This window comes from Eurosta solidaginis, chromosome 3 (genome assembly GCF_040869045.1).
Source record: "Eurosta solidaginis isolate ZX-2024a chromosome 3, ASM4086904v1, whole genome shotgun sequence".
Taxonomy (NCBI): domain Eukaryota; kingdom Metazoa; phylum Arthropoda; class Insecta; order Diptera; family Tephritidae; genus Eurosta; species Eurosta solidaginis.
This window is the reverse complement of record NC_090321.1, coordinates 178,378,589-178,955,304: the sequence shown is the minus strand read 5'-3', so window position 1 is coordinate 178,955,304 and position 576,716 is coordinate 178,378,589. Positions and strand designations below refer to the sequence as shown.

At 36.9% G+C, this 576,716-nt stretch overlaps 8 protein-coding genes and 2 long non-coding RNA genes across 26 annotated transcripts in view; 6 read left to right on the top strand and 4 right to left on the bottom strand.

Annotated features, from left to right (window-relative positions):
* LOC137246817 (G-protein coupled receptor dmsr-1) overlaps positions 1-72,428 on the bottom strand; it is a 796,706-nt gene extending 724,278 nt beyond the window's left edge. Inside the window, exons 1-3 of one of the 2 annotated variants that reach the window (XM_067777825.1) lie at positions 71,918-72,428; positions 67,565-67,995; positions 48,026-48,079 (exon numbers count right to left, since the gene is read on the bottom strand). The gene's annotated coding sequence lies outside the window, so the exon portion shown is untranslated. The remainder of the gene's footprint in view (positions 1-48,025; positions 48,080-67,564; positions 67,996-71,917) is intronic. The other variant, XM_067777824.1, reaches the window with a different exon arrangement.
* Positions 72,429-138,538: 66,110 nt separating this feature from the next.
* On the top strand, positions 138,539-421,681 carry shn (schnurri). Of its 8 annotated transcripts, none has more exons than XM_067774070.1 (8): positions 138,539-138,625; positions 143,269-144,958; positions 274,168-274,224; positions 408,236-409,715; positions 409,786-409,906; positions 410,183-415,395; positions 415,466-415,692; positions 415,776-421,680. In XM_067774070.1, the coding sequence occupies exons 2-8, from the start codon at positions 144,928-144,930 to the stop codon at positions 418,184-418,186; spliced, it is 9,540 nt and encodes a 3,179-aa protein (XP_067630171.1). In that variant the 5' UTR covers positions 138,539-138,625; positions 143,269-144,927; the 3' UTR covers positions 418,187-421,680. The 8 variants fall into 8 exon arrangements, with proteins under 8 accessions (XP_067630171.1, XP_067630170.1, XP_067630169.1 ...); XM_067774069.1 differs by having other exon boundaries at positions 138,545-139,054; positions 143,233-144,958; XM_067774068.1 differs by having other exon boundaries at positions 138,545-139,054; positions 143,228-144,958.
* Positions 153,419-154,712, top strand: LOC137246815 (uncharacterized). Its single transcript, XM_067777822.1, has 2 exons — positions 153,419-153,822; positions 153,886-154,712. Exons 1-2 carry the CDS (start codon positions 153,773-153,775, stop codon positions 154,385-154,387), a joined length of 552 nt encoding a protein of 183 aa, XP_067633923.1. The 5' UTR covers positions 153,419-153,772; the 3' UTR covers positions 154,388-154,712.
* A 1,208-nt stretch (positions 421,682-422,889) lies between the features above and the next one.
* On the top strand, positions 422,890-424,932 carry LOC137246814 (uncharacterized). The gene is made up of 3 exons (XR_010951707.1): positions 422,890-423,007; positions 423,427-423,849; positions 424,582-424,932. It is a non-coding gene; the product is annotated as an uncharacterized lncRNA (long non-coding RNA).
* A 160-nt stretch (positions 424,933-425,092) lies between these two features.
* On the bottom strand, positions 425,093-430,521 carry LOC137246812 (phospholipid scramblase 1). 5 transcript variants are annotated; one of them, XM_067777819.1, is made up of 7 exons: positions 427,205-427,958; positions 427,051-427,128; positions 426,461-426,496; positions 426,243-426,395; positions 425,778-426,169; positions 425,443-425,586; positions 425,095-425,376 (listed from the first exon to the last, which is right to left on the bottom strand). In XM_067777819.1, the coding sequence occupies exons 4-7, from the start codon at positions 426,310-426,312 to the stop codon at positions 425,347-425,349; spliced, it is 636 nt and encodes a 211-aa protein (XP_067633920.1). In that variant the 5' UTR covers positions 426,313-426,395; positions 426,461-426,496; positions 427,051-427,128; positions 427,205-427,958; the 3' UTR covers positions 425,095-425,346. The 5 variants fall into 5 exon arrangements, with proteins under 5 accessions (XP_067633917.1, XP_067633918.1, XP_067633920.1 ...); XM_067777816.1 differs by lacking the exons at positions 427,051-427,128; positions 427,205-427,958 and adding an exon at positions 430,121-430,521 and having other exon boundaries at positions 425,093-425,376; positions 426,461-426,499; XM_067777817.1 differs by lacking the exons at positions 427,051-427,128; positions 427,205-427,958 and adding an exon at positions 430,121-430,520 and having other exon boundaries at positions 425,093-425,376.
* Positions 430,522-465,109: 34,588 nt separating this feature from the next.
* Positions 465,110-466,278, bottom strand: LOC137246811 (uncharacterized). The gene is made up of 3 exons (XR_010951706.1): positions 466,202-466,278; positions 466,049-466,140; positions 465,110-465,988 (listed from the first exon to the last, which is right to left on the bottom strand). It is a non-coding gene; the product is annotated as an uncharacterized lncRNA (long non-coding RNA).
* Positions 466,279-473,066: 6,788 nt separating this feature from the next.
* On the top strand, positions 473,067-484,771 carry LOC137246810 (uncharacterized). Its single transcript, XM_067777815.1, has 6 exons — positions 473,067-473,217; positions 473,276-473,619; positions 473,680-473,745; positions 473,839-473,994; positions 483,943-484,035; positions 484,091-484,771. The coding sequence occupies exons 1-6, from the start codon at positions 473,186-473,188 to the stop codon at positions 484,384-484,386; spliced, it is 987 nt and encodes a 328-aa protein (XP_067633916.1). The 5' UTR covers positions 473,067-473,185; the 3' UTR covers positions 484,387-484,771.
* Positions 484,772-493,907: 9,136 nt separating this feature from the next.
* Positions 493,908-501,830, top strand: Syx6 (Syntaxin 6). 4 transcript variants are annotated; one of them, XM_067774063.1, is made up of 6 exons: positions 495,011-495,932; positions 495,996-496,477; positions 496,729-496,889; positions 498,972-499,617; positions 499,688-499,782; positions 501,649-501,830. In XM_067774063.1, exons 2-6 carry the CDS (start codon positions 496,443-496,445, stop codon positions 501,723-501,725), a joined length of 1,014 nt encoding a protein of 337 aa, XP_067630164.1. In that variant the 5' UTR covers positions 495,011-495,932; positions 495,996-496,442; the 3' UTR covers positions 501,726-501,830. The 4 variants fall into 4 exon arrangements, with proteins under 4 accessions (XP_067630165.1, XP_067630166.1, XP_067630164.1 ...); XM_067774064.1 differs by lacking the exons at positions 495,011-495,932; positions 495,996-496,477 and adding an exon at positions 493,908-494,048; XM_067774062.1 differs by having other exon boundaries at positions 495,011-496,477.
* On the top strand, positions 493,916-568,085 carry phr (photorepair). The gene is made up of 4 exons (XM_067774060.1): positions 493,916-494,048; positions 565,869-567,099; positions 567,163-567,597; positions 567,686-568,085. Exons 2-4 carry the CDS (start codon positions 566,097-566,099, stop codon positions 567,838-567,840), a joined length of 1,593 nt encoding a protein of 530 aa, XP_067630161.1. The 5' UTR covers positions 493,916-494,048; positions 565,869-566,096; the 3' UTR covers positions 567,841-568,085.
* A 156-nt stretch (positions 568,086-568,241) lies between these two features.
* Prosalpha1 (Proteasome alpha1 subunit) lies at positions 568,242-572,836 on the bottom strand. 2 transcript variants are annotated; one of them, XM_067774067.1, is made up of 5 exons: positions 572,810-572,836; positions 569,247-569,354; positions 568,985-569,161; positions 568,769-568,924; positions 568,242-568,703 (listed from the first exon to the last, which is right to left on the bottom strand). In XM_067774067.1, exons 2-5 carry the CDS (start codon positions 569,320-569,322, stop codon positions 568,378-568,380), a joined length of 735 nt encoding a protein of 244 aa, XP_067630168.1. In that variant the 5' UTR covers positions 569,323-569,354; positions 572,810-572,836; the 3' UTR covers positions 568,242-568,377. The 2 variants fall into 2 exon arrangements, with proteins under 2 accessions (XP_067630168.1, XP_067630167.1); XM_067774066.1 differs by lacking the exon at positions 572,810-572,836 and adding an exon at positions 569,449-569,578.
* Positions 572,837-576,716: the final 3,880 nt, after the last annotated feature.

Below are 576,716 nucleotides of genomic sequence, written 5' to 3'. Positions count from 1 at the left end.
GTCCTCCAAGCGTAGCCATTTGTTGTGCACTTTGTGAATCCGAGTAAAGAACAACTGGTTTATCTAATCCATACCCGAGCTCACACAGTAAATAACGTAAATATTGTGCCTCTTTCGCTGCCTCTGATAACGCAACATACTCCGATTCAGCACTGGATGTTGCCACAACACGTTGCTTCTTCGACTCCCAAGAGACAACTCCACCTGCGAGTAAAAAACAAAAACCTGTCTGAGATTTACGATCATTTACGTCTGTTGCCCAATTTGCATCAACATAGCCTAAAAGTTGACGCCCCGTTTTCTTATATGTTAAAACAAAATTTTGCGTATACTTTAAATATTGTATTATTTGTATAGTTGCGTTCCAATGTTGCCTACGTGGATCTTGACTAAACTGCGATAACATATTAACACTGCACGCTATGTCAGGCCTGCTAAAAACCGAAAGATGTAAAAGTGATCCAATAATTTCTTGGTGTTTAGTTTTATTTATTTTTTCTGCTTCCTCTGCAATTTTCGGATCTTTTTCTAAAACCGTCTTTTCATGCATTGGAATTTTTGCTGGTTTTGCGTTAGCTTGACCGTATTTCCGAATTAAATTTCCAATATACATAGGTTGTGAAATTGACAAACTCCCTTTATCAATTTTAATTCCCAAACCAATACAATTACAGGGTTGGTTTAAATCGCGTATCTCAAAATTTTCCTTCAGAGTTTCTATAAAACTTTCAGTCATAATATCATCCTTTGCTGCAATGATTAAATCATCAACGTATAAAGCAACTATAAAATTTTTGTTTTTAAGTGTGTATATACATTGACCGTAATTTGATTGTGTTAAACCAAATTTTTTAATTACATCATCTATTCGTTTAAACCACTGCCTTCCAGCTTGTTTAAGTCCATAAATAGCCTTTTTAAGAAAACAAACCTTATCTTTCCGTTTTTCATCAACATATCCCTCAGGTTGTTGCATGAAGATCTCTTCGTCCAAATTACCATTCAAAAATGCACTAGACACATCCAACTGCCGTAGCTTAAGATCATGCTCAACTGCTAGTGCATATATAAGACATATTGAACTTTGTCGTACTACAGGCGCAAATGTATCTGTATAATCTATTCCATACTTTTGAGAATATCCTTGTGCAACTAACCTTGCCTTTCTCTTGTCAACTGTTCCATCAGGTCGTATTTTTGATTTGTATACCCATTTGCAACCAATTGCTTTTCTTCCTTTGGGCAAATCTACTAATTCCCAAGTTTCGTTTTTCATAAGAGAATTAATTTCTGTTTGCATAGCCTTCAGCCACTCATCTGATTTTGGCGAATAAATAGCATCTTTATAACAATTAGGGTCTTCTTCTTCTGACACTTTCTTTATTGACTCATTACCAAAAGCCCACGATCGTAAACATCTCTTTATGGAATTTTCAGGTAAGTCATTTCCTGCTTCGAAATTGTCTCTATTATTATCCTTTTCTCTCTCAGAGCTATTTTTCTCAATTCCCATAATATTGTCATTCACATCACTATCAACTTTATCTGTACTATCAATAAAAACGTCGTCATCTGATTCTAGTTCACAGCTTCTTTGTAAATAATTTTTGGTTTCTGATTTTTTGCTACTTTCAGATTTTTTCTCAAAAATATACTCTTGGAAAAATTCCTTATTTTTCTCGACATGATCTTCACTGATCTCAAAATCTCCCTCTAAAAATCTCACATCTCTACTTTTAATAATTCTACGCGTTCCTCTTTTCCATAGACGATAAGCTTTCGATTCTTCTGAATAACCAATTAAAGTATATTCTTCACTTTTTGGATCCCATTTAGTCCTTCCTGGATTTTTTCTTAATACAAAAGCCTTACTACCAATTTGTCGAAAATGATGCACACTTGGAACTTTTCCTTCCCATAACTCTTCTGGGGTTTTGTCATTATTTAATTTCGTTGGACAACGATTTCGTATATAACTTGCTGTATGTACTAATTCAGCCCATAAAAACTCTGGTAGATTTGCTTCAATCATTAAACATTTAGCCATTTCCGCTAACGTTCTATTCATTCTTTCAGCAACTCCATTCTGCTGTGGAGTGTACTCTACCGTTAATTGGCGCCTTATACCATGTGAATTTAAAAAATCTGTAAATTCGCCACTAGTAAGTTCTTTCGCATTATCACTTCGCACGCATTTAATCTTCCTGCCACTACTCAATTCAACTTCCTTCTTAAATATTTAGAAAACGTTTAGATAGTCATTCTTATGGTGAAAGAAATATGTAAAAACTTTTCTAGAAAAATCATCTATAAAAGTTACAAAGTATTTCTTTCCACTCAACGATTCCGTTTTCATAGGACCACACATATCAGTGTGTATTAAATCCAATACTCCATTAGACGACTTGCTATTTTTAGTAATGAACGCATCTCTAATTTGCTTGCCTTTATAACACGTGACACACTCTATTCTCTGATTTTGAAATTTTGGCAAACCCTCAACCATACGTTTTGACTGTAACTGAGTCAAATGACTCGAATTTAAATGCCCATACCTTTTATGCCACAGAACAAATTCTTGACTATTTGTACCTCTCACTTCATTACACAAATCTTGTTTTGATTTGAAACATTTGACCATAAACAAACCCTGTGACTTTGGAGCTTCTAAAAGAACTTGGCCATCCTTCATTATAAGCGCTTTATCCTTGGACATAACTATTTTGCAGTTACTATCAGTTGCTTTTGCAGTAGATATTAAATTGCATCGCAATCTAGGTACGTATAAAGCTTTGAACAAGCTAATGGTTCTCATTTTTTGATTGATAATAACATTCAGCTCAACAGTACCAATACCTTTTGAATCAAGCTCTTTGTCATCTGCTAAACGAACCTTCCCGGAAAATGTTTCATCTAAATTGATAAAATCAGATTTTGATCCGCACATATGCGAAGTTGCGCCACTATCCAAACACCACAAAACAGTGTTAGAGTTTTTCATTGTGTCTATATTATAGCACTCAGCTGTTGCCACAAAACCCATTGACGTTTCAGCACTGTTTGAAATGTCTTTATTCTTCAGCCTGCAATCTTTTGCCTTGTGTCCTCTCTTCCCACATTTGTAGCAGTTATATGGAAAGCACATACCTAGTTTATTTGTATTACCAACATTTCCGGAAAACCTCTTGCCTTTACAAACTTCCTCTCCTTGTTTTGCCTTGTTTCTGACAAATTTGTGAACCTTGAAAGCTTCCTCCTCTTCTTGATTGGTCTGTTTGTCTCCAATTTCTAATAACCTCGCACGTAAGACATTTAGTGGCGGAAATTCACTAGCTGTATCAAATGCGGCTCGAACCTCTTCGTATTTGCTTGATAAACTATCCAGCAATATTATGGTAAGAAGATCATCATCGATCTCCAGATTCATCTCCGTTAAACATGAAATACACACATCAAATTCAATCAGATAATCTGTGATTGATTGGCCATCACTCATTCTTAAATTCATTAACTTACGGTAGCATTCAGCCTTACGCCTTGTGGATTTTCTATCATAGGTGTTCTGTAGGTATACCAGGGCATTTTTTAAGGATTTTTCACTAGGTGGCCAAAAGAAAAATATCTCCTCGACATGACTGACCATACCGGTCAGCTTTTGAATATTGCCATTTTTGGTCAAAAAAAAAAAACATGCTGTGGCAACCGTGGTTGTGACTCACTCATACCAAAACATTTGCAATAAAACAAGTAATCCCAGGAATAGTTATTTTTCATATCCAACTTATTACATACTTGGCCAAAATTTTTTTATTATATGCTGACAAAAAACCCTCGAGCACGTGCAGAATTTGTAGAATTTATATATGTCACGGAAGTCGTGAGTACCTATGTTCTTTTCCATATAAATCCTCATTGATAGTATATTTGATGAACTATCATTAGATTTGGGATTCTACCGGGTATTTACCATTTTTATGGGTAAATACCGGGAAAATACCCGGAATATTCCTTTTTTGTATCTTTTTTTGCGTATTTAAAAATCGTTTGAATCGAGGCTGCTTGGAATTACAATTCAGCAATTAAATTTATACGACATTTGAAATTAAAAAAATTTCGTTTTTATTTTAAACAAACAACCCAGCAAATACTCGGAGTCAACAATTAGTCTGAAAAGAGTCCAAACTTTGGATCGTTTGCACTCGTTATAAACTCATTTAGGAACCTGAAGCGAATGCTATATGCTTATATTTTGCCTCTAACATAAGTCTTATACAGCCCTTCTTCCGATATCATATATGAGCCTTATTGGCGTCATATACTGCTAATTTTGAGCCTTTTAATGACACTACTTCAGGGCTTTTAGGAAGAATTTTTGACATATATCCGAAGCGAAAAACATAGGGGAGAATGTGATAAAACTCACATGAGGATAAGATAGAAATGAAATAAGTATTAGTTGAGTTAATTATTTATTTAGAATAAATTGTCGCAGAAAAATTTCAGAGTTTTTTTCCGGAGCTGCCTAGTTTACTAATTCTAATATTTTTCGTTTGTTTATAATTTCATCAAATCGGAGTCATAAAAGACTCTAAGGTGATAGCATTTTTGAAGCTTTTGAACCATATTAAACTCCAGAACTGTAAGAGAATATTTATAAGGGACACATATTTACCCAAACAAACAGGCTCACGGCGCTCATAATTTAAGAATCCGAAACGAATCCAAAATAAGTGGGCAATATAGGAATCAGAAAAGCGTCGAAACGCGTAGGAGGATAAAAGAAAATTTAATTTTTGCCTTTTATTTAACGGCCTAAAAGCTCCTAATCTTGCATGCAAAAATTATCATTTATCAACTATTTATGTTCGTCACAGCGAGTTTGGAACAAATTTTGAAACTTTGTTACGATCACTGTTCATTTTAATACAAAATGAATTACATTTGTACATTATTTTTACCCTTCCTATTCTTTTATTGTATAATAGGCCGGGTCGATTTATGGGGAGGCAAAAAAATCGCCCATTGATCTGTGAAAATCATATTCTAGGGATCAAAATAAGAAACTTTGCCGAAGGAACCATACCTCTAAAACGAATTCTGATGCCCCCCCTTTGGGTCGAACTTGCAAATTTTGAAAAATCCCACTTTGAAATGCCTATGTTTTTTTTTCTTTTTGGAGTTTATTTTTCTCTTTAGAAATTTATTTAGTCAGAACATATGTAAATGAAAAAATGAATTTAACTTAGTAATAGAAAAGAAATTAAAAAATTATTAGCTTTTTTACAACCCCCTTTTAAAAGCAAGGCATCACTGTGATGCATTTGCATGTCGTAAACATAGTTGTGTGGGTTTTTTATTCAACCATTTTAAAAAATGAAGGTATCACTGTGACACAATTGCAGATCGTAAAATTACTTGTGTTGTTGTTTTTAAGCCACCACAAGACACAGCAGGTAGAATTAAAATTGCCCCTACCCAAAAGTTCGACCCAAAGGGGGGACATCAGAATTCGTTTTAGAGGTATGGTTCCTTCGTCAAAGTTCCTTATTTTGATCCCTAGAATACGATTTTCACAGAGCAATGAGCGATTTTTAAATCGACCCGCCCTATTGTATAAGCATCTTTTTTAGGCTCAAATGATTTACGTTAATAGGCTCATATAGGACGACCATTGCAAGAAGGAAATACATTGGTTTCGGCCTCCCAAATGAGCACATACCGGCTGTAAAGGCTCCAATTTAGATATTTTTCCGACTCTTTTTCGACTCAAAATGTTTACTGGGTAAACTTAAATATTTGCAACGGCATGCATTATTGGCTAAATATTTTTGAAAAACGCTGGATTACAGATTAAAACTAATTCAACCGATAGCATAATGGATAACTACCCACCAATATAGGACAAATTGGATACATTTTGGAATGAATTTGTGTGTTGGTTTCCCATATTTTCCAAAAGATTATTTTTACCCTTAAAAATAAATAAATAAATGTAAGGCGCGATAACCTCCGAAGAGATCTAAGGCCGAGCTTCTCTTCCAATTTGCGTCGTGCTCCTCTTGATTTTCCCTACAAATTGGCCGGACGGGACCTACATGATTTTATGCCGACTCCGAACGGCATCTGCAAGGCAGATGAGTTTTCACTGAGAGCTTTTCATGGCAGAAATACACCCGGAGCGCTTGCCAAACACTGCCGAGGGGCGACCCCGCTTAGAGAAAATTTCTTCTAATTGAAAAACCTTATTTCTAAAATGTTTGATGTTGCTTTGCCCGGGGTTTGAACCCAGGGCATCCGGTGTGGTAGGCGGAGCACGCTACCATCACACCACGGTGGCCGTCGTGGGTATTTATTTTGGGTAAATATTTGGGACTTTACCCATTTTTACCATGTAAAACCAATTTACCGTGTATTTACCATTTGGGTATTTACCCTTTTCCCATCTCTAACTATCATTCATTCGTTGATAAATTTCTTCGATTAGTACCAAAAACTTCATTAGAATTAGCAAATTATATATTTTTTGACATTTTGGGGAAATCATGTATGTTCAGAAAATTTCTGACATTATTTCAGTTAGGTGTTGTTCACGCATTTTCGAAATTTAGTTGTGGCCAGATTATGATTACTACGTGGCCACGGCGGACTACTACGTGGCCATTTGGCCACGTTCGTATTACTTAAAAAATGCCCTGAGGTATACCCATACCTCATTCGCCGTTTTCAGGTTCCTCACCATTCTAATAACACTTGGCTCCAACGCCATGATGATTTCTGCACGAGCATCCAAATTTTTGTCCTCATATTCTTGCTGTTCATCTTGCGTTTTTGCCAATTCACACTGCTGTTCTTCACTTAATTCTGCCGGTAAAATCAAATCGTCCGGCCTCTGCTCAACTCCATGAACAATACGCAGCAATCTGCTCTTATGTAAAACCGCTTCCATTTGTGTCCTCCATGTATTATAATTTTTTCCATTCAGCAACGGAACTCTTGCAATCGACGTAGTCATTGCCATTACGATTCGCTTTCCTTGATGATTTCAATAAAGACTCCTTGCAGTAATACAATATTTGGTTATAGCCTTATTCTGGCTGGGCCCATAACCTGATAAATGTATTGAACAATTAGAAAACGAATGAATAAAAATTTTCTCATAAACTTCAAGTACAACATAGGCTCACATGATCAGAATATATAATATTTAATTTCAACAAGTATAATTGATCATAAGTTGTTTTTACCAACAAGAAATAAGGAGTTATTCAGTTGTATTTTATTTAATGCTGATTTAATAGAAGTATCTGAGCATTCGTTAAGAAATTTAAGTCAACATATTTCAAAATATTAGTACAATATCGAAGAGAAATGGAACAGCTCTGGAAGACATCTGGAGCGATTTTGTAATAACAACTCGGAGTGGCTTTCGGGAACAGGTACCCAGGTAACCCAGGTAACCCAGAACCCGGAAACCACAGAAGGACTTTCTGCTTTCCAGTCAAAAGACCAAACGTCGTCGAGTGAACGACCTACTGCAATCCAGAAGTGCTGATGAGTTAGTTTATGCTGCAGAAGTATAAACGCGGATGTCCGGCAATAGGAATTTTGCTAATATTAAAGTTCACAAAAACGACGAACAAGGTAACATGTGAGCAAGGTGCAAGATGCTTGAGCAGTGTAAAGCTTTGGCATACTATGTAGACAGCAAGTCGACGACTCATGGGTCCAAAACGACTCGGAAGTGGAGTATCAAGGCAGGCTCTAAGGTTTATCCATCATTTTATAGTTTAAGAAAAGCTAAGGCAAAGGAGATTGATGTGGGTGAAACAAGTGCTGAAATTAAAGTTCAAGCCGTATTAGATAAAACTGTTGAACGTTTAATTTTAGCAAATCAAGAAGTTCTTGTTAGTTTGTTACCTACATCTGTGTCATTTACTTTAATCAGCAAGTGGGGTTGCGATGGAAGTTCTGGTCATAGTACATATAAGTTTTTGATGAGTTTTTGTTTATATTTTCTTTTGTTCCTCTTCAGTTACAGGGCGAAAGGGGTAACATTGTTTGGCAGAATCCTCGACCTTCTTCTACAATGTATTTTCGTCCAATTAAATTTATTTTCTCTAAGGAAACAAAAGATTTTATTGTTTCTGAAACGAACAAAGTTTTAGAGGAGGTAAATGCTTTGTTGCCAACAAAGTACTTTCTCGAAGAATGCGAGGTTTCTGTAAATCACAACATGCTCCTAACAATGGTTGACGGAAAAGTTGGCAATGCTGTGACTGAAAATTCTTCCGCACAAAAGTGTTATATTTGTAGTTCCACTCCAAAAGATATGAATGATGAGATACGTATTTTTATGCCTAACCGAGATAATTTTGGTTTTGGCTTGTCTACTATCCATGCCTGGATAAGATGTTTTAAATGCTTGCTTCACATAAGTTATCGCCTCGAAGTAAAAAAATGGGAACTTAGGAATGAGGCAGATAAAGAGAATGTTAAGCAACGTTCCAACGAAATCCAGAATAAATTTAAAAGTGAACTTGGGTTGATAGTAGATCAACCGAAACCAGGATTCGGCAAATCCAATGATGGTAATAATGCTCGAAGGTTTTTCGAAAATTCTGAGGCTAGTGCTGAGATTTTGGGATTGGATGTACCGCTCATCAAAAGATTCGATACTCTCCTTCGCGCATTTGCATCTGGGTATAATATCAATATCCAAATATTTGAGATATTTGCGAGTGAGACTAAAAAACTATACATAGATCTCTATCCGTGGTTGTATATGCCTGCTACAGTTCATAAAATCCTAGTGCATAGTACTGATATTATAAAATCAGCAATTTTGCCTATTGGTCAACTTTCTGAAGAAGCACAAGAAGCCCGTAACAAAGGTTTGAGACGATTCAGGGATGATAACACACAAAAGCAGTCGCGTGTAGCCACGAATAGAGATCTTATGAATATGTTACTTATAACATCGGATCCCTTAGTTAACAGCTTAAGAATATACCCAAGAAAAAATATAAAAGCCTGACTTCAGAAGTCTTACATTTACTGTCCTCCGATAATGTTGAGGAGTCAATAAATACCCCAGTTGTTTCAAGCTTTCACAGTAATGATGCTCATGACTATTCCACAAGTGACTCATCGAATGACTGTGACGATAATGAATGGTAACATAATTATAAAAGAAAACTTACGCTATTACTTTTCCTTGATCAGTAAGTAGTAAAGTAAAAAGAAGTAAAAATTTAGAAAAAAAATAAGAAAAAAGGCACATATGGCTGAAAAAATATTATACTTGTAATAAACGACTACATATGAAACTGAAAATATCAGAAAATAATTTTGTGCAGCTAGCTCCCTATGTTCCTCCGCGTTATCTACGGAATAATAGACAATTTATCGAAGCAACTCTTAGAACGAACTGTGCTATGAATGAGACTATATCCAAGACTATACATCTAGCAAATCGATATAGCAGTGTTATTAATTTTAATAATAGCTTATATAAGTTTAAGCTTGAACTCTTTTCTTTAACTAATCTGTAAGAAAGCCTGTACTTTTTAGACTGAATGGATAATAAATAAATAAATAAATAAACAATAAAGCCCGATAAGTATTTTTTTCCAAAATATTTAGATAAATACATATAAAAAACGGTACAGTGTGAAAAACTTGTATTTAAACCGATTTCCGATGACCCATTTTATTGCGAGACTTTTGTACTTTGCTAAGAGTCCAGCAGGAGCTCTGGTATGGGCGTATGATGCAGCCGTATGTTAACATATGGTTTTATTGACTACTAACATTCAGCATAGCATAACAAAAAGAAAATATCGTTTAATTAAACTGGTGCATGCTGTTTTATGTTGAGCACATTTTGCTTTCTATTTCCTTCATATGAGGTTGATTTTCAATACAAACCTCACAATCGATTTTTAAATAACTTCTCATTGAGCTACAAACGTGAAACTTCACATATAAGTTAAGACACCGTTACAAAGGAACAAAAGGAAAACAAATTCCGTTAGGTGGCGCATGGATGGAAATAATTGGATGAGAATTTGGAGATTTGAAACCGGCTTTTAAGTAACTTCTCTATGAGCTAGAGACTTGATTTTTCAAACTTAATTCAGAGGCCAATGACAGTATAAAACATAATACAAAAAGTTTCGATAGGGGGCGCATGAATTGGGATATTAAGAAAAATCCTACAGAACGGGGGTCAAAATTTTAAAATCAAAGCTCAGCAAGAATATTATATAAGGACACATTTTTCGTCGATTTTTGTCCATTTATATAAAGGAAATGCTTACAATTTTTTATTTTCTTTTTATTAAAAATTTGCTTGCAAATTAAATTTGTTACCTTTCCCCACATTTTGTTTGAAGCTACCAATATTGATGTAGCTAATAAATTAATTGCCTTAGCAAGGCTCCCGCTGTTTAATTAGCCGCTTATTAAATTGTAATACAGATCATTAAAATGTTGCATTTTATTAAAACCATTCAAATATATTTTGAACCTAACAAAGTGTCGCATTTAATGTACGTTTTAAGGTTGTCCAAACAAATAAATTGTTTTCTTCTTTTTGGTTTACATATTTTTATAGAAAATTGAGCGATATACAAAAAAGTCCAAAAAGATTGTTTATTAAGTTGGCTCGCTTGGTAATTATTCGATGTTAAAGTTTAGTTTCAAAAAGTATGTTACAAGTTAAACATTCATTTTGTTCGTAATAAAACTTACCAATGTAGTGGCGGGAGACGGTTAGGTTAGGTTGAACTAAACGGTCCATGAGGACCTCACATAGATTGAATGCGTCCGTAGTGTTACCAGAAGTTTGTCTTAACGACCAAACTGAAAAACCCTTTCAAACGCCAGGACCTATGTTATAAAATAACTCCGTCCTCTTGGCAAATACTAGAAGCTTTCTGGGCCTTAAGCCACTTGCTACTTCTAGATCTGACAGCTGTATCGCTTCTAATAGCTGGAGTCTTAGCCTGGCGCAGGGCATGAGCACAAAAAGTGCTCGATCGTTTCCTCCTCCAACGCGCACTTCCTACCTCTGCTATCACTGATCAAGCCTAATTTAAAAGCATGTGACGCCAGAAGGCAGTGTCCAGTCAGAATACCCGTCATGAGTCTACAGTTCTCTCTTTTTAATGATAGTCTAAGGTTGTAAGACCTACACATAATCTTCTACACTTTACAGCCCCGCGCTCGAACCCACGCCTTTCCCGCTTGGTCGATCATGTGCACCTCTCGCCTTCTCTTAATCTTGCCCAATCTAATTGGAACGTCTATGGAGCAAGCTTCACGGGATGCGCCCTTCTTAGCTAGTTAATCTGATTTTTCGTTCCCATATATTCCCATATGTGCTGGGACCCAATATATATGTATGCTTTTCCCTGTCCCTATTCTTTCCATAGGCTGCTTACACTCCAACACAATTGCAGATGCTGTGCTATGTGAGATCATTGCCTTAATTGCTGCTTGACTGTCAATATAAAAGTACACAGGGTTGCAGTTTAAGTTATTCTAATCCAGTGCTTCTACCGCTTTGGTTTTGGCTAATACTTGGAAAACGCTACAGTAATCTGGCAGTAATCCTGCAGGGTCACCCATCCTAACTTTGGCCTGGTCCAATTTTGGACCTTGTACCTATTTGTAAACAAAACCATGTCCGTCTTCTCCGCGTTAGCTGTCAACCCGGTACTTCACTAAAATTTGTTAAAATTATATTGTCATACTTATGAAGCTGGCTTACCCACATTATTAACCATTGTATTACAACATGCTTCGCTGACCTATAGAATGACGCCTTAAAAGCCTAAGCCTTGACCATGAGAGTTCCACAGGGCTATATCCTTGGACATCTATTATTCAGCTTGCTTATTAATACAATTTTTCTACATTTAACATGATTCTAGCTTGCATGCCTATGCTGACGATTTAGAAATGGACATGGCTGATAATTTTAACAGGACCAATAATTATTACTTATGCTCTAAATTAAATGCTGCTGAGCATTTTTCGCTGAGCTAGTACAAATGGTCTGTGCCTCAATGCAAATAAATCGTATGTGTTCCCAAACTCTAGAAAGAAGATCGAAATTGGTAACCTCTCAACCATAGATTGTAGGGTTCTTATTATTTTCATTTAACTTTGTGTTTAAGTTACTTTGAACTTTGTAATGTTAATATGTTTTACCAATATTTTAATTTTCAATATCGATTTTGTAATTATCAAAAATTTTCATTACAAAAAATTGGGTTCGATAGAAACGATTTAATAAATATAAAAATCCAATAAATATAAAAATATATTAACCAACCATATCATATATCTACAATTGGCGATCCTGCCTAATAACTACAACGCTGATACGAATTCCCCCTGGCCAAAAATAGAGGTAAAAAAAATAAGGAAACTGAAACGTATATATTGTGCATTCTGAGCCTGTAATCGAAACAAACGTATCTACAATTGGCAACAACAAGAAAAATAAAGGCATGAAACTGATAGAACAATAAATTTACATCAATATTTATAACAACAATCAAAATAACAGAAAAGCCAACATAAGAGCAATACGTAACTATTTATGTACAAAAAGTTTATATTGATTAACCTATTATATTTCATCCAGTGATATGCGAATTGATTTGATACTGTTTTATAATATCATTTATGTATTAATGTCATTCTTTTTCTAGTTTAATATTACTTTTGAGCAATTCCGTAACTCAGATATAAATTTACATACTATTAATTTTTCTTTTGGTCAATAATAAAGATTTATTTTATTTTTATCTGGTAAAAGTTTTAAATTGTAAACGCTCTTTTCCAGAGATCTTAAATATTATATTTAATTATCACCAATAACGTCTACTTTTGAGAATTTATTTCAATTAATTTAATTTATTATGTTTCATACACCACCACACGACAGACATTCATCTACACCAACACACCGGGTTAACGATTCGCTTATTGATTTAGAAGATGGTTCTTCACAAAATGACCTAATAAATCCATATGCGAATCAAAAAAATAACGAAATTTTTTCTACTTCAGTAAAACTTCCTCAATTTTGGACAAATTGCCCTGAAGCATGGTTAATACATGCTGAGATGCAGTTTAATACTAAAAAAATTGTTCAAGAAACAACTAAATACGAGTATACTATTACTGCATTACCTCAGGAGGTCATAATGACCATTTTAGATTTTATTCAAAATCCACCAGAAATAAATAAATAGTCTGCATTAAAACAAATTTTGATTGAAAGACATTCCTTAAGTGAGAATGCGAAGTTAGATAAAGTGTTGTCCGATTCTGAAATTGGTGATCGCAAACCTTCGGAATTTTACCGATCTTTGGTTCTACTTTCTGGTTCTAATTTTAGCCAAGAAATTTTAAAGAAACTTTGGATGCGAAAATTACCCAAAAACTTGAATGTAATTTTAACAAGTTCGAATTTCAATGACATAAATGATCTGACTAAATTAGCTGATAATGTTTGGGAAATTATCAGTAAAAATGAAATTGCTTTGATAAACAGTTCTCAAAATTCTAAAGGAGAAAATTCTATTATTACTAATTTGGTTAAGACAACATCTTTAATTTGTGAAAATTTTAAAAAATTGTTTTTGGAATTAAGTGAAATTAAGAAAGAAATTAGTCAGAATTTTTCAAGATCACGTTCAACAAGTAGAAATAATTATAGAAGTCCTGTTAGATATCGTTCGAAATCTCGCGATAATCCCAACTGGTTATGTAGATATCATTACAAATTCGGGAATAAAGCTAGGAGATGTGAAGACCCATGTGCGTTTGTAAAAAATAGTAATCCAACAAACTAAAATGTTCCGTTGTTGCAGCGACAAATAACGGAATTTCAGAAATATCAACTCGTCGCTTATTTATATTTGACAAAGAAAACAAGTTTAAGTTTTTGATCGATAGTGGGGCAGAAATTTCAGTGCTTCCAGCTTCGAAATTCTCGTGTACAAAAAAATCATCAGATATTATTTTAACAGCAGCCAATGGTTCGACGATTTTTACATATGGAAAAAAAATTGTAAATGTTAATTTAGGTTTAAGGCGGGAATTTCCTTTTGTGTTTTTGATCGCTGATATAGCGAAACCGATTATAGGTGCAGATTTTTTATGCAAATACGGACTTCTTATTGATATTAAAAACAAATGTTTAATAGATCCATTAACAAATTTATCAGTTAACACAATTTCGTACTATTGTAACATCTCTCTTCCAAAAATTTTTCCAGTAGAAAATCAATACACAAAATTGTTAAAAGAATTTCCTTCTCTTATAGAAGAGCCAAATTATTCAAAACCAGTTAAACATACCACAGTTCATAGAATAGTTACAGAAGGTAATCTTCCTTTCTCAAAGCCCAGACGTTTAGACCCAATCAAATTTAAGGTAGCTAAAACTGAATTTGATTTTCTTGTAAAAACTGGAGTTTGTAGACCATCAAATTCCTCTGTAGCCTCACCACTTCATTTAGTACCAACAAAAGAGAGTAATGATTGGCGTCCCTGTGGTGATTTTAGAAGACTTAATACTGTTACTGTTCCTGACCGCTATCCTTTACCACATATTCAGGATTTTAATATGAATCTAAGGTAGCTAGGTAGGTTGAACTGGCCGGTCCATGAGGACCTCACATAGACTGATTGAGTCCGTAGTGTTACCAGAAGTTTGTTTTAACGACCAAACTGAAAAACCCTATCAAAAACCAGCACCTATGTTATAAAATAACTCCGTCCTCTTGGCAAATACTAGAAGCTTCCTAGGACTTAAGCCACTTGCTGCTTCTAGATCTGACAGCTGTATCACTCCTAATAGCTGGAGTCTTAGCCTGGCAAGTGCAGGGCACGAGCACAGAACGTGCTCGATCGTTTCCTCCTCCAATCCGCACTTCCTACACCTGCTATCACTGACCAAGCCTAATTTAAAGGCATGTGACGCCAGAAGGCAGTGTCCAGTCAGAATACCCGTCATGAGTCTACAGTCCTCTCTTTTTAATGATAGAAGCAACTGTGTTAGTCTAAGGTTGTAAGACCTACACATAATCTTCGACACTTTACAGCCCCGCGCTTGAACCCACGCCTTTTCTGCTTGGTCGATCATGTGCACCTCTCGCCTTCGCTTAATCTCGCCCAATCTAATTGGGACGTCTACGGAGCAAGCTTCAAGAGATGCGCCCTTTTTAGCTAATTCGTCCGCTTTTTCATTCCCATCTATTCCCATATGCCCTGGGACCCAATATAGATGTATGCTTCTCCCTGTCCCGATTCTCTCCAGAGACTGCTTACACTCTAACACGCATTTAGATGCTGTGCTATGCGAGATTATTGCCTTAATTGCTGCTTGACTGTCAATATAAAAGTTAACACGGTTGCAGCTTAAGCTATTCTCTTCCAGGGTTTCTACTGCTTTGGTTACGGCTAATATTTCCGCTTGGAAAACGCTACAGTAATCCGGCAGCCTGTAGGATCTGCCTAATTCCGGATCAGCGCAGTATACCGCAGACCCTACTCCTTCCACTATTTTGGAACCATCGGTGTACACATGTATCGCCTCGTCCGCCATTTGCGCACCCTTGCGCCAACCGTCCACCTCTATTGTGGCCTTAAGATCTCCCTCAAAGTGCAGGTAGGGAATCATGTAGTCTGTTCGTCTTGTGACTGAGGACGCTATACTACTATGGCCATATGGTCGGCGCTCAAGCTGCCCCGAAGCATCGAGCCTGGTTGCGGTCGTTAACGCTTTGTTCTTTGCTACCAGGTCTACAGGTGGAATGTGCAGAATGGCATACAGTGCAGCCGTCGGGGTTGTTTTCAGGGCTCCCGTAATGCAAAGCATCGATAGTCTGCATACCCCCTCTAATTTTTTGAGGTATGTTGTTTTTTGTGTGGCTTTCCACCAAACAAGAACTCCATAGTATAGAATAGGGCTTACAATCGCTGTAAAAACCCAATGATAAAGAGAGGGCGATAGGCCCCACGTACACCCCAGCATTCTTTTACATGCATAGAGTGCCGTTGAGGCCTTCTTGACCCTCTCCTCCACGTTGAGCTTCCATGACAGCTTACTGTCTAGGATGATTCCTAGATATTTTGTGCAAGGTTTCTCCTGTAAGGTCACTGCTCCTAACTTAGGCCTGGTCCAATTTGGGACCTTGTACCTTTTTGTAAACAAGACCATATCCGTCTTCTCCGCATTGACTTTCAGCCCGACATTAGATGCCCAGGTATGAATATCCCGAAGCGCCCGATCCATCAAAGAACTAATCGTTGGAAGGCATTTTCCACTTATGACAATTGCAACGTCATCTGCGTGAGCCGTAAGTTTTACGGGTCCCTCATCGAATTGCCTGAGCAGTTGGTTGATGACCAGTGTCCACAGCAGAGGTGATAGCACCCCTCCCTGTGGCGTGCCCGCTGTGTCCACTGATTTCGTGGCCTCGTACAATCCCCATTGTGATGTAATCTTTCTGCAATTTAACATGCAGCCGATCCATCTGATTAAGGCAGGATGTACTTTAATGTAATTATAATCGCCCATTTTGCAACATTATTGAAAGCCCCGGCAATGTCCAAGAAGACTCCTAGAGCATACTCCTTATATTCCAGGGATTTCTCTATGCTTATTACTACCCTATGCAATGCGGTGTCTACCGACTTGCCTTTGGTGTACGCATGCTGTGTTGTGGAGAGCAGCTTTTCATCCACGTTGGACTTTATGTACACATCTATCAGCCTCTCAAAGGTTTTGAGCAGAAATGATGTTAAGCTAATGGGTCTATAGTCTTTGGGATACACGTGACCGATCTTCCCCGCCTTTGGTAGAAAAGCTACACGAGCAGTTCTCCAAGAGTGCGGTACATGATTCAGTCTTATGCACCCATCGAATATTATTTTAAGCCATTCCACGGCCGCCCTACTTGAGACTTGTAGCATGGCCGGGAATATACCATCTGGGCCCGGCGATTTAAACTTAGAAAATGCCTTCACTGCCCACTCGATCTTGGTATCGGTCACCAAGCCCGGCACCACTAGCTCCGTGATCGAAGTGTGAGTGATGTCTGCTGGTTCTTCTAAACCGTCTCCCGATGGGAAATGTGTATCGAGAAGCACCTCAAGGGATTCCTCACTATCACGTGACCATTCCCCGTTCTCTTTCTTTATTAGTCCCTGGACTATGTTTCCCTTTGCTAGGACTTTTTTCAATCGTGCTGTTTCACTGGAGCACTCTATGTCCGTACAGAAACTTTTCCATGAGTTTCTCTTCGCCCTGGTAATTTCACGCTTGTAGATCCTCAGTAAATCCCTGTACTCGTCCCGACACGCTTCGCTTTCCGCGGTCTTTGCGAGTTTAAACATTTCTTTTACCTGTCTTCTTAGAAGACTCAGCTCATTGCTCCACCATGGCGGCTTTGCTTTTCCTCTGAATCTTCTTAGAGGGCAAGCTTTGTTATACGCAGTCATAAGCGTCCTTGTTAGGAATTCATTCGACTCCTCCAGTTCCTCTACATTAGCAACCTCTTTGGGTTGTCCCAGTTTCGTTTCTACATGTTTCTGGAATTTAGTCCAATTCGTTGCCCTAGGGTTTCTAAAGGTTCCTACCTTCTCTACCCTCTTTAGTGGGATGCTGAAGCTTATATACGCATGGTCGGAGAAGAATGGTCTAACGAGAACCATCCAATCATACCTTGATATATCACGCTCGGAGCTCAATGTAATATCCAGAACATTGCTGGATGTTGGACCAATGTATGTAGGAACATTTCCCCTGTTGGCTATCTGCAAATTGGTTTGCAGGATGTAACAAAATAGATATTCGCCTCTCTCGTTCGTATCTGCTCCTCCCCACGCATTGTGGTGCGCATTTGCATCTGCGCCTATGACCAACCGCCCTTTGCGCCCTTCCTCCTGTACTAGCCTTTTGCACTCCATCGGTGGAACCTCCGCAGCATGGGCCATGTAGCAGGACGCCAGGATAAATGCCTGCTTATTCCTTTGCTCAACGGCCACCGCTACGAGATCCTCGGTGGTGTAATTAGGCAGCATATATGAATGCAGCTGTTTCCTTACCATTACTACAGCTCGCACCCGTCCTTCCGTTTATGCGTAGTAAACGCCAAACCCGCGCGCGCTAAGTCCAGAAACCTTTCCTCCCGATGAGAGCCACGGCTCCTGGATCAGCGCCACGTCAAACGAACCCTCCTCAAGGGTTAGGAGGAGTTCGCTCAACGCCACTTTACTGTGTTGGAGGTTTATCTGTAGGACTCGCAGCACCATTGGGCTGTTTGTCCCCCTCCAGCACCTTCGTCTTGACGTCGTCGTCCTCCTCTTGCCCTTTTGGTTTAGAGTATTCGAGGCGCCCTTCAGCCCCTCGTGAATGTTGTGCCGTGTGTTCCTCTGTGCTAGTCACAGCACCATTTAGCGGTTGGTCCTCTTCTAGCACGTTCGTGGTGACGTCGGGGACCTCCACCTGTCTTTTTTCCCTTAGGCTTCTGAGGTCCTTTTCGACTTCGCCCACTTCCAGCGTGTTAGGATTTTTATCCTCGGGACTTCTTTTCCTGAGTCGCATGTAAATTTTGCCAGTGCCAAAGGACATTTTGCCAAGCTGCGTGTACAAAATATCCTCCGCCTGCTTGTTTATTTGGAAGATGTAGAACTGACCATCCTCGGTAGGCCGAGATACAGTAAGTACCTTCCAATCCTGTGTCGGTATGTTCGGATTCTGATTCTGCAGAAGTCGCAGTGTATCCTCCGACTTCATCACGCATGGTATCCATAACTTAACTTTTGGTACCGTGGGGATTTGCGCTTTATCCACCACCTCAAACCGCGCGTTCGTGCCTTGCCTTTGGAGGTTTGGAACGACTTCCTCCAGCCACCGCAAGCTCGCGATGTTGTCGCACGCTATCATCTTCACACCATTATACCATCCCCCCGAATCAAAGGTTGGAAGGGGCTTACTTGGTTGTTCCCGCATCATCTTAAGCATTAAGCTAATAAGCTCCCTTTCCACAGATCTCCACCTTTCAGTAGTCATTTGTCCGAACGGACTGCTACGATCAACCAGCGCCACAGTCAGTGACTGCTTTGCCACATCACTCATCTTCTCGGGAAAAGCAGGAGTCTTAGTGTTATCTCCCTTTGGAACCTCCGAGAACACCGGAGTCTTCGCGTTAACTCCCTTTAGCGCCTCCGAGAAAGCCGGAGTCTTAGCGTTATCTCCCTTTGGCTTATCTCCTACTTCCGTAGTTGGAACTTCCCTCTGACTGGCAGCTTTCGAGGTAGTTGCTACCTCGCTATTGGAACCCATCTGTCTTACAGCTTTGGGCCTACTTGTCTTGTCTATGCGACTGCACTGCCTCGCGGCTCTAGAACTGGGTCCTTTCTTCCTCTTGAAAGCAGGCTTGTCGCCTTCTGCCGAACGTTGCCTCTTCATTCTGCCATTCGACGCTTCTTCCTCCTCGTACCGGTTGCAGAACCGAGGGTTTCTCGCAGCAAACCTTTTGAACTGCCTTCGACCTACTTCTACCGCTTCATGGGCCCATTCCAAGCGCTCGATCTCCACTTCTGTTGGGTCGACCACTGCTCCCAAGCGTTGTACAATTCTTAGTGCTGCACGGTACTGCGAGAGAGCTCTTTTACTTCCTCTGCTCCGTACCCTTCTCCACTCTTCTACTCCGTTTTCATTTGTGTGCTTCTCCAACACGGAGTTCATTGAATCAGCACTACTCTCGCTCCCCGAGTCCGACGCATCGCTTAATTCGTATTTGTCGTCTCTGGATTGCGACTCAGTCCTCCTCTTTACATCCTCCTTATTACGTTCAGGTAATGAGTTGTTCATCTTGGTCGTACGACCGACAAGGCGGGCTCAGCGGTCCAGTATTATATACGGGGAAAGAACCGTCCGCCACAGCAGCGCCCCTTACTGCGGTAAGGCCATAAATACTTCCCGAGATAGCCCGGTATCGGGAAGGCTCCGTTCGAATACAGCCGAATTTATCCCCTGGCTGCAAATCGTCCAATAGGCACGGTCCGCATAACACCCTGGATAAGGGGGTTGGCAGTTCTTGGTCACCGACATCCCGCCGCCCTCCTATGAGGCGAAACGGCGTAGATGTCAGTCCTAAACAGCTCCGCCTCATAGTCGGGCGCTATGGAGTTCGGCTAAGCCCTCACACCAACGACAAGGTGCCTACCCTAGTGAGGGATATGAATCTAAGAAATAAAAAGATATTTTCAAAGTTGGATCTTGTTAGAGCGTATCACCAAATACCAATGGCAGAAGAAGATATTTATAAAACAGCGATTACTACTCCTTTTGGTATGTTTGAGTTCATTCGAATGCCTTTCGGCTTGAGGAACTCAGCACAAACTTTTCAAAGATTCATCAATGAAGTTGTAGGTGAATTAGATTTTGTTTTCACGTACATTGATGATCTTTTAGTTGCAAGTGAGAGTGAAGAGCAACATTTTAAAGATCTACGTATACTTTTTGAACGTTTGTCTGAATATGGTTTAAATGTTAAACCAAATAAATGCATTTTTGGTGTTACTAGAATTGATTTTCTAGGGCATAGTATTTCTGAATTAGGAATATGTCCATCTGACGATAGAATAAAAGCTATTCGAGATTTTGAACAACCAAAATCCATTAAGCAAACACAAAAGTTTATTGGTATGGTTAATTATTACCATAGGTATATTTCACAATTAGCAGAATTTACTGGAGTTATATATTATTTAATTAACAAATCAAGTAAAAACCGGGAAAAAATTCTAGTTTGAGATGATAAATCTATTAAAGCGTTTGAATGCATTAAAGGTAAATTTGCATCTAAGGAATTTTAGCAAAGATGCAAAATTAACTTTAACTGTAGATGCATCCAATACGGCAGTCGGTGGAGTTCTACAACAGAATTTCAACAATAAATCTGAGCCTCTCGCTTTTTATTCGAAGAAACTTTATCCAGCTGAAATGAAATATAGTGCTTTTGATAGAGAACTATTAGCAATTTATCTTAATATTAAACATTTCCGATATCTATTAGAAGGACGAGAATTCACTGTGTTTACTGATCATAAGCCCTTAATTTTCGCTCTCAATTCAAAAACTGAACGAAATCCACGACAAACCAGACATTTATTGCAAAATTTACAGGTGATATTCAGCATATTACTGGACAAGAAAATGTGGTAGCTGATACTTTATCTAGGGCATTTGAAATAGAGGCAATTCAAAATTCAGAACTTAATTTTAAAATTTTAGAAAAGGAACAGCAACAAGATGATGAACTAAACAATCTTGCATCTCAACAATCATTTCAAAATTTAAAATTAGTTCAAATTCCTGTTTTAAATTTCAATATATGGTGTGAATCATCCAGAGATTGTCATAGACCGTTCGTTCCAAATAATATACGCAAAACAGTATTTGATAAGTTACATGGGATAGTGCATCCGGGTACTAAAGCTACTCGCCGTCTTATTATTAAAAAATATCAAAAGAATGTATTAGTTGTCAGAAATCTAAAGTTAGTCGACATACGAAGTCACCAGTTAGTAAAATTTCAATACCGAACAAAAGATTCGAACATATTCATTTAGATATTGTAGGACCTTTACTTATTTCAAAGGGACATCGATATATTTTGACTATTATCGATAGGTTCACGCGTTGGCCAGAAGCATACGGATTAAGAGAAATTTCTGCAGAAACAATTGCAAATAAATTTTTACGTGAATATATACCTCGGTTTGGTGTACCTCTAGAAATAACTACTGATCAGGGTGTTCAATTTACTTCAAAATTGTTTACAGAATTAACAAAGTTATTAGGCAGTCATCAAATTACAACGTCAGCTTATCATCCTCAAGCGAATGGCATGGTAGAGCGATTTCATAGGCAATTGAAATCTTCTTTAATGGCTACAAATGGAACCAAAGATTGGTATGGAGAGCTACCTCTAATACTGTTAGGCTTGCGATCAACATTTAAAGAAGATATTTCGGCTACACCGGCTGAAATGGTTCTTAGACAAAATTTACGATTACCCGGTGAACTTATTGTTCCAACATCTGAAAATTCATCGTCAAATGAAATTTTGGGTAAATTACGTGAAAAATTTAGAAATGTTCATTCGAGTTTAAGTCATCATAACTCTAATGTTGATTTTTATGTTCCGAAAGATTTACAAACATGTAAATTTGTTTTTGTTCGTTTAATTAATAAGCGTTCTTTACAACAACCATATGAAGGTCCATACAAGGTACTTGAAAAAAATAAGAAGTATTTTAAAATTGAAATTGATAATGAAATCAAAACTATCCCGGTTGACAAGCTAAAACCAGCGATAATTGAAACGTTACCTAACAATTGTAACACTAATCACAATAACATTGGAACAAAAAAGAAAGTCACATTTAATTTATTCAATGTTAATTCTCTGGAAGGGGGAGTAATGTAGGGTTCTTATTATTTTCATTTACCTTTGTGTTTAAGTTACTTTGAACTTTGTAATGTTAATATTTTTTACCAATATTTTAATTTTCAATATCGATTTTGTAATTATCAAAAATTTTCATTACAAAAAATTGGGTTCGATAGAAACGATTTAATAAATATAAAAATCCAATAAATATAAAAATATATTAACCAACCATATCATATATCTACAATTGATATATGCTATAGGGTTCTTATTTTTATTTAACTTTGTGTTTAAGTTACTTTGAAATTTGTATTTTAATATGTTCCATCAATATTTTAATTTTCAATTTTGATATTTTAATTTTCAAAAATTTGCAGTTGGATTCAATTTTTACCTTCAAGAAGTTATACTCTTTATATGTGAATATTCTTAATAAAAATATAAATAATAAAAAAGGATACTACAATTGGCGATCACTGCCAGGAGGATTTAACTAAACATCAATTTTTAAACAAAAAGAATGTGATATTTTAAATATTTATTGTACGCATAAAAATTTACTACCTCAAACAAACATAATTTATTAGTGCGCCTAAAATCAGGCAGAAATTCGAACAAACCAAAGATTAGTGTGACCATCAGTTCAAATTCAGTTCTAAAATTTTTGAATTTAAAAATATAAAATTTTTATCAGTTACGCAATATTGTTGAACGACAATTGGCAATAAACATTTAAACTAGAATTACAAAACAAAAGCAATTTCAAAGCAGAAATTATAGAAGAAAGGAATATTGAAAAAAAAAATATTGGTTTTGGCGTAAAACTACATAAATCCGAAAATTTCAACAATAGCAGTTCAAAATTAAACAACAACAAGTACAAACAAATAGCCCAACAGCACCGACAACAACACATCAATTCAAGAAGAGCTTTCAACAACTCATGTTTTAATTAAAAGTGCATGAATTGCAATAGACCAAATGCAAATTCGTTCAAATCCAGAAATAGATTTCCAAAAGTGACTTACCGGTAACTTAAAAAAACCGGAAAAGTTCGCTGAGTTTAACACAACACCGTCAGCCGTCAACACAGCTCCATAAAGAGAACGTAAGTTACAACAATAACAACAATAACGATAGATATAACAAGCAACAACAAATCAAAATAAGGAAGAAATGGTGAGCTGTTATTCAGAACTATGTATATAAATTTTGATATATTTTAAATATATATATAACTATATTAGTTAAGGTTTATCTGAAATTAAAATTTAATACATTTTAAATAATTGTAAACTCTTTCTTCTGGAGATTTAAAAGAATATTTTGCATTTAATAACGTTGAGTTTTGAACGTTATTTTAAAAAATTAATTTTTTGATTTTTGAGATTCCATTTCAATTATGCTTCGCACGCCACCAAACGACAGAAACACGTCTACACCAACACATCGGGTTAACGATTCGCTTATTGATTTAGAAGGTGTTTCTTCGCAAAATGATCTAATAAATCCATATGTGAACGAACACAATAACGAAATTTTTTCCACTTCAGTGAAACTTCCTCAGTTTTGGACAAGTTGTCCTGAGGCATGGTTCATACATGCTGAAATGCAGTTCAATATTAAAAAAATTACTCAAGAAATGACCAAATATGAGTATATTATTACTGCATTACCTCAGGATGTCATAATGACGATTTTGGATTTTATTCAAAATCCACCGGAAATAAATAAATATTCTGCATTAAAACAAACTTTGATCGAAAGACATTCCTTAAGTGAGAATGCAAAATTAGATAAAGTGTTGTCTGATTCTGAAATGGGTGATCGCAAGCCTTCAGAATTTTACCGATCTTTAGTTCTACTTTCTGGTTCTAATTTTAGCCAAGAAATGTTAAAGAAACTTTGGATGCGAAAATTACCCAAAAACTTGAATGTAATTTTAACAAGTTCGAATTTCAATGACATAAATGATCTAACTAAATTAGCTGATAACGTTTGGGAAGTTATCAGTAAAAATGAAATTGCTTTGATAAACAGTTCTCAAAATTCTAAAGGCGAAAATTCTATTATTACTAATTTGGTTAAGACAACATCTTTAATTTGTGAAAATTTTCAAAAATTATCTTTGGAATTAAGTGAAATTAAAAAAGAAATTAGTCAGAATTATTCAAGATCACGTTCAACAAGTAGAAATAGTTTTATAGTTTTAGAAGTCCTGTTAGATATCGTTCGAAATCTCGTGATAATCCCAACTGGTTATGTAGATATCATTACAAATTCGGAAATAAAGCTAGGAGATGTGAGGAACCATGCGCGTTTGGAAAAAATAGTAATCCAACAAACTAAAATGTTCCGTTGTTGCAGCGACAAATAACGGAATTTCAGAAATATCAACTCGTCGCTTATTTATATTTGACAAAGAAAACAGGTTAAAATTTTTGATTGATAGTGGGGCAGAAATTTCTGTGCTTCCAGCTTCAAAATTCTCGTGTACAAAAAAATCATCAGATATTATTTTAACAGCAGCCAATGGTTCAACGATTTTTACATATGGAAAAAAAATTGTAAATGTTAATTTAGGTTTAAGACGGGAATTTCCTTTTGTGTTTTTGATAGCTGATATAGCAAAGCCGATTATAGGTGCAGATTTTTTATGCAAATATGGACTACTTATTGATATTAAAAACAAATGTTTAATAGATCCATTAACAAATTTATCAGTTAACACAATTTCGTACTATTGTAACATCTCTCTTCCAAAAATTTTTTCAGTAGAAAATCAATACACAAAATTGTTGAAAGAATTTCCTTCTCTTATAGAAGAGCCAAACTATTCAAAACCAGTTAAACACGCCACAGTTCATAGACTTGTTACAGAAGGCAATCTTCCTTTCTTAAAGCCCAGACGTCTAGACCCAATCAAATTTAAGGTAGCTAAAGCTGAATTTGATTTTCTTGTAAAATCTGGAATTTGTAGATCATCAAATTCTTCTGTAGCTTCACCACTTCATTTAGTACCAAAAAAGGAAAGTAATGATTGGCGTCCCTGTGGTGATTTTAGACGACTTAATACTGTTACTGTTCCTGACCGCTATCCTTTACCACATATTCAGGATTTTAATATTAATCTAAGAAATAAAAAGATATTTTCAAAATTAGACCTTGTTAGAGCGTATCATCAAATTCCAATGGCAGAAGAAGATATTTATAAAACGGCGATTACTACTTTTGGCATGTTTGAGTTCATTCGAATGCCTTTTGGTTTGAGGAACTCAGCACAAACTTTTGAAAGATTCATCAATGAAGTTGTAAATGAATTAGATTTTGTTTACGCGTACATTGATGATATTTTAGTTGCTAGCGAGAGTGAAGAGCAACATATTAAAGATCTCCGTATACTTTTTGAACGTTTGTGTGAATATGGTTTGAATGTGAAACCAAATAAATGCATTTTTGGTGTTACTAGAATTGATTTTCTAGGACATAGTATTTCTGAATTAGGAATACGCCCATCGGAAAATAGAATAAAAGCTATTCGAGATTTTGAACTACCAAAATCCATTAAACAAACTCAAAAGTTTATTGGTATGGTTAACTATTACCATAGATATATTTCACAATTAGCCGAATTTACTGGAGTTATATATGATTTAATTAATAAAACAAGTAAAAACCGAGACAAAACTCTAATATGGGATGATAAATCTATTAAAGCGTTTGAATGCATTAAAGACAAGTTTGCATCTAAGGTCTTGTTAAATCATTTTAGCAAAGATGCAAAATTAACTTTAACTGTAGATGCATCCAATACGGCAGTCGGTGGTGTTCTACAACAAAATTTCAACAATAAGTCTGAACCTCTCGCATTCTATTCGAAGAAACTTTCATCAGCTGAAATGAAATATAGTGCTTTTGATAGAGAGTTATTAGCAATTTATCTTAATATTAAACATTTTCGATATCTATTAGAAGGAAGAGAATTCACTGTGTTTACTGATCACAAGCCCTTAGTTTTCGCTCTAAATTCAAAAACTGAACGTAGTCCACGACAAACCAGACATCTTGAAATTATTGCGCAATTTACAAATGATATTCAGCATATTACTGGACAAGCAAATGTAGTAGCTGATACTTTATCTAGGGCATTTGAAATAGAAGCAATTCAAAATTCAGAACTTAATTTTAAAATTTTAGAAAAGGAACAGCAACAAGATGATGAGCTAAACAATCTTGTATATCAACAATGATTTCAAAATTTAAAATTAGTTAAAATTCCTGTTTTAAATTTCAATATATGGTGTGAATCATCCGGAGATTGTCCTAGACCGTTCGTTCCAAATAATTTACGCAAAACAGTATTTGATAAGTTACATGGGATAGTGCATCCGGGTACTAAAGCCACTCGCCGTCTAATTATAAAAAAATATTTTTGGCCAAACATGAATAAAGAAATTAATAGATGGTCCAAGGAATGTATTAGTTGTCAAAAATCTAAAGTTTATCGACATACGAAGTCACCAGTTAGTAAAATTTCAATACCGAACAAAAGATTCGAACATATTGATTTAGATATTGTAGGACCTTTACCTATTTCAAAGGGACATCGCTATATTTTGACTATTATCGATAGATTCACACGTTGGCCAGAAGCATACGGATTAAGGGAAATTTCTGCAGAAACAATTGCAAATAAATTTTTATGTGAATATATATCTCGGTTTGGTGTACCTCTAGAAATAACTAATGATCAGGGTGCTCAATTTACTTCAAAATTGTTTACAGAATTAACAAAGTTATTAGGTAGTCATCAAATTACAACGTCAGCTTATCATCCTCAAGCGAATGGCATGGTAGAGCGATTTCATAGGCAATTGAAATCTTCGTTAATGGCTACAAATGGAACCAGAGATTGGTATGGAGAGCTACCTCTAATACTGTTAGGTTTGCGATCAACATTTAAAGAAGATATTTCGGCTACACCGGCTGAAATGGTTCTTAGACAAAATTTACGATTACCCGGTGAACTTATTGTTCCAACATCTGAAAATTCATCATCAAATGAAATTTTGGGTAAATTACGTGAAAAATTTAGAAATGTTCATTCGAGTTTAAATCATCATAACTCTAATGTTGGTTTTTATGTTCCGAAAGATTTGCAAACATGTAAATTTGTTTTTGTTCGTTTAATTAATAAGCGTTCTTTACAACAACCGTATGAAGGTCCATACAAGATACTAGAAAAAAACAAGAAGTATTTTAAAATAGAAATTGATAATGAGATCAAAACTATCCCGATTGACAGGCTAAAACCAGCGATTATTGAAACGTTACCTAACAACTCTAACACTCATCACAATAACATTAAAACAAAGAAGAAAGTCACATTTAATTTATTTATTGTTAATTCTCTGGAATGGGGAGTAATGTAGGGTTCTTATTTTTATTTAACTTTGTGTTTAAGTTACTTTGAAATTTGTATTTTAATATGTTCCATCAATATTTTAATTTTCAATTTTGATATTTTAATTTTCAAAAATTTTCAGTTGGATTCAATTTTTACCTTCAAGAAGTTATACTCTTTATATGTGAATATTCTTAATAAAAATATAAATAATAAAAAAGGATACTACATATGCGGTCTAGGTAAGTTTGACCAAGCTTCTGCTTTGAGGTCTTTATTTCTGGGCTCTGATATCCATAATTGCTTGAAGGCTAGGAGTTATATTTTTATTGTAAAACTGATTGCCACAAAAACACCCTCTTACTTATACAAAAACTTATATTTCCTAGATCTAACCATTTAAATTGGAGGGTGGAGCCGTGTGTAGAAGCCCACGAAAGTGGAGAAAGCTTCTAAACGCCATCCACCTGGGAATGGTCAGTGCGATTCTTTTAGATGCGGTTAAAGCAGGGCACTACTTCCGGTCGCTTGCAGCCAAGTATCCTCTGGGTAGCCAGTAAACATCCGTTTAGTGGTGAACTAAGCGACAACCTGGCTTGGCCACTCTGACATAATCGGTTTAATTGGCAGCTGGGATATCTTTCATCGGCAGCGTCTGTGCACCACGAGATGCGGCGGCCGTCTGTCTTGGATCAAGCAGGTCGCTATACAAACGTGCAAATAATATATTCATCCCAGCTGAGCGGGTTGTGCGCTGAGCTTGGGACCCGCCACGTAAAACCACACCCCAATGAGAAACTCAACAAAGCCTCGAATAAAGAGACAACCCTTTACTGATGACGACCATGGCAAACGTTTGAAGGACAATGATTTGAGGGTATGCAACGTCCGCTCCCTGAATGGAATTGGTGCAGATGCCCGGCTGGTTGATGTTCTCGTCAAAGCAAAATCTGACATCACCGTCATCGAAAAAATGCGTTGACGAAGCAGGGAAGAAACAAAATTAAAAATTGTGACATCTTTTGGAGTGGCCATACAAATAAGCGCAGTTTCGGCGTCGGAGAGACATTGTCGCCAAGTATTGGCGTTCACGCCTGTGGACGAACGTCTCGTCGCTATCCGAATAAAAGCAACATTTTTTATTATATCATTCATCTGCGCCCATGCATCGACAGAGGAGAAAGACGATGAGATGAAAGACGCGTTTTATGAACAATTAGAATGCACATATTCTTCAAGGTTCGCATGCACCAGTTCTTCTCTGGATGACAGCGACAGCAAATTGTACGCTTTTATTATAGGTTGTTCCACATGTGCTGCTTGAATTACAATCTCCTTGTTGGTTTTCGAATGGCTCGGAGAGGTCCTTCCCAATCCTTACGAAGTTGGCGGTGTTGCTTAACGTCATTTGGAAAAATTATATTAAGGCAATTTAAATTCAGACATAGCAGCTCAAAGCCACTCCACGCTGTCAAATGCTGCTTTCAAGTCGACAAAAAGATTGTGAATCGATTCTCTTATCGTTGGCCGTCTTTCGAATCTGTCGTGTTGTAAATATCCAATCATAATGTATATAAGAGTTGATGCTCTTTATATTCCTTAGCTTGGACATTGCCGTTCTCACTTCGTTATAGTCAGATGCCGGAAAGTATCGTTGTACCGCTTGTTTCTTACGACTCTCTGGAAACATATGATCTCAGCAGCGTTAGTACGTAATGAAAGAAAAATATGCTTACACTTCCGGGCAACATCATCAAGTTGAAGACTGTTCTCAGTGAGCAGGAGTGAGAGCCGAGTGGAGTAATCATCAGCTGTCTGTTTCGTGAGCAGCTTTGCGACGGCAAATTTTCCTTGTATCACTGCGCGCACTTTCTTTCCTGCACAGAGCCGTTTACGTATTTTGGCGGTCATAAAGTAGTGATTTGAGCCGGCATAGTTCGCACATCTAAGACATTGAAACAACGCCTTCTGTCAATCATAAAGTGATCGATTTGGTGTCGTGTTCTTCGATCTCAATACAGCCAAGTAGCTTGATGTATCTCTGTATGCTGCGGCCAAGTTCATCAATCTTAACCCTTTGGGAGATGTTATATCGTGGAAGCGAAATTATCCGAAAGTAAAATCAAAGGCCGCTTCCTTTCCTACCCTTGCGTTAAATTCGCCACAAATTTAATATCTGGCGGGGCGGTAATTGATACATTTTCTAGTTTCTCAAAGAAGGGGTCCCAATGCTTATGCTCCCCATTGCTATGATTTGGAGCGCAGAAATGTGCTCATTGATAGCGCTGAACGACAATAATCTACGACAAAGTTTTTTTTTTCCACCACAACATCTTAGCTCCGAATAACGCGGTTGTGGCCACTGAAGTAGATGCCGCAAGGCCTTATTGTCTTTCTGCCTTGTCCCGTCCATCGTACTTCCTGTATAGCGGAGATGTTTGCTGGATGAGGACAAAATCTGTCACATTTTCAAATATGTACGAACTGTTTTGAATGCTTGATATAACTTAATATATTGTGCATGTTTTAGGTCAAAAGAAAGTTTTAAAGACGATGGCGAACATTTTTCCACATTAAAAATAATTTGTGACAGTTATGTATTATATTTACATAAAAGTCTAACTGTGCTTCATTGCTTTCGTACGAACACGCACCCAAATCAAAAAACACTCTATTTTCATTTAAGTTAAAATAATACTCATTTGAGTAATGTTTGCGGCTCCTTGACAAAAGGAACTCGAAAAATTTGCATATTTTCCATATTTCGGTCATGTAAGACATAACAAGTATCTATATAGATAGACATACATATGTATGTAAGTATGTAAGTACTTATATGGTGCATTGCTCGGTTTAACGAACTGAAATTTTTTTGGAACCTGAATTCATAAAGTGTATGCAAATATTTTTAGCAAATACTTTTGGACAACGCAAAATACTTGAATTTAAATATTGTAAAAAATAAATTGTTTCGGTTTTTATATTCCAAATTCACCAGATTGAAATTCTTTGGGGCGTTTCGCATTTTCAGTTTTTTTGACGCGTTAAAAATTCATGCTGTGAATTTTGATAAGGCATCTAAAGTTAAAATGCATTAATAGTCATTCATTCTTTAGCACGCTCACTATGGATTTCCCTCGACATCTAAGACAGGTGCGTGAAATGGCGTATCGGTTTGCTTTTGAGTCAATGACTTTTAAGTGGCCCTAAGACATTGAAAACTCAAACGAAAAAGAAGGAAAATAGAAAACGAATATCTGGTTTTCGAGATATTAGTTACAGTAGATAATAATACTTTTCAGATTTTGTGCCAAACTTTAATTTTGCATGTCAACTCCAACTACCTGACATACTTGTTATAAAGTTGCAAAAAAAAGTTGCCCCTACACATCCTATACAATTTAACTTAGCAAAATTTGAGTTGGAACCCTTTTTTGTAAATCCCTCGACATACAACATACAACAATATGTATTTCTCAACATTTGGGTACTACACTTTACCTGATGACACATAAAAACAAGTAAGGACGGGACTGTCTTCGGCTGTGCCGAAGACTTCATACCTTTCATGAATGGGGCTGAACAATAATCCTAACCCGTTCGTAATCTCCAAATAATCGGATGTATAAGATAGGAAATATATTGTGAACAGATGTACATACCTAAACGATTTTTAAGATAAATATAAAATAAAAAATGGCAAAAACCCCCTTATCTGAACGATCGGTTGTATGGGATAGGTATATACTATATACATATAGCTCCGATCAAAGTGATTTTTTCAGGAAATCTTCTATGATATATTAGAATAAATATTACCAAATTTAACGTTTTTATATTGGAAATTAAGGGAGAAATGGCTAAAATTCTTTCTATCTGAACGATCGGTTGTATGGGATATATATTATATATAGATCCGATCGAAATGATTTTTTCATGAAATCTTCTAAGATATATTAGAATAAATATCCCCAAGTTTAACGTTTTTATAATAGAAATTAAGGGAGAAATTGCCAAAAATCTTTCTATCTGAACGATCGGTTGTATGGGATATATACTATATATAGCTCCGATCAAAGTGATTTTTTCAGGAAATCTTCTATGATATATTAGAATAAATATTACCAAATTTAACGTTTTTATATTGGAAATTAAGGGAGAAATGGCTAAAATTCTTTCTATCTGAACGATCGGTTGTATGGGATATATATTATATATAGATCCGATCGAAATGATTTTTTCATGAAATCTTCTATGATATATTAGAATAAATATCCCCAAGTTTAACGTTTTTATAATAGAAATTAAGGGAGAAATTGCCAAAAATCTTTCTATCTGAATGATCGGTTGTATGGGATATATACTATATATAGCTCCGATCAAAGTGATTTTTTCAGGATATCTTCTATGATTTATTAGAATATAGATCACCGAGTTTCACGTTTATACTTTCTAAATTGCGGCAGGAATGACCAAAATCGTCTTATCTGAACGATCGGTTGTATGGGAGATATATGCTATAGTGGTCCGATCCTACCGGATCGGAAAAATGTCTAATATAATACAAAAATTCATCCTTGTGCCAAATTTCATTGAGATATATTGAGGGACTAGTTTGCGTTCAAACAGACAGACGGACGGACAGACGGACATGGCTATATCAACTCAGTTCGTCGCCCTGATCAATTCGGTATACTTAATTGTGAGTCTATCTTCTATATTTCTCAACGTTACAAACATCGGACCAAAGTTAATATACCATTTCATGTTCATGAAAGGTACAAAAAGAATACTTTTAGGCGCAAATTTTGTTATGAAGCAGCGGCGTTCTAAAAAGCATCTGCATATTAGGTTTGGAGCTGCGTAGCTGAAAAAAGCGTACTAAATACAGCACAATAACCTGTTTTTATCGCTTTCAGGTACAACTATCTTGAAAGCTTAGAACTATTTAAAAAATGTTGATACTGGCCTTTTATGAAGTATAACCAAAGACTATCGAAAATATAGATGTTGCAGGGATGAAAAATCGTGTGAAGCAATGTTCACAAAACTTCTAGTAGGTCACATTCACCACTTACCACAGCAGAATTTGTTAACTACCACTGTCTGAATTTGTTATTTAATAATTATTTTTACACTTTTTATTCAGGTAATGTGTTCAGAATTTTAACTTTTACTCTCTAAAACTCTAATCAGTGTATTTCTGTGCTTAAATTATTTTAAAAATTGTGTTAAAGTTTTTGGTGTGGTGAAAGTGACCTACTAGAATTTTGTTACGCTCCGCTGCTTTTCCCGAAGTTTGCGCCTGCAACATCTTTATTTTCGATAATCTTTGGTATAACAAAATTGTTGCACACTTCAAGGCGGAAAAGTTCCTTTTTTCTTCACCGTGATGTTCTATGTTCTTTGTACAAAAATTTGTTATCACCTCTAGTGAAATGATCCGGTAAATATATTTTTAGAGCATTTTGACCCTCTAGCTCCCAATTAAATGCCCATTTCATGAGAACTTACCAAAGGGAAGCCAAAAACTCGTCCGGGCAACAGCACATTTCGGTCCGATATGAATTCTAATTATGCTAAAATGACTCAGGCAAAATATTACATATTTAACAAAACATAAGAAAGAAAGTTGGCTCCCGGAGAGTGGCTGTAGCGTATTCGCTTAAGATCTTGGGTTTAAGGCCCAGAAAAAGCATCAACAAAAACTTTAAAAAAAATTTTAGAAGACCCCTCACTACACCATTTCCAGTTGTAAAAGGGAAAGCGTCAATTGTAAATGCGAAAGGGTCACATTGATATGAGAATAGTCACTTGTAAATGATAAAGCATCAAATTAAAATGCGAAAACGTAATTTGTAATTGAGAATATAAAGCTGTTAATAAAGATAAGCTATGTACATATGTGGCATATTATAAAAAAAAAATATAAGACGCGATAACCTCCGAAGAGATCTAAGGCCGAGCTTCCCTTCCAATTTACGTCGTGCTCCTCTTGATTTTCCCTACAAATTGGCCGGACGGGACCTACATGTTTTATGCCGACTCCGAACGGCATCTGCAAGGCAGATGAGTTTTCACTGAGAGCTTTTCATGGCAGAAATACACCCGGAGCGCTTGCCAAACACTGCCTAGGGGCGACCCCGCTTAGAAAAATTTTCTTCTAATTGAAAAACCTTATTTCTAAAATTTTGATGTTGCTTTGTTCGGGGTGTGAACCCAGGGCAAACGGTGTGGCAGGCGGAGCACGCTACCATCACACCACGGTGGCCGTATCTTACATACATATTTACTTTAAGCATACATACTTACATACATATTTACCTTAAGCATACATACTTACATACCTAAATACAACTCGACACAAAATATGTACCTACACATCTGTGTTGAGCTGTGACTTCTGTGGGAAATGCAATGTCCACAAATTTGCTGGAATGCAAATTTGGTTTGGTCGTGCGTTGTACACACACCTGTATTAAATCGTGTGAATTGCTATGTCAGCAACAATTAGCAGATGCCTTTTTTGTGTTGATGAAAATTTAGGCTCTTTTTGTTACAGGATAGCATATTAACTGATTCACTTATTTGGCATTGAAATTGTTGGCTGTTTACACTACAATATCCTCTAAGGATAACAATACTTGAAATGCTTATGTTACGACTATGATCTGACTGACATATCTTGAGAGAGCATTTCCAAAAAACGACGTTGAATGTTGGAATGTTCTCGCGCAGTCTCAGTTCAGTTGCTGATCGCTTCGCTCCATCCATCGGTTCATATATATATATATATATAAGTTGTTGCTCTACATACAACATACATACGTATGGTACTACAGAGGTATGGTAATGTGTCCCTGCACCTATGTTTTTTACTTTTCCCCAGAGGGTCTCGATTGGGATCAGCATAAGCGAGATCAGTGCTTACTGCAGCAGTTCCATTTGGCCATTTTAAGTATCAGCTAACGCTGACTCGAATCTCGAATGCTTGGCCTACCAAAACTAGGTCGTTTAAATTGTTCGCCTACACAAAAAATGAATGTACGAGCAATTATAAGTGGCGCTTTCGCATATTCTATTTATGCTTTCTCATTTACACCTGGCTATTCTCATTTTCATATGACGCTTCCGCATTTACATCTGACGCTTTCTCATTTTCAATTGACTATTCTCATTTCGAAATGACGCTTTCACATTTGCAATTGACAATTCTCATTTCCGTATGAAGCTTCCGCATTTACATTTGACGCTTTCTCATTTCAAACCGACTATTCTCATTTCGAAATGACGCTTTCACATTTGCAATTGACAATTCTCATTTCCGTATGAAGCTTCCGCATTTACATTTGACGCTTTCTCATTTCAAACCGACTATTCTCAAATACAAATTATGCTTTCGCATTTTCATTTGTTGCTCTCCTATTCACAAATGACTTATCTAATTTACAATTTACAAATCTTATTTCCAACTGACGCTTTCTCATTTACAAGTAATTATTCTTATTTTCATATGACGGTTTCTGATTTACAACTGGAAATGGTGTAATTGTTTCGTAAACACTCAGAGTGTATTTTTGCTATAAAAAACTTCTCAGCGAAAATTTATCTGCTGTAGATGCCGTTAAGATTCGTTACAAGATATTTAAAAGTGACATGACGGTAATTGGAAGAGCAGCACCTAGAGCTTTTACTATATACATAGTATTGGGTCTTTCATCCTGAGTTGAAATTATTTCGCCACCCTAAAATTCTGTTGCACGCGCCTTGTCGCTTTGCATTTCATTCGCGTTCGTTTCTGGACAAAGCCAAATAATTATATTACACACGTTTTTTCATTTTTATGGAAAAAAGTGAGTCCTTCGCTATACATAACTTCCGCCTTAAATCTTTGTCGTCCGTAACAACTATATACACTAAAGTTATGTGCGGTCATCTTTGTGTGTGGCACTGCTACAACAATATATGTATGGACTATTTATGAAAAATATGTTTTGTAAGAAACTAATTATTACATTTATTAAACTTGAAAAGTTCATATTTATAATTTGTGCCTGTACTCTTTCAATTTCCTGGATCTTCCGAAATTTGTAACTTTTTTTTTAAGTTAATTATACATAATTATATACTGACTTATTTATTCATAACACATTTAAATATACCTACACAAAGCATTGCTGCATACACACCCCAATCTATACTTGTTGGCTTTTTCCGCGGGGGCGAGCAGCAGTGAACAAATTTGCTTGAAAAAAAGAACAAATGAACAAAAAGAACAACTTGTTCGTTCATCAGAAAAAGAACGAAAGATTCGAATCTCTGAAATGAACGAAAAAGCACAACTCTACTATATGCTTTAAATGATTAAATCTCAGTAGGTTTTTTCTAAATAGAGAGGTTCTAAATTCGTTCCGACCAATTGTTACTAATCAAAATTAAATTAAATAAAACAAACGCCTTAATACAATTTGCTTTAGTTATTTTTGGTTTTCCACTTACTTGTGGTAGGCAATGCCTTTACAAGGTTAGCCAGGCGTTTTCGTGAGAAGCGTTCTCATGTAAGCAATGAATTTGTCATACGCAAATCCATGCCAATTCGTCTTCATTTTCAGGCACATCATTCACTTTGTGCCTGCCTAAGTTGCGGTTTAATGTGAAATGCTGCTTATCTATTTTTCTAAAATGCTTCTTCTTACTTGTTGCCATGTGAACAAAAGGTGTTATATGCCACATGCACGTTATTGGCATTTGATGAGATACGATTTTTTATTGTTGCCTAGTGCCTAGTCAATAGGCATTGAGAGAATTACATTTAATGATGATATTAAAGCTAACATCACGATAAATGATGGTAACCCACAATCATCATATCGTATACATGCAGACATTTATATAAACATACATATGTACACATTTCATTAAGCCACAACTTTTTTTTTACAATCAGGCCAACGAGAAAATAATTAAATTCTTATCCATATTGATATACACCTGCATGGTAACATATTGGGATACCCATGTAATTAGTTTATTGTTATTCCGATTAACATAAGTGAATTTTATTTAAGAATTTATTTAAAAGCGGCCCTCACTAATTTTGCCTTCCATTTCTGTATTTATATTTAAGGGGTATTTAAAATAGAATAAAATCAAAGTGATTTTAACTGAAAGCACTGAAAAACAGATTGAATTTTTTTATAACAAATATTAATAAAAAAATGTTGCAAATTTTAAGGAGCAAACGCTCTACATACTGAGTGGAATATACCGTCCCATCTAAAATTTTTTTTCAAAAACTGAAGTCAGAAAATATTAATTTTATGGTTAGATATGTCGTTTTTAAAAATTTTTCTGAGATAGGGTTATATTCCACAGAGCAGTCGATATGATGCGATACACGTCGGGTTTCCCCACTCTTAAAACCAGATAACTTCAAAATCCATCAAAGTTATTGAAAATTTGGGCACCGAAGTATGAATGGACTGCGATGATGCAGGGTGTCGAAAACTAGCTTTTTTCTTGCCCAGTTTTTCAATACAAAGTTTATATGATTGTGTTATCAATTTTTGCACAAGCTTTTGCAAATTTTTACATAATGAGGCGGTTTCGATTTTTTTTTGTGTTGCTCAAAAATACCCATTACTTCCCGTACAAAAAATATATATGTCACTTTGTGGGGTAATATCAACTTTGTGCGTATTTTCAATTTAAAGCTTTTGGCTGGCAAGGCAATAAAATTTCAAAATCCATAGAAATACATAAACTACCTTTACAGATTACAGTTTGGAGTCGACGTAAAACATATGTACTCCTTCCGTCAAGTTTTGATTAAAAAAAAAACTTTACGCGACTTACCACCGAAGAGATTAACGCCGAGCTTTTCTACCATTTGTGTGCGAAAATCGAAAAAAATCTTTGGCGTTTGGCGCCATCTGGATTAGGAAATAATAAACAAATTATCTCGAACATAAATTTCTGCTAAAAAAACGTATACAAAAAATTTTAATTAGATTGAGCTATGAAACTTTGATAAGTAGCATAGTCCATGTGAGGTCCTCGCGAACCGGACAGTTCAACCTACCCTAACCTTTGTAAGCAGTAAGAAGAATAAACTCGCGCGTAAACAAACATTCCAACAGGACAACTTCTAAGAGGCCAGATGATTCTAAAACTTGAACTTTTATTCTATAGGTATACCGTAAAAGTTTGACATCATAATCTACAAAACAAGTTAATCGAATATTGTTTGAGTGGCCTCTTACACGCGTACAATTAAATGTAGTAAAAAAACAAGTAAGGACGGGACTGTCTTCGGCTGTGCCGAAGACTTCGTACCTTTCATGAATGGGGCTGAACAATAATCTTATCCCGTTCGTAATCTCCAAATAATCGGATGTATAAGATAAGAAATATATAGTGAACAGATGTACATACATAAACGATTTTTAAGATAAATATAAAATAAAAAATGGCAAAAAACCCCCTTATCTGAACGATCGGTTGTATGGGATATATATTATATATAGCTCCGATCGAAATGATTTTTACAGGAAATCTTCTATGATATATTAGAATAAATATCACGAAGTTTAACGTTTTTATATTGGAAATTAAGGGAGAAATTGCCAAAAAACCTTCTATCTGAACGATCGGTTGTATGGGATATATACTATACATAGCTCCGATCAAAGTTATTTTTCAGGATATCTTCTATGATATATTAGAATATATATCACCGAGTTTCATGGGATATCTATGATATATTAGAATATATATCACCTAGTTTCACGTTTATACTTTCTAAATTGCGGCAGGAATGACCAAAATCGTCTTATCTGAACGATCGGTTGTATGGGAGATATATGTATGTTATAGTGGTCCGATCCTACCGGATCCGACAAATGTGTAATATAATACAAAAATATATCCTTGTGCCAAATTTCATTGAGATATCTCAAAATTTGAGGGAGTAGTTTGCGTTCAAACAGAAAGACGGACGGACAGACGAACGGACATGGCTATATCAACTCAGTTCGTCACCCTGATCAATTCGATATACTTAATGGTGAGTCTATATTATATATTTCTCAACGTTACAAACATCGGACCAAAGTTAATATACCATTTCATGTACATGAAAGGTATAATAATTAGCTTGTTTAGCTGTGCGTAATAATTAAATTCAGGATAAAGAAAACCATAAATCATAAGTATTCAATATAAATATAAATATATGTAAATGTGTGTAGGAAGGAAACTGTGCGCACATATCAAGTTTGTAGGCACATACATACATCGCAAAAGGCATTGATAATGGAGGAAAAACTATTTGAGACTAAGAATAGCCATATTCGGGTGTTTGCAGGTGGGGATGTGAAGAAAATTTTGTTTTGTTTTAACGAATAGCAACGAGAAAAGCTATTATTTTCTGTTTACAAATTATTTTGTCCATAACAGCCGTAAATATAAACACAAATTAATATGAGTGTCTTCGATCGAGGTTAATAAGGATTGTATTAAATAAATATGTACGTACATACGAGCTTGACCACCTATAATTATAGTAAAGCCGTAACTTAAATGTCTTGTTAACAATCACGTTTCATGTACATAGGTGATTTTTTCAAAATCTTTTTGCGAAAAATGAGCAGTGAATAAGATCGCACAAAGTAATGACAACGCTTTTTACGCTGGTCAAGCGCTGTGGAGCTTGAAACGACAAACTTTGTCTGCCCTTAAATTATTTTGCCTACATTTAAAAAGTGAGCTCCTCTTCCCGGCTACACTCGCTAAAGCCATTCTTTTCTAGTTTATCTTCCATTTTTTAATTTCATTCTTTAAAATTCTTGCAGATAGACCAACGTTAGGGCAGGACAAAGACTTTTCATCTGCAGTGCTTCCACTTGAAAAACTTGATTCCTCCAATGTAGACAAAGGTTGTTATTTTATTTCTATGAATATATAGTCCAACAAGTTGCAACTTCCAAAAAAAATATTGAGTGATTCTTCAAGCATTTATTCCTTTAAATATATAAGAAACAAATATAATAAATTTTGGTACTAGAATTTTTTAAATTTTCTAAATTTTTTTAGCATTTCAGACGAGTCTAATTTTTTAAAAATCTTCCTCAAAATAACTTTGTTGGGCAATTTCAATTCTCTTACGTTCTAAACTTTAAAACTTTCGAGTTCCAGTACAGTTTCAAAGCCCCAAAAAACGTTTAGATGAATAAATAGACTGTATTTAAAGCGATATTTAGAATATTAAAACCGCTTCATATTGCAAACAAAATTTAAAAACAAGGAAAAATATGTAAAATTATTTTTTGTTTTTATGGGACCATTGATTAAGATTGGTCCGTGAAGACTTCATATGGACCGAATGCGTCCAGAATTTTACCCGAAGTTTGGAAGAATATCCATCATAAGATTACAGTTCCTTTTTTCAATGGTAAGCGAAACTTTGTTAGTTTAAGGTGTTAATACTTCCATATGATCTTCAAAACTTTGCAGCCCCGCACTTAGAGCCTTGCCTTAGCCGCTTAGTCGATCATGCGCAGCTCTTGTTGATATAAGCTTCAAGCGATGCTCCCTATATAGTTAGCTCATCTGCCTTTTCAATTCCATCTTTAACCAATGTTAGGGCATCGAATATAAATATATATATTTCTTCCTTTTCCCGAATTTTTGCAGTAGTTCCTCACACTCTAACACACTTTTAGATGCTGTGCTATGCGAGATTATTGTCTTAATTGCTGGTTGGCTGTCAATGTAAAAATTTACACGACCGCAGTTAAAAAAATTTTCCTCCTTTTTTTCTACTGCTTAAGTCACAGCTACTACTTTCGGTTTTAAAACATTACAGTGATCTGGAAGCTTGAAGGATTTCTTTATTTTCGTATCTGTGCTGTTTATCGCAGATCCCAAATCTTCTTTTAATTTAGAACTATCAGTCGAGCTCAATGCCTTTATCAGTAATTTGTGTGCTAATTATTGTTTTTTAAATTTTCCATAATTGAAAAAGAAGCGGTAAAGATGGGTTTGATGGTGAATGAGGATAAAACTAAGCACCTGCTATCATCGAGCAAAGAGTCAGCGCATATGCGCCTTGGCAACCACGCTTCTGTTGGAAGCTACAATTTCGAAATAGTAAAATATTTCGTTTATATGGGAACCAGCATTAACATTAACAACAGCATCGACTCTGAAATCCAGCGAAGAATTACTTCTTCCAATAACTACTTGGAACTAGGTGGGCAATTGAAAATTAAAGTCCTCTCTCCGCAAACGAAAATCATGCTTTACAAGTCTCTTATCGTATCCGTCCTGCTATATAGTGCAATCATGGACCATGACATCATCAGATGAAGCGGCCCTGGGAGTGTTCGGGAGAAAAATTCTTCCAAAGCTTTATGGACCTCTACGCGTTGGCGATGGCGAGTACCGAAGAAGATTTAATGATGAGCTGTACGAGCTATACGCAGATATCACCATAGTCCAGGGAATTAAAACGCAGCCGCGACGCTGTATGGGCCATGTAATGCCTAATGAAATTAATGAAAGATGTTGATCCGGCCAAGAAAGTTTTTATATTATAACCCACCTATAGAAGAAGAGGAAGAGGCGACCCCAACTCCGCTGGAAGGATCAGGTGGAAACCGATTTAAATACCCTTGGTGTGACCAATTGGCGCCAGTTGGCAGGGCAAAGAAGCGACTGGCGCGCCGTTTAAACGGTTAAGCGCCAATTAAGTAAGTAAGTAATAATCGACAAATAATTTTTTAGTTTGGAATAGAAGAAAGAAATTTTCAGATACGTGTGCGGATAGAAGGTTGCTAAGCCTTACTCATCAGTACGCTTTAGGCCCGCTGCAATACTCGTTTAGCTTAAAAGCGGTGGTTTGCTTGCTTAATAAATTGCTATTTCTGCTCCCTTTCACGAGCTATGTATAGATTTGTTTTAGCAGCATTTCGCCGTCTAGGCATGATTTCTATATTCAACGTTGAATACGGAAATATTTATGCTCCAACTGTTCTGAATGAAAGACAGATAAGTGGGCAAGCACTAATTTAGTGTTGACTGTGAATAGAAAGATGCCACACCCACAAGTAGAAATAAATTGAACTGACTTTTCGATTAAAAGTAATGATTGACTTTCTATATGCAACTCACCCACTATGATGCAAGAAAATAATCAATATAGAAATATACATGAACGTATGTAGATAAGAGCACATCGACAACTAACAACAACAATAGTATATACAACAAACACAATATTACCGGTACAGCCATTGAAAGAATTTCAAATTAAGTGACAGATGGTCGGTCAACAAATCGCTTGCTTTTTTATCCAAGAAATAATTTATAAAACTTTAAAATATGTTCGCTTTATTAAATTAACGCCAGCAAGCATGAGAGGATGAGGATAAATAAAGAAATAAAAATATTTTTTAGAAAAATTTTATAAACAATCAGCTTGTACAATCTATATTCTTTTATAATTAATATTATACAAAAACATAAAGCTGCAGACATTGGTGCGTTATCCGTAACCGTATCGGTAACCTTATAACAGCTGATTCGACGAACCTTATGGGAATCAATGTAATCGATTATTGGTGCCATATCGTAACGCTAAGGTCGTAACCGTATCATTGCCAAACCAATTGTTTTTTGGTTTATCGCCATATGCATAACCTAAAAATATTTGAGTTGGTGAATATAATAACCTTTTGTAGATTTTGTTCATTGTTTTGGATACGTTATGACTAAGAGACTTATTTTTTGTGGAATATGTTTGAAATTTTTTTCGTTTTCTTCATATTTATGAAATTTTCACGATTTTTAGGTTAAGACACCATTAATCGAGCACAATATGTCGTATACGGTTACGTTAGGGATACGACTACAGCGATACGACAAACGGCACCAAAGACTCCGCTTTAAAGAATATCTCAACGACAATCAAACATTAAAAATTCCAAAACGTTATGAAAACAAAAGAAAATACGATGGAAAATTATTATCTTTCTTGCTGTGAAAAAATAAAAATAATTAAACGAAATAAAAAGAGGTTTAAAAACCCCTTGGGCAATTAATTCATGAAAATAAAAGCTTACTAACAGCGTTGACAACAAAGCTTTTTTTTTATAGCATCGCTTGACAAATTAAACACATTTTATTGTAGCTGGAAAACAAACTACATAAAGGACAAACAAGTCCCTGTAAAAAAATTGTTGTTTTTTTTTTAATGGCGAACAGAAAAAATTTGCCAAAACAGGCTAAGTATTTTAGTAGCTGGAGGCAGAACAAATGTGCTAATGAAATATGTAGCCAGAAAGAAAAGGTCCAAATAAAATGGACAATGTAACTGTAAAAAAAAGTTAACAATTATTGTTTTTGTGTTGTAGTATACTAGTTTGCTAGCCTAATATAATACATGCCTCAGGTTCAAGTTCCTGAAAGTGTAAATAAAGTGTTTTTGAAAAATGTTTCTAGTCATTGTCACCGCTCGGCAATGACTTGAAAAGAAAGAAGTGTACGCCTACCTCCAACGTATGGGACAAAGGTAGCACAACACAAATTTACTTCGGAGGAAAATCGCACTAAACTATGATTTTGGGTTAGACACGAAACGAATCGGATCGGAGAAATTTGGAATCTTTGGATCAGTTTTTAAACCACTTTTGTAAAGATGCGGGGGGGGGGGGGGGGAGGAATTCCTAAAGACGGCGCCCAAACGTAGAAATTACGTTACCAACTTTTAAAGTTCACTTTCGTATACAAAGTTGCAACCATGACACATACGCTGAAAGAAATGGTGCCAGTAAAATCAACAAATCTGGTCTGTTGTTCTTGACTTAACGGAGATTCGGTGAAATTGATCGAATTACGGTTAATTCGACCGAGTTCTTTGTCAAGCGAACAAATTAGTTTAGTCATTTCAACAGAAGAGAAATTGTCGCTCTAAAGTTAACAAAATTCTGTAAAATTTACAGATTCCTAATCAATCTAACTGATTTTTTTTGTTAAAACAACTGATCTCACTGGTCATTTCAACAGCGATCAACAGTCAATACATGAGCAAATTTCAAAGAGAATTTTAGGCTCACTGCGCTCTCTACTTTGTACTTATGAGGAGGATGCCACTTGTTAAAAAACAAAAAAAAAAAAACAAAAAAAAACAAAATAAGAAAACCACCAAATCGAAAAAACACACAAAATGTAAAACAACAAAAAACTAGTTTTTCAGTTATCAATACAAAACGAAAAACCCTTTTTTGAATTTACTGTTCAAAAAATTGTGAGATACCGAGACACCTATTTATCGGGCACAATTTTGCAACTTCTCTCCAAGCGAAATGCAAAATTGCGCCCTCTTGCTGCAAAAGTTTTGTTTGAATGAACAGGATTTTTCCAAAGTTAGTAACATTTTGTTGAAGTTTTACGAATTTTCACTCACGCGAACGTATCTAATAATAAGATAATAAAAAACATCATGTTTTAATATTGATGTTTCCGACAACATAAAAGTTTGAGTTGTTTTGGAATCGTTTCAACTTAAAGTGTTACGAAAATTAAACTTGCCGAATTACATGTAAAGTTACTCCAGTGGTGAACTACTTTCCTGCGATTTGATTCTTTACTTTTCTATAACTTACAAGTTCTCTATTTAAAATGTTATGTCAAACATTTATACTAAAATTTTTGTTCCAAACAATCAAGTGTGGCAACTACATGCGAGAGAAGAAATTGAGAATGAGCTGAGCTGCAACTGAAATAATTGAAAAAAAAAAATTGCACCGCGAAGTTCAAAACTATAAATTAAATAAATTATAAAAAAAAAATATAAAATTTGGTGAAAGTGTGTTTAATAAAACAAAATAATAAAGTGTATAATGTTTAATGTGTGCCAGCATACTTGATATGCGCCCAATTAAAGTGCGGTTAGTAGATAAGTGCCACCGTGGTGTGATGGTAGCGTGCTCCGCCTACCACACCGAATGCCCTGGGTTCACACCCCGACAAAGCAACATCAAAATTTTAGAAATAAGGTTTTTCAATTAGAAGACAATTTTTCTAAGCGGAGTCGCCCCTCGGCAGTGTTTGGCAAGTTCTCCGAGTGTATTTCTGCCATGAAAAGCTCTGAGTGAAAACTTATCTGCCTCGCAGATGCCGTTCGGGGTCGGCAATAAACAAGTAGGTCCCGTCCCGCCAATTTTAAGAAAAATTAAAAAGGAGCACGACGCAAATTGGAAGAGAAGCTCGGCTTTAGATCTCTTCGTAGGTTATCGCGCCTTACATTTTTTTGTTTTTAGTAAGTGCGTACATATGTATGTATATGTAACAAGCATGCGTATTTATGTACTCACATATTTACGTATGTATGTATATGGCAACATAGGTACTTTCGTACAAAGCTGTCGCAACAACTTTTTTTGTTCATTTGACTACTAAAACGGTCAATTACGAATCAACGATTTGTGCGCAGTTGACTAAACATATTGTAAAAATTGACAGAAATTTCGGTTGAATTGACCCGTATTTCGGTTGATTTTACTAGTCTTTTTCTTTCAGTGTATGTTTTCAGTAGCCCAAAAGAATGCAAAAAAGGAGATTAAAATCCGCTGGGCGGTACACGGATCAAGGTATTTGGAAGAGTGATATGGAGTAAGTTTTCCCTACAATTCATCAACAAACTTGAAAAATATAGTTAAGAGCACCGAGACAATGCAAGAAAAGAGGAAAAACAAAGATAAAAATGTTAAACACTTCCTTTATATAAATGTATTAAAATGCAGCGGAAAATGTGTCTTTAAACAGCTCATCAGAAACAAAAACATGTCGTAGCAATTTATTGACGTTTTCGTCTTTACTGTGAATCTTCCAGTCGATATGGATTTTATTCTTTCATTTGCGTTGAAATTGCCTAAATATTTTTTATGAAAACTTGTAAATTTTCAAGGAATAGGAGATTTCCATAAAACAATATCTACAAATAATCAGCTTGTTGGAAAAAGTAATTCAAAGAATTAAAAAAAAAAAATTATATTGCATTGTACAACAAAATTACAATTTTTTCTTGCATGATCTATAATATAAAAATAAGCCGGGTTTTCCTTCCTGACACTATAACTCCAGATTTTGCATTCCTTGGAAAGGTCTCAGGCTCCGTGAGGTTTATAGCAAAGAAAATTCAGGATCGACGCTCAGGGTCTCGAGATATAGGCCCAAACGTGGACCGGGTACCCCTAGAATGTGTTTATAGAATATGGATGACAAATGAAAGCTGTTGATGAGTGCTTTAGTAGAGAGTAATTTCCATACCCCTGGGTTACTAGGGTCTCGAGATGTAGGCCAAAACGCGGACCCGGGTACCCCTAGAATGTGTTTATAGGATATGGATATCAGATGAAAGCTGTTGATGAGTGCTTTAGTAGAGGGTAATTTTCATACCCCTGGGTGACTAGGGTCTCGAGATATAAGCCAAAACGTGGGCCCATGAACGCCTAGATAGTGTACATTGATGAGTGCTTTAGTACAGGGTAGTTTTCATACCTATTGGTGACTAGGGTCTCGAGATATAGGCCAAGACGTGGAACCGGGTACACCTAGAATGTGTTTTTACATTATGGGTATCAAATTGAAGCGGTTGATGTGTGCTTTAGTACAGAGAAAGTTTTACACCGCTGGGTGACTAGGGTCTCGAGATATAGGCCAAAACATGGACCCGGATACCCCTAGAATATGTGTGTATTATGGATATCAATTGAAAGCTGTTGCTGAGAGCTTCAAAGTAATTTTCATTGTGATATTCATTTAGTCGCATCAACCTGGCAATACTGAGAAATATGCATGTGAAGCCGAAATAAAGACATGAATTAATAATACCCCCATACCTATTTACATACGTCCTATTCGATTTGCCTGAAATTTGGTATATAAATTTGCCTATATTAGTATTTACGATGCTTTTTTCAGGGAATTAGGCCAGAGACGGACTGGGACTGAAACTGAGACTCGGAGTGGGACTGGGACTGAGACTGAGACTCGGAGTGGGACTGGGACTGAGACTCGGAATGGGACTGGAACAAAATACATACCACTCTCTGGGACTGGCAATAAGATATGAAGAAGAATGAGACAAACTTGAGAGAAGAGAAAAGAGAGAAGGAGGAAGAGACTGAGAAAGAGATAGAATGAGACGAAGATGGAGATAGCTGAAGCGAAAAATACGGAGGGAGGAGTGAATACAAAGATCAGAAAAAAGTGTAGAGAGGCGAGGGTAGAGTTAGACGGCAAAAGCTTATTAAAATGTATGCATATAGACCAAATTTCGGGCAGAACAACGTCTGCCGGGTCTGCTAGTAAATTCATAAAAATTAATACACACATATCTTTTTCGCTAAATTTACTTATAGTTCAGAACATCTGACATATTTTTTTAGGGTGATAAATGGACTTTGGTGGAATTTTAAGCAATCTGAAAGAGTTATAAATTTGGTGTGCTAGAAAATATAACTCGCTGTACAAAGCTACATGTTTGAACTCTCCACGATTACTTATTTCATAGTTGTTTTACTCCTAAAAGGAAGATGCTGAGTTAATATTAGGTACCTGTTGGCATCGGGAATACTGTAAAAAGTTGTGGAAAGAGAAATGGTGAAATTTCCAAGTGTTAATATACAGTGGTTTTTGTAAGGATCCATTTTGTAGGGACCAATATTCTCTATAAATCACAGCTCACACTCTCCAGGATTCTGCACACTTGGCCAAAGGACACCTTGTGGCCGGTTCAACTATTTAACGCAAGTTAAAAGTAAAGTAGAGAAGCTAGGCTATAAGTTTGTTCACAAAAATGTGTCTGTTTGTGGTCTTCTTGTGAAAAAATGCCATGGTTACTTTCTTGCGAAACTGCTGTCACCAATTGCGTTGCATTTATCTAAAATACTCTGAGCTGCAGCACCAAAACTGAAGGCTTTGCCCCGTATACAACAACTAACCGAAGCTCACACTGAAACGCATCGCTCAACCAAATAAGTGCATCTCCATTCAGATGCTGTCTTCACACTTTAAATACGTAAATGGCGTCTTTATGGGCACAGTCCTTGTACGGACATCTACTTACTTATCTTTAACTCCAAATGTGCAGCCATACATCTAGTATACTAATTTCCATGAGCTGTAACAAATAAATAAATAAATAAATTACATCAAAGGGAGTTTTTCGTTCATAAAAAAATAATTAATTAGTAACTAGTAGAGCTTACGATTTCTTCTCAACCACAAGCGATATTTTCGAGACCCGAGAAATCGAGAATTGGACTTCTCGCGGGATTCTCGAAGTCCTCGTAAATCTCGCGAGCTTCTCGACATTCTTGCTTAATCGCCGTATGGACAGTATTTATACACTTTTTTTTTTACTTGTGACTTTTTTTGTTGATTATATTGCTTCAATAACATTTAACTCAAAACATATTTATTAAACATATAATTTTGTTCGCAATAGTTCATTTTTCAACGAGACATCAGAACACGGCTTCTCACGAGATTTTCGAATCTCGAATTACTCGTAAGGCTCGCGAGATTCTCGAATCTCGAATTTCTCGTAAGGCTCGCGAGATTCTCGAATCTCGAATTACTCGTAATACTCGCGATCTTCTCGACTTTCAATTCAGTCGCTGCATTGGCAATATTCTATACATTTTTACTTGTGGCTTTGCATACATTTTGGCTTGTGCTCCAGAAGAAATCGTTAGCTCTATATAAAACAACCAATGAATCGATTAAGGTAAATGTCGAGAAGCCCACGAGTCTTCCGATTAATTCGAGATTCGAGAATCTCACGAGTCTTACGAGTAATTCGAGATTCGGGAATCTCGCGAGAAGGCGAGACTTGCGAGGAATCTCATCTCGAACATGTTCGAGAAATCGTAAGCTCTAGTAGTTAGGCACATAAGAAAAACAATTTGAATTAAACAAAGGTAATTCATTGTAAGCTGTTGCAAACAGGGACATAATGGTTATATGGATGTTATAACTAATAATTCTCTCGCGAATATTCTCAAATATTTTGAGCATTATGCTCATTGCGTTCATTTACGGTGGCGTTCGGCCTTTACAATAAGCTAGGCTATCAGAGATAGCGCTTGGGTTTTTTAAAGCGTCATTTTGCACAGTGTCCTAAAAATCACGTCTTGGCAGCCACATTAATATTGATAGCCATAATTTCGAAAAAGTGAAGAATTTCATTTATTAGAGAACTACTTTTGCCAACAAGTTCTACTTTAAAAACAATTTTCCGCATGAAAATGTCAAAACGACACAAATTTCACGAATGGTGAAAGTTTTCAAGACGAGTGTGCAGAGTATACTCAAGTTTTTTTTTCGAAATGCTAAGCAGCTAGGGAGACGATGAAGTAGAGTGATTAATAAAGGTCACCCATGTAGCACTGTGTCATATTTCTAATTTCCAAATTACTAAGCTAATTCTTTTGAAACCCTTTTCAGAATATCTAAAAAATGTTTTAAGTAGTCCTGAATATGGTTCAATGACAAGAGGTTTCGGATGTGGATAAGTCCAGCATTTTATCAATATGTGGAGCGAAACGGCATTTAACACCCAAAAACTGCAAAGGGATGCCCACTGGGTGTAGTCCTATCACCACTTCTGTGGCAATTAGTATTCACCTAGCCTCTGAAAACTATTTCAAATAATAAAGCAAAATTCACTGCAAGTAACATGGCCATCATTCCTTACTCTAGGAAAAGAAATCTCAGGGATAGGAGAATAACGCCCAAGAGTGATCGTTGTTGGAAAATGTTGGATGCTACACTGCATTCCACTATTAGCCCTATTGATTGTAACTTTGAGTTAAAAGGATAACTTTCTATTCTGCTAGTTCGCCAATTTAAGATTCTATGTTAAAAAATTTAAGAAAAACCTTTTTTTTTTTTAAAAGAACAGTGCGACCGCTGATATCACCATTTTTACTACTTGGGAAAACGCAGCTGTACAAACAAATGCTTACACCTGGCAAGTACTTATAATCTAGGTGCGGTGTGTAAACGTATCTGATACCCAGAGCTGGGTAAATGCAATTCCATTACATTACCCATTAAATGAAGTGAAGTGTAATTAGGGTATAGCATCACCAGGTGCAACTACATTTGTCAACGCAAAAACTTCTTTGTATTTAAAGGTTTGCTTAAAAATGATGCATCGTTTTACTTCTTTGTCTGAAAAGTTTAGTGGTCAGTTGTTCTTCGGTGCCTCATTGCGTTTAAGTTGGGATATTTGTATTTACACCTCCTCGCCGTTCGAGGATTGTCCTTGTACCTGGGCCAGGCCAACAATTAAACACCTTGGCGCTGAGGAAGTATGCTACCTGACACACGTTTTAAAGCCTACGGGCTAGCGAAGGTGAGTCATAACGACAGATATCACTCCGTTCGCCAGTAGCGAAGATATTGGAAACCTTCGTGCTCGGTCAATTCACTGCGAATCTTCGCCCAGCCACTCATCACCATGGTTTCTGCAAAATGCATAGCCTTACCAGCGCTGTCAAAAGCTTTTGACAAAATCAATCACGACCCTCTACTCCAAGATGTAGAAGGTTCACCCTTTCCTCTTTGTATTTAAAATGGACGGCAAATTAATTGAACCTAGCCGGCCACTCTGTTTTGCGACGTGGAATATTGGACGTTCACGAGGATGGTGTTGCACTACCGACTGTAAGTCACCCAAAGATCTTAATGGAAACATTCGGTGACACTCTCACCTTCAAAAATCTCCAAATATATTTCTTATTCCTTTCGAAAGTACTGGGGCAGAAATTACATTTGAGCAAAATATTTGTTTTCAATTACAAACAAAAAATTTTTGTACTCGTCCTCAAAAAAACAAAATTACATTTGGTATCTTTTTTTGAGAAACTGAAATGTCATCAGTTCCTTTGCTGTGGAGGGAAGGAATTGATAACTTTCCTCCAGGTCATGTAATGGGGAATTGATGGTAATTGAATACCTAAAGTAAACATTACTACCCAGCTCTGCTGATACCATATTGTTAGCTTTTGTGGTACACCACGGCTTATACGTAACATTTTGTATAAAATTTGTTAGTTTAACTTTTAGATGATACTTAAACTACCAATTTCATTGTGGTATTTCGTTAACGAATACTAAATAAATATTTAGTAATTTAATCAGCAAATATGCAATAAATTTCCTGAGAAAAGGTTTGATTTAATTCTTTGGATCTGCATCATTATTTATGCAATTTATCTACATATTTGTAAACAAAACGCAAAAAATGTTTACAAAAATCTCTCACCTTTGAATAACAGCAAAAAAAAATAATAATAATAAGAAATGTTTAAAAAACAAAAACTCATCTCCCCTATAACATTCAACTCTCTTCGCAGTAGATGTAGACATTTAGTTTTAAGTGAAACATTTAGGCATTCATTTGAGTAGCTTAAAACAAAATTGACAAATATACATACATATGGATATCTACAACAAAAAAAGGCCAATAGTGCCAGTTTAAATACTGCATACATGCCAAAAAACTGTAGAATAGTGAACCAGGTCACGTATAACAATCCACTGAAGTGTTGACATATGAACTCACTTTAACCCAACGTCAAGTTGATGTCTCAATTCTTGCTTGAGTGCGAGGTTTAACTGGTGCACGAAAGACAAAAAAGGTGAAATTTGAACGACCTTCCTTAACTCAAGTGTTAGCTACTCTTTAATTTATGACAAGCGATTTGTTGCTCTGAGAAGAGCATCTGAGTTGTACCAGTTGTGGGTTATTTAACTACGCAATATATAGCGCTGTTCAAGAAAGTGACTCACAGTAAAGTAATAAATTTAAGAAATTTATTTAATTTGGTTTTTTTTTGTGTATTTTTCTCACGTTAATCCAATTTCAGAACAGCGAAAGTGTAAGCGCTTAAATCAACTGCATTGAATTTTCAAATTTTTTTCTTTATCCACTTTCTTTCAATTAAAAATGTATGCAGTTCACGATCTCCAAACCGTATACGCCCAAATTAACTCACCAAATAAAAAAGTTTTTGAACCACTTTTGTCGACTGCAACTAAACTCGAAAATGATAATAAATGCGAAAAAGCAGAATAAATAATTTTTCCTGCAATTTTGTCTGAAGGTTGTGAAAAATACATTTGGTTTGCAAAAACTTTAATATTTAAAGAATTCTTAAAGCACTTCAGGGAGAAAGTCCAATTTTTTTATTTTTTACTGAAAAGATTAAAATGTTTATGTAGTTTTCCGGTTTTTCCAAAAAGTTGTAAACTTCCATTAAGAATTTCGAAATTAATTTAGGTCCAGCAAAATTTAATCTTATGTGATGTTAAAAGCATAAAATCTTAAAATGCGCCCTTCCGTTAATAAAAATCATTATACATGCTGACATAATGTTGGTATCATTTCACTCATAGAATGTCCCTTTGCACATCATATGTATGTACAAATATGTGTAAGTCAAAGTAACGCCATACTAAGTTTTCTTGAAATGTGTTCTATATTGTTAAGTGCCTTCTTTCAATCTGCAATATTCTCACTCTTTTCAGCCCGCAAGGGACACTTTGTTAATGTTGTACTAAGCGTGCTGTTTAATAATTTTTGTTAGCGCTTACTGCTGCTCATAAAAATTGGATTTTTTCACATTTTTCTGTTACATTCTTCTTCTTGAGAATTTGATGTCAGTACATATTTAATCCTTTGATGCGCCTACAATGCGAAAAGCATACCAAACTTAAGTAGTCTATTTAGCTATTTTTTTTTTTTAATTTCTTATTCACGGCACTCACTAATAACACAAGTATACACGGTTTTGGATCTAGACAACCAAAAGTGGTTTTTAAGACAATTTATGACGCTGAATCCGATTCTTCATTCCGTTTTTTAAGATTGATTCTAGTTTTTAATACAGTCAAAAAATTCATTTTGAAAGATTTTTGTCAAATAATATTCATTTTATTAACTTAAAAGTAACAAATCAGAAATGAAGATTGGTGGAACTTTGCCTTTTGTATTGTTTAGTATCTGCTTCACGTATTTGAGTCCAAAAGCAGTCGCTCATCATGCCTTCATCCCAAAATCCTTGGTATCGTCTTTCAATGGTGGCTAGATCTTGGTGTAGCCGCTCTCCATGTTCGTCGCTCGTATCACCCAAGATTTCGGAAAAAAAATCGAGGTGGAAATGCAGAAAATGCACCTTTAGAGACATTCTAGCTCCAATCTTTCGATAATTTTCCAACATACCGCCAATAATTTCCATAAAATTAGGGGATTTGTGATTGCCAAGAAAGTGGTGACTGATATTTTGAAAAGATGCCCATGCGGCTGCTTCATCGGGCGTTAAACATTTTGTAAATTTTTTATCAGCCATTCATATTCTAATATCAGGTCCAACAAATATTCCTTTTTTGTTTTTTGCATATGACAATTTAGGAAACAACTTGACTAAGTACTGAAAAGCCGGTCCTTCACGGTTTAATGCTTTGACGAAGTTCTTTATAAGACCTAGTTTAATGTGAAGAAGTGGCAGGAAAATGTCTTGCCGATTTAAAAGTGGTTCAGCGGAGACTTTCTGCTGTCCAGGCTCATATTGAGTACGACTTTGCCATTCTTTTCTCACATAATGATTTTCAGTTGCGCGGCTATCCCACAAGCATATAAAAAAAAAACAAAATTTGGTGCATCCAGATTGCATCCCAGTTAAGATGCGAATTACCTGTTGAAATAAATTTCGGTATCCATGACTTATGAGTGTCTGCTACTCTGAAACCAAAGTAGTGCAGATACGCATCTTTGAGTGCAAACGTAACAAAAACACTTTGAATCAACTTTGCAACATCGTCTCTGCATTTTTATTTGCTCTAACCACTTATATTATTTTACAGTTACAATTGAAATGACTTATCAAGCAGTGCCACTATTTAAAATCTGCTATAACAGCATAATGGTGCTATCATGCGAGAACCCGGAATCTAGAATCAATCTTAAAAAACTGAATGCAGATTCGAATTCAGCATATTAAATATAGTTAAGAATCGTTCTTATCTGCTCAGATCCAAAAGTTGACCTGAATTCGTAAACTTGTGTAATTGAACTATGACACGTTTCACAAATTTTTTTTTTTTTTCATTATTTGGTTTTGTATTTTCTTATTCCACTGCTTCGAGCTTTTAATCTACAAGTTAGATTTTGGTTTTTATATACACATGTAGGTCCTTTATTTTTACAATTATTTTGGTTGTCAAATACAAATTTACTATGACATATAAGGAAAAGATGAAATGACCAAAAGAGAGATTTATTATTCCGTAAGCGATGGAATTTGTCTTGGCCAGTTTTTTTTTTTTTTTTTTTTTTTTGTTTGGTGTTTAGTTAACAAAGATTGCATTGCAGTTTTGAGAGTCAATGTAGAATTGACAAACCTTATATATTTTCTTACATACATAGTTTACAATTTAAATATTTTTCTCCCAGAAATCTAACTTAACGTTTGTCTTTGTAGTCAGAAAGCCTGTGGCGATTTCGATTAACTTTGGCACACATATAGCAATTGTTTGGAAGATTGCAAAAAAGCCGCTTTCCACGTCCCGGGATAAAGTTATACGGGCAACAGGGAACGAGATTTAGGGTCAAATATGTATAGCGCAACGAATAATTTTTTCTCGTGCGAACCATTTTGTAACGAATTTAGGGAAATTCCACTTATTTTACACCTTCTACTAACGTTCGTATCTCTAAATTGTTGAATAAGTAACTCCAATATTCAATAATGCAAAATGGTCTTTACTAGACTACTTTGCAATAACACTTATACTTCGCAACCAATAGCTTACTTAAATCAAACTGACTCGGACCACTCAGCTTCTGCTGCTTTTATACTCTCTGCCCAAATGTCTAGACGTTTCTTCTTCTAGAATTCTCTACCTTGTCACCAGCCGTAAGCGGGTGTCTTTGTAGTGTGTAACCATATGCGTGTGTATATGTGAGCAGAGTAGTAGCTGATGATGATATGCGTTTGTATCTCTCTGATCCTTGTACGTATGCGTGTACATAATGATTAATTTGTTTACGTACATAAAAGTGTGGCAGCTTGCTTTATTGTTGTTGTGGCTTTATTTACTTAGTATTAGATTAGTGATGTGAGTATCACTTAGTTTTATTAATATTCGTCACAATATGAAAATTCGTATGATATAAGAGCATTCAATCACTTCAGTGAGTAACAGTAAACCTGAGTGTGCTTGTGAAACTTTTGGTTTTATGTAGTGGTGAAAAACAGTGAATGCGGCACAAAGTGTCACGGCGTCATACATAATTTGAACTTCAAGCACTTTTTGAAAAGCCAGCAGTGACACCCCTTTTCTTTGGGCTTCCCCATAGAAAGGTTTTTTTTTTTTAATCGGTATAACTCTGGATCTCGCAGACCAATGACGTATAAAGTTTTTTAAAATCAAAAATTGGTGCACAGGGTTTTTTAAAAATTATTTTGGATAGCGTAGGGGAATATATCGGCAATTTGTCTGGATCATTTCGTGCCTATTGCAGAAAAAGTTTATAAACTTTTAAGAATGATTTTCGGACCACGTCCAGATAATTTTGGAACTGTTATGTGGAGCATTTCAGGGCAATTTGCATCTTTTCGTGAACATTTCTAGAGCATTTCGGAATCATTTTGATGTTTTTTTTGGAATTTTCACTTCAAATTATTTCGGTGCTGTATGCGATAAATTGTGGGACAGTCTCCACGTTTTTTCAAGGTTTTGTTTTGATATCTTTTCGAAACTATTTTGAAACCATTTCGAAATTATGTGCGAGACAGTTACTCAACAATTACGTGATAGCTTCCTTAGGCAATGATTTTCCGATAACTTTGGGACTAATTTAGAACAGTGTAGCACCTACGATCTTTTCAATACTAATTATCTCTGGGTTATTTCGAGATAGTTTTCGAGATAATTTCGGGGCCAACTGTGGACTATTTCGCTGTTCTCAAATGCATGTCAAAAGACTTTTTCTGGTGACGTGCAAGAGTGGCAATGGAACTAGCGTCAATTGATATTAACACACTTATGTCAATAACTTTAAATCCAAAAGAGAATTAATGTCAGAATCATGCTTAAATCAACGTCATTGACATGAATTTTTTTTTCAAAATGGAATTAATGTCAGAAAAACTTTTCCTTCGATTTGACATTAATTCGCTTTTGCAAAAAGAAAAACTTTTTATTGACACTATCTTTAGAATAAAAGTCGCATAGATTTTAATTCCAAATATTTCTTTTCTATTACAATAAGATTTAAAATATTTTTAACATTAATTATTAGAATAAAATTAAATTATTTTAAAAAAATGTTTAAGTTAAACGGTTTTATTGTAAATATTACTTACATTAAGTAAAAATAATCCTAAAAGCTGGAAAATAATTAGGTAGATCTAGGTATAGTCATGTGGACGGTTGGTGCAAAGGTGCGCAAAACGGCGGACGAGGCGATACATGTGTACACAGATGGTTCCAAAGTAGTGGAAGGAGTAGTGTCTGCGGTATACTGTTCTGATCCAGAAATAAGCATATCCTACAGGCTGCCAGATTACTGTAGCGTTTTCCAAGCGGAAATATTAGCTGTAACCAAAGCAGTAGAAACCCTGGAAGAGAATAGCTTAAGCTGCAACCGTGTTAACTTTTACATTGACAGTCAAGCAGCAACTAAGGCAATAATCTCGCATAGCACAGCATCTAAATGCGTGTAAGCAGTCTCTGGAGTGATTCGGGACAGGGAGAAGCATACATCTATATTGGGTACCAGGGAATATGGGAATAGAAGGGAATGAAAAATCGGACGAACTAGCTAAAAAGGGTGCATCCCTTGAAGCTTACTCCGTAGACGTCCCAATTAGACTGGGCGAGATTAAGCGAAGGCGAGATGGGCACATGATCGGCCAAGCGGGAAAGGCGTGGGTTCAACCGCAGGGCTGTAAAGTGTCGAAGATTATGTGTAGGTCTTACAAGCTTAGATTAACAAAGTTGCTTCTATCATTAAAAAGAAAGGACTGTAGACTCATGACGGGTATTCTGACTGGACACTGCCTTCTGGCGTCAAATGCCTTTAAATTAGGCTCGGTCAAGGATAGCAGATGTAAGAAGTGCGGGTTGGAGGAGGAAATGATGGAGAACGTTCTGTGCTCGTGCCCTGCACTTGCCAGGCTAAGACTCCAGCTATTAGGAGTGACACAGCTGTCAGATCTAGAAGCAGCAAGTGGCTTAGGTCCTAGGAAGCTTCTAGTATTTGCCAAGAGGACGGAGATATTTTATAATATAGGTCCTGGTTTTTGATAGGGTTTTTCAGTTTGGTCGTTAAAACAAACTTCTGGTAACACTACGGACTCAATCAGTCTATGTGAGGTCCTCATGGACCGCCAAGTTCAACCTAACCTAACCTAGGTCTAATCATCACACTCCTAAACTATCTAGGGCGTTGATGAGACAATTAAATAAAAGCGATGGGCGGGTCAAATTTCTATTTATAGTCATAAGTAAGACCAACTGAACCTTAAGCAGGTTATGCTACGCCTCACATTTTTACAAATTTCACGCACCCAACGCTTTTACTTAATTGTCGGATCGATGCTCTATATTGATGATGAGAGTGGTGACTAATATCTTGGACCTACCTAATTATTTTCTATTTTTTATTAATAGTATTACTTCATGTAAGTATTGTTTTCAATAAAACCATTTAACATAAATATTTTTTTTATTATTTTATTTTCAAGGTTGTCTTTATTTAATTTCCTATTATTTCTCATTATATTTAGTTCATTTAGTGACTCATTATTACAACGACTCTTTCCTGTTAATTTGTTACAATCAAGATCGTCAATACATAATCCTTCCAAAAACTTTACTCGACTCAGTGCCACGCATGCTTCTCCCTCCTCGAACGTCTACCGGACTGTAAGTAATATTTGTTTCGAATCGGACCACAAAGACGATTTTTTTGAATATCTAGATCCTTGTGCCACTTAGTGGGAATTTTTTTCCCACAAAGCGATTTCTATTCCCGTATGTAATATGTGTTTCAAATATGAGCCAAATCGGACTACAAATACGATTTTTTGAAATATTTCTATCCATGTGCCACCTATCGGAGTTTTTTTCTTATTATTGCATTGTCATCGGGTTCTTCATAGGTCGCTTTATATTCATGTACATATGTATTATGTTCTCAAAATATGAGCCAAGTCGGACCACAAATACGATTTTTTGAAATATTTCGATCCATGCGCCACCTATCTAATTTTTTCTTATTATTGCATTGTCATCGGGTTCTGAACTATATTCTAAGTTCCAAGCTTTTAGCATATCGGAAAGTTACTTAAATTTCAATTACAAAATTCTGTTAGCTACACAGAGTCAAGCTAAATAAAACTGTTTAGAAAGGCCGCAGTCGAAATTTTGGAATAAAAAGTTGAGCGATTTTTAGTTAATCCCAAATTTTCTTTTCATATTAAGGTACGACATTAAGATATGTATATTTTCGAAAAAATCCCAAAAATTAAACAAAAAACTTGCGATTTTTTTTAAGAATTGCCTGGTCTAAAATTTGTTTAATTTGTGTAAACAGTTTCTTTATTATAGGTGTAAAAAATAAAAGTCTGAATATGATTTTTGTTTTCTTTCAATTTATTGGAAACCCAAACCTAATAGTTTTTCAATGACTATTATTATGTTAGGCATACTAGTTTGGGGTTTTCTAATACATAGTTTGTAAAAGTAAAAAATAACTGAAGGCGATAAATTTTATTTGCTATAATTGAAAATTATTTTTATGCTCTCGACATTGTACTCACTATGTCACGATATGTATTGCGCCATATAAATATTGTTTAACAACTAATTAAAAAAAAAAAAAACAAATTATTGAACCAAAATAAACAAAGTTAGCATCGAGCAATAAAACAATGATCTGCGTTTGTAAAAAAGTAAATTCCGGCGAACCAAAAAATATAAAGGAGGAAAAATGCGAAAAATTTGCAACAAACACGTAAAAAACTCACATTGTGTGAGCTAACTTTGCAAAGCAGTCTAAATTTTCCACAACGCATAAAAAGCTGAACGCAAAAGTTTTTCGCTGCTTTGCTTTTATTTTAGACATTTTCGAGCGCTTAAAGAGCACGCAGTGATGCGCTTTATTTATTTAAGGTCACACAATTTCTCCTTTCGCATTTTTAATGCTGATAAATTTCATTTATTTACCTTTGCGCATTTTTTCATGGCGAAGTATTGCAAAAAATTTAGTTGCTTAAAAGTTTAAAGAATGTTTATCAGAGAAATTCAAATTAAAAACTTTCTGTGAGTGTTAATTAAGTTGTGAGCAAATAGTTTAGGCAGGCAAGAAAAATAAAGAAAAGCAAGAAATGGAAAGGAGAGAAAAGGAAGGAGTTGAGAAGACAGGAATGTTTAAAAGTCAAAACCGAGGACAAACCCATAGCCGGAACCGAAACCAGACTTCATTCTATCAATTCGTTATCAAAGTGTTAACGGGTTTTGAAGGTGAGTTTTAGGTGTGTTTTCAATTACTCATCAACGAATTATTTGTTTATTAAAGGTGTGTTATCGACAAGGTAACGTCGAGTAATCGAGTTACTTTCGACATGTTATAAATTTGCTAACGATAGCAAAGGTTATCAATAAGTTATATATTTGTTGTCGACGAGTTTTCGGTTTGTTTTCGAAAATTTATAAAATATTTACCGAAAAGTGGTTGATTATCTATCGAAATATTAACGAAAGCTATCGATTTTTTACAAAAAGTTATCGATTAAATTTTTTAATGCTATCAGTTTCCTCGGTAATAGTCCCGCTGATAAAATGCGATGAATAGCCGATAAAAAACCGATAACTCGCCATTGATAATAAGCCGACAACAAAACAATAGGCTTGAGCCAAATAGGCTTGAGCCTAAATTTTGAACCATTGAAATTGAAAACCTCTCAATTTACTACTATGTTTTTTAGTTTTCTTCAGTTTCAACTCAAAACTTTTCTGAATAATAAGTCTAAAATTTTAAAATTGTTTTAAAACAAAACCAAAATAACATAAAAGTTTTCATGTAAAGTTTTCTGACAAAGATGTGATACCTCAGTAAGTAAAGTAAGCTACTCGAATCCGTGGCATATCAGTTCGAAAGCAGGCCATCACTCAACCCCCTTCTGTAATAAATTAAATTATTTTTGTAATAAATTAAATTATCTATGTCTCCGCAATTAGTTGGGGCAGGAGAGGGAGAGGGTACAAGATCTATAATGAGACAGGTAAGAAGAAGAAAAAATAGGCGATAAACCCCAGCGGAATTACCCGCGGTAGGTATGCCTGTCGTAAGAGGCGACTAAAATACCAACTAGATTCAAGGAGTTGTGTAGCGCAACACTTTCAGGTTGCCAGGGCAATATATAGCTTCTCTGAACTCCTCATGGATCTAGGGGGTGGGAAGGCGGTATGGCCTAGAAGGTCGCATGTGGTCATAAAAGATCGTTCCCAATATCGCCGGGCTTGGTACCGGAACTTACCAGATCTGCATCCGGCAAAGGACCATCAACATCGATAACACTCCCCAAGACCTTCGGTTCCACGTTTGATGAATAATAATTTTCACTAATTTCCTTTCAAAGAAATGCTTCTAAATTAGCTCACCCTCGTAATAAGCGCAGCTGCTTTCGCATTCCTTTTGCATGACGCTAACTTTGGCTTCAACCAAATATTTCGCATCAGAAGCAATCTAAAATGAACTTTGACTAGAGGGAGGAGAAAGCTAAGGTTGTTATTGAATGCTTTCTGTTTTTCTGTTTAATCCTAAGCTGGTTGCCTGGCACTTTTTATTAAAACTTCAACTCATAAAGGTGCTAGAATAATCATAATGTGGAGGTATTTTTTCATGGTACCTGAAGCATTTTTACAAGCGCCTTAGCACCTGACACATTTTAACTTGTAGCTATACAATTTCTTTTATATTTTTTTTAAGAGCGCGAAATTGGAACCGTAGCAAAATAAAGACAGATAAGCGAGCCACTTTTCATGGGAAAGGAATGTTTTTTGTATGCTGATTTTTCACTTTATTTTGACATTTGTTTTGTTAGTATTTGCCATTTTTTGTGTTTTATTTATTTTCTTTTTTTTTGCAGTTTTTGGTTTCTTAGTTTTTGTGATTGTAAGGTTTTGGTGGCTAACCTTTCGCCATTTGCTGTTCTCACAATTATCTTAGGTCTTTTTTTTATACCCAGCTGTACTTGTACACAGGGTATTATAACTTCGATTGGATAACGGTTGGTTGTACAGGTATAAAGGAATGGAGATAGATATAGACTTCCATATATATCAAAATCATCAGTATCCAAAAAAAAAAAATTTCATTGAACCATGTCCGTCTGTCCGTTCACACGATAACTTGAGTTAATATTGAGATATCTGAACCAAATTTGGTACACGAACTTATCTGGACCCAGAATAGATTGGTATTGAAAATTTGCGGCATCGGATGATAACCACGCCCACTTTTTATATATATAACATTTTGTAAAACACAAAAAACTTGATTATTTAGTAAATAATAGACCTAGAACGTTGAAATTTGACGTGTGGACTGATATTGAGACTTGATAAAAATTTGAAAAAAAATTTTTAATGGTCGTGGCACCGCCCACTTGTGAAAAATCAATTTTACAAATGTTATTAATCATGACTGAAAAATGGTTAAACCTATCGTAACAAAATTCGGCGGAGAGGTTGCATTTACTATAAGGAATGCTTTCAAGAAAAATTAGCGAAATCGGTTAAGAGTCACGCCCACTTTTATATAAAAGATTTTTAAACGGGTCGAGGACGAATAAAATAAGCTATATCTTTGCAAACAAGAGCTTTATATCAATGGTATTTCATTTCCCAAGTGGATTTATAACAATAAATAGGAAAAAATTCAAATTTTTAAAAACGGGCGTGGCACCGCCCCTTTTATGACTAAGCAATGTTCTATGTTTCGGGAGCCATAACTCTAAGAAAAATTAGCTAAGAATAAAATCATATGTATATGTATTATTGCGCAGCCTTGTAACTCTATTAAGCACACAAAACAAACAACAACAGCATTTCAAGAGAACATATATACAGGGTATGCAATGTTGTTCGGTTTCACCCGAACTTAAACTTCCTTACTGGTTTTCATTTAAAATTAATTTAGCCAAGATTTAATTTCACTTATATCAAATTTAGTACTTGTGTAAATAAGTATCAAACGAATTCATTTTACGCATCGTTTGTTTCTACTTGACCTCTTTACTACTCTTTATTTTACCGCTACATCAAAATTTCCATTAACTTTCAAAGATGTTCACGAGAATTTTAAGTTTGTGTAAAAAAGGCAAAACGAGGGCCTAACCTAAATGAGTTTGATAGCCATCTTTGTGTGTTATCTGAGTCAGTATATTGTTTACATAGGCCGAATTCGAGGAAAATGTTATCTTTACCTTTTCAGGTTGAAAATTAATTCTTCGACATTTTAATTTTTTTTAATAGGAGAGTAACTTTCCTTTGTACTTTTTTTTGTTTATTTCTCACAAAAAGGATATCTCTTCTTTTGTGAAACGATGAAGGGAAAAAATTATTTACATTTGAGTAAATTTTTCTTTTAAATTTTTCTTCATTCACCACTTTGCAGGGGTTCTATCACCAATGCTGTGGACGCTGTTTATAAATCATTTGCTTAGGCGGTTCGACAGAGGACCTATCAAACTTACGGCATATGCAGATAAAGTTTCAGTCATCATAAGCGGCAGATGCCTAACAACAATCAGCTCTCTGATGGATCAGGCATTACGGGATATATCGGGTTCACCGCCAATTCGGAAAAAAGTGATCTAGTATTATTTACTAGGAAATGTAGGGTAATTTATTAAACTATGTCTAAGCTCAGAGGGGTAATCCTACAAGAAAAATATAGCACACTAGGAGTAATATTAGATAGTAAGATGTCGTGGCACTGTATGCATGCAAGAGGATGCACGTACGGCCTATCACCCAAACTTTCTCATTGGGTATTTACGACAATTGTGAGACCACTTTTTTACTATTAAGTTCTTGTTTGGTGGACAGGGGGTCGTCCCTCGGCCATGCTTTGGCAAACATTCCGAGTGTATTTCTAGCATGAAAAGTTTCTAGGTGAAAATTCACCTACATTTCAACTCCCGCTATGTAGGAAAGATTAATAAGAAGCCAGACGCAAAATAAAAGAGCAGCTAGGCTCAAATCTGTTTGGAGTTAAATCGCACCTAGTATTTCTTTTCTTTTTTCTAATGCGGAAAAGCCGAGTAGCAACAAATCTGCAACTTCGTAGAAACCATAATAAAAGCAAAACAAGTAAGAACGGGAATGTCTTCGGCTGTGCCGAAGACTTCATACCTTTCATGAATGGGGCTGAAGAATAATCTTATCCCGTTCGTAATCTCCGAATAAACGGATGTATAAGATAAGAAATATATAGTGAACAGATCTACATACCTTAACGATTTTTAAGATAAATATAAAATAAACAAGTAAGGAAGGCTAAGTTCGGGTGTAACCGAACATTACATACTCAGTTGATAGCTGTGGAGACAAAGTAAGGGAAATCACCATGTTGTAAAAGGAACCTAGGGTAACCCTGGAATGTGTTTGTATGACATGTGTATCAAATGGAAGGTATTAAAGAGTAGTTTAAGAGGAAGTGGGCCATAGATCTATAGATGGACGCCATTTAGGGATATCGCCATAAAGGTGGACCAGGCCTGACTCGAGAATTTGTTTGTACGATATGGGTATCAAATAAAAGGTATTAATGAGTATTTTAAAAGAGCGTGGGCCTAAGTTCTATATGTGGACGCCTTTTCGAGATATCGCCATAAACGTGGAGCAGGGGTGACTATAGAATTTGTTTGTACTATATGGGTATCAAATGAAAGGTATTAATGAGTATTTTAAAAGGGCGTGGGTCTTAGTTCTATAGGTAGACGCCTTTTCGAGATATCTCCATAAAGGTAGACCAGGGTGACTCTAGAATTTGTTTGTACGATATGGGTATCAGATGAAAGGTGTTTATGAGTATTTTAAAAGGGAGTGGACCTTAGATCTATAGGTGGATGCCCTTTCGAGATATAGCCATAAAGGTGGGCCAGGGGTGACTCTAGATTTTTTGTGTATGATATGGGTATCAAATAAAACGTGTTAATGAGTATTTTAAAAGGGTGTGGGCCTTAGTTCTATAGGTGGACGCCTTTTCGAGATATCGCCATAAAGGTGGACCAGGGGTTTCTCTAGAATTTGTTTGTACGATAGGGGTATCAAATGAAAGGTATTAATGAGTATTTTAAAAGGGTGTGGGCCTTAGTTCTATAGGTTGACGCCTTTTCGAGATATCGCCATAAAGGTGGACCAGGGGTTACTCTAGAATTTGTTTGTACGATATGGGTATCAAATGAAAGGTGTTAATGAGTATTTTAAAAGGGCGTGGGTCTTAGTTCTATAGGTAGACGCCTTTTCGAGATATCGCCATAAAGGTGGACCAGGGGTGACTCTAGAATGTTTTTGTACGATATGCGTATCAAATGAAAGGTGCTAATGAGTATTTCAAAAAGGCGTGGGCCTTAGTTCTATAGGTAGACGCCTTTTCGAGATATATCCATAAAGGTAGACCAGGGTGACTCTAGAATTTGTTTGTACGATATGGGTATCAAATGAAAGGTGTTAATGAGTATTTTAAAAGGGAGTGGACCTTAGATATATAGGTGGATGCCCTTTCGAGATATCGCAATAAAGGTGGGCCAGGGGTGACTCTAGAATTTGTTTGTACGATTTGGTTATCAAATGAAAGGTGCTAATGAGTATTTTAAAAGGGCGTGGGTCTTAGTTCTATAGGTAGACGCCTTTTCGAGATATATCCATAAAGGTAGACCAGGGTGACTCTAGAATTTGTTTGTACGATATGGGTATCAAATGAAAGGTGTTAATGAGTATTTTAAAAGGGAGTGGACCTTAGATATATAGGTGGATGCCCTTTCGAGATATCGCCATAAAGGTGGGCCAGGGGTGACTTTAGAATTTTTGTGTATGATATGGGTATCAAATGAAACGTGTTAATGAGTATTTTAAAAGGGTGTGGGCCTTAGTTCTATAGGTGGACACCTTTTCGAGATATCGCCATAAAGGTGGACCAGGGGTGACTCTAGAATGTTTTTGTACGATATGGGTATCAAATGAAAGGTGCTAATGAGTATTTCAAAAAGGCGTGGGCCTTAGTTCTATAGGTGGACGCCTTTTCAAGATATCGACATGAAGGTGGACCAGGGGTGACTCTAGAATTTGTTTGTACGATATGGGTATCAAATGAAAGGTGTTAATGAGTATTTTAAAAGGGAGTGGGCCTTAGTTCTATATGTGGACGCCTTTTCGAGATATCGCCATAAACGTGGACCAGGGGTGACTCTAGAATGTGTTTGTACGATATGGGTATCAAATTAAAGGTATTAATGAGGGTTTTAAAAGGGAGTGGCCCTTAGTTGTATATGTGAAGGCGTTTTCGAGATATCTACCAAAATGTGGACCAGGGTGATCCATAACATCATCTGTCGGGTACCGCTAATTTATTTATATATGTAATACCACGTACAGTATTCCTTCCAAGATTCCAAGGGCTTTTGATTTCGCCCTGAAAAACTTTTTCATTTTCTTCTACTTAATATGGTAGGTGTCACACCCATTTTACCAAGTTTTTTTCTAAAGTTATATTTTGCGTCAATAGACCAATACAATTACCATGTTTCATCCCTTTTTTCGTATTTGGTATATAATTATGGCATTTTTTTCATTATTCGTAATTTTCGATATCAAAAAAGTGGGCGTGGTCATAGTCGGATTTCGGCCATTTTTTACACCAATACAAAGTGAGTTCAGATAAGTACGTGAACTGAGTTTAGAAAAGATATATCGATTTTTGCTCCAGTTATCGTGTTAACGGCCGAGCGGAAGGACAGACGATCGACTGTGTATAAAAACTGGGCGTGGCTTCAACCGATTTCGCCCTTTTTCACAGAAAACTGTTACCGTCCTAGGAGATAAGCCTCTACTAAATTTCACAAGGATTGGTTAATTTTTATTCGACTTATGGCATTAAAAGCATCCTAGACAAATTAAATGAAAAAGGGCGGAGCCACGCCCATTTTGAAATTTTCTTTTATTTTTGTATTTTGTTGCACCATATCATTACTGGAGTTGAATTTTGGCATAATTTACTTATATGCTGTAAAGATATTAACTTTTCTTTTAAAATTTGAATTAAAAAAAAAAAAATTTTTTAAAAGTGGGCGTGTTCGTTCTTCGATTTTGCTAATTTTTATTAAGCCGACATAAAGTAATAAGAGTAACGTTCCTGCCAAATTTCATCATGATATCTTCAACGACTACGAAATTACAGCTTGCAAAACTTCAAAATTACCTTCATTTAAAAGTGGGCGGTGCCACGCCCGTTGTCCAACATTTTACTAGTTTTCTCTTCTGCGTCATAAGCTCAGCTCACCTACCAAGTTTCATCGCTTAATGCGTATTTGGTAATGAATTATCGCACTTTTTCAATTTTTCGAAATTTTCGATATCGAAAAAGTGGGCGTGGTTATTGTCCGATGTCGTTCATTTTAAATAGCGATCTGAGATGAGTGCCCAGGAACCTACGTACCAAATTTCATCAAGATACCTCAAAATTTACTCAAGTTATCGTGTTAACGGACAGACGGACGGACGGACGGACATGGCTCAATCGAATTTTTTTTCGATACTGATGATTTTGATATATGGAAGTCTATATCTATCTCGATTCCTTTATACCTGTACAACCAACCGTTATGCAATCAAAGTTAATAAACTCTGTGAGCTCTGCTCAACTGAGTATAAAAAGTACTGAAAGATAAGAAACCAAAAGGCTCTTAAAAATGGGAAATACGGAACGTCACGTCACGTTGATGCAATACGTAAGCGATACCAAGGTAGGCGAGGGCACTCTACTGCTTTGCTGCAATTAATTACATTACGCCCTATGGCCCCCCACAAGCAACACAAAACAGTCCAACTCATCAGGAACACTTTGCTGCACTCTATCAACCGTTTGACGTTCATTTGCTAATTTGATGTCTTACTTCTGCTGGCAAAGCATTTTCAAAATCAGTTGAAAAGGCCATTGTATGCCTAACCAAACGAACCAACCAACATGATGACCATGCGCGCGATCAAATTCTATTTCCTCAGTTAAGTGACATTTCTGAAAGCAAATAATGTTTGTTTGTTGAGCTTAATTGCTTTTTGATCAGCCCACTTACATATATGCGTACAATTTTGCAATTTATTATTTTAACTATATGACCCCAGATAATATTTGCTATTAGAAATATAAACATTTGAATAAACAGCCATTTCCGCTATTAACCTCAGAATGGGTCATGGAATATCCACAATCAAACCAGGGCATAATCAGCGTCAGTGGTGCTCATAAAAGTTCATTTTAATTTTTTTTTTACTTTCTAAAAATTTTACAGCGTATACTTACCACAACAGTGTAAATCATAATTTATTGCCATATAACCAAATACGTCAGTCAAATTGTTTGCGCTGTCGTCATATTTCACAATAACTTCAATAAGCTTTCGCATGAATTTAAATCTTAATTATGAATTATCTTGTTGATCCGATCAATAAAATGTCTCTAAAAATGCTTACATTATACGAGGTGTGTTCAGAAAATAATAAGAATTTTTTAATTTGTTTTTTTTTTTTTTTTTTATAATGCTGATACACATGTCACTGAAGTATGATACCATGATGTAATAATAAAGGTGATGTCAACAACATAACCTCACTTCTTTGGCAGCTCTAAATGCCAGTATTTATGTGTATTTCTAAAGTAATAAATTTGGATTGATTAATTTTTAGTACAAATTCTTCAAGTAAATTAGTTTTCTGCAAAATTTTGTCTATATTCTGTTAGGGAATACAAAGTTACGTTAACCTTTTTAGCTAAACAATTCTAGTAATGGCTTATATAGTTAAAATATTTCTAAACGTATAGTAAAATCTACTACGATCGTAGTAGAACTCAAAGGCAGTTCTGTATGATAGACAACCCTCTAAATTATGCATGCCGAACTTGTCAGAATAAGGGAAAACGTCAACGGGATGAGAACACCTGAATATTCATTTCATCATGTATGATAAAATTTTCAGCTGAATTCATTGTTTACTTTGTCAGTGACAGCTGATAAGGTTAGACGTGTTTTTATGAGGTCGGCGATTTTCGTTTATTAAAAAAATGGATCAAAAAATCAAGTTTTGGAAATGGAATAAATAAAGTTTAACAAAGTGTGCGAAATGTTAACAAAGGCCTACGGCGAGTCTGCAATGAGTAAAACAGTGGAGGCATTCTGGATCGCCAAGACCGGAAAAGGCTCGACAAATGCGGTCGAACGTGTAGGTTATACTCACAGTATTCTTCGATTTGAATGGCATAGTGAATCACGAATTCTTGCCACGAGGTCAAACGGTCAATAAAGAGTACTACCTGCAAGTTCAATGTCGTTTACGTAAAAAATTCCGATTTTTTGGCAAAAGAATTCATGGCTTTTGCACCGCGATAATGCATCTGCCCACACTTCATTGCTTGTTCGTGAATTTTTGGCCAAACACAATTCTGCAACGATGCCCCACCCTCCATATTCGCCAGACATGGCTCCGTGTGACTTTTTTTATTTGCAAAAATAAAGAGAACCTTGAAGGGCCGTCGTTTTACAAGCATAGATGAAATCATGGTTTAATTATTAAAGGTTACACATGTAGCCTTAGACCACCCTGTGCTTTTCACATTCCAAACTCCCAAGTCGCTCCTAAAAATGGGAAGTGTTATTTCTTTTCAAACTCCTTTCTGAATAATGAACAAACTTTAAAATAGTACTGAAAGTTTTACCTACTTGTCAGAAAAAAATGTTGTGGTACACTTTTTTAGTTTTGATAATTTCTTTTGGTAACATTCGTGAAAAATTTAATAATTTTGATGTAAATATTTGGGTAAATTACAAACAAAAACGCAATCTTGTAACAATGTTGAGTACTTGAACTTTGTAATTATTTTGCAGATGCCACAAATAAGCTGTGCTGCCCGTATTCTAAAGACAACGAGGTGCTGGTAAAAGGTTGTTCGGCCCTCTTTTCAAAACATTTAGCTCAGCCGCGTGTAATTTCTGATCTCGTTTACGGGGTACTGAGCAACTTCCGGAAGTTCCCCTTTTGTGTAACTGCCAAAAGTTTGAAACCGAGCGTGTGCTCAAGCTGGGTATAGCTAAAGGCTGTAAAAAGGTATCTCCGTTCTTTCTTCATTTAGGCCACTGGCATCTCGACCACATATGCTGCATCCATCGATGCCTGTTGCGTAGTTAGCTGCAGCCTAAAGCGACCTCTTGCAGCCGCTGACGATCTTACACGAAGTCATGGGGCAGTTCAGAGTCATGAGCGCTGCTTGAGTAAGTGGTTAGGTGTGTTATTATGTAACTCTATTCGAAAGAAATTTTTTTCGGATTAAAAAAAATTTTTTGATTTGAAAGCTTTTGAAACGCATTTTTTCGAATACGACAGCTAAAATTGCTTAGAAGCTTTGAGCTCCTAAACTGCAGTCCATATATCCATTTTAGAATTTATCTATGACGCGTTATGCACACCATCATTTTCTCTCAGTGTCAAATGTGACTAACACATTCTCTAACAAAGCTCTTGGCTAAAGCTTTATCAATCGTCATGTCTCAAAAGAGATTTTTGTCGAATTTGTGCTTTTTTGAAAAAGGGTATTCAATTTTTCCCCCTTCTCCACTTCTTCTTAAAAACAGCCATGAGTGGGGATTGTCACATTTAAAAAAAAAAAACTACATGCGTAACCTCGTGTAATTGAATCATGGGTGAAATTAAAAGCGAATCGCTGAAAGAGCTGGAGGCTATCCCAAAGATCGAGTTTGAGAAATGTTTGGAGAATGGGAAGAAGCGCTGGCACAAGTGCATAATATCTAATGGAGACCATTTTGAAGGCGACAACATTAATGTAAATGAATAAATAAATATCTTTTTCAAAAAACGAAAATTCCCGTTATTTTCTGAACACACCTCGTATGCAATGAACTCCCCTTAGCGCAAAGATTTCATCCTCCCAATTTTGTTTGTATATTTTGTTTATATAAACACACTAACAAGAGAGCCATATATTTTTTCAGCTTTTAATCTTTGCCGATTAATTTAAAGTGAAACGAAACTGACAAAACAATTTATAAGCGTGTAAATATGAGTAGGTAGCATAGAAGCACACGCATATGGTTAATTCCACAGTAAACTATGGTGAACGAAATGGAAATGAAGTCGTTATTTTAACGGTTACTTTCTTGTAACAGATTACTTTTCGCAACTGTTTCCTTTTCTGGAACCCGGTTAACTTTTGGAACCCGGTAATTTTTTTCAAACCGATTAGATTTTTGTTACCTGTTCCTTTCTTGAAGGCCACTACTTTTTTGAACTTTGTTGAAACAGGCAAGTTTTTTGGAACCGATTATTTTTTGAACTGGCTACCTTCCTGGAACTGGTTAAGTTTATACAACCGGCTACTCTTCTGGCGCAATGGGTATTCATGGGCGAAACATTAGCAGCATTCCATTGGCAAAAAATATCTTCTTTTCGAACAAGCGGCCCGATATTTTTAGTACTTTCTTCGTAATTCATCTGAAATAGCAGAAATTTTCATTGCACGCATTTTATTCACAAAAATGTTTTTATCGTACCGATACACCTTAAAGGTTCCTTGAGAAAACGGTACTTAGTGAAATAAAATAACAGTAATTTTCATCTTGAAGTTGGACAGTAGGGGCATGAAAGCGCACACCACCATCTTGGTCAGGTTGAAGGCATCTGCCATTCTTGCCCCAACGAATATCCCTAAGGGCCTTTCCCAAGAGAACCTTTGGAGCAGGCATTCTGTCCCCCATGACGCCACGATTTAAATCTTTCAGGCAAAGCAACTTACGGTTGACCAATTGCCTACTACGGACCGGCTTACTACGATTAAAAGCCGCCAAGAGATATATATGGGCAAATCCCAAAAACTTAAACTTTTTTGGATACTCGGGTTTTACACACGGGCAGAAAACTTAAGACCAGAAAAAAGTACAATGATTTAAATATATATTTACATCACACAATTCGTCTCCTAAAAACCAGCCAACAAATACGTACTGGAAAAAGAAAATGCAAGGCGCGATAACTCGAAAAGATTTTAGGGGCCGAGCTTCACTTCAAATTTGCGTCGTACTCTTTTTGAGTTTTCCTACAAATTGGTGGGACGAGATCTACATATTTTACGCCGACTCCCGACGGCATCTGCAAGGCAGCCGATCTTCGTTCTGATAGGCAGAGCACGCTATCACCACACCACGGTGGCCGTACTTAACTGTTTTATTTCCCGATTAGTACAGAGGGCACTGCTAACATCAAAAACATCACTACCACCAATAGCCCAAGTACCTAAGCTCCTAAAGTCCGAGTACTTCAGGCATTCACACAACACATGGAACAAATTTAAACAAAAAAAGCTGCAGATAAAAAGGAGCACGACGCATATAAGACGAGGCAGCTGGAAAGCTTACAACAAGAATAATGCAATGAATATATTTTCGAAACCCATGAGCTTATGGAATAACCACTACTACCGAAAAGGCTGTTGAGCATTTTCCGTGTAGGTACTCGTTTCTAGCTCGAGGGCGTCTTAACTAATTACAAAGTCCTTTTTTAATGATCTGGAAAGTTTTTCTTTAAAAAAATATTTCAAGTAATTCTAATGTTTGAAGCAATTTCTAACAAAACTAAAAATCTTATGTACCTTTGAATGAAAGTACCAATTTAACGTCCTTCACCTTGGAATGAGCCATATGGTGGGCAGGCATAGTTGTGTGTAAATTTAATGTAAATATAAACACCAAAATGCGCTTAATCTCTTTCTGCACTCAACAAACCGAACTGACAGCCAACACATTTTTTTCATCAAATATTTTCATTAAATATTTCCCAATTGAGCAAAGTACATTTTTATATTCCCAGTGCAATTAGCAATTTGAATGAATTCCAAACTTGATTTTTAAATATTTGTAAACATTCACATGATGAAAATTTTACACATACGTAATTTTGGTAAAAATATTTTTCAAGTACATAATTTGTATTTTTTTTTTTTTAATTTGTTATTATTAAGAATTATTCACACTTTCTACACAAAAACTTTCCCAATGAAATTACACAAAAATTGGAATAAACAAATAAATTCACAGCATTGAGAAATGCGATTCCTAATCTGTATATTTCGTAAGCTCACAAAAATGATGACAGAAAGTAACGCCGGGCCTGTGTCTGCACAATGTCACGTATACGCACCAACTGTCTCCAATCAACTCAATGATTGTTGCATGAAGTTCTTACTCCGAATTTTTCATTTGGCGGCAAATTCCAGGCATTTCCAATAGAAGTATAGCGCATGCGCATAGCTGCAAAATAGAAAAGAAAAAAACAAAAATTGCTTCATAAAGCAACACGTGTTAGCTGAAAGGATTGCTTGCAAGTAGGTGAAAAATAATTCTAACAGCTCTTTCTTTAACATTTTACCAAGCACACATATGAACTTTGATACATACTCGTATATGTACATCTATCTATCTTTATGTTGTAAAGTAAAAATAATTTCATTATGATAAGCACAAGGAAACATGTGAATGGATTTGTCTATGGCATTGTACTGCTTTCAATGCTATGGCCGGACCTTGAGGCCTTGACTTTGATTACACGGGCAGCAGAAAATTTGACTTTGACTTCATAGCATTAAATTTCAATTCTTTAGGTCGTAATTTGACGAAAAGAAGTATATGACATGAAAAAGCTTGCTTTCCTATTTAGGAAACCGTTTGAACAAAATGTTTCGAAATCTGTGGTTTTAATTTTACCTTGAAAATGAAACAATTCAAATAAACAGTGCTGCGCAACCCCTATACACTTGTAGCACTTTTGTTTTTGTTTTGCCCTGAATCATAGCACAGATACAAACTCAAACTTTGAATATAAAAAAAACATTTCAAAGCACTCCCGTATGCCCTCGCATATAAATCAATTTCATATCGAAGTTTTTGATTTTCATATGGAAGGTCAAAGCAAAAACAGTTTCATATGATGAACAAGCACTTGGATATAATATACAAATTGAAAAAAAAAAAAACAAATTTACTATGGAAAAAATATATAAAATGTGACAGCACTGAAAAAAATTGTATAACAAAAAGTTGTCATATATTTGGTGTGTGCGAATTTTGGAATTAATAGCGAGTAATAGAAATGTCCTTTAGTAAAGAATGGGAGCATGAGTTCCTTTTTTGTGAAAATTTTGGGTGTGAAGCACAATGTATGTTGTGCTTTGTAACTATGAAAAAAATTTCGAAATCCCAGTTGACACGTCATTTTTTCACGTGTCACCAAAACTTTTTTGAAATGGCCAAAGGGGATGAAGGAAGGCTAGAAAAGGTTAAAGCCTTAAAAGAAGAGTTTTTTGAGTATGTTGCGGTAAGAAAACTTGATGTGATTGAAGACGAAGGTCCTCCAAATCATGTCAGAATTTTATACACCAAAGATAATGATAATATGTGCGAATTGAAAGCATCGTACATGAAAAGCTTACGTAAAGCAACAAGTTTTAAGCCCATTTCCGATGGACCTTTGATAAAAGAAATATGCCAGGCTTTCATGTTTTGCAGTAAATGGAAGGACAATTGCAAGCGAAATAAGCAGGGTAAAACTATCCCGATCAACAGTAACACGTCGAATTGAAAATTTACACCAAAATTTAAATAATAAATTGAGAGGGAAACTGGATTCATGCAGATATTTTTCAATTGCAGTTGATGAGTCTTGTGACATAGCAGATACTAGCCAGCTCTTGATAGGTACGTAGCTTTAAAGCATAATAAAATGCTATCACGGGTGAAAAAAATTACTTTTCAGTAAAAGTTTGACAAAAATGTATATTTTAAACCACAAAAAAAAATCACCATCGAAATATCTGATATACTTCAGAAAGCTAGTATATTTTTACTAACATCTCACATATCAGTGCTTAGGAATACGCATTATTGATGATGATTTTGAAATTAGCGAGGAGATATTTGGTATCATGCCACTTTTGGAAAATACGAGAGGAATAGATATATTCAACGCTATTTATAAAAAGTTCAATGAGAATCTTGCTTTGACAAAACTGTCAGCTATATGTACAGATGGAGCACCAGCCATGGTTGGTAAGAATAATGGTCTTGTTGGTCAGCTAATCAAAAGGGGAATAGAAGTACCTGCAAATCACTGCATAATCCATCAAGAAAACTTATGCGCTCAATGGAAGTATGCCACTAAAACTATGGATATTGTAGAACAAATTTTAAAAATATAAGAGGTCATAACGCACTTACACATAGAAAATTTAAGAAATTTCTAGACGAATGCGAATGTCAATATGGTGATTTGGTAATGTTTATACAAGTAAGGTGGCTGAGCAGAGGAGGAAAATGCTTAAAACGATTTTTTGAAATAAGAAATCAAATACTAGATTTCGCTATATTAAATTTAAAAAACACGGACTTAATGGAAAATCTTCAGAAAATTTTAAGTTTGATTTAGCATCTTAGCAGATAATACCAACCACTTAAACATTTTAAACTTATCGTTACAAGGAAAAAATAAAACTCTTTTTTAGATGGCCGATTTTATAATTGGCTTTATATATAAAATTGACATATTTTTGGGCGACCTACAAAAAGAAAAATTGTTCCACTTCCCTTGTTTAAGGACAATTTTTATTGAGTATGAGAATATAGACTTTGATTTAAGTTACATGAAAAGCAGCATAGAAAGCTTGAAAATAAGTTTTCAGAGCCGATTCAAAGATTTCGTCGAAATTAAACAAATTTTACCAATTCAATTACAGTCCCATGACTTGTGATATATTATCGCAAAGTCCACAGCTTCAGATGGAATTGTGCAATTTACAAACTGATTCATTCCTTAAGGAAACAAAATTACAAGGCATTGATTTTTGGAAAAGTACGAGCAAAGACAAGTATCCGATTTTAAGAAATGAAATATTAATTTATTATTAGCCGTTATACAATTGAAGCGGAACCGCAAATAACGTTTTAAAAGCCAATTTTTGCAAAACGTGTTTTTTTTTTGCAGATTTCCATTACTGTTACTCTCGTGCATCTCTAAAGCATCAAATAAGTTAAAATTGCGTACTAATTAAAAAGCAATTAGAAGAAGTCAGTCCGTGGAAAAACATTGTAAGTTACACGCAAAATGATATGATCGCAGTTGTCGCAGGTAATTGATAAGTGTAACCGAGGTACAAAAAGGAAATGTAATATTAACAATTGGAAAGATATTAAAAACAAAAAGTTAAGAAATAGTGGAAATGCATATACAACCAGGAAAAACAAAAGTATCCCTCAAAAAAACGCTCCTGAACAAGTAATGTGGAAAAACGTTTTAAGTGCACTTGCTTTAATTTTTATTTTATTTATTGTTTATATTTAGGTTTGTGATTGTCTTTGCTATTTCAATTGCCAAAAATTTAGTGTTGGTCAAATGAAGGACTATTGGCCTGAGAAGTACGCAAAGTTCTATAAATCGATCTGCAGTAAATAAAGATAGTATATAAATCTCTTACTTGAAAGAGCACCCTTACACGATGGTTTTTCGCCCTCTTTATGTAAAAATGACCGTGAAAACACTCGGAAATTAATATTTGAAAAGAAGTAAACAAAAAAGATAGGTTGGAAAGTTATTGTGTAAATGGGCTCAAAGCAAACCAAGCTTTATTCACAGTTTTTGGAGTATTTTCATTTCTGTTTTGAACACATTTATGTTTTGATGCCGAATTAACTTTTTGTATGAAATAAATAAATGGTAAGCATTCTATAATATACTCTTTATTTAAAAAACAAACCAATACATATTTTTTTTTGCGATAGTAACATTTTAAATCCGTTCCTACAAACCGTATTGCTCATTGGAACAACGTTTTAAAAGCCATCAGTACAGATGCTGTGCATAATGGAAAAACGTTTTAACTGCTGTCGCGCTTGGAATATGGAACGTTTTTCCACTGTCACATTAATGTCATTGTTTTGGACAAGCCAACAATACAGGAACAAAAAACAACCACAAAGCCTCCAAAAAACGTTTTTTTTTTCTTTCCTGTCATTTACAACGTTATTCGCGGCTCCACTTCAATTATCCACATATAGTGCAACAATAGACTTTTAAGATGTTATCAAAACATTCAAATAAAGTTGCGACAGGCAACATAATTATATTAAGTATACACATTATGAATTTGTTACTGCGTTTATTCCATTTAACTTAATACATGTTCTATGTTTGTTGTATTATTATATGTAGATCTATACATATGTACATAAAATTACTTGAACTGTATTCAATATTATTTACAAAAAATAATTCCATTTAAAAATATTTTACTTTTTCTCAGTGCACTTATAATTTTTGTAGTTGTGTTAGTATTTACACTTCAATACAAAAATTTTTGAGCAGCCCTGCAAATAAATATAAATATTGAGTTTTAATGTCAAAATAACTTACAAAAAAGTGGAAAATGACTAAGAAATGTACACTTTTACTTTTTCTTTCATATTCATAAGTACTATCCCTCAATAAACCCCAAATATAGTTTCCCATCATGTTTTCATTATATAGGCCTTGATAGCGTTGTTCGAAGAAGACCCTAAAAGCTCTGCTTTACTTTTTGGTAAATTTAAATCTCTAATCAAATTACTAAAATCTTCAGTAGTGATGAGGTGATGTTTTGGTTGTTCTGGTGTCGGTAAAAACTCCTTATCGGCATTGCTTTTATAAGAACTAAGAGATTAGCCATTTCTCTGCGATAATTTTTTCGGTGGCTCTGGTGCTGGTCGTGTCAGATGGTGTGCGACTGGAGCAAAAGAAGATTCAAAGTCAGGATATTCGATAGGTTTTGCATTTTTACCTCTACGTCTTTTACTCGAATTCATAATGCAAAACTAGCAGTCTTTAACGTGGTCCTTTGGATCCCGCCAGATTTTTGGTGTTGCAAATATCATATACCTTTTCTCACCTCGATACCAACCTAAAATATAGAAAGAGAAATAAATAGGTATACTTTATTTAGTTTACTAATTAACTAAAACTTGCTTACCTTGCAAACATCTATTACAATAACTATAAGCAACATGTGGAGCCCATGTCTTGTCTTGATTCTAAACAGGACAGCCAAAATATGCTTCATAGGCTTCACAGAGGATGAGAGATATATTTAATTCATATTTATGTCTCGAACTTTAATAAATTGCCCAAAAAGCATTTGCTTCATATTAAAACTTTCGCGACAATATTTTAGGTTATTCTAGATTTGTACAAAACACCTGATCGTGGTTTGGTTATCACTCTAGCGTCATGAGTGTAGTTACTATAACTATTACGAAAGCAAACTTTATACCGAAAAAAGGTATTTTCTTTTCGTTTTTGTTTATAATAAAACAGAAATTGATAAAATAAACTTTAGGAGAAAGAACATTTTTTTTTTGTAGAATCGTCTTATAGATGATTTTCACTGACGATTGCGACAAGAATTTCTTTTCTTTGACAGGCAATATCGAGTAAGTAGACAACCTTGTCCATGCACACAAATGTTGTAATTTACTTATAATAGCTATTATCATACAGGACACAGTGCAACACTAATTTTTAGGGCGCAATTAAAACCAACTCTGGCTGAAAGATCGAGACCTATTGTTACTGTTTAAACCATAGAATGCTCGGAAATATTCCTTAAGAACGTTACAGTGTTTTAAATCTTATTTAAATGAAACTGCTTGTCAATCACTTCGAAACTGAATTTGAATTATCTTATTATTTATACAAAAAACTACAACTTATCTGTATTGATACTCAAAAATGCAATCGTGCCAAAAATGTAAGCGCGTTTGAATTAAGCGAAACGTTCCTTCGAGGAATCAGTTGGCTACGAGAATTCAGACGCGTACGAGGCACGAAAAGATATAAAAACAAAACCGCCGCTACGCTGAGCTGCGTTTAAACGATTTACCAATTTAACTAATTTAAACAATTTCTCTATAACTATTAGTAAAGCGCAAAAGTGCGCCATATATTGCATTTAACTATTCATTTTAAACTATACAATATTCACACGTTACAAATAATAAAAGCGAATTATATAAAACTCAGTAAAGCCTGTTCTTTATACTTTCGAAAGCCTCGTAAATTTAGCCAAAAGTTGTTTAGTCACAACATCTTTTTATATCTTTTCGCAATTTACGAACAAATTGCTACGCTAACCGCGCTTATATAATCGCAAATCGTAAATATTGTTAATGAAATACGCAAAAAGTACTCGCGTAAAATCTGCACCAGTAAATTCACGCTATAATCTTCGTATGAGAAAGCGTTCATCGAATATTCGAGACAAGAAAATGGCCGACAACAATAGTACGAATAAGAGTTCCAGCAGTGAGGACGAAGCCAACACCACAATGGTGGCACATGATCAACTCATTGAAGACTTACGCCAGCAAATAAAAACCTTGCAAATGTCACTTGTATCATCGGAGAAGGAAAAGGTAGAATACAAGGATGCCCTACATCGTCAGACAGCTAACAACGTCACCGCCGCCGACGTACCTAGCAACGAAGCCAAGCCTGCCGGCTTCAAACCCGATGAAGTCATCTTTGTTAACTCAGGTAATCGTATATTTGTATCTGAGACACCCCATCCTTCGATGGCAAGCACAATAAGTCACGAAAACCTCACTAAAGGCAGCACTACTTCAGATAGTGCCTATATTGCCGGTGCTAATTCGGCCAGCACCATTCATCCCAATTTTATATTTCCAGGTGCTAATTCTGCCAGCACCATACATGCCAATTTTATATCTCCAGGTGCTAATTGTACCAGCACCATACCTACAAACTGTATAATCACAAGCGCTAATTTTGCCAGCACTACGGGTACTTGCAGTCATTATAACAGTGGCCTATATACCACTGCAAACCTTTTCGACCCAGCTTCAGTCAGCGTTAACCCCGCCAACGTCTCAATGTTAAACTCTGCCGACGTTAATACAGCCAACGTCAAATTCGATGCAACCAGTGGCGCTTTCATGTGGTCGCCAACATGCCGGCCACCAATAATGCAGCCACACTGCTACACAAACAACTTCTATCGAGGTAATTTTCCACCAGGAAGAAATTTTCCGCCCACGACAACTTCAGTGTATAACCCACAAACCACCCCTCAGGAACACCCATCCTGGAGTCAGATACGATATTCAGCTACACGTAAGATTTTAGATTTACCAGAGTTCCATGGTTCCCCTGAAGAGTGGCCTATGTTTTCCGTGGCCTTTAAGGAAACCACTGAAATGCACTCGTACTCCCAGTTGGAGAATTTGCTGCGTCTTCAAAAAGCCCTAAAAGGAGAGGCTAGACAGCGAGTAGAGTCACTACTGATACACCCAACTAGCGTATATGCAGCCATGAAAACATTAGAAATTCACTATGGGCGCCCAGAGCTTCTGATTAGGAGCCAAATTGCCAAGGCTCGAACCTTTCCACCTGTCACTGCCGGACGAATCGGCGATATACTAAATTTTAGTTCGATGGTGTCGAATTTAGTAGCATTTTTAGAAACTTCGGGTGCTACGCCACATCTGAATAACCCAATATTAATAGATGAGTTAGTGAGCAAATTGCCGCTCAGCAACAGAGAAGAGTGAACACGCCACATCCTCGAAATGCAGAATCCACATCCAAATGTGCGTCAGTTTTCAAACTGGTTGCAAAACACCGCCATGTACGTGTCAATGGCGATAGATGTTATGCTGACACGGAATATGTCCAACGATCCTTCACACCACAAGCCGAAAGGCCCACTCAAACCCATAATGACCGTCACAAAATAGGAGAAAACATGCTCATTATGTGATCAAAACCATAGCTTAAATCAATGCCCAAAATTTAAAGACGAAAATTTTTCCAAACGCTGGGATATAATCAAAAAGAAACACTTGTGCTTTTGTTGTCTACAGCCCGGTCATAGTGTGCAAAACTGCCGAAAACGACGTGTATGTGGTATATCGTCATGTAATAAATATCATAATCGTTTGCTTCACAATCCTAGTAATAATAACAAAACAAATATTTCATCAGTTGAAACAGCTGTCGCTACAATGTATTTGAATCCAAAGCAACCATTTGACTAAATGTCGAATTCACCACAACGTAAACAAACACTCCTAAAATATTTGCCCGTAAAAATAAAAGGTCCAAAAGGAGAAATCAATGTTATTGCTTTTATAGACGAAGGCGCAAAAATATCGCTGTTAGAAGAAAAGGCAGCAGACGCCATTGGCCTCAAAGGCAAAACCGATTTACTTCGGCTGAAGTGGATTGGAAATAAAAGTATGAGCGAACAGTCGCGGCAAGTATCGTTTGAGATCGGCGGCATAAATGAAGCAGCACCGAGTTATCAAATGAGGGGAGTTCGTACAACAAAGAAGTTGTATCTACCACAGCAATCTTTGAACTTGAGCGAATTCATGCAACGTCACGAACAGCTGAGAAATATACCAATCACAGATTATAACCAGTGTTGCCAGGTGATGCAAAAAAAAGAAGCTAGATTGGCAAAAAAAAGGTTAAAAAAGGCTAAATTTAGAAAAAAAAGAAGCTAAAATAGGCCCAGAAATTTTTTGGTTAATTCATAAAATTTTTTTTATATTTTAGTTTACACATTTGTAAATAAAAACTTATAAACATAACTTAAACATAACTTCCTGTTTCAAAACATATCAGGCACATTTTCCTTGACTAGCACATGGACTTACTTTAAATGATTGCATATGTGTATATACATAAAAAAAAATATTACAAACTAATTATTTATATAAAATATTCCCCGTCTGAAGAATCATAAGAGCTTAAGTCTGGGTATAAAATTTGGCTATTTACCATAGATATGAGATCATCGGTAATTTCAAAGTCATTACAACATTTAGATAAGCGTTTTAACGAGCATCTAATATTAAGCAGCGCATTAAGTATTTTAATTTTTAGTTTGTTCCTTAATTTAGTTTTCAGAATTTTCATGCCACTAAAAATTCTTTCAACCTCCGCGTTACTGAGTGGTAATACTAAAAAACTAAATATGAATTCGACAAGTTCTAAAAAAGGAGGTTCGTTTAATGCATTTTTATGTTCTCGGACTTCCGACCAAAATTCCATGGTGGAGTGTACATTTTTCCATTGTATAGTTATAAGTTTTCGCGACTGCAGCTCTATTAATGCTATTTGACTTGAAGAATAACTATGTCCTCTATTATGAGACAAATTCGATCTTCGACTGTGGTCGAACGAGTTCATCGAACGAATTTTCATTTGGTATTATGACGCGCATTCGATGAAGACTAGCGTCATTGTGAATTTCGATCGTTTCAATTATTCACAATAGCTTATTTCTATCAGCTGTGAAACAAAAATAATAAACAAGCAAAAGTGCAAAAAAGTAAAGAAAATATAAATAAACCTAAAAATTAACACAAAAAAAAACCTTGACATATAAAAACATGACTTCAACGGAATTTTGGTTCGATGATTCGTCAGATGAGGAGGAAAGCATATTGGAATTAGCCAGAAGTAGAAAACTATTAAGGGATGCTTCCAATCCTTTAGAAATGAATTCCGCAGCGTAAGTAGCGTTTTAAACAAGTCATTGAATGTGTAATAGTGAAAGTTTTGTTTATAGATTTATCAAAAACTTCAGGTTGTCTAAGGAAGCTTTCATGGACTTGCTGTCCAGTACAGACAATCTTCTGCAGTAATGCTCAAGAGCTAAATCTATACCAACCATTCTAAAATTGGCCACATTTCTCAAATTTTGTGCTCAGGGATCCTACCAATTGAGCATTGGGAACGAGAATACACTCGGACTGGCACAATCCGCGGTGTCTGTGGTGCTATCAGAGGTGTTAAATGTATTGGAAAAATCTCTTTGTCAACGATGGATAAAGTTCAATTACGACGAAGCTGAACTGCAATAAGCTAAATTGTATTTCTTTAACATTAGCAGAATTCCAGCGATTATTGGCTGTGTTGACGGCACGCATATTAAAATTGTTGCTCCCAAAACAGAACTACAACATTTATACTACAACAGAAAAGGATTCTACAGCATTAATGCCATGATTGTAAGTATACCAATGTGATATTAATTTCAGGTTGTAAATGCATAAATATTTATCTTTATATGTTTTAAGGTTTGCGACCATTCCATGAGTATACGGTACATAAATGCAAAATATCCGGGAGCAACACATGATTCTATGGTGTTCAGTATGTCGGCATTGAAATCACATTTGGAACAGCAACATCAAGATGGTACTCGCAACACCTGGCTTCTTGGTATATGCTTTTTTTTACATATAGATTAAATGTATGTGGATTTGTTTAATACGCGGTTTGGTTTAATGTAGTTCATATATCTTTATTAAAGATTTAGGTATATATTACATATAACATATAACACGTATTTGTATAAGTATAACTTTATGAGCTGCGTTCTGGTTGGTGCCAAAGTGTCAACTGTTCGTTCGTTCGTTTGCTGTCTTCTCATAACTTGGTCATCGTCAGTCGCTCTTTCGTCCTCCCATCTCTCCAATTATCTTGTCCGTCTCTTCTCGTTACAGGGTTGCATTCCTTTACGTTGCTGTCACTGTGTTTAAGCTGCGTCCACTTCTTGTTCTACGTCCGTCTGTCACTCCCACATGTATTCCTATAAAACATAAATTTGCCCGTGCAGGTGATGCTGGATATGCATTAAAGCCATACTTACTGACGCCGTTCAGAAATACTGAATATGGATCTGCACAACGTATTTACAACACACAGCATGCGAAAGGTAGAAATATCATAGAGCGAACAATTGGAGTCTTAAAAAATAGGTTTAGGTGCTTGTTGCAGGCAAGAGCCCTTCACTAAACACCAGAAAAGGCAACAAAAATTATAAACGTGTGTGCAGCTTTGCACAATATTTGCATGTTTTACAAAGTAGACATTTCTGTAGAAGAACTTTCAGATGAGGAGCACGACCATGATATCACACTCGCCGAAATCGAAGCAACCATGAACTCAGAAGCAGAAGAAATCAGAAATAAAATATTAAGAACTTTGTAGTCAATCAGTTTTATTGAAATATAAAACTATTATTCCTATAAATATATTTTTATGTATATGCACTTATATTCTTCGTTTTCAATTCATGTGTGTATATACTTAGACTAAAAAAATATTTGGTAAATTCATTGATAATACTTAAAAGCTAAGCTTAATTCTATTCCAAACTAGGTAAAAAAATATCACTTCAGTTTCAATTTATTCGTTAACACAAAACATAATTCAGGTCAAAATTACAGATATAGCGTGGAGTGGAATTCTATTTTTGCATTTGAAGCTTGTACAATTCAAGCTTCTCTTTTTTTAATTTTAATATTTGTTTCTTATAATAATATTTCAACGCATATGTCCTTTCCGCGTATTTTTCAGTCTCCATTGCACTTTTTTTTTATCTCTTTTAGAGTTTCGAGCATTTCTTTATGGAACCTTTTTTGATCACTCGTTTGCTCTTCCAATAACTTTAACCGTTCCGTTGTGCTACATCTTCTTCTGGTATGTCTCCATGGCCTTTCCTCGACAACAGCAACACTATGCTCGCTTACCTCTAAATCTTCAATAGGTTCTGTATTATCATCATCCAATCGCTCCTCATTCATGCTAACTTCACACTCGACGACCTCATTTGCATTTAGCTTATGCTCTTCTCCAGGTGGATCTACGCTGGTGTGAAGCTGTAGTAAGCCCATTATAGCCTCTTCTGCGTGCGTATATGCATTCAGTCTGTTTGGCCCACCACCAGTTGCGCGATATTCCACTATGTTCTCCGACATTTTCTTTTTCGTTTTCGACTTCATGTCAGCCCACACCTAAAACGACAAAAAAAACATTTTTTTTTAGCTGAAAGGACATCTATGGTTCCTTAGTTTACCTTCATCCACTTCTTTGTCTCTCTTACGGTTCGTCCCAGGCAGTTAAGCTCCGCTGTTATCTCTTCCCACCTTTTTGTAGATTGGACTTTTGTGCAAATTCCTTTTGCTATCACGGGATTTTCCTCCATTAATGAAATCAGTCTTTCCAGCTGAACAGTTGTGGTCTTCCTTCGCTACACTCTTCACTCTTTTGAATAAAAGGCTTATGTTTTAATTTTTTCCGAAAACGTTATAATATTTCAAATTCACTCCTTTCTTTGTTATTGTACAATAATTAATGCTTAGCAAAATGATCTTCACTGATCTTAATTACAGTGAAATTAATGCACACGTTAATAATTCACTTTTTACAACTTATTCGTTTCCAAATAAATATATATATAAATAAAAGTATAGATAGGTAAAGACATGGAGCGCGTCCGCGATTGCCGAGTAATAATGCTTGACTGTTTTGACCCAATATCGTTGACGACGATGGCAGTGGTCGCTCGTTGGTGTCTTCCACTTCGCCGCGCACGGCTGCGCATACGTATATTTGACGCCGTCTAAATATTTGTGACGGCGGCTTAGACATCCTGCCCGCCCTGCAGGGAGGTGCTTGTAAGCACCTTCTGCAGCTCCTGCAAGGCACGGATGGTGGTATCCAAAGCGCGACTGGTATTGCGCCGTTGGCCTTGCGCCGTTTGCAGGCCGTCTGGGGTGCGCGTGATCATGCGCTTGACCGTCCGCTTTGGTCGCAGCGTGCGCCTTTTGTGCCCTACAGGCGCAGGTGGACTTTCTCTATTCATTCTTCTTTTTCGGCCTGGGTTTCGGCTTCCGGGATGCTTGCTGTGTTGGGACCTTTCCTTGACCACGTTGACTTTTCGGTCCATTGTGCAGGAGGGTGTGATGCGCCAGACCGCACATTTTGCACGACCCTCGGGAGTCGCATTCACCCGTTGTATGTGTGAGGGCTAAGCAATTATAGCAATAGCCCTGTGCCCTGGCCACGGTAGCACGCTGCGGTGGCCGCATCGCCTTAAAAGCCGGGCAGGTCCGCAGCGCGTGGTAGCGGTGGCAGAGCCGACACTGGAGGCAGTTATCGGTCTCTGCTGTGGGAGCCAGTGGACATGCTGGTCGAGATACCATGATGGTGTCGTCCTGAAAGCATAAGAGCAGAGAGAGAAACGAGAAGTAGTTGGATACAGCGGATGATACGGAAATTTAATTATACAGGGGAAACGTATATAAGTTAGAGCGCTGTGCTCGAAGAGTGCTCCATTGGAAGAAAGCACAGTTTAACTAAGGGGCGCATGACAAGCCCATTTTGGGTGCGAACCTCTACAACCCGAACATGGTTGTCAGATCCGAGACGAACGTTCTCGATTCGTCCCAGACGCCACTCGGTGGGTGGGAGTGAATCTTCTTTAATTACGACGAGGTCGCCTGGTTGAGGATTTCGCAGTGGCGTTTGCCATTTATAGCGTTTCTGAAGGTCCTTCAAATAATCCTCTTTCCAGCGTCGACTGAATTGGTGATGAAGCGATTTGAGCTTTTCCCATCGATTTATCCAGGAGAGGTCTTCCGCGTTTGGCTCAGGAATGGCTAATAGCGGTGCACCTCGAAGGAAGTGACCCGGAGTGAGCGCTATGAAGTCAGCTGGGTCCTGGGAATGTGAGGTGAGAGGCCTCGAATTGAGAACTGCTTCAATACGCACCAACAGCGTCGTGAATTCTTCGAAAGTAAACTTGTGAGATGCAGCGGTTTTTTTGAGGTGGGTTTTAAAACTTTTTACTGCGGATTCCCACAAGCCGCCGATATGAGGGGCGCTGGGTGGAATATACTGCCAGTTTATTCCCTGAGGGGCATATTTCTGTACAATGTCCGCAGAGCATTCGTTAAGAAATTTAGCGAAGTCGCGTTCGAGTGCGCGCTGAGCGCCAATGAACGTTTTACCATTGTCGCTCATCATTTTTGAGGGATAACCTCGTCTGCCAACGAATCGGGCGAATGCTGCTCGAAAGGCTTCAGTAGTAAGGTCCGAGCATAGCTCGAGGTGTACTGCCTTTGTGGAAAAACAGACGAATACAGCCACGTACCCTTTTATGATAGTGGTCGACCTCAGAACCGATGCTTTTATTTGGAATGGACCTGCAAAGTCTACTCCTGTTGTAGAAAAGGGGAGTGAGAAATTGCAGCGCTCAGGTGGTAGAGCTGCCATTATTGCCAAGATTTGCATTGAAAAATGCATTTCTTTATAAGAGGCTTTAGTTTTGGTACGTATTACTCTTGCCTCACCATTTGGAGCATTAACCGCATTTCTGCATGAAGAAGCAGGCGGTGTAAGAACTCCAGATACAACTGGCAGAGCCTCGAATCCGGAAGAAGGATTACTGGATGCTTCTCGTTGTATTGCATTGTAGAATGTTCCAATCTTCCACCGATACGTAGGAGCCCGTATCCATCCAGAAATGGGTCAAGAGCCAGAAGGGAACTCTTTTTGCTTATTGGCATATTGTTTTGTAAGGCGCTCTTTTCCGCCCCGAAATGGCGAGATTGTGCCATTGCCACAAGCCGCGTTTTCACATGTTGCAACTCTTTGTACGTCAGATGGGGATTATGTGTTGTTGCCACCGATTTGGATTTGTTGCAGGCATTGTTCGCAAAGCGGAACACGTATGCAATCACACGGAGAGCTCGAGAGTATGAGGAGAAACGTTGAAGAATGTCGTCCTCTTCCTCGAGTGCGTGATGTGCTTCCACCTTGCGTTTCTCGGGTGGAGAAGTGCTACCTGCTTTCGGCTTTGGCCATGCCGACATGTGGCAAGAAAGCCATTGTGGTCCGTGCCACCAAAGTGAAGAGCCTATCAAATCATGCGGCTTGCAACCACGTGTGTCAAGATCAGCAGGGTTGTCTTGGCTAGATACATGGCGCCAGGTGCCGCTGGGAAGATATTCTCGAATTTGAGAGGTACGGTTGGCCACATAAGTCTTTCAGGTCGATGGAGATTTTTCTAGCCAGGCTAGTACAATCTCAGAAGGGCTCTCAGTTGAAATAATTCCCCTTCGTGTTCGACTGCGACCATAGCAGTAGGAAGGAGAATTTGGTTATCATTGGCTGCATGCAATAATTGAACCGGTGCGTGTTTTGAACAACACGGTAGCTCGCTAGAATCGGAGCTATTCTGGGTTTGTCGAACGGGAGGTGTTGACTCAGCAGTTGTGTGCTGCACGTTTGTTGCATTCGTTCGCGGGGTGGAACGTTGAGCTTGTGGGCTCGCATGCAACAGCGTGTGATGCCGTTGATGACATGTCGAACATGACCACTTGCTCGTGCACTCATTGATGATATGAGTGCTGCTAAGGCAGTTTGTACACAGCTTAGCTTGGTTTACGAATTTTGTCCGGTTTTGCACAGACATTCGCTTGAAACGTGGACAGAATCTAATAAGGTGCGGGGAGTTGCAACATTGGCAAGTTTCCTTTCTAGATTCTGCCACAAGGGTTTGCGTCCTGTTGAAGGACCTGTTTTGCGCCGAATTTTGATGAGCGACTGGCTTTTGTTTGCTTGGTTGAAGCCTATTGACCCTTTCAACGACTTCGTATCTCGAGGTGAGAAAGTCGTTCATTTGTGACCATGAGGGTAGATCTCTTCGAGAAGAGAGAGATTGTTCCCAACGTGACAGTGTTGTTTCGGGGAGCTTTGATGAACAGATGTACACCAGAATCGGATCCCAACTGTCTGTCGTAACTCCTTGGGAGTGAAGGACGGATAGGCAGTTGTTTATTGTATTTTGCAATTTCTGAAGTTGCTCACTGTTTTCGGATGGAATAGTGGCAAGAGTCAGTAAGGATTTTATCTGGTTGTCAACCAGGATTCGCTTGTTTTCGTATCGTGACCGTAAAGCTTCCCAGGCAAGGTCAAAGTTATCATCGCTCAACGCATATTGCTTGACGATGGAGCCGGCTTTGCCTTGCGTTTTGTACCGGAGATGGTACAATTTCTGAGCACGGGAGAGCCTTGGGTGGTTAATGTACACCGCTGTGAACATATCACGAAAAGCGGGCCATTCCTCATAGCCACCATAAAAGGTCTCCGTGTCGCATGCTGGGACTTTGAGGTAAATATTTGCCTCAGCCGGGGGTTGTTCCACGCGGGGTGGTGGACTCGGCGTTGCCATCATTTTGATCAATGAAAGTTGATCGGCAATTTTTGCTTTAGTCACTTCATACGTATCAAGGCAGGCGCATTGTTTGCCTTGCACTGAACTCTTGAAGTCTTCAGGGAAACTTTCGTCGGGTTTCGAAAAAACCAGATCGTAAACCGATTGAAGTCGTGCCCAATAATCATCTAGTGATTTGTCCTTTATCATGAGATACGATTCAGTGTGATCCTGAATCGGTGCTTCGTTGAATTTTGCACAGTATCTCATCAGATTGTCACTTTCCGCTATGAACTTTTGCGCGGATGTGTCAACTGATTTGGATTTCTGGCGGGGGGATGTAGACCTTTCCTTGGTCGTTTCTTCCTTTGGGCCACCTTTCGATTTTTTTCCGGTTTCGGACGTTTTTGGGGGACTGAGAGGCATTTTATGCAAACCTTTGGGTTTTCACCAAAAAAAAACCGAATAAAATATTTGTCCGCTCAGAGAACGTTCGCAAAATTCGAAGATGGAAAACTCTTCGTGCCACAGCAATTTAAAAAAAAAGGGATTCAAATTGGTGCCGGTGTTTGTGTTTTTTTTTTTTTTTTTGATAGAGTCAAGCACGGACAACGCGACGTTCCTTAAATTATTTAAATCCGCGAAATTCGGAATTTAATAGGATGTATATTGTTTTGTAAAAACAAAAGGTATAAAATTTAAAAAAAATCACAAACACTTTTCACTTATATATACGTGTAAATATACGTGTGGAAATAAACGTGTATTTGTAAATTACTGGTATATATAGGTATGTATATGTAGTGGCTTTGATCTTGGCGAAAATAAAAACCGTAAAACCATCTACTTAATATTTAACTTTATTGAGTATTAAAATATCACATACAAAATTATTAATTTACTTTAAGTTATATATTGACAAAATTGCGTGTGGTCGCGACGAGCTGCTGATACGAAAGAGGTAGAACCTCAGAAAATAAAAAATGACCTAACGGGCTACTAGCGGTCGTCTCGACATACTCATAGTTGCCATATTGGCAAGTAGTTAGAAAATATTGAAAGAATAGTAGGGCGGTAGTCACTACACTACTCCCCTTCTTAGAAAAAGGAAAAATATTATGATTTCATTACAGTTTACAACAAAAAAAATTTTTTTTTTTTTTTTTTACAAATGAGAAAATTTATAGCTTTGTGAATTTAACTGCAGCGGCTTGATGTGGTGGTATTGAATTTTCGGCTTGCTATCCCAGCTCGCTTTTAAACTCGTTAGCAGTATAGACAGGTTTTAATCTGTCTATGGAGATAGCGGTGTGATTGCGTTTGTAGTCGACGATGAAATACTTTTCGTGACGTGTAATTACCTTGTATGGACCCTCGTAAGGTGATGAAAATGATATTTCGATGTGATCATTACGTACGAATACGTGTGAGCAAGTATCTAGATCTTTAAAATAGAAAATAGATTTCTTACCGTGCCGTGACATTTCAGTTGGTGCTAAATTTTTGAAGTGGTTCTTCAAAGCTGCCAACACATCTGTGGCTGTTACATGTTTGTTCGAGGGAGATAAGGATTCGCCGGGTAAACGTATCTGTTCTCCATATACTAGCTCGGCTGGGGTGGCCCCAATGTCCTCCTTCCAAGCTGCTCGTAGACCAAGTAGTACGACTGGTAAAGCTTCTGTCCACGTCTCACGATGGCATAGCAAGGCAGATTTTAATTGGCGATGGAGACGTTCGACCAACCCGTTTGACTGGGGATGGTATGGCGACGTTCGCAGATGCTTAATACCAAGGATTTGTGACAGCATGTTAAAAAGTCGCGATTCAAACTGCCGGCCTTGGTCAGACGTGATACGTTTGGGTACCCCATACCTTGATATCCAATTTGCAATCAGTGCTCGCGCAACAGTTTCCGCCGTGCCATTTTCCAACGGTATTGCCTCAGGAAATCGAGTAAAACGATCGATGATTGTAAAACATTGATTGTAGCCTCTGGATGAAGGCAGAGAAACCAAATCAATGTGTATGTGTTCGAATCGTTGAGACGCGAGTTGAAAATTTGCTGGATGCGTTGATACATGGCGCTGAATTTTGTTGCGCTGGCACTCCAAACATGATTTTGCCCATTCTCTGCAGTCTTTGTTGACCGATGGCCAGACATAACGTTGACTCACTAGCTTTTGCGATGCTTTGATTCCGGGATGTGCAAGTGAATGGAGGGACTCGAAGACTCGTTTGCGTAGAGAGGCGGCGACATACGGTCGTATTGCCCCTGTTGCAATATCGCAATATACTGCTGGTTGGCCGTCTTCGATCTGTATTCTCCGAAGTTTCAGGGACGACGTGTTGTGATGACTCAGTAGTTGTTTCAGCTCTGCGTCATTTTCTTGTGCCGTCGCTAATTCTTGAACTTTTATGGTTGCAGAAATGGTTTCTACTCGTGACAATGTGTCGGCGACAATATTAAGGTGGCCAGAAACGTGTCGTATGTCGGAACTAAATTGCCCAATAAAATCTAACCGACGGAACTGCCAAGGTGAGGCTCGCTCTGTGCGTTGCTGGAAAGCATGTTGTAGAGGCTTATGATCCGTATATATCACCACATGACGACCTTCAAATATATGGCGAAAATGCTTCACTGCCTCGTAGATAGCATGCAACTCCCGATCGTACGTCGATAATTTCTGTATGGCAGGTGATAGTTTTTTGCTAAAAAATGCCAAAGGCTGCCATCTGCTTTCCACCCGTTGCTGAAGAACTGCTCCGATGCCGTAATCCGATGCGTCCGTGAAAATTGCCCATTGTGCTTTTGTGTCTGGATGAACCAGAAGGGTGCTCCGTGCTAGTGCGTCCTTCGCGTTGCTAAATGCGGTTTCAAGTTCTTTAGTCCAATTGACTTTTTGGGAGTTCTTAATATTTGGACCTTCTAGCAGGGCATTAAGAGGTGCAAGAATCTCAGCAGCGTTCTTGATGAATTTTCTGTAGAAATTAATAGTGCCAAGAAATCTTCGCAAACTTTTAATGGTGGTGGGGAAGTTAATCTCAAGTATAGATTTAACTTTGTCAGTCAATGGGGTGATACCCTCCTTATTTATAGTGTGGCCCAAAAATGTGACTTCTGCTTGGCCCAGATTCGATTTGGCGGGATTTATTACTATACCATACTTCTGTAGTCGCTGGAATAGTAGCTCAAGGTGTTGCAAATGTTCACTCTCGTTGGCAGAGGCAACTAATATGTCGTCGACATATACAAACAAAAACGGCAGGTCACGTGTCACCTCATCTATAAATCGCTGAAACGTCTGGGCGGCATTTCGTAAGCCGAATGTCATGTAGGGAAACTCAAAAAGTCCAAAGGGCGTTATTATGGCTGTTTTGCATATATCTTCTGCGGCTACAGGGATCTGATGAAACGCACGGACAAGATCTATGGTTGAAAAAACTTGTTTTCCATGAAGTGTTGCGTTGAAATCTTCCAGATAACGGACGGGGTATTTGTCGGGTATCGTGCGTGCGTTCAGGCCTCTGTAGTCCCCACAAGGTCGCCAACCCCCAGAGCTCTTCTGAGTTAGGTGAAGGGGCGATGACCAGGGGCTGTTCGACGGTCGGGCAATACCAAGTTTTATCATCATCTCAAATTCGTCACGTGCCGCTTTGAGCTTATCCGGTGGCAATCGCCGAGCTTTATTTGTCACAGGCGGTCCATCCGTAGTACGGATGTGGTGAAGCGTTGCATGTCTCTTCGGTTTTGAGACGCCTTCTGGGTTTGAGATATCGGGATACTTACGTAGTAGGTTGTGGTATACAGTGTCACCTTGAATAGCTTTTATTGATACCATGTCAGCCGAATGAGCTAAAAATCCCGATGACGTCAATCCAGTTTGACCATCTCGCAGACATCTTCGTTTTAGGTCGACTAACAAATCAAAATGACTTAAAAAGTCGGCCCCGATGATTGGTTTGGTGACGTCAGCGATGATGAATTTCCAAAGGAACTCACGACGAAGACCCAGATTTAGTGATAACAAAGTCGTTCCGTATGTTTGGATAATAGAACCGTTTGCAGCTTGAAGCTGGTAACTAACTTCAATGGGTTTGCTTCTCAACCGCGTGCATGGGAAAACTGAGAGATCCGAACCAGTGTCCGCGAGGAATCGTGCACCAGAGGATCGGTCTTTGATGTACAGGCGGTGGGAATTAGATATGGGATCACTGTCCGCCATTAGTGACTCCCATCGGCGTTTCCCGAGTATTTGCAGCCACTCTTACAACGTTTGGCATTTTTGCCGAACTTGGCATGATAATAACAAAAACCCTCTGACTTCACTCCATTTGTTTTATGTTGACTACGGGACCTGGACCTGGAGTGCTGACGTGTTTTGTGTCTAGATTCACGCTTGTTAATAATGGAAGTCAATGCAGCTACTTGTTTGGTTAGGTCTGAAATTTGTTGTGTTAAATCCGAACCCACAACATTTGCCGTTACAGATGACACCTGTCTCTTTTGCAGAATTTCGTGTAGCTTGTCTGCGCTAACGCCTAAATTTTCTACCGAGGTATTTGTTTGCAGTGCTAGCATAGCCCGAGTATCTTGGGGTAAAGCCGACAACCATTTTGCCTTAAGTACGTCCTCGTCGACGCCCGGCACCAACGATTTTAGGTGACGCAGAAACTGAGAAGGAGTGCGGTCGCCAATTTCCTCGCCGTCAAGAAGCTGTTGAAGTTTGGCTTCCTTTGACTTTGAGAAACGTGCTATTAGTTGAGTTTTTAGCGTTAAAAAGGGTGTCGTTGCGCGCGGATCGACGATAATGTCTTCAACTTCAGCAGCGTAACGCGCTTCGAGAACAGAAATCGCATGGTAAAATTTATCGAAATCACTCACCACTTTTAAAACTCTGAATTGTGCTTCAATTTGGGCTATCCATAGTGATGGCTTATCCGGATTAAATGGTATAGGCCGGATAACGCTGGATGTGGTTTGAAAAGGCTTAACATCGGCCATGTTTTCTTCCGCATTTTTCACGTGGGTCATTTTGGAAAAATGTAAGATTATTGAGTGCACGATGAAATTATTAATTGACGCGAATAATTTGCACTATAAGTTTTCCCAACCTCGAAGTATTTTTGATGTAGAGTCTTCCGTGTTGCGTGTCGCGTTTAAAATTGAGATATAAAATCCAAATTTATCTGTGCAATCGGGGTCACCAATGTAGTGGCTTTGATCTTGGCGAAAATAAAAACCGTGAAACCATCTACTTAATATTTAACTTTATTGAGTATTAAAATATCACATACAAAATTATTAATTTACTTTAAGTTATATATTGACAAAATTGCGTGTGGTCGCGACGAGCTGCTGATACGAAAGAGGTAGAACCACAGAAAATGAAAAATGACCTAACGGGCTACTAGCGGTCGTCTCGACATACTCATAGTTGCCATATTGGCAAGTAGTTAGAAAATATTGAAAGAATAGTAGGGCGGTAGTCACTACATATATATTAGAAAATAATAATACTTTGAGGTTTGTAGGGATATTTTTTGAAAAGTTCCTATAGGGACGAAAATATCTCAAACTTAGTTTTGTACGACAGAATAAGTACAAATGTACATGCGCAATATACAAACGTATGTACATATATATGTTTGTTTGTGCGAACGTATGCACGTGAATAAAGGAGCTTCTCTGTTTATGTTTACAAACAGAATAGTTTGTTTTGATTAGCTTCTTCGTCGCTTTAATGTCGCGCTTCTTTGTGAAGCTGAGTGCGCTTGATTGCACTGTTGGGAGAGTGCAGCAAAGAAAGATGAAAAACTTGCAAATATGAGAGAGGTTGAGAACTTTGATCAGCAGTACACAGCTCTCGTTGCTAATGTAGCTATATGTGCTGGTAGAATGTCGCTGGAAGATCGACTGGAACGTGTGAGTAAACGCGTATGATGTTCTCAGAGTATGAATGCTGGAAAAGCAACTTGAAATTATTTGTACATGTATGTAAGTATGTACGTATGAATATTATGATTTTTATATATGCTGGCAAGCACGAAAAAATCACTTGGAAGAAGTTGAACTGTATCGACAAGTTCAACGCTCTGTGCGAACAACGGGGTAAACTCAGCTGTAGAAGAAGTTTTTGCCGATGTTGTTCTTGCACAGTGGGTTTGAGTAGGCAAGAAAACTGCAATTTTTTGTTGGTTAAATACCACTAGAAATATGTATACATATATATATATATATAATTGGCGGATTTTGCCTATTGGTATAGCGGAATATTTTCTACCAATTTTTGGTTGCAAAAAAGTTGCAGTAAAACCAACGGTAAGAAAATTTCCGCAATATTCATGTATATACATATGTGGATATATATACATATATGTTTTTGCAGGTTACAAAAACAATATACATAACTTTTGTGGAAAAAAAGTTTTATTATTTTTTATATATTTTTTATGAAAAATAAAAAACTGCCTACTCACCGATTCCTGTATTCTGTTGCTGCTTATTTATGTATGTTGTTGATGATTAGCTGGCTGCTGTTGCTGCTGCTTGGTGGTACAGCTTGGCTGGTGGGTAAAGATGATTTTTGATGATTGCAAAACTTTTCTTCTTTTGTTTTTGAAAATTGAAATTTTTTCGCAATTTTTTTTTGTAAATGTATAAGTGGTTTTGTTTGTGTTTTGCAACAAAGCACTTGACACTGGATGAGGATTCGTTTATAGAAATTTTTTTTTTGTAATTTTGTATTTGTATTGTCTCTTGAAAACCTTCATACCATTCGTTTGTATATTTCTTATATCTTTTTTTTTCGTTTTATATATGTATATATATTTTTTTTTATGTTTTGTATATAGGTAAATTTATATTTAAAACCCCATTATTTCACTTTTATGTTAAGCTTTTGTTTTTATTTCCTCTAAAAACTTTCAGAATTTTTTTCTTTAAAATTATTTCAAACGTGGTTTTTGATTATTTAAGTTCTTCGAGCACTCAAATTGTATATATGTATGTGTATATATTTTTTTTTGTCACTTTTTTCCACTGATTTGATCCAATATTTTTTGCAATTTGTTTTTTTTTGTATTTTTCTCCAGCACTTCCTTTACTCAGTTTTCAATTTGTTGTATGTTTTTGTTTTAAATTTTTATTTAATTTTTTAAACGAGCGATAATTCGATTTAAACTGGTAATTTTAGTTTATAATTTTTAGGGCTGGCCAAAGATGGCTGCGAAGGACCATGAACAGTTGTGGTCTTCCTTCGCTACACTATTCACTCTTTTGAATAAAAGGCTTATGTTTTAATTTTTTCCGAAAACGTTATAATATTTCAAATTCACTCCTTTCTTTGTTATTGTACAATAATGAATGCTTAGCAAAATGATCTTCACTGATCTTAATTACAGTGAAATTAATGCACACGTTAATAATTCACTTTTTACAACTTATTCGTTTCCAAATAAATATATATATAAATAAAAGTATAGATAGGTAAAGACATGGAGCGCGTCCGCGATTGCCGAGTAATAATGCTTGACTGTTTTGACCCAATATCGTTGACGACGATGGCAGTGGTCGCTCGTTGGTGTCTTCCACTTCGCCGCGCACGGCTGCGCATACGTATATTTGACGCCGTCTAAATATTTGTGACGGCGGCTTAGACACCAGCTGTTGTTTTGTACTCACCACTTTCGACCTATACAAAATTGATAAAAATAGTATAAAGTTACTATTGGGTACCAAAAAAGTAGAAACAAAATACAAAAAACTTACATTTTGAACAATTTTCATTCAATTTGTTCGGCGTCGTCAACAAAACCTTGTTCGATTGAAGTTTAGATACACAAGGAAAATTTCGACAGAGATTAAGTGTCATAATACCGATCTCAACTTCGATTTTCGATGTTCGATAGCCAGCGAAGATCGAAGATCGAAAAATGCTCATAATAGGGGCCTATACTTGTCTTTTTCAAAGTAAGGAAATACATCTGGCTTTGAAACTTTCAACGAATTTTCAGCAGAAAAAGAATTAATCTTTTGTAGAGAACTCATATTATTAGGTATTATGTGTTCACAGGAACTATTGAAATTATTTTATTTTAGAAATTTTTAAAAATACATTCGGAGTAAAAAGGCTAGAAAAAAGTCACGAAGCTAAACCCAAAATTTCGAGGCTAAAGGCAAAAAAAAGGCTAAATCTAGCCTCGAAAAGGCTAACCTGGTATAGTGTTAACTACTTTGTACTCTTTACTTTAATTTTTAAAATAATTTTAATTGAGTTTTCGTGTTAACTTAAAATTTTGAATAACTTCAAAAAAAGAAAATTCTAATTAGTTGGAAAATATCTAAACTCAAAAATAAACAAAAATACATTTTTATACTTAAAATCAAAATAAAAGATTTTTAAAATATCAACTTGAATGTTGATATTCATTTATATTTGGTGGTTAACCAAATATTTAAATATTTATTTTTTAATTTTGAATTTAGAAAATATTAAACTTTTTTTTTAAAAGATGTTTTTTTGATACTTCCAATATTTTCATTTTGAAATATTATACAAAATAAAATGATTTAAAAATAATTTATTAAAACAAAGTATATATAACTAAAGTAGATAACCTTATATTTACTCCCCCTCCAGTGAAACGAAAATTTTATTTTTTAAATATTAATTTACAGTGTATATTACTTACTGTAACAATTTTGTGTTGTAGTTTGAGAAACATTTGAATTGTGTGTTAATTGCGTTAAAAGTTTATGTTAGTATTGATGTAAGTACCCAATCTTTTGATTATTTGATGTACTTGATAACTGATTTTTAGTTGTTGTTATTGTTTACTTCTTGTATTAATATTTTATGATATTAATATTTGGTTGTGTTATTTCTATGTTGTTTGAGAAATATTGTTTTTTATGGTGATGTGATTGAAGAACCTAGGATGAGGTTGAATAATAGTAGATTGTAACTGTGTGTGCACAATTACTCAAAAACTAAAACTTGTATTATGCAGAATATATGTTCAATATATAATTGTACTCTGCATAATGTATGTCCAAGTTGTTGAAAAGGAATGAAAAGTTGATTCCTTTAATTGTTTGAGGGTGAAATTGTCATTGATTTATATTATGTTAGTGAGCATAAATTGAGTTTTTTATATGATTTTAATTTCAATATGAAAGAATTGATATGTCAATAAAAATTATTTTAAGAAATCTTTTGAGATTTTTTAAAATTGATTACAGTAATTAGTTTGATTTAAAATGTTTAAAGTTGTTTGTTATTACAAATTTAGATTTTTGGCGACCTTTAAATTTAACAATTATTTCTTCAAGCTGGCTCTAGTTCAATAAATTAAACAAGTTGTTGTTGTTTTTGTTCCAATATATTTCGATCTCCAACGGAGATCGTCATCGGGGACTACAATAATAAATAAATAAAGACTTTATTTTACACAATTTATCACAGACAAATTTATATATATGTATGTATAAACATATTAGCATTACTGCAAACATACATACATGAGTTCAGATGTTAGGTGGGCAGCGTCTGTTCGAGATGCTGTTGTTGAACTGATTTTCGCGAGTCAAGTAAGTGGCGGTAGATGTGTGCACACATTTCAGAGTCTTTCTTGTAGTTCAATCTTTTGTTCTCGTCCGTGTCTATTATGTGGAGCATCTCCAAAGTAAAGCGTTTGTTGTAATGCTGTTCTTGCTGTAGTATGCTCACAGCGTCAAAGTCTGGTTTATGTCCGCTCTCCGCACAGTGGGCCGCAAGTGCTGTTTTATGTGTATTGCTTGATTGTAAACATTTGATGTCAGATCGGTGCCCTGCTATTCTTGTTTTTAACTTATTTTTCGTTGTGCCAACATATTCTTTCGCACAAATGTTATCTCCGTCTCCTGCACATGGTATCTTGTATACAATATTGTTTCACAAACCAAATATTTTTCAAGAATATGAAAAGTAAATTAGAAACGATGGAGAAAAACAATATTGTATACAAGATACCATGTGCAGGAGACGGAGATAACATTTGTGCGAAAGAATATGTTGGCACAACGAAAAATAAGTTAAAAACAAGAATAGCAGGGCACCGATCTGACATCAAATGTTTACAATCAAGCAATACACATAAAACAGCACTTGCGGCCCACTGTGCGGAGAGCGGACATAAACCAGACTTTGACGCTGTGAGCATACTACAGCAAGAACAGCATTACAACAAACGCTTTACTTTGGAGATGCTCCACATAATAGACACGGACGAGAACAAAAGATTGAACTACAAGAAAGACTCTGAAATGTGTGCACACATCTACCGCCACTTACTTGACTCGCGAAAATCAGTTCAACAACAGCATCTCGAACAGACGCTGCCCACCTAACATCTGAACTCATGTATGTATGTTTGCAGTAATGCTAATATGTTTATACATACATATATATAAATTTGTCTGTGATAAATTGTGTAAAATAGTGTTTATTTATTTATTATTGTAGTCCCCGATGACGATCTCCGTTGGAGATCGAAATATATTGGAACAAAAACAACAACAACTTGTTTAATTTATTGACCTAGAGCCAGCTTGAAGAAATAAATAGTTGTTTGTTATTTTTAATTGGAAATGAGATTGGTAAAATATGAATTTAAGTTTATATGTCTGTTGCTGTAAATTTACTTACATGTGTAAATGATATATATTTTTGAACTGGAGGAAAAGTATATATAATTAAAATATATTTAACGTAATTATAAAGTAGAATAATCTAATAATTAAGCTATTTTATTATTTTATTATTTCACGATTTTGTGAAATGTAATATTTTTAAATAAAATTTTTATCTAAAGTTATAGAATCAATTAGAAATATATATATTTTTGTAGATGATAAATTCATAAAAAGCAAATGGTTGACTAGTAGTGAAATTATTGATCTTTCATTGGTTTTATTTTTAAAACTGCACCATTTAATACTTTAATCACTGATGTCAATCTTAAATTGTTGTTTATAAGTATGTAAAATTGCTCTTTGATATAGAATGAAATATGTTGTTGTTTGTTTTAGTGATTGTAGTTAACGTTAACCCTTCATTCGAATTGGTTTTTTGAAATATACTTCTTGTTAATTCAATATAAACAATGCGTTGATTGATTAAAAATTATAGTGGTTGTTAAACGAATTTTTAGAACTGGATTTTCGGTAAGATGTAAACTTTCTGCGTTATTAATATTTGTTTATTTTCCTTTAATTTCTTTCTTTCATTTTGATGCTTGATATAAATTTATTGTACTGTAGGAATTTCCAGATTGTGTGCAGGATCGTTGGTGGGATCGCCATTTATATTTGGTGGTTAACCAAATATTTAAATATTTATTTTTTAATTTTGAATTTAGAAAATATTTAACTTTTTTTTTTAAAAGATGTGTTTTTGATACTTCCAATATTTTCATTTTGAAATATTATACAAAATAAAATGATTTAAAAATAATTTATTAAAACAAAGTATATATAACTTAAGTAGATAACCAATTACTTTGTACTCTTTACTTTAATTTTTAAAATAATTTTAATTGAGTTTTCGTGTTAACATAAAATTTTGAATAACTTCAAAAAAAGAAAATTCTAATTAGTTGGAAAATATCTAAACTCAAAAATAACCAAAATATAAATTTTTAAAAATAAAATAAATATTTGGTTAACCACCAAACCTGGCAACACTGATTATAACAATGTAACACCACAAATTCTAATTGGACTTTCGCATGCAGATTTAATAAGAACAAGTAAACATGTCAATTTAGATGATGGTTTTGCAGCCCACAAAACAATGGTAGGTTGGACACTATTTGGATCGAACGAATATCGCTCTAATGACGTCACAGTTGGTCACGTGGATATTGATTACACACAACTGCATGAAATAAACAAACAGATGTCGGAATATTTTGCTGCAGAAAAGTTTGAAGTTGTAAAATCTCCAATTGTAAAATCAGAAGTAGATATAAGAGCCGAAAATTTATTGCAACAGACAACAAATTATGTAAACGACAGTTATGAAACTGGTTTACTGTGGAATAAAGATAATATAAATTTTCCGCAGAGTTACAGTACGGCCGCAAAACGTTTAGAGCAAATTGAAGCAAAAATGGCACGAGATCAAGAGTATGGAAAGTGGTACAAGGAAAAAATTGCCGAGTATGTAGACAAGGGATACGCGAAGCGGCTTTCCCCCGATGAATTAAGTGTAAGTGCCGATCGTACGTGGTATTTACCACATTTTGCTACATGTAACATAAATAAGGGTAACAAACGCAGACTTGTTTTCGACGCTGCATCAAAAATCAATAATATGTCGTTGAACTGTGCCTAAATGAAAGGGCCGGAAAGATACCAACCCATATCGCTTTTAGCAATATTATGCAAGTTTAGGCAGGGTAAAGTAGCAGTTTGTGGTGACATCCGCGAGATGTTTCATCGGATCTTGATTCGTAAAGAAGATCAAAGAGCGCAAAGCTTTCTTTGGAGAGAGGGCGACCAATCAAAAGCGCCCGAAGTATATGTTATGTGCGCAATGATATTTGGATCAATAAGTTTCCCTTGCTCGGCGCAATTTATAAAAAATATGCGTGCTGAAAAATATCGAAATATGAAGGCAAGAGCCGTAGATGCCATCGTCGACAGGCACTATGTAGATGATTACATGGACAGTTTTGACACCGTCAAAGAAAGTATTAAAGTAACCAAAGATGTAATTGACATCCACAGCAGCGCTGGCTTCGAGATAAGAGGGTTTGTATCAGAAGAGCTTATGCGAGCCGTATCGAACAATGCGCAATCGTGTACGCAACAAAATAACTATATATGCCGAGGTGAAGGTGCTACCGAAAAGGTACTGGGTATGCACTGGAACCCAAACGAAGATTATTTTTTATTCAAGCTAACATTTTCAAAAGTGCCAAAAGCTGTTTTGGACTATAGTAGACGACCGACGAAAGGTGAAATGTTAAGCGTTACTATGTCGATATTCGACCCACTTGGTTTTGTTTTTGGAATGGTTTTACGAGCAAAGGTGCTAATGCAAAGCTTGTGGCACAGAAGCGTTGACTGGCATGAGCCAATCCCTGAGGACATTTATAAGAAATGGATGCAGTGGTACAAAACACTGAACACCATCGAAGATTTCAAGATGCCCAGATGCTATAGCGTAAGTTTTTTGAAGCCGAATGCTAACATACAACTGCATGTTTTTGTCGATGCGAGCGAGATCGCATTTGCTGCCGTAGCTTTCTGGCGCATTCAATACACAAACAACACAGAAGTTATGTTTGTAGCTGGTCGATCCCGATGTAGCCCGCTCAAGCCCCTGTCCATTCCACGGCTTGAGTTGCAAGCAGCTGTCCTGGGTATAAGGTTGAAAGAAGCGGTCATCAATAGCCATGACGTTCAGCCAAATAAAGTGATATTTTGGTCAGACTCAAAAATAGTTCTGCAGTGGATAAGGTCCGATGCCAGATGCTACAAGCAGTTCGTAGCACACCGTATAGCTGAGGTATTGCAAACATCCGAACCCAGTCAGTGGAGGTGGGTCCCAGGTATTGACAACACAGCCGATGATGCAACGCGCATCAAAACATTTTCTGGAAATGGTAAGTGGTTAAATGGACCTAACTTTTTGAGATTACCTGATACTGAATGGCCAGCAATGCCAAGCGATATTAATCGAAACGAATGCCAAGAGGAGAGACGCTCTAAGCAAATATACACGATAGCTTTACCAGACGTGGTAATCCCATTCAACAAGTATTCAAATTATTATAAGTTTTTAAGAGTAATGACATGGGTACGATAAGCTATAATAAAATTTCGCAAGGGTAGAGGCTATGAATATGCGTCAAAGTTTGTTAATGCAAATGAAATTAAGCGAACTGAGTTACTGATTTGCGCACTAGTATAGCACAATGTGTTTGCTGACGAGATAGAGTTGTTACGTAAGGATGCTCAAATTCCGAAATGTAGTTCTCTCTTTAAGCTCAGCCCAATATTAGACGAGAAAGGCACATTACGATTGGCCGGGAGGATTGATTACGCAGAATGTCTACCACTGTCAACTAGGCGACCAATAATTCTGCCAAAAGACCACCCTATATCCCGCCTTATAGCCAAACACTATCATGAAGTTTTCCATCACCATAATTTTGATGCAGCACTATGCGCAATACGTCGGAAGTTTTGGATTCCAAGCGCACGCCGAGTATTAAGGTCAATTAAAGCTAATTGTCAAATGTGCAAAAACTTATCAGCTGTACGTGAACCACCAATCATGGGCCAAGTACCCAGCGATCGAACTACGCCCTTCGTTCGCCCGTTCACGTATTCAGGGGTCGACTATTTTGGGCCCATATTGGTATCCATAGGCCGGCGTCGAGAAAAACGTTGGGTCGCGCTTTTTACTTGTTTAACTATCAGAGCCATCCATTTAGAACTAGCTAAGGACCAGTCGACAGATTCCGCCATAATTGTCTGTCGTAACTTTGTAAACCGAAGAGGTGTCCCGGTACGACTTAGGAGCGATATGGGAACAAATTTTGTCGGCGCGAGCAAGGAAGACTGGGTAAGTGTGCAGGTTGGCATGCAATCGGAATGCGATCGTAGAGGAGTTGAGTGGGTTTTCAACACACCTGTCAATCCATCTGCAGGAGGCGCATGGGAGAGAATGGTGAGAAGCGTAAAACTCGTTTTAATATTCACACTTAAAGAACGAGTGCCACAGTTGGAAACGTTACAGAGTCTACTGATTGAAGCAGAAAATTTGATAAATTCGCGTCCACTAACACATGTTCCACTAGAAAACAAAGACGCCGAACCTCTAACACCAAATCATTTTTTGCTAGGGTGCGCAAATGAAATACAAACTCCTGCACTCTCATACGAAAAATGTCTGCGCAAACAATGGCATATAGCGCAGCAACTGAAGCAAATCTTCTGGAAGAGGTGGATACTTGAGTATCTTCCCACTTTGACACGACGTACTAAATGGTATAAGAGAGTAAAGCCGATAGCGGTAGGTGACGTTGTTATAATCTGCGACGACAACGAAAGCCGAGGGCACTGGAAAAGGGGCATCGTCACAGAGGCAAAGCCAGCTCCAGATGGTCAAGTCAGATACGTTTTAGTTAAGACATCAACTGGAGTCTTACGAAGGCCAGCATCCAAAATTGCAATACTTGACGTTGGCAGTGATTCTCTTACCAGTGATGTGAATCACGGGGGGGAGGATGTTACTGTTTAAACCATAGAATGCTCGGAAATATTCCTTAAGAACGTTACAGTGTTTTAAATCTTATTTAAATGAAACTGCTTGTCAATCACTTCGAAACTGAATTTGAATTATCTTATTATTTATACAAAAAATTACAACTTATCTGTATTGATACTCAAAAATGCAACCGTGCCAAAAATGTAAGCGCGTTTGAATTAACCGAAACGTTCCTTCGAGGAATCAGTTGGCTACGAGAATTCAGACGCGTACGAGGCACGAAAAGATATAAAAACAAAACCGCCGCTACGCTGAGCTGCGTTTAAACGATTTACCAATTTAACTAATTTAAACAATTTCTCTATAACTATTAGTAAATCACAAAAGTGCGCCATATATTGCATTTAACTACTCATTTTAAACTATACAATATTCACACGTTACAAATAATAAAAGCGAATTATCTAAAACTCAGTAAAGCCTGTTCTTTATACTTTCGAAAGCCTCGTAAATTTAGCCAAAAGTTGTTTAGTCACAACACCTGTACTTCCGTTCATAGCAAAGAGGCAGTAAACTTCACTTACTGCCTTTCAGGAATTTTGATGCCAATATATTTCTGCGACACAAATTTACTTACTTACCTAGAAATTAATCAATAAAAACTCAATTTTAAAGATAAAACAAGATTAAAAATTAGTTTTACATATATTAAATAAATTATAAAACAAGTAAGGAAGGTTAAGTTCGGGTGTAACCGAACATTACATACTCAGTTGAGAGCTATGGTGACAACATAAGGAAAAATAACCATGTAGGAAAATGAACCAAGGGAAACCCTGGAATGTGTTTGTATGACATGTGTATCAAATGAAAGAGTATTTTATGAGGGAGTGGGCCATAGTTCTATACGTGGACGCCATTTAGGGATATAGCCATAAAGGTGGATCAAAAGAAAGGTGTTAATGAGTATTTTAAAAGGGAGTGATGCTTAGTTCCACAGGTGGACGCCGTTTCGAGATATCGCCATAAAGGTGGACCAGGTGTGACCCTAGAATTTGTTTGTATGATATGGGTATCAAATTAAAGGTATTAATGAGGGTTTTAAAAGGGAGTGGTGGTAGTTGTATAGGTGGTCGCCTTTTCGAGATATCGTCATAAAGGTGGACCAGGGGTGACTCTAGAATGCGTTTGTACGATATGGGTATCAAATGAAAGGTGTTAATGAGTATTTTAAAAGGGAGTAATCCTTAGTTCCATAGGTGGACGCCGTTTCGAGATATCGCCATAAAGGTGGACCAGGGGTGACCCTAGAATTTGTTTGTACAATATGGGTATCAAAAGAAAGGTGCTAATGAGTATTTTAAAAGGGAGTAATCCTTAGTTCCATAGGTGGACGCCGTTTCGAGATATCGCCACAAAGGTGGACCAGGGGTGACCCTAGAATTTGTTTGTACAATATGGGCATCAAACGAATGGTGTTAATGAGTATTTTAAAAGGGAGTGGGCCTTAGTTCTATAGGTGGACGCCGTTTCGAAATATCGCCATAAAGGTGGACCAGGGGTGACTCTAGAATGTGTTTGTACGATATGGGTATCAAATTAAAGGTATTAATGAGGGTTTTAAAAGGGAGTGGTGGTTGTTGTATAGGTGGTCGCCTTTTCGAGATATCGCCATAAAGGTGGACCAGGGGTGACTTTAGAATGCGTTTGTACGATATGGGTATCAAATGAAAGGTGTTAATGAGTATTTTAAAAGCGAGTAATCCTTAGTTCCATAGGTGGACACCGTTTCGAGATATCGCCATAAAGGTGGACCAGGGGTGACCCTAGAATTTGTTTGTACAATATGGATATCAAAAGAAAGGTGTTAATGAGTATTTTAAAAGGGAGTAATCCTTAGTTCCATAGGTGGACGCCGTTTCGAGATATCGCCACAAAGGTGGACCAGGGGTGACCCTAGAATTTGTTTGTACTATATGGGCATCAAACGAATGGTGTTAATGAGTATTTTAAAAAGGAGTGGGCCTTGGTTCTATAGGTGGACGCCGTGGCGAAATATCGCCATAAAGGTGGACCAGGGGTGACTCTAGAATGTGTTTGTACGATATGGGTATCAAATTAAAGGTATTAATGAGGGTTTTAAAAGGGAGTGGTGGTAGTTGTATAGGTGGTCGCCTTTTCGAGATATCGCCATAAAGGTAGACCAGGGTTGACTTTAGAATGCGTTTGTACGATATGGGTATCAAATGAAAGGTGTTAATGAGTATTTTAAAAGCGAGTAATCCTTAGTTCCATAGGTGGACGCCGTTTCGAGATATCGCCATAAAGGTGGACCAGGGGTGACCCTAGAATTTGTTTGTATAATATGGGTATCAAACGAATGGTGTTAATGAGTATTTTAAAAGGGAGTAATCCTTAGTTCCATAGGTGGACGCCGTTTCGAGATATCGCCACAAAGGTGGACCAGGGGTGACCCTAGAATTTGTTTGTACAATATGGGCATCAAACGAATGGTGTTAATGAGTATTTTAAAAGGGAGTGGGCCTTAGTTCTATAGGTGGACGCCGTTTCGAAATATCGCCAAAACGGTGGACCAGGGGTGACTCTAGAATGTGTTTGTACGATATGGGTATCAAATTAAAGGTATTAATGAGGGTTTTAAAAGGGAGTGGTGGTAGTTGTATAGGTGGTCGCCTTTTCGAGATATCGCCATAAAGGTGGACCAGGGGTGACTTTAGAATGCGTTTGTACGATATGGGTATCAAATGAAAGGTGTTAATGAGTATTTTAAAAGCGAGTAATCCTTAGTTCCATAGGTGGACGCCGTTTCCAGATATCGCCATAAAGGTGGACCAGGGGTGACCCTAGAATTTGTTTGTACAATATGGGTATCAAAAGAAAGGTGTTAATGAGTATTTTAAAAGGGAGTAATCCTTAGTTCCATAGGTGGACGCCGTTTCGAGATATCGCCATATAGGTGGAGCAGGGGTGACCCTAGAATTTGTTTGTACAATATGGGCATCAAACGAAAGGTGTTAATGAGTATTTTAAAAGGGAGTGGGCCTTAGTTCTATAGGTGGACGCCGTTTCGAAATATCGCCATAAAGGTGGACCAGGGGTGACTCTAGAATGTGTTTGTATGATATGGGTATCAAATTAAAGGTATTAATTAGGGTTTTAAAAGGGAGTGGTGGTTGTTGTATAGGTGGTAGCATTCTCGAGATATCGCCATAAAGGTGGACCAGGGGTGACTTTAGAATATGTTTGTACGATATGGGTATCAAATGAAAGGTGTTAATGAGTATTTTAAAAGGGCGTGGTGGTAGTTGTATATGTGAAGGCGTTTTCCAGATATTGACCAAAATGTGGACCAGGGTGACCCAGAACTTCATCTGTTGGATACCGCTAATTTATTTATATATGTAATACCTGCCAAGATTTTAAGGGTTTTTTACTTCGCCCTCCAAAACTTTTTCATTTTCTTCTACTTAATATGGTAGGTGTCACAACCATTTTATAAAGTTTTTTCTAAAGTTATATTTCGCGTCAATAAACCAATCCAATTGCCTCGCCATGTTTCATCCCTTTTTTCGTATTTGGTATAGAATTATGGCATTTTTTTCATTTTTCGTAATCTTCGATATCGAAAAAGTGGGCGTGGTCATTGGCGGATTTCGTTCATTTTTCATACCAAGATAAAGTGAGTTCAAGTAAGTACGTGAACTAAGTTCATTAAAGATATGTCGAATTTTGCTCAAGTTATCGTGTTAACGGCCATGCGGAAGGACAGACGAAGGACTGTGTATAAAAAATGGGCGTGGCATCAACCGATTTCGCCCGTTTTCACAGAAAACAGTTAACATCATAAAACCTATGCCCCTACCAAATTTCAAAAGGATTGGTTAATTTTTGTTCGACTTATGGCGTTAAAAGTATCCTAGACAAATTAAATGAAAAAGGGCGGAGCCACGCCCATTTTGAAATTTTCTTTTATTTTTGTATTTTGTTACACCATATCATTACTGGAGTTGAATGTTGACATAATTTACTTATATACTGTAAAGATATTAAATTTTTTGTTAAAATTTTACTTTAAAAAAAAATTTTTTTTTAAGTGGGCGTGGTCCTTTTCCGATTTTGCTAATTTTTATTAGGCGTACATATAGTAATAGGAGTAACGTCCCTGCCAAATTTCATCATGATATCTTCAACGACTGACAAATTACAGCTTGCAAAATTTTAAATTATCTTTTTTTAAAAGTGGACGGTGCCACGCCCATTGTCCAAAATTTTACTAATTTTCTATTCTGCGTCATAAATTCAACTCATCTACCAAGTTTCGTCGCTTTATCTGTCTTTGGTAATGAGTTATCGCACTTTTGCGGTTTTTCGAAATTTTCGATATCGAAAAAGTGGGCGTGGTTATAGTCCGATATCGTTCGTTTTAAATAGCGATCTGAGATGAGTGCTCAGGAACCTACATACCAAATTTCATCAAGATACCTCAAAATTTACTCAAGTTATCGTGTTAATGGACGGACGGACGGACGGACATGGCGCAATCAAATTTTTTTTCGATCCTGATTATTTTGATATATGGAAGTCTATATCTATCTCGATTCCTTTATATATGTACAACCAACCGTTATCCAATCAAACTTAATATACTCTGTGAGCTCTGCTCAACTGAGTATAATTAACTAGTGAGCAAGGCTAAGTTCGGGTGTAACCGAACATTACATACTGAGCTCATACTCAGAGAGCTATGGAGACAAAATAAGAGAAAATCATCATTTAGGAAAATGAACTTAGGGTAACCCTGGAATGTGTTTGTATGACATGTGTATCAAATGGAAGGTATTAAAGAGTATTTTAAGAGGGAGTGGGCTTTAATTATAAATAGGTGGACGCCATTTAGGGATATCGCCATAAAGGTGGACCAGGGTTGACTCTAGAATTTGTTTGTACGATATGGGTATCAAATGAAAGATGTTAATGAGAATTTTAAAAGGCGTGGTCTTAGTTCTATAGGTGGATGCCTTTTCCAGAAATCGCCATAAAGGTGGACCAGGGCTGACTCTATAATGTGTTTGTACGATATGGTGTAAAGGTATTAATTAGGGTTTTAAAAAGTAGTGGTGGTAGTTGTATATGTGAAGGCGTTTTCGAGATATCGACCAAAATGTGGACCAGCGTGACCCAGAACATCATCTGTCGGGTACCCTTAATTTATTTATATATGTAATACCACAAACAGTATTCCTGCCAAGATTCCAAGGGCTTTTGATTTCGCCCTGCAGAACTTTTTCATTTTCTTCTACTTAATATAGTAGGTGTCACACCAAGTTTTTTTTAAGTTATATTTTGCGACAGTAAACCAATCCAATTACCAATTTTCATCCCTTTTGTCGTATTTGGTATAGAATTATGGCATTTTTTTAATTTTTCGTAATTTTCGATATCGAAAAAGTAGGCGTGGTCATAGTTGGATTTCGGCCACTTTTTACACCAATACAAAGTGAGCTCAGATAAGTACGTAAACTGAGTTTAGTAAAGATATATCGATTTTTGCTCAAGTTATCGTGTTAACGGCCGAGCGTAAGGACAGACAGTTGACTGTGTATAAAAACTGGGCGTGGCTTCAACCGATTCCGCCCTTTTTCACAGAAAACAGTTATCGTCCTAGAATCTAAGCCCCTACCAAATTTCACAAGGATTGGTAAATTTTTGTTCGACTTATTGCATTAAAAGTATCCTAGACAAATTAAATGAAAAAGGGCGGAGCCACGCCCATTTTGAAATTTTCTTTTATTTTTGTATTTTGTTGCACCATATCATTACTGGAGTTAAATGTTGACATAATTTACTTACATACTGTAAAGATATTAAATTTTTTGTTAAAATTTGACTTTAAAAAAAAATTTTTTTAAGTGGGCGTGGTCGTTCTCCGATTTTACTAATTTTTATTAAGCATACATATAGCAATAGGAGTAACGTTTCTGCCAAATTTCTTTATGTTATCTTCAACGACTGCCAAATTACAGCTTGCAAAACTTTTAAACTACCTTCTTTTAAAAGTGGGCGATGCCACGCCCATTGTACAAAATTTTACTAATTTTCTATTCTGCGTCATAAGTTGAACTCACCTACCAAGTTTCGTCGCTTTATCCGTCTTTGGTAATGAATTATCGCACTTTTTATGTTTTTCGAAATTTTCCATATCGAAAAAGTGGGCGTGGTTATTGTCCGATTTCGTTCATTTTAAATAGCGATCTCAGATGAGTGCCCAGGAGCCTACATACCAAATTTCATCAAGATACCTCAAAATTTACTCAAGTTATCGTTTTTACGGACGGACGGACATGGCTCAATCAAATTTTTTTTCGATACTGATGATTTTGATATATGGAAGTCTATATCTATCTTGATTCCTTTATACCTGTACAACCAACCGTTATCCAATTAAAAGTTATTATACTCTGTGAGCTCTGCTCAACTGAGTATAAAAATTGCTTCAAATAAATGCTTTCATACATTTGAAGCAATACGGGCAAACCCCGCTTAACTCATACTCATATTTAAAATTTTCCAACCAAAAAAGTAGTAAATCACACTTCCAAGGCAAGAAAGCAGTATAAAATAAATATTACAACTTTTGTTTTACAGTTAACGCTATATGCTACAGCACTTTATCTCAAACTTAACGGCTGACCACAACTTTATAAGGTGTCCATTTTAGACACCATGAAAATGTTCTGCCCACACACACTCACCCAACAATAAATGAACAAATTTATTTGGTTTTATATTTATGTTGTTTTATTTTAGTTTTGTGTAGTATTTTTAATCTTAGTATGTATAGTTTGTTCACGTTTTAGTTATACTAATTTTCACAAAATGTATTCTTATTTTTAGGTTATAGTCTTTCTCACACTTTATCTTTTTTGCACGACTCGATTCTTTTGCTATCTCGCTGAATCAAATTCGCCCTGCTGAGTACAATTGCCACTGCTGTTCAGCAACAGCTGACAGCGATGCCATTTGCACTCAGGGGTGTGTTTAGAGCGTAAAGGGTAGTTTACGCAGTGCGGTTATACCACCCTTCCTTAGAAAAAGAAGAATCTGACAAGTTGATCAGATTTGTCATATTCTTCTTGATCACATGATTTGTTTTGATTGAATGAATGTATGATATTAGGGCGTTCCTCCCCTTTTTCCATTCGTTCAATCAGAACAATTTTTTTTCTTTTTACCTATGAAATTTTGTTAATATTATAATATGATTTCAGTTATTAAAATGTAATTTGTTTTCTAATTTCTATTGCATTAAATTAATGTATTATATATTTTTATTACAAATAGTGCGTGCATATTAATATTTGGTTTTATTTACATGCCAATTGAAATTTTTGTTTATACTCAGTTGAGCAGAGCTCACAGAGTATATTAACTTTGATTGGATAACGGTTTGTTGTACAAGTATAAAGGAATCGAGATAGATATAGACTTCCATATATCAAAATCATCAGTATCGAAAAAAAAATTCGATTGAGCCATGTCCGTCCGTCCGTCCGTCTGTCCGTTAACACGATAACTTGAGTAAATTTTGAGGTATCTTGATGAAATTTGGTATGTAGGTTCCTGGGCACTCATCTCAGATCTCTATTTAAAATGAACGATATCGGACAATAACCACGCCCACTTTTTCGATATCGAAAATTTCGAAAAATCGAAAAAGTGCGATAATTCATTACCAAATACGGATTAAACGATGAAACTTGGTAGGTGAGTTGAACTTATGACGCAGAATAGAAAGCTAGTAAAATTTTGGACAATGGGCGTGGCACCGCCCACTTTTAAAAGGAGGTAATTTAGAAGTTTTGCAAGCTGTAATTTGGCAGTCGGCGGCCACCGTGGTGTGATGGTAGCGTGCTCCGCCTATCACACCGTATGCCTCGGGTTCAACTCCCGGGCAAAGCAACATCAAAATTTTAGAAATAAGGTTTTTCAATTAGAAGAAAATTTTTCTAAGCGGGGTCGCCCCTCGGCAGTGTTTGGCAAGCGCTCTGGGTGTATTTCTGCCATGAAAAGCTCTCAGTGAAAACTCATCTGCCTTGCAGATGCCGTTCGGAGTCGGCATAAAACATGTAGGTCCCGTCCGGCCAATTTGTAGGGAAAATCAAGAGGAGCACGACGCAAATTGGAAGAGAAGCTCGGCCTTAGATCTCTTCGGAGGTTATCGCGCCTTACATTTATTTATTTTTTTTAATTTGGCAGTCGTTGGAGATATCATGATGAAATTTGGCAGGAACGTTACTCTTATTACTAAATGTCTGCTTAATAAAAATTAGTAAAATCGGAGAACGACCACGCCCACTTTTTAAAAAATTTGTTTTTTTTAATTCAAATTTTAAAAGAAAAGTTAATATCTTTACAGTATATAAGTAAATTATGTCAACATTCAACTCCAGTAATGATATGTTGCAACAAAATACAAATCCAAAAGAAAATTTCAAAATGGGCGTGGCTCCGCCCTTTTTCATTTAATTTGTCTAGGATACTTTTAATGCCATAAGTCGAACAAAAATTTACCAATTCTTGTGAAATTTGGTAGAGGCCTAGATTCTAGGACGATAACTGTTTTCTGTGAAAAAGGGCGAAATCGGTTTGAAGCCACGCCCAGTTTTTATACACAGTCGACCGTCTGTCCTCCCGCTCGGCCGTTAACACGATAACTTGAGCAAAAATCGATATATCTTTACTAAACTCAGTTCACGTACTTATCTGAACTCACTTTGTATTGGTGTAAAAAATGGCCGAAATCCGACTATGACCACGCCTACTTTTTCGATATCGAAAATTACGAAAAATGAAAAAAATGCCATAATTATATACCAAATACGAGAAAAGGGATGAAACATGGTAATTGTATTGGTCTATTGACGCAAAATATAACTTTAGAAAAAACTTGGTATAATGGGTGTGACACCTACCATATTAAGTAGAAGAAAATGAAAAAGTTTTGCAGGGCGAAATCAAAAGCCCTTGGAATCTTCGTGGTATTACATATATAAATAAATTAGCGGTACCCGACAGATGATGTTCTGGATCACCCTGGTCCACATTTTGGTCGATGTCTCGAAAACGCCTTCACATATACAACTTAGGGCCAATCCCTTTTAAAACCCTCATTAATACCTTTAATTTGATACCCATATCGTACAAACACATTCTAGAGTCACCCCTGGTCCACGTTTATGGCGATATCTCGAAAAAGCGTCCACATATAGAACTAAGGCCCACTTCTTTTTAAAATACTCATTAACACCTTTCATTTGATACCCATATCGTACAAAAAAATTCTAGAGTCACCCCTGGCCCACCTTTATGGCGATATCTCGAAAAGGCATCCACCTATAGAACTAAGGCCCCCTCCCTTTTAAAATACTCATTAACACCTTTCATTTGATACCCACATCATACAAACAAATTCTAGAGTCACCCCTGGCACACGCCCTTTTAAAATACTCATTAACACCATTCATTTGATACCCATATCGTAAAAACAAATTCCAGAGTCACCCCTGGTCCACCTTTATGGCGATATCTCGAAAAGGCGTCCACCTATAGAACTAAGGCCCACGCCCTTTTAAAATACTCATTAACACCTTTAATTTGATACCCATATTGTACAAACGCATTCTAGAGTCACCTCTGGTCCACGTTTATGGCGATATCCCGAAAAGGCATCCACCCATAGAACTAAGGCCCACTCCCTTTTAAAACACTTATTAACACCTTTCGTTTGATACCCATCTTGTTCAAACGCATTCTAGAGTCAACCCTGGTCGACTTTTATAACGATATTCCGAAAAGGCGTCCACCTATAGAACTAAGGCCCACTCCCTTTTAATATACTCATTAACACCTTTCATTTGATACCCATATAGTACAAACAAATTATAGAGTCACCCCTGGTCCACCTTTATGGCGATATAGAACTAAGGCCCACTCCCTCTTAAAATACTCATTAACACCTTTTATTTGATACTCATATAGTACAAACAAATTCTGGAGTCACTCCTGGTCCATCTTTATGGCGATATCTCGAAAAGGCGTCTATCTATAGAACTTAGGCCCACGCCCTTTTAAAATACTTATTAATACCTTTCATTTGATACCCATATCGTACAAAATAAATTCTAGAGTCATCCCTGGCCCACCTTTATGGCGATATCCCTAAATGGTGTCCATCTATAGAACTATTGTCCACTTCCTCTTAAAATACTCTTTAATACCTTCCATTTGATACACATGTCATACAAACACATTCCAGGGTTACCCTAGGTTATTTTTACAACATTGTGATTTTTCCTTACTTTGCCTCCACAGCTCTCGACTGAGTATGTAATGTTCGGTTACACCCGAACTTAGTCTTCCTTACTTGTTGTATATTAATATAAATTTTAATTTGAGATTTCATGCTTGAATAACAGAGTAATGAAAATTTAAAATTAGTTACAAGTTAGATTTTAAATTTGTATTAAAATATTTTAGTTTACCTTATTGATTCGGTTTTTGTGAACGGTTTTTTCCTTTTGATTCATTTCATCTAAAACCGGGACATTAACTCCATCAATTTTTGTGGCTATATATGGTCCTTGGTAAATACTTTCGTGTTTATTTCTAGGTTCTTTTTGTACTACTACCTTATCGTTTATATTAATAGCTAACGGACGCGTCTCTTATCATATAGATCCTTATTTTCAATTTTATGTTTATTAATTAAATCTTTTGCTATTTTATGTGTTTTTTGTAGTCTATATTTTACTCTTTTGCATAATTTTCAACATTGTAAATTGGATCGATTTGTTCCTTTTGAACTTCATTTGGTAAGGTAACAATTCTACCGAATACTAATTCGTATGGAGTAAATCCATTATCAAAAACTGTACTAGGAGTTGTATTATGCAAAAATGTAAAATATTTCAAATAAACGTCCCATTCGGGGAAGTTATCGTTTAGAAAAGCTCGTAAATATTCATTAAACAACCGATGATTTCTTTCAATTGTACCTAGGGTTTCATGATGGTAAGCTGTAGAAAAATTATGTTCGATTTTTAGGAGTTTAGTTAATTCAGAGAAAATTTCATTTTTATATTGGGTTCCTAAATCGGTTTTAATTGATTTCATTATGCCATAAATGAGGATGAAGCCTTCAAAAATGGCTGTTGCAATTGCTTTTGCTGACTTATCAGGGATTGATATTGTAACTAGGTATTTGCTTAAGTCGCACATAATGGTAACCGCGAACCTATTCCCATTACTCGACTCAGCAAAGGTCCTATTGTATCTATAACTACCACAACGAAAGGTTTGCAGGGTGTTGGTGTAAGCACCAAATTTTCTTTGGTTTTTGGCTTGACTTTATTCAAAAGGCACTTTTTGCAATTTTTGATGTATGTGGCAATATCACGGGTCATACCTTTCTAATAATATTTTGTACATATTTTTGCGTAAAGCTTTTTATTTCCGCAGTGACCTCCTGATAACGGGTCATTGTGGTAAGTTTCCATTAGTTTAAGTTTTTTGTCGTTGTCCGTAACTGTTTCGACAGGTTCTATTAATAGTATTTGTAAATTTTTTAAAATTGAATTCCCTGTACTTTTAAAATTTGAAATAGAAAAATATTTAAATAACTGATCATCTTTTTGCCATTCTGCTTGCTTAATACTGTGTTTACCAGCTTCTTTTTCAAGCTTCAAAAGTAATTCATCTAATTGTCCTTAAAGGAAAATAGATAGACCCACTATTAAGTATACTGAAATAATCAGAATGAAGAGCTGAGTTGATTTAGCCATGTCCGTCTGTCTGTATGTCCGTCTGTCCGTCTGTCTGTTTGTATGCAAACTAGTCCCTAAATTTTAGAGATATCTTGATAAAATTTGGTGAACAGGTGTATTTGGGTGTCCGATTAGTCATTTGTCGGAACCGGCCGGATCGGACCACTATAGCATATATCCTCCATACAACCGATTTTTCAGAAAAAGAGGATTTTTGTAATATCTCACTCAATTTAACAGGTTGAAGCTTCAAACTTCACCATATACTTTCGAATATTGCACATATTGTTGCCTGAAAAAATTGATGAGATCGGTCGTATATATAGTATATATCCCCCACAACCGATTGTTCAGATAAGAAACTTTTCGTAATTACTGCCCTATTTTAAGAGCTAGAGGCTTCAAATTTCACCGAATGCTTACGTATATAGCATATATTGATGTCTGAAAAAATCATAGAGATTGGTTGTATATATAATATATATATGGTGGTATATATAGTATATATATATAGTATATATATATTTTTTCGCAATTTTAGCCCCATTTTAACAGCTAGAAGCTTCAAATTTCACCAAATGCTTACGTGTATAGCATATATTGTTGTCTGAAAAAATCATAGAGATCGGTTGTATATATAGTATATATCTCATACAACCGATTGTTCAGATAAGAAACTTTTCGCAATTTCTACCCCATTTTAACAGCTATAAGCTTCAAATTTCACTGATTGCTTACGTATATAGCATATATTGTTGTCTGAAAAAATCATAGAGATTGGTTGTATATATAATATATATCTCATACTACAGATTGTTCAGATAAGAAACTTTTCGCAATTTCTACCCCATTTTAACAGTTATAAGCTTCAAATTTCACCGATTGCTTACGTATATAGTATATATTGTTGTGTCAAAAAATCATACAGATCGATGGTATATATAGTATATATATGGTGGTATATATATTATATATATATAGTATATATATATTTTTTCGCAATTTTAGCCCCATTTTAACAGCTAGAAGCTTCAAATTTCACCAAATGCTTACGTGTATAGCATATATTGATGTCTGAAAACATCATTGAGATCGGTGGTATACATAGTATATATCCCATACAACCGATTGTTCAGATAAGAAACTTTGCGCAATTTCTGCTCCGTTTTAACAGCTAGAAGCTTCAAATTTCACAAAATGCTTACGTATATAGCATATATTGTTGTCTGAAAAAATCATAGAGATCGGTTGTATATATAGTATATATCTCATACAACCGATTGTTCAGATAAGAAACTTTTCGCAATTTCTACCCCATTTTAACAGCTATAAGCTTCAAATTTCACTGATTGCTTACGTATATAGCATATATTGTTGTCTGAAAAAATCATAGAGATTGGTTGTATATATAATATATATCTCATACTACAGATTGTTCAGATAAGAAACTTTTCGCAATTTCTACCCCATTTTAACAGTTATAAGCTTCAAATTTCACCGATTGCTTACGTATATAGTATATATTGTTGTGTCAAAAAATCATAGAGATCGGTGATATATATAATATATGTATGATGGTATATATGTATAGTATATATATAATACTAGCCTTTACCCGCGGCCCCGTCCGCAAGGAGAAAATAAAATATATGTGCTATTCACGTTAGCCTGCTTATCAAGTTGTCTGTTTAAAAATTTTTTCTGTCAATGTATTTTATTTTTTAATACAGTAAAAAAAAAGAACTAATAGTACAATAGTACAATACACTTTTTTCGAATTAAAAAAAATACATTTTGTTTCTAAGTTAAATTAATTGATATGACAGGGGTGAAAGAATTACTACTCATAGAACAAAGGAGTGAAACTACAATTAGCTAAAACCAAAAAGAAGTTTTTAAATGAAAGCAGTGTTGCTTTTTCGGGTATTTAGTTGGTTAAAATATTACAAAAATTTTAATTATAGTTGTAATAGTTCGTTACAGGATTCATTTAAAAATAGAACGAAAAAGCTGTGATATATTAAAGATAAAACATACCGAATTTTAATTACGAATAATTTGCCGTAAATCCACGGCCATGTGTGCTGAATTACCGGTTTCGAAGAGACCTAAAATGATCCCGGAAGTGTCCCTAAATGACACCAAATAGTCACGAAATGATGCCGACGGGATCCTGGACAAATCTCGAAAACTATCCAGAAATGATGCCGGAAGGGTCCCAAAATAATCCCGAAGTAGTCACGAAAAGTCCCGAAATGACCCTGACGGGATCCCGGACGGATCCCGAAAACCATCCAGATTTGATTCCTGAACGGTCCGCAAATGATCCCGATATAGTCCGAAAAAGTTCCGAAAAAACTCTGACGGGATCCCGGACAAATCCCGAAAATCGCCCAGAAATTATACCGGAGGAGTCCCAAAATGATTCCGAAATAGTAGTCACGAAAAAGGCCCGAAATGACCCTGACGGGATCCCGAAAACCATCCAGAAATGACTCTGGAGGGATCCGGAAATGATCCCGGAAAAGTCCACAAACCATCCAGAATTGATCTCTGAAGGTTCCGCAAATGATCCCGAAATAGTCCCGAAAGTCACGAAAAACTCAGACCCATCCCGAAAATCATGAAGAAATTATCCTGGAAGGGTACCAAAATTACCCCGAAATAACTCCGACGGGATCCCGGACAGATCCCGAAAATCATCCAGAACTGAGCTCTGAAACGTCCGCAAATAATCCAGAAATAGTCCGGAAAAAGTCCCGAAAAAACTCCGTCGGGATCCCGGACAGATCCCGAAAATCACCCAGAAATTATGCCGGAGGGGTCCCAAACTGATTCCGAAATAGTCCCGAAAAAGTCCTGAAATTACCTTGAGGGGATCCCAGACCGATACCGAAAACCATCCAGAATTGATCTCTAAAGGGTCCGCAATTTATCCCAGATAAAGTCGCGAAAAAACTACGAAGGGATCCCGAACAGATCCCGAAAATCATAGGGAAATTATCCCGGAAGGGTCCCAAAATGATCCCGAAATAGTCCCGAAAAGGCGCGAAATAACCCTGACGGGATCCCGGACGGATCCCGAAAACCACCCAGAAATGATCTTTAAGGGCAACTGACCCCGAAATACTCGTGAAAAAGTCCCGAAATTACCCCGACGGGATCCCGAAAACCATCCAGAAATTATCCCTGAAGGATCCCCAAATGATCCAAGAACAGTCTCGAAATTCCCTAACATTTTCCCGAAAAAGTAAAAAAATAAACCCGACGGGATCTCGGAAGGATCCCGAAAACGATCCAGAAATGATGCCGGAAGGGACACCAAATGATCCAGAAAATTCCCGAAATTCCCCCGATGGGATCCCGGACGGATCCCGGACCATCCAGAAATGATGCCGGTTGGTACCCCAAAATGATCCAGAAATAGGCCAGAAATGACCCCGTCGGGATCCCGGACGGATCCCCAAAAGTATACAGAAATGATGCTGGAAGGTGAAATGATCCCCTTAAAGAAAGATGAAAAATGAAATGATCCCCTTATAGTTCCGAAATGATTCTGACGGGATTCCCGACGGATCCCGGAAACTATTCAGAAATGATGCCGGAAAGGTTCCCAAGTTATCCCCAAATAGTCCCGAAATTACCCTGACGGTATCCCGGACGGATACCGAAAACCATCTAGAAAAGTGGCCGGAAGATACCCCAAATGATCCCGCAAAAGTCCCAAAATGACCCCGACAGGATCCCGGACGAATCCGGAAAACCATCCAGAAATGATGCCGGAATGGACCCCAAATGGTCCCGAAATGACACCGACGGGATCCCGGACGGATACCGAAAACCATCCAGAAATGATGCCGGCAGGTACCCCAAATTATCCCGAAATAGTTCCGAAATGACCCTGACGGGATCGCGGACGGATTCCGAAAACCATCCAGAAATGATGCCGATAAGGTCCCCAAATGATCCTGTATTAGTCGAGAAAAAATTCCGAAATGACTCCGACGGGATCCCGGACGGATCCCGAAAACCATCTAGAATTGATACCGGAAGGTACCCCAAATGATGCCGAAATAGTCCCGAAATGACATCGACGGGATCCCGGACGGATCCCGAAAACCATCCAGAAATGATGCCGGAGGAGACCCCAAATGATCCCGCTAAAGACCCAAAATGACCCCGACAGGGTCCCGGACGGATCTCGTAAACCATCCAGAAATGACGCCGGAAGAGACCCCCAAATGATCCCGCAAAAGTCCCAAAATGACCCCGACAGGATCCCGGACGGATCCCGTAAACCATCCAGAAATGATGTCGGAAGAGACCCCAAATGATCCCGCAAAAGTCCCAAAATGACCCCGACAGGATCCCGGACGGATCCCGAAAACCATCCAGAAATGATGCCGGGAGAGACCCCAAATGATCCCGCATAAGTCCCAAAATGACCCCGACAGGATCCCGGACGGATCCCGTAAACCATCCAGAAATAATGCCGGAGGAGACCCCAAATGATCCCGCTAAAGTCCCAAAATGACCCCGACAGGGTCCCGGACGGATCCCGTAAACCATCTAGAAATGATGCCGGAAGAGACCCCAAATGATCCCGCAAAAGTCCCAAAATGACCCCGACAGGATCCCGGACGGATCCCGTAAACCATCCAGAAATGATGCCGGAAGAGACTCCAAATGATCCCGCAAAAGTCCCAAAATGACCCCGACAGGATCCCGGACGGATCCCGTAAACCATCCAGAAATGATGCCGGAAGAGACCCCAAATGATCCCGCAAAAGTCCCAAAATGACCCCGACAGGATCCCGGACGGATCCCGTAAACCATCCAGAAATGATGCCGGAGGAGACCCCAAATGATCCCGCAATAATCTCAAAATGACCCCGACAGGATCCCGGACGGATCCCGAAAACCATCCAGAAATGATGCCGGGAGAGACCCCAAATGATCCCGCAAAAGTCCCAAAATGACCCCGACAGGATCCCGGACGGATCCCGTAAACCATCCAGAAATGATGCCGGAAGAGACCCCAAATGATCCCGCAAAAGTCCCAAAATGACGCCGACGGGATCCCGGACGGTTCCCGTAAACCATCCAGAAATGATGCCGGAGGAGACCCCAAATGATCCCGCAAAAGTCTCAAAATTACCCCGACAGGATCCCGGACGGATCCCGAAAACCATCCAGAAATGATGCTGGAAGAGACCCCAAATGATCCCCCAAAAGTCCCAAAATGACCCCGACAGGATCCCGGACGGATCCCGTAAACCACCCAGAAATGATGCCGGAAGAGACCCCAAATGATCCCGCAAAAGTCCCAAAATGACCCCGACAGGATCCCGGACGGATCCCGTAAACCATCCAGAAATGATGCCGGAGGAGACCCCAAATGATCCCGCAAAAGTCTCTAAATGACCCCGACAGGATCCTGGACGGATCCCGAAAACCATCCAGAAATGATGCTGGAAGAGACCCCAAATGATCCCGCAAAAGTCCCAAAATGACCCCGACAGGATCCCGGACGGATCCCGTAAACCATCCAGAAATAATGCCGGAAGAGACCCCAAATGATCCCGCAAAAGTCCCAAAATGACGCCGACGGGATCCCGGACGGATCTCGTAAACCATCCAGAAATGATGCCGGAAGAGACCCCAAATGACCCCGCAAAAGTCCCAAAATGACGCCGACGGGATCCCGGACGGATCCCTAAAACCATCCAGGAATGATTACGGAAAGGACCCAAACTGACCCCGAAAAAGTCCCGTAATGATCCCGGAAACCATCAAGAATTTATCTCTCGAAGGTACGCAAATAATCCCGAAAGTACCCCGACGGGATCCCGGACGGATCCCGGACGGATCCCGAAAACCATCCAGAAATGATGCCGGAAGGGTTCCCAAATGATCGCGAAATAGTCCCGAAATGATTCCGGAATAGTCCCGAAAATGTCCCAAAATAACCCCGACGGGATCCCGGACGGATCCCGAAAACTATACAGAAATGATCCCGGAAGGGTCCCAAAATGATCCCGAAATAGTCCCGAAAAAGTCCCGAAATTACCCCGGCGTAATCCCGGACCGATCCCGAAAACCATCCAGAAATGATCCCGGAGGGTCTCGATATGACCCTTACGGGATTACAAATAAGGTGAAGCTAATTATAAAACCATGTTAATAAGGCAGCAGGCGCATTGGAGTGAATAAAAAGTTACATAAAAACATACAGGTAAAGCTAATAAAAGCGTGCTAATAAAAACAATTGATGGAGGGCGGATGGCGGGAGTAGAGGAGAGGACCACTGATCGTTCCTCCAAAATTGTCTAGATCTCGTTCTGTATGTACCAGATACCAAAAACTATTGATTTAGGAGAAAATTTATATTGATTTATAACAATTTATAGATTTTACACCAGAGGGGGAAATAAAGGGGGAGGGGGGCGGAGGGTGTCACTGCTTACTTTGTAAGCCCTCGACTTATTTGACCCCTTGAGTCTGTGATATTGGTGAAGGCCAGTATACATAAAGTTATAATGTGTAAAAATTATTAAAAAATAATTTCTCGAAGGGGTCGTGGGACCCCCACCCCTCTTTCCATGTTCGAAAAAAATTTCGCTAGTAGACTACTGTCTGTGTCCCAAATTTCATCAAAATCCGTGTAGCCATTCTGGCGTGATTCAGTCGCAAAGACGAAAAAATATAATAATTAAATTATAACTGTTCCTAGGGGGCGGGGACCACGCCCCTTTTCAAAAATATATAGTTAGTAGATCCTTCTAGACTATTGGCTATATGTGTGCAAAATTTCATCCAAATCGGTCCAGCCGTTCTTGCGTGATTGAGTCACAAAGACAAACGTCTGGACAAACATCCAAACATCCAAACATCCAAACATCCAAACATCTTCACATCCAAACTTTGCCATTTATAATATATATTAGATATATATATTTTTTTGCGATTTCGGCCCCATTTTAACAGCTAGAAGCTTCAAATTTCACCAAATGCTTACGTGTATAGCATATATTGATGTCTGAAAAAAATCATTGAGATCGGGTGTATACATAGTATATATCTCATACAACCGATTGTTCAGATAAGAAACTTTGCCCAATTTCTGCCCCGTTTTAACAGCTAGAAGCTTCAAATTTCACCGATTGCTTACGTATATAGTATATATTGTTGTGTCAAAAAATCATAGAGATCGGTGATATATATAATATATATATGATGGTATATATAGTATATATATATTTGTTTTTTGCGATTTCGGCCCCATTTTAACAACTAGAAGCTTCAAATTTCACCAAATGCTTACGTGTGTAGTATATTATGTTGTCTGAAAAAATCATTGAGATCGGTGGTATATATAGTATATATCTCATACAACCGATTGTTCAGATAAGAAACTTTGCGCAATTTCTGCCCCGTTTTAACAGCTAGAAGCTTCAAATTTCACCAAATGCTTACGTGTATAGCATATATTGTTGTCTGAAAAAATCAAAGAGATCGGTGGTAATATTATATACTTCATACAAACTGTCATTTTTGTCCCTTTTTTACGGATAGAAGCTTCAAAATTCATCAAGTTTCATCAAATACTTACGTTTACTTCATATATTTTTGAAATACGTGATTCGTAGTCGTAGTTTTTACATGCAGACCACAACGTGAAGCTTTGCATCCTCACACAAAGTACCTACCTATTTTTTATTTTATATTTATCTTAAAAATCGTTTAGATATGTTCAAATTTCACCAAATGTTTACGTGAATAGCATACATTGTTGTCTCAAAATGTTATATATATAAACAAGTAAGGAAGGCTAAGCTCGGGTGTAACCGTACATTACATACTCAGCTGAGAGCTTTGGAGAAAAAATAAGGGAAAATTACCATGTCGGAAAATGAACCTAGGGTAACCCTGGAATGTGTTTGTATGACATGTGTATCAAATGGAAAGTATTAAAGAATATTTTAAAAGGGAGTGGGCCGTAGTTCTATAGGTGAACGCTATTTCGAGATATTGCCATAAAGGTGGACCAGGGATGACTCGAGAATGTGTTTGTACGATATGGGTATCAAACTAAAGGTATTAATGAGGGTCTTAAAAGGGAGCGGCCCTTAGTTGTATATGTGAAGGCGTTTTCGAGATATTGACCAAAATATGGACCAGGGTGACCAACAACATCATCTGTCGGGTACCGCTAATTTATTTATATATGTAATACCACGAACAGTATTCCTGACAAGATTCCAAGGGCGTTTGATTTCACCCTGCAGAACGTTTTCATTTTCTTCTACTTAATATGGTAGGTGTCACACCCATTTTACAAAGTTTTTTACAAAAGTTTTTTCTAAAGTTATATTTTGCGTCAATAAACCAATCAAATTGCCATGTTTCATCCCTTTTTTCATATTTGGTATAGAATTATAGCATTTTTTTAATTTTCGTAATATTCGATTTCGAAAAGTGGGCGTGGTCATAGTCGGATTTCGGTAATTTTTTATACCAAGATAAAGTGAGTTCAGATAATTACGTGAACTGAGTTTAGTAAAGATATATAGGTTTTTGCTCAAGTTGTCGTGATAACGGCCGAACGAAAGGACAGACGGTCGACTGTGTATAAAAACTGAGCGTGCCTTCACAGCGATTTCGCCCATTTTCACAGAAAGCAGTTATCGTCATAGAATCTAAGCCCCTACCAAATTTCACAAGGATTGGTAAATTTTTGTTCGACTTATGGCATTAAAATTATCCTAGACAAATTAAATGAAAAAGGGCGGAGCCACGCCCATATTGAAATTTTCTTTTATTTTTGTATTTTGTTGCACCATATCATTACTGGAGTTAAATGTTGACATAATTTACGTATATACTGTAAAGATATTAAATTTTTTGTTAAAATTTTCTTTAAAAAAAAATGTTTAAGTGGGCGTGATCGGTCTCCGAATTTATTAATTTTTATAAGCATACATATAGTAACAGGAGCAACGTTCGTGCCAAATTTCATCATGATATCTTCAACGACTGCCAAATTATAGCTTACAAAACTTTTAAGTTACCTTCTTTTAAAAGTTGGCGATGCCACGCCCATTGTCCAAAATTTTACTAATTTTCTATTCTGCGTCATAAGTTGAACTCACCTACCAAGTTTCATCGCTTTATCCGTCTTTGTTAATGAATTATCGCACTTTTTGTGTTTTTCGAAATTTTCGATATCGAAAAAGTGGGCGTGGTTATAGTTCGATTTCGTTCATTTTAAATAGCGATATGATATGAGTACCCAGGAACCTACATACCATCAAGATACCTCAAAATTTACTCAAGTTATCGTGTTAACGGCAGACGGACGGACATGGCTCAATCAAATTTTTTTCGACGCTGATGATTTTTATATATGGAAGCCTATATCTATCTCGATTCCTTTATACCTGTACAACCAATCATTTTCCAATCAAAGTTAATATACTCTGTGTGCAAAGCACGCTGAGTATAAAAATGAAAATTTAAATATATCAATGTTGATGAAAATTACGTTATACAGGTACGATCATCAGTGTTTTTATCAAAATTCGTCACTTAATTTAAATATATTTATTTATTATTATTATTCTGATAACTTAAGCGAAAATATCCATGAATTAAGAAATTAGAACTTGCACACCAATCACAAACACTTTTGAAAAAATTTTAAAATTCGAAAAAACCTACAAAAATTTCAAATTATTTAAAACGTTTCAGAATTTTTTCTGAAAACTCCAAACAAATAAAAAAACTTGAAATATTCTTAAGATTTTCTCGAATTTCGAATTTTTTCGAAAACACGGTCGAGATTATTGTGTAAAGTTGCAATTACACATTTCATGGAAGACTTTTATTAAGTTATTGAAAAAAAAATAATAATAATAATAACGATGCAAATAACGAATTTTTTTTATTTTTTTTTTATTTTTAAAGCTTCTCAGTGCCTTGCAGATGCCGTTTGCAGTCGATAAAACGTGTGGGATATACATGCCGCCAATTTGTAGGAAAACTAAAAGGAGCTCGACGCTTGGATCTCTTTGGAGGCATATCACGCCTTCTGCTTATTTATTAATTAACTGTCAATCACATTTTTCTAAGTTTGTTTTCATCGACTTGTTCATTTCAGCTTTTCTCTTTCACTCATTTATGGATTTCATCATCAGTGTCATAACTAATTAGCACCTGACTGGCGAGACTGGAGGAAAAGTCGGGCCAATCATAATTTTTTCGAAATAACTGACAACGTTTGGGAGCGCAAGAGAGATAAAATATTCCTCAATACATTTTTCTCGCAATATGGTGGAGATATTTCGCTTTCCTTCTATCAAACGCAGCAGCCGATATGATTAGGTACTTTTTTTTGTCGGAACCCTCGGAACCTTTTCTGCTCTTCGCCCAATGAAGCAATTTGGATTTTATTCGTTCAATTATTTTCATATTGCCTACCTTTGGACTAGGTAGGCAATTGAAAAGTAAAGTCCTCTCTCTCATACTCTACAAGTAACTTATCGTACCTGTCCTGCTGTATGGGGCAGAAGCATGGACCATGACAACATCAGATGAAGCGGCTCTGGGAGTGTTCGAGAGAAAAGTTCTTCGAAAGATTCATGGACCTCTACGCGTTAGCGATGGCGAGTACCGAAGAAGATTTGACGATGAGCTGTACGAGCTCTACGCAAACATTTACATAGTTCACTCAAGGTGCTTTCATAAGACCAATTTCACTTTGCTAAACGAATTGATAGCTTCTCATGACTGGTCTGAGTTTTATGCATATAATGATATTGAGTCTGCAACGTCTATGTTCCACAGATCGCTCACCAGCTTCTTTAGACACTGTGTTCCTGGTCATGTTATGTTAGTGTTGAACCTAATAAGCCACCTTGGTTCTCAGGGAATCCTTTGAGACTAAACAACATTAAATCTAGACTTTATAAGCGTTTCAAGAGATCTGGAGCATCTGAAGGTTATGCAAAATATTAGGTGCTTGTTCAAACTTTCACTTCCATAATCAACAAAGCTATAAGTGCTTCCTAACTCCTTGTAAAATTAACTTTTTCCGTAAACCCAAACAATTTTATGGATTTGTTAAATTCGAAAAGAAAAACTTCGGGATTTCCGTCTTCCTTCCGTTATGGCGGTAGATCTTCCAGCTCTGATCATGATGCTGTAGAATTATTTGCCGAGTTCTTTAGGTCAAGGTACTCGTCCAGTAGTATCAATTCAAGTCATTATCCGTATTGCATAAATAGTTCAAATTGTATTCTAAAGACTATAACACAATATTTCAAAGTATTTCAGCAGTGAAACCAACAAATTCTCCGGGGCCAGACGGTGTACCTGGTTGTGTAGTCAAGCACTGCGCTGCTAGTTTATCGGAACCGATTTTAAAATTATTTAAATTATCTATGAATTCTGCGATATTTCCTTTAATTTGGAAACATTCATTTATTATTCCCTACATAAAAAAAGGTCTAATATTGAAAACTACAGGGGTTTTACTAAGCTCTCAGCTATCCCTAAAACCTTCGAGCAAATAGTTACATGCCAGCTTCAACATACGTGCAAATATTTATTATCTTCCTGCCAACATGGTTTTGTACACCGAAGGTCAACCACCACCAACTTACTGGAGTTTACTTCCATAGTTAAGGACGGCTTCCTGTCTAAACAACAAACAGATGTGATATACACCGATTTTAGAAAGCTTTCGACTCTGTCAACCATAAGCTACCGATTCACATGCTTGACCTAATAGGTTTCCCGAAGCGATTTTTATTATGGCTCGCAAGCTACCTTACAAACAGAGCTCAAACCGTTTTAGGGTCATTCCATTTCAAAACACCCGGTCCGCGCAGGACATGATTTTTCATTTCGATGAAATTTTAATATGTTGTGCTTTGGTCAAAATAATGAAACACGTGTTGTTTTTTTTTTTTTTTTTGCCTCAAAAAATTTTTTTTTCGGATTTATCGGTAATTGAATTCGATAAAATGCAATCGATATTTTATTCACCTATTTCCTCAACTGTCAATAGCTTTGTCAAAAATTTGCCGATTCTCATGATTTTTTCTTTCAAATGTTCGTTTTTACATTTACTTTTATACAAATTTATAAACGATAGCATATAGTATAAAAAACAATTTTTTTTAGTATTTAGTAAAAACTAATGAGTTTTTTTCAAAATTTATTTCTCAAAAAAGGTTATTTTTTTTTGTTTAAACTTTTTCTATATCGAATGAACAGTTTATATTTCAACTTGGGTAAATATCTATTAGCCAAAGCTCGTTGTATATGCTATCGTTTATAAATTTATATAAAAGAAAATGTAATAACGAACATTTCAACGAAAAAATCATGAGAATCGGTTAATTTTTGACAAAGCTATTTATAAATCCGAAAAAAATTGTTTGAGGCAAAACAAAAAAACACGTGTTTCATTATTTTAACCAAAGAACAACATATTAAAATTCCATCGAAATCAAAAATCATGTCCTGTGCGGACCGTGTGTCTTGAAATGGAATTAGACTTTATATAAAAATATTGCATCTAAGAGAATTAATGTAACCTTGGGCGTACCTCAGGGTAGCCATCTGGGCCCATTGCGTTTTACCCTCTTCATAAATGACTTACCACTAATACTTAAACATTCGCGGGCTCTTATGTATGAGGATGAAGTAAAACTTTACACTTGTCCTCGAACTTGCTTAGTCGGAACCTCCTTCAAGTTGATTTGGATTCATTTCAGAGCAGGTGCGCAGCGAACCTACTCGTTTTAAACTGCTCGAAAAGTAAGCTTATGACTTCTCACAGAGTAAAGCCATTTTTGACACTATATACTCTAAATTCTACACCTCTAGAGCGATTGTCTGCCGTTAATGATTTGGGTGTACTTTTCGACCCAAAACTATATTTTAATACGCATATTTCATCCATTGTAAATAAAGCAACGGGTATAATTGGCTTTGTTAAACGTTGGGCCAAAGAGTGTAACGATCCTATCTCACGAAGATCCTATACACTTCCTTGGTCCGCCCAGTACTTGAATATTGCTCGTATGTCTGGTCTCCTGGACACAAAAATCATAAAACGCGGATTGAGTCTGTGCAGAAACAATTCTTAATATTTGCACTTCGCGGTCTTAATTGGGATTCTTGCATTCATCTTCCACCTTACAGAAGAAGTGGGCTTCTTCTCACCAATACTCTTGAAAACCGTAGAATTCTACTTGGCGTGTTGTTCATCCACAAGTTGGTCATCGGTGAGATTGACTTTTCTGAATTGCTAGCTCGGCTTAATTTCGCTATTCCCGCTAGGACGTCGAGACACTACGTGCCTTTTGTTTTACCGCTATGTCGCCTAAACTTCGCAAAAAACGATCCTCTGCGGATTTGCTTTGCGCACTATAATGACCTGTATAAATGTATAAGTATCGAATGTTCGCTTCCTGCATTAAATAGCCTGATATTTTCTAATTTGACCTGATATTTTATAGTTTAAATAAATTAATTTCTTGTATTCCGGCCTTTTAGTTAATATATTCAAAGTATGTTTGAGCTCTAGGCCGATATATACATATGTTTATTAAAATACAGCAAATGTGTTTAAACAATGTATATTTATTTGTCGAATGGTTTGTCTTGCCAATATTTCGACTTCAATCTGAAGTCATCTTCAGGACTGAAAAAAAACGAAAAACATTTATAGAGACATTGGTACATACATACATAATTATACAATTGTCGCAAGTGCCAACTTACACTTATGACTGCACCTGGTCGACTAACTTTATATTTTATATTTTAACAAACAAATATCAAAAATCGTGACAACCCTAATGACAATAAGACAGCTTTAACTCAGCACTGTAGAACCACTGGACACTCTCCCGACTTGGAAAATGTAACAATAATGCAGCATGAGAGAAACAGCAATAAACGCTATATACTTGAAATGTTACACATAATAAATACACCAAGTGACAAACGCATAAATTTCAAATCAGACACAGACCATTGCGCCTACGCCTATAGAGAACTTATCAACAACAACAAAAAAGGCTTATAATAAGAGTGTGACTTCGTTTGCACAATTGTTCACCTGCTGCTGATGTGAGCGTCGCTTACGGTTGGAGAATTAATGTATTGTTGTTTGTATAAAAATTTGTTTACGATTACTGTATTTTATTGTTTATGTTTTTTAATGTTCTTTTACCCTTGTTTGTTAAAATATAAAATATAAAGTTAGTCGACCAGGTGCAGTCATAAGTGTAAGTTGGCACTTGCGACAATTGTATAATTATGTATGTATGTACCAATGTCTCTATAAATGTTTTTCGTTTTTTTTCAGTCCTGAAGATGACTTCAGATTGAAGTCGAAATATTGGCAAGACAAACCATTCGACAAATAAATATACATTGTTTAAACACATTTGCTGTATTTTAATAAACATATGTATATATTGGCCTAGAGCTCAAACATACTTTGAATAGTTTAAATAAATAAATAAAAACGCAGCGACTGCGCTGGCTAGGTCATGTTATTCGAATGAAAGATTATGATCCGGCCACCGCTTATGGAAGCAGAGGTAGAGGGGGCCCCACTCCGCTAGAAGGACCTGGTGGAAAACGATTTAAACTCCCTTGGTGTGACCAATTCGCGCCAGTTGACAGAGAGAAGAAGCGACTGGCGCGCTTTGTTTGACGGCCATAACCGTTTAAACGGTTAAGGGCCCATTACTCATACTTAGCATAGACTTGACTTGACTTGAGAACTGGCACTTACAGTTCTGTTAAATGTACATTGCATGTTACTGATTACTCAAAACTTAGCAACACTTAACTTGACTTAGAAGTCTGAATTTCGATTTTCTATGTAAGTTCTAAGTGACGTTTACATTTTGAGATGAGATTTGTTTGTTTCCATTTTATTTTAACATTTTGTCGTACAAATTGATATTTAGGTCAATAAGTGGGGTATACTCGTGGCTAACTTGCCAAGTTTACGCCAAGTCAAGTCAAGTCTATGCTAATTATCTGTAATGGGCCCTCTAAGAACCAATTAAGTAAGTAAGTAACTTATTTTCATATCTTTTTACGCTCAGATAGGTCATTATTATTTTTTTTTTACTCCATCAAGAGTATCACATACCCCATCGGCAAAGCTCACCTCTTCCACCATTAGAGGGAGAAATATCGTTATACTTCTCTCTACATATTCATCGACATCTCTATACGCCAGAGATGCACCTTAACGTTAAGCTAATCGTTTATCAAAAAATTTCCACCGTTTCCGTTGAAACACTTCGAAATATTATCGATAAAGAAATTATCAAGATAAATTGTATCTCGTTTTTAACCGAAACGAAAAGCTTTCGTTAACGTTAAAAACGTTAACAAAAACGTGATACTTTATGTTTGAATTGTGCTGGCAATGCTATAGCCATGGTGAAGCCGTAAGGTGGTAACAACGAGCGCACATACACACACAAACACTATGTAATTTGTTTGTGTAATTCGTTGGTGGTAATGTCAAAAATACTCTGAGAAATGTTCGTACTGTCAAAATTCATGAGAAAAGTTGCAATCAGCTTGGCTAATGCTTTCACCTTTAATGACTCCGCCATCAATCAGCTTTGCCAGCATAGTTTGAAATTAATAATCAACATAAACGATTTGATTTCGTTTTGATATGGCAGAAAACGAAACGAAATCATTTCGTTAATTTGACGATCTTAACGTTAATAAACGAAACGAAATGACTTCGTTTCGTTTATTAACGTTGATTATCGTAACGAAATGATATCGTTTCGTTGGTTAAGCATGCCTGCTATACGCCCTCTTCGTCAATTCTATTCCTCACTCTGTCTCTGCCTAGCCTTCCCCCCCCCCCCCCTTTCTTCTTCCCCTTTCTCAGCGTCTCTCCCTTTATCTGCCCCCTCCTTCTACCTTTCTAATCCCTCTCCTCATTCATAGCATTGTTTCTTCTCCGACTCCGTGTGGCTCTCCAGTTCGTGTGCATATCTTTGCATTGTCGCGATCTCTTTACCTCTCCCCCTTCTATTCAATTTCCCTCTAACCCTGTTCAACCAAAAATTGCATTTTTTCGAAAATGTTCCTCTCTGGCCCTATTCCCGAAGAAAAGTATCTCGTACTAAGTTTCAAGCAAATCGCATTATATGCAAGACTTTTTAGAATAGATCTGCGCCTTGTCCCCTCTCCGAAAAAATAACCCTATTAAAAGATTTCGGGAATAAGGTATATACTTACTAGTCAACTTTCAACCAAATCGGATAATTATCTTTGGAGTAGTCGACAATTGTTCGGATGAACAGTTTATTATTAACACGCTTACAATTGATTCACTTGTATGTTTGTAACTCTCTAGGCTAGGCGAGCAAACAGACCTATCTAGAGGTTTACGCCGATCACTTTATTGGCGGCGGCGGTGTAGGCTCTATTATATACTATACCATGCCGCCGCCGCCGGTTTTCTTATTTTAAAAAGCTTGATTTTTCTATTTAAAAAATAAAAAGGACGTGTGGCACTCGGGGAGTGCCGCGGTAAAGCTATTGCATATTATCAACTTATGCAATTATAATATTTATGCAACATTTTGTTTTCTTTGATATTAATTCAAGTTTTGTCTTTGATATTAATTCAAGTTAACCTTTTTAAGCGTGGTGACCGATAAGAAACCAATTTTTTACTTTTATTGAATAAATGAGAAGTTAATATTTAACTTTCACTTTAACTTTAACTTTATTTTTAACTTTAACTTTAACTTCAACTTTAACTTTAACTTTAAATTTAACTTCAACTTTAACTTTAACCTTAACTTTAACTTTAACCCTAACTTTAACTTTAACATCAACTTTATTTTTAACTTTAACTTTAACTTTCGCTTTAACTTTAACATTCACTTTAACTTTCAGCGGAAATAAAGATTTTAGAGCATATCGTCGAGCCCATGCAAGAAAAATTAGCCGCAAAGCCACAAATGAGGAGATCGAAATTACCTAGTAAGCATGAGATTTAGAGATTTCATGGACTATTGACCGATCTAATAATTTTTGCTTTTAATTACTCTTTTGGTACTAACGAACAAGCTGGAAGAGTAAACATCATATAAAAAAAAAATTTACGAACAAGCTGCAATAGCTAAATTTTTGATTTGTACCTTTTTTGGATTGTTAAATGCAAATTCAATATAAAAAAATTAAGTGCATAATATGAATTATCAAATATTTTTGTTTTTAAATATTACCCAGAATTAAAAAGTGATTCGCAATACTAACATTAAAATAAATAAATGTAAGGCGCAATAACCTCCGAAGAGATCTAAGGCCGAGCTTCTCTTCCAATTTGCGTCGTGCTCCTCTTGATTTTCCCTACAAATTGGCCGGATGGGACCTACATGATTTTATGCCGACTCCGAACGGCATCTGCAAGGCAGATGAGTTTTCACTGAGAGCTTTTCATGGCAGAAATACACCCGGAGCGCTTGCCAAACACTGCCGAGGGGCGACCCCGCTTAGAAAAATTTTCTTCTAATTTAAAAACCTTATTTCTAAAATTTTGATGTTGCTGTGCCCGGGGTTCGAACCCAGGGCATACGGTGTGGTAGGCGGAGCACGCTACCATCACACCACGGTGACCACCAGATATAAATACTAACATTAAAAAAAAAATCGAAAAAAAAAACAAAAAGCAAAAAAGAAAAAAATATTTTTGTTTTTAAATTCTACCCAAAATTAAAAAGTGATTCGCAATACTAAAATAAAAAAAAAAAAACAAAATAAAAAAAAACGCGAACCTTTTCGAACCATGAAACCGAGTACATTGCATAGCATATAACCCTAACTATATAAATAAATTAATGAAGTTTTGAGGAAATGTGAGGAAAATGAGTTAACGGTAAAAATGTGATTTTTCCCATACATAAAATTTTTTTATTTGCTATAACTTTTTTGTTTAAGACTTTATGAAAATATATAAATATATAAAACGTCATGTAATGAGCCTTAAAATCGATCCCCATCAAAGTTTTTGGTTATTAACTAATATTTTTTTCATTTCCCTAAGTCCACTGAAAACCAAATCCAGCCCACTGTGCGGCGTGTTGTTTAGTTTTTTTAAACTATATTTATTTAATTTATACCAAACGAATTATATATTATTATATTATACTCCATCATTATTATATATTAATACATATATAACTTCTTTGCTATCAAACAAACATCAGTTTTTAGTAATAATTTAGATAAACACAAGTAAGGAAGGCTAAGTTCGGGTGTAACCGAACATTACATACTCAGCTGAGAGCTTTGGAGACAAAATAAGGGAAAATCACCATTTAGCAAAAATAACCTGGAATGTGTTTTTATGACATGGGTTTCAAATGGAAGGTATTAAAGAGTATTTTAAAAGGGAGTGGGCCATAGTTTTATAGGTGGACGCCATTTCAGAATATCGCCATAAAGGTAAACCAGGGGTGACTCTAGAATGTGTTTGTACGATATGGGTATCAAATGAAAGGTGTTAATGAGTATTTTAAAAGGGAGTGGGTGCTATAGGTGGACGCCTTTTCGAGATATCGCCATAAAGGTGGACCAGGGGTGACACTAGAATGTGTTTGTACGATATGGGTATCAAATTAAAGGTGTTAATGAGTATTTTAAAAGGGAGTGGGTGCTATAGGTGGACGCCTTTTCGAGATATCGCCATAAAGGTGGACCAGAGGTGACACTAGAATGTGTTTGTACGATATGGGTATCAAATGAAAGGTGTTAATGAGTATTTTAAAAGGGAGTTGGTGCTATAGGTGGACGCCTTTTCGAGATATCGCTATAAAGGTGGACCAGAGGTGACTCTAGAATGTGTTTGTACGATATGGGTATCAAATTAAAGGTATTAATGAGAGTTTTAAAAGGGATTGGCCCTTAGTTGTATATATGAAGGCGTTTTCGAGATATCGACCAAAATGTGGACCAGGGCGACCCAGAACATCTTCTGTCGGGTACCGCTAATTTATTTATATATGTAATACTACGAACAGTATTCCTGCCAAGATTCCAAGGGCGTTTGATTTCGCCCTGCAGAACTTTTTCATTTTCTTCTACTTGATATGGTAGGTGTCACACCCATTTTACAAAGTTGTTTCTAAAGTTATATTTTGCGTCAATAAACCAATTCAATTACTATGTTTCATCGCTTTTTCCATATCTGGTATAGAATTATGACATTTTTTTCATTTTTCGTAATTTTCGATATTGTTATGAACCCCTTGACGTTAACACCTTCTTCCTCATTTGGGAGTGCCTTTCTACTACTAGCTTCAGCAGCGTGAGTTCCCAAACACAGCTGTGAGTAAGGCACCCCTCGTCAGCAAGGTTAACAAGATAAATTATTCTTGCTATTCTGCACTTACACTTTCACTGGTACTTTCCGTCATCTCTTAATCCACCCCCAGATAACACCTTACCATCGCAGCGTAATGAATATTGGACGGCTGCCCTCTGCCCTCCCTTCCATGGCTTTCAGCTGGTGATGAAGCCCCATTAGTTACCACACACATTTCCTCAGGAATCAGACCATCATTCTCCAAATTAAATTTCCATAGTTAATTTTATTCAATACAATTCATACTTATTGTGTTAGTTGCTTACACTTAGGTATTTAAGAATACATTAACACGTTTTTATCTTTCTATATCTATGATTCAATATTCATTTATAACATCTATTAACTTATGTAGTAAGCGTTAAATTTATGTCAAGTATGACTAACTATTTTGTTTGGGGGTAAGCTAAATGGAACTACTGACCTACCTCAATATGTGTACATACATACATAGTTCTTACATGGTTTCTTCGTTTAGTTTCGATTGCCCAAATAAGAAAACCTTATGTATTAAAGTATAGTGAAACGCATGTATATTCTTACAATGATGTAGAACTAAAAGAAGAGGTATTTAATTTGTAATTCTGCCTCCAAATATATGGCAGGGTGGTCTTCTCAAAAGACAGAACAATAGAAACCGAGGTGCAACAAATGAAAGCTGAGTAGTGGGTTGTATACTCGTATATATGCATATATATATATGTACATACCCAACAGAAATTTCCGTTACTTGGTTTGGGAATTAATTTTAAGTAAGTTTATAAAATACTAAATACATTTTGGTATTCTTCAATACTCTTTTTGTAAGCTTAATAACTATTTTTGTAAATCTATGAAAAACTTACATTTACTATACTTTTCTTATTAGGTATAGACATACATATATTCATGCATATATTCTAAAAGAGAAAGACCAAACCTCAGCCTTAGTAAATCTTCCACAACACTTAACTATGTAAAAAAAAGAAAGTAAATTATCATTCAAATGGAACTTACATTTTATGTCAACTATGCCGTATCAAACGCAGCGTAGAAGGCCTCCCCCGCATCCGTAGTATTGGCGTTGATCTGCATTATCTGGTCTTTCTTTCAAATTTAATTATTAGTGTCAACCCCTAGTCAGTGCTTGTAGATACGAATTGGTTTGATTACTAAACCCTATGGAAAAGTGCTGATATAAATTCAAGCGTGTAAATATCAGCTTATGTGTATGTATAAAATGTGGTCATTGAGGGAAGTCTAGCTCCTAGTCATTTTTATTTATAATTACTTCACAATGTTTCCTGTCTCCTACATTTCTGATTTACATTTTTCACATTTATGCATAATTTGTTTTCAGGTTATGTTGAATCTTCATTTGAACGAGTCACAATACAATATGTATTAGTCGCCTTGTATTATTAGAATCCTATCGAGGATTTCCACTTTTCACTTATAAAAATCGAATCTTTGTCCGTTTTACAATATAATGGTTCTTATTTTATTTATTTTGAATTGAATGTTTATGGAATGCAATACATAATTTCTCGTTTGTTTTACTTACAATTGTAATATAGTAGATTCATTCGCATTGGCTACCTTCAGGGTTTATAGAATATAGGTTGTAGTACAACTTGCGCAATGTGGTTGTATATGGATCCTTGAATGATTGTGCAATTTATGTGATTTTGAATGCGGACTCACGTTAGCAGCACACCCACGAGGGAAATAATCGAGCCAAGACTGAATGCGCTGGGCGGTTTTGCCGAAATCATTAAATGATGAGGCAATTTGTTAATCTCCACGTGCAATTTTGATTGGTGAAGCAATTCAACGGACTAGATTCCAATTTTTCGTGCAAAGCCTACCTTCATCCTCTTCAGCAGCTCCAGACTGAAAGAAAAGCAAAAAGTTGATTGAAAATTGTTTGCGCCGTGGGATCGCACTGGGATAAATGAGGTTACAATTTATAAAATTTACAGCAACTTGATGATTTTTAGCCGCCGACGATTTTAGTTTCCTCTTTTTGTGATGTTCCTTGTTCAACCGCTCCAGATAGAAAACGAGAAAAGCCGGAAAAAACCCGCCAACCAACCTATCTTCTGTCAAATTCCAAAAACTATCTCCCGCTAATCAGCTGGTTGACTGTTATGGTGAGTTTGTGATTGTGAGTCTTCTGAAGGTGTTCAATAAGTATTGAACCAAACAGGGGTAGGCAAGTAAGCAAGCAAAATATTTATGTTCCTTGTGAGTTTGTAAGGAAAATGGACAGTGTGTAAAACGCGCTATACAATATCGAAAAGTGAGCGTGATCACAGTCGGATTTCGGCCATTTTTTATACCAAGATAAAGTGAGTTCAGATAAGTACGTGAACTAAGTTTGGTAAAGATATATTGATTTTTGCTTAAGTTATCGTGTTAACGGCCGAGCGAAACGACAGACGGACGACTGTGTATAAAAAATTTTTTTTTAAAGCGGGCGTGTTCGTAATCCGATTTTGCAAATTTTTACTTAGCACACATATAGTAATAGGAGTAACTTTCCTGCCAAATTTCATCATAATATCTTCAACGACTGCCAAATTACAGCTTGCAAAACTTTGAAATTACCTTCTTTTAAAAGTGGGCGGTGCTTAGCCCATTGTCCAAAATTTTACTAATTTTCTATTCTGCGTCATAAGGTTGACCCACCTACCAAGTTTCAGCGCTTTAGCCGTCTTTGGTAATGAATTATCGCACATTTTCGGTTTTTCGAAATTTTCGATATCGAAAAAGTGGGCGTGGTTATGGTCCGATTTCGTTCATTTTAAATAGCGATCTGAGATGAGTGCCCAGGAACCTACATACCAAATTTTATCAAGATACCTCAAAATTCACTCAAGTTATCGTGTTTACCGACGGACGGACATGGCTAAATGAATTTCTTTTTTTTGCCCAGATCATTTTGATACATAGAAGTCTAAATTTATCTCGATTAGTTTATGCCGTTACGGATTACCGTTATGCGAACAAAGTTGATATACTCTGTGAGCTCTGCTCAGCTGAGTATGAAGAATGAATGCGGTTACAATTTCTTATTTTTGTAGCACTCTTTTAAGTAAGTTAGTTCCTTGCGGATGAAATTAAAAATTATTATTAAATAACAACAAAAATTGTTAATTATTATTAAAATTAAATAACTTGAGAGTGTAAAAAAATAGCGATTATAGTCTTAGGTACGTTCTAGATTTTGTTATGCAAATTTGTCCTCCGTTCTTTTAGCCCATCAATGCAAATTTCCATTTCTTAATATGCTTCAAGTTTCAAATAAACGGTTCTTACGAAAGATATATTTACACCACATGATGTCTGTTGTATTCCGTCATCAAACTCACACATGCTCCAAACGAACATGTCGCATGCAGTCAATTCGAACTCAAACAGTCCCCAAACGAAAAACATATAATACAAAAGCTAAGAGTTTCACACAGTACTCTTCGTTAGCTCATATCTCTTCATTTTAACAGTTTATGTTCTTTTTTTACACCATCTCTCTCAATCACACACCCGCAAATAGCCTGACAATAAAATGTAAGCTAAAGCGGTTTGACTTTTTTGCGGCCTTCTCTTGGCTATTTGTTCGTCACATAACGCCGTTAGAGAATAACGTTCGTAAGGTAGAGCGCGGACGTCACAATTTTTCTGTTGTTTATTGAGACCAAAAACAAAAAATAAAATCAAAACAAAAGTAAATACTATAGTTTAGCAAAAAACACGTGCGCAGAATAAAAATAAATTATAAATATTTTTTTTTTATTACTTTGTTAAAAGCAAAATAGAGTCAAAGAAGTGTGCGAATTAAAGATTTTGCTATTCTATGTTTTTGCATTTCGTTTTTTCTTGCTTTTTTTTTTTGTGTGTGATAGTGAAAATAGTTTGATACTTAAAAATTAAGCCGAGCTTAATATCTTTTTTAATAACAATTCGTTTGTGATTTTTCACGCGTATTTTAACAAAAGCAAATAATTTTGTCGTGCTTTTAATGTTTTTATCATGATAATCGTGGAAAGATTATTTCGCCTTTGTGTCTAGCTTCGTTAACAATTTATGTCGCGTTAGTTGAATCGTTTTCAAAAATTTATAAATAAAATATTTTATGGTGATGCGATTTTATAAGGTGGGTATATAGAGTATATATGTATGTATGTGTACATATAATTTAATACTAATACTATGTATGGATTATTAAATGTTTCGAGCTGCGTGCTGCTTGATTAGGATGGCCTGCAAAGTAGGACTTTCGTTCCAACGAATGATATTTCTACGTTCACCGCATATTCACGTTCTCTTACAAAGCATAATTCAATCTCCTCTCATATTCTTAGAGCCTAAATTCCTTCCTAAACTACCAAAATTATTCTTTCATCAGAGAGATTTTCATCGAATTTCAAAACTGATTTAGTAACACCAGGTTTAGTCTTCCAAAATGTAAGTATTGAGTCGCTTAAAAACCGCGGTGGATTTTTAAATCAGCTGTAGTCGCGTCAATATATACATATATTGATTGTTAGGCGGCGATTAAGGCAATAATCTCTTTACCAAGCAGTATTGGAATACTTCGCTCAGGCCGTACCATACATCTCTACTGGGTTTCCGGTCATAAAGGGAAAGAAGGTAACGAAAAAGCCATTGAGTTGTAAAGGAGGGTGCAGCACTCGCAGAATCGACGATAGACGTCCCAATCCGTTTGGGAGAAATCAAAAGGGGACCGGTGTTGCATATGATCCATCAAGCAGAAAAGGCGTGGAAAAAAGCGCGGGGTTGCAAAATTTCTTAGAGCATGTGCAAAGCCTATGACATTAGACTCACAGAGTAGCTCATATCTCGGAAGAGGGAAAATTTAAGGCTCGCGATGGGCATACTAACTGCATACTGCGTTCTGACGTCACATGCTTATGTGCTAGGGCTCATCAGTGACAGCAGATGTAGGAAATGCGCGTTGCAGGAAGAAAGGATTAAGCACGTCCTGCGCTGGTGTCTTACGCTCGCCAAGAAAAGGCTCCAGCTACTAGGAGCGGCAGAGTTGCCAGATCTCGAGTCAGCTATTGAGCTAGGTCCTAGAAAACTGGTACCTAGTGAGGTTTTTAATGTTTGGTCGTCAATCAAATTCTGGTAACACTAAGGAAATAATGAGTCTACGTGAGATCTTATTGCTTTCTTACTAGGTTGATATTTGGGATACTTTTTTTTCGGAAGTGGGCGAATTTGGGCCTTTAAAAAACAAAATCGTACTCTTGGTTCAATAGGGCGATCGTAAGAAAATGGAATAAAAAAATTTATAGGTAAAGAAAGCAGAACGAGATCGGAGAGAAGGAGAGTCAAAGGGAGAAGAACAAATACAGTGCATCCACAGAAGTACAGGCACAGGGAAGGGGAAGGGTGTGATAGCGATACAGGGAAATTTTCAGAGGAAAAATAAGAGGATAGGGAGATATCTAGGGCAATTGAGAAGAATAAGATTAAAGTAGGGAAAAGAAAGAAAAAGTGGATTAAAAACGGGAGATGAGATAAAAGATCGTAAAGAGTAAATGGGGAAATGGACAGTATTAGTTTAGTATTTAAGGAATATGGATTTTTCAAATAGAGACTGATGAATAAAATTAGTTTATCTGTAGCATACTTATCATCATAAAAATATCGAAAATAAACTAAAATTCAAGAATACAAATAAAAGAATCTTGATATGGCGAAAACAAAAATATACGCATATGTGGGTAACATCAGAATTAGGTGGAAATATTTCCAAAATTAGAAAAAACTGAAGTCCTCTGGTAAGCTAGAAATAAATTTGTATGTCTCAGTGCTGCAAAGTCTTACGTTATAAAATTATCTAAAAGCAAGTAATGAAGCCTAAGTTCGGGTGTAGCCAAACATTACATACTCAGCTGAGAGCTTTGGAGGCAAAATAAGGGAAAATCACCATTTAGCAAAATGAACCTAGGGTAACCCTGGAATGTGTTTGTATGACATGTGTATCAAATGAAAGGTGTTAATGATTATTTAAAACGTAGTGGGCCTTAGTTCTATAGGTGGACGCCTTTTCGAGATATCGCAATGAGGGTGGACCAGGGTGACCCAGAACATCTTTTGTCGGGTACCGCTAATTTATTTATATATGTCAAACCACAGTATTCCTGCCAAGATTCCAAAGGCTTTTGATTTCGCCCTGCGGAACTTTTTCATTTTCTTCTACTTAATATAGTAGGTGTCACACCCATTTTACAAAATTTTTTCTAAAGTTATATTTTGCGTCAATAAACCAATCCAATTACCATGTTTCATCTCTTTTTTCATATTTGGTACAGAATTATGGCATTTTTTTTTTCATTTTTCGAAATTTTCGATATCGGAAAAGAGGGCGTGGTCATAGTCGGATTTCGGCCATATTTTATACCAAGATAAAGTGGCGTCAGATACATAAGTACGTGAACTAAGTTTAGTTAATATATATCGATTTTTGCTTAAGTTATCGTGTTAACGGCCGAGCGGAAGGACAGACGGTCGACTGTGTATAAAAAGTGGGCGTTGCTTTAACCGATTTCGCCCATTTTCACAGAAAACAGTTATCGTCATAGAATCTATGTCCCTACCAAATTTCACATTGGATTGGTGAATTTTTATTCGACTTATCGCATTAAAAGTATTCTAGACGAATTAAATGAAAAGGGCGGAGTTACGCCAATTTTGAAATTTTCTTTTATCTTTGTATTTTGTTGCACCATATCATTACTGGAGTCGAATATTGACATAATTTACTTTTATACTGTAAAGATATTAAATTTTTTGTTAAAATTTGACTTAAAAAATTTTTTTTTTAAAGTGGGCGTGTTCGTCATCCGATTTTGCTAATTTTTATTTAGAACAAATATAGTAATAGGAGTAACGTGCCTACCAAATTTCATCATGACATCTTCAACGACTGCCAAATTACAGCTTGCAAAACTTTTAAATTACCTTCTTTTAAAAGTGGGCGGTGCCACGCCCATTGTCCAAAATTTTCCTAATTTTCTATTTTGCGTCATAAGGTCAACGCACCTACTAAGTTTCATCGCTTTATCCGTCTTTGATAATGAATTATCGCACTTTTGTTCATTTTAAATAGCGATTTGAGATGAGTACCCAGAAACCTACATACCAAATTTCATCAAGATACCTAAAAATGTACTCAAGTTATCGTGTTTACAGACGGACGGACGAACGGACATGGCTAAATGAATTTCTTTTTTCACCCAGATCATTTTGATATATAGAAGTCTATATCTATCTCGATTAGTTTATGCCGTTACGGATTACCGTTATGCGAACAAAGTTAATATACTCTGTGAGCTCTGCTCAGCTGAGTATAATAATATTTGATGAAAGTAGTCAACATTAGGGATTGGCTTACAGGCTATTATGTAGTATCACTGGCAAAATTACGAACTTACGTTTTATATTATATAATAAATTAATTTGTTGTGACCACGATAATTAAGCAGTCGGTAATATATAAGCTATACTGCCTACGAATCTCCAAATATTACGTACTGTGAACTTTTATAAAACAAAGTTGACTCGGGCTTTGCCAATTAAGATAAACTGGCTTTCAATAATGCTACTAGGTACGTGTTTGATATATGTAGGTCGACTTGAGCACATGTCACCCTGGAGGGATAGCATTTTAAATTATTTGGCATTTGGCTGCGAGAGACTATATGTGTATTTATAAACTGCTAGAGCGGAAAGCTTCTAAGTATCTGTTCGCCAATCTTCAGTTAACCAAATCACGAAGGAAAAACATATTGGTAATTACAAGATCCAAATACATAAATTCCAGCATATTGATTTATTTAGTTTTGCTGGTTTTCCGACAGGGTGAATAATTTAGGTATATTGGAACGATTTTCTTTCGTCTCTTGTCAAATTTGGCTTAGAGATAAACCCGTTACCGCCATCTTCAGGGGTTTTTTCCATCTGATCTTTGTTATCGCTTGTGTTATGCTCACAATTCATAGATGCATGTGCAGGTATTGTCGAATGTATACACAAACATCCAATTTGACATGCATCTACGAACTAGATATGTAAGACAAACGATAATTACAGATCAGAACGAAAAATTACACTGAAGATAGCACAACGCCGAAAAGAGTTCGTCTTCAAACCAAATTTGACAAGGGGCTCTAAGGGGACTAAAAGTCAATGCAGCATACCGCTAACAGTCCTTTATATTTAATTATTAAATTTAAATTATGTTAATATCGCATAACTCCAACACTTAAGGAATTAAACAAATATCTTTCTTTCACAGAATAGCAGTCGTCTCAAACTCAACTAAAATGCACATTTCAGGATAATCTGCTTACTTCTATACAAATAAAATAACATATCAACGAAAAGTATTTAAAAAATAACCAACAGATTTATGACTAGAAGATGAGAAACACTAACAAAAATTTTACGAAAACAAAAATATCTAAAAAATTCTTAAGAAGATTATACTTACACCGATTCGAGCTCGAAAATAAATTTCCAAAGTAAGTTTTAACTAGCAAGAGTTGCCACATGATGTAGTAAAACAAACAGCTACAACAACCGCAATGTTTTCATTCTATGCAAATTACGCAAAACAGATGTCTAGGCTAACGCCCACAATGCGCATCTCAATTGCAAAGCTGCTTGAACTAAATTTGCTATAAACAACAAAAAATCAAGCTATACCTACCTACAATTATACATACATACAAACGCCGAATGTAACTATGATAGTCGTAACGTTTTTTATTATGTGGTGAGGAAAACCCCAAACACCAAAACACAAACGGCGCAAAAAAAAAACAGAAAAACTCAAACAACAACAAAGAAAACGAGCGCCACGTAAACTTCACAGCAGGCTTGTGTAAGTGTGTGTATATGTGTGCGCTCCCAAAGTACTACTGTGCTTCGTTGACACAAAACAATTTTCGTAGTAAAACGCAACAACAATAAAACTAACAAAAAAAGCAAGTGAAAACGTCAAGGACATTGACAAGCTGAACTGAGCAAAGCAGGCCATACAAAAGGATACGTACACGAAAACGAAGGCACACGAAGTATTTGATGACAGTGACAGAGAAAGTGGCAACAACTGCAACAACGACGATAAACGCCAAAAGCCTGTACAGACTTAAGCCTAGTCAAGGCAATAATTCTCCTTTTTGACACGAAAATGTATGTGTGAGTCGGTTTGTATGTGTGCTAATATTGAAACACATATCATTGTCACTTTGTTGCCTTCGTTTAGCAAGTAAAGAAGAAATAAGAGAACAAAAATAAAACACAAAAAAAAACAGAAAATAAATAAGTACGGCATGTCATTGATACCAATGAAGAGGAAATCCCCCCTATTGCACAACAACAAAGGCAGGCAGATTTTATAGAAGAAGGAAGGTACACAGACATACATAGACATAAATTATGTAAAAGATATCAATAAATTTCCTGGGTGCTTAAGATTATTTTGCGCTTGCCTGCTATCGAGCCATCGTAAAGATAACCGAAACAGTGAAATACAAGAAATTAAAGCGATATTAATTAAAACGAACAATCTTCTGCTTGCGCAGTTGACAACTAACGGAAAAGCAAAAGTAAAGCAGAACACACCATTTGGAAGTCTTACAACACGCCGACCGAGTCTCTTCTTCCCGGCGCAACAAATTTTATTTTCAAAGTTTTCAAGAGTTAAGAATTAAGCAGGTATTAATATCGATCAGCGTCAAAATAGAAGCGATACGACAACGATTAGAAAGTTCTTGTAAAATAAAAATTTTCAGCGACAACAATAAAAACAAAATGAGCAAAAAGGACGCAAGTTGAGTGAATTGTGTTTACATGTAGTGGTGTAAGCTTTGTCCTCACATATACAAATAATTCAAACACGTGCCTTCAAGCACTTCTGCTACTCACACATATTTACAAGACGCAACAGCCGCAGCTACATACGCCTACATACACAACGAGAATTTCATTACAATGGCGCGACGTAAAGGAAGCGGAAGGGGAAGTAAGTTAACCAGTGAAATTATGTTTACGCAAATAAGTTACAATAAGTAGATAATTGTTATATTCATGGGTCTCTCAAATTTGTACATACTGTGTCTAAGACTGGGTTGGTCCCCATAAAAAGAAAAAAGCGTTGCTAATGTCCGCCCCTAAATTAAAGATTATATTGAGTGTTTCGGAACAAACATTTTTTTTGATCCTTCGAAATACGGCCGAAAAGAATTTTTCTTTGTAACTTGGTTATTTGACGTCCGATTTTTAAAGTTGATATGTCATTATTATAGCCTTAAGAATCTTCACATTTCCTTTTAATGTCCTTTTAAGTTACCTTTGCTGGTGTCGTCTACATAGGGATATGAGCGCTAGTTAGCTACGTCACTGGTTGATGGCAAGCTGGTAATTGATAATTGATTAAAATCGGTAAACAGTGTCAAAAACTGCCGGTGACATTGGTAGATTGATGCCAAATTGCAGATAGAAGAGGAGAACGGTGAATCAGTCAAGAGGACCAGTGAAGCGATGTACGAAGAGCCGCAGAGTGGGGAAAAATTGAACATTTTGTTTCACTAACCTTAGCAGGACGTAATTTTAAGCCGATTTTTAAGAAACTTGCCTTAATTAAATTATTTTAAGGTTTAGAAGAGAATTTTTGAGCCCAATTCCGAAATTTTTTTTTTATTGTATAAGTCTTGGATATGCAAAACTCAACGCATTCGGCTTATTTTTGAAAAATCGTCTATCCTGCTGCTATTATTAGGTATTTCATAATGAAACCCAGCTAAAAATTATTGACGGGATATGCCGAACTACTACCAGATAGGACACCTATAGACTGCTGTTTTTATACATTTGAATTTACGAAGAAGTGAAACTACCCCTTAGCTATAGTAGATAGTGTAATTGAATCCCTTTTTGCATCGGGGCTTATCATTTACTTGCAAGTCACATAACTTCGTCTAGGGAGTCGTTTCTCTCTCAATTGGCTCCTTAGTACGAAGAGCACTTCAAGCGCTTGTCATAAAGTCAATTAGCAAAAAATTAACTGAACTATTTTCAGTAAACTACCGTTAAGCAGCATACAAACAGATGTAGTGCAGGATTAAAAATCAGACGATTAGGGGATTATATAATTTCTAATTGAAGACACAAAGATATTTGAGAATTTTTTTTTAGTCCTTTTCAGATATTTCTATCTTAATGAAAATATGGTAATTTAATAAAGAAATGATTGTGAAAAATGTCAAAAACTCTTTAAATTTTACTAACTAATTAAATAACAAGTAAAGGTGTCTAAGTTCGGTTGTAACCGAACATTATATACTCAGCGTGAGCTTCAATTGTACATTTCATTTCAGATAAATTACTTTTTTACATAACACGTGGCACCACCCGTTTAAAAAAAATGTCTCCCCATTTCCTCTTACAATAAAACTTGATAAGTGAAATATCATTGATTCAAAACTATTTTTTGCTAAGTTATATCTTATTATTCTAGTCTACGACCCTTTTAAACTTGTTTTGTATAAAAGTTGCCATGGTCTTTAACCGACCCCATCCATTTTTACTAGAAATATTTTCTGCTATAAGGAAACTATGTGTACACAATTTCATAACGATATGTTAATTTTTCTTCGAGTTATGGCTCCCGAAACATAGAAAATTGCTTAGTCATAAAAGGGTCGGTCCCACGCCCATTTTTTAAATTTTGAAGTTTTTCCTATTTATTGTTATAAATACACTTGTGAAATGAAATACCATTGATATAGAGCTCTTTTTTGCAAATATATAGCTTATCTTATTCGTCCACGACCCTTTTAAAAATCTTTTATATAAAAGTGGGCGTGGTCCTTAACCGATTTCGCTAATTTTTCTCCATTGCATTCCTTATAGTAATGGCAACCCCATTGCCGAATTTTGTTACGATAGGTTTAACGATTTTTGAAAATTTTTCAGCCGGTCAATTCGTTTTTCCAAATTAATTAATAAAAATAAAAATAGGCTTTATTTGACCAATATGTGGTTCAGTGCAAGTCAAAAGCCTCCACTAGTACAACCCGACGTTTCGCTAATCATCTTAGCATCCTCACAGCATCTCCACAGAACAAACCAAAATCAGCCATGAAAAATTCTGGGACGTCTACATTAACAAAACAATTACCCTTACGATCTCATACAAAATTGAATTGAAAAAAAGAAAACGCAAATAAAATACGTAACTAACAACAACCCAACAGCTAATATCAATGTCCAACCAAAACAATATTACAGCGTAACATACATACCTAGGTTAACAGACAACATAGAAAAAAAGGACGTGTGGCACTCGGGGACTGCCGCGGTAAAGCTATTGCATATTATCAACTTATGCAATTATAATATTTATGCAACATTTTGTTTTCTTTGATATTAATTCAAGTTTTGTCTTTGACATTAATTCAAGTTAACCTTTTTAAGCGTGGTGACCGATAAGAAAACAATTTTTTTACTTTTATTGAAGAAGTTAATATTTAACTTTCACTTTAACTTTAACTTTATTTTTAACTTTAACTTTCACTTTAACTTTAACATTCACTTTAACTTTAACTTTATTTTTAACTTTAACTTTAACTTTAACATTCACTTTAACTTTAACTTTTACTTTAACTTTAATTTTAAATTTAACTTTAACTTTAGCTTTAGCTTTAACTTTAACTTTAACCTTAACTTTAACTTTAACTTTAACTTTAACCTTAACTTTAACTTTGACTTTAACTTTAACTTTACCTTTAACTTTAACTTTAACCTTAACTTTAACTTAAATTTTAACTTTAACTTTGACTTTAACTTTAACTTTCATTTAAACTTTAACTTTATTTTTAACTTTAACTTTATCTTTAACTTTAACATTCACTTTAACTTTAACTTTAACCTTAACTTTAACTTTAACTTTAACCTTAACTTTAACTTAAACTGCAACTTTAACTTTAACTTTATTTTTAACTTTAACTTTAACTTTCGCTTTAACTTTAACTTTCGCTTTAACTTTACCATTCACTTTAACTTTAACTTCAACTTTAACTTTAACATTCACTTAACTTAACTTTAACTTTAACTTTAACTTTAACTTTAACCTTAACTTTAACTTTAACTTTAACTTTACCTTTCACATTAACTTTAACTTTAACTTTATTTTTAACTTTAACTTTCGCTTTAACTTTAACATTCACTTTAACCTTAACTTTATGATCCGGGGTGGGCGTGAGCTTAGCACCTGCTAACAAGCCACCCTAATATAAACGCACGCAAGTCATTTTCTGTCAAAAATGTCTCATGCACATACAACTTGTATGAGAGTAACTCAAATTGAATTTGCTGCGTGAAAACCTAACTCGATTTCCAATTTTTGTTCTGCGTGACATTTAGATTTGACGTTTGCACACATTCTTTACATTGTCGCAACGCATGCTTATTTGGGTTAGGGCAAAAAACGCCGGTTGTTTGCGTACGCTAAAAAAACGCAGTGCGGTTTTATTAGGTTGGCTTGTAAGCGACCATATATGTATACGATAAGCGATATCACAATGGCTACTTCGTGAAAATCAACGACAGCTCTTTTAGTTTGATTTCGATGATCGTACGGTGAGGAAGTGTCGCACGCGCGCTTAAAACAGAGTACCAAAGAGTGCGTGTGACACGTGTTCACCGTTCAAGCATTGGAATCAAACTAAATAAATAATTGATTTTGCTTTCGTGCTCGCTACGTGTTCGTGTTTACTAACACATTCTCAATTTGGTAACCTGCCCACCGCTGATTATGATAGAGATCCAATATTATGTATTTGGCCTGTTGCTAACACCGAACCTTTTCGAATCTTTTCGAACCTTTTCCGATCGTTTTTGACAAATATCCGTTACGGTTTTTTTTTTTTGATTTAGTCGCCAAGCCCGCGATAAAATCTATGCAATAGTTTAAAAGCATACCAAAAACGAACAACAACATATGCTTCGCCTGCAAATCTAACCAAACTTTGTCTACTATTTTCACAAAAACTAAAAGCCCAATTCCAACTACACAACAAAATAACATTGTGTACGAAACAGCATGTAAAGGAGATGACAACCAAACATGCACTAGGCGTTCGTCTAAAAGAACACGACACTGGCATAAGGAAAAACAAAAATAGCACTGCATTATCGCAACATACCACAGCAACCGGCCATAAAGCTGATCTCCATAACGCGAAAATCTTAGACAAAAAGAAACGGAAAAAGGTTAGATTCACAATAAGGCGCGCCTTGTTGGACGGCCATAACCGTTTAGACGGTTAAGCGCCAATTAAGTAAGTAAGTAAGTCGTGTTAACGGACAGACAGACGGACGGACGGACGGACGGACATGGCTCAATCAAATTTTTTTTCGATACTACTGATTTTAATATATGGAATTCTATATCTATCTCGATTCCTTTATACCTGTACAACCAACCGTTACCCAATCAAAGTTAATATACTCTGTGTGCAAATCACTCTGAGTATAAAAATATTTGTTTACACTTAAAACAGATGTGTACGCAGCCAGGTATACAAGTGCAATATACACGTTCATACATACATATGTATGCATGTGTCTATGCATTTGTATGTACACATATGTGCAAATACTCATTCCATACCTATTACCTATGGCGACAAGCTGACTCATAATAAATGACTACAAACCAAATACAACATAACATACATACAAATAAACATTCGCGCATATTTACAAAACGTCGTATGTACCTATGCGTGTATGTACCAAAGTATTAGTTGATTGTAGGTGTTTCCTCGACGTTCAGCGCAATCAGATGAGTCACCTTATGGCGCAGCAAAACTTTAAACAGAAAAATTAACAAAACGAAATAAGCAAAATATGTACAAAATTTAAATTTGCACAGAAAAACTAAGTATATAAATAGATGCGTATGTGTGGAGAAATTAAAGTGAACAAACAGGTTGATTTAAAAATAAGTTAGAGAGCTTTCTCTTTATAACCTCAGTCAGCTTCAATCTAGACTGGAATGAATTTAGCCATTTCTCCATGTCCCAGTCCGAGTCTTAGTCTCACTGCCACTCCCTCTCCTTTTCCCACTCACATTCCTGCTCCCACTACCATCACCAGGTCCAGTAAGACTAAAACTCACAGTCCTACTCCTTCTACCTAACGCAACTGAATTTCCTCATATATAGAAACTATACTAAACTGCGTAGATAAAGTGAATTTAAATAGGGAGCGTGGCACTGCATACTATTTCAACAGTCGATACAGATAAATATATAAAGTGCATTGTTAAATTTTGGATTTTGGAGGTTTTTTTGTGACTCAACCCTGCCAAAATTGCGGGATGAATTCCAGAGGCGTGGAAGCCGTTTCTTTTCAATTATTTTACATTAAACTATTAAGTTTATTGACCTTGACCAATGGTATTACGTCCAAGTGTCATATAGCACGAAGTCTATGCAAATTTTCAAATCGTGCTCCCACCCAAAAAAAAATTTCTTTTAAATCGTTATAACTCTGGGTCTCTCTGACCAAAGTCAACGATGTTTGGTTATAAGACCGAGCTCTAAGCAATTTTGGAGAAGTAAACAGCAGCAACCGAAGTTATTTGGGGATTACTCCGGATAGTTCTGGGACTAATTCGGTACAATTTTATAGGGATCATTTCGGGACTATTTTTGCAACATATTAAGTTAATTTTTGGATTTATTTCAGTAAAATTTTAAAATTGTATTCAATGGTTTCTAGACTATTTCTAACTCAATTCGAAATTCTTTTTGGGACTTACTCGGGATTATTTCGGAATTCTTTGCCTTGCATTTCGGGATTATTACGGAACCCATCTGGAATTGGGTTAGGTATTGATTTCAGGACAGTTTCGTATCCGTAAAGTTGGGATATTATGTTCAGTTTAATGTTGGGGTATTAAAGATCATTTCTACTTCAACTTCGGATAATTCCGTAGTGATTATGACACTATTTCTAGATTATACCGGAATCATTTCTAAACTCTTTCTGGATCAAATCAAGATGCGGGACTAATTCATACCTATTTCACGTTTATTTTCCCGATCATTTCGGGATGGTTTCTGAACCGTTATTCGGTGCGATTTTGTTTGAGGTACTATAACAACTTCTTTTCGGGAAATTTTCAAGACCACTACGGGATAGATTTAAAACCGTATACAAAGCTTTCGAGATTGTTTTTAAGTTATTTTCGGTGTTAATTTAATATGGCCATTCATTAAATTAGTACAAGGGGACTATTTCGGGATTATTTCTATATTATTAGAGATATCCGCCACAGATTGTTCACATCGTTATAACATTGAGTCTATTTGACTTAAAAAAAAATTGTATTTGTTATGTGCATAATCGTGTTAGAAGGAGCTTGGATTTTTACTTAAAAAAAAGCTTTCCGTATTCCTCTGGATGCTTTCATAGTAAATAATATTGAATTTTGTAGGTCACGCGTATTATTTTTCTTCCTGCTTTAGTTGATTTTACTTCGCTCGAGAGGCTATTATTATATACACTGATTGATATTGAAAATATTCGTTGTTTTTGTTCTAGTAATAAAGACTCTGAATGTTTTGGGGATTGTTATCAATCTTGATGGTCCGTTGCCATATAAAGATCCTGTACGTTGCGGTAACAAGCTCCATAAATGACTTATCCGACCATCTCCGGAAGCCCTTCAAATATCCACATTGAACCTACTAGGCAATGCTACAACCCACCCCCCCCCCCCCCCACTCCTCAGTTCCACGAACAACTTGGGGTCGCCAGAGCCTCGCCTGCTTAATATGTGCCTGGTATATTCATATTTGTAAATATTCGTCTGAGCCATCAGTAGGACGTCGTCTTAGAATAAATGTTCTCTCTTTAAGGTAGAATCAAGACTGGTGCACTTTGAAACATCTGTTCCTTCAAGAGTGACGATATACATCTCCTACAAAACTTACCTCTTGAAAAGTCGTACTTATTATAGTTCAGTTACGATCCTGAAAGGTATAAGGTCTTTGAAATAGTGAAGACAGTCCTCTTACTTATTATCAAACGCATCTTTCGTAGTTTCCAAAACTCATGACCATTATGATTCCTGCAAGAAAATATTTACATAGAGGATTAATATTCATTTCGGGGAAATGCAAAACTAAATGAAGTAGAACGCGATAAAAAAAAGCCCCTTTTAATTGATGCTAAAATTATCTGACACGGTATCTCAAATAATCAATCCAAATTCCAATAAATATAATCTTTTTGCACACATTTTTATCACAACAATTGTTGCTTCATATACGTCATTTAGCAAATGGCTTTTGAGTACTTGCAACAACAAAAAGATAAGATTTTTCTGCCATAAAAAAATATGTAAACATTGCGCCACTTCAAAACGCTTTTCATGCTTAAACTCTCAAAGTGTATAAATATACCGTTATAGTTATATACAATTATGAGTATATAATAAATTTGCATATACACACATCTTTATCACACATTAGTACGCATGTATGTATGTATGTTTGTATGTTAGCATGAAAGTGTGCAAACCGATTTGCTTCGGCAATGTGTCGCCATTTCAATGCTAAATATCATTCCATTTTGTCTGGGCTATCAACATGACTGTCGATAAAATGTACATTATTTTTATCAATTTTATTTTTTACGTACGTACATATGTATGTATGAATGTATATTGTATAACCAACGCACACAACAACAAATTTTGTTTATGATACGTAAATGTGTCAAGGCGGTTTCGCGTGCGTTCTTCACAGGAGTGACACAAGCCAATTGAATACTTAGGCATATTGTTGTACGAGTATGTGTATGTGCACATGTGTGTGCGCTGTGGAACTGTTGCTTCTTTCTTTGCGCATTTTAGCTCAGCTTGCGTGTATATTTGTGTATGTGTGTGTGTGAAATTTTACTAGGAATTCACATTGGTTTATAATAAATTTATTGATGTTTGTGTTATAATTGGCGGGCATTATATTTTCGAGGACACATTTCAGACTCAGGGTATTGCAAAAACAAAAATGTATCTAAATAATATATAAACGCTCTCGGTTTGTACTTGAGTTCACATCAAATAGTAATAATAATTGATAAAGAAGAAGGTGAAGTAATGGCCTGGGAGCGCAATCTTGACAAAATAACAAATTTAATAGACAATTAAGGCACAGGATGCTAAGTTTTTATGAGTTACTAGGCGCACACGTACTTTATTATATCTCAATAGCATACTTCACGCGATAGCACGAAATACGATGTGATTTAACCCTACGACTTATACCCAACTTTTACTACGACTTCTTATACCCGGGTACAGGTGTGGCCAATAGCCTGTTTTACCCGTTTTTTCTCATTTTTTCTGAGAAACAAGTTATTTTTTTTAATGCAATGTTGTAGCTGACTGTCTTACGAACATTTTAAGTAATTATAAACATATATTTGTAGCCTGCTTCTAAGAATTGCGCGCATTCTAAGTTATTTCTAAGAAGTCAATAATTTCTATTGTTGTTAGAATTTTTAGAATACAACCTTTTTCGCGCACTCTTAATTATTTAGAAGAAGACATTATATTGTACCCTTGCTAGAATTTGCTGACAAACAACATTTGATATAATCCAACTACCTGGCAGGTAAGAAATGCTTCCAGAAACTTAAGGGTTGCAGCTATATAAACGGCAGTTTTGCGAGTTTATATTCATTGTAAAGCGTTCTTTTGAAGTGTGAAGTTGATTTATATTTTTGAAGATAACAAGTCAGAAAAAATTTAAAATATTACAACATGGATAGCAGAAGGAACATGGAATATTTGTCTTCGAATCAATATATGAGGTAAATACAAATAACTCAAATATAATTTCATAAATGGAATAAAAATTAATTATTTTTATATAGATTATCTGACGCTGAAAAAGAGCAGTACATACAAAACCTGTTTGACGAAATCTCAGATGATGAATTATTTTCCGACCCTGAAGGGGATGAAAGCGAACAAGTAGCAGTAGCAGATGGCGTGGTTGAATCAGATGTAAAGGACCCTGATTACACAGTTGACAATGCCCAGGTAGATGAGGCTGATTACGAAGAATCTGACAATGAATCCGATGCTGCAGATGATTCTGAGGAGATTAGTTTCCGTGCAGCTGAATACGTAGCACGTGATAGTACCATATGGAGCTCACAGCCACGACTTGCACGCCAAACTAGGCAACAAAATATTTTGCGACAGCGAAGTGGGCCCGCAAGATCAACTACTATGATGTCAATAGTCAATACATATACATTTTTTATGACTCTGGAAATGGTGGATATTATAGTACGCTACACCAACAAAAAAGCAGAAGCTACATATGCGGAATTAAACGCAAAACATCCAGAGGCGGAACCAAAAACATGAAAGAAGGTTACTTTGAGCAAAATGTATGCGTTCATTGGAGTGCTTATTATGACTGGCGCTAACCGCAGCAATGCCGAATGTGCACCGGACTTGTGGTCGGTGGAAAATTGTCCATTATATCGTGCGTCAATGGGCATTAACCGCTTTCAGGCCATACTGCGGTTTATAAGGTTTGACGATAGCAACACACGGGCACAACGTTTGGTAACTCACAAAGCTGCACCAATATCCGAGCTGTGTACCATGATGAACTACAACTTTGAGCAGTCATATAAGCCAAGTGAATATCTAACGGTAGACGAGCAGCTCTTTCGATATCTTGGCCGCACCCATCTCACGCAATACATCCCATCGAAACTGGCAAAATATGGCATCAAAGTGTGGTGGGTATGTGATGCAAAAAACGCATATCCACTGCATGGACAAATGTATACTGGCCAAGCACCTACAGGACGGGAAACTAACCAGGGTGAACGCGTGGTCAAGGATTTAGTAAGCCGCTTTCATGGAACCGGCCGCAATATAACGATGGACAGTTTTTTACATCCCTAAATCCACTGGAAAGCTTGTCATCCATGAATTTGACGGCAGTTGGAACTCTGCGGAAAAATAAGCCCTACATACCAAAGTCAAGTACATTCGGTTTTAGGCCCAACATATCCATTTGCTCCTATGTGCCGAAAAAAAGGCAGTTATATTACTATCATCAATGCATGATCACATTGGCGAAAGCGGCAAACCAGAAATGATCGAGTTTTATAACAAGACAAAAGGAGGAGTGGACGTGATGGACCAATTGCTTGGAGAATATACTTGCCAAAGGATGACAAAGCGTTGGCCGTTGTCCCTATTCTTCAATATGATTGATTTGACGGCATTGGCAGCGTACATCATATATTATGAGAATAATCACAACATCAGATGCACCAATGCGAAGCGTAAGAGATTTCTTCGCCAGCTCGCCAAGGAACTGTCTATGCCCATAATTGAAGAGCGGTCGGTGAATCAGTAAGTGATGCGGAACTTCAACACAAAAATTGCAGTCGCGAGTTTCATAAGTACAGCCTTGCAAGGAAGTGCTGACAATAGGCCATCAACGTCTGCAGCTGCTGGTGCAAAACCAAAGAAACAGCAGGTTGGAAGCTGTTTTCTCTGCTACATCCATGACGAACACAGAAGACGAACGCGTAACATGTGCAGAATATGTCAGCGCCCAATATGCATACAGCATTCTTCAAATACATTTACATGTAATATTTGTGAAAATAATGAAGACAATTGAATAATTTAAATTTGTTTGCATATTTAGTTATAAATAATCAATAAAATAATACTTTATAAAGAAAATAATAAATAAAAATTGTTTTCCTTCAAAAAATGAGAAAAAACGAGAAAAAAAGCTACTGGCCACACCTGCACCCGGTATAAGATGTCGTAGGTGTCAACTTTGAAAGTTTATATCTCATCAATGCATGGACCTAAACAAATAAGACACCAATCGACGTAGATTTACTTCGTTTTCCTAGATCAAAAATTTCAAGTCAATATCTTCAGCGATTTAGGAGCTACATCACTCCAAAGTAGCTACTGGCCACACCTGTACTTGGGTATAAGTCCTAGGGTTAAGGGCACTATTTAATATCACTACTAGCGTTTTCTTTTCTGAAATAAATTGTTGCCTAAGTAAATGGTAAAGCCTTAATAGTGTTAGATACTCCTACCCCAGAAAATTGTCAACATTTATAGTGCATACAAAGAACATTTCATCTCACCATATTCACTCATATCACAAATCACACAAGAAGATTGCGCATTGCGCATGTAAACATTAGATCATCTCTTTTTTATGGGCAATTCTTACGTCATTTTCCTTTAGCTCTTGTTTTTTTCTCTCTCAGCTCTTTCTTTCATTCGCTCAAACAGTCAACTGTGACGTAGATGTGCAGAACGAAGCCATTTTGAACTCGTGAATGCGCAATCTGGGTAGGTGATTTGTGCACTCATATTAACAGAGTATATGTGGAACTCAAGAGCGAATTGAGAGCTTCACAGAGTTGCACTGCCACATCGCCATTTTATACAGGGTAAAAGTGTAACGCCTTTGCGTTGCGAGCAGGCAACAATTTTCACAAAAGAACGAAATACCCCGTAAAGGCGTTGCCTGTTTTCTAGAATAGAACAACAACCCTTGCGCGGCGTACAAAAAGCGTAACACTATAGCCAGAAAAGAAAACGCTATATGATTCAATTATGGGAAAGAATAACTTAACTCTATATATATATTTTTTTTTATACTCAGCTGAGCAGACCTCACAGAGTATATTAACTTTGTTCGCATAACTGTAATCGGTAACGGCATAAACTAATCGAAATAGATATAGACTTCTATATATCAAAATGATCTGGGCGAAAAAAGATATTAATTTAGTCATTTCCGTCCGTCCGTCCGTCTATCCGTCCATCCGTAAACACGATAACTTGATATTCCTGGGTACTCATCTCAGATCAATATTTAAAATGAACGACATCGGACTATAACCACGCCCACTTTTTCGATATCGAAAATTTCGAAAAACCGAAAAAGTGCAATAACTAATTACCAAAGACGGATAAAGCGATGAAACGTGGTAGGTAAGTTGACGTTATGACACAAAATAGAAAATTAGTAAAATTTTTGACAATAGGCGTGCCACCGCCCACTTTTAAAAGAAAGTAATTTAAAAGTTTTGCAAGCTGTAATTTGGCAGTCGTTGAAAATATCATGATCAAATTTGGCAAGAACGTAACTCCATTACTATATGTGTTCTGAATAAAAATTAGCAAAATCGTTTGACGAACACGCCCACTTTGTAAAAAAAAAATTTAAGTCAAATTTTAACAAAAAATGTAATATCTTTACAGTATATAAGTAAATTATGTCAACATTCAACCCCAGTAATGATATAAATAAAAATATAAATAAATGTAAGGCGCGATAACCTCCGAAGAGATCTAAGGCCGAGCTTCACTTCCAATTTGCGTCGTGCTCCACTTGATCTTCCCTACAAATTGGTCGGAAAGGACCTACATGTTTTATGCCGACTCCGAACGTCATCTGCAAGGCAGATGAGTTTTCACTGAAAGCTTTTCATGGCAGAAATACACTCGGAGCGCTTGCCAAACACTGCCGAGGGGCGACGTCGTTTAGAAATATTTTCTTCTAATTGAAAAACCTTATTTCTAAAATTTTGATGTTGCTTTGCCCGGGGTGCGAACCCAGAGCATACGGTGTGGTAGGCGGAGCACGCTACCATCACACCACGGTATCCGCCAATGTAATGATATGGTGCAATAAAATATCAAAATAAAAGAAATTTTCAAAATGGGCGTGGCTGCGCCCTTTTTCATTTAATTTGCCTATAATACTTTTATGCCATAAGTCGAACAAAAATTTTCCAAAATGGGCGAAATCGGTTGAAGCCACTCCTAGTTTTTGTACACAGTCGACCGTCTGTCCTTCCGCTCGGCCGTTAACACGATAACTTGAGCAAAAATCGATGTATCTTTACTAAACTTAGTTCACGTACTTATCTGAACTCCCTTTATCTTGGTATAAAAAAATGGCCGAAATCCGACCATGACCCATTAATACCTTTAATTTGATACCCATAGCGTACAAACGCATTCTAGAGTCACCCCTGGTCCACATTTATGGCGATATCTCGAAAAGGCGTCCACCTATAGAACTAAGAATCATTCCCTTTTAAAAACTCATTACCACCTTCCATTTGATACCCATGTCATACAAACACATTTCAGGGTTACCCTAGGTTCATTTTCCTACATGGTGATTTTAATAAATAGCGCGTTGACTTACATAGGAATTTAATATGTTTTAGCTAAGAAATTTCTAACTTTTCCAATATAAAATTTGATTAAAGACTGGCACAAACGGCGAATTTCAGATCTCGTTAATTACCCAATTTAGTAGTTTCTGAATATATAAAAAAAATTACACACTTAAATGGTAATTTTCGGAATTTAAAATTTTAATTTTCAAAACTGTCTAACACCCCCAAATTTTCAAGATATTGTCTAAAACCGTTTTTCGCATACTGGGCGCACTCTAACAATCATAGCGTCGTCACTTTTTAACCGATTTTCGATCGCTTTACTGTTTCAAGCTTTAAGCTGATATATTTTTGTTTATACTTTATACAAAAAATTGAGACATTTTCCAAAAGTTATCTTAGATTTACCATTTTTTCCGCCGTTTTTCACAGTTTGATGTGTTTTCTATGTAATCTATCATAAAAAAAATATATTTTTTTACATTCATTCTCAAAGAACTATTTATCCAGAGAAAGAAAAGTCATGGTTGATCAAAATCGGTTGATAAATATTTAAGTTACGACGTTTATTGCAAACAAGATAATTAATAAAAAAAATTATATTAATGGTCTGTACTCTGTAAGTTGCTGTGAGTCACATGTATAAATTGAAAATAATTTCATACCTTCCTTGATTTATGCGTTACTTAGTTTTGGAAACACGACTTTCAAGTGCAAAAGAGGCTCGCTTTTTTTGTCAAGTCGTTTGACAAACTGCTTCATGTAGCCAACTTGAGGTGTAGCGGTGGCAAAATAACTTTATCGTTCTGAACGAGTGAAATGTTAACGACGTTTTTTTCTTCCTATTTCGAGTGTTTTCCTACAAGGCCATTCACTTATTTTGAAATTATCTTTTCCACAACTGCCCCATTCGCACAGATAACAATTATATTTTGTGTACCATCCTTGCATTCCGAGAAGAATTGTCAGAACTTTCAAATCACAAACAATTGAAAAGAATCTGTGGCTGTGTCTTCTCAATCGCAGCGATATTTTTCCATGACAAAGAGTTAACATTATAGAATGGCAATATGAGCTAAATCGTAGTACACAATCTAACTCACAGATCAAGTGATGAATAAAATGAATCAAGAGTACATGATTTGTTCTTTTATCGCTTCCTAGATGTCGTCGTAAACTAATACATAGGCATAGTTGCCCTCGCTTGCAGCTCACTGTAACGTCTAGCAGTGCAGACCACGAATTTTGTTATTTGTTTTGTCGGCGCTTATTGCTGCTTTACCGAGATCTATGACCGGGTCTGTGATTATCTTTATTGCTATGCGCTATTTCGAATGAGATGCCGATGCCGACCCAATTATTTAGTCACGATTTTTGCAAAACTGTGACTTAACTACATATTTTACAATCCTGAGAGGAAAACGAAAACACTGCAATGCACGGTATTTATTCACTACAAGAAATACATCCCATGCCATAGCGGCCGCTCTTCTATAATTTTCAGTACAAACAAAGTTATAAATTACAAGTTTACAACTAATACTTCACTTTTCCAAAAAATAAAATTCCAAACACTTAACACACATAGAAAAAAAATTCGGATCTAATAATGCAGCATATTTCTATGATTTTTGACGTGGTGAGTCTAAAGTCGCTATCATAATTGGCCTAGCGGGTCCCTGTTTAACATTAGTTTATTAGGCTAAAAAAGCTATATCGCAAGTAATTTTTTGTCAGATTTCGACAATATTTAAGGTGTTAACTTTTAATGCTTTTTAGATAGAATGTTGACTGTTGCGTAACCGACGGGGCATGATAACGAAAGTTATAAAAAAATAACTTTTAGTCGCTTACGAATGGTCTCCGATTGATCTCTTTCGTCTACATTTGGGCATAATTAATCTCCATTAGTCCTTTTCGTTTACAGTTGGGCTTAATCGGTTTGAAATATATGTAGCTCATTTTAAGAAATACTAAAAAACAAGTAAGGAAGTCTAAGTTCGGCTGAAACCGAACATTACATACCCAGCTGAACACTTGAAATGCTGTTGTTGTTTGTTTTGTGTGCTTAATAGTGTTACCAGGCTGCGCAATAATACATATACATATGATTCTATTCTGAACTAATTTTTCTTCCAGTTATGGCTCCCGAAACATAGAAAATTGCTTAGTCATACAAGGGGCGGTGCCACGCCCATTTTTTAAATTTGAAGTTTTTCCTATTTATTGCTATAAATCCTCTTGGGAAACTAAATACCATTGATATAAAGCTCTTGTTTGCAAAGATATAGCTTATTTTATTCGTCCACGACCCTTCTAAAAATCGTTTATATAAAAATGGGCGTGACCCTTAACCGATTTCGTTAATTTTTCTTCAAAGCATTCCTTATAGTAAAGGCAACCTCTATGCCGAGATTTGTTACCATAGGTTTAACGATTTTTGATTTATGATTAATAATATTTGTAAAATTGATTTTATCACAAGTAGGCGGTGCCACGCCCATTTTAAATAATTTTTTAAAAATTTTATTAAGAGTCTCAATATCAATATTTACTAAATAATCAGATTTTTTGTGTTTTCCAATTTGTTATATATATAAAAAGTGGGCGTGGTTATCATCCGATTCTACTCATTTTCAATACCAATCTATTCTGGGTCCAGATAAGCTCGTGCACCAAATTTAGTGAATATCTCAATATTTACTCAAGTTATCGTGTTAACGGACAGACGGACGGAAGGACGGACATGGCTCAATCAAATTTTTTTCCGATACTTATGATTTTAATATATGGAAGTCTATATCTATTCCTTTATACCTGTACAACCAACCGTTATCCAATCAAAATTATAATACCCTATGTACAAGTACAGCCGTGTAAAAAGACGGCAACAAAATGAGTGAAATAAAAAAGGTGATTGAATCGAATTACTTAAGAAAATTATGAGCCCTATACCTAACCTAAATTACCAGGACTTACCGACTACGCCGGAGTTGGGGTAATATTTTCGGAGAACATTTTTTATTACCTTTTGAAAAGCGGGCGAACAGCTTACATCAAATAGATTTGGTGGCTTGGCAAACCCTTCGATTGTGTTTCTGCCATGAAAGTTTCTCAGCAAGAAAGTCATCTGCCTTAGGAATTGCTTGTTTGAATATAAACAGCGGCGGATTTACATAAGGACACTTGGGCCACGTGCCCAGGGGCCCCCACAAGGTAGGGGCCCCACAGAACAGTAGCAGATTAAAATTGCGTGAGGTCCGAGACTGAAATTCAGAATAATAAATAAAGCCTAACTCTTAACCCTTAAACCTGTAACAGGCAGGGGAGAAATCTGAAATACTATGAAATTATAATAAAAAAAACAATACTTCAACAAATAAAAGATGGAGAAATATTTTAAAATTATTAAAAAGCAAAACGTAATATTTCTCTCTCACTCTTTCGTGGTTTAACAAAGTATTTTTTTTTTTATAATTGTATAGTGTTTCTCCGCCGCCTGTTCGTGATTTAACAAAGTATAATTTAGAGAGATCCAGGTCACAGGAGGCCGCCTGCAGATGGTGAGCCTCGAACCTATAGCACCATCATGTAACCCCCTAATAATCTGCCACTGCCAATATGAAATCATAAATCAAGGTCTTTTTTTTTCATCCTATGAATCGTAATTAAATTAAATATGTCATACATAATTAAATATTTCAAAAACTTAATTATTCAATTTCAATAATTAATTTCACTAATTGTCTTATACTTTTAAATATTATGAAATTTTATTTAATTTGAATCTATCAATTCACCTATTTTATGAAATAATGTTTAATGAAAAAGATAAATTTTAAATATATTTTTAATATGAACGTCACAACCTTTGAAATCATAGCAGCAGCGAAGAGCCGTAGGGTAATTTTACGCGAAGAATAGAATTGTAATTAACTGTTAATGCACTCGCAGTGCCGCAGCTTTCAAAAAATATCTCATCCAAACCGAGCGGTGATTTCTTTAAATTGATGTAAGTGAGCGTCCAATCGTTGCGAAGTGTACCCGGCAGATGTTTACATTTTTTAAGCTAAGACTGAGCTCTCGCGCCGCCCGCCGCAGCGATGTCGCATCAGCGTTCGACTTTTGTTTTTGCGAGTCGCAGCGTGCATTATACAGTATTAAGCGTCAGTTATACACCGGCGTGTGTCTTACGTACGGACGTTTGTCCACATCAGTGGTGCCCAGGGGCCCCACTAAACTTAAATCCGCCCCTGAATATAAACCGGAGATGAAACTAAAACAATTTGAATTATTGTTTTATTTTAAAATGGATTACATCGATGAGTATCATTATACTACCGTTGGGGTTAAACATGCGACTGGTACCTATTTGAGTCCTTATTGAAACGAAAAGGGACTAATCTTCATATCTTCACATATGGCTACAAGGGGGATTGGTCCTATCGATCCCTTTCGGGTGTAAATGGGTACAACTAGTCTCTTCATAGGACATGCTCAAACAAAAGGGAACAGTACAACTCATATAAAGAGAACAAAAGTGGCATCGGTCGCATACTCCGTTGCGACTCATCCCGGACTAACCGCATTTTTTGCAGGGTAAGTATATATAGATGTATCAGATACTTTTCATCACATACCCTCAGACGAATGGTGGAAAGCTTCAAGCTCCTTAATGCTCATACACTCAGAATTTGCATGCAAGAACGAGCAACAGTGTCACAGTGAAGTCATCAACGAAGTGGCGCCAAAGCAATTTCTTCAAGAAAATCAAAAAAGGAAATTTAAAAGCGTACAGAAATGCTGTGGGAGGTAAAAAGAACTCAAAGTAAAGCAAAAACAGTAAGTTTCTATTTGAATACAAAATATCTAAGAAGTTAAGATAAAAGTAAAAATGAGTACGATTTTGTGTTCAAAAACTTAAAGAAAATGGATATCTGCTTTTATGTTTAGGCATGTAAATCTAGCAAACGTATATAATGAGTACTAAGGAAAATTTGTATATGTTCTTTGGAAGGAGTAGTAACTTTTGTTACTTTTACTGAGCTGTTCTGTTTAGGTCGTAAAACAAATTTTAGGTTTTAAAATTTTAATATTTTGTGCAATTTCTTATTTGTTTGATACAAGCCGGGCGGGGGAGAAAAAAGTACGCAACTCAACTATAACTTCAGGGGTTAGGTATATTTGCCATATATAAAAAAGCCATGAGGAAGCCTCTAAAATACCAATGAAATAAACTGGGCATACGTTTGATATTTTAGCGATACGTACACTGAGCTAATTTTTTACCACAACACCACAAAAATGCATGTGTCGCGAAATTTTCATTCATATAAAGACATTTGCCCGGTCGTATGAGTAACATATTGTAACGAATTTACTTGCAAATCCTCTTATTTGCAATCCTCTGCTAAGTTCGAATCACTAAACTGTTGAATAAATAACTCCAATATTGAATAATGGAAAAATGGCCTTTATTAAAGTACTTCACAATGACACTTATACTTTGCTACTCGCTGGCTTAATAACCAAACTGATTGATAACTCAAATTGAACTCTACTATTGGCCGCTAGATCGCGTACTTAATCAAATACTGATTGATTGCTCAACTCAAACTGAATTACTTCTTACTCGCCTGTCCCGCTTTTATAGTTTACGCTGCATACTTCTAGGCTCTTCCATTTCCAGAACTTACCAACTATATTCGTGTGTGTATAGTTCTCATATAGTTTCTACTTGTTTACAATTGTCTACTTTTTAGCGCTTCTCAGATGTACATATGTGAGTTTGTAGTTTACAGTCTCCCGCACACACATAAGCGTATAAGTAAATTCATCTGTGTGTGACATCTCATCTCTCGCTGCCTTGTATGTAAATGGTGCTCGTCGGAATGTGTACATATGTGTAGACGTAATTTCTGATTCGTTTATGTAGATACATAATGATTGAATTATTGATGTGAATTCACGTCACTGCTTAGCATCGGCCTGGAAATGGCAGCACTCCTTAGTTTTGCTAATATTCGTAACACTGCCCTTCACCTAAGTCTGATCGTCCCGATCAGACAAATCTCCCAATCTAAACGCTGCTAGCATCCCCAAATGTACCACCCTTCTAATCCGTGGTTTCCCAGTGGTTTGTATGCGGTAGATGGTATCACTGATCTTCTTCACAACTTTGTACGGGCCTTCCCAACTGCACCGAAATTGGGCTGGAACACCTTTCCGCCGGTGAGCGTTGTTTAACAGTACCAAATATCCATTCCGGAAACCTTCCGAATTATTTTCCCTGTCGTACCTGTGTTCCATCTTACTACTCATTATTCTGGATCGTTCTCTCGCACTCTGTTGCTCGGCCAATGAAGAACTACTTCGCAGAGTTTGCGCTGGACGGATTTGCTTTGCATAATCAGTATCGTTCCGACGCTTCACAACAGTAGTGTAACTTGGCTTGAAACCACCCTTGCATTCCTTCTTCGTTTTAGTACGTCCGTTAGGGCGTTTCAATGCCAGTGTTTCTCTCACAGGTACCTCCGGTTTTGATTTGTTTGGCCCGTTTGTTCCATCAACCTTTACCTTTGAATTTCGTGGCCTTCGTCGAGTCTTCTCCACCAGTACCCGATTACTGCTGAACCCTTTTTCCAAACTAAAGTTAAGTGGCACATATTGGTTCTCATAACGCATCACCCTTCTCTGCATATCGATCTTGATGTCATGGTCAACCAAGAAATCCACTCCCAATATAACTTCATCAACAATCTCCGCCACAACAAATTTGTGTAGAACCATGACCTTCCCAATCAATACTTCACATATCACTTCTCCCTGAACTTGGTTATACTCGCCAGTGACCGTACGCAACTTTGCTCCAGGTAACGGTTTTACTCTCCTGTTGACCAAGTCAGATCGGATAAAGGAATGAGATGCGCCCGTATCTACAGTCAGTACTCGTTCTTTGCCATCCACATTCCCTCTGACGGTAAGACTGCTCGATTTTCTACCAATTTGCGACACAGATATCACAGGGCATTCAATAGCTGGATCTAGATCTCTACCTCTTACTCGCTCTTGCTCATCTCCTCCAGCTTTGCGTTTACGGCCACCCACATTGTTGGAACTATTAGGACCAGGATCACAATGACGTGCAATGTGACCTGGGTTGCCGCACTTGAAACATTTAATAACTCCGGCATTCTTCTGTTGAGATCCCTTCAGTGCTTCCAAAATTGTGTCTACCCACTCTGGCCTTTCTACTTCCACACGGCGTGCTTTGAAAACTGGCTTACACAGAAGCGACGCTGTTTCCTGAATCAGAGCTTGTGACACCGTTTCTGCGAATGTTGGCTTTGGGTTGGCGTATGTAGCTCGCTTCGTTTCCACGTCCCGTATGCCATTTATGAAACTCTGGATTTTTACCCTTTCAGTGTATTCCACGGGTGCGTCCGCATTTGCAAGATGAGCCAATCTTTCAATGTCCGAAGCAAACTCCTGCAAAGTCTCGTTAGCTTTTTGGTAGCGGTTTTGCAATTCTATTTGAAATATCTGTTTCCTGTGTTCGCTTCCGTATCGCCGTTCTACAGCAGCCATCAATGCGTCATAACTGTTCCGTTCGTACTCTGGAATAGTCTGTAAGATTTCGGCAGCTGGTCCTTTCAATGCTACGAAGAGTGCGGCAACTTTATCTTCCACATTCCAGTTGTTCACTGCTGCGGTCTTCTCAAACTGTAGCTTAAAGACCTGGAAAGGAACAGAACCGTCAAAGGATGGTGTTTTTACCTTTGGATTACTCGCTGAAACTGCTGGACGACTAAGTTGCAATTCCTGTATACGACCTCTCAAAGCATCCACCTCTGCCTCAAATTTTTCTTCAAACTGCGTTATTTTCTCGTCTATACGCGCTTCGAGTTTTGATGATATACGCGCCTCTTGCTCTTTCAGTTGTGTTTCCATCTTTGATGTAATCTGTGTCGACATTTCTGAAATACGTGTCTCATGTGATTCCAGCTGGGATGCCATATATGTCTTCTGCTCTTCCAGTTGAGATGACATTTGCGATGACATTTCTGAAATACGTGCCTCCTGTGCTTCCATCTTCGATGTTATACGTGTCTCTTGCGATTCGAGCTGTGTTGACATATCGGTTGATATTTGTGACGACATTTGCTTCAGCACTGCTAGTATCGCGTTAGTGTCTACATTCGGAGTCTCTATCTTCTCTTCCAATTTAGTCGCTGGCTCTTCCACATCGGGATAAAAGACATACTCGTCCACATCAATTCCTTCCAACTCCATTACCTCTCGTAGCCGTGCTTGAAGTTCGATCTTATTGCCGGTTGTATTCAATCCACGGCTCTCCAACTCCTTCTTCAATTGCTGGATCTTCAATTCACTGAACTTTGCCATGTCCTTGTAGTCCTCTGGAATTTATTCAACAATTCCTCCTCTGACACCAATTGTAACGAATTTACTTGCAAATCCTCTTATTTGCAATCCTCTGCTAAGTTCGAATCACTAAACTGTTGAATAAATAACTCCAATATTGAATAATGGAAAAATGGCCTTTATTAAAGTACTTCACAATGACACTTATACTTTGCTACTCGCTGGCTTAATAACCAAACTGATTGATAACTCAAATTGAACTCTACTATTGGCCGCTAGATCGCGTACTTAATCAAATACTGATTGATTGCTCAACTCAAACTGAATTACTTCTTACTCGCCTGTCCCGCTTTTATAGTTTACGCTGCATACTTCTAGGCTCTTCCATTTCCAGAACTTACCAACTATATTCGTGTGTGTATAGTTCTCATATAGTTTCTACTTGTTTACAATTGTCTACTTTTTAGCGCTTCTCAGATGTACATATGTGAGTTTGTAGTTTACAGTCTCCCGCACACACATAAGCGTATAAGTAAATTCATCTGTGTGTGACATCTCATCTCTCGCTGCCTTGTATGTAAATGGTGCTCGTCGGAATGTGTACATATGTGTAGACGCAATTTCTGATTCGTTTATGTAGATACATAATGATTGAATTATTGATGTGAATTCACGTCACTGCTTAGCATCGGCCTGGAAATGGCAGCACTCCTTACTTACTTACTTACTTAATTGGCGCTTAACCGTCTAAACGGTTATGGCCGTCCAACAAGGCGCGCCAGTCGCTCCTTCGCTCCGCCAACCGGCGCCAATTGGTCACACCAAGGGAGTTTAAATCGTTTTCCACCTGGTCCTTCCAACGGAGTGGGGGCCGCCCTCTACCTCTGCTTCCATAGGCGGGTTCCGATAGAAACACTTTCTTGGCCGGAGCATCATCTTTCATTCGCATAACATGGCCTAGCCAGCGCAGCCGCTGCGTTTTAATTCGCTGGACTATGTTGATGTCTGCGTATAGCTCGTACAGCTCATCATTAAATCTTCTTCGGTACTCGCCATCGCCAACGCGTAGAGGTCCATAAATCTTTCGAAGAACTTTTCTCTCGAACACTCCCAAAGCCGCTTCATCTGCTGTTGTCATGGTCCATGCTTCTGCCCCATATAGCAGGACGGGTACGATAAGTGACTTGTAGAGTATGATTTTCGTTCGCCGAGAGAGGACTTTACTTTTCAATTGCCTACCTAGTCCAAAGTAGCATTTATTGGCAAGATTGATTCTTCGCTGGATTTCAGTGCTGATGTTGTTGCTAATGTTGATGCTGGTTCCCAAATAAACGAAGTCTTTTACTATTTCGAAATTATGGCTGCCAACAGTAGCGTGGTTGCCAAGGCGCATATGCGCTGACTCTTTGCTCGATGACAGCAGGTACTTCGTTTTGTCCTCATTCACCATCAAACCCATCTTTACCGCTTCTTTTTCCAGCTTGGAGTAAGCAGAACTAACAGCGCGGGTGTTTAGGCCGATGATATCAATGTCATCAGCATATGCCAGTAATTGCACGCTTTTATAGTATATTGTTCCAGTGCGGTTAAGTTCTGTAGCTAGTATAATTTTCTCCAGCATTAAATTAAAGAAATCGCACGATAGGGGGTCACCCTGTCTGAAACCTCGTTTAGTTTCGAACGGCTCGGAGAGGTCCTTCCCAATTCTGACTGAGCTGATGGTGTTGCTCAACGTCATTTTGCACAGCCGTATAAGTTTTGCGGGGAAACCAAATTCAGACATAGCGGCATATAGGCAGCTCCTTTTCGTGCTGTCGAAGGCGGCTTTAAAGTCGACGAAGAGGTGATGTGTGTCGATTCTCTTTTCACGGGTTTTTTCCAAGATTTGGCGCATTGTGAAAATCTGGTCGATGGTAGATTTACCAGGTCTGAAGCCGCACTGATAAGGTCCAATCAGCCGGTTCACGGTGGGCTTCAATCTTTCGCACAATACACTTGAAAGGACCTTATATGCGATATTAAGAAGGCTGATTCCACGATAGTTGGTGCATTTTGCAGTATCCCCCTTCTTGTGGACTGGGCAAAGAACACTTAGATTCCAACCGTCGGGCATGCTTTCGTCCGCCCATATTTTGCTAAGAAGCTGCTGCATGCGCCTTACCAACTCCTCGCCGCCGAACTTGAATAGCTCCGCAGGCAATCCATCAGCGCCCACGGCCTTGTTGTTTTTCAATCTGGTTATTGCTATTCTAACTTCGTCGTAATCGGGCGGGGGGACATATATTCCATCATCATCGATTGTGGGATCGGGTTCTTCATCTCTGCGCGGTGAATTGCTGCCTCCATTTAGGAGAGCAGAGAAGTGTTCCCTCCATAATCTAAGCACTCTCTGGACATCAGTTACAAGGTCGCCGTTTTCATTCCTACAGGAGTTTGCCCCGGTCTTAAAACCTTCCGTCTGTCGCCGTATTTTTTGGTAGAATTTTCGGGCGTTATTCCTGGTGGCTAGCAGCTCAAGCTCCTCGCACTCACGCCTTTCTGCTTCTGCTTTTTTCTTCCTGAAAAGGCGTCTCGCTTCCCTTTTCAACTCACGATAGCGTTCACACACTCCTCTTGTCGCGCTCGCTTTTAACGTAGCCCTGTAGGCAGCGTCTTTTCTTTCGGTTGCAACGCGGCATTCTTCATCATACCAGTTGTTTTTTCGTGGCCGCCGGTAACCAATTTTTTCCTCGGCGGCAGTATGAAGTGCTTTGGAGATATGCTCCCACTGCTCCTGTATTCCTTCAGGATGAGTTGTGCCCTCAGAGAGCAGGTGTGAGAGTCGAGTTGCGAAATCATTGGCAGTCTGTTGTGATTGAAGCTTTTCGACGTCTAGCTTTCCTTGTGTTTTTTGTTCCTTGTTTTTAGCCGCGTTGAGGCGGGTGCGTATTTTGGCTGCAACGAGATAATGGTCCGAATCGATGTTAGGTCCTCGGATCGTTCGCACATCTAAAACACTGGAGGCATGCCGTCCGTCTATCACAACGTGATCGATCTGATTGCGAGTATTTCGATCAGGAGACAGCCATGTAGCTTGATGTATCTTTTTATGCATGAACCTCGTGCTTGATATGACCATGTTTCGAGCGCCGGCAAAGTCAATCAGCCTCAGTCCGTTAGGAGAAGTTTCATTGTGTAGGCTGAACTTTCCGACTGTAGGGCCAAAAACACCTTCTTTGCCCACCCTGGCGTTAAAGTCGCCAAGCACGACTTTTATATCATGACGGGGGCAGCGCTCGTATGTGCGTTCTAATTGTTCATAAAAAGTGTCTTTCACCTCATCGTCTTTCTCCTCTGTCGGCGCATGGGCGCAGATGAATGATATATTAAAAAAATTTTGCTTTTATTCGAATAGCGGCGAGACGCTCGTCCACAGGCGTGAACGCCAGCACTTGGCGACAAAGTCTCTCTCCCACCACGAATCCGACGCCGAAACTGCGCTTATTCGCATGGCCACTCCAATATATGTCACAATTTTTGATCTTCTTTCTTCCTTGCTTCGTCCAACGCATTTCTTGGATGGCGGTGATGTCAGATTTTGCTTTGACGAGGACATCAACCAGCCGGGCATCTGCACCAATCCCATTCAGGGAGCGGACGTTCCAGGTGCATGCCCTCAATTCATTGTCCTTCAAACGTTTGCCATGGTCGTCATCAATAGAGAGTGTATTTATCCGAGGCTTGTTGTTATATTTCATTGGAGTATGGTTTTACGTGGCGGGTCCCAAGCCCAGCGCACAACCCGCTCAGCGGGGGTGAAAATATTACTTGGCACGTTTATATAGCGAGCCGCTTGCTCCAAGACAGACGCCCGCTTGCAGCCGCACCTAGAGGTGTACAGACGCTGCCGATGAAATCTCCCCCGGCTAGCCCTTAAACCGATTATGTCAGAGTGGCCTAGCCAGGTTGTCGCCTTCTCACATTAGCTCACCGCTAAACGGGTGTTTAGCGGCTACCCAGAGGATACTTGGCCGCAAGCGACCGGCAGTAGTGAGCTGCTTGAACCGCATGCAAAAGAATCGCTCTGGCCATTCCCAGGTGAATGGCGGTCAGAAGCTTTCCCCACTTTCGTGGACTTCTACACACGGCCCCACCCTCCTGCAGCACTCCTTAGTTTTGCTAATATTCGTAACAATATTTTTTACCGCGCGGGTTGGGGGGCTTAGAATATACCCGCGCTAGGTATGCCTGTCGTAAGAGGCGACTAAAATACCAAATTGATTCAAGGGGTTGTGTAGTGCAACCCTCTCAAGGGGTTGCCAACGCAATATATAACTTATCCAACCCCATTGTCAACCTCACCTACCCGTGGCGAATTCTGTTTCATTAACAGCAGAGGCTCTGGTGACCCCGAAATCCTGATTGATCTAGGGTGTGGGAGGGCGGGATGGCCTAGAAAATTGCACGTGGTCATCCCAAATCTTTCCCGAGATGGTAGGGCTGATACCTTTATGGTGCTTGTTAAAGGAACGTACCGGATCTACATCCGGCAAAGGACCATCAACATCGATAACACTCCCCAAGGCCTTCGGGAAGTGTCCTTATCGCTACAATAACAACAACATGTAACATATTTTCATACAAAGTGTAATCAAAAAGTTTTGATACGTCAGCGGTTATTTCTAGTGCACACAGAAATAAAAATAAATTGTCCTCCAATTGATTAGGCAACCATTAAGTTAGAAAAATCATTCTAGTAAGCCTTATTTTATCGAGTGCTATGTTCATTTGAGCACGAGTTGTTGAGGACTGAAAATCAAAACGGAAAAAAAAGTCAGAGCTGTCGCCAAACTTAGTTAAAACTTTAATCCTCCATATTACCTGTGCCGCATGCTGGGCCAAGGAATATATGCCGGTAGGAACTTTGAGAGAAGACGTTTATCGTAATGAACGCCCATCTACGTTACTTACTGAAACTAACGTGAGAAACGGTGAAGAAATTGTATTGTCCGCTTAAAAGGTGACTATCAGGCATTAAGCTGAGGTGATACGGCATTGTTCAAAGAAACACTGTGAATGAATTGTATAAGAGTTTGGTCTCCGAACGTTGCATGCCGATAACTCGGACCGGCGAGCGAAAAAAAGAAATGAGCTGACATTTCAAGAGCAAATTTCGAAAAGCTCTTAGCAGTCATGAAAAGATTTTGACAGGTTTTTATGACTATGACGTCGTCTTTGCACCGATTTTGTTGCACCTGCTCCACGGCGGCTTAAGATTTCATTCTAAACCTGCTTCCGATAAACATGCAGATATTTTATACGTCGGCATTAATCGCTAACCCAAAACTAACAGAAGAGGAACGCACTCTCCCTAGGGAAACGCAAGTCACTCTAGCTCAACTTCGATCTAGATACTGTAACAGGCTAAACTCGCACCTATCCAGAATCAACCCCGACATACAGAAATATGTCCTTCTTGTAATGTGTCCCCACATGACACCAACCATCTCTTCAACGCCTCTAACACCCCTCTCATATTGGTCCACCCCTGTTAAAACAGTAAGTTTCCTTGGACTCCCGTTAGAGGATATTGATGACAAGTTGTGATCGGTCGCACCTATTGGATGGAGCGAAGCACTGCTACAGCAACAACAACAGGAAAAGTCCAACGGTTGTGCAATATCAAGAGCCATATAGCCAGAGTATAGTTCAAGAAGAAGGAGTCTATTGAGTGGTCTGGACTGCTAATTGGCCTACAGAGACGCCTATGAAAACGATGATGACAGAGGAAGTTGTAAAGACCTGGGTTACAGCCATTATACCTATCTACCTACTTATGATCATGGACGAAAACTGGAGCCACGCTTTTAAGTGAACCAAAGCATCAAGATGAACGGGGAAGATTATGGTGTCTGTTTTTTGGACGCTGGAAGAGTTTTTATTGGTGGACTTCTGAAAAAATAATAAAATTACGGAAGGCAAAAAAACGCCTAGGCAAACAGTGGACTGGAGTGCTGTTTTACTGAGACAACATTCCGGCTCACAAAACTACAGCTTAAATGGCTGCTAGAGAAACGGGCTTGGATTTAAGAAACATCACCGCTTTTCTCCAGATGTAACCCCAAGTAGGTTAGGTTAGGTTAGAGTGGCCACCGGTGCGAGCACCAGTGCACTTAGGTCCAAAAGGTCCCATTGTGATACCACGTGGATCTCTCCCCTACTCAAACCAACAGGTTGACTCAGCAAACGTCAGGAATTTCTTAGGTTCCAACTTAGCCAGATCAGAAAGATCTTCAAAGAAGGGAGATCCCAGAGATTCCTTCCGCTTGCGCCAAAGCGAAGGACAGTCGCACAGAAAATGCTTGACTGTTTCTATCTCCTCTTCGCCTTTGCAGCTCCTGCAGTAGTCATTATAAGGAGCACCCAGCTGTTGTGCATGCTTCCCGATTGCTATGTGGCCGGTTATAAGTCCAACCACCACAGATATGCCCCCCCCCTTCTAAGAAGCAGGAGACTTCTGGTACGTCTGGCGTCCCATACAGGCCACACGACCTTAGTGTGGTAGCAGGATACGAGATTGCTCCATCTCACACCCGCTTCCCTAAGTAAAATTCCTTTCAAAGTGAGGTAGCGAGCGGCATGCTCAATTCCTTCCAGGACGACGAAAGCGGAACGGATGTGCCACTTCTTGCAAGTTCATCAGCCATCTCATTGTCCGGTATTTCCGAGTGTTCAGGCACCCATACCTCACCGAGGGAAGTTTTCTCAGCGATCTCGTTAAGAGATTTGCGGCACTTCTCCACTATCCTGAACTTACATGTGACCGATCCAAGCGCTTTTAGTGCAGCTTGGCTGTCAGAGTAAATACAAATTTTATTATAGCCGTGAACAGCATTCCTCAGGTGATCAACGAACAGTGGTCGGTATTATATGGAGTTGGTGGCCAAAAATACTTCCAGTAGAGATATCAACGTGAAACTTTGCTCACGGCTTTACAAATATGTGATAATTATTTTTTCATAAAATTGGTGCGGGGATACCTTTATACCGACCCACAACCACCCACTTTCACGGCATGCATACAAAAAGTAAGTAGATTTGTGAGGAAAAGTGGCAAGATGTGTCTATCGCAAATACAATGTTTAATATCACGTTGGCGCTATCAGAAAACGGTTGCAAAACATAGTTAATGACAGAAAGTGGGTGCTGTGGTACCGGAGCGTACCGGATCTGTATCCGGCAAAGAACCATCACATCGATAACACTCCCCAAAGCCTTCGGGGAGCAACCTTATCGCTACAAGAACAACAACAACAACACATTTGGTGGCAAACTTTTTACTTAGATTTCTTTATTTTTGGCCTATGGAAACAACCACTGTGCAACGGCCTCATTTATAGTAGCCACCTCCGCCTGGAAGATGCTGCAATGATCGGGTAGGCTAAAGGATATGTTCCACCCCAGTTGAGGTGCAAAGACCCCGCTGCCCACCTTTTTATCCAGTATGGAGCCGTCAATATAAATCTGCAGCCTATCGCTCAGGTCCGGCGGCTCCTTCGACCAATAATCCCTATCTGGGATAACAACCTCATACTTCATATCGAAAAATGCAGTCGGAGCGCAATACTCCGACGAAGGCGAATCCATATTCTTAAGGATGGCTGCATGGCCAACCACATTAGCGATCCAGCCGGATAACTCCCGCAACCGTAGAGCAGAAAAGGCCGCACATTGCTTGGCCATTAAATCTATTGGCATTACATTAAAAAGAGTATCCAGCGCCTCCGCAGGGGTGGTGCGTAGAGCGCCCGCCACGCAGACTAGAGCACTTCCTTGTACATTGTACCTCGTCCACCAGACCAAATCCCCGTATAGAAGGATTGGTCTAACCACAGCAGTGTAGAGACACAGGGTAATATCCGGCGATAGTTCCCATCTTCGTGCTACAGCTCCCCTACAGCTATACAGTGCACCGTTGCTTTCCTCACACGCTCCTGAGCGTTTTCCCTCCAGGATAGTTTCCTATCCAAAATTTCTCCTAGGTATTTGGCAGAGTCCTTAAGTGTGAGGGTCGTACCCGCTAGCACCGGCAGCTGCAACATAGGAATCTTATATTTCCTAGTAAATAAAACCAGTTCAGTTTTGGCTGAATTGACCGATAGACCTTTACTCCAGAACCAGTCCTCCACCAGTCTCAGCTTGGTTTGCATTATATCACATAGTGTCTGCGGAATATTCCCGCTAACTAACAGCGCAAGGTCATCTGCATATGCGAATACCTTGCTGCATCCGTCCTTCTCAAGAAGAACGAAGAGCTGATTAAGTGTGGCAACCCATAGAAGTTGAGAAAGAACCCCCCCCCCCCCCCTGCGGGGTGTCTCTCCGTATGTGTTTGACCACCGTTGAACCAGCTACTTCGGCATGAACGTTTCTTTGCAACAGCAACTGCTGAACAAGTTTCACTAGCCCCGAGTCGGCCCCAAGCCGATTAGTGCATCAGTTATCGCAGAGGGCGTAACGTTCTTAAAAGCTCCCTCAATGTCGAGGAAGGGTATGCAGAATATCGATGCTTAGCATAACGGGAGCGCTGAAAACAACCCCGACGGCTGCACTCTATGCCATTCTGCACATTCCACCTGTAGACCTGGTAGCAAAGAACATAGCATTATCAACTCAACCAGGCTCGGTGCCTCGGGCAGCTTGAGGACACAATAGAGGTGGATGGTTGGCGCAAGGATGCGCAAATGGCGGACGAGGCGATACATGTGTACACAGATGGTTCCAAAGTAGTGAAAGGAGTAGGGTCTGCGGTATACTGCGCTGATCCGGAAATAAGCAGATCCTACAGGCTGCCGGATTACTGTAGGGTTTTCCAAGCGGAAATATTAGCTGTAACCAAAGCAGTAGAAACCCTGGAAGAGAATATCTTAAGCTGTAAATGTGTTAACTTTTATACTGACAGTCAAGGAGCAATTAAGGCAATAATCTGGCATAGCACAACATCTAAATGCGTGTTAGAGTGTAAGCAATCTCTGGAGAGAATCGGGACAGGGAGAAGCATACATCTATATTGGGTCGCAGGGCATATGGGAAAAGCGGATGAACTAGCTAAAAAGGGTGCATCCCTTGAAGCTTGCTCCGTAGGGGTTCCAATTAGACTGGGCGAGATTAACGAAGACGAGAGGTGCACATGATCGACCAAGCGGGAAAGGCGTGGGTTCAAGCGCGGGATTGTAAAGTGTCGAAGATTGTGTGTCGGTCTTACAACCTTAGACTAACAAAGTTGCTTCAATCATTAAAAAGAGAGGACTGTAGACTCATGACGGGTATTCTGACTGACACTGCCTTTTGGCGTCACATGCCTTACAATTAGGCTTGGTCAGTGATAGCATATGTAGGAAGTACGGGTTGGAGGAGGAAACGATCGAGCACGTTCTGTGCTCATGCCCTGCACTTGCTAGGCTAAGAATCCAGCTATTAGGAGTGATACAGCTGTCAGATCTAGAAGCAGCAAGTGGCTAAAGTCCTAGGAAGCTAGGAAGTATTTGCCAAGAGGACGGAGTTATTTTATAACATAGGCTGGTTTTTGATAGGGTTTTTCAGTTTGGTCGTTAAAACAAACTTCTGGTAACACTACGGACTCAATCAGTCTAGTTGAGGTCCTCATGGGCCGGCCAGTTCAACCTTACCTAACCTACATCAATCCAAGAATGCATTCTGTTTAGAAAATTCAATTTCAGTTAATTTCGACTACGAAGTAAGTAATCACCAAAAAGCTGAAAGCATATCATCAAATCACAATTTCTGGAATAGAATATATCTAAGTACCTATAACTTCTGCCTTGCAAGGCAACCACCCTAAAGTCGTACATTAATTCACATTCAGTGCACGCTGCTCATGTTATAGCTTTGTAGGATATTAAATTAAAGCCTCATGCCAACATAACCGCACCAACAAAAACAATAAACAACAACAAACTTGTTGGCGCACAGACAATTGGCATTTTGGTGAGCAAAAGTTATAATAAACGAACTCTTAACTACACTTATGCGGCAGTTACCCACCGACGTGTGCCGTACGTACGGACGTTTGTCGTACGAAACACGTTTGATCGAACTCTCCAGCCCGTAGGAATTAATGCGTGCGTCTGTGTACATGTACATAACATATTTGTGTGTGTATTGTTTACAGATAAGCACTGTTGCCATTGACCATTTTGCATGCATGCTTATGGAAACATCAACTTTTTCCAATTTAATTTTTGATATTGTAAAAGGCCGGAATAAATATTAAATAAGTATAAATAGATTACATATTTATAATCTGCACTTTTACATAATTATTTCGAATTATTTTCACAATTTTTCAAACTTTAATTAGGTGTTTTTGCATAAAAGTGCAAACGGTCAAAAATTAGTGCACAATTAAAAATTAGGCAACTCTGTCTAGTGAGAGAGCGATCAGCTGACACGTTCTTACGGAAAAAATCAAATTGTTTTGATTTCTACGTTCCGGGCTACGTACGTACGGGCGTTGCACGTCGGTGAGTTTTCGTTTACATTGCACACTCATAAGATAGGTCGTGTCAGCTGACAAGTTTTTGGCACTTACGTTCGTGAGTAACTGCCGCATTAGAGAGGTTGCAGGCACTCAGTGCTAACTAGAAATGTATTAAGTTGTTGTTGTACTGTGCGTCTGTCTATGTATTTATTATTGTTTTCATGAGTAAGCTTGCAGGTGTATTTATAGTTGCCCTCATAACCAACGCAGCAACATTCAACCCAAATGCCAACGAACCAATGAACCAGCGAATCGACGTAGCTCGGCATAATCAACTCACAAATGGTTTTCGCTCTTCAAACAAAGTGCTGAGTTAGGTGAGTGTCGACATCAGCTCATACTCGTCGGTTCGTCAGTTCGTTAATCTGCCAGTTTGTTGTTAAAAATATGTATTTACTTCAGTATATAAGTGCTTTAATGTATCAACTCTAAATGAATGCTCCCATAGTTACGACAGTTACATAGCTACATACATACTTAGCTTACTCTGTTAGCATTTTGCTCCACCCGGTTACCTCCACTAAGCCGTCGCCTTTTATGCCAACTCATCAGCTTAATCAGCAGCTGCAGTTGCCATTCACTTAATGTTGCTGTTTGCACATGCAAAATGTTGGGGATTCCCTTACGTAATATACACGAGCTGTGCCAATACAAACACATATACACCTACACAACCCACACACGCTTACAAGCCAACAATATAAAGAAAACAAATGCGCGCCAAATAAACGAGAAACCCCACGAGAGCAGCAAAACAAAAAATACCTAAACGAGAAAAGGAAAAACGTGTAAAAGCTAACAACAAAGAACAACTTGCAGTTAGAGAGACAACATAATAAAAATTAATATATATACAAATACACATACACTTACATACGCACATATGTATGTACATATTTATTTATATAAAAGTTACAAAAATAATGTGAATAAGAAGAAGCACAGTAGTGAAATTCTTAGCGCAAGGAACTCACAAAACTAGTAAAAGAAAATAATAATAAAAGTCTTTAACAACAAAACTTGTGCTTTAATAATGAAATGGAATAAATCACAAACCCATATTCACGCACACTACCCTGTAGGAAAAACTTAGAAATTTTTTAACTTTTTGCGAGTCTTGAATACCAAACATGGTATCAGGCTCTTTATCAGGGGCTGTTAAAACCTTTGAACCGTCCGCAGCTATAACAGTCACACCCTACAAGAGGTGCCCCTGTTTTTACGCAATTTTCGATATCACCCATAATCCTGAGCATTGGTACCGCGCTCATGTGTAGGAGAAGACATTGTATAAAGCGGTACACACCGTGGCTGAATTTGATAAATAAGCCTCAGAAAGCAAAAGATGTGAATGAGCTTTGGCGATATCGTCGAACCTTGAAGCAGCTGTAATCAACTCAAAACAAGGGGTTGGTGCTTAGTCGCAAAAGGAGTATCGCTAAAACAACGAAGGCATGACCAGCAGTAGCCGGAGCATCTCTCCGAGCTTCTCTGCGAACGCGAGCTGGGAAGAATATGCGGGCGACTCTGAAAGAGAAGGCGATGTTAGTACGCTTGGTTATTTTATTATATTATGACGCGTATATATATATGTCCAACATGGAAAAAAAATAAGTCTAGGTAAGGCTCGAAAAGTCCATTCTATGGGCAACTTCATTCCATTCTATGGGCTAAATTTCCCCTTTCAATTTTACGTACCGTCCATTGAAATCATATAACGGCATTGACAGTTTGATAATTTTTTTACTGATATCGGGTATTTGGGTGTTCACTTAAGAGTTTGTTGAAACTTGTTTACATTTTCAGTTTCGTGAAAAGAGTAAACTCTTTGCATACTGACCGTGATATTTCAAGCCCCATTTCAAAACTCTCTGATTGTGGGAGTTCTTTCATCCTTGGAAGGGCTATTTACTAAAACTTAACTTCCCATGAGCCGCGTTATACCTCGGACCCTTGACCGAATTTTGCATTACTTCGGGTTCCTATAGGAGTACGAGCTTCATGGCTACTCTCACGCTAATGGATTAGGCATCGATCTTCTCGTTCGCTGAGAAGCATATGCTTTTTACACATACATATCTGTTCACCGTATCCCAACTGCCACTTGGGCAGGTTATGTTATTTATGAAAATGCCTAGAGATAGTTCGCCAAGATTGTGTCTTCTCCCCTCCTTTGTTGTTGGGAGAGATGAAGTGTTCCCATTCGAAAAAGTTTTCAACCCGGTCAAATTTGTGGAAGTATTAACGGAAGTAACAGTGTCCGGCTAAAAATTTTGTCAGATAGAAATCGACCTTTTCGTGCGATCGCAACATCATGGTTTTAGTATGGGAATTAGTTCCCTGGTCCACTTCCCTGCAGCGCTTCGAGGACAGCTCCTACGGAAACCGTTAGGTGAGCAGAAGCGATTGGCTGCTACCCTCAATGTTGAACCGAGGTGAGGGCGGTTCGATGCTTTCTCTATTTCATTTCATCCGCCCAAATTTCAGCACCATTTAAAAATATAAAATTCGAGCCGAGGCAAGCAGTTTCCTTGTGAATAGCTATAGACCTCCTGTGTTGTTGTTGTTGTTGTTGTAGCGACACTCCCCGAAAGCCATGGGAAATATTATCGAGTTGATGGTCCTTTGCCGGATACAGATCCGGTACGTTCCGGTACCAAGCCCGACCATCTCGAGAACGATTTGTTATGACCACATGCGACCTTCTAGGCCATACCCCCCTCCCACCCCCTAGATCCATGAAGAGTTCGTAGTCGCCAGAGCCTCGGCTGTCAATTAAACAGGATTCGCCACTGATAAGTGAGGTTGACAATTGGGTTTGGTGAAGCTATGTATTGCGCTGGCCACCTGAAAGGGCTGCGCTACATAAACCCCTTGAATCCGGTATTTTAGTCGCCTCTTACGACAGGCATACCTACCGCGGATATATTCTAACCCCCTAACCCGCTGGGGGTATAGACCTCCTGTGTTTGCCATCAATCAACTCAGAAACAAAAGAGTCCAGACCTAGATAGTAGTCCTACAAGTCAATTAATGTCGAAATATAATAGCAAAGATATTTCTGCTCTGAATATATAATCTCTACCACCCACATATACATACATACATACATATTGGCACTCAACATAGAAACTCTGCTGTCTGCTACAATTGTGCTGCTGACGCTGACATCGTTGAAAAATAGAGAGCCAAGTGGAACAAACAAATAGAAATGTTTTCAGGCTTACAAATACATACTACACATACCTCTACATACATATAAACCCAATTATCTATATGAATTTAACCATAAAAGTATTCCTCTGCATTTACTAGTCTCCTCCACGAAAAACATACGAAGCGCTCACCTCCCTCCTCTCATCTATCAAGTTATTATTTGCCGATTACTTGTGCGTTGTTGGGTATTGCCCCAATCGTAATATGTATATATGTAAGTAGTAAAAAAGTTGTTGCCACAGCTGCAGCCGCAGCTGGTTGTGCCGGTTCGCTTTTCTTTATTGTCTGCTATTTATTGCACTTACATACCGATGCCAAATGAAAGACTAACTTTTTTAAGTGTACACCACCCACTCGTAAGTCGTAAACTCATACATACATACCAACACTAAAATACTTTTGTATTACAAACAGAGTCAGTTGATTCGTTTGAGGTCGCCCATTTGTGAGTGGCAGCTACAAGCAATGTAAGGCGGACAAGACGTCAGTCAGGCAGTCTGTCATTTCAGCAGTCATTCAGGCAAAATATAATGAACTAAATACATAGATGGAGAGGAAGTTGAAAATACATTGTAGCTTGGCATTTTCTGCATGTTGTGTGTGTTGTGGGGGGAGTTGTGTTGGTGGGACAGGCGTTGTGAGGCAAGCTGACTAACGATTGTTGCGCGTTTAAGTTACGACAACAGAGTTTTGCAAATGAATATGAGAATTCCAAACACATACATAGATACATACGTGCATATTTGTAAGTATGAAAAAAGAAACGACTCGTTTCATTTTGTGTATTTTATTTTCATTTATGTTGAGTGACTTTGTAAAAGGAATGTTATATTCAATTGAGTTTGTACTAATGTGTGCGTGTCAGTATGTGTGTGTGAATACACTTACAATCTGGTCGAAAATTAATATGAATTTATTTGTAAAATAAGTTGTGCAAAACTTAATTATTTGAAAGGGACTTTTTGACAAGTTTTGTCAATTACTGTTTTGTTATTAAGTTTAAATTATTTGCGTTTTGTCAAAAAAAAAACTACAATAACGGAAATAAGTAAAAACAAGTAAGGAAGGATAAGTTCGGGTGTTACCGAACATTACATACTCAGCTGGGAGCTTTGGAGACAAAATAAGGCAAAATCATCATTTAGCAAAATGAACCTAGGGTAACCCTGGAATGTGTTTCTATGACGTGGGTATCAAATGGAAGGTATTAAAGAGTATTTTAAAGCGAGTGGGCCATAGTTTTATATGTGGACGCTCTTTCCAGATATCGCCATAAAGGTGGACCAGGGGTGACTCTAGAATGCGTTTGTACGATATGGGAATCAAATTAAAGGTATTAATGAGGGTTTTCAAAGGGAGTGGCCCTTAGTTGTATATGTGGAGACGTTTTCGCGTTATTGACCAAAATTTGGACCAGTGTGACCTAGAACATCATCTGTCGGATACCGCTAATCTATTTATATATGTAATACCACGAACAGTATTCCTGCCAAGATTCCAAAGGCTTTTTATTTCGCCCGGCAGAACTTTTTCATTTCCTTCTACTTAATATGGTAGGTGTCACACCCATTCTACAAAGTTTTTTCCAAAGTTATATTTTGCGTCAATAAACCAATCCAATTACCATGTTTAATCCCTTTTTTAGTATTTGGTATAGAATTATGGCATTCTTTTCATTTTTCGTAATTTTCGATATCGAAAAAGTGGGCGTAGTCATAGTCGGATTTCGCCCATTTTCAACACCAAGATAAAGTGAGTTCAGATAAGTACGTGAACTAAATTCAGTAAAGATACATCGATTTTGGAAGGACAGACGGTCGACTGTGTATAAAAACTGGGCGTGGCTTCAACCGATTTCGCCCATTTTCGCAGAAAACCGTTATCGTCATAGAATCTATGCCCGTAACAAATTTTAGCAGGATTGGTAAATTTTTGTTCGACTTATGGAATTAAAAGTATTCTAGAAAAATTAAATGAAAAAGGGCGGATCCATGCCCATTTTGAAATTTTCTTCTATTTTTGTATTTTGTTGCACCATATCATTACTGGAGTTGAATGTTACATAATTTACTTATATCCGGTTTTGCTAATTTTTATGTAGGAAATATATACTGATAATAGTAACGTTCCTGCCAAATTTCATTATGACATCCTAAACGACTGCCAAATTACAGCTTGCAAAACTTTAAAATTACCCTATTTTAAAAGTGGGCGGTGCAACGCCCATTGGCCAAAATTTTACCAATTTTCTATTCTGCGTCATATAGTTAACCCACCTACCAGGTTTCATCGCTTTATTCGTCTTTGGTAATGAATTATCGCACTTTTTCGGTTTTTCGAAATTTTCGATATCGAAAAAGTGGGCGTGGTTGTAGTCCGATTTCGTACATTTTAAATAGTGATCTGAGATGAGTGCCCAGGAACCTACGTACCAAATTTCATCAAGATATCTCAAAATTTACTCGAGTTATCGTGTTAACGGGCAGACGGACGGGCGGAAATGGCTCAATCAAATTTTTTTTCTATACTGATGGTTTTGATATATGGAAGTCTATATCTATCTCGATTCCTTTATACCTGTACAACCAACCGTTATCCCATCAAAGTTAATATACTCTGTGTGCAAAGCACGTTGGGTATAAAAAGTATTAAATATTAACATTCAAATGTCAAAATGTTCGAAATAAAAAAAAATATACTGGTTATGAAAGCCTTGTTGCTCTGCCAGGTCAACCGCTAGGTATGAAAACACATGTATACCTATACTCCTTATAGCAGTGGCAACTCCCGCCTGTACACATCATATGCCCTTTGACAACCGGGCTTTCAGCGTCTGAATATATCAAAATTTTCCAAAGGCCATCCTACCTCATAATCTTTGATATGTATGTATGTATATAAATGAGACATTTTTCGCGCCCCCGCCCATCCGCGGCACTAGCAACCTTTTTAGAAATCGTCATAACTTTGAATCTACTTTCCTCAGAGAAATAATATTTGGTAAAAAGAAAAATACTTGGCACGATATACCTTCGACGATATTTAAGCTTATCTTCACTTCCAATTTTGCGTGCAACTTTTTAATTATTTTCGACAATTTATTTGAAATGGCCGACGTTTTTTATGCCGACCCCGTAAGGCATCTGCAAAGTAGCTGAATTTTCGCTTAGTTGCTTTTGATAGCAAAAATATAATATGCCAAGGGAGACCCAGTTTAGGAACAACTTTTCTAGAGCATATACATAGATGCTGCTCCGTGACTTAAAATATACGAACACGCTTCCACCACACCGCAGCGAATATATAGACAGAGGTCTAAGTGAATTTCGTTAGTAGATGCACGCGTCGTCAACTTCGGTACTTCTTCAGAGGGATTTTAAGATTATAAGATCACATCCGTTTCTCTGCATATGGCCTGTTTCGGGATCAATTTCAGAGCGTTACGAGATTATCTTCGAGATAATTTTGGCACTGTGTAGAAGATTATTTCACTACTAATTCGGTACTTTTTTTTATCGAAATAGTTTTAAGTCGTTAATAGGACTGTGGTGGGTTTAATCCAAAACTTTTTGGAGATCGATCAAGGATCTTTCTGCATTTCTTTTCGTTATCGTTTCGGATGGTTTTCTGAATCAATTCAAGGCTATTCCAAAATGATTACCTTCATGTCGGCACTAGATCCGGCTAGAGATATACGCCGCCGATAAACGCCGCCGCCGCCGCTGAATTTCAAAAAACTCGGCGCGGCGGCGGCAGCGTTCGGCGCGTTGCTATATTTTCTACTCTTTTAAGACTGTCTAACCCATTTATTGTTCATTTCGAAAATTGTTCCGATATGGTCGAAAGGGGTATCAACGGATGCGCATCACTGCGAGTTATAAAACTCCAATTGCGAAATTTAACACTTTCTAATCGTTCAAAAGTTATTTGAGAAAACAGGCGCTTTCAGTGTCAGCTTAACGCGGATTTTGCATCACCGAATTCACTAAGCTATTAAAACAAAACACTATAAGAAAAGTTATATAATAAATTTAGATGCTCACTTCGCATACTTTTTTTTTTTTTTAATTAATAAAGAACAATGAATTTAAATAAAATGACCAAGTCGAATTTGTTGTTTATCTGGGAAACTATAAAATAGCGTTTGAAATGTTTATTTTGATTTTCGCACTTCATCATACAACACCCAAGTCCGCCGGTTGGCATTTCCTAAAGTCGGCGTACCTATCCCCAACTAGTCTCTTGGAGTGAATCACATTGGGTATAGCCTAACAACCGTGTTTAAATATCACCTACACGTTACGACTCCTGTTACAAAAGTGAATACGTAGGCACATATTTTAACCAGGTTAGGCTTTGTCTTTCGCAATAACACTAAAAGTGGTGAAGCAAAAGCTTTCCCAACACAGTCGAACAAATGACCGGGTGTTCTACTACCCTAACGTAGTCGATAGTCGAACTAGTCTGAAAAGTGAAGGCAGTCCTCCATAATGAGTTCTTATACCATAAGGCCGGAAACGAAGACTATTGAATTCAATGTTTCGAACACAAATCGTCTGCAAATTTTGATCTGCATTTTAAAACTTTTATCCACGGTCCTTTTAAAGTTTAAATTATGTAGATGTCAACCATCACCCATAAGTTACGCAATGATATCCACTTAGACTGCTTATGATTTCGAGGGCGGGCCGAATAGTTACTCTCTAACGTTTCAAGGTGTTTCTTTGGTGTAGCTCGGCAGCATATCGCGACAAAAACCTCCGTCAGAAAGTCTTCGGAGCTAAACCTAGAGCTTCTAGGAAAGTGACGTCGACGCAGGTATAAGTTCGAAGTCGCAGTTCTATAGCTTCTGCACTGGCATATGGTATAAGAGCCAGGATGTGTGGTAGCGACTGCTACTGTTCGCACGTCAGGAATTGTAGCTCTTATAAACGGCAAAAAAACTGAAGCCGCCCATTGGCGCGATCAACAATAAGCCAGCATTGATGCTAATCATCAAAACTGTGCCATGAGTGTCATGACTATTTGTAGATAATTGATAGCAACCATAAGTCGCCTTTGTGCGTGACCAGCATGGAGCCACGATTGATTTAAAGAAGTCGTTCCGACGACGAGTATAAGAGTTAGCCCAGAACATCTGCTTCGGTGAAAATATACTACAATAGTGTGAGCATTTTAAGTACTTCTCCCTCCCTCCCTCCCTTCGCAAGGGGCTACTCCTGAAAGTTTTTGAAGGATCCACGAGATCTTCAGGCAAAAACCCCGGATCCTTCCGAAATGGCCGAAATATCTATTTTCTTAAATACATATAAACAAAACCTTTCCAAATATTATTTTTTTAAATTTTCGCGTAACAAGCCTCCCAGATACTCATCCGCAACTTTATGATATTGTTCCAGATCGTCAAACATACCATTGACGGTCAGCAGTGTGTTTCCATATTCATTAGTTGTGGACAATGTGATACTCTGAAGTCCATCAATTCAATTTAAAGGTCTACGCCGATCACTTTCTCGGCGCGCCTGTCCCGCCGCCGCCGCCGGTATATAATAGAGCCTACGCCGCCGCCGCCGATAAAGTGATCGGCGTAAACCTCTAGCTCCGGCCCATAACGTTTTTGGATTTCCGGTTAATTTCATGGCTATTTCAAAATGACTTCTCTCCAGACTAGGGCTATTTCTGGATTACTACAGCACTATTTTGGAATAATTTTTGGCCCTTTCCGGGATAATTTTCGGATGTTTTGTTAAAATATTTCGGGATCATTTGGATAATACTCGACACCGTTTCGGGACAGAGCTCCGAATCTTTTCGGGGCTATTTCTAGATTATTGCATAACTATTCCGGAATAGTTTGAACCTGTATTCGGTATCTTGGAACTATTGAGGGTAACATTCAGGTTTCATTCTGGGAATTTATTTTTTTTTTTGATATTTAAGTTACTTCATTGCGCGTATATAATAATACCGGTTGAAGGTCGAATAAGATTCGAATTATTTGGCCAGCTCGAAAGCTACAACGCCAACGCCAATTATTTAATGCACTTTTATAATTGAAGTTTCAATTTTCTTTAAGGAAAATTCGAGAATTTCCTTCTATATATATTTGTATTGTTCTCCTTATGTGGCTAAACACCATGTTTTTTTCGATTTTTTGATTCCTGTTAGGAATGCAAGAATACCACCGTAACTCCGGTCAGGGAGGTATCGCATCCCTTACTCCGCCAAAACGCCCGAGGGCAGCACCGACGACAACCTTGAGGCCTATTTTAATTTTCCACTCAACGCAAAGCCCGAAAATTAAAATTGAGCCGAGGATGACAAAGTACGACCGCTCGCGAGAAAAGACAAGATCGGAATGTTCAGGGATATTTACGCAGCTGTTTCGGTACTATTCCGGTACCGCTTATGAATTCTGTTTTCATTTAAATATCGCAATCGTTTACTTACCGTTTTGAAATTATATCCAGATAAATTTATTTCAGATCCGTTTCAAGGCTGTTTTGCAATCATACCGAAATCACTTTCGGATTGCTTTCAAATTAGTTCCAGGACTGCTTTCATAATATTTTTGGCCTATCATCAAATCATTTTCAGAATAGTTTCGGAATTATTTAGGAGGCGATTGAGTACGCATTTTTTTTTAAATAAAATAAAGCCAACAAATCTTTTCAGACGCATAGTTCTCTGCATAACTAGTTTTACCAATAGCTGTTCTGGCTCAAAGAATCCAGGCATCTCACAATCTAGCAACCAAACTCTCACATCAGTAATACATATCTACATATGTATGTCGTTCATTACATATTCATCTAAACACTTTTGTAAAAGGAGGCAAATTTTCAGAAAATCACGGGGCCATTTCGGGATGATTTTTGGAATAATTTCGAGTTCATTTAAGGTTTTTATTTCTAGATTATTTGCTGGACTATTTCGAAAGTATTTTGGTATGATTCCGGGTCCTTCATTTAAATGCAGAAGTACAAAATTAATATTACATCTCTGTGTATACTCGCATGTTGCAAAGCACCAAAAACTAAATCGGATTTAAAAAGCTATATACTTCTAACTTCAGGTCTACAAATAAAGTCACACACTTTACGCATTTACGTTGTTGCCATCGGTTACAGCGGTGTGGGAGCAATGGTTTTGCAGCGTGACTGTGGTGTATTACCACGCCTCAAATGTCGTAAAGTGCAACAAACACAGCAGAATAACAATAGTTGTCAAAGTACTTTTGAAATGCGTATCTCTACTGCTCTTATTTAGTGAGTGCAACATGCAGTGCACCTCAGTACCTCAGTATATGTGGAATGTAATGAAATGAAACGGACTGGAATGAATTGGCATGGAATGGACTAGAATGGAGTGAAATGCAATAAAATAAATTAAAATCGAATGGGATGCAATTAATTGGAATGAAATGAAATGGAAAGAAAATAAATGTAAATGGATAATAATTGAATGGAATTGATTAAAAAGAAAATGAATTCAATGAAATGGAGTGAATTGAAATGAAATGAAATCGAATGAAATGAATTGGGATGAAATTAAATAAATTTAATATAATTGAAATTAATGGAATTTGTTGAAAAAATGTGAAAATGTGTATAGAAGGAAAAAAACGAAAACTTTTACCGAAACCAAAAGGACCCTTAACCTAAACCAAGAGCGAAAACGGAACCGAATCTAAACCAGAAATGAGGTCAAAACTTGCACCGAAACGTTAAGAGAAATCGAGGCTGAAGCCGAAACGAAACTGAAAATGAAACTCGATCCGAAATGGGAATAAAAGGCAAACAAAAATCCAGTATCAGAATGAAACTGAAATCAAAGACGAGACGAAAGCTAAAGCAAAACTAACCTTTTTCAGCGTCACTAAAATCAAAATGAAATCCCATTTTCGTTAAGAAATCTTAACCAAGATGTAGAGAGGGAAATCCTCTGGCAAGGGCCTTGCTCTAAGGTGTATTAAATCAAGTTAAATATATATAGTGAAAATATTATCCCAACGTAGATCCGAGATGATACTTAAAAACAATCAAGAAACTATCTCATAATAATTGTGAATCTGTCTAAAAAACTATCAAAATAAACCGGTGATAGTTCCAAAACCATTCCAATTCAAAGTTAATAACATACCGTAATGATCCCGAAAGCAATGTTGAAGTAATACTGAAAAGTCCCCAAACCAATCCGAAAATATTATCCGAATGTTCTTCAAATGATATAAAACTGATTGCGAAAACGATTGGACGACCATGTTGAAATGATAAAGAGATAGTACCAAAATGATCCCCAACGGTTCCGAACATTTTGCATAAGCATTTTGCTTATCCATATAACTGTTTTGTTTGACTGATAAACAAGCGGACCGACAAGTAAACGCGCCAAATAACATTGCCTCCTAACAAAACACAATATTTTAACATTCCTACAGAATAAACAGAGCTAAGCCCCAACTCCTCTTATACCCGGCCTCTGGCACCCACATTAAACTAGAACGCTGGACGTTGCAAGCAAACATTTTTCGCATAAAGCTTTACAACTCGAGAGCAGCGTAGCACATCCCATCCCATCCAACACTTCACCCACCTACAATAAAGACTCTTGATTCACCTTTCTCTGTTTAAGTTTTATACCGTTTGCTTTCATTTCATTTATTTTTTTTTCTCTTTGTTTCTTGTTTTCGTTTACTGTTCACAAAATTGCATCTACTTGCATTTGTCCACTTTGTGGGGGTTTTCCAGCAAACTTGTTTTGCGCGCCTAATAAATGAAGCTTAAATAAGAACAGCAGCTGTAGCTAACTTTTTTCACATTACAATTTTTGGTTTGGCATTTGAAATGCTTGAGTTTAGTTCTTCTATTTCTTTTGAGCTCTGCATGCTTTTGCAATTGTTTTCACAGTTAAACTTTTACATTTCAATTTGCGAATGCCCTGAATTTCTGGCACATTTCTCTTTGAGTTTTATATTAGCATTCAAAATTCGCAAAGATATTTCTTTTAAACGACTAATGCAGGACTCTTCTTTTCTTAAAACTTTGAAGGGCCCTAGTAATCGATTTATTTTGTGTCAGTGTTGTTTAATTTTCATTTAGATTTTTGAGCTAAATAAATTGCATTTGAATTGAAAATGAAGCTAATGAATAAATTGGTTGAAGTTAAATTGAAATTTAGGTTGAAATTGAAATCAAATTAAGTTGAAATGAAACTAAATTAAGACTTGAATGACATTGAATTGAAATTAAAATTGAATTGAATTGAGTTGAACATAAAATGAAAATGAAATTAAAATTACTGAATACATATTTAATTTCTTTCCAATTTGAATTCAGTTCAATTTAAAACTTAATGTTCAATTCAATTCAATTCGAATTGAAATTAAAATTGAATATATAATTGAAAATGAAACTGTAGTTCAAATTGAAATTTAGATTTAATGGAATCGAAATAAAACTGAATGTGAATTTGAATGAAATGGAATTGTAATTGAATTTGAATAAGAATTGAATTGAATTATGATTGGTATTTAAATTGAATCTGAAATTGAAATAAAAATTATATTGGGTTGAAGCTGAGACTCAAAATGAAATTTAAGTTTAAGCTCAATTGAAATTAAATTGAACTGAAAAGAAATTGAATTTAAATTTAAATAAAATGCAATTCAAATTTAATTTAATTTTAAATGAAAAGTCAAAATCGAGTTCGAAATTGAAATTCATGTTGAAATTAAATTGAATGGAAATAATATTGAAGTTGAATTGGAGTGACATTGAATTGAAATTGAATGTGAATTCAAGTGAAAACTGCGTCGGAGTTAAACCCAAAATTGAAAGGCAGATAAAAATTCAAACTTAAACTGAAATTGAATTGAATTAAAATTGACTCTGAAAAATTTTAAATAAAAATTGGAGCTGAAATTTAAATCAAATTGATTGAAGCTGCAATGAATTTGAATTAAATTAAAATACAATTTTGAAATTGAAATAGATTTAAAATTAAACTTAATTTAAACTGAAATGAAATTGGATTAATGTTAAATTAAAATTGAACTTGAAATAAACTTTTAAAATTAATTGAATGCAAATTGAAAACGAAAACTGAAATTAAAAATGAAATTTAATTGACTTGAAACGTATCTGACATTACTTTAAATTTCATTCAATTTAAAGTGAGATTGATATTGACGAAAAATTTAAATAAAGTAGAAATTAAATTGAATTGAAATAATATTAATTTGTACCAAATTTAAATTAAACTCTTATCTGAACTAAAAATTATATTTAATTGACCTAGAATTGATTAAAAATTGAATTCAAATTGAAACAGGATTTTGAAGAATAGAAATAGAAATCAATTTGAAATTTAAATTCACGTAAGTTGAAGTGTAATAAAATGGAATATGACAGTTGAGAGAAAAGTTGATACTTAATTTAACTTGCAATCAAACTAAGTTGAATGTGACCAATCTCGAAAACAGGTCGACATTTTTTCAAGCTATAAATTAACAACAGTCGAACACTGAAGTAGACCTTGCCTTACTGCCGCCGTCACACCTTAAATTACACACGCGAGAAATTAAAAAAAAATTAAGGAAGGAATAAAATAGAGGAAAACTTTATCGCGCCAAGTATGTAAGACGAAGGCAATGGATTGCAAAGCAAGAAAATAACTTAATATGGCTAGGTATGAAACAATGTAAAAATGTATAGGAGACTGAATGTGTGCACAACTGAAAAAGGTCAGGTCAGACCAGACGTGCAAATAAGAAGCGAAGTGAATGACAGCGTGAGGCTAAAGACATAAAAGGGAAATAAATTTTAAAAGCAAAAAACAACATAATACACTCAAAGCAGTAAAGAAGAAGGAAACTCAAAAAAAGTCAAAAATATTAAAGAAGAATGAAAATACTGCAACGCGCAAATAGAGCCAAAAAGTAAAAAATTAAAAGCAAAAAAACTTGAAAACATAAAAATGTTCAACATAAATGAAAAGCCATAAACTGTAAGCAGGCGAAAGCATTTTCCTACTTGAACACGAATATAAAAAAAAATAAATGTAAGGCGCGATAACCTCCGAAGAGATCTAAGGCCAAACTTCTCTTCCAATTTTCGTCGTGCTCCTCTTGATTTTCCCTACAAATTGGCCGGACGGGACCTACATGTTTTATGCCGACCCCGGACGGCATCTGCAAGGCAGATGAGTTTTCACTGAGAGTTTTTCATGGCAGAAATACACCCGGAGCGCTTGCCAAACACTGCCGAGGGGCGACCACGCTTAGAAAAATTTTCTTCTAATTGAAAAACCTTATTTCTAAAATGTTGATGTTGCTTTGCCCGGGGTGCGAACCCAGGGCATACGGTGTGGCAGGCGGAGCACGCTACCATCACACCACGGTGGCCGCCAACGAATATCCTTACACATAATACAACTCAACACACCACACCCACCCGGCCTACATGCTGCAAACCTATTTTAATTTATTTGTTACATGTCATACTTTGGTAAGGAGAGACGAGCTTACAAATGGAATGGGCAAGCACATGCACTCACACTCAACAAAGTTATTGAATATAACGAAGGAACTGAAAATGAAAGATTGAGAGAAAGAGTGAAGGAGCTAAGGTGCAACTGAAACCAACTAAAGAGCGAATACAATGGCACTACAAAGGATACAAAAACGTTGGCAACTGCATGAGGTTTTAGATGCAGGATGAGCAGGGTACGGCGAATGAATGTGTTTGTAATGAAGGTAAAGGCAATAAATAGGCTAACATAAAAAATTGATTGTGGTCGTTTGTAAATGTGTGTGTAAGTTTGTATGTTTGCCATTTAGAATGGATCAGACAGATGCGATAAAACTGTGAACGATGACAGTGAAACGTGAAGTCTGAACTTTAAAGCATATTTTAGGGAAATTAGTTAATTGACATTGAATCGGAACTTAATTGAAGTGACACTGGATTGTATTTAGTCGAAATTGAAATAAAAATTGAAATTTAAATGAAAGTTGAAATTGAATTTGAAATTGAAATAAATTGAAATTGAGACTAAAGTTAAAGTACTAATTTCAAAAATTGAATTGAAACTTAATTGAAGTGACACTACTGAATTGTATTGAAAAGGAATTGAATGGAGTTGACAAATAAATTGAAATTCTATCTATTGAAATTGAGGTTGAATTTGTAACAGAAATTGAGCTTAAAATGTAAATTTTAATTTAAATTTAATTTCAAGTTGAAGTGTTTTTTAAATCCGAAATTAAAACTAAAATTAAGATCGAAATCTTACTCTAAACTCAAATTCATTTGATACAAATTTTGATAACAAATATACACTGTTGCATATGCAATACCTGCTCACCAATGTCAAAGCCATTCACCATTCGCAAACCAACAACCATTTCACAAGAACACACACACAGCGTGAGGGCTTCCCCAAAGTTATACGCTTTCATTATGGTAGCCACTGCAGCCTCGCTTATGATGCGGGTGCAAAGGTTTGTGCAGCATATTATATTAATATACAAACATACAACAAAATATATATATTACATACATAATACAATAGATTGTATACATATATACACAAATATGTATGGGGCTTGGAATACCATCAGTCAGAGTGGCAAACGCTAAGGGTGTTTGTCAGGGCGTATGAGTAAAGAAGGTACAAATTGAAAAACGAGGGAAATAACACAACTCGGAATCACCGCAGCAACAGAGCAACTACGTCATAAATAAAATATAATAGCAGTAGCATGTTGAGAGCAAAGCAAACCTAGTACATTCACATATATTAAATGAGACTTTGAATTTCTGCCAACGAGGCACGCTGATGTAGGATTAAAGTGTGTGGGGTGCAAAGGTTGTTGGAAGCCATACTAAAAGTGAGTGCACCGACAAAGTGTTGTGTACTATATGGCAAGAGAAGTAGGACAAAGTTTCTGAGCAGCGCAGTAAACGTCAAATTGGAGCAACGATAATGCCCAACGAGAAATTCAACCTGAAATTCAAATTGAAGTTGAAATTTAAGTCAAGTTGAATTGAAAGGAATTAAGATTATAATAAAATAATTTAAAAAAATTTTTACTTAAACGGTTTTATTGAAAACAATACTTACAAGAAGTAATAATAATACTAAAAGCTAGAGAATAATTAGGTAGGTCCTAGGTATTAGTCATCACACTCCTCGTCGATCTAGGGCGTTTAATTTTTAATTTTTAAGTTTTTAGTCTTTATTTAATTGCCTTTTATTTCTCATTCTATTTAGTTCATTTACTAACTCATTATTACAAGGACTCTTTCCTAACAATTTGTTACAGTCTAAGTCCTCAATACATAATCCTTCCAAAGACTTTACTTGACTCAGCGCCACGTATGCTTTTTCCTCCTCGAACTCCAAAGTATTTTTATGTCACTTCTACCGGACTGTACGTAATATGTGTTCCAAATATGAGCCAAATCGGACCACAAATACGATTTTTGTAATATCTCGACCCATGCGCCACCTGGCGGCAATTTTTTTCATATGTCGCTATCTATTCATGTATTTAATATGTGTTCCAAATATGAGCCTAATCGGAGCACAAGTAGTATTTTTTGAAATATTTCGATCCATGCGTCACCTATCGGAGTTGTTTTTTCTTATTATTGCATTGTAATCTGGTTCCGAACTATATTCCAAGTCTCAAGCATTAGCTTATCGGGAAGCTACTTAAATTTCAATTAAAAAATGTCTACACAGATTCAAACTAAATAAAACCGCTCAAAAAAGAATCATTATTGAAATAAAACTGATTTCAAATCAAAGCTGAAGTGAAACTGGACTGAAATTGAACTAAAACTGATTTGGAATAAAACACAAAGTGAATGCAAATTTTATTGAAGTTAAATTAGCATTTCATTTTCTATATTTAAAGTTTGACCGACGCTGAATTAAAAATTAAATTAAATTGAAATTTAATTTGACTTGAACAGAACTTGAATTCGAATTGAAATCTACTTACAGCTGAATTTAACCTGGGCCCATATTACATGTAACGATCAGTGACTGAAAACCTTTTTCACTCAAGCGATAACTATGCAACTGTCAAACTTTTCCTAAAAATTATAATAAGTTATGTTTCTAACGAGTATTATTTGTCACTTTTTTTTGAAATGGAAACGAAATCGAATGGAAATTGAGCTAAATATTAATTTAAATTAAATATAAATTTATTTCAAGTTTAACCAAAAATGAACTTCCAACGGGTTAAAATTTATTTGAAATTGAACTGAAAGATAATCAAAATTGATTTAAAAGTTGATAGGAACCGAATTAAAATTGAATTGAATTCAAGTTGAACTGAAACCAAAGTAATAGTGTACTAAAATTTGAGAGAAGGTGAATTTAACTTCAATTGACTTAATTGAAAGAGAACTGAGACTAAATTGGAAATGAATTGAAATTGAATTGGAATTGAACTGAAATTAAGTTGAAATTTAATCGAATTGAATTAAGATTGAACTTAGTTGAAAATAAATTGAAATTACAATGAAATATAATTTAAATTGAATTGATCAAAAGTTATTAATCAAAATTTTGTGTAACCATTAAAAGCATTACAAAAGAAAAGGTACACACAAACTTTTATATAGAGAAAGTTAAGCTCCACATGTTTAGCACTCTCTCTTACTTTTCCCCATACAACTCACCCTTTTATGCATGTCGAGTGAATTTGTTTGCGGCCATGAAAGGCCATTTGCCTTGCGATATTTCAGTGTTTGTTTGTCTAACTTCTATGTAGAGTGTTTTTTCCATAAGTAAATATGTATATACAAATGCGTAAAGTTTTCTATGTGGGTGTGGCTGTATTTTTGCTGCACATATGTGTGAGTGTTACTGCGCACGTTTTTATTTAAATATCTGCATCAAGGATATGCAAATGTAATTTCTACGCTACAGGGACATGTCAATATATACATAGATATTTCTTTGATAGTGTATATATTTGAGTTCGTACGCAAGAGTTTGAGTATCATTTTAGTTCATTAGACTACATACCAAAATAAATTTTTTAAATTTGCGTTAACAAATTTCTACTTATTATTAAGAATTCATGAGCTTAACACCGGCTTATAATAATTGAGTTTTCAATTATTATGTTTTTCTAAGAGAAATTGAAAATAAAGAAAGAAACATTTACTGGCATATTGCGAGGGTACCATTCCGAAAACTGAAAACAAACAAACATGAATATGTAAAACTGAGCCCGAGTTTACAAAGCATCTCATTCGCAACGAAAAAGAAACTTTACAAAAACAAAATCTACATACACACAAATTAATAGGGCACAATGTTTCAGTTGTGTTGTTAGTATGGAAATAAGATAAACTGAATTAAGGAAGGAGACAAATACAAGCAACTGCAGTTTCACCGTGTGATTCGCGGTTCGAATCTCGGTGAAACCTTTGATAACATTACGAAATTGCCTTATGATGATTACCTGGCAGTTTTCGAAATGGTACCATCGTAATATGCCAGTAAATGTTTCTTTCTGTCTTTTCAGTTTCTCTTAGAAAATATAATAATTGAATATTCAGTTATTATAAGCCGGTGTTAAGCTCACGAATTCTTAATAATAAGTACAAATTGAACACACCATTAAAACAAACAAACGGTAAAAAATGTCGGGAAAAAGTCAGACACTAATTAATCTCATTATGAAATAAAGTGACTAGGGAAAATGAACTTATTTGCAATTCCAGGAATTCATAACAAGAAAGTTGGTAAATTTTATTATTTTTTTTTTTTCGGCATATTCTAATGTGCAATTTACGATATGAAACTTGGAGCGAATTTTAATTTTTTTGGCACGGTCTAACGCGCTTTTCGTAGCGGTATCCCTGTAACAAAATTTGAAATGAGGCCATTACATCAAAGTTGGCCTGTCTTTAGGCATGGTAAAATGAGCATAATATAAACTAAAGTTTGCGGCAAAATTTGTTTTTTGACATGGTCTAATGTACACTTTAAAATTGAAAGCTTGCAGCGAAGTTTCTTTTTTCGGCTTGGTCTAGTGTACATTTCACAATGGGGAGCTTGGAACAACATTTATTCTTTTGGCACGGTTCAATGTGTATTCTGAACTGGTGTTTACAGCCAAATCAGGTTTTTCGGCACGGTTTAGTGTGCATTTAAGAATAAGGGGCTTGCCGCGAAATTTGTTTTTTCGTCTTAATACTTACACATTTAGATATGGAGATAGAAGGAAGTCTGCTGGAAATTTTTTTTTATCGATAGGGTCTAATGTGCACTTCAACTCATGCTTAATTTTAAGAACTCAAACACTTTGCTGTTAAAGTATATTACTCTTGATTAAATGTGTGTTAGTGTAAAAAGATGGATACCAGCTGAGTGATGGAAATTTAATGTAATAAAAGGAATGATATAGTTATTTGTATATGTATATACATATGTATGTATGTGTGTACATATGCATGTAATTCTAACAACCTCTGTTGCTTTGATAAATATAGGTAAAGCTCATACACACCCACCTAAATAAAAGTTAACCCCATTTTAATTCTCATAAATTTACAATGCTAGCCTTGCTTTAACATTTTCTTTATATTTGTTTTTGTTTGTATTTCGCTTTGTTCCTTTGACTGCTTTCGGTTCAAACGACATGCTTGCTTAACCCTTTTTAGGGCGCTCGTATTTAAAGCTCCGTTGTTATTCAGCTTACTAACACACACACTTACACATACAACTGCTATATTTCCCTCTTTTCCCCCTATTTTACTACTTACTTCCTAAGTTTGTTTGTATATATTTTATTATACGATTACAGTTACCATTACGCTTCCCATATTTTCTTGTATATATAATTTTAACTTTGTGCATAAAGTACGGGTTTTGCAAAAGGGAGGGATGTTTTACAATGCTCTGATCTCACATCACCTAACTAAAGCTTTTCTACTTTTATAAAATTTATTTTTAATGACATTTCTATGGTGTCCTGGCTCAAGTTGCAAGTAGTCATCCGCCATGGATACGAAACAAAAACACATAAAGAAGAAAACACATAAAGAGAAGTTGTTGCTCATACGCCATGTTGTACCTTCAATAAATCTGTGGCGGTATGTTTGTCAAGTGTCATGTCTTATGGTGCGAAGAATTTTCATTGCAAAGGGTGTATGCACGATAAGCTGTAGAAGATTACGTTACAACCAAAGATAAGAAAATGTGGAATGCGCAATTGAAAGGTTTCAAATAAGGAGAAATCCGTATAAGCCAAGCGTGAGTTCTTTGAAAATAGTTTGATATAAAAGGAAAAACTAATAGCATAAGTATTTGTATGTGAAATGCACTTTATTAAAGCCAATCCTTGGGGAATGGAATGTGATAAATAAACGTTTTACTTGCAAACCCGTCAGACGTTGTCCTACTTGAACTTTGATTTTACAGCACAATTTGAAAAGCATGTAATGCCGCTTCACCTGCATTACAAGTATTTTCTACATGCACCCCACTGTAACCAATACACTGTCCCTATTACATATGCCACCACTGTAACAGCTGGCTGCAAGCGAATGACTGGCACTGACAAATGCAAGTAATAATAAGCAAGCATTTCATTCGCGCACCGATCGTCCAGCTAAGACGGCATTTATTTCAGCATGGTAAGATCCGGACCCCATGCGTGTGAGCGGATATCATTACCTTGTCTGGTACTTTCGATCCTGTGCGAAGTGGGGGACATTGGTCGCTTCCTTTTGGTGTGTCCAGGAAGTAGTGAGTGAGGAGATCTAATTTCCACCTCACAGTTTCCCTCCGACACTGGTGAGTCATTTCCCCATCTACAGGAAGATAGCACCGAATAAGTTGGGCTCAGTAACTAACTCCCGGTTCACCCGAAGTCACCACCTTATTAATTGGTGACGTGTATCGGTTTCACCAACCTTTAGTTGCTCGGAAATCGATCCACCATCCGGCTCACTATAGTCCACCAGCTTGTCAACCAGTGACTTGTATCGATTTCACCAATCTTCGGTTGTTTGGAAATCGATCCAACGATCCACCTGCCGTGTCCACCGACTCACCGGAATCCACCGGCCGTATTCACCGACCCACCGTAATCCGCCAACTTGTCAACCAGGAATTTTATCGGTTTCACCAACTTTCGGTTGCTTGGAAATCGATCCAACGATCCACCTTCCGTGTCCACCGACTCACCGGAATACACCAGCCGTATTCACCGACCCGCCGTAATCCACCAAATTGTCAACCAGGGGCTTGTATCGGTTTCACCAACCTTCGGTTGCTTGAAAATCGATCCAACGATCCACCTGCCGTGTACACCGACTCCCTGGAATCCACCGGCCGTATTCACCGACCCGCCGTAATCCGCCAACTTGTCAACCAGGACTTGTATCGGTTTCACCATCTTTCGGTTGCTTGGAGATCGATCCAACGATCCACCTGCCGTGGCCACCGACTCACCGGAATACACCAGCCGTATTCACCGACCCGCCGTAATCCACCAACTTGTCAACCAGGGGCTTGATCGGTTTCACCAACCTTCGGTTGTTTGGAAATCGATCCAACGATCCACCTGCCGTGTCCACCGACTCACCGAATTACACCATCCGTATTCACCGACCCTCCGTAATCCACCAACTTGTCAACCCGAGACTTGTATCGGTTTCACCATCCTTCGGTTGCTTCGAAATCGATCCAACGATCCACCTGCCGTGTCCACGACTCACCGGAATACACCAGCCATATTCACCGACCCGCCGTAATCCACCAACTTGTCAACCTGGGACTTGTATCGGTTTCACCAACCTTCGGTTGCTTGGAAATCGATCCGACGATCCCCCTCCGTATTCACCGATCCGCTGGAATCCACCAAATTGTTAACCAACGACGTGTATCGGTTTCACCAATCTTCGGTTGCTTGGAAACCGATCCACCAGCCGTATCCACCGGCCCGCTGCAATCCACCAGCTGCCCACTGACGTGCGTCGATTCCACCGACCTCCGGAAATCGATCCACCGAATCACCAACCTTTGGTTACAGTCCACCTTCCATTCCTCGGCCATGTCTACCGCTCTGCAACGGTGTGTGCCTGTTTTACCAAAATACCAACAACAAATCGAAGTGTGTTCATTTCAAAAGGAAATAGGTATATTTTTCGACTTTGGATTGACCTTCGACGAAACCCACCTTACAAGCACTTCAACAAATTTTAATCGATGACCTCTTTCCTCTACCCCCCCCCCCCCCCCCCCCAAATTTATTTATTTGTATCCATCGAGAGGATCTCTTGTGTATTACTGACTTATTACATATATGAACATATTCAAAAATACAAATATTTGCAGCGATTTCACATTATGAAAATACACACATACAATACATACAACAAAATGTGTGATACCATCACCACCATTTTAAGACTCTTTTAATCATGACAAAAATGTTGTTGGGGAGTAATTAAAAAGTTTGCTTTTAGTAAATTCCATTGAAGCAGAGTTGGTGTAAAGAGTTCTATATTTATATTTATAAATTTTTATTTCTCCATCTAACCATTCTACTTGCATATTGCATTGTATTCGACATTTCGTTTTGTTCTAATTTTTTCCCCTTTCTGGCACATACAAAAGTTTTCACTACAGAAATATTCAATATAAAAAAAAAATTTTAATTAAAGTTGGTGAGCTCTTTAAACCAGAAAAATCAAAAGGTTACTTATTTTATTTATGAACTTTCGTACCCGACACACCATGCCCTGGCCGAAAGCTTGTTTGCCTGCGAATGAAAGATGAGCTTCGCTTCCCTTCCTCGTTTCTTATCGCATCCTCTTCTACTTTATCCTCAATTTCTCCTTCGCATTTTTGCTCACCCCTTATTCCATTTGATTTCCTCCAACTTCCAAGCCCATTCAGACTCCGAATCCTCTACCGCTACCACTTTTACTTCCACTAACATATATTTTACCAATATGGGATACCTGCTTTAAATAATTGTGGAGATAAAGCACTTGAAGTCCCACGGCCTCTAGTTTTCCCACTACAGTTTACTCCGACATATATGGAATCTCTATACCAAATATTGTGTATTAGCTTCCAATAATGGCACACCCACTCTAGCTCACTTTCTTATTGTACTTTATCCTCCTTTGTACTCCTTCTCATTTTCGTTCATCTTTTATTTGCACTCAGAACTAATTACATATTTTTTATTCTTAAATTATTTTACTATACCGTTTCTTTTTAATATTCTTTTCTAAACCATCTTTGATTCATATCGAACAACACAAAAAACAATTGGAATCATATTCGTCCAAAGGTTCCGCCCTACTTAATTGACGCATTTGCTCTTTCCTATATAACCGACGATGTAGTACAGGTGTAAGGTTCTAGACCATAAAATACTTTCTAAAGCTTTTTTGAACTCTAGTACACTTTTTGATGCTGTTTTATAGCAGGCTATAGCCCTACTTGCCGGCTGGCTGTTCCAGAAAATATGGACGTGGCTGCAGATTGGTGAGGAGGGGGTCTTTTGTCAAGATCTAAATGTAAGCCGCATCGAAACAATTGAATCGGATGAGGAGAGCTGCCAACCTGTTGTCCGCTTTGCATAGATGGGCCTCGAGTCAGCTCAGTAAGCGTTGAGAGGGCACCACCTCTTGTAGGGTAGCAAGATTCTTCTGGCCGAAAGTGGATGGCAAGGAGTCTGCGAAATGATTGGGTGCACTAAGGCTCGTCTATCAATGGTCTTTGAAGTTTTGACAGGGCACTGTCCAATGGGAATCCAAGCAGTATGTCTCAAACTCCATCCTACTGCAGTTGTATTGAGGATGATGAGGTGGAATCATCGACTCACGTTATGCTTGATTGCCCAACTGTTCAAGTCGCATCCAAAGCAACATCAAGTTTTTGGAAAAAAGGGGTTTCTTCAACTAGTTAAAGTTTTTCTAAGCAGGGTCGCCCCTTGGTTATGGCTTGGCAAATACCCCGTGTGTATTTCTGCCATGAAAAGATTTTAGTGAAAATATTTCTGCTTTGCGTATGCTATTCGCAATCAGTCCCATCCGGCAAAATTCAAAGGGAGCACGATGTAAATGGAAAAAGAAGCTCGGCCTAAATCTCTTCGGAAGTAAATCACACTAAGTAGGTTTTCTAAACCTTCCCTTAGCAGATCCTCTTCCAAACAATCTTCAGCTCCTTTTCTCCTTAGCTGTGATTTTCGGAAATACACTTTTCTTCCTTCCTAATTTTTTCTCAAACCCTTCATAATAGAATAGGGCTAGAAGCCGAAATCGTTATCTTATCTTATCGGTTTTAAGTAAATTTTTTTTTTGTCTCGTAAAATAGTAAGCCCTTTCATATAATACTAGACATTTTTGTTCCAGCTAGTACTTCTACTGTACAGCTACACAGCTGTTTTATAATCTCCTATCAGCACAAAGCAGCACTCAGCTTCGATTCGCAGGCGAAAAGGTTATCGTAAGCTCAGCATAACAAATCGCACAAATACTGCATAGCAACAAAGTATTTTATGCATACGTAAGTAAACAAAAATGACGTCAAAAGTTATTTGCCAAGCACTTTCACTTATAAAAATCGAATAGCAAATTGACAACTAATTAGAGCCCTTTATGAAGATTTCAAATGCTATGAGCTCAGATTCTAAAAATAAAATTTCGGGAAAAAGCACCAACCAACAATTCCACCATTACTATCTATATATTGTGCTATTCTTAGCTGTAAACAATTTATAACACGTAAGGACGGAACTGTTTGCGGCTGTGCCGAAGACTTCATACCTTTCATGAATGGAGCTGAACAATAATCTTATCCCATTCGTAATATCCAAATAATCGGCTGTATAAAATAAAAAAAATATATATTGGACAGATGTACATACCTAAGCGATTTTTACGGTAGATATAAATAAACAAGTAAGGAAGGCTAAGTTCGGATGTAACCGTACATTACATACTCAGCTGAGAGCTTAGCTGCGTTGCTTTCGTATGGTTTCATAGATGGTTTATAAGTGGTTGTTAATTCCTTATCACATACGTTTGGGAAATATCGACCATATTGTAGACCAAGGGTGCCGTTTTTTGGAACGAAATTCCTTCATCCTTTGTCAAATAAGGGAACATCACCATGTAGGAAAATGAACTTAGGGTAACCCTGGAATGTATTGGTATGACATGGGTACGAAATGAAAGGTATTAAAGAGTATTTTAAAAGAGAGTGGGACTTGGTTCTATAGGTGGATGCCTTTTCGAGTTATCGCCATAGAGGTGGACCAGAGGTGACTCTAGAATGTGTTTGTACGATTTGGGTATCAAATTAAATGTATTAATGAGAGTTTTAAAAGGGAGTGACTCTTAGTTACAAACGTGAAGGCATTGTCGAGATATCGACTAAAATGTGGACCAGGGTGAACCAGAACATCACCTGTCGGGTACCGCTAATTTATTTACATATATATGTAATACCACGAACAGTATTCCTGCCATAATTCTAAGGGCTTTTGATCCGCCCTGCAGAACTATTTCATTTTCTTCTACTTAATATAGTAGGTGTCACACCAATTTTACAATGTTTTTTCTAAAGTTATATTTTGCGTCAAAAAAGCAATCCACTCACCATGTTTCATCCCTTTTTTCGTATTTGGTATGAAATTATGGCATTTTTTCGAAATTTTCGATATTGAAAAAGTGGGCGTGGTCATAGTCGAATTTCGCCCATTTTTAATACCAAGATAAAGTGAGTTCAGATAAGGACGTGAACTAAGCTTAGTAAAGATATATCGATTTTTGCCCAAGTTATCGTGTTAACGACCGAGCGGAGACGGTCGACTGGGCGTGGCTTCAATAGATTTCGCTCACAGAAAACAGTTATCGTCACACAAGCTATGCCCTTACCAAATTTCACAAGGATTGGTCAATTTTTGTTCGACTTATGGCATTAAAAGTATTCTAGACAAATTAAATGAAAAAGGGCGGAGCCACGCCCATTTTGAAATTATCTTTTATATTTGTATTTTTTTCACCATATCATTACTGGAGTTGAATGTTGATATAATTAAATTTTTTTTTTAAAGTGGTTGTGTTCGTAATCCGATTTTGCTAATTTTTACTTAGAACACATATAGTTCCTGCCAAATTTGATCATGATATTTTCAACTACTGCCAAATTACAGCTTGCAAAACCTTTAAATTACCTTCTTTCAAAAGTGGGCGGTGTCACGCCCATTGTTCAAAATTTTACTAATTTTGTATTCTGCATCATAAGGTCAACCTACCTACCTAGCTTCATCGTTTATCCGTCTTTGGTAATGAATTATAGCACTTTTTCGGTTTTCCAAATTTTCGATACCGAAAAAGTGGGCGTGGTTATAGTCCGATTTCGTTCATTTTAAATATCGATCTGAGATGTGTGCCCAGAAACTTACATACCAAATTTCATTAAGATACCTCAAAATTTACTCAAGTTATCGTGTTTACGGACAGACGGACAGACGGACATGGCTAAATGAATGTATTTTTCGCCCACATCATTTTGATATATAGAAAAGTCTTTATCTATCTCAATTAGTTTATGCCGTTACGGGACACCGTTATGTGAACAAAATTAATATACTCTGTGAGCTCTGCTCAGCTGAGTATCAAAATTATAACCAAAAAAAAATGTATGCCATTATTTCCTTCGACAGAAATTTAAAATATATTTTACAATAATTTCTGTAAACAATTGTTTTTGTTTTTATCGGCCTATTGATAAATCATTCAAGGTTCGAATCGAGCTCAAGGAGAGAACAATAATTTGTTTCTAATGATAATTATTGTTATTTTTTAATTTTTCTAAATTTGAAAAATTGTATTTTGTTTTTGGAATAGTATGTAGTAGTAAACAAAAATCCAGCATTATCAGTGATTTGCACCAGATGGCGCAACACTGAATAAATATAGTTGGTAAAAAGGAATAGAAGTAGCAAATTTGCCAGTCAAACAAACCACCGCTGTATAGCTAAATGGTTAGCGCAGCATGCCTAAAGCGTACTGATGATGAAGGCTTAGCGCCCTTCTAAATGGATCTATCTGCGCAGCTATGGCAGGTTGTCTGAAAAATTTTCTACTTACTATTCCAAAAACAAAATACAATTATTCATATTTAGAAAAATTTAAAAATAACAATAATTATCATTAGAAAAAAATTATTGTTCTGGCCTTGAGCTCGATTCGAACCTTGAATAAATTATGTAAATTGTAAATAATTAATTAGAAATATTTGTCATAATAAAAGCAAAACTAATTCTCTTTTTTTCGCATGAACAACGTAATTGATTATATTCACATCTGCCGCCCACTTAAAATTGCTGTGGAATTACTTACAACAATGTCGGCATGCCTAGAAAAATCCCGTATTCACCGTTCAACAGGTTAAAGGCTACATAAATGCATACCTATCTACATAAACAAATAAATCTTCTCGACTGCTCGAACAATCGTGAAATGACAAAGTGAAATATGACGAAAGCTATAAAGCAGTCTGACAAACAACAGAGACTACAGCATCCAGAACTTCGTATACATACAATACAAACATGCATACATTGAAACACAGACTTCTATTTAGGATAGTTGTAGTATTGGTAGTATGTATGTATGGTTATTTATATTTTTGTCCCATGAATTCACTTAAGCTACTGTTTAAATAGAGACGGAAAGTCGATATGTATATATGGACTTTGAAGAATAATTGCAAGAGTAAACAGTGAAGTCAGCTTATTTTCGCATAAAAGTCTAAATTTATGAGGCATGAACTTTTTAATAACAAAAATATACTCAACAACAAATACAAACAAACATGATACAGCTGAATGGGTATGATAGTTAAGCGTGCGCAATTTAAAAATAATTTTTTTTTTCTCGGGAAGAAAGTATTAATATAGCTGGTCCAGCCACAAAGTGAACACCCCATTATCTGTGTGATGGAATGTGTTTGTTGTAGCGATGGAGATACTCCCCGACGGTTTTGAGGTGTGTAAACGATGTTGATTTTCCTTTGCAGAATACAGATCCGGTACGTTCCGGTAACAAGCACCATTAAGGTACTAACCCGACCATCCTGGGAGCGATTTAATATGACTACAGTGAACTCGCGAGGGAGCTGGAGCTGCTCTGTAATCAAAACATCTGCAGGTTATTCAGTCTTACAGAGCTCTTGACTAATGTAGTGGCTTTCAGGTAGTAGTCTATGCTATAGAGAGAGCAGCCAGACTGTTTCGGGATGATGGGTCATCTGTTGAGAAAAATCGATGAATATGACAAACAACCGGGATGATTGCGAGGTCTTTATGTCCTTCCTTATGACCATGTCTGAATAGGAAGGAAATTATTTTTCTTTCCGACCTAAACAATTTTGCAATGAGAATACTTGTGGGTGCCATTATAGGTCATTGCGCTATTGCACCGATGCTCTGACCGTGGCGTTGTCAGTATGAGGAGGAGGAGGAGGAGGAACCGATACATCATTTTCTCCGCCGTTGTTTGGCAGAGTTTGAAAAGGTGAATATTTCGCTCCTACGTAAGTATATCAGATAAAGCAAGTGGTTCGTTGAGAATTATTAGGAAGTAATCTAGTTTGACGAATGTGCCACCATCAGGCACTCACTGAAAGCATCCACAATTGACGAAAATTGCTTTAAGTGGAAGTGTAGGAAGTTCCTATATACGCTCTCTTCACCTACCCTCACCTATTTATGGTATCAACCCATCTCGGCTGCCAGTTCGTAATCGCCCTTTTCTCGGAATCTGTTCCAAAAACGCCTTCATCGGTTTATTTCCCATAAACGCCCTATATCGATACAAATCCAAACATTCTGAAGAAAATTTTAAAATACGGCGTTTTTCAAAAATTTTTGGAAATAATATCTCTTCGAATACAGCAGTTTCTTGATATTACGAACATTCGATTCTACAAAATTTCGATTTTAGGAGCATTCAAAATTTTTACATTGTGTACTTTATAATACTGTAATGAATTTACTTGCAACTCCCCTTATTTGCAATCTTCTACTAAGTTCGAATCACTAAACTGTTGAATAAATAACTCCAATATTGAATAATGGAAAAATGGCCTTTATTAAAGTACTTCACAATAAATAATACTGCTATTGCTCGCCAGATAGCGTCATAATCAAAACTGAATTATTGCGCCTCGACTGTTGTTGCCTTTTATACTCTCTGATTTCCTCGTTCGCATCTACTAGGCGCTTCTATTTTCAGAATCTACTTGTTGGCCATCAGATATCAATTTTATCAGCTGTAACTACAATTGCACGATTTTATAGCTTCTCTCATTGCATACTTTCGGGAGTATCTCAGATATATGCATGTGGTTGTGCATTGCTTCTCAGCTGCGTATACGTACATATGTGTAGACATAATGATTGAATTATTGATGTGCATTGACGTCACTGCTTAGCATCGGCTTAGAGATGACAGTACCCTTAGTGTTGCTAATATTCGTTACAATACGAACAAACGTGCATCGACAGTACTTGGTTGTACGAACAACTAACAAGTTTGTGTTTTGTATTATAAAAAAGAGGTAAACAAAGCTGCACATAAAAGAAAGCAAAAGGGAAACAAAAATAATAACTAAAAACCATACTAAAAAGCATACAGACGCTATTGAAAGTTTTGGCACGTGCATTCGGTGGGCCAAGCAAAACAATGTGGAAGCTTCAAATTTGGTTGTTTTGACGGAGCTTCAAAAGATGCAGTAAAGAGTTACCTCAATATTCCTATCAAACAAACAATGATTAATCAATTTTTTACATAAACATTTTAAACATTAAATACTGTCTTACTGAATTAAGCCCATAATATTGTTCGAACAACTTTTCTGAGCATACGCCTAAGCTAAAATATGCAATATGTGTGTATGTTATACGGTGATTACCATTCTGAAATTAAATTTTCCTTTTTGTCATTTTTTTTGCATTTGTTATTTGAATAAAACAAGTTTTAAAAAACTCGTGTATTTTCTCTGGTTATTTTAGCTATTTTAATTAAGAATATATGAAAAAAGTTATGGTACTCGATTTTACGAACAAACCCTGCAACGATGGTGTTCGTAAAATCATGAAACACCTGTATTTGGTTTTCGTTACATCCTTCCCTCCCAGTTGTTCTTTTTCCCAGCATATCTCTTCATGCTTTTCTTCTCTCTCTTCCTATCTTCTTTTACCAACACATACTTCTTATATCTATCCTTGATTCGCTTTAAAATGAAAACTTTCCCAAATTAAATTTATATAATTAAAACCCAATTCGTTCCTCAAACATAGCATACATCTAGGCGCACAAACATGACTATCAACAGTTTGTTGTTTACTAATTTGCTTTTATAGTTGTGTGATTTACATTTTATAGATTTTATAGGTTTTTTTCTTATTTTTTCACTTTAAATTGTGTGCGTCTAACTGTCGCCATAACGGCCTCGAAATAGTCAAACGGTCGACAGACATAAAACTCAAACAAAATGTTGATTCGTCATTTCAAACACCATCAACAACACAATAATCTTTATCATTACTTGTTATCATTATCATGTTCTATATAACACATTTATATATCATCGTTGAAAGTGCAAAATCGCTTATATCCAAAAAAAAAAACATCTTACTTTAAGATTTTTATTTGTTATATTAAATAAGTTCGCACCAATTTCTATTCTGTAAACATTTCGCTTAACTAGTGTATAGTTGAAGTTGTTATAGAGAAATATTTCTGTACGGCGTGAGCCTCAAGTTTTGACAACAAAATTGCTAAATTTGCTAAGAAAAATTATGAGCAGTTTTGCATTTATAGCATACAATTTTTTTCCTGCTGAAAATAGGCGCATGTTGGTTGTGTTTGTGAGGGTGGAAAATTACAAAAAAACTTTAATATCATTTATTTAATTTGCATAATTTTTTTTATAGCTTTGATACCCTTTCTATCATCATTTTGCTTTGATTTTATTAAAGTTGTATTTGTTGTTTCTTTGAAGTTTTAAACAAATAAAGTACCAAAGCTATACTTCAAAGGGGCATTTCACGTCAATTGATCCCACCCAAAAAACTTTATATCTCCAAAATAGACCAGCTGTGCAAAATGCCCGCAATATAAACGACTTTCGTGATACAGGGTGGTGTCGAAAACTGTCCTTTATGTTCCTTGCGCTTTTTTTAAATAAATAATTATAACATCAAATGTCCACAAACAACAAAGTTTAGATGATTTTTGCACATTTTTTCGAATAACAAAACTAGAAACAAATTGTTGGCCCATTTTTGCATAAGTTTTTGCAACTTTGTGAATTTTCGCATAATGGTCTGTTCCGCTTTTTTTTTAAGTTTTGCTAAAAAAAAACGAAATGAAAATCAATCTCCCACATAAAATATGTATGGTGGCCCCAGGGAACACAGGGGCTCTATTTGGAGCAAGACTAAAAAAATAAAACAGTTTGTATTGCATAAACTAAACCCTTTTTTAATTATTTTTTTTCGATTTTTTGCAATACGAACCCATTTCGATTTATTAAGTGTTGCTATAAAAAAAAATCGGGTCACTTTCTGTGCCAGCGTCTATCTTTGTGCGCCTATACCGCTTTGACGGGAACGGAGTTGCTATGTCGATGCTACAAACCTTCGCAATGAAAGATTTATTTTTGGTTATCTGGTTACCTGTTCACTTCCGTCATCCTCGAAAAATATAAAATGAGGAGGTACCGCTACTGAAGCCTGCGAAAACAGCTAACGAAGGAGACTCAAATCGTCCAATATCTTTCCCATCACAGAACACTCTTAGACTTATTGAAAGCTTTTGGCACAGTCAATCGAAGCAGTTACCATTATTTTCTACGTTGATGACTGCACGATAATGGGTCAAAGTTCCGGCCCTCCCAATGCTATTTCCCAAGCCTTTCTAGTTTTTTCGCTTCGCAGAACTTGGTACTATCGGTGATCATATTTACGGGATGAACCACAAAAGTGCCGAAAATATTGGACATCCACGCTGACGGTATTACGACACCGACTGTTCGACACCCTAAAGAAAGTCTTATGTTCGATAGTGAGCTTCATTTTAAGAGGCATTCAGCCGCAATTGGATCAAGTGAACCGCAAAAAACCTTCAAGCCCATCGTTGGCAGGTCTTGGGATAGAGACAAGGCAACACTCCCAGCCACCCATGGTCACGAAGCTCAAAAAAAAAAACACTGGAGGAAATTGCAGGCCTGTCAAAACATTGTGTATATTTTCAGGATCCAATTCCATTTACAGTCCTCGATGCCTTCTAATCAACTTGAAATCATTACTTTGAAATATATTGTAACGAATTTTGTGGAGTTCCTTCTGATAAAGTTCGAATCGCTGAACTGTCGAATAAATAACTCCAATATTCAGTATTGCAAAACGGTCTTTAATGGAACTACTTTGGGAGTAGTACTTCACAAATTCAGTTATACTTCACTACTACGTGTTTAAATCACACTGACTGACTATCGCTTGCACCGCGCTGCTTTTATACTTTCAGTTAGCCTCGTTCGCCTATTTCTCCTGAGGTCTAGACTTTTCACGGACAATTGGAACAGTTGTATCTCATACTTGGTTATTTAGCTATATACATGTATGTGTGAGTAACAACTTCTGCTCTTAGCTGATGACTACATATGTGTATGTGAGATATTCTTCGTCGCCTTCTATGCACGTCTGTTAATGGCTAACTTTGATATGTTCATGTACACAAGTGTGGCTGCTGGCTTTATTGTTGTTGTGCATTTATTTAGTAGCATAACATAGTTATGTATAGAACTGCTAATATTCGCCAAAATGTGATATTATTAATGGGGCTGTTGATTCACCTTTTCTTCCTGAACGCGCACGTTTCAAGGTGCCAGATTGAACTCAGCTAAGATGTAATTTTTTTCCCTAGATAAAGTTAGAACAAACTATTTTCTAATCCTCCTATTGCTAGGAAGATGAAGGAGTTTAAACTGCTTTCCTACTCTGAGGATATTGATTTTTCAATAACTAAATTTAAGTTCAAACAGCTATTGAACGTATAAATTTAATAAGTTATTAGTTAGTTACTAGGGCTTATTTAAGAGAATCCTGTAAATAATCTGTAAGGAAGCTTTAACTATCCTAGTTTATCACTTCAAATAAATAAAATAAATATGACAGTGAGGCGGAAATACTTCCCATGAAGGAAAGAAACATAACAGACATCTAATTGAATAGATCCTGACTTCTAGGAATAGGACTTCCTCATATCGTAGCCCCTAATCATTCACAAAGAGCCCGCAGAGTCCTATGCCGATAAATGCATGGCGAACCTCGTTTTCAATGACAAACATCTGGAGCTTGCAAGTGAGGAAAGCATACATACACGCGTCACTCTGGCACAATTTCTATATGGATACTGTAATATGTTAAACTCTTGCTTATACAGAATCAGCCCCAATATGAGCAATATGCGTTCTGCATGTAATATCTCCAAATGACACCAACCACCTTTTCAACTGAAACATTCATGTATCTTTTGTCCAAGCTAGTTCAAGCCGCAAGCTTTCATGAGTATCCGTTGGAAGATATCGTAACAGGTTGTGAGTGATCGCGACCATTTGACGAGGCGAAGCACTGCTACAAGAAAAAGGAGAAGGGACGTCAATTTCAGGAGCATGTTTTTATTATGTGTACTGCTTATGGAATATTTTGGGACTATTTCAGAACGGTTTAGCTACAAATTCTGGACTTAAGAGTACAGTTTTAAGACTGTTTTTGACATTTTTGGGATGATTTTAGGATCATTTTGTAATCAATCGCCGGCCATTTCCGGTTCATCGGAAAATTGTTCCAAAATAGCTTAGGGCTATAATTTCATATTTCATACGTAAAAGTTAAAAATAGAATATTAAAATACATGGTAGCTTAAAAAATTTTAAAAATGCTTTATATCTCTAACATCCAATTTATATTTCCTTATCTTTCTAGGTAAGTTTGTTTTTTAAGAAATATCGAGTGATACTACGGTTATTGTGGCTGTATGTAACTAGAAATATGTTTATATTTAAATATTTAAGCTTCTGACGTTTCAGGTCCAAAAAAAAAATAAAAAAATAACAAACCCGTGAGGCCTTTGAAGTAAATTCTAAGGAAATGTTTTGGTTTTACACATACATATAAACTTGTTATATGGTATGTTGTATCAGAAATGCTCCAGCGCATACTCACCACCTGTTAGCAATCACATTTTTATCTCGCAAATGAGTATTTCATGCCATCCAACAAAAAGTAATAAATTAAAAACGAAAACGAGTAAAGCGAATACGACAGGAGAAAAAGAGCCGTAACTGGTGTTACGTAAGAAAAACATAAAAAAAATAATCCCAAAAACTTAATAAGGCAGACAATGTGTTCATCGAAGAAGAAGATCGAAATAATAAGGAGAGCACACAAATAAATTCAATTCTCGCAAAACAGACGAAAGTCATTAAAAGCAACCGTTTTGTGTGTGTCTGCTATAAATCCAAGGCAACGCCTGGCAAGCAGAAGACTTAACGGATACATATGGGGTATTCCATCCCATTTCGACCAATTTTGAACCCGACCCCTTTAGAATTGGCTGAAAGTTTTTCTTCTTTTTCTAGCTTTCGAAAGACGTTTTTCAGAATTTTTTCAAATTTTTTCATCCAACTCAAAAAAAGTTATGAATTTAAAAAAAAACACCGTTTTTGTTTTCAAAATGCTATAACTTTTTCAAAAATTTACCGTTTGGGATCTTTTTTTTTTAAATTTGTTTTTAAATGTACTTTTCGGAAAAAATACAAAAAAATTTTTAAAGTTTTTTTTTTTAATTTTTCAGTTTTTCGAGAATTTGCGAATTTGGCCATTTTTGTTTTTTTTTTCATAAAAAACTTCAATCCATTCTGCAATCATCTCCACTAATCCCGGAGTGGGCCGATTTTTTTTTATATTTTTTTTTATTTAATTGAAAAAAAAATTTTCAAAAATAAATTTTTTTTTTTTTATCAATTTTATTTATATAACAAAAAAATGTAAGAAAATGATTTTTAAGTATTCTTTTCTTTATATATTATGGTAATCTACGATTAAAATAATCAGGCTTAATGACTGACACAGTAAACATGTAAGTTTTTACCAAAAAAAAAAAAAAAATGGCGAAATTCGAAAAATCTCGAAAAACTGAAAAATTAAAAAAAAAAACTTTAAAATTTTTTTTGTATTTTTTCCGAAAAGTACATTTAAAAACAGATTTTAAAAAAAAAAAGATCACAAACGGTTAATTTTTGAAAAAGTTATCGCATTTTGAAAACAAAAACGGTGTTTTTTTTTAAATCCATAACTTTTTTTGAGTTGGATGAAAAAATTTGAAAAAATTCTGAAAAACGTCTTTCGTAAACTAGAAAAAGAAGAAAAACTTTCAGCCAATTCTAAAGGGGTCGGGTTCAAAATTGGTCGAAATGGGATGGAATACCCCATATATACATACTTACTTCCCTGCAAAAAATAGGATCAGTATAGGATGAGTCGTAAAGGAGTATGCGACTAAGGCCAGTTTGAACTTTGTATGCATTTAACTGTCCCCTTTTGTTTGAGCATGTACTATGAAGAGACTAATTGTACCCATTTATACCCGAACGGGAACGAACAAAGCCCTTTGTATCCCTATGGGAACGAATGAAAAATCTCTTTTCTCATCAAAAAGGGTGCGATGTTATGTAGATTTTAAACGCAATAAAAACTTACAAACATTTTTAGATACATCAACTCATTCCAAGAGATATGGATCGACGATAATGGAATATATGGTTCAAGTCATTTAGGTTTGGTATAGGGCTCAGGATTTTTAAATAATTCGAATCAAACACCTATAAACCTTTTTATTTACCTCACTTCGTTACAGCTTTTTTATGTTTCTTAAAATGGGCTACATAGATTTCTAGCTGACTGATGCCAACTGTACCCAAAAGGGACTAGAGGTGTTCAATTATGTCCCAATGTAGACAAAAGAGATCAGTCGGAGACCTCTCACTTTAGGGACTAGTCGCACTATTTTTGCAGGGTTTTTGTATGTGTGATTGCGTGTGCTTGTTCACTCTTGCCTTGCTATTTTGGTACACAAACCAAGGACATTAAACACAATTCTTGACGAAGGCAGCGACATTCTACAACTACATTGTCAGTCAGAGTAACATAAAAGTAGTGAACTTAATTGAAGCTGGCGCAAAAGCATTGCACATTGAAATCATAAATTGAGCCAAAATGTTCGAATGGAGAGTGAAGTCCGAAACTTTTTGTGCCGTCAAAGTAATAAAAACATAAAATGTGATAAAGAACAGCATTGCAAAAAGAAGAAAATATATATATGAAAAATCTCACTGCGTCGTCATTCACTTTTATAATTCGCTGGAAATCGATTTAATAACCAATATTGAAGGTTTCAGGTTCTGAAATATGTAAGCAAACAATTGAATCAGGAAAGCATCAACTTTGCGAAGGCGCGAATTCTTCGTAGTGCACCTTCTGTGATATAATCACCGCACGATGCTTTAATTTTTAGCTGCTTTTTTCACCTGAAACCCGCCTGGATATGACAAACATTTATTTAGTGGAGATAATGAAGTCAATAAGTAAATGTTGAGGCTGCTGTTGAGTTGGTTATAATTGAAGTAACTTCGGGGTATATGCATTCGAAATTAACGGTAAATTTTTGTGTTCTCTCTTTTTTGTGATTGCGAAAGTAATAATCGTTCGAAAATCGCAAATACAAAATCAGTGCAATTAATTTTTAATTTACTGTCGAAAAGCGTACGTATACTAAATGCCTACATACATCCATGAATAAAATATTCTGTGTGTGTCATGGCCGCGTTACAAGGAAATTTTTCATAAAGATGCGTTCAAAGCAATCTTATGCACGATGAGTATTTTTAACCCCGGCGGGTTAGGGGGTCAGAATATACCCGCGCTAGGTATGCCTGTCGTAAGAGGCGACTAAAATACCAGATTCAAGGGGCTGTGTAGCGCAACCCTTCAGATTGCCAGCGCAATATATAGCTTCTCCAAACCTAATTGTCAGCCTCACCTATCCGCGGCGAGTCCTTTTTCACTAACAGACGAGGCCCTGGCGACCCCAAGCTTCTCATGAAGGTTTAACGTGGCTATATAAATCGTTCCCGAGATGGTCGGGCTAGCACCGTAATGATGCTGTGTTACCGGAGCGTACCGGATCTGTATCTGGCAAAGGACCATCACACCGATAACACTCCCCAAAGCATTCGGGGAGTAACCTTATCGCTACAACAACAACAACAACATGAGTATTTTTATTGAGAACGGTAGATCGAGCGACACTAGCGCCATCTGGTATAAAAAAGTTGGCAATCTTCAACTTATGCTACATGTCAAGCATAAGAGGAAGAATTCGACATTTGCTTTGACTATGAGTTCTTTCACACTATGCAAGTGAAATTGTTTTTCCCACTCTTTGGTATTTTTCCAAAGTTTTTCGCAACTTAAAACTGCATTTAAACTAAAGAATAGAATACAAAATATGTTAGCAAATCTTAGTTTTTGTATAGTGAGAATGTTTATAACAGTGCTTCGCAAAATTTTGTTTGTGAATGGGCAAGGCGAAATTTTGCGTGATTGTGAGGATGTTGCTGTCATGTACATATAAGATTGCGTTGAACGCACCTATATGAAAAAGTCAATTCTGACGCGGTCATCGCAAGCTGATGTTTCAACTTTAGGGACAGTCTTCTTAAATAAGCAATTATAGTTGACGAACAAAATTCTATTTATTTTAACATTTCTGACGACCGATCACAGCGAAATTTAAAACATCCTTTAGAAACTTGAGATATACGCCGCGGCCGCCGCCGATTAGCGACGTTTTTCGGACGCTGCCACCGAATGTCAAAAATAACGGCGCGGCGGCGGCGGTGGCGGCGTTCGGCGCATAACTATAGTTTCTACTCTTTTAAGCCTGAAACGAATTTCAACTATAGTGCTTGCGATATGTCATATCTTAATGAAATATTATTAAGCATTGATTGGTGTGATTCATTCCGCGATAATGATGTCACATCTTGTTTTCATATTTTCAAAAATAAGGTTCATGAGTTGTGCTTGAAGCACAAAAAAAAAATCATATATGATGCCCTGGCATACTAAGAGGCTAAAACATCTGAGGAGTGTTAAGTGCAAATCTTTAAAACAGTATGAAAGAATTGGAAATTCGGCGCACTACTCAAAATTTCAAAATGATTTAAAGGCATTCAAGTGCTTGAATAGGTTTTTGTACAGAAATTATATTCTGAGCTTTGAGAGTAATACAATGTCGAACTCAAAGGCGTTTTGGCGTTTTATAAAGTCAAAAAAGGCCTGCTCATCTGTCCCTTGTAATGTGTTTTTCAACGACAAATCTGCAGTTGATGCTGCGAATCTCTTTGCCAATTTTTTTTGTTCTAATTTTGAACCAGACACTCGCGTCCACTCGAGTCCACTCGAGTTTGCCTTCCATGAGCAACTCAGCGCTCAATTTTGGATCTTTGCGTGTTTCCGTTACGGATGTTGTGAATGGTATTGGAAAGCTCAAGCCGTCTACTAAGACGGACTCAGATTGTCTTTCGGTCATACTGTTGAAAAACTGTTTGTGTTTGGCTGGGCCTCTTACAATCATCTTCAACAACTCACTGGCCACTAGGACATTTGTGGATGACTGGAAGCTAACTTCAATTTCTCCGATATTCAAGAGTGGTAACAAAAATGATGTTCGTAATTATAGACCTATTTCGAAGCTCTCATCTGTATCCAAACTTTTTGAGATTATAGTAAATGATAAAATATACTTTGCAGTAAAGGGCCTAATTTCGAACAATCAGCACGGATTCGTTTCAAAACGGTCCACTGTTAGTAACTTATCTATTTTTTCTGAATACTGCATTTCCGCTTTTCATAATAGATTGCAAGCTGATACAATATACACTGACTTTTCAAAGGCTTTCGACAAGGTTTCGCACCAGATACTCTTGGCTAAGCTTCTGGCATTGGGTTTTCATTCCACATTTTTTATGTGGATTGAGTCGTATCTTTCAAATAGACATTGCGTTGTTGACTTAGACAACGCCACGTCCCAATCCTTCATTGCTTCGTCTGGGGTTCCGCAAGGAAGTATTCTAGGGCCTCTATTTTTTTATTTTATTTATAAATATTATCGGCTCATGCTTCGCTTTTACGGAATACTTGTTGCATGCAGACGATTTGAAAATATTCGCCACCATAAAAAGTTCTCGTGACTCTGATCGGCTGCAATCAGACCTCCTCAATGTTGAAAACTGGTGTTGTTTAAATCGTCTTACACTAAACATTAAAAAGTGTTTCCATGTAACTTTTTCGAAATCGGGTAATGTTCTACGGACTTCATATAGTATTGCGGGCTGTGCCCTGTAATCCGTAGAGGAAATTAAGGACTTGGGTGCATTTTTTTACTCTAAATTTTGTTTCGCTAACCAAGTCAACTACGTTATTACTCGGTCTTATGCCATGCTAGCGTTCATTCGTAGAAATAATTCTGCTTTCACTGACCCTCACACCCTCAAGTCCCTATATTGCTCTTTTTTCTGATCGAGATTGGAGTATGCTGCTCTAATTTGGAGACCCTACCATACTGGTCCCTCTAATCGTATCGAGAGTTCAAAAAGTTTTTTTACGTTTTGTTCTCCGTTCTTTGAATTTTTCTGATCCTTTACCGTCATATGAATCGAGATGTCTTTTAATTGAACTAAGTACGCTTGAAAATAGACGAACCATCTTATCGTGCTCGTTTATCATTGGCTTAATTTCTGGAGCTGTAGATTGTCCATCGCTCCTGGGAAAAATTCAGTTCAATGTTCCCTGCAGAAATTTGCGGCACTTTGAGACCTATAAAATTAGTTTTGCAAGGACCAACTATGCGGTAAACGCGCCTATTGCGAGGGCTTGTGTGGATATCAATTTGTTTTGCAGTTCTTCAGATGTTGACTGCACTTCTTTGTATGTAACCCTAATTATTCATTTAAGATCTTTCTACTCTTAATATTATGCTAGTCTGTAAAAATTTGTAAAGTTAAAGACTCAAATAAAATAAATAAATAAATAAATGAACTGTATAGGCCATTTATTGTTCATCTCGAAAATTGGTCCGATATGATCGAAAGGGGTATCAAGGGATGCGCATCAATGCCAGTTATAAAAATCAAGTTGCGAAATATAACACATTCTAACCGTTCAAAAGTTATTTGAGAAAACAGGCGCTTTCAATGCCGGCTTAACACGGATCTCGCATCACCGAATTCACCAAGTTATTAAAACAAAACACTTAAAGAAAAGTTACCTACATAATAAATTTAAATGCTCACTTCGCATAATTTTTTTCAAAAAATTAATAAAGAAGAACTAATTTAAATAAAATGTCCCAAAATGTCGCACATATTTTAAAATTGTCCTCAAGTTGTTAAAAGAGCAAGTTACCCAAAAAGGTGCCGAATTTTATATCCCGATTGGCTGAAAGAATAAGCGAAATCAGCTATGCAAAATCCTTTAGTAGGCTCCAGTGGCTTAAATTCTCCAGTAAAGTAGCGTTACAATAGCATAACCCCCCTGTACTTCTATTTCTATAGCATAGACAACAACCACTATGGTAAATAAGCACACGCTACCAACGACTAATGCAAACCAGTGGTGTGTTTCTCAACAAGATCATCACACGAGACAATCACAATAGTGGTGCATTAATTTCTCAAGCAGTTTGCGGCACCACCTGTATAAAAACAGTGAATTTGCATTTTGCAATTCAGTCCTCGCAGGTGAGCCAGCGGGAGTGGTTGTCCTTTTAAAGACAAAATTGCCACTCCAGCTAGCCAGCTGAGTGGAAGGGGCGCTGTCATGGCGGGCGTCACCCTCCACCAAGGCTGGACGACGCGAGTGGTGTCTTCGGACTATCCTTCCCTCCGTCGCTCACCCTGGTGTTGAGCGGCCCGCCGCCGCAATAACCAAATGCCCCACCCCCCAGCTCGGACTGAGCGGAAGGGGGCGCTGTCATGGCGCGAGTCACCATTCACCTGGGATGGACGACGTCGCCCATCCCGGTGTTGAGCGGCTCGCAGTCTTAGTGACCAAATAACCCCCTTCCCCTCAGCTCTGTTTTAGTAGGCTGCCGGGAGCGGAGGGACCACTCCCTCTACTTAGCTGGGGAGAAGAAGGTGCGGCCGTGGCGTGAGTCACCCCTTGCTGCTCCAAGACGACACGAGTGGTGTCTTCGGACTACCGTTCCCTCCGTCGGCCGAAACGTCGATTTCCTTAAATACACATTAACAAACCCTTTCCCAATATTATTTTTTTAAATTTTTGCTTCACAAGCCTCCCAGATACTCATCCGCAAATTAATGGTATTGTTCCAGATTGTCGAACAAACCATTGACGTCAGCAGCATGTTTCCATATTCACTAGTTGTGGACAATGTGATACTCTGAAGTCCAGCAATTCAAAATCAGAGGTTTACCGATCACTTTGTCGGCGCGCCGGCCACGCCGCCAAGGGTGGTCATAGGCTCAAAATAATTTCGAAATATAAAAGGGGGTTGACACCTCCCATACAAATGGAATCTTTGATACTCCATAATTTTGGAATTATTAATGCTGGAACAATCTAGAGCAATGAAATTCAGTAAAGAGTTATATGAGGTCAATCCCTAAAACCGCAAAAAAATGTTGATGAAGAAGTGGGCGTGGAACCTCCCATACAAATGGAATATTTCATACTGCATATCTCTGGATGCAGTGTTGGTAGAATAATGAAAATTGGTGAGGACCTATATGACGTTAAGTCCTTACATTTCTAGTAAAATATGAAATTGGGAAAAAGGAGGCGTATTATCTTCCCTGAAAATGGGATTTTACAGAACTATGGCTGCCGCAGACTTTGGTGGTTTTAACAAATCCTCGATATCATCGAAATATCTTTTTATTTATACTCCAAATAGTGTTAGAAAAAATATCGTGAGCCCTATGGTATTCAGCTATTAATATTACTAAACCTGAAAGCACTGCGACCTTTGTGCAGATCTATTGTGCGTATGGTTTTCAGCTATACCTAAATTCGCAAATACACAACCTTAAAAGAAGTTGAAGATGTGTTTTATTATTTTGCATATTTTTATAGGAACGTGAGTCCAATGGACATTAGCTCGTTAGCACAATAAAAACAAATATTCGGTGTCTGAATAAAGATATTTGTCTTTTTTAAAATCTTCTTTTTAATATTTTGTTATCTCAATAAACACAATTTTACTTTACATATAAGAAAGTAAATTTTTTCTGCAAACTAACATTGTGCAAATTTATACGAAAACGATCTGAATAAAAATGTATAACTTCCTTGAAACCTTTTTTTAATATATATATATATATTTTTTTTTTTGTTGCAATAAACAATGTTTTTCTTAAAGAGAAGAGTAAATCAAATCCATATGATTACTATAAAAAATATGTTTTTCGGTACATTAGTGAAGAATTTTATGGCTTTTTAAATTTTTTTAATAAAAATATTAATAAATATTTTGTTTAAAAAAAATTGTTGTTTCGTAAAAAAATGTTTTTTTTCTCAAAAACAAAAAAATAATATAACAAATTTGTAAAAAAAAAAATTTATGATAAGGGATTTGAGCCATCGCAGTCTTCATGTTTCATGATCTAGATGATTTTAATAAAAATAAATATATTAATAAATGTTTTGTTTAAAAAAAATTGTTTTTTCTTAAAAAAATGTGTAAATGATAAGAGATTTGAGCTATCGCAGTCTTCAAGTTTTATGACGTAGATGACAGAGCTTTTTTTTTAAACCTCTTAATAGTCAAAAAACTAGGTAAAGGTTTTAAAAAATAACTTTTTTTTTTATAAAACATTTTTTTTATTAAATATTGTTATGTTTAATCATTACCAAATTACAACTTTCATGTCCCCAATTAACCAAAGACCAACTTAAAATCGTAATTTTCATCTCACCTCCGTCGATAGTGCGCCATTCTATATATTCGGACGTGTTCAAAACACGTCGATAGTTTGCGATAGTATCTATCGTATTGTGAATTATGCACCGAACAAAATGTTTTTAATATATACATTAAGGTGGTTCTTGTATATCTTCTAAATGCCTTTATCTAGTCTTAGTATGGTAATAATAGGGTCAAATATCTCATATATCTTTTGGTCCCGGTTAGAGGCGAAATAAGGATTAGGCACGGGGGTCAGTTACGTTTTTCCCATGGAGATAAAGACCGAAACTTTTTTTTTCATATCATTCATTCAAAATTCAATATCGATAACTTTGTAGTAGGTGACGTCATATATCAATTTTAATCCGAGAACTTTGTATAACCGTTTGAAAAATGAGACTGGAAAAATTAGTTTATTTGACCATATAAGTAAATATGTATATCTCAAAGACTCCAAATAATACCAGATGAACAAAGTTAGTTGATTGTAATGTTGGAGAGGTCAAACAAATTGCCTCCGTGAAAGCCGGAATCATACCGGATCCATATTTAAAATCTTCGGGGAACAAACTTTGTAGCGCGCTTCATAAATAAAAAATGTCTCTCCAAAATTTGTTTATTTTTGGGTTTTATTCTAAATATCTTGAACGGACATTGACATTTCCATCGATCAATCTTAGAAATATCTCGTTTCGAGCTTATCGAGATGCCATTTAAAAATCGGTCTCCGGATTACCAGGCGCCTACAAAATTTTTGAATTCGTGGATAAGAGTTGTCAAGCAGACAGCACCAACATTCACACTTTTCAATATACAAGACTTTATATGCAACTACGAGCTCTGCCATCGAATTCCAGATCATCTCGCATTTGACTAACACCTACCGAATTCCAAAGAAGTAAAAGAAGGAAGCATAAACGGAAAAACCAGAATATTTACTATCTTCAAATCGGTGTAAAATGAGTCGAATTGTGGCAAGAAGTTTTAGTTGTGTTGGTCATCAAATGGATGGGTGGAGGGGAGCCTCACGACACAGCATCGATGAATCGTTCATTGTAGAACTTCTTTTTTTTTTATATGTACAATTCTTTAGATACGGTTGCATTCGTTTCGTAGAAATTGTGATTGCTCTGTTTTTATTAATACTTAATTGTTGTTGTAATTTTAACAGAGACTAGTGACGTTCTTGCACGTTTTTGTTTGGCATTCTCTTAAGTTCGACGACACAACGGATGAGGCAAGAAAACAAGAAAACCCACAGCAACTACAACAACGTGTATATAACATGCAACACTATTCAAATACATATAAGAATGTGTGCATGTGTAGTTGTAGCAACAACGTGCATTGGCAATAAATAGACGCACATGGCGCGTCCACTTGTCTGGTGGCGGTAAATTCAAAGCAAAAAATCATTTTACTTCGTCGAAATTATTATTATTCCTTTTATGGCTATTTTTAAATTTTCTCTTTCGTTGAACTTTATTTTAATATGATTTTCTGTTGTGAGTTTTCACTCGACGTTGGTCGACCAAGCTTTGGTATTTTGTCATTTTTTCTGCTACTTATTTGTCACTTAACATTGGATTTATTAAAGAAAAAATTTTCGTAAGAGGTGCCACTGAAAAATTTTTCTTGCAATTTATTTGGAGAGGAGCGGTAAATAAGTATGTATATGTAAGAGTTTTTTATTTTATTAGTTAAGACCCAGCTATGTAAGAAAAGGTAAACGACTCATCTCCTCAGATATGAGCTCTTTTCCTAGTCAGTATTATACGTCGCATTATCGTGAGCAGGTGTATTACTTCGTTTTTCCAGATAGTGTGTTCGTGACACCCACTTCGGTTTGCTTTCGTATATGTGGAACGCGCCCTGCTCGTCGCCATTCATGAGGTGAGGTTTGTTGTGGAAATATTTCGATAAATTTCTGGCAGTATAAATCTACCAAGAGTATGTATGTATGTATATATATATAATTTATGCTAGAGCTAATGTTTCAGAAGCTGGCTGCAGTACAGGTAGCTTTCCTGAATTTTGTGGGGAACATTTCAATATTGTGACGAATATTAGCAAACCTAAGGGATACTATCATCTCTAAACCGATACTGAGCAGGGACTCGTATTCACATAACCAAATCAATCATTATGTTCATACAAGCAGCGGAGAGCAGCGCACAACCACATGCATATATCTGATATACTCCCGAAAGTATGCAATCATTTGTGCATGTATCACTCAAATATACACGCGCATATGAGAAGCTATAATTGTGCAAGTATCACTCACATATACACGCGCATATGAGAAGCTATAAACGTAGTTATAGTTGGTAATTTTATAGCTGATAACTAACTAGTAAATTCTAGAAATAGAAGCGCCTAGAAATATATCAACGAGGAAACCAAACAGTATAAAAGCAGCAACAGTTGAGGCACGACAATCAGTTTGATTTAAGCAAGCTATCAGTTGCGAAGTATAAGTGTTATTGTGAAGTACTTTAATAAAGGTCATTTATTGAATAGAGGAGTTATTTATTCAACAGTTTAGTGATTCGAACGTTAGTAAGAGGTTGCAAATAAGAGGAATTGCACTAAAATCGTTACAATATGAATATCAAAATGACGAGTAAAATGTGAAAAGCATCATATCCCTTGATCAGTTATCGGATTGCACACCATCATTACTCGTGTTTTTCTAATTTGCGTGCATTTGTTCTTTTTACAGACCCCTTTCAACATTTTCAATTATTTTCGTATAAAATATAGCCATGCTTGGTAATCTAGTTTATCTTGCAATTTCAACTGTGCTCACTTTGAGTGCACGACTCATCCATCTTCGGCACCATACTCATTTATTATGGTTAGCTCTGAACAAAGGTGACAGCAACAGAAAAAATTCGAAGTACACCAATAACACAAGACTTCCTTGAAGTAAGTTAGGACATGGCCAAACAAATAAACAAGAGTTGGTTATTTGTTACTTACTGAACTGTCAACAAATTTTGCATACATGTGGATAATAAATAGATATATTTTCAAGTCGCTGGAGTTGTTACTCTGTCAGCTATCGCTTTGTTTAGTTGTTGTTATCTTTGAATGAAGACACAAGAAAGATGGCAGGAAGAGTAAAATCAATAGTCGCAAACTGCAGATGAGAAAAACTTATCACGCATGCTTGTAAGGATTATCCGTCTGCATTCATCAAATCTAAATTGTAATTTGTTTAAAAAAATGGCACTGAATGTGGCACGCCGCCGGAACCGGGTTTTCTCCAAACCGAATTTGAGAAAGTTTTGGTACATAAGTACTACAATATTTCCTCCGAAAAGCTTTACGCCAACTTTCAATTACTTTTTGTGGTAGTGGTAGAGCGTTAACGGATTCCGCTGAAGGGGAAGAGTTTGTGATGTAGAAATCAGTAAGGCGATGAATGAGCAAAAACGGGAGTTTTTCGAGAACTCCAACGACCTCTGTGCATGCATAAAGTAAACGGCCTTCTTAAGCCAGTGTCTTAACTCTATAGCCAAAGACAAAGGGCCTTACTTTGGATGCCATGTAGACATTTAAGAACAGATTAAGAACAGACAAACCAGTAATTCAGTAGGGAAAAGAAACCGATGGAGCAAGACTTATAGTTAATAATAATAATATCTACCTGATTACATCTAATTAGCTTTTTTCTATTTATTTTGGTCCTATTTCACACTTATTCCATATTGTATTTGCTTGTCACTCTGTGATTGTGACCTCTATGACCCTTTCTATCATTTCCAAGCTAATTTGTTTTCACGCGCCCTTGAACACATGTGTCTACTTCTAATCCGTTTCACATGCGAATATTTATGTGATATTACACAAACCCTGTAGAAAAATCCGTTCTTAATGATTGAGGTTGCTGTGCAAATAGTGCAATCATGAAAATGCGTACCAACTTTAGGAATGTCTTTTGTGGAAACAGATTAACTCTCTAACTGGGTCCATGTTTTAAATAGATATTCGAAACCGGTTTAATTATAATATTCGTGTTATAAAAGTCGTGATAGTTCGTTTTAAAACAATATTCTGATATAAAGCGTTTTCGAGAGAGTAGCCCATTCAGCCCATTTAGCCCATCAGTCCCATTTAGCAGTTAGTTACTTCTAATGGTAACTTAGTTGTCCATTTTTGAAGGCGTTTACAATCCAATTAAGTTTTTATACGCCGATATTCTAACGCGGAATCAATAATATTGTTTAATAATTGTAAATTGTCCTGCAGGGTTTGTAGTATGCACGGCAATTTATGTATTTTACTAACTTTATTCAGTAACTACTACAGTTTGGATGTTTCAGTATAAGCCCAGCAATGCCTTCTTTTTTCAAAAGCGCCAAGTCATCGTATTGTTTACATTTTCAGTTTCATTCGTAACGTGCAGTTCGTTTACAAAAGCGCTACTTCATCATCCTTCGACTCGCTGAATCACAGTCTATTGTGTTGTTGCTTAGGTGAATTTTATTCTTGTTCCTTCTTTCACCATTTCGTGCTTATAACTTGTATTAACGCTACAGAATTTCAGATACTAACATTCTTACATACATACATATATGATTTCACACCTTCGATATTTACTTTTATGTTTATTTTTTGTAAAAATCCTTTTATTTGTTGTTGCTTTTCCGCTTGCAACGCCAAGTTAATTCATGGTGCATGGGGGAATAAGCAGGTGAAGTAAGCCATCAATTGTCTCGCTCTAAATTCTTCTTTGTTCTGTCATTCGGCAATCTGAAAATTTTTCACCAATGTCGTCCCCGAAAAAGTGCTGATTTTTAGGAGTAAAATATGGTAGTTTAAGTACTTCTTTTCACATAAACCAGTAGGTGAGTATCGATGGACCTTTACTGGATTTAATTACAGAGATTCATCATTTGAGCAAAGAAGATAAATATAATAAGAGCCACAAGTCTGCTACGAGTGGCGAGTAACTCGCTGGAAATAAAAAAAACTGTATGCCTAATATTTTCCATGAGGGACATTTTCAATCGTCTCGCATTTATCCATGTCGTGTAGGCACCTTACGCAAATGTAATTTTTGGAAAGAGAATTAATTAATTAATTAAATACAGTCGGTAAAATAAACACAAACACCCCACGAAAAGGTATAAAGACATTTATACACATCTCGCCCAAAAAAATCCTGCGAGTACCATAACGAATAACATTAAGCAAAGTAACGAGTGATGTCTCTTATTATATTTATCGTCTTTGATTTGGGTATCTTTGGTGTTGGCTTCCATAATTAAGGCCGTGCTAAACTATTACGTCTATATATGTATGTTTAATTTGTTCCAAAAAAATTGAAATAGATCTTTGTAAAATGTTGTAAAATTGAAACAGGTCTTTGATATCCAACTAACGGTTTTAGTCTGTGCAGTGCTACTGAAGACTTTCTTTCCTACAACAAGAACACCAAAACTATAGTAATTCTAAATATAGTTGCAAAAAACTTTATCTCACTGTTGTTGTTTTGCCCTAGAAATCAGGCCACTAAGATGAGAGGAATGTTACAGTTATGGATTGTAATTTGGAATATATGAATCCGGATCGAACGGATCAGCATCTTCTGGTTCTAGGCCGACTGCCGAGCGCTAGTATATCCCCTGACATATTTTGGTAATTAATAACTTGGTAGCATTATTAATACATTATGAATTCAACTGTCAATTGGGGGATCTTCTGATCAAGTTTGTATAACATATTAGAAGGGCATATGTTTTAGTTCCGACTCTCAACGACAAACCAACAGAGAATATGTCAAAATCAATTAATTTTTAGGGATGGAAACACATTTAAAAGTATTGTGATCACTTCCAAGTGGGACTATAAAACTTTTCATCAAATCCGAAGTCCATTTAAGTGCGCAGAGTTACTACAGTTCACCTAAATAATGGATAACATGTCTCCCTTTTATTTCCGGTTTTTCGATGAAAGTTTCACCTGTATTTGAAGTTGAGGTCAGTTTACTTTAGACGAATTCATTGACATATACCGCTCATCACAGTTTAAATTTTTTTATTTTAATTAAAGAAATGTAAACTCGCCCTAGTCCTGTGTATCCCATCTGCATTGACATTAGGTGGCACTGATATGCTGAAAAAAAAACAGTTTCTGTAATGGCTTTCTTAGCGAGGTATTTATTTTTCTACTCCAATTTTTTCAAATCGGGTGAAGATGTTGCCCTCTTCTGACCGTTGGAAATACATCACTATCGTTTCAGATAGCGTACATCTGTCCCTTTTTATTTACCTCACCTGGTGATTCCACCATGATTCATGGTATTATGCCATTCCCATTATTTACATTCCTTTCAATTTTGCTTTTTTACTTTTGTTTTATTTATAATTAAGAATGAATACCTTTTTTTGTTTACGTGTTTTTTTTTTTGTCTATTTGCTGATTCGGCAGTCAATTTACTTATCTGTTGGACATTTTTCTACACCATATTCGATCTATGCCTTCACCCACTGATGCTTGGGGGTTTGTTTGGCTCTTAGTATTATTTATTTTCTCATTTCTTTAATTTTCTTAAATGAGGGCTATAGTCTTAGATATGTGTGCATTCTATAAACTCTTTCTCTAGAATCATGCTTTTCTAGTTTCATTATCTAATAAATTTGCTTCCACTCTTCAGGTCCTTAGCTGCGCCTGCAGCCTAAATTGTCATTAATTTTCTCAAATATTTCATTGTTGCCTTTATTTCTCTTTACTTTACTCTTCATTGTAAAACACTTAGAATCACACTCTCGTTACTTCCCGTAATATTTAAGTATTTCTCGAATTCTCCCTCGCCTTTCCCTCCTATTTGAGTTCTTCAATGTCATCATCATCATCGTCATTATACTCGCCAACGATGTTAATGTCGCTATCTTAACCACAACCATCACCACCAATTTTGGCGTATCTACAGTCGTTTTTTTTTTCTGTTTTTGTAAGTTTTGTGGCAAGTGTTGTTTTTATCCATCGCACCGCCACCAATGTCTACATGGCTTGTTGCGCTTTGTGTTATTGAAATAGTTACTTGTTCAACGAGTCATGGTTTTCAGCAATGAATCTGCTACTTTTGCCTTATTTGTTTATTTTTTTTTTTTCATTTGATTTAAGCTTTATATTTGTACATAAGTAGTAAGTTCTGTCTCCGTCTCACTGAGGCTTTTTTTTTTTTGCTGTTGTGGGATTTGTTTAACGTTTGGTGCCAGCATTTCTTCTGTATTTTTCTTTTAGTTAAATCATTCGTTTCGTCTAGTTTTTTCCTTTCTATTTGTTTTTATTTAATAGCGTAGTCTTTTATTGGAATCCTCTGTTTTAGTTTGTTTTAGTTTTTATATGTTTCTTTCCATTTCTTTTTTGTTTTCATTTTGTTTTTAACCTTTAGTCTGTCAAGTTGTTGGTTTTGGGTATCGTGCGTTTTGTGTGGTGTTTTTGATTTTTCTTTTTCATACAAATAAATGGACTCGTAAATTTTGTTTGACAGCATTGAGAAATCTTTTGCCTTTACGTTGATCAAGATAAGTAGAAAATAATCGTAAAAGTTTTTGAAACTAATACCTTAATGCTAGTTCAATGCATACTAGTCATGTGCCTAAAGATTTAAATTATGATTAGATAGTTTGACATTATTTATATTTAGACATTGTAAAAAAACTTTATAATTTAGGAGATAGAGATTAAGTAGATTTAGTAAGATGATATGACGGGGTGGTCCATTCATATTTGATTCTACTTTAGTTCCGACAAATTGTTATGCCATGGGTTTTTAATCTTGTAGCAAATGCTCCATATTCAGTGATGTGATGATCACATTTTAACGTGAGGTAATCTTTTTCCTCCCTAAGGTAGTTAAAAGAAAAGCTTATAAAATAACTAGTTTTAACCTCCGACAGCAATATCTCTTAAACTAAAAACTGAGGTTTTGTTTACAAACTGTGCTTTGCCCCGTTTTTTTAAGTTTCGTGGTGCTATGATCCACTCAATTACCCCCAGAAAAATTGTAAAATTATAACGAAAATAAAACAATCCGCGAATATTCTATAGAAAGTCTGAAATTATCCAGACATCTAGGGTATCAAAACAGTCTTAAAATAGTCCACAAAAAATATCTCTGTACTAGACCCAGAATCAACCCTGAAATGATCCTAAAGTACTATTGAAGTAATACGTAGCCAAGCCCGAAATAAACCCGAAAAGACCTAAAAACTATCCGACAGCAACAAAAAATTCTTAAAAAGAGCCCCAAGTATTGCGAAGGTATTCCCAAATGTTTCAGAGATAATCTCGAAGTTCTCGCTAATTAATCCCGAAAACAAAAGCGAAATATTCCGTAAACGAAAAGGCCCCGAAATTACTCCAAAATTATTATTCCGAGATGTTTTTGAGAAATATGATAAAATTATCCAGAACAAAATAAACAATCTAGAAATGGTATATGAATATATTTCGAAGAAAAAAAATTATTCAAAAGTGTCCCAAGTACTCCGAAAATACTCCGGAAACTATCCAAAGATAGCGTTGCGATAGTCGCGAATTAATATGGAAAACCATCCCGAAATGGCTTGGGGTTAGGACCGAAAGCACCCGAAATTAATCCAAAATAATCCCGAAATGAACGCTAGAGCTTACAAAAACATATCGTCCCCATTTTGCACAGTGTGTAACTTGCAGGTGGCAGAAGACGCTTATCACCTTATTGGTTCATGTCCTATATATAACAATATCCGTTTGCTCTATTTTGGGGAAAGAACTTTAGATATGGCAAAGGTCATTGCTATTTTAAATGGATATAATTTCGACTCTATTGCCATGTTTCTTGCAGACAGCATTAAATTCAGGAACATAATATTAAACGAATTCTCATAGCTTGTAAGCAATTTATTTAACATGCAATATGACACGCACCAAATTCTGCTATTGGCGCGATTTTGTACTTTTATTTATTTATTTTATTTATATGTTTGTTCGATTTTCATAGTAGCTTTAGTCATAAGCTGTATTCTGATTTGTTAAAATAAATATATACTATTACTACAATTAATCTCGAGATGATCCTGTAATGATTCCAAAGATCTCCAAACACTCTGAATCCATCAAGAAATTATTCAAAAGAAGTCCCGAAATTATGCAGAGATAATCTTGAAATTGTCGCGGAGATAGACCCGAAAAGGTTCCGAAATTATTTCATAAAATTATTTCGGAAATGATCTTGAAATCTGTGATCAGTGGTCCTGGAATTATTCTGGAAATAGTCCGCAAATATTTCCGAAATAATCTTAAAACAAGTAAGGAAGGCTAAGTTCGGGTGTATCCTAACATTACATACTCAGTTGAGAGCTATGGAGACAAAATAAGGGAAGATCACCATGTAGGAAAATGAACCTAGGGTAACCGTGGAATGTGTTTGTATGACATGCGTATCAAATGAAAGGTATTAAATAATATTTTAAGAGAGAGTGGGCCATAGTTTTATAGGTGGACGCCATTTAGGGATATCGCCATAAAGGTGGACCAGGGGTGACTCTGGAATTTCTTTGTACGATACGGGTATCAAATGAAAGGTGCTAATGAGTATTTTGAAAGGGAGTGGGCCTTAGTTCTATAGGTGGACGCCTTTTCGAGATATCGCCATAAAGGTGGACCAGGGGTGCCTCTAGAATTTGTTTGTACGATATGGATATTAAACGAAAGGTTTTAATAAGTATCTCAAAAGGGCGTGGGCCTTAGTTGTATAGGTGGACGCCTTTTCCAGATATCGCCGTAAAGGTGGACCAGGGGTAACTCTAGAATTTGTTTGTACGATATGGATATTAAACGAAAGGTTTTAATGAGTATCTTAAAAGGGCGTGGGCCTTAGTTCTATAGGTGGACGCCTTTTCGAGATATCGCCATAAAGGTGGACCAGGGGTGACTCTAGAATTTGTTTGTTCGATATGGGTATCAAATGAAAGGTGTTAATGAGTATTTTAAAAGGGAGTGGGCCTTAGTTCTATAGGTGGACGCCTTTTCGAGATATCGCCGTAAAGGTGGACCAGGGGTGACTCTAGAATTTTTTGTACGATATGGGTATCAAATGAAAGGTGCTAATGTGTATTTTAACAGGGAGTGGGCCTTAGTTCTATGGGTGGACGCCTTTTCGAGATATCGTCATAAAGGTGGACCAGGGGTGACTCTAGAATTTGTTTGTACGATATGGGTATCAAATGAAAGGTGTTAATGAGTATTTTAAAAGGGAATGGGCCTTAGTTCTATAGGTGGACGCCTTTTCGAGATATCGCCATAAAGGTGGACCAGGGTGGACTCTATAATGCGTTTGTACAATATGGGTATCAAACGAAAGGTGATAATGAGTATCTTAAAAGGGAGTAGCCCTTAGTTCTATAGGTGGAAGCCTTTTCGAGATATCGCCATAAAGCTGGACCAGGGGTGACTCTATAATGTGTTTGTACGATATGGGTATCAAATAAAGGTATTAATGAGGGTTTTAGAGGGGAGTGGTGGTAGTTGTTTTCGAGATATCGACCAAAATGTGAACCAGGGTGACCCAGAACATCATCTGTCGGGTACCGCTAATTTTTTTATATATGTAATACCACGAACAGTATTCCTGCCAATATTCCAAGGGCTTTTGATTTCGCCCTGCAGAACTTCTTCATTTTCTTCTACTTAATATGGTAGGAGTCACACCCATTTTACAAAGTTTTTTCTAAAGTTATATTTTGCGTCAATAAACCAATCCAATTACCATGTTTCATCCCTTTTTTTGTATTTGGTATAGAATTATGGCATTTTTTTCATTTTTCGTAATTTTCGATATCGAAAAGGTGGGCGTGGTCACTGTCGCATTTCGGCCATTTCTTATACCAATACAAAGTGAGTTCAGATAAGTACGTGAACTAATTTTAGTAAAGATATATCGATTTTTGCTCAAGTTATCGTGTTAAGGGCCGAGTCGAAGGACAGACGGTGGACTGTGTATAAAAACTGGGCGTGGCTTTAACCGATTTCGCCCTTTTTCACAGAAAACAGTTATCGTCCTAGAATCTAAGCCCCTACCAAATTTCACAAGGCTTGGTAAATTTTTGTTCGACTTATGGCATTAAAAGTATCCTAGACAAATTAAATGAAAAAGGGCAGAGCCACGCCCATTTTGAAATTTTCTTTTATCTTTGTATTTTGTTGCACCATATCCTTACTGTTGTTGAATATTGACATAATTGACTTATATACTGTAAAGATATTAAATTTTTTGTTAAAATTTTTCTTGAAAAAACATTTTTTTTAAGTGGGCGTGGTCGTTCTTCGGTTTTGCTAATTTTTATTAAGCATACATATAGTAATTGGAGTAACGTTCCTACCAAATTTCATCATGATATCTTAAACGACTGCCAAATTACAGCTTGCAAAACTTTTAAATTACCTTCTTTTAAGAGTGGACGGTGCCACGCCCATTGTCCAAAATTTTACTAATTTTCTATTTTACGTCATAGGTTCAACTCACGTACCAAGTTTCATCGCTTTATCCGTCTTTGGTAATGAATTATCGCACTTTTTCGGTTTTTCGGAATTTTCGATATCGAAAAAGTTGGCATGGTTATAGTCTGATATTGTTCATTTTAAATAGCGGTCTGTCATGAGTGCCCAGGAACCTACATACCAAATTTCATCAAGATACCTCAACATTTACTCAACTTATCGTGTTAACGGACGGACGGACGGACGGACGGACATGGCTCAATCAAATTTTTTTTCGATCCTGATTATTTTGATATATGGAAGTCTATATCTATCTCGATTCCTTTATATATGTACAACCAACCGTTATCCAATCAAACTTAATATACTCTGTGAGCTCTGCTCAACTGAGTATAAAAAGAGACCAAAAAATATTGAAAATTATTTTGAAATCATTCCAAAAATAGTACCCATTTTATTCAGATATGTTCACGAAATTATCCCTAGATAGTCCCAAATTGATTCCAAAATAAATTTTGACATGGATCCTTTTTCACATTTGGTTAGACCCTGGTTTACCAAATATTTTTGGCTTATGTCAACAGGGTAATAGGAATTAAAAACAAATTAGGTTAGGCAATGCTAATTTTTCTAAATGGCTTAGCCCCGACACATCTAACCCAATATACTTACCCCTACCTGCCCACCGTATGTCCTCGGTTCACGTCGCGGGAAAAGCAACATCAAAAACATGTGGGTCTCTGCCCCCAATTCTTGGGAAAAACTAAAAAAAACAATGCAATTTGGAAGGAAAGTTCAGGTTACATCGCCACCTTCTGCCTTAAAATATATAGCTGGCAGATCTTTTTAGATAATTTATAATTTATGTTCCAATCCGTTTAGCCTTTCTTTCGTCAAACCCGTCAAACCCAAATTTGATGAGAAGTTTGGTACATATTTTCAAACTAGTAGACAGCTATGAATCAAATTGCATTCAAAATCATGCATCAATTTGGTGAACCACAAACGTCTAAACAACCGCAGATCCAAACATCCAGACTTTCACATATATATAATTAGTAAGAGTGAGACTACCCAAAACCTCGAGATTTTTTTAAAATATAAGTCAATGAAGAGTTTTTCGTGAAAACACACAGATTGTCAGTTACTCATACATATATATTGTTATGGTTACGCATCTACAACGGAATCAGTAAGGAAGGCGGTCGGCATGATATGTTGGTGCACAGTGGCTAGTCATTGTCGGCTGGGGCGGGTCCTTGCCAACCTTACTGTTCCTGCGCCATAAACAGAAAAATGTTCCTATCATGCCTATCAAAACGAGCAGCTGTCAAATTCAAAACAAACCCGACAGAAGCGCAGAGACCGACTCAAAACGCTTAAAATTCAAAATTAAAACGACATCCGGTCGAACCGGATGCCACGGACAAACCGTTGACTTTCCAACATTTAAAAAAAAAATTCAAATTCAAAAAAAAACTGTCAAAAAAAGAAACTAACGATCAAAAAAACTAACCGAACCGGAAACGACCGGTTACTAAATCTGAAAAATGAAATAAAAAAAAAGCTGAAATACAAAGACAAATAAACAAAAGGGAAATACACAAAAAGGGCCGAATATACAGAGGGGCGCCGCGGGTGGTGTTGCGACGCCCGGTGCTTTAACCCACCCTCAAATAACCATGGCCACCGACGCACCTATAATTTCGGTGGCCCCTTACCTGTCTTACCTTATGCCTTCTAAATGATTGGCGACGCCAGCATTCCCATTTCAATTACAAATTTATTTATAATTCATTTTCATTACGGCTTATTATTTAGGATTATGATTAAATTTATGTAAGTTTACAGCTAGGTACATTAAAGTGAGCGAAATGACGCCGTACAAAAAGGAGGTTCACTAGGAGTGATTAGTAAGAAAAAAAGTATGTACATATATTCATTCCTTTTGACATAAACTTGATTTAGATCCAGGTCATATTTACTTTGGTACTGAATTAAAAAAAAGTAGACCATCACAATTGGAGGGTAGGCAGGGGTATACATGGAAGCTTCCTTATACCTGCTCACTTTGTTGTGGGCATATGCCGAATAGCATTGTTTTAAATGAATATGCTTAGTTATACGTAAAGACAGACCTATTTGTTCTTACAAATCTCTCGTTTTAAACCACGAACTTTCTTCAAAATACCCTGAAACATATGCAGGTTAGAATTGACCAATAAACGTTTAGCGTTTGACGCAATACTTCAAAGTCTGTACTTAAAATTTACATTTTTGTTTAGGTGTACTGTGTAAATTAGGCTTTTATTTAACGATTAAAATACATAAAAAATAAATAAATACTAGGCGCGCTGTACCATCGGGGGGGATACAGACCGACTTCCCTAAATTAATTATCTAAAACATGTTTACTTGCGAAGTTGAAAAGTAAAGAAAACTCCAATATACATATGTATGTATGAATATACTAATTTTCAATAAGAACAAATAAAAATAATCTGACACCTTTTAAATATTATATTTAACTTTTACATTTCAAGTATGGGTATATAACATACAAATTGGCATGTCTAGTCCTTTAAGGCTAAATATACATACATAGTCAAGGTATTTATCATCATGCATATGCATCTGATATCGAATCTTTAATCGTATTTATTTTGACTGTAAATTTAATAATCCGAAATTTCCAAATTGGGTATGCCTTCTTGGTTGTCTTTCGTTAATGCAAACCTTACCTAATCTTAGTCAGAAAATTCTATACGAAATTGGCATAGCCAGGACATATGCGAAATTTTATTTAGGGTTAACGCAAAGCATAGCATTAGTTTTGCGTATTTAACGCAAGGGTACAATGGTGGCGGAATTCAAACGTAATACAACGGCTGGCATTCTCCAGCTGACTAAACTTAGGCAAGTATTTCACAAGGGGGGGTTGCATACATATGTGCAACCTAAGTGGTCATATGCTTATATATACATATACCCCTACTCACTACGCACCTTGGTATATTTTCTAGGTGGCTGCACTCAACGCGCACTCTAATTGGGTATATGTCTATATATGCATATAACTATACCCAATTTAGGTAGCTAATCATACGTGTAAATGGGTGGCGATTAGATGTAAATAGTGTTAGTGTCGTATATCATGTTTCGTGTGCCCACCCTTATGTACGTGTACCTAGGAGTGTATGTAAGCTCCACTCAAGGGGCTTTGGAACGGACTCACCCCTTTATGTGGTTATTGCGGTAGTTGTTCTGGTTGAGGTGGCCGGCTCTGGGTGTGCCCGGCTTATTTCGTTGGGCCTATAGATAGCGGCCTTTGCTGCTGCGGTTGAACTTGCTGTTGTTGATGTTGCTGATACTGCCGCTTCAATTCCTTGGCTGTTGTTGTTGAATCTTACCATTTGTTATTGGTGCCAATACGTTCATGTTGCCAAAGACCGTTTTACGTATTCAATACAAAATCGATTTTATAAAGTTGCAATTAATTTAAAAAATTTCCCCGGTTTGTTGTTGTTGCCGGTTCAACGGGCCCATGAGCATATAAAGTGTTTGCCACAGGTGGTTGTAATTCTACTGCATCCACATTCATGTACACATAACCGCTTGCAAATGTGTGAACAAAATTTTTCAATTGTAGTGAGACTCCTCGCTGTTTTTAATGCGTTCAGCAAAATTCGTATATTTTATACTTAGTAAGGTATGATTGATTGAACATAAAATGGAAGTTCTGCTTTTTATAGTTGATAGTAAAGAAATGTATTATAAAACTATTGCCAAATGTTGTCCTTTTTGATCACTTTTATTTTCCTGCAGATTGATTGATAACGTTGCCGATATCTTTCTGTAACTTCGGTAATATTTTTTTACTTTTTCTGCAAAGATATAGCAAATATCACTTTTCTGGTGTGTATCGGGCGGAAACTCATGCTAGAAGAGAAAAATTTTTCTTCGTCATGGCCGGTCTGTCTGTTCCCTTCTTTTCCGATATTTTTCATCGCAACCTTTGCCACATCGCTAGGTGTGTTCCCGTGAACACGCTCTCAAGTAGATCGCAGCCATATACCGTAGCAGCAGACCGTAACAAACCTGCTTCGCTTAGAAGGCCCGACGATGGAGCGAACAGGAAACCGGATCCGCTGTGGGAAGCCACTGCCAGGGGCCTCCAATGCCAATCAACGTGGGGCACGACTCACCCCTGAGATAAGAGTCTCAAAGTCCTACTACGAAGCTAGCCGGGCAACATAGGTCCATCAAAAAAAAGTTAAGTCAAATTTGGGAATTAATTCTGTTTCCTAGTTTAAAAGGGCTTTGCGGCAATTAGACATTTGTTATGGAGAACTCGTCAAAACTCCGAAAGGTTTTAGTGGTTATCGCCCCCACAAAAGGCAAGACAAAAAAAGTGTAGACATTTTGATATGGAGAACTCGTCCAAACTCCGAAAGGCTAGTGGTCATCGCCCCCACAGAAGGCCAAAAAAAAAATTTGGATACTCAATGGGAACGCTGACATCTCCTGTTCCCCGAAGGCACTCGGGCTCCAAAAAAAATAAAAAAACATAAACTCATTCATTCTTGTCCCTAGTGCTCCCAACCGCAACGCATAAGGGGGTCTTAAGGACCTGCCTCTGGGACTGGTTGGGACCACTAGGGTCAATTCCCTACACACACAGGTTGGTCCCAACACACCCAGCCGCAACGCAGAGGCGGTCTCTGGGACTCGCTAGTGGGACTGGCTGGGGGTGCTGAGGCCTCCCGTCCATTCACCCGGGACACCCCTCCTGCCTCCGCCGCTATGGGTGGAGCGGCTTCAATGGCCGCTCCCCAGACTGGTGGGACAGGGAAGGGGGTCACTTTGAATCCCAGCTCAACCCGTCACAATCCAGGTGGTACTATGTGTTGCCACCTGAGACGTGGGATGAACTGGGGTCCTACAAATCACACACTCACTCATACCTGACTTCACAAAATTCGGCAAAAAAAATTTATTAAAAAAAAATTTTACATTAAAAAAAAATTGAAACCCAATTTAGCGGACATATAATTTTCCAAAGCCGACTGCGGACAACTTCCGGTTAAAAAAAAACACCCCAATTACAAAAAAAACTAAGTGCGTTCAGCACTGCCTCATTGGGTGAAAATAAAAAAAATCCGGAGACTTGACGTAAAGTCTCGTGGCTCCCTCCGCTACTGCCCCCGATGACCAGCCCGGACAACCTGATCCGTCTAACCATCCCACCGCAACGTAGGTGGCAGCTCTGTGGCTGCTCACTCGGACTGGTGGGATGGTCAACCTCACAGGTTGACCCGACTGACCCTCGCGGTCAGCGCTTCAGGCGCCACGTTGGGCGCCATCTGTTATGGCGCCCTCAGCAACTGTCAACGATGATCACTCCAGACAACCTGATCCGTCCAACCATCCCACCGCAACGTAGGTGGCTGCTCCTACGGCTGCTCACCTCGGACTGGTGGGATGGTCAACTTCACAAGTTGACCTGGAATGATCAGCGCGACAGCGCCTCAGGCACCCAATGGCGTTGGGCGCCATCTGTTATGGTTACGCATCTACAACGGAATCAGTAAGGAAGGCGGTCGGCATGATATGTTGGTGCACAGTGGCTAGTCATTGTCGGCTGGGGCGGGTCCTTGCCAACCTTACTGTTCCTGCGCCATAAACAGAAAAATGTTCCTATCATGCCTATCAAAACGAGCAGCTGTCAAATTCAAAACAAACCCGACAGAAGCGCAGAGACCGACTCAAAACGCTTAAAATTCAAAATTAAAACGACATCCGGTCGAACCGGATGCCACGGACAAACCGTTGACTTTCCAACATTTAAAAAAAAAATTCAAATTCAAAAAAAAACTGTCAAAAAAAGAAACTAACGATCAAAAAAACTAACCGAACCGGAAACGACCGGTTACTAAATCTGAAAAATGAAATAAAAAAAAAGCTGAAATACAAAGACAAATAAACAAAAGGGAAATACACAAAAAGGGCCGAATATACAGAGGGGCGCCGCGGGTGGTGTTGCGACGCCCGGTGCTTTAACCCACCCTCAAATAACCATGGCCACCGACGCACCTATAATTTCGGTGGCCCCTTACCTGTCTTACCTTATGCCTTCTAAATGATTGGCGACGCCAGCATTCCCATTTCAATTACAAATTTATTTATAATTCATTTTCATTACGGCTTATTATTTAGGATTATGATTAAATTTATGTAAGTTTACAGCTAGGTACATTAAAGTGAGCGAAATGACGCCGTACAAAAAGGAGGTTCACTAGGAGTGATTAGTAAGAAAAAAAGTATGTACATATATTCATTCCTTTTGACATAAACTTGATTTAGATCCAGGTCATATTTACTTTGGTACTGAATTAAAAAAAAGTAGACCATCACAATTGGAGGGTAGGCAGGGGTATACATGGAAGCTTCCTTATACCTGCTCACTTTGTTGTGGGCATATGCCGAATAGCATTGTTTTAAATGAATATGCTTAGTTATACGTAAAGACAGACCTATTTGTTCTTACAAATCTCTCGTTTTAAACCACGAACTTTCTTCAAAATACCCTGAAACATATGCAGGTTAGAATTGACCAATAAACGTTTAGCGTTTGACGCAATACTTCAAAGTCTGTACTTAAAATTTACATTTTTGTTTAGGTGTACTGTGTAAATTAGGCTTTTATTTAACGATTAAAATACATAAAAAATAAATAAATACTAGGCGCGCTGTACCATCGGGGGGGATACAGACCGACTTCCCTAAATTAATTATCTAAAACATGTTTACTTGCGAAGTTGAAAAGTAAAGAAAACTCCAATATACATATGTATGTATGAATATACTAATTTTCAATAAGAACAAATAAAAATAATCTGACACCTTTTAAATATTATATTTAACTTTTACATTTCAAGTATGGGTATATAACATACAAATTGGCATGTCTAGTCCTTTAAGGCTAAATATACATACATAGTCAAGGTATTTATCATCATGCATATGCATCTGATATCGAATCTTTAATCGTATTTATTTTGACTGTAAATTTAATAATCCGAAATTTCCAAATTGGGTATGCCTTCTTGGTTGTCTTTCGTTAATGCAAACCTTACCTAATCTTAGTCAGAAAATTCTATACGAAATTGGCATAGCCAGGACATATGCGAAATTTTATTTAGGGTTAACGCAAAGCATAGCATTAGTTTTGCGTATTTAACGCAAGGGTACAATGGTGGCGGAATTCAAACGTAATACAACGGCTGGCATTCTCCAGCTGACTAAACTTAGGCAAGTATTTCACAAGGGGGGGTTGCATACATATGTGCAACCTAAGTGGTCATATGCTTATATATACATATACCCCTACTCACTACGCACCTTGGTATATTTTCTAGGTGGCTGCACTCAACGCGCACTCTAATTGGGTATATGTCTATATATGCATATAACTATACCCAATTTAGGTAGCTAATCATACGTGTAAATGGGTGGCGATTAGATGTAAATAGTGTTAGTGTCGTATATCATGTTTCGTGTGCCCACCCTTATGTACGTGTACCTAGGAGTGTATGTAAGCTCCACTCAAGGGGCTTTGGAACGGACTCACCCCTTTATGTGGTTATTGCGGTAGTTGTTCTGGTTGAGGTGGCCGGCTCTGGGTGTGCCCGGCTTATTTCGTTGGGCCTATAGATAGCGGCCTTTGCTGCTGCGGTTGAACTTGCTGTTGTTGATGTTGCTGATACTGCCGCTTCAATTCCTTGGCTGTTGTTGTTGAATCTTACCATTTGTTATTGGTGCCAATACGTTCATGTTGCCAAAGACCGTTTTACGTATTCAATACAAAATCGATTTTATAAAGTTGCAATTAATTTAAAAAATTTCCCCGGTTTGTTGTTGTTGCCGGTTCAACGGGCCCATGAGCATATAAAGTGTTTGCCACAGGTGGTTGTAATTCTACTGCATCCACATTCATGTACACATAACCGCTTGCAAATGTGTGAACAAAATTTTTCAATTGTAGTGAGACTCCTCGCTGTTTTTAATGCGTTCAGCAAAATTCGTATATTTTATACTTAGTAAGGTATGATTGATTGAACATAAAATGGAAGTTCTGCTTTTTATAGTTGATAGTAAAGAAATGTATTATAAAACTATTGCCAAATGTTGTCCTTTTTGATCACTTTTATTTTCCTGCAGATTGATTGATAACGTTGCCGATATCTTTCTGTAACTTCGGTAATATTTTTTTACTTTTTCTGCAAAGATATAGCAAATATCACTTTTCTGGTGTGTATCGGGCGGAAACTCATGCTAGAAGAGAAAAATTTTTCTTCGTCATGGCCGGTCTGTCTGTTCCCTTCTTTTCCGATATTTTTCATCGCAACCTTTGCCACATCGCTAGGTGTGTTCCCGTGAACACGCTCTCAAGTAGATCGCAGCCATATACCGTAGCAGCAGACCGTAACAATATCTAAAATTATATATCAGTAAACTGAAATATACATAACTCTTAGCCTCAAGCCTTCAAGCACCATAAGTGTCAGAATAAAGTCATATGAATTTGCCTTGTCAAAATTACGCATTTAAACAAAAAGTTAATTAACGCCTATCTGTCTTTATTTACAAAAGATTTTTCAAATAATTCAAAAGCTAACAAAAGCAAATAAATATGCTGAGATAACAAGACGCGAACAAATAAGTTATTTATAAATAATATTAATACAAATAAACTAGGCTGCGAAAGAAAGTGTCCTACTGTAGTGGATACTGAGCTCATACTAAGGGTTCATTTCATTCATGCAGAAACTGCTATATAACTTGAAATAAAACAAACTCTTAGAGGAGTTGTTAAACAAATTAACTTTGGCATATGTAATTTGAACCTTTTGCGTAAAAAAAATCACTCGCAAGATATGAAAGTCTCATTGTAAAAATCCCCTAACCAACAAACTTCTAATTAACAAGTAAGGAAGGCTAAGTTCGTGTGTAACCGAACATTACATACTCAGCTGAGAGCTTTGGAGACAAAATAAGGGAAAATCACCATTTAGCAAAATGAACCTAGGGTAACCCTGGAATGTGTTTATATGACATGTGTATCAAATGAAAGGTGTTAATGATTATTTAAAACGTAGTGGGCCTTAGTTCTATCGGTGGACTTCTTTTCGAGATATCGCAATAAGGGTGGACCAGGGGTGACTCTAGAATGTGTGTGTACGATATGGGTATCAAATTAAAAGTATTAATGAGGGTTTTAAAAGGGAGTAGCCCTTAGTTGTATATGTGAAGGCGTTTTCGAGATATCGACCGAAATGTGGATCAGGGTGACCCCGAACATCATATGTCGGGTACCGCTAATTTATTTATATATGTCATACAACGAAAGGTATTCCTGCCAAGATTCCAAGGACTTTTGATTTCACCCTGCAGAGCTTTTTCATTTTCTTCTACTTGATATGGTAGGTGTCACACCCATTTTACAAAGTTTTTTCTAAAGTTATATTTTGCGTCAATAAACCAATCCAAGTACCATGTTTTATCTCTTTTTTCATATTTGGTACAGAGTTATAGCATTTTTTTCATTTTTCGTAATTTTCGATATCGGAAAAGTGGGCGTGGTCATAGTCGGATTTCGGCCATATTTTATACCAAGATAAAGTGAGTTCAGATAAGTACGGGAACTGAGTTTAGTTAAGATATATCGTTTTTTGCGCAAGTTATCGTGTCAACGGCCGAGCGGAAGGACAGACGGTCGACTGTGTATAAAAACTGGGCGTGGCTTCAACCGATTTCGCCCATTTTCACAGAAAACAGTTATCGCCATAGAATCTATGTCCCTACAAAATTTCACATTGGTAAATTTTTGTTCGACTTATGGCATTAAAAATATTCTAGACGAATTAAATGAAAAAGGGCGGAGTTACGCCCATTTTGAAAATTTCTTTTATCTTTGTATTTTGTTGCACCATATCATTACTGGAGTCGAATGTTGGCTTAATTTACTTTTATACTGTAAAGATATTAAATTTTTTGTTAAAATTTGACTTTAAAAAAAATTTTTTTTAAAGTGGGCGCCATCCGATTTTGCTAATTTTTATTCAGCACACATATAGTAATAGGAGTAACGTGTCTACCAAATTTCATCATGATATCTTCAACCACTGCCAAATTACAGCTTGCAAAACTTTTAAATTACCTTCTTTTAAAAGTGGGCGGTGCCACGTCTATTTCCCAAAATTTTACTAATTTTCTATTCTGTGTCATAAGGTCAACCCACCTACCAAGTTTCATCGCTTTATCCGTCTTTGGTTATGAATCATCGCACATTTTCGGTTTTTCGAAATTTTCGATATCGAAAAAGTGGGCATGGTTTTAGTCCGATTTCGTTCATTTTAAATACCGCTCTGAGATGAGTGACCAGGAACCTACATACCAAATTTCATAAAGATACCTCAAAATTTACTCAAGTTATCGTGTTTACAGACGGACGGACGGACATGGCTAAATGAATTTCTTTTTTGACCCAGATCATTTTGATATATAGAAGTCTATATCTATCTCGATTAGTTTATGCCGTTACGGATTACCTTTATGCGAACAAAGTTAATATACTCTGTGAGCTCTGCTCCGCTGAATATAAAAATCACCCAGCGAAATGGCAAACAGTCTTGACCTTGAAATTCAGCTTTTATTCAAAATATGTACTAAGTGCTAATGTATGGGAAGCAAATATTATCAAAACGTGACGTTACTTAAAAAAAAATATTATTAAGCAAAACATTTGCCAATAAAGGAAGCAAATACGCGATCACTAAAAATAAAGTAAACAAAAATAGTACTAGGGTTATCAAAATCTTATCAACTCAGTATGTATTAAAGTAGTGGTGGGTAATGGACACTATTTTTTGAGTGTTAACACAGTAGCACAGGCACACTTTGCAGTGTTAACACATTGTGTTGACACAATTGTGTTATAACTGATTATCGAAAGTCGATATGAGTGTAGGCACAATATCAGAGCACAGTACTGTGTTACTTACCTCTAACGCCACGTTTGACGCCATTCAGAAGAGTAAATCATGGCAACATTTATCTTCTTTCATACTCCAAGTTTTCAAAGTCATATCATCTGATCAAGAGGATAGTAAATGGCCCTGTGGACACCATTTTTTTATGAAAAAATGAAAATAAAATAAAAATTATGAGAGCACAGTGAGAATTTTAAAATCTTTTAAATGTCATTATCCTCTCACCGGTTTTATCTTGTAATATTTGTATCATGTGTATAGATATGTTTTGAGTGAAGTGTCATTGGAAAGCAATACAATCAACAGACAAGCACAATGGACTATGTATGTATGTGCACTTACGATCTGAGTGTGCTATAGAGCAGAGCCGGCCACACAAATGCTAAAACAATTGCATCAGTGTGTGTAAAAATTGAGTGACAACTCCCCACAGTATGCTAAAAGAAAATGTGGACTGTGAATTTCGAAATTAAAAACGACTCTAGTTATTTGATTTCAGGCTAATCCTAACAATACTTACTTATATTCATATAACTAAGAACGCGGAGGTCGAGCTAGCCAGATAAAACTTTTTTTATAAAAGAAGGTATGGTGTTTCCTCAATGCAAAATTTACTTAAAAAATCACATTTTCATCAAGAAATAACTATAAAACAAAGTAAATGTAAAGATAGAAATATATATTTTCAAAACATAAAGTTATTTAATAAAAAAAATGTATAAAAATTAATAAAACTAAGTAGAACGTATAAAAAGTGACTTATATTAAATTGTCAATATTTATTAATAATTAATTAATTATTATTAATTAATTAATTAATTATTATTAATTATTAATATTTAAATTGTCAATATTAATATGTATGTTCAAAGGAACTTAATAATACTAACTAAAACGTATTAAAAGTCACTTTAACATTGCAGCATATTGTTTTTATTATGTGCCCAAAAAGTAGCATGGACTTTTCCTTTTGCATTCACTGTTGATTTTAGTGAGTGGCCAGCGAAAGCAAACGATCGTGATCGCACATCGTTAGTGTCTGTGTGAAAATACGAACTCAAATTGCACAATGTGCAACTTTTGGCCGGCTCTGCTATAGAGTGTGTTACTGTATTATGAGCATTTACCAGTTTGAGCGGCATTGCACAGTCAGCTTTGTGCCATCGAGTGTGCCACTGTGTTATAAATTAATCGATAAGTGTGCGTGTGCGTGCCGCACATTACTGAGTGTTAACACAATAACACAGCACAGTGCTGTGTTACTCAGCCTTATATTAAAGTGCTTGTATGTATTAGTACAACTGAGCTCTAATGGCTTATCTAAAGATATACGCGAAAAACATGTTTTTAATACAAGTTGCAGTTAGTTCCAAAAATGTTAAATAATTAATACAAAAAAAAATTGATCAAATAATTATCAATTGAAATAATACAGAAAAAATATTGAGAAGTAGAATATTTGAAAAACCCAAAATAAAGTAATCTTTTCACAAGGTAATGGATTAGAAATTAAAAAATAGCAGCAAATCAATAAAGGCCCAAAGGCATTCGACTTTTACGTCGCTTTGGCGCTTACGTTGCGTCACGCTCTTCTTTATTGCTATATTCACAGCCCACAGGCAAGGCAACGAGAACGCCAAAGGAACGGCAAAATAGTTCAAATCCATTAATTTTTATTTCCATTCTGTTTATTTTGAAAAATATTTTTATATATTCATGGCAAGGCGAATTCAGTACCAAGTGTTGTTATCCCAACATCTGATTGCTTCTTCTTGATAATTTTCCATACAATTGCTTGTACAACAATACGTCAGTTAATCGACATCTATGAAAATTTTTTTTTCACTTGACATTCTTCTGCACGGCGAATTGGTTGAATACGCTTTGCCACCACCTAGTATAAATTCATGGGAAAAATATGTTATTTTTAAAATTCAATCAATGAAAACATATCCAAATTTAATTTTAAGAGTTGTGTTCGGGCCTTAAGTTTAAAAATATCGAAGAGATGAACAGAGGGTCTGGTAAAAGCAAACGGAAAAAACACAAATGAAACTAAAGCAGTTAAACCACAATTCGTTAAGTGGAAAGGATAGGAAAGAAGGGAGTAATTGGTAAATAAAAGCCAATTCAACTTTGATTATAATGCAGAATGCCTCAAACAACAGCAAAAACAATTAAAAACAAGTAAGGAAGTCTAAGTTCGGGTGAAACCGAACATTACATACCCAGCTGTACACTTGAAATGCTGTTGTTGTTTGTTTTGTGTGCTTAATAGAGTTACCAGGCTGCGCAATAATACATATACATATAGTTCTATTCTGAACTAATTTTTCTACGAGTTATGGCTCCCAAAACATAGAAAATTGCTTAGTCATAAGAAGGGTGGGGCCACGCCCATTTTTTTAATTTGAAGTTTTTCCTATTTATTGCTATAAATCCTCTTGGGAAACTAAATACCATTGATATAAAGCTCTTGTTTGCAAAGATATAGCTTATTTTATTCGTCCACGACCCTTTTAAAAATCTTTTATATAAAAGTGGGTGTGGTCCTTAACAGATTTCGTTAATTTTTCTTCAAAGCATTCCTTATAGTAAAGGCAACCTCTCTGCCGAGTTTTGTTACTGTAGGTTTAACGATTTTTGATTTATGATTAACAATATTTGTAAAATTGATTTTATCACTGGTGGGCGATGCCACGCACGTCTTAAACAATTTTTATTAAGAGTTTTAATATCAATATTTATTAAATAATCAGATTTTTTGTGTTTTCCAATATGTTATATGTATATAAAGTGGGCGTGGTTATCATCCGATTTTCAATACCAAACTATTATGGGTCCAGATAAGCTCGTGTATCAAATTTGGTGAAGATATCTCAATATTTACTCAAGTTATCGTGTTAACGGACAAACGGACGGACGGACATGGCTCAATCAAATTTGTTTTCGATACTGCTGGTTTTGATATCAAAGTTATCCAATCAAAGTTATAATATCCTGTGTACAAATACAGCTGGGTATAAACAGACCAGACAAAAGCGAACCAAATGTGACTAAATTTAAATTTAAGTATGAAATGTCAGCAAAATAAAAAAATGCAACAACAACGTTGACGGTGACGATGGGATTCGAGGGGTTGATGAGCACAATACAAAGCTTTATAGCTTCCGCAACCCAATTGTCAACCTCATCTACGCGAGGGGAATTCTGGCGACTCCAAAATCCTCATGGAACTAGGGGGTGGAGGGCGGGATGGCATAGAAGGTTTAATGTGGTCATATTAATCGCTCCCGGGATGGTCGGGCTAGTACTTTAATGGTGCTTTGTTACCGGAACGTACCGGATCTATATCCGGCAACGGACCATCAACATCGATAACACTCCCCAAAACCTTCGGGTAGTGTCTTTGTCGTCAATACAACACAACAATGACGATGGTCAGGTAAATCGGGCGAGAAACAACAGATTGCGAACCTGTTTTTTATATCCAACTTTCAAGTAAAAGGAAATGTATGCTAATATATAGCTGCTGGTTGATAGCATTTCGAATCGACACAAAAAAACTTACATACATACATTCAAACATACATCGAACGAGTTTCCCTGCTGCTTTTTAGCCACAGTAAATTACCATGAACCAATAAACAGATCCCGCATTAAAAAATGAGAGAGCAAAATATCATAGTTAGCTGTGAAATAAATTTTTACGGCGTGACGTCACGCTTTTGATAACTTGTTTCATTGCTGACGCAGTGTTCAGACTTTATTCAAATCGGAGTATTTTGCTCCGCCCTTACCTCCTACTACATTTTTTATCTCAAAGTTTTATTTGGGTCGAGTTGAAATCTAAATAGTATTACTACTTAATATATTTTGGTTGAAGTTTTCATTGTATACGTATGAAAAGCTGATTGTTTGCTTCATTGTTCTTGTCTTAAGACATGTTTGTTCACATTTTACTCACTGTTTTTGTACTTTTTTCGTACGGAATTAGAGTAGAAGGAGTAAAATGTAAGTAAAATTGGGGCCGGGCGCGATCTGTAAATCCTGCAAAATTATACATACAGCACTTCTTGAAGTTTTATATAAAAATGGAATTCGTTGAGTCCGTGAGGTCAGCTAACCCTGTTTTGCGATAACATTTGCCAATTGCGAGCACCAAGGGAGGTCAAAGCTTCCTTCAACTATCTCTCCCAACTCAGTGAAGATCTTCTCTTTCCTCTGTTTTCAAACTGCCGAAGCGTATTCGTTCATCCGCATAACATGTACTAGCTAGCGAAGCTTTCTGTTTTTATTCGCTGCACTATTGTCATATCTGCAAAAAGCTCATACAGTTCATCATTATACCTCCTGCGATACTCGACGTCGAGGAATATAAATTTCCCGTATTTCGTCTTATCCACATTTAATGCAAGACCCACATTTTTTGCTTCTTTATGTTATACCAACTCTGCGGCTCTATGTTAGAACAGCCAGGCGGGTATCCCGTCATTACTTGGCACCTTGTAATTTTTTAGCATTGATATTGCCATTCTCACTTCGCCATAGTTGGGTGCCATAGAGTGTTTTTCATCATCGGCGATCGAAGTATCTCTTTACGTCAGTTACCAGGTCACCATTATCGTTCCTACAGGAATCTGCCCCCGGTCTTGAAACCTTCTGTCATTAAAAGGGCATGAAAGATGTATGGTAAACCGAAAATAATAATAATAATATTTTTTCGCGATAAATATCCGCGGAGACAGAGCCCACTTTTCTTCCAGATTGTGGTGTGCTAATAAGAGCATTAATTGGTCATCCTACACGTTTTAAGCAGACTCCATGTGCATCTGATAAAGCAGATAACTTTTTTGCCAAGAAACATTTCATGGCAAAAACACAACCGAAGGATTTGCCAAGCCACCACATCAATTTGATGTTAGTTGTTAGCCCGCTTACAAAAAGGAAGAAAAAATATACTCCGAAAATTTAATTTTTACTCCGGCGTAATCGTTTACCCAGGTAACAGTTTTAAATACTCCGAACACTGGTAGCGAAATATGAGAGAACTGTAATAAATCGAAAAATTTCAAAAGCGCTACGTCATCAAATTTTTTTTTACAAATTCGACTACAAATACAACAACTCTGGAATGCGGGATCTTGGCTCATTTGTTCATGGTAATAAATCGAAAAATTTCAAAAGCGCTACGTCATCAAACTTTTTTTCAAATTCGATAACAAATACAACAACTCCGAAATGCGGGATCTTGGTTCATTTGTTCATTGTAAATAACTACCAAATTCAATAATATATACAATAACCAAATATATAAGTACGTATGTATATATTTATACAACACGCGAGGGAATTCCCTCTCTCAGAGCAGCAAAAGTTATGACGTTGTCAAAACAAGGTTGCCACTTTGGAGATTGCCTACTAAATTTGGAAAATTTTGGAATTAGGGAATATTAGAATAAATTCAGCTTTGGAAAGACTTCAGAATCTTTTTCAAATAAGTGAGTATTAGAATTTACCATATGCAAACACATCCGACTGATGGATTGATGTTTTCGCTGAAATTGTATGTTCCACATAAAAGTTTTCCACATTTTTTTTTTTTTATTTTTTCATCTGCTTCTTTTCTAAGTTTATCATGTTTTGCCAATTTAGGCATAGTATATGTAATACTCCTTTATTGCTACTACAGGCTAGGTACACTCGTAAACAAGGGAAAAATCTTTCTACTCCTCCATTGTCATTTCTACCTTTCAAATAATAGCCGACAGGGAGAATGGCTGTCGCGAATGGCCGAAGAATGGAAGAAAGGTTTGTTTCTTGCTCGCGGATATTAAATTAAAGTGACATGAATTGCCCATTTGTGTTTCAAATTAGCTTTTACTTTTAAATGTGTATACAGGTAATCAAACGACCTATTAGTATTCATTTCAAAAATCTAGTTAATTGAGAAAATATGGGCAGCCAGTTAAGCAAACATTTTGAAATATGTAAATAATTCAGTATACTAGACGTCTAGAAAAATGATTGAAAAATATTATTGAGCAAATGATTTAAGTAATCGAACAGTGATTGAACAGGTGATAGAGGCTGTTTGATATATCGATGTTTATTACAAATATCTTTGTTTTTGTATTCAATAATCGAATGTACCTAACTTTTAATTTTTTTATTGCCACATTTAGGTTGCTACAATCACAAATATTTAATAGACTGTCTTTTTTGATTTCGAATTTAAGACTTATTGCGAGCATATTGTACTAGCAAGATAGGAGTATTACATAGGTATATGTTTCAAGGGCTAAAGAGGGATTATAAGATAATTTTAAATCTTCAATTTTTTATTTAAAAATCTGCCAAGTCGCTTAACAAAATTTGTAAGCCCAGTCCTGTATTGGATTTTTTTTTTCAAAGAATTAAGTTTTTGGGGAAAAATTAAAAGACACCATTTCTCACTGCGCGACTTAACTTAATATTGAAAATTTATGAGAGTTGAAAAAAGAAGCATTTCAATTTTTATGATTTTTTTAAGTATTTTTTCAAGCTATTGAAGGATCTGGAAAGTTTAAAGAATATATACATATCTCTTGATAAGCTGTGGGAAATTTTCGAAATATATTGTGGAAACTTGTTTGCAGGGAGTAAGAAGAATTTTGAAAAAATAATCTTAATCATCATTAATTGGCGCTTAGCTGCTTTTGGCTGTTTTGTAACAAGTCACGCCATCTAACCTTGTTTTGCGATAAATGACGTCAATTAGGTGCACCAAGCGTGGTCAAGACTTTCTCCACTTGCGTTTACTCAGTGGAGGTCTGCCGCTTCTTTTGCTTTCAATTTGAGGTGAAATACTTTCTTGGCCGGAGTACCGTCGTCCGTTCACATAACATGACCTAAACCGCAAGGTCTTTGCGTTTTTCTCAGAAACGAAATTTATCGCAAGTACTTTTTTTTTAAAACATTGTGCTGTTCGCTGTAAGAATGACAAAACTCTGCTATAATATATCCCTATCCTTAACGTATATTGATTAAATTTTTTTTTTTTTTTTTTTTTTGTTTATCAGAATGCAAAAATGGAACTTTTATATACAAAATACAGTCAGTTAAGAATTTTAGTAAGTAGCTTCAATTCCCTCTATCTACGCCGCTGCTTCAGCCGTATAAACAAAAATTTAGCTAAAAGTATTTTTTGTATATTTTTAAGAAGATACTTTGTAGGAAAAAAGTGTTTGTTAATGGTAACCCTATTTGAGCACCCTAACTAAGTTTTTTGAGATGCGCAGCCATAGCTACTGACGAAAATTGATAGACTATAAGATTGCCTGGAGAGTATATTTCTTTGGTAGAAGTAATTTCCCAATTTTATGACAAAGCTATAAATTTAGTGAAGAGAGAACCGTTATGTTTCGCTCTTTTGTATGTGAACGTTTCTCTTAATTTTTATTGTTCTTTTGAGTATTTATATACTTTTTATCTTTGTTTCAAGTGTATTGATCGGCAAATTGAAACATGATGGTGTATTGCGCTACAGTGGTATAAAGAGGGAAATTTTCGTATCGTTTCGCTCATTTTCAATAGGAATATATTCTGGATCCAGAAAAGCCCGTATACCGAATTTGGTAAAGATATCTCAATATTTGCTCAAGTTATCATGTTAACGAACAGACAGACGGACGGACATGGCTTAAACAATTTTTTTATCGATACCGATGATTTTGATATATGGAAGTCTATATCTATCTCGATTCCTTTATACCTGTACAACCAAACGTTATCCAATCAAAGTTAATATGGTCTGTGTGCAAAGTATACTGAGTATAAAAACCGTCTCAATATGAACAAATCAGAAGTATTAAAACTATAAATGGAGATAATGTGTAAATTTGAAGCCACAGCCACTTTTTTATAATAACTGGTTTACTTGGCATTCGATTTTTAGAATATCGTGAGGTGACTATTAAAATTAATTAAAAAAACTAGAGCTTACGATTTCTCGAACATGTTCGAGAAGAGATTTCTCGCCAGTCTCGCCTTCTCACGAGATTCTCGAATCTCGAATTACTCGTAAGGCTCCCAATATTATCAAATCTCGAATTACTCGTAAGGCTCGCGAGCTTCTCGATTGGCTGTTTTATATAAAGCTTACGAATTCTTCTGGAGCACAAGCCAAAATGTCCGCAAAACCACAAGTAAAAAACCCCGAAATGTATAGAATATTTCCAATGCAGCGACTGAATTGAAATTCGAGAAGATCGCGAGAAGCCGTGTTCTTGATGTCTCGTTGAAAAATAAAATATTGCGAACATAATTATATGTATAATAAATATGTTTTGAGTTAAATGTCATTGAAGCAATATGACCAACAATAAAGTCACAAGTAAAAAAAACCAAGTGTATAAATACTGTCCATACAGCGATTAAGTAAGAATGTCGAGAAGCTCGCGAGATTTACGAGTACTTCGAGACACGAGAATCTCACAAGAAGTTGAGTTCTCGATTTCTCGGGTCTCGAAAATCTCGCTTGTGTTCGAGAAGAAATCGTAATCTCTAGAAAAAACATTCAAAATGAATTTCAGGTATTGAATACTTTTTTTTTTTTTGTACATAGACTTTGATAAATTTGTCAGATACTAATATCTTCAGTTTTCATTTTCATTAAAGCTTTTTCTCTTCATTGGTAATATCTAGTTTTATGACAAGAATATAGATTTTCCAAACATTGTACTTAATGAGTTTTATTCGTCATTATTTTGTATACAAAATCGATAAACATAATTTAAGCAATCTCAATTGGTTATCAAACAAAGCTATATGAAAACGAAATATCACATCAATTTTGAAAGCCAAGTTATCACATTTTCAGGAGTCATAAATAAATAAAAATGTCCCATATCCTCTCAACATAAGCCTAAAATTTAAGCCCAGTCTTTTGTATTTGCGAGACCCTCTCGATATAAGCTTTAAATCTGGGAACGGTTTTTTGTGAGTTTTCATTTGTCGACCCAGTCTACTGTACATAAACAAAAAATTGCATGTAGCCTGCATGTGGGATGATAATTGTTAGAGCAACCGAAACTAAACAGATCGAGCAATTGTCTGTCTGTCAGCATGTCTGTGCCTTCATCATTTTAAAACTTCTACAAGAAAGTGAATGCAATTCATCGCTCCCACTCACACTTCCCCTTTCACCCCTACTTCTACTTCAACCCATTGGGTGTTGAACCCATTGCCACTCCAACTCCAACTTCACCTCCTTTATCTACTCATGCCTACGATTTCCTTTCAAAATAGAATGCATCAATATGCGATAAAAAAACCCCCACTAGAGGAGACAACGTCAGACTCGACGAAATGATTTTTCGTCTCGTTAGATTTATTTCTATTTTGGTCATCTAAAAGTTGTTAGAATTTCATTTCCGCTTTAAAGAAAAACGAAAATTGCCACAAAAAGTGCGAATTCAATCGATAAAGCTTTCCGCGAAAAGGAAAAAAACGAAAGTGATAGTGAACTTTCATATATATGTACGAGTGTATAGTTATAAATGATTTTGCATATGGAAAAATATGTATATTAGTGACCTGTTGCTTTGTTTATCCTTTTTGTTCCCTTCCATTGGCTTTGTTTTTGTTTTGAGAGGAAGAAATTCATATAGCATACAAAATATGGCCAAAGCAAACACCGGGGCGTATACGTAATAAAATTAAATTCGACAACTACTTTTTTGGAAACATTTTTGTTAGATATATCATTGGCGAAGAGAATGAAATTGTATCGAATTAAACTATGAGTGGCGGAGATCAATATGTTTTTGTAATCACTAGCGAATCAATCCCCAGGCGAATTTGATGATAGCAAAACGAATTAAGAGCAAGGAGAATCCATACCAGGTGGTGGCGAAGCGTATTCAACCAATTCGCCGTGCAGAAGAATGTCAAGCCAAAGGAAGATTTTAATTGATTTCGATTAACTTACATATAGAAAATAATCAAGAATAAGCAATCAGCTGTTGGGATAACAACACCTGTTACTGAATTCGCCTTGGTCGAATCCAAGGTAAAGCGAAATCGACCAATTCGCCGTGCAGAAGAATGTCAAGTCAAAGAAAATTTTAATTTATTTCGATTAACTGACATATAGAAAATAATCAAGAAGAAGGAATCAGTTGTTGGGATAACAACACCTGGTACTGAATTCGCCTTGGTCGAATCTAAGGTAAAGCGAACTTGACCAATTCTCCGTGCAGAAGAATGTCAAGTCAAAGGAAATTTTAACTGATTTCGATTCACTAAAATTTGTACCAAGGCGTTGTCTGGAAAATAATCAAGAAGAAGCAATCGTGGTACTGAGTTCGCAGAAAATAGAGAAATCGAACAGGTAGATGAAGATCAAAAGAATGCGAAGGCAAAGAGTAATATTATAACGAAATCCAAGAGAAAAACAAAAACAAATACTGACCGGACAATCAGGACTTATATCGAGAGAAATACGAGGTAAAATATGAAGACAAAAGCAAATGGTTAAACGGTGGCCAAGAGAAAGACGGGAATAAATACAAATATTACTTTAAAGACGAAGATTAAACCGTGGACCAAAAAGGAGATGAAGGCAAGATAAATACGAAGAAGAAAAGAAAAGACAAAGGTAAAAATAAATGTAAAGGCAAAGAAGAATATGAAGAGACATAAAGACATAAATATTCAAAAATTACGACAATGAGTACAGAAATAATAATAAAGTACAAATGGGAATGAAGAGGAGAAGAATACAAATATTAAGACTAAAAATAAAAAAATATGACGAAGAAAACCTAAGACAGAATTGGTAGCAAATATGAAGACAAAAACAAATCAAAATCGAAAACGAAGTCGATAAAGAAAGTGAAGACGAAAACGAGGGCTACTAATACTACAAATTGCTAATATCAAATCATCCAATAGGCGTGACAGATCACAAATTGTCATCAAGGCTTATTGCGTGGTATCTTATAGCCACGAATACTCCTTGTAGATTGTAGGAACGAGAAATTCTACACGAGTTCCTTAGATTATACCGATCCTTTTATTTTTTTGTTTTATAAATAGGTCAATACCACAACAGCAAAAACTTTTTTTGTTGAAATCGAAGACGTTTACTACAGGGAAAGTTGGTCAAAAATCGATTGAAAGATTTTAAAATTTGGAGTGAAACTTGCGAACAAAGAGGAAAGTGGCGGAAGCAGAAAAAAGAGCAAAATATATGAATTTTTAATTTAACTAGGTCCTAGGTTCAAGCAAAGCAACATCGAAAAAGCAGTAACAAGTTTTTTCAATTAAAAACAAATTTTCTAAGCGTGGTCGCCCGTCCGAGTTGTTGTTGTTGTTATAGCAGTGCTTCGCCCCATTCAATAGGTGCGGCCGATCACAAATTGTCATCAATATCCTCTAACGGGAGTCCAAGGAAACTTGCTGTTTCAACCGGGGTGGACCATAATGTGAGGGGTGTTAGAGGCGTTGGTTCCACATTACAATTAAAGAGATGGTTGGTGTCATGTGGGAACACATTGCAAGCAGGGCATACATTTTGTATGTCTGGGTTGATTCTGGATAGGTAAGAGTTTAATCTGTTACAGTATCCAGATCGAAGTTGAGCTAGAGTGACTCGCGTTTCCCTGGGGAGTGTGCGTTCCTCTTCTGCAAGTTTTGGGTACTGTTCTTTGAGTACTGGATTCATCGGGAAATTCCTGGCATAAAGGTCCGACGCCTGTTTGTGGAGTTGACTGGTTGACTGAGGACCTGCTTGTGTTTTTTTGCTTAATACGGCTGAGTTCTCAGGTACCGAATTTCCTCATAATGCTTACGAAGATGACTCTTTAAGCCCCTGGGCGGTGTTGGCTCATCAATCAGATGTCTGTTGGGATGCCCAGGTTGCTGGGTATTCAACAGGAACTGTTTGTTTAGTATCTCATTTCTCTCCCTGATGAGGAGTATTCTAGCCTCATTATGTATATGGTGTTCTGGGAACATAAGAAGACCGCCCGTGGTATTTCTGCTATAAAAAGCTTTTCAGTGAAAATTGATCTGCCTTGCAGTTGCCGTTCTGAGTCAGCATAAAATTACTTAAACTCTTATTACTTTTTAGCGAAGATATCTGAAACCATGCCAGGCATATTTTTATTATATGTGACCCGGTCTATGAAAAGATGGCTTATGACTCAAAAAAATGTTTCCATTTTTTTTTCTGGTTTCGATCGTCTTTTACGTGGTGAAAACTAGAAAGCCCTAACTTGCTTACACTGAAAGAAAAAGACTGGTAAAATCAACCGAAATACGGGTCCATTCAATTTAAATTTCTGTTAATTTTTATCCATCGCAACAAGATGTTTAATTAACTGCGCACAAATCGTGGATTCGTAATTGACCGTTTTAGTAGTCAAATGAACAAAAAAAGTTTTTGCGAAAGCAATTTGCGTCGTACTCCTCTTGATTTTTCCTACAAATTGGCCGGACGTTCATGTTTTATGCCGACTCCGAACGGCATCTGCAAGGCAGATGAGTTTTCACTGAGAGCTTTTCATGGCAGAAGTACACTCGGAGCGCTTGCAGATCACTGCCGAGGGGCGAGACCCTGCTTAGAAAAATTGTCTTCTGATTGAAAAACCTTATTTCTAAAATTTTGATGTTGCTTTGCCCGGGGTGCGAACCCAGGGCATTCGGTGTGGCAGGCGGAGCGCGCTACCATCACACCACTGTGGCACTTACCTACCGAACTTCAATTGGGCACACATCATATATGCTGGCACACATTAAACATTATACACTTCATTATTTTGTATTATTAAACGCACTTTCACCAAATCTTATATTTTATAATTTATTAGTTTATAGTTTTGAACTTTCTTTGCAAATAGAAATGAAAATAGTAGTCACAAAACTGATTCTCAATTTTTTCAGTTGCAGCTCAGCCCAATCTTAATTTCTTCTCTCGCATGTAGTTGCCACACTTGATTGTTTCGAACAAAGCTTGTATAAATGTTTGACATAACATTTTAAATAGTGTTAGCGTTAAAATGCGGGTTGCTGGTTGTAAGGTTTACTTACGCGAGGATTATAGCCGATTATAAAAAACGCTTGCACTTGTTTTTCTTGGTTTAATTACCTTTAAGATAAACGGAAGTAGCCATTGACAGCTGACAGTCAGTGCTGCCAATGCCACTAATTGATGTTTGATATGATTACATATAGAGATGCCAATTAGGCGCAAACATGCCGGCCGCCTTGAACGACCGTTCAAAATTAGAAAAAGGTACAAAGTATTTAAAGTTTACATCAATAAAATTCAAAGTGAAAAAATGTATGTTTTTGTTGGTAATAATGATAGCTTCGCAATAGGTCTTAGCAGCTCTCCTTCGGATGTTCGTAGGTTAACAATTCGTACGCGATCATCTGAGCCGGTATAGCTGTCGAGAACTCGACCAAGTTTCCATTTAGTGGGCGGAGCGTTGTTGTCGTGTATAACTACGACATCATCTCGTTTTAGGTTTTGCGTTGGACGAACCCACTTCGATCGTCGCTGAAGATTCGCGAGATATTCGTCTCGCCATCGCTTCCAGAAGTGCTGCCTTATTGCTGTGATTGCTTGCCACCGCTGATGAAGGTTGCCTTTGAAAGGTTCTGTGTCAAGCTCCGGTAATCCCTTTATTGGTTCGCCGATCATAAAGTGCCCAGGTGTTAGCACTTCGAAGTCTTGTATGTCAGAAGGTATCCAGCAGAGTGGTCGAGAATTGACGCATGCTTCCACCTCGGTTAGGACTGTTGAAAACTCTTCGTAAGATAGTAACCCGGAGTCTATTACGCATTTTAAATGATGCTTTATGCGCTTAATTCCAGCCTCCCAATAGCCGCCCATGTGTGGAGCGCTTGGAGGGTTAAAATGCCAGGTAACTTGGGTGTTGGCGAAGTAAGATGCCAACTTGTCGTCGTTAACGCACCTTTCAAACGCGGCACGTAGCTCCCCTTCGGCACCGACAAAGTTCATGCCATTGTCGGAGAACATATGCTGTCAATGTCCTCTTCGGTTGGGGAAACGTTTGAATGCGGCGATAAAGCTTGCAGACGTAAGGTCTCCGGCCAATTCTAGGTGCATGGCGCCTGTGCTCATACATATAACTGAGCAAATGTACGCCTTTGTTGATTTTGCGCCTCTACCATGAGTAAATTTTACGTTATATGGGCCGGCAAAATCGACCGCACTTTGAAGGAAGCATCGCGTACTCGTAACGCGACTAGGTGGTAGATCGGACATCTGCTGCTGTAGCAGTTTGCGGTTCAAGCGTTTGCATCGTACGCAATGGCGGTATGTACCCCGAACTAAATTGCGAATGCCAGGGATCCAAAATTTACGTTGTATAGCAGCTTGCATCATTTGCGGGCCAGCGTGCAACATACCGATGTGAGTTTCAGCGGCTATTGCTTTAGCGAGCGGTGAATTTTTAGGCAAAATAATTGGATGTTTTATATCGTTCGTACACGATGCGTTCTTAATTCGACCTCCTACTCGTAAAATGCCTGCGTCGTCTAAAAACGGCTGATGACGAACGAGGCTACTACGTATCGGTATTGGCTTCCCTGACCTGCAATTAGAAATTTCTTGTTGGAAAACGTTAGCTTGTGAATACCTTACCAAAGATAATTCGGCTTTACGGATTTCAGAGCATGTTAACGGTCCGGACAGCCGTTCGTGTGCACTCGACTTCTGAGCAGATATGCGAGCGTTGTTTATGAAGCGAAGTATATGTGCGGTCACTCGTTTGAGTTTGTTGTAAGAGTGAAATTTCGTTAGTAAATCCCAATCTTCGTGCGTTTTCGTTAAATGAGAACTAGCTTTGATTGATTTCAGTTCCAAATTCCTAGTATGTTTCGTTATGTGCTGCGTCCAAAAACGATCGGCTTCGGATAACCAATGTGGCCCCTGCCACCATAAGCGGTGATCGAGGAGCTGTGCAGGTGTGAGACCCCGAGAAGCGCAATCTGCAGGGTTATGCTCTGAGATGACGTGTCTCCAATACGATGATGGCAAGACTTATTGTACATCGGCTACACGATTTGCAATGAACGTTGCCCAACGATTTGGATTTGATTGCAGCCATGCCAACGTTATCGTTGAGTCTGACCACGCGTACAGCTTTTCAAGTTTGTGACCAAAACTTTGTTCAATTAGGCGGACGAGTTTAGCGCCTAGATGAGCTGCGCAGAGTTCCAGACGAGGTAACGAAGTTGTTTTTAGCGGAGCTACTTTAGTTTTCGCAGCAATGAGCACGACGTTTATCTCGTCGTCCGATGACTTAGTGCGGCAGTAGATAGCGGCTGCATAGGCAGCCTCTAATGCGTCAGTGAAAACATGGAACGCTGTGTCGGCGTTTGGACTAGTACAAAGCCAGCAATTAAGCTTCAGCGATGAAAGCATGGCCAGCTCTTTTCTATGCGTTAACCAATCTGTAGCTATCTCAGGCGGAACTAACTCATCGCAATCGACATTACAACGCCAAATTCTTTGCAACCAAATTTTTGAGCGAATGGTGCATGGAGATATGAGGCCGAGAGGGTCGAAAAACTTGCTGGTATCGGAGAGGAAAATGCGTTTTGTTAATTCGCACTGGAGTGGCTCTATATTGAAGGCTATCGCAAGAGAGTCGGTATCCGTGTGCCAAATACATCCTAGAGTTCGGATATCGCTTCCATCAGCCAAGATATGGGACACCTGTGTAGACGCATGCGGCATCTGTTGTCTCAATGGCTTGCAATTTGTTGCCCACTTCCGGAGCTCGAATCCACACTGAGATAAGACGTGTGAGATGTTACGTTGAAGCGCTGTCAGTTCTTGGGAAGAGTCGGAGCCGGAGAGCAAGTCATCCATGTAAAAATCTGACGTAACGATATTTGCGATATTTTGATATAACGCGCCAGCTTGTTGTGCCGCGCGATGCAACGATTTGACAGCGAGATGAGAAGCGGATGCTACCCCATAGGTAACCCTTAATAGACGATAGTCGCGTATTGGCTGCCATGAATGCTCACGCCATACAATGCGTTGATAGTCGACGTCCCGTTTATCGACGTAGACCTGTCGATACATTTTCTCTATGTCCGCGATTATACCATAGCGATGGGTGCCCGAACGGCTGCGTTACGCGACTCACCAATCAACACCTCGGGTTTTAGCGGTAAACGTACAATAAATCGGCCGTCAGTTGCGCGCTGTGTTGTATCGTCGAATAACTTCTCACAATATAACTCTTCGGGCGTGTAAAACTTTCTAGGTGGTAGCTCTTCCAGCTCCCAAAACTTAGCAAGAAGGTCAGTTAGTTGCGTATTACAATAATGCGTTGAGATTACCCGGGGTTTTATTTGTGAGTGAGTCGCGTTCCCAAACAGCACCGACCCAAACACGGTGTTCTATGCCATCGGAGTGCCATTTTCACCCTTTTTTAGGCGGTCGAGTAAAAACTTGTCCATTTCGTCCATGCCAATCAAGACATCTATCGGACCAGGTTTGAAATAGTTAGGGTCAGCAAGCGGTAAACCACTGACATGCGGCCACCGTGATTCGGACAAGGCGTTTGTTGGTAGGTCGCTAGTAATTTTAGATAAAATAAGCGTACTCACGTGAAATTTAGAGTTTAGTGACTTTGGCGCTATGAATAACTTGACCTCACCCTTTGTGCGACCTCCTTGTACGGATCCAATACCCATGACGCAAGCTGATGACGTATTTCGTGGTAAACGAAGTCGCTGAATGCAGGGCTCCGTGATGAACGAAGCATGTGAGCCGTTGTCGAACAGTGCCCTGGCTGGCTGCCAGCGGCCGGAGTTATCTTGCAATAAAATGTCAGCAGTAGCTAGTAATACTACGCGTTCAGCATCGGTTACGTTTTTTTGGACGGCATTTTGCATAGCAGGAGCTGCCTCGTTTGTATTGAGACCAGCATGAAGAAGCGTGTGGTGGCGGCGTTGGCATATGCGGCACGATGACGAGCAGCGGCAGTTAGCGAAAACATGTCCTTTACTAAGGCAGTTTAGACATGCACCATCTGATTTGATTGTGGATAGCTTTGCTCTCGCGTCGAGTTGGTTGAATTTTTCGCAAGTGTAGATTCGATGCTCACCTTTGCAGTATGTACACGATGTGGTTTTAGCGGTTTTTGATGATGGATGATTTTTTGGTACTAATTGGTTGCATGTTGTATGCAAAACGTTCTTTGCAGTTGTACGTGCGTTTGCGGCAGCGGGGACCATCTCCAAAGAGCGGGCTCGCGTTTCCAAAAAATCACGAAGCGATGTAAACGATGGAACATCGTCGGCTACAAGCGATAATTCCCACTGTTTTCGCGTTCCATATGCTAATTTCGAAACAGTCAAATGGACAAGCCAGTCGTCCCAAAATTCAACCGGGCGTTTGAGGGCACGTAGCGCACCAACGTGCTGCAATGTTAAATTTAAAACGTGTTTAATTGCTTTTTCGGAGTCTTTCGATGCCTTTTCGATCGATGATAATGCTTTTATATGGCTGTCCACTATGATACGCACAACTTTATAGCGTGCTGTCAGCATATCGCAAGCTTCACTGTAGTTGCTGTCGCTTACAGCAAAACTACTAACTAATTCCAATGGTTCACCATTTAAACAATTGCGCAAGTATTGCAACTTCTGTCCGTCCGCCAAACTTGCATTGGAATTCATTAGTGAACAGAATGCGTCATGAAAAGTGATCCATTTTGTTGGATCGCCACTAAAGGATGGTAACTGCAGCTTCGGTAGCGGCATGCGTGCAGGTGCAGTCGGAGTTACTGTAGGAGTTGGTTGCTTTTGTGGCGCAAGAATGCGCTTAAAATTTGATTTAGCGATCAAATACCACTCCTCACCTTGAATTCGTGCCTGCTCTTCTACTGCTGTGTTTTCGTCGCCACACGAAACCTCCACTTCTTCTTGTGCTTTGCAGAAACGTTCCCACTGCTCCTATAGCAATTGCAAATATGTGGTTGCAGCCTCTGCATCGACCGCAAGCGAATCGGCTTTGCTCTATTGCAAATGCCGCTTTAATGCATTTAAAGCAGAATCGCGAACTTTCAACGAAGACATTTTTTTTTATTTGCGGGTTTTTATGAAATTTGTAAAATTAAAGCGATGTGGACTGTATTTGCGGAAATATTGCGCGATCCGGGTCGATGGACCAAAATGTTAGCGTTAAAATGCGGGTTGCGGGTTGTAAGGTTTACTTACGTGAGGATTATAGCCGATTATAAAAAACACTTGCACTTGTTTTTCTTTGTTTAATTACTTTTAAGATAAACGGAAGTAGCCATTGACAGCTGTCAGTCAGTGCTGCCAATGCCACTAATTGACGTTTGATATGATTACATATAGAGATGCCAATTAGGCGCAAACAAACTTGTAAGTTATAGAAAAGTAAAGAATCATATCGCTTGAATGTAGTTCAACACTTGAGTAACTTTACATTTAATTCGGCAAGTTTAATTTTCGTAACATTTTAAGTTGAAACGATTCCAAAACAACTCAAACTTTTATGTTGTCGGAAACACCAAAATTAAAAAAGGATGTTTTTTATTATCTTATTAAATTCGTTCGCGTGAGTGAAAATTCGTAAAAACTTCAACAAAATGTTACTAACTTTTTTGCTTGTTTTTTGTTGTTTTCCCATTTTGTGTGTTTTATCGAATTGATGGTTTTCTTATTTGGGTGCTTTTTTTTTTAACAAGTGGCACCATCGTCATAAGAACAAAGTAGAGAGCGCAGTGAGCGTAAAATTCTCTTTGAAATTTGCTCATGTATTGACAGTTGATCGCCGTTTAAATGACCTGTAAGATCAGTTGTGTTAACAGAAAAATCAGTTAGATTGACCAGGAATCTGTCAATTTTACAGAATTTCGTTAACTTAAGAGCGACAATTTCTCTTCTGTTGAAATGACTACACTAATTTGTTCGTTTGACAAAGAACTCGGTCGAATTAACCATAATTCGAACAATTTCACCGAATCTCCGTTAAGTCAAGAACAACAGAACCGATTTGTTGATTTTACTAGCACCATTTCTTTCAGTGTAGAAGTGTACTAAAAATGTAGAGAAAGAAGACCACAAATGAAAGACGATGAAGCCTTTGGTTCCTTCGATGCCACTTTGGTGGCTGGTGAAGCATCCTCAGATTTTTTTGATAGCAATTTTTTCGATGGCAATGGAGCCAAAATATCGGTCAGAAAACCGTTTGTGCTTTGCCTTTTGGGCATGACCCGGGGTGGGCGTGAGCTTAGCACCTGCTAAGCGACCATATATGTACGACAGCTCTTTTAGTTTGATTTCGATGGTCCAACAGTAAGGAAGTGTCGCACGCGCGCTTAAAACAGAGTTCCAAAGAATGCGTGCGACACGTGCTCACCATTCAAGCATTGAAATCAAACTAAATATATAATTGATTTTGCTTTCGTGCTCGCTACGCGTTCGTGTTTACTGACACATTCTCAACTTGGTAACTGTGTAAATGTAGTGGTGCCCACCGCTGGGCATGACTGTTCACAATGCAAAAGAAAAACTACTAAGAAACTGAAGAAAAGCATTGTTTATCTTTAATGGCTGTTTCTCTCAATTTCTTTTTTGAGTCATAAGCCACCTTCTCATAGACCAGGTCACATATATTTAACAAGTTTCACATTCATTCGCCCAAACAGTTTTATTATATTCTCTATTTGCACTTTATGCATTGTTTCACTTCCCTGCTCTGCTATTGTTGTTTTAGTCGCAACGGCAGCTGCGAGAGTCTCGTTGTCGCCGCAATTTAAGGAATTCGAATTCGCGTTTGAAAAAAAAAACATTACAATCGACCAGCGTATGCAAATTAAAAATTCGTACTGCGCTATTGCGATTGTGAGACGGTTTATCATTGCGGCATGTCAACCCCATTTGCTGAGTATGTCAGTTGTCGTCGTTGTTGTTGTTATTGTTGTTGGCGTTCTTGGTTGATACTGTTGCCACCCCATATGCCTAATACGGTATCACATGCAAACGGGTATTTACTATACATCTAACGATTGAAAAATTCACTTGTGGATCTATATATATATATATATATGTGTGTGTGTGTTAGGCATATGACGAAGCTGAGTTCGCGGGTTCTTTATATATCTTAATCTGATGGGAAAGGTTCCGTTTTACACATAAGTCAGGTGGACAGCTCCGTCCGACCGCCGCTGAATTATCTCCTGGGGAGAATTGAGGAATATGAGAACAGAGCAACGGACTTGCTATGGACCAAAAGGGGTGACTGCGTAGTCTCAAGGTCATTAAGGCCATGCTTGGATACTGAACAAATTTGCGGTGAGGGTACTTACGGGTGTCATCACACGTCATTGTACTATCGCACCAAGGCTTCGACGGTGGCATATACCAATAAGCTCCTTGCGCAGAAGCTGTCAGGATGAGGATGAAGAGGGGTCGATCTACCACTTTCGCTGCTGATGTACGGCGCTTCAAAGAAGAAGGCTCAGATATCTGGGCTCACGGTTCTTCGAAAGCCTGGAAGAGGTTGGGAAGGTGGACGTCTCGCTTCTTCTTTGGGACCACTAGGAGGTAATGGGGTTAAACGAATGTGCCGCCACCCCGCACTTACTGAGGGCACTCACAATGGACTAAAGTGTGGGTAATAGCCACGCATGCCGTCTTAACCTAACCTAACCTAATCTCAAGCGGGTCCGAAATGGGAGGTCAAAGAAGGGCATAAAATAACTCAAGGAAAATAATGTTATTTTATTATGGTAAAAAAATGTTCTTATACTCCTTAATGCCCCGGAATTAGTGCACTGGCTGCATAATATGCATTAGTTGCTCTTGTGAAAGGCTCTACACACTGCTTCTTATTTAAAAAAAAAAAACTCGTCTTTCATGCAGCGCCGATTCGCGCTTTTAATACAATACTCGGGCTATTATTAAGCTTCGAGACGTAATGGGCTTTCAATCATTTAGACTTCATTTCTAGATTACTGTACTGGAATACATCTGGTCCATTGGTGGTGGACTTATTTGGCACTGGTAAGCTAACACTGCAGCCCCTCACTGCGGAATTTGCCGCATTAAATATGCGTTGTGTAATTATTGTTTCTGTGTCATGTTTAGGGAGCTTGAGTACCTCAGGTGAAGGCCAATTAAAGCTTTGGAACCCCGCTGCGAACTTGATGTCTGCAACTGAAAAGGTGGATATTGGCTCATGATCAGGTCTCCAGATCCTTCCGTGCAGTTTCTAATACTAAGCGCGCCGAGAAACTGGTAGGACTCTCGACCACCTCAAATGTCTTAGTTGCATGGATAATGTCGATGTGTAAAAGACAATTTGACAATGCTTCAAAAAAATGGGGCGCCTTTTGACGGTAGATTGGCAAAACTGCCGAGTGCATTTCTACTATGAAAAGCTTCGCAGCAAAATTCACTTGCTCCAGCAGACACCGTTCGTAGTCGACATAAGACATAGAGATTCGCTAACTTGTAACGAAAAACGAAAACTTAATTTGTTTTGTGGTGGAAGGGAAACTCGGCCGTAATCTTCTCGGAGGTTTTTGGGAAAGTCACACATCTGAGGCCGCTCTTGTAATGCATCAGAGTGGCGATCAATATTTCTCATTTTTGAAAAGCCTTCTACTTCCGCTTTTTTCTTCTAAGCGCTTGGACACTGCCACACCGGGTTGAGGCGAAGAATATGCCCACAAATAATTCCTGCGACAATCGGACAATTACCGGAGCATACGGGACTCATTTTGGCAAGTGACTGTCTACATCCCTAACATTCCCTTAGCCTTGGAAAAACAACAACAACAACAACAACTATGTTTTCTTCGGAGTTCTTTATCGCTTGTGGCAATATTTCGAGGTAACATTTAAGGTTCTTTTACACGACTCGATTCTGGTCGATATTTCAACAATCAAAAATGACAAGACAAAAAAATTGCAGAAAAGAGACTCGTGTAAAAAGACTTTGCGAAGTTAAAAAAAATCTTTATGCGAATTAGGGTGGGCCGAAAAAATCCTTATCCTTTTGATATAGTGAAAAAGTTGTTGAGGACAAGGTTTTCTGCGAAATTACTTACAATTTAAACTTAGACTTTAACCTCGAATAACTACTAAATGACTCAAATCTAAATCTTTCATATATTTTTTGTTGACCGTTCAATTTCTTATAAGAATATGTATAGCCAGTGGTTTTGGTGCTAAGGGTAGGAACAGCGGTTCAATTTTTATAAAATCTTAAGATTTTAATTTTTGGATGTCCTGAATAAAAAGTTTACTATATCAAAAGAAAAAAATATTTCTTTTGTTTGACCCACCGTAATGCACATGCAAATCGTCCATTAAATTGATTTTGGTTTGACCAAAGTTGAATTGTACGCCTTCTTGCAGCTGCTGTAATGAAATACCTGCCATTCGTATCTGGTTGAAAAAAAATTCCACAAAGTTATTTCCACCACTTCGACATATCACACAAAATTGGTCGACCTATAACGCGAAAAATTTACACAAAACCACAAACATATTACATAACTATGGACATTAAGCTGGGTCGATTTATTAACCTATATCGGGCCATCGCTTTTTCGATAGGTTTTGGGCTCGGGAAAAAAGTTCCACTAAAAATAAAAAAAATAAAAATATCGAGCCTGCAAAATTTAATTTTTTTGACTCTTTTTCTTTGATTTTTAAGGTTTTTTTCATGACGTACTTAAAAATTTTCATGTATACCCTGTCCGACTCAAAATTGTCCGCTAAAAACTTTGGCGATAACAGTTTTTTGAAAAAAAAAACATTTTTTGGGTTTTGAGGAGTGTTTTGGTGAAAAAATTTATTTTTTCGCCATTTTTTTAAGGGTTTCTTCAGAAACGTTCAAAAGTGTTGCCGATGAAAACGAATTTGTCTCATAGTTCCTATCCCACTTAAATTATGCGATAAAAACGTTGGCATTAACAGTTTTAAAAAAAAATTTTTTTTTGGTTTTTGGGACTTGTTTTGGTCGAAATCGATTTTTTCATTTTCAAGGCTCCAAATCATTTTTTATGTATATGTTTCCGTTAGACCCACCAATAAGTATACGAAAATGATCACGGGACGAGCTGAGTTGATTTAGCCATGTCCGTCTGTCCGTTTGTTTGAACGCAAACTAGTCCCTCAATTTTTGAGATATTTTGATGGGGGATTTGACATTTGTCGGAATCGACCGGATCGGACCACTATAGCATATACCTCCCATACAACCGATTGTTCAATAAGAGGGTTTTCGCAATTTCTCCCCATTTATGCCTCATTTTGACAGCTAGCAACATCAAATTTTACCACAAGCTTACGTATTGGGCATAGATGGTTGTCTGAAAAAATCGTCTAAATCGGACAAAAAATCGATTTCGACAAAAATGATGAAAATCCTCTTACCTGAACAGTCGGTTGTATGGGATATATATTATAAATACGTCCGATCTTGACGATTTTTTCAGACAACCATATATACCCAATACGTAAGCTTGTGGTAAAATTTGATGTTGCTAGCTGTTAAAATGAGGCAGAAATGGCGAAAACCTCTTATTGAACAATCGGTTGTATGGGAGGTATATGCTATAGTGGTCCGATCCTGTCGATTCCGACAAATGTCAAATCCCCCATCAAAATATGCCTGCTTAACAAATTTCATCAAGATATCTCAAAAATGTAAGGACTAGTTTGCGTTCAAACAAACGGACAGAGGGACAGACGGTTTTAAAACTGTTAACGCCAACGTTTTTATCACATAATTTTAAGTGGGATAGGAACTATGAGACAAATTCAGTTTCATCGGCAACACTTTTGCACGTTTCTGAAGAAACTCTTAAAAAAAAAATGGCGAAAAAATAAATTTTTTCACCAAAACGCTCCTCAAAATCCAAAAATTTTTTTTTTTTCAAAAAACTGTTATCGCCAAAGTTTTTAGCGGACAATTTTGAGTCGGACAGGGTATACATGAAATTTTTAAAATCAAATGAAAATTTTTTAAGTAGGTCATGAAAAAAACCTTAAAAATAAAGAAAAAAAGTCAAAAAACTCAAATTTTGCAGGCTCGAAAATTATTTTTTTGAGTATGCTTAGTGGAACTTTTTATCCTGAGCGCAAAACCTATCGAAAAATCGATGGCACGATATGGGTTAACTTTCGTCCATGCAAATCAACCCAGCTTAATGTACATATGTATCTATAGCCAAATTGCTTATACCACAATCACTGATATAAAGCAAAGCTTTTTTGTTTTTGTACGCGTATTTCAAGCAATTCGATCACCACCACCTGCTGATTTCGCGCAGTTGGCCGGCAACATTTGCCTGACAACACTCACACCTGTATGTGTGTTTGTTAGTGCAAAAGTTTGCTTCTCCATATGAGAATATGCAACAACTTGAATGCGTACAACACCCAGGCCCCCTCCCAAAGAAATCGGATAAATACATATGTTTCAATTTATTGTGTTGTACGGCTGCTTCATTCACGTTAAGTCGCTGGGAGCTGCAGCTAATTTGGGCGCTCGCATTGCTTCACAAATAACAAAGGCAATTCAGAAACGGTATAATATAGAGACATTGCATAGACGAAAAATCTTGTGAGGCAAGCTTCACAAAATTCTAGTAGGTCACATTCACCACTTACCACAGCAGAATTTGTTAAACTACCACTGTCTGTATTTGTTATTTAATAATTATTTGTACACTTTTTATTCAGCTAATGTCTTCAGAATTTTAGCTTTTACTCACTAAAACTCCAATCAGTGTATTTCTGTGCTTAAATTATGTTAAAAATTGTGTTAAAGTTTTTGGTGTGGTGAAAGTGACCTACTAGAATTTTGTTACGCTCCGCTGCTTTCCACTGAAGTTCGCGCATGTAACATCTTTATATTCAAAAATTTTTGGGCAATGGCGACTGAATGTCGGCTTCAGCATTGTATTGCCTGTAAAAGAAAAATATGAAAAAGAAACAAGTAAGGACGGGACGGCACAGCCGAAGACTTCATACCTTTCATGAATGGGGCTGAACAATAATCCGATCCCATTCGTAATCTCCAAATAATGCGCTGTATAAGATAAGAAATATATAGTGAACAGATGTACATACCTAAACGATTTTAAGATAAATATAAAAAAGTGGCAAAAACCCCCTTATCTGAACGATCGGTTGTATGGGATATATATTATATATAGCTCCGATCGAAATTATTCTTACAGGAAATCTTCTATGATATATTAAGATAAATATCACCAAGTTTAACGTTTTTATATTGGAAATTAAGGGAGAAATTGCCAAAAATCCTTCTATCTGAACGATCGGTTGTATGGGATATATACTTTATATAGCTCCCATCAAAGTGATTTTTTCAGGATATCTTCTATGATATATTAGAATATATATCACCGAGTTTCACGTTTATGCTTTCTAAATTGCGGCAGGAATGACCAAACTCGTCTTATCTGAACGATCGCTTGTATGGGAGATATATGTTATAGTGGTCCGATGTTGTCTAATATAATATCCGACAAATGTCTAATATAATACAAAAATACATCCTTGTGCCAAATTTCATTGAGATATCTCAAAATTTGAGGGACTAGTTTGAGTTCAAACAGACAGACGGACGAACGGACAGACGTACATGGCTATATCAACTCAGTTCGTCGCCCTGATCAATTCGGTATACTTAGTGGTGAGTCTATCTTCTATATTTCTCAACGTTACAAACATCGAACCAAAGTTAATATACCATTTCATGTTCATGAAAGGTAAAAAATAACAAACAAAACACATACAAATCTACATAAAGTGAGTGAGTGAGTTGTTGCATGGAAGAGAATTGAGCTGAAACGGAAATACGGTCTCGTTGTTGGCGGCTTTGCTAGCCATATAAAACCAAAAATTTTTGAATATAAAGATGTTACATGCGCGAACTTCAGTGGAAAGCAGCGGAGCGTAACAAAATTCTAGTAGGTCACTTTCACCACACCAAAAACTTTAACACAATTTTTAACATAATTTAAGCACAGAAATACACTGATTGGAGTTTTAGTGAGTAAAAGCTAAAATTCTGAAGACATTAGCTGAATAAAAAGTGTACAAATAATTATTAAATAACAAATACAGACAGTGGTAGTTTAACAAATTCTGCTGTGGTAAGTGGTGAATGTGACCTACTAGAATTTTGTGAAGCTTGCCTCACACGATTTTTCGTCTATGCAATGTCTCTATATTATACCGTTTCTGATAAAGCTCACAAGACATAAACGTCTACTTCAACAATGCTCAGCATGTTGTTGCCCACAACAGCAGAAAACACTTTTTTTCTAAAACACGAATGTGTAAACGGTCGCTACAATTTCAAAAGAAAATGCTGGGAAGGCTTCGTATAGATATGAGCAATATATACCCATCTGTGACTTCTATGCATAATTAGATAAAATGTTTAAGACCCAACTGTAACCTTGCCAGCGCCTAAAACCATGCTACAATAGAGTAAAAGAACAAAAAGCAAACAACATGCGTCACTCTAGCTTAACTTCGATCTGGGTACTGTAAAAGGTTAAACTCTTACCTATCCAGAATCAACCCCGACATACAAAACACATGTCCTGCTTTTAACGTGTCCCCACATGACACCAACCATCTCTTTATCTGGATTGTGGAACCAACGCCTCTAACACTCCTCTCATTATGGTCCACCCCTGTTGAGACAGCAAGTTTCTTTGCACACCCGTTAGAGGGCATTGATGACAATTTGTGATTGGTCGCACCTATTGAATGGAGCAAAGCACTGCTGCAACAACAACAACCAAAGAGCTAACATGATCAACCAATTGCTGATTACAGCCAATAGCATTTCATCAAAGTGAAATATAATGCTATAATTCTCCACAGTTTAATGAGCTTCGATATTTAAGTATACAGATTTGCTAAAATTATAGCGGCGGAGATGCTCTGTGAAGCCCAGTACTCCAATGGAATCTGTTTAGTCTGCAGCAGATAATGCCGAAGTAGCTGCCTCGATACACTTCGCAGCTGCTACGACCACTAGCTTCCTGATATCATAAAAGGTGGGCTGAGCCATGGACTAGCTCTCAGCCCGATTGAATAAAATTTCTGCTTTCAGGACTGCCTCCATTGGAGGAGTACTACAAGAAATATCTAAGATATCTAAGTTTTGGAAGATATAATGAGGAAGACATTTTAGGGCGCATGAATGCCATGAGTAGGCACTGTTGGCGCTCGTCAAGCAATGTAAATTAGTTTTTGATAAATCGAATTTCCTGCACTATTAGCTGCTACGACAGTACGGCTGCTGGGTATAACAAAAAGGCAAGGATGAAATACAAAATGACGCGCCGATGTAACCGGATTGCGCGTGCCCGTCAAATCAGCGCCTGCCGCATTCACTCTTCCAGACATTTTTACAATGTGTTTGGCGATGAACACTCCCGCCATTAATTGCAAAACAAAAACCTCACTACTACCAACCGGTTAATTTCTGCTGTATGTAGTGAAGGTAATAATAACGACAATGTGTTCTACGCGTACGTCTACATTTCCGTATGTTGAACTCTATTCCATAAAAAGTTATTATTGCTCCTCATTCAAGTCATCTTTTCGCAAACGCAACCAGTCATCTACCACAAACTATGTATGTGGATATTTGTTTGTACATCTGACCAAGCTCTTGTACGCTCACATGCTTACAACCAGTCCGCGCTTCTATCCATTCCTCCATTCGCTCATCAGTGTGTTTCTGTAATTATTCCTCACAACCAATCCGCAACCAGTTCAATGTTTGTTGTTTATTTGTGGATTTTGGCGCTGTTTTATTACGACTTGCAGAGTTTTTATACTCAGCTGAGCAGAGCTCACAGAGTATATTAATTTTGGCGCATAGCGGTACCCCGTAATGGCATAAACTAATCGAGATAGATATAGACTTCTATATATCAAAACGGTTTGGGCGAAAAAAGAAATTCATTTAGCCATGTCCATCCGTCCGTCCCTCTGTCAGTAAACACGATAACTTGAGTAAATTTTGAGGTATCTTAATGAAATTGGTATGTAAGTTCCTGGGCACTCATCTCAGATCGCTAGGAGGGTTGACCTTATGACGCAGAAAATAAAATTAGTAAAATTTTGGACAGTGGGCGTGGCATTACCCACTTTTAAAAGAAGGTAATTTAAAAGTTTTGCAAGCCTTAATTTGGCAGCTGAGTATGTAATGTTCGGATAAACCCGAACTTAGCCTTCCTTACTTGATTGTTTTGTTTTTATTCCAATCTTTTATTGCATTGCGCTATTTACCGCATCGTTGCATTCATTTTCATAGCTGGCGTTTGCGCTTGCGTTTTGCTGTTGATGACGTTTAACTTCTCATTCTTACTTGTTGCTCACTTCTCACGTTTATTACACGTAATTCAAAAAAAAATATGTTTGCTTTGAGCACGAATTTTTTTCTCTTATCTTTCAACTTTGTATTGCTCATTGTTTGGTCTCTTACTCAGTTGTTATTGTTTGCGTGCATTCGCAATGGGGGAAGCCGCTGTTTGGCAGTCAGTAAAATAACCACTTGATGTTTGTTTTTTTTTTTTGCCGCTTCTTTTGGGTTCGTTAAAATAATTTGATGGCCATTGTATGATGTTTTTATTTACTTTACTTCCATTTTTATATCTTTTCACTGATGCTCTTTTTAATTATACATTTTTTTTTAAGTTTAAAAATTATGTAGCATGTATGTATTTAATATAAAAATGTATGTATGTATGTGTGAATGCACGAATGCGCGAATTCCCCTCACTTGTCTGCTACAATTTGCGTATTCCAACAAATCATAAACTGGAAGTAAACCGAATAAAAGGCCACAATAACTTTTTGCATCATTATTTTCTCAGCTTGACTTCGGAAAAATCCCACTGTGCAGTGGAGTATGAGACAATATGCGCAAGAACTTATGGCGCTGTCCTATAAAGTCAGTTTCTTCAATAGCTTTTTGGCGGATACAATTGCACTAGTCACATAGGTAGGGTAAATATATGACTTGAATTTAAATAAAAAGCTGCTACGACCACCGAACCAAAATCCCTTGTCTCTATCTATTTATGAGCTAAAATTCAACTATCAACGATCTATTCGGGAGTTGACCCAACAAACCCATGTACAGCACACATTTCCGTAGAACACATAGACATTGAGGGAAACTGTATTTCGCGCGAACTTGTTGGGCAAGGCAAGACCAAGCAGATATTTCTTGACAAAGGAGAATTAGGTACATGGAAGCTTATGATAAACGAGTACTTGACTTCCACACTTTTGGGAGTACGAATTGGGCACTGCCACAATGGTAGGCATTCATAAAGGATCTGCAATGCCATAGGAGTTGAAAAGATGACATAGAGACGGGTACGATGGCGGTACAGCTGGTCGGCGTAACGTGGTGCTAGACAGCTGTGCCTGGAAGCTCCGTTTAAGGATAATTTTCGCCAGGTTGAATAAGACATCAAGAATTTTGTAAACTTTATCAGGTCCTCGAAATGGTTGGACGAGGAGTAGTGTCTTTTTGTGATATCACAACGGGCTGCCTGACACCGTGTGCCTCGGTGGCAGCCACTTCAACCTAACCTAGACCGAACTCCTTCAGTTCATTGGAAGTGGTTTTAAGTTGTAAGTTTTCCTTTAAACTACTAATTTGTAAAGACAATTTCTTTCAGAACGAAATCATCCAGAGGATAAGACATTGGGGAACAGCTTCTGTAGGCGCTTATCACTCGTTAGTTTTTCTACTGGGCAGCAGTAAAAATGCCTACAATTAGGTTCGATATCAAGCTTTCCTGGAAGGCCACATTCTTCAAATATCACGAGCATTTTATTCTAGAATGCTATCTTCCAGAAAAGCTTAATATCGAGCCTTGGATGAAGAAGAAGATCACGAGCAAATCCAAGCAAAGTAAAATATTCTCGAAATCACTTAGAAATTTTTTGTACATGTTTAAAACGGATTCACGATATTTACCTTCTTCAAGGCCATTTTTCGTTGTAAGTAATCTTACTTACTCTCTTCCTAGGGAAACCACCCACTCGTCGGTGTGAGGGCATAACCGATTTCCATAGCGCCTGACTATTTTGTTGAGCGAGCCTGCATGTCGGAAACCTCCTTTGGTTCAAGGTTTTTCGGACACTGCATATTGGACGATTTGAAGCCGCAGCTGTACTGCAACGTAGTTTTCTTTAGATGGGTTTCCTGGGAAAGTAACAGCAATTGTACTGTGCCTACGGATATGTGCGATGGTTTTAATTTTCTATATAAATGCACAAAACTATGAACTATCTTTTTAGATAATAAAACATATATTTCCGGAATGCCTTGTGAATACATTTTGAGTTTTGAGTAAAAACTAAAACGGCGCATAAAAAAGTACAACAAATTGTGCAAACTCTTTTGAAAAGTAGATGTACTTAAAATGTATAAATACAACAAATTCATTTCAATTTTCTGTGCGCACATTTTGTGACGAAAATGTATTTTTTTTTTTCGTACTTTTTCTGCTAATTCAGCAACGATGCCTGCGATTTTTTTCAAGCTTTATAGGAATGCACACAAAAATATAAAAAATATTTTGTTTTTATTGCATACTCTTTTGCGTTGGCAGCTGTTCAAAACAAGAAAGTACACATTTTTAAAAATAAATCCTCAAGAACTCGTAGCAAATTCTGGGCATTTATTTTTGGAATTTTTACTTGACATCGCGTTTGTTCGATTCCGCTTTAAACATTTCTCTGTATTTTCTGTTTAAATTGGCAATTTTTTTTCTTCCTTTTTTTATTTTCAATCCACCATTATGACGTCACTTATGCAGTATGGTTTTATTTTTGTTTATTCATACTTTTATTTGTTCTTGAGCGGCAAAGTATTTAATGTCAGTGTCAGTCGGCGTGTGGGCGTCTCATCCAGCACAGCTGAGCTGCCCGCATACCAAACGCTTCGACGAATTGCCTTAAAATTTTGCGCTAAGCAATCATTTTATATTTTACTTATTTTAATTATCAAAGCAATAAATAATTTTTTTGTTCTTTCTTTTGTTTTTAGAAACGACAGTGAATTCACGCAAATCAGCGTTAGGAAATGCGCGCGATCGGCTTAAAGGTGAGTACCCAAAAATATTTCTTAATGATATGCTTTTATATTTTAACTTATTAATACACAACTTAACAACGACAAACAAATGCTTCTTAATGAATTTTGGTTTATTGAATTTCTTTCGGCCCAAGGCCGAACAATAAATATCGGTACGACTTTCAGTAGGATTGTTCCTGAGCTGGGCTCTTGAAGCGACGTCTTATCATCAACACACAAAAATAGGCGTGAGCAAGAAGTACTCATGTAGTTCGATATGTAAAGATAAAGATGTACGTCAATAATACTTGTTTTGTTTGTTCTGTAGTTTAAGATGCAACTTTCCCTGAAACAAATAATTTTGGGCTTTTTATGATGAACCTATCCTCATCGGCTGCCACCGTGTGATGGTAACGTGCTCCGCCTACCACACCGTATGCCCTGGGTTCGCACCCCGGGCAAAGCAACATAAAAATTTTAGAAATAAGGTTTTTAAATTAGAAGAAAATTTTTCTAAGCGGGGTCGCCCCTCGGCAGTGTTTGGCAAGCGCTCCGGTGTATTTCTGCCATGAAAAGCTCTCAGTGAAAACTCATCTACCTTGCAGATGCCCTTCGGAGTCGGCATAAAACATGTAGGTCCCGTCCGGCCAATTTGCAGGGGAAATCAAGAGGAGCACGACGCAAATTAGAAGAGAAGCTCGGCCTTAGATCTCTTCGGAGGTTATCGCGCCTTACATTTATTTTATTTTTTTTATCCTCATCGGCTGCTTATCGTTAGCGGCTGGGCATAGATTTTTTGTCTGCTTCTTGACGCCGAAACGATTGAAGCATCGTTAACAAATCGACAACACGCGGATAACAAATCAGGAACACTCTTATCACAAATCCATGACTTTTAAGTAGCAAATCAATAACATTTCTAACAGCATCTCAATAGTTTTTAAATAAAACATCACTAGCTTTTCGATAATAAATCAATACAAAAACCTATAGCTCGTCGCGAAAAAGTTGATAAGTCTTGGAAAAGCTCTAATGTCGATATTAAATTTATAACACTTCTATAGTAGAATTATAACTTTTCTTTAGCAAATCGATTTGAAACCAAATTGATAACTTTTCAAGAAAAAATAAATAGCAGGTCGACAACAAATTAGCAACACTCCAATAAGAAATCTATAACTTTTTATTGAAAATCTTTCGATAACAATGAGATAACTCTTTCAAGGGCGATAGCTCATTTGTGTCGATAGAAAATGTATAACACTTCGATAGCAAATCGATAACTCACAACAAACAAGAAACCTTACCTTTCTCTTCTTTCCTTTTATTTCCTTTCCTTTATTTACTTTACTTCCATTTCCTTGCCTTTCTTTTCCCTTCCCTTCCTTTCCTTTCCTTTTATTTTATTTTCTTCTATTTTCTTTTCTTTCTTTACCTTTCGTTGCTTTCCTCTCCTTTCTCTCCTTTGCCTCTTTTCCTTTCGTTCTATTTTTTACTTCCTTTCCTTTCTTTGACTTTTCCTTTCCTTTCCTATCCTTTATTTGCCTTTCCATTCATTTCATTTTCTTGCCTTCGATGAGATTACGCAGGTGCGTAATTCGTTAAAAAAGTGCTTCGCTATCAGTCAAATCTTTATTTAATTTAATTTCCTACAGAATCACGGGAAATTATACACTTCCTCTATGTTCATCCTTCCTATCTCCCTTTCACTGTGGAATTATCTCTATATCTATCTCTTCCTCTACTTTGACGTCAGCCAGTTCCTCTTCATCTCACCTTCTCCACCTCTCTATGTATCCCGCGCCCTTCCTTGATCTCTTTTCCCCTCTTCTTTGGTTTTAACTAAGATTACCGTCTTCTTTTATAAAAACAATTTTTTCAACCTTCCTAACGGGGACAATCTACCGGCGTTAACATTCGAGGTGATCATTCTAATATGATATCCCCAAGATAGGGGAACCCAAACAAACTAAAAATTTTAAAGGGGGATCATTGGATTTGGGAGAAAAAACATAACCTCCGTAAGGAAAGTGCTTTGCTTAGTTGCTTATCAAAGCAGGGACTGAGATAACCTAAGATTTGACTTGATTGCTGTTGTTGTTCTTGTAGCGATAAGGACACTCCCTGAAGGCCTATGGGAGTATTATCGATGTTGATGGTCCTTTGCCGGATGCAGATCCGGTACGATCCGATACCAAGCACCATAAAGATACTAGCCCGACCATCTCGGGAACGATTTTGTATGACCACATGAAACCTTCTAGGTCGCAACGACCTCCCATCCCCTACATCCATCAGAAGCTCGGGGTCGCCAGAGCCTCGGCTGTTAATGAAACAGAATTCACCACAGGTAGGTGAGGTTGACAATTGGGTTGGAGAAGCTATATATTGCGCTGGCAACACCTTGAGAGGGTTGCGCTAAACAACCCCTTGAATCAATTTGGTATTTTAGTCGCCTCTTACGACAGGCATACCCACCGCGGGTATAATATAAGCCCTCTAACCCGCTGGGCATTCGACTTGATCATTATTTGATCAACTTGATGCTTACTAGCACCGTCAGATGCTGTATCAGCACTCACTCGATATTATATCATATGATCATATGATGTAATATCGAGTGAGTGCTGATATAATATCGAGTGAGTGCTGATATAGCATCTGACGGTGCTAGTAACCCGCCGTAGCCAGCAACGGACTGTCACTTCGATAATACTCCCCAAACCCTTTTCGAAATGGTTTTTGTTTATTGAAGCAATTGGCGTTAACAAAGTTATAATGTTGTCACCGAAGTACTACTTGTAAATAAAATTCAACAGTGCGAAAATTCTTTTGATTGACGATTGCCAAATTGTTCAGTCTACTCCACGAGATCAATCAAAACTGATAATTTTCAACAAGAAGCCTCTACATACGGCTTCTGTTTTTCTGTGACATATCGCAAAAGATGATTTGTTTAAAAAAAATTGGATATACAATAAAAATCATTATTATTTATATGTGTTTAATAAATGCAAATTGAAGAACGAGCACGGTATGTGGTTCATATTCAGACGCATACTTATGCTCAAAATTCAATAAAAATATTTAATTTTAATTAATAAATAACAATGATTGTATAAATCAGTCAGAACTACAATTTTATTGTTTTGTCGATTGGTTTTCATTCTGGTGCCCAATATAAAATCACGTATTATTTAATGTATGTTATGTTACGTATGTATGAACATATGGACATATGTATGTACAACGTATGTATATGTACGTCTGTATATTTCACTTTTGCTTTTCTTACTGTCATATCAGTTGTCGATAAAAAAGGCAGCAATCACACCATTGACAGTGAAGAAATGTTCAAGGTCATCTTATGAGTTTCACAAACGAGTACAGAGGGGCCGGTTCATTGAGATTGATGAATATATAATTTCTACACACCTCCCCATTTTACAATCAATACATATTGAAGAAAACGATAATACATTAAGGACAAGACTGTCCTTATTCGTCCAGAAAATTCAGTACGAAAATTTCTCAAATTTTCTGTTTTGTTTCTTTTTTTTCTGATTTTACAATTTTTGTTCTGAACGATAAAAAAATTATTTTTGTCTTACCTGTTTTGCCTACTTTTTTCTATGTTAATAAACTCAGGGCTATAGTTTATCGAAAAATTTAATTATAAAAAAGGAAAATGACCTCAAGAGCCCAAATTTGAGAGTCCCGTCAAACCGTAAACCTGATAATTTTCAAAAATTCCGACAACACAAAATTCAGACAGGCCAAAAGGCAGACATAACAAAATTCCGAACAGACAATAACCCAACAGCCCACCACCGGCAGCCCCAAATCTAGGTTAGCCGGTATTTTGTATAGTTGAAATTGGGTCGTGTCTTGGTTATGAATATCGGTATAGTATGAATAGCGATCACGTCAAGTCTAGTGAGTCGACCGGCAAGATATATGGACCCAAGATTTCCCAATTACGCAGGCTTTTATATCTTGCGTATTTTTTTAATTTTTTACGACGTACATAATCCATAAACTCAACTCAATTTCGAGCATTTATAATCCAGGCGCGACCAAATCGCATTCATACATAATCACGATAAGATAAAAGCTGGACACAATATCCCGAAATAAATATACCGACCGAATATGACCATCATTTTAATTATTGCTTCAGTTTTCATGTTTCGGTGTATATTTTGTTGTTATAGTAAATTTATCGAGATATAGCGTTTTCCAGATAATGTTCTGTCGGGATATTTGAAAATTGTCGGGACTAGTTTTGTCGAGTTGCTTTAAGTCGGGATTATGGGGTTCACCCTCTATGCTGAACCAGGTATGCCATTTTGTACGCCTTGTAGATCTTGCATGACATCTGATGTACATTGGAACAATTTTCCGTCATTCCTTTTCAGTTTGCAGACAAATCGGTTTCAGCGTTCTGCCATCTTCAGTGTCATATTTCGTTCTCATGACATCTCCTAGTTGACAATAGTAACAATTTCAAGTGCCTATCTCAAAGAAAATTTAATTAACTTCGCACTTCAAAAGCACTGACACCACTCTATGTGCTAATCTAATGACATAACTTTTATCGCGAATAATTTGTCAGCTAATTCAGATAACCTTTGAAAGCAAATGAATAATTCTATACTTAATTATTTTGCTGCAAAGTACATCGACTAAACCTAGCATGATATTGCAGTGCTACTAGAAATTCTTTGAAAAACTTAAACTACACACAAATATTTGTATACGCTGCGCAATAAATTATTTGCAAACGTTAGAATAAGATCTACCGCCTTCCCCTAAAGTACGACTCCCTTATATGGATATACTTGTACATGCAGACAAATAAATGTATGTATATTTCTTGTGATAGGAAAGCCGATATTTCTATTTTTATTCTGACTGACTGGCTCTCAATGTGCTCTTTTTCGCGAAAATCGAATATATTGTGGATATGAACCATGGTTCAATTATGTATAGGTTGGCTCATCTCATCAGCTGATTTAATTTATGTCATTGCATTGTCGAAGGGATTGTCAAAAGGAGATGGCAAACTCAAAATGAAACCAACACATTGGCAACATTTTACTTACACATACAAAAACTGCTAAGTTTTCCATTCCATACCATTTGCACCAACACCAATACACAGATTTTGACAATTTGAACAGACATATTTTGTTGCTTTACAGATGAGCCAACCTGTATATAGTTCAACCATGATATGAACAACAATGAAAGCAGTATAATATAAAAGTATAGCTGCCGAGCAACGCACAAATTTGCTTGATGGTTACCATAGCAACGGGTAGTTGTGTGCGTATCGGGCGATGTCGTGCTCACACGCATTTGTTGTTGGCTTCGCGTTGATGAAAATCAAAATTTTTAGATTTTTTCGCTTGACAGCTGGTCTATTTGATCGTGGCCGACGTGGTTGACAAGCATTAATGTGTTAGTTTTGTGAGAACGTGCAATGAGCAACTTCGCGGAAGAAAAAGGTTTTACGTTGCGGTTTATTGAAACCTACGAATGCAAAGGTCGGATGGAAAAAATATTGCCAAAAATCAGGTAATTTTCTTAGTGGCTTAAGATTAGCATCTTATAATATTAAAATTGAATAAGCTTCAAAACTCCATACTCGAAAAATTTCTAAAAGTTCTTAGAAAAAAGTTCAAAAATGTTTATGAAAATTCGCAAAATTTACAAGCAATAAAAAATCGTCATCCGCTGACATGTTTACGTCTTCGCGCTGCGAATTTTCAATACAAATGGCGCTTGATGCTTTCTGTTTGGGTGGTGGCCAGCGACAATCACCCGATACGCACACAACTACCCGTTGCTATGGTAACCATCAAGCAAATTTGTGCGTTGCCCGGCAGCTTATGATTATAAACTCAAACGCACAATTTGTGTATGATTTGAATGTCCCGTGTTTGCATTTATATGGGTGAGACAAAGTCAAAACAATTTTTTTTTTTGATGCGATAACAGTAATGCAAATACAAAAATAGTCTTAGTCAAATTTATATAAAATTATATTGGGTTAATCATCGTATAAGTGCTTATCACGTCATTGTCAGTAAAATCATTATCACATAAGAATTGCTGAGTTTATTAAAACAAAAGATTTTGTTGAATTAAAGTACGTACCCAGCAAAAAATTAATACGAAATATTTTTGAAGTGGCCCATTATTCCCAAAGTTAGAACAACAAATTTGTTTTTGGCGTTGTTGATTTGTTATCTCATTTCCGATGATTGAACTAAACATAACTTATTATAATAGTTTATTTGAGTGTACCTAATTATCCGAACGAATATGACACTGAAGATGGCACAATGCCGCGATCGGTTTGCTTTTAACCCAAATTTGACAAAAGAGTATGGAAAATAGTTCCAATTTATATAAATATATATTTTTATTAGGGCAACCCACAATTTGCAAAAAATACTGATTTTTAAAATATGCGTTTAAGGTCCTATTACTATTTTACGGTTTTATACCCCGAAAGTACCATGCGGAACAAAAGTAAACACACTATTGGATATCACTATAACTTTTGCAAATGACACCAAATGTTACTTCCTGTTTAATATTTTCGAAGTAACCAAACACAGAATAAAAATCTGAATAAACTGATATCCTCTTCGAGAACGTGAATTATTCCGAACGAAGCATTTTCGCGTCACTTATTCTCTTGTTTTGATGGTTTAGACTGGCTGGCCATATCACCTCATTTTAACCGACCCAGATTTCTCTTTATGTATTTTTTAATTCGGGGCTTATGTGAATATAAACCAAACTCTTAAGATAATTATTCAACAGGGATGATAGGACCTGTCAGCCAAATGCTAGCATAGACATAAAACGTACCCAGCAAAAAATTAATACGAAATATTTTTGAAGTGGCCCATTATTCCCAAAGTTAGAACAACAAATTTGTTTTTGGCGTTGTTGATTTGTTATCTCATTTCCGATGATTGAACTAAACATAACTTATTATAATAGTTTATTTGAGTGTACCTAATTATCCGAACGAATATGACACTGAAGATGGCACAATGCCGCGATCGGTTTGCTTTTAACCCAAATTTGACAAAAGAGTATGGAAAATAGTTCCAATTTATATAAATATATATTTTTATTAGGGCAACCCACAATTTGCAAAAAATACTGATTTTTAAAATATGCGTTTAAGGTCCTATTACTATTTTACGGTTTTATACCCCGAAAGTACCATGCGGAACAAAAGTAAACACACTATTGGATATCACTATAACTTTTGCAAATGACACCAAATGTTACTTCCTGTTTAATATTTTCGAAGTAACCAAACACAGAATAAAAATCTGAATAAACTGATATCCTCTTCGAGAACGTGAATTATTCCGAACGAAGCATTTTCGCGTCACTTATTCTCTTGTTTTGATGGTTTAGACTGGCTGGCCATATCACCTCATTTTAACCGACCCAGATTTCTCTTTATGTATTTTTTAATTCGGGGCTTATGTGAATATAAACCAAACTCTTAAGATAATTATTCAACAGGGATGATAGGACCTGTCAGCCAAATGCTAGCATAGACATAAAACGGATCATCAAATCAGTCGGCGACGATTGTGCCGATGTAGTTTTATTGGCTTCGTGAAATAAGTTCTAATTTTTCTAATGATAATTATTATTTTTTAATTTTTCTATAATTGAAAAAATATTTTTTTTTTTTTTGGAAGAGAAAGTAGAAAATATTTCAGACAACCTGACATAGCTGCGCAGATAGATCTATTTCGAAGGGTGCTAAGCCTTCATCATTAGTACGCTTTAGGCATGCGGCGCTAACCATTTCTCTTTACAGCGGTGGTTTGTTTGACTAATAAATTGCTACTTCTATTCCTTCAACCAACTATATTTATCCAGCGTTGCGCCATCTGTTGCAAATCGCTGATTATGCGGGACTTGTTTATTGTTAATTACTTTGTTTGACATTCCCAAGTGCTCCTGGTTTATTAACAATTGTTTTTATTTTTTTTTTTATAGGTCTATTGATAAATAACAATAATTATCATTAGAAAAAAATTGGTGTCTTGGCCTTGAGCTCGAATCGAACCTTTAATTAAAAATATTTAAGCAATAAATAATCGGCTGAGTCCCGTATATGCAAATTTTGCAAAGAGACTAAAAACTTACGTTGGCTTCGGCGAATCAGAATTGAATATAAATATTTTTCATACACTTTCAAACTTTTTCTATACCTTCACATGATCTTTACACATATGCATCCTGACCATAATTTTTACTTAAAACTGATATTCTGACTGCTAGGAACAAGCAGGAAATGCACATTTATTGCAAAGTATGTAGAAATATGCATTTATGTTAAAATATGCGAAAATGTTATATATAAAGTATAGCATAAGCTTCATATTTTTTTTTTGAAATGTATGCATAATTGAATGGTTTAATGGTTACGAGTCAAATACAAAAAAAAACAAGTAAGGAAGGCTAAGTTCGGGTGTAAACGAACATTACATACTCAGTTGAGAGCTGTGGAGACAAAGTAAGGGAAAATCACCATGTTGTAAAAAGAACCTAGGGTAACCCTGGAATGTGTTTGTATGACATGTGTATCAAATGAAAGGTGTTAATGAGCATTTTAATAGGGAGTGGGCCTTAGTTCTATAGGTGGACGCCTTTTCGGTATATCGTTATAAAAGTGGACCAGGTTTGACTCTAGAATGCGTTTGTACAATATGGGTATCAAATGAAAGGTGTTAATGAGTATTTTAAAAGGGCGTGGGCCTTAGTTCTATAGGTGGACGCCTTTTCCAGATATCGCCATAAAGGTGGACCAGGGGTGACTCTAGAATTTGTTGGTACAATATGGGTATCAAAAGAAAGGTGTGAATGAGTATTTTAAAAGGGCGTGGGCCTTAGTTCTATAGGTGGACGCCTTTTCAAGATATCGTCATAAAGGTGGACCAGGGGTGACTCTAGAATTTGTTTGTACGATATGGGTATCAAATGAAAGGTGTTAATGAGTATTTTAATAGGGAGTGGGCCTTAGTTCTATAGGTGGACGCCTTTTCGAGATATCGCCATAAAGGTGGACCAGAGGTGACTCTAGAATTTGTTGGTACAATATGGGTATCAAATGAAAGGTGTGAATGAGTATTTTAAAAGGGCGTGGGCCTTAGTTCTATAGGTGGACGCCTTTTCAAGATATCGTCATAAAGGTGGACCAGGGGTGACTCTAGAATTTGTTTGTACGATATGCGTATCAAATGAAAGGTGTTAATGAGTATTTTAATAGGGAGTGGGCCTTAGTTCTATAGGTGGATGCCTTTTCGAGATATCGCCATAAAGGTGGGCCAGGGGTGACTCTAGAATTTTTTTGTACGATATGGGTATCAAATGAAAGGTGTTAATGAGTATTTTAATAGGGAGTGGGCCTTAGTTCTATAGGTGGATGCCTTTTCAAGATATCGCCATAAAGGTGGGCCAGGGGTGACTCTAGAATTTGTTGGTACAATATGGGTATCAAATGAAAGGTGTGAATGAGTATTGTAACGAATTCGCTTGCAAATCCTCTTATTTGCAATCCTCTGCTAAGTTCGAATCACTAAACTGTTGAATAAATAACTCCAATATTGAATAATGGAAAAATGGCCGTTATTAAAGTACTTCACAATAACACTTATACTTTGCTACTCGATGGCTTAATAACCAAACTGATTGATAACTCAAACGAAACTCTACTATTGGCCGCCAGATCGCGTGCTTAATATAGGTGGACGCCTTTTCGAGATATCGCCATAAAGGTGGACCAGGGGTGACTCTAGAATTTGTTGGTACGATATGGGTATCAAATTAAAGGTATTAATGAGGGTTTTAAAAGGCAGTGACCCTTAGTTGTATATGTGAAGGCGTTTTCGAGATATCGACCAAAATGTGGACCAGGGTGATCCAGAACATCATCTGTCGGGTACCGCTAATTTATTTATATATGTAATACCACGAACAGTATTCCTTCCAAGGGCTTTTGATTTCGCCCTGCAAAACTTTTTCATTTTCTTCTACTTAATATGGTAGGTGTCACACCCATTTTACCAATTTTTTTTCTAAAGTTATATTTTGCTTCAATAGACCAATACAATTACCATGTTTCATCCCTTTTTTCGTATTTGGTATATAATTATGGCATTTTTTCATTTTTCGTAATTTTCGATATCGTAAAAGTGGTCGTGGTCATAGTCGGATTTCGGCCATTTTTTACACCAATACAAAGTGAGCTCAGATAAGTACGTGAACTGAGTTTAGTAAAGATATATCGATTTTTGCTCAAGTTATCGTGTTAACTGCCGAGCGGAAGGACAGACGGTCGACTGTGTATAAAAACTGGGTGTGGCTTCAACCGATTTCGCCCTTTTTCACAGAAAACAGTTATCGTCCTAGAATCTAAGCCTCTACCAAATTTCACAAGGATTGGTAAATTTTTGTTCGACTTATGGCATTAAAAGTATCCTAGACAAATTAAATGACAAAGGGCGGAGCCGCGCCCATTTTGAATTTTTTTTTTATTTTTGTATTTTGTTGCAACATATCATTACTGGAGTTGAATGTTGACATAATTTACTTATATACTGTAAAGATATTAACTTTTCTTTTAAAATTTGAATTTAAAAAAAATTTTGTTTAAAAAGTGGGCGTGGTCGTTCTCCGATTATGCTAATTTTTATTAAGCAGACATATAGTAATAAGAGTAACGTTCCTGCCAAATTTCATCATGATATCTTCAACGACTGCGAAATTACAGCTTGCAAAACTTCTAAATTACCTTCTTTTAAAAGTGGGCGGTGCCCCACCCATTGTCCAAAGTTTTACTAGTTTTCTATTCTGCGTCATAAGTTCAACTCACCTACTAAGTTTCATCGCTTAATCCGTATTTGGTAATGAATTATCGCACTTTTTCGAAATTTTCGATATCGAAAAAGTGGGCGTGGTTATTGTCCGATATCGTTCATTTTAAATAGCGATCTAAGATGAGTGCCCAGGAATCTACATACCAAATTTCATCAAGATAACTCAAAATTTACTCAAGTTATCGTGTTAACGGACAGACGGACGGACGGACGGACGGACATGGCTCAATCGAATTTTTTTTCGATACCGATGATTTTGATATATGGAAGTCTATATCTATCTCGATTCCTTTATACCTGTACAACCAACCGTTATCCAATCAAAGTTAATATACTCTGTGAGCTCTGCTCAACTGAGTATAAATATATATTGTTGCATACTTTGGGTTGCCCTGCTTATTGTAATAGTTTGTTCGAGTGCACCTCATATGCCCGACTTACAGTATCCCAAAAAGACACAATCCAGGTAGTACAAAGTACTAACAATAAAATGTAGACAAGTAAAATTTCGAAAAAGTTAAACTCGGACAAAATACAATTCAGATACAATTTTCTGTAATAATAGAACCTATCGGCTGCTGAGTGGATTATCATCCTTTTTTAGGTGCCGTCCTGTTTCAGAAGTGGTTTGAAGAACGCCATACTTAAAAAATGTATTCAAAAAGATCCTATCTGAGAGTAAATTTAACACTTTTTAATGGGAGGTGGGGTATTTAAAAAAAATTGAAATAGAGCGTTTTTCAATCAAAATTTCAGATAGAGCATTTTTGTAACAACTCTGGGTTAGCGTGTTCATGAAAAATATTCTGAAATAGGTCGTTTTCGAACTGCAAGCCGTGATCACCCTTTTTTCTCCGTACTCCGCTCAGTCGTCGATATACCGAAGGGTTAAATTTGAGCAAAATTTTTTAAAATAATATTCTTAATTGATCGGATTAGGACTGGTCGGGATTTGGTGGTGTGTGGATAATGTATTCCGGTATTTTGTAATGAGGGATACTGTTATATATAACAGAGACTGTTTTTTTTTCATTTCTTATCTTATCTTATAGTAAAGCCTTATGTAAGCATTATTTTGTGAGGCTTACATCCTTATGCATAACATTAACTCTCATATAAACTTTATAAGTACCTGAGAAATTAAACATAAAAGTAAGGTAGAAACATAATTAATCACATAACAATAAAAAGCAAACAGCAACATCGGCCTGATTCGAAAACATAAACGAACAACTAACAGAGATTAACATTTATACATAAAGCTTACAAACTTAAATTTAATCATTATTTTGAAGTCTCCTTCGCTATAACTTTTGCACAACTTTTCCAATCAACTTTCATTAACTAAGCAGGAGATTCCCGGGAAAACCCCGCTATATAGCAATGACAAATTTTAAGATGCATCCATTATGAAGAAACTCATTTAAACTCATACCATCGGTAGAAGAATCTTACAAAATTATTTCTTTGTTGTCGCGAACTAAGTGTGTTTCTATGATTTGTAGTAATAATTATGGAGATTCCATGGAAAATCCCATGCCGCATACAAATCAATATGAACAGCAAATATATACATATCGCATTACACACACAAATACACATTTATACAAATAATACTTAAATATATAATTCGAACTAAAAGGAGATTCCTTGGTAAAACCCATGAAGCAATGAATTACTCAGCCAAACATCAAAGACCTTGAAGCAAGTGCACTTGTGCAAAATGGTATTCGAAAACCATATGCATTTGTGTGTGTGTGTGTGTGTGTAAGCATGTTAGTTTATAGGGTATTTGTAGTATACATCCATACCTGCTGACCTCAAACATTTGACCCGTACACACCAAATGGAGTTTATGTATCTTAACACTCTTGAAATGTGCAAGAATACATTGTTAATCCATTTAACGTCAACAACCCGGCTACAATTACACTACGCACCGCATCGTGTACAACAAAAACACAAATTCAGGCAATTAAATGAAAGACGAACTGACACATTTGAAAGTTGAAATCACACAAAAAAAGTGTGTGTCCCTTTTTAAAAACACAAAGGTGGATATCGAGGGTTAGGCAGGTAACACAAGAGTATTTGAACAGCACTCAAGGATGCCAGACGGGATTTTAACTAAAGGTATATTAATATGACATAGTATTAACACGCATTTTTGGAGTTGTCTACTACTTGAGCATTCTGACTTATATCAAACTACTCTAAAGAAAGACAAAGTTGCACCAAAGTAAATTCAAATGAATCATATTCTTCATACAAAAAAAGTTTTTTTTTCTTCTAAGCGTTTGGACGCATTTTGCGCCTTCATCAGGAAGTCCTTTCTTAAAAAATACAGACCGACTGACGAAGGCGCGAAATTGCATCTAAACGCGTTGAAGAAAATGAACTTTGCTTTTGTTTAAATATTGGCCTTAAAGCTCCAAAAAGCACTAATAAATTTAAATTATTTGTCTTACAGACTTTATCGCATCTTAATACGATTTCTTGGATTGGGTTGGTTCCTTGCAAACTTTTTGTTTTTTTTAAAATAACCAAGAGAAAGGATCCTTACATTTGTACAAAATTTGAAGCAAATCACTAATAAATCTGAATTATTTGTCTATAACCTTCATTAGGTAAAAATACGTATGTAGCTATACAAATGTGTAAGTTTTTTCGTGCTGTCGATTCGAGCTTATAAAGGAACAACTAAGAAGGATTTATTTTACTTATCGATATGTTGCCATGAAACCTTAACTATTTAGGATTGGTATGTATATGTCTGCCCTTTGTAGTAATTTGCAACTACATAGTTAGGGTAAAGACCTCAAATTCATTACTAAGTGCACTTTGTTGCCACATTAAATGATCGAAGAAGTGAAAAAGTGCATTTGTCTGGCTGCTTTACGCATCTAACGGTAGTTTTAAATATTCTACCTGCCTAATAAACATTTAAGCAAGTTTTATAGATGAATGTAGTCAATGCGCATACTAGCACTTTGAAGGTATCGATTAGCCGTTTTATCTTAACAGTTTTAACTCGTATCAATATCCATACAGTCCATCTTGAAGCTGTAGAACGACGGTAAGTTCAACATGAAATGCTTTTTGTGCGGAACTACTGACTTTATAATTTAACAAAATTTAGTACGTATTTTAAATAATAAATGTGATATTTTAATTAATTTTATGCATTTGGCTTTGATCGCCTTGTATGATGATATGTATTGCATCAATATATGGCGAAAAAAAGTTTAATATTCAAAAGTCCATATTTCGAATAACGAATTTTTGGCTAATAGATATTTACCCAAGTTGAAACATAAACTGTTCACTCGATATAAAAAAGTTCAAACAAAAAAATACCTTTTTTGAAATATTAATTTTTGGAAAAAAGTCATAAATTTTTACTACATATTAAAAAAAATTTTTTTCTTAAACTACATGCTATTGTTTATAAATTTATATAAAATTAAAAGTAATAGCGAACATTTCAAAGAAAAAATCATGAGAATCGGTTAATTTTTGACAAAGTTATTGACAGTTGAAAGAATAGGTAAATAAAATATCGATTGCATTTTATCGAATTCAATTGCCGATAAATCCGAAAAACAATTTTTTTTTCGAGGCAAACAAAAAACACGTGTTTCATTATTTTGACCAAAGAACAACATACTAAAATTTGATCAAAATCAAAAATCATGTCTTGCGCGGGCCGGTTGTCTTGAAATGGAATGAGCCTGCAGGAATTTGGTACGTACAACAACAAACATGAAAACCAATCAAATATTTAATGGTTTAATTTTTTTCATATGAGCGAACAACAATACGGTAATAAATAAAGGAATAATTTATATTACGCCAGTGGACACAGACAACCGGCGTGATCAATCTGATTGTGTCAAAGTGATTGCCCAGTTTGGTCACTGATCAGCCCAAGGCGATGGTGAATGTCGTCATTAACAACAACCAAACAACGGACGCATATACATTTTGTGAGATCAAGCACACCTTTGAGTTACTCGTAGCAGCAAATGCATAATCGAAAAAGAAAGGTGTGTTTAGCATCCGGTCAAACAGGGCATGGTATACCCAGTGTTGAAGTTAAACGCAAGTGATCATTCATGCGATAACATACGGGGTATAAAAAGAGCCTTCATAGTTTAGAAATTGCCACCCTCAATATGAGATAAAAGAAATTTGGCGGAGCATAATGCCTTAAATGGGACTACATATCAAGATCTTGGAGCATGGCCTTCATCCCAAAGGCTGGTAAGAACTATCAAGGATTTTCCAAGGACTTCAGACATATCCGTGGTACATTTGGGGCAGAATTCCCTGGAGGTTACTATCGGCATTGCAGCATGCTTATTGCAAGGACAGGTTATCTCTGCATTCAGTTGGTACTTTTCAATGGCGAAATTCAGACCAGTCTTGATTGATGCCGTTGGTACTTTTTGAAAGGGTTAAATATCGAGGAATTGTCTTGGAAATTAAATGTTGACGATGTAGCACAAACTGTCATTGATTCCAGCAGGGTATCAGTGGACCTAATAAGAGACTATTAAGATGAATTAGAAATTTATTTCGAGTCTCAATTTTGTCTCGACACCTCACGTGTTGGTCCGAGTGTCCCACAGAAGTAATATCTATCAGCTGATTTGACTCGGCCTGTTGCGTAGCCTTCTTTGCCAATTCTTCGGCAGCATAGTTCTCAGGTATATCTCTGTGACCTTGGGCCGAGCGTCCATTGTTATCTTCTACAGTGGCGGATTCTGGGAGTATTTGAAGAAAAAATTGCGTACTTTTCGGTGAAATTTGGCAGCCTTGGTCACTATTTTATGATCACGGTTGCCACACCACATCTTTTCTCTGGACAAAAATTCCTTTTAAAAAAACAAAAGAAGGACCAATATTTTTAAAATGTCACAAAAAACGTATTTATATAAGCCTTCGCGAATTTCAGTCCCTACATCATATTAATGTGTTACTATTTGGCATCAGTAATATATTCACGCCAGGAAATCTCCATTATTTTGGGAATTGTGGCACGCTCTGACTTATACTATACATAATCCTACATAAAGATAAAAAAATATGTAAAATTAAGTCAACCTATAGTTCTTTGGGCAGCTCTTAGTAGTTGATGGAACCTATCTTCCTCCGGTCCGAAATTCGGTTAATGCAGCAGAAATTCAGAATCAAGATCAGTAAAAAACAAGTAAGGAAGGCTAAGCTCGGGTGTAACCGAACATTACATACTCAGCTGAGAGCTTTGGAGACAAAATTAGGGAAAATCACCATTTAGCAAAATGAACCTAGGGTAACCCTGGAATGTGTTTGTATGACATGTGTATCAAATGAAAGGTGTTAATGATTATTTAAAACGTAGTGGGCCTTAGTTCTATAGGTGGACGCCTTTGTGAGATATCGCAATAAGGGTTGACTCTAGAATGTGTTTGTACAATATGGGTATCGAATTAAAAGTATTAATGAGGGTTTCAAAAGGGAGTATCCCTTAGTTGTATATGTGAAGGCGTTTTCGAGATATTGACCAAATGTGGACCAGGGTGACCCAGAACATCTTCTGTCGGGTACCGCTAATTTATTTATATATGTCATACCACGAACAGTATTCCTGCCAAGATTCCAAGGGCTTTTGATTTCGCCCTGCAGAACTTTTTCATTTTCTTCTACTTAATATGTTAGGTGTCACACCTATTTTACAAAATTTTTTCTAAAGTTATATTTTGCGTCAATAAACGAATCCAGTTACCATGTTTCATCTCTTTTTTCATATTTGGTACAGAATTATGGCATTTTTTTCATTTTTCGTAATTTTCGAAAAGTGGGCGTGGTCATAGTCGGATTTCGAACATATTTTATACTAAGATAAAGTGACCTCAGATAAGTAAGTGAACTAAGTTTAGTTAAGATATATCGTTTTTTGCGCAAGTTATCGCGTTAACGGTCGAGCGGAAGGACAGACAGTCCACTGTGTACAAAAGCTGGGCGTGGCTTCAACCGATTTCGCCCATTTTCACAGAAAACAGTTATCGTCATAGAATGTATGTCCCTATAAAATTTCACAAGGATTGGTAAATTTTTGTTCAACTTATGGCATTTAAAGTATTCTAGACGAATTAAATGAAAAAGGGCGGAGTTACGCCAATTTTGAAATTTTCTTTTATCTTTGTATTTTGGTGCCCTATATCATTACTTGAGTCGAATGTTGATATAATTTACTTTTATACTGTAAAGATATTAAACTTTTTGTTAAAATTTGACTTTAAAAAAAAATTTTTTTAAAAGTGGGCGTGTTCGTCATTCGATTCCGCTAATTTTTATTTAGCACACATGTAGTAATAGGAGTAATGGGCCTACCAAATTTCATCATGATATCTTCAACGACTGCCAAATTACAGCTTGCTGGGCGGTGCCACGCCCATTGTCCAACATTTTTCTAATTTTATATTTTGCGCCATAAGGTCGACGCACCTACCAAGTTTCATCGCTTTATCCGTCTTTGGTAATGAATTATCGCACTTTTTCGGTTTTTCGAAATTTTCGATATCGAAAAAGCGGGCGTGGTTGTAGTCCGATTTCGTTCATTTTAAATAGCTATCTGAGATGAGCGTCCAGGAACCTACATACCAAATTTCATCAAGATACCTCAAAATTTACTCAAGTTATCGTGTTTACAGACGGACGGACAGACGGACGGACATGGCTAAATGAATTTCTTTTTTCACCCAGATAATTTTGATATACAGATGTCTATATCTATCTCGATTAGTTTATGCCGTTACGGATTACCGTTATGCGAACAAAGTTAATATACTCTGTGAGCTAGAGGTTTACGCCGATCACTATATCGGCGGCGGCGGCGTATGCACTATTATACCGGTGTACGCCGGTGTTCTTGCTTTAAAAAGCTTTTTTCTATTCAAAAAAATAATATTTAGGAAAGGGTTTGTTTGTATGTATTTAAGGGAATCAACGTATTGGCGATTTCGGAAAGATCCGGGGTTTTTGCCTCAAATTCTCGCGGATCGTTCAAAAAATTTAAAGAGCAGCTCCTTGCGGAGGGACTGTCCTTCATTTACTTACTCCAGGAAGGCTTCGAACCTTGCCCCGGCCTAAGGGACAGGTACTACTTCGTCTGCCGAAAAAAACTGAAGTACTTAAAATGGTCACACTTTTGTCTGTATGTCTCGTACATAGCGTAGTTTCACCGAAGGAGATGTTCTGGTCTAACTTCTAATACTCGTTATCGACACGATTTCTTTAAATTATTTGTGACCCCTTGCTGGTCACGCACAAGGGAGACTTACGGTTGCTATTAATGGTGTTTTAATACTCATGGCACAGTTTTAACGATGAGCACAAACGCTGTCCTATTGTTAAAGGGGTTATCTAGTTTTTTCGACTGTTTTAAGAGCTATAATTCCCGATGTGCGAGCAGTAGCAATCCTGTCCACCACCAGTCGCTACCACACCTCCAGACCCTCATACAACATGCCAGTACAGAAGCTATAGGACTGTGACGTTTCGAACTCTTGCCTTGGTGACGGTCACTAGAAGCTCTATGTATAGCTCCGAAGACTTTCTAACAGATTTTTTTTTGTCGCGCTATACTGCCGCGAAGTACCAGAGAAACACCTAGAAACGTTAGGGAGTAACTACTGGGCCAAGGATGCCGCCCTCGAAATCAGAAGCAGTCCAAGTGGATTTTATTGCGTAACTCATGGGTGAAAATAGCATAATCCTACATCTTCAACTTAAGTATGACGTGAGAATCATTTCAAAGGAGAGTTTAAACCCCTGGGACATACTTACCAGAGGATTTTGCATAACTGATTTCGCTTATTATTTATGCCAATCGGATTATAGAATTTTTGAAAAAATCAGCATTTTTTCGGGTAACTTGCTTTTTTAACAACATAAGGACAATTTGAAAACAGTTTCGACTTGGGTCATTTTATTTGAATTCATTGTTCCTTAATTTTTTTAAAAAATTATGCAAAGTGGGCATTTAAATTTTTTATATAATTTTTCTTTCAGATTTTTGTTTTAATAACTTGGTGAATTGGGTGATGCAAAATCCGTGCTAAGCTGGCATTGAAAGCGCCTGTTTTCTAAATTACTTCTTAACGGGTAGAAAGAGTTGCATTACGCAATTGGATTCTTATAACTGGCAGTGAAGCGCATCCGTTGATACCCCTTTCGACCATATCCGTGCAATTTTCGACATGAACTATAAATGGCCTAGACAGTATTAAATGAGTAGAAAATATAGTACCGCGCCGATATTTTTGACATTCGGCGGCGGCGTGCAAAAAACGACGAAAATCGGCGGCGGCGGCGTTTATCGGCGGCGTATATCTCTACTGTAAGCTCTGCTCAGCTGAGTATAATTAGGGTTTTCCCAAAACAAAGTGAACACTTGTTATTTTCATCTTATGATTATTTAACCGGAATTTAAGCTTAACTTATTGCTTTTGTTGGTTCAAGACTCTTGCGGCGCCGTGGTAGCGTACTCCGCTTACCACACCGAGGGTGCTGGGTTCAAGACCCGCGCAAAAGCAACATCAAAACTTAAGAAAAAGGTTCATTCAATTACAAAAAAGCATTTCTAAGCGGGGTCGCCCCTCGACAGTGGTTTGGCAAACACTCCGAAAAGTATCTGCCATTAAAAACCTTCTCAGTGAAAATTCATCTGCCTTCCAGGTGCCGTTCGGAGTCGGCATAAAAAATTAAAGCTCCGTCCCGTATATTTGTAGGAAAAACTAAAAAGGGGCAAGATGAAAACTTGAAGAGAAGCTCAGCCTAAATATTTTATGCCATAAATCGCGCTAAGTATATATTTGTTTTTATTTATTTTTTATCACGGTTCAAGCCTGCTTATTCAATCGTTTATTGGTCAATTTAGCAATGTCTGCCTCCGTCTTAAAATGCTGTGATAATTATTCCTTTGTGCTAAAAAATCTGATAACGTGTGTTAAATGGTCCTATTTCCCTACTGAAAAAAGATATACACATATAAAAATAAATCTTTTATTTCATAGTTTTGATATTGGCTGGCACTTCGGCCAAAAAGCCGCCTGAATATACATTGCAATGTATATCTTGGAGAAAAATCTATAATTTTGTTAAGCGGTCTTGGTTTAAATATATATTTTAGTGGCGCAAAGAAATCTATTTTTTTATCACGTCTGCTCTCGCTTCCGTACAAAGAACCAGACTGGAGGAAAAGTGGCCATCAGACCAAACCTAGACAAAAAGCATCAGTTTTGTATAAATGGATCGAAGTGGTAACCGTAGTCGCTATGTCAAAAGGACCGTTCTTCGAATCTGCTGTGAACAGTGTTCTTGTTGAGAATTTTTCTGAGAGATAAATTCTAAAAATTCTTTCTGAATTCGCGGAATTTTACCGAATTTTCGAAAAAGTCTTAAGTGTATATTTGGATTGTTGGTGTTATATAATAAAACATATTTTTATAAAAATATCGAAAATGATGAAGGTCTAAACAAAACTTAGTAAAAACTAGAAAAATATGAGTGATGATGACTTTTGTAGATATGTGTGTTTGTATGAAAATTTTTAAGGTCACTTTATCTTACTTAAAAAGTTGACTTAAATCCCCCCTCCCAAATCGTGCTGGATCCGCCCCTGATCTTCTATGATGTTTTCCTTTGCTATAGAGCTTTGTTCGTTGCTTGAATGGCAAAGTAAATTATCACGAATATGAGATTCTTAGAGAACAGCCAACGTGTAGAAATGTGCCTTACTACTACGCTATACAGCTAATTCACAAAGTTTTGCGTTAGACCCCAAATCTTACACACGACTGCTTTAGCAGCATAGACGGCATTTATAGCCTTCCAGGTTCTGACCTCGTCGACCGAGGTATTTTAACTTTACTCTGGTCGCCTGAATTATGGTACTTTGTAGCGTCTGGTTGGGTAGCAATAACTTGCTTACGTGGATAATCCCTCTCCTAGCGAAGTGCATCTAAAGGATAGCTCTCCTCCATAAAACTTGCTTCGCGAATTCCATCCCCAATACTAATAAGTAGTGCAATGCGGTTTTGTATGTCCAGAAAGATGTCCAAATGTATGTGCTGGAAGTTAGTCGTTTTCCCTACCTTTGTGGTGATTGCAGTTGAAAAATATCTACACAAAGTTGCTATGGAGCATGGCGGTTGAGAGCCGGAGATGTAGTGAACTTTCACGCTGTTTCCCAAGGTTTTCAAAAGAAAGCAAGAAAGGCTTATTGACCTACAGGCATTTGTACTGGGTGAGATGTAGTGAACTTTCACGCTGTTTTCTAAGGTTTTCAAAAGAAAGCAAGAAAGGCTTATAGACCTACAGGCATTTGTACTGGGTTTTTATGCGAAGCCCTCCTCCTTTGGGCATGAAAGCTATCTTTGCCTAGGCTCAACTTTGTGGAATGAGTTTTTTATGCCCATACAATCTCTCATAAGGCGAACAAAGTAAAAATAGCTCTTGCACTAATGCAGCTGAGTATAGAAATGCCAAACGAAAATGTATCTCACGTAGATCGACGAAGAGAAAAATTCGCAATCGGGCAACAGCTGTTCGTTGCAGCTTTGCTCGCTTGCCTTCTTGCGCAGAACTACCAAGTGTTTAATAAAAAAAAATATAAGGCAACAATAACAACAAAATATCTTAACACAAATCAACGACCTCTAAACATTTCTGCATAGTTTTTGATTGCGGCCACAGAGTCAATCCGCATGCAGTGAGACAAGGCGCTGCCGACAATCGACAATCAACGACCCGGGCCACTTGGCTGGCGATGTATGTAAGTAGCAATTGTTTAGGCGCACGGACCTACGTACATACTAAAATGTATGTATGTATGTATATATTAATAGTGCATAAATTGTTGGCGACGCAAGTCTGCGATCGCAATACCGCGCGCACAATCCCCCACCAATTTGAGTGTAGTTCGGCAAAGTGATTTTATAGAGGTGCGGTAAGAAACCGGTAAATGCGCCAAGTGTGTGTGAAATGTTTGCATGTGTGTATATTTGCCGCCACAATGGCGATTCCCCAAACAACAACAATTACATTAACCAGCAACAAAGGCACACAAAAATGTGAAAAAATTGTAGGCAGCAAACCAATTTGAGCGAAGGAGCCGCAAGCAAAACAATGTCGCCGTCGCCAACATTTATTTACAGACTCAAAATGCGGTCTGACATTCCCAATACGCGCACACATACACACATGCATCCATTTTTTTTTTTACAAATGTAAGCACACTATAAAACAAATAAAAATAAAAATAAACAAACCCAAAGTCAAACACGTTAGTTTTGTAGTACATATAATGATACAACGGGTCTCCTCAACTGGGCAAAACAAGTCTCTCGCGTTGTGTGCTTTTTTTTTTGTTCGATGGGTGAATAAATATCGTGAAGATCATTGATCGCTTACATGCGCGTTTTTTAGCGCATAAGAAGTTTATGTTTTTGTTTTCTTTTTTTTTTTATTAGCAAAAGCAAAAAGTTGTAGCGCGTCAATTTCTTTGAAACGGAAACGCGGCGGCAGTCGATTTAACAAAGCATGGACAGTCGATCAATCGATGCGGCTGTTTAAAAAGGTAATGGCGCTGATCAATGTGTAGTTTAGAAGAATACAAGATCAGTGTGGCAGTGACACAGCAGCTAAGATTATGGAAACAAAATTCGCAGCTGCGGGTGATTATGTAAAGAAAAAGTTAAAGGAATAACATGCCAATACAAGCCTGTGACAAACCGCGACACTAGATAGCTGTCAGCATATGTTAAAACAAGTTCAAATGAAAAGCCGTACTCAAGCAGGATTTACACGCTTTGTTGCGTTGTTGCTTACCCTGACAGATTAGTTTAATGTATGGGCGCACGTATATATTGCTACACAAAGTTTCTGGAATGTATTGAGTGGAAAAAGTTTAGACTTTTTAGTTCATGGCGCTGCTAAAGCGAACGCAGTCGGAGTTCATTACCTAAGTGCGTTACTTTTAGGTTCTTCCACATGAATCACTTTGTTGTTGCAAACTTGAACAGGGTGGAGAAAGATTACATCAAATTGAAGCTTATGTTGAGAGGATCTTGAGAAATTCTTTTTATCTGCCGAAACTTTTTTTTATTCAACTTGACGTTTTATTTAAAAATCAGTTGAAGTCACAAAATTGTTCGAACACAGCGTACTTGGACCGCCGATCCTTCATCAGATCCCTTTCGGATACTGGCACCAACTGGGTACATGTACAATAGAGTGGGTCGATTTAAAAATCGCTCATTGCTCTGTGAAAATCGTATTCTAGAAATCAAAATAAGAAACTTTACCGAAGGAACCATACCTCTAAAACGAATTCTGATGCCCCCTCCTTTGGGTCGAACTTTTGGGTAGGGGCAATTTCAATTCTAGCTGCTGTGTCTTGTGGTGGCTTAAAAAAAACAACACAAGCAATTTTACGACATGCAAATGCATCACAGTGATGCCTTGGTTTTAAAAGGTTGTAAAAACGCTAATTTCTAATAATTTTTTTTTATTTCTTTTCTATTACTAAGTTAAATTCATTTTTTCATTTACATATGTTCTGACTAAATAAATTTCTAAAGAGAAAAATAAACTCCAAAAAGAAAAACATAGGCATTTCAAAGTGGGATTTTTCAAAATTTGCCCCTACGGCCCAAAGGGGGACATCAGAATTCGTTTTAGAGGTATGGTTCCTTCGGCAAGGTTTCTTATTTTGATCCCTAGAATATGATTTTCACAGAGCAATGGACGATTTTTTTGCCTCCCCACAAATCGACCCGGCCTAATATACAACATAGTAGAATTTATAAAATGCAAGCGACTCTTCTTCTTCGATAAAGTAACTCCCACAAAGTTTTGGGAAGTTTCATCGATCTTGACGGCAGCTTTTTCTCCCGAAAGTTTTATTAAATTATTCATTTTATTTGAAAGATGTATAACAAATTTTTGCTTGACTATTTGTTTATTTAGTATAACAAATCTTAATTTGAAAATTCCTATCAAAAATTTTTCAAGCCAAACAAAGCGCTTCTGGCGAAAGGAAACCGACGTGTTCTCAATTTCGATAGATCGATTTTTGCGATTTTTATGCACAATTGCACGTCTTCTTGCTTCTGCATTTCCGAAAACCATTGGTGCTCGCATTTTGTCCAAATTTTTGCACAATTTTAATTTAACTAAAACCAAAATAAATAAAAACAGCTGTTTCGCTTGATTATCGACTCGAAATGAAAACGATTCTAAATCGACTTCGAATTTATTTGTTTCAATCGGAATTGAGAACACCAAAAAGAAATCGACTCGGAATCAGCCTCGTTTTACTTTTCAAAACGAGTCGGAATTCAGAACAGGCCTGAATTATAGAACTTCCAAGACAAAATAATTAAATGAGATTAAACCAAGCCCATATTATTTAATGCATTTAACTTAAATATTTCAGTGTGCGATTTATGTGCTCGCAACTGTGCATTTCCTCAGCATTTACTACATACATATGATTTTAAATTGAAATGATAACTTTTTAAGCTTAGCCTAGTGCAGAGCTGATGTAATGGAATTTCTCGTATGAAAAAAAACTTTATAATTTCTTTTACTATTATTTCTAAGAACTACTGGCATGTAATAGAAAATCCAAAATGTTTTACGTCCAATCACTTCTGTTATTAGAAAATGAAACTAAAAAACCAGTAGAGCTACGATATGAGCCTAGGCTTGATAAAAGATAAGGATTAAGTGAATTCAGTATAAATTTGTAATAACCTTGGGACGCATTTGATATGCTATTACCCATCCGTTTGATCCGTCTTCTCTTTATCTCGGCCACTGTATACATAAGTGTGTATTTAGAAGGGATATAACAAGTGAGTTTGTCGGAACTGAATTCAGCGACCACCTTGCGAATCACTGCCGTATCCACTTACCTCAGAGCTTGAAGGAACTATTTTGCAGAGCCGGCGAAAGGCGTGCGTATTGTAATAGGGGGATACCCTCCCTGGAATTGGAAAAAAATAAAACTAATAATAAAAACTTCATTAGATTATTACTTGTCGATTGATTAATGATCATAACCAATTTGTAGAATAATATCATCCCTCATGCCTACCATTTTTATCGCCGAACCAAACTGCCCACCCCGATTTTGCGCATTTCACCTGCCCTGCTTTTTGGCATTTATATTATAGTGATTAATGGAAATTTTTAGGGATTTTAGGGGCTTGTTAGCGCAATACAAAGGATTATAGCTATATATCTTCCTAACTCAACTGTCAACCTCACCTACCTGAGAGGAATCCTGTTACAAATATGAATATATCATAGACATATTTAGGAGGCAAGGCTCTGGCGACCCCAAGTTTCTCATGCCTCTAGGGGTGGGAGCGTTTCCAAGGTGGTCGTCCTAGTACTTTGATGAAGCCTGCTGAACAGCATCTATAACACTGCCCAAAAACTTCCGAGAGCGTCTTAATTGCTACAACAACGACATGAAAATATTAAGCTTTTTGAGAAATTGCCCTAACACAACAGCAAAGCACTAGAAAACACAGATCAAATCATTTTAATGCGCTGATTTATGGAATATGTGTGTAGAACATAATCCTCTAGGTTAAAGAATCTTCGTGTATTCTGTATCGGCTCATCGATTATTTGCACTTTTAGTTAACGAGCCGGATAAATTTACCATCGCAAGCAATTTCACTCAGAGAAGTAAGTTTTATTATTAATTTCTTTTATTTTTATCTCTCATCAGCAATAATTAATTTGCTATATTATTTTTTACTGCATGTATGTATGTATATAACACCTGCGAGTATAAAAATAGCAGCAACAATTATTTACAAATTTTATAAGTTATTTTATCCTATATTTTTTTTTTTTAAATTTATGAATTCTTAACGAAAACTCAGTGAACGAAATACGAAAAAAATTTACAATTTGCGAAGTTTGAAAGATCCTCAAGAAACTTTCTAATATTCTTTTTAGAACTTCAGAGCATCTAGTTACTGAGTCTGATTCATTTTAGTATGAAAAAGCATAACAAAGAAAGGGTTTGAAGTTTGTAAAAATTCGTATTGATTTTTTTCCGAAGGGTGGTAGGATGTTATTTTCATACCTTTCATGAAAATGGAATGATATATTTAGTTGGGATGAATTTCAAAATTATAAGTCCTTCAAGAAGAAGAGAAAGATCCACCAATAAGTAAACTGAAATGATCAGGATGACAAATTGAGTTGTCCGTTTGACTTTCCTCAATTTTTGAAATATCTTTAAGAAATTTGATGGGAGTCCGATCAATCATTTGTCCACTATAGCATATATCATACCATACAACCGATTTTTCGAAAAAGAGGGCTTTGTCATGTATTCCCCATTTGAACAGGTAGAAGATTGAAATCTCACAGGATGTGTAGTGCATACATTTTTGTTTAAAAAAACTGTCAAGATCGGACATATATATAGTAATATCCCATACAACCGATTGTTCAGATAAGAAGTTTAACGTAATTTCTTTCTCATTTTAACCGCCAGATGCTTGAAATTTCTTAGAAGCCTATATACTATATACATATGTCATACGTCAGTGCCTGGAAAAACGTCAAGATCGGTCATATATATAATATATATCCCATACAACTGATTGTTCAGATTTTATGAATTATTGAAATTTCAACGCATTATTTTTCAGCTCCGTTCATGATAAAAATTCAAAAATTTGGTATTGAGAAGCTCTAAGCTATTAAAAAACAACAATATGATATCTACAGCAAAACTCAAAAGGGCTTTGGAAGCAGTTATAGAGCCTTTCAAGATTAATAAAATGACTCATAAATTTAAAAAATCAGATGGCAAATAACCACGCAACTTTAAAAAAACAACTTTAGGAAACATAAAAAATACAATTTTCGAGACCCTCCCAACATATGTACATACAATTTGTTATACAAGAAATTATAAAAATATGCATAAACAAATGATTTGGAAGTTGCATGTGGGTATACGAATGAGGGTATAATTATATAAAGCCATATATAGTCTTGTTATTTGAAATCGCACACAAACATAGATAAAGCTAACCAAATTAGAACATGAATATAGCACTTCATTTATAAAAACAAATACAGTACGTAGCATAGCTTCTAGACTTAGTAAACTCAAAAGCTTGTCATCTTAAACAGAATGATCGACGTTTTATCAATGAGTACTACAGTTAAAAAAATAAATTATAAATAATAAAAACACTTGAAATGTTACTCATACAATCGCAATGACAATGTGTTTTGTGTTAAATTTTTACTTTTCTTTAACTGTTGCCGCTCTATTTAATAATCATACTAAAGATAATATTTAGTTAGACAACTTATTAAAAAAATAAATAAAACACCAGGCTAGGCATCTTATGTTTTGGCTCTGTACTATCATGCATATATGTATACATTTTAGAGATGTAACGGAGGTGAGTTTTGCCGGAATCGGACTTTACCAATTTACTTTATCCGAATCGAGATCTTAGCGCAACAAGGGTACAAGAAACATATTTTTACTTAACCCTACTTTCCTTTCCTTTTTCCAAACCAAACCTAAACAATGAAACGAGATCAGAGTCGATAATCTAAACCAGTGGTGCACTCGAGAGCTTCCGAAAACTATGCGGCTTTCAGCTACATGACGTGTGAGCGCAGCGACTGATATTGAGTAAAGCAAGCGGTCAATCAGTTGTAGCTTGTAGGTAGGTAGGTAGGTAAAATGGCTCCGACCCTGGTCGCCCAAGTAGCTATTTAAAGCCGTTTCGATGCCATGTAAGTCGTCTAAAAACCTTCGTAATGTTACGGTCAATGTATTTCAACCAGCCAGAGTTGTTGATAAAATTAAGAATATTCGGGACTGCTATCACATATAACCCTCTGAGGTCTTCTAGAAACGGGGTTCCAAGGAACCTTAGCCGGGCTCTAGCTAGAGCCGGGCATTTACACATAAAGTGTTCTACTGTCCCCCTGGCATTTGGATCTTCGCAGCTTCTGCAGTTTTCGTTATACGGAATGTCCATCTTTTCCGCATGCGTGCCTACTGCCCAATTACTGGTGCAGACTGCTATAAGTTTGCGTGTGTTAGCCCTGGATTTGTTCAGAAGACTTCTCGTCCTCTTTCCATCATAGTTTGGCCAAATAGATTTTGATATTGCACAGGTGGTGATGTTATTCCACTTTGTTTGTGCTTTCTTCAAGTAGAAGCTTTGGATATTCCCCTTGGCTACTGCTAAGGGTATGCCTACTTCGACACTGGTTATTTCCTCGTTCATCTCCGATGAGCCCCTGCATGCTAGCTCGTCGGCCTTCTCGTTACCCTCTATCCCCCTATGACCCGGGACCCAGATAATGCGTGGTTCTAGATTGGTGGATAACTGGGATATGAGTCGCTTACAAGCCCACACTAATTTTGAGTTAATGTGTGGCGAGGAAAGCGCTTTTATCACTGCTTGGCTATCCGACAGGGTGCAAACTTTACCAGCTACATTCAAGCCCTCCAGCGATTTGCAGGCTTGCCAAATCGCGGGGATTTCTGCTTGAAACACGCTGCAGTGCGATGGCAGTCTGAATGATGCAGACATATCTAGGAGCCGTCAGTGTAGATTTGGATGTCGTCGACCCTTATACCCGGGTTTCTCTTCCAGTCGTTCCTGCTTGGAATGGCGGTATTACAACCGTACTCAAACTTCAGTTTGCGAGGGTAGTAATTTGTCTCGGTACTACATGTACCATCCGGAAGTTTATTTAGGATACTACTATGCCCTTGCTGAGTATCCTCCCAACACCCAGACTCTCTGAGTCTCAGTGCGGTTTCTGACGATGTACAAAGTATATGCAAGTCGATCGGAAGCAGGTGCAGAATGGGGTCTAAAGCAGCTGTGGGGCAAGTGCGTCCGGCCCCTATGGCACCAACACACGCAGTGCGCTGGACTTTTTGCAGGCTGGTGAGATTGTAGCTCTTAGTTAGAGCTTCCCACCAGACTATGGAACCATAGGTAAGCACCAGTCGCACCACCGCCTCGTACATCCAAAGTACCATGCTTGGTTTGAGTCCTCATTTCTTACCAAACATTGATTTGCAGGCATAGAAGGCGATGCAGGCTTTCCGTACCCGCTCTTCGATGCATACTTTCCAATTTAACTTGCAGTCACATCTTAGTCCCAGATACTTGGTACTCGATGACAGGGTTAGTTGCTGGCCGTTTAAGAATGGTAGTCTGAAGGCAGGTGGCTTGTACTTCCTCGTGAAGAGAAGCAGGTCCATCTTGTCGGGATTTAACCTAAGGCCACATCCCTGTGCCCACCTGCTGAGTTTAGCCAAGGCCCTCTCCATGATTTCGCTCATTACGGAGGGGAAAGGACCAGAGACCAAGATCGCCATGTCGCCGGCATACGCCACGATCTTAACCACCTCTGCGTTAAGTTTTCCTAGGATTTCATTTATGGTGATCAACCAAAGCAGAGGTGAAAGCACCCCACCCTGTGGTGTGCCTCTGCATACCTGCTTGCCAACACTAGCTCCGCCTAGCTCTGCTGTTATTTCGCGGTTGCGAAGCAGGGTTTAAATCCAAAGCCATAGGTGTTCTTCAACCCCTGCCCTACCGGGGGCAGCCTCAATCGCTTCAGCTCTTACATTGTTAAACGCGCCTTCCACATCAAAAAACGCAGCCAGAGTGAACTGCTTGTGATGAAGGGACTTTTCCACCGTTCGAACTACCTCATGTATCGCGGTTTCTGTGGATTTCCCTCTCAGGTACGTGTGCTGTGCCGTGGAAAGTGGAGCCTCGCCTAGAAACTCCTGTATATTTATATCTAGTAGCCTTTCGAACGTTTTCAGAACAAAGGACGTAGCTTTTACTTCAAGCAACAAACATCTTATGCGTGAATTCTGTGCTCAAACATTCTCCATGTAAACACATACTAATGCAAAAAAAGTTACGTTTGTGTTCGAAGCTCAGCCAGCGTTGTGCACCACCAATCAAAAGTGAAGACGTTTTGGAATTAAAATAGAAGCTCTGTTGCATCCCTTGTGCCAGTGTATGTACATATATATGGAATTACTGACACAACTTTTAATGATAGAGTAATAAACAGGTGCGTTTATATGCCTTGAACTAAGAAGTACAATGGAAGTATATATTTTTTTCATTCGTTATCAGTTTCTATTGCCATTCAACTGTCACCTATAAGATTGAATTATATATATGCACATAAACATAAACACATATAGATATAAAAAAGTGTACCTAATTATGAAATGTCTGCACTTGACGAAACTGGTTTGTTTAAAAGTGACTTTACAGCCAAAGCAATGAATGACCGACTATGACTTAGTCATTAGTCAATGATCAGAAATGAATGAATGAATTAAAGTGTTTTCTGGAAATGATTATCAATAAACGATAGTAAGCGGTATAACTCCGCATGGTACTAAGTAGTCTTAGATAGGCACAAAAGTACGTAAAACATATGTAATACGTAAATATATAAGTAGGTAGTTACATATATATGTAATAGATATATATCAAAGTAACATAAATAGACAGATGGCACACATTTTTTTAATTTTAATGATTTACTAGCCTCTGCCCGCTGCTTTGTCCGCAAGAAGAGAATAAAATGTAAAAAAAAATATTGTAAACCAAAAAGTTAGATTTTATTTATTAGTTTTGCGCAGTTCGCTTTTCTACCACAATCTTTGTACATACATAGTACAAACATATGTACATATATAACAAACGAGTACTTAATACTATAGGTCCAGGTCAACTCAGGCTTCTAACACTTTAAAAGTAAACTGTTCCCAGGCGTAGTCCGAATAACAATTCCGAAATGGTTTCAAAATTATAGCAAGAACAAACCCATCTCCAAATGTTCCGGAGATAGTCCGAAATCATTCATATACAGTACCCCGACATGGACTAGGATAAATTTCTAAAACTATCACGAAATGGTTTTGAGATAGTACCGATATATGCCTTAAAAGTATCCTAAAATATTCCTGAACTCGTCCCTATATTAACCCGATGTACAACCAAATTGAACAATTGAACTGAAGAATATTAGGAAATATTCCTGGAATTAATGACAATAATACTTTAAACAACTTCGAGCTGATCCTGATCACTATCTTAAACAGGCCCCAAAGCAATTTCAAAAAGCGTCCCGAAACATTAGAAAGAAAACATTCCCAAGTCGGACTGACCTGAAAGGATCACAAATTGCTCAATGTAGGGTTATCTACTTTGTAAAATATACTTTAATTTTGTAAATTATTTTTTTATGTTATAATACTTTTAATCTTATTTCAAAATGAAAATTTTCTAGTTAGTTATTTTTAAAATTTTTAAAAAGTGAAAATACTAAATAATACATAGAATAAAATTATTTAAATATATAGTTTAACACTATATATTTATGGCGATCCGGAAGAATCTGGAAGATTCTAATTATATATTCAACTCACCCCTAGTGATAAGACATTTTTTGAAGATCATCATCATGATGATGATAACCAAAACGGAGATAAAAAACTTTTACCAACAAATTGTCTTACTGTCCAATATTTAAAATTAAAACATGTTGGCAGCGCATTTTATCCTGAAGACGTAAAAGATACCTACAATGGTGAACTTTTAGAAACCAATGATCAATACTCGATCTTTCAATTTCCCGATGAAGATACAAATCGCTACTTGTTGCTCTTTCACAAAAGTCCATTACATCGTTACCAACAAATATAAGTGATCGATTTAGTGAATTTTTATATCAAAATGGAGAATTCTATATGGTTGATGACTTGCTACTAACTTGCTCGGCAAAGCGTTTAGAAAGTTCAGAGTATGCGACACTCCATTATGCTGAAGTGAGATCCACAAGGCGTTCAGATGGTCATTTAAATTCTATAATATCTAAGCGTTTACATATCGGCTCTGAGCTAATAATGATCATTATATTACTTTTAAAGAAAAATTACTTAAAAATTTTATGAACAAATTTAAATAATTCGAAAGAAAACTTTGATCAGTTATAATATTTACACATCCATATATTAAAAAAATTAAAAATATTTGTGGTGGACAATGTATTTTAAAATTAAATATATATAAAAACAATTATTTTTAAATTAAACGTGGATACTAAGGATATCACGATATACTTAAAACCTTTTTCATAGGATCCTTCTATTTTGAATTTAAATATTATGAACAAACTACTCAAATGAAACATCAATTATCAAAATTTACAAACAAAGTATTCAATTTATATTTTAATACAAATTATTTATAAAATTTTTAAATATGTTCAAAAATGTAATTAGTTTTCCTAAATAATATTTTCATTAAGAGATTTTTAATTATGTGCACTCCTTCTCCAGTTTATTTTCAAAAATATTTATACACAATCATTATCATTTTACAACAACGACATATAAACTCCACAATACAAATAGATTCATATTTAAATAATATCTTCATTTTAAATTCGAAAATAACACAAAACAGAGCAATAACTTTAATTTTTAAAATAAAATCAAACAAATTTTTACAATTTTAAAAAATCTCTAAAAAATTCTTAAAATAATCTGTATCGACATATTTTCTAAATATCAATTCTTTCATATTGAAATTAAAATCAGCCAATATATTTGGTAATAAGCCAAATATTTATTTTATTTTTTAAAAATATTATGTTATTTATTTTTGAGTTTAAATATTTTCCAACTAATTAGAATTTTCTTTTTTTGAAGTTATTCAAAATTTTAAGTTAACACGAAAACTCAATTAAAATTATTTTAAAAATTAAAGTAAAGAGTACAAAGTAGTTAACACTATATTTTTTTGAGTTTAAATATTTTCAAACTAATTAGAATTTTCTTTTTTTGAAGTTCTTCAAAATTTTAAGTTAACATGAAAACTCAATTAAAATTATTTTAAAAATTAAAGTAAAGAGTACAAAGTAGTTAACACTATATTTACTCCCTCGCCAATATATCAACATTCAAGTTGATATTTAAAAATCTTTTATTTTGATTTTAAGTGTAAAAATTTATTTTTGTTTATTTTTGAGTTTAGATATTTTAATACTAATTAGAATTTTCTTTTTTTGAAGTTATTCAAAATTTTAAGTTAACACGAAAACTCAATTAAATTATTTTAAAAATTAAAGTAAAGAGTACAAAGTAGTTAACACTATATTTACAATTTATTTTTATTTATTTTTGAGTTTAAATATTTTCCAACTAATTAGAATTTTCTATTTTTGAAGTTATTCAAAATTTTAAGTTAACACGAAAACTCAATTAAAATTATTTTAAAAATTAAAGTAAAGAGTACAAAGTAGTTAACACTATATTTACTCCCCCTCCAAGAAAATTTGAAACAAACAAATTATTAATTAATATTAAATGTAACCTTTTTTTGTTTTTTGTTGTTTAATGTATTTGTATTTAAATTAGTGTTAATAAGTATGTTTGCTGGTTTAAGTAAATCAATTGAAATATTTTTGATAGTGTTTTTGTATTGAATTGTAAATGTTTTTTGTTTCTTAGAAATAACTTTAAAAGGTCCTTCATAAGGTGATTCTAAATTAGATTTACGAAGAACTTTAACAAAAACATACTCACAATTTTCTAATTGTTTAGAAACGAAAAAATTTTCTTTGTTATGATGAAAAACTTTAGAACGAACAAGCGAAAAATAATCTCTTATTTTATGAAGAGCGTCATTAGAAAAATCATGTTCTTTATTACTATTTGAAATAACTAATTCACCAGGTATTCTAAGTGTTTGGCCATAAACAAGTTCAGCAGATGAACATTTTAAATCTTCTTTAATAGAAGTTCGTAAACCAAGTAGAATGAATGGTAAAATGTCAGACCAATGAACCGAGTCGTTTGATGCTATAATTGCTGCTTTTAAAGTTCGATGAAATCTCTCTATCATGCCATTTGCTTGGGGATGGTAAGGAGATGTATGAATTTTATGAGAACCTAAAAGTTTAGTTAATTCCGTAAAAAATTTTGAGGTGAATTGTGAACCTTGATCTACTGTAATATTCAATGGTATACCAAATCGTGGTATATAATTTTGAATAAAAGTTTTTACTATAGTATTTGTTGAAATATCTTTAAGCGGATAAGCTTCAGGCCAACGTGAAAATCTGTCAATAATTGTTAAAATATAACAATTTCCATTTGAAACTGGAAGAGGTCCAACAATATCCATATGAATATGTTCAAAACGGCCTGATGGTATTTGAATTTTTTGGATAGGAGATTTAGTGTGTCTTGAAATTTTGGATTTTTGACAATTGATGCAAGATGAAGTCCAATCGTTAATCTCTTTACGCATGTTAGGCCAATAATATTTATTTTGAATTAATTTTCTAGTTGTTCTTATACTTGGATGAGATAATGAGTGAATTTTGTCAAATATAATTCTTCTCATAGAATGTGGAACATAAGGTCGAAAAGGTTGTAGAGAAACATCACACCATATATTTAAATTAATAACTGGAATATGAATTTCTTTTAAATTATTTTTAGAATTTTGATCAGAAATGGTTTTTTGTAAAAATGTATCAGTTTGCTGTTCTTTATATAAAGTTTCTAAATTTATATCTTGAGTTGAAATTGTATTTATTTCTGGAATACGGGAAAGTGTGTCGGCAACTATGTTGTCTTTTCCACGTATATATTGAATATCATTTGTAAATTGAGCAATGTATTCAAGATGACGTAGTTGACGAGGAGATCTATCTACTTTAGAATTTAGAACATGAATTAAAGGTTTATGATCAGTATAAATTGTAAAAGTTCTACCTTCAAGAAAATGTTTAAAATGTTTAATTGAATTATAAATTGCCAAAAGTTCACGATCAAATGTTGAATATTTAGTTTCTGTTGTAGTTAATTTTCTTGAAAAATAAGCTAAGGGTTCTAGTATATTATTGCTAGTTTGTTGAAGAACTGCTCCAATAGCAACATTTGATGCATCTACTGCTAATGATAAAGTACCATTTTTGTCGAAATGTGTAAGTAAAGTATTTTTAGCAAAAAGTTTTTTAACATTTTCGAAAGCTGTTGTGGTTTCATTTGTCCAATTTAATTGTTTGAGTTTGTTTTTAATTGCATGTGTTAACATTTCATGCAGAGGACTAAGTTCTGTTGCTAACATTTTAATATATCTGTGATAGTAATTTATCATACCTAAAAATTTTTGTAATTTATTTATAGAAATTGGTTTTTCAAAATTTGTTATGATTTCAATTCTATCGAAAGATGGTTTAATACCTTCGCCTGAAATTTCGTAACTTAAAAAATTTAATTTATTTACACCGAGAGTACATTTTGAAGGTTTGATATTTAAATTATATTCTTCAAGTTTTTTGAAAACTAATTTTAAATGATTTATATGTTGATCTTCATTATCACTGGCAATAAGAATGTCATCAATGTATGTAAATACAAAATCGAAATCAGAAAATACTTCATTAATAAAGCGTTGGAAAGTTTGAGCACTGTTTCGTAAACCGAAAGGCATTCTTACGAATTCAAACATTCCAAAAGGGGTAGTTATTGCAGTTTTATGAATGTCTTCTTCTGCCATTGGAATTTGGTGGTAAGCACGCACAAGATCAATTTTGGAAAAAAATTGTTTGTTTTTTAAATCAATTGTTAAATCGTGAATATGTGGTAAAGGATACCGATCTGGTGTAGTAATAAAATTAAGTCTTCGATAGTCTCCGCAAGGTCTCCAATCATTTGGTTCTTTTTTAGGAACGAGATGAAGTGGAGATGCAATAGGAGAATTTGAGGGTCTGCATATACCAGTTTTAACTAAAAATTCAAATTCAGTTTTAGCAATTTTAAGTTTGATTGGATCAAGACGTCTGGGTTTCGAAAATGGTAAAATACCTTTTGTTTCTATCCTGTGAACCGTATGGTGTTTAACTTTTTTAGTATAATCTGGTTCACAGGTAATAGACGGAAATTCATTAAGTAATTTTGAAAACTTATTTTCGACAATAGGAATTTTTAGTGAGAAAATATCAGAAAATCCAGAAGATCCAGTAACTTTAATTTTTGTAGTAGAATCCATTATTTCTTTATTTTTAATATTGACAATAATTCCGAATTTTTCTAAAAAGTTTGCTCCTAAAATTGGTGTATCAATATTCGCAATAATGAATGGAAATTCAAAATCTCTTCTTAAACCTAAATCAATTTTAAGTAGTTTTGTACCGAAAGTTTCAATTGAAGAACCGTTTGCTGCAGTCAAAGTAAGATCCGAATTTCTTTTATAAATTTTAAATTTAGAAAAAGGAATAACTGATACAACTGCACCTGTATCGATAAGAAAATTAAGTTTATTGAATTTATCAAATATGAATAGGCGACGAGTAGGTTTAATAATAGTTCCATTATCCGTCACCGTCATAATGGATCGTTTCAGTTTAAATTTTGTTCGGAATTTGAATTGTGATTTTGATTAAAATTGCATGGGGGTATACATTTAAGAGCGTTATTCTTAAATTTTTTGTGATACCAACAAATATTTGTTTGTGAAGTAAAATTACGATTGTTTGAAAAATTTCTTGATTTTGAAAAATTTCGAGATTTAAATCTATTTCTATCTTTAGATCTTGAACGGATTTGTAATTGATTAATATCATTAGAAATTTTATTTAAATTTTGAAAAATAGCCGTGGTTAATTCAGTTAAATTTTTAACGCATTGTTCTAAAATATTATTATTTATACTTGAGACTACAGGAGATTTGGAAGAATGACGTTTGTTGATTAAATCAAAAAGTTTGTCAGCTAAAATAATTACTTCATCTTTATTTTGATTGTTACTAGAAGTTAAATGGATTTGTATTTCTTGTGGCAATTTACGAATCCATAATTTGAAAAGTAATTCTTGACTTACAATGGAGTCAGTACCTATAAGTGATTTCATAAATCTGAATAATTCAGATGGTGAACGATCACCAAGTTCAGTTTTTGAAAATAATTGTTCTAATCGTTTTTCTTCGCTAAGAGAAAATCTTTCACATATAATTTTTTTGATTGTATCATATTTATTAAAAAGAGGAGGAGGGTTAATAACATCTAAAATTTTAGATATAGTATCTCGTTGAAGAGTAATTAGAACATTTTGAAATTTTAAATTATCATCATTGATATTGTTAATTTCAAATTGTCCTTCAACAAGCAAAAACCAGGCATCAGGACAATCTTGCCAAAATTGTGGTAATTTAATAGATTTAGTAGAAGGAAAATTTGTTAAGTTATCTTGTGTTGAAGTATTTTGTGTTGTATTAATGTTAGAATTTTGAGTTGTATTGTGAGTCATGATGTTATTTGTATGGTTGATATTTTGATTTTCTGAATTTGTAAACTTACGGGTTCGTATTTGTGAACGTAGAACCATATGGAGAAAAGAAAAAAAAAAATAAAAAATTTAATGAAAAATTTGAAAATTAGAAAATATTTAAGATTTTTTTTGGAAAGGGAGTTAACAATTTAAATAAAATATTTAATTTTATATAAAAAATAAGTAAATTTAAATAATTTATATAGAATTTTTAAAATATAAAAATAATCTTAAAATAAATTTGAAAATTTGAAAGGTTTAAAATTTTAATTTTAATTATAATTGAAAAATTTTTAATTTAATGTTAAAATAAAAATTATACTTACATAAAATTAATTTTAATAAAAAATGTTAAAAATAATAAGTAGTTGATTGATGATTGTAGAGATTTTAAGGGAATCAATTGCGATTTTTGGACGTGATAACAATTAAATACATCGCTGTTGTTGTTTATGCAATGGCTTTGTTGTTTTCTTTATAAATCTTATCATTTTCATCATGATGTCTTATATTTTAAATCCGTTCTTGTGTGTATTGTGCATAAAATTGTTGTAATAGCTCTTGTTGTAGTGAAGCGGATAACTCAACCATTGTTTTTAAGCGTAGTATGTTGTTTTTTAAGAGTTCTTTATTAATTAACAAATCGTAGAAAAATTTAATTTTTATTTATGTTGCATAAAATTCATAGCATGTCTACTAGTAAATTTCTGTTATAAGTACTTTGTTTTTATTTAATTGTTGTTATTTGTTATTGTTGCTCTTTTCTTTAATGGACATTGGTGTTATGGTATAAGTTGTTATAATTGATTGTTGATATTCTGTTGAATTGTCGCTACATTATGTTGATATACTTTAAATTTCTTGTAGTTGAATATTTGTTGTTGCATTTCAAAATCTTCGAATAAGGCGTAAATATCAATGATAATATAGTTTGTTTAATTCACTCGAATCATTTAGCACAATGTATAATGTATGTGCACGATATATAAGGTATATTCATTTAAAGTAATTTGCACGATGCAGTTTATTTTAACTCAAAATGTTTATTTTAAAATTGAGTCGCTAAAATATGTCGTGGTACACAAATTATCGTAGCACAGGAATATTAATTTAAAATATAATGTTGCAGTTTAAAAGTCAATCAAATAACCACACATAAAAAAAAAAAAAAAAAATTGCAATTGTAGGATCGCAGGATAAAATTACATTAGTCTCGCCACTTTTCTAGTTTGCTACAACACTGTTAAAGTAATTCATCTGTTTGCAGATTTTAATTTCTTCGTATTTATTTTTCTTTTGCTTTAAATATGCAAACTACCATTTAGGTTCGTAGGATCGCCAATATATCAACATTCAGGTTGATATTTGAAAAAACTTTTATTTTCGGTTTGAAATATAAAATTTATTTTTATTTATTTTTGAGTTTAAATATTTTCCAACTAATTAGAATTTTCTATTTTTGAAGTTATTCAAAATTTTAAGTTAACACGAAAACTCAATTAAAATTATTTTAAAAATTAAAGTAAAGAGTACAAAGTAGTTAACACTATATTTATTGATATTTTAAAAAACTTTTATTTTTGTTTGTAATATAAAATTTATTTTTGTTTATTTTTGAGTTTAGATATTTTCAAAAACTAATTAGAATTTTCTATTTTTGAAGTTATTCAAAATTTTAAGTTAACACGAAAACTCAATTAAAATTATTTTAAAAATTAAAGTAAAGAGTACAAAGTAGTTAACACTATACTCAATTGCTGCTTTTATAGTCTAGCCTCTTAATTTTTCTAGACAAAGCCAATCTCACAATAAAGCATGTTCGGAACTTTACTTTTTGGTTCTGAACAATAAACCTTATGTGCTGATGCATGGCAAACACCTATCAGAAGTGTTAAATTACTTTGGGGCTTTTAAACGTTTTTTTTTTTTTTTTTTTTTTAAACGTTAGGGGGGTTTTACAAAAATTACAATCCTTTTGCGGATGTCTATCCCGGAGTATACCCGGACTGTCGGTGGAAGAATTCTGTTCATTCCACCAAAACGGTTATTTGAACCGGTAATAGGTAGAAGGAAATTAGAAAGAAACAAGCTTAAAAAAGTACTTTGAAATAGGAGAAAACTTTGCAGAAAGGTACGCAACAGCGCATAGAGAAAGAGGAACAACGCGAAACAATCGCGAATCCAAACAGAATAGAGATGGTAAAAAAATCACGCAAAGCACTGTAAAACTCAAACAAACAGACGATCGAAAAAAACGAGTCGAATCATCAGCCCAAAATAATAAATAATGCTTAAAAAAATAAATAAATTTCAATAAATAAAAGCAGGCGATCGTATCGATATGATATATATATATATATATATATACATATGTATGTATATTTAATAATATTTATAAGTTTTATTTTATTTTTTTGTTTTTTTTTTGTGTAGCAGCGACTGATGAACTAAAATATTGGTTGATTGTTTAAAAGTTGAGGAACGATCGGCGACAAGATCACTCCGCATTTGAAAGTGTTCCACTCTTTGCCACCAACACACAAACGATCACAATATGTATGTACATATGTACGTATGTAATGTATTTCTGGCACGCACTCATTCAACATACTGCCATCAGTAGCCAACGTCACGTTGCGTTATCTACCTACCTTCGTTGACTGTGGATTCTCGAGCAATACCACAAAGGTGTTAATTATCATTAGAACTATAAATGTAATGATCATTGTTCATAATTGCTGTGATCAGCAAGACGATCAGCAGCAATACTGACGCTTATACTTAAAAGTGCTGAAAAACGTTGTTGGTGCCATAATAAAATTACAAAAAAACTACAAAAACGTACAAAACATACATACATACATACAAGAGTTCAAAAAAATCTATTCAGAAATAATACGAGACTTCGGTGGTGCGCTGAAGTAGAGGGCTGAGACGTGCTAGACTGTTGGCGACAACCAGACGCCAAAGTGCCTCAGACTTTTTTATATAACTTTTGTTGGGGTACACGTATGTATATACATACATACTCGCATATATACGATCAGTTTATAGGTACCCACACACAGTGCAAACAAGTGCCTTGTAGATATTTATGAAGGTATGTATAGGTACTTGAGTATACGAGAATATATCGCTTGTTGTTATTCTTAGCCATTGTTGTTCTTTTGACGTAGTTGGTTGTAGCTATTTTGGTGCGATGTGTGCTGTTTTCTGTAGCGCAATACTTTTTAAACGTTGGCAAGAACCGGTAGTTAGTGATGGCGATGAAGGTGGATGAATACACCAAGTGTTCTGACAACATACCACCACAATATGCTATCTGATCTGTTGTATCAGTTGTTGTTTCGTCGTTTGATTTCGTTTAATATTATTTATTCTCTGTGATCATTTTCGTTTGCTTGAATATATTCAACGCACAGGCGTTATAGAAGATTTTGAAGCGGATCAGGTCACGATTGCGGTAAGAGAGGCAAGAAAGAGCCGTGCTGCCGGACAGAGTTATCAGTTGGGTTCGCGAATAAAAGTAGGCTTGTGTTGTTATTTATGTTCGCATGGAGCTTCGGGTATTTCCTGAAATAATTACTCAGAATGAAATGGTACTAGTGTAAGGGGCAACCGATATTATAAGATTTGAGGGAAATAACACAAAAGACTAAAATTTATACTAGCTTAGGTCACGCTGAGCCGGCCGGTTAGGACCTTGGGGACATGGGACTGAACACTATGATCTCATTCAGTCGGGGGTAGTTCTTGACTGCAGTTCAGCCATGACTGTAAGCTTGATGGGGATGTGAGAAGAGGGATCTTCTCATCGTATCTGCAACAAGAGATCCCTTTCCGCCTTGCCGACCATTGAAGCGTGCATCGCGGAGATATAAAAAATCTCCAGTGCAGTAGATCATTCAGAATTCAGATGAGAAACATGTACTTTTTCCTCAGTCAGCTAGACTGACTAAAGACCTTGATCTCCTTCCAGTTCTGTTATATATACATAATCAAATCGTTGTCATGCAATGAAGCTTCTAGTCATATCAAGACATAACCGCAAATTTCTGGAAGCAGGAGAGGAAATTTAATGCGTTAAACTTGGTTTTCTTATTAAAGAAATGTTTAAAGCAGAGATTGCGAATAGCAGTCCCCGTAACGGGTACTTTCAATTAAAAAAGTTATTGAATGACAGCTCTTTGATTGGCTGTTAAATAATGGCACTGCCGGTTTCGGTGTCTTAAAAAGGAAAGGACCGTTTTGCCAGCAATATAAAGGAAAGGGAGAGGAAAGGACATGAAAGCAAAGAAATATCCTCTTCTTCTTTCTTCTTTTCCTTTCCTACCGCTATCGACAAGTTATCGACCTGCTATACAGTAACCGGTTGGTTATCGAAATTTTATCGGTCTTTTGTCGAATATAGTTTCGTTATCGAAAAGTGAAAAATTTGTTATGGAAAAATATCGATTTACCATCTAATAATATAAGTTCCTTATCGATAACAAGTAAATATTTTTTCGGTAACAAATGGATAGCTTTTCAATAATTGTTCGAGAACAATTGTTATGGATTAAACGCCGATAACTCAACCCAAAAATATGCCAAAAGCTATCCCATAAATAATTCGTATTCATAAATGACATTGTTTGGTAAGGTTGAACTGGCCGGTCTGGACCTCACATAGACTGAATTAATCCGTGGTGTTGAACCCTGCTAAATTATTTCAAAATAGTACCAAAATGAACCCGAAATTTTCGATGACATGATCCCCTAATTATTTCAAAATGGCTCCAGGACGATCCCAAGATGATTCAATAAAGATCTCAAAATATCCCGAAGAGATCCAGAAATAATCGTGCAAATAAACCCGAAATGTTCTCCAATACAATCCCGAATTGATCTCAAAATAATCCTAATGATCCCAACGTCAAAACAAAAAACTGTCGAAATGATCCCAAAATTATTCCCTAATAGTGCAGAAATTATATAAAATTGGTCCCAAAAATAGTCCGTGCATGACCCCAAATATAAATCTGGTAAAACTTTTAAAACATTAGCCAATGATTCGCACCAAACCATTTCAGTGATGGTGAGAAAACATTTGAAAAAATAAAAATTACTCACTGAAAAAGACCAAAATCATTTAAACATAAACATATCTCAATGATAAAGCGTTTTTTGTTATTAGATATAGGTTGTTATTAGCGACAAACCGAATTGCTGTTTCTCGTAAACCGTTAAATGCAACCTCTGCTCTAAAATGTATACAAATTGTCTTTTACATCGTAACTACCTACGTCATCTTTGCTCAATGGCTTAGGGTAGAGCTTTGACATTTCTGCAGCCGATATATATGACGACTATCTTTGGATTCCTATCAAAAATGAAAAATCGAAAAATTTGCCGCGTACATCAATTTGGCGGTGATAGGTGGCAGGGTTAAACTCTAGTCAACTTTAGCTGAAGTTTAAACATGCACTGAAAAACCGGGCTTACGTTTGGTATTTCTTCAGTTTTTTCTGTTAGGCTTTGATCAGAGAACGTATGACCAAAGAGAACCGTGAACAGAACGTATAGTGGGAAACAGTAAACCATCAAATGGGGAAATTTGTAATGAAATTCGCCAATTCCAAGCCTAGAAAATTATTATTTTGATATAATAGCCACAATTTAACTATTTTTTAACGTTTTCAATTACTTTTTTGTGAAATTCCAATGAAAACACCGCGTTTTTTGCTGAACTTCAAGTAGGTAATGTGGTGAATTACCTACCGCCAGTTTGAAAATTTCTATTGCTGCCCGTCGTTGATTATTCTCTATAGATTCACGTCTCTGCTTTGATATGAATTTTAATGATTTTTATACTCAGCTGAGCAGAGCTCACAGAGTATATTAACTTTGTTCGCATAAGGGTAATCCGTAACGGCATAAACTAATCGAGATAGATATAGACTTCTATATATCAAAATGATCTGGGTTTTCATGTCCGTCCGTCCGTCTGTCCGTCCGTCTGTAAACACGATAACTTGAGTAAATTTTGAGGTATCCTGATGAAATTTGGTATGTAGGTTCCTGGGCGCTCATCTTAGATCGCTATTTAAAATGAACGAAATCGGACTAGAACCACGCCCACTTTTTCGGTATCGAAAATTTCTAAAAACCGAAAAAGTACGATAATTCATTACCAAAGACGGATAAGGCGATGAAACTTGGTAGGTGCGTTGACCTTATGAAGCAAAATAGAAAATTAGAAAAATTGGACAATGGGCGTGGCACCGCCCACTTTTAAAAGAAGGTAATTTAAAAATTTTGCAAGCTGTAATTTGGCAGTCGTTGAAGATATCATGATGAAATTTGGTAGGCACGTTACTCCTATTACTATATGTGTGCTAAATAAAAATTTGCAAAATCGGACGACGAACACGCCCACTTTTAAACAAATTTTTTTTAAGTCAAATTTTAACAAAAAATTTAATATCTTTACAGTATAAAGTAAATTATGTCAACATTCGACTCCAGTAATGATATGGTGCAACAAAATACAAAGATAAAAGAAAATTTCAAAATGGGCGTAACTCCGCCCTTTTCATTTAATTCGTCTAGAATACTTTTAATGCCACAAGTTGAACAAAAATTTACCAATCCTTGTGAAATTTGGTAGGGACATAGATTCTATGACGATAACTGTTTTCTGTGAAAATGGGCGAAATCGGTTGAAGCCACGCCCATTTTTTATACACAGTCGACCGTCTGTCCTTCCGCTCGGCCGTTAACATGATAACTTGAACAAAAATCGATATATCTTAACTAAACTTAGTTCACGTAGTTATCTGAAGTCACTTTATCTTCGTAAAAAATATGGCCGAAATCCGACTAAGACCACGCCCACTTTTCCAATATCGAAAATTACGAAAAATTAAAAAATTCTGTACCAAATATGAAAAAAGAGTTGAAACATGGTAATTGGATTAGTTTTTTGACGCAAAATATAACTTTAGAAAAACTTTTCTAAAATGGGTGTGACACCTACCATATTAAGTAGAAGAAAATGAAAAATTTCTGCAGGGCGAAATCAAAAGCCCTTGGAATCTTGACAGGAATACTGTTCGTGGTATGACATATATAAATAAATTAGCGGTACCCGACAGATGATGTTCTGGGTCACCCTGGCCCACATTTTGGTCGATATCTCGAAAACGCCTTCACATATACAACTAAGGGCTACTCCCTTTTAAAACCCTCATTAATACTTTTAATTTGATACCCATATCGTACAAAGACATTCCAGGGTTACCCTAGGTTCATTTTGCGAAATGGTGATTTTCCCTTATTTTGTCTCCAAAGCTCTCAGCTGAGTATGTAATGTCCGGTTACACCCGAACTTAGCTTTCCTTACTTGTTTCTATTTGTGTATTTATCGTTTGTTTTACGACTATTATATAATTTCTGGTATTCTAGTCGTTTTGAGTTATATTATCATACGCTTTTAGCATGTAGTGATGTTCCTTGAATGTGTTAAACTCATTCGTCTTATTCACTGCCGGTTAGTAGCTAATAAAATCGCACTTGCGCCAGTCCCACCATTTCAGTAGTTCATTCTGAAATGAGTCAACGTTGCATTATTTAAGCGCAGTTGTAATTTCTTGTTAATGTAATTCTGATGTTTGTTGTGTTCTACAATTTCTCTGTTCTTGCAAATTTTGTCAGTTCGATTAAAAGAAGATTTTTTATTAGCGGTGGTTACTTAATGCCGTGATTGTGTAAGGTATTTTCCAAACCTTTTTTTTTCTGTGTAAACACAGATTTATACCTGTCATTTAAATGTTTCTTTCTGTGTTCTAAGATTACTGCGATATCAAGATGCAGGCAAGATTGAGCTAGGTTGAACCGGCCGGTCAAAAAGACCTAACATAGAATGTGTCCATAGTGTAAGATTGAGCTAATTCTGGTTTTTATGTGAGTAGGAAATACATATGTAAGGACGTATGCGATATGTTACATGTATGTCAGTTTCCTGTGTAGTCTCAAGTGTGTATGTCCGTTGTAAGCAAAAAAAATCCAACATCTATCTTATAAGACCGATCGCGCGCTACGCGATCATTCGACGACTTTGATTATGCGTATTTTTTTATATAAAAACGAAATTGCCTAAAAAAAAAAATTAAAAATGCAATATAATCGCATACATTTCACTCCGATTCAACCAATGAGCATCTGTTGCATTTCGCAGACAATCAAAGGAACCATAAAAAAAAAATGTAAGATCGTCATCATTGGCGCTCAAACGACGAAACGACGACGTCGTACAAGTCAAGTGGTGATTTAAATTGTATGGTGTAAAGAATCTGCGCTAAATAAGGGGATACAAAGAAGACATGCATACTTCCTTAAATTGATATGTATGATATACAAACACTGAGATGATGTTACTGAAGGCAGGCGTACATCGCATTGCTAACACCGTTTGCATTATCTGTTGGGTTTCACTATCACTACTGCCTTGCTCTTGGCTGCTTGCCTCTTCATCTATTCGCTCATGATGTCACGTTCAATTAACCCTCTCTCGTTCAGTTCACTGGCCGAATGACGGGCAGTCGTGTCTGTCCATTTGTCTGCTGTTTTTTTCATAAAAATATGAAAAGGTGTTCTTTGGGTTATTGTCTCCAATGCTTGGGTTCCATAACGTACTCGTACTAGCAATTCACAAATGCCTACTTGCTACGTCATAGCCAGATAATTTAGCTGGGTACTTTTTATACCAGCTATTGCAAGTATAGCTTTCTTTTTTATATATCTGAAGCTTTATTACGAAGACGATTCTGGTCGAGTTCCACAGAGTGCAACGGAAACACACAAGCAGTCTAAATACCAATACACCTGGTTTTTGGTGGCATCGATGTGTAGCAATGGAAATATTTACTTTCTAAATAAATTACTCCAAAGGTCGTCCCATTTCATGTTACCATCGTCCCTGCTCCGGCGCCATATATCAAAACGAGTACGATAAGAAACTTTTGAATGATGATTTTTACAACTGTGAGGGAACTTCCATTTCACTCCCCAACTCAGTACCGAAAAAGTGTTCGTTGCTAAGAGCTGGAATGGCATTGACGTGGTGTGCAAATGAACAAAGTCGTTCACACCTTTCAACCTATACTGTTTGTGAACATTCTCGACTTACTTGCACATAACTATTTTACAGTTTACCCTGTGCCTTAAATCACAATATGGCACAGGAGCACGACAAACATAGAGCAGTCGAGCAAGAAGCGGCAAATAACAGCTGCGAAGTAACAGCTGACAACCAACAGAGCAAAACAAATACTTTGCCTGTTTATCGCTCGAAAATTGTCGGTATATAAAAATAGTGAATTTTCTGTTGTCATATCAACCGTCGCAAGTACGCCGATGACAGTTAATATCTTCAAGATATATCACTTCTCCCGCTAGCTAGCTGCGCGAAGCACGATTGGCTGAAACCTTTTAAGCTAACCCAATCGTCGCCTAGTTAAGCAAAGAAGTATCGCTATCTTAAGACTACAGGACCCCTTTCCCTCAGCTCTGGCTCATGCGGTTTGCCTATAGTTTTCACTTCCTCATAGCCTATAGTTCGGCCTACGATGTTCCAGTTTGTACAGCTCCGGTTTCCGTTTTGTCACATTTCATATATCCATTCCACCTCTCAGCTGGTGCCGTCCTGATACTTGCCGTCTCAGTTCATCGGCCACTGCCGAGATCGTTTGTTAACTGTTACAGACCACCGGTCATCCCATCAGATCAAGTTTTTCGACACCTTTTTTTTCTTACTCAGTGGAGGTGGACCCCTTTCCCTTCTTCCTAATACCGGTATCGATAGGAAGCACATAACATAACTTAGTCTTCAAAGCCTTTTGTCTTTTATTTGTTGCACATGGGCGACCACTATGAATTTTTATGAATTTTCCGAAGAACTTTTCTCTTGAATATTATTGAGCGTGATTTTTGTTCGGTTGTTGTTGTGTTTCCCCTAACAACATGCAGCATTTTTTATGCATAACTAAAAATTTCATGATTTTAGGCCACCTGATTTCATTTAGGCAATTTTTACAAAATGGGCATGCCATAGCAGTTTTTAAAAATGATATACCCCTACCCTGCTACTGGCTATATCTTGATTGTTTCCAATTGATTTTTGTTGTTTTTTTTATCACAAGTGTCTTTTTTATCTTTCGCTGATAGTTTTCTGCTTTTTTTTACTTTGTAGTGGAATCGCTGTTATACTTCCTCTGGCTACACATTGGCTACACATTGTTATTGTGATTGTAACCAACGACGATATATTCATTTTATCAGTTGACTTGTGCGGTGTGTTGGCGGCAGCGGGGCGAACTACCTACCAGTGCTACATTCATGTATATAGCAGTGTGTGTGATGTAAGCCTGTATGTGTGTATAAAGTATCTGTGTGTTATTTATGGTTAGGCAGTCGATAGTGCTGTGGCGTCGACGTCTAAATTCTCCGATCACTATGTGCATTCGTTGTTTTTGATGTGATTCAAATAGAAATATTTTAGTTTAAGCGAAACGTTGCATCCGTCAAGATCGGCGCGCGATCGTTAGTGAATAAAAATGAAATAACAAAGAGTGAACAAAAAACAACGAAAAGAAGAGAGTGTGAAATAAATACAATTGTATGGGTTTAATTTGTGTATTAATAAAATTAAGAATTTAATGCTTTAACAAAAGAGTAATCATGAATTTAGATCGTTACGAAAAATAAAATATGTGAGAATTTATAAAAAAAATATTAAATTTTTTAAAACTACCTACATTAAAAGAATTCATAGAATACTATTAAAACGAAGCTGTGAAAGTGCTCTATTTTTGAAAAACATGAATAACAAGTTTAAAAAATATGTACAATTTTCATTCATAAATTTTAATATTCGTAAATCAGCAACAAAATAATGCAGCCGCCTTGAAGTGCAATTTTACGGTGTGATATCATTACAATAGTGTGAGGCAATAAAAAATATTTGTAGCCCAAATGTGTTGACTGACACGATCAAGGATCGCAATCAGCAGTCAAATAAGTAAATAAAAAAAAAGAATGCAAAACACAGTTTATTTGTATGTCTGAAGTGTATGTATTCGTGAAAGAACGCAAATAGCTACAAAAATCCTTATATGCAAATATTTATGTAAGTGATCTACGAAAGTGAACCTCACTACTTCTTCTTCTGAAACAATTCACAAAGCATACTTAAAACAGCAGACCAAAATTCGTTCCAGCTCCAAACATAACATAGAGTGAAGTGCAAGGCATAACTGTGTCGCCTCATTTAATTGAGTTCCACGAATTCACTGTGAGAATTCTACAAAAACAAAAGCTTGGAAGTACGAGATACCAAGCAATAATATTAAAACAAGAACAACGAAACAAGTACATAAAAGCAGCAAAAACAAAAATAAACATTCGTAAGATACTTGAAAAAGAAAAGGTCGAGGAATACCCTGCCGATATATACAAATATACAAACTGATCATGCTTATATGTGTGTGTTGTGCATGCGAGTTTGTGTGCAAACACACTTAAGATACCAATAAAGTCGACGACGTAGACCAAAACGTCAGAGCACTGGCGACACATTGTCCGACGTTCAAGTACCCAAAAAGACGACACACAGCGGCAATAAGAGCAACACAGTATGTGTGTGCCTGCCTCCAGGAAGCAAAAACAAAATGCAACAACAACAAGAGAAACAACAGCAATGCCATAAATGCTAAGCGGCATAGAAGTCAATAATAAACAAGCGCCGTATATCTATGAATGTTTGAAAGTAGTAGACAAACCAATAAAAATAAAATATGTAGAAGATACTCAGCTACATACCAACATACATTCAAATACATACATATGTGTGTATCACAAGACTGTGCAAAAGACAAAGTCACAAGCTGTGCCCGCACTGTAAAGCAAGGCAAGATCACAAAAACCTGACAGGATCTGTTGATCACCAAACAAGAAACAATAGTTGCACGGCACAAATTTAGTTGTTGTTGTAATTGTTCTAGTCTTTCTCGCCAAACAGCATGAAATATTAAATAGACGGCGCCAACATACCTGCCAATAATTTCTATAGATGGTGGCTTGTCTATCTCTGTACTGATCAGTTCCTGCCATCATATTCGCCTGAACGTCGCCGCGTCGCGCCAGTTACCGTTGTTTGAGATGCGTGAATAAATCCAAATGCCTAAATTATACACAGCTCGAACGCGGTGTCAAGGTATTGAAGTCAGAAGCACATGAACCCAGATTTATCCAGTTGCAACGCGAAGATGTTTTTGGCGTTCGTTTGAATTGTGGAAATTGTAAAACAAACAAAATTCGAATACCGCAGGCAGTGAAAAAATAAATTTAAGATCCTATGGAGCGGAAATTATGAAGCGCAAATTAGATGTGAATATGAGTCGTGATATTTAAAAGCAACGTGTAAGTACATAAATATATGGAGTAATTTACGATATTCATTTGGAGTAATAATCTGTATACACAGCATAGCCTTATAGTAGGCTACTGCGTCTAGGATCTATTACCTGAAAATATATGTTTTCTTACCAGGATAACAAAAAAATAAATGAATAAATAAAATTATTATCCATCCTTCTAAAAAGAATACTAGTTCTGAAAAAGTCAAAGCTAAATCATATGAGCACAATACTACAACTTTTCAAATTGTATTTTAGAAATGCACAAATGAATTTCAACAAAACTTAATTTTAATTCAGAAAAGCTGAAATGTTATTCTAATAAAAGCAGACAGCCAAACTGTTAGTTCTTTCATAAAAATAGTCCTTAAAAATATATTATTTGTGGACTTTTAACAATTTAGCGGACAGAACTTACTAAGGGTAGATTAAAAGGTCGGGCCAATAACTATGGAATGACCCATCCAAATGAAACGAATTGTTTGTCTTTGATATAGAATCATTTTGTTTCAATTGCTTTTAGTTTTTCTATGAAGAATTTTTGGTATTATTAACAAATATTATGAAGAGGGCATACAGGATTCAAATCCATTCGTTTCATTCAGATCAACCGTTCAGCAAGTATAGGGCCGAACTTTTATTTTCGGACTTATAGAATAAGAGTTCGGATTTTAATTTTACTTGTGAACTTTTTTGAAAATGGTCCGAAATATAAAAAGGGTGCATGATTCAGCTATTTCGACCCCAAAAATAAAAATAACTATTAAAATGGGTCCCTGAAAAAAAATTCAGAAAAAGCCAAATTTATTTAATAATCTGACAAATTAATTTCAGAAAAGATGAAATATATTAGAGATATTTTTAGATATTCCAATTGTATATCAGAAAAACTCAAATGCATTTCAGAAAACTTAATTTTTCTTTAACAAAAGCTGAGATATAATTCGGTAAAACTGATATATTTGTCAGAAGGGCAAAAAAGCATGTCAGGAAAAAACTAAAATATTTCAGAATATGCAAAATGAGTTTCAGAAAAGATCAAATGTATCTATAAAAAAATTAAATGGTTTTTAGATATTCCAATTGTATGTTGGGTTAATTTTATGAACTTAAAGGCCGTAGGTAAAATAAAACTAAATGTATAAGGCTATAAAAATTACTAAAATTTCCAATTGTATATCAAAAAAAATCAAACGCATTTCAGAGAAAAAATACAAGGAGCGATAACCTCGGACGGAATTTAGACTTAAATTTTATTTGAAAAAAGGTCGGATATGTTTCAGAGAAAGCAGCTACGTCTTTTCGAACAGTACTTTCGAAATCATCAATTTGATTTTAGAAAGCAAAAGCTTTTTTGTTAACAGGGGACTGCTTTTAAATGTATGAAAACATTTATTTGAAGCAATTTTTAATTTGTAATTTTATTAAATAATTTGGGAAAAATTTAAACAAACTTAGACTTTCTTGTTATCATTTGGACTTTTGAATAATCAAACCTTTAGAAAGTAACAAAGAAACATTTACAAGTATAAACTGAGCACACCATTAAACAAACATACATAAATATGTAAAACTGAGCCCGAGTTTACAAAGCTTCTCATTAGCAACGAAGAAGAACTTTACAAAAGCAAATCTACATGGGACACAAATTAATATAAAGACAAAATGTCTCAATTGGGTTGTTAGTGTAGAAATGAGAAAAACTGAATTAAGCATGAAAACAAATACCAGCAGGATAGCCTGGTGGTTAAAGGCAACTGCAGTTTCACCATGTGATTCACGGTTCGAATCCCGGTGAAACCTTTGATAACATTACAAAATTGCCTGATGATGATTACGTTGGCGGTTTTCGAAATGGTTCCATCGCAATATGCCAGTAAATGTTTCTTTTTTTTTTCAGTTTCTCTTAGAAAACATAATAATTGAAATTCAATTATTATAAGCCGGTGTTAAGCTCATGAATTCTTAAATATAAGTATAAACTGAACACACCATTAAACAAACATATATAAATAATGTAAATAATGTTATATATAAGATTGGCGTATCACAGTGTTTGTTGTTCAACTCCTTCGAAATTGGCCCGACCAATTCTCATGAAATGTGACTAGAACTGAACCTGGGCAAGGGAATAAGAGAGGAGAGAAATAAATTGAAGTACCGGGAAGAAAAACGAGGGAGGGAGAAAGAGACTTTTTAAGATTCATCCGCCAATTTTCATTGGTTACTCAGATAGACTTGAATTAAATCTTTTTTTAATTTCAAAGAACGATTTCAACATAACTTCAGAGTATGTACTACATACATATATAGCAGTTTTTTTGTAGTTCTAAAAATTTTTATCTTGCCCAAGAAAAAAAAAAACAAATTTTTTGGAATTTTAACATATACTCATATGGTCATTAAAATAGGTACTCCCATGTGAGTACTAATAATTCATAATTTTTTAAGCGAATAGTAATAGATTTTCAATTCTGTTATGTTTTTATTTTCAGACTAATAAGACAAATGGAAATAATGACTCAAAAATATTTTGAAGTTTACACTATTGTTAATATAAACAAAAATGATATTTTAATGTGGCCATTCAAATACATGCATTAGGTACTAAATAGGTTTAATAATAGTTTTACAAAACTTAATGAATTTATTTTAAAAATATGTTTTCAGCCTCCAAGCTTGATCAATAACCACTGTGTCCACTGTTATTATCAATGACATTTTGCATTCAGTTCGGCATAGAGCTGATTATCCTGCGGTAGTTCTCTATGGGAGTGGAATACCAGATCTCTTTAACTTTTTGCCATAACTCCGTCTTGTTTTTGAATGCTTCTTTCCCGACTCGCCTCTTTAAGTCTCCCCCAAAGGTGACTGGGTTGGCCAATCCAAACCACTTAGATTATTTTGGGAAAACCAGTCACGTACAAGCCTTTAGTAGTGTTTAGGGTCATTGTCTTGCATAAAAAGCCATCGAAGTAGCATGTTTTCTTCAGCAAAGGGCAACATCACATCTTGTAGTATATTCCTGTACATAAACTTTTCCATTGTATCCGATATTAGGTGGATAGGACCTACACCGTACCAATAGAAGCAACCCCAAATCATTATCTTGCCGTCAGCGTGCTTAACTGTTTTTTTCGTGTAACTACCACGCTGAGAATTATTTTCCTTTAGGACGCTTTACATTCCGACCAGCATTGTTTCCGAATAAATTTATTTTTGTTTAATCGCTCCAAAGAATATTATACCATTTTTTAATACCCTCTAATCCACACCATGTGCTGTGCCCTTGAGCAAAAGATTTACACTTTTCGAGGCACTCTGCCTGGTAAGTTCCTGCTGCACAATCGACGGCGTACAATTCTGGCTGATATTGCATTATAATTTCTGCTGCAATAGCCTTTGACGTCATAAAAGGATCCCGCTTGGCAAGAGTTACAATTAAATTGTGAGACCTATTTTCTTTTTACCACCTCTTCGTTCCGTCGATTTTATAGGCTTAAGGGCATTTACAACAAAATTGTTAGACCTTCCTAGTGATTCAGCGATAAATTTATGAGATTTATTCTGTTTTCGAAGGTTGAGAACAAGTCTTCGCTCCTCAATGCCGAGCACAGCCCATCATTTAGAGAGCTGTACACGGGTTTTTATTAATTTTTCTTTATTGAACATCGCATTCAATATTTTCCGCTTACTTAGTTAAAAGCAAAATTTATACACAAATTACCTATTTTAGTCGCCAAGCTAAATTACACTTTATGAAAACAAACGGCTCTATGAGGTATAACGCAATTTATTATAACGGTGCTTGCAATATACCATGAAGCAAAGTTGCCACATGTGAAAAAAGAAAAGTTTCAAAAATGCCCTTAAACTTACGCGAGCAATCGTTTTAAAAGCACTCACTTATTTTAATGACCATATGTGTATATTGTCGGCTTAGAGTAAGAACCTGCTAAGTACCAATTGTTCAAAAAAATTACTTTTTATGCAGTTTGGTAGACAATGAGGTAATTCATCAAAACTTTATGATGAGCACACTTAGCAGGTTTGCACTCTAAGCTGACGATATTTGAAAAGTTTTTAAAAATAAAATTTCAAGATACAACTTTGAGTCACTGCATCAAAAAAATAAGACTCATAAGTGGAAACATATGATTAGACATAATTTGTTTCCCCTTTCAAGTCAAAGTCAAATCTCCTTCTGAAAATGGTGTGAAACCTCAAAACAAATTCAGACCCCAGACAGTGCTAAACAACCGAAAAAATATAAACTAACTAAAAGCCAGACATGAGACCGATTCATAGACACAGGCCAGGCACTCAAGCCGCAGACATAAGACGCCAAACAAATTCAAAAATATAAAAAAATACAAAAAACAGTCAGACTGATAAAGAAACACACATGTGTAGCAGCCAGCATAATAAAATATGTTAACAAAAACAACAACACCAACGTATCAAGAATCAAAAACTAGAGCAACATCAATAGTAACAAAAAAACATCTTTAATTTACACATTAACTAAATATTAACTTAAAATAGAAATATACAAATATACATACATACATATGTATATATGCATAAACAACAAAAAACAATTCATTGACCAATTAACATGAAAAGGTCATTTTTATTAGGAAACCAATAAGAGAGGCGTATAGTGCGCCGCATATGCATACTATATGTACATATATATACGGGGGGCATAAGTACGTATGTACATTTATTTGTCCGCATTTGAAATATTCAGAGTTGATTGCACGCTCCGTTCTAGTTATACTCAGCTGAGCAGAGCTCACAGAGTATACCTATTAATTTTGTTCGGATAACGGTACCCTAACGGCCTCGTACTAATCGAGATAGATATAAACTTCTATATATCAAAATGGTCTGAGCGAAAAAAGAAATTCATTTAGCCATGTCCGTTTGTCCGTCCGCCCGTAAACACGATAACTTGAGTAAATTTTGAGTTATCTTAATGAAATTTGGCATGTATGTTCCTGGGCACTCACCTCAGATCGCTATTTAAAATGTACGGAATCGGAATATGACCACGCTCACTTTTTCGATATCAAAAGTTTCGAAAAACCGAAAAAGTGCGATGATTCATTTCCAAAGACGGATAAAGCGATGAAACTTGGTAGGTTAGTTGAACTTATAACGCAGAATAGAAAATTTTGGACAATGGGCGTGGCACCGCCCACCTTTAAAATAAGGTAATTTAAAAGTTTTGCAAGCTCTAATTTGGAAATCGTTGAAGATATCATGGTGAAATTTGGTAGGAAAGTTACTCCTATTACTATATGTGTTCTAAATAGAAATTAGCAAAAGCCGTGGGTTTGCACCCCGGGCAAAGCAACATCAAAAAATTTTAGAAATAAGTTTTTTAAATTAGACGAAAATTTTTCTAAGCGGGGTCGCCCCTCGGCAGTGTTTGGCAAGCGCTCCGGGTGTATTTCTGCCATGAAAAGCTCTCAGTGAAAACTCATCTGCCTTGCAGATGCCGCTCGGAGTCGGCATAAAACATGTAGGTCCCGTCCGGCCAATTTGTAGTGAAAATCAAGAGGAGCACGACGCAAATTGGAAGAGAAGCTCGGCCTTAGATCTCTTCGGAGGTTATCGCGCCTTACATTTATTTTATTTTTTATTTTAAAAGCGGATGACGAACACGCCCACTTAAAAAAACAAAAATGTAAGTCAAATTTTAACAAAAAATTGAATATCTTTACAGTATATAAGTAAATTATGTCAGCATTCGACTCCAACATTTGTCTCCAAAGCTCTCAGCTGACTATGTAATGTTCGGTCACACCCGAACTTAGCCTTCCTTACTTGTTTTAATGCTTTTTTTTAGATTTTTATTTTTGACCCACAATGCGTTAAGTCAATGCCTTGCTTTCTTGTTTTAATATGTGAATTCGAATGTGCATTACATTGTTTGGGTCTTTACGTGCATACATAAAATCATATATACATACATACATATATACATAGATAGTACTTAAATACATAAGTAGAATGTACTTTTATATAACACACGTAAATTTTTGAGGCACGTCTTTTACAATTAAAATAAGTAAAGGTGTCTAAGTTCGGGTGTAACCGAACATTATATACTCAGCGTGAGCTTCAATTGTACATTTCATTTCAGATAAATTACTTTTCTACATAACACGTGGCACCGCCCGTTTAAACAAAAAATGTCTCCCCATTTCCTCTTACAATAAATTTGATAAGTGAAATATCATTAACTCAAAACTATTTTTTGCTAAGTTATAGCTTATTATTATAGTCTACGACCCTTTTAAAATTGTTTTATATCTAAGTTTCCGTGGTCTTTAACCGATCCCGTCCATTTTTACTAGAAATATTTTCTGCTATAAGGAAAATATGGGTACACAATTTCATTACGATATGTTAATTTTTCTTCGAGTTATGGCCCCGAAACATAGAAAATTGCTTAGTCATATAAAGGGCGGTACCACGCCCACCTTTTTAAATTTAAAGTTTTTCCTATTTATTGTTATAAATCCACTTGGGAATGAAATACCACTGATATAAAGCTCTTTATTGCAAAGATATAGCCTATTTTATTCATCCACCACCCTTTTAAAAATCTTTTATATAAAAGTGGGCGTGGTCCTTAATCGATTTCGTTAATTTTTCTTCAAAGCATTCCTTATAGTAAAGGCAACCTCTCCGCCGAATTTTGTTACGGTTTTTGATTTATGATTAATAATATTTGTAAAATTTATTTTATCACAAGTGGGCGGTGCCACGCCCATTTTAAAAATTGTTTTAAAATTTTTCTCAGGAGTCTCAAAATGAGTCCACATGTCAAATTTCAACATTGTAGGTGTATTATTTACTAAATAATCAGGTTTTTTGTGTTTTCCAAAAACTTAATATATAAAAAACACGTGTCACTATGTTTGAGGCCAATGGACTCCTAAACTACTGAACCGATTTTGAATTTTTTTTGCACCCCGTGTGTAGATTGGTCTAACCTGAAATATAGTAGAGCTTATATCTCAGTTTATAGTCGGAATATTATTTTATTGCAATTTTTTTATTTGTTTATACGTAATAATAAAATGTTACGTATACGCACCGGCACTCACATTTACAGGGGTGCGGATATACCCTAGTAATTGGTTGGTGTTTAATTAAACAACGTGCTTATCAATAAAAAATATTACAGCGAATGATATAACGTATAACACATCACCAGGCCCGCGATTTAGAGGTACTATGAAATTTTTTTTTTTTTAATTCAGGAGAGTCTTTAGTTGTTCCATGTGCAATTTTTAAGCCGAATTTCAAAAGCAACGAAAATCTGCATTTCGTTTTAATAGTAAAGTGAATTGTGAAAAATAAAAATCTATATATATAACAAGTAAGGAAGGTTAAGTTCGGGTGTAACCGAACATTACATACTCAGTTGAGAGCTATGGTGACAACATAAGGGAAAATAACCATGTAGGAAAATGAACCGAGGGAAATCCTGGAATGTGTTTGTATGACATGTGTATCAAATGAAAGGCATTAAAGAGTATTTTATGAGGGAGTGGGCCATAGTTCTATAGGTGGACGCCATTTAGGGATATAACCATAAAGGTGGATCAGGGTTGACTCTAGAATGCGTTTGTACGATATGGGTATCAAAGGAAAGGTGTTAATGAGTATTTTAAAAGGGAGTAATCCTTAGTTCCATAGGTGGACGCCGTTTCGAGATATCGCCACAAAGGTGGACCAGGGGTGACCCTAGAATTTGTTTGTACAATATGGGCAACAAACGAATGGTGTTAATGAAGATTTTAAACGGGAGTGGGCCTTAGTTCTATAGGTGGATGCCGTTTCGAAATATCGCCATAAAGGTGGACCAGGGGTGACTCTAGAATGTGTTTGTACGATATGGGTATCAAATTAAAGGTATTAATGAGGGTTTTAAAAGGGAGTGGTGGTTGTTGTATAGGTGGTCGCCTTTTCGAGATATCACCATAAAGGTGGACCATGGGTGACTCTAGAATGCGCTTGTACGATATGGGTATCAAATGAAGGGTGTTAATGAGTATTTTAAAAGGGAGTAATCATTAGTTCCATAGGTGGACGCCGTTTCGAGATATCGCCATAAAGGTGGACCAGGGGAGACCCTAGAATTTGTTTGTACAATATGGATATCAAAAGAAAGGTGTTAATGAGTATTTTAAAAGGGAGTAATCCTTAGTTCCATAGGTGGACGCCGTTTCGAGATATCGCCATAAAGGTGGACCAGGGGTGACCCTAGAATTGGTTTGTACAATATGGGCATCAAACGAAAGGTGTTAATGAGTATTTTAAAAGGGAGTGGGCCTTAGTTCTATAGGTGGACGTCGTTTCGAAATATCGCCATAAAGGTGGACCAGGGGTGACTCTAGAATCTGTTTGTACGATATGGGTATCAAGTTAAAGGTATTAATGAGGGTTTTAAAAGGGAGTGGTGGTTGTTGTATAGGTGGTCGCATTTTCGAGATATCGCCATAAAGGTGGACCAGGGGTGACCCTAGAATTTGTTTGTACAATATGGGTATCAAAAGAAAGGTGTTAATAAGTATTTTAAAAGGGAGTAATCCTTAGTTCCATAGGTGGACGCCGTTTCGAGATATCGCCATAAAGGTGGAGCAGGGGTGACCCTAGAATTTGTTTGTACAATATGGGTATCAAAAGAAAGGTGTTAATGAGTATTTTAAAAGGGAGTAATCTTTAGTTCCAGAGGTGGACGCCGTTTCGAGATATCGCCATAAAGGTGGACCAGGGGTGACCCTAGAATTTGTTTGTACAATATGGGTATCAAAAGAAAGGTGTTAATGAGAATTTTAAAAGGGAGTGGGCCTTAGTTCTATAGGTGGACGCCGTTTCGAAATATCGCCATAAAGGTGGACCAGGGGTGACCCTAGAATTTTTTTGTACAATATGGGTATCAAAAGAAAGGTGTTAATGAGTATTTTAAAAGGGAGTAATCCTTAGTTCCATAGGTGGACGCCGTTTCGAGATATCGCCATAAAGGTAGAGCAGGGGTGACCCTAGAATTTGTTTGTACAATATGGGTATCAAAAGAAAGGTGTTAATGAGTATTTTAAAAGGAAGTAATCCTTAGTTCCATAGGTGGACGCCGTTTCGAGATATCGCCATAAAGGTGGACCAGGGGTGACCCTAGAATTTGTTTGTACAATATGGGCATCAAACGAAAGGTGTTAATGAGAATTTTAAAAGGGAGTGGGCCTTAGTTCTATAGGTGGACGCCGTTTCGAAATATCGCCATAAAGGTGGACCAGGGGTGACTCTAGAATCTGTTTGTACGATATGGGTATCAAGTTAAAGGTATCAATGAGGGTTTTAAAAGGGAGTGGTTGTTGTTGTATAGGTGGTCGCATTTTCGAGATATCGCCATAAAGGTGGACCAGGGGTGACCCTAGAATTTGATTGTACAATATGGGTATCAAAAGAAAGGTGTTAATGAGTATTTTAAAAGGGAGTAATCCTTAGTTCCATAGGTGGACGCCGTTTCGAGATATCGCCATAAAGGTGGGCCAGGGGTGACTCTAGAATTCGTTTGTGCAATATGGGTATCAAATGAAAGGAGTTAATGAGTATTTTAAAAGGGAGTGGGCGTTAGTTCTACAGGTGGACGCCTTTTCGAGGTATCGCAATAAAGGTGGACCAGGGGTGACTCTAGAATTCGTTTGTACAATATGGGTATCAAACGAAAGGAGTTAATGAGTATTTTAAAAGGGAGTGGGCCTTCGTTCTATAAGTGTTCGCCTTTTCGAGTTATCGCCATAAAGGTGGACCAGGGGTGACTTTAGAATATGTTTGTACGATATGGGTAACAAATGAAAGGTGTTAATGAGTATTTTAAAAGGGCGTGGAGCTTAGTTCTATAGGTGGACGCCTTTTCGAGATATCGCCATAAAGGTGGACCAGGGGTGACTCTAGAATGAGTTTGTACGATTTGGGTATCAAATTAAAGGTATTAATGAGAGTTTTAAAAGGGAGTGGTGGTAGTTGTATATGTGAAGGCGTTTTCCAGATATCGACCAAAATGTGGAGCAGGGTGACCCAGAACATCATCTGTGGGATACCGCTAATTTATTTATATATGTAATACCTGCCAAGATTTTAAGGGTTTTTTATTTCGCCCTGCAGAACTTTTTCATTTTCTTCTACTTAATATGGTAGGTGTCACAACCATTTTATAAAGTTTTTTCCAAAGTTATATTTCGCGTCAATAAAACAATCCAATTAACTTACCATTTTTCATCCCTTTTTTCGTATTTGGTATAAAATTATGGCATTTTTTTCATTTTTCGTAATTTTCGATATCCAAAAAGTGGGCGTAGTCATAGTCGGATTTCATTCACTTTTCATACAAAGATAAAGTGAGTTCAAGTAAGCACGTGAACTAAGTTCATTAAAGATATGCCGATTTTTGCTCAAGTTATCGTGTTAACGGCCATGCGGAAGGACTGACGGACGACTGTGTATAAAAAATGGGCGTGGCATCAACCGATTTCGACGATTTTCACAGAAAACAGTTAACGCCATAAAATCTATGCCCCTACCAAATTTCAAAAGGATTGGTTAATTTTTGTTCGACTTATGGCGTTAAAAGTATCCTAGACAAATTAAATGAAAAAGGGCGGAACCACGTTCATTTTGAAATTTTCTTTTATTTTTGTATTTTGTTGCACAATATCATTACTGGAGTTGAATGTTGACATAATTTACTTATATACTGTAAAGATATTAAATTTTTTGTTAAAATTTTACTTTAAAAAAAAATTTTTTTAAAAGTGGGCTTGGTCTTTCTCCGATTTTGCAAATTTTTATTAAGCGTACATATAGTAATAGAAGAAACGTTCCTGCCAAATTTCATCATGATATCTTCAACGACTGCCAAATTACAGCTTGCAGAAATTTTAAATTACCTTCTTTTAAAAGTGGGCGGTGCCACGCCCATTGTTCAAGTTCAACTCATCTACCAAGTTTCGTCGCTTTATCTGTCTTTTGTAATGAATTATCGCACTTTTTCGGTTTTTCGAAATTTTCGATATCGAAAAAGTGGGCGTGGTTGTAGTCCGATATCGTTCATTTTAAATAGCGATCTGAGATGAGTTCTCAGGAACCTACATACCAAATTTCTTCAAGATACCTCAAAATTTACTCAAGTTATCGTGTTAGCGGACGGACGGACGGACGGACGGACATGGCTCAACCAAATTTTTTTCCGATCCTGATTATTTTGATATATGGAAGTCTATATCTATCTCGATTCCTTTAAATATGTACAACCAACCGTTATCCAATCAAACTCAATATACTCTGTGAGCTCTGCTCAACTGAGTATAAAAAGAAAGGCTAAAATGTGTGTTAGTTGGTCGCCAGTGTTTGAAGAGATGTGTCGGTCGGTTTTATTCACACAAGTTGCGTAAACCTCACGCGGTGGTTACTACATAGGTTTGGTTGCGATCGACGTACAGGGTCTCGAGATATAGGCCGAAACGTGGACCCGAGTACCCCTAGAATGTGTTTATAGAATATGGATAACAAATGAAAGCTGTTGATGAGTTCGTTAGTAGAGGGTAATTTTCATACTCCTGGGTGACTAGGGTCTCGAAATATAGGTCAAAACGTCGGCCAGTGAATGCCTAGAATATGTTTATACAATATGGATATCAAATGAAAGCTGTTGATGACTGCTTTAGTACAGAGTAATATATTATCCAGAGACGGACTGGGACTGGGACTTGGAGTGGGACTGGGACTGGGACTGGAATAAAATACATACCACCCTATGGACAGGCAATAAGGGATGCAGAAGAATGAGAAGGAAAGACATAGAATGAGACGAAGATGGAGATAGATGAAGCGAAAAAGACGGAGGGAGGAGTGAATAAAAGGATAAGGAAAAAGTGAAGAGGGGGGAGGGCAGAGTCAGACGGTAAAACTTATTAAAATGTAAGACAACGTCTGCCGGGTCTTCTAGTGTTATATATATAAAAAGTGGGCGTGGGTCCAGATAAGCTCGTGTACCAAATTTGGTGAAGATATCTCAAAATTTACTCAAGTTATCGTGTTAACGGACGGACGGACATGGCTCAATCAAATTTTTTCGATACTATTGATTTTGATATATGGAAGTCTGTATCTATCTCGACTCCTTTATACCTGTACAACCAACCGTTATCCAATCAAAGTTAATATACTCTGTGTGCAAAGCACGCTGAGTATAAAAACGAGGAAAATACTCACTCAAACCAAACCAACCAACGCCGTTCATAGGCAAACTGCAATAAAAATGGGATTAAGGTCCTACAGCTTTACCCTAGCATCAAATTTTGTTGTGGGGGTGACATAAAGTTCAAGTACAGAAGATCAATTGACGTTATGACCACTTCAAATGGCCATAAGATCAATTGGCCCTATGGGACCAAAATATAGGAAAAGGAGCGCCGTATTCACATAAATAAAAATTTATTTTCAATCGAACAAAAATATAATGGACTTTATTGCCACTTGACAACAAAAAACTTGACCTTATAACCATTTGAAAAGCAGGATGGTCATAAGGTCAATATCGTTGATATTGTGACCATTTCAAATGTGACCCATACCTTCAATTGACTTTGTGGCCATGTGAAGTGGTCTATTGACTTTATGACGTTATGGTCGTTGACCTTATACCATCCTTCCAAAACTTATTTGTCACTCAAAATAAAAGCAATTACTAATTAGCTTTAAAGATTCAATTGTCTGAGAAACAGTACGAAATATACAAACAATTTGAATTTTTGTTCAAATATTTCACGCCAGTACAAATACTTGCGACCTTGATGTTGGAGTACCACACCGAAGAGTTCCGAGTTAAGCAACATCAAAAATTAAGCAATAGTTTTTTCTAAGCGCGGTAGCCCCGCAGCAGTGATTTGGCAAATACTACCAGTGTATTCTGCCATGAAAAATTGTTCAACCTTGCAGCTCCTTTTTGAGTCGGCATGAAACATGTAGGTACCGTCCCGCCAATTTGTAGGAAAAATTAAAAAAAAGGAGCACAACGCAAATTAGAAGAGAAGCTTGGCCTAAATATTTTGGAGGCTATCGTGCCTTACATTTACTTTTATTTTATTTAATCGTGCCAATTATTTATTTAGTTTTTATTTTAATCACACTCATGTTTATTAAATCATCAAACTTCATCGCAGCCAAGTATGCGGTATAAATATCCATGAAGGACGAATTCTCCCTTGATTACTAGCTTCCTTATTCTTCTTTCAGGCCCCACGCGCCACATCAAACCATTATTATTAGTTTAAACAAAACCCCAAAGCATGCCAGTTTCACCGCAAATTAATTCTTCTTATAAAGTTTGTAATCGATTAACTACACCGATTAACAAAAGGTCTAAAATAGTTTATAAAAACTTAAACCAGTTTAAAAAAGTCAACGTCATTTAGCAAGCAAATTAATATTAAATCGACTCCCAGTTTCAGTATAATTTAAATACTCAATGTATGCATAATCAGCCATAAAATATTCAAAAACTGTATAAGCACCTAATCCGCCTTTGAAAAGGCGACTTAAACAAATCGTGGCAAACACTTGACAAAGCAGACAGCAACCGGTTGGTAATAATAACAAAACGAGAAAAAAATTAAATAAAAATTTCAATTTATAAACAAGAAGTTAATATTATTGAGTATTAAAAAAGTCTTACAAATAAAAAAAATGATACACTGAAGATAAATAAACCAGTTCAAAAATTCGATCAAGAAAAGCAGAAATTAGGTGAAGTAGAATGAGACCTAAAATATAACCAATGCCTTAAAAAAACAAGTAAGGAAGGTTAAGTTCGGGTGTAACCGAACATTAGATACTCAGTTGAGAGCTATGGTGACAACATAAGGGAAAATAACCATGTAGGAAAATGAACCGACGGTAACCCTGGAATGTGTTTGTATGACATGCGTATCATATGGAAGGTATTAAATAGTATTTTAAGAGGGAGTGGGCCATAGTTCTATGGGTGGACGCCATTTAGAGATATCGCCATAAAGGTGGACCAGGGGTGACTCTAGAATGCGTTTGTACGATATGGGTATCAAATGAAAGGTGTTAATGAGTATTTTAAAAGGGAGTGGGGCTTAGTTCTATGGGTGGACGCATTTTCGAGATATCGCCATAAAGGTGGACCAGGGGTGACTCTAGAATGCGTCTGTACAATATGGGTATCAAACGAAAGGTGTTAATGAGTATTTTAAAAGGGAGTGGGCCTTAGTTCCATAGGTGGTCGCCTTTTCGAAATATCGCTATAAAGGTGGACCAGGGGTGACCCTAGAATTTGTTTGTACGATATGGGTATCAAATGAAAGGTGTTAATGGGTATTTTAAAAGGGAGTGTGGCTTAGTTCTATAGGTGGACGCCTTTTCGAGGTATCGCAATAAAGGTGGACCAGGGGTGACTCTAGACTTTGTTTGTACGATATGGGTATCAAATGAAAGGTGTTAATGAGTATTTTTAAAAGGGCGTGGGCCTTCGTTCTATAGGTGGTCGCCTTTTCGAGATATCGCCATAAATGTGGACCAGGTGTGACTCTAGAAAGCGTTTGTACGATATGGGTATCAAATGAAAGGTGTTAATGAGTATTTTAAAAGGGAGTGGGCCTTAGTTCTATAGGTGGACGCCTTTTCGAGGTATCGCAATAAAGGTGCACCAGGGGTGACTCTATACTTTGTTTGTACGATATGGGTATCAAATGAAAGGTGTTAATGAGTATTTTTAAAAGGGCGTGGGCCTTCGTTCTATAGGTGGTCGCCTTTTCGAGATATCGCCATAAATGTGGACCAGGTGTGACTCTAGGAAGCGTTTGTACGATATGGGTATCAAATGAAAGGTGTTAATGAGTATTTTAAAAGGGAGTGGGCCTTAGTTCTATAGGTGGACGCCTTTTCGAGGTATCGCAATAAAGGTGGACCAGGGGTGACTCTAGACTTTGTTTGTACGATATGGGTATCAAATGATAGGTGTTAATGAGTATTTTTAAAAGGGAGTGGGCCTTCGTTCTATAGGTGGTCGCCTTTTCGAGATATCGCCATAAAGGTGGACCAGGGGTGACTATAGAATGCGTTTGTACGATATGGGTATCAAATGAAAGGTGTTAATGAGTATTTTAAAAGGGAGTGGGCCTTAGTTCTATAGGTGGTCGCCTTTTCGAAATATCGCCATAAAGGTGGACCAGGGGTGACTCTAGAATATGTTTGTACAATATGGGTATCAAACGAAAGGTTTTAATGAGTATTTTAAAAGGGAGTGGGCTTTAGTTCTATAGGTGGACGCCTTTTCGAGGTATCGCAATAAAGGTGGACCAGGGGTGACTCTAGACTTTGTTTGTACGATATGGGTATCAAATGATAGGTGTTAATGAGTATTTTTAAAAGGGGTTGGGCCTTCGTTCTATAGGTGGTCGCCTTTTCGAGATATCGCCAAAAAGGTGGACCAGGGGTGACTCTAGAATGCGTCTGTACAATATGGGTATCAAACGAAAGGTGTTAATGAGTATTTTAAAAGGGAGTGGGCCGTAGTTCCATAGGTGGTCGCCTTTTCGAAATATCGCCATAAAGGTGGACCAGGGGTGACTCTAGAATGCGTTTGTACGATATGGGTATCAAATGAAAGGTGTTAATGAGTATTTTAAAAGGGAGTGTGGCTTAGTTCTATAGGTGGACGCCTTTTCGAGGTATCGCAATAAAGGTGGACCAGGGGTGACTCTAGACTTTGTTTGTACGATATGGGTATCAAATGATAGGTGTTAATGAGTATTTTTAAAAGGGGTTGGGCCTTCGTTCTATAGGTGGTCGCCTTTTCGAGATATCGCCATAAAGGTGGACCAGGGGTGACTCTAGAATGCGTCTGTACAATATGGGTATCAAACGAAAGGTGTTAATGAGTATTTTAAAAGGGAGTGGGCCTTAGTTCCATAGGTGGTCGCCTTTTCGAAATATCGCCATAAAGGTGGACCAGGGGTGACTCTAGAATGCGTTTGTACGATATGGGTATCAAATGAAAGGTGTTAATGAGTATTTTAAAAGGGAGTGTGGCTTAGTTCTATAGGTGGACGCCTTTTCGAGGTATCGCAATAAAGGTGGACCAGGGGTGACTCTAGACTTTGTTTGTACGATATGGGTATCAAATGATAGGTGTTAATGAGTATTTTTAAAAGGGGTTGGGCCTTCGTTCTATAGGTAGTCGCCTTTTCGAGATATCGCCATAAAGGTGGACCAGGGGTGACTCTAGAATGCGCCTGTACAATATGGGTATCAAACGAAAGGTGTTAATGAGTATTTTAAAAGGGAGTGGGCCTTAGTTCCATAGGTGGTCGCCTTTTCGAAATATCGCCATAAAGGTGGACCAGGGGTGACTCTAGAATGCGTTTGTACGATATGGGTATCAAATGAAAGGTGTTAATGAGTATTTTAAAAGGGAGTGTGGCTTAGTTCTATAGGTGGACGCCTTTTCGAGGTATCGCAATAAAGGTGGACCAGGGGTGACTCTAGACTTTGTTTGTACGATATGGGTATCAAATGATAGGTGTTAATGAGTATTTTTAAAAGGGGTTGGGCCTTCGTTCTATAGGTGGTCGCCTTTTCGAGATATCGCCATAAAGGTGGACCAGGGGTGACTCTAGAATGCGTTTGTACGATATGGGTATCAAATGAAAGGTGTTAATGAGTATTTTAAAAGGGAGTGGGCCTTAGTTCCATAGGTGGTCGCCTTTTCGAAATATCGCCATAAAGGTGGACCAGGGGTGACTCTAGAATGCGTTTGTACGATATGGGTATCAAATGAAAGGTGTTAATGAGTATTTTAAAAAGGAGTGTGGCTTAGTTCTATAGGTGGACACCTTTTCGAGGTATCGCAATAAAGGTGGACCAGGGGTGACTCTAGACTTTGTTTGTACGATATGGGTATCAAATGATAGGTGTTAATGAGTATTTTTAAAAGGGGTTGGGCCTTCGTTCTATAGGTGGTCGCCTTTTCGAGATATCGCCATAAAGGTGGACCAGGGGTGACTCTAGAATGCGTTTGTACGATATGGGTATCAAATTAAAGGTGTTAATGAGTATTTTTAAAAGGGAGTGGGCCTTCGTTCTATAGGTGGTCGCCTTTTCGAGATATCGCCATAAAGGTGGACCAGGGGTGACTCTAGAATGCATTTGTACGATATGGGTATCAAATGAAAGGTGTTAATGAGTATTTTTAAAAGGGAGTGGGCCTTCGTTCTATAGGTGGTCGCCTTTTCGAGATATCGCCATAAATGTGGACCAGGTGTGACTCTAGAAAGCGTTTGTACGATATGGGTATCAAATGAAAGGTGTTAATGAGTATTTTAAAAGGGAGTGGGCCTTAGTTCTATAGGTGGACGCCTTTTCGAGGTATCGCAATAAAGGTGGACCAGGGGTGACTCTAGACTTTGTTTGTACGATATGGGTATCAAATGAAAGGTGTTAATGAGTATTTTTAAAAGGGCGTGGGCCTTCGTTCTATAGGTGGTCGCCTTTTCGAGATATCGCCATAAATGTGGACCAGGTGTGACTCTAGAAAGCGTTTGTACGATATGGGTATCAAATGAAAGGTGTTAATGAGTATTTTTAAAAGGGAGTGGGCCTTCGTTCTATAGGTGGTCGCCTTTTCGAGATATCGCCATAAAGGTGGACCAGGGGTGACTATAGAATGCGTTTGTACGATATGGGTATCAAATGAAAGGTGTTAATGAGTATTTTAAAAGGGAGTGGGCCTTAGTTCTATAGGTGGTCGCCTTTTCGAAATATCGCCATAAAGGTGGACCAGGGGTGACTCTAGAATATGTTTGTACAATATGGGTATCAAACGAAAGGTTTTAATGAGTATTTTAAAAGGGAGTGGGCTTTAGTTCTATAGGTGGACGCCTTTTCGAGGTATCGCAATAAAGGTGGACCAGGGGTGACTCTAGACTTTGTTTGTACGATATAGGTATCAAATTAAAGGTATTAATGAGAGTTTTAAAAGGCAGTTGTGGTAGTTGTATATGTGAAGGCGTTTTCCAGATATCGACCAAAATGTGGACCAGGGTGACCCAGAACATCATCTGTTGGATACCGCTAATTTATTTATATATGTAATACCTGCCAAGATTTCAAGGGTTTTTTATTTCGCCCTGCAGAACTTTTTCATTTTCTTCTACTTAATATGGTAGGTGTCACAACCATTTTATAAAGTCTTTTCTAAAGTTATATTTCGCGAATTATGGCATTTTTTTAATTTTTCGTAATTTTCGAAAAAGTTGGCGTGGTCATAGTCGGATTTCGTTCATTTTTTATACCAAGATAAAGTGAGTTCAGATAAGTACGTGAACTAAGTTCAGTAAAGATATGTCGATTTTTGCTCAAGTTATCGTGTTAACGGGCATGCGGAAGGACAGACGGACGACTGTGTATAAAAACTGGGCGTGGATTCAACCGATTTCGCCAATTTTCACATAAAACAGTTAACGTCATAAAATCTATGCCCCTACCAAATTTCAAAAGGATTTGTAAATTTTTGTTCGACTTATTTTTGTATTTTGTTGCACCATATCATTACTGGAGTTGAATGTTGACATAATTTACTTATATACTGTAAAGATATTACATTTTTTGTTAAAATTTTACTTTAAAAAAATTTTTTTTTTAATGTGGGCGTGGTCCTTCTCCGATTTTGCTAATTTTTATTAAGCGTACATATAGTAATAGGAGAAACGTTCCTGCCAAATTTCATCATGATATCTTCAACGACTGCCAAATTAAAGCTTGCAAAAATTTTAAATTACCTTCTTTTAAAAGTGGACGGTGCCACGCCCATTGTCCAAAATTTTACTAATTTTCTATTCTGCGTCATAAGTTCAACTCACCTACCAAGTTTCATCGCTTTATCTGTCTTTGGTAATGAATTATTGCACTTTTTCGGTTTTTCGAAATTTTCGATATCGAAAAAGTGGGCGTGGTTATAGTCCGATATCGTTCATTTTAAATAGCGATCTGAGATGAGTGCTCAGGAACCTAAATACCAAATTTCATCAAGATACCTCAAAATTTACTCAAGTTATCGTGTTAACGGACGGACGGACATGGCTAAATGAATTTCTTTTTCGCCCAGATCATTTTGATATATAGAGGTCTATACCTATCCCGATTAGTTTATGCCGTTGCGGATTACCGTTATGCGAGCAAAGTTAGTATACTCTGTGAGCTCTGCTCAGCTGAGTATAAAAATTACGTTGTTTGCAGTCACCGATAACTTGAATCAGTTGTAATTGGCTTAATTCTGAAACCAAGTAATAGATATACCAAGTAATAGATACACTTAAGTAATAGATAAACTTATTTATTATTTATTCAAAAATAAAATATTCTTCCTCTATATAAACATATGAAAGTGAATCTGTGGATGTGGTCCGCCTATACATTTCCCTTGTAGCATCGAAAGTACGAAATAAATAATCTGTACATATTTTTAGCCGACGAAAATTACAGACAACAATTGGAACGATTTTTCGCCATCCATCTTCATATCCGTTCTGCAACGTTAAATGTCACTAAAGATCGCACAGTTTTGAAACCGATTTGTTTCCAAACAAAACTTTACAAGGGATGACTGAAAATTGTCCAATATATATCAATTACCCACAATATCGGGAAATCTACAAAACAAAATGAATCAGCTTACACATATGCCTATGTTTTTATCACACTGTTCCGGTGAGTGGATCAAGCACCAACCTATCAAGCCCTTCCCTGTAGGGAAGTGAGTTACTACTGACACAAGTTTCTAGTTCGGAACTAGACCTAAGGTACCCAGTACAATTTCCACCGCCAAGGACATCGCCATGTAAAATTGGAGTTGAAAGCATGTAAAAGAGATTAAGGGCGTACTAGTAGCGGTTTTAAATGCACTAGAAATGCACCAGTTCAGAACTAGATAATTTGTTTACAGGGCTGTCGTAATACCATCTTCAGTGTCCTCTTTAACTTCTAAAACTCACATTAAGCCGAAGCTAATGAGAAATTGGAGAAAAGGCTTTGAAGAGATTTACAAGGTATAATCGAAACAGCTGCCGCCTTGTCCGTCCTGATGTTACGTTGTTTAAATTTTCCCAAACTTATTAAATTAAATTGTTTAGAATTGTCAGAAAGTCAATCCAAATTTATAAATTAAATAATTTTTTTGTAATTTTTTTCTACAAATTCAAACTTTTTATATTTTCTTGTTGAATTGTTTTGGAATGATTTTCCGTCACCCCTGGTCATTTTTGATTTAGAGAGAAAGCGGTTTCGGCGATGTGCCATCTTCAGTGCTCAGTTTAAGAACGAAATTGAACATTGAAGGTGGTACAAAGCCGCAACCGATTTCATTCCAATTCAAAATTGGCAATGGATAACGAAAAATCGATCCTCTAATTTTTCCCACCTCAAACTACAAATTAAAAAAAATCTATATATATAAAAATTAAATTCTGTGTGTGTGTTCGCTATGGAAACGTATTTCCCACACTTCAATCATCAACAAATTTTGGCTGTAGGTTCCTTCGATCAAGACGAATTTTTTTCATATTTCAGAATTAAGAATTTTAAATTAAATTTTTTTTTTGCTATGCGAACGAGCAATCTTGGCTCCTAAAAATTATCATGTTAACAAAATCAATGATCGCATTCAAAACAAAATTCCTGGTGAAGAGACGAAATATAAATCGATCGACACAGTTACAGATGAAGATCAAATTGTGAATTATCCAATTGAATTTCTAAACTCTTTAGAACCTCCAATCATGCTTCTTCGGAATTTAGACCCACCAAAACTGTGCAGTGGAACCAGACTTTGCGTTAAGAAATTAATGCCGAATGTAATCGAAGCAACGAAGGACAATCGCTTACTGTTGCAGGATTAAATTTAGAGAGTCCATCCATTTCCCATGGCCAGCTATATGTCGCTTGCTCTAGAGTTGGAACACCAAAAATTTGCTTACCTTTGCCACGAACGAAAAAACCAAAAATATTGTGTACTCACTTGCATTACAATAAGAAACAATAATAAAATGTTTTAAATGAAAATTTCACCAAATATGCGTACATAATTAAATTAAAGTTACAGAACAATAAAGTAAATTATCAACAAACAAAATAGAAAAAATTATGCAACATTCATTAGATCTCGGGCGGGTAAAGCTAGTATTTAATATATTCAAAAGGTGTATAAAATTAAAGCAATTACAATAAATAATATTTTTTATTAATTGCAAAATTATCTTTATAAAATGCGTTAAAAGATTTGCAAAAAATGTATATACGTTCAAATATTTCTTAAGAAGAACCAGTAACCCGAAAAAGACTGACTGGCCATCTAAGAGAACTTGAAAATTTTATTATTTAAAAAAGTTTTCATAAGCGGGAGTCATTGGTGCCGTATGTCGTATCGCTGTAGTCGTATCCCAAACGTAATCAGCTGTTTATCGTTACGACGGAAACCAAAAACCAATTGGTTGGCTACAATACGGTTACGACCTTATCGATTGCATTGATTCCCATAAGGTTGGTCGAATCAACTGTTATAAGGTTACCGATACGGTTACCGATAAAGCACCAATGTCTGCAGCATTATTCTGGTAAAATCAATTATTATTATTGTTTGCCTTCTTGAACCATTTTTAACATTTTCATATGTTAAATTTTTTTTAATTTGGTACTTTTGTTAACTTTAATGTGTCTTACAAAAAAAAAACTTTTTTTAAGTTAAAAAAAATGCCAAAAATTTAAAAAAGTTCTTAAACTATCCAAATATAAACCAATTTAACGATATAATTATTCAAAGTTCAAACAACTGTCAACAACAAACATATAACAACAAAATATTTAACCACTCAAATATGGCACAAATAACCAGTCAGCGATGACGCGACACGGTGATCGCAATGGCATGATCACATTGAATATTTACAGACAAAAGTCAGCTGCTAAACACCGACGCCGCAAATGTTGTTTGCAGCACCATCGACATGACCCCCCGCATTATTGCCTTCACCAACAGAGTCGACCGATATCCCAGACCCCTTGCCGTCTTCACCACTTTAGCTATATAAATAAATACTCGCACTCGATTACATTTGCCACGCTGCTCTTGTCAAACTGGTATTTCACACTCGCCATAGCGTGACAACAGTGTGACGAAAATAGCTAACAAAAAAATAAAAAATAAAAAAAACAAGTAAGGAAGGTTAAGTTCGGGTGTAACCGAACATTACATACTCAGTTGAGAGCTATGGTGACAACATAAGGGAAAATAACCATGTAGGAAAATGAACCGAGGGAAACCCTGGAATGTGTTTGTATGACATGTGTATCAAATGAAAGGCATTAAAGAGTATTTTATGAGGGAGTGGGCCATAGTTCTATAGGTGGACGCCATTTAGGGATATAGCCATAAAGGTGGATCAGGGTTGACTCTAGAATGCGTTTGTACGATATGGGTATCAAATGAAAGGTATTAATGAGTATTTTAAACGGGAGTGGACCTAAGTACTATAGATGGACGCCTTTTCGAGATATCGCCGTAAAGATGGAACAGGGGTGACTCTAGAATGCGTTTGTACGATATGGGTATCAAATGAATGGTGTTAATGAGCATTTTAAAAGAGAGTAATCCTTAGTTCCATAGGTGGACGCCGTTTCGAGATATCGCCATAAAGGTGGACCAGGGGTGACTTTAGAATTTGTTTGTATGATATGGGTATCAAATGAAAGGTGTTAATGATTATTTTAAAAGGGCGTGGGGCTTAGTTCTATAGGTGGACCCCTTTTCGAGATATCGCCATAAAGGTGGACCAGGGGTGACTCTAGAATGCGTTTGTACGATATGGGTATCAAATGAATGGTGTTAATGAGCATTTTAAAAGGGAGTAATCCTTAGTTCCATAGGTGGACGCCGTTTCGAGATATCGCCATAAAGGTGGACCAGGGGTGAATTTAGAATTTGTTTGTATGATATGGGTATCAAATGAAAGGTGTTAATGATTATTTTAAAAGGGCGTGGGGCTTAGTTCTATAGGTGGACCCCTTTTCGAGATATCGCCATAAAGGTGGACCAGGGGTGACTCTAGAATGCGTTTGTACGATATGGGTATCAAATGAAAGGTGTTAATGAGTATTTTTAAAAGGGAGTGGTGGTAGTTGTATATGTGAAGGCGTTTTCTAGATATCGACCAAAGCGTGGACCAGGGTGACCCAGAACATCATCTGTTGGATACCGCTAATTTATTTATATATGTAATACCTGCCAAGATTTTAAGGGTTTTTAATTTCGCCCTGCAGAGCTTTTTCATTTTCTTCTACTTAATATGGTAGGTGTCACAACCATTTTATAAAGTTTTTTCTAAAGTTATAGTTCGCGTCAATAAAACAATCCAATTACCTTACCATATTTCATCCCTTTTTTCCAATTTGGTATAGAATTATGGCATTTTTTTCATTTTTCATAATTTTCGATATGGAAAAAGTGGGCGTGGTCATAGTCGGATTTCGTTCATTTTTCATACCAAGATAAAGTGAGTTCAGATAAGTACGTGAACTGAGTTTAGTAAAGATATATCGATTTTTGCTCAAGTTATCGTGTTAACGGCCATGCGGAAGGACAGACGGACGACTGTGTATAAAAACTGGGCGTGGCATCAACCGATTTCGCCCATTTTCACAGAAAACAGTTAACGTTATAAAATCTATGCCCATACCAAATTTCAAAAGGATTGGTTAATTTTTGTTCGACTTATGGCGTTAAAAGTATCCTAGACAAATTAAATGAAAAAGGGCGGAGCCACGCCCATTTTTTAATTTTCTTTTATTTTTGTATTTTGTTGCACCATATCATTACTGGAGTTGAATCTTGACATAATTTACTTATATACTGTAAAGATATTAAATTTTTTGTTAAAATTTTACTTTAAAAAAAAATTTTTTTTAAAAGTGGGCGTGGTCCTTCTCCGATTTTCCTAATTTTTATTAAGCGTACATATAGTAATAAGAGTAACGTTCCTGCCAAATTTCATAATGATATCTTCAACGACTGCCAAATTACAGCTTGCAAAAGTTTTAAATTACCTTCTTTTAAAAGTGGGCGGTGCCACGCCCATTGTCCAAAATTTTACTAATTTTCTATTTTGCGTCATAAGTTCAACTCATCTACCAAGTTTCGTCGCTTTATCGGTCTTTTGTAATGAATTATCGCACTTTTTCCGTTTTTCGAAATTTTCGATATCGAAAAAGTGGGCGTGGTTATAGTCCGATATCGTTCATTTTAAATAGCGATCTGAGATGAGTGCTCAGGAACCTACATACCAAATTTCATCAAGATACCTCAAAATTTACTCAAGTTATCGTGTTAACGGACGGACGGACGGACGGACGGACATGGCTCAATCAAATTTTTTTTCGATCCTGATTATTTTGATATATGGAAGTATATATCTATCTCGATTCCTTTATACATATATGTACAACCAACCGTTATCCAATCAAACTTAATATACTCTGTGAGCTCTGCTCAACTGAGTATAAAAATGTAAAAATAAAAATAAACGCTATTCGCATGCAGAAAATTACTTATTGGCAATGACAGTGTGTTGTATATGTATGTATGTATGTACTGTACGGACACACATATGTATGGGTGATGATAATATAGCAATTTACAATTTCTGAAACAAAAAATCTACAAATAAATTAAACACAATTAACGTGTTGACTATTTGAAAAAAAATTCTAATATTTAGTTAGAAGTTAATTTGTGCCGTCGCTAATTTGAAAAGTAAAAAACCAGATTAAAAATAACAAGTAAGGAAGGTTAAGTTCGGGTGTAACCGAACATTACATACTCAGCTGAGAGCTATGGAGACAAAATAAGGGAAAATCACCATGTAGGAAAATTAACCTAGGGTAAACCTGGAATGTATTTGTATGACATGTGTATCAAATGAAAGGCATTAAAGAGTATTTTAAAAGGGAGTGGGCCTTAGTTCTATAGGTGGACGCCTTTTCGAGATATCGCCATAAAGTTGGACCAAGAGGGCCATTAGAATTTGTTTGTACGATATGGGTATAAAATGAAAGGTGTTAATGAATATTTTAAAAGGGAGTGGTGTTAGTTGTATATGTGAAGGCGTTTTCGAGATATTGACCAAAATGTGGACCAGGGTGACCCAGAACATCATCTGTCGGGTACCGCTAATTTATTTATATATGTCATGCAACGAACAGTATTCCTGCCAAGATTCCAAGGGCCTTTTGATTTCGCCCTGCAAAACTTTTTCATTTTCTTCTACTTAATATGGTAGGTGTCACACCCATTTTACAAAGTTTTTTTCTAAAGTTATATTTTGCGTCAACAGAACAATACAATTACCATGTTTCATCCCTTTTTTCGTATTTGGTATATAATTATGGCATTTTTTCATTTTTCGTAACTTTCGATATCGAAAAAGTGGGCGTGGTCATAGTCGGATTTCGGCCATTTTTTACACGAATACAAAGTGAGTTCAGATAAGTACGTGAACTGAGTTTAGTAAAGATATATCGATTTTTGTTCAAGTTATCGTGTTAACGGCCGAGCGGAAGGACAGACGGTCGACTGTGTATAAAAACTGAGCGTGGCCTTAACCGATTTCTAAGCCCCTACCAAATTTCACAAGGATTGGTAAATTTTTGTTCGACTTATGGCATTAAAAGTATCCTAGACAAATTAAATGAAAAAGGGCGGAGCCGCGCCCATTTTGAAATTTTCTTTTATTTTTGTATTTTATTGCACCATATAATTACTGGAGTCGGATGTTGATATAATTTACTTATATACTGTAAAGATATTAAATTTTTTGTTAAAATTTGACTTAAAAACATTTTTTTTTAAGTGGGCGTGGTCGTTGTCCAGTTTCAGTGATATGAGTAACGTTCCTGCCAAATTTCATCATGATATCTTCAAATTACAGCTTGCCAAACTTTAAAATTACCTTCTTTTTAAAGTGGGCGGTGCCACGCCCATTGTCCAAAATTTTACTAATTTTCTATTCTGCGTCATAAGTTCAACTCACCTACCAAGTTTCATCGCTTTATCCGTCTTTGGTAATGAATTACCGCACTTTTTGTGTTTTTCGAAATTTTCGATATCCGATATAGTCCGATTTCGTTCATTTTAAATAGCGATCTCAGATGAGTGCCCAGGAATCTACATACCAAATTTCATCAAGATACCTCAAAATTTACTCAAGTTATCGTGTTAACGGACAGACGGACGGACGGACGGACGGACATGGCTCAATCAAATTTTTTTTCGATACTGATGATTTTGATATATGGAAGTCTATATCTATCTCGATTCCTTTATACCTGTACAACCAACCGTTATCCAATCAAAGTTAAAATACTCTGTGAGTTCTGCTCAACTGAGTATAAAAAGTTAAGACTCAATAAATCGTTCTTAACACAGCATAATATTAAATATAAATAAATTGTCACCTAAAAAGTGTGCCACCTGAAATTATGTATAATGCACCGTAGTCAACTTTTTTCGTGTGAACTAAAATTCTTATAAAATAAGAGCATTTGTTTACTTTAATGAGTTAAAGTAAACTTGAACACTACGGACAAATTCAGTCTATTTGAAGTCTTTATTGATCGGCCAGTTCAACCTAGAGTAAACCTGAATGCCTTTGTGAATAACTGCGATGCGAAGTGACACGCCCTATACAGAATCTGGCTGTCAACGTAGCTAATTTTTTTTACCATACAACAGTCAGCTACTAAGGGCGGCAGAGTTTCCAGTCTCTCGAGGTAGCTACTAAGGTTGATCCTAGAAAACTTCTTGTTTAGCATAGCTGCTGATACCTAATTGGGTTTTCCGTTTGGTCATCAAATGAATTCTGGTAATACTTAAAACAGTTAAACCTACCATATCTACTATATAACATTGTGACTAACTAAGAGTAACTGAGACTTCACTGTGATCATGGCATTCGGTACAGTAATTGGATTAAAATTTGTGTACGAATGCCAAACATTTATTTTTATTTGACTGTTACGTTACTGACACAGATGGTCATAATCCGAAATTCGACTGTGTGTGTTTATAAGAAGACATATATAGGTATTTATTTTTATTCAAGTAGTTAGTTTTTGGTATAGTTGCTTCTAGCTTAACAGCTGAGAAAATGGCATTAATTTAAAAAGTAGAGTAGAATAAAATGAGGATGGCTTGCGATATGACAACTACACTACAAAGGCTTATGGTTTGTCAGGGTACTTGAAGTACCGGCAAACTTATGGTTAAGTTCACACTATCCAGTGCTAGACGTCTCATTAACTTTTACAATACATAACGGTTACTGCGACATTTTTGTGCCCACGAACCTTGATAGCCAATTGTATGTAAGTAATTGAGTTCTACTTTTTTCCACAGATTTTCGGTAAATTTGCTCTTAGTAATAAATTAATTTTGACTTAGGCTCTTTTGACCATTTGCATTTAGTGCAAATAAAGGACTTATTTCGCCATTCAAATACAACTTTTCGCTAGTCTTACTTCCTATTTTAAGTGTGATATATGTAAGTAATTAGCAAAATTTGTATAAAATAGTTAAATTAAATCAACCCTGAAAAAGCAAGTAAGACAAGCAAAACGTCCAAACGCATCAAACAGCAAAATTCTTGAAGTTTTATTTTTATCCATTACATGATATTACCCACTATCTATATATTAATACGTTAACAAAATTTCCATACAATCAATTGACAGGCTGTTTCGCATACTTAGCATACTAAAAATCATATAAAAGTTATATGAATCGATTCTTATTGATCAGCCGCAGTGCATAGGCCTATTTTTGTTAACAAGTATTACTCTATTTGTTTATAATTTATAGAAAAAGTTTTTTGTAAATTCGAACATGCGCGCCATCTTTGGGAACAATTATCTAAGTTGGCTAATGCGAATTTCAAAGACCTAAACCTTTATGCACAAGCGCGCCGTCTTTGGGAACAATTATCTAAGTGTTTAATGTGAATTTAAAATTTTATGTATCCCCGCTAAATTCGAAGGCACAAATGTTTCACCTGCATACAAATATGGTTTCCCATTGTTGCCGCTTACCTATAATAGCATCTACCAAAATCCTAAAAAATTGTTCAAAAATAATTTATAGCGTACCAAAAATCTTAAATAGAATTAATTTTTGACCGGCCCATTTTTTGTGGCAAATTTTACCTACACGTAAATACATAAGTCTTTATTTAACAGATTCTTTGTTTTTTATTTTAGTTGTTTTCAAAAAAACATGAAATCACAAATAATGAGTTAACTTTTGTTGAAACTAACTAATTTATTTATAACAATTAATGGCAAATTTGCTCGAAAATGTTGTTGCATTTGCAGATTTAATCCTCATTTTAGATAAAGTACGTCTTATACTGAACAAAAAAGAAAAGTTACAAAAATATAACATTACATTTTTTATATTGCCTTTTATGCTAATTACGAAACAAAAAAACGTCCCAAAAACTTTTTTGATTTTAGGTCAGAGCGCTAACCGGCATCATAGTGGCCGTCTTGCATAGGCAGTATATTACCCACTATATTTATTATTAGGCTAACTTTGTTGGATTATATATCCATTAATCGGATGCTTAGATCACAAAACCCTAATTGGTTTATGTCGCTTAAAGTTATGAAATCAATTTTATTTTAGTAAATATGATTGCGTGAATAATTTCAATGTTTTTGTTTGTTTTTCCTTTCTTCCTAATTTATTCTGCTCTGTTATATCTTAGTATTATATTGTTCACAGACGATATTTTATGGTAGATATGGTCATATATATTCATGAAATGGAGTGTTTACAAATTTAATACAAATTAATTACGTACATAGATCTCAATGGGATCCCAACATTAAATATCCGAATATTAGAAGCTTCATATTTCCACAATGATCACATTAAAACCCGGAAAAAAGTATAAGTGCACTTATATGGAACTGTTTGTTCACTTCACTTAATTTTTCGCAATTTAAATACTTTATTTTTTTTTTTCTTTAATTAAACATTTTTTTAGTAAACTTTGCCTTCTTTCTCATTACATAATTTTTTTATATTTTTATTTTATTTTTTATGAAGGTATCCTCTATTTTATTCGAAATTTTTGTTTTGTGTCACACTTACATATTAGATATGTCTTTATACCAACTTAAACGGGTGGCGTGAAAAAGGCTAAATTCCTTTAGCAAATTTCTTAATTTTTAACTAAAAGTTCGTGTTTTTTGAATTATTACACTATTGACGTAAATGGGCGATATGTGTATATGGGTGATATAGGCCTACTGGGGAACCGAGCTCCCAAAACTAACTTCGGTAGCGCGCCAACGGGGACATTCCGGGTGGTGTGGAAAAACCTATTTTTCAATTCGATTTCAAGTAGTTTCACCATAATTCTATGTCAATTTCATATGACTTTACATAATTTTTATATTTTTGTTTAAGGAGCTCCATACCAAAACGTTATAATTACATGTGAAAAGTTTGTAGAAAATTTAAGAAGATACAATCAAAAAGTACAAAGTCTTAGATCAAATTCAAAATTTTAAAGAAAAAGTTAAGTAAGTTAGACCAGTTTGCTATATTTCCAACACTTGATGCATTGACTGAGTTGAAAAAAATACACGTTGGTCGAATTTCGACCACAGGCGATACTAGTATTAATTTATTTGAGAGGATATAAAACAAAGTAGGCAGTTCGATTTGTATAGGATTTTCAAATTTAACTTTAGTTATTATGCCACTATATTTGTATTAGCTCATTTTTTTTTTTAATAATTTTGAATAAATTTCTTTTTCAATAGGTTAGGTTAGATTAAGTTGAGGTGGCTGCCCGAGGGCACACTTAGGCCAGCCATATTACACCGTTACCTTTCCTCTTCGAACCATTTTGAGGATAAAAGCTACTAAGTCCTTGACGTCATGCTCCACCACATGGCTTAGCTTATCTAGAAATGGAGCACCCAGAAAGCGCTACCGTGCTCCGCTTAGTGCCGGGCAGTTGCAGATGAGGTGAACCACCGTTTCCTCATCCTTTTTACAACTCCTAAAGTATCGACGATAAGGCGCTGGTAACTTTTCTGCATGCCTACCTATAAGGCAATGATCAGTTAATGCCCCCACAAATGTGGAGATTGTATCCCTACTTATGTAGGTTGTACACGTGACTGGATCTTTTAGTATCCCATTTAGGCCAGGTTTCCTTCGATGTTCGACACCCCGGTGTTTGTAGTCATCTTTCGTCGGCTTGACGGTTTAAGTGTTCTTTTAGCATTAGCTTGCATGTGGACAGTGTCATACCTAAGTGTTCTTGACCGGCAAGGATATGCCTGGTTGTATCCTGCCAAGCAAGTTCATCTGCAATGCAGTTTCCCTCGTTTTTTTTATACTAAGTTGAGCAGAGCTCGCAGAGTATATTAACTTTGATTGGATAACGTTTGGTTGTACAGGTATAAAGGAATCGAGATAGATATAGACTTCCATATACCAAAATCATCAGTATCGAAAAAAAATTCGATTGAGCCATGTCCGTCCGTCCGTCCGTCTGTCCGTTAACACGACAACTTGAGTAAATTTTGAGGTATCTTGATGAAATTTGGCACGTAGGTTCCTGGGCACTGATCTCAGATCGCTATTTAAAATGAACGATATCGGACAATAACCACGCCCACTTTTTCGATATCGAAAAAGTGCGATAATTCATTACCAAATACGGATTAAGCGATGAAACTTGGTAGGTGAGTTGAACTTATGACGCAGAATAGAAAACTGGTAAAATTTTGGACAATGGGCGTGGCACCGCCCACTTTTAAAAGAAGGTAATTTAGAAGTTTTGCAAGCTGTAATTTGGCAGTCGTTGAAGATATCACGATGAAATTTGGCAGGAACGTTACTCTTATTACTATATGTCTGCTTAACAAAAAATTAGCAAAATCGGAGAACGACCACGCCCACTTTTTAAAAAATTTTTTTTTTAAATTCAAATTTTAAAAGAAAAGTTAATATCTTTACAGTATATAAGTAAATTATGTCAACATTCAACTCCAGTAATGATATGTTGCAACAAAATACAAAAATAAAAGAACATTTCAAAATGGGCGTGGCTCCGCCCTTTTTCATTTAATTTGTCTAGGATACTTTTAATGCCATAAGTCGAACAAAAATTTACCAATCCTTGTGAAATTTGGTAGAGGATTAGATTCTAGGACGATAACTGTTTTCTGTGAAAAAGGGTGACATCGGTTGAAGCCACACCCAGTTTTTATACACAGTCGACCGTCTGTCCTTCCGCTCGGCCGTTAACACGATAACTTGAGCAAAAATCGATATATCTTTACTAAACTCAGTTCACGTTCTTATCTGAACTCACTTTGTATTGGTGTAAAAAATGGCCGAAATCCGACTATGACCACGCCCACTTTTTCGATATCGAAAATTACGAAAAATGAAAAAAATGCCATAATTATATACCAAATACGAAAAAAGGGATGAAACATGGTAATTGTATTGTTCTGTTGACGCAAAATATAACTTTAGAAAAAAACTTGGTAAAATGGGTGTGACACCTACCATATTAAGTAGAAGAAAATGAAAAAGTTTTGCAGGGCGAAATCAAAAGCCCTTGGAATCTTGGAAGGAATACTGTTCGTGGTATTACATATATAAATAAATTAGCGGTACCCGACAGATGATGTTCTGGATCACCCTGGTCCACATTTTGGTCGATATCTCGAAAACCCCTTCACATATACAACTAAGGGCCACTCCCTTTTAAAACCCCCATTAATACCTTTAATTTGATACCCATAACGTACAAACACATTCTAGAGCCACCCCTGGTCCACGTTTATGGCGATATCTCGAAAAGGCGTCCACATATAGAACTAAGGCCCACTCCTTTTTAAAATACCCATTAACATCTTTCATTTGATACCCATATCGTACAAAAAAATTCTAGAGCCACCCCTGGCCCACCTTTATGGCGATATCTCGAAAAGGCATCCACCTATAGAACTAAGGCCCTCTCCCTTTTAAATACTCATTAACACCTTTCATTTGATACCCATATCGTACAAACAAATTCTAGAGTCACCCCTGGTCCACCTTTATGGCGATATCTCGAAAAGGCGTCCACCTATAGAGCTAAGGCCCACGCCCTTTTAAAATACTCATTAACACCTTTCATTTGATACCCATATCGTACAAACAAATTCTAGAGTCACCCCTGGTCCACCTTTATGGCGATATCTCGAAAAGGCGTCCACATATAGAACTAAGGCCCACGCCCTCTTAAAATACTCATTAAACCCTTTCATTTGATACTCATATCGTACAAACAAATTCTAGAGTCACCCCTGGTCCATCTTTATGGCGATATCTCCAAAAGGCGTCCATCTATAGAACTTAGGCCCACGCCCTTTTAAAATACTCATTAACACCTTTCATTTGATACCCATATCGTACAAACAAATTCAAAGAGTCACCCCTGGTACACCTTTATGGCGATATCCCTAAATGGCGTCCATCTATAGAACTATGGCCCACTTCCTCTTAAAATACTCTTTAATACCTTCCATTTGATATACATGTCATACAAACACATTCGAGGGTTACCCTAGGTTCTTTTTACAACATGGTGATTTTCCCTAACTTTGTCTCCACAGCTCTCAACTGAGTATGTAATGTTCGGTTACACCCGAACTTAGCCTTCCTTACTTGTTTTTTATAAAAAAGGTTCAATTACATTAAAAAAATGCAAATGCTTTCGCAAAAAAAAAAAAATATTAAAAATCAGTGAAAATTATTTAAAACGCAAAAATGCTATAAGAGTTTCAAGTTTTTCAAAGTTCAACTCTTTGCTGCAAAAGGAACCTTTTGTGAGCCCTGTTCTTATATTGCGTATGATATTACAAATCCCGAACATCCCGGTATTATTGTAAAGTAAAAAAATATCGAATTAGACATCCCTATTGAATTAGTGTATAAAGTAAACTTTGGAAATCAAAAAATATTTATACACGTTTTTGAAAATAAAATTTTATGACTATGAAATAAGAATTCCCACTCGAAAATTGTGTAGGCTGACCTCCAAATGCATTTATTCATGTTTTATTAAGTTATTTATTTTCTTGGCGCTGTTCCGCTTCCCAGGCAGATTCATAAAAAAAACAACAAATTAAAATAAATGCTTGAGAATTTGAAAAACTACGTCAAATAGCATATACAAGCTTAAAGGCAAATAAAATCACTTTAAGGTAATTTTTAATTTATTTGTTGCTCATTTTTGAAATATGATTATTTTATTAGACTCAAAATGATTTTCAAATTTTCGATGGTATTTCGCGCACTCAAGACTAAACAAAACGTTTTGGGCAACATCTTTGACCGAAACGCAGTGGGCGGGGGGTCATTTACACACACCTACATCTACATTATGTTGTATATTTGAAAGCAAATAAGATCATTGGATGGGGAGGAGGGAAAGCATACGAACACACTCAAATACGCATAAATATATGTGCACTTGTGTGCAAATTTAAGACGCAAAATTTTCATTCTTGCTGCCTGTCAAAACTATTTAAAACAACACGACAACTGACATGCATTTTTGCAGCTTTTTTTAATTTTTTATTTTTTCTTCTTCTTCTTCTTCTAATTTAGTATATAATTCTATCTATGAGAGGCCAGTCCAAAAAAAGTCGCTTTTCTTTCGGTGTGTAGCTTTTATTTATTTCTGATTGTACAAAGTGCAAATGCATAAATATTTTTTATAGAGCGAACGAATGAAAATAAATATCTAAAGAAAAAAGACCACCACGAACTTGCATAACTTTGTTTTATTTTTAACTAATTTGTGCTCGTAATTAAGTAGGATTTTTCATTTTTATTTTTTTTATTTGTATGTTTTAGTCGAAAGAATTAATAATCAAAAAAAAATTTGCACACTATACCTTCGAGGAGATGAAGGCCGAATTTCCTTTCCAATTTATAATGGCAGAACGATTCCGAACGGCATATGCTTTGGAAGACGAATTTTGCGAGAAGGTTTTCATAGCTAACTACAACAGAGAAGAGCCGATCGCGTTTTAAAAATATATTCTAAATTATTTTTATGTGGGTTGTTTTGTGAATTAAGTCTGAGATTAATATCGAAGTGATTCTCTAACGGTCTTTAAGTGGTTTTGATATAGACTCAAAATGAGTCAGTATTTATACCGAAATGAGTTTTAAAATAGTATGTTTGGAAGTGATTATTTAAAATAGTTCTAAATAATAATAAAGTTTACGAAGCAGTCCCAAAAGGGCCCAAGAATATGCGAAACAGTCAATCCCATCGCCCATGGGGAAAAATGGCAATTAGTTCCTCATTAGTTGATATGCACACGCATACTCCTTTTATTGAAGGATTTACTTTGTCCCCTTTTTATGGAAAAACGATGAGCCCTGTTTTCAGTATTGTTCGAAACGATGTGTCCTGGTTTGAATGAACACTTCTAACTGATGCTGGACTAACTGATGCCAATTGGTAACACCAAGAGAATTTAAGTCGTTTTCCATATGGTGCTTCCAGCGAAGTGGGGGCGTGCTTCTTCCTCTGCTTCCGTAGGCGGTTTCCGATAGTAATACTTTCTTGGCCGGATTAGCATGTTTTATTCGCATAACATAGCGTAGCCACTGTGTTTTAATTCGCTGAATTGTGTTAACATCTGTATCTTTTCGGTAAAAACCATCCATCAAATGTTGTTAGCGTAAATTCTTCTGTGCCATATACTTAGCAGGGCGGGTATGTGACTTTTAGATGCCGTGAGATGACTTTACTATTCAGTTGGTCACTTCGTTCGAAGTAGCATTTATTGCCAATAGTGATTCTACGTTGGTTTTCTAGGCTGACGTAAAATAAAGAGTCAAGAATTTCGTTTTTCAAAACCAGCATTAACACGAACAACAACCCCAAGCCAGAAATCGAAACTAGAAAAACTCACCACAAAATCTTCATCTAGATTCACCGTTTTCAACTAGTTACGTTTTTTTTTTTGTAATTGCATTTAATGTTTTTTTGTTGGTATGTTAAATATTTTTTGTTTACCCACACTTTTGCTCTCTAACAAATCTTACAGCAAATCACCGCTAAATTATTCCAAATTATTTATGAAAAAGTTTAGTCCCATTAAATTTTGCTTTCATAACATCCGTTCTTTTTTCGCAATGAACTTTTGCTTTTCGCACTTTGTGCGAGGTATTTAAATATTTTCTGGCAATTATTCAAATTTTTTTATTGTTTTTGGTTTTTTTTTTTTTTGCGAATACATTTGCTCTATTTAAATGACGCTAAAATCGCATATTTAGTATGGCAGCATTTTAGAAAAATTTTTATTTTTAACTTTTCAATTTGAAATGATGCTTCGACTAAATTTGTTTTTAGTTAATCTTTAGGTGGCGATCAATCAAAGTGCTAAAAATATTTTTTGTTATTCAAGATTTTCATTTTACAAATGGTTTCAATCCAAATGGTTTTACTTGTTAATTGTATTCTAAATATATTTTTCTAGTATCGCATTTTACACATCATTTATTTCAACTGTGTATTTAAATATTTATTCGTGGCGTAGTTTGCATTTTCTGAATTTTTTTGTGTGCTTATGTTGAGGATATAGACATTTATATCATCTGATAAGTCAATGATGCGACATATTCTCCGTAGGGGCTCTCAGGAGAATTTTCCACTAGAACCAAAATACTAAGTTCGTTACGAGCTTTCGGAACTTACTGAAGTAGTTATCTAAAATTGAAGTAAAAGAGTGAAAACTAGGAATAACAAACTAATTTATTGGTATTCTAACGATTATAAAATACTAAAAATACTAACATTTACCCGCGATCCCAATTTAACCCCGGTATGATCCATCGCTGAAGGCAATCTAGAAATTTCCGAAACATTGTCGTAATGATTTGAGGATTGTCCCGACATAATCCCAAATTTACCTAGTATATAGCGAATATAAAAGCAATGCAATAATAATCCAAAAATTATGACGAAATGATCCAGAAATACTGACTTATTTTGTTTTGTTGATTTTCCGACAGGGTGGATAAATGATGTATATTGGAACGATTTTCCGTTATGCCTTGTCAAATTTGGTTTCGAGAAATAGTTTAACTAATGCCAAAATGAGTCTGAAATTATGGCTTAATCGATACCGAAACTATCTCGATAATTGCGAGTTAATCCAGGTATTTTACCTGATAAACATAGTTGCGAAATAGTCCCGAAATGGTGCCGAAGTAATCCCAGCATTTTTCCTAATTCAATAATGAAATTATTTCGAAACAGTTCCGATGGTCCAGATAGAATCTTAGAGTTATCCCGGAGATAGTTCCAAAATAGTCCTGAAATGAGCCTGAAATAGTCCCGAAATTACTTCCTAATCAATAGCGAAATTATCCCGAGACTGTCGCGATGATCTATACAAAATCTAGTAATTACCCCGGAGATAGCCCGAAATAATTAACAAATTATTCCTTAATTAATGCCGAAATTATACCGAAACTGTTCCGAATGATCTAAAAATGTGACGATATCTTAAAGGGCTTTAGGTAGCCCGAAAGAAACCCCATTAGTAGTGCTACCTCTTCCAAAATTTGATATGACTTCATCTATATGACATATGACCCATGACCTGCCACTGCCCACTTTTCCAAAACGATTAGACCGTTATTTATATTACACGTATTTTGGGTCAAGGTCTACATATGTACTTAAATTTACAACAGTCATTAAAATAAATAAAAATAGCTATCTTCAAGGGCGAGGGGTCTCTCCAAAAAAAATATAGCCAGTAAATCATTCCAGGTGATTGACAAATTACGTTACAATTTGATAAACAATCAATTAGAAAATGCAAAAAAAATTCGCAAAAATAAAAAACCCGCACCCGAGAGTTTACCTATACATTAGGGTAGGACATAAAAAAAATGCAAAAAAAAAAAAAACAAAATCAAAGTAAATTCTTAAGTGCTTATAACTTTTAAGATTAACGTTTATTGGGCTACAAAACTGCATACTCAAAAAAAATTCTAAAAAATTTCAAATTTTAGTACAGACTTTCCAAATTTTCTAAATTTTTCGAAACCATTACTTAAACGACATACGACATTACTAACGAAACTTAAAAAATGAGGAATATTATTCAAGAAATTTGCTAATAATAGCCACTGCTATTTTCATGTTCGCATCTGTATTCGCAATCTGCCTCACATTCTTGCTCACACCCACGCAAATACCCACAGCATGACTTGCCATCTTGCCGCCTCATTCAATGCCAACAATCGGTTCAAAATACTTGTTGTTTTCATAACCCCTATACATATACATAAATACACACACGCGCATACACTTGAAGTCAAAAATTATCAACGATTCATTTGTTTATTTAGTGTTTAGCATGTATTAACAAAAAAAAAATATAATAACAGCACTCAAAACGCTAGAAAATAGCACAAATACGTATAGAGCTTCACTAAAATTTAGCAAACAAATAAATAAAGCATCTGTTTATTAATTATAACGAAATTGAAAATCTGTTACGTCAATATGTGGGAATTTCCATAGACCATTTTCTTTGTAAAAATATTTTATAAATGAAAATTTATTATAAATAACTCGCTGAAATACTGCAGATATAGATACATATTTACATTTTGTATAGCTAGTAAAATATTTATTTATTATTATTATTTTTATGATGCGAGCTTTTAGATTTTCCTATGGCAGCTGTGATAATTCTTCGATGTGGCCGCGTCGCTTATTTTGTGTGGAATTTGACTTCTATATTAAGAAAAATGTGTATGTACGTAAGAAATTACACCGCTTATTTTGTTTATTCTAAAAAGTTTACGTTTTGGAAAACCCTTGCCAATTTTTGAAAGGTGGAAGGTGAAATGTATTTGAAGGTTACGGTTTTATTAGTGTAAAAATATTATCATGGCCGAGTGATAAAAAAAAGTTTCTAGAACTGAATTTCATCTCGTATCTTGTTGCTGTTGCAGACGTAAAAACACTGCGCGAATGCTTAAGGGGGTGTTGCGGATGTAGGCAGTGTATTTATGGATATGAACTCAGAACTCCCCACTATTGAGATCACGTGATACTAGCCCGGCTTCATCAGAGCGATTTTTTTTACCCTTCGAACCCTAGGGTCTGTAGATTTTAGTCGCCTCTTAAGACATGCATGACTAGCGCTAGAATATTCTAAGTCCCCTTACACGTTGGTGTAGGTCTAGTGTCTTCTAGTAAACTAATACCTAATAAATAACAGAATGATAAGAACCAAACTAAGTTTAGGGGCAGCGGGTAGAACTCTATAACAATGTGAGTGCGATATTCTTGTATAACTAGCATTACTCCCATTTTAGTCATTGAACTGCCATTACATCCCCTGCTAAAGTTACTTATTTGTGAGGTGCCTTAATGTGGCGAGCGCAGGATATGAACACAAAATGCGCTTAATCATATCTTTCTGCAGCACACACTTCCTACATCCAGTGACGAAGCTTTATTTATAAGCATTTTACGCCAGAAGGCAGTGCGCCGTAAGAGCGGACATGATGAGCGTACGGTCATTTCGTAAAAGTAACTAGTTTAGTTTCGAGTGACTTGCACGTGTTCTTTAACAATTCGAAGACCGCGTTTCGTCTAGCCCGCTTGACATGACGTAAGATGCCCAGGAATGTATATCTCTTAGCGCCCTCTGGTTCCACATTACAATTGAAGAGATGGTTGGTGTCATGTGGGGACACATTTTGGACACATTGATTTTGGATAGGTAAGAGTTTAACCTGTTACAGTACCCAGATAGAAGAGCTGGAGTGACGCGCTTTTCCCTAGGAGAGTTCCTCTTCTGCGAGTTTTGGGTATTGCTCTTTAAGAACTTGATTCGCCGGGCAATTCCTAACATAGAGGTCCGACGCCTGTTTGCGGATATCACTGAGGACCTGCTTGTGCTTTTCTGCTTCATACGGCTCTGTTCTCAGGTGCCGTATTTCCTCATAATGCTTACAGAGATGACCACTTAAGCCCATGGGAAGTGTAGCCTCAGCAATCAGATGTCTGTTAGATTGCTTAGGTTTCTTTAGGCTTGCCGATCATATAGGGAATGCGCAGCATGGAATCGGCCGGCCAATTGCTTTGTAAGTGGTAATGAGTCTTTCTTTGTCTTTACCCCAAGTGCCGCCGGCAAGAGATATGAAGATTTTATTACGGCTTTGGATTTTAAGAACAATTGTGGTGGCATGTTCTTGAAAATATATATCCTGATCGCACGTCACACACAAGATTTTTTGTGTAAGACAGTCGGTAGCGTAATGCCATCGACGTGGATGATTCATATGTTCGACATTTGGCGCGTCCATGTTGTAAATAAAGTCGCCGATGATTTGGTAGGTGACAATGTCCGGTTTCGCGAGGCGAAGAAACTGGAGAGATCAGGGAGATAGCTGTTTATTTTGTTACAAAGCTCATCGATTTGTGGGCCAGGGCCTGTGGCCATTATTGTGCAATTATCGGCGTAGAAAACGATAGTGACTCCTTCTGGTGAAGGTAGCTTCGATATGTAGAAGTTAAACAGAAGTGTGGATAGGACACCACCCTGTGGTACCCCTTGTTTAATTCTTCTGAGTTTTGATCAAACGTCGGCAAAATGCAGATGTGTTAGTGAGAGCGCGATAATCGCGCACATTACTTGATGCATCGGCTTGCGTAGTTCATTCGCTTATTAGCAGGCAACAAGACAAGGTCCTTTGTTATTATATTTTTAATGAGCCCAATGGCAAGCAAAAGGTTTATACAATTATATAGATCGTATTTGCGCAAAAGGGTTGGTCAACATTAAATATTTTTCGCTTGCGCGCATTGAAAAAACTAACAAACGATATTTGCTTGCTAATAACATTCGTCAACATAGCGAGCGACTAACACAATCGATGTTACTGAGCCAAATGCTCAGAGACAACTAAACTAAAGAGAATAAGAATACGTATGAATTGAGTGTGCACAATTGTGCCACTATTTGCCGATGTCTGGTTTAGATATTATGTTCCTGAATTGCACCGATGCCTGCCGACCAAACAAATAATTTGCGGTCCACCTAAGCGCAACCTCATCCTGCGCGCTTATGTCTTAATTTAAAAACAACTTCCTTCAACAGTTTTAAGGTCACGCTAGTCGCAAGTAATCGATTTAACCCATCCCGCTGAATCTAACGATGGTAGCCATTCGTGATCATGATACTAGTCATCACTCTTTCTACAGATCTCCATCATTCGGTAGACATCTGCTCATGCGGCTTGCTCCAAAACATTAGTGTTACATTCAGGGGCTACTTCGTCACACCGTTCATCTTCTCGGGGACCGCCCGAGTCGTAGCATTAGCTTCCTTTAGATTCTTCAAAGTAAGTCACCTCCCTATAGCACATCAACGGCGCCTTTTCTTGGTACACTATCACCCCTTCGCTCCCTTTAGTACTTTGCAGCTTTGAAGGTATATAATTATTTGACATTAAGACTGCCCCTTCGTTCTGCCTTGCAGATTTTTACATGCGAATTTGGTCATTGTGGTGACTTGAGTCAAAGTTTTCGGACATCGTCATTTGCCTTCCCCCTTTCGGCTCTTAAAATCAGGCTTCAGTCACCTTCAGCCGATTTCACCTTCTTCATTGCTTTAGAGGCTGTTTCCTCTCCAATCCGGTTTTCTAGTGAGAATCTTTCGCGCACTACCTTCGACCTCTGTCTCGTTCTTGTTTCAACTATTTTTCTTCGTCCGGGCTGGTAAGCTGCTCCATAACTGAGCTGATAACGCTGACTGCACGCTTGCTACGCCATTTTCTCTCACCTCATCCCTTTCGTGCATGAAATTTTTGGAGTTAGTCCCTGGGAGCCCAGCGGTTTAATATTAATAACCTCTTCCAGAGTCGGACCGGTATCGAAAATACTCCATTCAAATACATCCGAATATTATCATCCAATAACGCTTGCATTTCCAGCTTTGCTAAAAAACGACAACATGTGTAGGAAGAAAAAAAAGAAAAGCAACAGTAACAAAATCAAGCTCAGTCACAGATATATGCACTTAAATATCATACATATGTATCTACTCACTTATGATATGTATATACATACAATTGTATGAAGATGCAAGTGCGACCATCTTAAACGCGTTTCAACGAATAAGCAAAACAAAAACGATTAATAGTCAGATAAGTAAATATAAATACACCCACTAACATAAATACATGTTCATATGTATGTATCTCAGCTTGATTCATATTTCTACCACAGCAATTTATACCTAAACGGCTACCCCAAAAGCCCGTAACCCGCTTATAATTACTTACGCTCTAGCATGCCCTCTATCGAGCTCTCCCTCTCGCTTACTCATGTCACTTGCGGGCATTGTTAATTACTTATGTATATACATACATGTATAGGTATACATATATGTATGAATGTACCACTCGCTACCTCTGTGTATTTTATATGTACATACATATATGCACACTCATCGCTATTTGATGCCTCACCAACTTGAATAGTCTGTTTTTACGCGATCGTTATATTGAGGGTTTCCTCGTTTCTGGTGAATCGTAGTCAACCATTAAATGCATGCTAATAACACACAATGAAAGAAACAGCACAGCAGCAAAGCTACAAAAAAGTGTAAGAAAAATGTTAACAAAAGCGAATAATATCAGCGCAAACGCACAAACACACTTTTATATTTATAGGTATATGTACATACATATATATGTGCTCACTGAATAGCGTAAACATTTAACGCAACGCTGAGCGCTCTTCATACCAGTTGATTCGTTTTGTTTATTTTTCTCTATTTTTTTGTTTACTTTGCCGGGGCAACCACGTCCGCTTGGTAGCCACTGCCAACTGCCCTACCACCTTCTCCCTGCACTCGTCGTGCCATGCTTAAAAAGCTTGTCCAGCGTAATGCCACAATACATACACACACACACACACACACACTTGCAGTCATTTAACAGGTCGTGCACTATCAGTTACTCGTTCACTTACTGACTCACTCACTCGCTCGCTAATTTGCGCGCTGGTTGTCTGGCCATTAGCCCGATCGCCGACATCATCGTATAATTGTTGTTTCGTTTGTTAGTGAGTGGCACCCAGAGCGTACGTTTTCAACGTGTTCGATTTTTTGTTTTTTGTTGTGGCCTGATGTGGTAATTACCAACTTCATTATTTGGAAGGAAGGAAGTTCATAATAATGATAATGATGTTATGACGTCGTTTTGTTGTTAAGCTTACATATTTTTGTTGTTTTTGTTGTACATTTTGCAATGCTGTAATGCTGCCTTAAATTTTTTATTTTTAACTGTTTTTTGCAAACAATTTTTGCCGTTTCTCTTCACATAGCTAAGCAAGCTATAATTTGATTTTGTTTTTTTTTTCGCTTAGCTTTTTATTACTGTTGTTCGTTTGGTTATCTATTGTGGGTTTTCTTGTTGTTAAATTGTTTTCTTTTGAACTTCGCATGTATAAAATGGATGACGCGTCAGCGCTTTTAAGTGCTTCTCAAGTTGAAATCTATACAAAAATATTTGATTGAGTGGCTCTTCTCCAAATGCTCGTGGCTGCTCTCTCAGCGTATCGGTGTTTGTATTAACATACAGACATACATACATATATACATATACATACTTATTATGTTCGACTTAATTTGCTTTTGTAGCCGATATTTTTTTTATCAAGAAAGTCAGGCGACATCTACTTTAATTTGCAATCATCATAAATCAATAAAAATGGAAGAGGAATAAACCGCACCAGATTTTTATTGAATATGATTGTTAAAAATTCATTTTACTTAGCAAAAAGACTTATTCAACTACGCTGAATTTGATTTTCCACTTCTTTGTATTTACTTTATACATATTCAGCCCAATTCTAAACGAAAATTCCGTGCGAGTTTTTTCCCTTCTCCCATTCCTCGTATTCTAAATAAAAATTCCTTGTGAGTTTTTTCACTTCTCCCTTTCCTCCTATTCTGAACAATGTTCGAAAAAGCGGAAACCGGTTATGGGAGAAAAGTAGGTATTCACCCCTATTCTGCATTTCGATTACGTTCCCGTTCTACGCTCCGCTTCAATCGAAGTTTGGTATTCTGCATTACGACGGAATCGTAAAGAGAAGAGGAAGAGCAAATGATTTTTCGAAATCAGCTGTTGGTACGGAATGTGTAAACATTGGAACAAAATAAATTAAAGAAAATTTGTAAAAAACACTGAAAAACGGTTATATTTTATTATCCACGCCATTTTGTACAAAAAAAAGCAATAGAATATATTGCCGCAGTGTTATATTTTTTTGAGTGAAGTTCTTTCATAATTGTAAGTGTGTTTTTGTCGTTCTTTTGGCCAATTCCCTGCCGTGGCCACCAAGTTTTGTTAAAACGGATTCCTGCACGAATATAGTTGACATTTTCTGAATTTTAAGGATGCTAATTTCATTGCCCTGGCCTAAAATACTTTATAAAGGTTTATTTATTCTTTCCGCAAGGATTGTTTACGTTTTCGCTTCACCTTCCTCTACGCCGGCAGCTTGCTTTGGCATATAACTGGACCCAACGAACAGACACAAATTATAGCTGTCTATTATAATGGAATCAATAGCCGCGGCATTATTTATGGAGTTGGAAAGCAACGCATACGAAAATTGCCAAGCGAGAATGGAAAGGCAAATATTGCGAGCTTTGTGTAATCCATTTGAGATGAGTGACGAATTGTAAGAAATTGAACTTAAAAGTGGTAAAGTTTAATGACTTATTTTCTTATTTAGGTTCAAAAAAACTTTCGACTTAACAAAGATGCTTTCAAGTATGTGTTAGATACTTTTGCGGGGCAAATACGTCCAAGGACCTCGACATCGACATGTTGTTTTTGACCTGGAAATATATAAAAAACAATCGTCATCAAGCCTTCTACGTTTCTTAACAAGTTTTACTTACATTTTTGTTAAAATTCTGTTATAAATTAATAAAAAAATTAAAAAAAAATATTTTTCCGCCAACTAATTTGCAACTTAGAAAAACGGAACTACGATCGAAATGCAGAATACAAAAAATCGAACGATTCGAAGTTGGATCGAAAGAGATTGGAACACAGAATACCAAAATTGCCAAATCGAAAAAATTCCAATCCAAGTCGAAATGCAGAATAGGGCTGATTATGAATGTGAGGGAGATTTCTCTACCATTTCATAGGAGTTTTTTCACTAGTTAAATTAAAGGGAATGCATCAAAATAGTTAAAGGAAATTGGTTCTTTTAAGAAAGAACACTTATTTGAACAAACTTGGTATTTACATTATACCCCAATATTCTCACTGTTAATACAACAACAACAACCACAATATTTATTTTAAGTCGAAAAGTATATCATAAGCAACGGTAGAGCTCTTGGTATACATATTTAATGCAGCCATCCAGAAATTGTGCAAGGATTTTTTAATAAGGTTTAAATAGATTTTGGCATATGAAGAAGTAGGAATTCAACTCAACTTGGCCGCCAGAAAATTGCTTTGCTGAACGAAAGCCGGCAACTCCGGCAGATTTGTGTTATGCGGCTGTCTTCTTCTTATGTTCCGCTGTTGATGTTGCTGTGGCACCAATTCATTATTAATTTCAGTGAATACCACATGAAGTGCAATTAATACTGTGCATTGTTTATATTTTATTTCTTAATTTCCAACAAATTTGCAACAATAATTAAACTTTTCAATCTTTTAAACAAAATAAGAAATGTGCAACGAAATTTCAATTGACAAAACAGCTGACTTCGAAAATTCGAAATTCCTGTTCCCCAATTATTGTTCTCCCTAGGAGAACAGAATTGGAGGAATTTTTCCGCGGGAATAAAAAAATCCGCGAGAACAAAATTCCGCGAGAATATTTAGAATTGGTCTGATTATATTTGTATAGCTCAATAACAGTATAGACTCGCTGAATACAGCAAACGTTAAGCTGAATAGAATAAAAATGCAAAATAAATCATACGTACTTGCTTTTCTTTGAGCATGATTGATACAACGTGGTGTGATGGTAGCGTGCTCCGCCTACCACACCGTATGCCCTGTGTTCACACCCCGGGCAAAGCAACATCAAAATTTTAGAAATAAGGTTTTTCAATCAGTGTTTGGCAAACGCTCCGGGTGTATTTTTGCCATGAAAAGCTCTCAGTGAAAACTCATCTGCCTTGCAGATGCCGTTCGGAGTCGGCTTAAAACATGTAGGTCCCGTCCGGCCAATTTGTAGGGAAAATCAAGAGGAGCACGACGCAAATTGGAAGAGAAGCTCGGCCTTAGATCTCTTCGGAGGTTATCGCGCCTTAAATTTATTTTATTTTTATATTTAAAGTAAGCAAAGGAGCTGATTCAGCTGTGCTGAATTCGATTTCTCACTGCTTTGTATTTACTTTTGTTTATCCCAAGAACAGTATAGACTTGCTGAATGTGGAAATAGTTAAGCTCAATAGAATACAAGTGCAAGATAAGTATTTCATACATGCAAACTAGCAAAGAGACTGATTCAGCTGCGCCGAATTAGATTTTCACTAGTTGGTGTTTACTTTGCATGGTTCTATTGCAATTTGACAACATTTTAAATTTTATAAATGCAAAAAAAGTTCAGCTGTATAGTAAATATCCCGTATTTTGTTTACTTGGTGTATTCTTTTGAGGATATACCCACTCTCAAACTAATTATCTTAATTCACCTCAATTAAATTCGAATTTTAGGCAAAGCCCTCAAACTATTTAGTAAATACTTATTTAGTTGACTTATACAGCTGCGCTGATTTTAATTTTTTCCCTGCTTGGTGCTTACATTATAAGATTTTATTATAGTCCCGTAACAATATAGACTTAGCTGAATTGTAAAAATATCGAGTCTTGTATCTTCTGATGTGATATTTACTCTAAGGTAGTAATTTTCGGCTCAGCTGAATTAAAATTTGTGCAAAAGTAAGTTCAACTCTTCAAACATTTAAGGCATTTGCGCTATTTGAACTTAACTCGACTATTGATTATCGCGCTGAATCTCATTGTGAAATGGCTTTTATTCCTAGAATAGAAATGAAATACTATATTCATAATTGAAATGGTTATCAATTTTTATTGAAATATGTTCATATTTTTTTTTTTTTTTTTTTTTTTTTGGAAAACTAGAGCAATACGTCTTTGTTAGATTGCGAAAAGCAGCTAAATAGCTTAAAAGCTTCATTTAATTTCTAACCAAACCTATAAATTAAGCTTAAACGAACTTAACTTAATCCGCGCTGAGTTTTTAATTTAATTTTGTATCAATCAAACGTTGTAAAATTTAGAGTTTCGAGGAAACTTAGTAACTTGCGAAATGACAAAACGCATCTACAGAGTACTCTACGTTAGTAAATCTTAAGTTAAAAAAAAAACTGAGCTTAATTGTTATTCAGTACCTGCTGAATTGTCTTCTAAATGGCTAAAACTAAATTTAAACGAATTACTTATAAATTTTATTGCTATTCAGCTTTGCTGAATTTATTAAACTGTTTATTCATGACAAATACAATTAGAAAGAATTATAGTGCTGTTTTTGAAGGAAAAACAAAGCTGAATTGCTATCCATGTGTGCTGAAATTATTATTTCTTTTTAATATACGCCTATAATATCTTGATAAAAAATCGCAGCTGAATAAGCGTATATCTTTATGGTATCAAGTCGAAGTTAGACAAAGCTAAGCTGAATACGAGTAAATGATAACAAATAGCATACAGGAACAAATAAAATTTGGACTTTGGAAATTGTTAACTACGTATAATTCTTTCATTAAGTTTGCTTGGCAGTATACTCAGTTCCTTCTTTTATAATTTTCTATTTTTTGCCCTTCTTACTTCTTCCTTCACGCTACACTCAAAGTCTTTCAATTTCAATTTTACGTTCCGTTCATACACCCAAGTAATTGTGCAATATTTTAATGCAATTTTTATTTTTTTACTATGCAAACGCCACTAGTGCCCCGCCCCCAAACCACCGCGTGGTCCGCAGTAATTAACACTTCTGCATCAGCAATAAACTATTAACTTTTTTTACTTTGCCGCTAGAGTAGCTGCCTTTCGTCATATTTCACTTCACTTCGTTTTGTGTTATACAAACAAAAAATGCATGAAAATTAAAGAAAAAAGCAAAAATTAAAAAAAAACTATTAAATAAGCAAAACCATATGCACTGCGTCCCTTTCAAAACGGCCAAATAAGCAGACAACGAGCGTATCAAGTAGCAGCGGTCAGCGAATTAATAAGCAAATTGGACTTTGTGTGTGGTTGCTGTTTTGTTTTCTTGGTGGTGAACTTTTTGTTTTAAATTTTTTTTGTTCTCTTTGTTGTTTCGCAGCTCAATCGGTTGTAGTTGTTCTTTTTTTGTTTTTTGTAGGTTTTTTTGTCATGCAATTTTTTTCTTGTTATTGTCGTGTGATTTTTGCTTATTGCTTCAAAAAATTGTTTATTGTTGTTGGTCATTTATCGGTGCTTGATTTGCGCGTTAAAACTGATTTTAATTTACAACGCTTATGTGGAAATAAGTATTTATGTACTTGTGAAGCATTTGTAAGTAAATATATATCTATGGCGCTATTTATTTGTTCTTGTCTTACTTTGCTGTTAATAATGTAGCTCATACGCCATGTCGTACCAAGTTGGAATTGCTGTTTGGACACAAGAATATTGCAAAAAAAGGGTGGTTATCAACCAATCTTTTCCCAGTTATTAATGTTAAGGCTATGTTTATGTTCGAGCGTAATCGCATCGCGCGATGCGACAAGAAATGCTCCATCGCTTGTTACATTTTCGCTAGCGTTATCGCTGGCGATTGAGTGTTTCTAGTAGAGCGAAATCGCAAGCAATGGAATGCTCAACAATATAACTCAACATCTTTTTATTCACGTTGTGGCAGTGTAGAGAAAGTAACATGCGTACATTAACTCGTAAAATTTTATTATTAGAAAATAGCTCTTTGTTACGAAAAAAATATTTAAAAAGTATACATAAGAAAAAAAATCAAGTGCATCCAATCGCCAAAGAAAGAAAATATTGTAGTGAATTCCATAATTTACATTCAAAGCCTTTAAAACCGCATTCTTTTTCTACATCCTCCCAAGCTTTTTAATTATATTGCGATTGTGGTAATCTTCATAACGCAAATTCCACAAACACTGCTTGTCACGTACCAGGGATGGGCGTTATCAATAAATTTGAATAACGATTGACGAAAAAATAAAAAATTAATTTTTACTCATTATTCAAGAAAACTTGAGCATTGTGGAATAATGAATAAAATTTTATCGTTATTCAAAATATCTTGAGTCATAATAATCGGTCATTCTTATTTTAGTAAATTTTGAGAAAAGAGTTGAGTTATTATTCCTTATTTAAAAAATATGGAATAACAATAAAATTCCAATTTTTATTCAGTTATTCAAAAATAAAAAAATAAACCCTCGAGATGCCCTGAAAATATACCCGTATGCGCAACCAGTGCGCGTGTAGTTCTGAAGCTTCTAAGTGTAATATTGAGATGAATTTGGGGAGTATTCCCAGGGTTTTGGGGTAATTTCGGGGATCCTCCCGGGGTATTTCGCGGTTCATTTTGGGGTAATTTCGGGACTCCCTCAGAGTTCTCCCGGGGTGTTTTGGGGGTAGTTCGGGATCTTTTTGGGGACTCCCTTGGGGTCCTCCCGGGGTCTTTTAGGGATCGTTCCGGGATGTTTTTGGGCAGTCCCACTGTCATTCCGGGATCTTTTTGGGGACTCTTTCGGGGTCATTCTGGGATCTTATTGGGAACTTATTTAAAGTTGAGGATTGCGAAAAATGGGCAGCTATTGCAGCTGTAATCCATCCGCAATTCAAAACTTAGTTGATAGGTTGCCTCTCAACCGAAGCACAGAAAAGAATTAGCTGCCCATTTTCCGCAATCCTCAACTTTAAATAGGTCCCCAAAAAGATCCCGGAGTGACCCCCAAATGACCCCGAGGGAGTCCCCAAAACCATCCCGGAATGACCCCGAAATGACCCCTAGGGAGTCCCCAAACCATCTCGGAATGACCCCGAAGGAGTCCTCAAAAAGATCCCGGAATGACCCAAATGACACCGAGGGAGTCCCCAAAACCATCCCGGAATGACCGCCAAATGACTCCGAGGGAGTCTCCAAAAAGATCCCGAAATGACCCCATATGACCCCCAGGAGTCCCCAAAACTATCCCGGAATGACCCACAAATGACCCCGAGGGAGTTCCCAAAACCATCCCGGAATGACCCCCAAATGACCCCGAGGGAGTACCCAAAAGCATACCGGAATGACCCCCCAGTGACCCCGAGGGAGTCCCCAAAACCATACCTGTCACGTACGCTTTCAATAAAAACATCCAAAAACAGCAAATTTTCGTCGCTTTTGTCGCTTGTAATCGCTTAATTCGCTTTACGCTAAATCGCTTTTGTCGTCCATATGCCCTAATATAATTTATCGCTAACAGCGATTCTCCTCGCATCGCGCGATGAGATTACGCTCGACCAGAAACGTAGCCTAAGGGCTATGTCTGTCTTTGTCGATATATTCCCTCAGTAGTTCTATCTGTAGGGGTGATATAAAGTTAACGGTCATAGTGTCAATTTACCTTCTGACTACTTCAAATGGCCACAAAGCTAATTGAAGCTATGACCATACGAAATGGCCAGTAAGTCAACACTTTTGTTTTTTCAAATGCCCATAAGGTAAATTTTTTTCCACGCCCTCACATATTAAAATGATAATAACTTTAGAGTTACAGTTATGAGAAGAGAAATATTTCCTTTTTTCATATTTTAGGAAACAGTGGTTCTTTCCTGCATTTTGATCCCATTCTCATAAAAAACCGACCTTATGAGGAAAATTTGGTTATTTGAAGTGGTCATAACGTGAATTGATCTTTTATTCGTTGACCTTGTGTCACCCTGCCCAAAAATCTAGATAACTTTACCAAATTTTGTACACTGGCTTATATTCATTCAGCATACTTTGGCTTTGATAAGGGTCGAATTCGGATTAAAACCGCCCCTACTCTTTCGATATCGAAAATTACGTAGACTCGAAAAATTAGACAATTCATTAACAAATATTGATCCAGTTGTAAAACTTGGCCAACGGATGAATTTTACGTCCACTGGTGAGAAATTTAGTGAAATTTTTGAAATGGGCATTCCACCACTCATATTTGATAGAGGAGCATTTAAAAGTTTTGCAACCGTTTATCAAAAGCCGTTAAAGATGTGATGTTGAAATTGGTCTAGGGCATTACCATAGCAAAATTTCTTTTACGACGATAATTATTTGCGGTAAAAAAGGCGAAATCGGTTGAGTACGTCTGAGAAATGACTTGGAAATTATACAAATTTAAAACTATCAACATTATTCCTTATAGCCACTTCTGAGGATATCAACAAACATTTTAGATTGGTTTGGGTATGCCATGGCGCATGAGTAACAAAAAAGTTTAAATAAGACAGAACAGAAAGAAAATGAAGATAAATCAAGTGCACAAATAAAACTTCACGTCATTCTTCTGCTAATTAAGCAGGTTTTTTACTTTCTTTTTTATCATGTACTATAGTTGCACCCGCGAGCTATTAAAAACTGAATTCTTTAAATGTTTATATGCAGCACACCCTCGGTTTTTTTTTTAATGCATTGATCAAATTCCTCGAACAACAAATAATTATTTAAAGGAAGAATCCTCTTTAAGTGTTATGATCTAGAGATTCTGGGTCTAATTTATTACACCCACAGAACACCAAGTTATTTTTTTTAGCTTATAGTTAATTTAAAAACTCTGAGTTAAAAAGATTACTTGCCGTTCTGCCAACGCGCCTTAATTCTGTTTTTTTTTTTAGGAATAATACAAAAATTACCGGCGTACAATAAAATAACAAATATTTATGATAAAAGTGTCCATTTGTTAAGTTAGGTTGAACTGGCTGGTCCGTAATATAAGGTCGAGCTTCTCTTCCAATTTGCGTCGTGCTCATTTTAGTTGTTTCTACAAATTGGCGGGATGGAACCTAGTTGTTTTATGCCGATTCCGAACGGCATCTGCAAGGCAGATGAGTTCTCACTGAGAGATTTCCGTGGCAGAAATACACTCGGAGTGCTTGCCAAACACTGACGAGGGGCAACCCCGATAAAACATTTTTTTTTTCTAATTGAAAAACTCGTTTCTAAAATTTTGATGTTGCTTTGCCCGGGACGTGAACCCAGGATCTTCGGTGTGGTAAGCGGAGCACGCACCTCGGTCGCCAGTAAGTACCTATATATATTTATTAAGACATTTGAAAGTCTACACACCGTCAATTCTCATTTCAAATGCTTTTACTTACCAACGGGGTATTAAATACACTTTATACTATATATAAAGTTTATAGGCACCATGAACATATGTTTAGATGAACGCACACTTTATCACACACATGCATACATACATATATAATGCATATTAATACATGTTCCATGCACAAGCAAACATAAATACATAATTATTTACGAGTCACTCTAGGGCGCTCCCGGCATATAACAACGGCGCGGTAATGGTGGGGCGCGCAGCATTCAACCGGCTGAACGTCTCACCAACTGGTTTACTAGTTGATTACCTACACGATGTGAATGCCTTCGCGGTAACCGAATGTATTTTTTGTATAATAAGCCGTTTATGAGCAAGCTGAAATGCGCTGTTCAACCCACTACACACCACCCCCCTCTCCCTCCCCCCGATCAGCATCAATGCTTATTTTTTTTTATTTACATCGTCGTAGCTGAGCCGGTGAGTAAGTGTGAACTTTTTCTGATAGCAATAATAGGCGAAGACAGCAACGTAGACGTCGATGGCGTTAACAATAATAACGATCTTAAAATTTTTTTATTATAGTCTCTGTAGTTGTTTTTATGTGCATTTACAAAACCTAGCTTTTTCATTATATGCTGTCTGCGCCCCCGCGCGCTCCAAACTCCTTCACTGCACAACGTAAATACATATGTACGTACATCAGAGATACTTGAAGTTTCTGGATGGTCTGTTATTTGAAAGAACTTGTTGCTCTAGCTTTATATGCATGTATGTGTCTATGTTTTTATGCATGTTTACGTTCGTGTGGCTGCCTCTTTAACGTCATCTGCTGTTTATTGCTGTTTTTATTTCCTTCACATATGATGACTCTCTTGATTGTTCGTTTGCTCTGGTGTCGTATATTTATGGGTATGTATGTGAGTAAGTGCACAAGTGCTTATATACCTACAAATGTATGATGTTATTTATTGTATTCGTTCACAGTGTGGGACAAGAAAAATGATACGTGTCTATTATTTGTTGTTAGAACATTTAATGAATAGTTCTTTTTAAAGGAAAGCTGGGAAAATGATTGGTTAACAAATGAAGATATTTAAATTCAAGTGAAAACGAACGTTATATGTGACCTGGAATCATGAAACGACCCTATTGTGCGAAAATACCGTTCTTCACTCTTTAGTGATTTTTATAGGAAATTTAACGCTCTTCCCAATGGAACAGGTTTCTATCTTTCTTAGTTTTTTCACAAATCGCATTTAAAGCCAAATTGGACCAGAAATACGATTTTTTTAAATATTTCGATCCATGCTCCACCTATCGGAGTTTTCTTTTCTTATTATTGCATTGTCATCGGGTTCTGAACTATATTCCAAGTTTCAAGCTTGTAGCTTATCGGGAAGTTAATTAAATTTTAATTACAAAATTAGTTCACAACGGCCACCCGCAAAGTCAAGCTAAACAAAAACGTTAAACTCGTTTTTCTCGAAAACTTGCTGTCACACAATAGGGTCGTTTCATGATTCCAGTTCACATATACCAAATTGTAAACGTTTATTAAAATAAATAAATTTTGCTTATTTGTATCATATTTATATTTTCATATAATTATACTTCTGTGAAACAAATATCGAAGGTTATACTAAGTAAAGATCAGTAAATCACTTCTCAAAAAAAATAAGACGATGTGCTTAATCGTAATTCCACAGTAAATTTTTCAGAACTATTGTGAAAATATAGATGTGGTTCTCAACCGATTTCGCCCATTAGAACACAAAGACTTATAGTTATAAAAGATACATTTGTGTTAAATTTAGTTATATAAAATTAAGTTTTGGCCATTAATAGGATTAAACATTTTTGAGACCAAAAAAGGGAGCGAAGCCACGCCCATTTACGAAATATTTACAATTTTCTACAAAGCTTTGCAATATCACTACTGAGGAGACATTTTATAATCATCATTTAGTTACATACCATAAAGTTATAGCAAATTTTGTTAAGGGTGGGTCCTTCAAAAAAAATTTTTTAGAAAGGGAAGAGGGGGGGGGGGGGGAGTGGTCGTTAAACCCATTTTGCTAATTTTAATACAATAGGTTGTAAAAACGTCACTGCACAATTTCAACATGATAATTTCTAGTGCTTTTTATTTACAGCTTGCAAGATTTTAAAATTTTTTTTAAATCCGGGCGCTGCCACACCCATTTTTCAAAATTTTAATAAAAATTCAATTTGTGTTAGTTTGGCAAAGTCAAGCTTCTCGAAATTCACGCTGATTTCGGGGTTTTTTCAGAAGAGTGACAATTATGCAAATCAGCGAAAGCAAGTAAATCAAAAGAGTAACTGATAAGGTTTGATAATAATTTGGTGCAATTTTTTCTTTTTTTTATTGAAATAGTTTTTTGCTAACTATACATAATTTGGTTAAATTAAAATAAAAACAAAATAATAGCAATTTGACGGTGCTTATTGGCAGTAACTGTCCATCCACATGCGCCTACTTTCATACTTATCGTCATATGTTTGCTTGTTTGCTTTTATTATTATTATTTTCGTCTTTGTTGGGTTTCGTTTATGTTTTATAAACAGCAGTTTTTTCTTATATTTTTATTTATTTTTTATTTCTTCATATCTTCAACACAGCTGCTCTGCTGCCTTCCTCGTGCACTCATAATACATCACTCATTTATTTAATACACACACATTAATATACACATTTGCCTCTGTTTCTTTTGCGATTGTGATTTTTGCTTGGAAATTGAATGAATTTTGCTTGTCCGTCTAGTCGCGTTTCGTATGCGAAGTCGTCCACAAAGCACAAAACGTGCGCGCGTCGAAACCAAGTTATACGCGTTCGATTTCTTGAATCTTTTTTTAAGATTTTTTTTCGAATATTTGCTGATTGTGGAAGCCAGTTGCGGCGACGTACTCACATACTTACACTGTGTAAATATCGTCAAGTTTAACTTTGTATAACACTTGGTAAACTTTGTTGTGTGTAAATACAACGTGTGTTACTTAAACGTGCCTGCCTACATTGCAATAGAAATTCATTCTTACATTCACACATACATAAATATAAATAATTACGTATACAATACAAGTGTTGTTGTTGTTGTGGGCTGCCACCCAGTCACCGCCAGTTGAATGTAATCGCTTTACCGCGCTACGCGTTTTGCCAATGGTCGTTTTTGGTATGCGATCTTACGTTAAGTTGTTGCCTTGCCTTCAATTAAGCGACAAATGTCTGCGTTCCCAACGCGAAATTCCTCATATTTGTATTTTTTTTTCTGTATTTTTTATTACATTTTATCAACGTACAAAGTGAAAAAATTTTATGTTGATTGTTTTGTGTATTATTTTTTGCTATATTGTGGCTGTTGCTGTACGACAACACAGGCGCGCCTACACGTCTCCCTACTTCTCATCATCAACCGATAATTTTATTTGGTGCTTAGACAATTGTATACCCAACAATTGCATATTTATAAATTTGTTTGATTATGGTGGTTTGTAACTTCATTAAAGAAAAGTGTATCGTATTTTGTAGAAAATGTAGCAAATGCAGTAAATTGTAACACTCCTGTCATCCCAATTTTGACAGAATGAATTAAAATATGTTTCGCCGGTCACTAAAGGGTTAAGATATTCTGGCAAATTATTCGCCAGAAAATTTCCCTAAGAGTTGTCTCGCACATAGTTGTTGTTCAAAGAAAATTAAAGGCCAGGGAGAATAATAAAGAAGTACCTTGGCGACCGAGCTTTGCAACGTTTCGTTGTGCTGGCAACGTTTCTTTTTTTTAATTTAAATGGCAACCCTACTCAAAAATGTCCCTATTGTAATGCGGAATGAAATACCTTTCGTTTGATACCCATATCGGCATATCTCATGCAATTTTTTTTTTATTTCGAATAGGTGGCAACCCTAAATGGCAACCCTGCTCAAAAATGTCCCTATTGTAATGCGGAGTGAAATACCTTTCGTTTGATACCCATATCGTCATATCTCATGCAATTTTTTTATACTCAGTTGAGCAGAGCTCACAGAGTATATTAAGTTTGATTGGATAACGGTTTGTTGTACAGTGGTTGTACGGTGGTTTGATGAGATAGATATAGACTTCCATATATCAAAATCATCAGGATCGAAAAAAAATTTGATTGAGCCATGTCCGTCCGTCCGTCCGTTAACACGATAACTTGAGTAAATTTTGACGTATCTTGATGAAATTTGGTATGTAGGTTCCTGAGCACTCATCTCAGATCGCTATTTAAACGATATCGGACTATAACTACGCCCACTTTTTCGATATCGAAAATTTCGAAAAACCGAAAAAGTGCGATAATTAATTACCAAAGACAGATCAAGCGATGAAACTTGGTAGGTGCGTTGAACTTATGACGCAGAATAGAAAATTAGTAAAATTTTGGACAATGGGCGTGGCACCGCCCACTTTTAAAAGAAGGTAATTTAGAAGTTTTGCAAGCTGTAATTTGGCAGTCGTTGAAGATATCATGATGAAATTTGGCAGGAACGTTACTCCAATTACTGTATGTACGCTTAATAAAAATTAGCAAAATCGGAGAGGGACCACGCCCACTTTAAAAAAAAATTTTTTTTAAAGTAAAATTTTAACAAAAAATTTAATATCTTTACAGTATATAAGTAAATTATGTCAACATTCAACTCCAGTAATGATATGGTGCAACAAAATACAAAAATAAAAGAAAATTTCAAAATGGGCGTAGCTCCGCCCTTTTTCATTTAATTTGTCTAGGATACTTTTAATGCCATAAGTCGAACAAAAATTTACCAATCCTTTTGAAATTTGGTAGGGGTATAGATTTTATGACGTTAACTGTTTTCTGTGAAAATGGGCGAAATCGGTTGTAGCCACGCCCAGTTTTTATACACAGTCGTCCGTCTGTCCTTCCGCATGGCCGTTAACACGATAACTTAAGCAAAAATCGATATATTTTTACTAAACTCAGTTCACGCACTTATCTGAACTCACTTTATCTTAGTAGAAAAAATGAACGAAATCCGACTATGACCACGCCCACTTTTTCGATATCGAAAATTACGAAAAATGAAAAAAATGCCATAATTCTATACCAAATACGAAAAAAGGGATGAAACATGGTAATTGGATTGGTTTATTGACGCGAACTATAACTTTGGAAAAAACTTTGTAAAATGGTTGTGACACCTACCATATTAAGTTGAAGAAAATGAAAAAGTTCTGCAGGGCGAAATAAAAAACCCTTGAAATCTTGGCAGGTACTACATATATAAATAAATTAGCGGTATCCAACAGATGATGTTCTGGGTCACCCTTGTCCACATTTTGGTCGATATCTGGAAAACGCCTTCACATATACAACTACCACCACTCCCTTTTAAAACCCTCATTAATACCTTTCTTTTGATACCTATATTGTACTAACAAATTGTAGGGCCACCCCTGGTCCACCTTTATGGCGATATCTCGAAACGGCATCCACCTATGGAACTAAGGATTACTTCCTTTTAAAATACTCATTAACACCTTTCATTTGATACCCATATCGTGCAAACAAATTCTAGAGTCAACCCTGATCCACCTTTATGGCGATATCCCTAAATGGCGTCCACCTATAGAACTATGACACACTCCCTCATAAAATACCCTTTAATGCCTTTCATTTGATACATATGTCATACAAACACATTCCAAGGTTTCCCTCGGTTCATTTTCCTACCTGGTTATTTTCCCTTATGTTGTCACCATAGCTCTCAACTGAGTATGTAACTACTCTAAAATGTCCCTATTGTAATGCGGAGTGAAATACCTTTCGTATGATACCCATATCGGCATATCTCATGCAATTTTTTTTAATTTCGAATAGGTGGCAACCTTGTTAAACATTCTAATGGGCAACACCTAGGTAGGAAGTCTTAGAAGGTGATACATTATCTCTGTGCCGAATTTCATTTAAATCGGTTGAGCCGTTCCCGAGATCGTTCGGCTATACAAACAAACAAGAATTGCTCGTTTAAAGTTATAAGAAATATGCGCCTTGAAATATGCAACATACTTTTTAAGCGAAATTATACCTTTGGACCTTTGGTCAATTTTTTAAATCGAATGGAGAAAATTATATTTTGAAGGTGATCGTAAATTTGAAAATCCACTATGTATAGTTTTGAACGAAATCTTTGTACAGTATATGTAATAGCCCGGGGAGAGTATGAAGAGAAGGTTTTCGCCTTAAGATATACAATGGAGTTTTTAATCACCAAAGTATTTACGGTTGAATTACAAACTAGATATACATTGATTGCACACACCAGCACTATTTGTTTGTGAAGATAATGCGTATTGAATAAAGTCTAAAAAATTAAAGCATACTTCAAGGCGCTAAATATCGTTTTAGTCTCCATCATCAAATCGGTCCTTTTTTGGGCAAACTATTGGTTGAAGATCACCAAGTGTTAAATTATGTATTCTATAACAATATTCGCTAGCAAATATCACTATAGATACTGCGGGACGAATGCTTGTACAAAGAACGCGAAGAGCAGGGTGAATAAATACCTCAAATTTACGCCTTAAAATATTTTTTTTTTATGATTATGACATATGGGCCTTCGTGGTATTTATTAATTACATTTGCACTAAACCAGCATACCAAATGCGGTCAGCTTACTCATTTTTGTTTACAGCCATGCTGCCTTAAAGGAACTAGAATCTAATGTGATAAATTTGAGGAAAGTGTCGAGCAGCTCTGGCGTCCATAAGACATCTCAATATCCTCTTTTGCTGGGGACAGCAATGTCGAAGGGTACGAAATTGCAGATGATATGATCAGTAAGGACTTGGAAATGTACATAAACAGGGCGGTCAATTCTGTACGACTGCCAGTTGCCAATCTCATGACAATGACGCCTGCCAACAAGTTAGTAGAAGAGAAACTGGCAGAACGAGAAGAAATAGGATTTGATTCTTCACTTTCTTTGCTTGATTGTAAGGACTACAGACAAAACGGCTTAAATTTCTGTACGCAAATTTTTTGTTATGGGAAATTTTTTGGGAAAATGTGGCATACTTCTAGGCGCACATACATTAATCAAAGACATTAGGATACAAAGGTGTTACATGAGCGAAAAATAGTGTGAGGCAAGCTTCACAAAATTCTAGTACGACACACATATTCAGCTAATCTGTTCAGAATTTTAACTTTTGCTCTCTAAAACTTTAATCAGTGTATTTCGGTTGCTAAAATTATGTTAAAATTTGTTGTGTGGGAAAGTGTCCTACCAGAGTTTTGTTACGCTCCGCTGTACTCTAACCGTCTTCGTATTTTTTTTTTTAATATGTTTGGAGTTTCTATATAGTGCAACTGGAGTTCACCACTAGGTATACAGTTGTAGTATTTGTTTTACTTTTTTTTTTTTTGTATACTTTTTTTATAATTTGTTTGTTTTGTTTGTGTTTTTACGTGTTTGTGCGCTTTTATTGCCAGTGAATTTGGCCCGTTGAATTATTGTGTCTCGCATACATTTCTGATGATATTTATAGTCCAACGGCAACGGCAGCATAAAATGCCGACTCTTTCTTGAGGTCACTTTTCTAGCCCGCAGCTAAACTACATAATTTACACGCAAACACGCACATATAATCAAACGTCATTATTTATATCATCATTATGACTATAATGAACGGCAACATAATCAACAAAAAAACACCAGTTAAATTCAGTTCAGTTTGTGTAACCATCAAGTGAGCAGTCAAAGCAACCAGTTGTTCGCATAATATTTTTTTCTGGTGTCTCGTAAAATCGAATGCTGAGAGTTAACAAAAGAAAAAAATTGGAGATAAAAAATTCCACAATGTTGACGTATGCATACATATGTATTAATATATATTTATATGTTGATATATGTATGTATGCGTTGTATGTACAAAAAAAAAAGTGTTTGCTTATTGTATTTTCTGGAATTCCGTTTCATTTCCTCGAATTACAACTCATTCAATCCAATACAAACACAAACCTGTTCCCCCTCGTAAGCAGCCCTTTCAATCGTCCTTCTCAAAAGCAAGCGTGTCTGGTTCATATGCTCGTGTTCACATTAGTCGTGTTAATTTTGCCGACAATACTCTAACAAACACAAACAAAATACGAGTGACTGACTGGCGGCTGACTGTGTTTGCCTGTGGTGTGGTTAGCCCAACGGCATTTTTAGATATGGCCAAGTGTTCAATTACTAAGTACGTCTGTCATAAATGTTAGCTGGTCGTGCATTCGCTCGCTCGTTTTGTAAGGCTTAGTTAAACAGGCGTTTTTTTTTATTTGTTTGTAAATAAGCTGACGTAGTGGCATACTTACGACTCACATACATACGTTCAAAATTTTAGGTGAGTGTGTGTGTATTTAGTATTACACCTTCGCATATTTATATGGAATTATAACGGGTGTGAATAATAACATATTTTGTTGAGCACCTGAATTTAAAAAATCCAACAAGTTAAAGTGTTGTAGTATTATAATTATTTAATTAATATGACTCATTTGAGTCATTTTTGCATACAACGTAATAATACGATTTTAGTTAAGCACAAACACAAGCAAAATTAGTGGAATGAAATCGATGTGTATTTTTATTTATGTATATCTGCCTGTACTATAAAGCATGACCGTTGATCAATTACAAAATCTTATTAATATTTATGCAATGACGTGTTTTTTTTTTTTGTTTTTTTTTTTTGTTGTTTGGGTGGTGTGCGCCAACAATATTCGTACATGCGCCATAAACAACTGATTTTGGTTAAAGGGAAGTCGCGCGCATATTACCTAGGTATTTACAATGATTATGTGATTGTATGTATCTGAACAGATGTGCGTAAAAACAGATAATAATTCAATTATTATCACGAACTATGAATCAACTCACTAATGAAGTAAATCGCAGCCGCATTAGTACATGCCATGCGCATTCAGAAGTTTAACTGTATTCAAAATTAAAAAAAAAATACCGATAATTTTAAGCTAAGAAGTGTATTCAGCGCAGCTGAATTCTCAATTTATATAATTTGAAATCAAATACAAACGAAAATTCATGTTTTTGGGCTTACTCAGCTACGCTGAATTGCAGTTTAAGTTGTTAAATCGGTGCTTTCGAAGATGCTAAGCTTAAAACGAAACATTAGCACATCAACAAAAATCAAACAAAAATCATAGTTTCTCAACAAACATTGTTTTTGCTGCACTTGAATTTTTTAATTGATTGCTTTCAAAGGTGCTTACTTGAAGCTAAGTTAATCAATAAATAAAAGCGATATTATCATATATATATGCATATTAACCTGTATTGAAAAATTAAAAAAAACTTATTTTCTAAACATTAAAGTGTATTCAGCACAGCTGAATTCTTCAAACGCAACATTTGTGAAATTTCATATGTGGCATTGCAGTTTACATTGTTAAATTGTCGATTTCAATGATGCTACATTTGAAACTCTGTTTTATTAGAAATCTATCACAACTACGTTTATATATATCCACGCTGAATTGTGCTGTAGGTTACGTATATTAAAAAACTGTCAGTTTTTAAATGATGAAATGTATTTAGTACAGCTTAAATGTTAAATCAAATTAATTTAAATACGCATTTTACGTGCAATTAACTTTCCTAGCTCTACTCAGATGCACTGAAGTAAATCTTGACATATTCAGCAAGTGTTTTTGCTTTCTAAATACTTAAAGCTTACATGTATATGCATAAATATGAATGTTTGCAATCATGAAAGCGACAGCAGTGCGATTTAAGAATCAAAATATTGACTGAATCGCGTTATTCAAACGTAGTATTTTTTCTTCTGAAAAGGTTAGTCTAATAATACCCTCTTATAACGTTAGGTTCTAAATGCTGAGAGTCTACTGCGACATACGTTATTTGCCTATGACTTAGCAGTTTTAAAAAAAGTTATTTATTTGGTAATCAACACTCAATATTTGTTATTTACTTTGTAGTTGGCACGATTTAGGTGTGCTGGATTTCCATACTTTTCGCAAAGTAGAAACCTTTCCCTAAATTATGTTCAGCAACATTTGATGTTTAACAGCAATTTTTTTAAATTAAAGTAGTTAAAAGCTCGCCTTGTTATGTTTTTAAAACTGTATTCGGCTGAACTGATATGCAAGCCTTACATATTTAAGTACCACCTTTATTTAGCTCAACTGAATAATCTTTATTATTTATTTGTGCGGCATATCTTCCTTAGCGGGATTTCTCTATAAACATATAAGCTGAGCACGATATTCTGCTAATCAGAATCAGAGTAAGCCGCTGAACAAATTTTAGCTCCATCTTATGTTCTACGAATGCATTCATCCTTAAAATATTTTTCAACTCATCTCAGTCTCAGCTTACACATATTTCCCCTAAAATTAAGAGAGATTTTATTTTAAATTAGTTAACGTAAAAATTATTTCAGCACAGCTGAATAAGCCAAGCATATAATTTTTCGAGTCCTAAGAATATTTTTAACTTTTTAAACCTTTTAAAAATATATTCAGCCAAACTGCAAATATTTGAAAATTATATTCAACACCGCCGAAGATTTAATTTAATATTTTAAAACCTAAGATGATAAATTTTAAATACACCGGGTATTAATGTTCAAATCAGTTGAAGAGTTTAAATAAAAAAAAATTTCCCACAATATTCTTAAAAATTTTATTTACAATTGCAACACATATTTTTGCGCCGACAATCCTGTCTACACGTATCTAGTGGAGCAATTATAAAAAAGCAGTTATTTCATGCTATCTTACATTTCCTTCCTACGTGCTGCTAACGCTTTTGTTCAGACATTTAACGCCAATTACCCTAAAAGCAACACGAAATTCCTAAAACGCTTTAGTTCTGTTTTGAACACACAACCCAAGCAGAATCAAGCATCATTTCAAACGAAATTAGCATACGGAATACGCAAATACGAAAAAAAATCTAAATCGCGAAAAAAATAGAAGCAAAAACAAATAGTAAATACTAAGTGCTAGTGATATACATTTAACTTAAATACATTTAACGAAAAAAAGCAAATATATACACAGCGAGAATAAAAATATACAAAATTAAATACATTTAACTAAACATCAGAAAATGTGTACCTTATATAGGCCTTATATCATTTAATTATCAGGCTTACAACTAGCGTTGCCAAATGTCCCGTATTGGCCGGGACATCCCGTATTTTTCACAAATTTTAAAGTGTCCCGCCGGGAAATGCTATGTCCCGGCATTTTCACAATATCAAAATTAATAAATTATAATCTGCTACGAAACATGGCCGTATTTGCGGCTTCGATTGTATTCAGATCATTAGCATATTGCATGCAACTCTGTAAAGAAGAAAAATTCATCCCTACTGTGGTTCTGAATTATTGTCAATGTTTGACACTTCGCACACCTCAATATTCCACAAATCACACAAGAAGATTGCGCATTGCGCATGTAAACATTATAACAGCTGTTTTTTATGGGCAATTCATACGTCATTTTCGTTTAGCTCTTTTTTTTTCTCTCTTTCTTTCATTTGCTCAAGCAGTCAACTGCGACGTAGATGCGCAGAACGAAGCAATTTTGAATTCGTGAATGCGCAATCTGGGTAGGTGATTTGTGTCAATATTCATTTTGCATGGGAAAGTGTTGTGTTTTAAAATAACGTTTGAAAAATGAATCCATGGAATATTGAATTCGCATTAAATACAGTAAACGTATTAATTGTTAGCCTGTTTCATAAAAATATTTGCTATAAATAAATGAGTTTAAAAAGTTTAATTCTATCTAAACATTATTTCGCCGAAATGAGCAACCCATTTATAGGTGTTTCTTATTTTTCAAATGTCCCAGGAAATTTTTAAAAATCCCGGGAATTTGGCTCAAATTTGAGGTTTGTCCCGGGAACCCGAAATAAAAATCTGGCAACCCTACTTACAACACAAGATCTAAAATTGCTAAGGAGTTAAGTTAGACGCAAACTTCTATAGAGTTCACTTTATTGTTGTTTAATGATACAATTAGACATAAGATCCCCCACCCTAATGACTATTCGTTTTTTGGGGTGTAAATTCATATTTACGTATGTACTAGTTTTCGTGTAAAAAATCTGTTTCAATATCCTCTGCCTTCACCCGGCATTTTGCTGACACTCAAACTTTGCTAAATTCGCAAAGGTCGGAAAGCATAGAATGGCGGGCAATAAAATAACAACAACAAAATATTTGCAAATTTGATCAGTCATTTCAAACCAAAAATATTTTAACCATTTTCGAAAATTTCGATAAAAATTTTAAAATCTTCATGAAAATTTCCAAATTTCTTTTTAAGTAGAAACAAATTTTGATTATGCAATTTTGCTATCCAATTCGTTTTTAACAGACAAAGTACAAGTTAAAGAGCCACTTAAAATGTTAAATTTTTTTTTGTACAATTTTTGTTCGAAGTGTTTTTTGGGTTTTCTTCCATTAAAAAAAATACACAAAAGTTTCACAATATTCTAAAAAAAATATTACAATTATCAAAAAGGTTTTAAAAAACTGATTGAAAGTTCGAACTTTACAAAAAGTTTTGGAAATTGTTTTAATTTAATTTAGCTATATTCTAATTAACACAAAAAAAATAAAGAATTTTCTCGAACTTCCTTTCTGTTATACAATTCGTTAAAGTTTTTTGTTTCAAATAAAATAACTGCTTAAGTTTCCAAATCAAATAGTTTGTTATTATTTTACACGCAGATGTACATGTGGTCACACGACTAAATAAAGATATATGTATACTTACACACGAGTATGTTATGTATTTGATTGTCGAACAAATGCGCGATGACGTATCATCAAAGGTAGCTGCTATTAAACGCTTTTGTCATTTTAATAATTAACAAAGCCAACAACAAAAGTACACAGTCTAAGTGTGTTAGCTATTCAGAACAGAAACATTTGTGTTAATGTATATTTGGTGCAAATAATAATAACATTGAACAACGACAACTAATTGCCGCACCTTGTTTTCTATGCGACAGCAACAAAAAAGAATCGTACAATTGTCGATAATATTTTTTTTATATTTATTTGTTTTAAGTTATAAATGATTTCTCTTATTTGCTGCCTTGCACTGTCATTGCTGTCATTTTCATTTCACATTCAGCGATTTGACGTATTGTTGTGTCATTTTTATTGCTATTTCGTTGGCGCAATTGTGCTATGCCTTTTTTTAGTTTACACATGCAGCTATCAAAGGAGCATTTTTTTAAAAAGGCTTTTGCCGCAGTGTGTGAATTTTTTAAAATCAACTCAGCTAAGCTGAATACAAGTTAAGTAAACAAACACTTTAATTATGTAAAACACTTAAAAATAACTGCTTAGTGCAGGAGCTTTTGCAAAGCACCACATGGGAACTAAGATTGGGATTCAGCTCAGCTGAAAATGAGTTTTAATCTTTTTTTACTCAAATCCCTACCATCAAAAAGTTTTAGTCAGTACGCACTACAATGCTCAGGGTACGAGAAGTTTTGGTTGTGAACGTTGGTATACAATAAATTACGCAAGATAACGTTTTAGCTATCGTAAGCTTTACATGCTGTATGGATATGCCATTCATCTCAGCTGAATACTATTTAACAAAAAATTCTAAAAAACTTAACATATTTAGCTACCATAAAATCAATATTTTGTATTCCGTTTATACCAAATCAGCTCAGATGTATGCAAATCGCAATTCAGCTCAGCTAATTACGATTCTAAAAAAAATGTTCAATCATTTCAAAGTCTTATCCAGCTTAGCTTAATTTCAGGTTAATGTGTTACATTCAATCTTATGTAAGCTTTCATTGGCTCTACTTGCAATTCAGCTTGGCTGAATACATTTTTTAGTTGGTTGTTATATAAGAGTATTCAGCTTACGTTGAACCAACTTTTTTAAACAAATTTATACAAAATCAATTTTCGTTTGCCCTTCTTGCAATTCAGTTTGTCTGAATATGTAGCTTCTTGAATTTTTTAACTAAGTTTAATGTATTCAGCTGAAATTAAACGAATTTGTTCAGTACAATTTATACAAATACTATCTACTCAAGTGTAAAAAATTCAATTATAGCGTTGAATATAATTTTGTAAAAACTTTTAATTCAGCCATATCAAAGTCTAATTCAGCCTAGCTGAATTCTGACTTTCTGCGATGTTTTCGAACTTAAGTGCATCCTCGTTTCCGCTACCAGCAATTCCACTAGAATAAATATTTCTTTCAATTTATTTTAATATTAGGGGGACTCATGAAAGCATATAAACTTATAAGGTGTAAAATTATATCCATTTACACACGCTGTTATATGAACGCACCTAGTAATACTCTTGATAAACTTGATAGTTTATAAGATGTATTATTGCCAAACAAAAATTTTTAGATTGTTATACAAATTAAAAAATGCCAAGATTAAGTGAAAAATCAAAACTAAAACGTCTTTACTAAGATATTTTTGTAAATGACTTGCTAATGTTGGAGATTTCTGATGAAAATGCCTGCTGTAATGTCTGCAAGGTTGCATTCCTTTGAATTTACCGCGTTTACACAATGAAATGTGCGCGTAAATTTATACAAATCGTGTAAATGATTTTTCATACAAAATTTGACAGTTCGTTTACGCACTTTATAAGGCATTTATACGGTTACATGAGTCCCCCTATTAAGGTGTACAGCACGTAAAAAACAGTTCCATAGCATAAAATTGCATTTCTGCACTGCTGAATGTCACTTTTAGAGATTTTTACCTCTTTTCCATGATGAATTAACATTTTTCAATATTATTTTCCATACTCTATATATTGCATCGCACTGTCAAATCATATTGGCGTGGTTCATGCTGCCACTGCCCGTTGAGGTAATATTTTTATATTTGTGAGCCACTCACTTGTTACGGCAATCAACATATTATTTTATTTTATGATAGCTTCTCAATTCACTCGTTGCCCTTTGGACTTGTATCAGTTGACATTTGACTCACACTAGTTAAATTTGTATGCATATACATACGTGAATAGTGTGCGCAGATTCATATTGTTTGTCATATGCAACGCTGCTCTTCGCATTGCAAACACCTTTTGTGTATGTAAATGACAGTAGCTGACAACGTCACGTTCGGATTGTTATTATTAAGCATTAAAGAGTCGCAGGCATGTTGTTTTTTTTTTTTCAGACCGACGCTTTGACTTTGTTATCGCATTAAGCTGCGCTCAGCGCCATTCAGCGCGTGTCTGTCGTAGCTTTTTTTCATGTATTCAAGCTTCAATAAAGAAAATAAACATGCATATAAGCTTATAAGCTGCAAAATATTTGCATACGAATGTGTATGCGTATAACAGTATATAAAACTTATAATTGAGAGCCTTTTGCTCATTTAAATTAGTGTCAGCACATTGTTTTCTAATTTTTTGTCATTTGTTTATGCTTCCTGACGATCACATTTCTTCTTCGTTTATATATTTTATTATTGGCTTATTTTTATTATTTAACTTGATATTTGTGTTTATTTAAATGATAATATGATGATTACGCGTACCTTTGTACTTTGCAAATATGTACCGTTAGCAGAATCACGGCAGTTATAAACTTAATGAAGCAAATATTTTATGGATTTGCATTACAAAACTCTAATCGTATCATAATAGGCGCTAAATAGCTACTGTTTTCTGAATTCAAATAGTGGAATTAGAATTTTGCTCCAATAAATTAGCTGAATGATTGAAAGTTTTGCTGAAGAAATGTATTCAGCTGAGCTGAATAACATTTAAAATGTAGATACGATGAAAATAATTTTGAAATAATTTCTAAACTATGCTTGTTTAATAAATTTTCGGTGCGCTGAATACCTCTTTATGCAATTCAGCATTTTTTTTACAGATACAAAGGTATATGTGCATATCTTTTCAAGTATACTTCTTCATTCATTCAACTGCTGAAGTCCTAAATACCGCTCAGCCAGCTTTGTTTTTATTTATATTTTTTTAATTATTTGTTTTAAGAATTTTCACTCATTCGCTTCCTTCCCTACTAGAATTTCTATAAAATTACTTAGTCCTTAATAAAATTACATCTTTTTTTTATATATGACTTGAAATAGATTAAATAACTAAAGCCGAACTCATTAATTAACACCTCGAAAATGAAGTATATAGCACTTACTTGTTATTCTATAATAATGATATCTCTAAATAGAAAATTTAAATATTTAAAATTGTCTAAAAAATAAAATATTTAAGTGTGTTTAGGTATTATCTACCACTTAGTTCACTCTTCACACTGGCACACTAATGTTAATTGAATATGCTCTGCGAAGCAATGATGCTTAATTACACTAGGTACTTATGTATGTATGTGTGTATGTTTTGGGGAATAATTAAATTCTAGCGTTCGCTAAGTAAAAAAGTTAAGAATTTAAATAAATATGAGCTTGATATATACATACCAGGGATGTTGTGAAATTCGGTTAGCAAAACACTTGCAGAACGGTTAATTTTTTTTTTTGTTTGTTTACCAAGTCAGAATCATATCGACAGTAGCAGACTGAGCTGTGTACTAAAGAGGTTATCTATTTAAACGTTAAAATACTAGAGATGTGTTAAAACTATTGCTTTTGTTGCTTTGAGCTTTTAGGCTGTTTTTTAAAAGACTACGCGTTTGTGTGCTATTTTCCAGCTTCCTCAAGGAGCCTTCAATATTCTGCAAAATTTTACAAAGAACGGCCAAAATCGTCTGGGTGTTAAGTCACCAATTGTAATATGCACCCCTATTCTGCATTTCGATTACGTTCCCTTTCTACGCTCCGCTTTAATCGAGGCTGGGTATTCTGCATTACGACGGAATCGTAACGAGAAGAGGAAGAGCAAATGATTTTTCGAAATCAGCTGTTTGTACGGAAGGTGTGAACATTGGAACAAAATAAATTAAAGAAAATTTGTAAAAAAACACTGAAAAACGTTTATATTTTATTATCCACGCCATTTTGTACAAACAAAGCAATAGAATATATTGCCGCCGGGTTATATTTTTGCAGTGAAGTGCTTTCATAATTGTAATTGTGTTTTTGTCGTTCTTTTGGCCAATTCCCTGCCGTGGCCACCAAGTTTTGTTAAAACGGATTCCTGCACGAATATAGTTGACATTTTCTGAATTTTATGGTGCTAATTTCATTGCACTGACCTAAAATACTTTATGAAGATTTATTTATTCTTTCCGCAAGGATTGTTTACGTTTTCGCTTCACCTTCCTCTACTCCGGCAGCTTGCTTTGGCATAAACCTGGATCCAACGAACAGACACAAATTATAGCTGTCTATTATAATGGAATCAATAGCAGCGGCATTATTTGCGGAGTTGGAAAGCAAGGCATACGAAAATGGCCAGGCGAGAATGAAAATGCAAATATTGCGACATTTGTGTAATCCATTTGAGATGGGTGACGAATTGTAAGAAATTGAACTTAAAAGTGGTAAAGTTTAATGGCTTATTTTCTTATTTAGGTTCAAAAAAACTGTCGACTTGATAAGGATGCTTTCAGATACTTTTTCGGGGCAAATTCGTCCAAGGATTTCGGCATCGACATCTGTCTTAATGTTGTAGTAGCTGCTTTGAGATTTTTTGCAGAAGGTAGTTACCAGCATGGAATAGGGGCGGATTATAATGTAGGAATGGGAAAGTCAACAGTGTCAAAGTCACTGTCTACGTGTCTGGATGTAATGCAACCAAAATTATGCCCTCAGTGGATAACATTTGAACAAAGTGAAGAGGAGAAAATACAAGCGAAGCAAGAATTTTATGCGAAGGCTGGCTTCAAAGGAGTCATCATATCCCGCTTTATTGCCATTAAATTAGCCAACGTCTCATACTGCACTTGTATTGGAAACATATAAAAAACAATCACCATCAAGCCTTTTACGTTTCTCAACAAGTTTTACTTACATTTTTGTTAAAATTCTGTTATAAATTAATAAAAAAATAACAATAAAATATTTTTCCGCCAACAAATTTGCAACTTAGAAAAACGGAACTACGATCGAAATGCAGAATACACAAATCGAACGATTCGAAGTTGGATCGAAAGAGATTGAAACACAGAATACCAAAGTCGCCAAATCGAAAAAATTTCAATCCAAGTCGAAATGCAAAATAGGGGTGATGATTCGTAATATCTCTAGCTTTTTTATGGACAGTGAGTGTACGTGATAATATTTGTAATAAAAGCGTCTTAACGTCATATGATTAAATGCTTATCGCCTAGTGATTTCATATTTCTTGCCAAGAGCGATAATTTTTTAATTGTTTATTTGTACGCTACAAAAGTTGAAAGATTAAATGGAGGATTTATTTTTATATAATAAACATTTGTAGTCTATTAAAAAAAAACTTATTAATAAATCATTCACGTGATATTATTTTATTATAGTTTTTGAAGCCTTCGAGTAGATTCGATGCAATTCTAATGAAATGGTGAAAGTTCCTACATCATATGTATTTGATATTTATGGCCTGGTATAATAGTAAATATTATAGTTATATTCAGGCCCTTACCTGTAGATGTATAAAAAAATAAATGTAAGGCGCAATAACCTACGAACAGATTTTAGGCCGCGCCTCTCTTCCAATTTGCGTCGTGCTCCTTTTAATCTTTCCTATAAATTGGCGGGGCGGGGCGGAACCTACTTGTTTTATGTCGACTCCGAACGGCATCTGCTAGGCAGATAAGTTTCCACTGAAAGCTTTTCGTGGCAGAAATATACTTGGAGTGCTTGCCAAACACTGCTGAGGGGCGACCTCACCAAGAAAAGTTTTATTCTAATTGAAAAAACTTGTTTCTAAAATTTTCATGTTGCTTTGCCCAAGGCGTGAACCGAGGATCTTCGGTGTGGTAGGCGGAGCACCCTACCATAACACCACATCCAATTTGCGTTGCACTATATACTTTTTTCATTTTTCCTACAATCTGGCAATACAGGACCTACATGTTTTATGCCGAATGCATACGGCGATTTAGGTTATACTGACATGCGGAAAAATTTTCCCTATTCACGTGTAACTTTAATATATTTATACAAAACTTGAAACTAAATGCCTTTTGAGGTCGCTTGGCCCTTGGTGACAATATTTTACTGAATTTTGAAAAATTCATAATAGGTGTCAACCTTATAAGAACATCTTAAGTAGTGAAACCTAGGTGGGAGAGTTTAAATAACATTTCGTTTGATACTAATTTTGGCATATCTTAATATATATATTTCTTTTGTACGTGTGTTTGTGACTGAACTCTTCATAAACGACTGGGCCGATTTTGATGAAATTTTGTGTGTGTGTTCAAAAGCGGTTTGAGGATGTTTTAGATTCACAATTTGGTCCGGGAGGTTGACTAGGGACCGACCTATTACAAAAAACCTGTTTGAGGGTGCGGTTCGCTTAGAATTCGGTACAGGGTTACTTCTTTGACCAATATAATATTTGAGATATCTTATTCCAGGAAGCAGACCAGGGGCGGACCTATTCTGAATAAAATAGTGTATGGTGAGATTTCCATGAAATTTGGTATAGAGGTGCTGTCATCACTGGTTCATTATTTGAGAAACTTGTCATTCCGGGAAGTAGAGCAGGGATCCAGATTTAAAAAAATCAAATTTTTACTGCGATTCGCTGGAAATTCGTCACAGGGGACCACATTGACAACGATAACATTTGAGAATCTTCATTCCTCATTCATTCGACCTATTCTAAAAAATTCCGTTTAAGGAGCGATTTTCTTGAAATTCAGCACAAGGATTCCTCCTCCTTATTTCTGGTACGATTTGCTTAAAATTTGGGTACATCCTTGACTGGCTTATTATTTGAAACTCTTTTTCGGGAATATTAACCAAGGACTGAGGTGTGACTCTTTAACCAAGTTTTTATTTGAGAAACTTTTCTCCGTGAAGTTAATCAGTGGCCGCCCTATTCGAAAAACTCCCCTTCAAGGAGAAATTGCTTAAAATTTAGTATAGGGGCTCCTCCTCAACAAGCAAGAAGGAGCCATAGACTGAAAAAGAGAAAAAGGAAATTATGAGATAAGAGTGGTATAGACGGAGAGAAAGAGAAGGGTGAGAGGAAGTATAATAGAGAGAGGACAGGGAAAGGAAAGAAAGTGTGAGTAGAAAACGAATAATGTGCGAGGGGTAGATAAGAAGGAGAGGAGCCTAGATAAGGGAAAGAGATAAAGAAAAATTGTGGGAGTGGAAAAGAGATAAATTAGGAAAGTGAAAGGAGAAAGATAGGTAGGAAAAATAGGGATCAAGCATTTAGAGGAGGATGGGGAGGCAAGGAGATAAACAATTATCTTAGCGGGAGTGATACCAGGAGTGGAAATGGGAGTTTGGGTAGGACTAAGTGTCGTAATAGGAATGCGAGTGGAAGTAGGAGTGGGAATGGGAGCGGTAGTTGCTATAGAAATGGGTTCGGAAGTGGGATGAAAGTAAATGGCATCAGTGATGGACAAATATAAAGGGAAGATGAAATAGAAGAGAGCTGGATAGGGGGTGAAGAGGTGTTAGGTCGCAACCGTATCTAAAAATATTTATTTTTGTTATATCGGCCTACTGACTTATAAGACCGCGGGTTCGAATAGAGCTCAAGGCCTAACAATAATTATTTTATCTTATTATTGTTATGATACATTTTTTTTTAAATGAAAAAATTGTTTACATTGGAACAAAAAAAAAGAAAAAATTTGTGCTCTAATCGATCTTAAAATATTTATTTTAAAATTTGGCGTAAAATACCACTTGTTTGATTGATCACCGTAAAATTTGCCAGAATTTCGTCTATATAGTTATCTGATATTCTTTGCTTCAACAGTCAGCTTTTCTATGGAACCTTGAAAGAAAACAAAATTATTATTAATTTAAATTGTTTTTAGAAATTGGCTGTTTGATTTTCAGCTAACTTCCGTATGCATATGTTTAGCTATTCACTTCACAAATTTGAAGAATATTTATGTACTTGGTCATAAACCACATACAATCTCCTACACATACATACATACACATGTATACCCTAAAGTGATATTCGCCTTTATCATATCAATAAGGCGACTCCAACAAGTGCAAATAAATTTTTTTGTCTTCATGTGGCTTATATTTAAATACATACATAGGCACGCTTAAAACACGAAAGCACCCGCGCGTATACGTAACGAATCGTGAGTAACGATACATGCCGCTTGTTATGTTTCTTTTTGTTTTTTGTAGTTTATTGTTTTTCTTTTTTTCTTTGTACTCGTATATCACTTTGTTAGCAAATCGGCGTTTTTTTAGCTTATGCGAATATTTTTTAACAAAATAAATATTCATAAAAATTCACAAGAATTTCTTATGCAAAATAAAGCGAACTCGTTTTTTAATTATTTATTGTTTTTTCGTTATACTTCATTAAAAAAAGCAAGAATTTGGTAGGAATTGAATGATTGGATAGGTTTCATATATTTTGGCGACACCCTGCAGTAAAATAATGTAGAAAAGTCTGTGCCTCATTTTATATTGGAAACTTTTCTTGGTGTAATATCAAGAAGCATGTGGCCAATTTACAAAGAAAAGTGGACACGTAGTGTTTTGAGTAGATCTAGAGGCAGTACTTATAGTTTAATATCGGTATATAGAGGTCATTGGGCTATATGCGAAAGATATAGATACTATGCATTATTTATTTATTTATATAGTTTTTTTATTATGAACAGTGTGGCTATAACATTGTCTAGCAAAATTCAACAAAGTAAAACTTTAAAAAACCGCCAAGTACACACCAAGACTGGAACCATTTAAATGACTAAATTCAACTATACGATCATTGTTGAAAAATCGCACTTTGACTTTTGTCTGGGTAGCTTATTATTTTCAAGTATATACCCAGCAAAAATTTGGAGCCAAAACATATTCAGAAAGGAGTCTTTATTCGAATCGTTTACGCTTTTTTATGAGTCCGCAATGAATATATTTTTATATACATATATTTCCCTTCTTGTGAGCCTTTTTTCATAGAGAATGTGAGTCAAAATCAGAGTGCGAACAGGCTCCTACGACGCAGCTCAATAAGCAGCACATAACTTAGTTCTTATATGGCTCTTTTCGGAGTCATTTATGTGCATTATATAAGATATTAGGATTGGATAGTTCCGGGCGGATTTTTTGACGCTAGACATCAAAAATGTGCAAGCATATCTGCAAGCCTTGCTGGAAAGCAGGATCATTGCTAAATGAAAACATACGATTCAAAGGATTCAGAGGAAAGAGCACGAAACCTTATAATTATATTCAACTTTAATTTGAAAGAAAATTTTTTCATAATAAAATAAGAATATCGTCTCTAAACTTGCTACTCTTGCTAAAAGGCTCATATTTTTCATCATATCAGAGTCATAACGGACTCTTACATGATCATATTTTTGAGAATCAAATTTCACACATATTTCAGACTCATTTTGAGTTCTAAAAATGTTTAAGGGGTTCATTTAATTATTATTTTAATGGGCGAACACCTCTTTTTCTGTCATCCACATGCAAATTATATATACTTTCAATTCCTGATTTCTTTCCTACTCTCTTGAATATATGAAATAATTGTATTGTCATTGCTCCTTGATTCGACTACTCCCCTCTTATCTACTATTTCCAATTACGCCCATTAACTTATGAAATTATCATCAGTCCATGTTAATTTCTAAAATCAATCTAACTCTAATCTCTCACCTGCCCAATTTGCCTAAGCCATATAAGTAATACTCCTATATTGCTAATAGAAAATGCTCGCAATGTGTTTTGAATTCGAAATCAAAACAAGACAGCCTACAAAATTTTTGTGATTGTAGCAGCATAAGGCAAGATGCACACGAGGCGTAGCTTCATAGACGCGTACAAGATATGAAATGTAGCTACGATTTCTCGACGCCTCAAAATCTGCACACGAAGCTACTTTCGAGCGTCGCTACAAAAAGCAAACAATTATCGAAAAAATAAGAAATTAAATTTCTTCAGGTATATCCGTCCCCGAAACCAAAGGAAAATATGTATTAAAAGTTGTTTGCATCCCCGTGCCTTTGTAAATTATGAAAGGCAACTTTACACCACCGCGGACTAGAGAAAAAAGTGTTTTCTAGTTTCCATCACTTTTTAGCCTTTTAATCGCTTCAACAATGTCTAACCAAGCTCTTATGGTGTTGAATACTCTTTTTCACTTTGGTAATATACCTTTCACGCACTTTTATTAACTAAAATAACATTTTCTAACTAATTACACAAATCAGCAAACAAACAAGTAAGGAAGGCTAAGTTTGAGTCAATTGTACATTTCATTTCAGATAAATTACTTTTCTACATAACACGTGGCACCGCCCGTTTAAAAAACATGTCTCCCCATTTCCTCTTACAATAAAACTTGATAAGTGAATTATCATTGCTAAGTTATAGCTTATTATTTTCGTCTACGACCCTTTTAAACTTGTTTTATATAAAAGTGGGTGTGGTCTTTAACCGATCCCGTCCATTTTACTAGACATATTTTCTGCTATAAGGAAAATATGGGAACACAATTTCATTACGATATGTTAATTTTTCTTCGAGATATGGCTCCCGAAATATAGAATATAGCTTAGTCATAAAAGGGGCGGTGCCACACCCATTTTCAAAAATTTTAGTGTTTTCCAATTTAATCTTATAATTCAATTTAGAAAGCAAAATTCTGTTGATATAAAGCTCTTTTTCGCTAAGATATAGCTTAGGGGGTTAATTTACCCCGGGCCCGGGCTTTAGGGGCCAGGGAACCTTTTTTTGTATTGACTGTTATGAGGTATATAATACTAATCTACATAGTAGTTTCTTATCACACAACGGATTTTTACTAATTTTTAATTTTTCTTGCTTTTTACGTTATTATTATATATATTTTAAAAAAATGCCCCTCCCCCCCCCCCCCCCTAGAACGTAAAAAAGCAAGAAAAATTAAAAATTTGTAAAAATCCGTTTTGTGGTAAGAAAGTACTATGTAGATTACTAGTATATATTTCATTACAGTCAATACAAAAAAAGTCCCCCCCCCCCTTGAACCGCGCATGGCTTTGTAGCATAAAGTTTAATTCGTTTTCTGTTGCAGTAGAAAAATTGGGTGGTATGATGCAAATTCTTATACAGCGATATACATCTATGAATGTATGTAAACAGCGATACGCCGAAAACAAATGAAGCTTGAGAAGCTAAAATTTAGCTTTCCTGACGTTCGAAAAAGGAATAGCAAAATACATTTTCATGAATGTGAAGAGAACGAGACGACCAACGACGATCACGAGACTGATTTAAAAACAACACCTTTTTGGTGATAGTTGATTCGGTTATTGCAGGTATTACCGAACGATTTGCTGTCTTGAAAAATTTGAAGAACACCTTTTCTTTTTTGTGGTAATTTGGATACAGGGATGAGGTTTCAATACGAGAAAATGTAGTTCAATTTGTCAGCAAATACAATTCAGACGTTTCCGAGAGCTTAGGAGATGAAATGATCCACTTGAAGCACATTTACTCAGCAAATTTTTACGAAAATCTGTCATCATTTGAATTGTTGAATGCTATTTGTGCTCTAAAACTAGGTAACAATTTTCCTAACATTTGTGTTGCTCTACGTATTTTTTGCACCATACCTGTTACAGTAGCTAGTGCTGAACGTTCCTTCAGTGTTCTTGCACTTGTGTTAATTAAACTCTCTTAATATACCAAATTACTACCAAAAAAATATTTGTATTGCAAATGAAAGAAATTTATTTCATACAATTAATGCAATATTTAAATAAAACTCTATAAGTAATAACCGTACTTATTTTTTCATTAGTTTTCGCACCTATATTCACCGATTTTAAAGCGTAATATTTCTCGCAATCAATATAATAATTTATTTTCAACAAATATATTAACACTTTATGAAGAATATGTATATTTCTATGTAAACATGTTTACTCATGTTGATCTGTATGAATGTGTAGATAAATTAAAGTTCGTAACTATAAAAAATAAAATAAATGTAAGGCGTGATAACCTCCGAAGAGATCTAAGGCCGAGCTTCTCTTCCAATTTGCGTCGTGCTCCTTTTGATTTTCCCTACAAATTGGCCGGACGGGACCTACATGTTTTATGCCGACTCCGAACGGCATCTGAAAAGCAGATGAGTTTTCACTGAGAGCTTTTCATGGCAGAAATACACCCGGAGTGCTTGCCAAACACTGCCGAGGGGCGACCCCGCTTAGAAAATGTTTCTTCTAATTGAAAAATCTTATTTCTAAAATTTTGATGTTGCTTTGCCCGGGAGTTGAACCCAGGGCATACGGTGTGATAGGCGGAGCACGCTACCATCACACCACCGTGGCCGCCATAACTATATAATCATTGAATATAATATACATGTATGCATGTATACCTACGCTTAAATGCATATAAATATGTAAAAGATGGCAATTTTGATTTTGAGAATATGTACATTTTAGTATAGGGGCCCGTATTTTTTTGCCCCCCGGGCCCGAATTTTCTCTCGGCGGACCTGGGCCAATATTAGACGTTAGTGTGCATTCATTACCTTCAACTCTATCAAACTATATCAAAAAGTCATTTTTGCGAAAAATTGGATATATGATTTTTGAATATTTGCAGCCAGTTTTCCGAAATAAGATAATACGAGGTTGCTATTTATATTTTGAGCCTAATAATGAAAAGACAGTAATTTATTATCGAAAATGGCTTTATTGTTTTTCGAAGTATTCTCCATGATAATCAATACACTCTTGCAATTTCGTAGCACTTTTTCCACTCCGATTGAGGTATTGAGGATTGACCTTTTGTCAAATTATGCGGGATCCAATGCGAACAAATTTTTTCCACAACTAAATGTTCATGCATTATCTTATTGATGCTCATCATACTAATGCCCAGGGATGCCTCTATCTCACGATAAGTCGTATGAGGATCTTGCAATATCGGTTCTCGCACATCGTTAACGTTTTGTCCAGGGATGCACCTTAACGTTAAGCTAATCGTTTATCAAAAAATTTCCACCGTTTCCGTTGAAACACTTCGAAATATTATCGATAAAGAAATTATCAAGATAAATTGTATCTCGTTTTTAACCGAAACGAAAAGCTTTCGTTAACGTTAAAAACGTTAACGAAAACGTGATACTTTATGTTTGAATTGTGCTGGCAATGCTATAGCCATGGTGAAGCCGTAAGGTGGCAACAACGAGCGCACATACACACACAAACTCTATGTAATTTGTTTGTGTAATTCGTTGGTGGTAATGTCAAAAATACTCTGAGAAATGTTCGTACTGTCAAAATTCATGAGAAAAGTTGCAATCAGCTTGGATAATGCTTTCACCTTTAATGACTCCGCCATCAATCAGCTTTGCCAGCATAGTTTGAAATTAATAATCAACATAAACGATTTGATTTCGTTTTGATATGGCAGAAAACGAAACGAAATCATTTCGTTAATTTGACGATCTTAACGTTAATAAACGAAACGAAATGACTTCGTTTCGTTTATTAACGTTGATTATCGTAACGAAATGATATCGTTTCGTTGGTTAAGCATGCCTGGTTTTGTCGCACAACAATTGATTTTGGACGACCTTCACGACTTTCGTCCCTGAGCGAACGGCGGCCACGATGGAATTCGTTATACCAGCGTTTCACAGTGGCTAAGGATGGGGCTTCATCACCAAAAGTGGAAGTAAGTTGTTCAAAGCACTCCTGTCTTGAGAATCCACGTCGAAGGTCTTAAAAAATCATCGCACGAAAATTTTAACGAGTTAATTACATTTTTTCGCTGAGATACAATTTTTATGTTACTGTAAACAGCACAAGTTGTGCTCAAATGTCAAAATTTTCTGAAGAAGGTTATGCTTAAAAACGTCAAGCTTTCAATTGAAAACGTCAGATGGCGCCGGCAAACAATTAGTGTTGCCAAGGCTCAAAATATAAATAGCAATCCTCTTTTATTTTATATACAAAAGTAAAACGTGACAGATTTTTTTTTTTAATAAACCAATTTTGTTTGTTTACCTTTTTTTTACTAACCATCAAGTATTAAATTAAAATTTGTTTATCAATAATAATGAAATTAAAAAAAATATAAATAAAACATTTACAGTTTTTAAATATATGAAATTTTTACTAATATCTTTTTATTATAATAATATACTCTCTTATATTTGCTCCGTTATATTTTATCAACCACTTGAGAGGTACTGACGTCAGAGCAAACGTTATCAAAAGCAATTCATATAATTTTTTACAGCGCTGTTCTTATCGTATGTTTTGTATAAGTACATCGCTCCGCTTGAGATCTAAACGCTTATTGCTTTAGCGATTTTGCTATAAATTACTTTATTTTTTGCGTTTTGCCAAGTGTCGCTGGTATATACCGGAGGTCGATACACATATGTATGTATATAAACGCGACGGATTACTTACGCTTTCAGGATGTCCGTTTTTATTAAATCGTACACAAAAGTTTAACTATAGTAATGAGTTAGAAGTTTAAAATAATTTTAGAGAATTGATATGGTATATTAAATACAGATTATGTATTATTCAATGTAATTGATACCGCACCGCTCGTACTACATATATCGTCGAATGTTTTCGTTAATCTCAATTGGTAGAATTTTGTATTTTTGGCGTTGCCGTGTGTTTGACTAAGTGGTGCATTTTAGGAGATTGACAAAGTGGTGCATTTAGGAGTAGTAGTAGGTATGAAACCAAAGTGGTGGATTTCAGGAATTGTTCAGTATGTACTTATAACGTGTGACACAAGTTTATTAACGTCCTTCATTTACTTTCTATTTGCTTATTATACAGCTAAATTTGTTTGTACAATTTTTATTTTCCAAATCAGTTGGCAACCACTGGTATTTATGCTGACACAATCCCAGCGTTCCAATGCATCCCGATAAATATTACATTTAAATGCAACAACAATGTCATTCATAAGGATCAATCTGTTGTTGCATTTGCATGTTTAACTTTTATCCAGATCTGGACTACTGTCCATTGGAAACAGAGAATAAGTCATATTGGGCGCATTCAGAAAACACAACTGTTGGTCAATCGAGAGTTATTTCATTTGGCAGTTGGCTCAAATCGCCGTTCAGAGAACAAATTTTCTATAACTCAACTGACAGAAACATGTTTGCAACGTATCAACAAAAATAATGTTCTCTCTAAGCGTAAATACTTAGTCACTGTACAAATATTTTGGTTTTTTACTTACATACTAATATTTTGAACTTGATAGTAACTAAAGGCTATCTAAATATAATTCGCTGAAAAACAAAACCACAGACACAGTGACTGTGTTGTTATATCAAAGGCTTATAAGTATGATAACGGTATTATTCATGAAAATTTATTTAGGTTTACTCATTTGTTTGTGTGTATGTGTGTGTATGTGTGAGGTGCTCATTAAACGCATTGTAGATAAGTATGGTACACTATGATTAAACGTATTGTTCACATGGATGCTAATAAATTAAGTATGACTGTGGGATGAATATAAAGTCAGTATGAACTATTTACATACATGTCAGAAAAATTATCTCTATGATTTATTTCGTGGAAATTTCGCTGTGTTAATAGAATTGCCGTTACTCAGAATCACACTCCTCATTTTGCATAAATACTCATATTGTTTTGAAGTATTTTTATAAAATTAAAAAAAAAAAAGTGTGGTGAAATAGATTTTGACTGATTCATAATCAATTTGCGGTAAACTACCATATCTAATTTAATTTCACTATCAGTGCCATGTATATACTTTTGTTCCATACAGTAAATAAAAAATATAAAAAATTAAATATACACTTTTTTAATTTTAACTTAAACATGCACAATGAGTCATTTGAAAAAAAAAAAACGAAAAAAAATTGTTAACTTTTTCTTCAAAAAAGTTTTTCATTTAGTTTTTAATTTAAACAAATATGCCTTTCAAAATTTATTTATTTTTTTCTTCTGTTCTAATAAATTTTTACATATATTTTACAAAATACAGCAAAAAATATAAAACTTTTAGACGGTTAACGGAAATTCCATGCAGAGTTGGGCATTATTCCAAAAAATTTTTATTTAGATAATATTCGAATGAAAATGTATCTTAAAGAAATTGTTCAAAAATAATTTATTCATGAGTAAATTATCATTGAATAAATTTTTTGTAGATAATTTATTTTTGAATAATTTTCTGATTGATAATTTGTTTTGTAAGCTCATTTGTTTTAAAGCTCGTTCATTATTAAATTTTTTTTTGTTTTTTTTTTTTTTTTGCATAGAGAGCTGCTTTGACCGTTTTTTTGGTAATAAAATAAAAATTTATTGTTTTTTCATACCTACGCGTTTCGACGCGACAGCGCCACCCTCAGGGTATTCTGTTTTTATTAACAATAAACAGGAAAATAGCAATTAGTTATAAACACACTTAATAATTTTCTCTCAATATAATATTTTTTCATTGCGTGTTGACTCACCATGTAATGGTATTTGCAAAAATATATAACTAAATCCGTAAGTTTCTTCTTACTTTGTATATGATTTTCTAACATCACAAAACATTAATACATATAACATTTCTAACACCAGTACATTAAACATTAATTTAAAAATATATCACAGTTCTTTTCCATTTTGATTGTCAAGTTTATTAATTTTATTTTATTACCGCAGTATATGCACTATTTGTGTTGTTTATATCTTCTTTGAAGTTTATGAGGTTTCTCAGCTGTTGTTGTATACGTAAGGTTTCCAGTGTTAGTCGTCGTTTTTCTTTTCGCTCTATGTCCAATATTTTAGCGTTGGTGAAATCAGCTGTGTGATTGTTGCTTGTCAGGTGTTTTGCAAGTGCTGTTGTATCCTTTTGATTTTTGGCGTCCATTTCATGTTCATGTAGTCTTATACCCAACGCTCTTTTTGTAGTGCCAACATAGCTCTTGTTGCATTCATCATTTTCATTGCCTTTACACTTTATTTCATATACCACATTATTCTGATCTTCTTTTTGAATTCTATCTTTAGTTTTGGTAAATATTTTGTTTACCGTGCTATTAAATTTGAAGAAAACAATATATATATAGGGTATTCCATCCCATTTCGACCAATTTTGAACCCGACCCCTTTAGAATTGGCTGAAAGTTTTTCTTCTTTTTCTAGCTTACGAAAGACGTTTTTCAGAATTTTTTCAAATTTTTTCATCCAACTCAAAAAAAGTTATGAATTTAAAAAAAACGCCGTATTTGTCTTCACAATTCTATAATTTTTTCAAAAATTTACCGTTTGGAATCTTTTTTTTTTTTAATTTGTTTTTAAATGTACTTTTTTGTAATTTTTCAGTTTTTCGAGATTTTTCGAATTTTGCCATTTTTTTTTCTCATAAAAAACTTCAGTCAATTCTGCAATCAACCCCACTAATCCCGGAATGGGCCGATTTTTTTTTTTTTTATTTAATTGAAAAAAAAAATTTTTTAATTTTTTTATATTTTTTCCGAAAAGTAATTTAAAAACAAATTAAAAAAACGGTCAATTTTTGAAAAAGTTATAGCATTTTGAAAACAAAAACGGTGTCCAACTCAAAATAAGTTATGAATTTAAAAAGAAAACGGTGTTTTTTTCAAAATGCTATAACTTTTTCAAAAATTGACCGTTTGGAATCCTTTTTTTTAAATTTGTTTTTAAATGTACTTTTCGGAAAAGATACAAAAACATTTTTAAAGTTTTTTTTTTTCAATTAAATAAAAAAAAAAAAATCGGCCCACATCCGGGATTAGTGGGGATGATTGCAGAATTGATTGAAGTTTTTTATGAGAAAAAAATGGCGAAATTCGAAAAATCTCGAAAAACTGAAAAATTACAAAAAAAAAAAAACTTTACAAATTTTTTTGTATTTTTTCCGAAAAGTACATTTAAAAACAAATTAAAAAAAAGAGATCCCAACCGGTCAATTTTTGAAAAAGTTATAGCATTTTGAAAACAAAAACGGTGTTTTTTTAAATTCATGAAAAAATTTGAAAAAATTCTGAAAAAAGTCTTTCGTAAGCTAGAAAAAGAAGAAAAACTTTCAGGGGTCGGGTTCAAAATTGGTCGAAATGGGATGGAATACCCCATATATATATTTAAATTTGAAGAAAACAATATATTTCATGTTAACTGTAAGAAAACAAGTGTTTCTTTTCAGTTTATTTATCATTCGAATAACGAAAAAAATAATTTATTCGCCACTCAAATGGAATATTTTAAATAAAAAAAAAAATTTATTTATGTTTTATTCGTTATTCGAATAAATGTTGCCCAACTCCAATTCTGTATAATTTTTAGATTTTTTAAGAATAAATCATTTTTTTTAATAATTGCAGCCAGTTTCATGAAAAATATTTTGAAATATATGAAATATGAAAAAAAATTAAAAAAAAAATATTTTTGTTTTTCTTTATTTACTAAATAATTACTTTTTTGGTTTCCCAAAATATTATATACATATATACATTTGATTATAAAGTGCGCGTAGTTATCGTTGTTGTTTTTTACACCAATTTTTTCTTTATTTAAAAATTGTTTAATTTTTTATATCTTTTTAATTCAGTTGCTTGCTCTTGACATTTTTTTTTAAATTAAACTTAAAACAGAACTTATTTTAAAAAATTTTTTTTAACTGAAAACAAAAATTACCTTCTCGATTTAATTTCGTTAGCATAATTGTTATGAAGAGTGAAAAAAGTTAAAAAATATTATGAAATTATGTTCGTTTGAAATGTTCGCAGCCAGTTTTGTAGAAAGCATTTTTCTGTATTGATTTTACGTGAAATCTGACAACAAACAAATTTTGTTTGCTTAAAATTTTAGCAAATTTTTTTTACTTAAAAATATTTAAGAAAAATTGATATATTTAAAAATAATGAAATATTTAAAATCATTTACAGCCAAATTCTAATAATTTCGTGTTGCTTGGATTTCATTTGAAATGTGACAAAAAAAATTCTACTAAAAAAAAAATTTTGTTTAAATTTTCCGATTTTTAAATGTTTTCAAAATGTTTCTTCTTCTTTTAAAAAGAAAAGTATAATGAAATACTTAAAACAATGCAACTTTCGCGGAATATTTTAAGTATTTAAATGTTTCTTTTTTATTACACGAAATTTTAATCTTTTCAATTTCAAATATTTCAAAAAACTTAATAAAACTTATGTCACAATTGAAAAATTTCCTTACGATTTTAAGTTTTTAAATATTTTTCAGTATAAAAAAATTTAAGGATTTTTTTTTTATATTTTTGGTAAGGAAATCAAAGAAAAGGAGAGACAAATTTTATGAGTGTGGATACTATTTCTAGTTCAATCATTTTTTGACATTCAAATGACCATAACACACCCTTAACATTTAGTTTAAAGTCGACATATGTAGCTTCAGCAGTCTTTTACTTTATGTATTAAAATTAATCACATTTTTTTTTTATGAAATTCAAAAAAACTCATAACCTTCTCTCATTTTGTCTTTCCGCTCGTAGATGATTCTGTTGATAAAACGCAGCAATCACGCCCGAAACAAAAGGAAAAAAATCTCAACAACATCAATATGGATGCTGCAGCAACAACAACAAAAACAGCCACAACAACCAAACATTATAATAAAACATCAAAATTACAAAATAATCATCGACGCGGCACATATCGTACACAAAGTGGCGATACAAACGACAATGTCAAAGTTCAAAAACAAACAGCAAAACAGGCAAAGGCAGCAGCACAACGTGCCGCTGCAGTAGCCGCATTTACAGCAAACAAAACGGCAAGTGGTGCAAAAGATCCACTTGCAATCGGCAATGACTCAACGACGACTGCAGCAGTACAACACGAAAGTGGTTGTGCTACAAGTGGAGGCAAAGCCGTACGAGCCAAGGAAGCTAGAGAACAAAAGACTATTGTAAAACAAGCAGAATGCGGTGTAATAACAGCAGCAGCAGCGCGCGGTAACACCACCGCCGCCAATCCAACAAATGCCATTAAGAGCCCGACTGTCAACACGAGTGGCAATAATAACAACAACAAGTACAGTGATAATAATAATAGTAGTTTTAATAAAAATTATATTACATTAAGTCAAAATGAGGTGCTGGAGCGAAAAAGTGATAGGCCACAGCAGCGGCACCAAGAAGTCAGTAACGTCAGTGATAACAAAGCGCTAGCAGATATAACAAAAAATATTAAACCAGCTGAACCAAAGGCGCCTACAGCAACTCAAATAGCAGTAGAACCAAGTACCTGGAATAATTCACGGTATTTGCATAAAAAGTTCAAACGCTTAGCCAGCACAACAGATGCAGACAGCATGGTTGCGGATAGTCAAAGCGTTAATAATGCTGGAAGCAGTGCGAGTAGTGAAGCTGGTAGTGAGGCGCCTCCAACGCGCACCACATCAATTTCCTCGTCAGCATCGACGAGCTCCATTTCACCGCCACCAGCATGCACACCGACGCCAACGCCCATTGCATCCACGACCGTGCCAATCAATGCGTCAAGCGCGCAAATTCCACATACAACGAGTAATGTACAAAATACTATAGCTGTCACAGGGCTCATGAATGGACATGCCCACGCATCATTGGCGGGCGCTACAGCTATCGAACAGTTGATTTACAAAAATAATAACAAAAGTGATAGTAGTAACAACAACGGCAGCCCAACGAGTGTAGCAAACCATGGCGATTCCACAGCGTTGCACCTCAATCCGCAACAACAATACGAAGCTGACCAATTGCCAAAAACCATGCTGCATATTTTCGATAATCAGCAAGCGCAACAAAATAACGGTAACACGGTCAGTAGCTCTACCTCTGGGCGCTATGTATGTCCCTACTGCAATCTTAATTGTACAAAACCTTCAGTACTGCAGAAGCATATACGCGCGCATACCAATGAACGTCCATATCCATGTGATATATGTGGTATCGCCTTTAAAACGAACAGCAATTATTATAAACATTGTCGGTGAGTGTGCTGCCATTTTAAATTTCCATAGTTATTATATATTTACAAATTGGTTGTGTTCTTATTACAGTTCCCGTTCTCACGCTGCGCGTAAACGTGGCATTGAAGTACCCATTAGCGCGGATGATGGTCTCTTTGGTGGATCTGATCAGGAGGGTGATCCAGAATTAAGCAACAGTAGCTCTGATGTGGTAAGTGGAAGTGGTAGTTTTTACTGCTTATAACTGATGTAACAACAGTTTCGTGATATCTAGAATGTTAACTTTGCCGTGTGTTAACTTTTACACTCTTAACACTATGTTTTGTTGTTGGCTCAAGAGAAAACAAACTTTCTTAGCGCTATGCATATTTCGTTGAGAAAATTCTTTCAACTATCGAAAACTATACCCACTACTTAGCATTGACTGAACTAAAAATCTACAAGTTTTGATTGCTAATTCTATAACCCTCTCCCTTCTGCTCAACAGATCAGTCGTACTGCATCACCGATAGATGAGGTAAGCAATCCTTCTTCCCAAACCGTGGCAAACTCAGCTACACATGTTGCAACATCAATCGGTATTAGCCCACAACAACTTCAACAACTGCAACAGCAACAACAAAAACAAATACAACTGCAGCATCAACAACAGCAACTTAATTTAGCCATGCAACAACAGCAGTCTGCAGCACCACAATTACCTCACCACACCGCGTTACCTTCTATCCCCTCACCTTCCTCGATATCATCAACAAAGAGCGCATACTTACAACAGGCCGCGCAACAACAAGCTCAGCATTTATCGCTTGGATCGCCTGCTGCCGGCACATTGCCGCCTCCGGCATCTGCCAACAACACCGCAAACATTATCGCTGTGACTTCAACACCCAAGTATGTTGGCAACGCCGTCATTGAGCATAAACCATATAAACCGAAATTTCATAACGCCGCTCTGTATGACACAACAAAAGAAGCAGGACAGGCAGCCGCTGCAGTAGCAGCCACAGGTATGGCACCAGGTTTGTTTCAACCACTACCATTGCAGCAACAACAGCTTCAAAAACATCACCAACAAAATTTTACAGCACAGACGCCACAACAACAGCAAAATATTCAGCCGACCGTGGAGCAGCATTTATCAACGCAAGCACAACCGTCCGCGCAGTCCTCACCAGCACCGCACATACCACATCATCCTTCACTTTCGCCGAGTACACAAGTGAAGTTGAATAATCATATCAACTCGCATCAGTTACAATTACAAATGCAACAGCAGCAACAACAACATCAACAATACCTACAACAGCAGCAACAGCCCTTGTACATGCTGCCTACGCTTAGCGCAGGTCTACCGCTACACCACCACGTGGCACCAATATCTCCGAAGAGCGCTACACAGCGTCCAGATTTGATGAACGCCACTGTAGTGGCAGCAGCAACCAATATGGGTTACTTAGGCGCGCCGCGTATGATTTATCCTGGCGCAATGGATTTTCCACCAGAGACCCTACATTTAATGATGCCAGAGAGCAGACAGAAGTTGCAATATCAAGTGCAGCAGTACAAATGGTTAGAGCAAGAATTGCAACAACACTTACATAAGCTGAATCAACAACACGTTCAGCAACAGCATCATCAACAACAACTTCAACATTTAAAAACACAGTCGCCACTTCAACCACCGGATCACGCGCCGCCAACACCACCAGCAATACTCAAACCAACTGCTACTTTGCCAATCCACCCGCGTACGCTGAGTAGTCATCATACAACACCGCCACCACCAATCACTTCAGCGACGTCTGTGAAACCTGCGCAAGCGCAAACTTCACAACAAACGCCTTTGCAATATATTGTTAATACTACAGCTGTTGTACAGCAACCAAATACAGCAGCGGGCGGTGGCAGCACTAATATTGGTATGAGTAGCGTGAGCAGCAACGTTGTGTCTACCAACAACACCACAGTCTCTAAAAGCGCAGGTGTGTTGCATAGCAATATATCAAATGTGGCCACGGCTAGCAGCGCGAATAAGGTGGCAGATTTAGTGCAGGAGCACATCAGCAAATTAATTTCGCAAAATGAAGCGATCGTGGAAAATAAAGCGGTACTCTTGCAAAAGAAATATCCGAAAGGTCTCAATCGCTCGCGGAGCTTTAACAATAGTGGCAACGGTTTGCCGACAACAACATCCACAAGTAATACAGGGGGCAGCCTTAATCTGGTGACAGCTATATCTGTGGGTAATGAGAGTGCCACCAACGCACGCTTGGCGCAGGCTATAGCGCAGAAGCAACAACAACAACAGCAGCAGTTGCAACAGCAATTACAACAGCAACAACACTATCAGCAACAATTCCATCAACAACTTTTAGTTGGTGGCTCACAAATGCCACCACCACCAGTGCAACATCATCAGCAACAACAGCAACAAACTGTTTCTCAACTACGTTTCGAAGACCAACATCAACAGCAGCAGCAACAGCTTTTGCAACCAAACGGTATTTCGAAGCACCTAACAGCGTCTATCACCACGGGAAAGGCGGTAAATGCATTTGTGTCCACACCACAGCAACACATGCAGGTATTCCATCAGCAGCAACAGCAGACACAGCAACCGCAACAACATGCGCCAGTAAACGCTTATCAGCAACATGCAAGTATACCCTCTGTCTTACCTCCACATAGAGCACCCACACGCCCCGCGCAATCGCCAGGTGTCGCGCAGAATGCTGCACACATGGATGCAATTATGGGCGTGAAGCAACAATTGATGCCAGCTAACAGCGCCAACATAAATGCCTCTAATACGCTTGCTCTGCCCTTAAATCTCTCGGCCAAACCGAAAACGCGCCAGGAAGAAACCGCGGATGAAATGCCTGCAAGTAGCAATACGTCTACCCCGAACAGTACACCGCGCAAGCGTCTCTCAATTGAGAATCAAATTTTCAATACCATTAGTGATGGTTCGACTAATAACGCGTTAGTAGCGCCATCAACTGTGCCAAATACATCCACTGCATCAAATGTCAAGCAGCCTTCAAATGTGTCCATAATTAAAAATTTGCTACTAAACGCGCGCGGCTTAGCCGTACCGACGGGAGAAGGTGAGGATGCCGTTTATAATTGTCCACTTTGCGCTAGCACATTTCGCACTGCAGAAGATCTGCAGCTACACAACAGCACATACTGCCAAGGTGCTTCAAGCGCACCCATTAGTCCCGTATCATCACCATCATATCGTTACTTCCGTTCGAACTCGATCTCGTTGAATTTGCCTGAGCTGAAGAATTCGATATTTCGTTCAAGAGACCCACTGCCGTTAGCTAAATTGGCTTGGTATCAACTACGCACGAAGCCAAGCTCATTGGTTTTAAGTCGGCTTAGTGCCTCGCAAGCGGGCAGCTCAAAAGCGACTACGACTACGACAACCTCTGCCACCTCAACAGCACCGACGAGCTCGACAAGCAGCAGCAGTGTAGCCAGCTGTGTTGCATCACCTATTGCTACACCACCCACAACCGCGACAGCAGCTCCACCAGCCGCTTTAATATTACCCGATGCCAACACTGTGCGTTTGATTGATGCACCGCTTCCTTCACCGGGCCCGCTACTGGGTAAAACTCCGCTTGTCGACTTTGGTAATACCAGTGAATCACGATCCAAATCTGAAGATGTGATTATAACAAAAATGCATGAAGATCGCCAATTTGATGAGCACCCACCAGCCAAACGTGCGAAACTCACACTCGATACGAGTGAACCTTTCGTGCTCGATTCAACACCAATCGATAGCAGCGCCAACGGCTTAGTGTCATCTTCTACAACCGGGAAACGTTTGAATATAAATTCGATAAGCGGTGGCGATATGCAAATGCTTACACACAATGTCACCACGAGCAACGAGCTGGGCAGCGGAACAAGCAAAAAGGACGAATGCACGCGCCGTTTCAACTCATCGGGGGGTTGCATAATACCGATTTCCGAGTGCACTGATGTGGATAAAAGCCCAAAGATGATACGCACACCGCTACTATCTGGAGGCAGCTTTCAAGAGGTTTCACATAAACCAAAAGATAAGGACAACAAAAATGCTTCTGCTCTCCCATTTCCCAACAGCTCCACTTTCACGCCTAAGCTCTGTCTTCCTGGACTTGGTTTGCCCACAAATGGACCACAACATTTTCAATTTCCAATAAATTCAATAACCGCTTTCAATCCGCTTACACTTCCACCTTTGCAGTCAGGAAGTGGTGGTGTTGAGAAAGTTATACCCCACGTGCCCGGTATACCAGGTCCCAATAATCTCACACCACAGCTACCACCGCCGCAAAATCTGCAATTACCGTCACAAATGCTGCCAATCGGACGTTCTCTAAGCCCCAATCGCAAAAAGACACAAAGTCCAATGCTACTAGGAAGGAGTGTGAGTCCAAAATCTTTGGCGTTACCTTCACAAGATAGCCTGAAATCTCTGTCGCCATTCGGTGGCGTCCAGAATGTACCTAGTGAATTCGATCGCGTGCCACCACCGGCTGGTATGCGCACAGCACGCAATTGGAGTCAGAATCTGCCAACGACTCCTTTATCTAACAAAATATCCACAGGCAATGGCAGCTTAGATGTCCCAAGAAAACATTTCAACTTCACGCGCATGGCCGAGAATGTTAGTCCACGCAAAGCTAACAATGTTAGTGCGCCAAAAAATTCGTCACCAGAAAATGAAGTACGCCACTTCAACTTTGATAATTTAGCAAAGGATGGTGGAGTAGTAGATAGCCTACGTACAACTAATTGTTCTGCACAGCTGACCCCACTACATGTCGACATCAATTCCAGTGTTGCAGGTGTACTTACAAGCTGCAGCGGCACGGAACCCACTGAAGCCGAGCAAAAAAAGGCAAAGTTTCTACGTCCGACAAGTTTGCCCCTCAAACCAGGCACTTTTACACCGAAACGTCACCATGGTATTACACCAACTGCAAACACGCTCCCGCTCATATCGCCCGAGACCCCACGTCCTTCAAAATCGTGCGTGCAACTTTATCTCAATGGTCACGCCTACACTTACTTGGGACTCAAGTGTAGTACGAAAATGTTTTATTGTACTGTGAATTGTCCACAACCGTCTTACGTAGCAGGTGCCCAAAAGCTCTCCATGTATAGTGTTTGGCAAGTATGCGCTGAAAACAATCCACACCCACTAGGTTTCAAACCAAAAGTGGTAATGTCATTGTACGACTCACGGCAAAAGACCTCGACGAGTACTATGGCGGGCACTAGTAAAATACCCTACTCATTGGTTGTGTCACAGCAAACTGTTATGACTCCATTCGAGAATAATCAAGGACATTGGCAACATCATCAGCTCAAACAAATATCGCTCATAACCAATAACACCGAAAGTGCAGCGGGAGATCAATTAAAGAAAATCAGCGCTGGTAGTACCAGTAGTGGAAGTAGTGGCAGCAGCAGTGGTGGTGGCATGGATGGAAGCGTTAAAAAAGATTCAGTAACCGGTCAAATGTTAGTCGGTGGCTATGAATCGCATGAGGACTACACTTACATACGTGGGCGTGGACGTGGACGTTATGTATGCTCTGAGTGTGGCATAAGATGCAAGAAGCCGTCGATGCTGAAGAAGCACATACGCACACACACTGATGTGCGTCCCTACACATGTAAACATTGTAACTTCAGGTGAGTACTAAAATTACACCACAAATAAATTTAAGCAGTGTATATTTACCAATCGTAATTTCAATCACAGCTTCAAAACAAAGGGCAATCTCACAAAGCATATGCAATCAAAGACGCATTACAAAAAATGCCTCGAGCTTGGTATTAATCCAGGTCCAATGCCAGCTGATGGTGAATTTCTTGAGCCCGAACCAGAATTCGATCAGCAATCGACCACTTCGGCTGGGGGACGCACATCGTCCATACCAGGTGAATCGGACTCCGATGATTACAGTGATAACGAGTCCGAAAGCAGTGGTAGGCGTAATTATTCATTATCTTCTAACGAGTGTTACATACTGCAAAAAATTCACTATATAATATTCTCTTTTTTGATACAGATACCGATGAATCGAAATCTCGCTTACAAGAGCATGAAGCGGCACGTTGCCTTCTTTCGCTCTCTATGACACCCCCTATTGGACAAAGCATCTCGCCGCATCCTAGAAGTGAATCATATCCATATCAGCAGGACGAACGTGTAGACCTGCCGACTATAGCCTTTGCAGCAGAGACGATTGTGGCTTCAACAAACACCACAGCTCCAGCTAGTTTACACAGCGCTCATCCTACCAATATTAAACGCGTAATATCGTTTAGTTCACCAAAACCGCCCTTTGACTATCAAAAGCAAGAACAATACTATTCAAATCCCGAAGAGTCCAAACCGAAACACAGCTCGAACTCAACTGCAGCTAATTATGAAAGCGCACCAATTGATCTCACCAAACCACGCGTTGCTGCAAATGCAACATCTTCTGCCGCAACTAGAGTCATCTCGAGCTCAGCATGTGTTACTAATGAAGAGTACAGTGCTGGCGCAGTTGTGCCCTTACCCGGACCGCCAGTACAAACCCAAGCGCAAATACGTGACGTTATCTTTGGTGGTAGCAACGAATCCGGTTTTCTCAAGACGCTCATTTCCGTATCGGATAAAGTGCGTAGTTCAACGGAGACGCTTGAGAACTACAAAAACGGCGATGAGCTTTCACAAGCCTACCAATACCATAAAGCCTTCCAATATCACAAAATCAAGCAAATTCAAATGAATCGTAGTTGCCCCGGCGCAATCAATGTGAAGTCGCTCAATCAGAACCTGGCCACTACGTCAACGCTGACTACATCATCAGTAAGCGCAATTGGCATTTTTACAACAACAACGCCGAGTGGCAGCAGTGGCACACGTGTGTCGGAAGGTGTGGCGAATACAGTGGTTGATGCCGATGACGTACAAACTTCAATCGCCGCTGCAAATGCGAGCGACAATAACGGCAATGCAACGGCATTGCGACACGCATCCAATGATTTCGTAACACAGGAAAATGTTACAACTGACTTGGAATTACCCACAATAGAAGTAAATGCTGTCTCAGCGTCTGAAGTAAAAAATCTGAACCAAGTGTTAACGTCGACTACAACGCCAAACAGCAATAATAAACCGAGTACGAGCGGTTCTAATGTGAGCTCTGGTGGCAACAAACAAGCTGCGCCCCCAATAGCCCATTTACCTTATAAATCATCGGATGAAGGTGAGGATAGTGAGTACATATCAGATCAGGAACAAACAGCTACGCCACAAATGTCCAAACACAGTCGCAGTATCAGTAACTCCATAGCCACAACAAACTCAGCAGTCACGGAGCCACATAACGCTAAATTGCCTGCGGTTGTAGCACAACCCGGTACGACTGATTTCACCGGCGTGCTTTCAACACATGGCCGCACAGTCGTTGTAGGAGAGGACGGCCTCAAAAAATCTGGCAACAATGAAATACAACCAGTTTATCCACGTGTGCGCATGTCACCTGATGGCCGTCCGGTATGCAAAGTTTGTACCAAAACCTTTCAAACTCAAGGCCAACTATCACTACATATGAACATACATTACATGGAGCGTAAATTCCGCTGCGAACCTTGTGGAGTATCATTTCGTACGCAGGGTCATCTGCAAAAACATGAACGGGCAGAAGCGCACAAAAATAAGGTAATGATGACTTCGACGTTTGGTGTGCCCACAACCTCTAATCCACGCCCCTTCGAATGTACGGACTGCAAAATTGCCTTTCGCATACACGGACATCTCGCTAAGCACTTGCGTTCCAAAACACATGTTCAAAAGCTCGAGTGTCTACAAAAACTGCCATTCGGAACTTACGCTGAGATCGAACGCGCCGGTATCAGTCTCACAGAGATTGATACAAGTGATTGCGAAAACTCGCTCATTTCACTGAAAAACCTTGCACAGAAGTTGATCGAGAAAGATCCTAATAAGTTGGGCAGTTACACAACGCCATCTGACATGGGCAGCTTGAGCGGGAATGTGGTTGGTTGTGGTGCTATTAGCGCTGGTGTGAGTGGCAGCGTTAGTACTGTAGCAGTGGAATCTACAAATACGAATACAAATAATAGCGCCATTATATCGCAAGACAGTGACTCTGAGGATATATTTAGTGCTGCCACAATGGCTGCCGCTACTGCTATCGCGTCGCTGGATAAAGATAGTGCCGCAAATACACCCAGACGTGCGAATTCAACATCTGAAGATGAAGCAATCGCCAACGGTCTCAATAATAGTCTAAAGCGACGAATGCCAGGCAATTTTAGCAATGGCGAAGAGAGTGATAATCCCAGTGAGAATTGTGGTGTCGGAGGTAATGGAAATGAAAAGCGCGCGCGTGTCTCACACACCGGCACTACGAATGCCGGCGGATCACCTGCCTCCATGACATCATCGAAGGCATCAAATAACTGACATTATGCTTATACGCCACCGAGCGGATGAGTAACAAATATTTTGCTTTCAACCCAAACGCAGATGTCCCACGAGAAGCTGCAGGCGTCACTAAATCCAATGCTTACCACACAATTGGCAACGCCTGTTTTGCCGAGTAGTCATTCGTTTGACGAAAGTGGCGCATCGAGCGCATGGAGTAGCGCAAACGAATGGGAGCAAAAACATTTTGCGATGCCCGAAACGCAGTTTGTAATACCGCAGCTAATGCATAAAAAATATTAATGTCTATGTTTATTTTAAATTATGTTTTGTTCAAATTTATGTAATTATTTTAAGTTCTTGCTGCAGTTGTGCTCATTGCGAAATCAAACGAAAATATCTACATCATAACACCTCAAAACCAATTCTTTAATGAATCCAACAACAATCTGTCAGCGCATATCCTGTACTACATATCGCATGTACACAACAGTTAGATAACAGTTTATTCGCATTTTATGATATCATTATTTTACAATAAGAATGAAATTTAGAAATTATTTGACTTCGCAATAAAACAAGTAAATACTTGTAAAAAATATAAAAGTTTATAGAAGGCATACAGTCATGGGCAAATGCACTTCTTTGAAATCTTTTCGAACTTTTGTTTTTCAAAATTTTGGCGTAAAATTGTTGGTAGACGCCTGCATTATATTTCATAATATTTGTACACTTCTTAATTTGAATTTTTGCAAATTTTTTCCGTATTTATACTGTTTCAGTATTTTAAAAAACTTTCCTTGCAAGTTTTAATTATAATTTTTTTTTTTTTCAACTTTTTATGTCTTAAAACTTTCAAAGTTTTCACAACTTTCCAATTTTTTTTTCGCAATTGTAATTTTTCAATCACGTACTTTAACTTTATAATTTAAAAATTATTTATAAAACCAAAAAATTTAAATATCAAATTGGTTTCTTTAAATTGTAAACTTTTTGAGTGGGTAAATTTTATTTATTCTTACTCTTTTCACTCTTGTAAATTAAAAACTGTTCGCAATTGTTCACGTTTAACAAAAGTGTACATATTTTTTTATTTGTCGTATTTTTAAAAAAATATTTTATTTTATTTTCTAAATTTTTTAGTCTTTAATATTTGTTTTTAAGCAGGCGTTGGTCGCGTTTTCTAACTTTTCTAAATGTTTAAACTGGGGAAGTCATACTTTTTTCCAATAAAATTGTTATCCAAATTTTTTTTTCACTAAATTTTCTTTCTCTATATTGTCTCCCATGGCTCAATTATATGGTTGGCTCATCTCTTCAGCTGATTTTATTTTTATCATTGTATGGTTGATGAGATTGTCAAAAGGAGATGGCAAACTCAAAATGAAACCAACACATTGACAACATTTTCTTACAAAAACTTTTACATACATAAAAACTGCTATGTTTTATGTTTTCGTTTCATTCCATTCGCCTAATACCAATACACAGATTTTGACAATTTGAACAGACATAATTTGTTGCGGTACAGATGAGCCAACCATATAGTTGAACCCTGATTGTCTCCGTTCCACGATTTAAAATTCAAAACTTTTCATGGTTTACAAATTTTATGTATATTTTGAAATTTTTTTTTTCATTTTCAAAAATGTTTCAAATTCTCGAAATTTGATTTTTCAAGCATTTTTTATATTAAGAAATTTTTTTAAATAGGCATTTTTTGTTTCCAGCATTTCAAATTTTTTATTTGCCCAAATTTGGCCAGCCATTCCAAAAGTTTCGAAAACCGTAATTTTTGTGCTAATTTTTTTTATTTACGTGTTTTTTGTTGGTATTTTTTTAATTAGCGCAAGATTTAACTGTTTTTCCCAAAAAGTTTAACTCTTTAAGCAAAGTTTGAAATTATCACTGTACAAAACTTAAAACATCCCATGTTTTTCAAAACTTTCATGTTTTTTTTAATTTTAGTGTGGTTTTCGTGTTTTATTTAGTTTTAAGGTTTAGAAATTTATCAAAAGTTCTTTCTGACTAAACGATTTTTTAAAAATGTGCATTAAATTTTGTATTGCTTAAAGTTTTTATTTTTTCAAAATATTTTTTTTTCTCGAAGTAATTTTTAAATCGGATCTTTCTTTGTAATTTTTCTTTCCTTTTAAATGGGCATATTTCACTATATTTTAAAAATTTAGGAAATTCTAAAATTTAAAATTTTTACATATAACAAAATTGGTACTATTTTTGAATTTGTTTTTAATTAATATTTCGTATGTTTCAAAATTCTCGATATCGTTCATAGGTAATTAATAAGAAATTAGGTCCGCTAAAATTGATATAGCAAAAGTTTTGCCCTTGACTGTTTCAAAACCTACAAACATTTACATATATGTATATCACATAGCAAAGTGCATTTGAGCACAACTGTACCTGCAAAATGAAAAGAATTTATGGTAATTTTTTTTTTGCTGAATGGCGCCTAAAAGTATGCACTGATCAATTGAATGATGTTTTTTCATTTAAAAATATTGAAATTTCTCAAAGATAATTTGTTTTCACTCTGATTCCAACCTAAACTGTGGGCTTCAAAATGTCGTTTCATTATTTAAAGAAAACACCGAAAATTCTATATATAGATATCATTTACAAAATTATAAAACATTTACATGCACATTTTACCGGCAATCAAAAGAAAAAAATAATAAAAGCACCTCAACCACCTATTCATAGCCACCTAAATTTACAAAAAAAAATATCATATCTAAAATTCAAAATTTTGCAGTGAAAATGTTTAAACAAAAAAACCTAAAATCCTCAACATGCATACATATTGATGCAATATATACAATTTCTCTACTCTATCCACTATCATTTTAACAAAAAAAAAGGTATACAATTAACAAAAACAAATAATATATGTATGTATTTATGTGTGTATGAATATTTTTGTGAATGTATGTTTGTATATGGTTATGATAAAAATATTTTGTTTGTAGGAAATCACTGAATTTCTAAATCTAGTATTAGATATTAGGAACATACATACATATGTATAAATATCTAATAGAGTATCCATAAATAATTTTCTTTTTTTAGAACTAAGTTTTAAGCAAATCCACCTATGTAACTTACATATTATTTTATATGTAATCAAAAAATATATAATTGAATATGTACTCTTTTCAGTGCTGTGAGTCTAATGGCTTAGCCTCAACAAAAATTGAAATTTAACGAAATGAAACAAAAAAAAATATATATATAGTAAAAACTAAGAGTAAAATATGTAGGTAAACAAGCAAATTAAAGAAGTCACTAACAAATTAAGAAAGTAAGATATCTTAAGATAAACATATAGTAATCACGAAAAAACATTGTATGTAAAAAACTTAACAAAAGAAATCAATAAATAAATTTAGAAAATGGTGATGTAAACATTTTTAATTGAATTAACTACATATTATTTAAAATAAAAATTAAAAATTAACTGCAATCATAATTTTATTGCTTCAAAACCAAAGGCAGGATTTTTTTTACTAGCAACAATAAAAGCAGAAATTGTGACACATTTAGTTTAACCGTAACGTATTTTCTTCCCAGGGGCGCCTTGTGCAGTTATCGAAAATGGATACAACATTGTTCACCAAGTCTTAATTTCACTAAGGGCTTCGTGTAGCCTTTGATTTTGTCACAGCGGCTAAAATATCACAGCAAATCGTAGCGATGCCTTTGATAATTTGTAGTGATAGAACGATACGAGTACTGAGTGAGTAGTATCGATACTTTTCAAAAAAATACTCGAGTATTTCGTACTCGATGCTTTAGCTCGATACTTTTTCCCGATACTTTACCAACACAAATCACACACAGAAGATTGCGCATTCACGAGTTCAAAATTGCTTTGTTCTGCGCATCTACGTCACAGCCCTGCAAAAATTGTTGGATTACGTGTTCCATTTTCTTCATGTTGGAGTACTCTAACAATACTCCTTTGAAATGCGTTTGCGGACCACCATCAGCCGATCATTGCTCGTTTTTTAACGACAGTGATCACGACACGTAAAGTAAAATATTGCATGCAAATAACTAATAATAAAATTTTACTTTGGCAACTCTGATAAAATGCAACAGCGCACTGGTTTTATGTTGACATATTATATTAGTTTCTTTATTCACGTATGCGTATGCGTATTATATTAGTTTCTTTATTCACGCAAATGCTAAATAACATAAGAATATTCGTAGTATAAAATATAAAAGTTGTATTGCCCTCTTCATTTACTTTCATTTTAAATTAAATTCACTTCGATAATTCTTTCCGACACAATTCCTCTTTAGTACTTTGGCATATGATCCTCTGTGGGTGCTCCATGAAGTACTACAGTGAAAGTACTTTGGAAAGTACTCTCACGTATGTACTCTATGGAATACTCACAAACAAAGCGAGAGTGGGATCACCTACTCCTCTCCTAGGACATCGCAATGTTAATTGGGCCACATTTTATGTATGAATACAGATTAGATTTGGAGGAGTCCTATACTCCCAAAGGAGTATTCCTTACATTATTTATAGAGTACTCGCGTTTTTTGAAGGGAGCTGACTGCTTGAGGGAATGAAAGAAAGAGAGGAAAAAGCAAGAGCTAAAGGAAAATGACGTATGAATTGTCCATAAAAAACAGCTGATCTTTTGCTTACATGCGCAATGCGCAATCTTCTGTGTGTGATTTGTGCTTTACCAACAATACTTAACACCATAATTTGAGGATAAACTGAAATCATCGACGATGCGGTAAAAGCTCCGCATTTAACTTAAATCGATTTTTCTATAATGGTGGAATGAGAGATGATTTCTGCATAAGAAAAGAAAGGTATGTGTTTATTGTCCAGAATCACTAACTCCAACAAAATAATGAAAAATTGCTAACTCCATAAAATTTCAATACATTTTTACCTTGTTGTTGTTGTTGTTGTTGTAGCGATTAGTTACTCCCCGAAGGCTTTGGGGAGTGTTATCGATGTGATGGTCCTTTGTCGGATACAGATCCGATACGCTCCGGTAACACAGCACCATTAAGGTGCTGGCCCGACCATCTCGGGAACGATTTATATGGCCACATTAAACCTTCAGGCCATACCTCCCTCCCCACCCCCAAGTTCCATGAGGAGCTTGGGGTCGCCAGAGCCTCGTCTGTTAGTGAAACGGGATTCGCCGCTCGAAGTTGAGGTTGACAATTGGGTTGGAGAAGCTATATATTGCGCTACACAACCCCTTTACCTTGTCATGCAGTAGAGCTTTTTTGTTCTACTTTGAAATTTTGGTGGATGGATTTATCAGCTTTTACAGCTCTTTATTGGTATTGAAAATTGACGAAATCAGATTAACAAATACTGATGAAGTGGAAAGTCGAAAAGGAAAATCGTTATCATCCCCTTCTATTTGGTTAATCTCTCCACAAAACGTTTAATAAAATAAAAAAATCCTTGGCCCGATTTAGACCGAGCTTTCAATTCGCGTCGTGCTTATTTTAATTTTCCCTACAGATTGAGGGAACGAGATCTACATATTTTATGCAGATTCCGAACGATATCAAGGCAGATGAATTTTCACTGGGATGCTTTTCATAGGAGAGATACAGTCGGAGTGCTTGCGAAACCACAGCCGAGGGATAACTCCGGCCCCAGTGGGTTACGGGCTTAGAATATATCAGCGGTAGGTATGCCTGTCGTAAGTGGGGAATAAAATACAAAATATATTCAAGGGGTTGTGTAGCGCAACCCTTTCAAGCGCAATATATATGTAGCTTCTCCAATCCAATTTTCAAACTCACCTATCCGTGGCGAATCCTGTTTCATTAACAGCAGAGGCTCGGGCGACCCCGAGCTCCTCATGCATCTAGCGGGTGGGAGGGCGGAATGGCCTAGAAGGTCGCATTTGGTTGTTGTTGTTGTAGCGATTAGGTTACTCCCCGAAGGCTTTGTGGAGTGTTATCGATGTGATGGTCCTTTGTCGGATACAGATCCGATACGCTCCGGTAACACAGCACCAATAAGGTGCTGGCCCGACCATCTCGGGAACGATTTATATGGCCACATTGAACCTTCAGGCCATCGCTCCCTCCCCACCCCCAAATTCCATGAGGAGCTTGGGGTCGCCCGAGCCTCGTCTGTTAGTGAAACGGGATTCACCGCTCGAGGTGAGGTTGACAATTGGGTTGGAGAAGCTATATGTTGCGCTACACAACCCCTTGAATCGCATTTGGTCATAACATATCGTTCCCAAGATGGTCGAGCTTGATACCGAACGTACCGAATATGCATCCGGCAAAGGACCATCAACATCGATAACACTCCTTATCGCTACAACAACAGGGGTAACCCCGTTTAGAAAAACTTTTTTCTAAAAAAAGTGAAAATATTACATTTCGATGTGAAATTCTATAAGAAAAACAAATCAAAAATTTTGAAAAAACCGTGCAGAAAAATATGAGGAGAGGAAAGCCGAGAAGCGTAAATCAACACGAGAAAATTACCGTATGGCAAAAGCAAAGAAAAGCAAATTGATATTAGGGTTATGATGCGGAGTCAAAGATTGAATATTTGGATATGGGAGATTTAGAAACAGAATGCGAACATTGTCACACTCTCTCGCGGAGTCAAAGATTGAATATTTGGATATGGGAGATTTAGAAACAGAATGCGAACATTGTCACACTCTCACGTTCAAAAATGAAATGTCGGGGCCCCACTGGAGATAGCGAAGCTATCGGAAGATGGGGTGGAGGTTGGCGAGCGTAGCGAGCAGGGGGAAAAGCCCCCTAATTTCTTAATAAAAAACTCTAGAGCGAATGGTTGAAAACAAATTGCCGTGTATAAAAAACAGGTACAATTTGTAAAAACCGCCAATGAAAAACTTTTAACTACTTAAATATGTACATATTTATATAATTATAATATATATATATAGAATTTTATATTTAATAAAACATTGTTTATGTATGCAATATAAACAAACAAATTCATAAAACAAATTTTGATTCAAATAAAAAAAGAATTAAATATATATAAAAGTATATATACTGAATAATACAAAAGCATTAACGCTAACTTATACAAATAAATTAACGAAATAGAAGACCCTGGCTAATAAAGGCGAAATAAATTTATATCTGCTGAAAATATCGACAACTGCTTATTTGTATATTTTACCTCACAACCTTTTTTGGAAGAACGCATACTCCTGAAATTAGCCAGCAAATGTGTAAGTACAAAATGTTATTTTTTAAACAAAAAATCATTAACTCACTATTAAAAATGCCGCTCCCAGAATCAATGCACGCTCTTTGGCTGACAGCTTGGCATCACTAAAGTAAATATTTGTAGTATACTGTGATTTACTAGCCAACCATTTGTGGTCTATTGAGGCACGTAGATCACCGCCAGAGTCAATCTAAAAAAGTAGATATGTACACATTATTAAGGTGGAGTGCAAATTATGACTTCTTCTTCTAATATCCCTATCACTATTAGTATTCCTATCCATATACCTATCTCCATCTCTTCTTCCTCTCACTAAACTTTCCGAGTACACTCTACATTAGACACTCATTCTACGGACCAACATTCAATCTAAAGACCTACCCTAAAGAACGCTTCCTTTGGCAAACAAAAACAGCAAAAACCCGATTTATCTGGACCACGTATGCAAAAGATTGGCTCCCCGCTGCTTCCGTCTTCTATGAAATACTCCGGTGTCATGAGCGAAGGTGATTGTAGTACTCGTCCCAATAAATTACCAGGTGGTATCCAAACCTCTATGTTATTGGGTTGGCAGCAATAGGAACCAAGTGCAAATCGCTTACGAAATACCATAGCTTCCTGGTGAGTTCTATCCAGTAAATGCATTTGAAATGGGCGCGAGGAGCCCCAAAGTAAACGATTATTAGAAGTTGAGCTTTCTGAGCACGCATAAATAGCATCACCCAGCGGTGAACGTACGATGTAACGATTCTCAGAAGAAATGGAAGTAAGAGCTGATACAAAAAGTTTGTGAAGATAAAAAAAATCTTATAATAGAGGTTAAATATTTTAAGAGAGCATACTTACCCGCATTTAATTCAAATGTTTGCTCAATATGCACTGATGGTAACTCTGTTAGAAAATCATAGCCAGTCATTGGTATGCTGAAAGTGCGACTTGTGCTAAGATTATTTCCCACCGTTGAAATTGGTAAGGGTAATGGTATCCGTTCCTGAGTACCTGAGTTTGAAAGTGTTAGGCAGTTAGAATTTTTAGAGTTTTTCATATCGAGTTATTTAACTTACTTGTGGGTTGTGCAGTAATGCTAATGGGTCCAACATCTACTAAATGGGAAGGAAGAAAACAATTAGGTGAGTTAATAAAACCCTAACGAGAACCTAGCTACCAATAGCCAGTTTCACGAAATATACAAGCCTTGTAATACAAGTAAACGTCTTCAGAAAAGAAAAATTTGCCAGAACAAGTTCACTTGTAACAGAAGGATTATACTTTTGTAATATAACCTATTCTCTGGCTATATATGAAACACGATAAAAAGTTCTGTCTATTATCTGGACTGGATTCAGTCCTTTAGGAAAAGTGGGCGTGGTCTTTAACCGATTTTGATTATTTTCACTCGGTCTATATAATTTGGCAAGGATAGTGTCTCTGCCAAATTTCAATGTAATATATTCAACGCCTTTTGATTTACGGCTTATATACTTACAAATTTTCTACTTCAAATGTGGTTGGTGACATGCCCATATTCCAAAATTTTTTGGAATTTATATTTTGTGTCATAAAACCAATCCACCTACCAAATTTCATTACATATTCATTTTGAATTATCCCATTATATGGAAGTCTATATCTATCTCGATTGCTTTATACCCACCTGTACATCCAACCGTTATCCAACCAAAATTATAATACCCTGTGTACAAGTTCAGCTGGGTATAAAAACACAATTTGTCTATTTGCGAGAAAAGTACATGAAGGTTAATGCTTTTGAAAGGCCAAATATAGCCAGGGACATTCCTAAAACTCACTTAATTTTCTGCTGGGTGTTTAAGAACTTATTTTTTTCGGCCTATCTATATTTATAATGTTTTAATATTTTATGCGTCATCCATAACATATACACTCTACAACGTTTGCCGCATCAAAAACCTGATAACAATAATAAAGATATCATTTCAGTGCAGATAACAATTAAAAACAAAAACAAAATGCAAGGCGCGATAACCTCCGAAGAGATTTTAGGCTGAACTTCTCTTCCAATTGCGTCATGCGCCTTTTAATTTTTCTTACAAATTGGTGGGACGGACCTACAGCGACTTCGAAACTTTTTTTCTAATTGAAAATGGCTTGTTTCTAAATTTTTGGTATAGCTTTGACGGCTTGAACCCAGGATCTTTTGATAGGCAGAACACTCTACGACAACACCACGGCGGCCGACAACAATTAGCCTTGTTTAATTCCAATGAATTCATGGATATTTCATAAGTTGAATACAGTTTAGGCCCGGTTTTCAGTAGTTGGTTAAGCTAAGCTTAAACCCTAGTAAAATTTAAACTCCAGTTAAACAAGTGAGCAGTTTTTCAGTCACAGTTTAAGGCCGCGTTTGGGGGTATGGTTTTTGTACTGCAACTGTTTTTTTTTTGTTATCTAGATAATTTGTAGATACGGCAACAGTTGGATTTTGTTTACACAACAAAAATGAAATAAAAATTTATCCAGCCTTATATATCTAGTTCCAGACCTGATATCCAACATCATGCTGTAATTATTTTTAAACCAGATAGTTATCAAGTTGTTATCCAACTTCATTCTCCAATCACTATCCAACCTTTGAGACATTTTGTAAAATGTATAATTCTCGAGTTGACCTCGAACGTCATTTTGAGAGATTTTGTGAAATGCACAGCTTTCAAATGCATATCCAATACATTTCTCCAGTTTATATCCTACTTTTCATATCGAGTTGAGGTAGGTTGAAAAAAAAATCTTTCTCGAGGTTGTGCCACCAAAGCCAACAGCTGTTTATTGTGAGAAATAAACACCTGGCTGATAGCAGAAAGAAGCGCTATTAATTAAAAATAAGTTATACATATTTTATTTTCTTGAAAATACTGTAGTATTGTAATCTTACATTTGAGTCCAGTGAGAGAACCACACATAAATACAAGTTGGGAACTATATTTTTTTTTAACTTAAGTAATAGCGTGGCGGCCACCGTGGTGTGATGGTAGCGTGCTCCGCCTACCACACCGTATGCCCTGGGTTCACACCCCGGGCAAATCAACATCAAAATTTTAGAAATAAGGTTTACTATTAGAAGAAAATTTTCTAAGCGGGGTCGCCCCTCAGCATTGTTTGGCAAGCGCTCCGGGTGTATTTCTGCCATGAAAAGCTCTCAGTGAAAACTCATCTGCCTTGCAGATGCCGTTCGGAGTCGGCATAAAACATGTGGGTCCCGTCTTCTTTTTCTAGCTTACGAAAGACGTTTTTCAGAATTTTTTCAAATTTTTTCATCCAACTCAAAAAAAGTTATGAATTTTAAAAAAAAACACCGTTTTTGTTTTCAAAATGCTATAACTTTTTCAAAGATTGACTGTTTGGGATCTTTTTTTTTAATTTGTTTTTAAATGTACTTTTCGGAAAAAATACAAAAAAATGTTTAAAGTTTTTTTTTTTGTAATTTTCCAGTTTTTCCAGATTTTTCGAATTTCGCCATTTTTTTTTTCTCATAAAAAACTTCAATCAATTCTGCAATCATCGCCACTAATCCCGGAGTGGGCCGATAATTTTTTTTTTTTTTTATTTAATTGAAAAAAAAAACTTTAAACATTTTTCTTGTATTTTTTCCGAAAAGTACATTTAAAAACAAATTTAAAAAAAAAAAAGATCCCAAACGGTCAATTTTTGAAAAAATAAAAACGGTGTCAAACTCAAAATAAGTTATGAATTAAAAAAAAAAAAGGTGTTTTATACATATATATATATATAATAGCGGTTTTTGCTTTATATTGGCAGAACGTTATGATTCCTGTTTCGAAACAACTTTTGCCTTGTTATCAACATGAGATATAGTGGCACTTAAGCCCAAATGCGTGTAGAGTTTAACCCTGTCAGATCCGCCGCTTAAGCTCAGTTTAAACTTCAGTTAAAATAGACTGAAAAAGTGCAGAATAAGTTTAAGCGTAGTTTAACTGACAAACTGCGTTGAACTTGTACTGAAAACCGGGCCTTAATGTTGTTACTTTGCCCGTTAAATAAAATTTTTTTGTTCATATTAGTTAAAGGGGTCCAAGCTAATTATTTACTGTAAGGTTTACTGTGCTTAAGATGCAGGGTTTACCTCTATTCAACTTAAGCTACGGTTCAAACTCCAACTACGTTAATGCCATGTTTCCACTTGCACTAATTTAGAATAGATCCACAAAATTATCTACAGTTTAACATATGCATGTCCGATTTCTTGGCAATTATGCTTACTTATTTTTCTTTTTGACGTTCCTCTTTTATTTTGTAGTTCCAGAAGTAGTTTAAAAATCGGTGCAAGATAATTAGAGATTAATCCTGCAACCAGGCCGCTCAAACTTTCGTCTTTTATTTCTATATATAACGTGACTATGAGTTCGAGACGTTGCAACATAAGATGTTGCATGCGCGAACTTCAGTGGAAAGCAGCGGAAGTAACAAAATTCTGGTAGAACACTTCCACCACAGCACAAACTTTAACACAAAAAATACATTGATTGGAGTTTTAGAGAGAGAAACGTGAACATTTTACAGATAATAATAGTCTAGGGATGGAACATATATTAACGCGTAGGTTATCTATGTAGGATTTTTGTAGATTTGTGCATGTGTAAACGTGGGCTAAATCATTCTTTGTGATACGCCAGACCAAAACTATCCACATATTTAAAACAATATATATGCATATATATTTTTTGTACCTCTTGGATCAACATTTCTTAGCTGTGCAGTGCGAATTTCACTATCGAATTGTAAATTTCGAACGGCGTCGGTTTGCAACATTTTCCAAGTCAATTCTTTTCAAATTCGATTTAAAAATGTGAATTTATACGTTTTTTTTTTGTTCTTCAATTATTTTATATGTTTCTATCACGATGTTTCAGTAAGAGTGGATATAAATATATATATATATATTTACTCTGTAAGTATTACTTTAGTCAAGTTAACCGGATGACTGCCGACGCGCTATTTAAAAACCAAGCAACTGAATTTAACCGATAACTTGAAATTATTTCCACATTGATTACTATTGATTAAATGCAAATATTTTGTATATGTTTCTCTTATTATCAGTTTTGGTTTTAGGTACATTATTAGTTGCTTACGCTTATCAATGACTGATAAAGTAAGATAAATTTACTATATAACATTAAATCAACAGCAATAAAGCAAGCAAGGAAGGTCCGGCGCACTTGAAACCAAACTTTGCATACCCCGTGGTGTGTTACAAGAATTAAATTTTCACATGTCACACTTGTTCCTGTACGCTAGAGTTTACTCCTTCTCAAGTCGTGTGAGTGAATGACAAAAAATAACGAGATTACATATCTTCAGTTTCGTACTTAACTCCTTATCTTTAAATAAATAGCCAGACTTCCCATATACATGCTTCCTTTTTTGCTCGCGGTACATTCTCTATACCTTCCGCTGAGGTTAATTTACCTGTTATAGAAGCTACGGAATTTAAGTGCAGAATCCAGATGGTAGTAGGTTTTACCTACTACCAGCGATTTGCTATATCCCACCATCTTCAGAGCCCTCGGTGTATATGAATCATATTTCGTTACTGAAAAATATCAATTCAATGTTGTGCCTATTGACTCGATAATTGTATTGAGTGACTTTAATCTTCCACACGTATCATGGACCACATCCGACCATGGTATTGTGCCGGTTTCTTCAAAATTATCCAGCATCGACTTTTTAGCCTATATAACTAAACTTTGCCTAAGACAGATAAATATAGTTCCAAACATGTTCGGGAGGGTACTTGATTTGGTATTTGTTGATGATACATCAAAATCCATTCTTAGGAGGGGTGAACCTCTTACTGTACCTCAGGACCCTTACCACCCGTCGCTGGAAAGAGTTTACGAATTGGAAGAGGGTTCTTGGAGTTGCACTACCACAGAAAACGACTCTAGTTTTAGATTCGAATTCGCGAAGGCTAAGTTTAATCATGGTATAAATATTACAAGGTAAAACCGGTGAGAACCGAAATGACGTTTAAAAAAATTTTTAAATTCTTACTGCTCTCAACTTTTTTATTTTTTTATTTTGGTGTTGTTTTCATAACAAAAATATAACAAACTGTAATATATTTGGTAATTCTATACGACAGCATGACACTCTTAATACACGTCCAAAAATTTCAAGAGGGGTATCAAAAGATACGTTTTGGATCCAGGATCGCAAATCCGAAAGTGGAGGTAAACAATTTTGGGTCTGTCAAGAGATATTTGCAAAAGAAATTTTGAAAATTTTCAATTTTGGGTCTGTCAAGAGATATTTGCAAAAGAAATATTGAAGATTTTCATGTGGTTGTTGTAATTTTGATGATTTTGTGGTGAACCACAAAAAAAATTGAGAACATAAGTGTTTTCCGCGGATATAGTTTTGGTCTCCAAACCAGTGTTGAACCCAGCCAAGGTAATTTTTTATAAGCGCGGCGAAAGGACGCCAATGCGGAAAGGGGTTCTGAGCAAAAATACTATGGATCCCACGCTCGGTGTCGGAACACTCCGGGGTAATTTTTCGGTTTTTCGTTAATGTCTTTTGAACGATCTAAAAATTTTATTTTCCGCATTCGGATTATTGTTGTTGAGGTCAATACGAGTCTTTTGACACCTCTCTCGGTATTTTTAGACGCGTATTACCAGTTTCACGCAGTCGTATCAACCACATCAGGCCACGATCCTCTACTGAGGAATTTTCTTCAACAAATTGTTTAGAAATGTATCAGAGTCTGCGCGACGAGAAGAAAAACCCGACTTACCGCCAAAGTGTACGGAAGAGATACATATCTACTATTAATAACAATTTGGTGTGATATATATCTGAAGAGATCAAGCTGTCCATCCAATTCGAAGACTACTTATCGTGTATTCGTTTTTCTACGAACTGGCTCACCTAAATACATGTTTTGTGCCGACCCAAAAATGTATCTGCTAATTCGGGCGAATTTTTGGTGCCAAGGTAATGCCGAGGGACAATCAATACCATTTACACAAATTTTCTTAAATATTTTTGATGGATAGGCCAACACACTAGCTCTACACCATGGCGGCAGACTTTGACCGTTCAGCCGGTAAATTCAGCCTCCACGAACTATCATACTCCAACTGGGCGATGATGTTTAGCTAAGCTGTGACGAGCTACAGCGTTTTTGCTGGCGTGGGCAAGTTATGGGAACATCTCCACTTGGCGACCCCTGTTTGCGTCAGTTATCGCGAAACAGGATTAGCTGGAGTGACTTGTTACGCAACGACCAGCATCTCCTAAACGGTTAAGCGCCAATTAAAAAATGTATGTTCCAAACGCTAGGAAAAGGACCAAAATAAACCAAAGAATATCTACAAGATCATTTTTTTTCCGCAGTAGCGAGGACACTTGGGACTGATGATCCCTTATAAAGTAAAGTTTCAGCATATTTAAGGATTAAAGACGTATCAACCACGTGGAGAAGGATGAATGAAAAATCAATAGGCGTGGTCTCCAACATTCGCTTCTTAATTAGAAGAGGCTAAGAAGCAAGGCCTTTTCTTTTGTCCCTTTGCAAAAATAGCACGTGTTGAGGCATTCATTATACTGGTAACTAATTTTTTTGCCATATATGTACATAAAAACCGATTTCAAAACTTTTCGAAATATATTTTTTTTTTCACTTATTTCATACTCATTTTTTTTTTTTTTTGGCATAAAACAAAAATGAAAATGTCAAATCAACAATTTTTTTGTGTTTACTTTGGCTTGACATTTCCACAAAGTTTAAGAGGGTGATTTTAAAATTTTTTAAAAAATTAAAAAACCATTATGGCCGCCAAGAAGAGTAAATGGTTTTACCTTGTAATATTTATACCATGCTCTATATTGCGTCATAATTTTTTTTTTTTAATTAAATAAAAAGTGTTACAATACCTATCCCAGCCAGCATTTTTTGAAAATTTTGATCAAAAAATATTGAAATATCATACCCCAAGATGATTAAAAACGTTCAAATTTAAAAGCATTTTCTGTTCGAAAATTAACGTATCGTCGGGAGAAAAATGTACCATAAATGTGATTATTCTTGAATAATCATTTATGATTCATATTTCGAAACGATTTTTGTTCATATCTGATATCATTGTAAAATTGGGCTTTAATTGTTTTAGAGTAATATTTGAATGCTGTTCATAGTCATTTTCTGATCATATTCGTGAACATATTTCAATCATTTTGCTTGAGATTTTTGAATCATTTTTGAATGCGATTATCATGCATTTATTCTTCATATCTCATACAAAATAAGATACTACATGCTAATCTTATTTCATCAGGGGAAGAAAGCATGCGGAAGTGAGCTATTTGAACCATAGGCAATTCGCAAACAAACTAGACCAACTACAACATCCAGCATCAGATATGATCGTCAACATCTTAAAATACGATATGGCACGGGATGTTGAAGCCATATCCAGGTACATATGTCAAGAGAGTTTCACTTACCTGGGGTTCAAATAGTTCACAACCTTTGTGCTGTCTAATGGTTGGATTTTTATTTTCTGGGAAGCCGAAGGTGGAGAAATGGTTGGGGTATCTTTTGTTAGGAGCAGTATATACATTATTTCTTGTCTTGAAGAATAAAATTTTAATATATTTTTTCTGAACTTCATGAATGAAAAAATGTGTGTATGCGAAAAAATAAGATCTTCAATCAAAAGTAAAATTTTATCACCTAAATGCTGAGTGGGATCTCTGTGCGAGGAAAAAGAAAATAACTTGCAATCCGAAAGCTTTCTACGATTTTGTAAACTCTAAACGTAGGGTTAAAGGGTTTCCTTCTGGTATGAAATACCGTGATGATTTCTCTAGCGACGATCAAGATATTGCTAACTTCTTTGTACAATTTTTCAAATCTAACTATTCCGCTGAATTAATTTCTTTGTCTACTGAATACCCGTATGCAATTAATATTCCAGCAATATCTCCAGAAGAGGTTTCTACATATTTAACGTCTTTGAAGGAATCTTAGAAATACGGTCCTGACCTAATTCCCACATGTTTTCTCAAAAAATGCGCTGAACATATTTATCAGCCCCTAACTGATTTATTCAACATGTCCCTAAAACATAGTGTTTTTCCTGCTGCTTGGAAGGAATCTTTTGTAATACCACTACACAAAAACGGCATTAGGTCATGTGTAGAAATTTATCGAGGAATTGCAAAATTGTCTGCCATCCCAAAGGTAGTTGAAGCCATTGTTACCAATCAGCTAACATTTTCCATTTCTACATTGATTGCAGACTCCCAACATGGATTCTGTAAAGGCAAATCTTCCATTACCAACCTACTTGAATTCACAACTCATGTTTCTAATGGATTTAGAGAAAAGCTTCACATCGATGTTATTTACACTGATTTTAGTAAAGCATTTGACAAAGTTTCCCACTCCTTGCTTATCCACAAGCTGGATCGACTTGGCTTCCAACCTGGTCTCACCCAGTAGATATCTTCCTATCTCTGCGGTAGAACGCAACAAGTAATTTTTAATAATACTCTTTCAGATGTCATTAATGTTCCCTCTGGCGTCCCACAGGGCAGTCACCTCGGTCTAAGCTGCTTAGTTGCTTGGTGCAGCGCGAATTCAATGCCGCTGAACATCAATAAATGTAAATTCATGTGCCTCTCTGGGAGATCTGTGCAAGCAGCCTCTTAAAAAATAAAATAAATGTAAGGCGCGATAACCTCCGAAGAGATCTAAGGCCAAGCTTCTCTTCCAATTTGCGTCGCGCTCCTCTTGATTTTCTCTACAAATTGGCCGGACGGGACCTACATGTTTTATGCCGACTCCGAACGGCATCTGCAAGGCAGATGAGTTTTCACTGAGAGCTTTTCATGGCAGAAATATACCCGGAGCGCTTGCCAAACACTGCCGAGGGGCGACCCCGCATAGAAAAATTTTCTTCTAATTGAAAAACCTTATTTCTAAAATTTTGATGTTGCTTTGTCCGGGGTGTGAATCCAGGACACACGGTGTGGTAGGCGGAGCACGCTACCATCACACCACGCTGGCCGCAAGCAGCCTCTTACGTAATTGATAATTTTTGTCTTGTATCAGTAAATTATTTTGTTGACTTGGGAGTCACGATGAACGCTTAACTTAGTTTCAACATTCATATTATGACTACTGCCAATAAGGCTAGAGGTGTTCTATCATTCGTGAAGGGATGGTCTAAAGATTTAGTGACTCTTATGTAACCAAAGCCTTTTTACCACATTAGTTAGACCGATGCTAGAATAGGAATCAATAGTCTTGAATCCGCGATATCCAGTTTATGCAGATAGGCTTGAGTCAATACAGAAGCAATTTTTTCTTTAAGGCATTTTCATTGGGACTCTGCGTATAATCTTCCACCTTATACTAGTCGGTTAAAGCTTATCAATCTTCCAACTCTCGCTAGTCGTAGAGAAATACTAGGCGTATTATTTATGGCTAAACTACTGAATGGACTAATTTCAAGCCCCTTTCTTTTGAACGAAGTAAACTTCTATGTCCCATCACGAGCGTCAAGACATTACAAACCTCTTCTTTTGAGGCAGTGCAGAACTAATTTCGAATTAAATGAACTTTTTCGGTGTTTGTGTCATGATTTTAACTCTCATTCGAATGCATTTGATATAACGGATTCACTTTCTACTATAAGGAAAACTGTCCTATCCTATCTTAACTCGTAACAAAATAAAAAATAACAAGTAAGGAAGGCTAAGTTCGGGTGTAACCGAACATTACATACTCAGCTGAGAGCTTTGGGGACAAAATAAGGTAAAATCACCATGTACGAAAATGAACCTAGGGTAACCCTGGAATGTGTTTGTATGACATGGGTATCAAATGGAAGGTATTAAAGAGTATTTTAAAAGGGAGTGGGCCATAGTTCTATAGGTGCACGCCATTTCGGGATGTCGCCATAAAGGTGGACCAGGGGTGACTCTAGAATATGTTTGTACGATATGGGTATCAAATGAAAGGTGTTAATGAGTATTTTAAAAGGGAGTGGGCCTTAGTTCTATAGGTGGACGCCTTTTCGAATTACCCCATAGAGGTGGGCCAGGGGTGACTCTAGAATTTTTTTGTACGATATGGGTACCAAATGAAAGGTGTTAATTTTTAAAATTGTGTAGGCCTTAGTTCTTTCTATAGGTGGACGCCTTTTCGAGATATCGCCACAAAGGTGGACCAGGGGTGACTATAGAATGTGTTTGTACGATATGGGTATCAAATGAAAGGTGTTAATGAGTATTTTAAAAGGGAGTGGGCCTTTGTTCTATAAGTGGACGCCTTTTCGAGATATCGATAAAGGTGGACCAGGGGTGACTCTGGAACTTCTTTGTACGATATGGGTATCAACTTAAATGTATTAATGAGGGTTTTAAAACGGAGTGGTGGTAGTTGTATATGTGAAGACGTTTTCGAGATATCGACCAAAATGTGGACCAGGGTGACCCAGAACATCATCTGTCGGGTACCGCTAATTTATTTATATATGTAATACCACGAACAGTATTCCTGCCAAGATTCCAAGGGCTTTTGATTTCGCCCTGTAGAACTTTTTCATTTTCTTCTACTTAATATGGTATGTATCACACCCATTTTACAAAGTTTTTTCTAAAGTTATATTTTGCGTCAACAAACCAATCCAATTACCATGTTTCATTCCTTCTTTCGTATTTGGTATAGAATTATGGCATTTTTTTTATTTTTTGTAAGTTTCGATATCGAAAAAGTGGGTGTGGTCATATTCGGATGTCGGCCATTTTTTATACTAAGATAAAGTGAGTTCAGATAAGTACGTGAACTAAGTTTAGTAGAGATATATCAATTTTTACTCAAGTTATCGTTTTAATGGCCGAGCGGAAGGACAGACGGTCGACTGTGTATAAAAACTGGGCGTGGCTTCAACCGATTTCGCCCATTTGCACAGAAAACAGTTATCGTCATAGAATCTATGCCCCCACCAAATTTCACAAGTATTGGTCAATTTTTGTTCGACTTATGGCATTAAAAGTATTCTAGACAAATTAAATGAAAAAGGGCGGAGCCACGCCCATTTTGAAATTTTCTTTTATTTTTGTATTTCGTTGCACCATATCATTACTGGAGTTGAATGTTGACATAATTTACTTATATACTATAAAGATATTAAATTTTTTGTTAAAATTTGACTTTAAAAAAAAATTTTTAAAAAGTGGGCGTATTCGTAATCCGATTTTGCTAATTTTTATTTAGCACACATACAGTAATAGGAGTAGGTAAGATTAGGTTAAAGTGGCTGCCTCCGCTGTCCGAGCGGAGACTCACGTAGGCCGTTGTGGCCCGTTTTGCTACCACGCGGGTGCCCCTATTTCCTGTTACCCTACTTTCGAAGAAGAAGAAAGTTTAGGACCCAGTGAGGCTAAACCAGCGCGTTTGCCTAATGAAACGCAAGATGTCGTTTGGGTTTATAGATTCAAGCTCCGCAAGGCACCCAAAGGAGTGTCTGTGGAGACATTAGTACCTGGTTTTTGACATTGCGGGACAGTGGCACAGATAGTGCTCTACGCTTTCTATCTCCTCCTCGTCCATACAGCTGCGGCATAAGTCATTTGTCTGCAGGCCCATATAGGCACCGTAAGTGCCCATGAGACAGTGACCTGTAAGAAGGCCCACTAGTGGGCTTATAGAGATACGTTTTAACAATATCACCGATTGCGATCTCTTTTCATCCAGCTTAGGCCAGATTTGCATGGATATACTACATGTAGGTTCCTTGGCCCATCTGGCGTTTGCCTGCTCCGTGAAAAGAGATCGCAGGCAGTGTTTGCAAGTGTTTGTTTGCAGGTTGGTGCCTTCCCTAGTTAGCTCATCCGCGGCGCAGTTTCCTGAGATGTCACAGTAGCCAGGAACCCATATTAGGCTTAGGTTGCAATTTTCAGCTAGTTTGTTGAGGGTTTCTCTGCACTTCAATGCCACTAGTGGCGAGGTGTTACTGCATTGCAGGGATTTTATGGCAGCTTGGCTATCAGAGAAAATTGAAATAGAATTGGTCACCTGCAGGTTAGCAAGATAGAGGGCTGCTTCCCAAATAGCTATGAGTTCAGCCTGGAAAACACTGCAGTGGTCGGGTAAGCGAATGCTCTCGCTTAGATTGAGCTTCTCCGAAAATATTCCGCTGCCGACTCTGTTGTTTAGTTTGGAGCCATCTGTAAAAACGGAGATTTCGTGAGATCCCGGCTCCACGCCGTTTGCCCACTCGTTCCTCTCTGCGATTCTTGTGGAAAATTTGTTGTCCCAGCAAGGGGACGATGTTGTATGCTCCAATTTCAAGAAGGTTTCGGGGACCTGCTTCAGGATCCGGGTGTGACCAAACCTGCAGTCCCTCCATGGTTCGATAGCGTTGAGCCTTGCCGCGTTGCAGCTGGTACAGTATCTACCATATAGATCAGTTGGGAAAAGGAATAATATGGTTTCAAGAGCTTTGGTGGGAGTGGAGGGAACGGCACCGCTGGTAAGCATTGCCGCCATCCTCTGCGTTACTTTGCTCTTGTTAGATTCGATATCGAGTGACGTCCACCATACGGTGACGGCGTAGAAGAGTATGGGTCTCACCACTGCCGTGTAGATCCAATGAACTATGCGTGGCTGGAGACCCCACCTTTTTCCGATTGCCGACTTACAAGCGTAGAGAGCCATTGTGGCTTTCCTGCATCGTTCCTCCACATTTCGCTTCCAGTCAAGCTTCCTGTCTAGAATAACTCCAAGATATTTAACCTCAGTAGATAGTTTGATTTCCCTCCCATTTAGGGACGGGGCGGTAAATTCCGGTATAATGCGTTTGCGGGTAAAAAGCACCATCTCAGTTTTTTCACTGCTGATGCTGAGTCCGCATTCCCTAGACCAATTGTTTGTTAGATTAAGAGCATTTTGCAAGAGTTCGCTAAGCACCGGAAGGTGTTTACCGGTAACTGTCAAGGCTATGTCGTCGGCATATGCAATGACTTGGCATCCGGTGGGCTGTAGTATAGATAACACAGCGTTCACCGTCAGGTTCCATAGTAGAGGAGAAGGAACGCCCCCCTGGGGGGTTCCTCTGTTGGTATACCTTATTAACGATGAGCTGCCCAGCTCAGAGATAATGCTTCTCTTGTTTAGAAAAAGCTCGACGAATTTCACAAGAGGCCCTTCCACCCCTAGTGAACGTAGAGATTTTGTGACCGCTGGTGGGAGAACGTTGTTGAAGGCTCCTTCTATGTCGAGAAAGATACCCAGCGTAAATTCTTTAAAGGCAAGACCATTCTCTATCTTAGTAGTGACAGCATGTAGAGCTGTCTCTACGGATTTGCCCTTAGAGTAGGCGCGTTGGTTGTTGGAGATTAGTGCCTTATTTGCCGACGTCTAGCAATCGTTCTAGATATTTTAGGAGGAAGAAGGTCAGACTTATTGGTCTGAAATCCTTTGGACTGTTGCCCGATATCATGCCTCCTTTGGATATGAAGACTACCATTGCCTTGGTCCATTCCATGGGGATATAGATCAGGTTGAGGCAAGGCTTGTAGATTTTAGCTAGCAGCGGGCTTATAAGATCGCTTGCAGCTTGCATCCATTCCCGGAGATTTGAAGGGTTTAAATGACTTGATTGCCCATATAATTCCTTTTTCGCTAACTATGTGGTCCAGGGGTCAAACGGCCCTGGGTTAGATTGCGTGTTTAAGAGGTATGGTTTAGAGGTGCAGCCTCGAAAGTGAGTGCTGACCAGGGTACCTAGAATTTCCGTACTAGAATTGGCTCATTCTCCGTTCGCTGTGCGAATGCAGCTGGGAGATATGGGGTTTTTGGAGAATACCTTTCGTAGGCGATTTGCCTCTGAGACTTCTTCGATGTCATTTGTGAAGTTCTTCTAGTAGTCCCTTTTGGCCTTCTGGATTGACTTCTTGAAAGATTTTAAGGCGTCCTTATAATGGGACCAGATTCCAGTGCGCTTAGCCTCGTTAAACAGTTTTCTGCTGTCTTTCCTCTGCTCGGAGATCTCTTGGTTCCACCAATAGGGTTTCTTTTTGCCCCTTACCTTAATCTCCGGGCAGGCTGCTGTGAAGGCAGCGTTACAAGATTTGGTGATAAGATCTACTGCTTCTTCTATTTTGGACGATGAGTCTATCTCACCGAGAGAAGCAAATGTTGTGTCTAAAGGAAGCGCTTCATCAGTTCTTAGCGGTAGGCTCGAACTACCGTGAGAAGCGTTTCTTAGGAGAGTAGAGGATAGGACTTTTTTATAAAGGTTCCAGTCCGTACGTCTCCTATTCCTGTAAGCCACCCTAGGCGGTGTACGTAAAAGCATAGTAAAAGTGATATACATATGATCAGGAGGAGTTTTCGTTGGAAATTCCCCAATTTTTGACAAGGTCAGAGAATGGCCCTGAAACTAGAGTAATATCTAGAACCTCCTTTCTATTTGAGGTGATAAAAGTTGGTTTGTCTCCAGAGTTGCATATACTTAGATTGTTGTTAATATTAGAATCAAAAAGAGACTCACCCCTAGTGATAATGTCGGTAGAGCCCCAAGCGGTGTGATGTGCATTGGTATCGGCTCCGATTATCATCGGGAACCCTTGACTGTGGGCCTCCCGTACCGCTTTGCAGACCCGGTCCTGCACGGAAGTTGGTCGATCGTGCGCCAGATAGGCGGACATCAGCCAGAGCGTTCGGTCCTGTAGCTCGAGGTTAATGCAGGTAAAGTCCTCGTCGCTAAAAAGAGATAGCAGAATAAATACTAGAGTTTTCTTTATTAGAATACAAGATCTGATTCGACCTGTCGCGGGCGGTGTCACCAGCTGGTAGTCCTTAGAATAGAGCCCACGGACCTTGCTGCCAACGACCCAAGGCTCCTGGACTAGAACGACGTCCTCATTTGTTGTGCTGAGGCGTAAGATTAGGGCAGCCGAGGCTGCCTTAGAGACACTCTTTATTTGAAGTACCTGCGCGCCCGTTAAAAGTCGGCTTCAGCATCGACGTCCATCCTCTGCTGATCCGCAACGTCGGATGGCTCCTGTACGATAGTATCGTCGAATTCGGCATCCGACGGGTCGGATTCCAGCAGAAGCTGCTCGTCCATGCCAGTAAAGAACTGGCCCGCAAACTCAGATACCGACAGTATATCGCTCCCGGCATCCGGAGTGCTACGTGCCAGTTCGATATCGGCCCCATGTTCACTCAAGGTTATGCATGGGTCCCCGAGATTCGTTGTGGCGGTTGCGGATTCGCTCGAGGCGGTATCCCCACCCACCAGATCTTCCGGCGCGGACCGGGAGCAGCAGATCCACTCGGGGTGTTTCCATCTAACTTCTCGCCCTGAGATACAGGCTCACCTTCGTCCGGTGATTCTTCTTTAGTACCATCCCTTCGAATCTTCAACGTGATGGAGTAGAAGCCGTAGCTTAAAACTCCACCACATTCGTCAAGCCAAAGGAGAGAAGCCTCGTTTATGATGAAACCAAAATAACACTGCTTCGCCCTTGTCTCGCCGATCCGGACTACCCTCCAATCACTCGAAGGTAGCCCGTTATTTGATTCTGCCATGGTTTCTAAAATATCGCTAGGAACCGCTATGCCGTCTGGGACCCAGGCCCAAGCTCTTGGTCTGTTCGGAATTTCTTCCAAACCGACCGCATCCAAGCTGGCCCCATGCCACAGCTGTCCTAGCGAAGCTATGGCGAGTTTATAGAGCTTGCAAGAGCGCTCATCGGCGCAGGAAACAAGCTTGACCCTGCCCTGGTGCCAGCCGGCATCACGAATAGTGGGAGCCGGCCCCGGATACTTGGTCATGATGTCCTTATAGATCTTGAGAAGGTCGTTAATGACATCCTTCCAGTCATCCGGGGTCATGTTCCCATCGGGGTGACCGCGGTTCTAAACCGCCAGCGTAAAGTTGGCCTTAGCCACTTCGCTGAAGGTTTTGGTCAGGGCAGGGGTAGTAGTGGCCGAAGGCTTGTGCCTTTTGGGAACGCTCGAGGCATTTCCCATAGAACTTTGTCTTTTAAAGGCCGGCATCTTCGGGTCAGAAGATTTTTTGGTGGCAGAAGAGGTAGTCGCAGTACCTTGGTGGATGGGGTTGTTATTGCTGCTCTTCTTGGCAGCAATAATCTTCCTGGATCAGGCCAGAGAACTTTTTTGCTTTGCCGTAAACTTGTCGCTTGGAGAGTTGCCAAATCTCTCAACGATTTTGGCGGCGTTGCAGATGTTCCGCTGGTTGCGAACCGAAATCGAGATTCGCTTATTCGCCTTGGAACCCTCAAGGGGTTCAGCCGGCTTTCACGATAGCTTTGCAGCGGTAGAGGCAGTACTTTGTCCGTGTAGGACTTAGTGCTGTTTCCACCCTGCTGACGAGAGGTGCCCGGTACGCACATGGGACGGGCCTCCTGTGATTGCTCAGTCGGACGCTGCTTTCCCTCTTTGGGGCTAGCTTTGCCGGCTGCCGCGGGATTGGACTTGCCATCAAGGGGTTTAGTCCTTCCACTAGCTTGCACATGTGGCCGAGAAGTATTTTGAGGCCGTGGAGGCCTGGTCGGCGCTGTTTGTGCGGTTCCCGACGGATTGGTTACTTTTTTAATGCCTAGTCCAAGGGCGGCATCTTTACCCATGCAGGGATCCGAGGCTTGGTTTTTTTGTATGTTCTTTTTCATGGTTCGTCGGCTGCCTACTAAGATGAGGCCGTTCGGCAGCCTGAAAAAAAAAATGGAAAGGGGAACAATGCCGTCGACTGTGGTAGAGCCCCATGCCGCAGCAAGTCGCCGTTACTCCCCGAGGTGGACCGGTATCCGGGAGGCTCCGTAAAAATACAGTCGGATACCCCCGACTGCAAACCATCAATGGGCACGGAAACGCATAACACCCTGGATTAGGGGTGGACCACCTTTTCAACTGGGTGTGGTCCGGTTCCCACCCTGAGGCCTGAGCTATTAAGGAGCCGGGGCAAAGATGGAAATGATTCCCAAACTTAGCTAGCACACCCCTGGAAGAGGAAACTGTTGTGCTATTACCAGCCGGCACCCTCTGGGAGGGTTCAGCCCAAGGATTTTCGTCAGCCTAGTAATAGGAGTAATGTTCCTGCCAAATTTTATCATGATATCTTCAACGACTGCCAAATTACAGCTTGTAAAACTTTGAAATTACCCTCTTTTAAAAGTGGGCGGTGCACGCCTGTCGCCCCAAATTTTACTAATTTTCTATTCTGCATCATAAGGTCAACCTATCTACCAAGTTTCATCGCTTTAGCCGTCTTTGGTGATGAATTATCGCACTTTTTCGATTTTTCGAAATTTTCGGTATCGAAAAATTGGGCGGGGTTATGGTCCGATTTCGTTCATTTTAAATAACGATCTGAGATGAGTGCCCAGGAACCTACATACCAAATTTCATCAAGATACCTTAAAATTTACTCAAGTTATCGTGTTTACGGACGGACGGACGGGCATGGCTAAATGAATTTCTTTTTTCGCCCAGATCATTTTGATACATAGAACTCTATATCTATCTCGATTAGTTTATGCCGTTACGGATTACCGTTATGGGAACCAAATTAATATACTCTGTGAGCTCTGCTCAGCTGAGTATAAAAATGTAAAAAAAAATAAAATCTTTATATGCTAAAAGCGTTAACTTATTTAACAATTTACTATGGCGCATAATCATAGTCAAAATAAAAAAGGGTTTTAAATTTAGTTTCAGCTTTTTTGACAGATACTTACTTACTTACTTAATTGGCGCTTAACCGTCTAAACGGTTATGGCCGTCCAACAAGGCGCGCCAGTCGCTCCTTCGCTCCGCCAACCGGCGCCAATTGGTCACACCAAGGGAGTTTAAATCGTTTTCCACCTGGTCCTTCCAACGGAGTGGGGGCCGCCCTCTACCTCTGCTTCCATAGGCGGGTTCCGATAGAAACACTTTCTTGGCCGGAGCATCATCTTTCATTCGCATAACATGGCCTAGCCAGCGCAGTCGCTGCGTTTTAATTCGCTGGACTATGTTGATGTCTGCGTATAGCTCGTACAGCTCATCATTAAATCTTCTTCGGTACTCGCCATCGCCAACGCGTAGAGGTCCATAAATCTTTCGAAGAACTTTTCTCTCGAACACTCCCAAAGCCGCTTCATCTGCTGTTGTCATGGTCCATGCTTCTGCCCCATATAGCAGGACGGGTACGATAAGTGACTTGTAGAGTATGATTTTCGTTCGCCGAGAGAGGACTTTACTTTTCAATTGCCTACCTAGTCCAAAGTAGCATTTATTGGCAAGATTGATTCTTCGCTGGATTTCAGTGCTGATGTTGTTGCTAATGTTGATGCTGGTTCCCAAATAAACGAAGTCTTTTACTATTTCGAAATTATGGCTGCCAACAGTAGCGTGGTTGCCAAGGCGCATATGCGCTGACTCTTTGCTCGATGACAGCAGGTACTTCGTTTTGTCCTCATTCACCATCAAACCCATCTTTACCGCTTCTTTTTCCAGCTTGGAGTAAGCAGAACTAACAGCGCGGGTGTTTAGGCCGATGATATCAATGTCATCAGCATATGCCAGTAAATTTTTGACAGATAGCTCATAGAAAATTATGTCAAAAAGTTGCAACTAAATTTAAAATCTATTTTATTTTAACTATGATTATGCGCCTATATGTATAATTTCCTACTGTTATGTATAATACTCAGCTGATGATTTTTATTCTGTAGCTGAGCAGTTTTAGATCTCGACGCTTAACAAACCTCCGCCTATCAGCAACTCGGCAAAAACAAAATCCGTGCGTCATGCGGATGCGCCCTTCGTGTCTGTTGAGCGGGCTTCGGAGGGTATTAATCCGTTGGGTTTATTATTATTATTATAATCGGTAATTACGAAACAATTCTAGAGATGCAGTTTTTTTTCAAAGAAAGAATACCAGCTCTGAAGTGTAATCTGTAATTGTAAGCACGAAACAAACGAGAAACGTGAAAGTTGTACAAATCATAATCTAGTTCCTAGGGATAGAATATATGTAAATTCGTAGATTATCTTTTGGAGATTTATTGTAGAAAAGGGCATGTATAAACGTGGTATTACCAAGGTAAACCGTGCTTATACATGCATTAGGCTACAATAATTTCATAAAAGTTAATATAGGCGTCCACATATATCCCACCGCTATATATTATATTAGCTCTCAAATTTTCACATTCCTTTTTTATTTCGTGTTACTATCCAGAGATGGCACCTTGAATATGGCTCTAAATGTAGCAAAAATTCGACATCTCTAATATTAGATGACCGATTATCGTAAAGAATCATTTATGTGGAACATCTAGTTATTTAGCTGCCGATAAGAAGCTAAGAACTTCTTTACATATAACGTACTGAACTCCTAATCGTTAATTAAATAACTAGACCCATATAGATTTTCCCTTTGATAATCCGCAATTATAAGCACGTTTTAGAAATGCCAATTTTTTTCCATAGAAAAGAAATCATCTCTAGAGTATAATCTCAAATTGGAAGCACGAAATAAAAGAGAAACGAGAAAATTTTACAGATAGTAATCTAGTTCCTAGGGATGGAATACATCTAAACACGTAGATTATCTATTGAGGATTTATTGTAAATTAGAGCATGTGTAAACGTGGTCTGAGTATGATAGTAAGATAACCTTGATATATGTAAACTTGGTCGTAGACCATGTTTACATATGTACTGATCCACAATCTCTAGGAAAAAGATAATTAGCTGTCAAATTATCTTACTTACTTAGTTTAACCGTTTAAAGGGTTATGACCGTGCAACAAGGCGCGGCAGTCGCTTCTTCTATCTGCCAACTGGCGCCAATTGGTCACACCAATGGAGTTTAAATCGTTTTCCACCTGGTCCTTCCAGCGGGTTCCGATAGGAACACTTTCTTAGCCGGAACGTCGTCTTTCATTTGCATAACAAGGCCTAGCATAGCGCAGCCGCTGCGTTTTAATTCGCGGGACTATGTTGATGTCTACATAAAGCTCGTACAGCTCATTTTTAATTTTCTTCGGTATTCGCCATCGTCAATGCGTAGAGGTCCATAAATCTTTCGAAGAACTTTTCTCTCGAACACTCCCAGAGCCGCTCAATCTGATGTTGTCATGGTCCATGCTTCTGCACCCATATAGCAGGACAGGTACGATAAGTGACTTGTATAGTATGATTTTCGTTTACCGAGAGAGGACTTTACTTTTCAATCGACTAGGTCCAAAGTAGCATTTATCTGCAAGAGTGATTCTACGCTGGATTTCAGAGCTGATATTGTTGTTAGTGTTAATTCCAAATAAACGAAGTCTTTTACTATTTCGAAATTATGGCTGCCAACAGCAGCTTGGTTGCCAAGGCGCATATGCGCTGACTCTTTGCTCGTTTTCTGCAGGTACTTCGTTTTGTCCTCATTTACCATCAAACCCATCCACTAGTATAATTTTCTCCAGCCTCAAATTAAAGAAATCGCGCGATAGGGGGTCACCCTGTCTGAAACCTCATTTAGTTTCGAACGACTTGGAGAGGTCCTTCCCAATTCTGACTGAGTTCATGGTGTTGCTCAACGTCATTTTGCACAGCAGTATAAGTTTTGCGGGGAAACCAAATTCAGACGTAGCGGCATATAGACAGCTCCCTTTTGTGCTGTCGAAGGCGGCCTTAAAATCGACGAAGAGGTGATGCGCGTTGATTCTTTCTTTCGCGATAGTTGGCGCAATTTGCAGTATCCCCCTTCTTGTCGACTGGGCAAAGACCACGTAGGTTCCAATTCGAGCATGCACTCGTCCGACCATATTTTGCGAAGAAGCTGATGCATGTGCCTTACCAACTCCTCGCCGTTATATTTGATTATCTCTGCATGCAATCCATCAGCGCCATCGCCCTTGTTGTTTTTCAATCTGGTTATCGCTATTCTGACTTCGTCATAATCGGGTGGGGGACATTTATTCTGTATCCATTTAGGAGAGCATATAAGTGTTCCCTTCATAATCTAAGTACTCGCTGGACAACAGTTACAAGGTCGCTGTTTTCTTTCTTACAAGAGTCAAATTATCACGTTTACCTTTTGCTTCGTGCTTCCATTTAGAGATGACACCCTAGATGTGGTTCCAGGACTAAGAAAAATTCGCTATCTCTAAAATTTTTTTAATAAGCGACTTTCGAATCGAAATTATTGCAGATATAATACCTAGCTTACATTTAACGAGATCATCTTCATTTTCTTACGTAACTCCTAATCGGTGATTAAGTAACTTGATGTCTCATATAAATTGTTCCCTTCGATAATTGGCGACCATGAACAAATTTTTGAGACTCCAATATTTTTTTTTTTCATAGAAAAACTACCACTTCTAGGTTGTCATCTTCAAAGCTTGAAATAAAATACAAACGTGAAAATTTGACAGCTAATAATCTAGCTCCTATGGATAAGACATATGTAATAGCTTAGATTATCTACTGAGGATTTATTGTAGATTAGTACATGTGTTAACTTGGCTTCAGAAATAAAAAGTGGCACATATAAACTTTATTTGTAAGACCAGGTTCACATGCTCCAATATACAACAATAATAATGATTCCATTAGAGATGGCACCTTTAAGATGATTCTAGATCTAGAAAGAAATCGGCATTTTTGCCACCTCTAGGATGGAATCACGAAATAAAAGAGAAACGTGAAAATTTGGCAACTAATAGCCGTGTTTTTTTTTTTTACATCTATAGACGTTTACGCTTAAAATTTATATGGACTGCTAAGCGTCAAACTTCTGAAATTTCTGCGCTGATAAATTTCAATACCCATTATATTCATATGTAACTGAAATATGTGTCTATGTTTCACCCCCTACACCAATTCTGTGTATTCTATGTGCGTCCACTATTCATCGCAACTGGTTCAGCTATATGTTATACATTATGGCCACCAGAGGTTTGTGTCTCCGATTTTAAGCGGGAGTCATTGGTGCGTATGTCGTATCGCTGTAGTCGTATCCCTAACATAATCAGCTGTTTATCCTTACGACGGTTAACCAAAAACCAATTGGTTGGATACGATACGGTTACGACCTTAGCGGCACCAATAATCGATTGCATTGATTCCCATAAGGTTGGTCGAATCAGCTGTTATAAGGTTACCGATACGGTTACCGATAAAGCACCAATGTCTGCAGCTTTAGATACACCCAAATCACACACAGAAGATTGCGCATTCACGAGTTCAAAATTGCTTCGTTCTGCGCAACTACGTCACACTTGACTGGTTCAGAGAATGAAAGAAAGAGAGAAAAACAAGAGCTAAAGGAAAATGACGTAAAATTGCCCATAAAAAACAGCTGACCTTTTGTTTACATGCGCAATGCGCAATCTTGTATGTGTGATTTGTGGTTACACTCTGATCTTACCTAGTTATTTAAGCTGCAGTTACCCACGAACGTACGTACAAACAAGTAAGGAAGGTTAAGTTCGGGTGTAACCGAACATTACATACTCAGTTGAGAGCTATGGTGACAACATAAGGGAAAATAACCATGTAGGAAAATGAACCGAGGGAAACCCTGGAATGTGTTTGTATGACATGTGTATCAAATGAAAGGCATTAAAGAGTATTTTATGAGGGACTGGGCCATAGTTCTATAGGTGGACGCCATTTAGGGATATAGCCATAAAGGTGGATCAGGGTTGACTCTAGAATGCGTTTGTACGATATGGGTATCAAATGAAAGGTATTAATGAGTATTTTAAAAGGGCGTGGACCTAAGTACTATAGATGGACGCCTTTTCGAGATATCGCCGTAAAGATGGACCAGGGGTGACTCTAGAATGCGTTTGTACGATATGGGTATCAAATTAAAGGTGTTAATGAGCATTTTAAAAGGGAGTAATCCTTAGTTCCATAGGTGGACGCCGTTTCGAGATATCGCCATAAAGGTGGACCAGGGGTGACCCTAGAATTTGTTTGCACAATATAGGCATCAAACGAAAGGTGTTAATGAGTATTTTAAAAGGGAGTGGGCCTTAGTTCTATAGGTGGACGCCGTTTCGAGATATCGCCATAAAGGTGGGCCAGGGGTGACTCTAGAATTCGTTTGTGCAATATGGGTATCAAACGAAAGGAGTTAATGAGTATTTTAAGAGGGAGTGGGCCTTAGTTCTATAGGTGGACGCATTGTCGAGGTACCGCAATAAAGGTGGACCAGGGGTGACTCTAGACTTTGTTTGTACGATATGGGTATCAAATGAAAGGTGTTAATGAGTATTTTTAAAAGGGAGTGGCCCTTCGTTTTATAGGTGTTCGCCTTTTCGAGATATCGCCATAAAGGTGGACCAGGGGTGACTTTAGAATTTGTTTGTATGATATGGGTATCAAATGAAAGGTGTTAATGATTATTTTAAAATGGCGTGGGGCTTAGTTCTATAGGTGGACCACTTTTCGAGATATCGCCATAAAGGTGGACCAGGGGTGACTCTAGAATTCGTTTGTGCAATATGGGTATCAAACGAAAGGAGTTAATGAGTATTTTAAGAGGGAGTGGGCCTTAGTTCTATAGGTGGACGCCTTTTCGAGATATCGCCATAAAGATGGACCAGGTGTGACTCTAGAATGCGTTTGTACGATATGGGTATCAAATGAAAGGTGTTAATGAGTATTTTAAAAGGGAGTAATCCTTAGTTCCATAGGTGGACGCCGTTTCGAGATATCGCCATAAAGGTGGACCAGCGGTGACCCTAGAATTCGTTTGTGCAATATGGGTATCAAACGAAAGGAGTTAATGAGTATTTTAAGAGGGAGTGGGCCTTTCTGGACCAGGGGTGACTCTAGACTTTGTTTGTACGATATGGGTATCAAATGAAAGGTGTTAATGAGTATTTTTAAAAGGGAGTGGGCCTTCGTTCTATAGGTGTTCGCCTTTTCGAAATATCGCCATAAAGGTGGACCAGGGGTGACTCTAGAATGAGTTTGTACGATATGGGTATCAAATTAAAGGTATTAATGAGAGTTTTAAAAGGGAGTGGTGGTAGTTGTATATGTGAAGGCGTTTCGACCAAAATGTGGACCAGGGAGACCCAGAACATCATCTGTTGGATATCGCTAATTTATTTATATATGTAATACCTGCCAAGATTTTAAGGGTTTTTTATTTCGCCCTGCAGAACTTTTTCATTTTCTTCTACTTAATATGGTAGGTGTCACAATCATTTTATAAAGTTTTTTCTAAAGTTATATTTCGCGTCAATAAAACAATCCAATTACCTTACCATATTTCATCCCTTTTTTCGTATTTGGTATAGAATTATGGCATTTTTTTCATTTTTCGTAATTTTCGATATGGAAAAAGTGGGCGTGGTCATAGTCGGATTTCGTTCATTTTTCATACCAAGATAAAGTGAGTTCAGATAAGTACGTGAACTGAGTTTAGTAAAGATATATCGATTTTTGCTCAAGTTATCGTGTTAACGGCCATGCGGAAGGACAGACGGACGACTGTGTATAAAAACTGGGCGTGACATCAACCGATTTCGCCCATTTTCACAGAAAACAGTTAGCGCCATAAAATCTATGCCCCTACCAAATTTCAAAAGGATTGGTTAATTTTTGTTCGACTTATGGCGTTAAAAGTATCCTAGACAAATTAAATGAAAAAGGGCGGAGCCACGCCCATTTTTAAATTTTCTTTTATTTTTGTATTTTGTTGCACCATATGATTACTGGAGTTGAATCTTGACATAATTAACTTATATACTGTAAAGATATTAAATTTTTTGTTAAAATTTTACTTTTAAAAAAATTTTTTTTTAAAAGTGGGCGTGGTCCTTCTCCGATTTTGCTAATTTTTATTAAGCGTAGATATAGTTATAAGAGTAACTTTCCTGCCAAATTTCATCATGATATCTTCAACGACTGCCAAATTACAGCTTGCAAAATTTTAAATTACCTTCTTTTAAAAGTGGGCGGTGCCACGCCCATTGTCCAAAATTTTACTAATTTTCTATTTTGCGTCATAAGTTCAACTCATCTACCAAGTTTCGTCGCTTTATCGGTCTTTTGTAATGAATTATCGCACTTTTTCGGTTTTTCGAAATTTTCGATATCGAAAAAGTGGGCGTGGTTATAGTCCGATATCGTTCATTTTAAATAGCGATCTGAGATGAGTGCTCAGGAACCTACATACGAAATTTCATCAAGATACCTCAAAATTTACTCAAGTTATCGTGTTAACGGACGGACGGACGGACATGGCTCAATCAAATTTTTTTTCGATCCTGATTATTTTGATATATGGAAGTCTATATCTATCTCGATTCCTTTATATATGTACAACCAACCGTTATCCAATCAAACTTAATATACTCTGTGAGCTCTGCTCAACTGAGTATAAAAAAGGGTCAGCTGACACGACCTATATTATGAATGTGAAATGTAAACGAAAACTCATCGACGTTCAACGCACGTACGTACGAAGCCCGGAACGTAGAAATCAAAACAATTTTGATTTTTTCCCTAAGAACGTGTCAGCTGATCGCTCTCTCATTAGACAGAGTTGCCTAGTAAACTTTTGCGCGCTAAGTTTTGACCGTTTGCAGTTTTTATGCAAAAACACCTACTTTAAAGTTTGAAATATTGTAGAAATAATTCGAACTCGAAGCCACCAAGACAATAAAGCTAAATTAAAAACTAGAATTACAGAATATGTATTTCCTCAAGCGTCTGTAAAGTAGATATTGATGAAAACTTCGATGCCTAAGGAATCGAACGATTAAGAAAAAATCGATTCTACATTTCTACAACTGCTCCATGCACTATGATAGGTCTCACTATAGTAGTGTACATCCATCTTAGGATCTTTGGGCTGCATCCCCAGGATCTTCCTGCAATACGTCTGCACACCAATATGACTCATGTGGCCTTTGATATGGTGTTGTCGATGTGCTTCCTCCATATGAGCTTAGAGTCGAACGTGACTCCTAAGTATTTCACCTCGGTCGTGTGCTCCAACTGTACTACATCCATTGCTATGTGCGTCATCCCTTCCAGTTTTCTTCTCCTGGTGAAGGGCACAAAGGCTGCTTGTTAGGGTTGATACTTAGCTCCACCTCAGTACACCATTCTTTCGTTAACCTCAATGCCCTTTGCATTATGTCGCAAAGGGTGCTCTCAAATCTGCCTCTTATAATTAGAACAATATCATCCGCATACCCCTGACATCGGATTCCGTTCTCTGAGAGGCTCTGTTGAAGTTCATCTACTACCAGGCTCCACAGCAGGGGTGACAGGACGCCCCCTTGTGGGCATCCCTTCGTTGTCTTGATCTATCTGTACCGTCCCCACTCGAGGTCTCGGCAATCCCCGTTCTCAGTATGGCGTTTATCCACATACAGATTGGACTTTGTATCTCTCTTCTCTCGAGTGCCCGATTCACACTCTCGTGGACCGTGTTGTCGAATGCCCCCTCTATGTCCAAAAATGCGCATAGCGGAACCTCTACGCATTCGAATGCACCAAACTTTCCGTCCATCCGTGAACAATTAAACCGGTCCCCTTCCCCGGATGAGTCCTCTTCCCCATTCCTCTCCAGGGAACGACTGGTGTGAAGGTTGCACAGGAAGCAATTATCGGCATACAATAGTCCGTCCTTTCAGGGATAAATTCGAAGGCTAGAGTGTCCGAAGTCAGAAAGCCAATAGCCCATATCAGTGGATCTCCTAGTTAATAATAAATAACATTTTAAAGAATTTTTGCAATTAGTGCGTCTAATTTTTTACTGGTTTTTTTGGGCATTTAGAATCTCTTTAGCTATATCAAGCCTTCGCCGTTTTATATCTAATGCCTCTCTTTCCATTTCTAGGTACCGATCCCAATCTGGCGCGTTGCTTGCAGCGCGAACTCTCCTCCGCTCCCTCTCTACCGGAGCAAGCTCCCCGAAGCTTCGGGATCAGGACCATGCCTAACCGAGGTTTAGCCCATGTTAATCAGGGTTGCATCAGAATTCGTCATCGATAACGTTGTATTTACAGCTACGATTTCATCGTTGAACTGAAAAGGCATAAAAAACAATGACATTTACTCATATGTGCAAATTATAAAATAAGCCCGTTGGCATGTTTTTATAGACTGCCCTCATCCTCATTCTTATGGCTCTTCCTCTTCTCCATTTTTTTATCTCCCTCCCTCTCATTCTCCTTCCCCTCGGTCTCCCCCTCTCCCTCCGCCTTTCCTCTCCTCTCCCTTTCTTTTCCCTCTCCTTTCCTTTTTCTTCGCCTACTTTTCCTTTCTCTTTTCCTTCACTTCTTTTCGTTTACTTTTTTCTTCCCCTTTTTGTTTTCTCTCCTTCGCTTTTTTTCGTTCTTCTTTCTTTCCCCTTCTACTTTTCCTTCCCCTTCTTTTCGGTTCCTTTTTCCTTCTCCTTTTCCCTTTCTTTCCCCTTCTTTTCATATCCCTTTCCCTCCCCATCCCATTCTCCTTTTCCCGTTCCGTTCCGGTTTTCTTCTCCTTTCCTGTCCCTTCTTTTCTTTTCCTTTTTCCTTCCCCTTTTCCTTCTCTCTTTCCCTTTCCGGTCTCCTTTCCTTCGCCTTTTCCTCTCCTTTACCCCTCCATCTCTTCCATCTTTTTATCGCCCTCCTTCTCAGCCTCTCTCGTTCGCCCTCCCGACCTCTTACTCTTCTCTATTTCCTTTTCCCTTTACTTTTTAATTTTCGTTTCCGTTCCCTTTTCCTTCTCCTATGCCTTCTTCCTCTCTCTACTCCCATGCTTAAGAATTAGATAAGGGCAGAATTATCTGTATTCTGTATCTGTTCTTATTCGTATTCCTACCCCTATACCAATTTCTAACCACAACAAACATTCCTTTCATATATGATATACTAGCCTTTACCCGCGGCCCCTTCCGCAAGGAGAAAATAAAATATATGTGCTATTCACGTTAGCCTGATTATCAAGTTATCTGTTTAAAAATTATTTTGTCTAATGTATTTTATTTTTGTAATTTAGTAAAAAAAAAGAACTAAATGAGCAGATAAGCTGAAAGGCACGCTTTCATGAATAGTACAATACAGTTTTTTCTAATTAAAAAAAGTTTTAAATTCAATTAACTGATATGAGAGGGGTGAAAGAATTACTACTCATAGAACAAAGGAGTGAAACTACAATTACCTAAAACTTAGAGAATTTTTTAGACGAAAATAGTGTTGCTTTTTCGGGTATTTAGTTGGTTAAAATATTACAAAAAGTGTAATTATAGTTATAACAGTTCCTTACACGATTATAGAATGAAAAAGCTGTGTTAGATTGAAGATAAAACATACCCAATTTTAATAACGAATAATTAGCAGCAAATCCACGGCCATAAAAGCTCATAATTTAAAAAGACATGTGTGCTAAACTACCGGTTGCGAAGTGACCTAAAATGATCCCGGAAGGGTCCCAAGATGATACTAAAATTCCAGGACAGAACCCGAAAATCATCCAGAAATTAACCAGGAGGGGTCCCAAAATGATTCAAAAATAGCCCCGAACAAGTCCCGAAATTACCCTTATGGGTTCCCGTGCAGATCCCGAAAACCATCCAGAAATGATACCGAAAGGCTCGCCAAATCATCCCGTATTAGTCCCGAAAAAGTACAGGAGTGGCCCCGACGGGATTCCTGACAGATCCCGAAAACCATCCAGAAATTATGCCGGAAGGGACACCAAATGATCCCGAAATGGCCCCGACGGAATCCCGGATGGATCCCGAAAACCATACTGAATTGATGTCGGAAAATACCCCAAATGATCCTGAAATAGCCCCGAAAAAGTCTCGAAATGATCCCGACGTGATCCCGGACGGATCCCGGACGGATCCCGAAAACTATCCAGAAATGATGCCGGAAAGGTCCTCAAATGATCCCCTAATAGTCCCGAAATAACCCTGACGGGATCCCGGACGGATCCCGCAGACTATCCAGAAATGATGCCGAAAGGGTCCCCATTTGAGCACGTATCAGTCGATAAAAAGTCCCGAAGTGACCCCGACGGGATCCAGAAAACTATCTAGAGATGATGCCGGAAGGTACCCCAAAATGATCCCGAAGTAGTCCCGAAATGACCCCTACGGGATGCCGAACGGATCGCGAAAACTATCCAGAAACGATGCCGGAAAGGTCCCCAAATGATCCCCTAATAGTCCCAAAATTACCCTGCTGGGATCCCGAACGGATCCCGAAAACCATCCAGAAATGATGCCGAAAGGGTCTCCAAATGATCCCGAATTAGTCGAGAAAGTTCCGAAATGACCCCGACGGGATCCCGGACGCATCCCGAAAACCATGTAGAAATGATGCCGAAAAATACCCCAAATGATCCCGAAATAGTCCCGAAATGACCCCGTCCGGATCCCGGACGGATCCCGAAAACTATGATGCCGAAAGGGTCCCCAAATGATCCCGTATTAGTCGAGAAAAAGTCCCGGAATGACCCCGACGGGATCCCGGACGGATCCCGAAAACCATCCAGAAATTATGCCAGAAGAGCCCCCAAATGATCCCGAAAAAGTTCCCAAATGACCCCGACATACTCCAGAGAAAGTTCCGAAATTGCTCCGAGGGGATCCACGAGGGATCGCGAAAACCATACAGAAATGATTCCGGAAGGATCCCAAAATGATCCCGAAATAGTCCGGAAATGACCAAGATGGGATCCAGCACAGATCCAGAAATGATCCCGGAAGGGTCCAAAAACTATTCCGGAAAAGTAACAAAAAATCCCGAAATGGCTCCTACGGCATCACGGACGGATCCAGAAATGATCTCGGAAGGGTCCCCAAATGATCCCAAAATGGTCCCGAAATGACCCTGATGGATCCGGCAAACCATCAAGAAATTATGCCGAAATAATACAGAAAAAGTCACGAAACGACCCCTAGAGGATCCCCAAATGATCCCGTATTAGCCCCGAAAAGGTCCCGAAATAACCCCGACGGGATCCCGGACAAATCCCGAAAACCATCCAGAAATGATGCCGGAAGGGATCCCAAATGATTCCGAAAAAGTCCCGCAATGATTCCGACGGGATCCCGAACGGATACCGAAAATCATCTAGAAGTGATGCCGGAAAGGTCCTCAAATGATCACCTAATAGTCCCGAAATTACCCTTAAGGGATCCTAGACGGATCCCGTAAACCATCCAGAAATGATCCCGATATAGTCCCGAAGAAGTCCGGCAATGGCCCTAACGGGATCTCGAACGCATCCCTAAATGACCCTGACGGGATCCCGGACAGATCCCGAAATCAATCCAGAAATTATCTTGGGAGGGAGCCCAAATGATTCCGAAAAAGTCCCGCAATGATTCCGACGGGATCCTGAACGGATACCGAAAACCATCCAGAAGTGATGCCGGAAAGGTCCTCATATGATCACCTAATAGTCCCAAAATGACCCTGACGGCATTCCGGACTGATCCCGAAATCCATCCAGAAATGATCTTGGGAAGGTCCCAAAATGATCCCGAAATAGTCTCGGAAAAGTCTAGAAATTACCCTGACGGGTTCCCGGACGAATCCTGAAAACCATCCTTAAATGATCCCGAAAAGTCCCGAAATGACACTGACGGGACCCCGAAAGGATCCCGAAAACTATCCAGAAATGATGCCGGAAAGGTCCTCAAATGATCTCCTAATAGTTGCGAAAAGACCCTGACGGGATCCCGGACGGATCCCGACAACTATCTAGAAATGATTCCGAAAGGGCCCGCAAATGATCCCGTATTAGTCGAGAAAAAGTCCCGAAATGACCCCGACGGGATGCCGGACGAATCCCAAAAACCATCCAGAAATGATGCCGGAAGGGACCCCAAATGATCCCGAAAAAGTCCCGCAATTATTCCGACGGGATCCTGAACGGATACCGAAAACCATGCAGAAGTGATGCCGGAAAGGTCCTCAAATGATCACCTAATAGTCCCGAAATGACCGTGACGGAATCCCGAACGGATCCCGACAACTATGCAGAAATGATGCCGAAAGGGTCCGCAAATGATCCCGTATTAGTCGAGAAAAAGTCCCGAAATGACCCCGACGGGATCCCGGACGAATCCCAAAAACCATCCAGAAATGATGCCGGTAGGTATCCCAAATGATCCCGAAATAGTCCCGAAATGACCTCGTCGGCATCCCGGACGGATCCCGAAAATTATTCAGAAATGATGCCGGAAAGGTCCCCAAATGATCCCCTAATAGTCCCGAAATTACCCTGATGGGATCCCGGGCGGATCCCGAAAACCATCCAGAAATGATGCCGAAAGGGTTCCCAAATGATCCCGTATTAGTCGCGAAAAAGTCCCGAAATGACCCCGACGGGATCCCGGACGGATTCCGAAAACCAGCCAGAAATGATGCCGAAAGGGTTCCCAAATGATCCCGTATTAATCGCGAAAAAGTCCCGAAATGACCCCGACGGGATCCCGGATGGATCCCGAAAACCATCCAGAAATGATGCCGGAAGAGCCCCCAAATGATCCCGAAAAAGTCCCCAAATTACCCCGACTCCCGAGCGGAGTGTTTCACTGCTTACTTTGTAAGTCCTCGACTTATTTGACCCCTTGAGTCTGTGATATTGGTGAAGGCCAGTATACGTAAAGTTATGTGTAAAAATTATTAAAAAGTAATTGCTCGAAGGGGTCGTGGGACCCCCACCCCTCTTTCCATGTTCGAAAAAAATTTCGCTAGTAGACTACTGTCTGTGTCCCAAATTTCATCAAAATCCGTGTAGCCATTCTGGCGTGATTCAGTCGCAAAGACGAAAAAATATAATAATTAAATTATAACTGTTCCTAGCCCCTTTTGAAAAATATATAGCTAGTAGATTCTTCTAGACTATTGGCTATATGTGTGCAAAATTTCATCCAAATCGGTCCAGCCGTTCTTGCGTTATTGAGTCACAAAGACAAACGTCTGGACAAACATCCAAACACCCAAACATCCAAACTTTCCCATTTATAATATATATTAGATATATAGTAGTGATAAAGAGTGATGCATACCACTTGAGGTACACCCACTTCTTGGGGAATGGTCCCCATCCACGGATGCCTGATGTCCAATTTATTGGATTCTCTCCTCCATATCGGACAGGGGTCTTTGCCGTGTGCCGTTAATGCCACTGTGGCTCTCTGCTTCCAAATACTTGGAGCGGGGATTTTGTCTAAATAGAAAGATCTGTTAATTAAAATCTAATATGTTAATAATAGCATAAAATACTACCTTTGATCACACCAATATTTGCGCCACTTTGGCCATTTAAAAATTTTTTTGTTTTAATTTAAATTTTTCGCGGGCAAATTCAACGGTGAAAAAATATTCGTTAAATGAAAAAAATTTGACAGTAATTATCATTTGTTTTTTTTTTTTCAAACTGAATCGCATATCAGCTGAAGCATGATACAAAACATTTAGTGTGACGTTATCCACTTGACTTTTGCGGGGACGATGACAATTTCATCAAAAACAAGCTACCAGGTTGAAAAATGGTACGAATTTTTCTAATTTTAATGGATTTCATAATAACGGATACGGCAAAATTACTTTCATATTTATTTTAAATGAAAAGGAAAAAAATAAACCAAATGGAAATACTTTAATACGAAATATAAGCCTAGGAAAGGGGTTTTTAACAAGTTTTTGAGCTCCCGAAAATTGCTTTGATGGAAGAAACATTGATCGAAGTATACAAAGCAAGGGATGGGGCGAAGCACTGCTACAACAACAACATAGCATTCTTAAGTGTCCGTATGTTTGCTCAGAACATGTTGACAAAACATACACGTTTGTCAATTGATTGCCCAAATGAGGTCCTTATAAACATAAACCGCAATTTCTAAAGAGTTTAGCATACTCAAACGCAATTTTTATGAAATCGAATGGTGATATATTGGCTACAAGTCCACATGCCCTGTAGCTCTGCAGGTTAGCCACTAATTATGAGAGTTCTTTTACCCGTTGTATCAGGAATCACCTTGGGGCAAGCCCCGCCTGTACACATTCTGTGCCCTTTTAGCATTGAAACGGATGTGGCGTCCCACAAACGTAAAAAATTAAGCACCTACCACTCACTGCAGACTTTGGAGGTACACTTTTTCTCAACATGCCTTGAGAAATATCCACTTTAGAGGCATGATAATAGAGCCATGCTAGAACAACAGGATTTTCCGTGTATTTTTTTCTGTCTATGGGCCAAGCTGCCATAAAGATATGAGTTATTAACCAATGTATGAGTCATCCAATATTTTTCAATAAAATTGCATATTTTACTGATTCTCAATAGATATTGTAACAAATTTACTGCAAATCCTCTTATTCGCAACCTTCTACTAACGTTCGTATCGCTAAACTGTTGAATAAATAACTCCAATATTTAATAATGCAAAATGGCTTTTATTAAAGTATTTCACAATAACACTGATACTTCACAACCAATAGCTTGCTTAAATGAAACTGATTGCCGCGCCTCTACTGTTGCCGCCTTTTATACTGTCTGGTTTGTTCGTTGCATAGTTCTAGGCTTTTCCAGAATTTACTTAGTTTCTGCTATATAATTATAACTACAGATGCACGTGTATAGCTCTCATATGCGCGTGTATTTGTGAGCGACACTTCCACAATTATAATTGCATACTTTTGAGAGCATCTCAGATAAGATATCTGCATGTGTTTGTGCGTCTCTTCTCCGCTGCGTGTACGTACATCTGTGTAGACATAATGATTGATTTATTGATGTACAGACAAGTCACTGCTTAGCATCGACTTAGAGATGATAGTTTCCCTTAGTGTTGCTAATAATCGTCACAATATGCAAGAACATAAATCGTGCTAAAGCTTATTATTATTGTCTTAGATGACCATTGCGTTTTCATCCTGGAGGAAATTTCCATCCCGAAAAACTACAATATCGCCTTAAACAGTAACGGTATGGAAACGCTTCTAGCAAAACAACAAACATTTGCCGTCTTTCAGTGAGTTTTACAGCTCCGGCTCTCGCTCAATTCTCACGGGAATGCTCTGGATCACTGAGAGACTTGAGAAGCAGATGTCGTGAAATTTTCGCACACGTGAAATGTGATAGGCAGATGTCGCTGCTGTTTTTCATTTAACTCATACGGCGAAAGGCTAAGCAGCGACATCTATTTTTGAAAAAGTAGTTATATTAAAGGCCCCGTTGCCAACCTAAAAAGAAGTAATTAACAAATTCTCTGGCTCACAAATTGAACCAGACTTCTATCTGGATTTATTTGGCTCAAATTGTTGTTGTTGCATTTACATGCAAAATTATTTATCTGGCTCAGGATTTTGCCACCGGATGATAGCTATTGTGAAACTTCACAAAACCCCAAATACGTCAAAAAGATTTGAGTGGAACTACCTTCTTTTTTTATACAATGAGCTGAAGTGGTGAAAAATGCTTTCATTTCACAACTTCATAGATCGTGAATCACTGATGACCTGATATGAAACTTCTCGCTCTCTGAGAGCACGTGAAAATGTGCATTTTTTATAACGTTGGCCATAGATGGCATCATGCTCAAAATCAAATTTGGGCATTTCAGAAAAACTTTGGGGTATTTTAGATGGTAAAGGTTTAATTTATGATTTTCATCGAAAATATACTCAAGATTGTCAAATGGAATATCAAAAAACTCGAATTTTTGTCAGTATTACAAATCCGAAGAAAAAAATAACTCTTTTTCACCCGTGGAAAATTTATCAGTGACAACACCTTTCAGCGAAGGGCTGCACACGAAACGGGTTTTGGTAGCAACTTTCGATTGGTGAAAAAGTCAGCTTTTTAAGCTGGAGACATTGGTGCTTTATCGGTAACCGTATCGGTAACCTTATAACAGCTGATTCGACCAACCTTATGAGAATCAATGCAATCGATTATTGGTGCCGCTAAGGTCGTAACCGTATCGTAGCCAACCAATTGGGTTTTGGTTTACCGTCGTAACGATAAACAGCTGATTACGTTAGCGATACGGATACAGCGATACGACATACGGCACCAATGACTTCGGCTTTAGTCTTCGTGTTGATGTAAATGGATGCATAAGGCCATGTTTTTGAGGAGCGTTACGACATTCCATTTTTGACAGCTGAGATAAATTGCAGGTATACGTATAGGTTAACGCAACATGTTTAATTAACAGCCTTTTGCGGACGACAACGCAGATACTTCACCAAGTGATATAATTTCGTAATTTCTTATACATTTTTTGCGTTTTTTATTGTATGTGGAAAAAGTGAAAAAAGGGACTAGCCGCTTATTGTTATCTTATGGCGGTGCCAGAGCAACAAAGCAAAGCAACGCAATTGAAATATATTTAGGTAGTTCACAAAGTGTACCATTTATGCTATTGATATAGCACACTTGTATAGCCGAACGTGTGAACGTCCTGTGCTATTTTATGCACTATTGTGTGTGCTATTCACCCAATTAATCAGCTGTTTAGCAGAAGAGAAAATAATACAGAATATTAATATAAACATAAAAATGCCTAGGAGGAGCGAAAAAAGTAAAATAATCAGCGCTGTCATGGAATCCAAGTCGGTTTTGCGTTTTGTCGGAATTACAAACCAATATTGATTTAAATTGGTGTCATAAAACCGTATTGGTTGTGCTCTTTTCGAATGTAAATAAAACCGATGTTCGAATCAGCTGTTTTGTGGTGCACCGGCAATTTTGATGTTAATTTTTTTGGCAAAATTGTATAAAATAGTTGTTTTGTGCCTTTAAACAGAAATAAACAAATTTATTGACATCAAAATGGCATCAGCAGTTGTAGTATTTATATTATTGGAAGAAGAAAGTTGCGAGAAGGTCAAAAGGAAAATTTTGAGAGATCGCAGCAATCCATTTGAGTTTCCAGAGACAGCGTAATTAAATATATTTCTTAATGTGGGTTTATAAATATTTATAGTGTATTTGCAGTTACATTGCATACTATCGCATAAACAAAGAGGCTTTCCGAATGGTATTGGACACCATTGAAGGACGCTCAAGTCGCTCGAAAGTTCTCCCAGTGCTGCAACTAGCAGCTACGTTACGATTTTTAGCTGAAGGACCCTATCAAAGATCAGTTAGCAAGGATTCTAGCATGAGTGTAGGTAGAAGCACGGTGTCAACTATATTAGATGATGTGCTTCGTGAAGCCCTTCGCAATATCTGAATGTTTCTCCATAAATTCAGTCAAAATACTGTTTTGCATTGAATTTTTATGTTTTCCCCTATTAAGAATGAAAATATATGTAAATTTACATTTATTTTTATAAAATAAACCTTTATTACATTTTTAGAAAATACTCAACTGCAAGAGAAATACAACTAGGAAAAATGAAATCCAACAGCATTTAACTGATTGGATTGTTTCCGATAGCAAAATCGATATTATTGGATTCTGTGACACCTAAAACCGACACTAATTCCAATTCGAACATTAAACCGATAACATTGGATTTCATGACACCAAAGTAATTATTTTGTCGTTTTTAAATCCGATTCCGACAACAATTGGATTCCATGACAGCCCTGAATAGCTGCGATTTGTCAAAAATATACATACGAAGTCATAATTGTGGAAGAGAGTAAAGCCGTGGTTACTCACGAACGTACGTAGAAAAAACGTGTCAGCTGACACGACCTATCTTATGAGTGTGCAATGTAAACGAAAACTCACGGACGTGCAACGCCCGTACGTACGTATCCCGGAACGTAGAAATCAAAACAATTTTGATTTTTCCGTAACAACGTGTCAGCTGATCGCTCTCTCACTAGACAGAGTTGCAGTAAACTTTTGTGCGCAAATTTTTGACCGTTTGCATTTTTATGCAAAAACGCCTAATTAAAGTTTGAAATATTGTGAAAATAATTCGAAATAATTATGCAAAAGTGCTGATTATAAATATTTAATCTATTTATACTTATTTAATAGTATTCCGGCCTTTTACAATATCAAAAATTAAATTGGAAAAAGTTGATGTTTCCATAAGCATACATGCAAAATGGTCAATGGCAACAGTGCTTATCTGTAAACAATACACACACAAATATCTTATGTACATGTACACAGACGCACACATTGATTCCTACGGGCTTGAGAGTTCGGTCAAACGTGCTTCGTACGACAAACGTCCTTACGTACGGCACACGTCGGTGGGTAACTGCCGCATAAGTAATCCAACACTTCCTTTGTGCTTTTTTTACGTGTTGATTGTAGGTGACGACGACGAGCAGGAAGATATCGATGAAAGGTTCAGACTGAATATGCTGCTATTGCTAAACAATCGCCGAGGTGTCCATTTAGGAATTCCTAAGTCAAACCAAAACGAGCTGAATTTATTGGAGCATTTAGATGAAAATAAGTTTTGCCAAATGCTGCGCGTAAACCAATCGGAGTTTGACCACCTTTTTAACTTAGGAAAAGGTGATGATGTGTTTCGGAGTGATAACAACATAGTACAACTTCCGATTGAACTTCAGCTTAAAATCATACTTTATAGGTTGGGATCTTCAGGTGAAGGACTTTCGATCCGTAAAATGGCATCTTTGTTTAGTGTTGGAGATGGCGGTACTATGCAAATCGTAACTATGCTAGTTTTTCAATTTAAAGGGTAGATTTGTATTCCGCCCTAATGAAGGGGAGCGTTTAAAGTTGATTGCAGCCGCAGAAAAAGAAATGCTTGGATGTGTTGGATACATTGATGGCTCCTAAATTAAATTGGCTGAAGCACCCGTAAGGCATCATGAGATCTTCTTTTCCCGTAAGCGCCAGTACTCCATCAAAATTCAAGTAATTTGTGATTATCGCTTACGCATAAGGCACTAGGTTCCCGGGTAATGTCCACGATGCAAAAATGTTTTCGGACTCCTTGCTCTCAAAACACCCACATAGGTTTTTGACGATATCGCAATGGATTGCTGGTGATAGTGCATATCCACTGAAATCATATCTACTGACCCCATTCCTCCAAAATAGTACAGAATACACTAGAGAGGAGAGAGAAAAATTTAACAAGTACTTCCCAAAATATCGCGTGCGAATTGAAAATTGTTTCGGGGCTGTGAAAGAAAAATTCCCTAGCCTGAAAGAACTCAAGTTCAGATTGCACACAATACAACACAAAAGAGATTGCAATGATTGGATAATGGTATGCTGTATTTTGCACGACATTTTCATAAGCTTCAACAACGAGGATCAAGAATGTAGTTTAGAGCCAACTGCCAACTTATTACCGTTAGCGAACCTTAGGGATAGTTTATTAAACTTTATTCAAAATCAACCCGGTAATTAATGCTACTATCAAAATCCTCCATCATCATCATGTCAATAAAAGCTGGTTACTCCAAATATTTTTACTTAAAGCAGTGGTTTCAACCCATATCCACTTGTATCATTTTTGTTTTTTTTTACCCTGAAGAATAGGCACAGATACAAATTCACACTCTGAATCTAAAAAAAATTTCATACCACTCCCATATGCCCTCACATTCATATAAAAGTGCAAAGAAAAATCACTTCCATATGAAGCCAAGGCACTTCGGCATGATACTAAATGTACACTAACAAATTGACATCAAAAAGTTTTAAAAAAAATTGTGTAGCACTGAAAAACGGCTTTGAATGAATAACTTATACTTTTCAATCAGTTGTGTGTTTTTTATTAATAAAAAGAGTTAAACTAAAAAATATTTTCATACGTATATGAGGACATAATTTAATGAAGTTCTTCATTTAAACTTGAATTTAAATTCCCCATAGCGAAACGCTCTTGCATTTCAATTTCAAGAATTTTCAACTTTTCTTGGCTTTGCAGTTGCTTTTCTTTAAAATTTTTTCATTTCGTGCCTGCCTTTCTTTTAGCTCAAACTCTCTTTGCTTAAGGGTAAATTCATTTTCCCTTATGACCAACTCCTTCTCTCTTGCTATAGTTTCTGCCTCCAATTTCTGCTTCTTGAATGCCATTGCCTCAGCTTGCACCTTCATAATGTCGGAAGCTGCTGTCCGGCTGTATATACCTTTACAGCTCATGCCTGCTGTTGGACTCTGGGAGCTCGTGGTTGGTATCATGTTAGAAGAGCATACCGGAATATGAGAGCTTTCCGTAATCTGTACCGGCCTTTGCGATTCGGTTTCAATTAATTGGCCCTCTTCAGTCACTTCGATTATTTGGCCCTCTTCATTTAAGTTTGCCATTGTGTCATCGATTACGGAAGATTCGGAAATCCGGCTTCCAAAAATGTCCTCCAGCTCGTAAAAAAATGTGCACATTTTTAGCAAAGTGCCTTGGAAAAAGATGTTGGCTATTGAAATTCATCGGCAAAGAAATATTTTAAGAACCTATATAGCTTTAATGGTATCGCCGGTCATGCTCCCTGCTCCCGTCGATCCCTCCCATGCTTTGGTTTTATTGTAGCCCGACCTCATGTTCCGCACTTTTGCACGCACCAGCTTCCACTCCATTGTGACATCCTTCTCCTCGCAAAACCGCTTATAGTAAACTTGAGCGGACGGCTTCTGCAAAATAAACGTATGCACCTATGTATATATGTATATTTCCACATAATTTTATTTTACTTCTGTGCAAACAAAAACAAAGTAGCATATTTTCCAGTAAAAATTCGATAAGAGACTTCTCATCTGCCACCGCCCATCTGCGAGTTGTGTTGCTGGAATCAAAAAAGTTTTTAAAAAGCCAAATGAGTTTGCATTTAAAAAAATATTACTTACTTTATTATTTTGCTCTAATTCCATTCTTCTGTTTCATTAATTAATACTAGTAATTACTTCTGATTTCGGTCTTACACAAATTGTAAAAATGATGGTAAACAAAATCAGCTGATCGTATAGCATACACAAATAGCACACTAAACATACCTTTCAAGGTTGTATTGAAATAGGAATATTTGTGAATGTGAACCAAAAACAAAAGTTTTACAACTGTGTTAATGCAATAGCATAATTAAAGGAATACGATGAATAATACATATTGTGAACTCCATAATTATTTTATATTTTTTCACTTATCTACCACAAAATATTTCTACAAAACTTTACCTTTTTTATAAATTTTTATAAGTTTTTATCAGCTTACTTGATGATTTATTTGAAAATAATGAAACCGAACGGATTTCTTGGAGAATTTTTTTTTCGTATTTTAGGCAACTCTATAGCCATCTAACTTCAGACCCCATTTTTGGAAACGAACGAACTTTTGTTTACAATTGAATGAACAGACAGCTGATTTCAAGCCCCTTTCCTGGAAACAAATTGAGAGAGAATGAAGTTTCGTATCAGGTCATCAGTGTCGTCAATTCACACCACTGATGACATGATATGAAACTTTTATTCTCTCTCAATTCGTTTCCAGGAATGGGTCTTGAAGTTTATTTGATTGTAAACAAAAGTTCATTCGTTTCCAAGAATGGGTTGTGGGGACACACATAGCACACAGCATCTGGCAATACCATTCTATGTGACAGTTCTTCTTCGTTTCTGTTTCCTCTTGTCATTCGCTGGCGGTTGCAAGTTCGAATTGCAACCAGAGACAATTCATTGAATCGCTACCAACTGAACTAAGCTGACGCTTCTATATAAATTAATAGGAATTCAATATTTAACAATTTCACATATTTTGTAACTTAATATAAATTATCTACATAATAAATATACGTTCATTTGATACAAAATAAATTGGCTAAGTGGTTAACAACCACAATTGGTGACCCCGACGTGATTTGTACAAGCGGCGCTACATCACAAAAAGACAAAGCCATGGCAGAAGCAGCAAATTCTGCAACTAACGTAGGTGATAGCACTGAACCGGTGAATGGAAACCAACAAGACGAATTCTTCGAAGCAACGGGTACTCAAACTTTGCATCAACTGGGTGCACACATCGATAAATACGAACGACTGGAACTTCCACTTTTTTGGAACCAAAAAGTCGAACTATGGTTTATTACGGTGGAGGCTCACTTCCAGCTGAGGAGGATTACGTCTGACGCAACGAAGTATTACGCTGTTATCGCCCGTCTCGATCAAGACGCACTTATTGTCATCGAGGGTATTATTACAGACCCTCCAACAACTGATAAGTATTTAACACTCAAAGAAATTCTGATAAGCCATTACGGTATTTCACAGGAACGACGGTTCAAAATGTTATTGTCTGGTTTGGCACTAGGTGATCGACGTCCCTCCGAACTCCTGGCCGAAATACATAGATTAGGCGGAAACAAACTCAACCCCATTTTCGTACGCACTATTTGGCTTGGCACTTCCCACACAAGTACAGCTTGCGCTTGCTGGAATACACGAGACAGACAATGCCAAATTAGCTCAAATAGCAAACCAAATGATGGAAGTACAACGCGACGCTGCTAGCCGATGCGTTATGCCTATTTCCAAAACTTCTGCTTCAAACAATGGCAATTTAACGGAACAAATCGACAAGCAGACGAAGCAAGTTAAAGACCTGACAACAAAGGTTACACAATTAGCACCGGAGGATGGTTTTCGGCGTCGGCAAAACCTAAACAATACCACAAGTATACGGCTCGGCTCAGAACCAAGCAGGCAACCAGCATTGTGCTTCTATCATCGTAGGTTTGGAGTGCGCGCAAACAGGTGCACGCAACCATGTACATATGTAAAGGAACAGGGAAACGCAAGCAGCCACCAGTAGATTCGGCGACGTCTGGTGGTAAAAATCTACCCCGCCGTTTATTTATATACGACCGCAACTCGGGAACGAAGTACCTCGTCGATACTGGCGCAGATATTTCTGTAACTCCACCCACTAACAAAGACAACCTTTCACCAAAAGCACTTCGACTTAAAGCTGCGAACGGCACCCAAATCGAAACGTTTGGCGAAAAACCAATTTTGCTCGACTTCGGCTTTCAACATCCGATCCGGTGGGTATTTTGCATTGCCAATGTCCCATACCCAATCATCGGCGCAGATTTGATCCATGAACATGGGCTAATGGTGGATCTGAAGCGCGCGTGTATCATAGATCGAAGCTCCGGTTCACGAAGCACAGGGTCGTTCGCTACAGCACCTATCACAAACATTACGGCGCTCAGCGGTACGAGCAGGTTTCCAAGCATCCTCAAAAGCTTTCCTGAACTGTTAGGTAACCCGTCCAACCTCACGGCAACCAAACATTCAGTCAAACACTACATTACAACCACTGGCCCTCCATGCGTACAACGCGTACGGCAATTATGCCCTGAAAGACTTAAAGTTGCTAAGGACGAATTCCGGTTACTGGTCGAACTCGGTCATGCCAGACCGTCTAACAGCCCATGGGCCAGCCCTTTACACATGGCCAGGAAGAAATCAGGGGATTGGAGACCGTGCGAGGACTACCGCAGACTGAATGAGCAAACGGTTCCCGATCGGTATCCGATTTCATTACTTCATGACTACTCCACAATTTTAGCAAACAAAAATATTTTTTCCACAATCGACCTCAAGCGCGCATTCCACCATATTCCTGTAGCAGAGGAGGACATCCAAAAAACAGCCATAATCACCCCCTTTGGACTGTACGAGTTCGTAAGCATGCCGTTCGGACTCCGCAACGCAGCCCAAACGTTCCAACGCTTCATTAATGAGGCACTAGCAGGTCTCGACTTCGTATACGCATACATAGACGATCTGCTAGTGGCATCAACAGGAGAGCAGCAACACGAAAGACACCTTCGAGCAGTATTCCACCGGCTGAGCAAATACGGCCTATGTGTTAACGCCGACAAATGCGTATTGGGTGCAGCCACGGTGAATTTTTTGGGGTATCGTTTATCAGCAGCCGGGTCAACACCACTACCGGATAGAGTTAAAGACCTGCTTAATTTCCCGAAGCCAAATACCATTTTGGAGTTACGAAGGTTTATTGGAGCTGTGAATTTTTATAGACGCCACATGAAAAATGCCGCCACGGTTCAAGCTCCACTCAACGAATTTCTAAAAGATTCAAAGAAAAATGATCGAAGGCCAGTGCCATGGACAGCAGAAGCAGAGTCTGCTTTCGTTTCCATAAAGGACCATCTCGCGAAGGCCACTTTACTTGCACACCCCTGTCCATCAGCCGAAATTCGGATCACATGTGACGCCTCCAGCACAGCGCTTGGAGCAGTACTCGAGCAAAACAGCAACAGCACTTGGCAACCTTTAGGATTCTTTTCAAATAAACTGTCACCGGCACAAAAGAATTATAGTACGTACGACAGGGAATTGACTGCGGTATACGAGGCAATAAAGAATTTTCGCCATTGGGTAGAAGGTCGCGAATTTGTTGTCAGGACCGACCACAAGCCCCTTATTTACGCTTTTAAACAACAATCTGACAAATCATCGCCTCGACAAATCAGGCAGCTCAGTTTTATCAGCCAATTCACCACCAATTTTCAATATATTTCCGGTACTAACAATAATGTAGCGGATACGTTCTCACGGATTGACACTATGCACCTCCCATTGGCAATTGACCATGACGAACTATCTCGAGCCCAAACAACAGATGAGGAGCTACAAAGAATGTTGGTTCACAACGACACATAGCTCAAGTTTCACCCACTGACATTCGGCCATAGTCAACAAGTAGTACATTGCGATATTTCTACCAATAACGTAAGACCATTCGTGCCATCAGAACTTCGTCGTAAGGTTTTCAACGCACTGCATAATCTAGCATACCCCAGTGGGAGAGCCATAGTCAAAATAGTCGCGCAGCGATACGTATGGCCGTCCATGAACAAAGACATCACCCGATGGGCTCGCCTCTGCCTCCCTTGCCAACGTTCAAAAGTCAATCGCCACGTACACGCTTCACCAACCTTTTTCGACAGTCCCGATGAAAGATTTGAACATGTACATTTGGATTTAGTCGGGCCTTTGCCAGAGTCACAAGGATATAGGTACTGTCTCACGATGATTGACCGATTTACTAAATGGCCGGAAGCCGTCCCCATAAAGGACATAACAGCAAATACAGTCGCAAGTGCTTTCTATTCTAATTGGACCGCACGCTTTGGATGCCCTAAGCTTATGACAACCGACCAGGGTACGCAGTTCGAAAGTGCATTATTCACGGCCCTGTCGAGATTAGTTGGAGGCAAACGAATTCGAACCACGGCGTATCATCCAGCCTCTAATGGATTGGTTGAAAGATGGCATCGTACCCTCAAGGCGTCCATTATGTGCCACCAAATTCCCCAGTGGATCCGAGCGTTGCCAACAGTCTTGCTGGGATTGAGAACGTGCTACAAGAACGATTTAAAAGCATCACCAGCCGAATATTTATACGGAACGACACTCAAGGTTCCTGGTGAATTCTTCACGAACGCAGAAGCCCCAGTAGACTCAGAATTTCATCAACGATTTCCGCAAACATATGAGAACTATTCGGCCAGCTTCCACCACACACCATTGCCGACAGAAAACGTTCTGCTTTGAGGACTTATCTACATGCACCCACGTTTTTATAAGAGTCGATGCAACCAAGCATCCCCTGGATTAACCCTATACAGGCTCACATAAAATAATCAAAAGAGTAGACGAGCCAGTCTACACTGTCGACGTGAATTGCAAGCACTCCAACATTAGCATCGAACGTCTCAAGCCAGCTCATGTAGTAAGTGATGAATTTTTTGGAGAACTACCTCACCGACGTGTTCTCATCAATTCAAACATGCCTCAACAACCGTCACTTTCAACAAGTTTACCACTACAACAAAATTCTACAGTAATACCATCACTTAGGGGGGAGTAATGTGGGGACACACATAGCACACAGCATCTGGCAATACCATTCTATGTGACAGTTCTTCTTCGTTTCTGTTTCCTCTTGTCATTCGCTGGCGGTTGCAAGTTCGAATTGCAACCGGAGACAATTCATTGAATCGCTACCAACTGAACTAAGCTGACGCTTCTATATAAATTAATAGGAATTCAATATTTAACAATTTCACATATTTTGTAACTTAATATAAATTACCTACATAATAAATATACGTTCATTTGATACAAAATAAATTGGCTAAGTGGTTAACAACCACAGGGTCTTGAAGTTCATTCGATTGTAAACAAGAGTTCATTCGTTTCCAAGAACATCAGATGGCTATAGAGTTGCCTAAAATACCAAAAAAAAACTCCAAGAAATCCGTTCGGTTTCATTATTTTGAAAAAAATCAGCAAGTAAGGTGATAAAAACTTATTAAAATTTATAAAAAAGGCAAAGTTTTGTAGAAATATTTTGTGGTAGATAAGTGAAAAAATATGAAATAATATATTTCGATTGCGTTGCTTTGCTTTGTTGCGTTGGCACCGCCATAAGATAACAATGAACGGTTAGCCCCTTTTTCACTTTGATGCGAATTTCTTATACATTTTTTGCTCGTAATTTTGATCGTAATTTCTTATAAATTTTTTGCGTTTTTTATTGTATGTGGATATACATATGTATGTACATAACACATATGTATATCCACATACAATAAAAAACGCAAAAAATTTATAAGAAATTACGATATTAGATCACTTGGTGAAGTATCTGCGTTGTCGTCCGCAAAAGGCTGTTAATTATACATGTTGCGTTAACCTATACGTATACCTACAATTTATCTCAGCTGTCAAAAGTGGAATGTTGCAACGCCCCACAAAAATCTGGCCTTTATGCATCCATTTACATCAATGCGAAGACTAAGAAGCTGACTTTTTCTCCAATCGAAAGCTGCTATCAAAACCCGTTTCGTGTGCAGCCCTTCGATGAAAGGTGTTGTCACTGATAAATTTTCCACGGGTGAAAAATAGTTATTTTTTCTTCGGATTTGTAATCCTGACAAAAATTCGAGTTTTTTGATATCCCATTTTACAATCTTGAGTAATACTGTTTTCACACAGAAACTTAATGATCTCATTTCACCTGCTAATGAAATCGTAAATTTTTTGCTTTCACACAGAAGTAACTGCTCGATTAGTATGAAGGATGAGACAGACAATCATGGCGGAACGATACAAGGTGGGAGCATGGTGACATACCTACAAACAAAAAAAAATCCATGTAGTTGTAAATTCGATAGACAAATGTCAAAATCGTACTGCGCCGGTAGTTGATGTATCAAATCAAATAAAAAAGGTTATAATCAGCTGTTCGATGCGGCCACCTTGTATCGTTCCGCCATGCAGACAATGACATTTGCTTTGACAAATGACATTTTCAAGCACTGAACACACCAAAAACTATGAAGCGGAAACGGAAGCGGAACGCTAACAACAGAGTTGCATTGTGCTTTTGACTTCATTAGGCATTCGATTAGCTACTAATGAAATAATAATAGATTCGAATTTGTAGGGAAGATTGAGCTCAATAAGCGTCTTAATGTAGAAAATTGCCTTTATTATTCAATAAGCCGTCTGTGTGAAAATAGTATAAGTTTTCGGTGAAAATTATAAATTAAACCTTTACCATGTAAAATGTCCCAAAGTTATTCTGAAATGCCCAAATTTGATTTTGAGCATGATGGTATCTATGGCCAATATTATAAAAAATGCACATTTTCACCTGCTCTCAGAGAGCGAGAAGTTTCATATCATGTCATCAGTGATTCACACCCTGAAAGCAACAGTCGAAAAATCTGAAAAATCCATTGTGAATTTATCTTCTCTATTTATCGAACATTCCTAAATATTTAGTAAACAAAAAAAATGAAAATGGAATTAGATATACATGGCAGGAGGTAAATTTTCCTTATTTACTTTATTTATTTAACTTATTAATATTTTATATATATACAGAATACGCCGAAAATCAAGAGTCCGTTGGACTCAAGATTCTGTGAAGTTCCTTCTATATTTGTGGAAAGCAGCATTTTCCGAGCTACAAACCGCCAAAAAGAAATGGCATATATACATTGATATGCACAAAAAGATGGCAAAACGTGGATATCACTTTAATGCATCGGAGATTAAAGTAAAAATTCATAACTTAACTAACAGATATAGATCAGAAAGAAGAAGATTGAGAAGTAATAAATTGACCTCCAGCGATTGGGGCCTCTACAAACCATTAGATTATTTGTTTGGTAATAACGAAACTAACGAGCCTTTCGAATGGGAGCATTTAGTTAATGATTACAGAGGTTAGTACAAAAATTACTATGTTTACCAAAACGAACAATCATAACTTTGCTGTTTTCAAGATCCACTCGACGAGACCCAGGATGGTGATCTACAAAGCGGTGACGATGGTGAATTGCATACAGAAGGTAAACAAATAGCCAACTTGGACTAGTCTGGAGAAACCTAGCTACCAGTAATGACGAATTATTTCTTATCTTTTAATTATGTGTATCCTTTAGGAAAATCGCTAAAAATGGAATACGAAGACGGTGACCATCATACAGAACCAAGAGTCATGGTGGAGGTCGAGAGCTCTCAATTTAATATAAATTTTTCCTCCTCGGAAAAGGAAGACTTTCAGAGTGATACCGAGTGCGTATCCAACACAAAAGATAGTAAGTGCTCTAAATATCTTAAATCGTTGGTCTGAAAGTTGAGTATAGAGTCAAATAATGCTTGCTGTTGTTGTTGTAGCAGTGCTTCGCCCCATCCAATAAGTGCGACCGATCACAAATTTTTATCAATATCCTCTAACGGGAGTCTAAGGAAACTTGCTCTTTCAACAGGGCGGACCATAATAAGAGGGGTGTTAGAGGGGTTGGTTCCACATTACAATGCAAACGGCGCATATATTTTATATGTCGGGGTTGTTTCTGGATAGGTAAGGGTTTAACCTGTTACAGTATCCAGATCGAAGTTGAGCTAGAGTGACTCGCGCCTCCCTGGGAGTGTTCGTTCCTCCTCCGCAAGTTTTGGGTACTGTTCTTTAAGTACTGGATTCACCGGGCAATTCCTGGCAGGCATAAAGGTCGGACGCCTGTTTGTGGAGTTCACTAAGGACCTGCTTGTGTTTTTTTGGCTTCATACGGTTGAGTTCGCAGGTGCCCTATTTCCTCATAATGATGAGGAAATGATGACTCCTTAAGCTCCTTGGCGGTATTGGCTCATCAATCAGATGTCTGTTGGGATGCCCAGGTTTCTGGGTATTCAACAGGAACTGTTTGGTTAACATTTTATTTCTCTCGCTGATGGCGGGTATTCTCGCCCCATTATGTAGATGGTGTTCTGGGGACATAAAGAGACAGCCAGTGGCGGTTCTGAGAGCAGTATTTTGGCAGGCCTGTAGCTTCTTCCAGTGAGTCGTTTTTATGCTTACGTTTCAGGGGACACGTAGCATGCAATCGGCTGGCCAATTGCTTTGTAAGTGGCAATGAGCGTTTCTTTCTTTTTTTCCCAAGTAGTGCCAGCAAGAGATTTGAGGATTTTATTACGGCTCTGGATCTTCCGTATAATTGCGGCTGCATGCTCACCAAAATGTAGATCCTGATCAAACGTCACACTCAAGATTTTGGAGTGTAGGACAGTCGGTAGCGTAGTGCCATCGACGTGGATGTTCAAAATGGTCGACATTTGGGACGTCCATGTTGTAAATAAGGTCGCGGACTATTTAGTCGGTGATAACGCCAGGTTTCGCGAGGCCAAAAAAATGAAGGGATCAGAGAGGGAGCCGTTTATTCTGTTGCAAAGCTCATCGATCTGTGGGCCTGTGGCCACTATTGCGCAGTCATCGGTGCAGGAGACGATAGTAACTCCTGGTGGCGAAGGTAGCTTTGATATGTAGAAGTTAAACAAAAGTGTGGATAGGACACCACCCTGTGGCACCCCTTGTTTAATTCTTCTTGGTTTTGATGTTTCGCTTCTAAACTGCACTGATGCCTGCCGACCACCCGATAATTTGCGGGTCACCTTTTAAGACATGTGGGAAGGGTAGACCCTTCCAGGTCTTGCAGTAACGTGCCATTGTTAGCCGTATCAAAAGCTTTTGATAGGTCTAGCGCAACGAGTACTGTTCTATGGTTTTGGGTGCTAATGGCATTTAGCGCGGTGGTGGTGCTATGAAGTTTTCTAAAGCCATGCTGATGACAGGCTAGCTGAAAATTTGCTTTGAAGTTAGTTAGTTAGTTATTTTATTTATTACAGTCTTTGGACTTAGATTAAATCTATGAGATCACATTTGTACATTATACAGTCTTTGGATTTTGCATAATTGTTTTTGAGTTATAAAATGTATTTCTTTTTTACCTAATCTTTTAAGTCCCTGGAAGTTCATTGTATTCTCATACTCTCTCAAAATATATACTCTTTTTATCAAATTCGGATTTTACAATTGGCAAGTGGAAATTATTTTTGTTTCTTGTGTTATAGTTATGGACATCGTTGTTGTATTTTACACGATCATTTAGATAATTTGGTAGGTTTCCTAATTTCATGTTGGGTATGAATTTCAAAGTATAATATAACACTAAGCCAGTTCAAGCTGTTTAGTAGCTCTTGTATGGGAGTATCAAAACGCTTCTTTAAAATAATTGTCGCATCACCGTATTTTGTTTTTTCTGCAACGTATTTATCATTGAATCAGCTATTGTAAATAGAATCGTTGGGCAATATATAAAATGAGGTTCAACGATAGACTTATAAACCATTGTTTTATAGTATCGGCTTACGTGCTTGCACGTCCGTATCATAAAACCTATCTTCTTTGAAACTTTCCCCTCTACATATTTAAGATGCTCATCAAACTTTAATCTTTCATCTATTATAACTCCTTAGTATTTTATTTGGTTTATTCTTTCTAATGGGATATTTGCTATTTTTAGGGTTACATTGTCAACTCCTGAGTGTATTTTACTCATAACCATCCATTTTGTTTTCTCAATATTAATTTTGAGCTTGTTTTGATATAGCCATTTATATACAGAGTCTATATCCGCTTGTATTTTTGATATGGCCTCAGTTACGGATGGACAGCTTATCGTCAACAATGCATCATCTGCAAATAGTCTTATTTTACAGTGACTCAAACAAGTTTTAATATCATTTATGTATATTATGAACAGAATCGCGGCTAGTACTGATCCCTGTGGTAAACCTATTTCAACTTCTATTTCAGGAGATGTCACGTTCCTAATTAAAGTTCTCTGTTTTCTTCCTGTAAGGTAGCTTCTGAACCACTTTAAAGCTGTATTTCGGACGCCGATGTTATATAATTTCCTGAACATCATATCTCTATCAATAGTTTCAAAAGCTCTTTTAAGGTCAAGAAAAACTGAGACTGTTACTAGTTTGCAAGACATTCCTTCTTCCCACTCTGCTATCGCCATGTTCAGTGCGGTTTCACAGGAGTGTTTTGATCTAAACCCTGATTGCTCGCTAATAATAATTTCATATTTATTTACATATTCTAGCAGCTGTTCTTTTACAATTTTCTCTGGCTAGGTAACGTATTTATTGGCCGTATTTCTTCTGGTTTTACTGTTCCTTTAACTTTTTCAACTGGTATAATTGTCGACGTTTTCCAGCATGCTGGAAAAACACCTCTATTAAAGCTTTCATTAACTATGCTAGTATAATAGTATCCTAAGTATACCATACTATCTTTAACGACACCTTCTGTTAATAGTTTTCTTCCACCATATTTATTTTGTAATGTTGCCGCTGTACGCAAGAACTGATCAACACTTACATTTTTAAGTTCAAATAAATTTATATTTATGTCTACCTCAGCTTCAACTGGCATAATGGTTTCAATACTACTACGTATTATTCTTATACTTTCAATAAAAAACTGATTTAATTGTCTTGCAATTTCATAATCTTCCTCAACATAAGTGTTGTTTATAAAAACTCGTATTATTTGAGAATTCTCGTTGTTCATATTTACAGCATCTTTTAGACATTTCCACATCAGCCTTTGGTTGTTACTGTTGATTGTGATTTTATTCTCCATGCATTTCTTCTTTTTAAACTTGATTACTCTTTTGTAGTGTCGTTTTATATCATTGTAATTCTCCCATGAGTTTGATATCTTTGCCAACTTGCAAAGTTCAAATTTTTGCTTGTTCAGTTCTGTAAGTTCTCGATCGTACCACTTATTCATTATTTTGATTTGAACTTGCTTTTCAAATATTATCGTATCCATTACGTCTTCCAAAATGTTATTTATGACTATGAGTTTCTCATCGATGTCACAGTTTGTAAGTTCGGCCAGATTATAATTCCTAAGATGATTTAATAAATTTTCCCCCGTATAGTTGGCCCAGCATAAGCGGTTATCATACACTCTCATTTTGTAGTTTTTTTGTACAGGCAGTTTGATACAAATTGTTTCGTGATCTGATATTCTCTGATTCTCTAAGTTTTGTATTTCGATATCACCGCTATTGCTATAGAGAAGGTCTATTTTGGTTTGTGATGATTCGGTTATTCTTGTATTAAAATTGATTAACTGTCTCATTGACATTGATGTGAATGTTTGGTTTAGCTGGTTTGAGTAAGTTGACCTTACATTCATGTTTATATTGAAATCACCAATAATGACATTGTTTCCATTTTCATTAAAACATTCGTCCAGCATTTCACCCATGTATCTAATGAACTCAGCATCGCTTGTATTCGGTGAATGGTATACTACACCAATTTGCCACTTAATTGTGCTTCTCGCTGTTTTCAGCACAACATACCACATATTATTGTTTATATTACTCTTGTATATTACTTTGAAGCTAATCAATTTATGAATATATATCAATACACCACCTGTGTGTCGGCTGTGTGAATCACACCTTGCATGGTTATAACCAACAATATTAAGCTCTGAATCACTGATATTCTCTGTGGTATGAGTCTGTACAAAAAACAAAATTTGGAGCTTCTTCTTCTATCATTCTTTAAACTTCTTCCTTATTGGCTGTGATACTGTTTATATTAAGGTATATGCACTTTATGCACTGACATCACCGCCATCCAAGAAATGCGTTGGACGAAGCAAGGAAGAAAGAAGATCAAAAATTGTGACATATATTGGAGTGGTCATGCGAATAAGCGCAGTTTCGGCGTCGGATTCGTGGTGGGAGAGAGACTTTGTCGCCAAGTGCTGGCGTTCACGCCTGTGGACGAGCGTCTCGCCGCTATTCGAATAAAAGCAAAATTTTTTAATATATCATTCATCTGCGCCCATGCGCCGACAGAGGAGAAAGACGATGAGGTGAAAGACACTTTTTATGAACAATTAGAACGCACATACGAGCGCTGCCCCCGTCATGATATAAAAGTCGTGCTTGGCGACTTTAACGCCAGGGTGGGCAAAGAAGGTGTTTTTGGCCCTACAGTCGGAAAGTTCAGCCTACACAATGAAACTTCTCCTAACGGACTGAGGCTGATTGACTTTGCCGGTGCTCGAAACATGGTCATATCAAGCACGAGGTTCATGCATAAAAAGATACATCAAGCTACATGGCTGTCTCCTGATCGAAATACTCGCAATCAGATCGATCACGTTGTGATAGACGGACGGCATGCCTCCAGTGTTTTAGATGTGCGAACGATCCGAGGACCTAACATCGATTCGGACCATTATCTCGTTGCAGCCAAAATACGCACCCGCCTCAACGCGGCTAAAAACAAGGAACAAAAAACACAAGGAAAGCTAGACGTCGAAAAGCTTCAATCACAACAGACTGCCAATGATTTCGCAACTCGACTCTCACACCTGCTCTCTGAGGGCACAACTCATCCTGAAGGAATACAGGAGCAGTGGGAGCATATCTCCAAAGCACTTCATACTGCCGCCGAGGAAAAAATTGGTTACCGGCGGCCACGAAAAAACAACTGGTATGATGAAGAATGCCGCGTTGCAACCGAAAGAAAAGACGCTGCCTACAGGGCTACGTTAAAAGCGAGCGCGACAAGAGGATTGTGTGAACGCTATCGTGAGTTGAAAAGGGAAGCGAGACGCCTTTTCAGGAAGAAAAAAGCAGAAGCAGAAAGGCGTGAGTGCGAGGAGCTTGAGCTGCTAGCCACCAGGAATAACGCCCGAAAATTCTACCAAAAAATACGGCGACAGACGGAAGGTTTTAAGACCGGGGCAAACTCCTGTAGGAATGAAAACGGCGGCCTTGTAACTGATGTCCAGAGAGTGCTTAGATTATGGAGGGAACACTTCTCTGCTCTCCTAAATGGAGGCAGCAATTCACCGCGCAGAGATGAAGAACCCGATCCCGCAATCGATGATGATGGAATATATGTCCCCCCGCCCGATTATGACGAAGTTAGAATAGCAATAACCAGATTGAAAAACAACAAGGCCGTGGGCGCTGATGGATTGCCTGCGGAGCTATTCAAGTTCGGCGGCGAGGAGTTGGTAAGGCGCATGCAGCAGCTTCTTAGCAAAATATGGGCGGACGAAAGCATGCCCGACGGTTGGAATCTAAGTGTTCTTTGCCCAGTCCACAAGAAGGGGGATACTGCAAAATGCACCAACTATCGTGGAATCAGCCTTCTTAATATCGCATATAAGGTCCTTTCAAGTGTATTGTGCGAAAGATTGAAGCCCACCGTGAACCGGCTGATTGGACCTTATCAGTGCGGCTTCAGACCTGGTAAATCTACCATCGACCAGATTTTCACAATGCGCCAAATCTTGGAAAAAACCCGTGAAAAGAGAATCGACACACATCACCTCTTCGTCGACTTTAAAGCCGCCTTCGACAGCACGAAAAGGAGCTGCCTATATGCCGCTATGTCTGAATTTGGTTTCCCCGCAAAACTTATACGGCTGTGCAAAATGACGTTAAGCAACACCATCAGCTCAGTCAGAATTGGGAAGGACCTCTCCGAGCCGTTCGAAACTAAACGAGGTTTCAGACAGGGTGACCCCCTATCGTGCGATTTCTTTAATTTGATGCTGGAGAAAATTATACTAGCTGCAGAACTTAACCGCACTGGAACAATATACTATAAAAGCGTGCAATTACTGGCATATGCTGATGACATTGATATCATCGGCCTAAACACCCGCGCTGTTAGTTCTGCTTACTCCAAGCTGGAAAAAGAAGCGGTAAAGATGGGTTTGATGGTGAATGAGGACAAAACGAAGTACCTGCTGTCATCGAGCAAAGAGTCAGCGCATATGCGCCTTGGCAACCACGCTACTGTTGGCAGCCATAATTTCGAAATAGTAAAAGACTTCGTTTATTTGGGAACCAGCATCAACATTAGCAACAACATCAGCACTGAAATCCAGCGAAGAATCAATCTTGCCAATAAATGCTACTTTGGACTAGGTAGGCAATTGAAAAGTAAAGTCCTCTCTCGGCGAACGAAAATCATACTCTACAAGTCACTTATCGTACCCGTCCTGCTATATGGGGCAGAAGCATGGACCATGACAACAGCAGATGAAGCGGCTTTGGGAGTGTTCGAGAGAAAAGTTCTTCGAAAGATTTATGGACCTCTACGCGTTGGCGATGGCGAGTACCGAAGAAGATTTAATGATGAGCTGTACGAGCTATACGCAGACATCAACATAGTCCAGCGAATTAAAACGCAGCGGCTGCGCTGGCTAGGCCATGTTATGCGAATGAAAGATGATGCTCCGGCCAAGAAAGTGTTTCTATCGGAACCCGCCTATGGAAGCAGAGGTAGAGGGCGGCCCCCACTCCGTTGGAAGGACCAGGTGGAAAACGATTTAAACTCCCTTGGTGTGACCAATTGGCGCCGGTTGGCGGAGCGAAGGAGCGACTGGCGCGCCTTGTTGGACGGCCATAACCGTTTAGACGGTTAAGCGCCAATTAAGTAAGTAAGTAAGTAAGTAAGTAATATGCACTTTATTTTATTTTTCAACTTTCGCTGCCTAATGTTATCTTGAAGTAGGGGAGCAAAATGGCTTCAAGCGTCTTGGCTACTGGCGAAAGGAGAGGTATCGGGCTATATTACTCTCCTATGTTAGCTGGTTTCCCAGGCTTTAGTAGCGGGACCACTTTGCCCATTTTCCATTTTTCGGGAATGACTAAGGTGGAAAGAGACAGGTTGAAGACATGCGCTAAATATTCGAAACCCTCATTCCCTAGCTAGGCTTTTAAGCATCTGCATGGCCCACTGCTTTGGATGGTTTAGTTGTTGTTGTTGTTGTTGTTGTAGCGATAAGGTTGCTCCCCGAAGGCTTTGTGGAGTGTTATCGATGTGATGGTTCTTTGCCGGATACAAATCCGGTACGCTCCGGTACCACAGCACCATTAAGGTGCTAGCCCGACCATCTCGGGAACGATTTATGTGGCCACATTAAACCTTCAGGCCATTCCCTCCCTCCCTACCCCCAAGTTCCATGAGAAGCTTGGGGTCGCCAGAACCTCGTCTGTTAGTGAAACAGGATTCGCCGCGGATAGGTGAGGTTGACAATTGGGTTTGGAGAAGATATATATTGCGCTGGCAACCTGAAAGGTTGCGCTACACAGCCCCTTGAATCTGGTATTTTAGTCGCCTCTTATGACAGGCATACCTACCGCAGGTATATTCTGATCCCCTAACCCGCTGGGGTAAAGTTTAGCATGACCGATGGCATCCTCAACTTCTTTGGCGGTGATGGTAATTGGAGATGCGCTGAATTTATGTTTATGTGCGTGTCTGTTGGCCCTCCGTCTGACTTTGTCGACCGTAGAATGCATTATATATTGTCGGCAAAAAGCGCTCGTGCATTTTTTCGCATCCCACAGCACTTTATCGCCAAAGGCGATGGAACTTTTGTCATTGTGCTTAGACGGATTCGATAGGGACTTCACGGTGGACCAAAGCTTACCTACACCGGCAGAGAGGTTACAACCGCTAAGGTGCTCCTCCCATTTCGCCCGCTTGTGTTCATCCACAAGCAGTCTGATGCGTTGTTGATTTATATCCCTTATTTGGGGGTCGCCTGGATCGAGCTGTCTTATAAGGTCACGTTCTCTCGCTAAATTTGCGGCCTCCGCCGGAAAATGAGGCCAAATTTCGGGAATTCTACCGGCGGGAATAAAGCGAGCCGAGGCGGGTTCAATGGCTTTGCCGAAAGCACGCTCCCTTTGGCGAGCATCAGTCGCGATAAGGATAATGCTTGCTAATATGTAATTATGTATATATGTAGAATATAGTATCTACAATAGCGATTAGTACTGATCCAACTAAAACTTTTTCAGTTTAAGTTCAAAAAATTACAATTCAAGTTCAGAATTTCCAATTTAAATCCAGAAATTTACAATTCAAGTTCAGAGTTTCCAATTCAAGTTCAGAAAATTACAATTCAAGTTCAGAAATTCCAATTTAAATTCAGAAATTTACAATTCAAATTCAGAAAATTACAATTCAAGTTCAGAAATTCCAATTTAAGTTCAGAAAATTACAATTCAAGTTCAGAATTTCCAATTTAAATTCAGATATTTACAATTCAAGTGCAGAGATTTACAATTCTAGTTTAGAGTTTCCAATTCAAGTTCAGAAATTCCAATTTAAATTCAGAAATTTACAATTCAAATTCAGAAAGTTACAATTCAAGTTCAGAAATTCCAATTTATGTTCAGAAAAACACAATTCAAGTTCAGAAATTATGGAAATAAAAGTATGTAAGATGGTCAATGTTGGCGCTATTAATTTGATAATCCAGCTATATTCTAAAGGTCACAAGCATTGATCTGGATTGAGTATGACAGCAGTGATGACGAAATAAACGGAGCGTCCACAATCCCGCAAGTAACGTATAAGTACTGTGTGCGCAGATTAAGTCTTCTTCCACCTGCCTCTCGCAACTCTGTGGAACTCTCCCCCTTCCACTGCATCCAAACTGCGGTGTTTACTGAAGTACTTTCGTGGCCGGAGCGTCCACTTACACTTGTTGCAAAGCGTTATCCTCCGTTCGATTTCTTAGCTCGGGATGTACACGCCTTGGAGAAAACTTGGGGCACAGTATATCCAAGCCCCCATTGTCAACGAAGCATCAACACCTCCGCAAATAACATATAAGTATGTATTATATTATCTACGTAGTAGGAATTGGAATAACTTTTGAAAAATAGCACCCTACATATAATTTTCTGAATTTGAATTATAATTTTCTGAACTTGAAATGCAATTTTCTGAATTTGAATTGTAATTTTCTGAACTTGAATTGTCATTTTCTGAATGTAAATTGGAATTTCTGAACTTAAATTGGAAACTCTGAACTTGAATTGTAAATTTCTGAACTTGAATTATAAATTTCTGAATTTAAATTGGATATTCTGAACTTGAATTGTAATTTTCTAAACTTGAATTGCAATTTTCTGAACTTGAGTTGTAAATTTCAGAACTTTAACTGAAAAAGGTGCAGGAGCTTTCAAAGCCTCGCGAATAATTTTCCACATAAGTTTGCACGGTGAATCGGCTTCGTTTTTCAAATTAACAGTTAAATTAAATAAACTCATGCCTTTTTTTGGTCAAAGATTGCCAAACCTCCACATCTATAGAAAGCCGAATAAAAAATATTCTTTATACAATTGCAGTTGACAAAAAGCAAAAACCTGCTGAGAATTCTTCGTTTAGAATAATTGCTGACCGAATTGGACCAACTAAAAACAATACTAATTCATACAAAGGTGAAATAATTTAATTAACAAAAAACAATATTTAAAGTTAAAGTTAAATCTTTAGTTACCACATCACGTGTATCAAATGCCGCTCGCTCAGCCGTAATTCCAGAAAGACTTTCAAAACAGACTGCAGAGAAGGCAAGTGCACAATCATTGAATTTAGCAAGGTGGGAGCTAATACAAATACAAAAGGATAAGACCTTAAAAGAAATGGAATATTCCAAACTGGAATTTGAACAAAAAACTGAGGAGCATAAGTTACGTTTGAAACATATGGAGGAAGAACATCAATTACGAATGCAAAGATTACGCAATCAACCGTCAACAAATGAAAACCAAATTTACGAATCATTGTGATTAGTAAAAACAAGTATTTGGAAACAAGTCGTGAAGTTTTCATAGTTTCTTTAGAATATGTAAACGCATTCGTTATAATAGCTTGACAGTGTTTTAATTCACGGCTGAAATAGTGTAAGAGTTTGAAGGTATTGAAAGAAAGAAATTATATGTAAACTTATATGCTAGCTATTAGTGATTTTAAAACTTGAAATTAATTATAGTTTTGATGTCTTAAGTTGTATTAATTTACATAATATCCATTAAAAGAGTATTTGCAATACTATTTATTTATACATAAAATGTCATTGTAGCAGTTATAAGTATGAACTCAAGTTACTTGATGTTTTAGTTTAGTCAATACGCCTTAAGAAAATGCACTTAACATCTATATCTATAACATAAAGTGACATTATGTTGATTTTATTTGTAGCGGTTGAAGAAAACAAGTAGTGAAACAAATGAGAAACATATTTTAAAGGCTTGCCATGTCTGTATATAGGAGATATGTCCCGATATAGCTCTAAAATGGTCTCGAAACAGCACAGAAACGGTACCGAAAATTTACGAACATTTCCAAAACGATCCGCAGATAGTCCCGAAACGGTCCAGATATGATCTTGAGCCGTTCCCCAGCGGGTTAGGGGGTTAGAATATACCCGCAGTAGGTATGCCTGTCGTAAGAGGCGACTAAAATACCGGATTCAGGGGGTTTGTGTAGCGCAGTCCTTTCAGGTTGCCAGCGCAATACATAGCTTCTCCAAACCCAATTGTCAACCTCACCTATCCGTGGCGAATCCTGTTTCATTAAGAGCCGAGGCTCTGGCTACCCCGAACTCCTCATGGATCTAGGGGGTGGGAGGCCGGTATGGCTTGAAGGTTTAATGCGGCTACATAAATCGTTCCCAAGATGGTCGGGCTAGTACCTTAATGGTGCTGTGTTACCGGCGCGTACCGGATCTGTGTCCGGCAAAGGACCTCGATAACACTCCCCAAAGCCTTCGGGGAGCAACCTTATTGCTACAACAACAACAACAGCCGTTGTTAAGCAGTCGCGAAATGCTCCCAAGAACCATATTTAATAGTTTTATATAAATGCGCCCGTTTTTTACGATGGATCTGCATCATAGTGTACACTATGATCTGCATAAACGCTTTATTTGCTTTTTAAGGGCCAGTTAATGGTGACATAACCATAACCAGATAAAACAGCTGATCGAACCTACCTTATGGAAATCAATGTAATCGATTAATGGTGCCACAGAATAGCCAACCAATTGGTTTTTGGTTTATCGCCATATCAATAACCTAAAAATATTTGAGTTGGTGAATTTAATAACTTTTTTAGATTTTATTCATTGTTTTGGATACGTTATGACTAAGAGACTTATTTTTTGTGGAATATGCTTGTAATTTTTTGCGTTTTCTTAATTTTTATGAAATTTTCAAGATTATTATGTTAAGGCACCATTAATCGACCACATTGGAGATGGTTATAGCTCCGACACATAAGGAGTTTTTCATATAGATGAGTTTAACACAGGCTTATGCATTATGAGTAGATTGCACGTATTATTATGGAGAACGGTAGAATGACCGACACTGGCGCCATCTGATATTGAAAAGTAGCCAACTCCCCAATTTTGTTCCAAGCAAATTATAAGAAGAAGAATTTGACATTTGCTTTGGCTAAGGGTGTTGGCACACGTTGCAAGTGAAATTATTTTTCCCACTGGTTGGTAAATTTTCTAACATTTTTCATAATTCATTCAAGGTATGTTTGACCTCTAGGCCAATATATACATATGTTTATTAAAATACAGCAAATGTGTTTAAACAATGTATATATATTTGTCGAATAGTTTGTCTTGCCAATAATTCGACTTCAATCTGAAGTCATCTTCAGGACAGAAAAAACGAAAAACATTTATTGAGACATAGGTGCATACATACATAATTATACAATTATCGCAAGTGCCAACTTACACTTATGACTACACCTGGTCGACTAACTTTATATATTTTATATTTTATAAAACAAGGGTCTCAATAAATGTTTTTCGTTTTTTCAGTCCTGAAGATGACTTCAGATTGAAGTCGAAATATTGGCAAGACAAACCATTCGACAAATATATATACATTGTTTAAATACATTTGCTGTATTTTAATAAACATATTGTTATGGATTCGCATTTTCGATGGAAGCAGTAAGGAAGGCGGTCGGCATGATGTGGTGGTGCACAGTGGCTAGTCATTGTCGGCTGGGGCGGGTCCTTGCCAACCTTACTGTTCCTGCGCCATAATCAGAAAAAAGTTCCTATCATGCCTATCAAAACTGAAAGCTGTCAAAATCAAAAAAACCCTGACAGAAGCGCAGAGACCGACTCAAAACGCTTATAAATTCAAACTAAAAACATCCGGCCGAACCGGATGTCACGGACAGACCGTTAAACATTCAAAATTTAAACTTCAAAAAAAAAATCAAACGAAAAACAATTTACCGAACCGGACATGGCCGGTTACTAACGCTGAAATTCAAAAAAAAACTGCTGAAAAATAAAATTGCAAAAAAAAGCTGAAAATTAAAATAAAAAAGAAAAGGGCCGAATATATATAGGGGGTGCCGCGGGTGGTGTTGCGACGTCCGGTGCTTTATCCCACCCTCAAAAACCATGGCCACCGACGCACCTAAATTTCGGTGGCCCCTTACCTGTAGACCCTACGTGCCTTCTAAATAAATGGCGACGCCAGTATTCCCATTTTAAATACTAATTTATTTATAATTCATTTCTATTAACGTATGTAAGCAACAAAAAAATAAGATAATGCAGGTTTCTTAACCAGGGCTACAGCATTGTTGAACTACGAATAGCTAATTTCACTATGAAAATGTAAGTAAGTGTGTGTAGTGCATAAGTGAGAGAAAAAAAAAATTATCCAACAGATCACCAGTGTTGCCAGGTTAGCCTTTTCGAGGCTAGATTTAGCCTTTTTTTGTGCCTTTAGCCTCGAAATTTTCAGTTTAGCTTCGTGACTTTTTTCTAGCCTTTTTTACTCCGAATGTATTTTTAATAATTTCTAAAATAAAATAATTTCAGTAGTCCTTGTGAACACCTAATACCTAATAATATGAGTTCTCTACAAAAGATTAATCCTTTTTGTGCTGAAAATTCGTTGAAAGTTTCAAAGCCAGATGTATTTTCTTACTTTGAAAAAGAGAAGTATAGTTATTCTTCAAGTCAATTAGCATTAATAGAGCTGCAGTGGCGAAAACTTGTAACTATGCAATGGAAACATGTACACTCCACCATGGAATTTTGGTCGTAAGTCCGAGAACATAAAAATGCATTAAACCAACCTCCCTTTTTAGAACTTGTCGAATTCATATTTAGTTTTTTAGTATTACCACTCAGTAACGCGGAGGTTGAAAGAATTTTTAGTGGCATGAAAATTCTGAAAACTAAATTAAGTAACAAACTAAAAATTAAAATGCTTAATGCGCTGCTTAATATTAGATGCTCGTTAAAACGCTCATCTAAATGTTGTAATGATTTTGAAATTACCGATGATCTCATATCTATGGTAAATAGCCAAACTTTATACGCAGACTTAAGCGCTTCTGATTCTTCAGACGGGGAATATTTTATATAAATAATTAGTTTGTAATATATTTTTTTTTATGTATATACACATATGCAATCATTTAAAGTAATTCCATGTGCCTGATATGTTTTGAAACAAGAAGTTATGTTTATAAGTTTTTATTTACAAATGTATAAACTAAAATATAAAAAAAAATTTTATGAATTAACCAAAAAAATTTCTAGCCTTTTTTTAGCTTCTTTTTTTTCTAAATTTAGCTTTTTCTAACCTTTTTTTTTTTGCCAATCTAGCTTCTTTTTTGTTCATCACCTGGCAACACTGCAGATCACACTTTATTGGGCCGAAATCGAAACGAAATCTAATATGAATACTTAGGTCTGACTAAGCTTGTTCTGTTGGGGGTTCTTTTCTTTTCTCTTACTTTTGCTCGTAATATTTTAAATTATACAATTATTTATGTCTCCCCCTTTTTTTTATAATCGTTATAAACGCTATGTGTGAGAAAAATATGTAATTAAATGTACTTATGTATTGTAAATATACTACCTTGTTATGGAAACGCATTTACAGTGGAAGCAGTAAGGAAGGCGGTCGGCATGATGTGTTGGTGCACAGTGGCTAGTCATTGTCGGCTGGGCGGGTCCTTGTCAACCTTACTGTTCCTGCGCCATAAACAGAAAAAAAAACCTATCATGCCTATCAAACTAGCAGCTGTCAAAATCAAAATAACCTGACAGAAGCGCAGAGACCGACTCAAAACGAGACCGACAAAAGGGAACTCTATTCCTTTTGTAAGCTTTAGAAAAATTTATTGTGAGCCGCGTTTTGCGACGGTTCATTGAAAATAATAATAATAATCGGTTAGTTTTATAATCTAATATACTATATATGTAATAAAAAAAATCTTTTTTTTTTCAGAAATTTGGATAAATGCCCTTTTTTCTTTCTTTTTCACAAATCTATCTTAGGGCTGTACAGTTTGGATTAATTGGGGCCCCTTACAAAATTAATAGTTGTTGTATTAAACTTACTTTGAGTTTAGCTGAACATCATTTCGGTATTACACATAGTATAATGACAGTAATATGTACTATGCACTAAGAAATTAGTTATAAACGCAACTAGGACTAAACTTGGGGTAAATCCTACCCCTCAAAAAATATTGTTTTACAAGCTCAAGTAAAACGTAAGCTTTTAGATTCATGGAAAAATTACCGAAGTCATTCACCTGTTCAGGTAAAACATGAACCCTTTAAACTTATAGTACAATTAATGAAATTGTTTTACTTGTTCAGTTGAAACGTTAACTATTTTACATGTAACAGTCAGGGTTGGTATTGTTTCGGGTTTAGTTCGACTCAGTCACCAAAAAATGTATACAACAAAAAGTTTTGTTTTGATAACGCAAGCTAACCCGCATTACTTGTTATCTGCGTCTCTCAATATAGAGTTAATGCATTTTACTGATAATGCAACTGAACCTGAATTACCAATAAAACTTTATTCCTTACCGAAACAATATCAACACTTTTGCTCACTCCAAAATCATATTCGCCACGATGGCATCAATAAAAAAAATGTAATAGTAAAATTCTACCACAACGCAAAGCAAATTTTAATACCGGAAACACCTTTTTCTTTGTTTCACAGGCAGTATAAATTGCACACCTATGACCATTAAAATATGCTTTGTTTGTGTTGGTTAAAATTTCTTTTCAGTATGCAACAACTTGAACGTACAATATGAATTGCTTCTTTTCTTTTTAACTTTTCATTTCCTCCGGTCATTGTGCATATTGCATTCGCATGCACATTTGCTTTGATTCTACAATAGGGTGATAGCCCTAAATTTGAGTATGGTGGTACATTAACATTACATAATGTTGCGGAGTCAATAATATAATTTTAAAAGATAGGGTTAAGGCTACAAATACATAACTTTAGTTCAGTAGTGGAACGAACTCACCGCTTTAACCGCTGATGTTCGTTATCGCAATTGGAATGCCCGCAGGCCTATATTCGCTGCCCTGTGATCGTCATTGTCGCTGGTTTATTGTAGCCCGTCTGGTCGTAGCTGATACGGGTTGTGCTAGTATTGTTATAGCCGGGATGGATGCAGCCAATAAGGATGCGCTAGTAGTATTATTGCCGGTATGAACGCAGCTAATAAAGATGCGGCTAGTATTTGGGTCGGTGGTACCGCCTGTTGTTGGTGTTACCATTAGTGGCCGCAAGCCTATGTACGTGGCCCCGCTACGTGCGTTGCAACTGGTGTGGCGGTACGTCTGATGGTTGTTGCGCTCGTGGTTGCGCTTATGAAGGAGTTGGGGGAGGTACTACCGATGGTGATGCCCGTGGTAATAGTAGGCACCGTTGGTGGCGGTTGGCGCTGTGGTACGAGGTGACCAAATGACCCAGGTGGCGATAAAGCTTCGTGCTGGCCTTTGCGCCGGTGGTAGTGTCCTCACTAGGTTAAGATTTATTACCACCCAATTTTTTTACATTTGCTGCGCTGCATACAATTGCCACTTGAACATGCCTAATGGTTGATAGGTTAAATGCAAATCTAATTCTGGCGTTGTTTCATTGATGGGAAAATGTTCACGTTGTAAGTTCCAATAATCCTTTATAAACACACTAGGTAAATACGTTTTACCACCATCATCTTTTTTGGTGTCGATCTGGCCGGAAACTCGGCGATTTTTTTCGATTTTTATTTCTTACCAAAATTTTTTTACCTTTCCTCGTGTGTATGCCGCCGGAAACTCTTTTCCTTTTTTCCGCTAGTGATGGCCGGTCTGTCTTTTTCTTGTTTTTCGATATCTTTTTATCGCAACTTTCGCCACATCGCTAGGTGTGTTCGCGTGAACACGCTCCCAAGTGGATCGTAGCCGTAGACCGTAGCAGCAGACCGTAACAACCTACAAAGTAAGAATTTGGTTGAATTTTTTTCTCTTTCATTCACATTCACAAAACATATTTTAAGACTATAAAGTCTGGATACAAATTTCGATATTTGGGGCTCTCTTACAAAATTATTATGTGGTCGTAGTAGAACTTACTTTTGAGTGTAACTAAATATCAATTTGGTATAATGCGCTTAGTATAATGATACTAATATGTAATATGTACTAAGAAAAGTGGTTACAAAACCAATAAGGATGACATTGCGATAGCAATATGTATTACGTGTACGTATATTACTTTCGTCTTGTTGTTCGAAAGATATTGCCCGCAATAGGGATTCATATGTATATATATATATTGCATTTGTATGATATAAGGAAAAAAAAATTGAAATCCTTTTGCCAATTTGTGCATAATCGACGAATGGCTGCTGTCGCAAAAAAATGTTTCTTTAAATTTATGGTTGAGCTCCAAAAATGGAACGCTAAAACTTTTCAAAATATACAGACCGCTTTTCTTATGACTAAAAACTTATCGAGCTAACTTCAATCATTTTGGAGTAAGAAAAAACATCATTAAAATAAAAAAAAAAGGAAATGTATGCTCCTTGTTGTATAGCTAACAATTTCGAGTATTCAATAATACAATTTGACAAAAAAAAATCGACCCCTGTTAAATAGTTCAACCGCACTGTATAGAACCCTCTAAGTACCACTTAGAAGTTTCTTTAACTACCCTGCAAAAACGCTCTCGTCATTCCACGTCATTTGACCAGGCACTCTACAGTAATAGGTTATATTCATAGTCACATTTGCATGAGCGTGGGTAAGTTTTATGACCAAATTTTTTGTAGGGTAATTATATCTAAAGTTATACTTTGCTGGTACTTACATGGCCGTCTGAGTACGTACCATGGGTCTCTGCCGGCGTGGTTACCGGTGATGTTGTTGTTGCTGGTGAAGGTGTCGCTGTCGTCGGTTATGGCGCGCGGTCTTGGGCGCGCTGTGTTGGTACTGTTGGTGGTTGTTGCGCTCTGGTCCGAGGTAATCGAATGAACCTGGTGGCGATAAAACTTCGTGCTGACCTTTACGATTTGGATGACTTGGTAATTTTGGCGTTAGTTGTATTACGCGGCAGCGTACTGCTGGCCCTGCAGGCGGAATTGGTGTCGGACGCTTTTCCGAAGGTGGTAGTGTACTTCGTAAAGGTAGAGAAAGGCATTTATCTTCGGATACTAAGGGTTTCTCATCAACAATTAGTTTAGTGCCGCCCGAATCCGAATCGGAATCACTAGAACTTTCCTCACTAGGGGTGACCGTGAAACGCCGACCTACTTCAACTGGATATTCTATACGTTGAGCTTGTGTCAGCACAACACACCCGTTGTAAAGTTTATTACCACCCAAAATAGACGAGTAGAAACTAGATTTATCGGAATGAACTCTGTCGGTACTTTGCGCTATCGAATCTTTCCTAGTTTCTGGGTATTTACCTGTTTGTTCTTCTAGTAGTTGGTTTAAGGAATCGGCCTGCAATTCCTCGTTGCAGTCTTTTGGTTCTTCAACAATACTCGCTTGAATACGCGCACAGCCGGCTAGGGTGTTTTGCGATTAGTTGAATATAAGTGGGGATGTGCAGTTGATGTAGCAATAATGTTAATGAAGCAGTATAGGTGCTTGACGCCTTTGCTGTTGAAGTTGTGCCAATAGATGTTACACGATCCTTTGTATAATCGCCGGGCCGCCAAAAATTAGGCTCAAGCAAATCACAAATGCCGGAAACTCATGGCAATTTTCGCTCGTTGTGGTTTCTCAATTTTTTCAGACTTCTTGCTTTGTCATGCCGGAAACTCATTGCAATTTTCGCTAGTGATCGCCGGTCTGTTTTTTATCTTGTTTTTGATACTTTTGTATCGCAACTTTCGCCCCATCACCAGTCACTAGGTGTGTTCGCACGAACACGCTCCCAAGTCAACCGTAACCGTAGACCATAACAGCAGACCGTAACAATATGTATATATTGGCCTAGAGCTCAAACATACCTTGAGTATATTAACTAAAATGCCGGAATACAAGAAATTAATTTTTCACAATTAAAAACTGCAATATAACAATCGAATACGACACAAAATATGTTAGCAAGTATTTTTGTTGTATAGGGAAAATGTTCATATTTACAAACGCAACGACTTGGTTGATTGTGGCGATGTTATTGGAATGCATAAGCTTGTGTTAAACGTATCTATATGAAATATGTCATTGTACCGCGGCCTTTATGAATATGGGTATAGTTAGGCCTATGGCGTTAGGGTTAAGGAAGTGTAATTAGCCTTTAAGGGTGCCATACCATAACGCTAAAGCCATAGCTAACCAATTGGTTTTTCGCCATATCCATAACCTAAAAATATTTGAGTTGGTGGATTTATTTACTTTTTATAGATTTTATTTATTGTTTTGGATACGTTTTGACTAAGAGACTTATTTTTTGTGGTATATGTTTGTAATTTTTTCGTTTTCTTAATTTGTATGTAAATTTCACAATTTTTAGGTTAAGGCATCCATAACTGATGACAATTGATACGGGTAAGTAAAAATATGGTTAAGACTATGGCGTTACGACTATGTCAACTTTGCCAGACCCTTTAACTGCTTCGACCACAAGATAACAATGACACGCTTGGTCTGTAATTTCGCTTACCAGCGAAGAAGAGGGTTATTCATTCCTATTTTATATACCTTTTATGGTTATAAGTCACCATTAATTCGCCCTTTAACACTTCGCCTCGCTTTTAGTTCCATAAACTTTTGTGTGGGCAGTCAGGCGAAGCGTTATATGTAAGCACGGTATTTGTTCGGAAAACAGCTGTGTACCACAGATGGTACCCTCAGAGCGATAAAAGAACTTAGTGCGTATGTCATAGCAAATGTCAACAACTGTCAATAGTAAATGAAGGATTGATTTGGGCTTTCACGAAAATCGCGACAAAAGAGGACTAGGAAAAACAAATAGTTTTCCGGCGCAGGTCCAATGAAAAATCAGGAAAATATAAACACATCGTGAGAGAGAATGCAGCAATTCATGATTGAATAGAGGAGCGAAAGTCTAAAGGAAAGCTTAGAAGCAGCACTAAAAAGGCAATAGTTCGGAGCAAGTAAACCTTGCAATAATTAAAGGTAACAGATTCTAATTTGTATAAAATTGACAGATTGTATATTTATTTCTAATTATTAAATCTCAAATCGCTCGACCGGGGGTAGGATATATAGAAATGTGTTGTTTGGGCCACGGCAATTTGTGGTAAAGTATTGCAAGGCAATAGACGGGCATATGTATGTATGTACATATATACCGATGTTCAGCTATATGTGTAACATAACTTGGACGGATTGACAAAACCAATAGCAGAAAGCATATGCAAACTCCAGGGCGTCGAAAAGCTTCTAATAAGAGGGGACAGGCAATTCTTTGTACCAAAAGTCTTTAAATTTTATATTTGCTTGGTTATTAAAGTCTAGATATTTTGGAACCCAACCATCTGAAGGTTACGTAGACGGAAAAGTAGGCTTCCCATTACTATCACTTCTACAGTGGACGCCGCTCATCCTTATTACTTTTCTAAATTATTTTTTTTTTTTTAGATTAACAAGTTTCTATAATGGTTATTGAAAAAAAAAAATGCCGCGATTTACCTCGAAGAGATTTAGGTCGCTCTTCTCTTCCAATTTGGGTTATGGTTCTTTTAGATTTCCCTACAAATTGGCAGGACGGAAGCTACATGTACTTTGATGTTACTTTGCCCGGGAATTAAACCCAGGACCCTCGGCTTGGTATGCGGAGCACGATACCACCACACCACAACGGCTGGTCCCGCAGTGGGTTAGGGGGGGTCAGAATATACCCGCGGTAGGTATGCCTGTCGTAAGAGGCGACTAAAATACCAGATTCAAGGGGCTGTGTAGCGCAACCCTGCAGGTTGCCAGCGCAACATATAGCTTCTCCAAACCCAATTGTCAACCTCACCTATCCGCGGCGAATCCTGTTTCACTAACAGACGAGGCTCTGGCGACCCTAAGCTCCTTATGGAACTTGGGGTTGGGGAGGGAGGGGATGGCCTGAAGGTTTAATGTGGCCACATAAATCGTTCCCGAGATGGTCGGGCCAGCACCTTAATGGTGCTGTGGTACCGGAGCGTGCCGGATCTGTATCCGGCAAAGGACCATCTCATCGATAACACTCCCCAAAGCCTTCGGGGAGCAACCTTATCGCTACAACAACAACAACAACCACAACGGCTGCCGTGCTATTGATATTACAGAAAAATTGCGAAAATTCACACTGCGATGATTACCAGAACTTGTAGAAATGTAAAAAGAAACACATCTAATATATGTATAATTAGTTATAATAAGAATTTCTCAACTTATTTTTGATGAATACCACATGAAGTTAATAACCTAAGTGAAGCGAAAATGTGGCCTTTAAAGGAGCAAAATGATATACTAAACCGGTAGTTTCTATTACTTTTCTAGACACCAGGCAAATAAAAAGTCATATCCGAAATCACTATGAAGAGATTCGGCATTTCAGAAAACAGCAAATTGGAAAAGCATGGGGAATCCCTCTTGCTTATCCACAAACAAAAGCGGTAAGATCGGGTGCCTCGTTTTTCAAACATCAACCCCACATACCCCATTTAAATACGCCCAAGTGTATATTTACACAGACATGCGCGAACATAAACAGCTCCAACAGCATTTGAGCAAACCATACATGGGGGCTGATGGTAAGTAGATAATGTTAAATGGAAAATGCCTCAGAAGAAATATAAGAATTTAGTTTTAAATGAACGCGAATGTTAGCAGATCACTGCTTTACAAATTCGCTTTTCCAAATTCTCGCCATCTTACTGCATTTAAAAGAGCTGTAAAATATTTTCTTAGAGGGAGGGACATCCATTGTTCTCCACATACCTTCGAAAAGTGCTTCAAGTGCATTTAATTGACATAAAACGAAAACTAATCAAGTGAAAAATGTTGCGAAATTCTAAAAGCCAAAGAGTAAAGCAAAGAAAATTCATTGGGAAAAAATATATTACTAAGAACATTCGGCATTCTTTTTAGTTCGAAAGGACTCGAAATTTTTACTACCAAAAAAGCTTCCACAACAAAAAAGGGGAAAACGCGAACCAAACTCCATTAAAAATTCAAATTGGAAAATTGTGTGAAAATTTTAACGCAAACGGAAGACACCTTTGAAGCACCAGAACTCAGTGGACCTCAGGTGGCAGATTTGCATATGTGTGTGTGTATGAATATGTCAATCATGCGTCAGGAAAATCTATAAAAATTTTCACAAACCTGCAGGTTAAAAGGGAAAAGTAACAAAAGCGAATCCAAAAATAAAAACAAAATCGAACATCCATCAAAATAAAAACGCAAAATATATAAAGAAAAGTAAAAGTTTCTATGTCAAAAGGATCAAAGGAAGTGGAATTGTAAGAAAGGAACAAAATAAATATTAAAGAATAGCAACAACGGTATATCAATTCATAGAAGCAAGAGCTAGTCATGTCTTTAGAAGATCCATTCTTCGTTGTTAAGGAGTGCGTATATAAGTATTTTTATCCTTCGCCTATATTAAATTATATAAGCTTATCTCTTGAGCTCCCTCAGGATAAGAGTTTAACACATTCTCATATTTACTTATGGCATGTATTTTTTCTTCCCTTATGATTATTTTCCACGCTGCTCAATTTGCGACGCACATACACGAATGACATTGGTGGTGGTGTCCTTGGTAAAACCGGATTAACTTACTTGCTATGCGGTTGCATGGTTATTTGACCCTTAACAGCGAGGTATTCAAAGCATTAAATAAAACCAGAGGCCTCTATTTGCGTTGGCGTGAATTGAGTGATAGTAGCGGTAGTGCTGAAGTTGAATGGACGACAACAGAGTTAAGGAATTCTTTGCGCAGCATTGAATGGGACTTGGAAGATTTGGAGGACACAATTAATATCCTTTTTGAAAATAAAAATAAACTCAACATTCCAGTTAAATCCAGACTTTTAAGGATATGTTTATAAGTTTTGCTTTTAGGTTCAGAAAGCTTTAATTAAAGTCAAGAGATTGCGATTCGAGTACAGAAAATTATAACTCATGCTCTGTTGTAAACTCAAAAAAATATAATTTATGCTCAAAAAATTGCAATTACAGTTCAACAAGTGAATTTCAAGTTCAGGAAATTACAACTCAAATTAAAAAAATGTCATACATAGGGACGATCAGGTTGAACTATCAGGTTAATCCCCACATATAAGGGAAGTCGCGCTATCGAAACAGTATTTAACCACACAAGAAATGATACTCCGGTGTAGAATACGATTATATTAAAAATTTGAAATATTAATGTACGTAAATACAACCGCTGACCAATCTTATCTAAGTCATATTAATAACTACTTACTTACGTTTAAACGGTTATGGCCGTCCAACAAAGTGCGCCAGTCGCTTCTTCTCTGCCGACCGGCGCCAATAATTAGCAGTATAGTATAAAATAATATACTCTTAATAACATAGATCGTAAGCTTCGAAGTATATACAGCAATATGCTAAAGTAATACATATAACTTACATTGAAATACATATAACTTATCGGAAAATACTACAATTACCAACAAAAATGGTAAATAAAGGTGAAGACAATGTTGAAGATCGAGATAGATAAAGAAAAAAAGATAGGCAGCCCTACTATACAAATGTAGATAAAAAAGGCATGGACCCAAGTTCTTGATCCGTATTTCAGAAATGCGTCTAGAACACTAATGTTTTGAAATTAACACAAGCTCACCCAGTATTAAAAATTCAGCTACAACAGTATTCATACCGAAATAAACACAACTTAACTCTTGTTTTCAAATTCAATATTTCGTTTTCCCCAAATTTTCGATGTCAGTCCCGGTTCGGTTCTATAACTTTTTTACCGCCAGAAAGGACGGTAGCTCCATATGTGTTGCTCTAATTGAAATATGCGGCTCCAAAGTTAATTGCACAACCACTTTAGTGAATACGCGTATGCAATTCTGAGGCGGATTAACGTGGGGAGGGGGTACATCATTAAGAAACTAACTTTTCCCCTAACTATTTCCCTGCAATCGCATACGTTTTTTTGAAAAACTCTTCTAGTACTTCGTTTACAGAAAGTGGTTTATCAATATGGATATTCTATGGAGCGAGTACATTCAAACATTCTTGACTGATTGTACTCCGCAAATATGATTTTAACCTTTTTAGGGCAGAAAATGTGCGTTCTGGTGTTGCTGTCGAAACTGGTACAACGGCTAATATGCGCAATATCTTATTTAGATGTTCGAAAGCAGGCGGTCTGTTACCGTTGCGCTGGTGGTATGATTGCTTATTTGAATTCATGCCGTGTTAACTTATACAAGATAGCTCCGACGTTTAAAGCAGAATGCATAGTATACAGATATAAGGCAGGCTGAGCGCTGCTCTGTGGTTTAGGCAGATAACATGTATTTGTTGTGTATCGATTTTTTTTCAATAATACATGTTTATTTTGTTGAATATAAATGCTAAAAAAAAAGTAATGTTTTTAAATACATTTCATATCTCAATAAATGCACCGTGTCTACATTATGTTACAATCACATACCCGACATAAAATAATGAAGTAAAAACCCCCCGGAAGTACAATCCTAGATCCGCCACTGATGCGAGTAGTACTTACTTGTAAGTACTTTAACTTTTACGCTTAGTCCGTAACTTTCCTATATTTAAGTTACCATTCTAATTGTTCTACCAAGGCCAATGTGCAAACGACTGAATGTCCGGGGATCATATTTTTTATGTATGTATGTATGTATTTATTTGAAAATTTGTTCCTAGCACAACAATTTTGACAAATTATTTATTCGATTTAAATATCATCATTTAAATTTAAGCCTCCTAGTCATTTATTCTTCAAAGATTTATACAATCTTACACTTTATTGAATGAATATTTTTACGTACATACATATGTATGTACATTTTATCACAATTATTAGGAAGGTATTTTTCCTTAACTATCTCACTGCACGCATAGTCGAAAAAAATCCAAATAAATTTCGCATTGATAATCGCGAACTTTTGAGTCGGCGTCATTTCATCGACAACACGCGCGATGAAGTCAAACAGATGAAAGAGAAGATGAGCCTGAATCGGAACAGGGACAGAGATATAACGGCACATCAACCATTACTCGATGAGCATAATCATAACGAACTTAATCACCAAACAAACAACCAGAACGGCAACAGCAACAACTACAACAACAACTATAATAATAGTTTAAATAGTAATAATCTTCACAATCATCATCATCACGGCATCAACGATAAAACTTATCTTGTCGAGTGTTCGAACAGTATTGGCAGCAGTCTTTTACAGCAGAATTCATTAATAAATAGCAGCAGTGGTGTAGCCAATACAATTGCTGGAACAATGGCAGCAGCGGGTCAACGTCATAGTGGTACAAAATATTCGAAATTAGAAAATGCTATCGATAGTCCCGGTCATTATGCATCGCTGGATAGTCCGGCGCATAGATTTGTGGGTGAAACTGTGTCAGTGCAACAGCGCTTGATGCAGGGTCAAGATGAGCAACTAGATATGATAAGTGATTCCATTGGAACGTTAAAGACTGTATCGCGACAAATTGGTGTGGAGCTGGATGAGCAAGCTGTGTAAGTGCTTAATAACTTTTAAAATTTCTATGCCTTTGGTTTTTTAATTGTTTTGCTTGGATTTTTACAGCATGCTCGATGATTTTGGTAATGAGTTCGATACAACGGAATCGAAATTGGATACAACCATGAAAAAAGTTGCCAAAGTATTGCATATGAATAATGGTAAGTATGTTGTTGTTGTTGTTGTAGCGATAAGGACATTCCCTGAAGGCCTTGAGTAGTGTTATCGATGTTCATGGTCCTTTGCCGGATCCAGATCCGATACGTTCCGGTAACAAGACCCATGAAGGCACCAGCGCGACCATCTCGGGAACGATTTAGTATGCCCACATGAAACCTTCAAGGCCTTACCGCCCTCCCACCCCTTAGATCCTTGAGGAACTTGGGGTAGCCAGAGCCTTGGCTGTTAAAGTAGCAGGATTCGCCACGGGTAGGTGAGGTTGACAATGGGTTGGAGAAGCTATATTTTGCGTTAGCAACACCTTGAAAGGGTTGCGCGCTACACAACCGCTCGAATCAATTTGGTATTTTAATCGCCTCGTACAACAGGCATACCCGACCCCCAGCGGGTTAGGGGATTAGAATATACCCGCGGTAGGTATGCCTGTCGTAAAAGGCGACTAAAATACCAGATTCAAGGGGTTGTGTAGCGCGACCTTTTCAGGTTGCCAGCGCAATATATAGCTTCTCCAAACACACTTTTCAACCTCACCTTCGAGCGGCGAACCCCGTTTCACTAACAGACGAGGCTCTGGCGACCCCAAGCTCCTCGTGGAACTTGGAGGTGGGAGGGAGGGATGGCCTGAAGGTTTAATGTGGCCATATAAATCGTTCCCGAGATGGTCGGGCTAGCACCTTAATGGAGCTGTGTTACTGGAGCGTACCGGATCTATATCCTGCAAAGGACCATCACATCGATAACACTCCCCAAAGCCTTCGGGGAGTAACCTTATCGCTACAACAACAACAACAACAGACATACCCGCCGCGAGTATATTCTAAACCCCCTGTCCCGTTGTGTTTATCGTTACAACAATAACAATGGTAGGTATGCTTTTTCTAAATAAAGTTTTTAACTAAAATTCGGCTTCATCAGGACTTTTTAGGCTTGGTCTGTCTGTTTTATTTCTGAATATTTGAAGCACTATTTCGTTGTTTTCAGGATAAAGTCTGCACCATTTCGTTCGCCGTGGTGTGGTGGTAGGATACTCGCCTATCTTACTCCAGACTTAAATGCCCGGGAAAAGCAACATCAAACTAGTTTAGAAAAAGTTTTTGTAAGCGGGATCGTGCCTCGGCTGTGGTTTGGCAAACAATCCGGGTGTATTTTGCCATGCAAAATGTTCATCAGCCTTGCAGATGCCGTTTGCGATCGGCATTAATCATGTAGGTCCCGTCCTGCCAATTTCTAGGAAAAATTATAAAGTATCACGACACAAATTTATGGCTGCAACAACAATAATGCAGATCGGAAGAGAAGTTCACTCTAAATCTCCTAGGAGGTTTATCCCGCCTTGTATTTTTTATCCTATTTTTTTTTTTTGTGACAGATCATTTCAGGATTGGTTTTGGGACAATTTTGAGACTTTTTCGGAATAATTTTAGGAGTGTCCGTTTCGTGCTATTTCCATAAAATTTCAGGTAGTTTTCGCGATTACTTCGTTAGCATCTCCGGGTCATTTCGACACCGCTTGGCTTCATTTCCGGACTATCTCCGGATAGTTCCGACTTGATTTTACACATTATTTCTGAGCTGTTTTGTTTATCAGTTCCGCACCATTTTCTGAATAATTTCGAGGCTATCGCCGGGTCATTTGGGGATTGTTTTCGGGATAATTCGAGAGCATCTATGAAATATTTTCGGGATACGTTCATGACTATTTCGGGGGTACTTTGTGATCATACGGCAGTATTTTTTGAGTGCGTGGAATTTATCGCTTTTTAAATTTCAGTGCCAGTAAAGCATCTTTTTGTTTATTATCACTTTAACTCTTTTCCAGAATAATAATAAATATTTTCCTCTTTCAGATAAACGCCAATGGGCTGCAATTTTCATACTATCCGCGCTTTTAATAATTGTGATAATTTTGTTCATAATTTTGTAAATATAGCACTAAGAAAAAATTTTCGAATATATTGTTAACCATTTATTTCCTAATAATTTATATTTCATATCAGTACTGCAATATAATAGTATTTTAATAGTCAAATGGAAATTTTTATTTTTATTATAGTTATTTTGTTTGTTGCTAGCAGATATTTTTTATAAAATATCAGCCATTTTAAAACGTCCGGATCAAGAGGAGTTTAATTCGAAAGGCTGCTATCGTCTTGTGAAGTATTCCTAATAGGCAGAGAGATAGAAAACTATGCTGAACTAGGTTCGGGGTATGATAACTGCAGAATAAAATAACTTATATATAGTTAGAAAAGCCATACTATGAGTGATCCCAGTTAAGGTGTTATCCCACAAAAAGAGTTATCAAGTTTTAGGCAAATGAGTTGTTTCTTCTGTGGCGAAAAGGTAAGGCCTTGCTTTTTGGCCTATTTCATATAATAAATAGTTAAGAACTCATACAGACGGGGACCTTCAGTCACAGCAGAACAGCTTCTGTAAATGCTTCCTCCCGTATTTTTTTACTGGGATAAAAGCCTAACATAATTCTACCTTCCTAAAAAAGAATATGAATCTACACTCTAACTGAAACTGACATATTGAACTTAACTTGTTTGTAACGTTCTAACATATACCGTTTATTTGTTAAAAATAAGTAATTTGAACTAATCTGGATGTGATCTTTCTATTAATGCAAAAAAAGTGCAAAATATAATTCCTTATACGTAAATGTGACGCCAATGTGAAACATCAAAACCTAGAAGAATTAAACAAGGGGTGGTGTCCTATCCCCACTTTTGTTTAATTTCTACATATCTAAGCTACCTTCGCCACCAGAAGGAGTTATTATCGTTTCCTACGCCGATGACTGCACGATAATGGCCATAGGCCCAGGCCCAGGCCCACAGATCGATGAGCTTTGCAACAGAATAAACGGCATACGGCGACAACATGGACGTCCCAAATGTCGACCATTTTGAACATCCACGTCGATGGCACTACGCTACCGACTGTCCTACACCCCAAAATCTTGGGTGTGACGTTTGATCAGGATCTACATTTTGGTGAACACGCAGCCGCAATTGTTCCGAAAATCCAGAGCCGTAATGAAATCCTCAATTCCCCCTTCCTGGTAGTACTTGGGGAAAAACAAAGAAACGCTCATTACCACATACAAAGCAATTGGCCAGCCGATTGCATGCTACGCGTCCCCTATATGGTCGACAAGCCTAAAAAGTACCCACAGGAAGAAGCTACAGGCCTGCCAAAATACTGCCCTCAGAATCGCCACGGGCTGTCTTCTTATGGCCCCAGAACACCATCTACATAATGAGGCGAGAATACTCCCCATCTGGGAGAGAAATGAAATGCTAACCAAGCAGTTCCTGTTGAATACCCAGAAACCTGGGCACCCCAACAGACATCTGATTGATGACCCAACACCGCCCAGAAGCTTAAGGAGTCATCTCCGTAAGCATTATGAGGATATACGGCACCTGAGAACTCAGCCGTATGAAGCAAAAAAACACAAGCAGGTCCTTGGTGAACTCCACAAACAGGCGTCGGACCTTTATGCCAGGAATTGCCCGGTGAATCCAGTACTAAAGAACAGTACCCAAAACTTGCGGAAGAGGAACGCATACTCCCCAGGGAAACGCGAGACACTCTAGCTCAACTTCGTTCTGGATACTGTAACAGGTTAAACTCTTACCTATCCAGAATCAACCCCGACTCCAAATGTATGCCCCGCTTGCAATGTGTCACAACATGATACCAACCATCTCTTTAATTGTAATGTGGAACCAACGCCTCTAATATCCCTTTCATTGTGGTCCGCCCCTGTTGAAACAGCAGGTTTCCTTGGACTCCCTTTAGAGGATATTGATGACAATTTGTGATCGGTCGCAGCTGTTAGGTGGGGCGAAACACTGCTACAACAACAACAACAACGCCAATGTAAATAACTAATGTTCGAAAAAAAATGCAGATACATTTTATTAAGACGTTCTGTATTAGTTGTGCAACTAGAAATATTCAACATTGATTGTTCTCTGACATGTATTTGAATATGTATTTGGAAATATTACAAGCTACATCTTTTGAGCTGTTTTGGATAGTATAATTATAGCCACACTAATAGATCATGGCATAGTTAATATGTAAATTCATCCTAAAATTAAAATAATTTGTCTAAGGAATTATGCAGTTAAGCACTTATCGGGTATTTGTAAACTTATTGCTTCCTATTTCTACTACTAATATTTTTCGAAAATTCGCAAAGAAACAACACAGTTAACGGATGTCAATTCGATTTGGGAACGAAATGGCTGCAATTGTCAAAAAATGTGTCTGTCGAGCAAACCTCTTGTGATTGAATCATGCTCCGGACGCTGATTGAATTTAAAAAACATCAACTTTGATTTTAAGTATATACTCCTTACTTTTTCGTAAGCCTTTATAAAGCACCGTTAAGCTTAAAAGTTATTTAAATCATTGAGCAGGTACATATCAAAACTGTTTCAATACATTTATAAAAATTTTCCCAGTTTCCGAACCATTAAAGTTTGTTCGACTACATAGTTCAAAAAAATTCTTTGAATAGTCTATTTCAAATGTGATTAGGCTTGACATAGAAACATAATTATTTTAGAAATGGTTTAATTTCTCATTCGTTTTTTGGCAATATGCTTCAAAATTTTATTTTTCAACGACATCGATTCTTTCACCAATAAGCTTAAAATCAAATATATACAAATGTTTAGTCTTCTTTCATATGCCTCCGTACGTAACATCCCTAAACTAAAGAGAACCACTAAATTACAATACCATATGTAAAACTTAACTGATTCCAAAAAAAAAACAGTTAAAACAAATTGTAAATTTAGTTCAAAATCACAAATGTATCATTAAAATTACAGTTTGCATATGTGTAAATATATAAGAAGCACATATTTATGTATGATGTATCAAGTGGTATATGTTTATTTATGTATAAGAAAATATGTATCCATAAAGTTTAAAATCCAATTCAAATACAAAGTAGTCAAAACTAAAAACCAAAAAGAATGGTTCAATCGAACTTTGAAATGTAATTAAAATGTACTTAAAAAACCTACAATTTGCGAAATATTTATTTATATATACATACACATATATACAACTAAAGATATATGTACACGATGTAGCACAAAGCATGCAGTATATTTAATTAATCCTTAAAGGGTGATCCATGAATTACCTAACACGGATTTCGTTTCCACCCTGTTGTTGTAGCGATAAGGACACTCCCTCAAGGGCTTGGGGAGTGTTATCGATGTTGATGGTCCTTTGCCAGATGTAGATCCGGTACGTTCCGGTAGCAAGTACCATTAAGGTAGTAGCCCTACCTTCTCGGGAACGATTTGGTATGACCACATGAAAACTTATACGCCATTCCGCCTTCCCTTCCTCTACATCAATGAGGAACTTGGGGTCGCCGTCGCCAGAGCCTCGGCTGTTAAAGAAACATATTTCACCACAGGTAGGTGAGGTTGAAAATTGGTTTGAAGAATCTATATATTGCGCTGGCAACTCCTTGAAAGGGTTGCGCACTACACAACCCCTTGAATCAATTTGGTGTTTTAGCCGCCTCTTACACAGGCATACCTGTCGCGGGTATATTCTAAGCCCCCTAACCCGCTGGGGGTGAAAACCGCGACGATTGCTTGACCCCCTTCTAGAATTGTATGACGGTGTTTATGACCCAAAAAACAATGCCAATCGGCCTTTAAATCCCTTGACTCAGCAGCACAAAAAATCTGTTATAACTGGAAGGAGTAAATAGCACCGCCCGCTATAGCGCCATGAGTTGCCCGTGTGCTTCTTTTGCGGACAAACTAACAAACAAAATGTACTTGAAAGTTAAAATAAGAAAAGATAAAGTATCAATATTCACGCGACGTACTTCACGACTACCCTTCCGTTATAGAGCATGACATTGACCCCCCATCTATGCGAGTCACTCAATTTATGAATCGTCCCCGAGGCCAAATTGCAGATAGGTTTTAATTCTGCCGACAGTCACCGACTAACTTTCGACGAGTTCGGACGTGCATACAAGTGCTCATAGTATTGTGAAAACAGTGAAAATAAAACAAAAACAAACTGACATAGTTTCTATTATTCTTGAATACATAAAAAAAAAACAATTATAAGAACAATACACCTCGTACCGTTTCGATTTAACAAAACTGCGGCCATCATCTGATCCGCTCGACAAAAGTGCAAACCTTTTCTCAATATTGAGTGAAATGGATACATCAGACATATACACATTACCTACACTAAAACCAAAAACCACGACACCCAACCAACCAAAATACATAATAATAACATCAAACAACGGTGAATTAGCCAAACTATCTCCTTTCGTATTAAAAAAGGGTATTGATAATATATCAACCCAAATAGATAAAATTAAACAATTAAAAGACGGCTCGGAACTCTAAAATTGCTAAAGAGTTCTTAAAAACAATATTCCTCTTAAATACTTACCCAATCACGGTTAAACTGCAACCTACCACCCCACCCTTCTCATAACTGCACACGGATAGAATGCGCCAACTGCGAGCAACAACATGCCTCCTCCGACAAAAACTGCCTTAAATACCAAGAAACTAAACAACTATCAAAAATGAAAACATTAGAAAAATGCTCTATGGGCGAAGCCCGTCGCAAATACAATGAAAAACAAACCCATACACAAAACCAACAATCATCATATGCTAACGTCATCTCCTCTCCCTCGAATAACAGAACAACTATTAAATGAAAATAACTACTTCATGTCTGTTTCAGACACTGAAGAAGAGCATTTAAAACACAAACTAAAACAAAAACCAACAAAAAAAAACTAAAAACACAAAACAACTAAACAACTTAAAACACCAAAAAAAATTAATTAGAACTAATATAAACATTATAGATTTTAAAATCGTACAATGGAATATAAAAGGATACTTCAACAACATCTCCGAACTTAACCTGGTAGTAAAGGAGCAAACACCGTCATTCGGTTCGCTGCAAGAAACACATTGCAAATACAACTTTATCCCATTCCCTCTGCGTGGATACGACTCCTATTTTCAAAACTCATCTACCAATACAACAGGCAAACAAGGTGTAGGTGTGTTTATAAAAGCCAATATCCCACATAAACAAATCTTCTTACAAACCGATTTACAAATTATAGCCATCAAAGTCAATCTTAATATCAAGTTTACCATAATATCATGCTACTTTCCACCAGCGGAACAAATTCCCACAAAAGAAGTAATAGATTTACTCAATACCATTCAAACACCAATAATCGTTTTAGGGGACTTCAACAGGTGGAATCCGTTGTGGGGTTCACCAACATACAACAATCGAGGCAAAATTATAGAACATATTATGAACCAATCGGACCTTTTCTATCTAAATGATGGCAGACCAACACATCTTTCTACACACGGGAAACTCACGCATGTCGATATCACATGCTGTTCAGCTAGCCTCCTTCCGATGACGAAATGGAATGTCTTAGACAACCTGTACCACAGCGACCATTTTCCAATAGTCACTACAGTTCAACTGACACAAACCACCAAAAAACAATACACCGATAAAAAATTTTTACTTAAGTTTGCTGACTTGGAGAAGTTTAGCAGCACTGCTGATGAAGAACTTTCGAAAAGACCAAACTCTAGCAACATAAACCAAGAAGCTAATCATATTACTAAAGCAATACGCAAAGCAGCCAATGCTTCAATCCCTCAATCTTCCCATAAAGCCAGAAATCACGTTCCTTGGTGGAACAGCAACCTTGCAGATCTCCGAAAACAAAAAATGATTGCATGGGAAGCCTTTAAAAATCTCCAACGCAACAGAATCTTCTCATGTACAAAAAAAGAAACGCAGCTTTCCGGAGGGAAATGAAAACAGCAAAAAAATCTAGCTTCGAAGACTTCGCAAAAAGTATAAACATTAACGCATCTTCACAAGAATTATGGAATAAAGTCCGAAAACTTACAAATCGGCACACACAATCAACAATAGCAGCAATTCAAACTCGACAAGGAACAACAATCGACCCACAAAGAATAGCCAATTTCTTTGCATCCAACTGGTCCCAATATTCGAATGACACCAATTTTCCAGATGAATTTAATCAAGCCAAATCGTTGAATATAACACCTAACAACATCACCAACCCAACAGCAATGAAAATGGAAACCAATATCTCAATGGACGAAATGTACTACACTCTAAAAAGTACTAAAGGAAAAACTCCAGGGTATGACCGCATTTCATACAGTATGATTAAACACTTCAGTATTGCCACAAAAACGAGGCTCTTGGACCTATACAATAATATCTTCCAATCGCGGATTATCCCCCAAAACTGGAAAACGGCAAGCATTATTCCGATAGTAAAACCAAAAAAAGCCGTCAATCTTCTAGAATCGTGTCGACCTATCTCTCTAATCTCGTGTTTGTCGAAATTAGTTGATAAAATGGTCGGTGCACGTCTAGTTTGGTTTACAGAGGCAAAGAATCTCATCTCATCCAACCAGGTCGGATTCCGACCAGGAAGAAGATGTACCGATGCTCTGCTACACATCGACTATATTGTGGCTAAAACGCTATCTACACATCTAGATATTATCCTTAGACTTCGAAAAAGCATTTGATAGAGTGGGAGCTCATATCATTTGGGCAAACTTCACCAGTGGGGAATTGGACCCAAGATATTCAACTTTGTCGAATCATTTCTCGAAAACCGAAAAATCAGAGTCCAAGTAAATGGAACATACTCCAAACTATACCCTCTATCAAACGGGATTCCGCAAGGGTCACCCCTCCCAGTACTGCTATTTTCAATCGCATTTAACGAAATAAGACATATCATACAAAAACACAAAAGCGTTAACCACTGCATCTATGCTGACGACTTATATATATGTAATACTAAGAGCAACAGCGAGGCGAACGAAGAACTACAGAACGTACTAAAAGAAATCGAATTATGGAGTTTAAAGTCAGGTGCCAAAATCTCCTTAGAAAAAACCAAAAAACTACATATTTGTAAAAAACACAAATGCGACTACAATAGCCACCTAATAGAGTTAAACCAACAAACGTTGATGAACTGCGAATACTAGGGCTTACATTTACAAAAAATTATACCTGGAAAGTCACCTTCTAAAGCTAAAAAGAGATCTACTTCCCAGATTAAATCTGATTTCGTATGTGTCTTACAAAGGATACGTACATATAAACACCCTCGTACATATTACAAAAACCATTATACTAAGCAAAATCGACTACGGGCTGTATATATACGTGTCCGCTTCAAAAACAACCCTCATCATAATAAAACCTACGTATAACAAAGCAATACGAACTAGTTTGTTTGCTTTCCGCATCACCCCGACAAAAAATCTATTAACTGAGTCCGGCTTGCCCACTTTAGAAGAACGGATGCACATAGTCAACAGTAACCTGGTTTCAAAAATTCTATTTTTAAATTCCTCAATAATAAGCGAAGACGTCAAAAAAATAGTCTGACACAAACGCATATTCAACATCACACCATCACTTCTTCTTATCATCAAGCTATGCAGCGAATACAACTTGGAACAAAAGCCCAGCACAACTCGATCGTATGACCCAAAATGGACTCTAGATATCCAATCATGTGATATAACTACACACCTACAAAAAAGACACCACCCCGAACTCAGTATTTCAACAATTGTTCCTGGAGAAGGCCAACACCTACAAAAATAACGGCTGGAAAATAATATACACCGATGGATCAAAAACGCAAAACAGTGTTGCTTTCAGTATATCAACCGATACTGACGACTGTATCGGCATGAAATCGATGCTCCCCTTCTCTTCAATCTTTTCGGCGGAAGCAGAAGCAATACATGAAGCCGCAGTCTACGCTCTTCACAAAAAAACAAAATACATGATATGCTCCGACAGTCTGTCGGTGCTTCAAGCAGTAAAAAATCCAATCGCCAACAATTGGGAAACAGTTAATCAAATAAGAGACTTAATAATAAAAAATAAGAAAACACTAAAACTACTATGGATACCGGGACATGCAGAAATCAGCGGCAACAAATACGCCGCCGAAGCAGCAAAATTTGCTTGCAATGCACCAATAATACGCACATCAAAAACCGAAAAGGTAGATGTAAAACGACACATCAGATGCATCATAATGGACGAACTACGCCAATCACGAGCAAACCACAGACATGATCATTACTCCATAGTCAACAACGATGGGACCGCCCCACAATACAAATATTCACGGCTTCAAAACTAGAATCTTCTCACGACTCCGACTTGGACACACTACAAAAACTCACCAATATATCTTAAAAAGAGAAAACTAACCAATGTGTACACAGACAACTTAAACAGCATCCTAAATGCACCTAGCCAGGAAAATATTGAAAAAATTGCAAAATTCATCAAAATCAAAGCTATGATTATTTAAAGAACTAAAATCTTAACAAAAAAAAAAAAAACAAATTAATCATAAAAATTGAGCTGATGCCCTGAGTAGCCAATGCTCTTTCAGTTAGTTCTGATACTCATACCAGTACCTAACCAATAATAATAATAATAATTCTGCCAAAGTTGTATGAGTTTACCCCTCATGAGAAGCTAACTTCGAATTAAAATCATCTTTATCACATCTTCAGCTTTTTTCACAATTAGACATACACAACGATGGCTGACATCATCAGCTATCACCGTCGTTAATTGGCGTCTTATAGCCTAGGCGGTAGCTGACGCCACTAGGGTGCTTCAAAGGGGATCCCAATTCAGAGAATGACTTTCTCCTTCCACTGTTATCAAATACGTGCGAGGATATGAATACTCTCTACGGCGGGGCGGCTCTATCCATAACATAATCTAGCCAGCGAATCTGAAGCCTCGTTTGGTTTCGAATGGCTGTGAGAGGTCTTGGCAAATCTTTTCGGGGCAGGTGGTGCTGCTCAGCGTTATTTGACAAAACCGTTTGAGCTTTGCAAGGAACTCAAATTCGGCCATAGCAGCATATAAGCAGCTCCTTTTCGCTCCGTCAAAGGCTTCTCTCTGATAATCAGTTTGATAAACCTACACTTAGTGCGGATCTCGGCAAATTCACAGCCGTCGCCTACAGTCCTTGCTAGTGAAGCTTGTTTCCCACTAAAGGGCCCTATGGTTGTTATTGTTGTTGTAGCGATAAAGACTCCAGTTTTTTCGCCTCGAGAAACCTGACATCACCGACTTAATCATCGGCGACCTTATTTACAACATGGACGTCCCAAATGTCGACCATTTGAACATCCACGTCAATGGCACTACGCTACCGACTGTCTTACACCCCAAAATCTTGGGTGTGACGTTTGATCAGGATCTACATTTTGGTGAGCATGCAGCCGCAATTGTACCGAAAGTCCACCGCCACAAAAAATCCTCAAATCTCTTGCTGGCAGTACTTGGGGTAAAGATAAAGAAACGCTCATTACCACTTACAAAGTAATTGGCCAGCCAATTGCATGCTACGCGTCCCCGATATGGTCACCAAGCCTAAAGACTACTCACTGGAAGAAGCTACAGGCCTGCCAAAATACTGGCCTCAGAACCACCACGGGTTGTCTTCTTATGGCCCCAGAACACCATCTACATAATGCGGCGAAAATACTCCCCATTAGGGAGAGAAATGAAATGCTAACTAAACAGTTCCTGTTGAATACCCGGAAACCTGGGCATCCCAACAGGCATCTGATTGATGAGCCAACACCGCCCAGGGGCTTAAAGATGTCATCTCCGTAAGCATTTTGAGGAAATACGGCACCTGAGAACTCAGCCGTATGAAGCAAAAAAACACAAGCAGGTTCTCAGTGAACTCCAGAAACAGGCGTCGGACCTTTATGCCAGGAATTGCCCGGTGAACCCAGTACTAAAAGAACAATACCCAAAACTTGCAGAAGAGGAACGCACACTCCCTAGGGAAACGCGAGTCACTCTAGCTCAACTTCGATCTGGATACTGTAACAGGTTAAACTCTTACCTATCCAGAATCAACCCCGACATTATTTTTTGTATTTCGGGGTTGATTCTGGATAGGTAAGAGTTTAACCTGCTACAGTATCCAGATCGAAGTTGAGCTAGAGTGTAACGGTTTGTAACGTGTCTCCCACATGACACCAACCATCTCTTCAACTGTATTGTGGAACCAACGCCTCTAACACCCCTCTCATTATGGTCCACCCCTGTTGAAACAGCAAGTTTCCTTGGACTCCCGTCAGAGGATATTGATGACAATTTGTGATCCGTCGCACCTATTGGAGAGGGCGAAGCACTGCAACAACAACAACAGGTATCTTTTACCGCGGGCATATTCTAAACCCCTTAACCCGTAGAAATACACTCGGAGACCTTGCCGACCCTGTTTTAGAAAAATTTTCTAAAGCATTTTCTATTTGATTTTCGCGCCATTTGGGTTCTTAGAGAGTGCTATTGATATTGATGATAATTTTCCGAATATTCATGCGGTGAGTTCGGGGAATTAGGAAAAAATTACGCTGAACATGGTATAACGCCGAAAGCGATTTATCTTAAAACCTAATTTGACAGGGGAGGACAGAAAATCGTTCCAATCAGACACCCAAAATAATAACACGGTGATGCTACATTGATTTTGCACTTTTCGAGTGACCTAGTGTACTTTTTAGGCCTTGACGTGTACATCATGATATGTATGTATTTATTTGAAAATTTGTTCCTAGCACAACAATTTTGCATGAGCTATAAAAATTGAACATTTATAATAATAATAAATTAGATTAATCAAATTAAATTAAATATAACGGACAATAGTGAAATATTTATGTATGTAAATGTAAATCTTAAAACTAAAGAAGAGTAGTTAATAAATATTAAAAGACAGCAGTAGTGATGATAACCTTTGGCTGGTTATAGATTGAATAGTATTTAACAAATAAAGAAAGAAGACACAGAGAAAGGAAAAGGACTTAGAAATGAACATTTTAATAACAACAATTTGAGATCCAGTTTAAGAGTCGTTAAAAAATGATGTTAGCTCTTTTCTGAAGTGCAGAGCATTACTTAAGAGTCGAAGACTTGTAGGTAGCGAGTTCCAAAGACGTATTGCAGTAACAAAGAATTGGCACTCAGAGGTTAGCGAGCGGTATCTGATGTGCTTAAGAAGAAGCACCGATCTTGATGATTGCAGAAAAATAAGCTTACGATATAGATAGTCAGGTTCCTTCATGTGTATCAATTTATGGAGGAAGGACAGTGTTTTGACTTTTAAAAGATTTTCGAAAGAAATGTTTAGCAACCTTTCAGCATGTTGAGATACGTGGTCAAATCTTTTCAATCCATAAACATATCTAGCAATGTTGCTGTAAACAACATTTAGTTTGTTCTTGCACAGATAGTCACAGTTTGAGTAAATCACACAACCATGGAGTAGCGTAGGTATTAAGTACGCTTTAGCCAGAAGTAGTCTTATGTGCAAAGGCGTGAAATACTGTGTTAACCATAGTGTACGAAGCATTCCATACACTTTCCCAACCGTTCTAAAAATATGGTCTTTCCATGTCAATGTTTTGTTAAAAATTACACCTAAGTTTTTCGCCGTATCTACGTATTCTATAACGGAATTGTCGAACACTACATTCTCTAAATCATTAGTGGGAAAAGACCTTCTTTGAATAACAATACATTTTGACTTATTCGGGTTTATACATAAGCCATTCATAGCAGCCCATGAAAATATTTGATTCAAATCGTGGTTTAAGTTACTTATGCACAAGTTAGTTTGATCACGAGGACAACACGTAAACAACTGCACATCATCAGCGTAGATATGAACATTACAATACTTAAGGACATCGGGTAAGTCATTGATGTACAGAACAAATAACAGAGGACCCAGGATAGAGCCTTGAGGGACGCCTCTTAAGACATGGAGGAAGTCAGACTTTTCACCATCTATACATACTGCTTGAGTCCTATCGCCAAGATATAATCTTATAAGGGCAACTGCATGACCAGTGAAGTTAAATAGGTTTTCCAGCTTCCTACAGAGCAGAGTGTGGTCTACAGAATCGAAAGCTTTGGAGTGGTCAAGAAGTGTTAAGAAGGCAATGTAACTTTCATCCACTCGCTCACGAATTTCTTCTGTCACAGATAATAGTGCCGTTGTACAGCTCCGCTTTGACCTGAAACCGGACTGACTGTCTGACAGGAGCTTGTATTCATGTACATATGATACGATTTGTCCATGTAGAATACGTTCAACGACCTTAGAGAGGAAAGGGAGTATGGCTATTGGTCGATACTCATTATTTTGTTTACGGATTGGAATAACTTTTGCAGCTTTCCAGTATATTGGGAAGACACCGGTCGTCAAAATTGAGTTGACCAAGTAAGTAATGTGGGGAAGGATTTTGGGAAGAATGACTTTTAAAAACTTTGAACATATACCATCAAGCCCCATTGTGTTAGATTTCACAGAAAGTATGGCTTGGACAACATCACAATTATCGACCCAAAAAAACTCGAAAGGGCTAGTGTCAACATTAACGCGCACGGAGTAGTTATCAATACACACATTGTCGGCTGAGTTTGGTAGTCTTACAAAAGTATTATTTATTTCGTTGATGTCGACATCAGGGGGATGAGACAGGTCACTTTTGGGCTTAACAATTCCTATTTGTTTGATTTTGTTCCACTTTTCTTTTATATTCAAAGCAGAACTAAACTTATACTTAAAATAATTTGCCTTGGCCAGCCTTATGGCTTTGTTTGCAGTAAGCCGAGCTGTTTTAAAGCAGCTATGCGCTTCGACTGTTTTGTACCTTTTCCACCGTGAGTAGGCTTGGTTACGAAAGTGGATAAGGTGTTTTAATGTAGCATTGAACCAAGGGCTATTCTTGTATTTAGGTGTTTTTATTTTTAGTGGAACGTGATCATCGAATAACTTATTTATATTATCCTGCAGAAACTTTGTCTGGTCATTAACCGATGTTAACGTACGAATCAAGCTCCATTCAACCGACTTAACGGACTCAGCAAGAGAATAATAATCTATACTTCTGTAATCGCGATACGCGAACGAACTTGGCCTACATGATGTTTGGAAGTTGTAGTTTAGGAATATCAGGTCGTGTTTTGAGAAGCAGGAGGCGGATAGTTGCGTGTAGTGAATCATTTTATGAAGATCATTGACAAAAAATAAATCTAATAGAGAAGAGTTAGTATTTGTGAAATGTGTTGGTATAGCACAGTTTGTGGGAAAAAGTCCCAGAGATTCCATGCTTTGTTTTAAAGTGGCATCCACCAGTAGGTTACTATTAAAATCTCCAGCAATGATAATATTGTCATAGTCTAATAGTAACGATTGAAGAAATTCAATAAACGCGGAAAAATCTACTAGTCGATTCGGTCTATATGCACAGCCGATAAGAAGCCTACTATTATTATCAGAAAACATATGAACAAACACATATTCCACAGGATCACCTGGACTAGAACAACAACACAATTTACAGGACATACTACTTTTTACATATATCGCAACACCACCACCATGACTACTTCTATCATTTCTGAAAAGTTGGTATCCATTTATCTTCACCATATCATTTCTATGAAACGAAGAAAACCATGTTTCTGAAACACATATGACATCAATATCGGAGCCTTCTGACAGAAACCTCAACTCGTCAAGCTTTTTATAAAGGCTTTGCGCATTGATATGAATAACTTTCAGCCCGTTGGCCTTTTTGCTGACTATGCGCAACAAAGTAGATAGACAGTCTTTGGAACCCGGGGACTCATTATCGGAGACCAACATTATAAAAATAATTAAGTGAATGATTTACACTGAATTTGGCTAACAACATAATTAATGATTTTGTGATGTTGTAGGTGGAGAAAAAGACAGAGAAGGAATAGATTAGAAGAGAGCAAAGAGAAAAATTTATTAGCAGGGGGCTGTTAGTTAAGCCTTTGGTGGCCCTCCAGGGCGTTGTTCGCAACCGGCGTGTCGTCTTCACGAAAGGAAGTATTGTTTTCCGAGTCGAGACTCTCGAGAAAACTCAGGCTGGGGACTGCTTCGGGTCGGTCGCCGATTTTTCGCTTTATATGCACCATAGCCCGCATTGTGAACACCGTTAAAACCTTTTTCCTCTTCTTTAGATGGATCGCAGCCTTGAAGATCTCATAGTTGTTTTTGGTCAGCGATGCATTAACAAAGATAGGCTCATTGGAATTTATTCCCACATGCACGAGTCGCAGCCCTTTGGTGTTGTTGTGGCGCCTGAAGCTCGCAATCGTTTTCAACAGCGTATTTCGGTCCGCGGGTGTGTAAAATTTAATGATAACGGCCGGATCAACCGTACCGTGGGGTAGTTTGCGTTTCGGCCGAAAAACACTTTTTAGGGGGGGGGGGGGGGTGGCTGTAAGTTTAGCGTGAAGCAGAGGTGGTGGAAAATCTTTTGTAAGTTTTCCCCTTCCTCGAAGGGAATCCCATGAACTCGGACGTCGCATGCAGCAATTTGGAGTTCTTGCTTAGATATAAAGTTTTCCTGCTTACATACTCTCTGTTTTAGTGTGGCTATTTCATTTTCGAGATGCCCAATCCTCTCAAACATACCCTCCATGCGATTAATTCTACCACTTAACTCGTTTAACTCCTTCTTCAGGCCTTCAAATTTATCTTCCAGTTTTCTGCATGTAAACTCCATCATACGCTTTTCTGCTTCCATTATTTTATTGGACAACGAGTCATTGTACTTTATGAGTCGTTGGTCGATTGTACGGATGAGGTTAGGAGATGAATCGCTTAGACGAGGAGCCTTTTTAATTATTTCAGCTTCATTGCCCAAGGTCTCGCCACGACGCTTTCCAGAATTTTGAGACATGGTGTTCCAAAAAAATACTCCAAAAAATAGATGAGTTAGAACCAGGTGGCAGCACAGGCGTAGATGGTATAATTTATGTTGGGCTATCAACCGATAGATGGCGCGAATGTGATTGTTGAATTACTGAAAGCTTTCAGCACAGGAATTGGCGGGAGATTTTCAGTTGTTGGTAGCTATGTATATTATCAAACTTTCTTTGTTGTACCACTGTTGTTATTGTATTATGACAATTGTGATTCTCATTAAATTCACTACAAATGATGAGTTTCAGCTGCACTCCGTGCTCCACACTTTGGGAGTTGCTAGAGATTTTGATACTTTTGAAAGTTTATCTTAAATTCTCGACAGAAATGATAAAATTTTTGAATTATTTGCGCGCTCACTTTAAAACAATACTTCACACGAACAGTGTTTCAAAATTATCTAACACCCCCCAATTTTCAAGATATTGTCGCCTACTGCGCGCACTCTAACAATCATAACGTCGTCATGTTTTAATCGATTGCTTTACGGGTTTGGAAAGAAGAAGATTCAAGCTTTGAGCTTTATACAAAAAAGTTGGGACATTTTCTAAAAGTTATCTAAGATTTACCCTTTTTCCCCGTTTTTCATAGTTTTGCGTATTTTTTATGTAACATATTGTGACGAATATTAGTAACACTAAGTGATACTCACATCACTAATGTGATACTAAGTAAATAAAGCTACAACAACAATAAAGCAAGCTGTCACACTTGTATGTACGTAAACAAATTAATCATCATGTACACACATATATACAAGCAGCAGAGAGATACTCACAAACGCATGTCATCATCAGCTACTACTTTGCTCACATATACATACGCATATGGTTACACACTACAAATACACGCGTCTGTGGCTGGTGACCAGGTAGAGGATTCTAGAAGAAGAAACGTCTAGACATTGGGCAGAGAGTATAAAGGCAGTAGAAGCTGAGTAGTCCGTAATCAGTTTGATTTAAAACACGCTATCAGTTGCGAAGTGAAGTTTAATTTCGAAGTACTCTTAAAGTAGTCTAATAAAGACCATTTTGTAATACAGAATATTGGAGTGTTTTATTCAACAGTTTAGCGATACGAACGTAAGCAGAAGGTTGCATATAAGCGAAATTTCCTTAAATTCGTTACAATATCATAATAAAATTACTTTTTTACATTCATTCTCGAAGAACTATTTATCCCGAGTAAAAAAAGTCATGGTTAACAAAATCGGTTGATAAATGTTTAGGTTACGATTGTCACATACTTAAAAATGCATCCCTACTTGACATGACAACGCAGAGCGACTCGAAGCGAAAGGGCAGTTAGTTGAGAAGAGTTGACGAAGAACATTAAAACGAATTGGTATCGCGCGGCAGTAATGAATTAATTGAAATTTAAAATATCATAAACTTTGTATTTCATAAACTTTGTAATTTCCATTCTTTTGAATTATTAAATACTTTTTATATTTTATATAAAAATTCCTGACAAACATTGAAAGAGTAAATGACCACTCGGTAAGTTTCTGGCACGATGCTTATTGTAAACAAGAAAATTAAACTCCCACCATGAAGTCGAAATACTACAACATTTATCATAATTTTTGTTCGAGAGGGTTTTCGTAAATATTTATTTTGTAAATAATTCATCATAATCATTTATTTGATATAGTTTTTCGTGAATTTTTAAACAATGTTGGGAGTAGTTATATAAAGAACAAGTAAGGAAGGCTAAGTTCGGGTGTAACCGAACATTACATACTCAGCTGAGAGGTATGGAGACAAAATAAGGGAAAATCACCATGTAGGAAAATAAACTTAGGGTAACCCTGGGATGTGTTTGTATGACATGTGTATTAAATGGAAGGTATTAAAGAGTATTTTAAGAGGGAGTGGGCCATAGTTATATAGGTGGACGCCATAAACGTGGACCAGGGGTGACTCTAGAATGCGTTTGTACAATATGGTATCAAACGAAAGGTGTTAATGAGTATTTTAAAAGGAAGTGGGCCTTAGTTCTATGGGTGGACGCCTTTTCGAGATATCGCCATAAAGGTGGGCCAGGGGTGACTCTAGAATTTGTTTGTACGATATGGGTATCAAACAAAAGGTGTTAATGAGTCTTTTAAAAGGGAGTGGCCCTTAGTTCTATAGGTGGACGACTTTTCGAGATATCGCCATAAAGGTGGACCAGGGGTGACTTTAGAATTTGTTTGTACGATATGGGTATCAAATGAAAGGTGTTAATGAGTCTTTTGAAAGGGAGTGGGCCTTAGTTCTATAGGTGGACGCTTTTTCGAGATATCGCCATAAAGGTGGACCAGGGGTGACTTTAGAATTTGTTTGTACGATATGGGTATCAAACGAAAGTTGATAATGAGTATTTTAAAAGGGAGCGGGCCTTAGATCAATAGGTGGACGCCTTTTCGAGATATCACCATAAAGGTGGACCAGGGGTGACTCTAGAATTTGTTTGTACGATATGGGTATGAAATTAAAGGTATTAATGAGGGGTTTAAAAGGGAGTGGTGGTAGTTGTATATGTGAAGGCGTTTTCGAGATATCGACCAAAATGTGCACCAGGGTGACCCAGAATATCATCTGTCGGGTACCGCTAATTTGTTCATATATGTAATAACACGAACAGTATTCCTGAAAAGATTCCAAGGGCATTTGACTTCGCCCTGCAGAACTTTTTCATTTTCAATTGTTTTTGTTTTTATCGGCCTATTGATAAATCATTCAAGGTTCGAATCGAGCTCAAGGCCAGAACAATAATTTTTTTCTAATGATAATTATTGTTATTTTTTAATTTTTCTAAATTTGGAAAATTGTATTTTGTTTTTGGAATAGTATGTAGAAAATTTTTCAGACAACCTGCCATAGCTGCGCATTTCCATTTTCTTCTACGTAATATGGTAGGTGTCACACCCATTTTACAAAGTTTTTTTCTAAAGTTATATTTTGCCTCAATAAACCAATCCAATTACCATGTTTCATCTCTTTTTTTCATATTTGGTATAGAATTATGGCATTTTTTTCATTATTCGTAATATTCGATATCGAAAAAGTGGGCGTGGTCATAGTCGGATTTCGGAAATTTTTTATACCAATACAAAGTGAGTTCAGATAAGTACGTGAACTGAGTTTAGTAAATATATATCGATTTTTGCTCAAGTTATCGTGTTAACGGCCGAGCGGAAGGGCAGACGGTCGACTGTGTATAAAAACTGGGCGTGGCTTCAACCGATTTCGCCCTTTTTCACAGAAAACAGTTATCGTGTTAGAATCTAAGCCCCTACCAAATTTCACAAGGATTGATAAATTTTTGTTCGACTTATGGCATTAAAAGTATCCTAGACAAATTAAATGAAAAAGGGCGGAGCCACGCCCATTTTGAAATTTTCTTTTATTTTTGTATTTTGTTGCACCATATCATTACTGGAGTTTAATGTTGACATAATTGACTTATATAATGTAAAAAATTAACTTTTTTTTTTTAAATTTGACTTAAAAAATTTTTTTTTTTTAAAGTGGGCGTGGTCGTTCTCCGATTTTGCTAATTTTTATTAAGCATACATATAGTAATAGGAGTAACGTTCCTGCTAAATTTCATCATGATATCTTCAACGACTGCCAAATTACAGCTTGCAAAACTTCTAAATTACCTTCTTTTAAAAGTGGGCGGTGCCACGCCCATTGTCCAACATTTTAATAATTTTCTATTCTGCGTCATAAGTTCAACTCACCTACCAAGTTTCATCGCTTTATCCGTATTTGGTAATGAATTATCGCACTTTTTCGATTTTTCAAAATTTTATCGAAAAAGTGGGCGTGGTTATAGTCCGATATCGTTCATTTTAATTAGAGATCTGAGATGAGTGCCCAGGAACATACATACCAAATTTCATCAAGATATCCTAAAATTTACTCAAGTTATCGTGTTTATGGACGGACGGACATGGCTCAATCAAATTTTTTTTCGATACTGATGATTTTGATATATGGAAGTCTATATCTATCTCGATTCCTTTATACCTGTACAACCAACCGTTATCCAATCAAAGTTATTATACTCTGTGAGCTCTGCTCAACTGAGTATAAAAAGAAATAATTGATTTTGAATACAAATGGTGATAATATTGTTATATTTCAAGTTCTTATTACAGCCAAACTTTGAATTTTGTGACTTTAAAAATGTTTGCTTGATCTCCTACGTTTATAGACTGAATCATTAGTTTCGCGGTTGAGCGACCAGAAGTAGGTAGCCAGCATTCTGATCTGACTTGCCAACAAAACGTGTTTCAATCACTGATATTCCTGGTGAAATCGTTCGCCTTCTTCATTACTGAGTTTTCCAAGATTCCAAGTGGGAATGTAAAAAATGGATTTTGATTGACATTCTGCGTCCCATTTCTTCATAAGCCTTTAAAAACTCATTTTCTACTTCAACAAAAAGTTTGGGGCTGTTAGAGAAATTTGAAACAAGTTATCATGATGTATTCGTCAAGACCCACAACGTACACTAGGTCGCTCTAAAAATGTTAGGGATACTGAAATCCTATGGACAAGACTAGGCCTGCTTCGTTGAATATTTGAAGAGATAGTTTGTCACTTGTCGAACCAATGCAGGAGATTAAGATGGACAAGTAACAGGTAAATTTGGTACATTATCCAGATCAAACTCGAATGTACGTTGGAATGTATGCATTCGTCTGTGGCCACATTTCAAATCGACAGCCCATACAATTTTTGGTAGCGTCTTTCGATTACAGCGATATCCTTAAACGATTTTTTCATCCAGCCAGACACTTTTAATCCTTCTAAACTTCAAAGAACATCGAAGCAATTTTATACTGAAATTCGAATAGAAAATCTTTACAAAAAACTTTTGAAATTTTGTTTGCCGTAAAAGACTTTCAGCTTATGAAAAAGTATTTAGCTTTATGAAAAAGTACAGTTTTACATTATAAAAAGTGTCTGGCTGGACAAAGCCACTATGGAAAGTGTCTGGCAATGAGGCTAGTGGCTTCTTATGTCGTGGCTTCTTATATCATATAATAAAAAATAAATAAATAACGCGCGATAACCTCCGAAGAGATCTAAGGCCGAGCTTCTCTTCCAATTTGCGTCGTGCTCCTCTTGATTTTCCCTACAAATTGGCCGGACGGGACCTACATGTTTATGCCGACTCCGAACGGCATCTGCAAGGCAGATGAGTTTTCACTGAGAGCTTTTCGTGGCAGAAATACACCCGGAGCGCTTGCCAAACACTGCCGATATAATAAAATCAGTCTTTATAAAATGACGAAAGAAAGGTATATGTTTCTGCAAAATATTTGCACGATATCTGTTAAAGCCACTATGACTAAGTTTTATAATAGACTAACCATCCTACTTCAGTTGGAAGTATGCATTGACGAAATTTCAACTTCTATAAAATGACGAAGGAAGGTCTAGCAGTCACGGGCTCTTAGACTATAGCCTCGACCGAAAGAAATTGACGGTTAAAAATGCTCATACATCTATTCGCCCATCCCTCGGCATATCCGTCCGAAGTTTCATCATCGCATGTATTTTTGCAATAACTTTCATTTGAATGAAGGCATTCTAATGAAATTTTACATACTACTTTTATTGATTTATTCCGAAGCCGAATTGAGCTATTATCTTTAAACTTGGCATGCAGGTTGGCTACATGCAGCTTACTCAATAAAAAAATTGAAAATTGGGCGTGGCTGCGCATTCTTATTAAAATTGCTTCCGATGTCATCAGTACGGTTAAAATTGCAAAATTTGATTAACAGGTTCCTTATTTAAGGTTGATTTGTTCCAACAAAAACTACAAAACTACAACGAATTGTGTAACATGTCTAAACGCCTTTCAATGCAACCGCTGACTTGTGAATATTCAGTTTCACCCACATTATTATACTAGCAGACCAGGCAGACGTTGTTCTGCCCTAAATTTTGTTTATCTGCATACATTTTAATAAGCTTTTTCGGTCTAACTCTGCTCTCGCCCCTCTACACTTTTTCCTAATCTTTCTATTCACTCCTCCCTCCGTATTTTTCGCTTCATCTATCTCCATCTTCGCCTCATTCTATCTCTTTCTCAGTCTCCTTCTCTCTTTTCTCTTCTCTCAAGTTTTTCTCATTTTCTTCATATCTTAGTGCCAGTCTCAGAGGGTGGTATGTATTTTGTTCCAGTCCCATTCCGAGTCTCAGTCCCAGTCACACTCCGAGTCTCAGTCCCAGTCCTAGTCCTAATCACAGTCCCAGTCCGTCTCTGGTCTACTTCCCGGAAAAAAGCATCGTAAATACTAATATAGGCAAATTTATATACCAAATTTCAGGCAAATCGAATAGCATGTATATAAATAGGTATGTGGGTATTATTAATTCATGTCTTTATTTCGGCTTCGCATGCATATTTATCAGTTTTGCCAGGTTGATGCGGCTAAATCGAAAATCACAATGAAAATTAATTTAAAGCTATCGGCAACAGCTTTCATTTGATATCCATAATACACACACATTCTAGGGGTATTCGGGTCCACGTTTTGGCCTATATCTCGAGACCCTAGTCACGCAGAGGTATGAAAATTACCCTCTACTAAAGTACTCATCAACAGCTTTCATTTGTTATCCATATTCTATAAACATATTCTAGCGGTACCCGGGTCCACGTTTTGGCCTATATCTCGAGACCCTAGTCACCCAGCGGCATAAAACTTATACTATGTTCAAACAGAAAAATAAATTGAGGCTATTTCGATTTAACTTAAGTGGTGTTCATACAACTCTATTTAGCTTACACAATAGTAATTTGATAGCTGGTTGCCTCATCTCTACAGTAAGAACATACCTTTGTTGAGACTGTCAAAATGTGGGTGTTGGTATTAGGTGCATGGAATGAAATGAAAACATAAAACTTTGAAATTTTTGTGTGTTGTAAGAAAATGTGTTCAATGTTTTGGTTTCATTTTGATTTTGCCATCTTCTTTTGACAATCCCTACTCCAGTGAAATGAAAGACATAAAATCAGCTGATAAGATGAGCCAAACATATAGTTCAGCCATGCGTTACTGACTTTTAATATACTCAATAAACACACTTTACAATGTTGCATTTGCAGTTTGAAACAATTTATTACGCAATTTTTTTTAAATTGGCAATTTATTATTACAATTTATTATATGACAAATTGCGTAATAAATTGCCCAAATAGTATAAATTGACAATTTGGTGTGTGTTTGAACCTAGTATTACTCTGTACTAAAGCACACATCAACAGCTTCAATTTGATATCCATACTTTTAAAACACATCCTATTGTTACCCTGATCCACGTTCTGGCCTATACCTCGAGACCATAATAAACATTGTCTCGGGGTATCCTGGTCCACGTTTTGGCCTATATCATTATCATTCACTATTCACTATAAACATTTTTTCTACACTTTTTTCGATTGTCAATTTTTGTCGAAAATTTCGTATATTTGCCCATGTACAAACATCAATAACTTTCCTTGCGTGCATATTCCAAGATGAGGCAATTAACGGTATACCACTGTGGTGTAGAGAAAAAATTTACAAACGGGTATGAAGTGATAAAAGTAAAACTGTAGCTGTGCCCACAAAAAAAAAAGGTTCTTGAAAAAAATTTACGCAACCAAGTGCTTCCACTTTTCTGCCTCTACCTTCAAAACTGAAAGGGGCACATCGAATTTGAAGCCCCAGGTATTTTCAGTCCCTGATAGGCTATTATCGTGCATAATCCAACTTTCAATCCTCAGTTGCCTCAAAAAGCTATAAGCAAAAAACTGTCAATATTGAAAATGACAAAAAAAAGTATCGTTACTTTGATTGATGATAGTTTTGAGTATTGGAGGGGAACATTAATTTTGTTCATACTCTTAGAATCTCCGTCTCAAGAACAACATTCAGTTTAAATTCCATAGCGTTTCAGCGATGCCTCAAAATTTTATCGAAAAAATAAAAAAAAAAATCAAGGGTATCGCTTGAAACGACACTTTTTACGTTTCGAAGTTCTGCAAAAGCTTACTATCAACTTTCTTGGTTTTTAAAATCATCAGATCAGATAGTCAAAAGATCAAACTTAATGTCCTTGTACTTTTTTCTGGCCTTAAGTTTTTTGCACGTGTGTAAAACCTGAGTATCCAAAAAAGTAAAAGTTTTCGGGATTTGCCCATATACCAATTTTCATAATAATCGGTCCAGTAGTTTTTGAGTTAATCGATGACATACATACAAACATTCATTTTTATATATATTGATTGGGACTTTTATAATATAAATTGTTTGATAGTTATTATTAGAGCTGCTCAACCCCTATACACTTGTAGCACTTTTGTTTTTGTTTTGCCCTGAATAATAGGCACAGATTCAAATTCACACTTTGAATATAAAAAAAATTTTCATAGCACTCCCATATGCCCCACATATAATTTCGAATCATATGATTATGCTTGAATTTCTTACGAAAGTGCCATGAAAAAGCACTCCCGTATGAAGCGCAGGCACTTGTGTATGATAAAAGAAATTACACTAACAATTTGACAACTAAAAATTATTCAAAAACATTACAGCACTGAAAAAAATTTGTAATCAAAATTGATTCATAAATAAAATTAAAATAGATAATTGACCGCGGAGCTGAAATATATGGGACCTATGACCAAAAAATGTAAGCAAAATTTACCAAAAGAATAGGAGCCTCTTCTAACTTCATATGATAATAGTCAATTATCCTCAAGGGAAGTCAGTAACTAGTGATACAAATTTCTGGTTCGGATATGACCTAAAGTACTATTTTGTTAGTAGCTATATTTGCAATTATAAAATCGACAGTTTGGATTTTTATGTTTCATATTTAACATATATTTAAAAATATGCCACCAACAAAAATATTGCTACCAGCTTTAACAAACTACCACTACATATGAGTATGCCTTTTTTCCACCCCAATATTCCACCAGTCCGGAACTATCGAAAAATGCGATAATATCATACTAGAAGCAACATGTATAATTTCGCTCCGGTTCGGGGCCAACGAAATATTACCGAGAAAGAACTAGATATCAGGTGTAAAATTTTACACTAGTTCGTAACTATTCAAAAAGTGCCAATAAAAAACTAGTTCTAAATAGACCTGTTAAATAATGATTACTAATGGTAATGATTAGCCGTTCCATTGATTATTTTCTTTAAACGCCATTTAATGATTAGATACTTGCCATTATTTTCTATTTTTAATGATTACTTTTCAATTAATTAAAAAAATAATCAAAAAAATCATGATTTTTTCCGATTATTGAAAAAAATCAAAAATAATCAAAAGTAATCAAAAAAGGTCTTTTTGATTAGTTTTGATTATTTTTGATTTTTTCGATTTTTGTTTTTTTTTTGATTTTTTTTTTTTTTTGATTTTTTTTGATTGCTTTTGATTATTTTTCCACTTTGTTGAAAGAAATGTTCTTGTTTGTTGCATGCACGGAATAATTTCTACATACAAGTACATTTTGGGATGCAATATTAAATCGTATAAGCGGTTTATATACATGCAACATATAGGGCGGGCGAATGGTATATGAGCGTTGATCTAAACATATTCTCCGGTAAGTATATACACGTGCATAATTTGTTACACTCATTATATAAAATAATAACGATACTCTATGGTTCATCCTTAAGTCAAGCCAATTTTGTTTTGTATACAAAATTAATATATCCACTATTTTGGTTACGTTATGGCTATGCACTGATTGTTTTGTAATCAAAGTTTATCATATTTTTCGCTTTATTTTAGTAATATTGGTTTCATATCATCACCAGTGTGGGACAATGTTCTCCAACAAAAGGTGGGCTGAAAAATTTGGTACAAAATGAGCTGTGTAGCTATCTGGGTGATTCATATACTAGCATGGACATTTGGAAAACACGAAGTGCGTTGAAAGAAACTGCAAAACTCTTCAACACGCCTTTAACTTCTTCTGCTCCTGTTGAGCGGCTATTTTCCTTTTCAGGAATTATAAATCCTCCAAGGCGTCGGTCTTTTTTGGACGTTTCATTCGAAACCTTAACTTTATTGAAAGCAAATGCAAATCTATATCTATCTATATACATATCTATAAATCTTATAAAATAAAGTCACTAAATGCCATGTATGCACATAACTTCACACAGAATGCTCCGATTTAATTTTTCTAAGCGGGGTCGCCCCTCGGCAGTGTTTGGCAAGCGCTCCGAGTGTATTTCTGCCATGAAAAGCTCTCAGTGAAAACTCACCTGCCTTGCAGATGCCGTTCGGAGTCGGCATTAAACATGTAGGTCCCGTCCGGCCAATTTGTAGGAAAATCAAGAGGAGCACGACGCAAATTGCAAGAGAAGCTCGGCCGTAGATCTCTTCGGAAGTTATCGCGCCTTACATTTATTTGTTTTTTTTAAATAGTGGAGAAATACTTTTATTTTTGAAGTTTCCAATGTGATGTATATATGTACATATGTATATAAGAGAAAGTGGTGTTAGTTATACTATTTATAACTTAAGAACGGCTGAACAGATTTGGCTGAAAATTGGTGGAGGGGTAGCTTAGAACCAGGAGACAGACATAGGATACTTTTTATCCCGTTCTGGATAGGGTATTGAGATCAAAACGTGGACCTGGGTAATCCTGGGATATGTTTGTACAATGTCGGCGGCCACCGTGGTGTGATGGTAGCGTGCTCCGCCTATCACACCGTATGCCCTGGGTTCAACTCCCGGGCAAAGCAACATCAAAATTTTAGAAATAAGATTTTTCAATTAGAAGAAAATTTTTCTAAGCGGGGTCGCCCCTCGGCAGTGTCTGGCAAGCGCTCCGATTGTATTTCTGCCATGAAAAGCTCTCAGTGAAAACTCATCTGCCTTGCAGATGCCGTTCGGAGTCGGCATAAAACATGTAGGTCCCGTCCGGCCAATTTGTAGGGAAAAATCAAGAGGAGCACGACGCAAATTGGAAGAGAAGCTCGGCCTTAGATCTCTTCGGAGGTTATCGCGCCTTACATTTATTTTTTTTTTTTTTTTTTTTATATAAAGTAGTGCTTTTGTTAGTGCCCCTTTTCCATTTCGTGTTTTCGTACTACCGCCGCGTAATTTCATTTTAATTTATTAAAATATTTAACGTGTGTAGTACAGATCCATAAAAATCTGATCCAAAATGGCTTCCGACCCGGGAGGTGGAGACCAAAACTATTTTGCCATACTTGGTGGCAAACCCCCTGCAAAACGTAGAACAGTGAACATTAATAATACTCGCGATTTTCCCCCTTTAAAGAAAACCACTCAACACGCAATTTCAAAGACAGCTTCTTGTCCTAAATATTTGATAATAAAAAGCAATGGTGATAAGAAACTAAGAGACTTTAATATCTTCCTGATACAAAATTTCAATTGCTGAGCTTCCTATATATATACCCATTTGCCCAAAATGGTACTTAACGTTGTTCAATGGAACCTTAATGGCTACCACAATAATTACAATGAGCTCACTCTACTAATAAAAGGCAAAAACTACCAGCTAATCGCTCTCCAAGAAACCCATCTTACTTCAAATCCTCACCCAAATTTTATACCTTAACACCTTCAAATCTACACCAAAAATGATATTGCCTTAGATTCTGTCTCTAAAAGAGGGGTCGCAATTCTAGTTCGTGATACTATAGAACACACTGAAGTGAACTGTAATACGAATATCCTAGCCATGGCTGTCAAAGTTAAATCGCACTTGACCTTCATAGCTGTAAGCCTTTACATAGCCCCAAGAGATACAATTTCTGAACAAGATCTGCATCAATTCGTTAGCAACTTTAACGATCCGGTGATGCTTCTGGGAGACTTCAATGCCTGGAGCCCATTATGGGGTTCCCCAAGCTTCAACAAAACCGGTAGAAGTACCACGAAGTTCGTTCAAAACAGTAACTTCATAATCTTGAATGACAATTCACCCACACATTTTTCAACACGCCAGACCACCTCTAACATAGATCTCAGCATATGTACCCCTCCTTTGAACATAGCTTCCGTTTGTAATATCGCCAAGGATCCACATGGTAGTGACCACCTGCCCATTACAATTAAACTCTTTTGTTACCCCCACACTCCAAATTTAGGGAAACCCCTTATATACAAACTGGACTCAGCTAACTGGGAAAAATATCAAACATCGATTTCTCGCCACTTCGAAAATCTAACCCTTCAACCTGAAAATATTAATAAATCAGCTGCCTTACTTCTCAAGAAAATACACTTAAGCGCAAAATCTTCTATACCAATCGTCAATACAAGGCCTGGCATTCGCAAAACATATTGGTGGAATGAAAACCTAACTATTCTCAGGAGAAGAAAAGGTCACCTGTGGAAAGTAGCCAAGAGAAATCGGACCAAAGAAAATATAATTGAATATAAAAAAGCAAATGCACTTTTCAAAAGGGAGGTAAAAATATCCAAAAGAAATAGCTTCATAGAGTTCACTAAGGAATTTAGCCCTAAAACTCCTACCAAATTACTCTGGGATAAAGTTAACTCTCTATATGGAAATAGAACCTCAAAATATAGACATGTTATACACTCCGCGGAAGGGGACACATTCTCCGCACACATTAACATATCAAACTATTTAGCCAAAGCCTGGTCCGACTCCTCCAGAGACACAAATTTCCCTAGGGAATTTATACAATCCAAATCCCACCACCTAAGTCCAGTCCCTATAAGCTACGTACCCAGTAAGCAAGCACAACAAATTGAGCTTCCATTTTCCCTAATGGAACTTAATTCATGCCTCTCAACACTGAAAGGTAAAACCCCAGGTATCGACAAAATTCCCTACCCTCTTCTCAAAAACCTACCTCCAGAAGGTAAACTCAAACTATGTAAACTCTACAACCTAATATTATCAAACAGTTTGATCCCACAACTATGGAAAACTTCTATCATTATTCCTATTCCAAAATCCAATAAACCGAAAGACCGCATAGAAGGATATCGTCCGATATACCTTATATCATGTATATCGAAGGTAATGGAAAAAATGATATCGAGAAGACTCATGTGGTACTTAAACAACAAAAAGCTTCTATTAGACAACCAAACAGCCTTTAAAAGAGGTTGCGGAACTACCGACGCCCTTCTAGCATTAGATGAACACATAACAAATTCTATATCGACGAGAAACCACTTCTCATTGCTAGCCTTGGACATGGAGAAAGCTTTCGACAGAGTTGGGATACATTCGATAATCGAACCATTAATAGAATGGAAGATTGGCCCTAATATTATCAACTAAATCAGAAATTACCTCACAAATAGGAAGATGCGAGTTAAAGCAAATGGCACTATATCTGACCTTTACCCTCTCGAAAATGGAATTCCCCAGGGATCTCCATTATCCGTCACTCTTTTCCTAATAACATACAATAAACTTAAAGTCATTATCCGTAACAATAAACATTTTAATCGTGTTGCTTATGCCGATGATTTTTATGTATTTGCAAAAGTCCGAAACACACAAACGTTTTATAACGAGCTCCGCAAACTAACTGATGTAATTTACAACTGGTGTAAAACTAGCGGAACGAAAATATCTTTTGAAAAATCAAAACATTTACATATTTGCAATAAACACTCCTGTAACAATCTAGATATAAGTATCAATAATCAAACTATATCAAATGTCAAAACCTTAAACATCCTTGGCCTAGTTTTTAATAACAAATACACATGGAACGATCATATAAAACATTTATGTAAGCAGCTTCAAAGTAGATTAAACATAATTAAGTCTCTTAGCAACCCTATATTAAAATGTAATACCAATTCCCTTACCCTAATAGTCAGATCAATAATACTCTCAAAAATAGACTACTGCCTCCCAATCTACGGAAATACCACACAAAACAATATCGCAAAAGTTTCATCAGTATATCACTCAGCACCTAGATTAGCAATCGGGGCCTTTCGGACGACTCCAGTCATAAATATTCTCACTGAGGCTGGACTCCCACAAATACAAGATCGAATTAAATACACAACTAGAAATCTGACATCCAAACTTTTAAGCCTAGAAGGAACTCCCATAAAAAACCTTATAAAAAATCGTCTCAAACGTAAACGGCTAAATAGAAAACCATCAGCCCTGCAAGCTATCACAAGTTTTGCAAAAAATTTCGGTCTTAGCATCACATGCGCTGGTTCTCAAAGCCCTCCGTGGTTGCTACAGTCAAACTCAGTTATTTTAATACTGGCAAAATACAAAAAAGACAACACTCCGAATATCGTCTTTATCCAGGAGTTCCTAAACATCCGCAGAAGTTATTCCGACTGGAAATTTCCTAAACATCCGCAGAAGTTATTCCGACTGGAAATTTCTCTACACAGATGCCTCAAAAGACCAAGGTGCTACTGGATGTAGCATTGTTGACGAGAACTCAACAATTCAGACAAACATTTTACCATCATTTGCTTCAGTATTTACAGCCGAAGCAACAGCCATACTTAACGCCTGTCTACTAGGAAAAGTAAGAAATGCAAAATACATGATTTGCTCAGACTCACTATCGTCACTTCAAGCAGTTCTAAACATCAACCACAGCAATCCAACAATAAGCCAAATACGCAATCTACTAATCCGTTACCCCCAAAATATTAGGCTACTTTGGGTACCAAGCCACATTGGAATTCCCGGCAACACGCTCGCTGATAACACTGCTAAGCTGGCAACAGTATCACCACTTAAACTAATCAACGCCTCAAGTAAAGCAGAGATCAAGAATGCAGTACGCAATATTCATCTAAAATCCGCAAACGGCCTATGGACAACCTATTCACACAGCTACAAGTCAATAAACCCCGTGCGCTATCGTCCCATCTTTCCAAATGAAATACCGAGAAAACAGTTAATCATCTATACACACTTCCGATTGGGCCATACTCGTCTGACACACAAACACTTATTGGAAAAGGCACAAACACCAACCTGTAATTTTTGCAACACCGAACTCCTTACCCCCACCCACATCCTATATTCCTGTCCCCAACTAGAATATCTAAGGCAAGAGATTTTTGAACAAGACCCAAGACAGATATTAGAAAATATAACCACAGAAAATATAAAAAAATGTATTAAGTTTATTTGTAAGTTGAAAATCTACTTTGAAATATAATAATTTATACAATAATATTCAATTTACCAATATGTACAACTTAAGACTTATACTCTACAATATAAGGAAGCCGATGGCCTATGTCGCTAGTGCTTTTTTTTAAACATTGTTTAGGTAAATTTATTATCCTAAGTCAATAAATAAATAAATAATAAATCATACCTATTGGCTACTAGGGGCTTGAGATATAGGCCAAAACGTGGACCAGGGTAACACTAGGATGTGTGTGTAATATGGATATCAAATGAAAGCTGTTGCTCAGAGCTTTAAAGTAATTTTCATTGTGATATTCGATTTAGTAGCATCAACCTGGCAAAACTGATAAATATGCATGCGAAGCCGAAAAAAAGCATGAATTGATAATACCCACATACCTATTTACATACGTCTTATTCGATTTGCCTGAAATTTGGTATATAAATTTGCCTATATTAGTATTTACGATCCTTTTTTCGGGGAAGTAGACCAGAGACGGGCTGGGAATGAGATTAGGACTGGGTTAGGGACTGAGACCCGGAGTGGGACTGGAACTCGGAATGGGACTGGAACAAAATACATACCACCATCTGGGACTGGCAATAAGGGATGCAAAAGAATGTGAACAACTTAAGAGAAGAGAAAAGAGGGAAGGATAAGGAGACTGAGAAAGAGATATGGTGAGACGAAAATAGAGATAGATGAAGCGAAAAAGACGGAGGGAGGAGTGAATAAAATGTTTAAGAAGAAGTGAAGAGGGGAGGGCAGAGTTAGAGAGAAAAAGCTTATTAAAATGTATGCAAATAGACCAAATTTAGGGCAGAACAACGTCTGACGGGTCTGCTAGTTATTTTATATAATAAGTGTAGCAAATTATGCACGCGTATATACTTACCGGAGAATATGTTTAGATCACATACCATTCGCCCTATATGTTGAATGTATATTAACCTGGGTCGATTTGTATGGACGAAAGTTAACCGATATCGCGCCATTGATTATACTCAGTTGAGCAGAGCTCACAGAGTATATTAACTTTGATTGGATAACGGTTGGTTGTACAGGTATAAAGGAATCGAGATAGATATAGACTTCCATATATCAAAATCATCAGTATCGAAAAAAAATTTGATTGAGCCATGTCCGTCCGTCCGTCCGTCCGTCCGTCTGTCCGTTAACACGATAACTTGAGTAAATTTTGAGGTATCTTGATGAAAATTGGTATGTAGATTCCTGGGCACTCATCTCAGATCGCTATTATAAATGAACGATATCGGACTATAACCACGCCCACTTTTTCGATATCGAAAATTTCGAAAAACCGAAAAAATGCGATAATTCATTGCCAAAGGCGGTTAAAGCGATGAAACTTGGTAGATGGGTTGACGTTATGACGCAGAATAGAAAATTAGTAAGATTTTGGACAATGGGCGTGGCACCGCCCACTTTTACAAGAAGGTAATTTAAAAGTTTTGCAAGCTGTAATTTGGCAGTCGTTGAAGATATCATGATGAAAATTGGCAGGAACGTTACTACTATTACTATATATGTGCTAAATAAAAATTAGCAAAATTGGAAGAAGAACACGCCCACTTTTTAAAAAAAAAAATTTTTTTAATTCAAATTTTAACAAAAAATTTAATATCTTTACTGTATATAAGTAAATTAAGTCAAAATTCAACTCCAGTAATGATATGATGCAACAAAATACAAAAATAAAAGAAAATTTTAAAATGGGCGTGGCTCCGCCCATTTTCATTTAGTTTGTCTAGAATACTTTTAATGCCATAAGTCGAACAAAAATTTGCCAATCCTTCTCAAATTTGGTAGGGGCATAGATTCTATGACGGTAACTCTTCTCTGTGAAAATGGGCGAAATCGGTGAAAGCCACGCCCAGTTTTTATACACAGTCCACCGTCTGTCCTTCCGCTCGGCCGTTAACACAATAACTTGAGCAAAAACAGATATATCTTTACTAAACTTAGCCCACGTACTTATCTGAACTCACTTTATCTTGGTATAAAAAATGGCCAAAATCTGACCATAACCACGCCCACTTTATCGATATCGAAAATTACGAAAAATGAAAAAATGCCATAATTCTATACCAAATACGAAAAAAGGGATGAAACATGGTAACTGGATTGGTTTATTGACGCAAAATATAACTTTGGAAAAAACTTTGCTAAATGGGTGTGACACCTACCATATTAAGTAGAAGAAAATGAAAAAGTTCTACAAGGCGAAATCAACAGCCCTTGGAATCTTGGCAGGAATACTGTTAGTGGTATTGCATATATAAATAAATTAGCAGTACCCGACAGATGAATTTCTGGATCACCTGGTCCACATTTTGTCGATATCGCGAGAACGCCTTCACATATACATCTAAGGGCCACTCGCTTTTAAAACCCTCATTAATACCTTTAATTTGATATCCATATCGTACAAACACATTCTAGAGTCACCCCTGGCCCACCTTAATGGCGATATCTCGAAAAGGCGTCCACCTATAGACCTAATGCCCACTCCCTCTTAAAATGCTCAGTAACACCTTTCGTTTGATACCCATATCGTACAAACATTCTAGAGTCACCCCTGGCCCACCCTAATGGCGATATCTCGAAAAGGCGTCCACCTATAGACCTAATGCCCACTCCCTCTTAAAATGCTCAGTAACACCTTTCGTTTGATACCCATATCGTACAAACATTCTAGAGTCACCCCTGGCCCACCCTAATGGCGATATCTCGAAAAGGCGTCCACCTATAGACCTAATGCCCACTCCCTCTTAAAATGCCCAGTAACACCTTTCGTTTGATACCCAGATCGTACAAACATTCTAGAGTCACCCTTGGTCCGCCTTTATGGCGATATCTCGAAAAGGCGTCCACCTATAGAACTAAGGATTACTCCCTTTTAAAATACTCATTACCACCTTTCATTTGATACCCATATCGTACAAACACATTCTAGAGTCACCCTGGCCCACCCTAATGGCGATATCTCGAAAAGGCGTCCACCTATAGACCTAATGCCCACTCCCTCTTAAAATGCTCAGTAACACCTTTCGTTTGATACCCATATCGTACAAACATTCTAGAGTCACCCCTGGCCCACCCTAATGGCGATATCTCGAAAAGGCGTCCACCTATAGACCTAATGCCCACTCCCTCTTAAAATGCTCAGTAACACCTTTCGTTTGATACCCATATCGTACAAACACATTCTAGAGTCACCCCTGGCCCACCCTAATGGCGATATCTCGAAAAGGCGTCCACCTATAGACCTCATGCCCACTCCCTCTTAAAATGCTCAGTAACACCTTTCGTTTGATACCCATATCGTACAAACATTCTAGAGTAACCCCTGGCCCACCCTAATGGCGATATCTCGAAAAGGCGTCCACCTATAGACCTAATGCCCACTCCCTCTTAAAATGCTCACTAACACCTTTCATTTGATTCCCATATCGTACAAACACATTCTAGAGACACCCCTGGTCCACCTTTATGGCGATATCTCGAAACGGCGTCCACCTATGGAACTAAGGATCACTCCTTTTCAAAATACTCATTAACAGCTTTCATTTGATACCCATGTCGTACAAACATATTCTAGAGTCACCCCGGGTCCACCTTTATGGCGATTTCTCGAAAAGGCGTTCACCTATAGAACTAAAGCCCATTCCCTTTTAAAATACTCATTACCACCTTTCATTTGATACCCATATCGTACAAACACATTCTAGAGTCACCCCTGGTCCACCTTAACGGCGATATCTCGAAAAGGCGTCCACCGATAGACCTAAGGCCCACTCCCTCTTAAAATGCTCAGTAACACCTTTCATTTGATACCCATATCGTACAAACAAATTCTAGAGTCAGCCCTGGTCCACCCTTATGGCGATATCCCTAAATGGCATCCATCCATAGAACTATGGCCTACTCTCTCTTAAAATACTCTTTAATACCTTCCATTTGATACACATGTCATACAACCACATTCCAGGGTTCCCTAGGTTCATTTTCCTACATGGTGATTTTCCTTATTTTGTCTCCATAGCTCTCAACTGAGTATGTAGTGTTCGGTTACACCCGAACTTAGCCTTCCATACTTGTTTTTCGATAGGATTTGGGCTCAGGAAAATAAGTTCCACAACGCATACCCAAAAAAATAATTTTCCAGCCCAAAACCTATCGAAAAATCGATGGCGCGATATCGGTTAATAAATCGACCCAGTCTCGATAAGCGGTTACAGTTTAATATTGCATCCTAAAATGTACTTGTATGTAGAAATTATTCCGTGCATGCAACAAACGAGAATTTTTCTTTCAACAAAGCAGAAAAATAACTAAAAATAATCAAAAAAAATCAAAAGTAATCAAAAACGCCTTTTTTGATTACTTTTGATTGTTTTTTGATTTTTTTCAATAATCGGAAAAATCATGATTTTTTTTTTTTTTTGATTTTTTTCTAATGGTAATCAATTAGTAATTGCTTTTTACGGAAAACAATTGAAATAATCATTGGATTTTAAAATAGGCATCTCATTAATTGATTACTAATGCTAATTCAAATTTAACAGGTCTGGTTCTAAAGTGGAAATTTATATATACGGGGGACAATTTTAATGAAAAAATGTAAAAGACATAGATAGCGAACTATTAGTGGTTCAGAATGCAGTAGAAGTGCACTAGTTTTGAACTAGAGATTCTCTTACGGTCTAGTTTCTGTGATTTGTATATTATTTAAGTATATTATTTTTCGTGATTATGAGATATTTTTTGACTGAAAGTGGGGGAAACCATTAAGCAACCATGCCTATCATTTACTTGTTCAAAATTTTATTAAATTCAGGTGGTATTTCAGCACCTCAGTAACACTCTTGCTAATATATCGAGCCCTTCCCGCAATTTAAGTGTACCAACAAAAGTTAAATTTACAGTAGAATGTTTTTTGTAATTATCTTCTGACAAAAAATAGCTACTATCATGAAATTTGGTATGTGTATAAAATATTTCTTGAGCCTACAATTAAGACTTTTCGGTTTTTGACCACACTGTACCGAAAGTCCTGATATCTGTACTTAGGTTTTTTTGCTGTCATGTTAGCTCACTTTCCAAACACTATTTTGTTGGTTACCTTAAATTTTAAGTTATTCAAAGTCCTGATATCTGTACTTAGGTTTTTTTGCTGTCATGTTAGCTCACTTTCCAAACACTATTTTGTTGGTTACCTTAAATTTTAAGTTATTCAATTATATTTTTCAGATTACATAGGGGCACATTAAAGGCGTATTTATTGCAATTTTCTAGTACATACATACATTTGAAATTAAAGGAAAATTATACAATTCAAAATTTGAACACAATATATTAAACAGTATTGTTGTAAACAAAATAATTCAGTCATCTTCGTCTGTCTCAGGCAATGTATCTATTATCTTTCCAGTATGGGATAAGCTAATATCAGAGCTGTAAAACTGTGCAATCATTTGAAATTTTATTGATTTTATTGATTTAAGAATGCTTGCTCTTCATTCATTCATTCCTTGTTAAGGAATGTGGCTTAAAAGTTAACTTAAGCTGGAGTCATTGGTGCCGTATGTCGTATCGCTGTATCCGTATCCCTAACGTAATCAGCTGTTTATCGTTACGACGGTAAACCAAAACCCAATTGGTTGGCTACGATACGGTTACGACCTTAGCGGCACCAATAATCGATTGCATTGATTCTCATAAGATTGGTCGAATCAGCTGTTATAAGGTTACCGATACGGTTACCGATAAAGCACCATAGTCTCCAGCTTCACTCTTCATTCAGTAGTGGAAAAACGAATGCATTTTCGAACTCATCGAAGAAAGAATGAAGTTATTGAATGAAACACAAACATTTTTCAACACAGAATAAGCATTCAAATGAATGCAACTTTTGCTGAGTGTGCACACACTTTTCTAGTACCAATCAGTTATGAAAAATGTCGTACATATACAAAATCCGCTAAAATATCACATGGTTGCATTTAATTAAAGCCACTTCGAAATATCTACAAAAAATTTAATTATTGCCCGTAATGACCAGTTTTTTCGATATTTAAATGGTAATAAAGCACAAAGAAGTTAACTGGAAAATTATTCTTATTGAAATTTTCCTAAAAATTTAATAATAATAAAAGCAAATGACAAATATTTCAACATCCCTGTTCCGAAAATTGTCATCGTTCTAAATAAGTGTTGCCAATGTGCCATATAAAAGGCTTGCATGAAAAAGTACTAATCTACACTTCAACGTCCTCAATTGTTGATTAAACAATTGAAAGTTATATATTATAAAAGCTCTTAAGTTCGTTCATATATTCTTCCTATCGATTTATGGTCAAATACTGTATCGATACTGGTTTGTGAGTTTGCAAGTTGCTATAGCAATATACTATTTTTCTCTATTTTCTACACTCAGAGAAAAACGCCGTTCTAAAATCCAGCACCACCGGACTCAATTCAAGCTTTTCATGTTCTTACCTTTTTGTTCTAGAAAAAACGAACGACCTGTTCTCAAAACAACAACCTTGTTATTGAACTGACAACCATTTTCTTGAAAAGACAACGGCTGGTCTTAAAATATGAACAAATGTTCTATTAATAAGGACGAATGTTCTTAAATTAAGTACAATGTTCTTAATTTAAGTTTAGGAAAAAAGAAACGGTACAATTCGTGTGCACTACAATGTTAAGTACAACATTTGGCATGAGCTACCAAGCAAGTTGTAGTGGCCCAGCGGTTATGATGTTGCGGTTGCGATCGTGTGGCGCGAGTTCGATCACCGTCAAACAGTGAATTTTTTTAAAACAATTTTTTATGTTCTATTTTTTTAACTCTTATTTTTCGTTCAGTTCGATTCACATATGCACAGTAATTCTCAAACTTACTATGAAATGTTTCTCAATAAGAGAAACGTAGGAAAAAATGCATATTATGGTCATATATTTACGTTTAACAACTAAATCAAATTATATTCGTAAGATACGTTTTAATTTGCCCGTATGGATTTATCCGCTTCTGAATTTGTAAGGATGACCGTTAAGAAAAGAAAAATGTTCTTCGCATTAATTTGAACGCAATCGAAAAAAAACTAATTTATTCCGTTTTCTTTGTACAATAAAATTCGATTGAAAAATATTTGAAAAACATTTTAATAATTTTATATTTTCTTGACTCGTCGTTAATTCGTCGTGAATTCAAAAGTGAGAGTAAAGTAAAGTAGCACAAAGTGGTTTTCTGGATTGCCTTACAATTGTACTGAGATCGTATACCTTTTTTTCGCTATCGTGAAAATAACCATAGTGTAGTTTAACCAATGGAGAATTTTTTTCGAAGATAGCGCAACGCAAAGACGTAAATGATATTTTAACTGAAGCTGGAGGCAAAGCTTGAGAAAAGGTATTCCAATCTTTATATCCGAATTATGAATTGGAATGCATGTATAATTTTCTGGTATAGTAGGTAGGTTGAACTGGCCGGTCCATGAGGACCTCACATAGACTGATTGAGTCCGTAGTGTTACCAGAAGTTTGTTTTAACGACCAAACTGAAAAACCTTATCAAAAACCAGGACCTATGTTATAAAATAACTCCGTCCTCTTGGCATATAGTAGAAGCTTCCTAGGACTTAAGCCACTTGCTGCTTCATGAGTCTACAGTCCTCTCTTTTTAATGATAGGAGCAACTGTGTTAGTCTAAGGTTGTAAGACCTACACATAATCTTCGACACTTTACAGCCCCGCGCTTGAACCCAAGCCTTTCCCGCTTGGTCGATCATGTGCACCTCTCGCCTTCGCTTAATCTCGCCCAATCTAATTGACACATCTACGGAGCAAGCTTCAAGGGATGCGCCCTTTTTAGCTAGTTCGTCCGCTTTTTCATTCCCATCTATTCCCATATGCCCTGGGACCCAATATAGATGTATGCTTCTCCCTGTCCCGATTCTCTCCAGAGACTGCTTACTCTCTAACACGCATTTAGATGCTGTGCTATGCGAGATTATTGCCTTAATTGCTGCTTGACTGTCAATATAAAAGTTAACACGGTTGCAGCTTAAGCTATTCTCTTCCAGGGTTTCTACTGCTTTGGTTACGGCTAATATTTCCGCCGGCAGCCTGTAGGATCTGCTTATTTCCGGATCAGCGCAGTATACCGCAGACCCTACTCCTTCCACTACTTTGGAACCATCGGTGTACACATGTATCGCCTCGTCCGCCATTTGCGCACCCTTGCGCCAATCGTCCACCTCTATTGTGGCCTTAAGATCTCCTTCGAAGCGCAGATATTCTGGTATAGTTCTTGCGTTCGAAATAATTCTATACCATTCACTTGGAGCCCAAACATTTCTATCGCGAATAAAAGACTCAATAGTGCTATGCATGGAGTCCACGGGCATCATGGTATGCCCAGGCAACAGGTAAGTTAATTTAATGTGTTTTATGTTAGCAGCCTTCTCTAAGAAATATATTATCATTGCTTGCATAGCTCTGTTCCTGTTCTGCCCAACACAACTATTACAATATAGACTTATATCAGAATGAGTCCCCCTTTCATCCACGATATTTAGGTATTGGAAAATTGCACTGGAAATTTCGTTACATCCACGTTTTCCAACCGATTCACCCCATAAAAAGCAATAACCGTTTCTTGTGCCGTTTTCGTAGACGCTTTAATTATAAAAAGCATATTTTCTTGAATAGAAAAGGTTTACGCTTTTTCCGTGTGGTGTATTCAATACTTTCTGAAGGTCGAAGCTGGCGCAGATATACGTCCCATTCTCTTTGCTTTTTCTTTGGTCCTCTAAGAAAATTTCCTTTGATTTATCTCTGTCCCGTATGCGCATTTTATGTTCCTCAGTTTGTTGTGAAAGGTTTTGTGCTTCTCTGTCCGAATTCTTATACTATTCACAAATAATGCATTTGTCCTTTTTTGGCAAATGGAAGCCTATATGGTATTCATTTTTGAAAATGGTACGAAAAACTCGTAGGGATAACTTAGATTGCTCCTGATTTGTATTTATCAAGTGCTGCGTGTAACACCTATACAAAGTTGGCACGGTTCGAAAGTACTGTGGAAGATATAACTTAGTACTTTTATTCCTACAATAGTGGGAAGGAACTGGTGGTAGGTATTCAATGAATGATTTCAAAAGAGCCACATTTATTTTGTCAGACTTATTATGGGGAGGAGGTCTTTTTTTGGTCAGGCAAGAGGTATTTGAAGAGTTATGTTTTTTTCTAACACATATTAACGTGTTTTGGTAAATCCTAAGTGTTTTCAGTAAAAACTGCTGACAAACTTTAAAATGCTTTTCGTTATAGGTAATGAAATATGCATAGCTCCATTGTTTTTTAAGGCTATCTAATGTTCTCCTTTGAACGCATTTCCGGGTCATGCACGATAGAAGCCAATCTCTTTGTCGTATCTTGTTGCCTAAGCCCCAAAAGTGTTCATTTAGCACCAACCGATCTTGCTCACTAAGCTTTTCATAACACTTGTTTCCACACTATTTACCTACGCAGGGATGTGGTTTAACTTCATACAGCTTTCGTTTTTTACCCCGAAGTCTTTTAGGAAGTTTTCGTTTCTTTTTGTACCCTCTTGTTCCAATGCATATCTCGTTTTGTAATTCCCCAGAATATGTCTTTTCAGACTCGGTATCGCTATATGGCACCAGTGAGTTATTCTTGATCGTTCATTGGTATAAAAACACAGTTTTGTCAGACCTCAATGATGTTTTGGAAAATAAAGCACAGATGGTTTAAATTTTTACCAATATATTTCGGTTATGCACGATAACCGTCCTCAGGGTGAACTATAAACAAAGAGAACACAAAATAACATATAATTTACATCAAACAACAATTAACAATTATTAACAAAACATCTTAAACATTGAAAACATACATTTTTGACATGTCTTTCCCTTTTTACGTGGAGTTGTTAACTACATTGTGAATAATGACAAAGTGTGATCTCTTGTCTGTCAACTGCCTGACAGGCTGTTCAATATGGCTACTTTTCAGCGTTTTGACAGGCTGTTCAATATGGAGGCGCCTATCTTCAGCGGGTGATAGAAAGAGATACAGAATGAGACAGCGATATTCAAATACGAATCAGGTGATCCAATCACTTTGGAATTTTGACGTTTATGCAGAAGAGATCACACTTTGTCATCATTCACAATGGTTAACTATTTTTGTTTGTTATTATATAGGAGAGGGCGGTGTTTGCAACATCTGTTTTGTAGTTAATTCTTGTGTTAGTTGGTGTGTTTAGTATATGTAGCATTTCCAGTGTGTATCTCTTTCCATATTGTTGTTCTTGTTGAAATACTATTGTTTTTTCGAAATTCGGGCAGTGCTTTCTCGTTGCACAATGGGTCATAAGGGCGGTTTTTTGGTTATTTATATTTAAATCATTACAATATTTAAAATCTGATTTATGTTGTGCTAATCGAGTCTTTAATTTAGATTTAGTTGTTCCAACATATAAAATAAATAAATGTAAGGCGCGATAACCTCCGAAGAGATCTAAGGCCGAGCTTCTCTTCCAATTTGCGTCGTGCTCCTCTTGATTTTCCCTACAAATTGGCCGGACGGGACCTACATGTTTTATGCCGACTCCGAACGGCATCTGCAATGCAGATGAGTTTTCACTGAGAGCTTTTCATGGCAGAAATACACCCGGAGCGCTTGCCAAACACTGCCGAGGGGCGACCCCGCTTAGAAAAATTTTCTTCTAATTTAAAAACCTTATTTCTAAAATTTTTGATGTTGCCTTGCCCGGGGTGGGAACCCAGGGCATACGGTGTGGTAGGCGGAGCACGCTACTATCACACCACGGTGGCCGCCATATACATATACTTTGTTGCATAATTCTTTGTCGTTTCCGTTACACGGGATTTGATAAATAATGTTGCTTTTTTCCATTTGCGGTATTTTCGATTTAGTTTGGTTAAACATACTTTTTAAAGTGCTCATAGGTTTGTGTGCTATTTTAATATCTTCTTTATTATAGATGTCAGATGTTGATAGGCGCCCAGATAATTTAGGTACATAAGTTAACGACTTAAATATTTTCGGGTTTTCCGCTCTACGTTGACTATTTGGTGATTTATATCTTTTTAAAAGAGTTTTTATAATTTTATCAGGAAAATCATTGGCTTTTAACAATATCTTTATTTCATTTTCTATGTCATTATGGTAAGTGTCATCTGTAATATTCATCATTCGTCTTATACAGCCCATTTCCGTATTTGTGATCATGTTTTTGGGATGTTTAGAATAATAATTTATAATATATATGTATATATATATATAAAGTTCTGCATTAAAGATAATCGGTATTTTAAATATAATGAAACAATATATACACAACTAAAAGGATTACCGATGGGATCACCAACCTCCCCAATGATTGCGCAGATATTGTAATGGAAGAACTGTTGGACAATTCGATGAACAAATTATTAGCTAAAATTATAAACTAAATACGTGGACGATCTGTTTGCAATAATCAATGAAAACGATGTACAAAACATACTTGACGCACTAAATTCTTTTGAAAAAAGTATTAAATTCACTACGGAACTCGAGGACAACGGAAAATTACCCTATCTAGATTCAATAGTAATACGACGAGGAAACCAACTGAAGTTAATGTGGTATAAGAAGTCTATAGCATCGGGTAGAATTATAAATTATTATTCTAAACATCCCAAAAGCATGATCATAAATACGGCAATGGGCTGTATAAGGCGAATGATGAATATTACAGATGACACTTACCATAATGATTTTCCTGATAAAATTATAAAAACTCTTTTAAAATATTGGAAACCTGGTAATCCTATGAAATGCATCCCTGTAAAATGCATATATGTACAACAACTATGTTTTTCAAATATTTAACGTTGAGTTCAGTTCTAAAATAAACTTCGTACTAGTAACAACGTGTTTTATATTTATTCCGAGCTTCGCTGTAAGTATACGCGCAACAGGTTATGGGTCCACAGCCTTGTCGGTATAATATTTAAAACGTTTGGAAGTTATCGCGTGTGTCGCAAAAGAGACTTGAATAGAACTGTGTGAAAAATAAAAAATAAAATGAGTTCGCTGTATCAAATAGAAAATTTGGACGACGCCAACTATGATACGTGGTGTATACAGATGCAGTGCATCCTCGTGCATTCGGACATTTGGAGTGTAGTGAGTGGCGAATATGTGAAGCCAGACGATGCTACGTTAGAAGCCAAATGGAAGAGCGAAAATGAAAAGGCATTAGCTATGATTATATTGTGTTTGAAGCCATCGCAGTTGGGCTATGTGAAGAATTGTACCAATGCTTTAGATGCTTGGCAAAAATTAAAAAGTGTATACAAGCCAAGCGGTCCAATTCGCAAAGTTACATTGTATAAAAAGTTATTAAGCCTGATTATGTGTGAAAATGTAACAATGGCAAAGCATATTCAAGAGTTTGTGTGCATTTCTGAGAAATTGGCAGCATTGGATATTAAATTAAACGAAGAAATTTTAGTGATAATTTTGTTGTCCAGTTTGCCACGAAGTTTCGAGAACTTCGTGATCGCAATGGAGACGCGTGACAGTTTCCCCAACTTCGAAGTTCTAAAAATTAAATTGCTAGAAGAGTACGATCGTCAAGTACAGGCAGAGGGGCAGCATAAAAGTGTGACAAGCCAACAAGTGTTTCTAGCGACTTCGAAAGGGGAAGGTAAAAATCAAAATAGACAATTCAACGGAAAATGCTTTAATTGTAGTAAGCGTGGACATATAGCGTCAAAATGTAAAGCACCGAAAAAAGAAAAGCAGAGTGAGAAGAGTGAGCAGTGTTCGTTCGCGACGCTGGCAGCAGCCGATGTCTCAAGCATCAAACGTTCGTCGTGGTGTCTTCATAGTGGTGCGTCGACTCACATATGCAGTGAGAGAAGTATGTTTATATCTCTTAAAGAGAGCAAAGAGAAAGTGATGTTGGCATCAGAAAATTACTTAGAAGCTACTGGTGTAGGAAGTGTTTTGATTAAAGCAAATTGTAACATTGTTTTAAGAGACGTATTATTTGTACCAACAATGGTAGGCAATTTCATTTCAATCGGCAAGGCCATAAGCAATGGTGTTCGTGTAAATTTTGATAAACAATGCGCGATTATAAGAAATGAAAAAGGAAATATTGTGCTAAGAGCAGAGAAGAGAAATAACTTGTATATATTTGAAAGCGAAATGTGTGTACGAAAGTGTTTCAGTGCAGTAGAAGAAAATTCAATGATGTGGCATAAACGATACGGCCATCTAAATTTTCAGAGTCTGCAAGAGCTGTGTAGCAAGAGAATTGTTAATGGTTTAGAGCCAAAAACACTACCCAAAGACATAAATTGTGACGTATGTATGAGAGCAAAAATATGTGTAAAGTCGTTTCCGAAGGTTAGCGATAATAAATCGCAGAATTTGTTAGATGTGGTACACTCAGATGTGTGTGGGCCTATGCCAAAAGTGTCACTTGGTGGAGCGCGTTACTTCGTGACGTTTATAGATGACAAATCTAGGCGAATGTATGTGTATTTTCTCAAAACGAAAGACGAAGTGTTTGAGAAATTTAAATTATTTAAGAGCTTAGTAGAATGCTAAACAGAGAGAAAAATAAAAGTGCTAAGAACTGATAATGGCAGAGAGTATGTGAATCGCGAATTTGATAATTTTCTAAATGAGTGCGGCATCCAGAGGCAATTGACTGTTCCTTATACGCCTCAGAAAAACGGTGTCGCAGAGCGAACTAATAGGACAATAGTAGAGATGGCTCGTAGTATGTTAGTAGAAGCAGGTCTCAATGAAAATTTGTGGGCAGAAGCTGTTGCTACTGCAGTGTATTTGCGAAATCGATCGGTAACCAAACAATTAGTGAACAAAACTCCATACGAGGTGTGGACAGGCAACAAGCCGAATGTTAGTAATTTAAGGGTGTTTGGTTCAAAAGCAATTGGGTTAGACAAAAGTCAACACAATAAATTTAGAGAGCGGGGAAAAGAGTATATTTTTGTAGGCTACTCTTTAACATCAAAAGCGTATAGACTGTATGACTGCGAAGAAAGAAGAATAGTTGAGAAACGCGATGTGATGTTCGATGAAAAGGTATTAGGTAGAATGAAAGCGAAAGAGACAGAAATGGTAACAATTGACACAAATGAAATAAGAAGCAAATTACAACAACCATCAAATGAAATCGACAATAAAGTTCGTATTGAGGAGGAGCAATACGAAACAGCATCGGAAGCAGGAGGGCGACGTTAGCAGCGAAGAGGCAGGAGTGCAATGCGACGAAGGCAGCGTAAATGAATGTTTGACTGAACGAAGAGGAAGGGGAAGACCGAAACGTATATATACTGGTAATGTTCGTCGTCCGCGTAAAGAGTACCATGTTGTTAATTTTAAAAAACGATAATCGCGTTAAAATACCGCTGAGCGTAAGAGAAGCATTGTCTAGCGAAAGTAGTGAACGCTGGCAAGAAGCAATGAAAAAAGAGTATGACTCTTTAATGAAAAACAACACATGGGTGCTAGTTGATTTACCTAGTGGTAAGAAAAAAATTGGTTGCAAATGGGTATTCAATTTAAAAAGAGATCAGGCAGGAAATATAGAACGACACAAATCGCGGTTAGTTGGTAAAGGGTGTAGTCAGCAATATGGTATAAACTACAACGAAACGTTTTCACCTGTGGTTCGTCATGCTACTGTACGTATGTTGTTCGCATTGGCCGCAGAGATTGAGCTGCATATGCATCAGCTTGATGTCTCAACAGCATATCTAAATAGTGATTTAGATCAGGAAATTTTTATGGAGCAACCAGAAGGGTTTGTAAGCACAAAATACCCAAAACGCGTATTAAAGCTTAAAAAGGCGATATACGGCCTTAAGAAATCAGGTCGCCAGTGGAATCACACGTTAGATGAAATATTGAAAAATATTGGGTTCAAAGCTTGCGTTAATGAACCATGCTTATATAAGAGAAAAGACGGCGATACTTACAATTTGATTGCGGTATATGTAGACGATATTATCGTGGCTTGTTCCAGCGAAAACGAACTTATAAAAATAAAGCGACAAATTGCAAACAATTTTGAGGTTGTAGACAAAGGCAAAATAAGACACTTTCTGGGTATGAAAATAGAACGCATTGGAAGTGTAGGCGCTATTTCAATTGGTCATACTCAATACGTTCAAAACATGCTGCGTCAGTATGGTATGGAGAAGTGTCGTAGTGCATCTACGTCATTCGATCCTGGGTTTAAAGTTCATTGTGATAAAACAGAGTGCGAGAAAGTAGATACTACTGAGTATCAGTCACTTATCGGCGCATTAATGTACCTGGCGATAACAACAATACCTGACATTTTGCATTCGGTCAGCAAGTTGGCACAACGAAACCAAAATCCCCACATTGAGCATGAGACAGCAGCAAAGCATATATTAAGGTATCTTTCTTCAACCAAAGATTTGAAGCTTGTTTACAAAAAGACTGGTAAGCAAGCCGAAGGTTATGTAGACGCAGATTGGGGTGGCAGCACAGAAGACAGAAGATCATTCACCGGTTATGTATTTACAATGGCAGGCTGTGTATTTTCATGGGAAAGTAAGAAACAATCAACAGTTGCACTAAGCAGTACCGAAGCTGAGTATATGGCGTTAACAGCAGTGGCAAAAGAAGCAGTATATTTAAAGAAATTGCTTAGCGAGGTTGAATATTGCAAGAATGAAGGACCAATGACTATATACGGCGATAATTTAAGTTCACATAATTTGGCGAAGAATCCGATTTAGCATAACCGGAGTAAACATATCGATATCCGATTTCATTATATACGAGATGTTGTAAAAAATAATGTAATCAATCTGAATTATATTAGCACAGATAATATGCCAGCAGATATTTTGACAAAGAATTTATGTAAAGTAAAGCATGTTAAACTAGTAGACTTGCTTGGATTGAAATAGTATTTGCTTTTGAGATTATATAAAAACTATAATTGTTGAGGAGGAGTATTGGAAACCTGGTAATCCTCTGAAATGCATCCCTGTAAAATGCATATATGTACAACAACTATGTTTTTCAAATTTTCAACGTTGAGTTCAGTTCTAAAATAAACTTCGTACTAGTAACAACGTGGTTTATATTTATTCCGAGCTTCGCTGTAAGTATACGCGCAACATAAAAAGATATAAATCACCAAATAGTCAACGTAGAGAGGAAAAACCGAAAATATTCAAGTCGTTAACTTATGTACTTAAATTATCTGAGTGCCTATCAACATCTGACATCTATAATAAAGAAGATATTAAAATAGCACACAAACCTATGAGCACTTTAAAAAGTATGTTTAACCAAACTAAATTGAAAATACCGCAAATTGAAAAAAGCAACATTATTTAGCAAATCCCGTGTAACGGAAACGACAAAGAATTATGCAACAAAGTATATGTTGGAACAACTAAATCTAAATTAAAGAATCGATTAGCACAACATAAATCAGATTTTAAATATTGTAATGATTTAAATATAAATAACCAAAAACCGCACTTATGACCCATTGTGCAACGAGAAAGCACTACCCGAATTTCGAAAAAACAATAGTACTTCAACAAGAGCAACAATGTGGAAAGAGATTCACACTGGTAATGCTACATATACTAAACACACCAACTAACACAAGAATTAACTACAAAACAGATGTAGCAAACACCGCGCTCTCCTATAGGCATCTAATAACAAACAAAAATAGTTAACAACTCCACGTACAAAGGGAAAGACTTGTCAAAAATGTATGTTTTCAATGTTTAAGAAGTTTTGTTAATAATTGTTAATTGTTGTTTGATGTAAATTATATGTTATTTTGTGTTCTCTTTGTTTATAGGTCACCCTGAGGACGGTTATCCTCCATAACCGAAATATATTGGTAAATATTTATTTTCCAAAACATCAGACCTCAAGCCGGCAAATAAAAACTTATAATATAAAATAATTAATCACCTTATTTTGTAAAAGCTCCATATTAAAATAATAAAACAATTTTATTGGATTTTACGAAATTAAGCAGAAATAATTTGTATCAAACTAAAATATATATTTTCGTTTTCAGCCATATTTTTTTCTTTTTGCAAAATGGTTGCTTAAATCATGCATATACAGTATAATTGCAACAAGTGCTTTTGGGAACAATATAAATATACACGATAAAAGTGAAAATAAACATTACTCGTAAGATAACACAGAGAAGCACTTTTGAGGTAAGTAGCAATTTGCGGTCACAAAAAAAGTAAACAAACCTCAAAATTCACTTACACTAAAATCTTTTTGATTTAGCTTGATAACGGTACTATTCTCTATTATAAAAATTTGTGAGATGATTCAAATCATGCAAAACTATCGGTTTTCAGCAAAAAACTAATATATGTATTTTTGTTGGTTACACTAAATTGCGGGAAGGCCTCGATATGTAAATTTAAACAAATATTTAAAACAAACCGCGCGGAGCCCTCTAATTAAGCATTTCGAAAGTTATCAAACTCAATTTCTAATGCAACATTCGCGGAAATCCCCACGTTCACTTTTAGCATGATTATTGAAAACCAAATTCCGACGATATATATAAAATATTGTAACGAATATTAGCAACACTAAGGGCTACTATCATTTCTAAGCGAGTACTAAGCAGTGACTTGCATGCACATCAATAAATCAATCATTATGTCTATACATATGTCCATACAAGCAGCGGAGAGCAACGCACAAACACATGCATATATCTGAGATACTCCCAAAAGTAGGCAATAATTTGTGCAAGTATCACTCACATATACACGCGCATATGAGAAGCTATAAACGTAGTTATAGCTGGTAATTTTATAGCCGGTAACTAACTAGTAAATTCTAGAAATAGAAGCGCCTAGAAATATGTCAACCAAACAGTATAAAATCAGCAACAGTTGCGGCACGAAAATCAGTTTGATTTAAGCAAGCTATCAGTTGCGAAGTATAAGTGTTATTTTCAAATAGTCTAATAAAGACCATTTTTGCATTATTCAATATTGGAGTTATTTATTCAATAGTTTAGTGGTTCGAACGTTAGCAGAAGATTTGGAATAAGCGGAATTTCAGTAAATTCGTTACAATTGGTGTCAGAAGAGGAATTGTTGAATAAATTCTGAAGATTTCGAATACAACTCGGGCATGGCAAAGCTAAGTGAATTAAGGATCCAGCAACTGAAAAAGGAGTTGGAGAACCGTGGATTGAATACAACCGGAAATAAGATCGAACTTCAAGCACGGCTACGAGACGCTATGGAGTCGGAAGCAATTAATGTGAACGATGATGTCTTTCATCCTGATGGGGACGAAACAACAACAAAAATTGAAGAGAAGAACGGAAGTCCGAGTCCAGTCGCAAGCGGCGAGAATAATGCGATATTGGCTATGTTATCACAGATATCGGCAAAAATGGAAATCCAGGAAATACGCATAATAGAAATGTCATCACAAATATCCACAAATATGTCATCTCAACTGGAATCGCAGGAGAACCGTATAGCATCTCAACTGGAAGTACAGAAGACATATATGACATCTCAGTTGGCTGAGCAGTTGAAAGCACAGGAGGCCCGCATATCCTCGCAGCTGGAGGCACAGGAGATAAGGGTGTCATCGAAGCTGGAGGCTCAGGATACAAAAATTTTACAGTTTGAGGAAAAAATCGAGGCCGAGGTAGAAGTTTTGAGAGGTCGTATACAGGAGTTGCAAATAAATCGCCCAGCTGTTTCTGCAAGCAATTCGAAGGTAAAAACTCCATCTTTTGACGGATCTGTTCCTTTCCAGGTCTTTAAGCTTCAATTTGAGAAGACATCAGCAGTGAACAACTGGAATGCTGAAGATAAAGTTGCTGCACTGTTCGTGGCATTGAAAGGGCCTGCAACTGAAATCTTACAGACTATTCCAGAGTACGAAAGGAACAGTTACAAAGCATTGATGACCGCTGTCGAGAGACGTTACCGAAGGGAGCATAAGAAACAGATATATCAAATTGAGTTGCAAAATCGCTACCAAAAAGCGAATGAGACTTTGCAGGAGTTTGCGTCGGATGTCGAAAGACGGGTGCATCCCATTCCATCATTCGATCAGATTTAGTCAACAAGAAGATAAGACCATTGCTTGGAGCAAGACTACGTATAGCCACGAGAGAGGAAACCCAGGTAATTGGAAAAGTAGCATGTGAAGTAGCAATTGGGAACGTCACGGTACTACACAATTTTATAGTGGCAGAGATTGTTGATGAAATCATAATTGGAGTGGACTTTTTAATCGACCAAGGCATCAAGATCGATATGCAAAGCAAGACGATGCGATATAAGAACATGGATGTGTCACTTAATTTCGGCTACGAGAGAGGCTACACAGGGCCGGCTCAAGAGAATTTGGGGCCCTAGGCGAGTTATTATTTGCGGCCCCTTTCTCCCGTATTTATAGAAAGAAATTGAAGATCAGAAATATTAAATTCAAACTTAGTGTCAATAAAACAAAAAAATATTTCTTTGCATATTATATATATTTTTTTTTCAACAAAAGAACGAAAATATAACACACAAAAGTATTTTTAGTTATCTTAGAGTTTACTAAAACCTCATTTTCCGCGCCTTCATCTCAGAGAAAGTTGATATAATTTTACTTAAATCTAATTTTTGCGCAATTTCCTGCTCTATTGATAGCAATGCTAAACCGACAAGCCTTTCTTGAGTCATAGCCGAACGCAAGTACGTTTTGATTAATTTTAGTTTCGAAAAGCTACGCTCGCCACTCGCAACCGACATTGGTATCGTCAACATGTGTGAACATCTACTTTATGCCGATGATTTAAAAATTTTTAAAAAAATAACAAGCTTCTCTGATATTCAAATTATGCAAAATGAGGTTAACAAATTCCAGGAATGGTGTGATCGAAATATGCTAATGATCAATATCGAAAAATGCTGCTCGGTCACCTTCAACAAAATTAGATTGCCACTCATATTTTCGTACTCTATTTCTGGCTCTGTTCTCAGTTCTAGTTACAAAATCAAAGACCTTGGGGTTGTTTTTGACTCGAATTTCACGTTTATTGATCACTTGAATTACATTATACCTAAAGCTTATTCCTCTCTAGCTTTCATTAGACGGAATAGTTCTGAATTTAAGGATCCTTATACTAAAAAATTGCTGTTTAGTACATTTGTAAGGTCCAAATTGGAATATGCTTCTATAATCTGGAATCCGTTTTATGATGTGCATTCCAATAGACTTGAACGTATACAAAAAAAATTTCTAAAATTTGCATTATCCAGTATTAGGTTTAATATGCCTATTCCATCTTATATTCCGCGGTGCAGACTGATCAGTCTGCATACTCTTGCCAGTAGGCGATTGATATCTGGCTTAGTTTTTATTCGTGATGTTCTCAATAGGACTATTGATTGTCCGTTTTTATTGCGTTGTATTAAACTCAATGTTCCAGCCAGAAACTTACGACATCATGATTATTTGCTATTGACCTCTGCAAAACCAGGTATGCTCAAAATGAACCAATTATCAGACTGGTATCGGAATTTAATTTGTTATGTAGAGAAATAAATTTAGATATATTTGTAAATCGCAATGAATTTAAAGAAAAACTTTGTATGTACTATTTTCAATATAATTAATAACCTATGTACGTCTTAGTCTGTAAGGTTACTAAACCATAGACTTAATAAATAAATAAATCTAAATCTAAAAAAAAAATACTAAATTGGACATGAGACCAGACAAGTTGTGTTGTAAAATATAACTAAGATAAAAATTAATTTTTTTTAATGAGACTAAATATAGGGCCCCTAGAAAAAAAAATTTTTTTTTCCAAAAGGATTTTTAGTACAAAAGTGTTTATCGAATTTGGTGCACCCTAGAACATGGTGCCCTAGGCGGTCGCGTAGTTCGCGTATATGGTAGAGCCGCCCCTGCGGCTACAGCAGTAAACGAGTGCTGGTGGAAGAGAATCAGCAAATACCACCAAAATCCGAAGCAGTTATCTGCGCAAAGGTTGATGGAGATTGTCGGACAAAAAAATTGTGTGTTGTCGAGGCAGCAAACAAATCTACACCGAACACACTTGTAGGAAAACCCCTGGCTATGACAAAACAGGATCGACGTATTCCTGTAAGAGTACTCAATGAGTTCCAAGTCACTCAAACTGACAAAAGGAGCTATATTGGGAAGATGACAAGAGGCTCAAATAGTTATTAACTGTGAACAGCTCCAGGAACACATTTCAGCAAGACTGATCTTTCAAATGACATCACGGCATGGACGGAGGGGCTAGATCAAGATTATCAGAGTAAGGCAAAGCAACTGCTCCTAAAGTACGCAAACATATTTGACCAGGATGGTTCCAAACCAGGCCGCACCAATGTTGTGAAACATCAAATTGACACTGGAGACGGGAGGCTGATACGTCAAGCTCCTCGTAGTGTTCCACTGGCGAAGCGGGAAGTTGTGAGTCAAATCGTACAAGAAATGAGCGACAGAGCCGTCATCGAACCATCAGCTAGTCCATGGAGCTAACCGGTGGTACTTGTGAAGGATGGGCAAATGAGATTTTGCGTGGACTACCGCAAGTTGAACGACGTCACGAAAAAGGATAGCTACCCATTGCCAAGAATTAACGATACTCTGGACTCGCTATCTGGTACGAAATGGTTTTCCACACTGGACCTGAAAAGCGGCTACTGGAAAGTTGAGGTGAAGGAGGAAGATAAAGAGAAAACAGCCTTCAGTGTCGGTGATGGTCTTTAGTAATTTACAGTAATGCCTTTTGAACTTTGTAATGCACCAGCTACTTTTGAGAGACTCATGGATCAGGTATTGAAAGGACTACATTGGAAAACATGCTTTGTATACCTGGACGACATCATCGTAATGGGCAAGAACTTTGATGAACATCTTAAAAACTTGAAGGAAGTTTTCCAGAGAATAGCTGGCGCTGGTCTGAAACTAAATCCCAAAAAGTATGCGCTGTTTAAAAAGGAAGTAAATTATTTGGGTCGCAAGGTAACGACAGAGGGCATCTGCACTGCGAACGAAAAGATAGAGGCTGTAAAGGAGTGGGCAAGGCCACAGAACCTGCATGAATTGAAAAGTTTCCTTGGGCTGTGCACATATTACCGCCGATTTGTACCAAACTTCCAGCGTAGCCCATAGCCTCCATGAGCTTACAAGGAAAAATAAAACTTTTGAATGGAAGAAGGAGCAAGAGGCGGCTTTCCAAACATTGAAGGAGCGGTTGTGCACTGCCCCAATGTTGGCATATCCGATTCCAGGAGCAACATTTATTCTAGATACAGATGCGAGTGGATATGCTATAGGAGGCGCTTTATCACAACTGGTCGATGGACAGGAGAAGGTAGTTGCATATTACAGCCGTTCAATTGGAAAACCAGAGAGGAACTATTGCGTTACACGGAGAGAGCTGTTGGCATTGGTAGAGTGCATTAAACATTTTCACAAATACCTCTACGGCCAGCGATTCCGCGTCAGGACAGATCAGGCAGCGTTGAAATGGCTTCTGCAGTTCCGTAATCTGGAAGGACAATTGGCACGGTGGATCGAGCGACTACAAAGCTATGACTTTTCCATTGAGCATCGAAAAGGTAGTACCCATGGAAATGCAATGTCACGAAGGCCATGTAGTTTGAAATGCAAGCACTGTACAAAGGCCGAGGCTAAAGAAGACATTATAGATGTCCGGCTAATGACTATAACGTGTACGGATGAATGGGACAAGGAACAACTAATAAAGTGTCAGCTAGAAGATACAGATCTGTCACATATTATGCAAGGGCTCGAACGAAACGAAAGGCCAAACAGAGAGGAGATGTCAGCAGAGAGTTGCATTGCGAAGTCATGTTGGGCACAGTGGAACAGTTCAGAATTGATATCCGGTTGCTTGCGTCGAGTATGGGAGAGTGAGGATGGTCAATGCAAGAAGAAACTGATAGTTGTTCCCAGAAAGAGGATTCCTGACGTGCTCAGCGAGCTGCATAATGGTCCAAGCGGAGGTCATCTTGGAATCACGAAGACGCTCGAGAAGATTAAACAGAGATTCTATTGGGTTGGTTGCCATCAATCGGTCACTGAGTGGATTGCGAACTACGAGGTTTGCAGCAAAACGAAAGGGCCCAAAACCCGAAGCCATGGCCAGACGAAGCAATATAACTCAGGTGCGCCATTTGAAACGATCGCTATGGATGTCGCAGGTCCATTTGCTACTAGCAACTGCGGTAACAAATATGTACTGGTGGTTATGAATTATTTCAGCAAATGGCCAGAGGTATACCCAATCCCAAATAAAGAAGCGGAAACAGTAGCAGAAGTGTTTATAAACAATTGGGTTGCAAGGTATGGTGTACCAATGGAGTTACATTCTGACCAAGGCAGGAATTTCGAATCAGCTGTGTTCCAGGAAATGTGTAAATCATTGGCATTCGAAAAACACGGCCAACTGCATTGCATCCTCAGTCCGATAGTATGGTGGAACGATTTAATAGAATATTGGAGGAGCACTTAAGGAAAGTAGTGGACAAGTTCCATAAAGAGTGGGATATCCACATACCATTATTCTTGATCAACACTATCAACAACATCAGCACTGAAATCCAGCGAAGAATCAATCTTGCCAATAAATGCTACTTTGGACTAGGTAGGCAATTGAAAAGTAAAGTCCTCTCTCGGCGAACGAAAATCATACTCTACAAGTCACTTATCGTACCCGTCCTGCTATATGGGGCAGAAGCATGGACCGTGACAACAGCAGATGAAGCGGCTTTGGGAGTGTTCGAGAGAAAAGTTGTTCGAAAGATTTATGGACCTCTACGCGTTGGCGATGGCGAGTACCGAAGAAGATTTAATGATGAGCTGTACGAGCTATACGCGGACATCAACATAGTCCAGCGAATTAAAACGCAGCGGCTGCGCTGGCTAGGCCATGTTATGCGAATGAAAGATGATGCTCCGGCCAAGAAAGTGTTTCTATCGGAACCCGCCTATGGAAGCAGAGGTAGAAGGCGGCCCCCACTCCGTTGGAAGGACCATGTGGAAAACGATTTAAACTCCCTTGGTGTGACCAGTTGGCGCCGGTTGGCGGAGCGAAGGAGCGACCGCCGCGCCTTGTTGGACGGCCATAACCGTTTAGACGGTTAAGCGCCAATTAAGTAAGTAAGTAAGTTATTCTTGATGGCTTACCGATCAGCAGTGCATGAGGCTACGGGCCAAACCCCTGCAAAAGTAATTTTTGGCAATGACCTTCGACTGCCAGCTGATTTGAAGTTTGGGATAGATGCCGATGCCGATTTTGGAAGAAAAGCTGAGAGAAATACACGATCTGATAAGGCAACAAACAAAGATTATGAGTGACAAGATGAAATCTCATCTGGAAAGGCTAGCGGCATTTAGATCGGGAAATTTGTCTGATCGGGACGATCAGATTTAGGTGGAGGGCAGTGTGACGAATATTAGCAACACTAAGGTATACTATCATCTCTAAGCCAATACTAAGCAGCGACTTGCATGCACATCAATAAATCAATCATTATGTCTATATATATGTCCATACAAGCAGCGGAGAGAAACGCACAAATACATGCATATATCTGAGATACTCCCAAAAGTAGGCAATAATTTGTGCAAGTATCACTAACATATACACGCGCATATGAGAAGCTATAAACGTAGTTATAGCTAGTAATTTTATAGCTGGTAACAAACTAGTAAATTCTGGAAATAGAAGCGCCTAGAAATATGTCAACCAAACAGCATAAAATCAGCAACAGTTGAGGCACGAAAATCAGTTTGATTTAAAGAAGCTATCAGTTGCGAAGTATAAGTGTTATTTTCAAGTTGTCTAATAAAGACCATTTTTGCATTATTCAATATTGGAGTTATCAATTCAACAGTTTAGTGGTTCGAACGTTAGCAGATTTGGAATAAGCGGAATTTCAGTAAATTCGTTACAATATGTTACTACAAAAATTGAGGCTATAGGTCAGTGTAATATTTCGCAACTTTCAGAATTAAATTTATTGGCTATGATTACCATATAACTATTTACGTAATATTTAAGCAAACATTTTGTAACTTGAAACCAAATCTTCAACTTTTCCCGACCTGAAACAATTAAAATTTTTTAATTTTTTTTTTATTTAATTCGAAAAAATTTCAGTGCACATATAATTTTGTACATGTATTGTGATCTGCATCTCCATATAAAAAATTTTGAGCAGCACTGGTTATTATGGCTCTTTAAAAAGTCCGACAAAAGTTATATTTATGATTCATACAATTTTACGTCACTCATAATCAGTGCTGCTCAAAATTTTTTATATGGAAGTGCAAATCACAATACATGTACAAAATTGTATGAGCACTGAAATTTTTTTGTATTATAAAATTTTAATTGTCTGAGGTCGGAAAATTTGAAGATTTGGCTTCAAGTTACAAAATGTTTGCTTAAAATATTGCGTAAATAGTTATGTATATCATCAACATATAAGAGAAAATAAATTTAATTCTGAAAGTTGCGAAAAATTACAGTTCAGTTTTTGTAGGAACATATTTTATAAATATCGTCGGAATTTGGTTTTCAATAATCATACTAAAAGTGAATGTGGAGATTTCCACGAATGTTGGAAATTGTAATTGAGTTTGAGAACTTTCGAAATGCTTAATTAGAGGCATTTGCATGGTTTGTTTTAAATTTGTGTTAAAATGTACATATATTAGCAACAGAGATTACTGAGGTGCTGAACTACCACCTGAATGGTTGAATGGTTGCTCAATGGTTCCCCCACTTCCATTAAAAAAATGTCTCATAACCACGTAAAATAATATAGAGAATTTAAATACAAAATCACAGAAAATACCCCGTAAAAGAATCTCTAGGTCAAAACTAGTGCACTTCTACTGCATCCTGAACCACAAAAGGTTCTATCTATCTCTTTTACATACTTTCAATTGTCGACTTTAACACTAGGCGGTGGAAATTGTCCCCGCTGCATTACTTTTTCACTAGTTCCTAACTATATACAAACCTCCACTTTAAAACTAGTTCTTTTGGTACTTTTTCGATAGTTACGAACTAGTGTACAATTTTACAGTTAATATCTAGTTCTTTCTTGGCTCCGAACCGGAACGAAATTCTACATGTTGCTTCTAGTATGATATTATCACCTTTTTCGATAGTTCCGGACTGGTGGAATAGTGTTGAAAAAAGGGCATACTCAATGTAGTTGTAGCTCGTTGAAGCTGGTAGCAGTTTTTTTGTTGGTGGCCTATTTTTAAATACAGATATCTTAAATATGAAATATAAAAATCCAAACTGTCGATTTTATAACTGCCAGGAACCAGGAATTTGTAACACTAGTTACTGACTTCCCTTGAGGGTAATTACGTAATACCAAACGAAGTTAGAATAGGCTACTTTTCTTTTGGTAGAGTTTTGCTTATATTCTTTGGTCATATATATTGTAATTTTTTTTTATGAATCAATTTTGATAAAAAATTTTTTTCAGTGCTATCATAAAAAAAAATAAATAAATGTAAGGCGCGATAACCTCCGAAGAGATCTAAGGCCGAGCTTCTCTTCCAATTTGCGTCGTGCTCCTCTTGATTTTCCCTACAAATTGGCCGGACGGGACCTACATGTTTTATGCCGACTCCGAATGGCATCTGCAAGGCAGATGAGTTTTCACTGAGAGCTTTTCATGGCAGAAATACACCCGGAGCGCTTGCCAAACACTGCCGAGGGGCGACCCCGCTTAGAAAAATTTTCTTCTAATTGAAAAGCTTTATTTCTAAAATTTTGATGTTGCTTTGCCTGGGGTGCGAACCCAGGGTATACGGCGTGGTAGGCGGAGCACGCTACCATCACACCACGGTGGCCGCCAGTGCTATCATATTTATGATTAATTTTTAGTTGTCAAATTATTAGTGTACACTTTTTTTATCATACACAAGTGCCTGAGCTTCATACGGGAGTGCTTTTTCTTGGCACTTTCATAAGATATTCAAACTTTTGTATGTGATCCGAAATTATATGTGAGGGCATATGGTAGTGCCACAAATATTTTTTTATATTAGAATTCAAGGCAAAACAAAAACCAAAGTACTACAAGTGTATAGGGGTTGAGCAGCCCTGCTCATAATTTTTATAAAAAAATTTTTTGTTCTTACTGCAAAGTAATTGTTTCTTTTCGCCCCATGATGTAATAACGATAAGGTGGTCTATGTAATGACAGTTCATTTGAAAACTCCCATACAATACGAATGAGAGAAAGGGGAAGAATAGAAGAGGCCGTTTTGTGAAATAGTATTAAATAAAGTACTTTTTTGTATCAAATCCTAAGTACGTTTTTTACACTTTTGATGAAAATAATTCTTATATTAAAGTACGTTTATGTCAGGCTCTTCTAATATACTTCTGGTTCTGCTATTAAAAGTTTCTGCCGTTCGAAGTTTGCATAAACATGCAGGGCCGCAACTTAAAGATATATTACTATCCTTTCTTCAAAGCCTTTGTGAACCTAATGTTCGTGAATTCTGTTGTAGTATGGCAAACCTGAGATATTTCGCTTAGTTTGTGTTCCGAAAGGCAAACTGAGTTACAAGAAGAATAAACAGTGAAGGTATGTGGCAACTTAATGACGACCAAACTCTCCCACTTATGCTTGCGGCTATTCTACATAGTAGTTATTACTATACATACATAAACATAAACATAAACATAAGATGACGCAGTGAGGGAAGGAGGTTCGATGACGTTGCGCTGACGATGGAAATACCAGTGGCCTGTTATAGTTTGCAATACGCCTGGCGATAGGTAGGGCTGATCATTTTACTTGAGTAATGAGATACCCGGGTACTCACGTGGGGAGGATCCAAATACCCGGACAACCGATTACCCAAAATCTGTGAACAATGTAAATAAATAAAGGCGTGCTAACCTCCGAAGGGATTTAAAGTCAAGCTTCTCTTCCTATTTGCGTCGTGCTCCTTTTAATTTTACCTACAAATTGGCGGGACGAGTCCTACTTGTTTTACGCCGACTTCGAATGGCATCTGTAAGGCAGATGAGTTTTCACTGAGAGCTTTTATGGCAGAAATACACTCGGAGTGCTTGCCAAACTCTGTCGAGGGGTGACCCCGCTTAGAAAAATGTTCTTCGCATTGAAAACTTGTTTCTACGATTTTGATGTTGCTTTGCCTGAAGAGTGAGCCGAGGATCTTCGGTGTGGATGGCGGAGCATGCTACCATCACACCATGGCGGCCGGTATGTAGGAACTGCATGTATTTGTATATGAATAGGAGCATGAGTTATTTCAGAGAAGAAAGGTCGGATAATACCCGGCTATCCAATTACCGGGTTAATCGGGCATTACCAAAATTACTGAGGCAGCCGGCTCCAATAAGAACATGGCAGTTTGCCATGTCGAGCATTGAATCGTCGATACTGCAACATCATATGAGGCACGTCTCACAGCCCCATCCAAGATTAACCAGTAAGCACCGCAGACAAGATGGGGTAACCTGCGGGGCTAAAAATTATAGAAGGTTGTAACCTTATAAAGAATGTACATAAGAATGAAACTTTCTCGTCATTCACCATCGAATGGCCCACGGGTACACTGACCATCAGTATGGTAATGTGCTTAAGGCTAAAACCAGGCATGTTCACTCCGTCATAAACTGTTTCAAGTTTTTCTGATGGACTGCTTTACAATGAGTATTTTAACAATATTGCTTGCTGACCGAGATGTGCACTTGAATTGGCACCTGCCACATAAAACAACATATACATGAAAACAAAACAGCCACCAACTACAACTTCGAGCGCTAACTCTACCAATATATAAAAGTGGGGTTTAGCGACGTAAACGACAGGGTTAACAAAAGTATGCCTGTGTGACACCTGAAACATTGGCAACAGGCGGAAGAAAAGCTTTCGGAATACGCCTCAGAACGGCAAAGAGCAGGAAAAAAGCACCTGGAAAGGAAAAGCAAATGACCCGATTAATAAATATCATTTAAATATGTGTTATAATGATTATTTTAAACAAATTACCTTTATTTTGCGACGAAAATATTAAAATTTCTATAATTTTGTTAGACAAACAAAATTATTTTATGAAAACTGTCACGTATTCGAATTGTATAAAAGTCAACGCAAAATAGATTTGGAGAAAAAAGTGGCGCCGTTGCATAGTTTTTCAGAAAATTTGATTTGTGTAGTTTTTAGGACACTTTTTCTTCTAAATAAAAAAGTAGTTTTGCAAAGAGGCAAATTGATTGGGAGTTCAAGATGGCGGATTAGAAAGAGAAGCTGTCAACGTCAGTCACCTTGTAATTGCATCATGGTTTCGCCCATCGTGGATAAAACAAGTGTGATATCTTAGCAGTCAACTGCCTGACAGGATGCTCAAGATGGCTACTTTTTGCCGTTTTGGCAGCGTTTTGACAGGATGTTCAATATGGCGGTCGCCTATCTTCCGCGGGTGATAGAGATACAGGATGAGAGCACGATAGTCACTTTGAAAATCAGGTGATCCATTTTATTTGTAATTTTGACGTCTATGCAGAAGTTATCACACTTGTCTTATCAACTTAAAATTAACATCATTAAGATTAATATGTAAGAAAAAAAGGTAAAGCATTATGTAAAATATAATATAATAGTGTGGAATGCTATACATAAAAGAATACAATACTAGTGTGTGGGGTGAAAATGGCACTTAGATATGCAATAATAATATAAATATATGTATTATGCAATATTTATTTACAGATCCGAAGTCAAAATAAATACTAGGGTCCAGCAAAACTTTGATATCGTTATGTGATAGCTCGAGTAGATACGATTTTACATTTTTTAAAAACTTGTGCAAATTTCTTATGAGACGTATATTGGCAGGCAGGGCATTGAAAAGCTTACAAGAGACGATCGTGAAAAAGTTACTGTAATGAGTTGTACGATATGCAGGAATAACAACTAGGCCGTGGGTGTTTGTCCTCAGACTATAATTATCCGAAGCTAGGCTATGTAAATAACCGCATCGAATGAAAAATATTTTTAATGTCTTATAGTAATACATGTGTCTTATCGGCAGAATGCCAAGCTGGAGAGAGGCTTAATGTAGGTTGGGAACGTTGCCGAGTATATGATGCAGTGCAGGTATTGTGTTGTTTTAAATGCAAAGGCTTCAATCACAAAGCGGCTGACTGCAAGGAAAAGGAAGTATGCACAAAATGCTTGGGTGAGCATAAACATACACAATGCATAAAGGATGCAGTAAACAAGTGCATTAACTGCATACGAGCAAACAAGGAGCTGAATCTAGGACTTGACGAAAACCATGATACTCTGGATAGAACTTGGCCCGTATACCAACAAAAGCTAGATGCAAGGAAAAGAAAAGTTGTTTATTAGCAACCAAAGAAAATCCTTACAGCAGCGCAAAAGTCAAAATATTATTTAAATCGAGATAGCAATATATACAACTTGGAATGCATTTATCTTAATATTAGTAGTATCATAGCAAATAAAATCGAGCTGGAACGTCTTATTGAAATAAGAAGACCAAGTATTGTGTTATGTACGGAAACGTGTACAACAGAACATATCTTGGATTCTGAACTTAGTATTCCGACATACAAATGCATTCGTTGCGACTCTCAAAGTAGGCACACTGGCGGTGTTGTCATGTATGTGAATGAAAATATACAATTTAGCATAGTTTGCAATAAAGCTATCAACATGAATGTGTGGTGCATTATTGTAAAAATAAACAAATGCGCGTTAAAATGGAAAATCGGTGTACTATATCACTCACCAAGTAGCAGTGACTCCACCTTTATTACTTATCTAAATGAAATCATCACTGAACATCTCAAGGAGGCGGATAATAATTTAATAATTGGTGATTTTAATATCAATGTAAATGTATCGTCAACATACTCAAACCAGCTAACAAGTTTATTTGCACAAATGGCAATGATACAAAGGATAAACTTCGACACAAGGATAACAGAGTACTCGTCTACAAGAATTGATTTGCTATTCAGTAACAATGATAAAGTTAAAGCAGTAAATATAGGTGAACATCGCATTTCTGACCATGAGACAATCCACTTCGAAGTGCCAACAACAAAGCTTTGTAAAATGAGAAGGTATGCTACTGTTACATGTTGGGAGTACTATAGTGCTGAAAATCTTTTAACTTTGCTACGAACATGCGATTTCAGCTTTATGTCAATTTCCGGAGTAGAAACTAAAACTAAAGCCCTAAACGAAGTTTTAACTGTGGCTATGCAAGCACTGACTTATATAAAGAGGACCCAAATACAGATAAGAAATAAGTGGTACGACCGAGAATTAACAAACCTGCGTAAAAGAAAAATAGAATCTTATAAAACTGCTCGAAATACTGGATTTTGGGACGAATATAACGTCATTAAGAAAATATATAAAAGAACCATAATTTATAAAAAAAAAAAGAAATACATGGAAGATAGAGTAAATCATAAAAATGGCGATATGAAACGTATGTGGAAGTGTCTAAAAGACCTCGTCGAGCTTAATGATGTTAAAAAACATATCACTAAAATTGTAATTAACGGTGAATGCCTGGAAATGAATATGATATAGCTAATGCCCTAAATAACTTTTTTATACAAAGTATTGTTGAAATTAATGATAGCATCGAAGAAATTGTAAATGGGGATGAAATAAGCGCAAATCATAGTAATCCATTTGAAACATTTAAATTTACTGACATTGTAGTGGACGATATTATTATTATCACAAAATCACTTAAAAACAAATATGGCGGCGGCAAGCTTTTATCGGAGGGTGTCGTTAAAGATGCCATGACATATACTGCTAATTTCTACAAAGACATAATTAACGAATCCTTAAACAGCGGTATTGTACCTAGTTACTGGAAAATTTCAACAATAATACCTGTTGAAAAAGTAAAAAATACAATGAAACCTGAGGAACTAGGTCCAATTAACACGTTACCTACAGATGAAAAAATTATGGAGACAGCGGTGAAGGATCAACTTGTGGCATACTTAGAGAAGCACAATGTGATTATCCCAGAACAATCGGGATTCAGGAAGAGCCATTCTTGTGAAACAGCGTTGAATATGGTAATTGCAGATTGGAAAGAAGACATGGCGGACAAAAAATTTACGGTGTCTGTCTTCTTGGATTTAAAACGGGCTTTTGAAACTGTCGATAGATCTGAGCTATTGGACGTTATGTTTAAAATTGGTATAAGAGGAAAGGCTTTGGAATGGTTCCGGAGTTATTTGGGTGACAGAAAACAGAGAACGATAATTGGAAAGGAGGTTTCATCAGTGGTGGATGTTAACATTGGTTTACCACAAGGCTCGGTCTTGGCTCCAATATTGTTTACATTGTATATCAATGATATCAAAAGATGCTTAAAATATTGTAAAATACGTCTATTTGCGGATGATGCATTGCTTATCATAAGCGAAAAATATGCAGAATGTGCCATGCTGAAAGTACAAGAAGACCTGGACTCGCTATACAAATGGTTATGCCTTAGAAAATTGAAAGTAAATGTCGAAAAAACTAAGTTCATGATATTTTATAAAACACACATATAACATAGGTAACAATATTTTAAATAATATTACGCTGATGGTAAAAAACATGGGAATCCAAAGAGTAGACAAAATTAAGTATTTAGGAGTTTTGATTGATGATAATCTAAATTTTCGAGAGAATGTAACTTATCTGGAAAGGAAAATTGCACATGAAATGGGCTTCATGTATAGAACATGTAAACACATCAGTCAAAGTCATAAAATATTGGTTTATCGGTCAATTATTGAACCACACTTTATTTATTGTCCTACTATTCTGCTATTAAGTAATGATATATATATTAAGAAACTTCAAATACAGCAAAACAAGGCAATGCGATTTATTTTAAAATGTCCTCCAAGAACGCCAAAAATTGTAATGCTCAATAGATTAAACTGGCTTAGTATTAAACAGTCAGTTAGTTATTTCACATTGAAATTTATACACCAACTTAGGTTAGGAATGTTACCGAATTACCTGAGTAGTAAAATACATTATAATCATGAAATCCACAATTATGGAACAAGAAATTGCAATAATATAAGACTGCCTAGAATAAGAACTGAGTTCGCCAAAAGGTCTCTTGAATATTTAGGGTATAAAATGTATAATGAGTTACCTTCTGATTTGAAAGACTGTGAAAATATTAGTAAGTTCAAAGAAAAATTTTTTTTATATTGTACGTCACTAAATGTGACATGAGTATTTATGTTTAATCTCTTATTTTAACCTAAACTAGGTCTTAAAGACCGTAATAATAAATAAATAAATAAATAATAAGTTTTGTAAAAAGCTCCATGGAGTGATGTAAAAGGATATAAAATTTTCTAACAAAATTAGGGATGCTCGAAATTCATTTCAGACCTATGGTCCCATGGACAATATTACTCAGTATGACCCATAGATTCAGAAACTGGATGTGGGCCTGAAGTTTTTTCCCATACAATTTGACCCGCCCTAATGTACATATACGTAGTATAGAAAATACAATGCACCTTTAAATTCAAAGTGCACACTCATGCTTCTCTTAAGTTGCCGACAACATTACACACCATGATGGAATCATGCCTACATACGTACATATCTTCAATTTATATAAAAAATGTATTATCCTACAATCATCGGTTTCGACTCATTAAATTTTTCACTTTTAATTTAAAAACGCAGGAAACACCTTCACAACCGAATTTTTTACCGGATATCAGCTGCTGTCTTTTCACTAGAGATGCTAAAAATCGGTTTGCGGCCGTTTTATATATCGATAAATACTTGTGTACGACCTTGCATTTTGTTGTATATAATAACACAAGCGAGGAAGTGCATACTGGTTTGAGAAAACTTGTGAAATAGCTAAAATATAATAAATTAAAATCAGAAAGGGTATTATTGAGCGAAATGAAGCGCATAAAGAGCAATTCAAGCAATGCAACAGAGGTCAAGAAAACAAAATCCTCAAGTAAAGTGAAGGATACTTATAACGGCCAGGAGGATGCAAATGCATCCCCACTATGTGCAAGCGACAAATCCGTAGCAAGTACCGTATTTATAGAATCCCTACAAAAGCGTCGTTTAGATACAGCCGAAAGTATCTCAGAGTTTCACTTTAATAAAAAACGTGTACGCCTTCTAAGTAAGGTGAAGGAAGTTAGTGATAGTCGTACCGGCGGTGTACTCTATTGGATGTCACGCGATGTACGCGTACAGGATAATTGGGCATTACTATTCGCTCAGCGTTTAGCTCTGAAGCTCAAATTACCGCTTTTGATTGGCTATTCCTTGGTACCGAATTTAATTCATGCCACATTACGCCATTATAAGTTCATATTAGGTGGTTTGGAGGAGGTTGAGGGTGAATGTCGTAAACTGCAAATACCGTTTAAGCTATGGAAGGGCTCCCCTGGACAGTGTTTGCCCGAGTTTGTACGCTCACATAATATTAGTGCACTAGTATGCGATTTCATGCCCTTGAAGATTCAACGGCAATGGGTAGATGAGGTAAGCGCTGCACTGCCTAAAGATGTACCCTTTACACAGGTGGATGCACATAATGTGGTGCCGTTGTGGGTAGCATCTGAAAAGCAGGAATATGGAGCACGTACTATACGAGGAAAAATTAATTCAAAACTAGAAGAATTTCTGACCGAATTTCCGCCAGTAATAAAACATACGTATAATAAAAAACTAATGGCTGACTACAAGTTGGTAAATTGGAAAGCAGCTGAAGAATTTTTGGAATGCGACCGCTCTGTGGATGCTGTAGATTGGGCAATGCCGGGCTATAATGCCGGAATTGCACAATTGCAAAGTTTCTGTGCAAAACGTTTACGCATTTTCAGTGATAAACGCAATGATCCAACTGTAAATGCGCTTTCCGGACTATCACCATGGTTCCATTTTGGTATGTGCTAAAACAATTTAGCATAGCACCCTATTCATTTATAGTTTCTTTCCTTTTCTGAAGGTCACATTTCGGTTCAACGCAGTGTTCTCGAAGTGATGCGTTATAAATCTAAAGCAAAAGCATCTGTTGAAGCCTTTTGTGAGGAAGCTATCGTACGACGTGAGCTAGCAGACAATTTCTGCTACTACAATGAACATTATGACAGTCTTAAAGGCTTACATGCCTGGGCTGCTAAAACTCTTGATGATCATCGTAAAGATAAACGTAGCCCTTCATATACCCTTGTCGAATTCGAACAAGCACGAACTCATGATGATCTATGGAATTCGGCACAGATACAATTAATGCGTGAAGGCAAAATGCATGGATTTTTGCGTATGTATTGGGCGAAAAAAATATTAGAATGGGCTCCAACTCCAGAAATGGCTCTGGAGACAGCAATTCTTTTGAATGATAAATATAGTTTGGATGGGTGTGATCCGAATGGCTATGTAGGTGAGTAAGGAGTTTATCCTAAAGCAAATGTGGAATCAGTGTAAACAAGTAAATTAATTTTTCTAATTACAATTCCGCAATGTTGTAGGTTGCATGTGGTCCATTGGTGGTGTGCACGATCAAGGTTGGGCTGAACGCGCTATATTTGGCAAAATACGTTTCATGAACTATAAAGGTTGTCAGCGTAAATTCGATGTTTCTGCATTTGTTGCCCGCTATGGTGGTAAAGTTTATAAGTCTTAGTAAATGGTCTATTCATTCTTTAGTATCTATATACTCTGAAGCCTAGTCCCAAGTGTCCTCTTAAAAGTGTTCGCTTTTGATATAATACCCTAATCACTACTTTTATCAAACTCAGTGCAAATTATTATAAAGCTACTTGTACCTAGCACCAAGCAAATAAGTTTTAAGTAGTTTTTGTCACATTTTAATTATTGTAACACTTTTTGAGAAGGTATTAAATAAAAAGAAAAATTAGGCAATTTAAATAGTCTCAATATCAATAAAGAGTCCTAATGGGCGTCTATGATTCAACATCATAAATGTTCTACCTGGTAATGCTAATGCACCCAAAATCGGATTCACCTGGAGCCAAATTTTATATTAACATGGTATATTTCACCAAGTCAGTGAAACAAGTCCACCAATTTCAGCTACAAAATAAATTTCCTTTTAATTGTAGCAAATTTTATTTCACACTCTTTTCCGTAACTAACACATATTTCCAATGTAACCGAAAATGTAAGAAAAGGTTTAATATTCAAAACTACTTTCAGACATCTAATCTTTCTCTGCTATCTTTGTTAAGTGATCCTCAACTTCTTTTTCATCTAAAACCGTAAAGTGTGGGCTATCCTTAGTCACGATACCAATTTCAATACCATTTGGTTTGAAGTCGACTTGCAGTACTTGTGATAGACATGTAATAGCTAATTGTATAGCCTTTTCAGTCGACAGTTCGCTTTTGAATTTTTTCTCTAAGTAACTCCTAGCATCTTGTTGCTTTACGCCAACAGCAACAGCTTTTAATCCACAATAGTAACCAGCAGGATCAGTTTTGTAGACAGCAGGACCCAATTCGTCATCGTATGCAATAAGTACCATGCCTTTAATATAATGGAAACTAGTTATTATATATGCCCTATGTATGCATATTAAATATCAAACTTACTGCATGCCAATGGCCGCATTTCCGCATTTTGAGTGTAAACTTGATTAACATCTGCAATGCGGCGGCATAATACGTCTACAGGTATATCATAGCCGAATTTATAGCGAAAATTTGCAGCTTCATATCGTGCTTTTTGCACTTGTGATCTGCTGTCGGCTGCAATGAGAGTTATTAAATATGCTGGAATGGTTGTCTTATATATGTATGGTTGTTTACCTATGCGCCCTGTCATAACGCAACCAATATTTTTCGTTATGCGAAAGATATGGGTGACTGTTTCGGGATCAATCAGCTTCTCAGCCACCTTCTTTTGTGTTGCTACAACAGCGCAATCTTTGCCTTTCAATGCCACCGATGTTAGGCCTTCATGATCAATTGATTTGAAAGCATATTCTATGAGGCATAATGGGATTCAATATTTTTATTATTTCAGTAACACACATTTTTCTACATAAAAAGCAAAAGAATAACTACTTACCTACTTGGTATAGACGTCCCTCGGGCGAGAAAATTGTAATGTGTCTATCAAAGCCGGCTGAACTACCACGCGACATCTTGTAATTTGCTCTTTATAGGAATGAAGAAACTGCAAATTTTATTGGTAAGTATTACTCTTAGCTTCAAAAATGAAGTTCAAAAATAATCACTACTTATAGTACAATTTAAAATACCAAATTTACCCAGAGAAAACAAAATTATATGAATGACCAGCAAATTGTTAAATTCTGTTTCTTCTTCTTATTGTAACATGTATTCACAGTTGCAGCAATCAAAACATGTCATTCTTACCGGCGAGTGTGAGACATTCAATAAATATTTTAGGAGTATTGGGGCATACTCCGTCAAGACTGAGTATGTATCATTGTGAATTCCTACATGTGAAGAAGCCTTCTATTCTTCCATTGTCGCTATATAGCGGCTCCGCATCCGAAGAAACCAAGCCTAAAGTCTAACTAGGCGGTGTCGTTGAAAAAGGTAATAAAGGAAGTTGACATACCCATCTTTCCAATAAAGCCGAATTTTCGTAAAAACTTTGACATCAACAATGTAGGAAGCTTTCCCGATCACGTGGTATATGATATGAGAAGAAAATATTGCATGTGGCCAAAGTTAGCAATTTCGATGCGTAACTGCGCTGCTAGTAAATAAATGCACACCAACAGCAAATTAATACCTATATGACACTACTTTATTTGCCTGTATTTTTTCTTGTATTTTATCTTGAATTTTTTGTCGCACTCCCTCCTAATACGACTTCAGTACTAGTGTAAGTGTGTAAACTATATTTCAAAAAAGTAACGAAATGCAAGGAAAATACAATCTAGTTCATTAGAAACAAACGAGTTGGTTTGTATTTCGATAGGTTTTTTTGACATTCGGCCCTTTTTTCTTTATTTTTTTCTGACACATGAAAATTTTGTTTTTAGTTTGAAATTTTGGTGCATAAAAACACAATTAAAATCAACTTTCTTAGTGAAACTAAAAGCAAGTGTTACCTTCTTGCATGCCTAGGAGTGATGTTGTCCAATCCTACTTTAGTTTCTTAATTAAGAAAAGGAAATTGTATTTCTTATTGCTGAAGCTTTAAGCCTTTGGCCTACAATCCAACCTTAGTGTAATATTAACCTCATGTATTGCTTAGTTTGGTCTTACAAATATTTACGTACACATGTCCGTATATGCTTATACCTAGATAACTATATTCGATCTAAGTAGATATGCAGGTATGTATTTATCATTGGTTATACATGTGCATTTCTAAGTCTGTATATGCTTACACATATATAACAAATCATAATTCAAATTATTTACACAAAGCGGTACGATCACGGGGACAACATGTGTACAATTGCATATCATCAGCATAAATATGGACGTTACAAAACTTAAGCACATTTGGAAAGTCATAGATGTACAGAACAAATAGCAGAGGTCCCAGAATAGAGCCTTGTGGGACGCCTCTGAAAACATGTAGGAAGTCAGACTTTCTACTGTCTAAACAAATCGCCTGAGTCCTTCCGCCAAGATACGATCTAATAAGTGAAGTTGCATGTCTCGAGAAATTAAATAAACTTTTCAGTTTCTTATAGAGTAGGGTGTGGTCGACAGAGTCAAAGGCTTTAGAGTGGTCAAGAAGTGTCAGAAAAATAATATTATTATCATCAACTCGCTCTCGAATGTCTTCTATCACAGATAGAAGTGGACTGACAGTCAGTAATGAGCTTATTGTCATGAACATACCTCGTAATCTGCCCATGCAAAATTCGTTCAACGACCTTTGAAAGAAAAGGTAGTATGGCTATAGGCCGATACTCTTTATTTTGCTTACGCATTGGGATAATTTAGCAGCTTTCCAGCATTTAGGAAAAATACCAGTGGTAAGAATAAGGTAAATGGGGAAGGAATATGGGAAGAATGATCTTTACGAATTTGGCATCTATATCATCAAACTCCATGGCAATCGACTTCACAGAAGTAGGGCTTGCAGTACATCACATTCATCGACACACATAAACGCAAAAGGAATGGAATCTATATTAGCACACTCAGGGTAGCTGTCTGTACAGATATTAGCGGCTGAAGTTGGTAGTATTACGAATCTAGAATTTGGTTTTTTAATGTTAACGTCAGCAAGATCAGACAGTTCTCCTTTGGACTTAGCGATCCCGATTTTCTTGATGTTGCTCCATGTTTCTCTGGTACTCAAGGTAGCACTGAACTTATACTTATAATAATTTGCCGTAGCCGACCTTATAGCTTTGTTGACAGTAAGGCGATTTGTTTTGAAGAAGGTAAGCGTTTCTCAAGTTCTGTACCTCTTCCAGTGAGAGTAGGCGTGCTTCAGTTGGTTTATTAGATGTTTTAAAAAATAAAAATAAATGTAAGGCGCGATAACCTCCGAAGAGATCTAAGGCCGAGCTTCTCTTCCAATTTGCGTCGTGCTCCTCTTGATTTTTCCCTACAAATTGGCCGGACGGGACCTACATGTTTTATGCCGACTCCGAACGGCATATGCAAGGCAGATGAGTTTTCACTGAGAGCTTTTCATGGCAGAAATAAAATCGGAGCGCTTGCCAGACACTGCCGAGGGGCGACCCCGCTTAGAAAAATTTTCTTCTAATTGAAAAATCTTATTTCTAAAATTTTGATGTTGCTTCGCCCGGGAGTTGAACCCAGGGCATACGGTGTGATAGGCGGAGCACGCTACCATCACACCACGGTGGCCGCCGCATTAAACCAGGGTCTACTTTTATGTTTGCATACTTTAGAGTTTTACTGGAACATGATCATCAAATAGCCTACTTATGTTGTCTTGGAGGATTTCTGTCTGATCATCAACCGATGTCAAGGTACGAATCGTGTTCCACTCGACCGACTGAACTGATTCGACTAGGGAAGAATAATCAATCTTTCTAAAATCCCGAAAAGTAAACGAACATGCTTTGCTTGACGTTTGAAAGTCGTATATTAAGAATATTAAGTCGTGTTTAGAGAAGCTAGAGGCGGATAGTTGGGTGTAGAAGCACTTTCTGAATATCATTCACGAAGAATAAATCTAAGAGCGAGGAACTAGAGCTTGTGAAATGAGTTGGTAGAGTACAGTTGGTGGGAAAGAGTCCCAGAGATTCCATACTCAGTTTCAAACTAGCATCCACTAGCAAATTACTATTAAAATCACCAGAAATGATAATATTTTCACAATTCATTATTAACAGTTGAAGAAAATCAAAGAAAGCGGAAAAGTTTATTTGGCGATTTGGTCTGTATGCGCAGCCGATAAGAACCTTCTGTTATTCTCGGAAAACTCATCAACGAACACATATTCAACAGAATCACTAGGACTAGAACTGCAACACAATTTACAGGACAATGTACTTTTAACATATATCACAACAACACCACCATGACCACCTCGATCAGCTCTGAAAAGTTGGTACCCGTTTAATTTCACTAGGTCATTATTATGACATGAAGAAAACCATGTTTCAGAAATACATATGATATCAATATCGGAACTTTCACACATACATCTCAACTCACCGAGCTTTTTGAAGAGACTTTGCGCATTTATATGTATAACCTTGGGACCTTTAGCTTATCACTGACTATGCACGACAGAGTACTTATGCAGTTCTTCGAGCTCGACAACTCACAACCGGAACCCAACATTATAAAGACAATAGGGTAAATGCTTTTCACTACAATTCACTAACGATATGTTCAAACATTTTAACACATTGAAAGCCATGAAAAAGACAGACGAATGCGATACATAGATGGCTTGTATCGAATAGGTATAAGAGGTGATGGTAGAATAGTATCTTTACGTGGCTAGTTCACGTTTCGGTACAAAATAACTGGCTGCTGCACAGATCAGTCCAGAAATACCTCAGCTCGAGTTTCGGCGACAAATAGCCATTTATTATTGTAAACACTTTGGTGACCATCCCAAATAAAAAGGACCTCGAAAAAGGAAAGGAACAGCGAAAGAGACATTAAGATATGATGGGCTCAATCATTTTGTTCGTCCATGCGAAAAAAGATGTTGTGCTGCCGATTTGTGCGTTTCTGTTGGTAGAACCGAGTGTCGAAATGTAACGTTGGGATTTGCGTAAAATTTTTTAAGAAATATCACATGCCATCTTAATTATTAAATACGATACGGTATAAAGTGTTTTTATAAAAAATTGTTTTGAATATATATATTTTTATTAAAAAATTGTTTTGAATATATACTTAAAAAGCTGTTTAAAATAATTTTTCTTTAATTCACACCTGTTAAGTTGAAATATATAGCATAAATCCTTGTTTTACTTAAACAAAAACACATGGGGAAAAATACGTCATATCATGCCCAGTGTGACCATATGGTCACACCTTATAAGTCGGTTCAGGAAACATGCCTTAAAATAGGGATGGTACCTAAGTGACCATTGGACCTATAAAAGTCATCATTTAAAATATTTCAGAAATCCCAGACGAAAAAGTTCGAGGAGGATTCGAGTGAATTAGGTGTTTTTGCATAAAACTGCAAACGGTCAAAAATTAGCGCACAAAAGTTTACTAGGCAACTCTGTATAGTGAGAGAGCGATCAGCTGACACGTTCTTACGAAAAAAAATCAAAATTGTTTTCATTTCTACGTACGTACGTGCGTTGCACGTCGGTAAGTTTTCGTTTACATTACACATTCATAAGATAGGTAGTGTCAGCTGACACGTTTTTTGTACGTACGTTCGTGGGTAACTGCAGCTTAAACCTTTAAAATGGTGTCAGCCATGGTTCAACTCTATGGTTGGCTCATCTATACAGCAAGAAGTTATATCTGTTCAAATTATCAAAATCTGTGTATTGGTATTAGGCGAATGGAATGAAATGAAAACATAAAACATAGCAGTTTTTATCTGTGGTAAGAAAATTTTGTCAATGTGTTGGTTTCATTTTGAGTTTTCCATCTCCTTTTGACAATCCCATCGACCATGCAATGATAAAAATAAAATCAGCTGATGAAATGAGCCAACCATATAATTGAGCCATGGGTGTCAGCTGACACGTATTTTGTACGTATGTACGTTCGTGACTGCAGTTTAATAAATAGTAAATTAAGGGCGAATTAATGGTGACTTATAACCATAAAGCCATAACCAGATAAATCAGCTGATCGAACCTACTTTATGGAAAGGAATGTAATCGATTAATGGTGCCATACCATAACGCTAACGCCATAGCCAATCATTTGGTTTTGGTTTCTCGCCATATCCATAACCTAAAAATATTTGAGTTGGTGAATTTAATAACTTTTTTTAGATTTTCTTCATTGTTTTGGATACGTTATGACTAAGATACTTATTTTTTGTGGAATATGTTTGTAATTTTTTGCGTTTTCATCATTTTTATGAAATTTTCACGATTTTTAGGTTAAGGCACCATTAATCGATCACATTGAGATGGTTATGGATATGGGTGTGGTTACGACTATGGCGTTAGGGTTAAAGCCGGAGTCATTGGTGCCGTATGTCGTATCGCTGTATCCATATCCCTAACGTAATCAACTGTTTATCGTTACGACGGTAAACCAAAACCCAATTGGTTGGCTTCGATACGGTTACGACCTTAGCGGCACCAATAATCGATTGCATTGATTCTCATAAAGCTGGAGACATTGGTGCTTTATCGGTAACCGTATCGGTAACCTTTTAACAGCTGATTCGACCAACCTTATGAGAATCAATGCAATCGATTATTGGTGCCGCTAAAGTCGTAACCGTATCGTAGCCAACCAATTGGGTTTTGGTTTACCGTCGTAACGATAAACAGCTGATTACGTTAGGGATACGGATACAGCGATACGACATACGGCACCAATGACTCCAGCTTAAGGTTGGTCGAATCAGCTGTTAAAAGGGTACCGATACGGTTACCGATAAAGCACCAATGTCTCCAGCTTAAGGAAGTTTAATTTGGCTTTTAGTGATGGACGATATGGCCATTTTGAGCTATCAGTGAAAATAGAGCTATTCTTGAATCACTGCTATTTTTTATATCTATAGCGATCGCTTTATTTTAACATGCGATTCTATACAGAAGATATAATGGGCGATACAGCGATTTTGAGCTATCAGTGAATATAGATATGGCTATTTTTTACAGCTATGGCGATCGCTTTCATTTATCTTTGATAAGCGAATCTGCAATTATTTGTATACTTGGATATAAAAAATGAATGTTTGCTTACCGGAGTAGATTGAATGTTATACATTAATTTAATTTAGTATACAGAATATATGAACCAAAATTGGAATAAAAAGACAAAAGTATGTACCTTTTATTGTAAACTGATGTAATGTGAAATTCTAATTTTCTGAGATGTTATGATATATATTATTAATTGGCTTACGATAATATGTTCAGTCTCGTATTACACTCAATGAGATGAAACTAGCTGAAATAGATGTCTATGCATCTTTGTTTAATAAATTTTGCTAATTGAAAATGCTTCGATTTTTAAATGTACGATTTATTTACTATATTACAGGCATGCTTAACGAACGAAACGATATCATTTCGTTACGATAATCAACGCTAATAAACGAAACGAAGTCACTTCGTTTCGTTTATTAACGTTAAGATCGTCAAATTAACGTTAACTTGACGTTCTTAACGTTAATAAACGAAACGAAGTGACTTCGTGAAGTGACTTCGTTTCGTTTATTAGCGTTGATTATCGTAACGAAATGATATCGTTTCGTTCGTTAAGCATGCCTGCTATATTATACTATGTGAAAACTATTTTGATTTTTTCCGTGAGAATGTGTCAGCTGATCGCTCTCTCACTAGACAGAGTTGCCTAGTAAACTTTTGTGCACTAATTTTTACCCGTTTGCAATTTTATGCAAAAACACCTAATTAAAGTTTGAAAAATTGTGAAAATAATTCGAAATAATTATGTAAAAGTGCTGATTATAAATATGTAATCTATTTATACTTATTTAATATGTATTCCGGCCTTTTACAATATCAAAAATTAAATTGGAAAAAGTTGATGTTTCCATAAGCATACATGCAAAATGGTCAATGGCAACAGTGCTTATCTGTAAACAATACACACACAAATATGTTATGTGCATGTACACAGACGCATACATTGATTCCTACGGGCTTGAAAGTTAGGTCAAACGTGCTTCGTACGACAAAAGTCCTTACGTACGGCACACGTCGGTGGGTAACTGTCGCATAAAACATTTGGAAGGAACATGGAAACGCACAAAACATAAAATTATGCCGGTCAACCAACCCTTTGCGCATCCAATGCACTCAGCCACAAATGCAACATACAAAATAATTTGGATAAACAAAGATCAGCAGTAAAAGTCGCCAAACTAAGCGCTGCTACTAATTGGGACTTTTCTCTACATACTTACGTACAAGCATACGACACACCAACGCAC

Excerpts from the sequence above, each read along its gene's own strand:
- shn (XM_067774070.1), top strand. The coding sequence starts at position 144,928 with ATGGCGCGACGTAAAGGAAGCGGAAGGGGAA. Across the intron at positions 274,225-408,235 it reads TGCGCGCGATCGGCTTAAAG|ATGATTCTGTTGATAAAACG; the intron begins GTGAGTACCCAA and ends TTCCGCTCGTAG. Across the intron at positions 409,907-410,182 it reads GCAACAGTAGCTCTGATGTG|ATCAGTCGTACTGCATCACC; the intron begins GTAAGTGGAAGT and ends TCTGCTCAACAG.
- LOC137246815 (XM_067777822.1), top strand. The coding sequence starts at position 153,773 with ATGGATAGCAGAAGGAACATGGAATATTTGTCTTCGAATCAATATATG. Across the intron at positions 153,823-153,885 it reads TCTTCGAATCAATATATGAG|ATTATCTGACGCTGAAAAAG; the intron begins GTAAATACAAAT and ends ATTTTTATATAG.
- LOC137246812 (XM_067777816.1), bottom strand. The coding sequence starts at position 430,202 with ATGTTGCAAACCGACGCCGTTCGAAATTTACAATTCGATAGTGAAATT. Across the intron at positions 426,500-430,120 it reads AAGAAATGTTGATCCAAGAG|TAGATGTTGGACCCATTAGC; the intron begins GTACAAAAAATA and ends CTTCCCATTTAG. Across the intron at positions 425,587-425,777 it reads CAAAGGAAGCGTTCTTTAGG|ATTGACTCTGGCGGTGATCT; the intron begins GTAGGTCTTTAG and ends CTACTTTTTTAG.
- LOC137246810 (XM_067777815.1), top strand. The coding sequence starts at position 473,186 with ATGAAAATGGAATTAGATATACATGGCAGGAG. Across the intron at positions 473,218-473,275 it reads TTAGATATACATGGCAGGAG|AATACGCCGAAAATCAAGAG; the intron begins GTAAATTTTCCT and ends ATATATATACAG. Across the intron at positions 473,995-483,942 it reads CGTATCCAACACAAAAGATA|TTGACAAAAAGCAAAAACCT; the intron begins GTAAGTGCTCTA and ends ATACAATTGCAG.
- Syx6 (XM_067774063.1), top strand. The coding sequence starts at position 496,443 with ATGTCTTTAGAAGATCCATTCTTCGTTGTTAAGGA. Across the intron at positions 496,890-498,971 it reads AGATTTGGAGGACACAATTA|GCATAGTCGAAAAAAATCCA; the intron begins ATATCCTTTTTG and ends ATCTCACTGCAC. Across the intron at positions 499,783-501,648 it reads AGTATTGCATATGAATAATG|ATAAACGCCAATGGGCTGCA; the intron begins GTAAGTATGTTG and ends TTCCTCTTTCAG.
- phr (XM_067774060.1), top strand. The coding sequence starts at position 566,097 with ATGAAGCGCATAAAGAGCAATTCAAGCAATGCAACAGAGGTCAAGAAA. Across the intron at positions 567,100-567,162 it reads ATCACCATGGTTCCATTTTG|GTCACATTTCGGTTCAACGC; the intron begins GTATGTGCTAAA and ends CCTTTTCTGAAG. Across the intron at positions 567,598-567,685 it reads TGATCCGAATGGCTATGTAG|GTTGCATGTGGTCCATTGGT; the intron begins GTGAGTAAGGAG and ends GCAATGTTGTAG.
- Prosalpha1 (XM_067774067.1), bottom strand. The coding sequence starts at position 569,322 with ATGTCGCGTGGTAGTTCAGCCGGCTTTGATAGACACATTACAATTTTC. Across the intron at positions 568,925-568,984 it reads CGTTATGACAGGGCGCATAG|CCGACAGCAGATCACAAGTG; the intron begins GTAAACAACCAT and ends CTCTCATTGCAG. Across the intron at positions 568,704-568,768 it reads AATGCGGCCATTGGCATGCA|GCATGGTACTTATTGCATAC; the intron begins GTAAGTTTGATA and ends ATTATATTAAAG.